This window comes from Oryctolagus cuniculus, chromosome 7 (genome assembly GCF_051225735.1).
Source record: "Oryctolagus cuniculus isolate XC-2025 breed Fujian yellow rabbit chromosome 7, ASM5122573v1, whole genome shotgun sequence".
Classification (NCBI taxonomy): Eukaryota; Metazoa; Chordata; class Mammalia; order Lagomorpha; family Leporidae; genus Oryctolagus; species Oryctolagus cuniculus.
The window spans coordinates 98,080,849-98,657,564 of NC_142873.1; the positions used below are offsets into that span (position 1 = coordinate 98,080,849).

The 576,716-nt window shown below is 37.5% G+C and overlaps 4 protein-coding genes across 11 annotated transcripts; 2 read left to right on the plus strand and 2 right to left on the minus strand.

Annotated features, from left to right (window-relative positions):
• Nucleotides 1–10,943: 10,943 nt before the first annotated feature.
• On the minus strand, nucleotides 10,944–366,135 carry TNNI3K (TNNI3 interacting kinase). Of its 5 annotated transcripts, NM_001204807.2 has the most exons (26): nucleotides 365,999–366,103; nucleotides 365,318–365,426; nucleotides 356,002–356,087; nucleotides 354,106–354,203; nucleotides 336,883–336,993; nucleotides 256,697–256,795; nucleotides 248,642–248,780; nucleotides 242,038–242,182; nucleotides 241,850–241,954; nucleotides 237,532–237,626; nucleotides 236,467–236,616; nucleotides 217,363–217,449; nucleotides 216,762–216,818; nucleotides 215,442–215,534; nucleotides 215,301–215,358; nucleotides 214,982–215,176; nucleotides 214,129–214,233; nucleotides 130,510–130,562; nucleotides 130,187–130,239; nucleotides 125,787–125,919; nucleotides 101,274–101,383; nucleotides 75,643–75,702; nucleotides 72,469–72,638; nucleotides 15,770–15,849; nucleotides 11,250–11,506; nucleotides 10,944–11,201 (listed from the first exon to the last, which is right to left on the minus strand). In NM_001204807.2, exons 1-25 carry the CDS (start codon nucleotides 366,036–366,038, stop codon nucleotides 11,430–11,432), a joined length of 2,508 nt encoding a protein of 835 aa, NP_001191736.1. In that variant the 5' UTR covers nucleotides 366,039–366,103; the 3' UTR covers nucleotides 10,944–11,201; nucleotides 11,250–11,429. The 5 variants fall into 5 exon arrangements, with proteins under 5 accessions (NP_001191736.1, XP_002715966.1, XP_017201023.1 ...); XM_002715920.6 differs by having other exon boundaries at nucleotides 10,948–11,506; nucleotides 365,999–366,135; XM_017345534.4 differs by lacking the exons at nucleotides 10,944–11,201; nucleotides 15,770–15,849 and having other exon boundaries at nucleotides 11,247–11,506; nucleotides 365,999–366,135.
• On the plus strand, nucleotides 80,871–96,927 carry LRRC53 (leucine rich repeat containing 53). Its single transcript, XM_051856360.3, is given in 8 exon segments — nucleotides 80,871–80,955; nucleotides 81,247–81,360; nucleotides 83,575–84,390; nucleotides 90,871–91,386; nucleotides 94,597–96,676; nucleotides 96,678–96,708; nucleotides 96,710–96,782; nucleotides 96,785–96,927. Coding segments are annotated over 8 exon segments (3,858 nt in total).
• Nucleotides 366,136–390,592: 24,457 nt separating the features above from the next.
• On the minus strand, nucleotides 390,593–400,615 carry FPGT (fucose-1-phosphate guanylyltransferase). 2 transcript variants are annotated; one of them, NM_001204806.2, is made up of 4 exons: nucleotides 400,252–400,333; nucleotides 398,803–398,970; nucleotides 396,909–397,001; nucleotides 392,345–393,789 (listed from the first exon to the last, which is right to left on the minus strand). In NM_001204806.2, the coding sequence occupies exons 1-4, from the start codon at nucleotides 400,331–400,333 to the stop codon at nucleotides 392,345–392,347; spliced, it is 1,788 nt and encodes a 595-aa protein (NP_001191735.2). The 2 variants fall into 2 exon arrangements, with proteins under 2 accessions (XP_017201015.3, NP_001191735.2); XM_017345526.4 differs by lacking the exon at nucleotides 396,909–397,001 and having other exon boundaries at nucleotides 390,593–393,789; nucleotides 400,252–400,615.
• On the plus strand, nucleotides 400,482–561,491 carry LRRIQ3 (leucine rich repeats and IQ motif containing 3). 3 transcript variants are annotated; one of them, XM_051856361.3, is made up of 8 exons: nucleotides 400,482–400,621; nucleotides 418,124–418,407; nucleotides 418,940–419,263; nucleotides 438,503–438,636; nucleotides 450,835–450,991; nucleotides 487,944–488,073; nucleotides 553,532–554,255; nucleotides 561,224–561,491. In XM_051856361.3, the coding sequence occupies exons 2-8, from the start codon at nucleotides 418,159–418,161 to the stop codon at nucleotides 561,372–561,374; spliced, it is 1,869 nt and encodes a 622-aa protein (XP_051712321.3). In that variant the 5' UTR covers nucleotides 400,482–400,621; nucleotides 418,124–418,158; the 3' UTR covers nucleotides 561,375–561,491. The 3 variants fall into 3 exon arrangements, with proteins under 3 accessions (XP_051712321.3, XP_089193322.1, XP_089193321.1); XM_089337196.1 differs by lacking the exons at nucleotides 487,944–488,073; nucleotides 553,532–554,255; nucleotides 561,224–561,491 and adding an exon at nucleotides 475,247–476,197; XM_089337195.1 differs by lacking the exons at nucleotides 487,944–488,073; nucleotides 553,532–554,255; nucleotides 561,224–561,491 and adding an exon at nucleotides 453,544–454,704.
• The last annotated feature ends 15,225 nt before the right edge of the window (nucleotides 561,492–576,716 follow it).

The following is a 576,716-nucleotide window of genomic DNA, read 5'->3' on the forward strand; positions in this document are numbered from 1 at the left end:
TGCCTCATTTTTCATTTTTTTTTTTTTACTCTGTTGTAATGTGTCTGCTGCAGCTTATGCTGAGAGACTCTTTCTACTTGGAAGTGACTATCAGGCCTCGTTGAAAAGGGGACTGAGCTACAGTCCATTTGTGTTGCTTTAACAAAATACCTGAGACTCTGTAATTTATAAGCAACAAAAATTTATCCCTCACAGTTATGGAGGCTGGAAGTCCAGCACCAAGGTGCTGGCAGGTTCAGGGGCTGGTGAAGGCCTCTTCCTCATGGCACCAACCAGGTGTCTTCACATGGCAGAAGCAACAGAAGAGGGGAGAGGGCTCTGTGAACCTTCTTTTGTGATGGTATTAACCCCCTCTGTGAAGGTGGAGCCCTCATGGATTCACCTCTGGATACTATCACTATAGGGATTTTGTTCCAACATAAGAATTTTGGTTTCCTGGTGTTGATAGTATACTAGAGTTATACTAGATGTCCCATTGGGGCAAACTGGTAGACAAACACTAAGACTTCTTTATATTATTTGGCAAATTCCTTTGAATTTTATCATTATCTAAAATAAAACTTAAAAAGAAATCAGATTGGAAATTAAGATAAAGCCTAGAGGAAAAGGGAAGTAAGGAAAACGTTGCACCTGTCTCAGACCAGGCCTGAAGACTGCGGGAAAGGGAGCTTATAGCACATGTTTAGTTCTGGTTCTCCGAAGGCACTTGGACCAAAGACTTAACTAGAGATAAGATGCGTTCATTTGCCTGCCATGCACTGTGCTGTGAAACCCCTGAGTGACCCTGCAGGGTGAAAGGCAGCTGTATGTGTGTAGAGAAAACTAGTCATCTTCTCCTTGGAAACACAACTAACAGCCCCTTTTTAAATGAAGAATGTTATTTTGATAGTTACGAATGCTATGCTTTACAAGCAAATACCATCAATTAGCACCACAGGAAAAATGAACTCCATGGTGTCTACAAAAATAACAGGAAGTGTGATTTTTAAGACAGATCATTTAAAATTATAAGGGGATAAAGAGGGACCTGAGTTTTAACAGGGATAATAACAATTGTACACATTCCTGTTTATTGTGCAATGTGGCATTGGCTTTGATTAATTGCAATGTATGTTTATATTATGTATAATCATTTTTATATACTAGTAACATTTGACAGAAAAATTGCAAATACTTGCAAAAAGGCATGTCTCTGATTCTTGAGCTTTATTAATATTTTAAATCAATTAACAACTTAATGGATAGGGTGGGGGAATGTAACAAACTAATTTAGCTTCAGCAAGCAACTTGAACAGTTTCTACCACTCACTATTTTACATTTTGCAGAATTTCCATTTGTATTAATAACGTATTACTTCTATTAAACATGCATTTTCCCTAAAGCTTAATGTTTCTTCAGTGGAGACCAATTAACTGAGACAGACTTTTCTTAGCTAGCCAATTATTTTAATTACTAGAATTTTAAAAAATGTGCTGGCTTTGCATAGATTTGACCAGCTGAACTTGCCCAAAGAATTCATTGACCTTGTATCCCAAGAGATGGAATGTTTTGAATGAATATATGTATGCCAAAAATGTTTAGACATTTGGAGTTCTGCAAAGTGGCAGACTAACAATCCTATGCCCCTCCTTCCTTACTTCTCATCCTAGTATTTACCTTTAACTTGGTGCCTTTGCAGTTTAGTAGCCTTTTGGCCCTGCTTTCTTTCTTTCCTGTCTTCCTTGTTCTCTTTTTGCAGAACGATAGCTTGAAGGATTGGCAGACAATTACTGTTAACTAAGGAGAAACTATAACGTACCATATGAGGCTCCACTAGAGTTGAATTAGAGTGTTTGCTTCTTTTGTGTTTATTTATTATCTTGAAAGGCAGAGTTACAGAGAAAGAGGGAGAAATCTTCCACCCGCTGGTTTATTTCCCATATGGTGAAGCCAGGAGCCAAGAGCTTCATCCTGGCCTCCCACATGGGAGGCAGGTGACCAAGCACTTGGGTCATCTTCTGCTACATTTCCAGGTGCATTAGCAGGGAGCTGGATCAGAAGTGGAGCTGCTGGGAGTTGAACTGACACTTATATGGGATGCCAGCATCTCAGGCAGGCTTAACCTGCTGTGCCACAATGCCAGCATCTGTTTCCTTTTTCTTCTAGGACTGGTATTAAAAGATGCAGGAAGCCCAGGTTTAGTAAGCACTAAGGGGTTATAAGCAAAAGTGACAAAAGATTTTCTTCATTAGCCTTCCAAGGGAGTAAATGATGCTTAAAATTAGGTTATAAGAAGCACTATAGATAAGAATTTGTGGGGCCCGCACTGTGGCATAGCAGGTAAAGCCTCCACCTACAGTGCCAGCACCCTGTATGGGTGCCGATTCAAGTCCCGGCTGCTCCTCTTCCAATCCAGCTCTCTGCTATGGCCTGGGAAAGCGGTTGAAGATGGCCCAAGTCCTTGGGCCCCTGCACCTACATGGAAGACCCAGAAGAAGCTCCTGGCTTTACATAGGCACAGCTGATTGTGGCCATCTGGGGAGTGAGCCAACAGATGGAAAACTCACTCTCTCTCTCTCTCTCTCTCTGCCTCTGCCTTTCAAATAAATAAATAAATCTTAAAAAAAAAGGAGTGTGTTTAGTGAGTTGGCCTCCATGCCAGGAAGCTATTCTTTTTCATACAAGTGACAAAACTTCCTGCATAGCAGGTAAAAGGTCCTTTCCATTTTGCCGAGACACACTGAACAAGCAACTTGAGAGGGAAAAGAACACCAACGATGATAGATGTGCGGGCTGTATGTTAAATTCTAATACAGTAATAAAGTTCCTAACAAGTAGGATGAGAGCTGTAACAAAAGGAGAGAGGGAATGAGCCAGTTTACAGAAATCCAGAGCAAAGACGGCATAGTCACATTCCCATGTCTTGCTTGCGATTGAGGTTCTTGCAAAGGGTAAGCTCATGCTTAGCAGTGCTGAGTACCACATGCCACATGTCAGAGCCTGTGAAACTGAAAACAGAGACAAACGGAGAAGCAGAAGGGGTAACAGAAACACGGCTGTGATTACAATCTCAGCCCACCTGTCTACTCAGTGGAGTGTTGTTCACTTATTCCTTTATTCCCCAAATCACTCCTTACTAAATGGTCAAAATATAGTCCATTTGCATCCCAACTGTTCTAGTTTGACTTGGCCTCACCAGAAAGCAGAGCCTAACATAAAAGCTCCAATACTACTACTTTAGGGAGTGCAATCCCATGGAAGCTTGGATGAGGAGATAGATGTGACAAAGAGAGTGAGAGGGAGCAAATTCTCCAGTGTTATTGAGCTGGATGCTATCTTGGATCCAGGGCAAGTAGTTGTCAGTCTCACAGCTGTTTTTCTTAGGTGTTGAGAATGACTGGGCTTCAGGGTAATGGGGTGCTGTGGAGAAGGGAGAATTTATCCCCTAGCTTTGATCTCCAGTAGTCAAAGGTTTACTCCATAGGCCTGTAAGTGCTACCTGCCAGCTTGAATTCCAACAGCATAGGTGACCTAGGACACCTGTCCTTATTGACAAGATAGCAGGTCCAAAGAGAGAGACAACAGGGACCTGGCCTGCCATAAGGTAAGGTGTGGCCAGAGTTTGTTCACATGAAGTTGGTTATGGTGATGGTGGATGACTCAGTGACCAAAGACAAAGACTTGGTGATGCCAAGATCTAAGGTGACACTCAGAGATGTCTAAAACACATTTCTTGGAGACATTAACTTAATTTAACAGCATTGCAAATCTGGTTTTAATTGTTTCCAGATAAAATTATGCTTCTGTGTTATTCTGATGTTCTTTTGTGTTATGTAGCCTCGATGACAGGACCCTAGTTTGGGGTTATCTTACAAACACTTGAATTTTCTCAAGCCATAATGCTTTCATTAGCATCCAGGAAATACATGATTAGCCTTTGGTCCCTAGCTTAGTTCTCTCTCAGTCATGTTACATCAAGCATGGCCAACGTTTACCAGGTGCCTGGCACCATGGTCAATGCTTTTCCTGAATTATTTCACTTAATCATCTCCATGAGGTAAGAATCATTATCTCCATTTTACAAATGAAGAACTGAGGATCAGAGAGACAGATACATTTGCCCATGGTCACAGAGGCCGCACAGTGCTAGGGGTTGGGGTAAAGAGCGAGACATTCACCTCACTCTATCTCTGGTTCACTCTAACTCATGCCCTTTGCTACTTAGCCAGTGTTTCACATCTGTGGCATCAGAGCCAATAGCACTATAATCCTTTGGGAGCTTGTTAGAAATGCACAGTTTTTAGGACCTCTCCAGAGCTGTTGATTCTGCAGCTCTCGGGCGTGGGTCCAGGGATCTAAGTTTTAATAAGCTCTCCAGTAATTCTGATGCAGGCTCCCATTTAAGAACTGTTCTATGGGGCCGGTGCTGCAGTGCAGTAGGTTAATCCCCCGCCTGTGGCACCGGCATTCCATCTGGGCACCAATTCTAGTCCTGGCTGCTCCTCTTCCAATCCAGCTCTCTGCTGTGGCCTGGGAAAGCAATGGAAGATGGCCCAAGTCCTTGAGCCCCTGCACCCACATGGGAGACCAGGAAGAAGCACCTGGCTCCTGGCTTCAGATTGGTGCTGCTCCGGCCATTGTGGCCATCTGGGGAGTGAAGCAACGGAAGGAAGACATTTCTGTCTCTCCCTCTCACTGTCTGTAACTCTACCTCTCAAATAAATAAATAAATAAGAACTGCTCTATGTGATTCTGCCTCTTACAGTTTCATACCTGCTATAGGATAAACATATGCCATTTGGTGCCCATCAGCTTTTCTTCTGATCACTTCAAGTTATCCTGGATAGTGACATTGATTCTTCCTCTTCAGCCTAACTTGGATTTCCTGGAAGGAAAAGAAATTACCCTTCAAGAAGAACCTGATACCCTTCACTATGGACTGATTTTTGAAGTGGTGTTAAGCAGACCATGGATTATTATAAGTAAAAAGTTGAAGGGAAAATCAACATGTGGATAATTTTGATGCATTTTGTGGTCCTGTTTCAATCTTACCCCTCCAGATTAGTAGTTGAGATAAAAGATGGAAGTCAGGGAAATCAGTAGTTTAAAATCTTCTTTAAAGATGGTGAAAATGTTCTTTCTTTGGCATATGAGCCCATTGCTTAAAAGACAGATACTTGAGATAATATCCTTTTTATCTCACTAATTAAACATACAGCCAGGCTGGGGGGTGCTTATGAGACATAGCCTCATCAGCAGGCCTGGCACCTTGGCGGTGTTTTAATTCAAGAAGCCTAATTTAATTAGCACCCTGCCACTGGGGCGGCTGCTGTGCTGCCTTGGATCTCTGGCCTGAGGAGAACTGTGCAACCCCTGCTCTTTTTATTTCTAGTTAGCCTCATAAAAGGTAGGCTGTCCAAGGAGAGAGAGGAACTCTGCTTCTCCATCATGTTTGCATACGGTGCTAATTGAGCTGACAGACTTGGACTGCAGTCTGGTACCATAGGCTGAGTCTTGAGCTGTTACCCAGTGAAGGGATTGAAAATGTCAAATGGCTCATCTTAGCCCTTGTGGCTCTTGAAATGTGGGAGGGAATTGATCAGGGGAGCCCTTCAGACTGCATGCTTGAGTAACTGCAAGCAACACAAAACTAGGAGGAAATAGGTACCCGAATCCTACTGGTAAAGGCTACACTGTCTCTCTTGCTTCTCTACCCAGTGTGCTAATGAGGAAAGGAAATGTGAGACTCCTTGGCTTCCCTAATTGCTGTGCTTTGCCCTCCTAACATTTTTGTTCCTGCTTATCATAGTGAGAGTCTCGTTTCTGTCAATCATTTCTGGTTCTTTCTGCCTGGAAAATAACATTGCATTTTTTTGAGCCTTAGATTATCCCGTCCCCTTTCTTCCATAATTATAACCGTGACAACAATGATGATTATTTGTTTTGTTTTGTTTTACTTCGCAATAATGAGACATAGCAATCAGTAAAGGTTTGTGTTTCTGGTTCCCGAAACTTCTATTGTGATACTTTCCAAATCTTCCTCTGGACTTTTTGAACCAAAAACACATTTTTTAATTCCATGTTCATAAACTTCTTGAATTCCCCTTGTGTACTAGCTTGGACTCTTATTTGGCCTCTCTGAATGTGAATTCCCCACTCGGAAAATAAAGAAAAATCTTCCTCTTGTCTAGGCTACACAGAAAATAAAGTCAAGTAATGCATTCCAAATAATCTGAAACACATGGTAGGTGCTCAACACATATGCTTCCCTTTGTACTTAGCATCCCCCTTGCTTGAAGAATTCTTTCTGGTTCCTGTATTTAGCCAAAAATATTTGATTTCTCATCTTATTTTACCTCAAATATAAATAAAACCTTTCCACATATAGCCCACTGGATCTTGTCCCAAAGTGCCTCAGAGGTGTTTTGGCAACTGCGTGTTCACAGAAACAATGGAGATTTTAGGGATACTGACAGTTATTTTACAAGGGAGGAATCTCCACTTTCTCATGATCTCCTTTTCTAGCATAGCTCTTTGGATGCATGATGATGTAGTAGTAATAGCAAACAATAACATCTGCTGTGGTATGCCAGGAACTGCACTATATATTTTGTATCATTTGAAACCCTTACAGCAACTGTACACATAAATTTTATTATCATCATTCTACAGATAATACATGAGCTCAGAAGGGTTACATGACTTGTCCAAGGCCACACAACTACTATGGAAGGTCTGAATGACTACAAAATCAATGATTATTGCTTAAGAGAAAGAGAAGGAAGAAACAAGAAAAAGAAAGAAGGGAAAGAGGGAAAGAGAGAGGAGAAAAGAGGAGAGGAGAAAAGAGGAGAGGAGAGGAGAAAAGAGGAGAGGAAAAAAGAGGAGAGGAGAGGAGAGGAGAGGAGAAGAGAGGAGAGGAGAGGAGAGGAGAGGAGAGGAGAGGAGAGGAGAGGAGAGGAGAGGAGAGGAAGTGAATACTTGCAACTGAGAGTATATGTGCTGCCAAGCATGAAGGAAAAGGAAGAGAGAGAGGTCTTCCATCCACTGGTTCACTCCCCAGATGGCTGCAACGGCCAGAGCTGTGCTGATCCAAATCCAGAAGCCAGGACCTCCTCCCTCCCCGCCGGTCTTCCAAGGCTCAAGGACCCGGGCCATCTTCCACTGCTTTCCCAGGCCAATAGCAGAGAGCTGGAGTGGAAGTGGAACAGCTGGGACTCAGACTGGCGCCCATATGGGATGCCGGCATGCAGGCGTCAGCCTTTACCTGCTACGCCACAGTGCCGGCCGCCAATATATAATTTTAAATCATGTATCAAGTGACCTAAAAAGTCATTTTCTTTCTAGTCTGTCAGATTTTCTGATTTGTAAAATGTTTACATGGATACCAATGTGCCTGAATAGGTAGTAAATTCCTAGGGGTACCTAAACTGCATCAGGTCCATACATCTAGGAAATAGAGCATCTAGGATTTTAATCTAAGAAATATGTCCATATACTAGCAAGACTGTTACAAATAGGGACCACAGCTATTTTTATTTTATTTTATTTGTTTGAAAGGTAGAGTGACAGAATTTTTCATCTGCTGTCTCACTCCCCAGATGGCCGCAATGGCTGGGGCTAGGGGAGGAAGAAGCCAGGAGTCTGGAACTCCATCCAGTTTTCCCACATGGGTGACAGTTTTCCCAGCTTTTGGGCTATCCACCACTGATTTCCCAGGTACATCAGCAGGGATTTGTGTCAGAAGTGGAGTTAGCAATCCAAAGATACCAAGATTTTGAATTCTGTCAGATTCATCATGATTGCACAAAATCAGATGCTTTTGGTCTCTCACATTCTGAATTTCCATTGCCAATATGTGATTGTTAAGAAAAAGCAACGGAGGGCCAATGCTGTGGCGTTGTGGGCTAAGCCTCTGCCTGCAGCACCGGAATTTCATGTGGGCACCAGTTTGTGTTCTGGGTGTTCCTCTTCCGATCTAGCTCTCTGCTATGGCCTGGGAAAGCAGTGGAAGATGGCCCCTGCACCCGTGTTGGAGACCCAGAAGAAGCTCCTGGCTCCTGGCTTCTGCTAGGCCCAGCTCTGGCCGATGTGGCCCTTTGGGAAGTGAACCAACAGATGGAAGACCTTTCTCCATCTCTCCTTCTCTCTGCCTGTAATTCTAACTCTCAAATAAATTAAAAAATCTAAAAAAAAATGAAAAAACAATGTATAAAAAATTTACCTTACAGAACTAAATCAATTATTTATAATAGAAAAAAAAGGAAATAGAGAAATCAGACCTTTCATTTTAGACGGATTGTTTGACATTAGCCTTTTCTTCTATCACAAGCACCCATTTTTTTTTCTGTTTCTGAGGGAAATGTCAGCTTTGGAAATAATTTAACCCAAATAATCACTCTGTTGGAATAACTCTCTCCTGGTGCTGCTGTAATTTGGCTTACAATTATAGTTAATTGAACATCTTCGTAGTGAGCTCAGTGCTGCATGCACGTGAAAAAAAAATCAAATGTGCTAAGCATGCAAAAACATGATCTTAGAAGTTCATTTTTACCAGCAGAAAAAGAGAGCAATTAGTGAGACATTTTTAAGCAAGTGGTGGGGGTGGGGGAGATCTTGAGATGAGCTCTAAGATGATCCCTGGGCCCCATTAAGGGTGCAGTAATGAAAAGGGATTGCAAGCTACAGGTTGGCATCTGTGAAAAGGTTTCCCTTCTCAGGAATCAAGACACATTAGTCTCATTATTTGCAGATACTTGACAAGACAAGAGCCAGAGGGAAGCAGCAACATAAGGAAATGCAGTGTGGAAAGAGGAGATGGCTAATTAGAAGAAACAAAGAAAGGGAGTTTGACAAATCTGTTCTAGAAAACTCTCTCCTAAAAGAGGGGCAGTTAGGAGCAAGCAGTTCCCCCCTCTGTGTATGACCTTCTCTCAGTGGGAAACTGGGAGGAGAGGGGACCTAGTTTACCCCAACACTGTCTGCTGTCCTGAAGATACCAACCTTTGGCTTTTGCATATAACAGTAACTCTGATTAAAACTCTCACGCCTTTCTTTCTTCTTTTTTGTTTGCTTTTCTAAGGTATTTATCGCAACTCAACCCATAAATGGATTAAGCCTCCACGTATCCCAGACTAGGTGCTGGCTCATTCCCTAGAGTAGCTAGAGCAAAAAGTGGAGAGGGAGCTATGGAGACAGGTGCTCTCTAATCAGCTGCGTTTTCTCCTTCTCTGTCTTTGCCAGAAGGGTTTATGCCCGAGCAGTCACCTCAAGCTCCTTGGTTGTGCTTATTATAAAGCCCTTTGGGAACTTCCTGGGTGGGATGGAGTACCTTTGACTTCAGAATAATTGGGTAGGGGACTGAAAAGACTGGAGGCTAAAAAGGGATAAATCTAGTTGGAAGTACCAAGATTTTAATTTCTACCTCTGGACCCACATTCATCTATCCACAAGCTACTGGCATGTGGGAACTTGCGACTTTGTAACCACAGGTCTGTGACGCAGCTCTAGGGGTTTTAGAGGTGGGGCTGCAGGTCTCTTGATAAAATTGCCTCCCCCCATTTCTAATTAGCAAGGGGAAAGAGGACAAGTGAGGAGCTTGCTGCAGACATACAAGGACCAATCAGCAACGCCATTTGTAAATGAGTCCACATTACTCCAGAAGGAGGAGAAAGCAGATAAGCCTAACTAAAATCTAAAACCTCTAGCTGTCCTCCCTGTGTTCTCAACATGGGACAGGTATGTCCTCCAGGGCATACTAGACATATTTGGAGACATATTTTATGAGACAGTTTTTGATTGTCATGACTCAATGATGGGGCATATTTGTTAGAGTCCTTCAGAGAAACAGAGCCAATAGGATGGGGTAGGTTGTGTGCATTTGTGTGTGTGCTTCTTGTAAGGGATCTATTCATATGCAGTAATGAAGGCTAAGTCCCATCAGCTGATGTGTGCAAGTTGGAGACTCAGAAAAGTCGGTGGTGTAGTTCAAGGCCTGAGAGCTGCAGAGTCAATGGTATAGATTTCAGACTAGGACTTTAGGCCTGAGAACCAGGATCGTATAGAGCAGGAGATAATCACTATTACAGTTTAAGCCACTGGGCAGAGAGGGAGCAAGTCCTCGCCTGCCTCCATCATCTTTTTACTGCATTCAGGCCCTCAATAGATTGTCTGATGCCACCCACGTTGGGAGAGCCATCCACTTCACTCAGTCTGCTGGTTCAAATGCTAATCTCCTCTGGAAACACCATCAGAGACACACCCAGAAATCATGTTTAACCAGATGCCTATGCCTTCCATAGCCACTCAAGTTGACACATAAACTTACCACACAAAGTGGGACTGGCATCTTGAGGGTAGAGACCAGCAAACTTCCTACAGAGCACTGGACAACCCCCACAACCAAGAATTATCCTGTCCAAAGTGTCAATGGTGCCAAGGTTGAGAAATCTTGAAGGACAGAAGACCAAATCTTCCTTTGCTGGTTTTATTTCTCTTGCTGAGGTCAAAAGCAGTAATTACCATTAAATTTTCATGATTCATGATCTACCTAGCTTTTCCTAATCTGTCTACCAATGGCAAAAATATTTTATCTGGTGGAACTATTCATGTCTCGCTAGTTGCAATCACTAGGAAGGGCAGATTTCTCATTTCTGGAAGGCAGCAGTCACCTTAAATATCCTCCCACAGCTCTGTGCCAGACTGCGGTATAAATGGCAGGTTTGCATTAGTGGGCTGGCTTCATAACTGACCTGACAGCACTTCTGACATCGTGGGGCTGACAGCCACAGGCTGCCTAAGTGGAGCACAGAGCACTTGTTATGACATGGAAGGGAGACTCAATAATTAAGTGCTATCTCTTTGCAAGCTTCTTGATCTGAAGGTCATTACTCCTCTTTACCAATATGGTCTGAAAGAAGGTATACTCAGTGGAAGTCTTGTTGGAATGAAATACACTTCTGAATCAATTTTCTGTGCCACCAACGAATCTTTAATCACAGAGTTGAACACCAGAAGTAGCATAATGAGATAAGAAAATGAAAAACATTCTAAGAAATCAAACCCACAGTTGTCAAACCCAAACCTACTTAATTCAGCCTAGGAAAACATAATAACTGTTAAGTGCCCACCACAAGTTATAAGATAGATTTGCTATTTCATTTACAAAATTAAAAACAATTCTCCATTTACATTCTGGTTTTCTTTTTTCCTTTTCTTTCTTGTTTTTTGGGTTGTTTGTTTTTACTTTTTTTTTTTTTTTCCATTTCATCCTTCACCAACAAATCCAAAGCCCAACTGGTGATAGGAACTTAAACAGGACCAGGATAAACAAGCCAATTTAAGGAGACCTTAGAGGGTAAAATATTCTAATTGGAAGCAAGCCTGCCATGGCTGGAATTGTTGCTGTCAGTTTTCGGGAAAACTCTCCTTAGGTAGATGGTGAATGCTGTCAGCTGCTGTCCTCAAAGCTGCCACTATTCCGGCAAGAATGAAAATGCATCGGGCTCATGGGATCAGACACGTAGCCTGCATCAGAAAAGAAGTTCAGTAGTTAGCTTGTGGCCTTCTGTACATTTCCCCATGTTTCTCACCTAGCCTGATCAGTGCAGCACACAGCTCTCCTGGATCCCGTGAACCGGGTCTGGACAAGAGCTGCTGGTGAACAGTGGTAGAGCAATAGCAAGATTTAGAATGAAAACAGCAAGCAGAGACTAGAGGAACCTAATGGCTGGATGGCAGCATTTGGGGCTTGAAATAGAGGGGCACGTTTCAGGAGCACGGTAAATGTGTCATAATGGTTAAAAGCACAAGCTTCCCTCTTTGCCGGCTTTAGGACTTTTGTCAACTTACCCTTCCTAAGTCTTAGGGCTTTTATCTGCAAGCAAGAGAACTATCTGTATCTACATAGAAGGCTGACAATGAACTTAAGACAACTAGCGGCCGTCGCCGTGGCTCACTAGGCTAATCCTCCGCCTTGCGGCGCCGGCACACCGGGTTCTAGTCCCGGTCAGGGCGCCGGATTCTGTCCCGGTTGCCCCTCTTCCAGGCCACTCTCTGCTGTGGCCAGGCAGTGCAGTGGAGGATGGCCCAAGTGCTTGGGCCATGCACCCGCATGGGAGACCAGGATAAGTACCTGGCTCCTGCCATCGGATCAGTGCGCCGGCTGTGGCGGCCATTGGAGGGTGAACCAACGGCAAAGGAAGACCTTTCTCTCTGTCTCTCTCTCTCACTGTCCACTCTGCCTGTCAAAAAAAAAAAAAAAAAAAAAAAGACAACTAGCAGTGTCAGGTGCATAGTGAATGCTGAACCAATGATGGCTAAGAAAGGAAGGTGGTGCTAGCTGGAAAGAAAAGGGAAAAGACTTTCTTCCACAGCAGGTTGCCTCTGTTGGGTTTTTCATGCTGGTAGCCCAAATGTTAAGTGTACATCAGTCCTGAGGTCTAAATCCCCGTATTTGATGCCCTTTGCAACAACAGCCCTGGATGTGGCCAGAGAATGATCCCAGCGGCTCAGAAGCGGGCCACTGTTGTGGAGGACCCAGGTGTGTGTGCAGGGAAATAGCTGTTTTTCTGCTCTAAGCAAGGAAGCCATCCATTGCTTCTGTGAAAATGGGCACATTGATCAATGGCTATTGCTGCTTTTGCTTCCTTTTGATAGCTGAGTTTCCAGAAGCAACCTAGCCATCTACATTTTCATTAGGACATCTAGCAAGACACGGTTGGATAGGCATATTTATTTTCATAAGAATGGTCTCTGTCAAAATCTCTTAGGTGCCACATAAACTCTCCCCAGAGGAAATGCCTCTGCCGCCCATACTGTCGGCCTCTCTCTCCTTCTGTGGGACTGGCTCTGGGCAGATGTGAGGGAGGTTGTGGTTGGGGAGCCAGGGTGAGGGGAAGCAAGATACATACCACTGTATCTCAACTCTGGGTGGACTGAAACAAGATCTACATCTTAGAGCAAAAATACTTCCTTTTGTCCAGCCTGAAAAAAAATGATTTCAATCCATTCATACATAAATGATTTCAATTCAGGCATTGATAGATAAACTGGTCATCTTTTTGTTACCATAATACTCCTCCTAGTTGCACTACAAGCAGTTTCAGTGGCCTGTGATTCCAGCTTCTCTTGCTCCACAGAGCTCCAATCGTGATCATACATCCCACCCATATTGGGGGGGAGGGGCTATCTTTCGATTACGAGAAATAAAATCAGCAGAGCATTGAGGTTGGCATTTATTATCCACGTGATTATTGCCAGAGTATAAGGACAGACGTGTTGGACTTTTGTAGCCAATCAGTTCAAGAGGGATTCAGCTGAAATACAACCACAGTTCTTAGGAAAACAGCAAACCATATCTGCATGCTTTGCTACTTCAGAGTGACAGGTGTCAAGTAGAGAGCAAACAGCTATGTGTTTAATTTTGTACTCATGCTCTATATTAGCTCATTGCGGGAGTGGGGGGCAAAGAACATCTCAGAATGCTGCTGTTGTACCCCATTTGGTTTATGAAATGGAAATAGAGAGCAATTAAAGGATTCTTTCTTGTATGATGTTATGTTTCTGGTGGGATATATTAAAGATACCATCTTTGTCTATAGGGATTTTTACTCCATTCAAACAGCCTAATGTTTTCCTCTGCTACTGGTACAAATAAGCATAGGGAAATCCAACTTTAATATTTCTATATCACTTTTGTCTTTTCCATCCTGGGGAATTCCTGAAACATTGCTTCTTTAAGAAACAGACCTTTCTGTTAAAGAAATGCTTTATCTTATAACTCCACCATGAAAAGAAAGACTTTTGGTCAAAGTACACATTTCAAAAGATGCCTGTATTTTTGTGGTTGTGAATTCACATCTGTAAAGGTTTGAGAAAATGGTATTATATCTTTTAAAAATATATGATGATGTGACACTTGGACCACAGTTTTCGCTCCAAAGGGTCTGTTCTTGGACTGGCCAATTACATTATAAAGCAGATGATAAAAAGCATGAAGCTGCATTCTTGACATACAGCGGGAGGCAGAAGCACAACCTTTCCTTTCTTTAAAGTATCCCTGTAGTTTGTCTGCATCTACCAAGAACAATTTTTTTCTTTCTTTCTTAAAAGATTCTTGTTGCCTTAAGTAATGAGAATCTGCAGATGAGGTACACTGATGAGGATCCCAAAGTCAAGGGTTTCCAGGGACTATTGGCATTTGTATCAGAGAACCAGCTACTGCACATCATCCAATTTATTATCCCCGAAGCCAGCTCTTATAATAAATCTGATCTCTGACAGACACTTTTTCAATCCTCCATATAATCGAAAGTAGTTGCCATGAATAAATGGGCCCATTGTGCTAAAATTCCAATTAAACATTAAGCTTCTCAGGCTTAAAGGTTGGAGAAAGGACGTCACAGCCCTGGCACACTCATATGGCAGCTTATGGGAAAGGCATTTGTCCACCCTCTGGCACCCAGAAGCCCACGTGAACTTTCTTCATTATTTCCAGGAGCTTTCTCCATTCTTTCTGAAGCAGTCCTGTACAACACTGATCCCACCGGTTTGCCACAGGCTTCCTCTCCAGCTGTTTGAAGGAAGAGCTGGGTTTAGGTTTTCTCGGTAGGTGCTAGCTAAAGAGAAGGGTTTCCCCAGCATATGATGCAACTGTGGCAAGTCACCTTTTCATTTTTTTTTCTCTCTACCTATACACCCGTAACATGAAGTTCAAAGGCAATGGACTCAACAAAATGGTGACAAAATGTTTGGAATCTCACAAGAAGCAGGGGATTATTTTAATAAACAAGTTGTTCTTTCTCTTCACATGCACATACATGCTCTCATATACCCATACATATGCTCTCAACTCATGAACACTCACATGCACACACGCACACTCATAGATACATAATGAGGCTTAAAGGAGAATGGAGAATTATAAAGGACTTACAAGATCAAAGTTTGCATTTTTATAAAATAATATTTTTAAAGTATCTGTAATTTCCAGATATTAAAAAATACAAATTTTTTTTTTTTTTTTTTTTTTTTTTACCAGGCAGAGTGGACACAGAGAGAGAGACAGAGAGAAAGGTCTTCCTTTGCCATTGGTTCACCCACCAATGGCCGCCGCGGCTCAGGCGCTGCGGCCGGCGCACCGTGCTGATCCGATGGCAGGAGCCAGGTACTTCTCCTGGTCTCCCATGGGGTGCAGGGCCCAAGCACTTGGGCCATCCTCCACTGCACTCCCTGGCCACAGCAGAGAGCTGGCCTGGAAGAGGGGCAACCGGGACAGAATCCGGTGTGCCAGCGCCGCTAGGCGGAGGATTAGCCTAGTGAGCCGTGGCGCCGGCCAAAAATACAAGGTTTTTTTTTTTTTTTTTTTTTTTTGACAGGCAGAGTGGACAGTGAGAGAGAGAGACAGAGAGAGAAAGGTCTTCCTTTGCCGTTGGATCACCCTCCAATGGCCGCCGCTGCAGCCGGCGCACCGCGCTGATCCGATGGCAGGAGCCAGGATCCAGGTGCTTTTCCTGGTCTCCCATGGGGTGCAGGGCCCAAGCACCTGGGCCATCCTCCACTGCACTCCCTGGCCATAGCAGAGAGCTGGCCTGGAAGAGGGGCAACCGGGACAGAATCCGGCGCCCCAACCGGGACTAGAACCCGGTGTGCCGGCGCCGCAAGGTGGAGGATTAGCCTATTGAGCCACGGCGCCGGCTCAAAAATACAAGGTTTTATCCCTTGTAACAAATAGATATCATCTTCTTGGCAGTCTTTTCCTTAATAAATCTAGAGAATCTGTCAACTTACCATATTTGTCAATGGGTGAGTACTGAAGACTTCTTTTCATCTCTTCCAATGACAGGCCTTGAGAGGAACATTGTCTAGCACTAGAAATCAATGCAATACATAGCTTCATACTGTGGCAATTTGCAATAACATTTTTATAAGGCATAGATCCCAGAGAAATGGCAATATGATGTAAAGGTGTTTTAATGTTATAAGTTGACTAGTTAGGCAAGCCTTCCGAGTTAATTAGAGTAACTAAGATCCAATGTAAATGAAATACAGCCCAAGTGATATTGTTAGTCTTATAATTATTATAAGATAGAGATAATATTTATTTCTGATTCCTATGTGTTAAGCATCTATATGTAGTCATACTGTATTAGCAATGTATCATTTCTCTCATTCTATAGATAATAAAACTGAGACTTTAATAATTGAGTAATTTATTTTATAGCTTTGGTAAACAGCATATCTAGAATTCACATCTAAATGTTTTAGACCCCAGGTGGAGTGTTCACCTGCTCCTCAATGGAGGTGGCTAGGCAACCACACTGGTTGACTTCATTCTCCTTACTATTAATGAATGTTCACATGCTACATGATATAAGCCTTCTCTTTTTTGCATTTCTTCATGGCTTTGTCCATGGTTTTCGGTTCAAGATTTGGTAGAATACTACTTGCTCTTTGGTTACTGATTGAATCTCATGCATGCACTTGTCACAGTCTTAGCTATCATTTCTCCACAGCAGACCTGACTGCATAGACAGGATGCTGGCTCCTTTTGGTGACAGGATGCTTTCCCCTCTGATTTGTCCATGGAGCATTTATTTTTCCTTGAATTTTTTTTTTCTTTCTACTCCTTGGGTGGTCCTGAGGCAGTGTAGTCATCATGATGACTATTAGATGTACTCTCCCAATTCTCAGTGTTGCCCTGTCACTGGGACCCCTTGGGAGTCCTGTTTTTTTCCCTGTGTGACTGTCTCATTATTTGACTTGGTCAGCTTTGTAACTTTGCCACTAACAGCATTGACCTCTGGACGTGTCTCAAGGAGTTTCATGTGTACAGCTGGCTGGTCCTGTTCCCCACCAACTCCACCATCTGATTCACAAACTGGACCTCCCCATTCCCAGCTCCTGGCTGTGAAGCAGGGCTGTTTGGATGCTGGGTGACACTTGCCTTTTCTTGGTACCATCCACTTGACACTTAGACTTTTTACAATATTCATCTAATCCCTCCAGGATTTCTTGATACCTTCTTTCTTTTTTTTTAACTTTTATTTAATGAATATAATTTCCAAAGTACAGCTTATGGATTACAATGGTTCTTCCCCCACCATTACTTCCCTCCCACCCCCCACTCTCTCTCCCCTTCCATTCACATCAAGATTCATTTTCGATTCTCTTTATATACAGAAGATCAGTTTAGCATATATTAAGTAAAGATTTCAACAGTTTGCACCCACATAGAAACACAAAGTGAAAAATACTGTTTGAGTACTAGTTATAGCATTAAATCATAATGTACAGCACATTACAGACAGAGATCCTACATGAGGAGTAAGTGCACAGTGACTCCTATTGTTGACTTAACAAATTGACACTCTTGTTTATGGCATCAGTAATCACCCTAGGCTCTTGTCATGAGCTGCCAAAGCTATGGAAGCCTTTTGAGTTTGCTGACTCTGATCATATTTGGACAAGGTCATAGTCAAAATGGAAGTTCTCTCCTCCCTCCCTTCAGAGAAAGGTACTTCCTTCTTTGATGACCTGTTCTTTCCACTGGGATCTCACTCACGGAGATCTTTCATTTAGGTTTTTTTTTTTTTTTTTTTGCCAGAGTGTGTCTTGGCTTTCCATGCCTGAAATACTCTCATGGGCTTTTCAGCTGGATCCGCATGCCTTAAGGGCTGATTCTGAGGCCAGAGTGCTGTTTAGGACATCCGCTATTCTATGAGTCTGTTGTGTATCCCACTTCCCATGTTGGATCATTCTCTTCCTTTTTTATTCTATCTGTTAGTATTTGCAGACACTAGTCTTGTTTATGTGACCCTTTGACTCTTAGTCCTATCATTATGATCAATTGTGAACAGAAATTGATCACTTGGATAGTGAGAACAGTTTGCTGAGTCCTTGTTCTTCCTTCACTCATGACTGGTTCCTCTCATTTAGGCCTCAGTTCTCAACAAGGTCTTCTCTTACTACCATTCCAGTGTTGCCACTAGTCTGCCTAGTCACCCTCTATCACATCACATTGCATCACTCTTTTTCTCTCTTTCAAAACTAAATACTGGCTTGCTTATTTTTATACTATATATTGTGTATATTCTTTGCACATAATGAAGGTGGAGACTTTTTCCTGTTATAAACTCAACACTCAGAATGGTATCTGACACATAGGAGAGGACAACAAACAATTTTGAAGGATTTGGTTAATTAACAGACTCCTAAATGATGTGCTTCCTTCTAGTCACTCAATTGTCTCCTCTACAAGGTCTTATGTAATAAAAATCTTGATACAACACTGTCTTGCTTCCTCCTGCAGTTCCTCAAGGTGCTGGTTCAAGCCCTCTGTAAGCCAATGATACTTGTGTTCTATGTATTCTACAATTCTTTAACTTTGGTTTTCCCAAGTTCAAGTCACAGCAATAGTTTTGGATTTTCCAAACATTCCTGAATATTCTCTTTTCCATGATTGTGACTGAGATGCTTACACTGCTTGAATGTGCTTGTGAACATTTCATTTATCCAGAAAGGAAACAGTAAGGTGTTGTACTTAAGAATGAGCAAGTGAAGTAAGCCAGTCCCAAAAGGATAAATATCATATGTTTTTTTTTCTGATAGGTGGTAGTTAACACAGAGTACAAAAATATATAGGAGTAAAATGGACACCTCGTGATTTGATTGTTGTTTTTAGCCTTTGTTTTTATTCCTGTGGAACTGTGGTCGTTCTACTTTTTACTTTTGAATATTATGGTTAGTGGTGCATTAAATGTATGATTATAGAGTGGACTGAAATTATGTTTTTGCAAAAATTATAGAAAAAAAAGAAAGGAAAGAATGAAAGAGATTGAGGGACAGAAAGCCAGAGGGAGGAAAGCATGTTTCTCTTAGAATTGTACCAATGAAATACATGAAATCTGTTGTCTTTATGTTAATAAATTAAAAAATGAAAATAGATAAAAAATGAATATTCTTGTGTTAGACTCCTTAATTTGAACCTAACTCCATCACTTACTACTGCAGACCTTTGTCAAGTTATTTAACTATTCTGTGCTTTGCTTGTGTACTGTAAAACAAAATTTACAACAAGACTTAGCTTAAAAGGTTAATCACGAGAATGAAAAGGGCCAGTAAGTTTAAAGCTGTTGGCATTTGGTAAGCACTCAACAAATGTTATCTCCTTTTATTATTTTTCAATACCTGGATCAAGGTTAACATCTTCCTTGAAGACCTTCTGGAAACCCCCAGTCAGAATTAATCACTTCCTCTTCCATACCCCTCTACTACTTTGTACTTCCAACACAGTGCTTATCAGAACCTGCTTGGTGTATAATGCTGTGTGTTTGTTTGCTAATGAATCCCATTAAACAGTTTCTGGAGGTTGGAGATTATTTTTAAGATCTTTGGATACTATACTCCCAAAGTGGGAATAAGACAGAACCTTACAAACTAAACTAGTTGGTTAATACACATTCCAGGTAAAATTCCAGGGAGGGATGATTAAAACACAGGTTTCTTGCACACTTAAGAAAAAGTACTGATTACTAGAAGCTACTATGAGTACCCAGTACTCTGTAAATAGCTAAAAATATGTTAAATAAAATGAAGTTATTTCAAAATATCCATGTACAGATGTCAAATTTTTACTGAAAGCTAACCCTAGTTTGTACCAATTAGTTCCCTTAGCTGCCTTAAGAACAATTTAGCCTCACTTCCTCAAGCTATAAAGTTAAAGATGGCTCATAGAAGAAAGCAATGATTAAAAAGAAACAGAAAAGGTATTGGTTTAAAGGAAGACATGACATGCTTTCAATCAACATTAAGTGGTAAACTATACCTAGTTCTGAACAATAGAATGTTACACAAGATATTTTTCAAAATAAAATTTTTCCTATTAAAAATGTGTAATCCTTTTAGCATTCTGTCTCCTTTTAAGAAAAGTGTTACATGCAGTAGTCTTGGCAACAGCAAGATAATAGGGAATAAATATTTTATCACCCAAATGGCTATCTGGTTTCCTGTGAATAAAAGCCCATCTCCAAACCACCCTGCTTGTTCAGTTGCTGAATGGAATTCATGCCAGGAGACTTAACCTTCCTTCCCAGGAGATAACCACCTATCTCTGGACACTGTTCTAGGATGACAGACAGATGGAGGCTAAGTATACCCAGATCAAACAAAACAGAAGAAACCAGATCCCTACCAATGGAACTAGTTGTTTTCAACCCAGGTGCATCCAGACTTCACCACAGGAGCCAAGAGTTAGAGATATGGCAGGACCTCTGCTGAAGTTGTGGTCAGCAAAAATAAGACACTTCCAGTGATGCAGCTGCCCCCATGAATTCAATGAAAGTAAATGTGGCCTAATGGCAGGTAAGCAAACCACTCAATTTTGCAATATTTCCATATTGCTGGTCAACTAGGTAGTCTTTTTACACTAAAAGGATGAAATATATCATAGATAGGTAAATACATGAATGATAGATAACACTATATGGGAAGCTTTTCATGTATATATTTTGTGAGTGTGGAATGAAATTTTCTGTTATAAAAATAAGATAGTGTTTAGGTTAGTTTTTTCAAACTACCACATTATATTTATATATGTTATTTTAACACTGAGAAGTGTAATTTTAGGGTATAGAATTCAGATGAACTCTGTGATGTATATGTAAAGATAAATGCAATCATCAGCATTACTTTCTTACAAAGGTACATGAGGAAACAAGCAATGTATCCAGAATGAAGAATAAAACCAAAATTTAAGAATATTTCTTGCTTCTTCATCAATGTTCTAAGGGCATAAACTTCATGGTAGATTATGTACTAATTAGGCCTATTCAAACCCAAATCCACAATATATAATCTTTATTTCTGTGTGCACATGCCATGTAAGTTTTGGCTTGTCAGAACAATCTTATCCTGTTTGCAAATAGTCATATTGTCTGTGAATGAACAACCAAGATACTCAAAACTAATGATAATATGAGATTATGTTTGATGAAGTAAATGCAGAGATAATGACACTCATGCTAAGGACATTAGGCAAAAATATTATTCATTGAGAAGGAAATAAACATGTACATAAGATTATAGAAGGGTGACAAGAATGGGGAGAGTGCTAGAAGACAGAATATATCCAAATATAGTCTCAACTCTCCAATGCTGAGATAACGCAGAGGCTGCAAATAAGCCAGTAGGTTATTAAACATTTTAGGCAAAACTCTGGAAAAGAATGATTGAAACATAGGGGCTTTTTGAGTACTTAAAAAGCAAATACTGGTTACTAGAAGCTATCATAGGTACACTGTGGGAAATAAACCTCACATTAGATTTGCTTTCTTTCTTTTTGAAGATAAATATGAAGGGGAAAGCCATAGTCTAGAATACATATCTGGATTCCAGCAAGGTGTTGGACCAAGTTTCCTCCACCTTATTTGTAAGTCAGAAGCAGAGATTCATGTCAGATGAAAAGTGGTTATACTGAATTGTTACAGGCTAAATATCCAGAACTGATAGAGATTTGATGTCTGTTTCAGCTCCTATAGATGACATCATCACAGAGTTAAGTTGAGCCTTAGACACTGAGAATAATTAGGGTTATTGTTTTCCAAAAAGAAACTGAGCTGTTTCAGAAGGGGGTACCATCCCATCCCTAGAAGTGTTTTCAGCTAAAGCTGAAGGTGGTACAGGGGGACCTAGGGTCCATGGAAGTCACAACCTGTCCTAGTTCCCTCCAGTTCTTACCTTTTATGATCCTTTAGAAGGCATGTGTAATTCAGGGGTGGGCATTTGGCACAATGGCCAGGACACTTGGAATGCCCACATCTCATATCAGAGTGCCTGGGTCAAAGTCTTGGCTCCATCGAGCATTCCAGCTTTTAGCTAATGTACGGAAGTGGGTGATGACTCAAGTACTTGGGGTCCCTGTCACACATAAGGGAGACCCAGATTGAGTTCCAGGGTTTACCCTGGTCCCAACTGTTGTATCTGGGGAGTGAGCCAGCAGATGGAAGATTATCCCTCTCTTTGCCTTTCAAATAAATATAAATAAATAAATTTGTAAAAGGTATTCATAAATCGTGTAGACTTTGAGAAGCTCTCTTTGGCACACTAGAAATGCAAGGTGAAATCACACAGTTCTCACACAGGCAGAAGATTGTTATCTTTCTTATCTGCCGTGGTTGACATTTGGCCAAGGCCGAGTGCCTAGTTTTCACACACGTGCCGTGGCAAACCTGGCTATACATTACCGCTATTACTCAGGGTGGTGTTTGCAGCTTTTTTCTATCTGCGTTTTATTTGAGGTAGAAACTGAACTGTGCAATTTGCCTGAAGGAACCCTCTCTTTTAGTGCTCCATTTCAAAGGAAGAACCACATTGCCTTCCAAGATGAAGCAGAGGAAAGTGTGGGGAAAGCACTTTCACATAAACCCGTCATTAAAGATCTGAATGACAGTCTGTGCAAGCCTGGTGCTGGGAAATCCAGAGCTGGTTCACGAAGGTTTTCATATAAATTTTGTAGAATATTCATGGTAAAGTGCTGGAGAGGTAGGAGGACCCCTAAATCAATGTGACCTCTTAACCCAGAAAGCTGTATTGTTATGCCAGGCCCAAGATGAAATAAGGAAAACACTGTCAGAGGAGACTGGGGAATACTAGTTCTCTCTCCCCAGTGTACCGGGCTCAGGCAATGTCACAACGAATCCAAATGGCCCCATTTAGAACCTAGAAAGCAGACAGTGTTGTGGCTTCCAAAACATAGCCTGCCAAATGCTTTTGGTATTGGAGCAATGAATCATGGTTTTGGCTGTGGGATTTCATGAATTCTCAAAGTATTTTCTAGTGCCATAATTGCTTCTGTTTGAATTACATTCCAAAGGAGACTTCAGATAGTTAACCAGTCCAAAAGAAACCCTTAAAAAAATCACATTCTACTGAGTGTGACTTTTGCAGAGTTGGAAACTTTGATTTTGTGATTTTTATCAGACAAATACTATTCTTCAAGGCTTGACAGGATGAGATTAAAATAACTGAATAAAAATGAAGAAATGTAGTTCAGTTCCATCATAATGATGTAATAATAATAATTTCTACTTACAGAAAGCTTTAAAACTGGCACATTCTTTTCTATTGACTAGTTTGTAATATTTTTCCAAACCCTTCATGACTTGTCTGGAAAGTATGAATTTTACTTCCATTCTATGAGTGTGGAAGTCAGACTCAGAAAGTTTGAATACTTGCATAAACTGTCAGAGCTAGTAAGAGGGCAAAGGCAGAAGTTGAACAAAAAGTTTCCAGACTTCTGGTCCATGTGCTTTCTACCAGAATGCATTATGCTAAACGGCAGCACACATCACACTACTTTTCTGTAAACATTTAGGAACTAGTCAGAAGTGACAGAGTATTGTATCCTTTGTATGTAAAAATGAGCACGAAATTCCTCATAAAGAAAATCTCTTCAAATCACAGCAAAAGCAGAAACAGCTTTCTTATGTCTTATTTGATTTTTTAAAATTATATTTTTTGTCTATCAAACCTTTACTTCCCCCATCTCCTAAAAGTACTGTGAAAACATTGGATACACACAAAGTAAACTTTCTAAATGAGATGCTTACTATTCTCCTCAGCATTCTCACCTTGTACAAGGTTGTCTACGCTGCATGTATTGGTTTAATCTTCCTAAACAACAACCCTGGCTATGTTGAACAGAAAACCACTAGGATATGAGTGGATTGAAGACTTCAGGCAAGATTTTCTCCCACTCAAATTGGTCCAATTAGTTGTTATACAACTAACAAAGCCCTCAAACCACTGTACCCTGGAAGATATAGCCCTTTGGACTTTGCATAAGGAAACATCATCTGATGTCTTTCTTGTAAATTTGTTTTGTAGTTTACAGTACTGTTTTGCCATCTATCATAACGATGTTACCTCTGTGAGAATATGAGCACAAGGATCAATGCCAGGTGCACCCTTAGTCCTGTTCTTCAAGAGGAGTACTCTTAAGTTAGCGGTCATTTCTTTCACTCCAAAGGAAACACACTCAGATCAGATGGAGACAGAATTTCTGTTCCTTGACACCAATCTAAGAAACTAATACAAAGAAAAGGTGGCAAAACAGTCTGCTGCAATGTCTAATAAAGGTATTTATACTAGGAAAACAAACGCCTTGCCATAGAAAAGGCTACGAGAGTCATCTGGCTGATCCTTTTGGCATTTAGCTGAAAACAAATAGGTCTATTTAAAACAGATCTGTCATAAGGGATAAATGCTTTGCGGGGCTTTGCAATGTCTTTCTATGCAGCCCACTTTTCCTCTGGTCTAAAGAGTAAGATGACATTTTTATTAGAATGGGAACACCTTTGGCCTAACTTTGAAATCGTCCAGTGAGACTCTTGTGAATAAGTATTCGCTGATTTATCTTTTAAGTCCAGCATATTTATTTATTCATGATTTCATCCTGGTTGTTTTCAAAACATTATTTTTGTCAATATATTCTACTTGACAATGTCCTAAATTAAAGCAAATTTATTACTCCCATTACAGTGAGTGGGCAACGGCCAAAGCATTTAATGGGGTTAGAGGTCAGTGCAAAATATCTCTTTCAGGAAAATCAAACCCATCAGTTTTCTTTCAATGGCAAATGTCCCCAAGCTATAAAAGGAATGAAAGACTTGGCAACCAGGTCATGGCTCTGCTTGAGCCATTAGGCAAATATCCAAGGTCTCAGCTCCCCCATTTTTAAAGGAAAAAGCAATTAGGCAAAGAATTATGAATAAGGAAAAATGCAGAGAGAACTTAAAGTGTGTGCTAATGTGCTAATTCCTTTATGGCTCATAAATTATTAATGTGCTCAATAGTATCCTAACACAATAGGCCCACCTCTCAATTTACCTACTAATTTAAGCGGGTCTAAGGGAGTCAGTTCTATAAACCAGTGGGAGGTGGCCTTGCATGTCCTGACTGCTAAAACTGATGAACATGTTTAAATACAGCAAAGTGTTTCACATCCCTCACCTTCTGCACTGTCGTCCAACAACAAACAACAAATGGAATGCATTTAACCTTTTAGAACTAAGAGATGTTAGTAGCATGAGAACCTAAAACTCACACCAAGAAGAAACTGAGGCAGTGAAAAGTGAAATAGTTTATCTAAGTTCATATATCAAGGACATAGTGATCCAGGAAAAAAACCCAAAATTCTAAAATTGCAATATTTGATGGTTTTCATTTTTATTTTTAAAGAGAAATGGGAAACCAAATTTTATTGCATCCTAGCTAAGTGTCAGGGATTCTACTAGATGCTTTAGAACCCTTATTACCTTCGTTCTACCTAGCAACTCATGTACATTGAGGCAGTAGAGGCTCAAAAGCATCTAAATATTGTTCAAGGTCACACTGCTGCATTTCATATGTAGGCCAAGCAGTAGCCAAATCTTCTGGTTTTCCAGTTTAACTGTGTTGACTCTAGAAACAATTCTCGAATTTTAGGTCTGTTACTTTGTCTTTCTCCCTCTCTTCATGGTTGTTTGTTGAACACAATGGCAGGAGTTGTGCTGCGTTCCTAAGGACATAGACATGACTCCACCCTCTGAGATGAAAAGAAAGGTAGACATATACAAAGAAACTCAATACAGGGGACAATGGTGCAGACTGTGAAGGACATCCCCCCAACCCCACCATCAGAAGGAAAGAATGCCAAACAAGGTCTCAAAAGAGGAGGAGGGACCTGTGAACAAAGCAAAATAGGGTATTGTGGAAAGACCCTGCAATCAAATGGCTGCAGTGAATATCAACGCTTTTAACTTTTCATTTTGAAACAATCTCAAACATTATGGAAGTTGTTACAGTGACATGACTACTTCCTTCCAAACCATTTGAGTGTAAGTTGCCCATCTAAGGTCTAAGATTTCCCAAATATGTTAGTGTACCATATTCCTGAAATAAAGCCAGTCTCTTGTATAACCACAATACAACCATTTGATTCTACCGTCTACTCTGAAACCACATTCAAGTCTTGCCAGTTATCTCAGTAATGCTCTTTATAGCAGAAGGATCCAATTCAGAATCACATGCTGTATTTAGTTGTCATGTTTCTTTAATCTCTTTCAATCTGGAACAGTTTCCCAGTCTTTACTAGAATTTCATAACCTTGACATTTTTGAAGATGACAAGCTAGTAATTTTGCAGAATGCCTTTCAATTTGGTTTTATCTAAGGTTTCCTTATGATTAGATTCAAATTATGCATCTATGGTGGGAAGTATCACAGAGGTGCTGCTGTGTTCTTTTCATTGTATCTCATATTGTGATTTGTCCCATTATTGTATTGTTAATTTGGATTACTTGATTAAGGTGGTGTCTGACAGGCTTCTTCACTATAAAATTGCCCCTTTTATGTATGTAATTAATAAGTTTTTTGTGGGGAGTTGCTTTGAGACTCTATAAATTTCCCCTACTTCAACCAAATTTCAATTTCCACCTTTATTTATACCTACATGGACTTCCGTTACCATTCTCTTCAATGAATTATAATAGCATTGTCATTATTTTGACTCCCAAACCATATCATAGTTGGCCAGGTTGAGCACCTTCAAGCAGTCCCTTTGACGTGTAACTCTCTGTCTTTGTACCTCTCTTCTCTTTCTGCACAAGATGTTCTAGGCTCATTTCCTATTTCTTGTGCTTGTCCTAAGTCTGCCATTTCTTCAAGTCTTGGAGTTGGGCATGCTGTTGGTCGCCTCCTTGCTGTTGAAATTTTGCTCCTCCCAGGTCCTCTCACAAAACAGACAAAGCTAGAGAACAGATATGGGTCTACACATATATTTAGACACATTTATAATGTTTTCCTCTCTGTCAAATTGCAATTCAACACCACAGGGTTCATTCTAGTACTCTCCTTTTTCATACGTATAATGTCCTCAGCCTGCAAAAAAACACAGTGGCCACTACTCTGTATGGAATCTTCCTCACCATTTGAACCCCAATATCCCAGGTAGGGCCACTGCTTCCAACACTGCTCTCATGGGTGCCTTCCTACAAGGCTCTAGAACCCTGGTAGGGCAATCCCTCTATGGAAAACCTTTCCTCTCACTTTCTGATACCTCGTGCCAGATAGTGTTCATTGGTACTCCCACCCTCCATATATGGTCATTTTCCATACCCTAATTGGATGCTGACATCATGATCCACGCTCAGTGGCAAAGTCAATTTTGTTTAGCCTTGTCTAATGGCTTTTGGACTAAATCATTCAAGAAAGGAAGGGGGAAAAAGTAGCAAGGATGAGCTTTTACAAATGTAAATCAGTTCATATCTCACCCTTGATTAAAATCTCTCAGTGACTGCCTAACACATATAACAAAATCCTAACACTGTCCTAGCTCACAAAGCCCCCATGGCCTGACCTCTACTACTTATGGGACTTCATCCTGTACCACCCTCCCTCTGCTTCCTCCCCTCCAACCACCACCATGGCCTCCTATTTCTCCTCTTTTTTTTCCTGCCTTAGGAATTCTGTGCTGACTGAATGTATTTTCTAGGGTATTCCAATGGCAGAATTGTTTTTGTTAGTCACTACTCTATCTAAGCTAGTCTTCCAGTCACTTTTCATCTCATCAACCTGTTTTAATTGTTTGAATAGCATGTATTGCCAACTCTGTTTTCTTGCATATTTATTCATTGTTTATCTCTTATATTGCAGACACTTAGTGCTTTGCCTGTGAGTCTTGATCTACTTTGGGAGTTATCTTCGGAGGTTTCTATATCTGCTCATGTTTTTCTGTATTTGGCCCTGTTCATTAGAGAGGTAAGTTAATGCTCCCTCCCACACACACAATCAATCAGGGATAAGAGTTGGTGGGTAAGTACTTCAGTTTCCTTGCTCCCACTGGGAAATTCCAGAGCATGTTCTATACCCTTAGGGCACAAGGTGAGGTTAGGTCTCAGTTGGCCACAACAGTGGCTTACTCATCAACACATCATATATTTACTTTCCTTCCTTCCCTTTGCTGTACTACATTTCTTTAAATCACACATTCCAAGAGTAATTTACACCTAACTTATAAATTACTGTCTCATGGTCTGTTTTAGAAAGAAACAAAAATAAAATGTCTTACCTCCCCCAACTACAATGCAAATCACATAGGAACAGAGGTAGACTTGTACTTCTTATTAAGTACTGTGTCTTGATCCCTGTTGACTAAACCAATTATCTTGTACAAGGCACCAAATACATGTGGATTAAATGAATAACTGAATGAATGAGTGGATGAGTCCTTCCTTGCTACTTCACTCATGTATATCTGGGCCTGTTTAATTCTGGTTTTTTCAAATAAAGTTTATGGTCATTGGTTGACCACTTTCCATTTCTTGAGCTACCACTCAAACTGTTGTGACATGTACTAGAGCAGCAGCCTCCTTAGCACGTTCCCTGTTCCTATCTCCTCCTCAACCCATCCCATCCTTACACCATTGCCAAAAAGGTCCCAGAATGATTCCTCGTTAGGTGTCCTCAGTGCAGTCTCACAGATTCACATCATGAACAAGAGGACAATGAGAGCTCCCATGCATTTGTGCCTCTTCTGTGGTGGTCAAATGGAGGTGGACGGAGCCACAGTGGCTTCAATGCTACTCCATCCACTTGCTCATCATTCACACAGATCTTGTCTCACTTCGCAATGAGCTGTATCCTTCTGTATCCAAGCTGGAGGTGGGGTCTTTGTGGGATTAGAACCCTGCCTTTGAGTCTTTGTACGTCTGGCACCTAACACTGCCCTTGTCATTAGCTAAATACACAAATTTCTTGAAGGGACTCTTCATACTCTTCCATGTGAAAATGAGCTGCCACTTTATACAGTTTCTGTGACTTAAAAATTAATTTTTAAAGTTTCTAAGGCAGGGGTCAGGCAACTTTTCTCTGAAAGAGCAAGACGGTCAGTATTTTAAGGTTTGTGGACCAATATGGTCCCTGCAGCAACTACTCAACTCTTACAGCCATAGACACTGTGTAAACCAAGTGAGGCTACTTTACAATAAAATTTAGAAAATAACATAGAGTGGGATTTGGCCATGGGCTGTAGTTTACCAATCTCTCCTTTAAAGCAGCAGATAAATCCTACACGTGTTGCTCTCCTATGCTTCCTTCCACCTTTGGGCCAAATAATGCAATCTCAGTGAAAGTAGCATTTCAATTCATCTTCCATTTTTGTATCTTCTCCCGAAAGATGACTGCTAAAGACTAAAGTACATGAGCTAGTGGAAAAACAGAAAAAAATGCACTTCCTATGTTTATTTAGTGTTGACCATATAGTAGACATGTACAAACTCCAATGTAATCCTTTGAAAAAGGTGATATTCTTTTTATCTTATACATGAGAAATTTGAGACTTGGAGAGTTCAACCAGCTTGCCCAAGGTCATAGGGTTTCTAAGTGGTAGAACTTGAATTTGAACTCAGGTCCATGTGAACCCAAGCTTTTAACCATTACTTATATTAACGGCCACTGGGTAGGTTACATAAATAAAAATCAGAAAATCAGTTTTATTGATGGAAGATAAAAGCAGCAACTAGATAGGAGCCTACAGAGCAATACATATTCTTTTCCCCTTTAGGATCCAGGAAAGTTCAAAGGCCATCTTTGTTGATCTTAGATCTCTGGGCTCCTTTGTGTGAATTCAGATCCCTGCAAGAAATTCCATGTTCCTTTGTTCTTTATGACAGACCAGTTTGAATGGGAAGGGTTTAAAACTCCCTAAAGTCTTTGAACATGCAGAACATTGATCTTCACAAACCATTTGAAACACCCGAAGGAGATTACAAAATTACAAGCAATTTTTTTTTTGTTTTTGTTTTAAGTGAATGTATACCAAACCTCTGGGACCTTTTGCCTCATCACACAACACTCAAGTTTTCTCTCCTCCTCTGTGTATTCTTGGCTGTCAGACCCTGAATAACAAAATGGTATTATGTTGTGGGGGTGCCTTTTTCTCCTCGAAAGTCTCTTCTCCTGCCAGGAATGTGGGGGCTGTTACTCTACGCTGGCATGATATGCTGTGATGCTTCTTTGAATTCTGGGGCAGCCCAGGGTTTGACATTTCCTGCTGAGCCAACCACTGCTCTGCCTTCTGTGTTGGCAGGAACATGACTGGCTTCTGTAAGGAGTGCTCTGTGGCCTTCTGCACAGCTAGACCTCCATGACCATTTTTATATTGGTATTTACTAAGCCTAGATGGTTGGCCCAGTAGAAAGGATGCTCCTTTAGGACAGGAGCCATGTTTTGTTATTTATCTCCACAGCCCTGGCAATTGGGGTCTGGCACAGAGTTTACACTCAAAACATAGTTTGAAAACGAATTTGATTGAACTGAACTCCCGGTCATTTCTCTAACCTCATCTCTCAGCCCCAGCTGCTCTGTGCACATTGGCCAAGCGGTTAGGAATATAGAGTCTGAGTTCCAAGCCAGGTTTCCAGTCCTAGCACCTCCACTTCCCAGCTCTCGCTCTTGAGCAAATTCCTTTACCTTCCTCTGCCTCATTTTCCTCCTCTGTACTGTGAGGACAAAAATAGTGCCTGTCATACACATCTGTCCTTGTTGGAATCATACGAAATGATGTGCATGTAAAGTGCTGAGAATGCCTAGCAAATCAGGAGATGTTCCATAAATATCAGACATTTTATTATTGCTGTTATAATTCTCAGATCGTTACCACTTCTGCTTGCAGCACTTTTCTTCTTCCACTGGATCCTGCCACTTATCTTTCAGGTCTCGGCTTCCTCCCTCTCCAATACCTGCTTAGGTACCCTCTTTAGCATTCTATCACAATGATTCATCATTACTTTTTTGCTTGTCTGTCTCTTCTGGTACCTAACTCATAGTATATACTAAATAAAATTTTTATTAATTAATTAAATGAATAGAAGTCAGTGAATTGACAACTTTTCCTCTTGATTCCAAAGTACTTCATCCAAGGGGATCTTGTTAGGAAGGACCCAAATGGTGTCACTTCTCAGCCCGAAGTCCCACATGTGTCTCAATTTCAGTAAATGTTCAATTCCTGGCCTGGTGCCCTTGTTTTTCCACTTCATTTCCCATTACTCTTCCCCCATGAGCATCTTACTCCATCTGGCCTCCTCGTTGTATTCTCTGAACTCACAGATATGCTCCTACCTCAGGGAACATGCTTGCTGTTCCCACAGCCTGGAACACTCTGTCCCGTGGGCTGCGGTTTTTTGTTCACTTTGCTAAGATGTAATCTTCTTGGAGAGGCCTTCCCTACTCATTTGTTTAAAATTGCAAGCCACCTCTTTTTGTGTATACCCTACCTCCATTTCTATTTGAAAATACTATGTGATTTAATCCAAAAATTGTCTCTCACTCCTCTTACACTAGAATAAAAACACCATAAGGTAAGGGATTACTTTGTTTGTTTTCTTTGCTGCTATATCTGCAGAGTCTAGTATATATATTTGCTAAGTGAATAAAGTAGACGATGAATGCCCATGGCTGGAGCCGGAACTGTGGTGCAGCAGGTTAAGTCACTGCCTGGGACAACGACATCTCAGATGAGTGCAGATGGAGTCTCAGCTGCTTCACTTCTGGTCTAGCTTCCTGTGAAGCCAGCAGAAGATAGCCCAAGTGGCTTAGGGCCCAGCTATCCACGTGGGAGAGCCAGATGGAATTCCAAGCTCTTGGCTTCAGCCTGGCCCAGCCCCAGCTGTTGTGATCATTTGGGGATTGAACCTGTGGATGTAAGATCTCTCTGTCACAAAGAGATAAATTAAATAAGTCATTAAAAAAGAATGCTCAAAGCCCCCAGATCTGAGAAAAATGGAAAATCTTATATGAGCTTACTTCTGGAATACACTTAAGTATCCTTTTGCTAAAGCATTTACCTGTATAATTTTTAAAATAAGAAATGGTTCTGTGGAGGACCTACAGTGAGTCACCAGGGTGGTCTTACACTAGCACTGGCCACAGCCAGGGGACCACACAGCAACCCTAGAGTCCATACGGTGTCAGAGGGATTGCACCCTGCTCTTGAAAGGGTTAAGCTTCTGTTATTCCTGGCACTCCCACAAAGGCCTCTCTTCCATGTGTTTCCATAACCAGCTGCAGGGGGCAGAGATCACCCTCTCTCCTGAATGCTTCGAAACACTTTTTATAACAATCACCACAGTTCCTGTGTTTTAAAGATTTTCTCATAGAAGACTTCCCTGGAGGTTTTGTGGATATTGCCACAAAAATTGTGGGTGTGGCTGGCCACTATTAGGCTTTTGTGAAATAACAGTGCTTTGCAAAAACACTTATCCGGTGAAAGCAAGAACGCCAAGTTCATTTGTGCCTTGGACACTGTGGCTTTGTAGAATTGCCTTGCTCTCGCAGATATGTGACTTAGAGAATATACCACTCACAATTCAATGACACCTGTCTTTGCAAATCCATGTTTCTTGAAAATATCAATTGAACCGATGTCTACAAAAGCATTTTTTGAAATCATAACTGTGAAAATATTTATTTCACATACAATTCTTATTTAATCTTCCCAGCAACCATGTGGGATTGATTATTACCATTTTTTTTTTCCATGAAGGAACTGAGGGGCAGGCAGGCCAGGAAATTCACTGAGATCACCTGGCCAGTTAAGAAGGCCGAGAAGGATTAGGCGGAACACACTGTGGCTCCTTGTTTTCTTGCTGCACACTGTGGCCATATTATAGAAAACCCGTGATCTGCTGGAGTGAATGCATGGGGTTCTTCTCTCTCATTAGTAAATTGTATTTTTCAATTTCCAGTGGACAATTGGGCTTAGAGTTAGCAATTCAGGTTTCTGATCATGAATGTATTGAAGCTTTGGATCATGCAGTGCTGGATTTCATGTATTCACAGTCTCATCTTGAATTCTCTCTACAAGCAAACTTTCTGCTAAAGCCAGGGGCTAAGGCAAAAATTCAGCAGATTTTGAATCTAAGAAAAATGCTCATTTTAATTCATATTTGAATCACACAATCAATATTCCAATCAGAAATAGAAGAATGTTGTTTGAGATTGCTTTCTCTGATATTTTACATGCACACACACACTTAGACACACTGTTTAGGCACAAGAAAAACAACCACTTGCATTTTTGGGATATGTGGTAAAAAGATAGGTTCCTTCTTTCACATGCTTTTTTAAATGTATAATACCCTCAGGAGTAAGTCTTCTATACTGTGTTGAGAGAATTAGTCATGCAACTCCTACTACAAATATCCCCCAGGCACCACTCTGGAAGTGTACCTCTTGGTCTACCTTTTAATATGAGACACCAAGCTGAAAGGAAATCATGTCTGGGGAATGGGTAATCTGAGCTGCTGCAGGTTCCCATAGGAACGTGAGGCACTCGCTTCCTTTTATTTATGCACATTTGCAGCAGCTGCCTCCTTCAGATTCCGGCTCTTAGCAAGTGCGAGGCGCAGCTCCAAGAGCAGACTGCCCTGAATGTCTCTCTTTGAAGCCCTCGAGTCCACCGCCTTCTATTTGTGTCTGGCCTCGATTCATCACCGCCCCAAATGCTTCACCTGCTATATTAACTTCCCAATAGAGCCTGAACCAGCTTGCTAAAAAACAAAAACAAAAACAAAAACAAAAAACAAAACAAAAAACAAAAACAAAAAAACCCAACAATTCCTGATCCTGACCAGTGCATCTCAGCATGAGAGCACTGCAAAAGTGAGAAGGGTAGGAAACAAGGCAGATAGTAATTACTTCCTGCCATCTATCAATGGAAGGATATTGATATACATATCTCCCTCATCTGGATTTTTTCTTTTTCTTTGCTCTAGCTGGGTCTCAGCTACCTGTTTAGAAGATTAACAACAGTTGGATGCAGACCCAGCATCACTCAGGGCTTTGGAGTAGTTATAATTCATAGCAGAAGTGGCATTATGAATAGAATAGCACAGATTCTAAAGAAATTCAGACTTATTCTCAGAGATCAAAACACTTAACATTTAAGCAGAAATGGTTAGGAAGATTCACTCTTCCATTTATTCATTCATGTATTCATTTATTAGACCCTGTGCCCCTCTTATCATAAAATTTATCACACGTGGCTGAAATGGCCCGTTCACCAACTCTGTGAGGCCTGGGACTGGGTCCATCTTACCAATCACTGTGTTCCCGTGTCTAGAATATAGTAGGTTCTTACCCACCTTTTGCCAAACAAAGGAAATGAAAAAGATTTTGTGGAAACAGCAGCATTTAATTTAGAATACACACACACATGCATACATAATACCCATGTGTAGGGATTTAATATATTGGAATATATACTGCATAAAATGGTGAATATTTATTAAGCAACAACTATCTGCCAAACCTTGTCTTAAATGATTTATATAAATTGTTTCATTTAATCCTCACAACAGCCATGACATAAATACTATTATTACCCCATTTTATTGATGCGAATGCAAGTAGAAAGAGGGTGGTTAGCTTGTCCAAGATCACATAGAGTTAATGACATTGCAAGAATGAGAACACATGTAAGCTCAACTGGGACGGTGTGCTTAAACTTACTACTCTATACAACCTCCATAATACTCTAATATTACCTTTGCAAACCCCTGTGGTAATGGAAAGAGGAAGTTGTCTAAAAATGTCTTGAGGCCGGCGCCGCGGCTCAATAGGCTAATCCTTCAGCTGCAGCGCCGGCACACCAGGTTCTAGTCCTGATCGGGGTGCCGGATTCTGTCCTGGTTGTTCCTCTTCCAGGCCAGCTCTCTGCTGTGGCCAGGGAAGGCAGTAGAGGATAGCCCAAGTGCTTGGGCCCTGCACCCCATGGGAGACCAGGAGAAGTACCTGGCTCCTGCCATCGGATCAGCGCGGTATGCCTGTTGCAGTGCGCCGGCCGCAGTGGCCATTAGGGGGTGAACCAACAGAAAAGGAAGACCTTTCTCTCTGTCTCTCTCCCTCACTGTCCACTCTGCCTGTCAAAAAATTTTAAAAAATTAAAAAATAAATAAATAAAAATGTCTTGAAGTTGAAGCTGAGGTTTGAGTTGTTGCCCAAAGGGGAAATATGGATAGGAACACACTCTGTCTTGTCAGGGCACCTAGAGCACAGATAAAACGTCCTTCCACAAAGGGACTCCTCCCCTTCCTAACACATACACTGTCACAGGAACCTGGAGGATGATGGAAGCTTCCCTTGATTTCCTCTGCATGACACCTCTGTTCACGACTGAGTGAATTAAAAGCCCCACACAAAGCACACCAGGTAAATGAGCCCCAAGTGTGATGTAAACATATGAGTTCCATGAGGGGCTTCCCTGCCTTCAAGTGGCCCAACCCCAGCCATTCAGAGAATGGGTATTTACCACCGCCAGGTGGACCAAGACCAAATTCCTTGTAATATACGTCAGCTACCCCACCCCTACCTGCTTCCTTCTCTTTTGCTACCAGTGTCTTAGAAATGGAGGCAGAACAGTAGAGTTGCTGTTTAAAGGGGCATTGATTTATCTTTTGTTTCTTGAAGTTATTAGACACACATTTGGGTGGTAGAAGAAAGAAGGATGATCAGAGAAGAGGAGTGAGAATTGAGGGAGAGAGGGCATCAGAGGCAGAAGAAATGACACAGACGCAGATGAGCATATATATAGATGGATGGATGGATGGATGGATGGAGAGAGCAAGTCCATGCCCTTTGGGGGAGAAGGGCAGGGAGGGGCTAGCCTGAGAAAGGAGGAGAGGGATTTCTCTATCTGCAGGTGAAAGAAGAGGATTCATGAAATTGGAAGAACTGAGGAACAAAGTTGGTGGCAATCATGAGAGATGGTCTTAAAGTTTTCAGGAAAGTAGAAAGCAAAGTACCTGGAATTTTAAGTGTATTTAAATGTCATAAATTCAAATTTTCACACTAAAGATCTTAGTTCAGTCTATTTTTTGAATTCTCATTTATTTATTATTTTTTATTTGACAGGCAGAGTTAGACAGTGAGAAAGAGAGACAGAAAGAAAGGTCTTCCTTCTGTTGGTTCACTGCGCCGATCCTAAGCCAGGAGACAGGTGCTTCCTCCTGGTCTCCCATGCTGGTGCAGGGCCCAAGGACCTGGGCCATCCTCTACCACCTTCCCGGGCCACAGCAGAGAGCTGGACTGGAAGAGGAGCAACTGGGACAGAATCGGCGCCCCAACAGGGGCTAGAACCTGGGGTGCTGGCGTCACAGGTGGGGGATTAGCCAAGTGAGCCGCGGTGCAAGCCCTCCTGAATTCTCATTTATAATCAAGCCATATATAATATACATTTCACAGTATAATGGTAAACTGTAATTTTTGGCTTATCTCAGCCATAATATAACCTTTTTTTTTTTTTTTTGACAGGCAGAGTTAGACAGTCAGAGAGAGAGAGACAGAGAGAAAGGTATTCCTTTTGCTGTTGGTTCACCCTCCAATGGCCGCCACAGCTGGCGTACTGCGGCCGGCGCACCACACTGATCCGAAGGCAGGAGCCAGGTGCTTCTCCTGGTCTCCCATGGGGTGCAGGGCCCAAGCACTTGGGCTATCCTCCACTGCCTTCCTGGGCCACAGCAGAGAGCTGGCCTGGAAGAGGAACAACTGGGACAGAATCTGGTGCCCTGACCGGGACTAGAACCCGGTGTGCCGGCACCACTAGGTGGAGGATTAGCCTATTGAGTCGCGGCACCGGCTTCCATAATATAACCTTAATATAGATATACATTCTACTTCAGAAAAATTTAATGTATAAAATATAATTTTCTCTTAAAGATAAATTATTTTGTGAGATGATTTGTAAAACCATTTATTTCACAAATATCCTCAAAGTTTTCTTTCTTATTATTATAGCTTTTCTATTGTTTTAGTTTAGAAAAAAATCAATTTAAGGACATTTAAAAATTATGCTTTTAAGGTAAGGTCATTTGTTTTATACTGAAGACTAAATATACCTTAAATGATGCATATTTGTAAATGAAATTAAAAAAAACTCTTTATTGATGAAAAGAAATTATATAAAAACAAAATGTGAGGTAAAACTCTTATACAGTAATTGTGAACTTCAAAATTAGGAAGCCTCTATCACTGGATACATTCCCCAGACAGGCTTCAGGTCCAACAGAAACCATAAACTTAGTGATGCTAAGTAGACTCCACTAAGATCCCTGAGCAGAGTGCCAGCCCTTTCAGGGCTGAGTAGGACAATCAGGGGTCCTCAAAGCAAGAACAGCATTTCAGAACACAGCAAGAGTCCATGGGTGCCTGTTAGATACGTTGGTCCCTGGAAATAAAGTGGAAGAAGGAAAAGGCTAGGGAACTCTCACAAATGAAAACAATAAAAGAAGACTGTGTGGACACAGGAGATGGAAATACATGGGAAGGTAGAACCTCTTGCACTTTCTATTAATGGTCTGATAGCTCTTCCAGCCACCCAGAACAAAAAGCAATTGGTCACATCTGATGACCCTTTTTTCTCAATCACTCAGCAACCCTCTCCATCTACTCTGCTGGGCCAATATTTCCTAACATCTACTATTGTTTCTGGTTCTCCTTGTCTTGGCTGGGGCCCTCCTGGCCTGCCATCTGTCCTCTGGTAGCCTACACACAACTGCCAGATTCATTGCCTAAATGTAGTACTATTGCCAGGTTACCACTTGCTCAAAAAGGTTGAATGGCTTCTCACTGTGTGGCCATAGTTGAGGATTATTCATTAAGTATGACTGAGGGCAGTAGTGCTTAATGTGTAATCCTTGGATCCCCTGGGAACTGGTTAGACATGAAAACAGCCTTAAATTATACCTACTGAGTCAGAAACTGTGGCAGTGGGCCGGCAAATTGCCACAAATTGTGCTTTAAGAAGCCTTCCAGATGATTCTGAATGATGCCTTCCAAATTTTGAGAACCACTGGCTTTGTGGATGAGACCATATACTGTAGCTTTAGATGATGCAGTTTCAAATCCTCTTTCTGCTCACTAGCTGTATACCTTATACAAGTCACTTTCTAAGCCTCGCTTTCCTCATCTTTGGGACAGGGCCTAATGGAGGCTGCCACTATGAATTTCTCATAGCAGATCATATAAAATACTCAGCACAAGGCATAAATATATGGAGACCTCCATAAACATCACTGCTATTAATGACTTCTATTAAAGGCTAATCCTAAACTACTTTCCATGGAATGGTTCTGTTGACCAACTTACCATTTCCTTTGCAAGCCTTGTCCCATTAGCCCAGTGCCTTTTGCTCATGTATGAGCTCAATTATTTGAATCAGGAGGAGTGAATGCCAGATAATTCTTGATGCTGATTAAATGCCTTAGAGAGACAGCTTAGTCTGAAATTGGATGGAGTGAAAATTCTAATGAATGCTAATAAGGCATTGATTTACAGTCTGACCTGAGAAGAGATGATAAACCAGTTGTTCTTTATTCCCATCTGCAAAATGGGATTAATGTTATTAACCTTCTTTAGAAAAATTATTCCTACAAATGTATCACACATGGAAAGTGTCCACAGGTGTTGAGAATGAGTCCTGTGATACACAATAATGAATAGCATCTGCTGGAATAAGGAGTACGTTACAAAAGATTTCCATCAATGGAACTGGGGACAATGATATTTTTGTTTTGTTTTGAATTGTTATCAGTATTCCCTTGTAATTCTGCCCATGGGAACATGCATTTAAATATTTCTTTTCTATTTCTGTCACATTTGGTGAGAGGTTGCTAGAGGAAAAAAAAAATTGTTTCTCATGTGGTTAACAATTGCTAAGATAATTCTTGTGAATTGATAATATTGAAATTTCATTTCATCCAAGTAGAACATTTTAACAGTGGAACATTCTAGAAGTCATCTATCTTAACCTGTCACAATAAGGGCCAAGAATGTGTGGCAGTAGTTGAGAATATCTATTATCACCAATGGAGAAATAAAATGCATGAGTTAGTAATGGTGAATGTATACTTCCATCTTCCTATATGAAGGAGAGATCTTGTTATCCTTTGCAATGTGTAATATTCTCTTTGACTTGTTATTTTTCTTTTAAACATAGCAAGACTGGTTCTGATCCTGATGTTCCTGCCATTATGCAGGCCCTTTGCTACCAAGGTCATCCTCAGGAAAGCTGTGGGAATTATCTTCTTATAAGGCAAAGCTTAGCATGCCATCTGTGGCTGAGGTCCCATTGCCTGCAGGAAGAAGTCCCATAGCCCAGGTTACCAGCAGCAGGCCTGGGTCTATTTCTCCAAATTCATCAGCTGTTGTTCCCTGCCTCATATAGGAAGGCCTTACCCCACAATGAATTTCTCACTTGGTTGTCCTGATACAATATAGTACTTTATTATATAGTACTTAATGTATTGTATTATATGGATTTGACAATCCATTCTCTACTGGACTCTATTATGTTAAGTCAGGAATTATGTCTTACTTTGGCCTTTATTTTCAGAAATTGGTAAAATATTTGGAAATTCAGAAACCCCCCACAATCCAGTAAGAAGTGATTGAACAGACAAGTGAGTGAATGAATAGACAGCAATATTAAGTGATTGACGGTCAATGTTAGCCATTTTTCTCCCTAATGAGAAATTTCAGAATGAAAATAAAGGGCCAGGTTTGTCTCAATTTTGAAATACTAAAGTTATAATCGATGAAAATACAGATGATTTGCCCTTGAGATCCACATTCTCAGCCCAGTTCCAGTTTGAGGATCCCCAGAGGATGGCTTCACCAAAAAGTGGGTCATCTTTCCTTTCCCTCCAGTGGGGCTCCAGAAGACATTGGTACTACTCTCCTTATTCACATCCTCTGCAAATGCAAGTTCCTCCTTTCCAGCTGAGACAGAGTTCAGAATCTTGAGAGAATGAGGGAAAGAAAACTGGCCCCACGGGTAAGTGTAGTTCTTTTAACAACTGATGATCTCCACTCTAAAGAAGAGCCAGTTGAGAAGTATTAGATTTCTGAAAATAAAAACCTAGGACTTCCCTTAGATTCTGTCACAGATTTTCTTTGATCTAGTTGAATCTTCATCCCAGATTCAGAATTTGTTTATTTTGAACAGGGTCCAGTCTCTGTCCCTCACCTGTTGTGTATGCTTCCCTTAAACCACTATCTGCTTATGAGTGACCTTGTCAGATTTCCATCATCTCCCCAACCAGAGTTATGTCTGACCTCTATTACTTGCAATGTTTTCCTGACTCCTGTCCTAATTAGGATTGTGCCTCTTATAGGAGTGGTTGCCAACAGCAACCAGCATAGAAACTTTAAACAATACACTTTTTCCTACTGTCTTGGTGATCTGTATGGGCATTATAAAATGTTAGATTGTCACTATAACTTTAGATGATCTTGTATTTATTTTCTGAAAAGGCACAAAAATGTCTTTCACGTCTCAGAGCGAGGAAAGGTGTGGGTTTTCTAAACAACTCCAAACAGTAAAGGAATAATAACACAAGACATTACCATTATGAAGTACACTGACATTTAGTCTCAAGCTTTCTTCCTAGACTCTATAAAGCTCTATCATCCTTTGTATCAGTTTTCTAGGGCTGCTGTAACAAAATTCCAAAAACTAGCTGTCTTAAAACAACATAAATTTATATTCTCACAATTTTGGAAGCTAAAAGTTCAAAGTCAAGAAGTTAGCAGGGTTCCCTCTTTCTAATGGCCCCCAGGAACAATCTGTTCCATTCCTATCTCCTGGCTTCTAGTGATGGCAATCCTTGACACTCTTTGGCTTATAGATGCTTCATTCCAAACTTTGCCTCCATCATCTCCATACGGCATTCTCTTGAATGTCTCTTTCCTTTTCTTTATAGGACACATGCCATATTGAATGAAGGTTCTACCCGACTCCAATATGACCTCAAATTAACTTACTACACCTGCAACAACTCTGTCTCTAAATAACATTATATTTTGAGGTACTAGAGTTTAGGACTTCAATATATCTTTTTTGGAGACAGAATTCAACCTATAACATCCATTAATATGTTTAAAAATCTCTTGCCCTTTTTCACCTTAAGTTTCAAGCAAATTTCTTATGCTGCCCTGAAAAAGATACACATGAACTTTGGGTTTAGATAGGCTAGGATCAAACACAGTTTCCTTCTTTACTACCTGCAGGCATTTTTCCTCCCTGTTTTGACAAGTTCTCCTGTTTTTCTTTATTTTTTAATATTTTTTATTTATATAAGGTGAGCAAATTTCATGTATTTCTCTTTTTTTACTTTTATTTAATGAATATAAATTTCCAAAGTACAGCTTATGGGTTACAATGGCTTCCCCCCCATAACGTCCCTCCCACCCGCAACCCTCTCCCTTTCCCACTCCCTCTCCCCTTCCATTCACATCAAGATTCACATCGTTTTTGATTCTCTTTATATACAGAAGATCAGTTTAGCATACATTAAGTAAAGATTTCAACAGTTTGCTCCCACACAGAAACATAAAGTGAAAAATACTGCTTGAGTACTAGTTATAGCATTAAATCTCAATGTACAGTACACTAAGGACAGAAATCCTACATGAGGAGTAAGTGCACAGTGACTCCTGTTGTTGACTTAACAAATTGACACTCTTGTTTATGGCATCAGTAATCACCCTAGGCTCTTGTCATGAGCTGCCAAGGCTATGGAAGCCCCCTGAGTTCACTGACTCTGATCATATTTAGACAAGGCCATGGTCAAAGTGAAAGTTCTCTCCTCCCTTCAGAGAAAGGTACCTCCTTCTTTGATGACCTGTTCTTTCCACTGGGATCTCACTTGCGGAGATATTTCATTTAGGTTTTTTTTTTTTCCCTAGAGTGTCTTGGCTTTCCATGCCTGAAATATTCTCATGGGCTTTTCAGCCGGATCCGCATGCCTTAAGGGCTGATTCTGAGGCCAGAGTGCTGTTTAGGACATCTGCCATTCTATGGGTCTGCTTTGTATCTCACTTCCCATGTTGGATCGTTCTCTCCCTTTTTTATTCTATCAGCTAGTATTTGCAGACACTATTCTTGTTTATGTGATCCCTTTGGTTCTTAGTCCTATCATTTTGATCAATTGTGAACAGAAATTGATCACTGGGAATATACAGATTTAGGAGCATACTGATACTTTCCACCCTTCCTCCTCCTTCCTTTCTTGTTCTTTCTTTTAATTTTTACAACATACTTTCAGTACCTTGTAGGTAGCTGGGAAAGTTAAATTAGGTTATACTATATGTAAAAATTATGTGTGTGTTTTTGTGTGTGTATTGAGCTCTGTTGAGAGCTTTCTTCCTTAGTGAAAGATTGCTTGATAGCAGAGAGAAAAATAGCAATTTCTATTAAAATGAACCTCTCCATCAAATGTTGCTCTTATCTTTAAAGTCTGCCCCTAAGTAACAAACATCTCTGTACAACCACAAATATAGTCACACCAATTGCTGAATGCATCATAAAATCCTTTCAGTTTGTCAGCTTGTGAACTTCTGACAAATACATTCAGTTGTAGGAAAATGCTTTAAAACAATTGCTCCTGGCATTTTGGTCAAAATGCATTTATTAGACAATATCTCATGCTTGATTGTGAAAATAAACAAGGGCATAAATGATCTGACTTTAAATGCTCTATAAAATCTGCATTTCAATACCCAGTTCTATGATTCATAAAGAAAGCTTCTATATTGGTGTACCTGGGTAAATCCAGCTATGCAAACTTTGAAAGCTTTTGAATTGAAAAACACGGTTATCATTTATTGCCTGACGATCTTTTCAAGGGAGAGAGAGAGAGAGACAGAGGCTGGCACTGCACCACCAAAGATAACTTTACTCAATTAGTTGTTGGAAGATTATTTACTCCCCTTAGTCTATAGAAAAACAATTGTCTGTCAGCACCAGATGCATCTGATTTTCGCAGATGTGGTTGTGGCTTCTGGTATCTTTAAAGATTCATCTAAAATAAGCTTTCAGGTTTCCTTTTTGTGAAACTTTGACAGGATAATAGAATTAGATTTGCTGAATTTCACTAAACTGTAAAGTAATGTGTCATCAGCTTCACTTACTTTTCAAAAAATATTTCTCTCTGGTAATGCTCATCAATCTAGCTTTTCAACCCCTAAACATGAAACTCTGAAACAAAAAGGATGACTCCATCAGTTGCGCAAGTGACAAGATGTTAAACATTTAACACTCCCACGTCGTAGCAACAGCTGCCTCTGGATAATGAAGACTTGCTTGGGTTTGGTGTGGGGAAAAGGGAGGAGGAGGAGAAGAAAGAAGGAAAAGGAACAACTCATGCCACAGGAATGCAAAATCCTCTGTAGGTGAGAGGGGTCTGAAGAGGGATGTACCTACCGCACAACCCTTTTCTCCTGGGGGAACACTGCAAGCAAAGTCACCAATAGACACTCAACTCCCATTGGTGTGCTTGTCTTTATCTTTCTATGGACTCACTGTGATAAGAGCACTTAGTGCATTGATTAAAATCATTTGTCAATGATAGAAGGGACGTGGTCTCAGTAAATTTTCAAATCTCAAATATAACTGCTCAGTAAATGTCAGTCAAGTGAATAAATGGAAAAAGCACAGGCAGACCTCTGGGTCTGTCTCCATACCAGTTACTCACCTCATACCTCTGTCTGTAGCTCAGGCCAGAGCAATAGTAGCTAGTGAGCAATCTGTGTGCTCAGTGAATTCTAACAAAACAAACAAACCTTCTGAGAAAAGCTTTAACAGTCCAAAACTAGGATCAAATTTAGAGAGCCCAGAGTGTTTTCTTCTTCAAGTGTCTTGTCTTTTTTTTTTTTTTTCTTTTTTTGACAGGCAGAGTGGACAGTGAGAGAGAGAGAGACAGAGAGAAAGATCTTCCTTTGCCGTTGGTTCACCCTCCAATGGCCACTGCGGCTGGTGCGCTGCAGCCAGCACATCGCGCTGATCCGAAGGCAGGAACCAGGTGTTTCTCCTGGTCTTCCATGGGGTGCAGGGCCCAAGCACTTGGGCCATCCTCCACTGCACTCCCGGGCCATAGCAGAGAGCTGGCCTGGAAGAGGGCAACAGGGACAGAATCCGGCACCCCGACTGGGACTAGAACCCGGTGTGCCGGTGCCGCAAGGCAGAGGATTAGTCTTGTGTCTTGTCTTAAGAGATGCTAAAGAGGTGGCAAAAGTCACCAGTGGTTTCCAATGGTGAGCAATTTACATTGGTGAGAAGTGGAAAAGACCAACTTTGGGTCCTCACCTGGTCTACCCCATCTTAATGCTTTTAATAGGAAGTCTTCTCAGTGGAACGAAGCATGGCACATGGGGTGCCTATTTGAATGTTGAAGACAGAACAATATAAATAGTATTGTGGCAGTGGTATGTGTGTGTTCATCTTTTTATTGTAATGAAATTTGATGAGAAACAACCATGTGCCAAGCATTATTGTAGGCACATGGGTGTAGAGCGAGTGGACATAATATAATGAAGAATAAAGCTGTATCTTTGGCAGTTAACTCAGTGCATCTCAGACTCATCATCCACCTTTCGATGTGGAGGTTGGGGCTGGCGCTGTGGCGTAGCAAGTTAACACCCTGGCCTGAAGCCCCAGCATCCCATATGGGTGTCGATTCTAGTCCCAACTACTCCTCTTCCGATTCAGCTCTCTGCTGTGGCCTGGGAAAGCAGTGGAAGATGGCCCAAGTGCTTGTGCCCCTGCACCCATGTGGGAGACCTGGAAGAGGCTTCTGGCTCCTGGCTTCGGATCAGCTCAGCTCTGGCCGTTGGAGCCATCTGGGGAATGAACCAGTGGACAGAAGATCTGTCTCTCCCTCCCTCTGTCTGTAACTCTGTCTTTCAAATAAATAAAATAAATCTTTTTTAAAAATGTAGAGATTAACAAACTACAAGCTGTGAAAGCTTTGGATAAGCTATTTTTTTTCTTTTTTTATTATATGCCTAGATCCTTACATCTTCCCCTTCTCGTACCATTTAAAGAGACAGACATATAAACAGATTATCTTCCATGTGGTGTCATCTATGTAGTATTAGCTAAGTGTCAAGAACCACTCCTGTACAGCTGCTCATATGCAGAGTTCCAAGGGCCAATTTCGAGTTCAAGGTGGAGTTCTACTGTGTCTATGCCACTCACATCTTATCCGTGTTGGCACATTAAACAACTTTTGTGTCTACTTGGGGCCTCATGGTAATCCATTCTAAACACAGCCATAGAAATCATGTTCAGGCCAGGTGACTTGGAGTTTGGAGTCACGCTCCAGTACAATCTCAACAAAGGCTACTGGCTGCTGTGTCCAGGCCCAGTCACATCCTTGCACACATAAATGCCTGGATGGAAAGTCTGAGGCCCAAGTGACTGAAAAGGAAGATGTATAAAGGAAAGCTGTTCTGTTCCTTCCAATTTTCCCGGGATGTGTAGCTCACTTGTCTCCCTGTTTTTCCCCTATTTCTACTTCTGTTCACTTTAAATCCTCCCCCATATTTTCTGCTTCAGCCATGTGTAACCCTTTGTCGTTCCGTAAGTATATCATGTGGGATCCCATCTCTGTCTTTGCCTCCGCTACTTCTTTTCCCAAATATACCTCTTCTCCCCTTTTCTGCTTGGTCGATTCTTCCAGATTCAAGTTAAAGAGCGTTGACTCAGGAAGCCTACACTGATTCTTCCAGGCTTCCTCTAGCTGGCTCAATACTTATCTTCCTCTTTGCTTCTCTGGCCTTCTCACTAGACTGTGGACTCCCTAGGGCTGGGGAATATCTAGCCCATCACGGTGTTTCCAGCACACTGTAAAAGCTTAATAAATGTTAAATGAACGCATGTCCCGTGGCACAACCTAAAGAAGGAGCAATGGGATCAAGCAAGTGAAAGGGCTAGAGTTAAGAGAAAATGATGCAGCCAGTGTTTTAAAGTAACACATCGCTAATTCTTTAAATACAGAAAATATGAGAAATATGAAGTCATGAAAGAGAAAGATATGTATTTACTTTTCCAAGATTGTTGTTTTATAAGCTGGCTATCAAACTATGGAGGCTCTCTGACTAGGAGGGCCAGACACAGTGCGATGTATCTGGTAAGAGCCTAACATATATTTGTAAATTGGTTGCTTAATTCCAGGAACTTTTCTCTATCCATATTTAATTAAAATCTGTACACTATTTAAGTTCATATATATATATGTGTGTGTGTGTGTATATGCGTATATGTGTGTGCATATATGTATATAAATCCCTAAGATAAAGAATTAGGTGACCAAATGTAAGACCTAGTTGTCTGTAGCTTTGAGCAAATACAGTGCTGATTTAATTTCACTGGAAACAATTTTTGTAAAATCCAGGAAATTTGACAATTGTTCAGAGATTTGTTTTTTCTTCTTCCTATTTTTTTAAAGGTGGTAACTGATAGCCTTTTATGATAAAGATCTTAGGAAGTAACAGTTGGGTGACAAATAATGTAGTGAAACTTTTCTAAGTAGTCTTAAACTCAAAATTGTATGCCCTTTAAAAAAGAAAAATAACTAAAAAAAATACACAAGCCATAGAAATTCAGACCACTCAGTACTTGAAAGTACTTCATAGGCACCTTTCATTGTCACTCTCTGCTCATTAAAACATGTGATACATCAAAAATAGCAAACCACATCTTACATGGTATTTCTCATCAATTATTATTTATCTTATTGTTGTACCATTTGTTTTTCTCTATGTTGACTTGATGAAATATTATTGAAGAAAAGACAGTAAGACTCATATTGCCTTGAACAATAAAGGACATTAAAAATGGAATGAAAAGTGTGCATAGAAAATCAGTATGTTTATATTTGGTATTTCTCAAGCATTGTAAATCTTTTCCATTTTCATGTAGTATTCTAGCATTTAGTGGGCACATTCACAATTAACTACAGTTTTCTTTTCAGAGACTATAGAGAAAAATTGAAAACCTCAAAAGTTATTTCCCCTGATTTTTTGTCATTTTCATGTAAATAGCTTCTGGGTAGAAAACATCCAGAAACCCTTATATTGATCCAAATGGTAACTTGACTGAGGAATGGTCAGCATTGTTGAATTTGACAATCAGGTAGTGTAAATAAGTAAGGAAAAGCTATGAGAAATTTATGGGTAAAGCTGCTATTTAATGAGGAAAAAGGAGTGTCCTACCAGCTCAAAGAGAATAAGTGATAAAAAGGAGAGAAGGCCTGAAGGAGGATCTTGAATTCCAGGCAGACACTGGCTTTCTTTTCTCAGCCTCAGAAACGTGTTTATCCATTTCAGTAGGACTATTAAATAGGGGATGCTTATCATTAAAACAAAATAACACAGATTTCCCAGGGATGATTTTTAAGTGCCATATATATGTTCTTGCAAAACCCAGACAAGGTAATACCATGATTTCTATTTTGGTAAACAAAGGCCCAAATTTTGCTGTCCCAGGAGGCAGAACTAGGAGTCAAACAGTTATCTCTGGCTTGATTCCAGTATAACACACTAAGTCCCATATTCATTATCAGCAAGCATGCCCTTCTTCTACCAGACACCTGCCCCAGGCCAGGCTCTGACCCATAGCTCACAGTCAGTACTCATGGCTTATTTGCAATCTCCCACACCAAAGCTCTGCCAGGCTGGGTTACTAGTCATCCTCTAACTGCAGGATGCCTGCTGGCCTATGGGAATATTCTTCCTGAAGCTCTTCTCTCTGCCTTTTGTATAGCTTAGTGTTCAGACTTCCCAGTTCTAGAACCACTTTAGCCAGGTTCAAGTCCTACCTCAGGCATTTACCACTTATTTTTGAGAGCCCCATTTTTTATCATCTGGGAAAATGAGAAGATAATAATACCTTCCTTGTTGTTATGGGGATTAAATGAGATAACACATTTTAAGTAAAAGAAGAACTCAATATGGGTAGATTTATTATGGCTATTATTAATTCATTTGTGTCTCTTTTCTAAAAACATTATTTGCAAGAAGGTATGCACATAACCTTGGAGCTAATGTAATTACCTCTCCTCACTCTAGGTAATGCCTCCTCTGTGTTTACGTGACTCCAGAGCATGTGCCCATTGTAATACATATCGCACTGTATTAAAATTACATTTAGGGTCTGTTTTTCATGTTAACCACCGAAAGGGTGATAGATTCTGCTACATGCTGTCTTGACATCGCTAGTCTCTGGTAACCCCCAGTAGAACATAGGCAGTTGGTAAATATTTGTTGAATTAATACATAACTGATATATAGAGAGGGAAAAATAAACTTTACTGAACTTGCAACCTTGGTTATCTCAAAGGTGCCTCAGTCTCAATGTCAGAGCTCTTGTGCTTGGATGATGAGCTTCTGTGCACTGAATTAAAGCACCATGTTGTTAGGGAATGCCAACAGGGCTGACACAGGGAAGCCTTAAATCTCAGCATAGAACTGTGCTTCTCCATGCTTTGGGTGTTAACAAACAACCCTAATGAGAAAGAGAACAAAAGTACCTTAATGTAAAAAGGGACTTGGGTCAAAAAGATTTGCATTGATTGAGTCATTCATTCATTCCTTCATTCAACATATGTATATCTACTACACTATATTTCAAGCACTGTGATAAGTATTAAAAATGCAAAGGTGAAAGACACAGTTCTGTACTCAGGGATTATGCAGTCTGTGTGTGTATATGTGTGTGTGTAGTGCAACAGTTGACATACAAATCCACCGATTGTAACAAAGTTTCTGTTCTCTGATGTGATATGCACAGGATATGATAACAACCAATTTGATGCGTATCCAACCAGTTGAGGTATTTAGAAGGACTTTCTATGGGAGGAGGTTTGGGAGTTGATCTTGGTCTTAACTGAATCCATCATGTCTGTGTGCTAGGATGGTGGAGGGAAGATAAAGAAATTTGAAAATTGCTCTTGCCATGTGTGCTAATTGCAAGCTTCTTTGGACTTATATTTAAAAGGCACTTGGATTGTGGTTGCCTTAAAATATTCATGATATTATGGGGATCCTGCAATCAGAACACTATATGATACCAGTAACTAAAATAAGGTAATGATTTGTTGAGAATTCTGTTCAATATATTTTCCTTAATGTAATGTACTATATCAGTTGGAATTGTATATATAAAATTATTTCATATTGATGGGTCTCCCTCTTAAGGAACTCATTCAACAAAGATAGAAAAGCGGTAAGTAAATTAAGACAGACACACCTTTTCTGAGAAGAGAGTAACGTTTCCATCAAGTGTGAGGTTAGGATAAGCATTACTTGTGGTGAGAGGCTCAATAATCTTGGAGGAGGGGTAGGATTTAGAAAGAGGCAAGGGAGGTATAACATTTTAAATACACTAGGGCTAAAGGATCCGTGGACATTGGCAAATCCTGTGCTTCTTAAATTTTAATGTGTATTCACAAGTTACGCATTAAAATCCTGTTAAAATGCAGATTGTGAATTCATACGTCTGGCTTAGAGCCTAGGATTCTGCATTCGCATAAACTGTGAGCCACACCTTGAGTAGCAAGCATCTCAATTCACCTGCCTTGTTTTCTTTGAGAATCTTGAAGCCCATGGCAAGAAGGGATTTGCTCATGACACTCAGCTGATTAGTATGAGAGCAGCTCTCTTGTCTCACACTGTAACAGCTCAGCAAGTAGTGAAAAGATCACGGGCTGTGAAATCAGACTGATCTAGGCTCAAATCTTTGCCCTGCTGTCTACTAGTTGCAAAGCCTTGGGCAGGTCATTTATCCTGTCTGTGCTTCAGTTGTCTCATTTGTAGAATACTGATAAATAACTCCTACCTTGTAGAAGAGTTGTGATAAGGCAATGTCATGAGCGGCATACAAAAAGGCACAACACTGCCTAGAACACAGTAAGTGATCAAAACATATAACACAGCTTTTCTTCCCATTACCCACCACACATACATGATAATATTATCTGTATCACATATACCTTGGCTTAGATTCTGCTAGTAACCATTGACGATCATGAGCACAGTTAGCATTGGCTGGCAAATAAATGCCTGGTTAAGGCCAATAAATAAATAGATAATAAAATAGATTTGTTTTTTCTCTCTGTCCCTTTGGGAGAGGTTGAGGATGGTAAATACATGTCTACAAGTTAAGTTCAGTTCTCAATATTATTTGCAACTGAGGTATTAAAAACATCTGCTCATTACTGGAAAATGTTCAGCAAATACCACAATTATTAATGGTGAGTCTTTTTCATTCCACTTTGTAATACAGGAATTATTTTCTTTCTTCTCTGATTTTTTTTTTCAGATTGTTTTTTTAGTCAGTATTACCTAAATAACAAGAAAAACTCAATTGCATAGGTTCCAAGGAGATAATAAGAAACAACGTCTTGTGAAATGCATTTTTAACATGTGATGTCCCGTTTCAAATACTAGCAAGCAAAAGGAAGCATGTTGCCATTGGTACATTATATGAAGGTTAGATTTGGTTCACGTGAAAGGTGCTAAAGGTGAAAAGAAGAAAACAAAATCTATGAGGAATTAAAGCTGTTAAACTGTGCAGTGCCATTGTAAGAGCCGCTTCAGAAATCTATTTAGAAATCATTGCTCTTGTATCTGAATCATTACAGAGACACCAGCATCACCCACTTCTTATTACTGCAAACATAGCAACAGTTGCCATGCTAGCAAGAGAATCGCAACACAAACACTGGAGTCTGGAGGGAGCAGGGCGGAGCCCGAGCTGGAGTCAGAGCTGTTGAACAGAGCCTGTGCCACCTGTATAGATTTAATGAGGTCGGTTGTTCTCTTTGGTCCCTGCACTGTGTCCTGTCAGACATGGCAGCAGAGCAGAAACAGTCTCAAAGCAGCCTTGCGGACCAAGGCTTACTTTCAGTGGTACACAGACGTAACCGCCAAAGGCAGGTTCTGTCCGTGAGCTTTGATGTACGCACGAGTCGGGCTGGGCCCTCCTTTTGTGTACGAATGGAGAAGTGGCCAGAGTTTCTTCATTTCCAGGCATGAGGTGTTCATAAAACCCCCGTCATTAGAAAGTCAAGCCATTTGTTGTCCCAATATGTCACTTCACCTAATTGAAAACCAAGAAATCTGTCACCACTTATTTAGCAGTTTGCTCCGGGCGAATCTTTGCAGGTTCCCTTCCTGTGGCTGGGAATTAAGTTAATTAGTATTACAAAACGCTTAAAGAGGGAAATGCACTCGGGTTCGCCCTTTGCGTGAGGAAGGCACCCGTGTTTGTGTTCGGCTGCTAACAAGCTCTGCCGAAGAATGGAAAAGAACACGGAATTGCAGCCTCAGAATGGCCGCGGCGAGCGCTGCGTTTCAATCCCCCTCTCAAGTGGATATGTTGTAACCTAAATATGTCACTGCCTTACTCTTCTCATGCACATCTTTTATGAGTGACAATAAATTCAGGTCCTTAATGCTTAGGGTTTTTTTTAGGTGCCAATTTTACACACGTAGCATTCTCCTATCTTCACTTTTATTAATTTCTCATTTTTCATCACCTCCTCTTCTGAACAGAATATTTTGTTTGATGTTCTTTCTTTGACATTTTTCACGGAGAAAGCTGTTTCAAACTGAGGGTGGTTTTAAAAGTCAAGGGAAGGATTGACATTTTTCTCATGCCTCTCAACTTTGAGGCTGAACGCCTTTGTTCAGTGTGAAATCTCAGAGCCTCTCTCCTTAGTTACAAGCAGTGAGAAGGCCTCCAGGCCCCCTCTGCTGTGTCAACTGATTGCTAGATGGCGCTGGAGAGCAAGGCAACCAGGAGCCGCTAACATGGCTGCTATCGGTCCATAGCCGCTGAAAGGGACTTCTTCCACAGAGCCCTATATGGCATCTCAGCACAGACTGTGTTCAGCTCCGATGTTTTGTAAGGCACTAGAAGCATGAAATAGCGAGGGCACTGGCAATTGATTTCTAGTCTTCCTTTCACGTTCTGTGTATATATGTGCTTTGGGGGATTGTTTGCATCTTTCACTGCTTTTCTGATTACAGTACTAAGGCTGTGGTGAAGAAGTGTTATGCAAGTAGAGATGGTTGTGCTTCTTTCTGCACCATTATGTAAATAGTTTTAGCTTCCTGTATGACCCCTCTCCATTGTCTTTAATTTTCTCTCTATATTAGATGACATTCAGGGATATAATGAGCAGGTATACCAAGTAGTTTCACACCGTCACATCAAGGTACATTGCTATTTATTTTCCTTCTCAGGCCCATACCCCATGACATGAAAGATTTTATGCTTTTGTTAATTAGAAAAATTTATGTGTACCTCAAGAAGATCTGAGCTTCAAAAGAAAGAGATAAAAGGCAGCTGATAAGCATCATGGCACTTTCTTAGATTTCAGCTTTTCTCCTTTGGCTTTTATATTTTCCCACTGCAAACCCTTAATGAGCTTGATAACTGACCTTCAGCAAGTGAATGTCATAAAAATTATACATACCAGAAATGATAATTATCCTAAAAAATTATCTTGTCCCTAGATTTAGGCAAGCACCATCTTACTCTGCTCATTATACAAACAAAGTGAGCAAGGCTCAGGAAACTTAAGTTGCTCGCCCAGAGTCACTGTGTTAATAAGACGCCCCTTTCTACAAGCTCAAAAGACATTACTGAAGTGAGGATTGGATACTAATGTGTTGCTCCCATAAGCATCGGGGCTGTTTTCAAATCTATAGATACATCATTTTAAACCAACGATCTTTGAATAAAAGAAATATTCAGAAAGCCAGAGATGCTATCTTTTAATTGTTTTCTTCAATTGACAAATCTTAAAATTTCATATAGAATCAGCTAAAAGATTTTAAGCCCTTATTATATGTATGAACAAGGAAGGGCAGTATTTCTCTTCATTTCCAGCACTAGAAAACTCACGGAACTCATTACCAGAAAGCCAGGCTATTTGTTGCCCTCAGATGTTGGTGTGTGCACTCCCATGCCCTTTCCCTTTCTACCTCTTCAGTGAATGCAACTGACAATTGTAGTGGACAGCACACTTAATGGGGGGATGAAAAAAACATGTAGTTTTACAGTATACTTAATTCATAAATAAATAATACTAATATAAGAGTTATCTTCAAAAGTGGTCCACAAATGTCCCTTCAGTTGGAAAATCCTAGAAGGGAAGCATTTTTCCTGTCATGTATTATGGTTGGTTGCTTAGAAATGTGGTCAGGGAGGCAGGCTGATTTTGAGAAATATGATGGAAGATGGTAGCGAGGGCAGGGTTAGTCTCTGGCATGCTGGTGAATGAGGCAGCTGATGTGCAGCTGTTGGGTTCAAGTTAGGTCTATATCAGTTCAGGTAGCTGATTATAATACTGCATGGGGAAGTGTAAGCAGAAGCAAAGTGCTAGGATTAGAGTTAGAGTGACAAGGGACATTTCTTTGCACTCAAGGGCTATGTTGGCTATAGGCTCAGAGTGCACTATGTTCCATGGGATGTGTTAAGCATTTTAGCAGGGCTGCTGTTGTGGCATAATGGGTAAAGCTGCTACCTAAGAGGCCAGCATCTCATATAGGCACCTGTTCATGTCCCAGCTGCGCCACTTTCAATCCAGCTCCCTGCTAATGACCTGGAAAAAGCAGCAAAAGATGGCCCAAGTGTTTGGGCCCCGGGCACCCATGTGGGAGACGTGGAAGAAGTTCCTGGCTCCTGCCTTCTGCATGGCCCAGCCCTGGCAGCTCAGACTATCTGGGGAGTGAACCAGTGGATGGAAGATGTTCTCTCTCTGACTTTCAAATAAATAAATAAATAAATCTTTTAGGACCAAAAAAAGTGTTTTAGTATGAGGTAGTTCAGTACCCAGGACAGCTCCCTGCTGATCGTTCTCAAAGCCCAAATCTGAAGTTACAACTCAATGGTTCTCTCTCTCTCTTTTTCTTTCTTTCTTTCTTTCTTTCTTTCTTTCTTTCTTTCTTTCTTTCTTTCTTTCTTTCTTTCTTTCTTTCTTTCTTTCTTTCTTTCTTTCTTTCTTTCTTTTCTCTTCTTTTCTTTTCTTAAAGATTTATTTATTTATCTGAAAAGCAAAGTTACATGGAGAGAGGTGGAGACAGAGAGAAGGGATCTTCCACTCAATGGTTTATTACCCAGATGGCAGCAATGGCCAGAGCTGGGCTTGTATGAAGTTAGAAGCCAGGAGCTTCTTCTGAATCTCCCATGTGGGTTCAGGGGCCCAAGCACTTGGGTCATCCTCTGCTGCCTTCCCAGGCACATTAGCAGAAACTGGATCAGAAGTGGAGCAACCTGGACTTGAACTGGCACCCATATGGGTTGCTGGTGTTGTACACAGCGGCCTTACTTGCTGCAGGTTCAAACATGTTGGCTAAGTCTAGTCTCCAGAGCCAGCATGATATAAAGGAAACACCACCACAGAAGCCAAGATTCAGCTATTAACTATATTTCCCAATCCATAGTTTCATACAAAATACTTAAATTATCTAAGTAGCACTTTGTTTAATCATGAGACCTATTTCACAAGACTGTTGTTAGAATTAAAATAGTAGCATGTTTGTGAGAAGCTATAATCTTTATTCATTAATTTCACAAATAGATATTTAGCACCTGCAATGTACCAAATAATGGCCTAAGAACTGGAGATACAGCAGCAGAAAGGAAATATATAATATAATATTTATTTATATATAATTTATATATTTATATATAAATATATTTTATATGCTTATAATGTATATTTATATAATACATAATATATAATATATTTATATATATTTCCTTTCTGCTGCTATAATATATATACTAATGTAGTATTATATATTACATATTATATATGATTTATATATATTTATATAATATTACATATTATATATATGTACTCACATGATATTCACAGTGTCATATAGATACATAGATGCAAATGATTGACTATCTTTGCAGATAGTATCAGTGCTATGACACTCTCATACTGATCCTTGCCTACCAAAAGCCTAAATTTTGATGGACCATATGAGCGAGAAGAAATAACTATATAAAGTCAAAACCCTCAAAATTATCAACATCAAGGTTAGGTGAACCATAAAAAGTAAAATCTATTCTGCATAGGGAAAAGCAGAGGATAAATGGCCTATTTCATCCTTGGCTTCATGTAAAGTAAAAAAAAAAAAGAAGAAAAAATATAACCCTATGAAGCTCCATCTATAATCCCACACACAGGCAAGTTTTTAAACTTCATTATTACTACATGTGTTTCATTAAAAACTGTAATTTGAAGATTTAAAGCAGTCTTGAAATGTTACTGTCCCTAGATGACCAGCAAGAGCAAAAGAAAATAATCTGTAAACCCACCTACAACAAAGGAGGATCAAAACATTGCCAGAGATAAAGGCCCAAGAACATGAGATTATAACAGAAGCAAAAATTGCAAAGGGTATACAAATTCTAGAAATGGAATAGACATTACAAATGAAAGAATGGTAAATGTAGTAGGGTGGGCATTTGGCCCAGTGGTTAAAGTGCCAGTCAACTGGGATGACTGCATGCCATGTCAGAGCCTGGGTTGGAGTCCTGGATCCATTCTCCATTCCTCTCTTGTGCTATTGTCAACCTGTGAGACAGTGCACCTCTGAGGTGGAGGTAATGGCTCAAGTAGTTGTATCCCTGCCACACATGTGGGAGACTGGATTCAGTTCTCACCTCCCACCTCCTGGCCATTTGGAGAGTGAGTTGGTACGTGGAAGAGAGAAAGAGACAGAGACAGAGACAGACAGACACACACACACACACACAGAAAGAGAGAGAGAGAGAGAAAGAGAGAGAGAGAGAGAAATGGAAAATAAAGTGAAAAGCCTTAAAATACAGCTAATTATAATTCCAAAAAAGAGAAAATAAAGATGTGGTAGAGAATTAATCAAAGAGATAATCACTGAGGATTCTCCAGAATTTATCAAAGATGATAATCCTCAGATTCCAGAAACCCAACAAACCCTGATCTAGATAAATGAAAAGAAATTCACATTTATGTAAGAGGTAGTTAAACTGTAGGATTGTAAAGACAAACGAAAGTTCTAAAAATAGAATAGTGGATTAAAAACAAATAAATGACAATTAAATTCATAGACAAAATTTTAACAACAACAAGGAAAATCAGAACTATGTGGTATAATGTCTCAAATGTGTAAGGTAAATGTGATTGAATACCTAATATTTTGTACTCACTAAATATATTTATTTTTAATTATTTTTTATTTTTGTTGATTTGAAAGGAGAGACAGAGACAGGCAGAGACCTTCCATCTGCTAATTCATTCCCCAAATGCCCACAATAGCTGGGGGTGGTTCATTCCTAAGCAGGGAGCCAGAAACACCAAGTGAGTGTCCCAAAAGTGTGGCAGGACCCAACTACTTGAGCCATTATCTGCTGCCTCCCAGGATTCACATTAGCAAGAAGCTAGAATTGGAAGTGGACCCAGTATTCAAACCCAGGTACTGCAATATAGGTTGTGAACATACTAAGTGGCATCTTAACTGCTGTTCCAGCCTGATGCAAATATTTTTTTTTAAAGAGGAGTAATAAAATAGGGACTCAATATGACAAATATGTTAGATTTTCTCATGCTAATCTATGGATTTAAGAATCTATAATCAAAATCTATTTTTTGTGGAAAATGCAAGCTGATTATAAAAGTTATACAGAAATGTAAAATTTCAAGAATAATTAAGCATAAACAAGATGGGATGTGCCCTACCACATACCAAGTCTTTTAATAGTGCTATATGTAATTAAAATTATTGCTTATTGACATAGAATTATATAAATATCAATGGAAGTAAAAACATATCCATCCAGATGTAGATCCAAAGAGCTATCATTGAAGATCAGTTAAGAAGGAAGGATAAGTAACTTCATAATCACTGTTTCATGTTTATTCAACCTGTTCTCATTACGCCTGGACTCCATCTCCACCATCCTGCTCCTTCAATAAACCTTTTCCTAACTGCTTCAACTCTGAGCAATCTCTTCCTTTTTTTGAACATATGTGACTGAATACAGCAGTGACTTTTCTCTTCACACATCCCAGGAACCTATGTTCTATTCTTTTGTACATTAAAAAGAAATAGGTGGACCTGTAATGCTTGAATAATGAAAGGATAGAGTGGAAAAAATTTTAATATCTAGTGTTCATTATTTTTGGACAAGAACAGATTTGAACTTGACAGAAATGAAGGGATCAAAAAGTCTGAATGTCAAAGTTTCATTCATTGAGATTTCAGAAACACAAAGCATGATATTCAAAGCCCAACTAATGATTCTTATAACTTATAATAATAAATAAAAATATTTAATATTTACTACATACAGTTAAATTATAAGTTAGACATGGTATATACCTGAACAAAAACAAGAGAGAGGAAAATTTTTGTCTTTAAACTCTTTGAGAAATAATGGGAGAAGAAGATCGGTGGATATAACAGGAAATAAATGCATTAAGTGGTTCCAAGTACTGTGGCCTTTGGTAAGGTATTCATAGGAATGGGCAGCCCCCAAAAGTCTTCCCCATCACCAAGCAATTAAACTGTCTGGGAAAATTACTGAAGGCTGATTAATATTTTGAAAAGACTGGGGTAGAGGTCCACACCCTCCACACAGTTCCACAGCATTCCTCTTCCTTTGTAGTGCCTCCAGTGCGGTTTTCTCTCAAGTCTCCCCTAGGAGTGCACTTCCTACAGTTCTCTTCTTACTGTTTATTCCTAGCTTAGCAAAGCATGCCACTCCCTAATCCACCATCTTGGAATCTCCTCCATATCCTGGTTTTTTTGCATTTTTTTTTTTTGGACAGGCAGAGTGGACAGTGAGAGAGAGAGACAGAGAGACAGAGAGAAAGGTCCTCCTTTTGCCGTTGGTTCACCCTCCAATGGCTGCCGTGGCTAGCACGCTGCGGCCGGCGTGATCCGATGGCAGGAGCCAGGTACTTATCCTGGTCTCCCATGTGGTGCAGGGCCCAAGCACTTGGGCCATCCTCCACTGCACTCCCGGGCCATAGCAGAGAGCCGGCCTGGAAGAGGGGCAACTGGGACAGAATCCGGCGCCCCGACCGGGACTAGAACCCGGTGTGCCGGCGCTGCAAGGTGGAGGATTAGCCTAGTGAGCCGCGGCACCGGCGACATGTGGCACAACAGTAGTACAGCTGCAGCAGCCTAGGGTCAGAGTGGGCCACAGTTTAGAAACAGGTCAGGCTGGACTGCGGCAACCCGTGGTGATACAGCTGGAGGGAGAGCGCAGTGTGAGTCCTGGGGGCTGGCAATCACTAGCAGTTGCCTGCGCACATAGTGGAAGTAGAGGGAGCACATTTATCTCACCCCGACTTTCTCACAACAACAGCACCCGTTGCCTGGCTGAAAAAGGGCAGATGCCATTTTGGGTTTGGGCAGCAGCTGTGGAAGCCTTTGTGCACACACACAGCAACTGGCTGAGACAGGACACCTTCTTGGCAGTACCGGGGGCAGTGAGGGCAGGGAACATTATTGAGCGGTGGTTCTTGTGTACATGTGTGATCTAGAGATTCTAGTGGAGGGAAAAATCTGTAGTCACCACTGACTTTGAGCCAGGCTGGGAGGTACCTGGGCAACTACATGGGACAGTAGGGCACCTACAGACTCCCAGGATCGAGACGCCTAGGTGGAGTTGTCTTGAGGAACATCTGTCTAGTCAGCATCTTTATTGACTAGGCAGGTTGATGGGGCAGAGGAGCCTCAGGACCCAGTTACTGTGGGAGCCTTGTATACTGAGACCATGACGAGGTGGTTACATAAGAAGGTGCAGGGTGTAGCTGGGTATTGAGATCTACCAACAGACTGTTGCCGTTGATGTTGGGCTGGGGGGAGTGGGAGGTTTGGGTTCAAAGTTGTTCCAGGTGCTGTAGGTGGCTCAAGCATGTTCGCGTGCGTGGTTTTAAACAAGCCAGCCTTGCTGAGGGCTGTAGAGCTGCCAAGGGCAGGACCTTCTCTAGGGCCTGGGACCTTGCATCTAGCCTGGAGTTGGTCCGTGCCCTCTGGCCATGTGAGCTGCCTCCAGCGCCACTTGCTCCTTTCCTTCCCGGAAGCTTCTTTTACATTTTATTTTAATGTCAACATCTGACTGTTGCAGTGTCTGGGGCTTTGGACCCTGAGTTCTGCGTTCTGCCTCCTCCCCTGCCCCAACTTCCCCTTCATGGAGTGATTATGTTGACAATAGTGTAAAATGTGTGCTCTCTTCACTGGTTTATCTTCAGAATTTTCTTGGGCTTTTTTTCGGATCTTGCCACACTCTGGAGCACTGACCAGAGCTCCCTGGCCGCACCCACCACACAGCTCTTGGGGTGAGCTTGTCCTGTGAGGCCCACACTGTCGGGATGTTGGGGCGACGGCATTCTTCGACAAGAAGCACCGGAGACAGTTTCAATGAACATGTCTGCTTATTAACAATCAGGCGCAAGCTTTTATCAGGCAGGCAAAGGGGAGCAGCTAGCTCGGGGTAGCAACACTAAATCTCTAGGATAAAGCAGATACTGGCACCTTTTATGCTTTTCCAATTAGCTTGAAGGTCACATAGCCTACGTAGCCTTCCAGCTGGTCTTATGGGTCTGGGCCACACCTGGGAGCTGTTTACCTAGATGAAAATTACAAGGCGGAAGTGGGGGTGGAGGAAATGTGCCTGAAGCCCCTACCACCTGCTAGCAGTCAGGTCATATGTGGGGGTCTCAGGGCTGAGCCCACTGTCAGGGTTTTTCCTAGGGTGTGGCATGGTGTGCCATGCCCTCTTAACCTTCTATATGGGCAGGCAGTCCCCCAGCCAGGCACAGGATCACCCACATCTTGGTATTCACTGAAAGTGTAGAAGATATTCCACTGAGCCACAGAGGAATAAAGATATCAAAGATATCAAAGTTAAAGCCATCAGAAGAAAAAAAAAAAAAAACAAAAATCAATTCCACAAATGACTAAAAAAAAAGACACATAAAAAAAAAAAAAAACAAGAATAAGGAAGACACTATGACCTTCCCACAAAAAGAACACAAAAACCATTTCAACATTAGAATGTGAAGATGAAAAGACAGAGGAAATTCTGGAAATAGAATTCAAAAAATTAATCTCAGCATTACTCAAAAGCAGTCAGAAGCAAACCCATGAACTAAAGAAAACCATACATGACATGAATGAAAATTTTTCCCATGAAATTGGGATTTTAAAGAGAAATCAAAATGAAATATTAGAAATGAAGAGTTTCATAGTTCAAATAAAGAAATATGGTGGAAACCCTGAACAGCAGACTTAGCAAGGCAGAAGAAAGAATATCCAAATTACAAGATAAATCTTTGGAAATCTTCAGTCAGACCAAAAAAAAAATCTCCACAGTAAAACATTAAGATTCTAAATTCTAAAATATGTATGAGAGAAACACCAGTTTATTTTCAGAAGATCCCCAATTAGACTCATAGCTGACTTCTCAACAGAAACCCTACAGGCTAGGCTGGCACGGTGGCTCACTAGGCTAATCCTCTGCCTGTGGTGCCAGCACCCCGGGTTCTAGTCCCAGTTTGGTTCTAGTCCCGGTTTGGGCACTGGATTCTGTTCCGGTTGTTCCTCTTCTAGTCCAGGTCTCTGCTGTGGCCCGGGGAAGGCAGTGGAAGATGCCCCAAGTGCTTGGGCCCTGCACCCGCATGCCTGGCTCCTGGCTTCGGATCGGCCGTAGCGGCCACTTGGGGGGTGAACCAATGGAAGGAAGACCTTTCTCTCTGATTCTCTCTCTCTCTCTCTCTCTCTCTCTAACTCTGCCTGTAAAAAACAAACAAACAAACAAAAAACCTACAGGCTAGAAAGGAATGGTGAGACACATTCCAACTCTTAAAAGAAAAAAATCCTGTCAACTCAGAATACTGTACCCTATAAAGCTCTTATTTATGAATGAAGGTGAAATAAAAACCTTCCATAATAAACAGAAATTGAAAGTCCAGCCTTATAAAAGATGCTAAAGGATGTGCTACAAACAGAAACACAGAAAGATAGCCATCATTATAAAGAATGTGAAGGCAGAAAATCCCACAGTAAAAGTAAAAAAGAAATCCAAAGTAAACAATAGGAATATTTGTGGAAAAAATGGCAGGGCCAAGTCATTACTTATCAATAGTCACCTTGAATGTAAATAGCCTCAACTCCCCAGGTAAAAGATACAGTTTGGCTGAATGGATTAAAAAAATAAGACCCATCTATTTGCTGCCTACAATAAACACATCTCACCAACAAAAATACATGCAGATTGAAAGTGAAAGGATGGAATAGATATTCCATATGAACAAAAACCAAAAAAGAACTGCAATAGCCGTCCTAATATGAGACAAAATAGACTTTAACACAAAAACTGTAAAAGAGACAAAGTAGGACATAATGTAATGACTAAGGAATCATTTCAACAGGAAGATGTGATGATAATAAATGTATATGCACCCAATTACAAGGTTCCTGGTTATTTAAAAGAAAGGCTAATGGATCAAAAGGGAGATATAGACTTCAATACAATAGTAATAGGGGACTTCAATACCACACTTTCAGCAATAGACAGATCAATCAGATAGGAAATCAGTGAGGAAACAACAGAATTAATTGACACTATAGACCAAATGGACCTAATGGATATCTACAGAACTTTTCACTACACAGAGGCACAATACACATTCTTCTCATCAACACTTAGAATTTTCTCTAGGATACACCAAATTCTAGGCCATAAAGCAAGTCTCAGCAAATTATAAAAATTTGAAATCACACTATGCATCTTCTCTGACCACACTGGAATAAAGCTGGCGATCAGCAACTGGAGAAAATCTAGAACATATGCAAGCACATGGAGAATGAACAACATGGTCCTGAATGAACAGTGGGTCATAGAAGAAATTGAAAGAGAAATAAAAAATTTCTGCAAACAAAATAAGACAATATATCAAATCAAAACTTAAGGGATACAACAAAAGCAGTGTTAAGAGGGAATTTTATAGCAATTGGTGTCTATATGAAGAAATTGCAAAGGTACCAAATAAATGGGCTATCAACATCTCAAAGACCTAGAAAACCAACAACAAACCAAACCCCAAATAGTAGGAGGAAATAAATGATTAAAATTAGAGAATAAACAAAGTTGAAACCAAAAATAATACAAAAAATCAGTGAAATAAAGAACTGGTTTTTTGAAAAAATAAAGACAATCAATACACCGTTTGTACAACTAACCAAAAAAAAAAAAAAAAAAAAAAGAGGAAGAAGACCCAAATCAATAAAATCAGAGGTGAAAAGGGAAATGTAACAACAGATAACACAGAAATAAAAAGAATCATTAGGAATTACTACAAAGAGCTGTACGCCAACAAATTGGGAACCTTAGAAGAAATGGATAGATTCCTAGACATATAAAATCTACCAAATTGAGTAATGAAGACAGAGAAAACCTAAACAGACCAATAACCAAGATGGAAATTGAATCAGTAGTAAAGACCCTCCCAACAAAGAAAAGCTCAGGATTGGATGGCTTCACTGCTGAATTCTACAAGACATTTAAAGAATAATGAATTCCAATGCTTCTCAAGCTATTAAAAAAATTGAAAGGGAAACAATCCTCCCAAACTCCTTCTCTGAAGTCTGCATCACCTTAATTCCTAAGCCAGGAAAAGATGAAGCAGAGAAAAGAAACTATATACCAAGACCCTTGGTGAATTTAGATACAAAAATCCTCAACAAAATGTTAGCTAATTGAATCCAACAACAGATCAGAAAGATCATTCACCTGGGCCAAGTGGAATTTATCCTTGGTAGGCAGGGATGATTCAACATTTTCAAATCAACAAATGTAATATATCACATTAATAAGCTGATGAACAAAAGTCATGTGGTTAACTCAATAGATATGCAGAGAAAGCATTTGACAAAATGCAACATCCTTTCATGATGAAAGCCTTAAGTAAATTGGGTATAGAAGGAACATCATTCAACACAATCAAAGCAATTTATGTCAAACCCACAGCCAGCATCCTATTAAATGGGGAAAATCTGGAAGCATTCTCCCTAAGATCTGGAACCAGACAAGGATGCTCACTCTCACCATTGCTATTTAATATTGTCTTGGAAGTTTTAGCCAGAGCCATTAGGCAAGAAAAATAAATCAAAGAGATACAAATTGGGAAGAAGGAAATCAAACTATCCCTATTTGCAGATGACATGATTCTATATATAGGGGATAAAAAGACTCCACTGAGAGACTATTGGAACTCATAAAAGAGTTTGGTAAGTGGAAAGTATAAAATCGACATAGAAAAATCAATAGCCTTTTTATACATAGACAATGCAATGGCTGAGAAAGAACTTTTAAGAACAGTCCCATTCTTAACAGTTAAAAAATAATTAAATACCTTGGAATAAATTTAACCAAGGATGTCAAAGATCTCTACAATAAAAATTACAAAACGCTAAAGAAGGATATAGAAGAAGGCATTAAAAAATGTAAAAATCTTCATGTTCATGGATTGGAAAAATCAACATCATTAAAATGTCCATACTACCAAAAGCACTTTACAGATTCAATGCTATCACAATCAAAATACCAAGGACATTCTTTTTAGATCTGAAAAAATGATGCTAAAATTCATATGGAAACACAAAAGACCCAGAATATCTAAAGCAATCTGATACAACAAAAACAAAACCAAAGGCATCACAAGACCTGATTTCAAGACATTCTACAAGGCAGTTTTAATCTAAACATCCTGGTGCTGGTAAAAAAAAAAAAAACAAACAAACAAACAAAAAAAAAAAACAGACCTGTAGACCAACAGAAAAGAATAGAAACTCTAGAAATCAATCCATTCATCTACAACCTATTTATCTTTGACAAAGGGGCTAAAATCAAAACCTGGAGAAAGAACAGTCTCTTTAACAAATGGTGCTGGGGAAACTGGATCTCCACATGCATAAGTATGAAACTACACCCCTACTAAACACCTTGCAGAAAAATCCACCTAAATCTATGACATAATACCATCAAATTATTAGAGAACATTGGGGAAACTCTGCAAGACATTGACATAAGCAAAGAATTCTTAGAAAAGACCCTAGAAGCACAGGCAATCAAAGCTAAAATTGACAAACGGGATACATCAAGCTTAGAAGCCTTTGCAATGCAAAGGAAACACTCAGCAAAGTGAAGAAGCAACTGACAGAATGGGAGAAAATATTTGCAAACTATGCAACTAATAAAGGGTTAATATCCAGAATCTATAAATAGCTCAAGAAATTCAACAATAACAAAACAATCTAGTTAAGAAATGGGCAAAGGACTTGAACAGGCATTTTTCAACAAAGGAAATTCAGATGACCAACAGACACTTGAGAAAATGCTCAAGATCACCAGCCATCAAGGAAAAGCAAATCAAAACACAATGAAGTTTCAGCTCCCTCCAGTTAGAATGGCTCTCATAGATAAATCAACAAAGGACAAACGCTGGCAAGATGTGGAGGAAAAGGTATCCTGGTCCACTGTTGGTGGGAATGTAAACTGGCGCAGCCATTGTGGAAGACAGTATGGAGCTACCTCAGAAATCTGAATATGGACTTACTGTATGACCAGTCATCCCACTCCTGGGAATTTAACCAAACCATAAGAAATCAGCATATGAAAGAGTTATCTGTACCCCTATGTTCATTGCAGCACAATTCACAAAAACTAAGATATGGAATCCACTCAGATACCCATCAACTGTTGACTGGATAAAGAAATTATTGTATACTTGCATTATGGAGTACTACTCAGCTGTAAAAAAAAATGAAATCCTGTCTTTTGAAAAAAGATAAATGCAACTGGAAGCCAATATATTTAGTGAAATAAACCAGTCCCCAAAAGAGAGATATCATATGTTTTCTCCAATCTGAGGTGACTAATAGAATACCTGAAATTTAATGTATTATAGTAAAATAGACCTTTTGAGATCTAATTATTTTTTAGTCCTTGTCTCTTCTATTGAGGAACAGTGTTTTTCTTTTTTTTTTCTCTTCATACTATTTGTTGAACTCTTTTACTTAGAAGTAAGGTTAACTATATGATCATTAAGTTTACCAAATATAGATCTTAGTAAAAAGAATGGGAATGGGGAGTGGGGCAAGGGTTAGAGTGTGGGCTGGAGGGAGGTTGGGGGGGGGGATGTCAGTATGTTCCTAAATCTGTGTATATGAAATATATTAAGCTTGCATTGTTACTTAAATAAAATTTAAAAAACAGGATATGGGGATAGCTTGATAGTAGGTTTAACATTAGATGTCTATGGGAAAGAGTGGAACTTCTAGTTTGTTTGTAGTGTGGCTCACTAGGGATGTCTCTGATGTTTTGTGCAGAATATTTTTAGTGTGTGGGACTGTCCAAAGCATTACAGGAAGTTCAATATTCCAGCCCCAGCCTACTAAAATAACAGTAGCACCTCTTTGTTATTGGGACTACTAAAAAATGCCTTATAAAGTTCCAAAAGCCCTACATTGCATTTGAGAATATTAGAGTGACAGTGTTACTCTCTGACAAGGGTAGGGAACCTTTTTCCTACCAGGGCCATTTGAATATTTACAATGCCATTCATGGGCCATACAAAATTATCAACTTAAAAATTAGCCTGGGGCCAATGCTGTGGCATAGTGGGTAAAGCTACCACCTGCAGTGCCGGCATCCCATATGGGCACTGGTTCAAGAACTGGATGCTCCACTTCTGATCCAGCTCTCTGCTATGGCCTAGGAAAGCTTCAGAATATGGCCTACATCCTTGGGCCCCTGGACCCACATGGGATACCTGGAAGAATTCCTGGCTCCTGGCTTCAGATCAGCACAGTTTTGGCCGTTGTAGCCATCTGGGGAGTGAACCAGTAGCTAGAAGACCTCTTTTTCTCTGCTTCTGCCTACTGGTCTACTGTAACTCTGCCTTTCAAAATAAAATAAATCTTTTTTAAAAAAATTATCCTGCTATAGTTGTATTGAATTTCAAGTCCTGCCTATGATTATCTCAGCATGGCCAGACCAAATGATTTCATGAACCTTATAAGCCCAGGGACTGGAAATTCTCCACCCTGGTAGAACCACTGGAATGTAGGACAGAAATGTGTATCACTGATGGCTTTAGACTCCAGGGTGAAATAACTTCATTCAGTTTTAGAGGTATTATTTAAAGGTTTTGGTGCAAATAATGAAAGCTGTACATAAATAAGATTGACAGTAGAAGGTTATGCCAGTTGGGGCATGTAGAAACAGTGCTGCAAAGGCTAGAAAGAAGAGAGGTCAAGGTAGGCTATGTGCTCTGGGGTCAACTGTGTGTGTGTGTGAGAGAGAGAGAGAGAGAGAGAGAGAGAGAGAGAGAGATGAAGCTCCACAAGTAAATTCACAGAGAACAGAGAGAGAGAGAGAGAGAGAGAGAGATGAAGCTCCACAAGTAAATTCACAGAGAACATAAAGCAAAGTATGAGGGAGTTTTATGTAGTCACAAGCATGATGTTGAAATTGCTGATTGTGGTGAGTGGCAAAGAGAAGTAAGTCGGGAATTAAGAAAGCATTTGAATGAAAGGGAACATCTGAGGACTCTGAGGGAAGTTTCAGTACAAGTAAGAATACCGGAGAGGTGCTGAAGAGGGGAGTGCTTTTGCTTTGCAATGATGAGACACAGCTGCTGCTACTTGATAAAGATCTTGTTTCACAACAGCACGTGGTCACAGTCCCCTCACCTTTCTCCTTTCTCCATTCCTCCTAAGATCTTCAGTTCCGTGGCACTATTCTCTAACTCATTTTTCTCTATCCCAGAAAAACCATGCGCAAATGAAAATTTTATAAGTTATATTCAACTTTCATGAGTTGAATCACATTCTCAGTGCACTAAGCAAGCTTTCTATTTAAAGGAACTCTTTGAAGGACCCTTTTGTAGTGTGAAAGATTAATTCGAAATGTTTCTGTTTTACTGTTGCAAACTCTGGATTCCTGGTTTTATTCTCCTGGACAGCTAACTAGGTCATAGCATTCTATTCTCAGAGCCCAGCCCCCTACAAACACTAATTGGTTTTCACATCTGAAAGGTTGTGTATCACTTTGTCATTTCTAAATTTACATGGTAATCCATGTACAAGATGGGAGATTTCATACCCTGTGGGAGGAGCAAGTGCCACATGCTTAGTTTTCTAAATATATCTAGAAACACATAACATTTTAAAAGAGGCAGAACGTCAAGAGTGCCTTCCTCAGTCTCAGATTTTATCAGTTTGTGGCTTGAGTAGGAAATACTGAATTCCTATTACTGTGACACAGTTTCCCATCTTGAAACTTATTCTATGAAGGAATAATAATCATTAGAAATAAACATTAAATAAACAACTAAAACCCCATCAGATCAAGCATCATGGAACTCCAACCTACAGTATATAACTTCATAATCAGAAACTGAACAATAAATGTGCCATTTTCATGGCATTGCTGAGGGATCTCACGTCCATATTGGTAGGGATTATCCTTGTTTCAAAGCAATAATGCTATGCTAAAAATTATACATTAACCATGTCTTCTGAATGAGTCAATTAGGAAGCTCCAAGCCAGACCTTACTAGTACATTGCAAGAGAGACCACAGCAGTAATCAGCCTTTAAAATGGTCCTCTTGGGTTACAGCTGCTATTTTGCCTCTGCTGTCACTTTATTCTTCCATTTATTGTATCAGCTGCATCCCTTTCTCACAGAGTGACTGGCAGGTTAGTATTGTAGCATTTACTTAAAGCATATTTCTCATACTGGTAATTGCCTGAGAAACTTTAAAACATTGGGATGCTGGGAGCCACTCCGTGGGTTTTAGTTTACATGATCCCAGGCACTGGTACCTGTAAAAGTTCTCCCAAGGTGATTTCAAAGGGCAGCCAAAGCTGCGAAGTGCTGTCTTATAGGTTGTTAAACTCATAGCCCTGTTGAACTTGGTTTATCAATTCCTATATCCTTGGGCTCTTTGACTTCAGGAACCTATTGATTGCTGGTCTCCTTTCCTCTGCCTTCCTACACACAAGCTAAAAAGGCAGGCTTGGGGGAGCAGCTGAGCTCATTCCTTGATCGACTTCCAGAAGTAAGTGGAAGGAGTCCAGGAAATACAATTATTGGCAAAACATATCAAGCATCTGGAATGGTACACCTCCTGCGCCAGGGAAATTCAGAAACCACTGGTGAGTTCTGGATGAGAATTCCAACTCTGTCTGATTTGTTTTCCATTAACTTGGGGGAGATTCTTAGCGTTTCTGAGCCTGAGCCTCAGTTTCATTATGTATGAATATAGGAATATCTGCTTCTTGAGGGTTAAATAAATGGCTATTCAAAGAAATTAAAATAGTGTCCAGGATATGGTAAAGAGTGATTTAAGTGAAAATAACAGACAAAATATTTAAAGCTTATTCACTGATTATGTCTCTTGTAAGCAATAATTACTATTGTGGAGCCAATTAATCCAATTCCTTATCTACTAAACAAATATTTATTACTTACTGACTTTTGGCAATCATACTCTAGATACCAGGGATATGGTAATGAATACAACAGACATGATTCTATCTTGGTACATTTTACAGCTTGACTAAATGCTTTATCTGTTCCTAAAGCTGACTTCAAGCAGTACAGATTGAGCTTGCTAAAAGGATTGTACGACTAACTGAACTTCAATTCACCCTTGCAGCAAATACTCAGGGATGTGCTAGACTGTTAAGAAAAACTTACATTTAGTAGACAAACACTTATCAGAGTTCCATAACCGTTATGAAGGGTCAGAAGGCTTTGCAAACCTTATGAGAGTATCAAAGGAAGCAGCTCAAAAAACATGATGGGTTTTCCCAGATAACCCAGGCAATTTCATTAGGAGTGGTGTACCTCTCTTGGTTCTTGAAAGCTAGGGAAGCTGTGATTCCCCCTTATAATGATCCTAGAGGATGGCACATTATCCGTGTTCTACAAATGAGACTTAAATACCCTGACCAAGGTCATTGAGCTGGTAAATGGCAAAATCAAGGCTGAAATTCAGATCTGTTTCCACATTTTATCCTCTAAACTTCTGTCTCAACTGGACACAACACTAGGTGACTGCTTTAGAAACATGAAATCTGACTGTTCACAGAAGTAATTTTAAAAGCCACAAGTAGAGAATAAGAACAGGAGATGGAACTAGAAGACAGTGATGTGAACAAATGTAATCTGATTTTGTCCTATGTGCCCCTTATGAAATTATGTGAGGCACTCAGATCCAATAAAGAATTGTGTCCAGTTTGCCTGGTTATCAAATCTGCTTATAATTTCATGGTATTCCATAGATTAAAGGCTTCATGATTCAGATTCCCATCTCTTCATAGCTGCAGCTTCAATCCTTGTCACACCAGGAAAATATTAACTATAAAAAGTTAACCTGAATATTTCATGTATTATATAACTTTCTAATGGCAGATAATGTTTCCCCACCTTCAAGACATGCAAAGCCATTACTTTGATAATGGAGTGTGTATGAACACACATGCATCACAGGGGCCATGTGTAAGTGTTCTGGAGCACATGTGGGACAAGAGAGATTTTTCAGCCAGTCCTCTCTGGTTTTCTGTGAGTTGCAGTAAACATTGGAGGGTATCCATCAGCTCACAGGGACTGCCCTCTCTACTCTCCAATCAGAACAGGGGAGCCAGGCAGCTATGTTTATCTAAATAGAATGTGACCCCATCCACAGTCCAGCCACGTTTGCTTAGACCCAAAAAGGTTATTTAATCCAAAAGGGGTCAATCACAATCTCATTTGTGGAGACCATTATTAAACTTGCCTATGTGACTCATCAATGGAATGCCAGAGCTTGAACATGTGCCCATTAGACCAGGCTCGTCTTCTTGAGCTACACTAGTCCTTGTTTTTGAGGAGAACATGCCCCAGATAGTGTGTTTTCTACAGGCTTGTTCAAGGAGGATTAGAGATGTATGCAGCAAACCGGGCACATTCTCTAGCTGAGTCAAGCCCATCCTTAGTCAAAGGAGGCATGAGCAAGAAAAAAATGCTATGGTTATATTTCCCTGAATTTTATGATAGGCTATTACACAGAATTATTATGGAAAGAGATGATCAATATATTTCTTCTTGAAACTCCGCAATTAAGCTAGGAGACAAAGAGGCTGTCTTGGAAACTGGGACATGTACATGGCAGAACTCTTCTTACAAAGATGTGTCTCTTTTTCTGATTTACTCTTGCCCATTTTTTTTTTTTGCTTTTCCTTGCATTAAAGTTCATATAACATAAAATTAATTAATTAATTCTTTTAAAGTGAGCAATTCAGGGGCAGTTAGTACACTCACAGTGTTTTATCTTCATGACTGTATCTAATTACAAAATATTTTCATCACTCCCAAATAAAACCTGGTACCCATTAAGCAGTGAGTTCTGATTTTTCCCACCCCCAGTTCCAGACAATGTCAAATTTTTTAATTTTGTGGATTTACCTACTGCTATGGGTTGGATTGTGGCCCTACTTCCACCCCCACTTTTATATGTTCAAACTGTAGCCTTCCTTTTAACTGTTTAAGATTTATTTATGAGAGAGAGAGAGAGAGAGAGACTTCCATCTACTAGTTTACTCCCCAAATGTCTGCAATAGCTAGAGCTAGGCCAGGCCAAAGCCAGGAGTCTGGAACTTCATCCAGGTCACTCATGTGGGTGGCAGGAACAGAAGTACTCAGGTCATCATCGACTGCCTCCCAAGCACATTAGTAGGAAGCTGGATGGAAAGCGGAGGCTGAACTTGATCCCAGGCACCCTGATATGGGATGCAAGTATTCCAAATGGTGGCTTAGCCTGCGTGGCCAGTGCCCTGTAACTGTATTAGAGATAGGGCCCTTGAGGAGGTATTTAAGGTTAAAGGAAGCCATCAAATGTGGAGCCCAGACTCAACAGAACTGTTGCCCACATGAGAAGATGAGGAAGACACCATAGCTCTTTCTCTGCCATGTGAGGACACAGGGAGAAGGCGGATTTTACAAGCCAGAAAGAGAAGCCTCACAAGACCCCAACCATGTTGTTACCCTGATCATAGACTTGTAGCCTCCAGATCTGTAAGGAAATATATTTCTATTCCACAAGCCACTCAGTCAGTGATACTTTCTTCTCTGTAATATACCTATTCTGGATATTTATATCTATATGGCCATATAATAGGTGAGCTTTGCATCTGTTTCTTTTGCTTAGCATATTTTCAAGGTTCATTCACAAATGGTTGAATAATATTCTACTGTATAGATATTATATCTTGTTTATTCATAGTTTGATGAATGCCTATGCTGTTTCCACCTTTTAGCCTTTGTGAATAGTGCTGCTATAAATACTTGAGTACATGTATTTGTTTGAGAACCTATTTTCAATTCTTTGGGGTACATTCCTAGGAGTGGATTTGCTGTGTCCTATGGTAATTCTTAGAAATTTCGATGCTTATATCCCCAATGCTCTTTCCAGTTTCCTACCCATGACTTCCTCTTTGGGTGCCATAAGACAACCCTGGAATTTATAAATTCCCTTTGTTGCTGCAGAATAGACATTTCTTGTTTAACCTAGAGTAAGTTGTTATTACTTGCAACATTGAGAAACTAAACTACAGAGAATAAAATGTCTAATTTTTGGTCATGTCTTGATAATTCTAAGAAAAATGAACTCAAACGTCTTCTTTCATACTTTTGCAGAGGGATGGTTCATTTTTTGTTGATAGTAATCAAATTCTATCTTGATGAGATACTAGAATCTGGCTTTTTAAAAAAGTATTTATTTATTAATTTGAAAGAGCTACAGAGAGGGATAGAGGAAGGGAGGGAGAGATACAGAGAGAGAGATACAAATAGATATATTCATCTGGTTCATTTCCCAGATGGTTGCAACAGCCAGGATGGGGCCAGGCCAAAGCCAGGAGCCAGGAGTCTCATCCGGGTCTCCCATGTGGCTACAGAAACCCAAACACTTGGGCAATCCTCCACTTCCATTTCCAGATCATTGGAAGAGAGCTAGATTGGAAGTGGAACTGTCAGGACGCGAATAGCACCTGTATGGGATGCTGGTATTGCAGGCGGTGGCTTTACTGCTACGTCACAACACTGGGCCCTGGAATTTGGCTGTTTAAAAAATGTTTATTTATTTTCACATTTGTGAAAGGCCAAGAAAGAGAGGGAAGTTGAAAAGGAGGGAGAGAGAGAGAGGGAGACACAGAGAGAGAGAGAGAGAATGCAGAGATAAAGGACCCTTCCATTTACTGGTTCACTCCCCAAATGCCCACAACAACAAAGACTGTGCCTGGTTGAAGTCAAGAGTCAGGAACTCCATCCAGGTCTCTCATGTGGGTGGCAGGGTCCCAAGCACTAGAACCATCATCTGCTACCTCCCAGGATGCATTAGCAGGGAGCTGGATCAGAAGTGGAGTAGCTGTGACTTGAACCAGGCAATCCAATAATGGGATGTGGGTGTCCCAAGTGGCAGTTTAACTCACTGCACCACAATGCTTGCCCTGGAATCTGGCTTTAAGGTAAGACTCCTGCTTACATGACCACTTACCTTTGGGACCAGGCAGAATAGGATCTTGCATTTAGAGCATATTCCAACTCAAAACGACTCCGTAAAGCTGCCACGTGGCTCCGGCCAGGCCCTCCCCGGCTCACCAGGCAATCAGAGGAAGAGGATGGTGAGAGAGACCCACTGCTGTTACTTGATGCGGGAGACATCAGCTAAGGGGAGGAGGAATGATTTGAATCACTTAATAAATCCAATAGGTGTAAAGGCGTAGAATAGAATACGGATATATTTTACTTTTCTATTCTAGGATTTCTCACATTTTAATTTCTATTCATCGCAGCTTGCTTCTGGCTTTTCATTTCAGCCTCTGAAGGCAACACCTGGCTAGCTTAATTTATTTTTTGACCTACTTCTATGCTGAGAGCTGGCCTGTTAAACCTATGCTCTTCTTTCCAAAAACACAGTAGGCCCAAATCAGATTCATAAAATAGATATTTAGAAGTTATTATTCAATGATCAAAAGATCCTCCACATTCTTCATATAAGATATATGGCAATTTCCTTTAAATACTAGCTAAAATTATTTCCTTTACATAAAATGGATTTGCACACTTTTCTAAGAATACGACGATTTTATAGGATAAAGGAGGCTTTAATGTTTGACAAGTGTTCTCCCATAGAGAACAAGGCCAATCCTTTTGCCACATGATAGTTCTTCAGATGTTTAAGAACAGCTGTTCGACTCACCCTAATTTTCTCTTCTTTGAAATAAGCATCCCTGGTCACTCCAACAGTTTCTCACCTAACATGATTTTCAATTCATTTACCATTCTGATCTCTCGCCTCTCAAATGTGTTCCTCGATTTTAATTATTATTTTAAAAGGATCAGTAACACAAGTGGGAACTCTTTGGCTATCTCAGAACCCAAATGATCATATTTGTTTTGTGACAAGATAGACATTTCATATTCTAATTCCCAATAAGTTTATTCTTTTCTTTTTGTCTGAGAGTCTGTGAGACACACACAGAGAAACAAAGAAAGATAGAGCACCAGTCCCCCAGCTCACTACTCAAAAGCAGCAACAGCTAGGACTGAGCTCACTGAAGCCAGGAGGTAAGTATTCAGTTCAGGTCTCCCATGTGGGTGATCTGGACCCACGTATTTGAGCTATCACCTACTGCTTCCCAGGTTCTACATTAGTAGGAAATTGGAATTGGGATTGGAGCCAGAACTTGAATCCCCTGATATGAGCTACTGGCATTCAACCCAGTGGTTTGATCACATGGCCAAAGGCTCATCTTCCAATAAACTTATTATCCACTAATATTCATGATGCTCCTATATCATATTGCTGTCATCTGATACTTTTACTAGTGCTTCTTTGGCTCTGGTGCAAAACATTATATTTAATCCTGTTAAATTTATTCTGGTTAGGTATGTCATGTTACTTTATCCTCCAAGATATTCTAGAATCTGGCTTTCAAATATTTTCCATTCTTTTCCGCTGTATTATCTCTGAAAATTCGATGAATAGGGTCCTCTTGACCTTGGTCTAAGCCACTGACGAAAAGTTGAAGATGAAGTAAAATCTTATGGAACCTACAAGTCAAGTGCACTTAGGCTGACACTTGTCCATTAATTAGCACAACCACATCCAGTACATTCTCTTTGCAGGAAACTCATTCATCTCTCCTAGAAGGAGATTATACAGAAGAGTCTAGATCAGTATAACAAAATAGTTTAGATTAGCAGATCCTAAAATTGTCTTCTAGTCTGAAATCCAAGCCCTGAAATAATGGGATATAGCCCCCGGCTAGAAGCAACTCTGTCCAAACACAAAAATTCAGAGTGAGAGAATACTACTTCTCCCTATTTTCTGTAAGTTTCAGGGCCTAAGAGAAGCACTAAAATTTATTTTTATTTTTATTTTTAATTTTTTTGCCTGAAGACTGAAACATCTTTCTACATAAAAGCCTTCACCTGGGGCTGGTGCTGTGGCATACTGGGTAAAACCACCACCTGCAATGCCAGCATCCCATATGGGCTCCCGTTTGAGTCCTGGCTTTTCCACTTCCACTCCAGCTCTCTGCTGTGGCCTGAGAAAGCAGTAGAAGATGGCCCAAGTGCTTGGGACCCTGCACCCGAGTGGGAGACCCAGAAGAAGCTCCTGGCTCCTGGCTTCGGATTGACACAGCTCTGGCCGTTGCAGCCAATTGGGGAGTGAACCAACAGATGAAAGACCTCTCTCTCTCTGCCTCTCCTTCTTTCTCTCTGTAACTCTTTCAAATAAATAAATAAATCTTAAAAAAAAAAGCCTTCACCTGTAAAAGTCTTAGAGAAGAGTCATGAGACAGGGCCACTCACTGCCATCTACAGCCACAGACCTGGTACCCTTTTACAATAGACGAGGTTCCAGCCACTTTTAGTTGAGATTGGTTTTATGGAAAGACAACTTTTCTTGGATGGTTTCACTTTAAGAATGTATTGCGCAGTAAGGGGGTGAAGCTGCCTAGCCCCAGTTTTGCCCCTTCTAAGCATACACAGGTAGATATGTGATCCTGTATTTAAGGTGTCCCTCACCTCCTTTTGGAGGACTCAACTGCATTTGAGAATGTATTGTTTTTGAGTTAGTGACCATGTTTTGTCTGTTTTCAAATGTTAACTTCTGACCAGCTGTATAGAAAACTAAGGCAATTATAGAGAAAATTAAAGCAAACGGCTCCTTGATATTAAGAGACAAAAATGCCATTAGCCTGATTAGCAACATATATCACTTTGAGCAACATATGTACAGTATGAAAGAAATACCTCCCAATTAATTTCAACACTAGTCTTAGTGATAATTTTCCTTTTCTTATTGAACACAAATGGACAATGGCTTAACATTTTAGCTTACTTTCCTCTGTATGTAGGAAATTTTGTGTAGGAAAGCATTGAGTTAAATACTTTCTGAGTATTTTCACATTTTCAAATTTTTCCACATACATATTCTAAGGCACCTAATTATTGCTAGAAGGGCCCAATTCACTGTAAACTTACCTCTATCCATGTAGATGCAGCTAATTCTGCTCCACTCAGGATTTGCTGAATTGGGTAAACATGACTTGTGGCCCTCATAGCACCTTTCCATAGGGACCCTCTCACCTACATTCTCTGACATTTTTGGATGCTGGGGCTTTCTTTACGGACATATTTCAGGAGCTAAAGGTCTTACCTCAATATTGCAGAGACATTCCTCTAACTTCGTGACAACTTCAGAAAACTCAGGTCTTCCCTGTAAATAGAGAAAAGATTATTTTTCTCCCCTGAGAATAAAAGAGAGGAAACTCTTTGGATTTTTCAAATTGGGTTTTTGCATTTGTAAAGAATAAGATTAACAATAAAGTATGTTTTTATTTAAAATACACTTGCATTGAAGTGTTAATTGAATGTTCATTTGCTGTTCTTGGAGGGATGTGGAGTCTTCCTCTGATAAGAGTTTTAACTCAGAATTTGCAACTACATTTAGATAATGAAATAGTGGAAAAGCTTTAATTAGCTTTGCATGTTTTTAAATGGCAGGTTTTCCTCTTTAAAATGAAAGAATAAAAGTGAATACTAAAAGCTATTAACTATCTCAGTGCCTTATAATACCCTGCATATTATGTCCAGAGGAAATAAACTGCCAAAGCCAATTCTGGAATCACCTTCACTTTTGAAAAGACCACCTCAGATTCAAGACTAATATTAAGATAGAAACCTCATGACTTTGCTCTATTGTGGGGCTTAAGGTAGATTTTTATCTTCAAAAACTGCCATTAAAGATATTGTCCATTATGACTCTCTCTATGGGAAATGAGTTAAGCAAACGCTAATTATGTTCTTATTATATTTCAAGCTTTGGTATAGATTCAAGGAATAGAGAAATGATTATGGATCCTTGGGAAAAATTCTTGGAATTTCAAAAATGTTGATCTCTTTTGAAGAGCTTATGTGCCTCCTTTTGTCAGATCCTAAGGATTATATATCTTTCATTTCTCACTTTATGAAACTTTCACTGCCAGGAGGTGGAGAGCCCAATCTAACATTCAGGTACAGTAACCAACTAATTTAGATTCTTAGTAGAACAATTTCACCCTTAATAGCTAGCCCTCCCTTGAGGACAGTGCTTCCAGAAGCTGTTTTCTCACATATTCTTTGTACCTCTAGGTTGGAGGGGGCTGTGGTGGGTGAGTGAGGGCCTGCATCTTTCTTGCTGTCACTGCTACTTCCAAATGACTCCTGTGAATGCCATCGCTTGTCAGCTGATTACACTGGGTCCCTCTCCCTCGTCCTTTGAAGAGTTTAATGACTGCTGATCGTCATGCTCTCGCTATCCACTACTACTCACCATTCTACTTACTACTCAGTGTGGGTTTTTTTTGAAGCAGACAATCAGGACAGTAGCCTCACCTCTGGCTTCCTTTGCTTCCTTTTCTCCCTTAAGCCTGTCCTCCCTCTTCCTGTGGTCACTCACATTTGGAGTCGTTCCTTAGTCCCTGCCACTACTTCTTCCTGCCATCCCTGCAGGCCACTCTAGGCTCCATCTTTTTACTTTCTAGTTCACTTCTCTTAGAATCCTAACTCTAACACTCTGAAGTTCACACTGGTGCTGTCAGCCCCTTTACCACTTTAAAAATAACCCCAAGCCCCACTTTAATATGAATATGTTCAAATATCTATCCATCCATCTCATAATTTCCCATTTTTTTTTTTTTTGCTCATCTCATTTTCTCATTTCCCCTTACCAACCTTAGATTTCATTAGCAATCATTTCACTACTCACTTCCATACAGCTTCAATTCCCTTGGCCTAGCTTTCATTTTATGCATTACTGTAAAAAAAAAAAAAAATCCCAACTTTGATTAAATCCCTTGTGACTTGTTTCACTTGAAAACCATGACCCTCTCACCCCAAGGGGATCCTCAGTGCTGCCCAGGGAGCCTCTCACTTGTTCACACTCCAGGTGGCCCTTTTAAACCTTCTCATTTCTCTTCCGACCTCTAGCTCTCACCAGTGCATCTGTCTACTCACCTGAGCCCAAGCCTATGTAATCTGCCTCCACTTTGTTTCTACGGATGAACTTGGCCTGATTCTCTCTGACGCTACCTCCTTCACTTCCATACTCCAGCAATAATTCTCCCTTCCATTTTTTTCTTAGAATTTTTGATATTCTCTTCCTACCGTGTAATCCTCACCAGCATGCAGGCACACTGTACATTCTCCCAGGTGAAAAACTAAGCTCTTGACTCCTTTAAGCCACTGCTCTACTTCTCGATTCACCTTTGTAGCAAACTGCTCTAAAAAATTGTCTGAATTTGCTGTCTTGAATTTCCCTCCTCCCAAGCGCCTTCCACCCTAATCAAGCTTTCTCCTACACCACTGTGCTGAAACAGCTCTGTCAAGGATACAAAGACCTCCTTATTGCTAAATGCAATGATTAAGACTCAGTGCTCGTCTCACTTGGCACAGCATTAAAAACAAGCAATCATTCCTTTGTGCCCGAAACACTTTTTTTTCTATTGGCTGTGAGATTATTATTTTCTCATTATTTTTCTCTACTCTGAGTCTCCTCTTTTGGTTCCACCTCTCTTCCTTATCTTCTTTTTTTTAATATTTATTTATTTATTTGAAAGGCAAAGTTACAGAGAAGCAGATGCAGGGAGAGAGAAAAAGAGAGAAGGAGAGAGAGGGAGAGAGAGAGAGAAGAAGGAGAGGACTTCCATCCACTGGTTCACTTCCCAAATGGCCTCAAAGGCCAGAGCTGGGCTGTTCTGAAGCCAAGAGTCAGGACTTTCTTCTGGGTCTTCCATGCGGGTACAGGGGCCCAAGGATTTGGGCCATCTTCAATTGTTTTCTCAGGCCATAGCAGAGAGCTGGATGGGAAATGGAGCAGCCGGGACTCGAACCAGCACCTATATAGGATGTTGGCACCACAGTTGGCAGCTTTATCTACTACACCACAGCTCTGGCCCCTCTTCCTTATCTTTAAATTTTTGACTGCCCCAGGAACCTGTCTTTGAGTTTCTTTACTCCTGTACTGAGAGTTAATTTATTGAAGTACTAATTCAACTTCATGCCTTTGAAAAGCAATTCTGAGATTATGCCTTTAAAAAATAATTCCCAAATTTCTCTCTCTAGAACAGTACTCTCTCCTGAGCCCTAAACTCACATGTGCAATTGACTGTATTTATAATGTTTCTTATCTCATAAGTGACAATTCATGCTTCTTATTTGCAGAGGCCCCAGAACTACAGCATGGTCTTTGGCTTGTCTCTAGGATATTTGCATCGAATCATCCAGGAAATGACACTGATCCTATCTTCAAAATTTATCCAGAATCGGATTAGTCAAGTACCTTGTATTAGATGAGCCCTTTTAGTGATAACCACTATAAATTCTGGACAAATGGTAAAAGACGGGGCTATCCGAAGGCACTAGAGAGTAAATAAAAGCAGGGAGATCCTGGAGAAGTGGGAAGGAAGTCACCTAAAAGAAGATTATCGAGAAAGTGTCATCTTTTTTTGATAATAGCATTTGGCCTGGCCTGAGAGTTGAACCTATCTGCATCTTAGGAAAAAGTTAAAATGCTGATAGTTTGCTTGCTTGAAGAACCAGATAACAGAATTAAAGCAAACACAGTGTATTATCTATTTTTCTCTAACAAATCACCGTAAAATTAGTGGTTTAAAACAGTGTCTATGATCTTACAGTTTCCATGGGTGAAGCATCCAAGACAGAGGAGCTGGGCCCTGGCTCTGCGTCTCATAGACTGACATCAGTTTGCACTGTGGTTCCCTTCTGAGGCTGAGGGTTGCTGGCACAACTGATGTCCTTGTGGTTGTACGAATCCCATCTGTTTTCCTGCCATTATTGTCCAGGAGTGACCTCAGGTTCTAAAAGATGCCCATAATTGCTTACCATGTAACCCCCATTGGCAGTTCACAATATGACTATTTGCTTTTTTCCTGACTTCTTTTTCTGTGAACTGGGGAATGTTCTCTGCATTTAAGGGAGAGAACTGATTATTTTCTCAGGCTGGTGTCATCCAACTGTTATTCTCTGCTCATGGAGCTCCACTACCCTCTGTAAGGGCCCATCTTAGGAAACACAACCTCTTAATGTGCCTATGTGATTCTCCAAAATGACTTTTTACTTTTATTTAGATTAACTTTATTCTTCCTTATGTTTTATCTAGATATGTCAATACCACTAGCTAGGAAGTATTTTGAGAAGAAGCAATGCTTCTCTAGTCTTGTAAATACTACTGTGTTCCAATAGATAAGTTATTTGAGCTCAGATTTGTTTAACTGCATCATTATAATAAAAAAAATCCAGAAACTGTCAGTTTTTCATTCCTAAGTCACATCATCTCTTGCTTAGATCATTACAGTCGCCTTCTATTTCTGCTGCTTATGTTCTTTGCCTATTTTTAAGTACGTTCTGAAAAAGTAGCCAAAGTGTTCGTTTAAAAATGTATTTTAAATCAAGTAATGCCTCTCAAACAAATTTCCAATTATTTCCCATCTTTTTTGGATGCATTCATCTGTAAGCCTTACCACAACCCGCCACGCTGGAATCTACCGCGCTTCCTGTGCACTTCAAACTGGCCACACCAGCCTCCTGTGGAGCCCAGCACACTCCCGGGGATTTACAGTTAAAACCTCCCCACCTGGACCCAGCGGCGCCTTGACCTTTGCCACCGTTGTTCAACTGTGTTTATGCCGGAGAGTTTGCCTTGTCCATGATATTCAGAGCACTAAAGCTAATGCTGTTTACTTCTTGCCTTATTTGTTCTATAACACTTATCACCAGATGAATCATTACATATTTCTATATGTATACTTTTCACTACATGTATATCCCATGAGGGCAAGGGTTTGACTTCTACTGCTTTATCCCCAGTGTTGTGAGCAGTGTTTTACCTATAGAAGGCACTCTACAAATACTCATTGAGTGAATGATAGAATAACTAATTTTATATTTTCGTGACATTTTATTTTGTTCCCACACTATCATATTGTACTTATTGATCTTTTTATGAATGTGAAATCCAAATGGTGCTACTATTTTATTGGAGGGTTGCAAAGCATAAAAACAATGATAAAATTTAACATCTATAGATATTTAATAATATTTCTATTTCACACAGGAAAATGCAGTAATTAAGAGAAAGAAATAATTTTTCCAAGATAGTGTCAGTAAATTACAGCTAAATTCACATGTAGGTGGAGCTTGTGGTCTGACTCTTTTATCAGGCTCTCTCTAATTATGGAATCTGAATCTGTAAAGACTAAAAATCCAGTTGTAATTATGTTAGATTCAGAGCCTCAGATTAGCTTCTACATACTAGAAAGAGCACTGGATTGAAAATTGAAAGCCTTGGTTAAATATACCTACTGGCTAGCAGACTTTGGATGGTTTATGAACCGTTCTGAGCTTCAGGTTCCACAGCCTCAAACTGAGCTGCAGAATGAAGAGAACCAAAGAAGAAAGCATTTGTGGGAAAGTACTATAAACGATAAGACATTCTACAGGGTAATTTAATTTCTTTAGTAATCTCTATTAATGGATGTGTCTGAGGTATGAGTTTTCTGAATTTATAGTCAAAGGCTTTAACATTTCAGTTTGAATTCTATGAGAAATAAGGATTCCAGACATTCACCTGTTATCTTGTGAGAACACAAGAGTACTCATTAAGAAGCAGAAAGCACCAGGATGCCTCCTGAGCTGTGTATGCTGAAGTCTTGAACAATAATTGCAACATTATGATGCACATTGCCCTCTCTTTTGCTTTCAGGTGCATGGTTCATTCTTTTTGCCATCACACTGCGGCTGGTGGCAGCCTGTCCTGCGTCTTGTGTGGTGTGCACCAAAGATGTAACCCTCTGTCACCAGCTAACCTATATAATAGGTAATAAAGCTAATAACTCTAAAAAGCAGTGTTCAGTTTACCTGGCAAATATACTGCCATATCTGTCATTGTTCTGACTGCTCTCTGGGCTCAGTCTGAAAGAAGTAACCTTTTAAAAAGTTGGCCTTTTACAGCGACTAAAGAGATGGGTAGTATTATTTTATTTTCCTATTCCTGGTGGTCTCAACCAAAACTACTTTAAGACCTTCAGAGATAATTGAGATACCTTGCTACTGCGAAAGAATACCACCATTTCATGTAATTATAAACTTACAAAATCACTTTGATTACATTTTTTGTCCACACTTTGTTCAGATTTGAACCTTACCACCAACTGGAAGAAATATAAGTGAATCAGAAATCTAAACTGCAATTGTTCAGCATTAGTAAGATTAAGTGATGTACCAGTGAAACAGATTATTATCAAAGTGCATCTCATTTTGAAAGTCTGGTCTTTTTTTATTGGTGGTAAATGAGCTGTAGAAATGCTAACAAGATACACTGCCTGTATTCATTACATATTGCTTGCTTAAGTCAACAATTTAATAAGACACCTTATTAACAAATTTGAGGAGAATGTGATTTACATTCTGATATCCAAGAAGAGATAAACAAGCTATAAGCTCTGCCACTGGAAAATTTTCAGAAACAAGCTTGAGTTAAGACAGAATGGAAGATGATAATTTCTTCCATTTCTACAACCTCATGACTGAGAATCCAGAGGTAGAGGTTATCATCATCCCTGACAGGAAGACAAAAGGATTCAAGGCTCCTTGGTGTGTAACACTGTTTCCAATCAGTATTGAAAACACACACTAAACCCCTCCTCTCTCCTCCTCTCTAAAATGCATTTTTTTTTCCTGATCAAAGATAGTTGATGTCAGGAGGAAACAAATATTTTTCATCTACATTGCTGCACCTCCAGATCTTCCTTTTCATTTTCAAAATGCCACATTTGTGAAGTTAGATTTCAGAGAGACACAGAAGTAAAAGGATGACTTGTGAGTAGAGTTTCTGTCAAGTCCTAGACAAGAAAGAATTGACAGAAATAACAGCCAGCTCATTCACATTCAACAAATCCCTGAAGGACTGGGGACCCAAGAAAACAAAACTCTTCCACCCCATCAAAAACAATCTCAAATGGAACAAAACGCCAAACTGGCCAGAATTATTAGAATTCAAATAATCAATAATAAATAAAAAAGAAATGCCATGATTTAAGCTTGCCTGTGCTGCATCACTGGGAGTGATTTTTCTTAAAGAAGGCAGTCTGAGAATCCTTTGTCATTTCCCTTTTTTAAAAATCTCTTTGTTTCAGAGATGCAGACTGCATGTCCTAAGGGAATTGTCATTTGCTTCCCCCTGCGTTGACTGTTCTAATATCACCTGTAGACCTCCCAGGGACAATGGACTCCTCCATCCTTATGACACTGTCATTTATAGTCAAAACAATTTTAGCATGATAAAGATGTGTTACAATAACCCCTGATTATAATACATCTTTATTGAGTTAAAACGCTTTGATTTCTAATGACAGAGCAGTGATAGCTCCGAGGTGATTATGGTGAAGGGATTTAACAGTTGGACGCCCTGAGTACCACCTGTCATCACATGATGGACTTCATTGGAGGGAACAGATATTAGACAGGAGGCCAAAATGGCCCAGGCTATAATGAGAACCCCACTGACAGATCCTTAGGTTGTCTGCAGAGAATATAGATCCTTACCAAGTTGCCAACTTTTAGCCTCGAGCTAAAAAGCAGAAACCAAGGCTCCTTCTCCCTCCTGCATTCCCCTAGCCACACCTTTTACATCTGAGAGAAAAGAGGACTGACTTCACAGCTTAAATACACATTGCTAGTGAGAAACTTCCTCACGGGGAAGCCTGGGCAGCATCTGTGTAGGGCAGTACGCAGGCAGCTGGGCAGTTCCAACCTCAGGGAGAGGAAGCCTGAAATCAGCTTCAACCAAGCTAATCCCCAAGAACAAATTAACTCTGGCATTCCAAGGAAGCAAACATGTCACGGTAACAAAGAAGATACTAATCCCTCATTCTAATAAACAGCCAGCCTCCTCTTAAATTTAGAAGTCATTTTGCTTTTGCAGGCTGTTCTAACCCAGGTGGTAAGATGGCTCAGGGGCAGGTGATCATCTCTGTCCCCTGCATCGCTCTTGCGTGTCCTCTGCTGCTAGTCTGTGCTTTCTTCCCCACAGAAGCCCCCGTGACCTCCAGGGTTCTCATCATCACTGATGGACACCTCTCCTCTATCGAGAGCACAAACCTGTCTCTCTTGTTCCATCTGGCGCTGCTCTCGCTGCGCAGAAACGAGATCAAGGATGTTGGGCAAGAGGCCCTGCAGGGGCTGACACAGTGGCGCACCTTACTGCTGGGACACAACCAGATCTCCAGCTCTTCGCTCAGCGACCACACCTTCAGCGAGCTCCGCAGCCTGCAGGTACTGGTGCTGAGCAACAATGCCGTCCGCACCCTGCGGGGCTCCTGGTTCCGAAACACCAGGGGCCTGACCCGGCTCCAGCTGGACGGCAACCAGATCACCAATCTCGCCGACAGCTCCTTTGCAGGCACACACCTCCGCAGTCCCAGGCATCTGGACTTGTCTAACAATTTTATTTCCTATATTGAGAGAGAGGCTTCCCGACCCCTGCCTCAACTGCAGGAAGAGGACCTTTCCCGAAATAGGTTGGCCCACATGCCTGATGTTTTTAGTCCGCTGAAGCAGTTAATCCTTCTGAGCTTAGATAAGAACCAGTGGAGCTGCACTTGCGATCTCTACCCCCTTGCTCAGTTTTTAAGAACCTACATTTCCTCTTCCGCTCATATGCTCACGAATGCCAGGGACCTAAATTGTAAGGCACCGGCTGCAGCTATGGCCACCACAAGGAGTCTGCTAAGGCTTTCCGAGAACAACTGTGACGCCAAAGCTGCCAACCTCACTCTGGTTCTGAAGGAAAGAGGTTCCCTCCTCCCCGGGCAGGATGTGGCCCTGCTGACCCTGCTGGGCTTTGCAGGTATGCCAGGAAGAAGTGTGTCTTCCTCATTTCCTTACCCTCTTCTGTAGGCTTGAAGTATGCTCCATGATGTCTTTCTCAGGCAGCTGGGGAAACTGGCTAGGGCTATGCAAGAGAGAAATTGCCTGTAGATGTGGGAGGATGTTAGCTGATTTAGCACAGGTTGTAAGAATTTCCCATCATAGAGACGCTGTCTAACATAGAGGAAAGGGCCCTGGGCCAGAATTTCAAGTGCTGCAGTGCAGAAATAACTAATATTGTGCTCCTGAGTGAACTGACTTGCTATTTAAACTTCAGTTTTCTTTTCTGTAGTGTGGGAATAATATCTATATTTTATCAGTCATCCATTTAGCAAAGAGGTCATTGCATTTATTATGATGCTACAAGAGAGAGATTAAAAAATTGATGAGACGTACACTCTTTCCTGCAGGCACTTGTGTTTGTGTGCCGTAGTAGTCAGTGGCCTTTCCTTGGTGCATGAAGAGATGCCATTACAAAAATTACGTATATCCTAATCTACAGGGCTGGATAAGCATAAAACAGGGTGAAGTTCATGAACTCTGCACTTGGATTGCCCAGGTCTAAACATTAGTTTGTTCTTAGAAGCTATATGACTACGGGCAAATTAATTAACCTCTCTGTGCCTTGGTTTTCTTCCTGTTTGGAACTTTTGAATTCTTCTAGAAATTTTGTTTGTCTAACTTGACCCATAGCTCCTCAAACCAACAAAGGAGAGGGCAATATCCAGCTCCTTAATTTTTTAATGGTAATTAAGAAGTTTTTTGTAACTATGCATAAACTCATTACATCTCACTGGATGAATGAGGCATTGATGCTTGGTGCCATTAGTTGAATGAATGGGATTTCTTCATTTTCTTAAGGCTTACTTTATTATTTATTTGAAAGTCAGAGTGACAGAGAATGAGGGAGAGACAGAAAGAACTTCCATTCTACTGGTTCACTCCCCAAATGATCACAGTGGCCGGCAGTAGGCCAGGCCAAAGCCAGGTGCCTAGAACTCCATTTGAGTCTCTTACATGGATGGCAGGCCCAAGCACTCAGGCCATCTTCTGCCTACTTCCCATGTCCATCAGCTGGGAGCTGGATTGGAAACAGAACAGCGGGGACTGGAACCCCAGCACCCATAAATGATACCGGCATTGTAGGCTGCAACTTAAGCCACTGTGCCACAACACTGACCCCACATGAGATTTCTTGAGTTATCTAGCTCATGTGTGTGGTTTATCCTATGTTCTCAGTATATGGTAAAATTCTGTGCACCTGTGGGTAACCTTGTGATGATGAGATACGGTGTGTGCACACATGGGTGTGTGTAGTGCTCCAAAGCTAGGAGACTGCAGGCGCAGAAATGGCATGTAGGAATAAACTGATATATTTTGCATATGTGCTAAAATCATTATTCAATAGTAGGCTTCCAGGGAATTGATTCAACATCAGATTCCTAACTCCTGATAGTTACACTTTTAATCAGAATAGATGAAGACCAGCCTCAGGATAAGACAATGGAACTACCACTAGCAGTAATCAAGCTCACGTGGGAGGGAATTCAAATATTCTTAGAAAGATAAAGTGTTTTAAAAACCATGTTGCCATGTCAGTAATTATATGTGCTAAGAAATAATTTACCATAAAAGACACAAGTGATGTAGCAGCTGTTTTTCCTTAAATATGCCTCCTAGAATACTTGTTCTAGGGGATAATTAATATGTATTCTAAACAAAAAGACACACACACACATACAAATGTACACATAAGCAATAGGTTGTGGGGTTCAAAGAGGTTTTAGAAAAGCTCGATTAAACAATATGAAACAGGCTTTTTTATTGTAGCTACCTCATAGCCTTTCATTTTCCAATGAGTATTAGGAATCTCTACGGACAAGATATAATGAGCAGCATGTCTGAAACTTATTTGACCATAAACCCCTTGTTTCACAGAGGATTTCATTGAATTATGGGTTCAGTAGGACTTGGGTTTGTGAAATATTGCAATAGGGGAACTTTCAACATCTTTTACATTTGTTAATAGAAATACATATTCAGAGAGCGAGTGTTGTGGCACAGTGGGCTAAGTTACTGCTTGTAAAGCCAATATCCCATATTAGGGTACCAGTTCCAGTCCGGAGTCCCGGCTGCTATGCTTTCAATCTAGCTTCCTGCTAATGCACCTGGAAAGGCAGCAGAGGGCGCACTAAGTAGTTAGGCTTCTGCCACTTTTACTGAACACCCCAAAATGGGTTAGAAGCTCCTGGCTTTGTCGTGGCCCAGCCCTGGCCAATTGGAGATTGAACCAGTGGGTCGAAGATCACTCTGTTTCTCTCTTTCCCTTTCTCTCTGTCACCCTGCTTGTCAAATAAATAAATTAATCTTAACCAAAAGAAATATATATTCAGAAATATATTTTGTTAACAGTTATCAGTGTGGAAATGGATACAAGTTCAGGAAGATTCCAAAGATTTTGTCAAAGTGATAGGAAGCTTTGTATACATGGATTAATTGTAAATATGGTCACATACATGTTAAGTTTTATTGCGGGAAATTATCATACTATTATCTTTCATTGAGTAATTATTAAATTAAATGTTTTGAGAAGTAATTCTCATAAAAGATTCTGATTTTTAGATCAATTTGTTCACTAAGATTCTGCTTTTGAAAAAAATGTTTTGAATTATATCTAGCTCTAGATTGTGGGGAAAAGACTTAAAACCACAATTTAGCCCATTATTTCATTTTATTCAACTATACCTAAGTCATCAGAATTCAAAGGAATATAAATCATCATACACAGTGAATTTTAAACTAATAAGTGGGTATTTGGCACTAAACACTTGTTTCTTGACACTTCCTATTCTGTGTCCTGTTGGATAAGAAGTTCTCTTAGAGCTGTAATATAATATATTTCTGATGCCTCAATGAGAACTTATTAATTTTGCCTTTTTGGACAACTCATAAAGAGTCTTAGAACAATTTTTCAAAATAGAAACCATGCCCATGGCAATGAAAATTCAGACATCTTAATAGAAAATTCAGCCTGACCTCAACTTCATTTGTATCTTTTGCTTTCTGCATTAATGAAAAGTGACTATAACTAGTCAGTAATGGGATACATATATCTCTCCAGTACTAACGGGAGGAGAGTTGACTGAGTCCTTACGTTATAGGCACAATTAGAGGAGAAGCTTTATCTTGGAACCAATTTATACTTACTGTCATTTCAATGGCTGATGCATGACTTTAAGAAAAAAGTAGATCTTTGTTTTCTTTATTATTTAGTTTGGTAAGTGCATCTGCTATGTATGATATTGTCTTAATGTAGGTGGGGGGGCAGGGGGTGGAGGGAGGTCCTAGAAACCAAGTCTTGGGGGATGGCCCTGTGGCATAGCAGGCTAAGCCTCTGCCTGTGGTGCCAGCATCCCAAATAGGCACTGGTTCATGTCCTGGCTGCTCCTCTTCTGATCCAGCTCTCTGCTTATGGCCTGGGAAAGCAGTGGAGGATAGCCCAAGTGTTTGAGCCCCTGCACCCACATGGGAGACCCAGAGAAGCTCTTGAATCCTGGCTTTGGATTGGTTCAGTTCTGGCCATGGCAGCCATTTGTGGAGTGAACCAGTGGATGGAAGACCTTTCTCTCTGTCTTTCCCTCTCTCTGTCTGTAACTATACCTCTCAAGTAAATAAATAAGTAAAATCTTAAGAAAAAAGGAAATCAAGTCTTTCAGAACCCAACAGGACAATATAAGAGCTAAACAATGGCAGCAGCAGTGATCAAAATCACAAACTGCAATAACTATTCATTGAATTATGCTACATCAAAGCACTGTGTTAATTATGGTATATATATTATCTCTTTTTAATCCCTGCATAATATTAATTATCTTCATTTAGGGAGATAAGGCTCAGAACGATTATAAAGCACCTAAGGAAAGTCTAAGTACAGAGCTATGAGTCCTAAATTTTGTAAATATTTATTTATTTTCATGAACTTGGAAGGCAGAGAGAGAAGAGAGTGAGGCAGAAATAGGGTTCATACATCTACTGGTTTACTCCCCAGACTAGGAGACTGGAACTCCATCTAGGTCCCCAACATGGGTGGCAGGGGCCCAACCATTTGAGCCATGACATGCTGCTTCCCAAGATGCATTAGAAGAAACTTGGATTGGAAGCAGAGTAGCTGGGCCTCTGGACACTCTGATGTGAGATGCGTGTGTTGCAAGGGAAGCTTAACTGAATCCTGAATTTTATAAGAGATAATGATTGCTTCTTACATTTATGAATCTAACATTTTTTAACAATTCATATTAAAATTTTTGTTTGGAATAACCAAGACTCTAGAATTTGACAATAAAAGTGTAATGTTCTAAATTTTCTACGATTTTAAAGAAATATTGTGCTTTTGATAGAAATTAAATTATTTCAATATGTTACAGCATTTTCCAATAGTATATTATTAAATTAAAATGAGTTCATAAGATTGCATGATATGGTAATATATACAATGATTGGAAGATATTTTTAATCAGAAACCACTATTATCTTTAACAAAACAGAATGAAATAATCATGGCAGATAATCTCCCTTCTCTCTCTGTTTTCTTAGACTTATTTAGTTATTTGAAGGACAGATTTATAGAGGAAGCAGGAAAAGGGAGAAGGTAGGGGGGAGAGGGAGATATCTTCAATCTATTGGTTCAGTCTCCAAATTCCCACAATGTCAGGGGCTGGGTCATGCCAATTCTAGAAGCCTTGACTTCCTTCCAGGTCTCCCATGTGAGTATAGGAGTCCAAGCACTCAGGTCGTCTTCCACTACTTTCCCGGGCACATTAGCAGGGAGGTGGGTCAGAAGTGGAGCAACTGGGACTTTAATCAATGCTCTTATGCGATGCCAGCATTGCAGATGGTGGCTTAACCATGCTGCGCCACAGCACCATCCCACATCTTCCCTTTAAATTAAAAAATGATCACATTGCACTAACAAGGTTTCCATGGAAAGAACCAGGCATGCTGAAATGAATCAAACATCCTAGAACATTGAGATTGTCTCCTTCATTGCCTGCCTTTCTGGAGGAAACTGACTTGTCCAAGGTCACACAGCAGATGCAGTCACAACTGAGCTTTGAACATGGATCTCCCTACTCCTGAAAACCAGTTCGGGAATTTGTAAAGTCAGACCACCCAACACTTTCTGTGATCTGAATTTATGAACAGATCTTCTGTTGGTTTAAGAATACTCAATAAGCTTTTCTGGAGTACTTCCTTGTGCCAGACTTGTAGGCACTGGGGGTGGACTGTGGAGCAGGGGGAGACGTTGTTTCCCCACATTGCAGAATGCTAGCAGAAGAAGGTGTGCAGTGGACAAGAGAATGAATGGACATCATCATCATCGTCATCAGCCCAGCACTGTTTTAAGTGCTGAGAAACAAAGGAAGTCAGTGTAACGGTGGAGAAGTGGGGATACGACTCAGAGACTTTGGTTTGAACAACTGGTTATTTGAAGATGTGGTTTGTTGAGATGGAAGTGAGGTAGAAACAGGTTAGGGTGTGCACCTAGGTTGGAAACACACTGCCCCCTGCAATTTTATCCAGAGGGTAAGCAATATCCACATAGAACTGAAGTGACAGTTCCAGGCTGTCTGAGGTTAGATGTTATTTATCTTATTGTGAGAGTTCATAAAAGGGAATGATCTTTGCAAGATGGAAAACACCGCAAAGGCATCAAGAAATTTTGAGGTGTTGATTTAGTTTTAAAGGCTAAATATAACTCTTACAAGCAGAGATAAGAGAATGTACTAAAAAATCATTAAGAGCACATGCAAAGGCTTACATGTACGTGTTAGGACTAATGAAGAGCTTAAAACATGATGTCTGAGTGTGCAAAACAATGTAAAATAAGGCTAGGAAGGAAGGGAAAGGACAGATTGTATTTAACCTTGAATGCCAAGGAGTTTGGCCTGGTTGCTAATGACAAACCAGTGAGCTGGGGTGGTGGTGAAGCTTCAGGGATGATTAAGATATGTTAATTGCACATAGGATCAAATTTTCTTTAGGGAGAAGGAGGTAGGGGTATATGAGAATTTCATGTATTAATTGTAGTCTTTTTATTGATTACAAGATTAAGAAATAAGAAATTGGGAACTAAACTGGTTTTCAGAAGGCAGCAAAAATAATATAATTCATCTTGAATGAATTTCAGTCCATGAGAAAGCCTTTTTTCACTACCAAAGAGAATCCAGACTGTGTTGTTTTTTATAATTTTTAGTATACACAAAGAAAGTTCCAAATTAGAGGGCAGAACAATATCAATTATATAGCCTATTACTAGTCTGATATTTTTCCAAATGGTGATGGACTTCCCATCTCTTCTGACACCCTTTAAGCCATTAACTTTTATATTTGTTTCACATTTGGTGATTTATATGTTTCTTTCTATGATGTTATCTTTTAATGCTCTCTCTCTTTGTCACAGGAGCTGTTGGTCTCACTTGCCTAGGTTTAGTTGTATTTAACTGGAAACTCCAACAAGGCAAAGCAAATGAACACACATCAGAAAACCTTTGTTGCAGAACCTTCGATGAATCCCTGTGTGCTCATGAGGCAAGAAATTACCACGCTAAGGGATACTGTAACTGCCACTTAACTCAGGAAAGTGAGATAAAGGTCATGTCCGTTGTGGGGTCCAGAAAGGAAATGCCACTTTTACAGGAAAATAGCCATCAAGCAACATTGGCCTCGGAGTCCACAGCCCTTGACGGATCATTTAGAAACCTGAAAGGGAAGGACCATGGGGCAGACAGCACTTTCTTTTGCCTGGATGGCAGATTGCTGCAGTCAGGATGTTCAGAGCCTCCTGGGACTGTGGCAGCTTTTAATGAAGCAGCCTTACTTACAAGATGTTGTCCAAAGAGAGTTGAAAATCTAAGGAAGTATGAGACTGGAGAAATCCAAACTGAAACCCTGCCACAGTGCCTAACAAAAGCAATAGGTGAGTTTGTCTTATTTTAGAAAATCCCATCCCACTCTGTTCAATTCTCCCTGAAGGAGGAAACCTTCTTTAATTTCCCCAACAGGAAGTGCTATTAAAATCATAGCTTCAGTCTATCCCTATTCTACACATTTGAAGATGGTGTGTGTGTGGGTGTGTGTGTATGTGCACAGGCACACATATGTTTCAGGTAGGGTGAGGTTGAGGCATCCCATTGTCAGGAACTGAGTATATCTCCTGTCTACTGAGAGTGAAATTTGAGACCCAATATCCAGCAATGTTAAAATTTAAAAAAAAAAATCCTTTTAAGTAGCAGTAGTGCTGTTAAGATTTATGGAAAGGTGAGTAACAGCTTTTGTTCCAAAATCCTTTGGGCTCTGATGCCAATTCTGCAGTAAGCAACCTTCCCAGAGTATGACATGTTAGAAGAATGGGCCTTCTAATGCTCGTGATTCATTTCAGGAATGATGTCAAGAAACATACTTTGCTTGCTGTGCTGTCAGGGATGATAACTTCCCAGTTCAGGGAAAGTCAGGACTTAATTCATTGTCTCATGTTGGGAGCCAAGTGAATCTGGCCGTGACATCTACCCACTGTACATGGACAATGTCAATATTTAGGTGGAGGCAATGAATTAAATGTCTTCCTTTTTCTTCCTGAACAGTAGGGTGATGTTTTCAGGCTCGGCAGTGAAAACTTTTACAGCTGTTCTAAAAAGAGGCTGCTGTCATTTATTTGACTTGGTTTACAACACAATAGAATTTTCTCCCAGAATACAAAAGACAGAGATGTTGTACCATGAAATTCTTTCCATGAGGATCTGGCCCTAGGATGGATTTGGGGAAAATTGAATAAGAAGAAAACACCTGTTATTTCATTTATGGCACAAGCAAGCTGTGAGTTTTCCATTCCATTCCACAGATTCTTAGCAGTATCTGAAGGCTGGTTATTTGACCCAAGAGAGGGATGGCTGAGGAGACATATGCCCTGGAAATAAGATGACATTCGTTTTATTTTGTAAATAAATAAGCTTTAGCCTTTCAATGGAATCATATTGGGGCTGAGATTGTGTTGCAGCGGGGTAAGTGCTCAGTGCTTATCAGCATCCCTTATCAGAATCCTGGTGTGAATTCCAGCTGCTCTGGTTTCAATTCAGCTCCCTGCTAAGGAGCCTGGGAAAAATATCGGAGCATAGCCCAAGTACTAGGGACTCTACTACCCATGTGGGAAACCAGGATGGGGTTCCAGGCTCCTGACATCATCCTGGCCCCACCCAGCATTGCAGACATTTGCGGAGTGAACCAGTATATGGAAGAGATGAATCTCTATGTCTCTATCTCTGTCTCTTTGTCACTCTGCCTGTCAAATAAATAGATCCTTAAAGAAATAAAGTCATACCTTTGGCAGATGTTTTATTTTAGCTTTGTCCAGTGCCTTAACTTCTCAGTGGGAAATTCCTATATTGAAGGGAATGTGATCTCTTAACCATTTAAAACTGAGTTTCTCGTTTCACACTGAGAACATTGGTTTGTCAGATCAATACAATTATTTTTAAAAGCACCTGAAATTCTACTACATGCCAGGCATTGTATTGGAGCTGGAAAGGCAGGAACTGGAGACAGAAACAGTCAAGGCTACATGTGCTCCATAGTAGAAATTAATAAGGAGACAATGTAGCTAGAAACACAGAAATACAGAGTTTCAGGGGCAATGGGGACTTTAGAGATGATTTAGTTCAGCAGTTCCTAATACTTATATTTTAAAACCATTTATTTTATTTGAGAGACAAAGGAGAGGTGAGAGAGAAAAAGCCCTTTCATCCACTGGTTCACTCCCTGAATGCCCACAGTGGATGAAGCCAAAGCCGGGAGTCATGAACTCATTTCAGGTCTCCCACGTGGTGACAAGGAATAAGCTACTTGAGCCAGCACTCCTGTTGCCCAGGGTGTGCATTAGCAAGAATCTAGAATTGAAAACATACCCTGTACTTGAGCCCAGGCACTCCAATGTGGGATGTGGTTGTCCCAGCTGGTGTCTTAACTGCTAGTCCAAATGCATGCCTCTAAAATTTATCTTAGAATTTAAGAATACTCTGGGAATCTAAAAATGGCTACAAATTCTTTCCACGTAATCATATATACTCAAATACAGTTCCCATAACTACAATCATATAAAATCCAGGAAATAAGTAGCTTTTTCAAGGTTACCCAGAAAGAGGATAGCAGATCTTAGTCTGGGGTTTAATCACCTGTTCCTTGATCACACTGAACAGAATACTTCTTTCTTCCTCTAGATAAAGCAATTTCATGAAATAAGAGAAAGTATACTGACAAGATGTCATTTTAAAATTAACATATGTTGTAATTAAGATGATTGGGTTTAAAGTCATTTAGAACCTGGTTTGATTTCTGGCCATATGACTTAACTGATATGTGACTGGGAGAAAAGATTCAATCTCTCTAAGTGTGTTTCTTCATCTGTAAAGTTATAAGGTAATACAATGAGTCCAATGTTACAAATATTAAATGAGATGATGAGAGCAAAATATTTAGTATAATGCCTGGATGTAGTATGTGCTAAATTCACAATTTTATTATTATTATCACCAATATTATTTAAGATATATAAGTAATGTAATGTCATTTGTAAGTCCCAGACAGACATTGCTGCAGTATAAATCAGCCATATTTCAAAAGACCTATTCATTGAACAAATATTTAATGAATATTGAATTAAGCTATGGAAAATAAAATAGGCATGGTCTCCGCTTTCATTGTGGCAGTAGCTCACAAGTATTTCTCTTTTGTTGACTAGATAATTCTATTCAGTAATGTACCCATTTCCTCCCTCCCAATATTTTATGTCTAAATTGGACTTGAATGTGGAAAAAATTAGCATGGCTATTTCAAAAGGATTTAGATATTATTCCTATTTAAAACAAACAATTAACAAAAAGATGTACAACTCTGAGTAACATTTTTATTCCTAATTATACAACTTTTATGTCAGTATCTGAACTGTCTGAAATATGGCCATAAACAATGTCATTGCAAACATATCAAACAACCAAATGTGCTTTGTATATTTAGTTAACTCAAGAATTGACATAATCAGAGGAGTTATTTTTGCACTTTTCATAAGGTTTATAATCATCAGGTTGGGCAATACAACTTAGCCCAGTGCTAAATTTCTGTACTTATTGTTCAGCAGATATCAGCAGTGACACATTTAGAAGATATGCAGCATCCTCTTCAGCTTTGGCAAGGGAAAATCTTGAAAAGCATTTAACAAATGAATCATGGCAGCCTCCAATAGAAAAAGAAGACAATGGCTTACAACCTCACAGGCAGAGACATTTTATTACAAGCTCATCATCCAAGCCTTGTGCACAAAAGATCTTACAAAAACAAAGATCAAAATATGATGATCCTTATGGACTGTTACAACACAGCAGGCCTAGGTACTTTCAATCAAACAGTTCTCTTATCTGTAAATATGTGCCCTGTGATCAACTGCAAGATTATATGAAAGAAAGGAAGATAAATCACAGAGAGCATTCAAAGCCTGAGAAAGAGCAAATCCAAATTAACAATGCAATAGAAAAATTTCTTTTGGGTGAAGACAACAGAGATTTTCCAGGGCTATCAACAAAAACCAAGAAAATGTATTCACCAAAGAGGGTTAGCTTCCACAATCCTGATTTAGTAGAAAAAGACATGTTGGTGGTATCACCAAAAAGATCAAACCATTGGAAACTGCAGGAAAATCATAGTAACCAACTGACAAACTTGGATCTCAAAAAATGTAACAACCCTAGGGAGAGAAACAAAGGAGGAAAATGGTTTATGGATTCAGAGATTCTGAAAATGAAGAGAACTGGTCAATCTGATCTCAAAAGGAAAACTAAAGGACAAAATTTAAAGATAAAATTAAATTTACATCCTTTTAAAAAAGTCAGAGTTCATCCAGAAAAATCCCTGCCAGAATTTCAAAGGAAACACAAGCATGCGTTGCTACCTTCTAAAAAATTACCCAAAACTTCTGAGAAAAAAGCCAAAATCAATCTTCTGTCTTCTGTAGATTTTCCTCAAGAGCAAGAGAGGAACAATTATGTTAGACTCACTTCAAAGTGGATCCCTCTCAAACACGCCCCAAAGCAGACCTCATACTACAGAAGAAACACTAAAAGTGCCCCTGTACTCAGTGCTAACACCAGGTCTTTAGAAGGCGGTTGTCAACCAGCTGGTCACATTCCCGACAGAAGTCTGTCAACATTGCCTGAGTCTCCAACCATTGATGCTGTGTGGAGGCACTCACGTTCTCAGTTCTCAGCTGAACAAATGGAGGGTGCAACTCAGCTCACAGTAGAAGTTCCTGGTGATTTACAAGCTACTTGGGAACATAAAGGGAGTGATGTTTTATCATCCCAAAATTTCAGGAAGACTATTGACCAAGGGGCAACAGAGCTCCCTGAGCACATGGGGCAGAATAAATCAAACACCAGTGAGTTAAAGCAGTATTCCTTGTCCCCAAGGAATCAACCACAAGTTGCAGGTGTTTACAAGACTGAAACCTACCACGAGGAGTATACATTAGGTGAAAACCAAGTTTTACAACAGGAAAAACAAAATTCAAGTTATGAGCAACACAGAAATGAAGACAAGACATTAAAAACTAAACCCAAGCTATTACATCAAATTGTGGAATGTTTCAAGATGGATAAGGAAGGAAATGATGTAGGGGAAAAACTTCCTAACACAGAAACTTGTGATTCCTCTCTCATTCCCCTGACACAGCCCAAGAACACCCTACCATTTATGAAGACAAATTCTATTCCATTCCAAAATAGCATAGAGCTTCCCAAGGATATCAGTACTTCTCCTCTAAGTAGTCAAGCCATTTGGCATCTAGCCAACAGTAGTGATAAAGGAACTGACAGCACAAATGCATTGCCCAGAGATGATGGCACTGAAGCACTAGAGACAAAAATAGTAGGTAAAGAAGAGCAAAACCTGCTCTATGAAAGCAAGACAAATTCTAGTATGTTAATTCAGACCACAACAATGACCTTACAAAGCTCCACAAAAGAAATGCCGCAAACTTGGGAAAATGGAAAAAGTGAAAAACATTTATTGAGTAGTTCAAGTTCTGACAAGGAGGACATTGCAGCTAAAGATTTGAGGATGACAAGTTCCTGTGAAACCCAAAATAGAACCCCTCACAGTGAAATTGATCTCCAGATTAGCAGTAATATGCATGATTTCAACATTCAAAATACTCAACCAGATAAACCGTGCACAGAAAGAAGGTGCAGTGACAGTAGGTGACTCATGCAGTGCTGTCCCTCTTACCAGAGTTAAAAGGCATTCATTTTGAGGCAGGGAACGAGGTACCTCTAATCCTAGCAGAATAAATGAAGCTGAAAACTCTGCTCCAAAACCTGCACTGTATCCACCATCTGGTGAAAATGCTAATGCATCACCTTTAGAGGCAGAACAAAGTAAGCAAAATCACTCAAATAATAATTATTTTCTACTTTAGCTTTCTTCAAAAGGACACACAACACCCCTTAGCCTTTGCATGCATTTCAAATGCATTATTTTGGAAGACAAATCTTCAATAATTCCTTTTTATCAATGAAATAAAAGCGTACAGTTGAATACAAGGTAAAAATCAAAGATGCAGCCACAAGATATGTTTGACACAATTAACTAAGTGTGCGTCCCCAAGAAACGGAAGAATAGAAAAGAAACATGTTGTCTGGTTCTGGAAAAGCAGCCAAACATTAAAGAAAAAAAAAAAAAGAACCTCAAACAAATGAAAGATTAGACAAGAAAAAGTGAGCGGTTTTATACTTCATGTTTATTTTATGGAAATTATAATACAAATCTCAATTAGTGGTATTACACTATTGCTTTCTACACAGATGATTCTATATTTATATTTGTGCCTGATTTGTTTTCCTAATTATAGTATGAAAATGAAAATTCAGCTTTGCTAACTATAGTTTAGCTGATGAACATACTGGTATATTTCATCCATTTGTAACTGTTTTGTTGACAATTATCCTAGAGCTTAAGTAGAAGTCTTTAATACCTGTTATTTTTCTAAGAGAAGAAAAAAATAAGGATTTTCCAGCTAGTAGGCTGTTACTGTAAAACCTGCAAAATCCTTTAAATCCACTAGGTGGAGATCTCAGATTCAATCATATAAAAAGAACAACTAGGGCTTCAAGATCAACACAATGGATTCCGAACAAAAGGAATTTTAATGAGCTTTATTGCCAATTGTTATTAATTTAAGATTCTGAAAACTAAATAACCCATTAGCATGTAGCTTTCAAGGTTTGATCTCTTTGAGTTTTAGTATGCAGCTATTGTTTGGTGTGAGTGCTCTTGCACAGGAATTAAAAGTCTTACAAATATTAGGTTTAAAAGCAGTGTCATTAGCTGTGTCTCATTTATAGTCACATTAATTTGAAAAATATAGGTAAGTGAGGGTGTTGTGGCTTAGCTGATTAAGCTGCCCTTGGGAAAGCCCCCATTTCATATCAGAATGCGTAGGATCAAGTTTCTCTTCCACTTTCAATCCAGCTTCCTATTAATGAACTGGGTATATAGCAGATGATGGTCCAATTTCTTGAGTCCCGGCCACCCATTGTGAGATATCCATTGGGAGCTCCTGGCTCCTAGCTTCTGCTTGGCCTAGCTCCAGCTGCTCTGGGCATTTGGGGAGTGAACCAGTGGAAGGATGATCTGTCTCTTTCTTTCTGTCTCTCCTTCTCTCATTTCCATCACTCTGCCTTTCAAATAAATAAATAAATATTAAGAAAATAGATATACTCAAACAACTTTATTGTTCAACACTCCAGTAAAGAACACAGTACAGAATATTATATTTCACATTTCCTAGTGGAGGAAAAAAAAAACAACCTCCTTTTTTTCTATCTCTGTAACTATGTAACATCTGGCATTATTACAAAGATTAAGAGATATTTGAATAATGTAAATATTGCTTGCAAGCCCCACCTGTCTTCCATTTCCCTTTTTATTTAGAATTGCCAACAATTGACATAACTTTATTTTGAAAGTCTCTAACTTTATTACTTCTCTTCTTTCTATTTGCACACCAAGATTCAAGATTGTCTTGCTTTTAACTCCAACTCATTTCCCCTCTGTTTTTGTTTGGCCCCTCTGCTGGAGCTTAACTTCTGTGCCATCTGTCTGCCTTCTCTGACCTCACTTCATTTTGTTAAGTACTTTTAAGGTGAGAAGAGCATCTTATGCCAACTTTTTGCACGGTAAGTTCACTCTATGCTAATTGACAGCTCCCTCAGCTTTGTGGACCAGGTTACTTTTTTCTCAATATCCTTCTTTGCTTATCCTTTTCCTATTTTTTTAAAGCACTGTCACCTTACTGCAGAGCCCGTACCTTTGTTCTGTCTCCTCTCACTGCCAACAATATCTCCACCATGTAATGGTATAACAAGGACTCTTGGTCACTAGCTAACTCTTAGCAGCAGCAATGACAGCTCTCCTGGAATCTTACCTCTCTTCGATTTTCAAAACCCAGTCTTTCACCTCTTTATGATGTTTCCTTTGAAATAGTTCTCAGGTTTACCCTTGCTTCTGGATCCCCATGGTAACCATTGTAGTCTATCTTATATTCAACAAAAATACTGTAACAGTAGCCCAGTTGGCTGCTGTGATTTCCTTGTCTTTTGCTTCCATTTCAACCCACTATTTCCTTATCTATATTGGGTGTAAGACAACTGGGGTGCTTATTAAATATGTATAGTCTTTCAATTCCTGGCTCCGACACTTGTCTCTGGTTTCACACTAATGTAGACTCTGCGAGGCAGCAATGATGGCTCAAGTAACTGGGTTCCTGCCACTTTCGAAGGAAATTTAAATTAAATTCTGGCTCCTGGATCCAACCCCAGCTCAGCTCCAGTCAATTCAAGCATTTGAGGAGTGAGCCAGTGGATGAGAGTTTTCTGTCTGTCTCCATCTCTCTGCAGATAAACTTCACTGCTTAGAAGTACACCTTTTGCTTGCAGTGATCAATATTTGACCTTTTAGTAATTTTATTTTTTAATAATAATTCCCCTTAGGCCTGTTAGTTTCTCTTACTCATTTCCCAGCTTTCTGCTTGAGACATCAATTCTACACCAAAAAATGCTTTTAGAACCTGCTGATGATGTGCTTTTATCTCCAAATTAAAATGTTCACATTGTCCCTTATCTATAATCACAAAGAGTCAGTTAATAAAAGGAAAACAGATTCTCTTGATATGTTATGTTCAGTGTTGACACATAACTTGATATTTATGTTCAGTGCATATCCCACATTGAGAAGGAAATTTAGGATTCGGGGCTTCACATAGTTTTTCTCAGAAAATATGTTGAAGGTTCATATTGGAGGACAAGGAAAAGTTTTCCTAAACTATTTTAAGTCTCATAAGTTTTAACAAGAACGTTATCTAAACATCAAAATTTGGGATACTGGCATTGGAGGTACTGATTCATTCATTTACTCAACAAATATTTTTGAGTGTGTACTAGGTATAGTTCTAGAAACCGGGGTAATAGCAGCAAACAAAAGAAACATAGGGCTAATATTCTGAGAGAAGATTCTAAATAAATAAAAATTTATAATGTCAGTTTGAATTGTTAGGAGAGAAGAGGTTATTTTTTGAGATATTGAATTCATATCCTGTAAGAATCTTCATTTTTCTTCATAAGAATTTCTGTGTACACAAGTGAAAATGGATAATGATTTAGTCTGGGTTTTCTCTTTAGAAAAAAAAATGGGACATTTAATTTCTCCTTCCAGTTATCTGGACTGAGGATTCTTCTATTCATCTTGGTGAAATGCATTTTTTTAAATAATAGTAACAGACCCATTTTTGTCTGCTACCCTGTTGAAGAGAGATAGCCTAGGAAGGATAAAAAATAAGATTATGTAAGAAAAGGGCAATGATATCTAGGATGGTTTGTGCTGGACAAGGAAGAGTCATTGGGCCTTTATGTATGAGGATCTCCAGTATGAAGAATACAAACTGTTACCCTCCACTCAGATCCTGCGGCCAAAACCCAAGGACTTCCATCAGCAACAGAATATACTGGCAGGGAGATTCATAGACACTGGACTGAACTGTATCACCAGGAAAGAAGCTGTGGAATCTTCTCTGTTAATCTCTGAGAACAAAATAAACATCAACCTGTCTAACGTTCTTAAGAAGAATAATTTACTACAGATAGATAGCTTGAAATTCCATACTGGGGTTATATGAGTGTTTACTTCTACTGTTGTAGATCTCTGATCATATTTAAATTATTTCACTGTTCATGTATACTGTTTTACTCATTCCTTCCATTTGAATTCTCAGTCTACACTGTTACCCAGTTTATTGCACAGTGACTTGGAGTTAGAGATGGTCTAGGACCCAGATCTTCTGTCTCCTGCATTCGTCAGGGCGACTAAAAACTACTTGTCCTGAGGTGTTTGCCTGAAGAACTGATTCATAGTTAAAAGCCAACACAAATCCATCTAGTGCCAAATTTCTTTCTTCAGAAAATGACAAAGTGTGGTTCAAGCATAGTTAATAAAATTGCAGCTGAGATGAGACTGTGAGTCATCTGTCATACCCTGGTCTCTCTTTCGCTAATCAGTTGTGAGAAACATTTCAGAATCAGAGAGCAGCAGCAAAGAAATATGAGATACTCAGACTTCTTGAGGCAATTAGACACTAAAGAGCAGAAGGCAAATCAGTCTTCCTGCTTTGACAGTCTTAAAATACACACAGAAAGAAGACTTTAGAGTTACACTATTTGTGACAGATTTTGACCATAACACATTTTCTAAGAGGAAATAAAAATTACTCACTTCAGGACATGCATTCCACCCTCGCATCAGCAGAGAAGATATGGGCTTGGGAATGGAATAGCCAATGGGAGGTCTAATGTGGTGGTAGGCCATGTCTGCTGCTGCAGCTGCTGCAAAGCCAATGGTCATGTTAGTTTTGAAATTCATGTATTTATTTCAAAAGACATATTAACAGACAAAAAAAGGTATCAAAAGTAAATCTGTACTTCTGCAGAGATTCAAAGAGAACTTTATATATTTATGCTTTCTATGCTTTAAATGGAATAGTGAATGATGTGATACTCTTAGTTTGTGATAGTTCATTCATTTAGTTTTTGACTGAAGGCGTAGTAAGCATAGGGAGTTTACAAAGGAGCAAAGGAACATGAAAAGGAGTGAGTATTCAAGGAGCAAGTAGTTTACAGGAAATCAAAGCAAAAATAGACAAATGGGATTACATCAAGCTGAGAAGCTTTTGCACTGCTAAAGAAACACTCAACAAAGTGAAGAGACAACCAGAAGAATGGAATATTTGTAAACTATGAAAATGATAAAAGATTAATATCCAGAGTCTATAGAGAGCTTGAGAGACAACAACAATGAAAGAATCCAATTAAGAAATGGGAAAAAGGACTTGAACAGGCATTTTTCAAAAGGGGAAATTCAAATCTCCAACAGACATGAAAAATGCTCAGGATCACTAAGATATCAGAGAATGGAAATCAAAACCACAATGAGGTTGCACCTCCCCCCAGTTAGAATGGCTCTCATACAAAAATCAAAACACAATAAAATCTGGTGATGATATAGGGAAAAAGGTACTCTAGTACATTGTTGGTGAGGATGTTAACTACCATAGATTTGGGGAGACAGTATGAGGATTACTCAGAAATCTGAAAATGGATCTCTCATATGATCCAACCATGCCACTCCTGAGAATTCACCAAATTGAGATGAAATCAGCATAGCATAGAAAAAGGGATAGATTTATCTGTACCCCCATGTTTATTGCAGCTGAATTCACAATACCTAAGATATGGAATCAACAGATGTCCATCAAATGATGACTGGATAAAGAAAATATGGTATATCTACACTATGAAATACTACTCAACCATAAAAAAGAATGAAATACTGTCAAATGGATGTAACTAGAAACAAATGTATGTTTTTTTTTCTGATCTGTAGTAACTAATAGAGTACCAAAAAACTGTAACATATGAGCAAACCTGACATTTTAAGATCTGATTGTTTTGTTTATAGCTTTTCTGTCCACTGTTGAGGAACAGTGTTTTTTCTTCTTACTATTTGTTGAATTATTTACTTAGTGGTGAGTTAAGCTAATATTATGCAATCAACTGAAAGTATGTCATTGTAAAATTTAAAAAGAAGATTAAGAAAGTAAGTATGAGTCACTGCTAAAGAAACACTCAACAAAGTGAAGAGACAACCAGAAGAATGGATGTATGTATGAAATACATGAAATTTTTTTACTTTATATAAATGAAATTATTAAAAAATAATTATTCTCTACATATTAACAATTGAAATCCCAGCATCTTCATCAACATTAATGGATTTAAGCTTAAAAACTATTTTGCTAGGGTCAGCATTGTGGCATAGGATGTAAAGCTGCTGCCTGCTAGTTGGTATCACATATGGGAACCAGTTCATGTTCTGGCTGCTCCATTTCCAATCCAGCTACCTGTAAAAGCCTAGGAAAGCTGTGAAAGATGACCCATGTACCTGTGCCCTAGCTACTCACTTGGGAGACCTTAAAGAAGTTCCTGACACCTATATTTGGTTTGGCCCAGCCCTGGCTGTTGTGGCCACTTGGGGAGTGAACCAGTGGATGGAAGATCTTTCTTCCTATGTCTCTCCCTTTTCTGTGTAACTTTCACTTTCATATAAATCTTAAAAACCCATGAAAACTCTATTTTGCCCAAATAATATAGATGCATTCAAAAGAGAAAAGTTCAGGGTTATCCTATGTTTTGCTGTGTGCAACATAAGGCCTTCCATGTTGGATTCATGACACTGCTCAGCCTGGTATGATTTATGATTTATCTTTCAATCTCTACTTCCAAAAGCTACACATTACCAGGACACTTTGATTAAAACTGCCTTGTAGTATGTCTTGATATTTGGTATTGTGATGCTTCCAGCTTTGTTTGTGTTGTTTTAGATTGCTTCAGCTATTCAGAGTGTCTTGTGTTTCCATATAAATGTTAGCCTTGTTATTTCTAGATCTGAGAAGAATATCCATATTTTGATTGGGCTAACACTGAATCAGTAAATTGTGGCCATTTTGATGATATTAATTCTTTATGTCCATGAGCATGAAAGATTTTTCCATTTTCTGTGTCTTCTTTTATTTATTTCTTTAATGTTTAGTAATTGTCATTGTAGCGATCTTTCACCTACTTGGTTAAATTTATTCCAAGGCATTTAAATTTTTGGAGCTATTATGAATGGGACTGATTTTATATGTTCTTTCTGAGCCATTGCATTTTCTGGGTATGCAGAGGTTGTTGATTTTGTGTGTTGAGTTCATATCCTGCAACTTTACCAAACTGTCTTATGAGTTCCAATAGTCTCTTAGTGGAGTCTTTTGTTTCCCCTGTACATAGACTCATGTCATCTGCAACTAGGGATACTTTGACTTCCACCTTTCCAATTTGTATTCTTTTGATTTCTCTTTCTTTTAATTTTTAAAAAAGATTTGTTTATTTGAAAGGCAGAGTTACACACACACAGAGAAGGAGAGGCAGAGGCAGAGAGAGAGGAGTTTCTTTTTATTTGTTCACTACCGCAAATTGCTGCAATAGCCAGAGCTGGGCTGATCTGAAACCAGGAGCCCAGAGCTCCTTCCAGATCTCCTATGTGGGTGCAGGGGCCCAAGGACTTGGGCCATCTTCCACTGCTTTCCCAGGTCATAGCCGAGAGCTGGCTCAGAAGCGGAGAAGCCGAGATTCAAATTGGCACCCATATGGGATACTGGCACTGCAGGCGGCAGTTTGAACTGCTATGCTACCGTCTCAGACAGTGAGAGAGAGAGAGACAGAGAGAAAGGTCTTCCTTCCATTGGATCAGTCCCCAAATGGCCACAATGGTCGGAGCTGCGCTGAACTGAAGCCAGGAGCCAGGTGTTTCCTCCCGGTCTCTCATGTGGGTGTAGGGGCCCAAGCACTTGGGCCATCCTCCACTGCTTTCCTAGGCCACAGCAGAGAGCTGGACTGGAAGGGGAGCAACTGGGACTAGAATCACCACCCATATGGGATGCTGGTGCCACAGGTGGAGGATTAACCTAGTGTGCCACAGTGCTGGCCCCTCCATGTTTTGATATTTTGAATTGTCATCTTCATTTGCTTCCAGGAATTTTTTGATATCCCTTTTGATTTATTCTGTGACCCACTGTTTATTCAGGAGCATGTTGTTCAATCTCCATGTGTTTGCATATTTTCCAGAGATTCTTAGTTGTTAGTTTCCATCTTCCTTAAGTTGCCATCAGAAAAGATACATGGTATGATTTCAGTTTTTTTTTTAATTTGCTGAAACTATTTAAAATTGCTGAGACCATTTGCATATGGTCTAGCCTATAGAATGTTCCATGTGCTGATGAAAATAACGTATATTCTTCAATTGTGGGATAAAATGTTCTGTATGTATCAGTTAGGTCCATTTGGTCCATAGTGTAGATTAGTTCTGTTGTTATCTTTGTTGATTTTCTGTCTAGTTGATTTGTGCATTGATGGAAGTGGGGTGTTGAAATCCCCTATTACTATTGTACTGGAGTGTATGTCTCCTTTTAGATCCATTAACATTTGCTTTAAATAGCCAGGTGCCCTGGCATTGAATGCATACGCATTTACTATAGTCACATATTCCTGTTGAATTGATCCTTTAATACATAAAGCCTTTCTCTGTCTATTTTAACAGTTTTTACGTTAAAGTCTATTTTGTCTGACATTAGGGGGTGGTTTCAATACTTGTTTTTGCTTTATGTTTTCAGATATTTTTTTCCATCCTTTCACTTTCAATCTGCATGTATATTTGTTTGTGAGGTATGTTTCTTTCAGGCTATTAGTTGGGGCTTGTTTCTTTAATCCATTCAGGTAGTCTGCAACTTTTAATTATATAATTTGCGCCATTTACACTCAAGGTTATTATTGATAAGCAATGATTTATTCCTACCATTTTTTCATAAAAGGGATCACACAGTCTACTAATACTAACTGATAGAATTAAAAAGGAGAGAACGATCCAACATGGGAAGCAGGATATACAGCAGACTCATAGAATGGCAGAATTCCTAAAAGCACTCTGGCTTCAGAATCAGCCCTTAAGGCATTCAGATCTGGCTGAAGAGCCCATGAGAGTATTTTAGGCATGGATAGCCAAGACACTCTGGTGAAAACAAAACAAAACAAAACAAAAAACCACAACAACAACAACAAAAAAGCCACCTAAATGAATGATCTTTGTGAGGGAGATCCCAGTTGAAAGAACGGGCCATCAAAGAAGGAAGTACCTTTCTCTGAAGGGAAGAGAGAACTTCCACTTTGACTATGACCTTGTCTAAATAAGATCAGAGTTGGTGAATTCAAAAGGCTTCCATAGCCTTGGCAACTCATGACAAGAGCCTTGGGTGATTACTGATGTCATAAACAAGAGTGTCAATTGTTAAATCAACAACAGGAGTCACTGTGCACTTACTCCCCATGTAGGATCTCTGTCCGTAATGTGTTGTACTATGTGAATTAACAGTATAACTAGTACTCAAATAGTACTTTACACTTTGTGTTTCTGTGTGGGTGCAAACTGTTGAAATCTTTACTTAGTATATACTAAATTGATCTTCTGTATATAAAGATAATTGAAAATGAATCTTGGCCAGCACCGTAGCTCACTAGGCTAGACCTCCGCCTGCAGTGCCGGCACCCCGGGTTCTAGTCCCAGTTGGGGTGCTGGATTCTGTCCCGGTTGCTCCTCTTCCAGTCCAGCTCTCTGCTGTGGCCCGGGAGTACAGTGGAGGCTGGCCCAAGTGCTTGGGCCCTGTACCCGCATGGGATACCAGGAGGAAGCACCTGACTCCTGGATTCAGATTGGTGCAGCGCTGGCCGCAACACGCCGGCCGTAGTGGCCACTTGGGGAGTGAACCAATGGAAAACGAAGACCTTTCTCTCTGTTTCTTTCTCTCTCTAACTCTGCCTGTCAAAAAATAAATAAAAAATAAGAAAAAAATGAATTGATGTGAATGGGATGGCAGAGGGAGCAGAAGATGGGAGAGTTGTGGGTGGGAGGGAAGTTATGGGGAGGAAAGAGCCACTGTAATCCAAGTGTTGTACTTTGGAAATTTATATTTATAAATAAAAGTTAAAAAAAAAAGAAACAAAAAGAAAGCTTTCTGCTGTTATTTGACTGAATAAGCCTTCTAATCCATTCTTTATTTCCAAACCTTTAGTAACTCCTGAGACACATACCTTTGTTCATTTGATACTATTTGTTAAACTCCTTTAGAACCTTTATATACATTATGTTTGATAATTCTACTCACTGATTAAATTCTCTAGTATTGGCTGCCTGTATGGATTTCAAACTCCCCATCTTTGTATTGTGATACTAGGATCTACTTTGTAAATTCCTGAATGCTCAATATTTATCTGTTCCACAGCCAATGATTTCTGTAACTGTCTTGAAATCAAGTGATAGCTAGTTTTAGTGAAGCCATTTTGTATCAGACATCATGGTGGATATTTACACAAATTCCTTAAAGCCTTATAACAATCCTGCATGGCAGCAATTGTTAGGTGTGTGCTTTTGTGTGTACATGTGTGTAACTAGCTTTTAATTTGTAACCATTTTATATGTAATTAATAGTTGGTGCAGCCATGTATTCCAAATCCATGCTCTCTTCAGAACACATCATGATGAAATGATGTTGTAATTAATCCATGATGATCTTTTTATTTCCCAGATATGTTGCTCTGCACTAATGGGAGGATAAATTCCAGGCCATTGCTGCTTCCCATCTTCCAGCTGTGGTGTTTTAAACACTGGTCTATACCTTAATGATTTTTCAGATATAACTCACAACCACTACTTCTTGTCTGCTAAAATTTACTTCTATTCAATTTTGTTTTTCTACCTCCTCCAATAGATTTGGTAAAATTATACCAGTACAATTTAACATTTTGTTTTATAGATTATTCTGAATTACTTTGTAATTTTGCCAATTGTAAAATTAACACTTGTTCTTTATAAAAGTTTATAAAATTAAGAGAATGAGAAATAATAAAATGTTATAATTCAGAAATAACCATTGTTAAAACATATTATGTCTTATATATTCTCTATAGCTTTGAGATTATATTAACATAGCATTATGTAATTATTTTTGACTAACTTAAATCATTAGCTTATGCAATTAAGCATTTTTTTGTGATAGTAAAACTCTGTTAACAGTTTAAGAACTGATTGATTTAAACCTTTCCCAATTTTAGGTTGGATGTAAATATCTCAAGGATATTTTTTCAATATGAATTTCCATCTCTCATAACTTATTTATTTTTGTAATTCTTCAGGGGTGAGAAATAATATGTCAAAGGGCATATTAGTTTAAAGTGTTAAACTATTTTCTTAACAGTTGCACCAGTTTATACTATCAATAGTAAATATGTGGAAGGCATATCATTACATCTACTGCAGACTATAAATCCTTTTTTTTTACTAATTTGAGGTAATATATCTACTTTTTTCGATTGTGTTCTTAATTATCTAATGTGTGGTTACTGAACAAACATCTCTTTTGTGTCACAAAAATTTTGGTGTGTTAGATTTCATTCATTGGTTACTCAACTATTTGTAATTTTTTCCAGAATGAGATAAATCACTAAGTGAACAAATAAATTTATTAAGCAATGATTACTGATCTTCTAGCTCTACTCTATGTTTTATCTTATGACCATTTATATATTACTGAACCAGTGCAGCTATAAGCACATAAACCAGTATAATGGAAACATTTGAACTATTCATATCCTAATGGATGGGGAGGGACTACTCATAACATGAGTTAAGCTCAGATGCATATGTCAGTCATCCCCCTTTGACGCTCTTAGGACAAGTACATAGAGTTACTTGTTTGCTTCTTGGCACTGTGTGTGGACAATCAGTTTAAGATGAATGATATTTAATTTTTCATTATTCAAAGTGGATTCTGAAAAGCCTTGGCATCTTATGCTTCCCTTTGCTTTATATTTTCTTGGCACTGATATTGCTCATTAGCACCTCTATGAGAAAGTGGACAATGCAACATGAGGGGCGTCACAGAATTGAAACTTGTCACCTTTGAGATTGTTTTGTCAGAGTTGCCCAAGTGGTCATGTTAGCCTTACAGCTGGCATATTTTCTGGTAGTACAAATTCAGGAATGAGACTGTCAGCCCATTATTCAAAATTTAACTTGGTTAATATAAAAATACATTAAATAATTATATAAATGTTGGCTTTTACTTTCACAAAAGAAATTTTGTTGTTAATAGAGGCAAAATTTTTAAAAAATAATTTATTGAACAGTTATTTTTTTTCCAACACTATCCTAAGATATCATTAGCTTGGTAATGCTAATTATTTTTTCCAATCCTAGCCTAAGATACCATTATCTTGATAAAACTTATAACAAACTTTAAGAGTAAGGCTATTTACCAGAAGTTCTACAATAATAAGAGGGTTCTTCTTAGCTATTCCATATGGCAGCATGAGGTATTGAACACTTAAAGCATGGCGAGGATGACTGAGACATTGAATTTTTGATTTGTTTAATCTCAAATAATATAAATTTAAGCAGTCATGATTAGTGACTTACATATTGGATAGCACTATTCTAGAGCCCAATTTTCTTCTGCTCCCAGTCTGAATAAAGAGACTTCAGTTAAACACAATGTTGTGACTCAGTTTCAAGGTTCCAATTTTCTCAATGTCATGGTGTCAGTTTGTGAATTGAAATTATTCCATGTGTAACAAGACTTTATTAAGAAAAGATACGGGAAAGATGTTTGGTGCTGCAGTTGACGTCACTTGGGATGCCCACATACTGTGTCAGAATGCCTGGGTTTGAGTGCTGTCTCCACTTTGGGTTCTGGCTTCCTGGAAATGCACAGCCTGGGAGGCAGAAGGCAACGATCAAGTATGCGGATCCCTGCCACCCATATGGAATATCTGGATTGGGTTCTTATTGCTTGGCTTCAGCCTACACAGCCCTGGATATTACAGAGATTTGGGGAGTGAGTCAGAGGATAGATCTGTCTTTCTGTTTCTCTGCCTCCAAGTGAATAAGATAAATAATATAAAAAAGGGAGGATATAAATAGATTTTCAATATTGTCTTTTAAAAGAGATAGACTAGACAGCAACAGAACAGGCATTGTTCATAACATATGATAATCTCCATTTATTTATTCCTATATAAAAATGAATTGAATATTCTATATTATTATAGACAAAGAAAAAATTAAATTTTTAAAGTGAAGTTTGGTAAGCAGATAATGAAGAAATAATGACTGGATTTCCAATGCATTTATAGTTCATTTGTTAATTCTGAAGTGTGATTCCTTTTGCCCGAAATGCTCCTTTCCATCCTCTTTCTCTTCATAATGTCTACTGTCATATAAGTCTAGCTTAGATTGATTCTCTCTGGGTATATATAGATCATAAAATTCTTGAAGTCGGGGCTGACACAGTGGTGCAGAGGGTTAAAGCCCTGTCCTGAATTGCCGGCATCCCATATGGGCGCCAGTTCTAGTCCTGGCTGCTCCTCTTCTGCTCTAGCTCTCTGCTGTGGCCTGGGAATGCAGTAGAAGATGGCCCAAGTCCTTGGGCCCCTGCACCCATGTGGGAGACCTGGAAGAAGCTCCTGGCTCCTGGCTTCAGATCAGTACAGCTCTGGCCATTGTGGCCATCTGGGGAGTGAACCAGCGGATGGAAGACCTCTCTCTCTGTCTCTGCCTCTCTCTCTAACACTCTTTCAAATAAATAAAATAAATATTTAAAAAAAATCCTTGACCTTAGTGTGCTGTACATTGTGATTTAATGCTATAACTAGTACTCAAACAGTATTTTTCACTTTGTGTTTCTGTGTGGGAGCAAACTGTTGAAATCCATACTTAATGTATACTAAGCTGATCTTCTGTATATAAAGAGAATCGAAAATGAATCTTGATGTGAATGGAAGGGGAGAGGGAGTGGGAAAGGGGAGGGTTGCGGGTGGGAGGGACGTTATGGGGGGGAAGCCATTGTAATCCATAAGCTGTACTTTGGAAATTTATATTCATTAAATAAAAGTTAAAAAAAAAACTAAGCTAAAAAAAATCCTTAAAGTCAGGAACTGTGTCTTTTTAAAAAAAAAATACTCATTTATTTATTTTCATCTACCAGAAAAGCAGAGAGAGAAAAGAGAAGGAGAGAGAGAGCGAGCAAGAGCGCGAGAGAGAGCGAGCACTTCCGTTCACTTTTTAACTCCCCAAATGCCCAGCTGGGAAACTGGAATTCCATCCAAGTCTCCCACAGGGATGACAGTTGAGCCTCCCAGGATGCACTAGCAGTAAGATGGATTGAAAGCGGAGTAGACAGGACTTGAATCAGACCCTCTTCTATGGGATGTTGGACATGGGATATGAGTATGCCAAGCACCAATTTAACTCACTGCACCTCAGTGCCTGCTGCAGAACTATCTTCTTATCCCGTGCCTAACACAGTAACTGGTGATTAATTTATAATGAACCAATGAATGTGATAATTCAAGATATCCTTTAGCTAGAAAACAATATAGACTTGTGTAAAATTAATTAAAAGAAAAGAAGGAAGGAAAGGAGGGTATTGGGGCAGGGATGGGGAGGGAGGGAAATACGGTTATCTTAGAGCTATATCTATAACATACATGTAATATATTTTCTTTATATTAAAAAGTAACAATGGGGGCCGGTGCTGTGGCACAGCAGGTTAATCCTCTGCCTGCAGTGCCGGTATCCCATATGGGCACTGGTTATGGTTCCGGCTACTCCAATTCCAGTCCAGCTCTCTCCTGTGGCCTGGAAAAGCAGTAGAAGATGGCCCTGGACCTTGGGTCCCTGCACCCAAGTGGGAGACTAGGAGGTGGTGCCTGGCTCCTGGCCTCAGCCATTGCAGCCATTTGGGGAGTGAACCAACGGAAGGAAAACCTTTCTCTCTGCCTCTCCCTCTCGCTGTCTGTAACTCTAACTCTCAAATAAAATAAATAAAATCTTTAAAAATAATAACACTGAACATTCATTGGATGAATGAATGACAATGACGGATTAATACCAACAGATATCTTTTTCATTGTTACATATTAGAGTAGATGACAATGCCTGGCCATTAAAAAAACCTGTAGAATGAACATATTTGAAAATATTTAGTTTCAACATAATCAAGAAAATTATTGAGATCTGATGACAAATTTAGTCAATAATATTATCTTTTGTTTGAAAAACTTTGGAAGGGACTTCAATAAACAGAAACCCATATGACATATTAAGACATGCACTTAACCAGGAAATCTGGAGGCCTAATTTCCAGTCTGGCTCTGCTCTAAACTCTGTAGGATATCCTAATTAAAACTAATTAATTTCATTAATTGTAAAATGACAGGGAAGACACAGTGTAATGGTGACAAGTGTGGGATTGGGGGACAGGGACCCATTTATTTAAATCTTGACTGCACTTTTACTAGTATGTCACATTGAGCATATGTCTTATTTTATAGAACCTAAACCACAGGTTGTTAAGAGTATATGAGACAATATACATAGAGCAGCTGGCACATTGTATTAATTGTGTTGTTGTTACTGTTATTATTATCAACTGCAGTTTTGAGAGCCCTCCTGGTTTTATTTAGTCTGAACCTAGAGAACTAGATATTTTAAATTCTTTGTTCTATTTAGATCTCTCTAAATCTTAGGTCTTTTAAGATGCTCTTTGTGTATGAATACTGATGTGGTTTGAACATAATTTGCTCCTCAATTTATGAGGATGTTTAAGCCTCAAAGTCTTATGTTAATAGCTTACTGACTAATGTTCAGGGTTGACATATTAAGGGTGGAAGCTTTTTCCAATTAGGTTGTCTGGGAAGTGGGTCTACGTTTTCAGATCACCTTAGAAGCAGTTCTCCTGAGAGGATCAGTTATATGAGCCAAGTTCAACCCACCAGTGTTTCTTTGCTTCCTGATTTGCTCTGTGATTATTCCTTTCCCATTCTCTGTTCTCAACCATTGGGATTAACTGATATTGGACTGCAAACCACCAAAATTGTGAGCTGAAACAAGCCTTCTTCATAAGTAGCTTCATTCAGGCATTTTAGATGTAGTAACAAAAAGCTGACCAATACAAATACCAAGTAAAATATATTGAGCAACTGCAAGTTCCAAGGCTACAATCTATCTCATCTGTCATCAGGCCCAGATCATAATGCAATATGGCCATTGTGGAGAGGATCACTACACAGCTCTCTGCGAGGAAATTAATGATCTATATCCTGCTTATGAGTAAGTTGGTACTAGATTCTGAATTCCTTAAGTAAGTTCTCACTGTCTTATGTTGCATGAAATTCAATCTAATCATTCATATTAAAAAGAGAACAAAGGGAAAAATAAAGTACAACATTTTGCTAGTAAGTTTTGACTAAAATTAAATTGCTGGAATTTCTCCCCCCCAATTTTGATTGTCTATATTTGTGTTCTAAAACATACAGTTGATTCTACTTCATTGTTTACAGTGGGCCAGGCTGTGGTGAGACAAAGCAAATATGTTCTGCCATCCTAGCAATGGCTAAGATGCATGCTCTATTCAACTGACACTTTTTCAGTGATGTATCACCAAAGTGTATAGCATCTGAGGGAGACCGTGAGATTGCAATCTTGAGAGGATACTAAGAATGGCTTAATTTTTTAAACCACATCCCATTCTCATTACATACTGTCAGAAGAATAGATTAATTTGCACCATTGTCTGTTCTCATTGCAATCTTTGTCAGTATAATGAAGTATCTGAATGTTAATATCGGCTATATTCATAGAAATATAACCATTTCTTGGACTGATTTGATCTTTCCAGTGAACTGTGTAGTGACTTGTTGACTCTGCTCTTCTCAGTGATAAACTGATAAAGATTAGCACAACAAATATGGGATTTCAGAACTTAGCTGATTCCTATTTTCCTACACTGATGATGGTTCACAATCTCAGTGGGCTTATAGCCTTTGAGATTATTATTTTCTTACCCGTTAGGATCCTAATCATATATAAAAACTTAAAGTAATACGTAAGGAAGGAAGGGTGTAACTAAAACAGTCACAGACATAAACATATAGAATGGTAGAATGGCTGTAGTTAAAGGCATTATAATTCATATTAAAAAAAAAAACATTTGTGAAACATAATAGCCTACAAAGTATATTTGGCTTTGGACTTCCACTTTGCAACTCTGAGATAAAGTCTCTATAGAAGACATCTCACCAAAACCTGGCTAGAATAAGTTGGCAGATATTCTTAATTTGCTGCCACATCCTAGACTTTGTTAACACTTGGCATTAAGTAATCCCAGGACCCAGAGTTGAGTCTCCTTGTGAACCAGCTTGCATCCCAGAGGAAAAGAAATGGAAAACAAGACACACTCTTCCTTGGCCCCACACCATAAACTGAAGATGATTCACTAAATTGGGAACCTGGTTAAAAGGGAATGGGATTGGCTAAAATACACGTTGAAATATTTACTCATCTTGGCTTTATTCTTCAGTTTCCTATGACATATCAGAGGCGACTAGTGCAGGAAAGAAGGAAAATCTGGGAAGCAGGTGTTGATTTCTTGTTTTGAAATGTATCCAGTAAAGCTATTATTTGCCAGGATGTCTAGCTCTCTTTATCTTGTCTTGGTCTTCTCTTTGCTTGACTTCACATCTTGGCTCCTTTTCCTTTTGATCTCATAATTTCTTTCAAAAATTTGCTCCATCATCATCCTGCTAGCTAAGCCTGAACCCTGAATTCATTTCTTACTTTTCTCTCTCCCTTGTGCACCTAATTCAACCCACTGACAAGTCCTATTAAAATATCCCCAAACTGACACTCCTTTCTCTTTCAAAACCACCGAGTTAAGGCCTCAGGTATTTCTTCTAGAAGAACTGGTCTCCTTGATCCTACTTTAGAACCACTCCAATTCAGTCTTTGCTTTTTAACAAAGAGAGCAATTTAACATTTTAAAATAATAATAGAATTATACCATATACCTTCTTTAAAGCATACAGTGACTTCAACAAGGCTTGTGATGGTTAATTTTATGTGTCAACTTGATTGTGTTAAAGGATGCCCAGACAATGGGTAAAATGTTATTTCTGAGTGTATCTGTTGGAGTGTTTCTGGACAAGACTGACATTTGAATCAGTGAACTGAGTAAAGGATTCCCTCTCATTAATATGGGTAAGTGCCATCCAGTGCCCATTTGAACAGTTCAGTGAAGGAAGGGCAAATTAGCACTTTCTTCTAGAGCCAGTTTATCTGTTGTTTCCTGCCCACAGATTTCAGAACTCCCAGATTCTTGTGTCTCAGACTCTGGACTACTAGTCCTGTTGGTTCCCAAGTCTTTGGACTCAGACTGAATTACACTGCTGGCTTTCCTGATTCTCTAGTTTTCAGATCATATTATGGGACTTTTGAGCCTTAAAATCATGGAATAAAATGTCCATGGTAGATGCCATCTTATAAGTCATATATGCTATTGGTTATGTTTATTCAGAGAAGCTAGGTAAGAACCTTCAGCATTTGCCTCTAGTTCTAGATCTACAACATGTGTCTTACAACTCATGTATTTGTATTCCTTAATTCATTGCTACTGAATTATTTATGGCTGTCTAACGACCCTGGACCTTGCCAATAGTTTTTTCTTGAATGCTTTTGTTACTGTTTACCTATTTAATTTTTTTTTTTTTTTTTTTGACAGGCAGAGTGGACAGTGAGAGAGAGAGAGACAGAGAGAAAGGTCTTCCTTTGCCGTTGGTTCACCCTCCAATGGCCGCCGCGGCCGGCGCGCTGCGGCCGGTGCACCGCGCTGATCCGATGGCAGGAGCCAGGAGCCAGGTGCTTTTCCTGGTCTCCCATGGGGTGCAGGGCCCAAGCACCTGGGCCATCCTCCACTGCACTCCCTGGCCACAGCAGAGGGCTGGCCTGGAAGAGGGGCAACCGGGACAGAATCCGGCGCCCCGACCGGGACTAGAACCCGGTGTGCCGGCGCCGCAAGGCGGAGGATTAGCCTAGTGAGCCGCGGCGCCGGCCACTGTTTACCTATTTAATTAAAGATGTAGTTCAGGTATCATTTGTTTTAAGAATTCTCCCCTGAAAAATTTTCCCACCTTCAGTCTGGACAGGAGACCATCTATGGAGCATTCTTAGCCCTCTGTGTTTCTCTCTGACTTATCTCGTTGATTGTACCTTTCTTGTGCCTTCTGTGAACTATGAGTAGTGTGAGGGCCTGGGCACATTTCCTGGTAAATAAGAAACATTTCATGTTAGCTTAAAGATAATAAAAAAAATCTAACATTATTGAATACTGGCTTTTGTTAGCTAGTATTCTAACTCTTTGTGGTGGATGCCATTGTAAAATGTTCAGTTTAAAAATAAGCTGAGGTATAGCTATGTTAAGTACTCACACAAGGTCTCAAGACTCTTGCTCTCTTACATATTATGCTAATTTCTTTAGACCTTATGGTGTCAGTTTACAAAACTTTTTTTTTGAAAATTTTAGTTAATCATCCACATTTGCAAATCTTTATATTTCTAAACAAATGAACAGGAATGCATTGATATGGTAACATTTAGCAGGCATATTTGCATTTCCTGCTAAGCACCATTTGGCTGCAGCTGGGTAGCAACTGTCCCCTTGAATGAGAGCATGTAATCCTCATCCTATTGTTCTGCTTTCAGTATCTGCACCTTCCCTCCATCTTGTGAGTACTTGATCCTCATGGTCCTTGAGGTGAGGAATGTGATGGCTTACTGTCTCTTTGTGTACCTGGGATGATAAGGTTAATTTGAACATTAGTTATGCAAAAGAGACCCTAACTTCAAATTCTTCCATATGTATAAGTATTAATCCTCTAGAAGTTGATCTTAATATTGGTGTTCTACTTTTATATTTCTCCCAGGAGGTAGCATGCTGCTAAATCCAGAAGGATGAGCCTTGTATAATGTTGCTACTATCATAATTGATCATACTGTCCCATATTGTAGTCATGGATTTATTTCTCATTGTAAATGGCTAAATATGTAGCTTCTATTGAATCTGATGCTTCACATAATTTATTGCTGAACATATGCTAGATTGCCTAACCACCACAATGATATTAGCAGACTCATTTCTTGATGCATGGTCACTGTCCAACTTTTAAAAATCTGGCATCTATCATAAACAAACTCTGTTTCCAATAAAGTACTATAAATTTTGATATCTTAGGCATTGGAAACAAGTCATGCTTAAGCAAGACTTTCAACTATTTATTAAAAATAGTTTCCATATAAAAACACAGCTATTTCTAGGAGTCCAGGAGAGAGGAGATCTCCTTGAAATAATCATTTTAATTAGCAAAGAATAGTGGTATAACAAATCTGTGTACATAAAATAGGATAAATACTTTGATAAATGATGACTAGGAATGTGAAGGAAACTACACAAATCCTACTATCAGAAAATTATAATCAATTTTTTGAGAAGTCATATTTAAGATAAGACCTAAAATTAAATTGGAGATAGTATGATGAAAAGTGAGAAAAAGATTTCTGACAGAGGGTAGTGTGTGTGAAAGCCTGGAAGTGAGAGCAAACATGTTGGTCTACTGACAGTAATTTTTAGGGTAGGCATCATTCATTGCATTTATTGATGAAACTAAGCTTGTGAAAAGGTCTAGAAGTCAGATAAAATGCAACATATTGAAGGAAGTAAAAGAAGATTAGGGGTTGGAGTAATGAAAGAGAAATGATATGAGTAAGATCAGCAATGAAGGATCAGGTAGATTCTTGTGGGACATATGAACAATTCTGAGATTTAATCTTAAGAATATGGGAAGCCATAGGCAATGATGACATAACCAGGTTTATGTTTAAAAATATATCATCCAGGGCTGGCGCCACGACTCACTAGGCTAATCCTCCGCCTGTGGCAGCGGCAACCTGATTTCTAGTCCTGGTTGGGGTGCTGGTTCTGTCCTGGTTGCTCCTCTTCCAGTCCAGCTCTCTGCTGTGGCCTGGGAAGGTAGTGGAGGATGGGGCCCAAATGTTTGGGCCCTGCACCCGCATGGGAAACCAGGAGGAAGCACCTGGCTCCTGGCTTCGGATCGGCACAGCACTGGCTGTAGCGGCCATTTGGGGGGTGAACCAATGGAAGGAAAACCTTTCTCTCTGTCTCATTCTCTCACTGTCTAAGTCTGCCTGTCAAATATATATATCATCCAGTGGCTACGTAGAGATCGAGAGGAAGAGGAACAAGAATAAACAAGGGAAGGGAAGTATCATCAAAGGTTATTTTAGGAGTCCAAATGCTGGCTGGAAATTCCAGCTATGACTGAGGTGAATGAGACTTTGAGAAAAAGAGAGATTTGGGTGTACATCTTTCCACTTTAGTCAACATTGCATTGGAGGTCCCTGCCTGTGTAAGAAGGCAAGAAAATGATAAAAAGAGACCTGCAGACTGAGAATAAGGAAATAAATTTTGTTTGTTCACAGATGAAATAGTCATTTTTTAAAAATATCTCAAGGGGTTCACATTACCATAATTCAAGACTTAGTAAGCTAGTAAGATGGTATGATATTGATGTAAGGGTAGACATACAGGCCGATGCAACAGAATAGAGTCAGAAATAGGTGCACATAAATATGGCTGATTAATTTTTTAACAAAGGGATCAAAAATAACTTAATAGAGAAAGGGGTTATTCAACAAATCATACTGAAACAAATGGATATCCATATTCAAAAGTAAATAAAAGAACAAAAATCCAAGCTCGAGGCAAGGATTTGGCACAGTGGGTAAGATGCTGTTTAGGATGCTTGCATCTCATACTGGAGACTCGAAGGGCCAGTCCCAACTCCAGTTCACAATTCCAGCTTCTTGCTAAAGTGTAACATGGTTCAAGGAGGTCGATCTCTGTCATCCACTTTGTAGACACAGACTGATATCCTGGCTCATGGGTTTGGCCTGGCCCAGCCCTAGTTCTTGCAGGCATCTGGGAAGTGAACCAGTAGATGGGAGATATCTGTCTGTCTGTTTTTGTCTCTCTGCTTTTCAAATAAAATAAACATTTAAAATCCAATCTATACTGTACAACATTTTAAAATAGCTTTAAGTTGATCTTCTACATAGAAAGCCTAAGCCCGTATGTCATCTATAAACATTGTATCCTTGGATGAGGCAAGAATATTTCAGATAGGAAATAAAAAGAATATATTTAAGTATTGATTTATTTATTTGAAAGAGAGAGAAAGAGAGATTGATTGTCCATCCACTTTTTCCACCATTCCCCAAATGGCTGCAATGGCTATGGCCCGTCCATGTCAAAGCCCAGAGCCAGGAATTCAGTCTGGGTCTCCTACTTAAGTACAGGGCTCAAGAACTTGAGCTATGTTCCACTTCCTTTCCAGGCACATTACCACAGAGCTGGATTGGAAGGGAAACAGCTGAGTTTCAAACCAGCAGTCCACTATGGTATGCTGGCATCACAAACAGCGACATAACCAATTGTGATACAATGCCAACCCAAAGACATAGGGAATATTGATTAAAAATTCAATGAGATGAGCATCACTACAATGCAAAACTTCTCTTTGGAAGATACTACTAATATGAAAAGCCAAGCCACAGACCATAGGACAATACTTGATAAACACATAGGAGATAGATGACTTCTAAGAGCTTAAAAACTCTTACAAATAAACAATATGACAACTTGAACAAACACTGATGAAAGAAAAATATGTTTAGCAAATAAGAACATGAGATCATCAACATAGTTATTAAGCAAGTGTAAAATAATATCACATTCATAACATTTACTCCAACTCTAATGGTTAATACATACTACAGATTTAAATAGACAATGCAAAGTACTGACAAGAATATGGAACAACTAAAATTCTCAGGGATGTCTGGTAAGAATCTATATTGGTACAGACATCTTGGAAAAACACTTATAAGATCTAGCCAACTCTCTTCTGTATTTGTTCAAGAAAAATGAAAACAACCACTTGAATTATTTTGGTATTTTATTCATAATAACCCCAAAGTGAGAATAACTCAAATTATCATCAACTTGTGAATGAATAAATAAACTGAGGCATATATGTAACATGGAATATTGGACAGGAACAAAAAAGAATGGTTTACAGATAAAAGCAACAAGATGATTCCATTTTTGTGACATTCTAGAAAACGTGAACTTGTAGGGACATAAGTAAGATCAGTGGTGGCCAGGGGCTGGATGTGGAAGTAGAATGACTCCAGAGAGGTACTAGAAAATATTTTAGAGTAAAGGAAATGCTCTTTATCTTTCTTGAAGATTTAGTCATACAACTGTATATATTTATAATAACTCATTGAACTGCTAACCTAAAAAGATAAATTTTATTTTATGTGATGATTCGATAAGCCTGAGTTTTACAAAAGATGTTTACAGTAGCTTAAATGAAAGATGGTGAATGAGGTAGAAAGATGGTAGGTGATGAAATGATGACTTATTAGAAGATGCACTAGAAGATAAAATGGGAAGACCAGGTAAATTGATTGGTAGAGGATATAAGGAGAAGGGAATTGTAACTGATTTTTTAAATATCCATCAGTCTCATCAGAATGTAAACTATGAGAGAGTATAGCACATCACAAGTCCCAACTAATGAAAATGTTGGTCAAGTGCTCACATCTCAGACTACAACACGGGCTAAATCTCATCATTGAAAACTATGAAAAGTATGTCCACAGGATTAGGACAATAATATCATATTTCATTCAATAAATTGTACACAGAACCTATAATTGATGAAAAGCCTCTGTTAGACACAATGCAGGGTATAGTTAAAAGATCATTCACTATTATGGGGGAAAATACTCTTAGAAGTGAGTATGAAATGTGACCTTTGCTCTATACATGAATACTAACAAATACTGGGATCTTGGCTAAGACTTCCAATTTGTTAAAAGAGATGTTATTTATGAAATGTATTTATTATCCCTGCATACCAGGGATATATCCCACTTGGTCTGGGTGGATGATCTTTCTGATGTGTTGTTGCATTCTATTGCCCAGAATTTTACTGAGGATTTTTGCATCTATGTTCATCAGGGATATTGGTCTGTAATTCTCTTTCAGTGCTGCATCTTTTTCCGGCTTAGGAATTAAGGTGATGCTGGCTTCATAGAAAGAATTTGGGAGGATTCCCTCTTCTTCGATTGTTCTGAATAGTTTGAAGAATTGGAGTTAGTTCTTCTTTAAATGTCTGGTAGAATTCAGCAGTGAATCCATCTGGTCCTGGGCTTTTTTTTGTTGGGAGGGCCTATATTACTGTTTCAATTTCTGTCTCAGTTATGAGTCTGTTTAGGTTTTCTATGTCTTTCTGGTTCAATTTAGGTAGGTTGCATGTGTCCCGGAATCTATCCATTTCTGATAGATTTCCCTGTTTTCTGGCATACAAGTCCTTTTAGTAATTTCTGATGATTCTTTTTATTTCTGTGGTGTCTGTTGTTATGTTTCCTTTTTCATCTCTGATTTTATTGATTTGGGTCTTTTCTCTTCTTTTTTTAGTTAGTTGGACCAATGTGGTATCAATTTTGTTTATTTTTTTCAAAAAATCAGCTCCTTGTTTGGCTGATTTTTTGTAATGTTTTTTTTTTTGGATTCAATCCTGTTGATTTCTTCTCTGATTTTAATTATTTGGTATGCAGGGATGGTTCAATGTTCACAAAACAATCAACGTGATACACCACATTAACAGACTGCAGAAGAAAAACCATATGATTATCTCAATAGATGCCGAGAAAGCATTTGATAAAATATAACACCCTTTCATGATGAAAACTCTAAGCAAACTGGATATGGAAGGAACATTCCTCAATACAATCAAAGCAATTTATGAAAAACCCACGGCCAACATCCTATTGAATGGGGAAAAGTTGGAAGCATTTCCACTAAGATCTGGTACCAGACAGGGATGCCCACTCTCACCACTGCTATTCAATATAGTTCTGGAAGTTTTAGCCAGAGATATTAGGCCAGAAAAAGAAATTAAAGGGATACAAATTGGGAAGGAAGAACTCAAACTATCCCTCTTTGCAGATGATATGATCCTTTACTTAGGGGACCCAAAGAACTCTACTAAGAGACTATTGGAACTCATAGAAGAGTTTGGCAAAGCAGCAGGATATAAAATCAATGCACAAAAATCAACAGCCTTTGTATACACAGGCAATGCCACGGCTGAGGAAGAACTTCTAAGATCAATCCCATTCATAATAGCCACAAAAACAATCAAATACCTTGGAATAAACTTAACCAAGGACATTCAAGATCTCTACGATGAAAATTACAAAATCTTAAAGAAAGAAATAGAAAAGGATACCAAAAAATGGAAAAATCTTCCATGCTCATGGATTGGAAGAATCAATATCATCAAAATGTCCATTCTCCCAAAAGCAATTTATACATTCAATGCAATACCAGTCAAGATACCAAAGACCTTCTTCTCAGATCTGGAAAAAATGATACTGAAATTCACATGGAGACACAGGAGACCTCGAATAGCTAAATCAATCTTGTACAACAAAAACAAAGCCAGAGGCATCACAATACCAGATTTCAGGACATACTACAGGGCAGTTGTTATCAAAACAGCATGGTACTGGTACAGAAACAGATGGATAGACCAATGGAACAGAATAGAAACACCAGAAATCAATCCAAACATCTACAGCCAACTTATATTTGATCAAGGATCTAAAACCAATTCCTGGGGCAAGGACAGTCTATTCAATAAATGGTGCTGGGAAAATTGGATTTCCACGTGCAGAAGCATGAAGCAAGACCCCTACCTTTCACCTTACACAAAAAATCACTATACATAGATTAAAGACTTAAATCTATGACCTGCACCATCAAATTATTAGAGAGTATTGGAGAAACCCTGCAAGATATAGATACTGGCAAAGACTTTCTAGAAAAAACCCTGGAGGTGCAGGCAGTCAAATACAAAATTAACATTTGGGATTACATCAAATTGAGAAGTTTCTGTACTGCAAAAGAAACAGTCAGGAGATTGAAGAGGCAACCGACAGAATGGGAAAAAATATTTGCAAACTACACAACAGATAAAGGGTTGATAACCAGAATCTACAAAGAAATCAAGAAACTCCACAACATCAAAACCAACAACCCACTTAAGAGATGGCCTCAATAGACATTTCTCAAAAGAGAAATCCAAATGGCCAACAGACATAAAAAAAATGTTCAAGATCACTAGCAATCAGGGAAATGCAAATCAAAACAACAATGAGGTTTCACCTCACCCCAGTTAGAATGGATCACATTCAGAAATCTACCAACAACAGATGTTGGAGAGAATGTGGGGAAAAAGGGACATTAACCCACTGTTGGCGGGAATGCAAACTGGTTAAGCTACTATGGAAGTCAGTCTGGAGATTCCTCAGAAACCTGAATATAACCCTACCATTCAACCCAACCATCCAACTCCTTGGAATTTACCCAAAGGAAATTAAATTGGCAAACAAAAAAGCTGTCTGCACCTTAATGTTTATTGCAGATCAATTCACAATAGCTAAGACCTGGAAAGAACCCAAATGCCCGTCAACAGCAGACTGGATAAAGAAATTATGGGACATGTACTCTATAGAATACTATACAGCAGTCAAAAACAATGAAACCCAGTCATTTGCAACAGGATGGAGGAATTTGGAAAAATTATGCTGAGTGAACTAAGCCAGTCCCAAAGGGACAAATATCATATGTTCTCCCTGATCAGCGACAACTAACTGAGCACCAAAGGGGAAACCTGTTGAAGTGAAATGGACACTATGAGAAACAGTGACTTGATCAGCTCTTGTCCTGACTGTTGATGTACAATGTAATACTTTATCCATTTTAATATTTCTCTTTGTTTTGTTCTAGTACTATTGATTGAACTCTGTAATTAACACACAATTATTCTTAGGTGTTTAAATTTTAACTGAAAAGTGATCCCTGTTAAATATAACAGTGGGAATAAGAGAGGGAAGAGATGTACAATTAGGGACATGCTTAAGCTGACTTGCCTCAAATGGTGGAGTTAGAATCGTGCCAGGGGATTCCAATACAATCCCATCAAGGTGGCATGTACCAATGCCATATCACTAATCCAAGTGATCAATTTTAGTTCACAATTGATCACACTGATAGGTCTAAGAGTCAAAGGTATCACACAAACAAGACTAGTGTCTGCTAATACTAACTGATAGAATTAAAAAGGGAGAGAATGATCCATCATGGGAAGCGGGATACACAGCAGACTCATAGAATGGCAGATGTCCTAAATAACACTCTGGCCTCAGAATCAGCCCTTAAGGCATTTGGATATGGCTGAAGAGCCCATGAGAGTATTTTAGGCATAGAAAGCCAAGACACTCTGGAAAAAAAAAAATGACCTAAATGAAAGATCTCCGTGAGTGAGATCCCAATGGAAAGAATGGGGCCATCAAAGAAGGAGGTACCTTTCTCTGAAGGGAGGAGAGAACTTCCACTTTGACTATGACCCTGTCGGAATAAGATCGAAGTCAGCGAACTTAAAAGGCTTCCATAGCCTTGGCAACTCATGACTAGAATCTAGGGAGATTACTGACACCATAAACAAGAGTGTCAAATTGTTAAGTCAACAACAGGAGTCACTGTGTGCTTACTTCTCATGTGGGATCTGTCCTTAATGTGTTGTCCAATGTGAAGTAATGCTATAACTAGTACTGAAACAGTATTTCACACTTTGTGTTTCTGTGTGGGTGCAAATTGATGAAACCTTTACTCAATATATACTGAATTGATCTTCTGTATATAAAGAGAATTGAAAATGAATCTTGATGTGAATGGAAGGGGAAAGGGAGTGGGAGATGGGAGGGGTGTGAGTGGGAGGGAAATTATGGGGGTGAAGCCATTGTAATCCATAAACTGTACTTTGGAAATACATATTTACTAAATAAAAAATAAAATAAAATAAAAAGAAATGTATTTATTATGAAAGGTGAAATTTATTTGTATTTACTATGCCAACATTTTCAGAAAAAAGACCTTACATCTGGTTAATTCTTCTGATATATCGTTATAGGGTGGCCATTAGGAGCTTACAACATAATTAATTTAAACTATCATTTCACTTGACAACTTCTTGTCAAATGTTCTCGAGTCTAGGGCTGCACAGTCCTCAAGGAGTGTCCATCTAGTTTGACAAGACATAAGAGACACTGAAATAAAATTGAGAGGCAAATTAAACTAATGTTTACCTAAACCTAAAACACTTCTGCATTTTGCCTGTGTTAGATTCTACTCCTCAACTTTCTACATGTAGGCAGAGTATCACATATATTATCACTGAAAAGTAGGCTCACTTATGAAGTCTTATTTTTTAACACAACCATATAACTAACTTATCAGAAAAAGTCATTCTCTTTTGCAAAATATGAGACAGCAAAAGACATCCCTAATAGACTACTTTTGTGTTGCTACTTCTTACTTACGCCCATGTATTAGAAGACTTAAGTCTAGGGCCCCATGTGTCATGAAGCTGGTTAAGCTGCTACTTGTGGCACTGGCATCCCATTCCAGAGCACCCATTTGATTCTGGGCTTCCAATCTAGTTTCCTGCTAATGCTCCTGGGAAAGCAGTGGAAAGTACTTGGGCTCCTACCACCCATGTGCAGGACCCAGATGTGAATTCAGACTTCTGGTCAGACTTCTGGTTTCAGTTTGGCCCAATCCTGGCCATTGTGGTCATTTGGGAGAGTGAACCAGTGGATAGAAGTCCTCTTTCTCTGCCTCTCCCTCTCTGTCATTCTTCCTTTCAAATAAATAAAATAAATCTTAAATACACACACACACACAAAAACAGAGTAGCTCTAAAATCTAATCTCTAGTCTCCAAAAATAAATATATCTTGGTCTGCATTATTTGATCCTACATGCCACATGGCTGTAGTCAGGTACTTGCTTTATTAACAACAGACAAATCATGCCTTAAACTCAAATAAAATGTATGTACGCTTCTGTGTGCCTTAGTCTGAAATCACATAGTTGTCATTAAATTGTCCAGATTGGGCACAGACCCTAAAACATTGAGCACACACCCTTCTCTCTTGCCATTCCACTGATAATATGCATTTTGGGGGAAGATGTTTCTTGAAGTTGTGAAAACGCATTGAACTCTGGAAAATGGGAAATTTTAATTGAAGCTTGTCTTACCTGGCTTGAGATGGGCGAATGGAATTTCACCAGTGAGAAGTTCCCACAGACACAGAGCATAGCTGAAGACGTCAGCTTTGATGGTGTACCGCGTGCACTGTGTGAACACCTCTGGAGCCATCCAACGGAGGTTCTGTGCATCAAGAAACATTCACAGGCATTTATGAAGTGCTTAGATCTTCAACTGCAGACTAGTGCTTTTCTTAGTGAGGATTCATGAGGTGTTCTGCTGATAATCTCAGAAGATACTAACATACAGTAGCATAGATATTAACCCAAATGTGTGCAATAAACGGACATGCTTATACATATGTAGTATGAATACTGAGGTTGTTAAGTTTCTCCAAGGTTAATTTTTTTAATCGTTGAAATATTATATTTATAATCTTGCCAAAATGATCACCTTTACCACTCACTGAGTAACTACCTTTTACAAAATGATGATCACAACAGCAGCATTTTTTTTATCTATGCACATCTTTCTTCTAGAAGTGTTACAAACTTCAGAAGAGCCAACCAGGATTCATCTAGGGATCTGTGCTTCCCTGATTACTAACCAGGCACTCTGGGGGGGGGGCTCCTTCCCTCATACAGGTCTTCAGGTATAGGGGGTCCCTGAATTTAGCACACAAATAGTGTTCTCATGACCATAGAGGGAAAAGACCACAGAGAAATGCCAAGAATATTCCTATGAAGTAGATTTCTCACTAGCAGCGCCAGAACGTATTTTCCCTGATGTACTATTTCTGAATGGTGTTTGTGCAATATTATAGAAATAAAGCCCACAAAATGTTACAAGTTTCTCTGTAGAAAGTTCTGAGTAGGTTTTAATGGTGTTATTTATGTTATTTTCATTTGCAATACATATTCCTCAGTTTAAAATAAAGTTTCCATTCTGGGATGAAAATGCATAACATTTGATTTAAGTGTAGTTTGGAGAACAGAACGCAAGATTTTGAGTGAGGAGATGAAAATTCTAGTTCTGTCTCTGCCATTGATTGAGCAACTTGGGGTAGGTGTCTTTTGCTTCCTGAACCTCAAATTTCTCAAGGACAAAACAGATGAGTCAGGCCCTTGTAGTTTTAAATTCCCATAGGTCCATATCACATACATAAACTTTGACAAGTATCTTTGTATTTCCACTTTGCAGAAAGCAATTTTTACATTACTATTACTAAAATCCTGTATATAGGGATGGCTGCAGGTAATTCTTTTGAAATGTCTCCCTTATTTTGAAATCATGCATAATTCCAGCTTTCTAAGAATATCTTTATTCTGATTATGCTGCTCACACGCAACTCTTCCCACATGAGGGTTCACATTCCAAATAGCCTCCATTTCTATGGTACATTGTACATTGTGTCACAGCATTGCATAAGTGGAAGTAATTATTGACCATGCCCATTTTTTCACAGGAGGGTCATAGAGTAACTAGGGAACTTACAGAGGCTACATAAGTAGTAAGAACTAAGATAGCCTCTAAAATAAATCCAGAATAGTGCTGTGCTTAAAAATTATGCCACGGATAAAAGAATGAATATTACTTGCTGTTGGTGAAATTCAATTCAATTCTACTCAACTAAATTTATTTAGTCATAGTCTCTTTTGGCTTCATTTTAGAATCACCTGGAGGAACATTTAAAAACCTACAGATACCCTAGATCAACCCCAAGCCAAAGAAATAATAATTTTTAGGCAACGGATTTGGGCATTATAATTTTAAAGTGTTCTAAAGTGATTTTTATGTGAAGCCAGGGTTAGAACCATTGAGTTAGCTGCCTTTGCAAGCCAGGTCCTGGATTAGATAGATTTGTGCATTCCATCCATGGAGAACTCACTCTTCTTGTTCAACATTATCTCACATCTTACCACTTTCCTCCTTGTTCACCCCATTGTAACCACTACAGCTTTCAACACACCAAAGACTCTACTGCCTCAGGGTCTTTGCACTTATCATTTTCCAAATCTGTCTTGTCTCATAAAAAGTTATAATTCTTTTTCACCCTAACTGAATATTCCCATCTAATCATTTACATTGCTTTTATTTTTTCCTTTATAAACTTCATCACTGCCTAATACATATTTTATTGATTTGTTCAGTATCTCTTCTTCCAGTGGAATATTAACTCCATGGAAATAATAGCTTTATTTTGTTTCTTGAAATATCCACAGTTCCCTAAAAAACATCTAGTATCTAGTGGAAATTCCACTGTATTTGTTGAATGAATGAGTGAAATCTAGCTGGGGAAACCAGTATGTATAACCCTACTTACAACACAACACTGTACAGGAAGTGGTTATTGCCCTTATGTCTAACTCATGTCTAATTCTCTCTTCCTTATTCCATACATATCAACAATGCCAAGCGATATGAAGTTCTCCCAGAAACTCTGCTGTTTTTCATCCTCCTTTGTACCCAACTCATGCTGTTCACTTTGCCTGGGACACCCTTCCATGCTCTCTACCATATCATTAGCTTCTGTTCAACCCACCGTATCTCTTACGTTGCTGTGTCATACTGCAACTCCTGAATTTCCACACTACTTTAAAGCTACCTTCTTATTACTCTCTTTCCCTCACTAGAGAATCATCTTCTTCAGGTCAAGAACTTTTTACTCTTATTTTGCATCCTTACAAAATACTTCACACAGAATGAGCCCTCAATACATGTTTGTTGAATGAAAAAAAATTAGCAAAAACATTGTAAAGTGCTACAAAACTACAGAGAGACTAAGGTTGAGGAAGTGGTGCAAGTTATAGAAAGAATGTGTTTAAAATGGGTAAATTTTGCCTGGGCCTTGAAAGATGATTGGACTCCCTCCAGATGGGTCACAGTAAAGGACAAGCAGAGGACACCGCACTGGCAAAGTCCCAGGATGTGACAGTGAATGACACATTTGAACAGTGGTTGGGTGACTGTTGTGCTAGAGAACAGGAAATGTATGCAAACTTGGGGTGTAAGAAGAGGTCATGCAGAAGGACATGATGTCATATTAAGGAGAGCTGGGCCGGCACCACGGCTCACTAGGCTAATCCTCCACCTTGCGGCGCCGGCACACCAGGTTCTAGTCCCGGTCAGGGTGCCGGGTTCTGTCCCGGTTGCCCCTCTTCCAGGCCAGCTCTCTGCTGTGGCCAGGGAGTGCAGTGGAGGATGGCCCAAGTCCTTGGGCCCTGCACCCCATGGGAGACCAGGAGAAGCACCTGGCTTCTGCCTTCAGATCAGCGTGGTGCGCCGGCCGCAGCGCACTGCAGCCATTGGAGGGTGAACCAACGGCAAAGGAAGACCTTTCTCTCTGTCTCTCTCTTACTGTCCACTCTGCCTGTCAAAAAAAAAAAATATATATATATTTAAAAAAAAAAAAGGAGAGCTGGAGCAAAGATGAAGACATTGGCTTTTAGCCTGTGGACAGGGGAGCATTGCTGCAGGTTTACAAGAGGGGAATTGTCAGAGCAGCAACAATTAGCTGATGTTGAATTGCAAGAATGAACTGCCGGAGAGGACTGGAGTTAGAAGCCTGTTGCAGAAGTCTGGAAACGAAACGATGAGTATCTAAACTGAAGCAGCAGTAGGAAATGAAAGATTTGAGAACTAAAAAAACTCAAACTAAAATGAAAGAAAGAGCGAGAGCAAGAGCGAGAGAGCGAGAGAGGGAGAGAGTGAGAGAGCGAGTGAGAAAGGAAGGAAGGAAGGAAGGAAGGAAGGAAGGAAGGAAGGAAGAGGGGAAGGAAGACGAACGAAAGAACGAAAGACAGCCAGAAAGTGTGATTGAGTAATGTGTAAGTTGAAGCAGTAGAGGGAAGGGATGAAAAATTACCCTCAGCTTCAGTAATTAGATACCACAGGTCATCCAGAAATAGAAGTGTACTTACTCTGGGGGAGAAGACTGGGGGGAGTGAAGGAGAGGACAAGTAATGAATTTAATTGCAGACATTTTGAATGCAAGCATCCTTGCTTCAGATGGTATAATTTATATTTTACTTAAATTTTAATGCCTGATTATACCACCTTTTACCTTAAAATGTTAAAGGAAAGACATGAATAGTTAGTGTGATGATGAACTAATTTTATAGTTAGTTACCTTTTAAATATCAACTATACTACTTAATAATGTGATCTAAGTAAGAAAACCAATTTTCTGTGCCTGTCTTGTGTTTTTCACTTATGTATTTAAGATATTCTGCATTATTTTATCGATAATATTGTCCAAATATATATCTTATATCTCCAGCTGAAACTTGAAATAGCTCTTTTATGGAGTTACTGAAAATAAAAATACTGGCCACTGGGAATATGACATTTCTTCCAGATAAATAAAGCTATTCTCATCTTACTTCCCCACATACTGAGTTTACACATTTTAATTGTTTTATAATTATAGGGAACACAAGCAGTAGCAAACCCCAGGTTGTTTTGTCATGTTGTCTTCATCCAGAGACTGTAGAAATCTTGATTCTGAGGGAAAGAGGAAACAAATTCACATCAAGGAAAATATCTCAAAATTGAGGTTAAATATTATAGCTAAATTTCTGAAAACCCAAGAAACCTCTGTATTGTTCAAATTGTTAATTCCATTCTTTTGGTTGGGGATATCAAAGAGGAAAAATTAAAAATAATTGATGTACAAATGTACCTGGTGGTGTGAAATCATTTTTCAGGGTAGCATCAACTAGGAATGAAGAAAGAAACTGATATCATTTGGGGTCCTACTCATGGAAATCTCACCTCCAAAATCAGCCACCACAGCATGTCCATCCTCATAGAGAAGAATATTGTGACTGTAAAAAAAAAAAAAAATCGACTTTTGAGTAAACTTTACTAATTCCAAGTCCTAATGACCTCTCAAGGAAGACAACAGTCATCACTTGTTTACCCCGGAGAATGAATGAGCCCCCAAAGGCTAACTCTGATTTCTCAGTTTTACTAATTTAAAAGAGTCATTCACAAAATGTGTTCATGTTCCATCTGCGGTTGAAAGTATAAAACATTCTTCTTTTAGATCAGCCCTCTAAACAATAAGTCCCGTTAGTCAAAGACCAGTTTTTCAGTCCTTGAGGCTCATTTGCTGTCACGACTGTGGCTACAGGCAAAGAGTAAGAGGCATCTCAAACACATTAGAGCCGGTGCAAGAGAATTAGCCTATTGGACTATTGGAGTCCTGGGCACAAACGCAGAACTCTATGGAAAATATCCTGGGCAGTACATCACTCTAGCTACAACCTCAGGACAAAGTTGTGTGTGTGTGTGTGTGTGTTTTGACAATTAAAATTTGTTATTTTAAAGGCAGAATTACAAAGGGAGACAGAGAGAAAGAGGTCTTCCATCTGTTGGTTCACTCCCTAAATGGCCAGGGCTGGACCAGGTTGAGCCAAGGATCCTTGAACTCCAACTGGGTTTCCTATGTGAGTGGCAGGGGTCTGAGCATAAGGCTGCCCTCTGCTGCTTTTCCAGGCATGTCATCAGGGAGCTGGATTGGAAGTGGAACAGCTGGGTTGCAAACCAGCGCTCATATGGGATGCTGATGTTGCAGGTGGCAGCTTAACCCAGTGTACGACAATGCTGACATCCAAAGGAGTGTTTTTAAGGCTATGAAATGATGCCAGTTAAATAGCATTTTGAAGTTTTGTGGAAGGGACAAGGGTCACAAAGTGTTCCTTCCAAGACAAAATTCAAGGAAGATTTGGCAGAGTGTCAGATTAGATTTTAAATTCTCTCACTATAAGATCATGCACTCAGCCCCCTCCCTCCCACAAGTTAGCATGAGGTGAATGGGTATGGCCATCACCTTGATTGTTGTAATCATTTCACAGTGTATATACACATAACTCCATCTCATTGTGCATTGTAAATACATGCAATTTTTGTCCATTATACCTCAATAAATCTTGCAAAAATAAAAAGCATTTTTAAAGCAGTTTGCAAAAACTAAGGCAGTCCAAACAGAAGTTATTCTTCCCACATATTAATGAGTTGAATTGTGGAATATCTTTGGGATAAGCATATGGTAATCCAAGGTTGTCTTTGAATGCTTCTTATTGAATGTCTGTGTTACTCATTTCACATTTGTATTGTCAATGAATTATTTCAGTATTAGGAGAACACTGATGGGTTTCTTTTCATGCAAAGGGACTATACTATATTTACTTTGTAATAAATTACATACTTCCCTATCCTTAATTATTTAGTACTATGATCAAAATAAGGAAAATATTTTTATTTTTTAGTTCATAATAAGTCCAGTATGATATTGAATATTTTATTTAATTGCTTAATTGCTTTCTGGCATTGACTTGAGCTTTATAAGAAAGTTACTTTTTAACTTCTTGTGTATAAATATTGTTAACAGATTTTGTACCTGGAGTATAATCTCAATATTCTTTTCAGCTGCTAAAAATCTAAAATGTGCTTGAAATAACTTTGGTTGTTGTAGCACAGTGTAGATAAAAAATGTATCTAAGTTCTATATCACTAGATTCCTTGAAGGATTTGGAGGGGTTCCAATGCCACAATTGTTTATCCTAGCTGGAGGTAATGAGTGCTCCATTTCACATGTGTTTTAACATTAAGACACACTGAGCATGTATTTGCCACTCATATTGAAATTATATATACAGATAGTTCTTGATCATTATTCTGTTGTTAATTACAATGAGTTTGCTAAAGTGGCAGTTTCACCAGTATAACTTTAATATATAAAACAGCTTAACCAATGGAGGTAATCTAGCGAAATTCAGAAAAGGCTCAGAGAACCCTTGTTTAACATTCCCCTTTTTTACCATAGAGGTCACTGTATTAGAAGGATAATCAGCTAGCAAGTTTATAACAACTGAGACTTTGTTCTGTGGCAGAAAATATCCTATATATTGGGACACAGAGTGGTGAGCAAGACAGGCAAAGTTTGAGCTTACAATGTATAAGGAGACAAGATAGGAAGATATATGAGGGAGAAGAATTACAGGTTGGAGGAAGATTGTGGCAAAGGGTGCATTGGGATATGTGTAGTAGGTAAGAGGAATTACAATAAGAATGCACTTACTGAATTGGAGAATACACGCTGGAGAATAATAGGTTCTACTTGAGTGTAAGTGATATTGGATTGTGAGGGAATTTGAAAGCCAGAGAGGAATTCTAGACTTGTTGCAGAAAGTAACAAGGAGCTAGCATAGGTTTTATGAATGGTGTACATTGCTCTTAAAGCAGAAAGACTTATTCAAGATAATTTTAGTCTCTACTTTCCAAAGGACTAAAGTAGTGTAGGAAACAAAAAATAAAGTGAATTCATCAAAACATTTGATAGTTCCTGGCTCTGGGGGCAATTTATAAATAGGGGTAAAAGAGGACAGCAGCAAAAATAACAACAACAAAACACAACAGTAGAAAAACAAGATAACCTTCAAAATTCTTGTTAGATCTTAGATCTTCTAACTAAAAAGCAATAATAATTATGCAATTAGAAAATGCTGTCTTGTCAGAAATCTGGAAATTTTTATGAACACAATAGTGGTTGACTTGGGAGACTGTGCAACCTGACTGAAGTCAGTTTTATTTGGCAACACTAGATTTATCAGGAAACAGCATTAACATTTATCATATTGGCAAATTAAACAAAACAATTCAAGAACATGGGGAAACATGAGTTCATATAAGTAATTGAGGTCAAATGTAAAAAAATGCTATGAAAATGACAATGCAGAATTCTGGAATGTTAGGAAGTATGAGAATACAATGAAATTCCCTATTCCCTTCAACATAGTCTTTAGGATTTGCCTATGCCTTCTGTAACCGCTCCCTAATGTTGAAAAGAGATATTGTTACTGCTTATTTAAACCCCAAGAACTTGTTCTATTGATAGTGAAAAATGTGGCCAATGAGAAGGCAGTTTTAGTATAGTTTATTGTAAAAAGTGAAGACACAGAAATTGCTATACCTGATAGACCAGGCAAATGTCTCAGTGAAGGACTGAGAGCCATCAGCATTCAGACTGGAGTCTCTATGGACATGAGTATGGATCTCCTGTTTCTCCCCTCCTCCCTCTTATGGGAAAATCTAGGTGGTGGATTTCAGGAGTGGAATTCCCCTAAATAAACCCTCTGGACAATACTGGCCATCAGGGTTCTTATCTATTGGAGAAGTAAATGTCTCCTTCAGTCCCGTAGGGCCAGCTGAATCGCTCCATCAATTCAGTGAGTTCTTTTTGATAAAGGCCAGGCAAGGATGCCTTGGGCTGGGGAGACAGCCAAGAGGCTGGGTCCGGCTCTCAAGACTTGTTTCCTCACTCCATTGCACATGAATTTATTTTCTTTGAAACTTCTCATTGTTTTTAGTTCCTCTTAGATACATATGCTAATATTTACCTAGCTGCCTTAACAATGTTTAAAAATACCACTAAGAAGTTTCCATTCATTTTCCAAGTAGTTGCTGAGCCTTACTTCCCATTTGGAGGAGGACAGGCAGGGGTGAAGCTGACAGATTCTGAGTGGATGAGGGTGAGTCCAAAGGCCTTGGTGACTATGATGTTCAGAGTCAGTCTCTTCCAAAGGATCAACAGCATTGGGATTGAGGAGATCTAGGTGAAATTAGCTGATGGCCAAAGTTATCTAGGACAACAGGAGTGGCACAAATATTTTTGGTGATGAGTTCAGAAGTTTACTATTGACAGATGTCATGAACTGGGGATGGGGGCAGTAATGGAGAATGTGGCGCTACAGAGAGAAGGGACTAAATACTGAGTGAGGGCCTCCTGTGGGCAGGTACTTGTGTTTTCAACATTTCTACATTCCTCATGGTCTCAGTATAGGGCTGATATTAGCATATCTATTTTACAGATGGATGCTTGAGGCGCCCAGAGGTTAAATCAGATGGGCAATAAATCATAGAATTTCAGGCTCCAAAGTCTGCCCCTTTTAAAAGAAGCTGACTCACATCAATCAGACCCCAAGGAGAAACCACATTATTAAAATTAAGTGTTGGCACAGAAATACAAAAATGTAAGGTTTAGCAGGTAGTGTCCAAATATTTCTTTTTGAGTTCAAGGTAATGAGCTTGAAATCAACAAGTTGAAACCATATAAATCCAGTATATTTTCATGTCACCAAAACACAGCAGGCAAAGACACACCCTTTTCCCTTCAAGAGTCTGGTTGATGTGTCATAGACTCTGTAAAGAAAATGTGAGTGAAAGAAGCAAACTGAACACATGATTTGACCGGGGAAGCAGAGTAGGGACGATAAAAGTGACCATCAGCAGGACCAGAAAACAGATGAAAAAGAAGAGTCATGGGAAACCCAAGACTTCTTCCCCACCCCCCAACCTGCAAAAACCACCTATGAGGTTTGTTTTAATTGTTTGCTTTTTTATGATATCTGGGGAAATGTAGATCTCTGCTTCCTCATGCCACACTATGGAGCCCTTCATGCATGTGATAACATTTGGTGGAGACAGTCTTGTGAGCTGGATCCTTTTGATGTGGTTTTAAAACGTACATTATTAGTTGAGCTAGAACTTCAGCCCAAACTCTATCATCTGAAGACAATGAATTGAGGAGAAGTTGGGTACCAAAGTAAGGTTACAGAGAAAGGAAGCAGAAAAATAGTGAACATGCACTGTAATACACAAACATGCACACATTAGCCATGCACACACACGTAGGTGCTCAAATGTGCATTCTCAACTTGCCAGAAAAGTCTTTAAGGATGACGCCTCACTGAGGAATGAATGCTCTGCAGACAGCAGTTAGTTTGGTAAAGGGCTTTAATGGAAGGTAAGTAGGTGAAGGTCCAATGGATCATTTATCCTTACAGCATTATTTAAACAAGTATTTATTTAATATGAGAGAAAGAGAGGGAGGGAAAGAGAGAGGGAAAGAGAGAGAGAGAATGAGAGAGAATATATCCCTTCTTCTGGTTTATTGTCCAAAAGCCCTCCAGAGCCTGGGCTGTGACAAGATGAAGCCAAGATGAAGCTGGGAACTGAATCCAGGTCTCCCATACAGGTGGCAGACTCTACCAATAGAGCTCTCAAGGCTGCCTCCCAGCATGTGCAGTATCAGAAAGCCGGAACGGAGTGTGGAGCCAGCACTCATACTCACGCACTCTGACACTGGGTGCTGGCATCCCTAGCCATGCCAAACTTTGCACCAGGAATTTTTATCATTTTTAGATTTGACAGTTTGATTTCATATAAATAAGTGTGTTCCAAGAGTCCATGCTATTTACAAACTTCTAATTTTGTTGTGTCCACTAAGCCTCACATTCAAAAGCAAATTGCTGGCCATCGCTGCGGCTCACTAGGCTAATCCTCCATCTGCTGCGCCGGCACCCCGGGTTCTAGTCCCAGCTGGGGCACCAGATTCTGTCCCGGTCGCTCCTCTTCCAGTCCAGCTCTCTGCTGTGGCCCGGGAGTGCAGTGGAGGATGGCCCAAGTCCTTGGGCCCTGTACCCCATGGGAGACCGGGGTGGGGGGACACCTGGCTCCTGGCTTCCCGATCAGCATGATGTGCCAGCCACAGCGGCCATTGTGGGGTGAACCAATGGCAAAGGAAGACCTTTCTCTCTGTCTCTCTCTCTCATTGCCCACTCTGCTTGTTAAAACAACAACAACAACAAAACAAAAGCAAATTGCTTAGTTGCAGAGTGTGCTGGGTGAACCTTGCAGTGTCAGCAGCTTCAAGGGCTTATTGCTTCCTGTGCTTATCCAGCTTTATAGGAGAAACTACCTGCTAAGATGATGTTCACTAGGGTGGGTATTTAAAGAAATCCTCACATTTTACTGTGCTTTATCTCTCTTCATCTCTTGTCTCTTATTCTCCTTGACTCCTTGTCCCCAGATGGTAGGTAGGACTTGGGCAGAAGTGGCAGCTTAACCAATGGTTGACACAATTCACTCTTCCACCTGTGAAGGCTGAGCTCTGTACTAGGGACGCTGTGCCTGTCTTCAGAGAGACTGCAGTCTGACTGGAGATGAGATGTGAACTAAAAGGAAGGCAGATCTCATACATAATCTAAAATTTAAACTGGGTTTCACTTTGAGGAAAAACAGTGAATGTAGAATGAATTATGAAAATATCAACCAAGAGGAGGAAATTGTCTTCAGACATAGGAAAGACAGTGCTCAGCATCTAGTTTATGCTGTAAGTAGTCCTGTGGTTTTGGGAAAATTATACTATAACCTTCTAAGACTTCTTTTATTATATTTATAAATTGTGAGAGGAAGGGAGGAAATTTAAAACAAGATATATAGAATTATGGAAATTTGGAACTGCTAAATTGATAATGGCTATTATTGATACACATCAGAGTATTTGTACAACTTGAATGCAATTATGCTTTGTGAACTATTAAGCCCTTTATAAGTTAGGTCTTAAGTGATGAGGTTTACTTTAATATATTTTTAAACATTTATTTATTTATTTGAAGGGTAGAGTTACAGAGAGGCAGAGAGAGAGAGAGAGAGAGAGGTCTTCCATCTGCTGGTTCACTCTGCAAATGTCTGTAACAGTTGGAGCTGGGCCAATCTGAAGCTAGGATCCAGGAGCTTCTTCCTGGTCTCCCATGCAGGTGCAGGGACCCAAGAACTTGGGCCATATTCTACTGCTTTCCCAGGCCTTAGCAGAGAGCTGGATCAGAAGTGGAGAAGCCAGGACTCGAACCATTGTCCATATGGGATGCTGGCACTGCAGGCGGCAGCTTTACCTGCTACATCACAGCAAGATCCCCAAGAGAGAGGTTTTGAAAGCAAAGTGATTTCCTGACTCAGTCTCTGAAAAACTGACTTTACTATGGAATAATTAAACTCAGTCGTACCCTAGCGAGTCTCCTCTCTTTCTATTCTCGTTGCCTGATACTACACAACTATTGCTGCTTTGATTGATGACTGCATTTCACCTAAAGGAAATGCTGTGCCTTTGAGAATATTGATATCACAATACTAGAACTTAACTCTAGTTTTGTCTTTTACCATGAAGCAAATGATGTGAGTCAACTGTTTATGTGACAGAAGTATTTATCTCTTTGCAGTGTCTGTCCCTCACAGATTACTCCACAATAATGTTCTTTTAAATGTTAACAATGCACGCAGTTAGTAGAATACAAAATATAACTGAGGGAAGATTTACTTCATCCAAATAAGTGATGCAAACATAATCCACGCTCTGACCTTCAGTCCTTTCTTCCTCAGTAATGGAGTTCACTTTCAGCTCAGGATAGGCCATCTGCAATGAGGGGTGTGTGTGGTGTGTGTGTGTGTGTGTGTGTGTGTGTGTTTAAATCTTTGAGTAGTTGCTCTAGTTTTCTTTTAACCAAATGTGAATGAAAGTTAAATTCTGCCCGTTCCTTTCTACAAAAGAAAATTTTCTTCAACCTCCAAACTGAATTAATTTAATGAAGTCATTATGTAAGGATCAGGAGTCTTTTCATTTCAATTGCTTGTATTGAAAATTTACCTAAAGTGCTCAAATGATTCATAATCAGTTGGTTATGCACTATAGTCCAGTACTAATTATCACTATTAATCAGACTGGCCTGATTATTAAACCATTTTCCAGTTCTTATTTTCTTCCAAACCTGGATTGAAGTTCATGGTGGCCTTAGAAGGATCAAGGTGACTTGGTATTCTCACTCCACTACCATTAGAAGTTTTTTTAAGTCACTTAAAATGCATAAATGTTAATTCTTTGTTTCTGAATTATAGAGCCATGTAATTGTCTGTGTCAGCTGCTACTAACAAACACGAGTTTAAGGGCACCATGACCAACTTTTCAGTGTCCTTATTTGAAGAGATGACAGCCCCAGAAGTGTGAACCTAATAACACAACTACAAGGCTTCCTGGTCTTCCTATAAGCCACTGTTTTCTGATGTATCCCTGAAGGTGATTAACTCTACATGATTAAAGACACATGGCTATCGGCATGCCTGGAAGCAGTCCAAGGGTTAAATCACTGGAAGCAATTAGGCTTCATTTTCAATCTCATCACACTGTGAAAGTCATTAGTTTACAAACACATCTGCCTCACAAGTAATCATTCAGAGCTGATGCTGAGGGGTCCTGGATCTGCCGGCTGCCACGTTTGGCCAGCAGAGCTACGTGAAGGCTCTGGACTCTCCTCCTGCTGCAGACCTCTCCTTGGGGAGTCTCACCTTAGTGACTTTCAGCGTAGGCAACTGCATTCTTCTCTTCTATTGAACCTTTCTTGAAAATCCTAGTGGGATCCCTGAGTCTGGGATGTACACCCCTGAACTGCTTTCAGTTAATTTCAAGGGTAATGCAAGAGGCTGGCCAGCCCCCTCAAGTACATGTACTTCACATCTACTTTGGAGTTGTGTATCTTTTCCTAAAAAATACTTCTGAGTCATCTGGATTATCTTCTTATAGTCACTCTTTTATATTTTTATGCACTCTTACATTCTCTCTTAGCTTCTTCATATTTAGGTAATAACTACTGGTCAGAAAATAATTGTCTTCATGGGGACTAACTGCTGTGGGTCCTGAATTTGAGCCCCAAGATAATGGAGACAGCACATTTGAATTCAGGGATATTACTGACAATTCTTTATTCATATATATTATGTGGTGACTGGACATTCAGAGACTACATGATGCTCCCTCACAATTTGGGCTGCACATGGAAACCTGATAACAATTGTGTATTTAACATAAGGAGTCACATACTTCACTTCATTGCCAAATAAGCCTCTCCTTACATTTTTTAAAGATTTATTTATTTATTTGAAAGTCAGAGTTATAGGGATCGAGAGAGATACAGAGAGAGATCTTTCATCCACTGATTCACTCCCAAAATGGCCTCAAAGGCCAGTGCTCCAGCGCTGGCCAGGCCAAAGCCAAGGGCCAAGAGCTTCATTTTGGTCTCCCACATGAGTGGCTCAAGCACTTAGGCCATCTTCCGCTGCTTTCCCAGACCATTAGCAGGGAACTGGATTGGAAATGGAGCAGTGGAGACACAAACCAATGCCCATATAGGGCGCTGGTGTTGCAGGTGGTGGCTTTACCTGCTACACTGCAACACCAACCCCTCTCCTTATTCTTGACATCTCCTCGTGTGTACCTTAAGGCAAAGATAAACTACTCTAAGAATACAACTGTGCCCAATGGTTTTGTTGTTATAGTTATTCAATTGCAAGTTAAATGAAGCCTCTGTAAATCTGTTCTTTACATTTTATTTCATCTGGGAACCCCCTTGTTTCCAAAAGCCGTAAAACTCAAGCCTAGAGTTCCCCATCAATCTCTTTGAAGGACGTACTCTAAAAAGAAAGGTACTTCCATTATTTTCATGATGGCAGAAAGTGACCCAAGTTTGGTTTCATTATGACTGAATTGATCTACCACTGGTTCCTTAGAAAAAGCTGTCAGGGAAAGAACAGTGTTAATAGTACAATAGCCCCCAAACTCAACCAGAAATAGCAATATACAGATCTTCAACATAATCTAGGTAACAGAGAAGAAATTTACCAAAGCCTCATATCATGAACTTATAGACTCCAAAAGCCTAATTTCAGTGAACTCTTGGAAACCATGGAAACAGAAAACTCCAATAAATGCAAAGGATAGAAGAGACTTGACTTTTCCTAAAACAAACTTTAGTCTGTCAGTGGAAGTATATTTGAAAGCTTACCTGTAAAGCTATTGGATTTGTCCCATTGCCAGTGGGATTGAAGAGGTGGATTATAAGATTTGTATTGTGGTTAAGCCCGTTTATTGAGGGCAATATGAAAAAAAAAGCTCATACCTTCACTTACTATTTGCTCAATACCATAAAATTCAAGTGGAAGAGTGATAATGACTGAATAAATCTAATCACATGCATACACACCATCGATTTTGAGTTTTCTGTGAGTAAGTGCTCAACAAGTATATTTCCCATTGCTATGTATGGCTACAATTACATCTTCTCTGTATTAAAAGGATATAATCTTATTAAGAGTCTATGCAAACAACAAAATACAACATTCTTTAATTTTTTTGAACATTTTTAACTGTCACTGTTGAAATGACAGCCAAGGTAATATTAGAGGAGGCCACAGATATGCGTCCATTATGTATGATTTGTTTTATTTAATTTAAAATTGAGAAATGGTGGAAAGATAATGGAAAAAAAGACTATATTTTTTTCTATAATTTTTTCAATGCATTTTATGAGCAGTGCATTTGACTTTAGAGAGTTGATTCTAAAACTTAGATTTTGAGTATCACGGGAACAAAGTATGGGAGAAATTTTCCCCCGAAATGAATAATCAAAACTTGGAATATTTAAGAAAGTGTCAAAATATATATATGATATCCAAGTCTGAAAATGTAATAATTGGTTTGTTATATGACTAAAATGAAGTTACCTAACCAAAAGTGTCAAAGTAGTTTCCAAATATTTCTCTTCATCACCTAAATACTGCTTATAAGCAATTTTTCTAAATGCTCAGTTTGAAAAACACTAACAACTATAACATTGCCTTGCAAATCCTACTCTGTGAACCCTGAAATGCACTGGACATTTACACATGGTGAGAATACAAGTCTTCCAAAAAAAAAAAAGACAGGCAGGAAAACAATGTGACCGTCTAGGTAGAAGAAATTTGGGAGACTTAGACAAACAGGAGATACATAAAGCAGAATCTTAGGTTTGAAGGTTTATGCAAGATTATGAAATGATCTCTTATTTTATAAAGGGAGAATTTAAGGGGCTCTGTCTCTTTTTATTTTTAACCATGGCCATCTAATGGATCTCTTGATTAGCAAGTGCTCTTTTCCCTGTGCCACCAATTTCCTTTTTTCCTGAACTTCAAGGATTCACACACATCTCCAGCCCCTGTTAAGTGTAGAGATACACGCTCTAAGGGCATCAACTATGGGACATCTATTTGCATCAAAAAGTGTCTCAGGGAGCCTCTTACCCACATTGAAGAAATCAGATCCAAGACTAATTCTTTGGCAACTTACCAGGGACCCTCTGAGAATCTATTTAACACCTAGACATGAAAAGTTTCTTAATACCTTCCATCTATGTATGTTAAAATTAAGTCCTAGACATTAATGAGAATGTAGCTGAGAAACAAGTCCTGAAAGAGGAAAGAATGAGAAGAAACATACAAAAGGCAAGTAAGAGAAGAAAAATCTTGTGAGTTCTGCACAGACATCATGGATATTTTATGTGCCAAGTTTACTGTTAAAAGACCCTGAAGTAAGCCATACATGTGTTGAGCAGAGGAGAATTGAGCCTAAAAATAACAGCTTGGAGGAGAGCTAGGCTTTATCAACAAATACGGTTTTCTTATTAAGGAGAGCACACTTGGACTTGGGCAGCTCCAAGAGAGTAGGCAAGGCGGCTCTATCTCTGACAAGCAGACTCTTTGCTCCTGCAGCTCTTGACCTCCAAGGAGCCACAGATGAGTGTTTAAAAAAGTATGGCTTTAGGGAAGTTTGTTTGCAGCTGTTTGGGGAGCAGGGATTTGTAGGTGCCTCGGGAAAGGAAATCGCTTACCTACTGAACTAATCTGAACTTCCAGCTTTAACATGGTACCCCCATCTCCCCTTCGTGAACACAGGGAGACTAAATGCTCCTGTCTCTGCAAAAGGGCAGGCTAAAAATGCACTTCGTCCCACTTGCTTTCCATCAAGGACACTTTAACAATTCAAAAGAAATAGGCAATTTTTTTTTTCAAGCTCGCTGAAGCACTTCTCAACTCTTCAGTTGCTAAACAGTTGTTGATTTTTTTTCTACACTGGATAGTCTATCCCTGTGAGATAGACGTATTAGTCACAGGAATGAAAGTTATCAACCGTGACGGTTTAGGGCTATTTTAGCCCTAACCCTTTGTCAGTGCTGTGCGACAGTCCTCAGAATGCTCTCTGGCTTCTTGCTTCTCTCCTTTCCTGTGTTCTTGTTGTCACCTCTAAGTTTGAATTCACTTCCAACTTTTCCTCTGAATAACCTCATTTTTGGCAACCCTGCCCTGTGATTTCTTCTCATCCTACCTTCCATAGCTCTCGTGTCAAATAAGATTATAAGTTCCACATGAGCAAGAGTCATGAGCAAGGGAAACAATTGATGTTCAATAATTTCTTTGTGAATTAAAATGTCTTCTTGGTAGTGGAGGAGTAAAGGACAAGAAATACTAGGGGCTGGCGCTGTGACGTAGCGGGTAAAGCCACTGCCTGAGAGCTGGTATTCCATATATGCACCAGTTAGAGTTCTGGCTGCTCAGCTTCTGATCCAGCTCTCTGCTATGGAAAGCAGTAGATGGCCCCAGTCCTTGGGTCTCTGCAGCTGTGTAGGAGACCTTGAAGAAGCTCCTGACTCCTGGCTTTGGCTAGACACCGCTCTGGCGGTTGTGGCCATCTGGGGAGTAATCAGCTGATAGAACACCTTTTGCTCTCTCTCTGTCTCTCTCTTTCTCTGCCTCTGCCTTTCTCTAACTCTGCCTTTCAAATAAATAAATACATCTTCTTTAAAAAAGAAATACTGGGAAATATGGGGCATTTTGTGGGGTGCTTGTGCTCAGTAGCATCTTTTCTTAAACTTCATAGAATTCAATCTTTAGTTAAACCAAATTGCTTTTTTTCATTTTTTTCCATAAAAACCCCAATTTTCAACTCAAAAGAAACTTTTCCCTTGTTGGTTTTACTCCAGACAGATTCTTTGTGGATTTTCTATATATCCAACATTTACACAAAAATATTTAAATAATATTTGTGTGCTTTTTTACTGTACTGCTGGATATTGCTGAGGATATACAACTTTCCAATAAGCTCATCTTTAAAGTATACATAAGGATATGAATTAGATAAACACTTCTCACTCTACCCCTTTCACCACTACCTGCCATGCATAATTTAGGTCCTCCTCTCACACCCTTCCTGACTAACTGATTCCTAATCTTGTTTTACAAACAAGGTTGTCTTGCTGGTTTTGAAACCTTACCAAATATTATGGCCCACACCAATGCCTCAAAGAATGAATGCCAGTAATACTATTTTCAGTTCTTATACATTTACTATTTAGTATATTCTCTCTTTTCTTATCATTTTTTCTTTTTATATATATCAGCTGTTTACCCAGGTAGATTAAAATCATTCTTAAACAACTTTATATCATTTTGCCTCTGAGGACTTTGCAAATTTACAGCTCATGAAATACTATGGCTGTAAATATTGAATGCAATTACTGATAAAATATCTGTTCACTTTTTAAAGTAACCGATGGGAAAACATTCTATTTCTCTCTGCTTTTTTAAAGGTTTTCTACTTCTGCAATTTTATTGACCATCTCTCTTATATCCATTATAGTGTCACTTTACTTCTGCTACCCACATCAACCTTCCTTCCAGTGTAGACTACTTTGTTGGTGTCATGAATTCTTTTAGTCTTTGGACCATACAATACCATTGTTCTGCAATTTCTTGGTCAAAGCTTGTTTCTCTCTCGTAGTATAAGACATCATTGAGAATCAAGTTGTTGGAAGCCCAAAAGGCCCAAGTTCTTGTACTGACTCACAAAAGAATTTGAAGACAACACATGGCTAAAGGTTAGCAGAAGAATACGATTTATTATCATAGTGAAAGTACATACTCAAGGTGGAGTGCAGGCATACTCTAGAGTGAGCTGTGACCCATGAGGTTCAAGGTCTTTTAGTGATCTGGAGCCACAGAAGGTAGTACTTTGGGAAGAGTTTTTTCAGGAATGGGTAAATATTTGGTGACTGTCTATTTTCCAGCCTTTTGGGTAAGTCTTGGAAGTGTCATGTTATCAGGTGCATCACGGGAGTGGGAGTGTCAGCCATGGAAATACTATAATGGTAGTATAATAGGTATATGGTAATTGCAGGGATGCCCCAGCAGCCATTTTGGATAATTTTGGCCAGCACTATTTTGGGCTTTGTTACAGAAATGATTAGGGGTTACTGGCAGAAATTTTAGAAGCAACCCTGGGGGATGGTGTTGTCATGTTTCCTTTGAATCTTTTCCTGATCCCTGACTTCTTACTTATAACAAAGTTATACATAAACAAAGAAACAAAACTAGGGAACATTTTTGATTGCTCTCTCTTCTTCAAACCTCTCATAAAAATGTCATAATGTCCTATAAATTCTATTTCATGACATGTTTTAATTTGCTTATTATGTTTATAGGTGTTATTCATTTCGGCGGTGAATACTTATCCCCACTTGACATGGCAGCAATCTAAGAATTTGCCTTAGTAATTCATTTGTAGAAGAGAACTACCTATAGGAGATCCCCTTTTAATGGTAAGCATGTTATTAAGTATTAGATAAATAATAAGTAATTTACATATCACCACATGACAGAAATGTTTCTTATTTTAGGGATTTATGTATTTTTTTATTTGAAAGGCAGTGTTTTAAACACACACAACACACACACACACGCACACAGAGTGAGAGAGAGAGACAGAGAGAGAGAGAGAGAGAGAATGGGATCTTCCATCTGCTAGTTCACTCCCCAGAGGGCCACAGCAAACAAGCCTGGGGCAGGCCAAAGCCAGGAGCTTCTTCTGGGTCTCCCTACATGGTGGCAGGAGCCCAATCACTTGGGCCACCTTTTTCTGTTTTCCCAGGCCACTGGCAGGGAGTTGGATTCTAAGTGGAGCAGCCAGAACACAAACTTGCACCCATATGGGATGCTGGCATTGCAGGTGGCAACTTAACCCACCATACCACAACGCTGGCCCCAGTAGGAATAATTCTTAGCAATATATGTTAAGTAATTTAATTGACACACAACCCAGTGAGGTAGGTATAATTGTTATACCATTTTAAACATGAAGAAATTAAATCAGGACGGTAAAGTGACTTCCTTATGTAACACAGTTAGGTTCTTTGAATTCCTTCACAGTAGCCTTATACAGTGGTATTAATATTTTATCTTTATAATTGAGGTATTACTGCTGAGAAGCTTAAAATAATTTTCTTAAGGCCACACATTTGGTAAAAGTGTCAGAATTATGATTAGAATTCACATAAACTTGGCTTCCAAATTCGTTTAATTCCCTCCACACATGCTTTGACACGTTCACACAGAACAGTTTAAGTAAAGTTAAATTAGAAAGTAAAGCCTAAATTGCTAATCTGTTGCATTAATTTGGGAACATTTCATTTTTAAAAGATTTATTTATTTATTTGACATGTAGAGATAGAGAGAAAGAAGGAGAGAGATCTTCCATATGTTGGTTCACCCCCTAAGAGGCCACAATGGCCATAGCTGGGCCAGGCTGAAGCCAGGAGCCAGGAGCATTATCCAAGTCTCCCACGTGGGTTCAGGAGGCCAAGCACTTGACCATCATATTATGCTGCATTCCCAGGCCATTAGCAAGTAGCTGGATGAAGTGCAGAAGCCAGGACTCAAAGCAACACTCATATGGGATGACCGCACTGCAGGCGAAGGCCACATTTATGTCACAGTGCCAGCCCCAGAACATTTCTTTTTGAATATTGTTTTCAATTGAAGTAAAGAGTATGGAGTGTGAAAATAGCGAAGTCTACAAGTTAAAGTAAGTGTGACAATGGTAATAAAGAATGAGGACCAAGGAGAGAGGGCTGGATCATGTAGAGGGAAAAGAGAAGCAGATCAGATGGGAAGAAAAGTAAGGTTGTATGTGTGTATGTGTGTGTGTGTGGTTGTTGTGTGGAGCAGTGGGGAAGGAGACTGTGGGGGAGAGGATCTATGGGATCTCAGGAATCAGCTAAGCTGGAGAACAAAAAAATGAGTTGCCTTGACAGTGTTCAGAAAATTGAATGAAAATCTATTAATAGAATATATTATATGTGACCAAACAGTTCAACTGCATGCATATGAATGTGACTGGGTTACCAATGTATCTACTAGCAGGAACTAAATCAAAAGATATCTGGTGAGTTTATTCCAGTTGACCAACAGCTACTAAGACTTTGTAATCATTTGAGAAATGATGAAAGATTAGTATTCTAAAGATATCTAAGCTCTACCAAGGATGTTGTGGGTACTTTGTATTCTGCGCTTACATAGCACTACAGAACATTTTGTTCCTAAAGAACTTAGTTTTTTTTTTTTTTGTTTTTTTTTTTTTTTTTAGATTTGTGTATAGTTCTTAGTTTTTAACCCTATAGCCACAGAAACAAATCTTATAAAGATTACCCATATACCTTGTATGGTTAAGAAAACAAATACCAACACCAATCTGTGTGTCTGGTCCCTAGGGGTTGATGAGTTAAAGTGATCTTGAAATAAGACAGTGGGACTGTACTTAGGGAGATCCTGTGAAATGTTGAATAAGTAAAGGGCTGGGAACTGGAGCACACTGGTTCAAATCCCAGCTCTGCCATTGGGTTAACTGAGTGATTTGGGGGAAGATGCTAATTTACTAAACTTCAAATTTCTCTTGTGAGTTTTTTTTTTTTTTTTTTTTTTTTTTAGTAAAGGTCGAACAAAATAATACCTGTGAAAAAATTCATCTAGCATAAGCTTGATACATGGTGTGTTCTCAATAAAGAAATAATAGTGGGAATGAAATTACAGCATTTGAGAATTAATTTCCTATAAAATAACTACGGATGGCAAATCAAACAAATGAGACATTCCTCACTGAGTGATAAAAAAGACACATAGATTTTTTTCTTTATGATATGGAAAAGGTGATGTGTGAACAATCTTAAATTGTGAGTAAAGGAATAAATAACCTTAGCTAAAAATCACCTTAAGGCATTAGATTGTCCAGAAGGTCTGTTAATATTCTATGGTTCCAAAGATGGTAAGTGATTACATATCTCAAAAGGGTTAATATAATCACCCAATTTAAAATCTCTTTCTTAGAAGAGTAGATTACCAAGGAGACAGGAGCGCAGCAAATGAAGAAAAAAGCAAAGCACTCTTGGGCCCTGTTTCTTCCCTAACTTGTGCGTTGCTCTTGCTTTGTTAGATATTGCCAATCTTGGAAAGAAATGTTCATAAGGTAAGCAGAGACTTTGGTGACCAGGAAGGCATTTTATGTAAGTGTGCCTAGGGTGGTGAACTACATAGTGGGCCTGGATCGGCCCAGCATATGCTACCCTCTCCAACACGGCTTACTCCTGCCAGCTTGTCAGGGATGTCAGTCCTCATCCTTAGCAATCAGAGCACGCCACTTCTTGGGAAGCTTCCACCAATTTCCTCATTTTACAATAATTTTTCTTTCTAGTTTAAACTTGTAGAATGCAGTTTATAGAACAGTGGATTTAGAGAAATAGGACAGATTCCAACTAAACTCTGTCAAGTCTTTCATTAAAGGTAAATATCACCCAATTTGGGGGTCTTTACAAAAGGCTGTCTCATAGAAGTTAAAAGTATAATGATGATTATCAGAGGTTTGGGAGGACAGAGAAATGGCAGGGTTAAGAAGAGGCTAACTAATAGATAAGTTATAAGTAGATAGGAAGAAGTTCTGTGGTTTTGTTGCACAGTAGGATAGATATAAACAGTGCTAATGAACTATATATTTCTCTACAAAAAGAAAAAACTAGAAGATAGAATTTTAATATTTCTAACATAAAGAAATGATAAATGATTAGGTAGATAGATACATTTATCCTAATTAGACGTTACAAAATGTATATATACACCAAAAAAATCACATGGTACCCTATGAATATGTACAATTTGTATATGACTGTAAAACACTTTTAAATAAAAATAAATCTGTAGCACAAAAAAGTAATATTTTACTTCAAATTGATTATTTCTAAATATGTTATCTCAGTTTCTCTTATTTATTACACCTGTGCTCTCAAGGTGAAGTAGGCAAGGAGGTGCTCAGATCCAGCTTCTTACTATAGCTTAGCCTGCTTTACCAGACACTCGGCCCTTTTCCAGACAGTGGAAAACTGCAGTTTCCACAAAACCATTGCACTGGCTAAAAATAGCCAGCATGGCTGTCAATTGTATTCTTGCAATGATTTTTAGCTAATTATAATGTCATTATAATAAAATTACCATGACTGATACTGCCTCTCTTACCATTCACTGGATGCTATGACACTTCAAAAATTTCAAAGAAAGGGCAAGGTAATGAGCAGCACTCAAACTCTGTCCCAAACTTCACCCCTATGACTATTCAATTAAATCCAATCCCAGACAGCACCCCTTAAGGGTGCAGATCATGTAAAGGAATGGACCTGAACATCGTTGAGTGCAGGTTATCTTTTTAAACTATTTATTTATTTATTTGAAAGAGTTACAGAGAGAGAGAGAGAGAGAAAGAAAGAGAGAGAAGAGAGACATCATCCATCCTCTGTTTCCCTTCACAGATGGACACATTAGCTAGTGCTGGGCCAGGCCAACACCAGGAGCCAGGAGCTTCTTCTGGGTCTCTCCCACTTGCGTGTCTGCAGTTCAGCCTCTTGGGTCATCTTTCCCTACTTTCCCAGAACACTAGAGCCGGTGTGTGTGTGTGTAATGGATTGGAAGTGGAGCAGCCATGACATAAACAGGTGTTTCAGTGCAGCTGCTTTGAGGATGCCCACTCCCCTAAAGTGTGCACTTTCACTTTACCTATGTAAATTTATTGGCGACAAGAAACTGGAACAAGTCAGTCTATAACATATTTTTATCTATTTTTTTTGACAGGCAGAGTGGACAGTAAGAGAGAGAGACAGAGAGAAAGGTCTTCCTTTGCCGTTGGTTCACCCTCCAATGGCCGCCGCAGCCGGCGCGCCGTGGCCAGCGCACTGTGCTGATCCGAAGCCAGGAGCCAGGTACTTATCCTGGTCTCCCATGGGGTGCAGGGCCCAAGGACTTGGGCCATCCTCCACTGCACTCCTGGGCCACAGCAGAGAGCTGGCCTGGAAGAGGGGCAACCAGGACAGAATCCGGCACCCCGACTGGGACTAGAACCCGGTGTGCCAGCGCCGCAAGGTGGAGGATTAGCCTAGTGAGCCGCGGCGCCCGCCCAGCCTATAACATTTTGACCCAGCATCCCATGATACCTGTGGTGAGCCCGCCAGGAGGAAGGTGAAGGATCCCCTAATCAGCTGGTGGGTCTTTGTCCAGATTCTTTATTTCCTGTGCTTGATACTTTTGTTTCATTCTGGCTTTCTCTCCTTCACTGTCTTCAGACCTACTATGGATTAACTCCTCATAATCCAACCAAGTCTGATTCCCCCACTGACTGTTGAGGCAGGAAGTAGACAGCTAACATTGTGCAGATCTCACACTGTTGGGTCATTTGTGAAGAAGGTATATAAGAATGGTGTAGACTTGCTCTCAAACTGTGTAGTGCCCGAGTATCTCCTTGTTGGTATTGTCATGCAGCTTGGATATTCTACATTGCATAACCTCACTTTTGGTTATATCTTTAAAATCTCCAAGTTATTTGCTCCCTCAGGATGAGCACCCCATCACATATTTTACCACAATTAATGATGTCCCCATGCAATGAGCGTCTGCCTGTACAGGGCAAATAAATTTTGTTATCTTCTGAAACCTAAGAAATTTTGCTGTCCGTTTAAAACCCTTTGTGATGTGATCACAACACATTCCTGGCTCCAACACCTACAAGGCCCTGGCATAGCCCCATTTGCTTTGTGGTTCTGTTTTCCTCCTCCTTTGTTACAGTACTGTCATCTCCATATTCATGGCAACATTCATAACCAGATATCTGGATGTGATTCTGAGACATGATTGACAATTTTTTAAGGAATACTCTTTTCAAAAATATCTCCCTTTTCTTTGAATGGAGAACCTTCTACCCTTCTTTTAATTGATAACTTTCAAGATTGTTTTAACAGTTACATAGAACTGCTTTAGGCTGGTCTTGAAGTGTCAAGTAGGCTATCATTTTGCCAAAACATTAAAAAATGAAGTCTAAGATCTCTTCTGACCCACCCAACACACCCAATGTCCCCAATGTCCCAGGGGCTGTGGGTGCCTGGACAAAATAAATGGGCCATGGATGGTTGGGCACTTAGAATTTCGTTCAAGATCAGGAATGCCAGGTTCAAAGGGTCCACAAAGAGTTTCTTGGGATACCCGGGACACTGATAGACATGGTGGAGATCCTGTGAATCCAGACCCAACCTGTTCCACTAACAGGACTCTCATCAAGCCATGACCCATTCCTTCCGATCTTCCTGTATCCCTCCGTAGTTCACAAAGAGGCTCTTTCAACGTAGGTAACTCCCCATCTATCCCAGTGAACTCACCACTGCATTATCTCCTTGGAAATTAGAAAACCTTTAAACTACATATTCTAAACAGGAAAAAGCTTATTTTCTTTTTCAACCATGTTTGCTTACAACTTAAGCTAGACAGCAGAGAAACCTGGCCTTTAATTTTAATATTATTCTCCAATACATCCAATACATATCTCTGATGTCTCCAATATCTCCAATATATATATCTCTGATACATCCTGTATTAGAGAGAAAAAAAAATTGTGTCCATTTCCTGATATTTAGGCTTTCAAGTCACCTTTTTCCAGCCCTCCTGTATCCATAGGAGAAGCTATAGTAGTTTAAAAAATATTTATTTATTTTAAAAATCAGAGTTACAGAGAGAGCTGGAAAGACAGACAAAGAGATCTTCCGTTCACTGGTTCACTCCCCAGATGGGCATACTGGCTGGCTCTAGGCCAGGCTGAAGCCAGAAGACAGGAGCTTCATCCAGGCCTACCACTTGGGTAGTAGAGACCCAAGTACTTGGGCCATCTTCTGCTGCTTTTCACAGGCTATTAGCAGGGATCTGGTTCAGAAGTGGAGCCGAACCTGAGGCATGAACCTGAGCCTATACAGGATGCCAGCATTTCAGGCGGCAGCTTTACCTGCTGTTCCATAACACCAGCCCTGCTATAGGCTTTTTTAATGCTCTTACTTCCTAGAAATACCAGATGCAGAAGAGCATCAGATAGATATGCTGAATAACCCACTATTGCATGGTTTGCCACCACCAAGGGTTCAACTACCTCAAGATCAGCTTGTCTCATCACCAGAACCATGCCCATGGGGAATTTAGTCCCCTCCTTCTTCTTTAAGCCCTGATTCTCTTTCTCTTATTAGTTTACAGCCTCTACCAGACAACCTGCTTGGTTTCCTTCTCCTAGAAGATAGCTTGACTGCAATCACTCTCAGCAGAGCCTGCTATCATCCAGATACAAATAAGTATTGTCCTCATGGTGGGTGGTTAATGAAGATGCTGGTACAATTAGAGTATAAATGGAAACAAAATTAGGTCAGAAGAACATTCCAAATTTACTCATTTCAGGCCCTAACTCTGTTCTTTACCTTCATGGGGTGACCTACACATTGCCATGTCTACTTGTTGAACCCCTGAAGTAAAACAACAGATCTATGCTGAGGCCCAGACCCATGCTTACTCCTTAACGGCTCAACTGTCCAACAGATATTCTGTGGGAGACACAGCAGTCCCATAAACAGATACTAACTAATTACAACTGTCAAAGTGGTATTGACTACAAGGGCACCAAGACCATATGGTTACCAGCCTGGTGGCTGGATTTATCAAGCACATAAATCATGACAAAATCAGGAAGGTAGTACAATATAGGGAAGAGAATCCAGTCTTGTTCTGAAAATGACTGGCAGAGGCATTAAAAAGATCTAGCAACACAGACTCTTGTACCCATTATGTAAGTGTTCTTACTTGATACCATTTCTTCAATCATCCTGATATTGGGAGTAAATTCAAGAAACTGAGAATGGAACCCCAAACTCCCACAGACCAGAAGCTGGAATCAGTATTTGAGGTTAATAATAATAGAAACAAAGATGAGGAGATAAAGGGGTTCCAACATAGGAAATAACAGGGCCATATGATAGCAGTCATTGTAATCAGAATCCTACAACAGCAGGGCCAACCCAGGGAGTATCCAACCAGGTTCAAAAGTCCAAGAAAGACTAAGTTAGGTGTGGGAAACCAGAACATTGGCATAATGAATGTCACCTCTTAAAAAGCCCATCCAGTCCCTGCTGCCAGTGTAGACAAAGGGGGCACTGGAATTGGGATTGCCCTGAGTTCCAAGGGAATGGAGGACTCTCAGCTCCCCCATGTCCTTACACAAGGCCTGAAGGGGCCCCGGAACTCAGTCATCTCCCACAATCCATATTACCATTATACTCCTTGAGCCCTGGTGATTCTGGATGTCATAGCTAAGTATATCAATTTTCCAATTGATACAGGAGTCTCTTACTTGGTTCAAAATCATCATACAGAAACCCATCCTCAAGGAGTTGTATCATCACAGGAGTTAATGGCAAGTCCTGGTCCAACAATTTACATTGCTTCTGCTTTGCTAGATAGAAGATGTCCTTATCTCTCACCAGCTTTTGGTGATGCTGAAATATCTGATATTTTTAATCAGCAAGAATCTGTTAAATTTCCTGGGAACTTATTTCAGGTTAATAACCTTTATATCTAATTTTTTAATCAAGATGCTAATGAAAACTGAAACAAGACCCAAATTGGACAATCTCCCTGTTGATATCTAAAATAGAGTAGATCTCTGGGTCTTTGATGAGTTTATATCTGGATGAGCTATATATGCTGCCCTCATGATAGTCCTATAGGAGAAGGCAAGCTTTTCTCCTTGATGCCAATAACATTTAAAAAGGGAAGCAGAGATTCCAAATTTTGATTGATAAATTTCTCAATCATGGAAATCTTGGTTCCATGTCAGTCCCCTGCAATAGCCTCATTCTTCCAATTTTAAAAACAGATAGGGTATATCGAATAGTTCAGAACCTCAGGGTTTAAATAAGGCTGTCATCTCATTTCTTCTTATTTTACCAATAACTGCCCATATATCTGAAGGCAACACTTGGCTTACAGTCCTAAACTTGAAGGAACACTTCTTCTGCATATCTTTATATGCAGAATCCCAGGATCTGTTCATCTTTGAATGGAATGATCCCTGTGTAAGCATGACTCAACAGTACACTGGGACAGGCCTTCCTCAAGACTTCCTGGTTAGCCTTCATTTGTTTGACAACACCCATGCAAAAGGATTTAGCACAAATTAGACTTGAGCCATTTCACAACATGTAGATGACATCTTCATCTACAGTTCCTACAAAGAGGACTAGGATGAAATCACCATTTGCATCTTAATTGTCTTATAGGAATGAGGCTATAAAGTTTCTCCAACCAAACCCCATATCTCCAAATAGGAATTAGCCTACCTGGGATATGTCCTAATCACAGGAAATTGTGTATTGTTGTTTAAACGAAGGGAAGCCATATTGTATGTAGGGCCACCACAGATAAAGAAACAGCAAAAAGACATTCCTGGTAATGGGCAGGATTCTGCAGGATCTGAATTCTAGAATTGGATTTATAGCCTAACACCTACATGAAGCCTTTATGTGTCCTGACATGGACTCTCTTGTATGGAGAGAAAAACAACATAAGGTCTTTCTAAAGAGTAAGGGTTTCCTGACAACAGTCCCTACACTAGGGTTTCCCAGTTTGAGGAAGCTTTTCACCCTGTTTGTAACTAAAAGACAAGGGCCTACTTCCAAGACCAGTGGCCTACTTCTCTAAACAGGTAGATTCAGTGGCCACAGGATAGACTGGATCCACCAAACTGAATTTTGCTAGCTCCTTGAAGTTCAAGAGGTTCTAGAAATTAAAGGTTACCAATGGCTAACAAGAGGACACCTTACTACACACAAGGCTTCTCTTTTGAGATTCACTGAGGTAACTCAATGTAAGCCAAGCCAATCCAGCTATTCTTCTGTCATTTGAAGATACTGAAAAGCTTAGCTCATTCTAGCTACTTCAGTTCTTTATATTATATACTGTTGAGACTTGATCTGTGAGATGAACCTTTATGGAACCCATGTGCTGAACGGTTCACTGATGACAGTAGTTTCATGAAGGAAGGTACTAGAAAGGCAGAATATGCCCTGGTGGATCTTCTCCATATTCTGGATGTTCAGGCATTACCATTCAACACCTCTGCCCCGAAGGCTGAGCTATTGACTTGAATAGGGCCATAAAACTAGGGTAACCCAGAGCTCAGTCTATATAGACTCCAAACATGTTTGCCTTGTGCTGCATACACATGTGGCAATTTGGAGAGGAAGAGGACTACTGAATCTTAAATATTCTTCACTTTGGCTCTCCTCCAGGCAGTTCTGGATACTCTGGAGGTGTCTGCAGCAGGTATCACAAGGGGAATAACCGTATCATCAGAGGAAATTTACTGGCAGTGCAACACAGAAGGCTGCTAACCAAAATGTTGTGGACATATCTCTAATACTCTACTCTCTGGAGATAGTTGGAAATCCTTAGTATACTACACCTGAGATAATAATGGGCCCTAGAATGAAGTTACACTACAGATCTCAACGAGTGGTAGACTTCAGATCATAAAATCCTGTCCCCAGTGTCCTCTCAGTGTAAAGAAATGAATGACTCTTTCTATCTGAGAAGAGAGGCCCTAATTCGAATTAGTCTATCGTGTATTTGGAGGAAAAAGACTACATATTATTATAAAGTAAACGACCTGATCTTGTCCTCTTTGTTAACAAAATAACAGGATCACACCAAACAACTTCCCATACTCAATCTCTCACAGAGGAAATGAACCTACCGTGGTGAGACGTGGAAGAGTAATTCATTAACATTCCCTAAGAAAATGGTCACACGTATTTATTTGTCTTCATTGATACTTTCACTGCATAGGTAGAAGGATTTCTGCTCCAAACAGAAAAGGCAGAAGTCGGCTCCCTGAGAGTGACAATGGCATCTGCTTTGTCTCTAAAGTAACTCAGCAGGAAGTCACTGCTCTGAAAATCTCTCATCACTTCCAAGCTCTTGGAGACCTCAAACCTCAGATGAAATTGAAAGACCAACCATTATCGTAAAAGGACTGCAGCAAAGCTATGCCAAGAGATCCCAGAATCTTAATACAAACTATTGTGTATTTTTTTCCCTTTCTTAGGCTAATTTATAGCATAGCTGTTTGGAGATGGCATATGGGAGACCGTTCCTAAGCTCTGACATCCACTTAGATACAATTTACATCAGGTATAGAAGGTTCTGGCAGAATATGACAAGAATCTCCCAGAACCAGATTCTAAAAAATATGAATAACTAATCTCAGGAAATGTAGTTTTGATAAAGACTTGGAGAGAGAGATTCCTGTCTAACCAATTACAGACTGAATGGAAAGGACCCCATCAGGTACAACTTAGCATTCTTACTGCAGTTAAATTGCATGGAATTTCTAGCTGGGTACGTCTGTCAAGAACTGAGCCTCTGCACTTTGAATCTTCTTATAGTCACACCAAGAAGATAATTCTGCCTGCTTTTGTGAGCCAATTATCTCCAAACTACAAAAAGATAAGTAAAATTTCAATTTTCTGTAAATTTCTCCGGGTGGGGGGGCGGGAGAGAGGAGAGCAAGCACTTAAGGCTGTTGCATTTCTCAGCTTCTCTTACATCTCCTCCAGTCTTCTTCAGGTAACTACATTGGCAGAAACTCCCCCTGGTAAACTTTTCTACCATAATAGCAAAAGGAGAAAATCTTATAACATTTCATGAAGTCACTTTGAGAAAATTGCTTGCTGCCTTGGGCAACTTAGCCCAGATTTCTGTTCAGGCCCTAGGGCAACAACTCGATTCTTTAGTGTCACTAGCTGAAGTGGTCATGGAAAACTGACTAGCCCTAGATTTCTTACTGATAGAACAGGTCTTACTAAGTATGGTGATCAATAAAATATGTTGTACTTATATTATCAAGCAGACTGTGGAAAAAGATATCAAAAGGATTTATGATCAAACAAGTGGCTCTATAATTTTGATAAAGGAAGTCACCTTGTCTTCCACCACCTGGTAAGCAAGAAAGAAGTGTTCTCTTTCTCCTGTAAGTGGTTCTTACTCTTTCTCCTTTAATATATATTAAAATATAAATATAGTATATATTATAATTATTATATTTATAACAAAATTATATATATTATAAAGTATATATAAATACTGCCTGTCAGATTTTCTCTTACAGAATCCAAGTTTCAAGTGAAAGTGATGATCATGCAGGTATTCCAACCATTACCAATGATAGGTGCAGTACCTCTAGCTCCTCCAATAGAATGTCTAGATTAGTTAGCAAGGGGTTTCATTACCTGGAGAGGCAAGGAAGACACCAGAACAGAGCATAAAGAAGTTATAGGAGATGAACCTTCCTGCTTTTACCTTCCATAGTGATTAGGGGACAAAAATCTCTGAAGGGGTAAAGGTGAGGTAGGAAGGGAAGTAGATTGTAAGGAGAAGTTGAGGTTGTCTGTTCTGCAAACTCCCCCTTTTTCAATGCAGCGAAAAAAACTAGTTTCCAAGAAACTGTCACTCCAAACGGGCCCTGGCTAAAGATAAACAACACAGCTTCCAGCTGCATCCCCTGATGACCTTTAGCTAATTACAATGTCAGCATAACAAAATTACTATGACTGATACTCCAGTCCCATCATGTGTCTGATGCTGTGACATTATTGAGATTTCTAAAAAAGGCAATGAAATGGGCAGTACTCGTACTCTACACCAAACTCCAACCCTTATGAATATTCAATTAAACCCTACCCCAAAAACCATCCCCTGTGCCTCCAGATCATAAAGAGTTGACCCTGAACTTCACCGAGGGCAGCTAACTCTTGAGCATGCCCACACTCCCTCTCAAGTGTGTACTTTTGCTTTACATGAAAATATATCTTACTTCTCTGCTAACCTTTATCTATGCCTCATCCTCAAATCCTTTCTTGCACCTGAGACAAGAACCTGGATCAAGTCATCTGATGACATCTTGACCCAGCATCCCACAACAAGGTTATTGCAAAGATTAAATAAGTCTTTAAAACCTTGGTGATTTGCAAAGCACTATATAATGCACTCATTCATCACTCATGTGAACTTCTGCACTCCTCTTGCTCCAGCCCCCTAACTTGACTGTAAGCACTGTAAAGACATAAATCATGCTTCTTATGTCTTTAAATCTTCAGGGATTAGAAGTTGGTTAAGTTTGTGATTTGTATTTTATGCACTGAAAATCTAGTAAATATTCATACTGGCAATGTTGTGGGAGATGTCAGATACCAGGAAGGGCCTTTAAATTTCATAGAGTCTCTTAAGATAATACTAGTAATTTATCTTCCCAGTAGCAAAAAGGTAACTGATGCTGACTATGGATAAATGTAAAATATGCTCAAGATTAAAAAAAAAAAAAAGAGCAAAACTAATTAAAATTCCAGACAATGCGGATAACAAACCACTTTTTCCCCCCTCTTAAGGTGTTATGTAAATTTTAGGACAAACAATATCTCAATGATTGATAAAAGTCACATTCCTGACCTGAAAGAGGTACCATGTGATAATGTTCTGTCTGACACTTACTATAGCTGTTGCTGAAACTGGCATTTGCAAAACATTGCATCTTAATGCGGGCATTGCTTTGTTACAGCCTGAGTGGAGGCACTGCAGTTTGAATGCAGCTGCTTTGTGACATGATAAAGAATTCTGAAGGCTGTGATGCTGCCTGCGTGTCCTTTCCTGATAAAGTAATAGTGTGGGCGATGTATGTTCGTATTTGATAATTCTGAAAGCTATGAGAAAGCTATGAGAGCTTGGCAAAGCATAGCTGGCCGGAAAACTTCTTTGAAGTATTTCTCAAACACTAAGTCTACTCTCAAAGGCAAAGGGAAAGTCAAGGAAGACACCACAGGGAAGCAAATCCCAGGACCTTCCTCTGTTGTTCTTGGCCTCCTTTTATTTGAGCATTAGATACATAGGATGGATTGGATGAAACCTAGATGTTAATTTTCCAACAAGTTTTTCAACGCATAAATTTAAACATAACACATGACTTATTTGCCATTTTACTCTTCCCAATATATTAGGATTTCTCCTACATGATTTCTGGTTTATAATTACAGAGATTTCCACCTTTCGGATATTTATTTACATATGAATTAAAACACAAACAGAGCAATTTATTTTTCATTTCTCACTTCTACATTAAAGGATCAAAGTGCACAAATTCCAATCCCCTTAATTCTTTTGTCTTTTGTATGTCTTCCTGGCTCCATGTCATTCATCCTTTCTTGGATAATTATTATTCTCTCTTTTGATGAATAACCATTCTCCTTGTTCCATATCCTAAGATATTATGAAATCTTTTAGTACAATATATCTAATTGTGTCTATACTTAGCATGGTGCGTGCTTCATAGCAATCATTACACAAATGTATGCTTAATGAATAAATGAAAGAATATTTAGCTTTTGTCACTCGTTTCATTTGTCATGTTACTTTTTTATATCCCAAGAAGGTTATCAAAATTTTATACCTGAGAGTAGAAGGCAAGAAGGAAACTTTTGTCAGAAAAGTAGTGGATCATGTCATCTTTGATGGAATAAGGACATAAGCCTCAGCCATTTTAGATTTCTTGTTATCCCTGCCTTCTTTCAACAGATAAGTTCCATCTCACACTCGTATTGCTCCCCACCCCACCCCCTGCATTGTTCTCCAGGTTTGGAAGCCAGTGGGCCAAACTTGAAAAACCAGTATGGAGAAGCTCACCTCCACCTACTGCCTCCCACCCCATCCCATAGCCCACCTAAGATTTAAAAAGGCTGCTGGGGTCAGGGCCTCTGCACATGTTTGGTCTATTAGCATGAGGGCAGTTGGTCAACTTCTGCGGGAGACCAGGAGGAAGCACCTGGCTCCTGGCTTCGGATTGGCACAGCATGCCAGCCATAGCAGCCATTTGGGGGGTGAACTAACCGAAGGAAGACCTTTCTCTCTGTCTCTTTCTCTCAATGTCTAACTCTGCTTATCAAAAATAATAATAATAATAAAAAAAGAGATAGCAGAGGAGGAGATACAGACACACAAAGACAAAGGTGATGTCAAGAGGAGGCAGAGCTTGGAATATTATGACCAAGAAAAGCCAGAACCTCCGAAAGGCAAGGGACAGAACTTCCCCTGGAGTTTCAGGTGAGAGAATACCCTGATGACACCTGAATCCTGGATCTGGCCTGCAGTACTGTGATGAATAAATTTCTATTGTTTTAAGCCAACAAGTTTGTTGTAATTTATTACAGCAGCTATCGTAATCCAAAATAGATGGACTTGATAGAAAAATACTCCTCTGCTTTTTCACTTTGTGTTTCTATGTGGGTGCAAACTGTTGAAATCTTTACTTAATATATGCTAAACTGATCTTCTGTATATAAATTGAATTGAAAATGAATCTTGATGTGAATGGAAGGGGAGAGGGAGAGGGAAAGGGGAGGGTTGCGGGTGGGAGAGAAGTTATGGGGGGGGAAGCCATTGTAATCCATAAGCTGTACTTTGGAAATTTATATGCATTAAATAAAAGTTAAAAAAAAAGAAAAATACTCCTCTGCTAACTGAAACACAGAACTTTGAATTAGCAGTAATAGATACGAGGATCTGAGAAGGCAATAAAATATCCTTTATGACTATCACCACCAAGCCCCTAACTCATGAACCTTTGGGGGCAATTCAAAATAATATCCAAACTATACCAACCATCTGATAAGTAGGAGCTATCAGTCACATCTAAACATGGTCTAGGAATCACAAAGCAATCCAATGATTAAAGACAGTCTCCAAGCATCAAAGAACAAACAAGGTACACAAAGGAGAGTTTATGATAATTTTCTGCAAGGTTTCTCTTCCAAGCACTTAGAAGACTACACCAGGAGTACGTTTGCTTTAGAGATGGGTATGGAAATTAAATGTATAGCTTTGAAAATTGTATTACTACAAGATTATGTTGAAATATAAATGCCAGTGATTTTACTTAGATTTTTAAGCTACCAGGAAAGCTTTTTGCTTGTAAAACTGTCTTTTATAACATTTAACATTCAAATAAAGAGATAATTCATACTGGTTATAATAGAATTTTTCTGAAAATGCTTTTGGAATCCAGTATCACTTCAAATAAATTATTAAGGTTAATGTTAGTACTGAGGACTCTAAATTACCACAGAAGAAAAATAATAGGTTGAACTGTCTAAATAAATTCAAGACACCAAATAACAATGTGTTAAACTAAACAAGCATTTATTTTTCTCTTATGTCCTAGAATCCTGGAGACAGGATTTGAGAGCTGCTACAGAAACTCCAGCTGTCAGAAAGCCAGACTCCTCTTTTTGCTGCTTTGCTCCCGGTGATGCATTGCCTCGTGGTCTAAAAGGCCCTCGTGAGCCCCTGAAATCATATCTATAGTATGAAAGCTCCAAAGGCAAGAGAGAAAGAGGGATCTCCTCCATTTAAAGAATGATCTCTACAATTCCCATATAATTTGTTTTCTTATATTTCCATGTCTAGAATTTAGAGTTCAGATTATTTTCAAATAAAAATGAAATTCCAGGCTAGATACAATGTCCCCCAAATAAAATCAGCAATCTACTACTGAGAAGAATAGTCATTCAAACAGGAAAGAGCTGTCTTTTCAATGAACATGTTGTCTTTTTTTTTTTTTTTTGACAGGCAGAGTGGACAGTGAGAGAGAAAGGTCTTCCTTTGCCGTTGGTTCACCCTCCAATGGCCGCTGCGGCTGGCGCGCTGTGGCTGGCGCATCGCGCTGATCCGAAGCCAGGAGCCAGGTACTTCTCCTGGTCTCCCATGCAGGTGCAGGGCCCAAGTACTTGGGCCATCCTCCACTGCACTCCCCGGCCACAGCAGAGAGCTGGCCTGGAAGAGGGGCAACCGGGACAGAATCTGGCACCCCGACCGGGACTAGAACCTGGTGTGCTGGCGCCGCAAGGCAGAGGATTAGCCTAGTGAGCCGCAGTGCCGGCCAAACATGTTGTCTTTGATACACTTTTTTTAGGGGGTAGCTTTAAAATTTTTAATTTTTTTACTTAAATATTTCAGATCTACAAAAGAATGTTGCAATGAACACTGATATAATATTCTCAAAGATTTATTAGCTATTAATAATAATCCTTTTTTCCCATCTTTTTCTTTCAATTTATATTTTTCTCAAATTTTCTCTGAGTACATACACACATACACATATAAAATGTTATTTCAAATAGTTAATGAGAAATGGAATTAAAGTTTACTTGGGTACAATTTTTTTTAAATCCATGCAGAGATTTTTTTATAATATGCATTTTCCATGAACTAGGCTTTTCTCCTTACCCACTTGAAGACATCATGCTATGTTATCCTGTTAGTTTAGATGTTCTGTGAAGCAGGCTGCAAAATAGGATTAGATTGCAGGAGATGTATTGGGGGAGAGGAGGTAATGAGAGGTAAAGGAAGACAGGGGCAAGAGAATGCAGACAGCTATTGTGAAAGCGATGGTAAAGGAGAGAGGATTGGAGAGGACAGATATCAGAGAGCAACACCTTCCCAAGAAAGATCTGACCAGGCCTTTGGGTAGTCCTTGAGCCAGAGTCAGTGTCCATGGGGTCCTGCTTCTTGCAGGCATGGGCCTGCATTAGCACACCCACTGTATGCAGCCATTGCCTGGGCCACACGAAAGAAGGGTGTTTACAGCTTGAAGATGGGAGGAGAATAAAAAACAAAAGGCAAAAACAGCCACCAGGTCATCACACTGTTCCCCTCAACAGGAAGTCAAAACAGTACATTTGCATCATTGCTATGGCATCTGATACTTCAACGTGTGCTTCTTTAAAAAAGAATATTTTCCTAAATAACCACAACACCATTAATACGTTCCCCAAATCTCTTTGGTACAAATATAACACATAACATGTTTTTACATATCTTTTAAATATTGAAGATGACCCATAGGTAGTTAGCAACAAGCTTACAGAGTTCAGGGGAGGGTAAAGATCTAGAGACATCCTACTCAAGCCATTGTCTGTCTAACGGTGATGGAAGCAAACTACCAGGCATTCAAAGACTCAACATATATGCACATCATGGTGTCTGATCCAAAGATGTGTTTTGGAAGAAATGACTAGAAAATAAAAAGTCACAGCTGGAGAAAGTATAGTATCAGGGAATTCTAGAGAACATGACCAGGAGCCAAAAGAGGAGAAGCCACCTCCTGCCTGAACACTTTCTTGACTCCCTTTTCCAAACAGGCCCCTTTTCAGCTTGAAGCAGCCAGAGCAATCTTGTTCAGTCTCCCCTGGTAGATGTTATGGTACATTCTTTTTTTTTTTTTTTTTTTGACAGGCAGTGTGGACAGTGAGAGAGAGAGACAGAGAGAAAGGTCTTCCTTTGCCGTTGGTTCACCCTCCAATGGCCGCTGCGGCTGGCGCGCTGTGGCTGGCGCATCGCGCTGATCCGAAGCCAGGAGCCAGGTACTTCTCCTGGTCTCCCATGGGGTGCAGGGCCCAAGTACTTGGGCCATCCTCCACTGCACTCCCGGGCCATAGCAGAGAGCTGGCCTGGAAGAGGGGCAACCGGGACAGAATCCGGCACCCCAACTGGGACTAGAACCCGGTGTGCCGGCGCCGCAAGGCAGAGGATTAGCCTAGTGAGCCACGGCACCAGCCATGGTATATTCTTATTAAGGGGGGGGATGTGAGGAGTCAGATGGGTTAATAGGTAGTCAGGGCGGTCCCAATAGAGTTTGAGGTGTAAAATATTTGCTTCCTTCCCCAAAATGTTATCTCTAGCAAGAGCAAACAGGCTGCTCTCCTTCCTTCAGAATCTCCAAATTCACCATGAAAATAGTGAGGGAGTTCTTCCAGAGCTCACAGCTTATTGTGAAAACAAGTTACCTATCCCACCCTTCTCCATGGTTTGTTTTATCTTGAGCAGGCCAGACAGGATGGAGAATTGTAAATCAGGACTTTTGATGGGTTATGTCCCCACCTGGTAACTGAAGGCCAATCTGAATGTCAAGGTTTTTTTTTTTTTTTTTTTGATTCCTTAGAAATTGTACTTAAAAAATCCCAGTGCTTGGAGGTTCTTTGGGTTTTTTCCCTCTCTTGGGAGCCCCTCTCCATGCCACTGTGGCTGGAGGTCTTTGACTCTAATAAATCTTTTTAAATTTAAAGAAAAAAAATTCAAGGATACCAGAAAATTAGCAAACTCTAATGTTATGGCAACAAATGTACTTGTATTGAAGACTATATTAAAAAGCAAAGATTTTTATAGACATATTTTAAAAATGTAGGCCAAATTTACCAAATTAATATGTCAAAAACAATGAAATAAGAGATGATAAAAGTTAGAAAAATAGGTTGTTTCAGGCAATAAATGTAACAGTGAATTAAACACTCAAATCTCTACGTTTACAGTATTTACAAACAATATGGCAAATTACATTCAACAAATAAATGAAAAATATGTCAGGGAATTGTAAAGGATGTCTGGAAAAGCATAGCAATAAGAAGATATCAGGAAAAGGTGCAGTGAGTTGCAATGGTTGGGAAAGGCCTCACTGAGATATTTGAGAGTGGAAAGCAAGCAAGAATTTAGACAAATAGGGTGAGGGAAGCATGTTAATCAGAGGGAGAAGCAAGTGCAAGAACTTGAAGTTAGGAATGCTCTGAGAGTTCAAGCAAACAAAGGGGGCCCTGTGGCAGGAATGGGATACACCAGATATAGAGTAGGAGTTCAGTGAGTTAGCAAGGAACAATTGGCATGGGGTCTTGTAGACAACTCTATTTTGATTTTTACTGCAAGTGATTTAGGGAGCCATTGGTAGGTTTTGAATAGGAGTAACATGATCTTTTTTTTTTCCATCTTTCTTCATTTTAAAAATGACTTGTTTCTTGGCTGACATTAGAATGAAAGGTTGAGAGGAGCAGGAATGGGAACAAGGAGATGGATTAAGGATTTATTGTGATCCTCCAAGTGAGAAAGAAGAGTGGTTTGAATCAGGGGTGTAGTGGCAGATAGGGTGAGAAAAGGAGCAATACTGGACATACATTCATGAGAGAAACAAAGAATTTCCCGATTGGTTAGATGCCTTTTGTAGCTGTTGATTTGCTTCTTTGTGTTAGGAAAATGGCACACAGTCTTATCACAGTGTGATCTGCACCTTGATTTACATTCTATACCCCGGTTCCTGGTGCCAGGTAGCCACATGGCCCAAACTACCTGTGCCAAGCTCCACCCCCAACCTAATGGGATTTGCTGCTCCTGCTCCCCTACCCATCCTTGGGCAAAGTTTTAAAAGGACCTGTTCCTGAACACGGGGCTCTCTCTCTCTTGGCTCTTCCCTCTTGGCCTCTCTTGGCCTCTCTTGGCCCTCTCTCTTGGCTCCTCTCTCTTGGCCACTCTCTTGGCTCCTCTCTCTTGGCTCTTCTCCTCTGCTCTATCTTCTCTCCTCACTAGCTCCTCTCCTCTCTCTCTCTCATACTCTCTTTCTCTCTCTTTTTCCTTCGCCACCCCACCCCTCCGGTCTGTTGGGTGTTCCCCAATAAACCTTTTCCCTTACTCCAGTGTTCGGTGAGCTCTGTGACAGCTAACAGAAATATATAAGCCTCTAAATTCCATGATGACAGAACAACTGTATTATTCAGCTTAGATGCTTTGCACCAATATAACATTTGCCCTATACCACATAATCAATATTTAAAACTAAGCTTAATTTCTCCATGCTAACATATAAGTTAAAAAGATACATTACGGAATGGTGATGGAAGCAGAACAATGTAAAATGCACTCAACACCACTCAAAAATCATCAGCCCATTACTTGGCATAGTTCGTGAGCAGAATAATAATCCAAAGTTTAAGTGGAATAAAGGTTAATATTAGTATGCTAGACAAATGGTCCTATGTTTCTTTGTTAGAATTTTCTCATACAAAAATCCATGTGTATTATATTCTTTAAAATGTGATAGACACTTATATCGCAATGTCAACATATAAATTTTAGAGAAAATGAGTATAGTTGCTATTACATAATTAAAATTGTTATAATGAGCATATATTGTTATATACAATCAGAATATTTTTAAGTACGTATTGCAAAGAACTTTAAATTTGTGATCATTTCAGGTGATATGAGTAGGACAACACTAATAAATATAACAGCTCAATTATAAAAATCATTATTCTCTCTGCATTAGGTGATTCATTAATTTTTTTCAGTGGGTTTTGATGAGGTATATACTTGTAGTGCACGCCTATTCTATTATTACACAGCAAATAGCTACTGAGAAGGATGTCCTCGTTATTATGAAATCCAGTGCATGATATGTATCCCAAAGAATTCTGAATTCAACAATAAATATACCACACATGCAATCCTGCACCTGAAATAAAAGCTGATTGTAATGATTTCCCTGAATTGTAGAATGTTCAGGTATTGTTCTAACTTCATACATTCTTTTCTATTCACTTCAGAAGTCATTTCCAGAAATTTTTAAGAAATAATATGAAATAGTGAAATAATTTAGCTTACACTAAAAAATCACACAGAGAACAGAGCCCTACTACTACTGGCCTTTGCTTGCATTCAAGTTAGGCAAAACTCTCAGTGTTCTTTATACAGAATTTGAGGAAACGCCATTTAATTTCCATGAAAGTTGATTCATTTTAGTTTCAGTAAATGTAATGAACTGTGTACTTTACATTAAAGACATTTCATCAGAGGACATCAGTTAATGTCTTGAATATTAACAAATTAGATTTTACAACACCCTTGAAATTTAAGAGGAAGGTGTGGTTCTACTTTAACCACTCCTACATAATTGATTATTACCATTTGAAAAACTGCAGTTTCCTTAAATAGCTTGGAATTGGGTATGTATTAAGTATGAAGTGTATTTTAATCAATGAAATATGTATTGCTGACTGAATTGAGAAGATGGTAGAAAAAATCAAATAAATTGCATCTTCTAGTGACTGTCTTATATTAAGATCTAGGACTTTCCTTTGTGTTTCAGACAACTATGAATTGTAACCAACATATCCACTTTTACCTGTTTTTAGAAGAATATGATCCTCCAATGCCTGGCACATAGTAAACATTTAGTAAGTGTTTAAATACATAGTTCTATATAAATGAAAGAATACATACTTAGGTAAGTGAATGAATGCATTACCTAACAATCATAATCAAAGTGGAATGGTTAAACTGATATTGCTGTTGCATTATTCATATTAAATTATTTTCAAGCCTTAATAAATATCTTTCCCTGATTTACCTAAATTTCTTAACTGAACTACTGAGAACTGATGGGGTATATTTGGAGACCAGGGGATTGAGATTTAGCATGATGGATGGACAGTATGACGTTATGTGACCTGCTGTAATTGAGTCTGATGAAACAATATTTAGTAGGGGTCTTGAATATCCCAATCTTCAACAACCTAACATACTGGTTACATATACTCTTTTCTCCCTACTGCTGACTTGGGCTTCTTCACATGATAATGGTTGTGTTCTGGAGGGCAAATCCCAATAGGCAACTATTTATAAAGCCTCTGCTTATGTCGAACTTGCTGATGTCTGTTTGGTTAAACTTAGTCCTTTGTCTAAGTCCTGAGTAAGAGTAATAACAGACTACATAAAAATATAGATATCCAAGAGGTATGACTCACTAGAGTGTGTGAGGGTAGGGCTCATTTTAATAATCTACCAAAGTGTAATGCAATCAATCTTATATTCTAGAAAGGTATCCTGGGTGTGAAGAAAAAAACTGATTAGATGTCAGGAATATGGAATTTGGGTAGACCTATTTAGATACTATTTTATCCACCAAGGAAGAGATGTTGGCACTTTGAACAGAATACCAATAGGATAAAAGGCAGTGGGTGGATTTGAAATCTATTTATCAGTTAAATTCAAAGCCTTGGTGTTAACAGACATAGGAAGAGAGAGAAGGAATTATGCAGCATGACTCAGGTTTCTGATGTGTGTGCCCGAGTGAATGATGTTACCTTTCTGAGAAGAGAAACACTGGAGGAAAACAATGTTATGGTACAAGTTCAGTGCTGAACATTTTGCGGTAGTGATGCCTTTTAGACTTCTGGATGAAAATGCAAAAACAGGTAGTTGGTTATCTAGGTCTAGACCTCAGAAGAGAAACCTGTGCCAAAGTTAAACATACAAAATCATAATTAAAGTCACGTGTCCACCTTACCAAAATCTTGTCATGGCTAATTAAGGTAGAAATTTAGAGTGGTGCATATAGCAGAGGTAATTGAGAGAAGATAAAATTGAGAGCTCAGTGTCTCCAACTGTTGGTAGAAGTTTGCTTTAATGGAGAGACCTACTGGGGTGATACCTAGAGGAAAAAGTGGGATCAATAAGCTTTTGTGTGTGTGTGTGTGTGTGTGTGTTTCTTGTTTTGCAATAAGAAGAAATTGAACACTTAAAAATACTCACAGGCATAAACATGGAAATCAGATGTTGAAAACACCAGCCCTCCTTGACTCATTTACCTGTTTTTCCACTGAATCTGGTAAACTAATCTTAGTTGTCATCAATTGGCAGGAGTTCATACAGGAGATATTTGACATTAAATAAGAAAAAGCTTTCTAATTTACTGAACTCTCTGAGCCTAGAATGCCCTTCCTGCTCTTTCTCTATGTTTCTGGGGGTTCAGTTCTGCCTGCCCTTCAAAGGTAGATTCTTCATTTCTTCTTCCCCAGGGCTCATTCCCCCAACTTGTAAATGTTCATATCCCTGCTCTATCTGTAATCCTTATGCTTTTCTCTTTTTCTTTGGAATAATGGCTTGCTTTCATTCTTTACCTACTATCTTCTAGAGAGTAGTGATTATTTCTTATTCATTTTTCTATCCCCTCAGTGCCAGATACATAATAGGAAATCAAGAACAGTTTAGCGGATAAATGCGTTGGTAAGAATTCAGGCAGTAGTCCCAGGTTGTTAAGGCCATTCTTTTTGGATAAGATTTGTGCTTGTGGGTGGGATCCTTCTTCAATGCATACCACATAGTTTGCTACTCTTTCAACCTACTCATAGACACGTTTTGGATGTATTTGCACTAAGAGAATTTCTAATTGAGAGTTGCATCAATTTGTTACCTATAAGAACCAATAAGTTGTACATATGGTAATTATTCTCTATTTTAGATAAAAGGTTTATATCAGGATATCCACACTTTGTTGCATTTCAAATGGTTTATGATGATAATAGTTAGCATTTAAATAGAAACTTACCTCCTCAGAGACCTTACAGCCATACTTATTATAAAATGGAATGGTCACACTATTATCCTTCATTGGGAAATCTTTAAATATGAAAATGTAGTTATGGAGGTCTGATGCAGTTAGTGATGCTGTGCATTTTACCAACAACTTTTTATGGCATGAAATCGAGATGTGGCAGACCATTAGTACTTTTGCAGCCCTGAAACTTAGCATGTAATGTATGCTTGAAGGTACGACTACACAAAGACAAAAAAAATTCCTTCTACAATAACTCACCATTTGTCAAGGAGAGAAACCTTTTATTTCAGCAATCTCTTAATCGCCACAGGACATGAGTGAACACTGAAAGAAATCAGTCTGTTTGAAACTCTTGGTGAGATCATTCAAAGCCAGTCTCAGGCTGTGATCACTCATAAGACACTACTGATTTTGAGAGCATCATAAGAGCATAGTTAGGCTTTCAAAGACTAAATCTCAATTCAAGATCCCTATTGGATTCTTACAGTTATCTCATCATCTTGGCTATTATACTACTGTACCTTCGAGGGAATGTCAATTTTATTTTATTCTCTTCTTATATGCCAGGCTTATTTCTGGTCTTTCATGACTTAAAGTTGTAGCTGGTGGGCTTTTAGAAATATATTAGATGAGGTCTGAAACCAGCTTCAAGAAAGAATTATGGTATAAAAAGTTAAATGGTTAAATACAAATTATGAAACTAGAAAAACTAGAAATTTCTTATTTAGATAAAAAATATATATACTTTTTGTTTCTCAAGATTTATATATTTATTTTCTTATGAAATTTTGGAGTTTCATATATTGAGGGAGCTGGCAGTAGTGGAAGAGCTCTGAATTAAGAAGCAGAGTTAGGCAACAGGAGTTCTAATCTCAGTGTGCAATTTAGTTGTGTGATTTGGAGGAAATTAATATAATCTCTCTGAGGAGGCTTGAGGGTCACATGATTAAAATAAGAAATTGGAAGGTAATAGTTCTTTTAATTTTATATTTGAAATGAGATTCTATAAGTTGGAGATATATGATTAACAATTAGAAACTACCTTTATTGATATGATTAGAAGCCTGTGTCCTCACACATTTTATCAAGTTAATTCATCATGCATAATTTCATTACTATAAACATAGTTAAGAATTATTTAAAAGAAAATTATTTTCTCAATTGTTTGTTAAAAAATTATTCCTGGGTTGAGTATTTGGCCCAGCAGTCAAGGCCCATTTAGGATGCCCACATTCCATATCAAAGTGCCTGTGTTTGACAGCTGGCTCCACTCCTAATTCCAGCTCCCTGCTAATGCTCACCCTAGGAGCCAGCTCAAGTACTTGGGATTCTAAAAAATTCTAAGAAATTTGTGTGTTTCCTTTTCAGGACAGTGAAGGGCCTGGGCTGTTTAGCCACACTTGAGTTTGAATGCTGATTCTTACTTTCCTAATTATATGACCTTAACCAATCAACAGAACATCTTTTAGACTCATTTTTTTACATGCAAATCAGTGATAAATGTAAATTTTCTTACTATATTATATTATTATTTATTATATATGTAATATATAATGTATATTATATATATTATATTATATTATTATATTATTCCAGAGCTATTGAGAAGAGCAGATGAGAAATGGTTAGCAAAGTATTTATAAATTGCAAAGTGCTGTGCCAGTGTTACTTGTGGAGTAGCTTATTCAGGTACTAAGAAGATCACATGTTCTGGTTGTATGGAGGCATTAGATAAGCATCATCTTTCTTTCTTTTTTGAAAAGATTTATTTATTTGAAAAGTAGAGTTACAGAGAGAGAGAGGGAGACACACACACAGAGAGAGAGAGAGAGAGAGAGAGAGATCTTCCATCTGCTGGTTCATTCCCCATATGGCTGAAACAGCTGGGGCTGGCCAGGTAGAGCCAGGATCCTGGAATTCCATCCAGGTCTACCAAGTAGGTACAGAGACCCAAGGACTTAAGCCATCTGCTGCTGCTTTACCAAGTGCAATAGCAGGAAACTGGGTGGGAAGTGGAGCAGCTGGAACTCAAACTGTTGCTCATATGGGATGCTGATTAACACACAGATTAACACACAGTTTGCCACAATGCCAGCCCCACACATCATCTTTCTTTAAGTCTTTTTTTTTTTTTTTTTGGGACAGGCAGAGTGGACAGTGAGAGAGAGAGACAGAGAGAAAGGTCTTCCTTTACTGTTGGTTCACCCTCCAATGGCCGCTGCGGCCAGCGCGCTGCGGCCAGTGCATCACACTGATCCGAAGGCAGGAGCCAGGTGCTCCTCCTGGTCTCCCATGGGATGCAGGGCCCAAGCACTTGGGCCATCCTCCACTGTACTCCCTGGCCACAGCAGAGAGCTGGCCTGGAAGAGGGGCAAACGGGACAGAATCCGGCACCCCGACCAGGACTAGAACCCGGTGTGCCGGCGCTGCAAGGCAGAGGATTAGCCTATTGAGCCATGGCGCCGGCCCTAAGTCTTGCATATAATAAAATATATAAAGCAAGGAGAGATTTTTCTAGTGAAGGATTATATGCGATGAGTTTAAATAGGTTTTTCACCAAAAGGACATCACAAAATGTCTTATACAGACCTGGGTTGTAAAACTGTCAAGTTGAATGTCAAACTATAACATTAGACTGAAGGACTTAAAAATATAACACTGTGTTGTATTAGGCTTTGTAGAAGGGACATTTTTCTTTTAGTCAAAGCACATGAAATAAAGAAAAATTTAACACTGTAGGCCTATGTGACTAACTTGAGTAATTATGATAATAGGGAATCCAGAATTAGGATGTCTATCTTTTCTGAACTTGATTTATGGAGAATGAACTGTGTCACGTAGAGTTAGATTGCCAGGAAAGGATGAATGACCAGAAAAATCAGAATCCAAACTTGACAAAAGCAAGGAAGAAAATTTAGGAATGCAAGCTAACATTTGTTACATGTGTTACACATCTGGTAGGGTGGAAGGTATTTTAGAGATGCATCTTCATTTATTTATGGTAATACTGTAAGAGGCAGTGATATTAACTTTAGTTTTTATAGAAGAGAATGAATAAACAGAATGACCTGATTTATTCTGTGGGCTAATAAGTGGCATAGGTAAATGAGTTTTGGTGATCACTAAGATCTTTTTTTCTTATTAAATATTTTTATTTTCTATTTATTTGAAAGGCAGAGTTACATACAGAGAGCAGGAGAGACAGAGAGAAAAAGAGGCCTTCCACCTGCTGGTTCACTCCCCAAATGGCAGCAATGGCTGGAGCTTGGTCAGGCTGAAGCCATGAGCCAGGAGCTTCATCCGGATCTCCCACATGGGTGCAGGGGCCTAAGCACTTGTGTCATCTTCCACTGCTTTCCCTACGCACATTAGCAGGGATATTGGTTGGAAATGGAGCAGCAGAGACTTGAGTGGTTGCCCATATAGGGTGCTGGTGCTGCAGGCTGTGGTCCAACCCATTGTGCCACAGAGCAGGGCCCCAGTAAAGTTCCTTCTAAAGTCAACACTCCATAAGGAAGGCTCGTCCTAGTCAAAAGTTATCATCAACTTGGCAGTCAAGTTCTCACACTTTTTGGTACAAAGCAAGGTATTTGTTTTCATGAGGTATATTGCTCCAATTTTTAGGCATTGTATATGTAGTAATATTTATAGAAAAACATGACTTTTCTAGTGATTGAGGAGAGTTTTATAGCAGTGTATGGATTACTTAGAGAAGGATAACAATTGCTTGGGGCTGTAGTGACGTAACAAGCCGTCGTTGAGGCAAGGGGTCAAATTCATGAATGTAATCTTTGATGGGGAGTGACATCATGGAACTGTGAGAGGAAAACTTAGTCATAGCCAATGCCATAGGCCTGCAAGGAATAGGTGGCTGGTGATTATTATAATGCTAAAGTTCTATTCTTTTAAAGTTTATTTTTCCTTAGGCAGCATAAGTGATGCCTCTGTATATTAGCACATAGAAGATTTCAAGAAGCCAAAAGACATACCATTTTCTCTGACTGGGACCTAAGATGAAGTTCTATTTTCACCATTCAGGAGGCCAAATCAAGATAGATGTTAAGAGAGCAGATTTATCCTCCTCATGGAAAGTCAGGTTTTGGAAGCTGTCAATTGTCAAATGCATCCTCTTCACTTGGTCTATAACATTCTTTATATTGAAATCACAGTGCTTTTTAGTTTTAGATATAGCACTGTTAAATATAGCTAACAGGGGCCAGCACTCTGGTGTAGTAGGTTAAGCCTCTTCCTATAGCACTGGCATCCCATAAGGACACCAGTCCATGTCCTGGCTGCTCCTCTTCTGATCCAGCTCTCTACTAATGGCCTGGGGAGGCAGTGGAAGATGGCCCAAGTGCTTGGTCCTCTGAACTCATGTTGGAGATCAGGACGAAGCTCCTGGGTCCTGGCTTCAGATCAATGCAGCTCTGGCCATTGCAGCCATTTGGGGAGTGAAACAGCAGGTGGAAGATCTCTCTCTGTTTCTCCCTCTCTCTGTCTGTAACTTTGCCTTATAAATAAATAAATGAACTTTTATTAAAAAATAACTTTGACATTTAAAATATTTTTCTCTGTCTCTGATACCAGAGATTTTAGACTTATATAGTCTTACATAATTTCTTTTCCAGAAATTAAAACAAAATAATGGGGAAAAAAACCAGCAAAGATAGGAGACATATTTATTTTAATTATTCTTCCCCAAGCTACTAAGAATTTGGTTTGTGCTTCTCTAACACAAAAAGAAAATAATGCATGACTATCCAAAGACATCAAAATGACTAAATCCTATTTACAGAGAAGTCAGACAGACTCAATCCTAAATTTCACTCAAATATATATGTTTAGAAAAACAAAACAATAAAAAAACCTTGATATTTTGGCAAGTGCAAAAATACAAATCTTTAATTGTAAGACCTGAGAACAAAATTTTTGGAAAATTTAATGCTAATTTAACTTTCTACTGGTACCTCCTGTACACAGGAGGTATAAGAATCACATTTCCATGCATCTGATAAGGTGAAAAATCCCTGCTGGAATTCATAACTGCACTAATGGATTCTATACAATTATATCTTCCAAAGAGTTCTGAATTAACAGTGTATTTTTCTATCTTAGAAGCTCCTTGTGGATTTTACTATATGTATTAACTGCATCATCAGTAGTTGAATTATTATTCATGTAATACTGACTTTTAATGTGAACAGGATGATCTTCATGGATTCTCCCACTAACTTTGTTTTTCATTGAATGTCATACCTTCAAATATAGATACTAATGTTGTTAGCTTAAACAGAGCTCAAAGAAACAACTGGTGTATCATTGGAAGATTTTGATAGTATGTTTTCACTGATACTAAAGACCCAAACCTTGAAAACTAGAATGCCAGTAGAGGGAGAGAAAGGAGCAAACAGCAAGCCCTTAAATGCTTAGCCCCATGTGGGCTGTTATGGAGGTTCTTTGGGCCATTTTAGAAGAGAAATTCCTCAATGGCAGTGGTAAGTACCATAGGTCTTCACAACTGGCTGTGAATTCTATTTATTTTTGTACATGGAAATCCTTAATATGAATTGTGGTAGGTAGAAGCTGACCCAAGTTGTCTGTATTTTAATTCCTAGAACCTGTGAATATGTTAACTGTCTAGGGCGAAATAGACTTTGCTGGTATAATTAAACTGGGAGATTATTCTGGATTATCCCAGAGGTCTATTCTAATCACCAGAGCCTGTAAAAGGACAGACCTTTGTTGAGGTGGTGGCAGAAATGATACAGGAGAAGAAATCAAAGAGATTTCAAGCACAAGAAGTGCTTAAGTTGCCTTGTTGGCTCTAAGACCTCAAGAGCAAGGATGGGAGAAATATCCTTAGGGGAGAAGTGCAGCTCCCTGCAAGGAGTCAGCAGGGTGCAGGGACTTTAGTTCTAAAACCATAGGAACTTATTCTGCCAATAGCCCCAAGGAGTTCAGAGGTGAATTCTGCCCAGAGCCTCCCAATAAGGACTGGTCACATCTACATTTCACTTTTCCCCGTGTGGTCAACCTGACTTTTTACTTACGGAGTGTGAGATAATAAATGTGTGCTGATTAAGCCACTAAATTTGTGGTAATTTGCTAGAGCAGCAATAAGAAACAAATAAATGGATTATGCTTTCATATAAGCAAAAGGTCAATATTAAGGAATAAAAGTTTCAGTTTAGTGCTCAACTGACTTCTTAAAGTTGTTTAAAAGAATAAAATTATCCCAGTTGGTTTATTCTTTCACTACTGAAAGATGTTTACAGGAAACTCAATAGTTGTGATAGGAAATGTTTATTTTTTTCCATCTCTAAAATTTTTCTTTAACTTGCATTCTTTCTTCTGAATAGTTTCTTCAATGTTTTTCCTGCTGTGCTAGTTGGTTCTGCCAAAGAGACAATGAGTTTAGAGCTTCTCTCCATGTCATAAAGTCTTAATATGTGCTACATCATGATGTTTTAAAAGATCTCTCTAGTTGTCTGCAGTCTGTCAGTTTTCACCACTTTGATTTATTCTCTCATATTTATTCACTTAGATCATTGCTTATCACCTAAGACTAGTATTATTCACTCTTCTCCAATTCTAAAAAAATAAATACAAAGAGGATTGTACTATTTACCTTCTTAAAATACTTCAATGATGCTCCATTGCTCCAAATTTATTTGCTTAGCTTAAACTACCCTGTACTTTGTGGCACTTAATTCTTCAGTCTCATTTTTTAAGGCTCTTATAATTACTCTCTGATGAACCACACTAAGCTATTTACATTTTCCACAGCTTTTTATATAGGCTTCACTCTCCCTCAGTTACATGTCATTATTCCTCACCTGAATAATTCCAAGTGGTACCTCAGTGCTCAGAAGCCTTTTACTCTATAGCAGGGCTAGATCTTTTACCTCTGTTTCGAAAATCCAAGGCTTAACAATATCTTAAAATTTGCAGTACTGTTTTGACATTGTCAGCTTACTCAATGACTTCTCTTTCTTTAAACTATAGGCTTCTTAATATTAAGATTTTTTTTTCATTTTATATAACTAATGATTGTAACACAATGCATTGAATAATATGTGTTAAATGACAAACTGAATAATGAATTAATCAACCAATCAATTCAGTTATCAGAGCCATGATTGCTCTTCAGAGCTAGGAAACCAGATTCATGACTAGGAGTTTAATTAGCAGGGACACAGTCAGTTATCAAAACAGATAAGAATCACAGGCAAAAGCAAGCATAGAAGGTTTATTAAGGGAATGAACCTCTTTGAACAGAACCTCTGTTGAATGAGTCTACTGTTTGGGAGGCCAGCAGTTCTCAGAGTTTGGCTCCTAATGTGGCAGCATGAGTTTCACCTGGGAATTTGTTAGAAATGCAAAGTTGTGGCCCTAAGTTAGATTTACTGAATCACAAACTCAGGAATAGAGTCCAGAAACCAGTGCTTCTCCAATTCCTCTACATGACTGTGATATATAAAGTGTGAGAACCACTGACATAGACCAAAAGAATTTGATGGGTGACTTAGCTTTAAGCAAGCAGAGTCAAATATCAGAGATCAAGTTCCCATTCTAAGAGATCAACTTCCTCTCTGGGAAAAAGAGGACAAGTTAAGAGAAACTTGGTATGGAAAGTTAGGCTATCAAACACAATGGAATTGAACAGGCATAGAGATAATACAATAGGTAGGGAGATGAAAGGAAATAATACTTCAATATCGAGCCAGTATTTCCCAAGATGGGAGGTCTTGATATGTTTGGGGATAGGTGGAGATGTGGATTCTGATACATACTTGCTGGTGATGAAAAGAGATGAGAGTAAGAATTCATATTTAATTAAACTTTGCAGGTGACTTAGGCATTTGCCACCTGTTGTTCCTAGATGAGATTAATTTTGTTATTACAATCTGCATTCCAAATCTACTGAATTTATAGGTATAAAATAGATTATCTAGCTCAATTAGAAGGACATTGGATTAGAGGTCAAGTTCTTAACTGACACACATTGCTAAACAGATAATACATAAATGGGACTAAAGAATTTTTAGTACCTTACTCACATAGTGGTAATGAAAACAGAATATAGGCAAAATGAAGCACAAGAAATAGAACTTTAAAAACAAATACTCAGCTTGCTCTTCATTATCCATGGTAATGTGATTAGCATGGACTTCAGCCAAAATCTTTCAACTATGTTTCTCATTAACTATGTACATGAATTCTTAACAAGGAACACAATTTCCATGCAGCCACATACACGATGCCAAAGATTCATATAATAATGATAATCTAGTCAATCTTCTAGGAGTTTACCCAAATACAAATATTCCACATTATATAAACAAAGATTTATTTAAATTTTTCATGTAGACGTTTAGATAACTAGAGCCTATACAGTATTCTCTCTCCCACCCTGATAACTTTCTATTGCTTTGAAACTATAGATCAAATAACTATTGAACCCCACTTTATATGCAGTGATGTCTAATTAAATTATTCATGAGATACAAAGTTGGCAGTAATAGAAAAGAGGTGAGAGAACAAACGTTACTTCAGAATTAAGAAAGTTCAGAACAACATATTACTTTATTTGTTATTTGGAATTGAACTTGAAACTCAAGGTTGACAAGTCAAACGAATTAAAAGAGGATGCACCTTCATAGTTCCACTTGTGGTAGCAGTAGACAAAAACCTCCTCTGAAAGCAGCAGTAGAAAACAATTAAAAAACATTACAAGGCACAAAACCAGTGAGGAATGAAGAGGCTAAAGATTCAGGATGAGAACAACACAAAGAGTATGAGCCCCAAATCAGAGATTACTTTTGTTCTTTGAAATCTTCATATTCCATTCCAAAATAAATTATTCATTGAATTGTAGTGATATGGGTCTTGTGCTGTGGTGTTGTGGGTTAAGCTACTGCCTGCAATGCCAGAATCCCATATGGGATCTGGTTTGAGTCCCTGATGCTCTACTTCTAATCCAGCTCCCTATGAATGTGCCTGAAAAGGCAGTGTGGGATGGCCCAAGTACTTGGGTCTTTGTACCCATGTGAGACCTGGAGGAAGCTCCTGGCTCCTGGCTTTAGTCTGACCCAGCCTGGTCATTGGGACCATTTTGGGAGTGAACCAGTAAATGGAAGATATCTCTCTGTCTCACTCTCTTCTCTCTTTCTCTTTCTGTGTAACTCTGCCTTTCAAAAAAATAAAATAAAAATCTTAAAAAAATAAAGTGCAATTACATGAATACAGAATAGAACAGAATAGTCTTGAAATGGAAATAACTCAAATGTCTACCAATAGTAGAATGGAAACCCAACTACATTAATTGTATAGATTACTACAGAGAAGTTTAAATGGGTGAATTCACACACAACAAAATATTGATCAAAGAAGCCAAATACTATGGTTTGCATATGGTTTAAGTCTGTCCCCTAAAGATTCAGGTGCTTGAAGCTTGTTCTTCAATGAGGTAATATTGAGAAGTGGTGGGGTATTTGGGTCCTAGTGGAAGACAGTTACGTTATTAGAGGAATGATCCTCAAAGAATCTATAAAGTGATCATATAAACAGGATCAAGTGCTTGGTAATAATAACAGATAGAATTAGAAAGGAGAGAATGTTCCAACATGGGAAGCAGTCCACACAGCAGACTCATGGAATGACGATCGCTTTAAGTAACATTCTGACCTCAGAATTATCCCTTAAGGCTTCCTGATCTGGTTGGAAGGCCTGTGAGAGCATTTCAGGCATGAAAAGCCAAGACACCGTGGCAAACAATGTTCTACATGAAGGATCTCCGTGAGTGAGACCTCAGCAGAAAGAAGTGCCCATCAAAGAGGGATGTACTCTTCTCTAAAGGGAGAAGAGAAATTCTACTTTGCTTATGGCCTTGTCCAAATATTGACTGAGTTTGTGGACTGAAAATGCTTCCACAGCCTAGGCAGCTCATGTCAAGTGCCTCGGGTAACCACTGATATATAAGAGTGCTCATTGTTAAATTAACAACAGGAATCACTGTGCACTAATTCACCATTCAGGACCTCTCTCTTCAATGAGTTGTATTATGAGAGTTAACTGTAAAATTAGTTCTCAAACAGGTTTTGTGTGTGTGTGTGTGTGTGTGTATGTATGTGCATGCACAAATTGTTGAAATCTTTACTTAGTATAGAGTTGGTCTTCTGTGTACAAAATTAATTGAAAATGAATCTTTTTTTTTTGCTTTCAAACTTTTATTTAATGAATATAAATTTCCAAAGTACAGCTTATGGATTACAATGGCTTCCCCCCCATAATGTCCCTCCCACTCGCAACCCTCCCCTTTCCCACTCCCTCTCAAATGTCCATTCTCCCAAAAGCAATTTATAGATTCAATGCAATACCAATCAAGATACCAAAGACCTTCTTCTCAGATCTGGAAAAAATGATGCTGAAATTCATATGGAGACACAGGAGACCTCGAATAGCTAAAGCAATTTTGTACAACAAAAACAAAGCTGGAGGCATCACAATACCAGATTTCAGGACATACTACAGGGCAGTTGTAATCAAAACAGCATGGTACTGGTACAGAAACAGATGGATAGACCAATGGAACAGAATAGAAATACCAGAAATCAATCCAAACATCTACAGCCAACTCATATTTGATCAAGGATCCAAAACCAATCCCTGGAGTAAGGACAATCTATTCAATAAATGGTGCTGGGAAAATTGGATTTCCACTTGCAGAATCATGAAGCAAGACCCCTACCTTTCACCTTACACAAAAATTCACTCAACATGGATTAAAGACTTAAATCTAAGACCTGACACCATCAAATTATTAGAGAGCATTGGAAAAACCCTGCAAGATATAGGTACCGGCAATGACTTCTTGGAAAACACCCCAGGAGCACAGGCAGTCAAAGCCAAAATCAACTATTGGGATTGCATCCAATTCAGAAGTTTCTGTACTGCAAAAGAAACAGTCAGGAAAGAGTAGAGACAACCAACAGAATGGGAAAAAATATTTGCAAACTATGCAACTGATAAAGAGTTGATAACCAGAATCTACAAAGACATCAAGAAACTCCACAAAAACAAAACAAACAACCCACTTAAGAGATGGGCCAAGGACCTCAATAGACATTTTTCAAAAGAGGAAATCCAAATGGCCAACAGACACATGAAAAAACGTTCAAGATCACTAGCAATCAGGGAAATGCAAATCAAAACCACAATGAGGTTTCACCTCACCCCAGTTAGAATGGATCACATTCAGAAATCTACCAACAACAGATGCTGGCGAGGATGTGGGGGAAAAAGGGACACTAACCCACTGTTGGTGGGAATGCAGATTGGTTAAGCCACTATGGAAGTCAGTCTGGAGATTCCTCAGAAACCTGAATATAACCCTACCATTCAACCCAGCCATCCCACTCCTTGGAATTTACCCAAAGGAAATGAAATTGGCAAACCAACAAGCTGTCTGCACATTAATGTTTATTGCGGCTCAATTCACAATAGCTAAGACCTGGAACCAACCCAAATGCCCATCAACAGTAGACTGGATAAAGAAATTATGGGACATGTACTCTATAGAATACTATACAGCAGTCAAAAACAACGAAACCCAGTCATTTGCAACAAGATGGAGGAATTTGGAAAACATCATGCTGAGTGAATTGAGCCAGTTCCAAAGGGACAAATATCATATGTTCTCCCTGATTGGCGACAACTAACTGAGCACCAAGGGGGAAACCTGTTGAAGTGAAATGGACACTATGAGAACCAGTGACTTGATCAGCTCTTGTCCTGACGGTTGATATACAATGTAATACTTTATCCATTTTAGTATTTTATTTGTTATAGTACCATTGGTTGAACTCTGTAATTAACTCTCAATTATTCTTTTTTTTTTTTTTTTTTTTTTTTTTTTTTTTTTTTTTTTTTTTTTTTTTTTTGACAGGCAGAGTGGACAGTGAGAGAGAGAGACAGAGAGAGAAAGGTCTTCCTTTGCCGTTGGTTCACCCTCCAATGGCCGCCGCTGCAGCCGGCGCACCGCGCTGATCCTGGCAGGAGCCAGGAGCCAGGTGCTTTTCCTGGTCTCCCATGGGGTGCAGGACCCAAGCACCTGGGCCATCCTCCACTGCACTCCCTGGCCATAGCAGAGAGCTGGCCTGGAAGAGGGGCAACCGGGACAGAATCCGGCGCCCCAACCGGGTCAATTATTCTTAGGTGTTTAAATTTTAACTGAAAAGTGATCTCTGTTAGGAATTTGGAAAACATTATGCTGAGTGTAATAAGCCAATCCCAAAGGGACAAATACCACTTGTTCTCCTTGATAGGTGACAACTAACTGAGCACCAAAAAGGAAACCTGTTAAAGTGAAATGAACACTATGAGAAACGGTGACTTGATCAGCCCTCACCCTGACTGTTGATGAGCAACTTGATATGTTATCCCTCTTAGTATTTTTTTTGTTTGTTCTACTTAATACTTTTGGTTGAATCCTGTAATCAATACACAATTCTTAAGTGCTGAAACTTAACTGAAAAGTGATTGCTGTTAAATGTAAGAGTGGGAATAAGAGAGGGAAGAGATGTGCAATTCGGGACATGTTCAAGCTGACTTACCTCATACGGTAGAGTTAGAAACATACCAGGGGATTCCAATTCAATCCCATCAAGGTGGCATGTACCAATGCCATCTCACTAGTCCCAGTGATCAATTTCTGTTCAAAATTGATCATAATGATAGGACTAAGAACCAAAGGGATCACAGAAACAAGAATAGTGTCTGAAAATGAATCTTAATGGAGAATGGGACTGGCAAGGGGAGAGGTGGGAGGGGGGAAAGTGGGAGTGTAGGTGGGAGGGTGGGTGTGGTGGGAAGAATAACTATGTTCCTGAAGTTGTACTTATGAAGCTTGTATTCCTTAAAAAATAAAGAAAAAATTTCAGTGCTGATATCTCGGAGTTGGCTTTCCGATGGGAGAGGAAAAAAAAAGTCTTGCCCCTGAATCCCTTTTGCTTTCTATATTATTATGTGATTGCTCTTTCCCTCTTGCACTGGCTCCCACCACGATGCCATCCAATATTCTATGATGAAGCCAGAAGGCCCTCATTGGAAATGAGCAGATGCTGACAACATACTCTTGAATCTTAAGTTAAATAAACCTCTTTTCTGTATTTATAATATACACCAGGATTTTGTTTTAGCAATAGGAAATAGACTAATATTTGGAGATATATGAGATTGTCTATGAATATACACATATAAAGTTTAAAATAGGCAAGAATAATTCATGGTGTTATATAGCAGTATTTGAGAAGACTTATTGATTAGACATTTGAATTTTGATCTGACTCCAATGTCTCTCCAGACTAGGAGAAAAATATTTTCCATACTAGCCAGATCAGAATTAAGATTTTTAGTGGATTTTGGGGGAGATTGTCTCAGCTAACATCTTAGCATTTCTTATGTTGCATAGCTCTTTCTTACAAAATTTCCCCCTGGGACTTCTGAAAAAAGAGTAATATAATCTCTATCTTGCAGGCTTTGGGCTCTTGCAGTACCTACCAAAATAACACCTAATGCTGTCTCATTTTGTCATTGCAAAACTCACACAATTAACTGCCATTACAGAATTCATAAAAGAGTCAGATCCCTTGAATCATGGTATTTTCTTTTATGTATACTTGGATAATTCTTTATGATAGAACAATAAGCAAAAAGTCAAAGGGATAAAAATGGGAAAAGAGGGAGTCAAATTACCCCTGTTTGCAGATGACATGTTCCTATACATAGGGGAACCAAAAGACTTCATTAAGAGATTATTGGAACTCATAAAAGTGTTTGACAAAGCTGCAGGATATAAAATCAGCATACAAAATCAAAAAGCTTTGTCTATACAAACAATGTCATGGCTGAAAATAACTTGTAAGATCAGTCCCATTCACAATAGTTATAAAAAATTTCAATACCTTGGAATAAATTAACCAAGGATGTGGGAAATCTATACAATGAAAATAAAATATCATTAAGGAAAGAAATAGAAGACAAAAAATGGAAAAATCTTCCATGTTCATGGATTGGAAGTATTGATATCATCAAAATGTCCACATTACTGAAGGCAATTTACTGATTCAATGTTATCCCAACAAAAATACCAAGTTTATTCTCAAATGTGGAGAAAATGACCAAAAAATTCATATGACATCACAAGAGACCCAGATTATCTAAAGCAATCCTAAGTGATAAAAATGAAGCTAGAGGCATCATAATATCAGATTTAAAGACATATTAAAGGCAGTTATAATCAAAACAGTTTGGTACTGGCACAGGAATAGACATGGAACAATGGAACAGACTAAAGACCTCAGAAAATAATCCACACATCTATAGCCAATTAATCCTTGACAAATAATCTAAAATCACTCCCTGGAGAAAGGATAGTGTCTTCAACAAACGGTGCTGGGAAAACTGGATCATGATGTGCAGAAGTATGAAACAAGACCCCTACTTTACACCTTATACAAAAATCAACTCAAAATGGATCAAGGATCTTAAACTACAACCTGATACCATAAAATTACTAGAGAAGAACATTGAGGAAACTGCAAGACATTGGAATAGGCAAAGATTTCTTGAAAAAGTTCAGAAGCAGAGGATACCAAAGCAAAAATAGATGGGATTACATGAAGCTGATAAGCTTCTGCACTGCAAAATAAACACTCAACTAATTGAAGAGACAACCAGAAGAATGGGAGAAAATATTTGCGAACTATACAAATGATAAAGGATTACATCCAGGATCTATAAAGAGCTCAAGAGACAATAACAAGAAAACAATCCAGTTAAGAAACTGGTAAAGAACTTGAACAGGCATTTAAAAAAAATTAAAATGGCCAACAGACTTATGAAAAAATGCTCAAAATCACTAAAAACCAGGGAAATGCAAATCAAAACCTAAACAAAGTTTCACCTCACCTCAGTTAAACTGGCTTCTAAAGAAATCAAAACAATAAATACTGGTGATGATGTGGGGGAAAAAAGTATCCTAATACACTGCGGTGAGAATGTTAACTAGTACAGCTTTTGGGGAGACAGTATGGAGATTCCTCAGAAATCTGAAAATAGATCCACTGTCAGATCCAGCCAGGGTACTCCTGGGAATTTACCCAAAGGAAATGAAATCAGCATAAGGGAGAGTTATCTGTATCCCCATGTTTATTGCAGCTCAATTCATAATAGCTAAGGTATGTAATCAACACTGATGTCCATCAACTGATGAATGGATAAAGAAAATGTGGTATATAAACACTATGGAATACTATTTAGTCATAAAAAAGAATGAAATACTGTCTTTTGCAACCAAATGAATGCAACTGGAAAGACAAACATATGTTTTCACTGATCTATGGTAACCATTGGAGTACAAAAATATAACATTGAGCAAATTGACATTTTGAGGTTTGTTTATTTTGTTTACAGTTCTTGTTTCTACCTTGAGGAACAGTGTTTTTTTCTTACTGTTTGTTGAACTCTTTACTTAGTGCTGGGTTAAGCTTATGGTTATACAATAAACTGACAGTATTCATTGTAAAAATTAAAAGGAAGAATAAAAATGTAGGACGAGTCAGGGTGGGAGTCTGGGTGGGTGAAATGGTAAGATGGGAAATATCACTATGCTACTAAACCTGTATATACAAAATATGGCCGGTGCCATGGCTCACTTGGCTAATGCTCCTCCTGTGGTGCCAGCACCCTGGGTTCTAGTCCTGGTTAGGGTGCCAGGTACTAGTTCCTCTTCCAGTCCAGCTCTCTGCTGTGGCCCAGGAAGGCAGTGGAGGATGGCCCAAGTGCTTGGGTCCCTGCACCCGCGTGGGAGACCAGACAGAAGCACATGGCTCCTGGCTTCGGATCAGCGCAGTGCAGGCTGCGGTGGCCATTAGCGGAGTGAACCAATGGAAGGAAGACCTTTCTCTCTGTCTCCCTCACTGTCTAACTCTGCCTGTCAAAAAAAAAAAAATTAAAAATTAAAAAAAAAACAAAATACATGAAATTTGTTCACCTTATGTAAATAAAAATTATAAAAGGTAATTACTATTTTATATAGGCTAACAATTAAAATCCCGATATCCTCATAAATGTTAATAGATTTAAGCTTAACAACTTTATTTTGCCAAGGCTGACTTTGTGGCATAGTGGGTAAAGCCACTCCCTGCAATACCAGCATCCAATATGGGTGCTGGTTCATGTCCCAGCTGTTCCACTTCTGATCCAGTTCTCTCCTAAAGGCCGGGAAAGCAGTGGAAGATGGCCCAGTGCTTGGGTCCCTATACCCACGTGGGAGACCATGAAGAAGCTCCTGGCTTCTTTCTTGTTCCTGGCCTAGCCCTGGTCATTACACCATTTGGGGAGTGAAGCAAAGGATGGGAGATCTCTCTGTCTCTGTCTCTCTCCCTTTCTCTCTCTGTAACCCTGTCATTTGAATAAATAAATAAATATTAAAAAACTGTAGATATGAAATACATGAACTTTTTTCCTTCTATATAAATAAAATGGAATAAAAAGCTATGTAAACTATTGCACTTGAGAAGTTTTTTCATGTAATTAGATATGTTTACACATTTTAATCCACTTTTTAGTGCAAGAGAAATTGGCAAGTGACTCAATAAGAAAACTGTTCTGTCTAAAAAAAGAGAAAAAGATAAACCCCTAAGAAATAAAGTAAAATATATGAAGGATGAGAACTCTCAGATTATTCCAAGTTGTTTTTCGTTTAATACTCAAAACATACAAATTTAATGTTTGTGTCCTTCCTATGAATATCTTATAGCATGGTACAAGCATAGTTCTGAAATTGTAGTCTCCTAAAGTAATGAGCTCCTCTCCAGCTGCAAATACTATGGGTAATCCAAAGCCTACATGAAATAGCAGACCTGTGCTTGAAGAATTTAATATTGAAAAATAAAATAAGCAGAGTTTTGAAATAATTACATAGCAATTTTATTGTTTAAATTTACATGGCAAAGACAAATTTGATCATATTTGACATCTTATTTCTTTTGTTATTTCTTTTGTGTAAAGCTGTTATTATCTCTCTTAACCTCCTAATGGGAGAATTATGTTTGAGCAATTGCCTCTCCAGCAACATTTATGAAAATGAGCATAGTGCTCTGAAAATACTTCCCTCCATAGCTCATTAAATGTTCTTTATTAACTTGCTCACATGGAGTATGGATTATTTGGCCTCCCCATAACTGAAGAGTAGAATTTATCAAACAATGGTAAGCTATTTATACATTTTCCTTTTTGTTACAAATGCAGATAGGTACATGCCTTTTCATTGATAGTGTCATTAAAGATTCAATACCACTTGTGAATAACAAAGGGATGAATTACATAGTTAAGTATTAAAACCAGTAAATAAAAGTTTTCAAAAAATTTTTCTTCCAACTGTGAAAGCATTAAAAAAATCTTTTCTGTAGCTCATTACAAAGAACAATATGAAGTACCAGAATTGCTATGAGCTGGAAATTCAACCAAATTTAGCATTCAGTGATATACATATATGATGGTTTATAGGAAGATATCTATCTCTCTCTATAGATAAATATATCTATATAGAAGCAAAAACTCTCACAGAGGCTAGACTTACTCAGTCACTTTGCCAGTACAGAATTGCTACTTAATACTGCCTTTTTGTATTAGGCACATTGTCCATTTTGATGAGTAAGAAGGTGAAGCTTGAATTTAAGACTTAAAAACTTTCCAATATTGTTGCTGTCCTATTTCTAAATGTTAGCAGGGTTAACTTTAAAATCACTCAAAACTTTGTATTGCTTCCTTTTTTTCTTTCCTTACAAGCCAAGAGCTTGAAATTTTTTAGTTCTCTGTTCCCAAATACGTCATTGCAATGATCTGACTGACATCCCATTCACTTCTCTCATCAAAAGGCATTTGTGAACCACTTTTTAATACCACGCTTATAATTGAATTTTTGCTGATAAGCAGCACTTGGAAGAATTTTGCACAAACAATAGTCCAGGATATTGTATAGGAATTTCCTCTGAATTCTCATAGTGCTTTCAAGTGCTCCCAATCTTCCTTACCCCCATGGTATTTGTGTCTTTTGTGTCTGTGAGCACTCAAACTTTTCCCTCCTGAGTCTCAGGTACCTTCTCTCAACTGAAACAGCAGGATGGGTAAGACAGTCCCAACTCAGCATCCAACTACCCTGGCTTATCTCAACCACTGCTGTTTTATTTTATTTTATTTTTTATTCTGGCTGAAAATCCCTATTCATTGAAGTTCCAGTTCAAGTATTACTGTGTCTATGAATCCTTCTCTGTGCAGAGTTGGTTATATGTTTTCTGTACTTTCACAATAATTTTTTATTATTATTTGGATGTTTTGTCTGAATACTGGGTTTAGAGCTCCTTAAGGATAGGCACTATGTCTTAATCAATTCAGAATCCCCTGGTATAAAATATAGAGTCCATTCTAAATTAGTTCTTGCTGAATAAATGAATGAGCCAGTTAACTCTAAGAACAAAGTAAGGACCCACTACTATTTCACTGTATAGCATTTATATCAGTGATGTTTACCCCCTGTGCCATGGTGGGTGCCACTAGGGGTGGCAGTAGAGTTACTACATGGGATTAACTATACAGTTGGCAAACTTGCTTTTGCCTGCTCCACATACACTTCTACTTCTTGATTTTCCCTTGGAGAATCACTTCCTTACTTTTAGTTCTGAGGCTCACAGAGATCGGCAGTTTTAGGAGTGATTTTTGGATCATTTGGCCAATCAAAACATCACCTTCTCCTATGTCTAGTCATGCAAGGATGAGGAAAGTCAGGCTTGCAGGCCATACAAGGCCTGTGAAATCATTTGGGCAGGCCCTGCCAAGGCAACTCCAGGTGGGACTTGAAATTCAATAAATATATGGCAAAATAAATGTTGTTGATAATTTCATATGACTCCCAAATGATGTTATACATATCTAAATGGCCCTTGAAAGAAGAAAGGTTTGCCTTTTCTGTGTATTAGTGGGTTTATACAAAACTATGAGGCCAAAGGTATACTAATCAAAGATATACAATTCTAGGATACCTGTTGATATGTGAACTAGATGACCTCCTTCCATTTCAAGAATGGCCATAGGTGGAGATTAGGAATAAATTTAGTAATAATGAAACCAGTTGGGGGTGTTTGGCCTGCCGGTGTGGTCTCTGGTTAAAATGCCTGCATCCCACTGGGTTTGGTACCAATATTTTGCTCCTGACTCCAGTTTCCTGATTATGGGATGCAGTGGTGATAACGTAAGTGATTGCTTTCCTGCCAACCTCATGGGAGACCTGGATTGAGTTTCTGGCTCCAAGCTTCAGCCCAGCCAAGGGCCATTGTAAGTATTTGGGAGGGATCCAAACAATGGGCACTTTCTCTGTCTTTGTGTTTTTCTCTGCCTCTCAAACAAATAGGTTTAAAAAAAATTTAAGAAATAATAAAACAGATAAGAAAGATAGATTTAGAGCTGGAGCAAGAACATGTTTTGATTATACTGTTTGAAATTCCAATTCTAACCACATTTAAATGACATTTATTCCCAGATTTTTCTTTTGTATGTGAAAAACATATTCTGTTGTGCTTAAGCAAAAAAGGTTTCTGTCATTCTCAATTTAAAAAGGCCGTATAATAGAGACTATCAAAAATTGCACTAAACTTTGTCTAGATTACAAATTAAAAATATACTATATGTATATAGTCTAGATTACAGACTAAATATCTATATGCAACACACATACATACATACACACACATACACACACATATATGTATGTCTGTAGCTATTTATATATATATACATATATAAAATAACATACTGTTATTTTCAAATACATGAAATACTATAATAAATGAAATAAAAAGAAATTTGTAAGAGCTACTGATTTTAGGCCAGCACAGTTATACATTCCTTTATTTGGTAGATAACAAAAGTGTAGCGACATTTCTTGAGATCTGCCTTTTAATACTAAAAAAGAGATTGTCATATTCTAAGTCTTTTTCAGCATTGATTTGGAACATCTGGCACAATCCTGAAGCTATAATATATATTTAAAATACATATTGATGGATTTCAATTTCCAAAGGAGGTCTTTTCCATTAGCTTAAATATAGTATTGTGTTAAATCGTATGATATTGTTGATTTGCAACCATTTTGCACAATATTTGATGAAAGCCTGTTTTATATGGAAGATCAACAAATGCTGGCTTATTGAATGAATGAATGAATAAATCAAAGTGCTCTGCTATTTTATCCTGCAGCTGTATAATTCTAGTCCTAAATAAGCAGAAATGGCTATTTTGTGACCATTTGTTTCTTGTCTCACCTTATTTTTCTTCAAATTTGCTTGTGTGCTTAGACATAACCTAAGAGATAGAAATTGCAAAATTAATTTCTATTTCTAGGTCACTTTTTCTCTGCTAAAGAAATAGCTATTTCCAAATGCCTGAACATTGTAGCCCTTTCTCTACCATCTAAATATAGGTAATGTTATTTTCTTCCTCAAATTTGATTTCTTCCTTTCATTTTTATAAAGTAAATGGAAAGTATGTCATTACAAAAATTAAAAGAAAGTTAAGAAAGGAAGGAGGGAAAAAAGGATGGAATGTATCTTTATGTTCTTAAAACTGTATATATGAAGTACATAAAATGTATTGCGTTTCTATAAATTTAAAAAACTGAAAATAAAACAGAGTGCACTGATTCATAGAAGATTCTTAGTAATGTATTTGAAACTTTAGCCTTTAGTTCCTTTCTGTGCTCACCTTATGTCTGAAAAGCCTTTATCATCCTATATCTATTCCCATGAGGCTCAATATTCCTTTCTCTCCTTACTGTTCAAATTATCTGTGATGTCATCTAGAAGGAAACTGAACAAAACAGCTCTGCAAATATATGAGAAAAAGAAATACAAACCCGTGCTTACTCCCTTTTACTTATGCGATCCAGTCCTCCCCAACACATTGTTTTTTGTTAATTGTCATAAATGACAGCCGTGCTGATTATATATTTCTACCTCTATGAAGGCCATATATTCTGTATCTTTACAGTGCCCAGGATGCTTGTGGAATCCATGAACATAATTGTAAGAGATTTGTGTATAAATAGAAATGTTTCCCAAACTCTAGATGCAAAAACTATTTTGTATTCCTGAAGACACTTATGTACTTCCTGAACCATAATTATGCTTCCCAACATTCACAAAATTAGAACCTCAAATTAAACATCTCATTAATATAGTTCCTTTGCAATTCATCTATTTGTTTCAAAATGATAAAAGGGGAAAATTATGCATTTCAGGAGGGACTCAGTCACAGTATCAACCCACACTTATTTGACTGTCTCAGAAAATAGAAACTGCAAAGCCTGTTATGGGAAGAGTGTGGAAAACAGGAAGTCAACCAAGTGAGTAAACATGAAATGGAGGATTATCCTTATTTGTGAAGAATCCATTCCAGCAAGAAATTGAATCAGGGGCTTCTGCATCTAAAGCAGTGGGGCTACTGATAGAACCTTGAGGAAATGACCTTTCTGATGAGAAGCAGACTGGACTAAGGGCTATGAGACAGCACGGTCTGGTGATCTGAGAACTAAACCAGGAGCCCGAGATCAGGAGTTAAATCCAAGCTCTGTCACTGGGTTTAAGTAATTTATTGTAATTCAGCAGCCTTGTACTGAGCCCTTACTTCTGCCAGGTCCTGAGCCAAGTGCAAGGACTTTGCTCACATGATTAGATCCTTCTAACCTGCAACATCAAATTTTCCTCTCTACCCAATTATTCCATCATCATTCACACATGCTCTAGTAGCTCCCATTCTTAAAATCCCTTCCTGACCCACAGCCTCTTCCAGGTACTATCCAATTTCTCATTTTCTCTGGACTTCAAAACTTGTCAAAAAATTTCTGTTTGTTGGTTCCTCTGCCCCACCTTCCATTATCACGCCAAGCCCCTTTAACTGAGTTTTAGAGAATAGTACAGTGATATAGGAAAGAATCTGATGCCAGAGTCATCCTGCCTAGCTTCGAATCCTAGCACTGCCATGCAGGAAATATGAGGCAGGCCATTGATATCCTGTGCCTCCATTTTTCAGAAGTAAAGTGGAATAATAATTGCATCTTATTATTTTAAAATATATAAGGCACTTAAAGTATGCTTCCACACAAGTGTAGTAAGCACTACATAAGTGGTCTCTAGAACTTGATAAAAACTACTGTAGTCAAGGCATCTAGTAATTCCCATCTTGACAAATATACTGATCACTATTTCATGATTGTACTTAAATTCTCAGTTGTGTTCAAGACAATCGATAATTCCCTACTAACTGAAACATGCTTTTCTCTCAGCTCCCATCCTATTATATTCCCTTGCAGTATTAGTCAGCTTTTTGATACTATAACAGAACACATAACATAGGCTGCTTTTGAAGGAAAGTGAGATTTATTTTGTCTCATGGTTATGGAGGGATTTACAATGTAAGATTACCAGACCCCATTGGTTCAGCATTAGTGATGGTGATCCTGCTGGCACAGTTCCAAAGTGGTATAGAGCATTACACAGCAAGAAGTGCATCTGTATATGTGTCTTTCCTTATAAAGTTACCACAATTAAAACCACTGGACTACACCCTACCAACCTTATTCAATCTAATTCCTTACCTAAGGCCCCACTACAGACACTGTAATTGGATTAAGTTTTGCCCTCATAGTATCATTAATATAAGATTTGGGGGAGCAAATTTTAAACACGTGGGCCTTTGGGGGACATTCAATATTCAAACTAATATCTGTGCCATAGCACCTGGTTTTACTCATACCTCTGTGGCAAGCCTCCTCAGTCTCCTCTGACGGCATTTACTCCTCTGCTTTGAGACTTCTTCTCGTTTTCTTTCTCCACAGCTACTCTCATCCGCCCCATAACTTTTAAAATCCACATATCTGCTGAGACTCTCAAATGTATATCTCAAGTACTGATCTCTCCCTGAACTCCTGATCTGCATTTACAACTGTCTCCGTAAGGTATCTTCTTAAACATCTAACAGCCATCTCAAATTTAAAATGCCACAAAAGACTTCCTGGATTCTGTTTCCAAAAAGTTATTTTCCAAATGACATCTCAAAAATGTCATCTGCATCTGTGAAATTCTCTTTCCTTCATCTCCTATACCTATCATCAGCAACCTAGAAACTCTACCTAAAAAATAGCAAATCTGTTGATTTGTCTCTGTCTTCACTGTTAGGGTTCTGGTCCAATTCACTTCTCCCAGTTTACTTTCTTCACTGCCAGGGATTGCAACTTCTCTGTGGGATTCCACTTTGACCCCACATTAATCCATTCTCCACAGTATGTTCAGAATATTCCTTTTTAAACTAGTCTCCAAAAATATGAACTCTATGAAAGCAGGGTCTGGGGGCCGGGGCTGTGGCGCAATAGGTTAATCCTCCACTTGCGGCGCCGGCATCCTATATGGGCTCCAGTTCTAGTTCCAGATGCTCCTCTTCCCATCCAGCTCTCTGCAATGGCCTGGGAAAGCAGTAGAAGATGGCCCAAGTCGTCGGGATCCTGCACCTTTATGAGAGACCTGGAAGGAGCTCCTGGCTCCTGGCTTCAGATTGGCACCGCTCTGGCTGTTGCAGCCATTTGGGCAGTGAACTAGTAGACAAAAGACCTTTCTCTCTGTCTCTCCCTCACTGTCTATAACTCTACCTCTCAAATAAATAAATAAAATCTTTTTAAAAAAAGTAGGGTCTGTTTTGCTAACTACAGTATTGATATCCAGAGGCAAAATAAAGAATTGGCGTACATTACATAGTCAATAAAGATGTGTAAAATGAATTAATAAATAAAACAGATTATGTTTCTCTCCTACTTAAGGAATCCAGTGTCTGACTATCATATTCAAAGTAAGATTTCAATTTGAAATGTCTATAAAGTAATATATGACCTGGATTTTGCTCTATTCAATTTTCTATCATTCCTTCATTATCCACTTCATTTAGTCACTCTTGTCATCTAGCTATATTAATTATCTATCATCACCATCATCATCATTCACCTCCTCCTCATTCCTTTTAGGAATTTTTCACTTGTTGATATATTGTTTCTTTGGAGTTGTTTCTTACTCATATATTTACCAGGCTGGGGCTCTTAGCCCAACATCACCTTCTCAGAGAAGTCTTTAAGACCAATAAACAAAATTACTCCAATTACACTTTATTATACCTACACATTTTGTAGCACTTTTAATTATCCTAAATCACCTTGCTTATTTATAAAATTGCCTGTATCCTTTCTCCCCAATTCCCCTTTCAATTTCTGTTCCATGTGCTTCATGAAAGGAAGGGCTTTTGCCACATTGTTTAATGCTGTATTCTAACAGCAGAACATGCTATGTGGTACAAAATAGGTACACAGGAAATATTGGTAGAAAAAAGGAATGTCAACATTCAGAGTTACTGCCACTCCAAGATGTACTTTGATGCAGCTCAAAGAACATATCACTTCCAAAGAGTCATCTGAACCAGAAAGATTTCGTCAAATATTGACAGTGCTCACTATATGCATTCACAATATCTTTTATACCTGGAGGATATGAAACTGCTTGCAGTCACAGAATCAAAACAGCATGCCTCAAAATAAATTCTAGGGAATATATTTATTTCTCTTGCTATGTTAATAGGTAAGTTGGAAGTTAGCATAAGAAAGCTGGTAAAATGCCTTGCTGAAATTGAAGAGTTACTGCAGACAGAACTTATGTTTTTTGAATGTCTAAAAGTGGGACATAATAATCAACCTTGCCCAGATTACTTTTATCAGAGAGTGTTTTTCCATGAGGTATCTTACTTGATGAGAATTCCAAAGCACCAAATTCTTTAGCAAAACATTGAATTAAAGAATCTAGGAGTTATAATCATTAAAACATCACTATATCATTCCTTTTTTGTCTGTGCTTTCAAAATAATAATAGACATGATTCATTTTTGTTCTGCTAGACCTGTACACTCCCACCATTCAAATGTTTCCAACATTATTTTCCTTTTTGGAGATATTCTGGATTTTTTTGAGCTACCTAACATTTTTACATCTTCTTCTTTCTAAAATTCTCCCCCTTTCATTTATCTTTATGACTATTCTACTCTTTCTTCTCTAACAGTTTTTTATTCTCTATCAACTCTTGCCTCCATTGCTATTTCTAATTGAACTCTCTCCGTGGAATAATGCCAATGAACACTATACCCACAGCCATTGCTTTCTTGGGATGTAATTTAGCCTATTTAAGCTTCTAAAAATTCCAAAGGCACAACCAATCATTCAACAGTTTCTGAGTGCCTTCTATTTACTATGCTCTGTGCTTGGTTTAATGGCACTAAGGGGAGTAAAATGGCTATGGTCTCTAACCTTACCAAGGCTACAGAGGCAATAGAATGAAAAGGGTGGTTCCAAAAAATGAAATTAAGTACTTAGAATGGAAACAAGTGCCACAGCAGCACAGAAGGAAAGCACCTCTCCTGGTTAAGAGTAGAGTTAAAACAAAGAAGGCTTCCAAAGAAGAAATGTTCAGTACTTTCCAAATGCCCTACCTAATATTTTCCACAAGTTTCTAGAAGGTGATGGCACTTGAAACACAAATCATCGACATCAGTTTCAATATCTTAGAGTGCACCTTCCCACCAGGTAGCAGGTCAACAAGGTTCAAGTCTTGAGATCTTTGAGTCTTTTCCAGTTCTCGCTCTCATTTTGGATCACATACTAGAAACTGTGAATTTCATTTCCACCATAAGCTTATAGTCCTTACATTTCTTTTTCTGTCCCATCATGACTGCCTCAGTTCAGATCCTTATTGATTCTGGCCTGGATATCACAACTTACTCCTCCTAGTCTATGGCAAATACTCTTAAAGTAAGCCATTCTCTATAACATTGCCAGATTATTATTATTTTTTTAAAATCCTACTGTGGTCTGAATCTGTTTCCCATTCCCTTGTATGTTAGCCAACAGTGACGTGGGACAAAAGCTCCTTCCGCAACAAAGTACTCTCAGTTTTATGGAGGATTTAAGATGGTTAAAGTTTCCTATTATGTACTTGCTGCTAATGTGAATGGGAATAGGTGATGAATAAAAATTCCTAGCAAGAACAATAGCTCCTATGCTGCCTTGGACTCCCAGTTGTTGTCCATTTGGAACCTGGGGCTGGGGAGACATTCCAGAGAGAGATTCCTCAGCACAATGTGAATGGTTGAAATTTGATTTTGTACCTGTGGTTTAGTGGTTTGCTTTCCATAAAACTCTGAAGAAAATGTCCAACCAAATATGAAAGCAATTCTATTATTTTGTTTTAGATGTCATAAGGTCTACCAGCAGTGGGGAAACTTTTTTTATGCCAAGAAACATTTGTATATTTATAATGGCATTCATGGATAGTACAAAATTATCAACTTAAAAATTAGCCTGTATACCTTTACCAAATTTCAAGTCTTGCCTTTGATTGCCTTGGCACAGCCAAATCAAATGATTTCATGGGCCTTATATGTCCAGTGGACCAGACATTACCCATCCCTGAAAGCCAAGATAAAACAAATATGTATATTAGAGGGAGAATAGTGTCAGTTCTCAGCTATCCATCCATCCATGATTTATGGTCATCCAATGTTTCCTTTTTGCCTTAGCAGATCTCAGGTAGTAAAGGTATGGCAAGGTTTGATGTTACAGAAGAGATGAGGAGAGGCTGAATGATTATCTGTGGTTCAAATTTTGGAAGGCGTATTTTTATTTTTGGTCTATCATTTTTGTTGTATTGCTATAGGCTCTCAACTCTCTCTTCTTCATTCTTTTCCCCTCTTCTTCCTCTCTGCCACTTTTCTAGACCTTTTTTTCTCAGGATGATTAGCGGAGTTCAACAAAATACATTATGACCACAAGAAGGAAGGAAACCTGTTGGGCAGGAAGTCAGAAAAGAGTCATTAAGTATCCTTCCTCAGGAAAATTCTTGGCAACTCTTATTTGTAACACAGCTATGAGAATCTGAATCTTGATAAGAGGGGAGTTTGAAAAGTTCATGGAAAACACATATGGTGAAAAATCAATGCATGGATTTCAAAATATTTTTTATACCCAAAGAAACAGCGTTTCACTGCATTTTTCCACTCATTTTTTGAAGTCCCCTTTTACATGCAAGTACATTTATTCTGCAATCTTTTAAGATTGTGTGACCAACAATGAACATTTACTGGATTTTTTCAATGTGGTGGGACTGTTAAGTATTTTAAAATACCATGAGGTAGGTACTATCCTAATTTTATAAATGAAGATGACAAATGTTTAGAAATAATTTGTTGTGGCTGGCTGTTGTGGCATAGTGGGCAAAGCCGTCACCTGTGACTCAAGCATCCCATATGGGTAAAGGTTCAAGTCCTGGATGCTCCACTTCTGATCCAGCTCCCTGCTAATGTGTTTGGGAAGGCAGCAGAAGATGGTGAAAGAAACGGAAATACTTTGGCCTCTGCACCTACATGGGAGACCTGGAAGAAGGTGCTGGCTCCTGTATTCGGCTTGGGCCAGTCCTGGCCATTCTGGACATTTAGGGAGTGAAACAGTGGATGAAAGATCTCTCTCTCTCTCTCTCTCTCTAAGTCTTTCACAATAAATAAACAAATCTTAGGGAAAAAAGAAAAACTCTCTCATTTACAAGTAAATAACTGGCTATCTAAGATGGCTAAGTTCTCCTTGCCCCAACAATGAGTAGAAATATTTAGTATCCAGCTAAGGTTAGGGAAATAAATAAATTATAATCCAAATGAAACCCATCTGAGCTTTTGGGGTAACTCACAGCCATCAGTGGATTCAGTTTGTCACAAATACCTTCATTGTGTCTCTGTGTTTTTTTGCTTGTTGAACCTTCAACATTCGTATTGATAATTTGTTTCTGCCAACTAATTTGGAATTGTCCAATTCAATTTTCTGAGTTTGCACTAACCTGACTTTATACCAGAGTGCAAACAGGAGCCTTGTTTGTAGGCTAGTTATTTGATATACTTGATATATATTTTTTCACTTGTTGAAACCTATGTAGAAGTGTTCCACAACCTAATCTTGAAAAGAAGTCATATTTTATATTTCTTGCACATGAATTATATTGTTTATATATAATCCAATTTTCATAATCTTGATTATGTTACTATAATTAATTTATTATATCTTTTCTGAGTTACAACATCAATTTTCATTAGATCCCTTGGATGTCTTCCCTTATAAGTGATATTTTTTAAAAAGAAAAAGCCATTCTAGCTGCATATATGCAAATATCTTAATGCTGATACCTAGTAGCAATGGCTTCAAATAAACTGAAGAATTTTAGTGTAGAGTACTTTTCCTTTTAGATGTTATATATACCATTTTGCAATACCTAAGATGTCTAATGTGTTTAATCCACCAATTTTTTGATGTTATGTAAACATTCGGGGCCTTTTCTTTGCACATTCAATGTACAAAAAAAGTACATGTTCATATTTGGCTACGGAGTAGATTCTGGTACTGAATATAATTTGCATCACACCAGAACCTGCAAGAAGGAATAAAGGGTAAACACATACTCTTAAAGACCCTTCATCTCCCTTCCTGTCAATGCCTACAGTTTTTTGACTCAATGCTAATATTTGTGGACAGCTACCTTGAACCTAAGGTGATACAGATTTGTATTCATTGTTGGTATCTGACTAAACCTTTTTTCTTCCGATTCAGTTATGTTGATTCTTCTCCTTTTGCTGGAATTGGTTTCGATATTCCCCAGTGAAATTATTTGGCAAGTGATTTTTTTTCTCCGTTTCAGGTTTTGAAAAGAACAAATACCTTTCTTTCATGATTAGAATGGTGCAAATATTCATATTACTTTGCATATTTCTTTTTATACTTTATTTTTAAAGAATATAAATTTCATATGTACAACTTTAGGAATAGTTATTCTTTCCACCATATCAGCCCTTCTACAATCACTCCTATCCCTCTTCCTCCTCTCTCTCTCCTTGCCAGTCCCATTCTACATTAAGAATCATTTTCTTTTCTTTCTTTTTTTTTTTTTTTTTGGCAGGCAGAGTGGACAGTGAGAGAGAGAGAGAGAGACAGAGAGAAAGGTCTTCCTTTTGCCATTGGTTCACCCTCCAATGGCCGCCACGGTCGGCACGCTGCAGCCGGTGTACCGTGCTGATCCGATGGCAGGAGCCAGGTACTTATCCTGGTCTTCCATGGGGTGCAGGGCCCAAGCACTTGGGCCATCCTCCACTGCACTCACTGGCCATAGCAGAGAGCTGGCCTGGAAGAGGGGCAACCAGGACAGAATCCGGCGCCCCGACAGGGACTAGAACCTGGTGTGCCGGCGCCACAAGGCGGAGGATTAGCCTGTTGAGCCACGGCGCTGGTCAAGAATCATTTTCAATTAACTTAGTACATAGAAGACCAACTCTGTACTAAGTAAAGATTTCAACAATTTGCACACATACACACACACACACACAGTTTGAGAACTGTTTTACAGTTAACTCTCAATATAACTCATTGAGAACAGAGGTCCTGCATGGGTGTTAGTACATAGTAACTGTTGTTAACTTAACAGTTAACACTCTTATGCATGATGTCAGTTATCACCTGAGGTTTTTGAGCTGCCTGGGCTATGGAAGCCTTTTGAGTCCAAAAACTGTCAGTATTTGGACAAGACAATAAGCAAAATGGAAGTTATTTCCTTCCTTTAGAGAAAAGTACATCCTTCTTTGATGGCCCTTACTTTCCACTGGGGTCTCACTCACAGAGATCCTTCATGTAGAAAATATTTTGCCACAGTACATTGGCTTTCCATGCCTGAAATGCTCTCACAGGCCTTTTAGCTACACCAGGCAGCCTTAAGGGCTGATTCTGAGGTCAGAGTGTTACTTAAGATAATTGTCATTCTATGAGTCTGCTATGTGGACTGTTTCCCATGTCAGACATTCTCTCCTTTTAAATTCTATCTGTTATTATTGACAGGAACTTGATCCTATTTATATGATCTCTTTAACACTTAAACACTTAATCCTATCTATATATTCACTTTTTGAGGATTTAACTTTTTCCTATTTACTGCCAATATTAGGCAATTTACTGGTAAGGCAGTTAGAAGGAAGAATCACACTTATTTGAAGACTACGATTTAATCATTTCAATGAAGATACAAAACATTTATGTCCCTCCCAAAGGATTTCTCTTTCCTATTGAAGTCTACCCATTGCTTGGAATTACGTTTCAGGAAACCATTAATCATTTTGACCCTCCAGGTTAGATCGTATTTTTTAAAACTATAAATAAATGGACTAATATGGTCTATACTATTTCATGTGTGCTTTCTTTTTAATGATGCCAGTTGAACTTAGAGAAATCTGACTATATTTGGATCCGTTGGGATAATTCTGATCAATTAAGAGGTGTAAGAGTAACTGAGAAATAAAATGATGACTTTGGTGTTTGTATTAAAGAAACCAAAATAATTTTTTATAAATATAAGTACATGATGTAACATATTTGTGATGTTGATCACAAAGAGAATTCAAAAAAGTAATATAAATCTTTGTTGAGAGCAACGTCTGGGTCAGTTAATAATTTAAACTTATCCATTAAGTCATGAAATAATCACTGCATTTAAGACTAGCATTAACATAAAATGAAATTGTAAAATGATTAATTTAGACATAAAAATATAATGAGTTCAGAATTGTTACCACTTTTTTTTTTTTGAGTTCACAGGAATCTGATTTTAGATCCCACATACTCTTTTTCAGAGGAATATTTAAATAATTTGACTGTGACAAGCCAAACTGTTTTGAGACCTCATTGAAAGTCAAATGAAAACACTAATCAAATGCAAAAATATTCTAGTCAGGCATAGAAATGCTGCAGGTTAGAACATAAAACTGTTGCCTGTGAGAAGGAAAATCAATCGATTTAGAAAAAATAAGTATTGGTTCAAATCCACATGATCAATACTGACTAGAAATCATAGAATTTCAGGGGGTTGTATTTTTCTTGAGAATCATCAGATAGTCATGGCTATGTCTACATTACAGAATTGGCTTGTTTGATTAACTTTTCACCTGAGTAAATTAGAAAATGAGATCAAACAGCTGATAATCTTTCCTTTTCCAACTGCGTTTGGAGACTTTAGTGACTAGCATGCAAATAATTATCTATGTCACAAAACAGGTAAATGATTTTAGAACAGTAGTCTTCACTGAGCTAACGAATGACTTTCATATTATTAAATGCCACAGAACTGTTCAATATCAGTTAAGAGCTACCTTTCTATTTCTGCTAGGAATTATATAAAGTAGTGCTCCTTTGGTCAAGCAATTTGGTACATATATCACATTTCTTATCAATCAGAGCTGAGCTCTTCCTGCTTGTGAGATTAAATGACTCTATATCCTGATATTTTGGCCTATGTGACTAGATAGCACAGGTAATAATCTTAGTCTGTCTCTTAGTGGCTTTTTCACCTTGGTAATTTGCCTGGTCTTTTTAAACCATTCAATCATTAGCTGTTTAAGAATGCCATCATGCAGAGTTATGAGGATTTAATTACATAATGCCTCTGAGGCGTTGAGTTCAACGCCTGACACAAAGATACTTTAATATATGTTATCCTTATATTCCTTGAAGTTTTATTAATTCAACCATGCATTTGACAAATATTAATTGAATTTTTATTAGAGCCCAGTCATCGTGCTAAGCATTGGGAACAAAATGGTGCAAAATCCATAGCTCCTGTCTTGACTAAGCTTAGTGTGTAATAGAGAATATAATCAAATATAAGCATGTATGGGATTCAAAAATTTTTTGCACCAAAATAATCTTATTTTTAATTCCATTTTCTACAAACTTTTTAAAGCAGTCTTTCACATGAGCAATATTAATAGCAATGAGAAATACTAAGATACTAAGATAAGAAAGAGCATGGAGTGCTGTGGGAACAGCTTAAGGGCTTCCTGGAGGAAACATGATAAGTAGGAGTTAGGAGGTATTAGAATGTATTAAGGCCTATGCTAAATATTCCTGTTCAGATAGAGGCTATAGATATAGTTCAATTAAGACAGTGAGAAAACAGAACAAAATTACAATTCTTTTCTCTCTATAGCTTACAGTGCTGCAGCACACGATAGGCAAATAACAGCTGTTTTGTCTCATATATAGGAAGCAAAAATGATACTTTGTGAAACCAGAGGAGGTTAATAAAAGTTCATTGCTAAATGTGTGTCCATGAGGTCACTCATATCTCAATAGAAGACTCAGAATACCTTTCTCATTCTTTGTATAAAATGAGGAAAAAAAGAAATTAAAAGAAAGAGAAAGAATTAGACCTGTGTAAAGCAATCCCTTCCTTTATAAAACCCAGCAATCCAGGAGGCCTGCCAGAAGCTAAATCTTCCAGAGACCATAGACAGGAAAAGCCTATTAAAATGTACTCCATTCCCAAAGAAAGGGGTCACTCAAGATCCTTAGATCCTTAACTCTGAATAGATTTAATGGAAACCAACTGCTATTTTAAGGATTTAGAAGGAGGATTTCCCTCCCCAAAGAAAAGAAGGCAGACATCATCAATGTCCTGCTACTATTTCATCTATGGTACCAAGCCTGCTTTTCAGGAACTTTCTGTTGGTTGTTAAAGCCATTAAATGAGGGTATAGTGACAGAATACAGTTCTTCACATACAATGCTTGAAATGTCATTGATAGTAAGATCATCCCTCCAGGATTAAAGAGTTCTAATCATCTAGTGAGGATTGCACGCTCTTTTCTCCATGCCAGTAAAGGCAAAAGTCAGCCTCTCAGAAATGGGGCCCCACATTCAGCATCCACAGAACCTTTCACCTTGAGCTGAGGAAGATCATCCAGACCACTCTGCAAGCAGTGCAGAGCCAGCTGCTGGATGCAAAATGAACCTCAGTCCGAGATTTGTGGGCAGTTCTGCTTCATGAAAGTAGTATAGATTATATTCCAACTTCTCCTGTAGCTTCATTATCTTTAAAGCCCTTCATTTACAATTGTCCGACACCCCTATCAGGGTATCTCTGTGGACAGAATGGGCACAAACACTGTCATCTCCGTTTTGCAGATGAGGAATCTGAGGCAGAAAGAAGTCAAGTGACAGAAAAGCAGCAACAAAGTAAAAACAAAAACACAGATGAGAAAAATGCTTGTGTCTTGTGCATCAAGGAGCGGGATGAGTGCTTCCTTTCCTCTATCACAGGACAGGCAGGGGGCAGTCCTCTCCGTGTTGATTTTGAATACATTCTCCGTTGCCCTCCACAGGGAGAAGGGCACTCTGAATTAAGTCAGAGTGAACTAGTGGAATAAAGGCAAGAACAGTGCCTAACAACACAGACACCTCTCCATACATTCATCCTTTCAAGAATACAGCCTCTTTTTCTTGGACATTGTGCCTCCAAAATGTGGCTTTGGTGACATTCCTTTTTTCCTTCATCTATTTGCCAACAGATGATAGTTGAATGACTAAATAACTGGTGTTTAAATTGCATTATTACTGAGAAGCATTTTGGATAGTTCAATAACTTTGTCAGTACTCAGCTACATTTTTATTCAAATTCTGTTCCAGATCTGCATCAACCTAATGGGAGTGTCAGACTGAATCCCTGATGCACGTTTGAACTGTGAAAGGATGAGATGTCTTAATGAAGGCAGTACTGGTTAACTTGAATCCCCTAGCTCTTCATCTTAGGAAGAGACCTACAGGCAAACAATCCAGTTATTTCCCAGATCTTTAGGACAAGAAAATATCAATCCATCTAAAAAACCATAAAAAAATCTGTAGTAATGCAAAAGGACAGATACACCCGTAGGTACATTTAATTCAGTAAAGAAATTCAAGCCTTCAAGAATATTAAATAGTGAACATTTCTTTTAAAAATAAAGAAGAAAAATGATAATAATAAATAATTTATTGTCTCATTTAATTCCATTAAGATAGGGGCAGGTACTAAGCCCAGTGGTTGACATCCATGTCCGCCAGCAGAGTGCCTGGGTTCAATGCACAGCCGCAGTTCCAGACTCCAGCTTCCTGCTAATGTAGACTCTGGGAAGCAGCCATAATTGCTAAAGTAATCAGTTTCATGCTGTGCACTTGGGAAACCTCCATTGCATTTCTAACTCCTGGCTTCTGTCCCAGCCCAGCCTGGCTGTTTTGGGCATTTGATGGGTGAACCAACACATGGGAGCTCTCTGTCTGTCTCTGACTGTCTCTCTATCTCTCAAAAAACAAACAAACAAACAAAAAACAAATCCAATAAAGTAGATACAATTATTGTCATCTTACAAGTGAGAAAAATGAAATGTTAAACAAATATTTAAGGACACAAAGTATCGCAGAGTTGAACTTTGAACTTGCATGTTCTGGCTCTGAAGCCTATACTCTGATTAGTCCATCCTCTGTTCTTCCCAACATACCAGGCCAGATTTTCAGAGATGCCCGTGGGACAATCCCAGCCAGAGAAGTTCACATTATGTGGAAAGTTGCTTCCTCTCAAGGCTGCTAGGGTAAATAGAAACTACTCAAAAAGGCAAGAAAGTTTACAATTCTCTGTATGTCTTTTTTCTAGGTCAAATTCGAGATATAACTAGTTATTGGAAATTCAATCAATGACGAAAAAATTTCCATCTATTAAGATTGTTCCTCATTTATTAGCTAGAAATTCTGGTTCTGGGTCTCTAGTCAGGTTGCACTCAATTAAACTCCAGGATCTGAAGAACACAACAACATAAATGAATCTCCGCGAGTGAGAGCTGAAAATGAAGTGAGAAATGTGCAGATCACCACAAGGCGGCATTAATATCATTATTGAAAGGTTAACTGCTCAGGAAATCGACAAGGTGCTGAGAGGGCATTCGCAGTGCGCCTCGAGAAATGAGAGCAGAGAAGAAATGAGGCTGAATAGAGAAAAGCCTTTGTTGACATTTTCAAAAGCTGACTTTATACCGGCCACATCCCTGAAGAATGGAAAATGGCAGTGTAAGGAACCAGTAACACCAGAAAATTGCAGGCCAGTAAGTTCACCACCAGTCACTGCGAAGCGTGTGAAAGGGTTTAGTCGGATCAGGAGAAGCGTTACTTCCACTCCACGCTCAACCCTTGGGTGAGGGAAGGGGACATTGTTACAGGAAAGGCACCCCAGTCCTTCAGCTTCGGGAATTTTCAGGGTATAACTGTAATGCATTAAGGAACAAGACAGCAGCAGAGTGAACCATTTCACTACACAAAGCCCTGGATTTTTATATCACATGAAAAATGAATTTTGCTATCACAGGTTTCCCATTTTTGTCCAAATTAGTACCTGGTTTTTTTATGCTGAGTTATGCACACAGATACATTTATTTACACACACATATAATCTTGTGTGGTGTTTCAAATGGCATATGGTTGCTTAGAATCATGTCAATAATGTGCAGTTGAGAGATTTGTCTGACTGGGATGAATCAGGCAGATTCTGATAGAAGATACAGCAAGAGATGGTAGGTTTGATTAATCCTATGCAAGCAATATAATAGTGTGGCAAAATGCATGAATTTTCCTCTGCCTTAAATATACCTGTTTTAATTTAAAGGGAGTATGTTCTAAAGGAATTTACTTAATGGGGTGTTAAGTAAGAGTACTATTTTTAGAACTAGAGAATGCGGCCAAAATTAAATGAGACGTTTTAATGGAGGCAGCTGAGAGAGGAAGGACATTTTAACTGGCCCTGGGAGGAAACTTTAGCTATTTCCGGAGTGCAAAGAGAGGGCAACTCAGGACTAAAGGACGTCCTAGCAGTAGAGTGGGGTTGGGAAGGGGCCTGCTGATTGGGTTCAGATTCAGGAAATTTAGCAAAAGTGAAATGTGGTGAGGAAGTTTTGGGACATAGCCAGCCCTCTGGAAACTAGAATTTGGTGGGAAGGCAGGGGTGAATTCACTTAGAGAAAACTGGGAGGAATTGGATGGTGAAGTTCTGGGAACCCACTGATTCTTTTGAAATTTCAGGGAGCTAGGGTCAGATAGATTGATTTCAGATGGAAACAGAGTCTGTCCGAATTGGGGATGGAAATTATTACTGGACATCAGAAAAACAATGATCACTATATTCAGAGAACCTTGCACCACATCCAGTAGAAGGGGTTCCTTAATCACCTAGTTTTACAAATCACTCTATTCCATTCTCATTTGTAATTTATGCTTTTAAAGAAATGTGTGTGTGTGTGTGTGTGTGTTCACTGATACTGTTCAGAAAACTATGACTTATGCTTTTGAATTTATATAACTTATACTGTTCACTTATATAGTTGCACGTTTTTCTTGTTGTGTCATATTTGGAGATATAAGTCCCCATACTCCCACAGTCATTATCTTATTTGCAACTTAACTAGCGAAAGTGAATGAGGAAAGTTATTTCAAAATTTATTCATATATAATAGGCTTTATTAAGCAGTTTTCACTATACTTTCCAATTTTAGGTATCAGTTTATAAATTGTGAAAGTATATGTGTAAACTAAAAATATTTAGTATGCAACTAACTTTATTTTTATATAACTGATACATACAAATCCAGCCCAGCCTTCTCGATTATTACTCTTACATTACCTGATATTACTATTACCTGTTATCACCGGTGTAAATAAGGTCACTGTAACAGATGGCTGGATGCCTAAAAACATGCATTTCCTCTTCTTCTGGACACAAAGCTAGACTACATTTTCCACTATGCTGTGGAGTAGGGGGCATGTGCATATGATTTACCTCTGGCCAATATATGACAGGAAGTGATATGTGTCATTCTAATGCCTTGCCCATAAAATGTAGCAAGCACATTTTGTATATTGACCCATTTTTGTTCACTTGAATTGGTATGACCCCCAAGAAGACCGGAAATCTCATTTTCAGATGGATCCTGGGAGACTTCACAGGTAGGGACCACTGTAACATCTCGTTCAGCCATATATTCAAGGTTCAAGTTTCAATTGTGTTTCCACTACATTATAGGGTTTTTTGCTAATATACACATACTGTCCTAACTAACCCAACTTTCATTTTGGAACCATTAATACATTGTATAGCTTAGCTTTTCATTACTCAAAGTAGTAATGAAATTGATGCTGATTACAACTGATTTTTTTTACTTTTTTTTTTTTTTTTTTTTGGACAGGCAGAGTAGACAGTGAGAGAGAGAGACAGAGAGAAAGGTCTTCCTTTGCCGTTGGTTCACCCTCCAATGGCCGCCACGGCCGGCGCGCTGCGGCCTGTGCACCGCACTGATCCGATGGCAGGAGCCAGGTGCTTCTCCTGGTCTCCCATGGGGTGCAGGGCCCAAGCACTTGGGCCATCCTCCACTGCACTCCCTGGCCACAGCAGAGAGCTGGCCTGGAAGAGAGGCAACCGGGACAGAATCCGGCGCCCTGACCGGGACTAGAACCCGGTGTGCCGGCGCTGCAAGGCGGAGGATTAGCCTAGTGAGCCGCGGCGCCGGCACAACTGATTTTTTTTAACAAAGATTTTATTAACATGTCCTGATCAAGTAAGGTAAGTTCAAAATACAATAACAACATTAAATATATCATAGCATCAAAGATAGATCTTTAAGGACATAAAACTCAGTAAAGTACAAAACAGAGTGATATGTTATACTTGTCCATGAAAATACACATGCACAAAATACCACTCTTTGGTTTTCAGGAATATATAGAAACAGAAAGATACAATGAACAAAGCAGAATGCTTGCCTGTGGATAGGGAGAAAGGAGTAGAAATGGGGATTAGGATAAAAAGATAGATTCCAGAGAGACAGCTGGTGTGGCATAACCCATTAAGCTGCTGCTACATATGATACTGCCATCCCACATTAGAGTGCCAGTTTGAGTCTCAGCTGCTCTGCTTTTGACCCAGCTCCCTGCCAATGTACCTGGGAAGGCAGTGGATGATGGCCCAAGTGCTTAGACCCTTGCCACCAATGTGGGAAACCTGGATGGAGTTCCTGACTCCTGAGATTGTGGTCATTTGAGGAGTGTACCAGCAGATGGAGGATTGGGGTGTATGTGTGTGTGTGTCTGGGTCTGTCTGTCTCTCCCTCTTTGTTGCTCTGCCTCTCTTTCTTTATTTTTAAGAAAGCTTTTATTTAATGAATACAAATTTCACAGGTTCAGCTTTAGGAATATAGTGGTTCTTCCTCTCATACTGTCCTCCTACCCCCACTACCACCCTACCTCTTACGCCCTCTCCCATCCCATTCTTCATTAAGATTCATTTTAATTATCTTTATATATGGAAGATCAACTCAGTACTAAGTAAAGATTTCAACAGTTTGCACCCACACAGACACACAAAGTAAAAGTACTGTTTGAAGAGAAGTTTTACTGTTAATTCTCATAGTACAACTCATTAGGGAAAGAGGTTCTACATGGGAAGAAAGTGCATAGTGACTCTTGTTGTTGATTTAACAATTGACAGTCTTATTTATGACGTCAGTGATAACCTGAGGCTCTTGTCATGAGCTGCCAAGGCTATGGAAGCCTTTTGAGTCCACAAACTCTGTCTGTATTTAGACAGGGCCATAAGCAAAGTGGAAGTTCTCTCCTCCCTTCAATGAAAAGTACCTCCGTCTTTGATGGTCCCTTCTCTCCACTGGGATCTCACTCACAGAGATCCTTCATGTAGATCATTTTTTGCCACCGTGTCTTGGCTTTCCAAGCCTGAAATGCTTTCATGGGTTTTTCAAACAAATCTGAATGTCTTAAGGGCTGATTCTGAGGTTGGAGTGTTGTTTAGGGGATTTGTCATTCTTTATTTTTTTATTTTTTTTTATTTTTTTATTTTTTTTTATTTTTGATAGGCAGAGTGGACAGTGAGAGAGAGACAGAGAGAGAAAGGTCTTCCTTTGCCGTTGGTTCACCCTCCAATGGCCGCCGCTGCAGCCGGCGCACCGCGCTGATCCGATGGCAGGAGCCAGGATCCAGGTGCTTTTCCTGGTCTCCCATGGGGTGCAGGGCCCAAGCACTTGGGCCATCCTCCACTGCACTCCCTGGCCATAGCAGAGAGCTGGCCTGGAAGAGGGGCAACCGGGACAGAATCCGGTGCCCCGACCGGGACTAGAACCCGGTGTGCCGGTGCCGCAAGGTGGAGGATTAGCCTATTGAGCCACGGTGCCGGCTCGGGATTTGTCATTCTATGAGCCTGCTTTGTGGACTGCTTCCCCTGTTGGATCCTTCTCTCCTTTTTAATTCTATCTATTGTTATTATCAGACATTTGGTCTTATTTATGTAATCCCTTTGACACTTAATCCTACCTATAGGATCAGTTACATACTTAATATGATCACTTTAACATGTAAGATGGCATTAGTATCACCCAGCTTAATGGTATTTGCAGTCCCATGGCAAGTTTTTAGCTTTACCCTTAGGGGTAAGCCTCTGGAATGTGTGGTGAGCTGTGTATCTCCTCCCTCTCTTATTCCCACTCTTATTTTTTACTGGGATCTATTTTCAATTGGATTTAAACACCTATGAGTATTTCTATGTTAAGTAAAGAGTTCAACCAGTGGTATTAAGTAGAAAAAGAGTAAAAAATAAAATAATAAAATTAACTTGGAAATTTGAAGTGAGATACAATTTTTACATAAACAATCTGCATATGGATATTTGGAAATCTCTTCAAGATGGCATTTGCCAGTAGGTACTAAGTTCTTTCTGTACAATCACTTATTAGAAAAATCATAAATATAAAAAATCTGGGAATGTAACTCTATAACTTATGCAAACTGATGAATAGAATTTTACCTAACAGGTAATGAGAAAAACAATCAGCTTGTTTACTCTACTTGATATTATGTTTTAAGTACAGGAGTTTTATATTTTATATTCAATTGAAAGACAAATGCATATGCCGACATTAAAACAACCATTAATATTTCCATTTAGTTTTTTTTGTCTGGTACTTCCTAAACTCTTCACTAATTTAGTTAAATGTCACCTTCAAATTTAAGATTCTTTTAGTCCTTAATAGCTTTATTTTTTATATGATCTGTCATTTGTCACTGGGAAGTTGGCTGATTTTAAATTATCACTAATTATTTTCCTTTTTACTCAGAATAAGCTGACACTAAAAACCTACAGTGAGTCTTTAAGAGTGAGTCCTTCTCAGATCTAGATCTCAAACTAACTAGTGGTGTTACATAAAAGATTATGTGTGTGTGTGTGTGTGTGTGTGTGTGTATATGAGAATATTGGGGAGTGTTATTCAATTCCCAGTTTATAAAGGAATACAAAAGATTAAAAGCAATGACAATAAACATTGTATACAGCTTCACAGTTGATGAATTTTTTCATATATGTATACCACGGGAATGTCATTCCATTTTGCTATGATAGTACCACTATTTCATTGCCTATGGTGTTGTTATACAATATAAGATGCTATCAATTTTCACAGGGAGAAAGCTATTTATTTGATCCATATACTTGTATTTATGCAGCGATGTTCATTTCTATGTCAGGTGATTTGGAAAATGTACTTTTCCAAGAAAACATAGACATCTGTTAATATGAAGTAAAAAGCTTTGAAGCCTTATATGTAGACAAATATCTGCAAACTCCAATGGCCCAAAAGAGGTATTTAAATTGGTCAGGTGTATGTTGATACAAGGTGAGGTCTAACAGCAAATTAAAGAGTGCATTCCTTAAGAAAAAAAAACTTAAAAATCACTTAAACAATATGAACCACATAAAACATAGCTGTTTTCCTTGTATGCAACCTAGGCTCCAAACCTATGGATTGAAAAAATAAGCAGAACACAGAAGCATGCGGAAATGATACAAGAAATGGTTTGGTTCACAAGAATTTTGCATCTTAAAGACTGAAGTATAATGAGCAAGGTTGATAAATATTGCTGACATGAATGTGGCCTCACACTTAGTCTCTCTACTCAGTTTTTTTTATTTGTAAAACAGAGATAATAATAACTATACCATAGAGTCATTATGAGATTAAATGAAAGCAAGACAAAAGCTTAGAGAGCTACTTTCAGACTCTAAGGACTAAATAGTTGTAAATTATAGGTATTATTGTTATTATCATCATCATCACCAAAGCTGGGAAGAACCACCTCCTTATTCATTCCTTGAACTTGTTCTTGGTATATACTGAAGACCTAAATTAACTTTCGGAACTTAGTATGAGAATCCTCAAAGAAGCCTTGCTTGCCAGAGGAAAAATAAAATTCTTCTCTTTTACTCAAATATTTCAACGGTCATAAACACAAATATAGAAAATGTCCATTTTCTGTAGTCTGATCAATAACCTCAAACAGCCTTTCTCCTTTAAAATTGTTTAAGGTATTAGACAAATTCTTGATCCCCTGTGGGCCATTGCACTCCAAAATGACATTCACAGAGATGCCCCAAGAATTTGGTTTAGCTAAAAGTGCACTGATTGAATATCTTCTCTGTGTACAACATTACATTCATTCTAGATATGTGAGATGAAGAGAGCTGGATCCCTGGCTTTGAAGCTGCGACTTGCCCAGAGTAATGGGGAAGAGGGACATGTACACAGATCATGTGGCTAGAAAGGCAAACAAGTGTCTGTGCTCCGGTCTCTGATGTGCATCTCTGCCCCATTACTTTCGGTGGTATGTTGTAAGTATTGCGGAGAAACGGGTTAGTATGCTGGGAAAAGACCAATGAAAGATTTATGCCTATTCTTCAAAGTCTAGTTTTAACTCTACGTCCTCCAGGAAGTATTCCACTCCTCTTTGATCTTTGATTTTCTTGAAATCCTTTGAAAGTTACTATTTAATCATTTTGGCTCTTAATCATTTTCCACCTAAATTGGAAATTTGGTTGCTTCCTGGGCATATGTAGATTATAATAATCCTTCTGAGGAAAAGATTCATGTTCTTTTGAGACATGCATAATGCTATGTTTGCATTAATTTGAGAAACTGGATGTTTTGTAGTCATTACTAGATTAAATAATGCTAGAAAATAGTCCACAAATAAGAGATGCCATTGTTTGGGTTTCTATTTTTTTTGAAGGGACTTATGTTTTATACAATTTGAAAACTTTTAGTATAATTTAAGCATTTAGGTAAGATCGGAGGCATGGCAAACATAAACCTACATCTGCTCTATAGTAAATGTTGTATTTTCAATTTTAAGTGACATTTATGTTTTTGGTCCTGCTCTATAAGTGGTGGTAACAACTTGCACTTTCTCACAGAGTAGCAGCATATAAATTCTGATGTCCTGCAAATGAACCACTGCAGCTAGAGAAAACTCAGAGTGATCACTCATTTGTTTTAATGCCACGTGCAAAGATGGTTGAAATGGCACAGTAATATTCCTAAACCCAAGATGATCAGTTTGTATTATGCTAATTTATCATCTCAAGTTATTACTAAATGTTACTGAAACTCAAAGAAGTTTATTAGCATAGATATGTGTTTTGAAAATAGAGATAGGGGCCTGTGCTGTGGCACAGCAGATTAACGCCCTTTTTGCCTGCAGCGCCAACATCCCATATGGGCACCAGTTCTAGTCCTGGTTGCTCTACTTCCCATCCAGCTCTCTGCTATGGCCTGGGGAAGCAGTAGAAGATGGCCCAAGTGCTTTGGCCCCTGTACCCCTGTAGGAGACCTGGAAGAAACTCCTGGCTCCTGGCTTTGGATTGGCACAGCTCCTCCATTGTGGCCTAATGAGGAATGAACCAGTAGATGGAAGACTCTCTCTCTCTCTCTCTCTTTCTCTCTCTCTCTGCCTCTCCTTCTCTCTCTGTATAACTTTGACTTTCAAATAAATAAGTAAATATTTTAAAAAAGAAAATAGATATAAAGAATTAAACATTGCAGTGAAGAAATGATTTTTATTTGAAAACTAGTAAATAATTATGAACAGATTGAGTCCTATATACTTCTAACACCTAAGATTCTACCACATTTGTGTATGATTTATCTATCTTATGTTTTATATCTGTCTTTTCCTTTCATTTCCACTGTCACTGGTAAAATCCACTTTTCATTATTTCTCCTCTAGATTATTACAATTGCTCATAAGTTTCTTGCCTTCTCCTTAAAGTTGCCTTTTACAATATGCTTTTCTTATCATAACACAGCTGTCAATTTGTGATTTCCAGCTCAAAATCCTTAGTGCCAGATTCTGCCTACAGAACAAATCATAACCTATCTTAGTGTACCATTTACTGATTTCTGTGCTCTCCTTCTATCTTTTTGTATTTCCCAATTGTGCATTTGTGATACTATATACACTACCTACTTTCATACACTTTGTGCACTAAAACAAAACTATTTGTAGCCCCCAAGTTTACCTGTCACTTTCTAATCTGTATCTATTTTGTTAAGGTAATCCCTACGCCTAGAAGGATGCTCTTCCAAATCCTTCAACACTAAGTTCATATGTCTTCTGTGCAGTTGTCTCTAAACTCCTCAGAAGTATTAATATTCTTCTTTCTGATATTTTATAGAAAAGTGCCACTATTTCTTTTACAGAATTATCTATTTTATACCTTAGAATATATTTAGATATTTTTCACCTCGATTGGAATTTGGAAGCTTTTTGAAAGTACAAACTATTGTGTCAGCGTTGCTGCACAGCAGGTTAAGCCATTGCTTGTCAGACTCTGCTTCCAATTCAGCTCTCTGGTAATGCATGCGGGAAGCAATAGATGATGATTCAAGTATTTGAGTTCCTGCCACCCTTGTTGGAGACTCCGATAGAGTTCCCGGCTCCTGGCTCCTGGGTTCAACCCCTGCTGGTGAGGTAATTTGAGGAGTGGGCCAGTGGATAGAAGAGCTCCTTTTCTCTCTCTCTCTCTCTCTCTCTGCCTTTAAAACAGACAAATCTTTTTTTCTTTTTTTTTAAATACAGAGAGAAGTGTGTGTGTGTGTGTGTGTGTGGAGAGAGAGAGAGAGAGAGAGAGAGAGAGAAATCTTCCATCTGCTGGTTCACTCCCTTAATGGCTACAATGGCTGGGGCTGGGCCAGGCAGAAGCCAGGAGCTTGTTCTGGGTATCCCACATGGATGGAGGGGCCCAAGCACTTGGGTCATCTGCCAGTGCCTTTTCAGGCCACAATAAGAGAGCTGGATCAGAAGAGGGGCATGAGTCAGTGCCCATATGGGACACCAACACTGCCGGCAGAGACTTAACTTACTACACCACGGCACCAGACTCACACAAATCTTTTTTAAAAAAGAAAGTAGAGTCTATGGTACTTTCATTTGCAAGTTCTACTGCACTAAAGGTTTTAAATATAACAAAAAATTCAAATAGACATTGAACTAATGGTTGAACAGAGTTTGTATAAAGGATTATACACTAGATCTATATGAATCTTATTGACAATCATGGAATGAAAGTTATTGATGTGACATAACCTGACTTGCTTCACAAGGCTGCCCAACTATTAGGGGCTGCCCAACTATTCTTTACAGCACCCTTGGGATTCCACAGAGATGGCTCAGAGTCCTCCTCCTTAGTAGTGAGAAAACGGAATTGAACAGAGTTCTCAGCCCCACACTCTGCCTTCAAATGATGCTGCTCCGTTTTATATATCAACCATTCAGGTAGGACTTCACTTAGAGAAAGGTTTCACTGCTTAACAAAAGTTTTGTAAATCCTTAGGGTCCCACCCTTGGAACACTTTCATTCTGTATTATTTTCAAGTCTCTATTCCATGAAAAAAAAAAAAAAAACCCTCTTCTGAGAATTAGATAAATTATCTATTATAGTTGGCTAATTTACTAAAGCAAAAATACCAACATGGTAGCACAAAGTACTGTTTCAGATACTTTTACATCATCTAACACCTGACTTTCCATGAGACATGACATTCGTCCACAATCTTTGAACTTAATCCTTGATCTCACCATTCCAACATGGGAACATCTTACAGACATCACTGTCTTTCTGGACACTGTTCACAGATTTAAAAAATCCTTTAGAAGCAATTATACAAATTTCTACTGCTGTAAAAGACAATGGCAAAGCTTCTGTCCCCTAGGCTTATAGTAGCCTGTTCCCTTACCCACAGAATAGGTAGAAAACCCTGATTTGCAAGGAGTCTAAAATGTGTCTTCACTGAAAGCTGTATTAGACTGCTTATTATTCATTTAATTCTAAATTCATTATTTATGGGAAAAATACCTGTTCAAGTCACGGTGTATAATTGGCTGTGTCAGGTTGTGAAGGTACTCCATACCTTTGGCCACATCTACTGCAATAATCAACTTGGACTGCAAATCAAGAATCCTAAAATTTAAAAAGAGATTTAATGGAGATGAAATAGTCAAACCAATAACATATTGTAAAAAAATAAAATGGTCTGTGTGATTTTTTCACTGTGTAATTTTAGACTTCTTTTCTTTATTGAAGGTTAAGTTAAAAATTTGTTAAATCTGAAAAAATAGATTTTCTATATCAGAAAATGCTTAATTAAAGATCAGCTCAGATATATAACACTTCTTGTTTAAAATATTACACTTGATTTTTATAATTTATTTGTAGCACTATACTCAATTTCTTTGTAATAATGTAAAAATGAAATTTATTTTAATCACTGAATGAAATCACATTCTAATTATTGTATGTATGGATCTAGGAAGTGAACTCAAATTAGACTTGTATAAGACCATTTCTTTTTAAAACTTTCTTTTATAAATACGGTGAGCCTTGGTAATTACTTTATTCTGAGCTTACATATGAGTATATCTGATTTCCTGGTATGTTCAATTTAGCCTATTTTTTTTATAAGCTTCAGTTGCCAATTTAAATTTCTTGAAATCTTACCATCAACTGAGTTCCCGTTAAGAAAGCACAAAAGTATTTTTAGTCATTGAAACACAACTATTAGGCATAAATTATAAGGCACATTTAAAATATCACACTTGCTAGCACTCAAAGGTTTCTGAAGGGGAAGGCACATCAGACAGCCTCGGAAGTGTTGCAAGGGCCATTTCACTACCATATTACAGGAGAAATCAGACCAAGAGACCCATACCTCTTCTGTTCATGAAGGAGGGAGAACAGGGAACCTCCTGATATGTACTGGGTGACAATGGCAAACTGGCTGGGATCGTTCAAGCAAGCGCCCACAAACTGAATTACACAGGGATGATTCAGCTGGCAGAGAATGGACACCTCCCGGCAAAACATATCCACATCTGACTTGGAGCAGTAGGTGTTGGCTCGGTAACTGGAATGGCAGCAACAGGAAATCCTCATCAACAGATGGATGTGAACAAGGGGCTTGCCACACATATGCTCCTCAAAGGTCACAACTCCACCTGCATGCTCAATGTTTTCATGTGCTTGCTTACCGTTTGATGGCCACTATTTTATTTCTGCATCGTCCTTTATATACTTTCCCAAAAGATCCTAAAATTGTTGAAGAAAAATAAATAAACACATATTATCTTGAGCTCATTAAACTGAAGCAGACCTGAAGTTTCGCAGATTACCTGAGCCGATAATCTCGTGGAACTCAATTTCTGAGAGCTGAAGGTGGAAGTGTGAAGGCAATCCAGCCCTTAGGAGGAGAACGTCTGCCTTCTCTGCAAGCAGAAATTGTCCTTTCATTTTCTGAGATAAAAAGCACCCATGTGGAAAAGTGTACTATATGCATGCACATACCTGCTTAACCAAAAACACCATTCCCCAGTAGCATTTAATTGTCTAACTGGAACTGACTACTTGGAGACACTGAAAACCTTATCACAACTGACCGCTGACACCTTGTTGGTTCTCTGTCTCTGTCATTCCACCTTTTTATCAGAGCTCATTTTATTCCTGATATGATCCCCAACCAGTTGCCTGAGTGACATGGCAAGCCTGGACTACCTTTGATCTCACATTGTGATAAGCATTCTTATCTGATCAGTTCTCCAACTTATTCCGATATGCTCAAGGATCTATGAACTGAACCATAGAGGGACCCCAATTAAATGACATGAAATAAGCACATGGGTCATTCTGAGGAAACACCCAAATTAAAAAAATAATTTTAAAAGACAAAATTCTGAATAGTCAAATATGCCTTTAGAGTAGACTTGAACTTTTATTTTCCTAGTCTAATATTATTGATTTCTTCATGTAGCATACAAAGAAGTTCCCAAAGTTTTAATTAACTGAGATATTTGAAAAAAATTATTTTCAAGTATTTTTTTCAAAGACTAAACTATTTCCAGTCCTTTTGAAAAAATATTAACATTGGTAATTTATATTTTATTAAAATAAAATGTATTTCTTTAATGTTTGTGAGATTTTCACAGCTAAATCTTCATGAATTGCAAGGGCATAAAAGGAAGGTTAATTGTGACAAAGATAGTATGCTAGTAATACTGCTTATGCTTGTAAAAATTATCATTTGTAATATGTGAAATAAAATTGAAAGTTATAGTAGGGGCTGGCACTGTGGCATAGTGGGTAAAGCCTCCACCAGCAGTGCCAGCATCCCATATGGGTGCTGGTTCGAGTCCAGGCTACTCTATTTCCGATCCAGCTCTCTGCTGTGGCCTGAGAAAGCAGTAGAAGATGGCCCAAGTCCTTGGGTCCCTTCACCCATGCTGAAGAGCCAGAAAAGCCTCCTGGCTCCTGGCTTTGGATCGGCACAGCTCTGGCCATTGCAGCCAACTGGGGAGTGAACCAGCAGATGGAAGACTCCCCCACCCCGTATAACTTTGATTTTTAAATAAATAAATCTTTAAAAAAAAGAAAGTTATAGTAGAGGCAACAGTCATCCTTAGCAATAACGTATAATAATTGTCCCATGTTGTAAGTACCTTTTGTCATGTTTTTGATCTTCCCCAAGGGGGAAGGAACAGACACATAGGAGCCATCTAGAAATAAAATTAGATAGTTAGAAATAGCAATCATTTTTCTCTACTTAAAAGTTCATGAAAAGTACCAGGTGATAAAACCGAATAAACCTGTAACCTAAGGTCCACACCTGTTTTTGAACACTGAAACTGTACTGAGTGTTTATTTTGAAAGCTGATAAAAGAGTTTTAAAAAATGTAAGTTGTGGTAGACTCTACAGATTCAATTTATGTGAGTGTTCTCTGCCCTGCCTTAATAGATTACTGAAATGGAGAACAATTGTTCTCAGCTCACCCAGGTCTTCCCAGTCATGCAGAAGCCTCATAAAATCCAGTCCAGGGAATATTAGACTTGGAGGAAATGCAGATTCGTGAGTTAGAAAATAGCTTAAGTGGAGGTTTCTTTGTGTTCAGCCTCACCTTGATACGAGTTTTCTTAAAATTAAGCTAATCTGACATCAGTTATGCCCTCATCCTTAGCCCCAGAATGATAGCAAAAGAAACTCAGGTTTATCTTTACACACAATATTGCACAACAGTGAAAACTGGGGAAGCAAAGGGTTACCTCCTCCGGGCTGAGAATATTCATTGCAGGGCAGTTCCTCCTGGGGTCTCTTATAATGCTTCAAGAGTGTGACAATGGCATCATGTCCTTTATGGAAACAACAAAAGGTCTTAATATTTTTTTTTATTTATTCAGCCAAAAAATGTGATTTCAAGTAGCTTACAATATAGGACATATCTTAAGGGATAAGACATTGCAATAGGAATTTGGTACTTTCCTTTATTCATTCATTTAAAAATAATTTCTCAAGACTCAACTGTATGTGAGGGACTGTACTAGGCACTAAAGGTGGGTACAAGGTGACTAGGCCAATTCTTAAAGCTTACAATGTAGCAGAACAATTAATTAAAATAAAGATGAGGGTTTCTAAAAGAGGCAATATCAATTACTCTGGGAACATATAGTAACAGAACGATTCAAAGAATCGTTCAGAGAATAAGGTATATTTGCTGTTATTGAGCTTTGCATCGCGTTGGAAACTGCAGGATACCAGAGCACTGCAATAATTTACAAGGCTTTTGTGGCAGAGACAGCTAACTGCCCTCAGATACTTGTATTTGCCTTCTCAGGGTGATTTTAATACTGAGAATGGCTACCCACCCTTGGATGATATTTCTCTATCTACCTAGCATTCACTGGTGGTCTTGTGATATACTCTCCCCAAGGCAATAAGAGAAAAACTGAAATTACTTCCTGGCCTGGGCTTTAAGAGATGGGTGAGCCTTTTCTACCATCTACAGCTGCTGGCTGGATGGAGCAGTCTCTGTGGTCTTAGTGGCTAGGAAAAGCCATCCACTAAGGTGACATGCCTAAGAAATACACACAAACATTCTGGAGCTTATTAACTGCAGTGGGGCCTTACACTTCTGAAGCATAAAAATAGTACTGAATGATCCACTGAATAACCACATGATTTTCAATAGAATTAAACAGTAATACTCTTTGATCTAATTTGCAAAAGAGGAAAACAGTCAACTTTTCAGAGACCTCACTGAGAGACTGGTGAAATATGCAGAACTCATTGTAAAAGTCATATTTTGAGAACTGAAGTGTAAAGTGCTTATGCATTGTGAAGGACCCATGGTCACACAGTTCATCATAACTGATGTGTAGCATACATGCTGAGTTATTCTTGCTTATCAAGTCCTTCCTTCAAAAAAGAATTCAAATGAATAGTTCATGCCAGATCATGAGGTAGAACACTTAGTTTTTATTTGTACTAAAAACTTTTCTAAAGGTAACATCAAAAAACTAGCTTCTTAAAAAATTTTGATCATAATTGCTAAAACTTGTGCAAAACTTAAATCTATATGGTTAATTATTAGTGTCCATTTTCTTATCTATGGCTTCTTATTCACTATTGGTGTATTTCTGAATTTTGGAAATAATAGGCAAAGTTTATGGTGAAACAATGGGAGGTCAGTGCCATTAGAACTCTGTTATCTTTCATAGAGTCACAAATAGGGAGAGCATAAGACTTAAATTATGTGAACAAACAAACTAATCTCTAAGGGACAGGCTTCAAAGGCACCGAGGATAATGTAACAGTCCCAAGATGGTGGCAAATACGGCATTTTCAGGAAACAAAGCAGGCCAGGGGCTGGAGCCTTCAAGCCAGGATGCGAGTAGTACCAGACTTGGTTGGAGAGGTAGGCTTATGAATATCACGTGGAGTAGTGCATCTCAAATGTTGTAGGGTGTATAAGAATCATTTGGAGTTTACGTTACAACAGATGCCTGAGCTCTGTCCCCAGAGATTTTGATTGACACCATCTATAGGAGAACCTGAGCCTTGCATTTCTAACCAGGTCCCAGGTGATACTGATAAGCAGCCTACACTCTGAGTACTAATAAGATAGAGCTTTGGAGGTTAGCGTGAGGGCATTGGATTTTAGTGTCTGTGAGATGGTGAGCCCCGAGAAGATTTTAATTGGTTGAAGGACATGGTCTTACTTTTTAAATTGCTCCTCACTTACAGGTTAGAATGATGCTTTATAAGATCTTTATAAGATTGTTGCAAAGACTAAGATGATGTGCATAATATGCCTTATGGTTGTAACACAGACAAGAGCATTTTGGATCTTCTCAGTGTTTTCTTGCCTTACTTTTTTGACCCAGGGAATGATAAATAAACTTGGAAAAAATTTAAGTTGTTTTGGGCACTTTAGATGAATCTTCTAAGTCCCAGTATACCCCATTGCTGCTATTGTAAATGACCACAAGCTCAATGACTCAAAGCAACACAAATTCATCATGTCGAAGTCCAAAGTGCTCCTCTCCAGCTAAAATCAAGGTGCCAACAGGGCTGTGTTTCTTACCAGAAGCCTGAGAGTACAATCAGTTTCCTTGTCTTTTCCAACTTTTATTACCCCCTTCCTGTAGCTTAAAAGCTAGCAACAGTTGGCTGAGTGCTCAGACTACTCTCACCTCCATTGCTGCTTCCCTTTTCCATATTTAAGGACCTTTATCATTTCATCATTACATCCATTGGATAATCCAGGGTAATCTCTTCTTTATGGTCAGCTAATTAGCAACCTTAATTTTCCTCTTCCATGTAAGACAGTTTGGCCCTGGTTCTGGGGTATAGGAACTGGACACCTTTGTGTGGGGTGGTAGGGCTATAGCCTGCATACCACCTCCAGAACTATGAAGACTTAGTGTTCTTTGCTTGCTTCTTGGTTCCTGCCTTCTTATTTAGATTTATTTTATCTATTTGAAAGGCAGAATAAGAGAGACAGAGAGATCTTCTATCCACTGGTTCACTCTTCCCAAATGGCCAAGACAGGTGGGGCTGGGTGAAGATGAAGCTACCATCCAGTAACTCCGTTTTGGTCTCCCCCCATGTGTAGTAGGGGCCTAAGCACCTGGTCCATGCTCTGCTGCTTTCCCAGGCACATTAGGAGGGAGCTGGATGGAAGTGGAACAGCTGAGACTTGAACCAATGTTTGTATAGGGAATGCCAGAGTCACAGGTGGAGTCTTAACTCGCTTTGCCACAATACCGGCCCCTGGTACTGCTTTCTGCTAAGCATCTCCCTTCCTCCTCCAGTGGTTATTTCAGACTCAGAATAACAGTAGTGACGCCATCAATGATTTCCTTTGGAATGGAAATACCTGTTCAAAGTCCCATGCTAGTTTCATGGCTTTGAAATTTTGTCTGCCTCCTCCACACTGTCCACTCCTACAATAGGACCTGCAGTACTTTCAGGATCTTTCTTTAATTTGGCCTTTGAGTATTTGTGGCCAGGGAAAAAAATAAACCAATGAAACCTTTTTCCTATTTCCATTTTTCCTAAGCGGGGCTCCTTTGGGAAAAGAAAACAACCCCACCCCCCCAGCATTTACCCAAGCACAACAAAGCTTGATTCACAGAGCCCACCTCCCCACCTGTCTCAGCCCCTCTGTAGAATTGACTTCGGCTGACAGATGCGAGGGCCTCATGCATTCCCCAGTGAAGCAGAAAGCTGCATCCTGCATCCTGGGCGCTGTGTGAGTCAGTGATCACACCCCTGATGTTACCTTTCATTTCAACAGCTCTCTTGGCTCCACTTGCACTGAGCGGTTTTAATTTCCTGCCAGCACAGTGGCACAATTTGCTGGCATTTTCTTTAGGATGCTTTTCATCAAGAGTCTAATGAGTGCCTGGGTTCTGGCTGATGATAAGCATAAGGCTGCCAGGGAAATGCCAAGAGGCCCCTTCAGCTCTGGAAGGCATCTCTGCCTGATTTCCCACCTCCTGCTAACTGCGGGGTAAGGCACCCACGTGTGGGAAATTCTCCACTGCTCTGACTGTTCTGACAAGCCACTAAAGTGTATGCAAGGAAGCCTGAAAAACACTAAGGCCCAGCTCCTCAACACTTGACAACAAGGAGTTAAGCAGAAAAATACCTTGATGGAGCTCAATAAATGGACTTGTTAAAGCCAAACTCCTGATAATGGATACACTCAGATAACCAAGGCAGACTAATGGAACATGTCCAGAGATAATCAAGCTTCAACTAATTAAATAAAATGTTTTCCTATATCTCACAATTTACTATCTACATCCAACTATTTTACCCAAATAGGAGGTTGCTATGTTATTAGCCTAATGCAGTTACAATAATGATTTGCACTTCCAGAATATTATTTATTGGAGTACCTAGGGTTTTGGCAAATGTGATTCACCTGCCAGCTTGAAGTCTCTCATTTCCTGCTCCCCATGCTTCTAGTCTTGTGTGTATCTCCCAAATATCATGCTTTCCTATGTTTCTTTATCACTTAAATTTGGTATGATTCCCCTCCACCCACAAACCTCTTTGCCTGGCTTTTAACTTTCTGAATAGGTATTTATTTTTAAAACCTAGGCTTTTTACACCACAAGTCATTCCAAATGGCTGTTACAAAAACAATTTAGTGCCTATAACATATTCCTGTACACAACAGAGGCTTCATAATTATTTGAGATATATAATTTTTATGATTTCTCTATAAGGTTCTCTCTGTGTCCCCTACCATTTCAATTTAGAAACAATGAAGGCTGATTTGCATCCCTTGCTATGAGAATTGTTTCAAGAACTAAATCTAGAGAGTAATGGTAGATAAAACCAGTACTGTGATCTTCTCTCTGACTATGTGGCTCTGAGACATTTTGGATCCAAGGCTAGATAGAAAGCATGGAGATTTGGTCTTAACTACAGAATCCAAGTAATTATTTTTGACTTCATACGTCCTGCAGGTCCAGGTAATACTTGTAGATGAGACTTTGCTTAATATTTCAGTATCTCCCCTTCCCATCGTGTTAAACACTCACTTTCTGGAAGCAAGGAAAGTGGATCGGAGGGTGACTTCTGATGTCTGCCCTTCTATGGCTCATCTCCCTCTTGACATTCCTGCTCCTATGTACTGTCAATTAGATCAAGGCAACAAAAATTCCTGACATGCTACACTTCTTGTGACTTAAATCTTAAAGAATCTTAACTTTATATCACAGAGAAGGAACTCCCATGTCCTTGGGCCACTAATGTTGTCTCTTAATCACCAGGCCCAAAAAAGAATGTCATCAGTCTTTCACCTTAAGATGAGAGTCTAATATTTTCTTTCCCAAAGTGCTTTCCTTTTCTCTTTACTTTCCTTTACTGGATATTTATAATGCATTTCTCAGGCGTTAGACTCAATAATATCTTCCAGGACATAACATCTATGACTGCTCACTTTTATTGTCCTTGAACTTTTTACTCAACACTACATTTTCATTTTAGTTTATTCACAGTACTTATTGTTTTTTGATCCTATTTGTTTCCTTGCTTGTTGCCTGTCTTTTCTAGCTAGAAATGCAAACTTCCTAGAAGCAGGGAGGTATTGTCTATCATATTGTTGTACTTGAGTTCCTAGCATAGTATCTATCACATATTAGTTTGGCAATAAATTGTTAAATAAATGAACTGTATTAAGTACAACAGATACCATGTTGAAATAGAAATGCTCTTTACTCTTGAGACCAATGATATATAGTGGAAAATAAAAAATAACTATGCAAGTATTCCCTAAAGTTTTATTTAGTCAAATATTTGAAGAAAAGGTATAGGATGCTGTGAATGTAAATAATAGTTTTATCTTACAAGAATCTGGACTGATGAGGAAAGAGTTCTTCTAGGAATGATCTTTTTATGTGAACTTGAAAGATTATGAGTTGATTATTGAATTGAATATTGGATTATGTTGTAAATAAATAATGTAAGATATTCACAATGTCTTGATCAGCCCTTGTCCTGACTGTCGAGGAACAGCTTACTATTTTATTCTTTTTAGTATTTTCTTGTTCTACTTAATACCACTGGTTGAACTTGAACTCTTCAATTAACACACAATTATTTTTAGGTTCAAATTTAACTGAAAATTGATCCCTGTTAAAAAAAAGAGTGGGAATAAGAGAGGGAGGAGATGTACAGTTCAGCACATGCTCACTTGGACTTACCCCTAATAGTAGAGCTGGAAACATGCCATGGGATTCCAAATTCAATTGGGGCAGCCTGTACCAATGCCATCTTACTAGTCAAAGTGATCAGTTTAAGTTCATAATTGATCATAAAGATAGGATTAAGTGTCAAAGGGATCACATAAACAAGACCATTGTCTGCTAATAATAAATGATAGAATTAAAAAGGAGAGAATGATCCAACATGGAAAGTGGGATACACAGCAGACTCATAGAATGACAAATGCCCTAAACAGCACTCTGGCCTCAGAATCATTCCTTAAGGCATTTGGATCCAGCTAAAAAGCCCATGAGAATTTCTCATGCATGGAAAGCCAACACACTGTTGCAAAAAAAAAAAAAAAAAAAAAAAAACGACCTAGATGAAAGATCTCTGCAAGTGAAATCCCAGTGGAAAGAACAGTCCATCAAAGAAAGAGGTACCTTTCTCTGAAGGGAGAAGAGAACTTCCACTTTGATTGTGACCTTGTCTAAATAAGGTTGGAGTTTGTGAACTGAAGAGGCTTCCATAGCCTTGGCAGCTCATGCCAAGAGCCTCGGGTGATTGCTGACGTCATAAATAAGAATGTCAATTGTTAAATCAACAACGAGACTCACTATGCACTTACTCCCCATGTAGGACCTCTGTCCTTAATGTGTTGTACTATGCAAATTAATGGTAAAACTACTACATAAACAGTACTTTATACTTTGTGTGTCTGTGTGGGTGCAAACTGTTGAAATCTTTACTTAGTATATACTAAGTTGATCTTCTGTATATGAAGATAATTAAAAATGAATCTTGATGAAGACTGGGATGGGAGAGGGAGCAGGAGATTGGATGGTTTGTGGGTGGGAGGGTAGTTATGGGGGGAAAACTGCTATAATCCAAAAGTTGAACTTTTGAAATTTATATTTATTAAATAAAAGTTTAACAAAAAGTAAGATACTTATACAAATAGGTACAGAGACAACAGAATAGTGGTAATTAATATTCCTGAGAACATTAACAGAGGCTATTTAGTGGGAATAGAATAGAATGGTATGCCTACACTGTCTCCCTTCTTGTTCTCTATTTCATTTCAAGAAGCATCAGTTAAGCATCTAATAGAACTCATCTATTGAATTCAGGTTTTTGGAAGACAAAGATTCATAGTTTAAATACTTGCCCTCAAGAAGTTTACAATTTTGGTAAGGGAGAGTTCCAGTATAAAATGGTTAACACAGGCTGGTGCAGCGGCTCACTAGGCTAATCCTCCACCTTGCGGCGCCGGCACACCGGGTTCTAGTCCCGGTCGGGGCGCCGGATTCTGTCCCGGTTGCCCCTCTTCCAGGCCAGCTCTCTGCTGTAGCCAGGGAGTGCAGTGGAGGATGGCCCAAGTCCTTGGGCCCTGCACCCGCATGGGAGACCAGGAGAAGTACCTGGCTCCTGCCATTGGATCAGTATGGTGCGCTGGCTTCAGCACGCCGGCCGCGGCGGCCATTGGAGGATGAACCAACGGGGAAGGAAGACCTTTCTCTCTTTCTCTCTCTCTCACTGTCCACTCTGCCTGTCAAAAAAAAAAAAAAATGGTTAACACAGATATAGAAACAGGCATGTGGCATAGCAGAACATAAAAGAATGTATGTGCTAGACTGGGATGTGAGGAAAGACACTGTGGTAGAAAAGTTCCAAAAGCAGAGTCTTGGAAGTTAAAAGGGGATTAAACATTTAAAGAGTAGAGTGAGACTGAGAGAAAGGGGATGGTGCAGAGGACACTATGTGATATGTAAAGGGAAAAAGACGTTATTTTACATTACGTTATATGAATAAATAATCCTCACGGGATATGGCATGGATTGATAGTATGAGAAAAGTAAACACTGAGTGAAGTTTGGTGATTTGAGATTGTGACGATGGTTGTGGATTGTAGTGTCATCCATGTGACAGAATGATTGGATATGAGGTTCAAAGAAGCAGGAAGATCACACGGCATGAAAGTCTTAGTATACTATGATAACAAACTGGGATTGATTCCATAAGTTATAGCCTGTTAATGAAGAGTTTTATGCAGGGAACGATGTGAAGTTATTTGTACCTGGAATACATCTCTGAAATTGAGACATGAAGACATTGAAAACCTAAACAAACCAAAAACCAAGATAGAGATTGAGTGGTAATAAAGACTCTTCCAACAGGAAAAGCAGAGGAATGGATGACTTCATTGCTGAATTCTATGAGACATTTAAAGAACTAATTCTAATTCTTCTTAAGCTATTCAAAACAATTGAAAGGGATGGAATCCTCTCAAACTCCTATTAAGGCGGTATCACCTGAATTCCTGAACCAGAAAAAGAAACAACAGAGAACGAGAAATGTGGACCAATATCACTGATGAACATAGATGCAAAAATCCTTGACAAAATAACAGCTAATCAAATCCAACAACACATCAGAAAGATCACTCACCCAGACCTAGTGGGATTTATCCTTGTTATGCAGGGATGGTTTAAGATTCATAAATCAATAAACCTGACACATCAAATTAACAAAGAGGAAAGTAAAAATCATGATTAATTCAATAGATGCAGAGAAAGTATTTGATAAAATACAACATCCTTTCATGATGAAAACCTTAAGCAAATTGGGTATAGAAGGAATATTCCTTAACATAATCAAGGCAATTTATAACAAACACAAATAACATCACATAGAATGAGGAAAAACTGGAAGCATTCCAATTAAGATCCAGAACCAGACAAGGATGTCCATTCTCACCATTGCTATTCAACATAGTCCTGGAAGATTTAGCCAGAGCCATTAGGCAAGAAAAAGAAATCAAAGGGATAAAAATTAGAAAGGATGAAGTCAAACTATCCCTATTTGCTGATGGCATGATTCTATGTATAGGGGAACAAAAATATTTTGTTGAGAGACAATTGGAACTCATAAAAGAGTTTGGTAAAATGGCAGGATAGAAAATTAACACAGAAAAATCAATAGTCTTTGTATGGGCATGGCTGAGAAGGAACTTCTAAGATTAATCCCATTCACAATAGCTGCAAAAATGGTAAATACCTGGTATTAAATTTAACCAAGGAAGTTAAAATCTCCATGTTGAAAAATCACAAAACATTAAAGAAAGAAATAGAAGATTAAAAAAAATGGAAAAATTCTTTTTCATGGAATGGAAGAATTAATATCATCAAAATGTCCATACTACTTAAAGCATTTTACAGATTCAATGTGATCCTAATCAAAATGCCAATGACATTGTTCTCATGTCTAGAAAAAAATATTCTAAAATTCACATGGAAACATAAGAGACCCCAAATATCTATAATATCTTATACAACAAAAACAAAGTTGGATGCATCTCAATATCAGTTTTCAAGACATACTATAGGGCAGTTATAATCAAAACAGCCTGGTATACAAAAAAAGATGTGTAGACCAATGGAACAGAATAGTAACTCTGGAAATCAATTGACTCATGTATAACCAACTTATCTTTGACATAGGAACTAAAATAATTCCTGGAGCGAGGACAGTCTAATCAACAAATGGTGCTGGGAAAACTGGATCTCTGAATGCTTAAGTATGAAACTAGACCCCTAACTTACACCTTACAAAAAATCCATTTCAAATAGATTGAGGCCCTAAATCTATGACCTGATAGTATAAAATTTCTAGAGAACACTGGGAGAAACTCTGCAAGACTCTGGCATAGGCAAAACTTCTTGGAAAAGACTTCTGAAGAACAGGAAATTAAAGCCAAAATTGATGGGGTTACATCAAGCTGGGAAGCTTCTGCACTGCAAAAGAAACTCTTAGCAAAGCAAAGAGGCAACTGACAGAATGGGAGAAAATGTTTGCAAACTATGGAGCTGATAAAGGATTAAAATCCAGAATCTATAAAGAGCTCAAGAAACTCAACATCAACAAAACAAACAATCTAGTTAAGAAATGGGCAAAGTATTGAATGGGCATTTTTGAAAACTAGAAATTCAAATGGCTAACAGACACATGAAAAAATGCTCTAGATCACTAGCCATCAGAGAAATGCAAATTAAAACCATAATGATGTTTCACCTTCACCTCAGTTAGAATGGCTTTCATACAGAAATCAACAAACAACAAATGCAAGCAAGGTTGTGGGGAAAAGATACCCTAATCCACTGTTGGTGGGAATCTAAACTGGTGCACCCACCATGAAAGATAGTATGGAGACACCTCAGAAATCTGAAAATGAATCTCCCATATAATATAACAATCCTACCACTGGACCCAAACAAAATGAAATCATCATATGAAAGACTTATCTGTAACCCCATGTTCATTGCAACTCAATTCACATAGCTGAGTTATGGAATCAACCCAGACGTCCATCAGCTGATGACTGGATAGATACTATGATACATATATAATATGGAATACTACTAAGCCATATAAAAGAATGAAATCTTTACTTTTGTAACAAAATAGATGCAACTGGAAACCATCATACTTAGTGAAATAAGCCAGTCTCAAATACAGATACCATATGTTTTCCCTGATCTGTGTAACCAACAGTGTACTTAAATGTAATGTTTTGGGCTGAAATGGACATTTTGAGACTTGATGATTTTTTACAGCCCTTGTCTCCACTGTTGAGGAACAGTGTTTTTCTATATACTATTTGTTGAACTCTCTATTTTGTGTAGGGTTAATCTTATGAGTATGAAGTAAACTGAAAATAGATCTTTATAAAATTAAGAGTTGGAGAGGCCAGCGCTGTGGCGCAGTGGGTTAATGCCCTGGCCTCAGGTGCCAGCATCCTATATGGGTGCTGGTTTGAGACCTGGCTGCTCCACTTCTGATTCAGCTCTCTGCTATGACCTGGGAAAGCAGTAGAAGATGGCCCAAGTCCTTTGGCCCCTGCACCCATGTGGGAACCGGGAAGAAGCCCCTGGCTCCTGGCTTCAGCTTAGTGCGGCTCTGGCCATTGCAGCTGATTGGGGAGTGAACCATCAGATAGAAGACCTTTCTCTCTCTTTCTCTGCCTCTCCTCTCTCTGTGTAACTCTGACTTTCAAATAAATAAATAAATCTTTTAAAAAAATTAAGAGTTGGAATAGTAGAGGGAGGAATAAGAAGTATGGGAATGTGTTTGGCAGGAAGGATAGGGTGGAAAGTATCATTATGTTCCTAAATCTGTATATATGAAGTATATGAAATTTGTATAACTTAAATAAAATATAACATATAATAAAAACAAATAAAATAGCTTACTGATATATAAATATTATGAATTCATTAAAATTAACTGTTTAAAATGAAAGCCAAGACACTCTGGAAAAAAAAATGACCTAAATGAAAGATCTCCGCGAGTGAGATCCCAGTGGAAAGAATGGGTCATCAAAGAAGGAGGTACCTTGCTCTGAAGGGAGGAGAGAACTTCCACTTTGACCAGGGCCTTGTCTAAATATGATCAGAGTTGATGAACTCAAAAGGCTTCCATAGCCTTGGCAACTCATGACAAGAGCCTAGGGTGATTACTGATGCCATAAACAAGAGTGTCAATTTGTTAAGTCAACAACAGGAGTCACTATGCACTTACTCTTCATGTACGATCTCTGTACTTAATGTGCTGTACATTGAGATTTAATGCTATAACTAGTACTCAAACAGTATTTTTCACTTTGTGTTTCTATGTGTGTGCAAACTGTTGAAATCTTTACTTAATGTTTGCTAAACTGATCTTCTGTATATAAAGAGAATCAAAAATGAATCTTTTTTTTTTTTTTTTTTGACAGGCAGAGTGGACAGTGACAGAGAGAGACAGAGAGAAAGGTCTTCCTTTGCTGTTGGTTCACCCTCCAATGGCCGCCGCGGCCGGCACGCTGCGGCCGGCGCACCACGCTGATCCGATGGTAGGAGCCAGGAGCCAGGTGCTTTTCCTGGTCTCCCATGGGGTGCAGGGCCCAAGCACCTGGGCCATCCTCCACTGCACTCCCTGGCCACAGCAGAGAGCTGGCCTGGAAGAGGGGCAACCGGGACAGAATCCAGCGCCCCAACCGGGACTAGAACCCAGTGTGCCGGCGCCGCTAGGCGGAGGATTAGCCTAGTAAGCCGCGGCGCCAGCATCAAAAATGAATCTTGATGTGAATGGAAGGGGAGAGGGAGTGGGAAAGGGGAGGGTTGCAGGTGGGAGGGAAGTTATGGGGGGGAAGCCATTGTAATCCATAAGCTGTACTTTGGAAATTTATATTCATTAAATAAAAGTTAAAAAATGATATTTAACATGTGTCTTTAATATATTATTAATTTAAGAAAGAAGATAAACTATGATAGAGTTTATATATTACAATTTCTACTTTGAAGAAAATAATATAAAATAAGTATTTTATTTTTTTTTTGACAGCCAGAGTAGACAGTGAGAGAGAGACAGAGAGAAAGGTCTTCCTTTGCCGTTGGTTCACCCTCCAATGGCCTCCGCAGTCGGCGCACTGCAGCCGGTGCACCATACTGATCCAATGGCAGGAGCCAGGTGCTTCTCCTGGTCTTCCATGGGGTGCAGGGCCCAAGGACTTGGGCCATCCTCCACTGCCCTCCCTGGCTACAGCAGAGAGCTGGCCTGGAAGAGGGGCAACCAGGACAGAATCAGGCGCCCCAATGGTGTGCCGTCGCCGCAAGGCGGAGGATTAGCCTAGTGAGCCGCGGTGCTGGCCCTAAAATAAGTATGTTTTAAATTATGAAAGAATAATAACAATTACTTCTGAGATAACCTAAGATTATTTTTCTATATTTAGCATTTTGTGAGATATTCTCAAAATTACAATTCAGAAAAAATTTACAGTTGAAAAATGGAATAAAATGTGAAGCCAAAAAATCCAGTTATATTATCAAAAGGTATCAAGAGAACAATGATAAGGTTGTAAACTAAAACAGTGATATAAAAATGAAAAGATTCAAAATGTACTTATAAAGTAAGTAAAAGAGCCCTTTAGATGGAAAGTATATGGAAATATGAGTGGCAGAGTGAGATGCTGAAGAAGAAAAAGTGGCTAAGCATCATCCATATTTTTGACCCAGGTGACAAAATAGATGGTAATATTACTAAATGATGGAATGCATAAGGGATACCAAGAAGAAATAGACTGTTGAGGACAAAGAACATAATTTAAATTTTGTATTCGTCAAGTTTTATAAGTTTCTTTACATATACAAATAAATAAATATAGCAGTCATTTGGTATGGTGTTTTGAAAACGTGGTCACAAATTCTCTGGTATTCCTACTAAATTGTGGGATAAAACCCTGTGGAAAAAAGAGACTTGCAAATCCATGATGAAGCTTTAACATATTGTTTTATAGAACACACACAACAATGCACATTAGAATAATGGCTCTGAATTACTTTCATAATATTTTGATTAGTGATTTCAAAACTTTCTTGATTTTGATTCAGTCTTGATGTTTTAAAATTAATGGTATAACTTGAGATGTAAGTTAGATATATCAATATAACTAAGCAACACATGCTTTTCTATATGCCAAATTTGTGCAGTGATATAAAACTTCAATAGAGGAATTTAGAGATGCCCATCATCTATATTAAACTTCTTGTCATATTATAAATTATGTTTATTATAAAAAATTATAATTTTATAAATATTAACTATATTTATTATTATTATTATTTTTTGACAGGCAGAGTGGACAGTGAGAGAGAGAGAAAGAGAGAAAGCTCTTCCTTTTGCCGTTGGTTCACCCTCCAATGGCCGCCGCAGTTGGCGCGCTGTGGCCGGTGCACCGCGCTGATCCGATGGCAGGAGCCAGGTACTTATCCTGGTCTCCCATGGGGTGCAGGGCCCAAGGACTTGGGCCATCCTCCACTGCCCTCCCTGGCTACAGCAGAGAGCTGGCCTGGAAGAGGGGCAACCAGGACAGAATCCGGCGCCCCGACCGGGACCAGGACCCAGGGTGCCGGCACTGCAAGGTGGAGGATTAGCCTATTGAGCCGCGGCAATGGCCTATATTTATTATTGTAAATAAACTATAAAAATTTCTTTTCATATTATAAAATGGGATCTGGGAGTTCTGTAGACTCAGTTAGACCACTGTTCTGCATTTAACAATACTAATTACCATCTTTCATTGTGAATCTGTCGTATGTTAACTCTAATCAGAATTCTGTAGCATGGTTGTTAATCTCCTTGTTTGAAATTTGTGGATTTGAGGATAAAGACTAAAAGAGGTAAACTTGCCCAAGGTCATTGAGTAATAGTATGAAATTTAGAATTAGAACTATCTGATTTTGGATTTAGGTGGTAAGAGCTTGAACTGTGCAACTAGATAGACCTCTATTTGGTTCTACCTCTTTAGTTAACAATGGTGACTTAATAGCTTTAGGTCTCAATTTTTTAAACATTTAATGGAATGATAACATCAATTTAAAGTGTTAATCTTGATAATTAAATTATATATACAGATATGGTATGGAATAGATGCTTCATTAATACAAGTTCTCTTTCACTATCCATTTTAAGTATGTGGATTCATGCATAGTATTAGATTTATAATATTTTTATGAGTTATCTCCTCATAATAATGAAAGTTCTTCCAATTCTGATGATACTGAATGTTATTTGTTTGTTTTTAAAAGGTAAATCAACTAAACATGTAGAAAGGTAGCCAGTATACCCCAAGTCACACATGGATTTGAAATAGCATCTAAATCTCTTCTTTAATCACTCCTCTACTGCAACAGAAATGCACTCTAAAACACTCAATTAGGTTTACTCAGCTTAGTAAGTAGACTCAGGATAGATAGGAATTCCTATAGAAGAGGTCTGACAGTTGGTAGTCCTTCATTGAAAATTTATCCAAAAAGTTAACAGATCTACCTCTTCTTACATCTCTTTCCTTTTTTCATCTCTTGATTATTTTTTACTGACTAAAATTATAGAAACTCAAAACTGTAAAATTTAATTAATTTTATAGAATACACCATAGTACATTTACTATAAATAATTCACACCATACTACCCTTGTCAAAAGGAATGAGCAAAGTATAGATCATGATACAGGACCCATGATTTTATTGTTTTTACTCACTTATTCACTAATTCTCCACCTCCAGTTCCCTGTCACTGTGAATTAGAGTGTTTCTGCTGTATACAAATATTGTATTCTGGGTAATTAGATATTTGGATAGGAGTCTCTGTAAATTACTTTAACTGGTGTCAGTTCTGAAGCAAATAAGTTTTTAGTTCTGTTTCTAGTTCGGGTTATTTTCTGACCCTCAACAGCCTGACATAAAGGAGTGCTTTTCTTTGTCAAAAGCAGCCCTTTCAGATCTAACTGCCAGACACACTATTGAGCTATGTGTTCAATTCTAATTGGCTGAGATCTTTTCAATTCGGCAGTTTCATCTTTAATGCAATGGAAGTAAGATTATGTGTAGGTCTTTTCAATGGGTTTTCCATACCAGTGATTAGGGCAGAGGATTTGAACATAAGCAGGTTTCTGGCTATTTCTTCTGGCCAATTTAAATTGATTCATACAATTTCTTTTTACCCCAGGGAAAGGGCAGAACAAATCCCGGTGAGAGAGACAGCTATCTCTATACTTTCATATGGAATAGTAGAATTGAAGGTGGGGGAGGACTTCGGGAAGAGGAAATACTCAAAGTATTGTAAAAATTGAATGTCTAAACAGTATGGCATAGAAATATTGAAACCTAACCAGGCATCTGTGTAGAAACTAGATCATAGAGAAAATTATTCCAAAAATGATTTTGAACTCTTCAGGTTAAAAAGGGCCATGTAAATAACAACCATTCTTCCTATCTGATCCTACAGAGAGCCATGGTTAGTAGACAATTCTCTGAAAGTATGTCAAAAGAGACTAGATGACACTTTCAGAACTCCAAAGCACTCATAGAAAGCCCTTTCTGGACAGCAGAAAGAAAGAAAGTAAACAGTTTGGGTCAGGCCAAAATTTTGCCTTAGAATCCCTCAGGGACAAATGCTACAGAGAACAACTCCACAGTTTTCTGTTGTGGTAGACTAGGATGAACATTCATATTTGGCATCAGATAGATGTTCTTTTTCTTCCAGGACAGGGTAGCATACATGGTAAACCATGATAGGGACATTTCTATATCATCTTAGAAAGCTGTCTGAACTTGATCTCCAAGTTCCCCAGGAAAATCCTTAGTAACGCTAATCAAGTAATATTGTGATACCCTCTCTAAGGGAGGAAGGGTAGCATTTCTTTATCCAAAAAGAGCAAGGACTGTGAAATGTTGATGGTGTTAACAAGACCATTTCTATCCCCCCTGAACCCATGAAAACAGCACATTTCTCTACCCAGAGAAAAATAACAACAATTTTATTTGTCGGTTTGACTTGCTTTGCCCTAGAACATATGCAAAACATCCATCTGTCTCCTGGGTACTAACATTCAATTTGTTAAAATTCATAGTAATAATGGAATTTGACACTGAGTCCTGGCACATTAGTTGAACAAATAAGGGTGACAAATATGGCATATGTTGCAAAGACCAGCAAGTAAACTCTGTAAGCTAAAGGATTTTTGTTGTTATTTGGTTGGAAAACTTAGAAGCTTGCACAGTGATTCATTGTTTCATAAGGTGCAGAATACTACAAAAAATAAAAGTAAAGCCAGTTTTTAACCATTGCTTTCAATCAACTAAAAACAAACAAAGCCAACCCTTGTGAAGAGATAGCTGCAGTAGCAATTTCTGAGCTGCCTTCCAGAAGACTAATGCTTTGTAAACAGTCTTACTCTGAAACTCACATTTTGTGAGAGACACTATCTAAGAATCACTTGAATAAATGCAATTGGATTGAGAAACTAGAATTTAGTAATGTCTCGCCCAAGGCTTCAGAATATTTAGTATTTTCCAATTGATACTCAAATATATACAAAGTAGAAGATCTTTGTACTTAACAGAAATATTCTCATGTTTATCACATGACATGTACAGCACATGTTTGTGAATATTCATAGCAGCATATTTGTAATAACCCAAAACTTTAAATTATTCGAATGTTTGTGAATAGTAGAATGAATAAATTGTGATGTAGTCTCAAAACATTACCCTACACCAAAAAAACAGTAAACCATTTCTAATTGCCTATAACATGTGGATGAATCTCACAAATTGTCAGCCAAAGGAATCCAGGCATGAAAGGTGTAAACTTTAACATTCCATTTATATAAAATGAAAAACGCAGCAAAACTATTTAGTGGTGCCCTCCTGGGGGAGTGACTGAAAGAGAATGTAAGTAGGACTTCTGGGTGTTGGTCATGTTCAATGTCTTCATCTAGGAACTGAGTAGGTTCAATCTGAAAATTTGTTGAGCTGTATGTTTATAACACATGCAGAGCTGTATACATTTGTATGAATCCAATACTCAAATAAAAAGTGAACAATATGTTAGCCTATATCTAACTTATTACTTCATACTCCAGATCTATATGCTTGTCTCTATTAAAGTAATTCCCATGCCATCTTTTCATTAGCAGAATTCGGATCTGTATATTTGGTTTTCTGCTTGAAAATGCTACAGCAGTTCTCTATTTTCATTCATCACACTCCACCTCTCCTTTTACTGGTAGATTTTCATATTCCACTTCAGGTAGAAAGCCTTTTAGATCAACTTATTAGGCCAAGAAATGTTACTGCTTATGTATTGCATTTTTCAGTATGGTCTTTTAAGATTCTAGCATTGAAAACATAAATATATTTATTTACATAGTTTAAACACCCTAAAATACAACACAGTCATCAAAATTTAAAATAATAATTAAAATGTTCCTTAAAAGTCTGAGATATTTTATAATATTCAGTTTCAACTCTAGTTTCAATACAGTGTACACTGTTCCTTGCCAACTGAAAATCTGTTCTCCTTCTGAGTATATGTGTACACAGAATTCACTTATGAGGCACAAGAGATCTTTTTTTTTTTTTTTTTTTTTTTGACAGAGTGGACAGTGAGAGAGAGAGACAGAGAGAAAGAGAGAGAAAGGTCTTCCTTTTTACCATTGGTTCACCCTCCAATGGCCGCTGCGGCTGGCGCACCACGCTGATCTGAAGCCAGGAGCCAGGTGCTTCCTCCTGGTCTCCCATGCGGGTGCAGGGCCCAAGGACCTGGGGGTCCATCCCCCAGTGCACTCCTGGGCCACAGCAGAGAGCTGGACTAGAAGAGGAGTGACCGGGATAGAATCTGGCGCCCCAACCAGGACTAGAACCCAGTGTGTCGGCACCGCAGGCGGAGGATTAGCCCATTGAGCCAAGGCGCTGGCCACAAGAGATCTTAATAGCAATGACAGACATGCTAATATACCTTCTGAATGTCTCTAGCTACTTTTGCCTTTAAATGAAGTATTTTGTTATCAATAAACTTTCTTTTTGAACCATTATTACTACCACTGCTGTCACAACTAAAATATTAATTATAGGTCCTTATTTTGTGCTGGCTACTGTTCTCAGCAATCTGCATGTATATTTTCTCAGTTGCCCTTTACAACCTTTGTGAAGTAGAAGTTGCTGTTATCCTTATTTTTAAAGTGAAGAATTGTAGCTAAGCAAGATCAAATAACTTGCACAAGGTCAAAAAACATGATTTGATTTAAACCCAGGTGTTCTCACACCAGAGGATAAGCTATCAGCACTTTGACTTCAAGTCAGCTTATACTAAAGCACTAATCATTGTTTCTCTTACACTTGTCTAGCATAGCATAGGCATTATCAGAAAGCAGGTTAGATCTTAACAAATATTCCTTATTTTTCTTTATTTCTATTTCTTCTTTTTGCAAAAAAGTTGGATCCACAAGATTCCCTTATACAAGAAACACAGACTAGCTCTGATCCATTCTGTTGTTTATCACATTTTTCCCCTAATACCTAGAAGTGGATCAGTTCATTCCCTTTTCAAAGGGCCAATAGTGAGAATGCCTTCATCTGTAGCCCAGGAGTTGCTTTCTCTAATGATGGTCTATTGGACTCTTTGATCCAAATCCCCAGAGACTCAAATACAGTCTACAGAGGAAATTCAAGTGTACAGGTTATGCAAGCAAAGGAATTATTGATGCATCAACATAATTTATGCACATACTTCAATGTATCGCTATAGAGATGCAATGATTAAAAAAATACCTCTTTCATAAGCCCACATCAAACATGTCTGCTCATCTTTTTCACCACTAGACCTGCTGGGATCACAGGCTACTAGATTCATATCAGCTCCATTATCCAGTAAGAACTGAACCAGGCGGATGTGACCATGGTAGCAAGCAGAATGTAGTCCTGTAATAGGAAAGTAAGAGACTGAAAGGAGAAAATGGAAAAACTGCACCTTGATTTTTCAAAAGACAGTCATCACTACATAACAGCATTGTTTCCAGAAATTTAAAATAATAATTGGTTCTTTAACAATTCTATTACCGAACAAAGAAGACAATACTTTAAGCAAGAATATTATCTTCTAGTCAATCTTTTATATAGACCATATTTTCGTCAGTAGAAGTTGTAGTATTTCTATATCTACTGCAATTATCAAGAACAGATGTTAGCATCTTTATATACATAAAAGGATGAGGACTCCAAGCAGATCTATTTCTTATGCAGCAAACCAAAGGCAGGACAGTTTTTGTTCAATCTATTCCTGGTACAGGCCTTCAAGGAATACATTGAGAAAACATAATATAATGCAAGCGGCCAGCCCTGTGGCGTAGTGAGTTAAGCCGACACCTGCAAAATGGGCATCCCATGTGGGCGCCAGTTTGAGACCTGGCTGCTCCGCTTCTGATTCATCTCTCTGCTATGGCCTGGGTAGAAGTAGAAGTAGAAGATGGCCCGAGTCTTTGGGCCCTTGCACCTGGGTGGGAGACCCAGAGGAAGCTCCTGGCTTTGGATCAGCGCAGCTCCAGCCATTGTGGCCAATTGGGGAGTGAACAAATGGATGGAGGGCCTCTTTCTCTCTCTGCCTCTTTCATGCTCTGTGTAACTCTTCCAAATAATAAATAAATCTTTAAAAAAATAATATAACACAATAATAAAACTGACTGAAAGTCAGTCTGCTTTTATGATCACCATTCACCATCAATTCTAAATTATATCAACCCACATCCACTCATCTAGGCCAATTCTGGTGCTGCCTCCTCTAAGCACACCACCAATTTTGAGCATCGGTAATTATCAGGAGCTGTGTGGCCATCTTACCAGTGTGGCCATCCCTTCCTTGGTGGTTGATGTTTATGACATTCTGATCAAGAAGGAATTTAACCAGGTCAATGCTTTTGCCATAGGTACAAGCACTGCAGAAACACAAGAAAAAAAAATACTTTCTTTTTGGATTGAATTATTTCCTCCCCAAATTCATATGGTGAAGCCGTACTTCCTATAGCCTCAGAATGTGACTATATGTAGGAAAAGTGTCTTTAAAATGCAATTAAGTTAAAACAGAGTCATTAGCACCTGCACTAATCCAGTGTAACTGGTGTCATTATTAGAGGCATAGAATACAGATGACACAGAGGGAGAAGGATGTGAAGGCACAGTGAGGTTGCCAACTTCAAGCCAAGTAGAAAGGCTGCAGAAGCAAACAGCCTTGATATTAGACTCCAAACCTGCAGAATTACGAGACAATAAATTAAAAAAAAATTGTAAACCAATAAGTCTGTGGTATTTTGATAAGGCAGCCTTAGCAAACTAATACAGCTACTCTAGGTGTTATTGTGTATATTAAAGTACCAAAGAGGCAACAGAGAGAAGGAAGGTGGGATTCAAGGAAGACCTGGTTAAAAGGAACTAAGCAAAATCCATCAAGGGTAAATAAAAATATGTACATACTATAGGGATAAAATACTGAAGATTTATACCTTTAGGCCATCAAGAAAAGACTTATATAACATTCCTTGTATTTTCTTACTTGCTTTATATATTTGGCACTCCAGTATGTAAGTGTTATTTCTCTTGCTGGATTGAACTCTTTTTCATTATGTAATGACCTCCCTGGTCTCTTTTTAACCTTTTTGATTTAAAATGCATTTTATCTAACAGAAGTATGGCTACTCCTGCTTTCTTTCAGGTTCCATTCCTATGGGACATCTTTTTCTATCCTTTCACTTTTAATCCATGTGTATCCTTAGAAGTGAAGTGAGTTTCTTATAAGCAACTTATATTTAGATCCTGTTTTTTAATCCATTTCATCACTCTATATCTTTTTGAAAAAAATGTATTTATATAGGGTGAAAATGTTATGTATATCATATACACTGATTTAGGAGTGATCCTTCATACCCTACCCTCCCTAATGCCCATGATGCCAACCTCCCTCCTCTTCTTTCTTATTTTTTCTTTTAATTTATACAAATGACATGTTTTCAGTTTATAATCATAAGCTTAACCCTCCATTAAACTAAAGATTTCAACAGATAGTAGAAAAGAAAAAAAACACTGTTCCTCAATAGTAGAGACAAAGAATGTAAAAAATTTCATGTTTTTCGATTTGGTGGTTTATTCCATGACATTTAAGGTAATTATTGACATATAATATATTTTTTCTTACCTTATTTGTTTTTATTTATATAAAGGGGACAGATTTCATGTGAACAGTTTTAAGAGCATAATGATACTTTCCATGCTACAGTCCCTGCTTCCCTCACTTCTACCCTTCCTCCTCCTTCCTTTCCTGTTTTTCTTTTGACTACTTACAATGCCATACTTTCAATTTATTTTATAATCACAAGCTTAACCCTCCACTAAATAAGTAATTCAATAAGTAGTAACTAGAAACAGTACTGTTCCTGGTGGTGGTACATGCCAAAAGTCTGTGTCATCAGGGCACAGGATTCTGCCCAATATTGGGACAAGTCCAGAGACTCCATCCTTGAGCACTGGACTAATGATAGAAACCATTCGGATTTGCCTAACACTCAGCTTTATCAACCCAGCATTGATTTCCATGACACAGTCCTTTTGGTCTCTTGCTGTCTGCTCAAATTTGGAGGTGAAAGAAGGGTGCTAAAGTCAAACTGCAAACTGGTCACACCTGGGTCCCACCATTCCTGAGCCCCACGAATGCAGTGAGTGACACATATGAAAAGGAGTCTGACTCACCAGAACACAGGTGTTTACCTGATGCAGGCAAATCCAGAGGCTGAGCGTGTGGGCACTGGCTAGTGGCAGAGGTCTTTGGGATTTGATCTCTTGCTGGATCTTGGTGCAGTAGACCTGACTTTGAGCTCCAAGGTGTGGTCCTGAGGTCTCTCCCAGGCCTATCAGCAGGACTACAGTTTTTCTTTCTGCTGACAGTTGGGAGAGGGTGGCTGGAGGTCATTTGGGTATGGAAGTTTCAAATATTCACTCCATGCCTAGGGACCTGGGGGATCAGCTGGTGGACTCAGCCTGACTGAAGGTCTTCCACAGAGGGCCTGGCACTGGTATCCAGTCCACTCTTGCGCTCCTAAATGGGCGGTGCCTTTCTACACTGCACTGACCAGAGCTGGGTAAACAGTGACACAGGGCACTCTCTTGCTTGCTCTCAACAGTGCAAATTGTAATCACAAGACAGGGCACTGTGGTCCGTTACGTGACCTCTGTAGATCTTGGGAAGGTGACTTTGGGTATGTTCATACTAAGCTGTTCATGTTGGTTGTCTGCAGGGATGTGGTTGCAGGATATTATTATCCAGTCGCCATCTTGGCTATACATCTAAATGTATGTATTTGTATATGTGTGTGTATCTACATAGGTGTATATATGTTTATGTAAACTATGACAGAAATGCATTGGGTGCTTATTACGTGCTTATGATGTGAACATTATAAAATTTCTATTCTGAGTGAATTCCTTATATAAAAATTTTATAAATATATGCCTAAGGTAAATAGATTTAAAATATTAGTCTGTTACTCTTGGTAGTCAACAGGCTTACACAAAATAAAACAAATGTGTCTACATTTTCAACTCACTTCACCAATCTTATAGACAAGTTTTTGGAGGTGAAAGTCACCCTTAAATTATAGCAGGCTTCAATTTATTTGCTTATAGTAGCAAAATGATTTGAAAACTCGCCTGATGTATGAGCTTTAACAGGCATGACATAATGGAAAGAGAGGATAACAGCAACCCATCCATCTCTGCTCTGCCAATTTTCCCCGTTAGGGACAGGCTCCAATGATCCATTCTGATTATGGTATGATCTGAAGAGTTCTTACATCTGTTCTGTTATTGAATGTGTAGAAAACAGACAAAATATTTTGGTAGTAGAACACGAAGACATGCAAAAAGCATAAGATATGGAATTAGGAAGGCTTTTATTGTATTTTTTTTCTAACCATAAGAAACTTTGACAATTTTATTACCTTCCTGAACCTCAGTTTCCTCATTTGAAGAAGATACGTAATAAATCCAACTTCATAATATGGTTGTGAGGATTAAAAGAAAAATGGATGCAAATCATGTGGCACATAGTCACTGCAGTTTTTTTTTTTTAACTTTTCTTTTTGCTGACCTCTTTCATTGATAAAAAAAAACCTGGAAATCCATTTGAAATTTGACAGGGTGATGTTTTATGCAGAATCACAAGCTTAATTTAGTTCAGTATAAAAAAAAGGTGTCTCTTCATTTTGCTATTCATCAGAGAAATACAGACATTACATAAACAACAGATTGGTCTCAAGTATCTCTTTCAGTCAGAGGTGGTGAAATAGTGAAGAAATAGGTAACATGTAAGTAAATGCACATTCAAGATTTACTAAGTTCAAATTGCTGTGCTTTCATTAAACAGCAAAATAGTTACTCATTCAAATGAGAGCTCTAAATTTTATAAGACATCTGCCTTCCTTTGGATATTATAGGAAGCTATGGTTTTGAGTTATTAACAACTAACTTTTTTCATTCTTTCCTTCTTTCTTTTTGTTTTTTTCATGCTTGAAACTTTTCCAATCCTACATCATCCTTCACCATGCTTGTAGAGCATCCTGTAAAGGACTCTCATATATTCCTAGGAAAGAGCTAATGCCTTCTTAGGTATCACAGTGGCCATCCTGAGTAGGCTTTTACAGGCTGACAGATGGATGTCTCAGATAGGTAGACACATTTGCACATCCGGTTTAAGTGGTAAGGAAAAAGTGTCACATTTGATGCTGATGAATTCTGGTAATGAGATTCTTGGAGGAAGAGGATTACGGGCACAGCCCTTGCTGGCAGCTTTCCACAGAGTGAAGAGGAATAGAAGCAATATGCTTACAGATGTTGATATGCCTGTTGCCTTGGCAACATCAGACCCTGTCTTTGTGGCTGCTGCCAGGAACATAGCATCTGGCTGCAGCCCCATCTGTTGTACTGACTGCAGCATCTGCGTACACCTTTTCTTCTGTGCATCTAGCTTGAGCTCCTTGTCCTTTGCTCTACCTCTGCTATCGTTCTCTGATTACAGCATCTGCCACTATTTGTTCTTGCTTTATGTACACAACTTAAGGTGCTGTAGGGCGTCAGCTAAGTTTAGGGTTATTGCACTGAAATATTCTTTTACCTGTGAAAAGCTGTTTCACTGAAGATATTTTCCTTAGTCAGACTTTCTGTTCCTGATATTTGAATGATTTCCTTAGCAACGTCAAATTTGCCATTGTAGCATGCCCTATATTTGGAGAAAATATTTTGTTAGTAAGAGAGCACATACAGCATATTTAGCTGACCTATGCAATGCTAGAGAATACTCACAAGTGCAAAGGGGTGTCTCCGTAGATATTAACAACATGGGGTTGAACTGCCAAGTCACTTTGGAGCAGGTACTTCACTATATCATGGTGTCCAAAGCGAGAACAGAAGTGGAGTGGGACATGGTCTTCATTATCCTGAGCATTCACTGTCAGCAGCAAGAAAGAGAAAGGTATATTAACAGGAGTCCTCTGTTTCTCACCCTTCATATGTGTAGTGCCATGGACATTTCTAAGTGCCTGAGAGACTCCTGGAAATTGCCAATTAATGATAATAATAAAGGAAATTAAGTGCAACCAATTAAAAATGTCATAATTCTATTCTATTGCCTATTACCACATTAAACAGGCTTTCTTCAAGCTCTCATAAATTCCATGGAATGCATCACATCAAATCTACCTTGAATAATGGAATAGAATAGTTCAGGAAACTCATAAGCACACAGAAGGAACTTGTGGCCTTATTTCCATGAGAACCTCATTTCAAAAAATTTATCCCCCTCAAGGATGTGAAAAACTATAGATCATGGCTAATGCATCATTCCCAGAGATATCTGTTCATTAGGTTTAGTGGGACCTGTTAGGAAGTTCTGTTGTATCCCCTCAGCTGAGAAGTATCATACCACGCTATACAAAGCAAGGTCTAATGAAAAGAAAAAAGCGCTTTAGGGCAGCACAAACCTTATTAATTACATCACTTTCAGGCAGGTCATTTAAAATCTATTGTCCACTCCATCATGGATACTTGTCATTTTCTTTGGACCACACATACTCACAATTTCATAGGATATGTGGGAGTTCCCCAGACTGCAATTACCAACAAGAAATCAAGATCATGTTCTACAACAGAATCTGAGAATGTGCTTTCTGAGACTCCTTTGCATCTGGGGTACAGGAAAAGCAAAGGGTGACCATATGTTCCTATTTAGACTTGTTATCCTGAGATAACTCTTTTTTTTTTTCTTTAAATATTTACTTATTTGAAAGGTGCAATTGTGGAGAGAGGGGGAGAGAGAGAAGGAGAGAGAGAGAGATTTTCTTCTGACTCATTCCTCAAATGGCCACAACGGCCAGGACTTGGCCAAGCCAAACCTAGGAACTTCTTCCAGATCTCCCACATTTGTGGCAATGACCCAAGGACCCAGGCCATCCTTTTCTGCTTTTCCCAGGCCTCTAGCAGGGAACTGGATTGGAAGTAGACAGCTGGAACTTGAACTTCTGCCCACATGGGATGCTGAAATCACAGGCAGAGGCTTAGTCTGCTCTGCCATAACACTGGCCCCTCAAGATAGTTCTCAATAGTGACACTTTTACTTTTAATAGTTCCCTGGTTTGGACACCTAGCCATAGACTCCTCCACTCAGTAAGTCATATCTGACTTTGACTTTGGAGTTAATGATACAAAAAAGCAAGGCTTAATCTATCCTGGCAGTGTGGTAATATCTCCATCCAACTTCTAGGGTACCACTTCCAATTACAGATTCAGTATCTTGCATTATTGATGCAGAAGCACAAGTGTTGATGTGTATGTACTGGAGTGACCATATTTCTTCACAAGACCAGTTTGGGATGTGATTTTTGATGTTGTTCCTCATTAGGAATATTCCTATGACAATAATTTTACCCTGTTCCAGGGTAGATTTTGCCTGCTACTTGATATCCTTTAATATATTCCTTTTATGTTTACATTAGAACAAGTTAGTTTCCAATGCCTGAAGGTAAGAAAATGACTGATATGCTCTCATGCCTTTACAAGTATTTAATAATCGCTATGCAATAGCCACTGTATTAGGTGTTAGAGGTGTGATGTCTTATCATTAACAATGGTTGTAATAATGCCAGAGTTGCAAGGATACTGAAGGCATTAAAGGAGATCATGATGGAAAGCACATAGCATGATGCTTGTCACTTTATCTGTTTACTAAATTTCCCCTTATAAATGTACTAAGTGCTGAATAAAAAATATCTATAAATACAAAGAGTCCATACCCTCAAACACTTTACAGTCTAGTTTAACAATTAGTCATTACAGCTCTGGAGAAAGAATAACTGATGTCCAGACTGTTCAATTATTAGTATGGCTTTAAGTAAATTTTTAAAACTAAAATAATTCGATCTCTGATGTTTAACCATTTTCTTTATTATTTATCCTACTTTACACAAATTTATTTATTACTTAATCACTTCATAGACCTGAAGGAATTGAAAGAAACTAAAATATAAAAAAAAATGTAGAGCAGGAAAGAAAAACAAAAGATGGTAATAATTACATGTAAAAATGTGTACATTGGTATAATCATCATATAACAATTACCGACCACTGATTTGGGCCTTGTAGATGCTAAATGTGGGACAACCATTCTCATTTCATTGCCCTGTAAGATCTTCAGCCAAAGGGAAGTCTTTAACAAAGTTGCAGAGCTTCTCTTCCTGAGGCTGGCATTGAAAATGAAACCTTTCCATCTTTTTTATTAATGAGAAGCTCAGAAAGATCTCTATTCTTCAGAAGAACATTCCTGGTTCTTTTGATTCTCTTCTTTTTTATGATACATTTCCTTTGTTCACATTCTGTTCGAGGCCGGGGAGAATCGATGCTGTGTGTCAATGCTTGAGGAGTTGGGAGTGCAGGGCATCTGGAGGTTGCTGTCAGCACTCTTGAGGTCCAAAAGAGGAGTGGTAAAGCAGCACGCACTGCATTCTCCCATTAATTCATAACTTACCTCTGGCCATCCGCAGCCCCACCCAACATTATTCTTCATCAATTGAATCAATAAACTAGAAAGTAGGTTATCTACTCTGTGAATTATCTGCAGTGGCCTAGACATTGTTCCCATCAAAGATGTAAATACCAACCGAAGGTACAAGCCAAGAGAAACATGGGGTCAGATGTAAAGTTTATGTTTATACACGTGCATTTTTGCCATAGTAATTGTGATCTACTTAATTTTATCTTGGACTAATTTGCAAAGACAAAAAAAGTATGTATTGTTCTCTTATCTCAGGAAAATGAAATATATGTATGATATTCTATTTGCTCTACCAACATCTCATTGAGAATTTTAATAAAGGAGACTTTCAAACAAAGTAATACATGTGCATCATTATTAGGAAAACATTATTGCCTAATCTTCTACTTTGAATAAATCAAGTGTTTAGTAATGTCTTTGGAAAGAAAGATTATTGAATGGGTGGGTGGATGCTGCTTCTTATTTATTTCTGCTTATTGACAATAAAGATTAAATAAAAAATTGCAGATTACCCCATCAATATCAGCAGATCCCAGAGCCTTTTTAATATAATTCCCAATGTGTCTTAAATAAAAATTAAATAACAAATCCATGCAATAGTTCCAATATGACATATTTGAAAAAAAAACCAACATTTTCTCTTACTGGGCATGCCTTTGAATTTTTTTGTGGCTTTTTGAAATCAGTTCTTTCAAAAGAATTGTGTTATTTAAAAAATTTAAAACAATTAATATTTAATTGTTAATTTAAAAATAAATTAAATTTAAACAATTTAAACATTTAAAACATAAAACAATTAAAATTGTGTTATTTGATGATCTGATGACAAAAATTTATAAATTCGGAATTTAAAAGCTTTTCACTTTCAACTTTATCAAAGTGATAAATTTTGAGGATTTTTTTTTTTTTTTTTTTTTTTTTTTGACAGGCAGAGTGGACAGTGAGAGAGAGAGACAGAGAGAGAAAGGTCTTCCTTTGCCGTTGGTTCACCCTCCAATGGCCGCCGCTGCAGCCGGCGCACCGTGCTGATCCGATGGCAGGAGCCAGGATCCAGGTGCTTTTCCTGGTCTCCCATGGGGTGCAGGGCCCAAGCACCTGGGCCATCCTCCACTGCACTCCCTGGCCATAGCAGAGAGCTGGCCTGGAAGAGGGGCAACCGGGACAGAATCCGGCGCCCCAACCGGGACTAGAACCCGGTGTGCCGGCGCCGCAAGGTGGAGGATTAGCCTATTGAGCCACGGCGCCGGCTTAAATTTTGAGGATTTTAACACTATTATTTTTCCTTATGGAATCCAGCAATATATTGACCTTTTCTACCTCATTCAATAGACAATATATTTCTCATTTTTCATGGCCCTAAGGCATAGAAGGGAGCAGACAAGAGATTTAAAACATACCCAAATGAATAGGTCAGCCTCCCAAACACACTGAACTAAAGAGGCTGCTTTCAGAATCATATTTTGCCTGATTTTGTAACCTGAATTTATTCTCATTCATGACATTCTGTTACCATGGAAACATACTGTAAATACTGAATTTCATATTGTAATCCTTTAGAGGTCATTCATTTGATCGTACCCTTAAATGCATTTACAATATACGAAGTCCAGATCTAAAAACAAAAAAAAAATCTTTTTGAGACCCAACTACCTTTTGGAATAAGTGGACTAACTGATAATAAGTGCTACAGCATGTCCATTAGTAAAGCAAATCTTCCAGTCTATTTTCTGCAATTGGTTAAAGTGAAAAAGGGACTTAACTATAAAGTGTATACTAGATAGAAATAAAAATACTTAAAAATTTGACTCATGCTGTCTCTAGTTTTTTTTTTTTTTTTTTTTTTTTTTAAATGATTGAGTAGGAGGGATTTAGTACTTGTGTGAGTCAGGGATAAAATGTTAAAAATTATGTGATATGATACCAGTGTGTAAGGGGGATATGGTTGCTGTACACATTTCAATGCCTTTTACAGAAGAGTCCTTTGATGCCAGAGACATGCTGATCATAAATGACACTCATTTTGACACTACAGAGCTTTGGAGTTGCACAGAAGAATAAAAACCTGAGGTTGGCATTGATAATAAAGAGAAAAAGTGATGCAGTTCCTGACCCCTTGGAAGAGAGAGGTGGTTTTAAAAACACAATTACATGTTCAGTGGTTCACACGGGTATACCTCTGCCTATTCTAAACTAACAGAATGAAAGATACTGCTTAAACAAGGTCCAAGGAACAGCATCCCCTTCGTCCTCGTAACACAGGTTGTTTAAAATAACGCCATAGAGTAGATGCCCTAGCTGTTGCCCACTGGTTTAAAGAAAACAATACAAACCATGTTCATCAAATTTTACAAAATAAAGTGGCCCCTGCTTCCAACAAGGAAAGGGGGAACTTTCCTAGGTTCTTGCCTCAGTTGTCTCTCGAGCCTGTGTGTTTTCCTTGTGAGTAGAAGAAAACATTGATCAGGTTTATTAACCAAAGAGCAATCTGAATTTGGGGCCAAGGAACTAGCAGTTCTAGAGGTTTGACAACCATGTCCTTTTGAAAATGTGTATTGGTTCTGCTGCAAAGGCCAGGAGCTCTCACAGCTGGGCTTTTAATTAGGTCTCTAGGGGGTCAATGCAAGAATGTTGGATATGCCTGAGAGAATTTAATGGCAAAATGTAACTCTGAGTGAATTTGTGTCAAAAAATAAAGCTTGTAAGGAAGAGTGAAAGAAAGGAAAAAAATTAATACATACTTTTAATCAACTTTCTAAAATTCATTTTATAATTTAAAAAACTAAATGTAGAGAGAAATTCTATTATACACTCATTGAGCTGAAGATCTTTACACGTATTTTAAAGATTTTTCTCCAAACTTATCACACTCAAACTTTATTAAAAATTTTCGTAATAATATATCTGCTATTAGGAAGGAATTATGGAAAACAACTGGAATGCTGATATATTTCTGTGGGATTGAAAAATAATATTAACATTTGGAAAGCTGTCTATAAATTTTGTAGAAAGTTAGACAAATATGTACACTTTGGTCCAGCAATTACACACACACACAGAGGCTTATATATATATGTATATAAACTCAAGAGATACATGCATGTATATTCACAAAAATACTTCAATTAGATATGCTGCTAGTGAAACATGAAACATAGTAAGGTGTCTATTATGAGGAGAATTGATGCACAAATTTTAGTAGGAGGGTATTTCAAACAGTTTATAGAAAATTATATTAAAATGTTTATTTGGTGTAAAAAATTTGAAAACCATAAAATAACAAACTATGATTCATCCACAATATGGATACATGTCCAAATTATCTTGTTGAGTAAAAGGAGGCAGTCGCAAAATTATATGAACTTAACAGAAAAAAAAGGTAATCCATGGTGAAAGAAGCCAGAATGGTGATAATCTTCGTGGTGAAGGTTATTTCCTGAGACAGAGGCCCAAGAGAACATTTCAGAATGAAGAAACACTCTCTATCTTGATATGGGTGTGAGTTTACAAATAAGTAAATATTCATCAAGTGATACATTTGATATGTGGGAATATGCGTCTTCTAAATTATACTACAGAAAAAGTAGGGAGTAAGAGAAAGTCAGACTAATTTATATATGAAAATGCCTTAGTTTCTCTGAGCCACATAATATAATTAGAACTGACAAAAGTGTGTACAGGACTATTTACATGTGGGTTTAATAATCATACTATAAGTAATAAATTATGACTTGTGCAACAAATTAGCACATGGATACAGGATTAATCAACTTCAACATTATTCTCCAGTAAATAAGGGAAATATAAGAAAAATGTATGTATTAAGTAAGTGACAGCAAAGATCCTCTAAACATATAAGCTTACCATCTGCCTTGCTGCCTTCCTCCATTAAGAGTTTTGCAATATTGAAGAATCCTTTTGCAGACGCTAGGTGGAGAGGCCTATCTCCAACTTCACCACTTACATTTACATCAGCACCAAATTTCAAAAGGAGGCGGGTAATCTAAAGAATTCATTAATTGGAAATTAGTATCAAAAAGTCAAATAATGCAAAACTTTCAGTAGTATAGGAAAATTCACATCATTTAGACCTCCTGGATTATTCTCACATGAAAGAACAGAAAATCTTAACTCAATTAGCCTAAACAGTAAGGAAAATATTATATCACCTAACAAGAAATTTAAAACTACAGTAACTCCAGGGTTGATCAGTGAACAGCTTGATATCATTAGAATCCCATCATTCTGCTCCACTGTGCTCAATGAATAGGGTGAATCCCCTCATGGTGGCAAGACAGCTGGAACAACTACAGGCATCACCAAACAAGGTGCGGAGGCAAGAGCAAAGGATTACTTCTACATTTTGGAATAACACATCTGCTTTTTTTTTCTTTCTTTAATCTAAAAACTCCTTTCCAGAAATCATCTTCCTCATCTTCTCATAACCTTTTAGCCTGGACATAGGCCATTGGCAACTCTGTAAACCAATTTTTGGGCAAGACCAGAGATTTACTGTGAGTAGGTTTGATTAAGTAATATCTAACACACAGTGTAAAGAGACTAGAGAGAGGGACAGCTTGTGTAAGTACAACCTCTAGAAGAAAACTAAATATTGGGAAAAAATCATGGGTCTGCAAGCAAGAACTATGGAGCATCAGGAAACAGTAATTAGAATGACAATTTATCCCAATCAACAGTGCCTACTACTGACCATACAATGAGAGACGAATATTTTGGGGTTGGCAGTGTGGCTCAACTGGTAAAACCAACGGCCTGCCACGCCAGTATTCCATATGGGCACCAGTTCTAGTAGTGGGTGTTCCACTTCTGACTTTGTTCCTTGATAATGTGCCAAGGAAAGCAGCAGAAGATGGCCCAAATCCTTGGGCTCCAGCCCCCATGTGGGAGACCCAGAAGAAGCTTCTGGCTCCTGGCTTTGGATCAGCTCAGCCCCAGCCACTGAGGTCATTTGGGGAGTGAACCAGAGGATGGAAGACCTCTCTCTCTCTCTCATGCTTTCTGTAACTCTGTCTTTAAAATAAATAAAATAAATGTTAAAAAAAGAAATGAGAGTCAAGTTGGGAATTGATAATTTCTTCTTCTTTTTTTTTTTACAGAAGATCAGTTTAGTATACATTAAGTAAAGATTTCAACAGTTTGCACCCCCATAGAAACACAAAGTGAAATATACTGTTTGAGTACTCGTTATAGCATTAAGTCTCAATGTACAGCACATTAAGGACAGAGATCCTACATGAGGAGTAAGTGCACAGTGACTCCTGTTGTTGACTTTACAAATTGACACTCCTGTTTATGGCATCAGTAATCTCCCTATGCACCAGTCATGAGTTTCCAAGGCTATGGAAGCCCCTTGAGTTCTCCGACTCTTATCTTGTTTAGACAAGGTCATAGTCAAAGTGGAGGTTCTCTCCTCCCTTCAGAGAAAGGTACCTCCTTCTTTGAAGATCTGTTCTTTCCACTGGGATCTCACTCACAGAGATCTTTCATTTAGTTTTTTTTTTTTTTTTTTTTTTTTTTTTTTTTCTGCCAGAGTGTCTTGGCTTTCCATGCCTGAAATACTCTCATGGGATTTTCAGCCAGATTGGAATGCCTTTAGGGCTGATTCTGAGGCCAGAGTGCTGTTTAGGACATCTGCCATTCTATGAGTCTGCTGAGTATCTCGCTTCCCATGTTGGATCACTCTCCCCTTTATTTATTCTATCGGTAAGTGTTAGCAGGTACTAGACTTGTTTATGTGCTCCCTTTGACTCTTAGAACTTTCATTATGATCAATTGCGAACTGAAATTGATCACTTGGAGTAGTGAGATGGCATTGGTACATGCCACCTTGATAGGATTGAATTGGAGTCCCCTGGTATGTTTCTAACTCTACCATTTGGGGCAAGTCAGCTTGAGCATGTCCCAAATTGTACATCTCTTCCCTCTCTTATTCCCACTCTTATGTTTAACAGGGATCACATTTCAGAAGAAGAAGAAATTATCAATTCCCAACTTGACTCTCACTGGGATTAAACATGACAATAGGTCTGATCTGATTTCATCATCATTTAAAAAATCATCTATTATTTTTCACTTTATGTTTCTGTGTGGGAGAAAACTGTTGAAATCTTTACTTAATGTATGCTAAACTGATCTTCTGTATATAAAGAGAATCAAAAATGAATCCTCATGTGAATGGAAGGGGAGAGGGAGTGGGAGAGGGGAGGGTTGCGGGTGGGAGGGACGTTATGGGGGGGGGGAGCCATTGTAATCCATAAGCTGTACTTTGGAAATTTATATTCATTAAATAAAAGTTAAAAAAAGAAAAAAAAAGAAAAAAAAACAACCATAAACTTACTTATTTAAAAAAAAAAAAAGAAAAGGCATTGGACAGAGAGTGACAAAAACTGGGTTTTAGTCTAAGCTCTTTCTTCAGTCTACTTGTGTGACCTAATGGAAGTCTGGATAATGGGTGACAGATCAGAGTTACCTCAAAAGAAGTTCCTAGTGTTATGCATAGCTGGATGGCTATAGTTCACAACAACCTATTATGTATTTTATGAGCAAATAAAAAGCTCCAAGGCTCCAGTCATAAAGTAATGTCAAAGAAGGGGAAATGTTTATTACCCATATTTGATTAGTAAACATTGTACACATATGTTGCAATGTCACACTGTAGCCCATTAATATGTAGAATTGCTTTTAATTAAAATGTTCAAAAAGAAAAAAAAAAGAAATTAATATCTTGAGAGGCAATATAATATAGTGGTTAAGAATTAAGGTCCAGAGACAGACCTAGGTATGAATCTCAAATTTGATTTATATTAGTTTGAGAACATCAGTTAACTAATCTGAATCTGAATTTCTTTATAAATAAATTTGAATAATAATAAGGCTTAATTTATAGTTTGTTGTTACTATTAAATAAGATAATTTCTTTAATATGCATAGCACAATGACTAACACTTAGTATATGAGGGTACTTCAAAATATTAATGGAAATGGAATTGAGAAGTTTATTTTGGTGCAAAAATTTTTTGAAATCAATGCATAGTTATTTCATAATGTGCATGTTTCGTGAACTTTTTGAGGACCTCTTATACGCATCTTTTTTACTTTTAAAAAAATTATTTATTTATTTGACAGATAGAGTTAGACAGTGAGAGAAAGACAGAGAGAAAGGTCTTTCCTTCTGTTGGTTCACCCCCAAAATGGCTGCTACGGCTGGAGCTATGCCGATTGTAAGCAAGGAGCCAGGTGCTTCCTCCTGGTCTCCCATGCGGGTACAGGCCATCCTCCACTGCCTTCCCAGGCCACAGCAGAGAGATGGACTGGAAGAGGAGCAACTGGGACTAGAACCCGGCACCCATATGGGATGTCGGCGCTGCAGGCGGAGGATTAACCAAGTGAGCCACAGTGCTGGCCCCTACTCTCATGTTCTATATATGTTATTTTTAATTATTTTGGTGAATTGAGAAAATATGTTTATCATTCCTGCTTCAGATTTATTGTGTAGACTAGAGGAGGTATGAGCAGGTTTTGCTAAGGTAAAACAGAAATCAAAAAATGAAAAACAATTTTAATTCATTTTGAAAGCCTATTTTTCCCATTTCCTCTCTTTAGTATCAACTTGTCAGTTCCACAAAGTAGGTGTTCATTGTACATAAATTACCCTCTCCAAAGTCATTACCTTCTCTGAACAGTTTCTTCCAAGGTTTTAATTTGGCCAGAGTCCACAGTAGTGTACTGAAGTTTTGGGTTCTTTTCTAGATGTGTGAGTGGGTAGGAGATGGCCATGGTGGCCTTGGCACTGCCCCAATTGGCTAAGATTCCACATCCAAAGCAACAGACAGGGATGAAGTGATGAAGCACTTATGAGTTTCCCTGGGGTTGTTTCCTGAATCCCTTTGAATTTTCACATACACAATTAGGAACAATTTCTTAAACTGGACTTGACCAGCCGTAAGATTTTCACCAGTAATCTCAGTGATCCTAAGCAGTAAGCTAGGTTTCCTCTGTGTCATGAAAACGACAATAGGGAAGTTCTCCTCAATTGTCCTGACCATTGAGATTTTAGCACAAAAGTGCATTCAAGGGTCAGGCATTTGGCAGAACAGTTAAGGCACTGCTTTGGACACTAGCTTCCTATAATGGAGTGCCTGATTCTTCTGCTTCCAGTTCCTGCTTGTTAATCTGTATCCTGGGAAGCAGCAGATGATGACTCAGATACCTGGGTCCCTGCCACCCATGTAGGAGACCCAGACTGAGTTCTGAGCTTTTGCCTGCCTCTTCTGGCAGCCCCAGCTGTTGACATTTGGGAGTGAGCCAGCACGGAGAAGACCTCTATCAGACTCTGTTTCTGTCTCTCTGCCTTCTCAAATAAATTAATAAATTAAATAAAGTGAACTCAAGTTCTAAAACTATTTGGCTTCCTTCTTGGCAGGAAATAGACATGTCTTAGGTAGGAACTTCTCTTTTACAATTTTTATTCATATAAAGAGAACAGATTTCATCGGTACAATTCAAAGAAGCAAAAAACTTCTCTCCTCCCCCCAACTCCCTTCCTTCCTTCCTTTTTTTTCCTTTAATTTCTGGAAATACATAATTTTAGCCCACTCTATCAATACAGGCTTAATGTACCACTAACCATACTAACCATAATATTCAACAAGTAAAAGATATAAAGATCATGGTTCCACAGGAGTATATACAAGGGTTAGAACCAATAATAAATCATAAGATGTATGTTTTGTATTCTATTTTATTTTTTGTACTCTATTCTACTTTTTATATTATATATTCATTCTACATTTTCTATTCTATTTTTTGTATTCCATATTAGCTATTACATATCAGAGAAAGCATGTATTTTATATTTGTCCTTCTGATGGATTCAAGGCAACATATGTGGGACCCGGGGGAAATTATTTCCTATTGATTATAATGGATAAGAGCAAGAGTCATGAAATCTAGTTTATACTTACTAGTTATGCCACCTTGAAAAAACTGACATTTTAATACTTTAGTTTCTTTATTGCTAAAATGAGAACAACAGTGATTCTACATCATAGAGTTGTTGTGAGGACTTAGTAAGTTCTCACCTATAAAGTGGAAAAGTGCCTAGCACTCAAAAACTGTTAGTAAAGACTGTAGCACTGATAAAGAGCATGTATTGTATTCCTTTGTTACTAATGGGTAGATCAAAATTTAATTCATAGGAAATCAGAACAGCAGAAGTTTAATCTCAAGAACCTTGCATTCTTAAGAGCAGATATTTCCGCTTACTTAGACTGCATCAATTCTGATTATGTGACTTCATAATGGACAGATTTAAACTATCTCTGAAATCGATTATCTATTAAGCACTATTATTACATACCTAGGAAATATTGCTCTTGGTACAAAACATCCATTCTTCAATTTAAAAATAAATAAATAAGCAAATGGCAAGGAACATGGCACATTAGGCACATTTATATATTGAATGTACCATTCTCCTTGTCAGCATATTTTAGCAAATGACAATAGCCTCTATAAATTACCAATGAGCTGCCTTCACAAACAGAAAGTGAGTCCCTTATCATAAAAGGGCCATCCACATTTTAGCATAATTTTATAAGACTGTGACAATATTCCCAGGGAAAGTAAACAAATTTAGCTCTCCACCAGACATGCACAAAAGCTCTTTATCTTTCTGCTGGGTTATGAGGTTAATTGCCAAAAAAAGATGACCCTGCAAATAACATGCATTGTGTATATCCTGTTAGTGCCTGCCAATAGAAAAGTATGGAATTTTTCTGTCAGCTGGACTTTTGGAACCCTACTTTCAAAGCATCTTCAGTCCCCTACTCAATGAAATGAGCACCTTCCCTAGCTGGAGGTCACGGTTCATAGATCTGAGAATCACCAAATGTATGCTGACTGGCAGAGAAATAAGGACACAGGATTGAGCAGTACAGGGACACAAGTTAGTATGATTTTCAACTTGAAGCTATTCAGCTGGTGCTGTGGGGTGACCTCCTGGAAGGTAAAAAGGTGTAATTGAACTCCATAATTGAACAAGCAAGAGAGAGAAAATGAGAAACAGTAAAAGGGAGTGTCTCAAGATTTGTTGTGTTTGGTTATCCAATTACATTCGTATTTCAGTTTTATTTAATTCTTTTTATTTCCTTGAGAATAAAGAGCAATGCTTTAAAGGAGTCCATAGATATTTTGTCTTTTGATATATTAAGGATGAAAACCAATGGACCTTGGAGTTAGAACCATAATGTCTTAAATTTCTACTTCACTGTTTAGGCAAATTGCTTGGACTTTAGGATTTGTCTCACCGACTGAAGAGGAACAAGAAGGGGTGCGCTGGTACAACACAGACCTGAGCACATGTTCCAGCCATCCTACTTAGAAATTGCACGACTCTCTGGCATGCTACCTTCCCTGACTGAGCTGCTTGCCCATCACTGATAAGAAAGGCAAATAAGAGCTAATTTCAGAACTGTGGCAGAATTACAAAGAAAAAAAAAAAGAACAAAACAAAATGGAAAGTCTTAGCATAGTGCTTGTCTCGTTGTACGACCCAATTCACATAGTAACTAAATTACGTTCTTAATAGTATGTTGAAGGTCAAATAAAGTTTTTTACTGGATGAAATTTCATTAAAAACTTTAAAGTAGAGGTGGCATCCCTTACTGAAATATAAATTCATGTCCTGACTGCTCTACTTCCAATCAGCTCCCTGTATGTGTGCCTTGGAAGGCAATGAATAAATAATCAAATAATATAAATAAAATTAAATAAATTAAAATATAAAATAAATCAAATAAATAAGGATACCTCTTTTTAAAAAAAACTTTAATACATTTTAAACATACCATTACTTTATTAGAGTATAAAATTTGAAAAATGTGTACCTTTTATATATTATCTATGTGAAACAAATTATTTAATTAAACTGTATGTGATAATTGTTTAGTTATTTAGGTTATTTCAAGTATTAGTTTCTCATTGTTACTGTAGCAACCATAAGTGTACTTATTTTAAACAACACAAATGTATTCTCTTACAGTTCTAGAAGTGAAAAATCATGTTGGTAAGTGTGCATTTCCCTTGGAGGTTCCATTTCCTTGCTTTTCCAGCTTCTGTGGGCTGCCTGCATTCCTTAGCTGGTAGCCCCTTTCTTGCATCTCCTAAATCTCGTATTCCATTGTCATATCTCCTACGCAGCCTGATTCCCGCATCCTCTGCTAAACATCCTTGGAATTCTTCGTGCCCACCCAGTAATCCAGTGCACTCTTGACATCTCAAGATCCTTGGCCTAATCACATCTGCAGTTTCTTTTAAGGTAACACTCACAAATTTCAGAGATTAGGAAGCTAACATATTTCAGGAGATATTTTTTCCGCCTACAACATCTGACAGTTGAAAAGAAGAAATGTTTCTGAAAGATTCCTTTTTTTTCCCCAGAGAACTGTTGTAAGAACCTTTATGATCTATTTTGCTGCTATTGTCCTTAGCATCTTAACAGTGACATTTATTGACAACTTCATCATAAAAACAATGCTGTAAGGTAAGTACCAGAAATATGCTCCCATTTTATAAGTGAAAAAAAGGAATATCAAAAGGATCTTAAAACCTATATATGGTCAAAGAGATGGAATTTTTCAAATTCAGGCAGACTGATGTCTGTGGCCACACCCCAGTGTACTCTCCTACTTCCTTTGTGTACTAAGATAGTAAAAATGAATACCACAACATCTCTAATGTTTGCATGGATCTTCAAACTCCTCAAGGATGAAACTGAGAATATGACAGAAGTCATTTTAAACGTCTTCGATTTCATTTCTTTGACGATAATGTGGTTTTAAAGAAGTCTGGCACGCTGAGATGTGCTCCTGCCTTTGGAAATCCTCCTGTCATCCTTACCTGTTCATGCCCATAGTATGCTGCAATGTGCAATGGAGTGAAGAAGACTGCATCTTGAACATTGACATTAGCTCCATGCTGCAGCAACACATCAGCAGCCTGAACAGTAAAGAAATCTTGGTTAGGGACTGCATGTAGGGCATCTGCCCATTACAATTCAACCAAAACGCACGACTCTTAATCAGGAGTTGCCACATGAGACACAAGATCTACCTCCCTTGTCCAAAATTTCCAATGTCTTGATGTCACCTAGAAAATAAAGATAAGACCCTGTGGTATGAAACTTAAGGTTTCCTCAATCTGATGGTATACTTTTTAAAGTGTTTATCATTAATCTCTTTCTTAAAACTCAATTGTATAGTCAAATTTCATTTAGTTTTCTGTTCCTTTTTTGGTTTGTTCACATTATTTCTTCAGCCAGGAATTCCCTTCTGCTCAATCTACAGGTGCTAAAAAAACAGCTAAAATCAGATCTCATCCCATATTTTCTTCCCTTCTATCTGGCTGGAATCAAATCTTCCCCCTACTTAAATTTCATTTAATTTTCATTCATGTCATCTAGAAAAAATTTCTATTTATATTCATATTTTATCATTCCTGCCAAAGAAGAAATTCTTTAACAACAAAGTGTATATCAGATTCATGTTTACAATCTCACCCAACCATGTTACTGTACAAATAGTAATCATTCAATAAACATTTGTTGAATAAATGAACTATTTAATGGGAAAGTGAAAAATACTACCAGGAACTATTGACCAGCTCTTTGTGGAAAGTCATAGATTGGCAATTGTAGGAGAGGAAAAAAATATTTTCCTCTGCCCAGTTTAGGTTCTCCAATGGGGTCCCTATAATTAGACTGATAAAAGACAAATTAAGGTGAGAAAAATGAGCAAAAATTTATGAATATGTATGTCATATAGGCACATGGAGGTACTCCATTATGAAAAACTCAAAAGTAGTGGTTAGAACCCAGTCTTATCTTAATAAAAGGGCAATAATTTTTGTTGAAAAGTAGTAAGACAAAGGATAATGAGCTTTGAGGAATATAAATTGGGGGGCAATAAATTCATGGGGAAAAGAATGGAAGAGAAGGGCTAGTTTTAGCAAGATTTCATATATGGATTCATCTGGTACTTCTCTGGACTGATAAGGGTCTAGAGTTGCCTCCAGTGGTACTTTATCTTTTCTGGTAGAAAAAGGAAGAGATTCACCTTTACAAATTTATGTACTGCTGTAATACAAAAAGGGAGAGGAAAGAGAGCTTTTATTAAATCTGTTTCTTCTCAATTTTCCCTACTTCCGAATAATCACAATACCAAACTGGCATCTTTCAAGGTGGCATATTCTGGTACCCTTCATCAATAGCCTGCTGACCCTTTAGATTTCTTCTCCTATAACCTATTTCTAAGTCTCCCTCTCTTCTGGACAACATACTTGAGTCATTTCCTTTAGATGTGTTTATTGTTATTGTGAACTTTTTAAAAAACATTTTCTTTATTTATTTGAAAGTCAGAGTTATAGAAAGGGAAAGACACACACACACACGTGTGCACGCACACACACAGAGGGTGTGTGAGAGACAAATCTTCCATCTTCTAGTTCACTCCACAGAAAACCACAATGGCTAGTACTGAGCTGGCTGAAGCCAGGAGCTTCATCCAGGACTCCATGTGGGTACAGGGGCCCAAACACTTGAGCCATCATCTGCAGCATTTCCCAGGACATTAGTAGGGAGCTGGATTGGGAGTGGAGCAGCCAAAACCCTTATGGGATGCTAGCATCACAGATGGCAGCTTTACCTGCTACACCACAATTCTGACCCCTACTGTGGACTTTCTTTCTTTCTTTCTTTTTTTCTTTCTTTTTTTTTTTTTTTTTTGACAGGCAGAGTGGCCACAGCAAAGAGCTGGCCTGGAAAAGGGGCAACAGGGACAGAATCGGTGCCCCGACCGGGACTAGAACCCCGAGTGCCAGCGCCGCAAGGTGGAGGATTAGCCTACTGAGCCGCGGCGCCGGCCGTGGACTTTCTTAATGTACTGTTTTTCTTCAGTTGGTCAAAGACTATACATTTGAAATATTTTCCAGAAATCTATTTTAGGAAAAAAAGAAAAACAGGAAGATGAGGTCCAAGAGCTCAAGGGATGTGGGTTATATCAACTCCCTGTTCCTATAAACAATCTGCTGCCAAGTCAAGTTTCTTTACATGTGTGAATCACACTCCTACAGAACTAGAGAGGGTGCTTAGAGCAATTCCTACATTGTAGAGATAAAAAACCTGAGATTAGAGAAATTAGGAAATTTCTCATAGTCATAGAGAAAGTGAGTGCCAACAGGAAAGAGAATCTTTAGTTTATTATTTCAAGCTTTGTTTCTAAGAATTCCATAGTTTTTTTTTTTTTTATAAAGATTTTATTTATTTATTGGAGAAGTAGAGTTACATAGAAAGAGAGGGTGAGACAGAGAGAAAGGTGTTCCAGTGACTGGTTCATTTCCCAAATGGCTGCGATGGCCAGAACTGAGCACATCTTAAGCTACCAGCCAGCAGCTTCTGCCGGGTTTCCTTTGCAAGCGCAGGGACCCAAGCACTCGGACCATCTTCCACTGCTTTCCCAGGGCATAGCAGAGAGCTGGATCAGAAAAGGAGCTACTGATACATGCCAGTAATTCAGACAGAGGCTTAGCTTACTATGCCAGAGTACCAGTCCCAGTATTCCATAGTTTTAAGTAACTTATTCATTGAGTATAATTTATCGAGTGCATGTGTGCTAGAACTCTTCTCTTCAATGCTTAATCTAATAATTCAATCAACCAATGAGATAGTATTGGAACTCTTTATAACTTATTTTAAAATGGATAAGAAATTCTTGGTAGAATGAAATTTTTGGTGGGCTCCAAAGTATAAGCAGGTATACAGGCTCCTATAAATTATCACAATAGTGCTTTTCCTGATGTTTACTAATGATCAATGCATATGGTGAGTTGTTTTTCTAATAAGAAAGTTAAAGCTATAATTTCATATGTATTAGGCCCTGAAATAAGTACATTAATGATAATTGGCTGGGACCAGCGCTGTGGTGTAGTGGGTTAATGCCCTAGCCTGGAGTGCTGGCATCCCATATAGGCACAGGTTCAAGACCTGGCTGCTCCACTTCCGATCCAGCTTTCTGCTATGGCCTGGGAAAGCAGTAGAAGATGGCCCAAGTCCTTGGGCCCCTGCACCCATGCGGGAGACCTGGAAGAAACTCCTGGCTCCTGGCTTTGGAGAGGCACAGATCTAGTTGTTGCAGCCAACTGAGGAGTGACCAAGCTGATGGAAGACCTCTCTCTCTCTCTCTCTCCTCGCTGCCTCTCTTATCTCTGTGTAACTCTTTCAATTAAATAAATAAATAAATCTTAAAAAAATGATAATTGGCATCTACTCTGTTTCAAACTAAAAAACAGAAATGTAGGAGCTATTCTGTTTTAAAGTGGTAGAAATTGATCCTTAGGGAGACTAGGAAAGATAAATGAAGCCAGCTTAAAGGGCAGAACTGGAATGCAAATTCAGATCTCTTTGACTTCAAAGTTTTTTTCCATAAGTATGGTCCTGTGAATGTTTATGTGAATTTTACTACTAAAATTTTTAAAATTTTATTTCAGTTATACAAGTTTCATGTATTTCATATAAACTGATTCAGCATTATAGTGATACTAAGTCTTAAGTAAATGAACTTAGTCCCAGATAGGAGGAAGCCACTTGTTTATGGAGGCTCAGGTAGAGTCAGTTTAGATATGAATCAGATAGTCATTTATATCAACTATCTGGTATCTCAGGCTTGGTGTGCTTGGGAGTTCAATCTCAGAACTTATTACAGGAGACCACCATAGTTGATAAAGCTCCTCACAATTTCTTTTTTTAAATATAGAAGAAAACAGACATGTGGACCAATGGAACAGATTAGAGATCCCAGATATTAATCCATGCATCTACAACCAACTAATTTTTGACAAATGAGCTAAAATCACTACCCAGAGAATAAGCAGTCTCTTCAACAAATGGCCTTGGGAAAACCAGATCTCTGCATGCAAAAGTATGAAACAAGGACCCTACTTTACTCCCCTTACAAAAATGAACTCTCAATGTGTCAAACATCTAAACTTTAGACCTAAAACCATAAAATCACTAGGGAGCATATTGGTGAAACTCTGCAAGACACTGGCATACCCAAAGACTTGGATATGATCCCAGAAGCATGGGCAAAAAAAGCAAAGACAGACAAATGGGATCAGAGGAAGCCAAGGAACATCTGCACAGCAAATGAAACACTCATCAAAGTGAAGAGGCTACAGACAGAATAGGAAAAAAAACTTGTGAAATATTAATCTGATAAAGGATTAATTTCTAAAGTATAAAAAGAGCTCAAGAAACTCAACAACAATAAAACAATCCAGACAAGAATCGGGTAAAAAAATGAACAGGCATTTTTTTTTTTTAAGATTTATTTATTTGAAAGTCATAGTTACACAGAGAGAAGGAGAGGCAGAGAGAGAAAGTCTTCCATCCACTGGTTCACTCCCCTAGATGGCCGCAATGACTGGAGCTGCACTGATCCAAAACCAGGAAGGGGATGCCAGAACTGCAGGCGGCATCTTTACCCGCTACGCCACAGCGCTGGACCCAATGAACAGGCGTTTTTCAAGGGATGAAATACAAATGGCCAACAGACACATGAAAAGATGTTCAGGATCAGTAGCCATCAGGGAAATGCAAATGCAAATCACAATGAGGTTTCACCTCATCCCAGTTAGAATGTCTGTCATCCAAAAAATCAAAAATAAAAAGTGCTGGTGAGGATGTAGGGAAAAAGATACCTTAATACACTGTGTATAGGAATGTAAACCAGTAGAACTGTTATGGAAGACAGTATGGAGGTTCTTCAAAATCTGAAAATAGATCCACCATATGACCCAAGCATTCCATTCTTGGGAATTTACTCAAATGAAATGAAATCAACATATGAAAGAGTTATTTTCATGCCTATTTTTATAGCAGCTCAACTCACAATAGCTCACATATGGACTCAACTCAGATATACATCAGTGGATGACTGGATAAAGAAATTGTGAGATATATATATATATATATATACACACACATATATATATATACATGATGGAATAATATTCAACCATTAAAAATGAATGAATAACTGTCTTTCACAATAAAATGTGTGCAGTTGGAGACCATTATACTTAGTAAGATAAGACAATCCCCAAAAGATGAATATCATGTTTCCTCTTAATTTGTGGTAAGTAATATAAAGAGTACCAAAATGTAATGTATATGAGTGAAATTGACATATTCTGATTTTATTATTGTTTGTAGCCTTTATCTATACTGTGTAACAGCAGTCTTTTTACATTTTACTTGTTGAATTCTTTATTTAGTAGAGGGTTAAGCCTGTGACTATAAAGTAAGTCAAATTATGCTATGGAAAAAAATAAAAGAAAAATAAAAGGAAGGAAGGAAGGAAGCAGGAAGTAGGGATGAATGGAAGTATCCATGGGCTTAAAATTGTATATAAGAAATACATGAAATCTATTTTCTTTATATAAATAAATAAATAAAGTATATGTCATGGGTTTTATTGGGAGGAAGAGTTCTTATGTTAACGTATGGAGCCAATTTCTTAGACATGGTTCCAAAACTTATTTTCATTCTAAAATATAACAACTCTTAAGTTTCAATAAATAGTCAAAGCAAAATTTTTTCCTCCTAAGTTTGCACTTATCCAGTTACTCAAAGGTCAACCTTTTGGCTGAACATTCATTAATTATGAAGTGTTGGCCTTATGAGAAGCTGTCAAAATGTAAGTTTTAATGAAATCACACAGAGTCATTATTGAACTGTCCTCTTTATTTAGCTTTAAATCTCAAAGAAATATTTAACCATTGAGAGCAATATTCATTGTATTTGTTTGATTTTATTTATATGAATGAACTGTGTTTATTGACGTTTGATGCTTTTTGTAGTCATCATGGGGAAAGTATCTCTCAAGACTAATGGAAATATACAAGCATGTTCATAGATTATTGTGATATACAAGTATGCTTATCATGTGGGCTAAGACAAGTACTTTTTTAATAAAAGTTTATGCTTAAATGCATATCTACAAAGTTATTTTACCCAGGGTTCCCCTATACCAGAATCTGAATAAGTTCATAATTCAACATCATGCTCCTTATAGACATGAAGTACAAACCACTGTGGTAAATACATGAGAAGAATCCAATAATTGTTAAATTGGGAACGTATTTTAAGTGAAAGCAAAAATCTGAAAGAGAAATCTACCACCAAGCATAAGGAAATAAAAGGCTTATTAATTAGGACCCAATTATATTATATTTAAATAATTACATTCAGCAAAAATTTATTGATTATTTATTTCAGATTAACCTCAGCAAGCCCCAAGTTCTTGCTCCATAGTAGGAACTGTGGTTGGAATTTTAAATACACTATATTATTAAGATTTTACAGGGTATCTTTCTTCTTGTATAAAATTTTTTGAGAGAAAAATGGTCTTGATGTTTTTCTTGTAAGATGATACCAAGATTACTAATGAAAAATAATAAACTAGAAATAAATCTTATCATAGAAAGGACATCTTTATATTCTTTAAACACATTAATTAAACTTTTTCACACTTAAATTTGTACAGCTGACATATCTTTATGAGTATATATATATATTTGGATATATCAGTGTCATTATTGTTATTGAAGAATCAATATTCAGGGACAGATGTTTGGGTACAGCCACTAAAATACTGCTTGGGATTCCTGCATGTCCTATCAAACTGCCTGAGTTCAATTACTGATTCTGCTTCCAATTCTGGCTTCCTACTGATGTGCATTCTGGGAGGCAGCAGATGATGGTTCTTAGCACTTGGGTCCCTGCCACCCATATAGGAGACTAAACTAACTTCTCAGTCCCTGGCTTCAACCTGCCTGACTGCCTGACTGTTGTGTGCATCTGGGAATGAACGAATGAATGGAAAATTAGTCTGTCTTGGTTTCTCTCTCTCTCTCTCTCTCTCTCTCGCACTCTGTCTCTCTGCCTCTGAAGTAAAATGAATAAAGAAACAAGAGCAAGGACTCCAATATGGATTAGTAACTTGTTACCTTTTACTAATGGAAGAATAAACACCAGAAAGTATCTCCCTTGGACTTGTTGATCTCTAAGAACAAAAAAAGGGATAAGAATTCTTGATTCTGATAGTTGGGCCATTGAATGAATTACCCTTTACTGCAATATTTGTTTACCACAGACACCCAAAAGGATCTAAGTATACACTTATTTGCAAATCATGCCTTTTCTTTGTGGCATGTCTTCTCTCTTCTTTCTCTGTCTGCCACATACCCAGTCTCAAGGCCAATCTCTATCCACCCATTCTCCATTAAAATTTTGTACAAATTTCATTTTATTGATCAGTTATTTCTCTGAATTCCTATATATATTATACTTGCAACATAATCTTTCCATGAATTTTCTCTGTAAACTTACTGGTGTTTTATGACATCACATACTTTTTATGTTATAAAGTTATCTCAATAACTTTTGACTCCAGGTACAAGGGTTTTTTTTTTTTTTTTTTTTTTTTTTTTTTTTTTTTTTTTTACTAGAGGTACTGGAATTTAATCTTTATAACTAAAATAGTCATACCTTATCACTCAAATTCAAAAAGCAATGCTGGTAAGAGATAAGGTCTTCACTGATCTTGCTTGGTAAACTTTTTTTCCTACAGTATAAGTTTAATTTATTGGATTTGATCTCATTGAAGTCTTCTTCTATCTTTTACCTTATAAAAGTTAGTGAGCAGACAAGATGAAGGAAAAAAAAAGACCACATAAGCCCATAAGGAGGAACTAAATGCCCCAAGGAAGAGAAAACAGACTAAAGTAAATTCTAGATAAAATTAAATAGCAATCAATCTTAGTTATAATTGCCAAAATCAAACACAATGTCTTATACTTTGTAGACTTTCAATAAAAATCTATACTTTGAAATTAAATTTTTCTTTGCTTTAAAAGGTATTTCATTTCCTATTACTTCTTTGGAGTCTTCTTTAAATTTATGCTTATACCAATGTTTTCCTTAAGATTTATAGTTTAACGCCACAATTTTTCTCTTCTGTGTGCCTGTATCTAACCTTTATCATTGAGATTTACTGAGAGCAGAACAATGAGACTCTGCTGAGATGACATCTGTTTTCATTTAGTGGGAAAACTTTATTAGCAAAGCTTTTAAAGAAAAGATGTTTTCTAAAGTCTATGTCTCATCATTTCAAAATGATACCAAAGACATTAATACAGAAGTGGATTTAGATTTAATATTTTCCAGTTATTCCTAGCACTAAAATTAATAATGGGTTCCCAATCATTGTCACCTTGAACCATTATGCACTTGTCTAATATACAATGTTCTTTTAAGAGTAATCTATGCTTTTGTCCACAGATCGTCACATATTATTCAGCTTGCGGCAAGCTGCCTTTAGAGTTCACCATCCCAAGACAATTTCTTTGTAAAATCATATCCTAGTTGCCAGTTCTAAAGGATGCTTTATGGTCTGTACTGATTTTTATGTTGCTTTGGGATCTATTCTGAATAGAAATTGAACTTTTTATACCTTAAACACAGTTTAGTCACCCTTGACACAATTTCTAATTGTCTGTCTCCTCTTATTTCTTCAACATGGTAGATCTAGATCCCTGCCATATACAATCAATTCCTGGTGACCCAAGCAGCTAGATATTATTCACTTAACTTGCCCCTCTGACACCCACACTTCTCATGAAGTCAGCAGCAGATATGCAGCAGTGCCCACCTTTTAGTCACTGTGCATGTCTTAATGCATGCTTGCTCTAAATCCAACTGGAATTCCTCTACGGAAACCTATTTGAGTGACATCATGGGTCCTAATAAAGACTTAAATCTGCAGGCCTCTCTTTCTATCTTACTTTCTTTTTCTCCCTCCCACATCCACCCCTTTCTTGTAGTCTACCCCTGGCTTCTCATCTTCTGACTCAGCATGTGTGTCCCAGCCTGTTCTCCTTTTCCCACTGGCTCCAGAAGACATGCTGCCCTCCTTGCTCAGGGATCTGTAAGCAATATATGGCTTCTATGACTCCATGTGTTTTGCTCAGTTGCTTTGTGTTTCTTTTGAATGACGCATCAAACCCAACCTCTTTCCCAGTCAGGGCTCTCCTAAAGAGTGGCTGTCTTGGCAGGAATAAACTGGAGATAGGATGGATAAGATCCTATCTGGAAGGTCTGCCAATACAAGCAAGGTTTCCATGAGAGGGACACCAGTCATTTCTGCCAAGATAAGAAGTATCCTGTAAATGGAGCACTGCAACAATCCATGATTAAATTTCTGTGCCCCCATCAGTGCATGGCTAGAGTTTATAGCCTCTCACATGAGAAACAACTCAAAGTTAGAAAGTTAAAAATACAAAATATAATCCTTTCCTTATTAATATTCAACTGTTACTTGTTAATATTGATTTCTTCTTCTTATGATCTTATCCTTTCTTAGATTGCCTGACACCACAATTTTTAGTTTTCCTCCTACCTCTCTGCCTACCTCTTACTCTTCCTTCTGAGAAGTGGAATTTTTGCTATATGGCTCTTCAAATGTTGCCTTTTTCTCACTGACACTGGTATTCTCTTTTTATTGGTGTCCTTTAACTCATTTAACTCTTTGCTATTAATTAAGCTAATATATTCAAAGCTTTTAGCACGGCTGGTGCCACGGCTCACTAGGGTATTCCTCTGCCTGTGGCACTGGCTCCCCGGGTTCTAGTCCCTGTTGGGGCACCGGTTCTGTCCCGGTTGCTCCTCTTCCAGTCCAGCTCTCAACTGTGGCCCAGGAAAGCAGTGGAGGATGGCCCAAGTGCTTGGGCCCTGCACCTGTATGGGAGACCAGGAGGAAGCAGCACGCTGGCCGTAGCAGCCATTGAGGGGTGAACCAACAGAAAAGGAAGACCTTTCTCTCTGTCTTTCTCTCTCACTGTCTAACTCTGCCTGTAAAATAAAAAGCTTTTAACCCAATGCTTAGTACTTAGAATGAGTGTTCAGGAAAGGATAGCTATTAACTCTTATGCCCTGGTTGATTCCATCTACTACTTGATGGCTGAAATACCACACACAAATACACACACTCATACACACACACTTTTCCTGACTTCCTCCAATACAATATACCTTCTGTGGCAACCAATAGTCCATTCATGAATCTCTTACCATATTTTCCTACCACCTTTACCCTAGCTTTTATCATCTCCTGCATCAATCTCATCTTTATCAGTTGCTCTTGGATTCTTGGAATTTTGAATGAAGCGCTAAAAAACAAAGGAACTAGTATTTCTTGACTGCACACTAGAGGTCAAGAACATCTCAATCCTCATATGATCACATGGAATTGTTTTTAATATACTCACTTTACAAAGACAATGAAACTCAGAGGTATACAGCTTGTAAGGAAATGAACTCAAAGCACTCTTCTACCTCAAGGTACTTCTTGCCCTAGAGTTATTATTTGGGGCCACTCAGCAATTTCTTGCCATCTCAGATGGTACTGCCGAATAGATAGCTGTTGGTTCATGTTACTTTTCAAGGTTTTCTAATTGATGGCCACAGAGGGAGCACATTAATAATAAGGATCATAACACTGGCACAGGTAAAGGCTTCTTGGAAAACAACCCAGAAGCATGGGCAATCAAAATCAAAAATTGACAAATGGGATAGCATCAAGCTAAGAAGCTTTTGCACTGCAAAGGAAATAACAAAATGAAGAGGCAACCAACAGAATGGTAGAAAATATTTGCAAACTCTGCAACTGATAAAGGATTTACATTCAGAATTTATAAACAGCTCAAGGAACTCAACACAAGAAATCAAACAATCCAGTAAAGAAATGGGCAAAGGACTTTAACAGACATTTTTCGAAATATATAACTCAAATGGCCAACAGACACAAGAAAAAAATGCTCAAGATCACTATCCAGCAGGGAACTATAAATAAAAAAATACAGTGAGGTTTCCCCTTAACCCAGTTATAACAGTTTTCATACAGAAATCAAAAAACAATAAATGCTGGCCAGAATGTGGGGAAAAAGGTAGCCTAATCCTTTTGTTGGGAATATAAGCTAGCATAGCAATTGTGGAAGATAGTATGGAGATTCCTCAGAAAGCTAAAAATAGATCTACCATATTACCTACCCATGCCACCCCTGGGAATTTACCCAAAGGAAATGAAGTCAGCATATGGAATGTTTATCTGTACCCCCCCATATTTATTACAGCTCAGTTTATAATAGCTAGGATATGGAATCAACCCAGATGCCCATCCACCAATGACTGAATAAAAAAAATGTAGTATATATACATATGGAATGCTACTCAGCCATAATAAAGAATTAAGTCTTGTATTTTGCAACAAAATGGATATAACTGGAAACCATTGATTTAGTGAAATAATCCATTGACAAAAAGACAAATACTGTATGTTTTCCATGGTCTGTGGTAACTAATTGAGTTATGAATATAAAATAAACTGAAAAATCTTATGATCATAAAATTAACTGAAAAATGTCATTATAAATATTAAAATAAATATCAATAAAGAAAGAATGAGAGGCTGGCGCCGTGGCTCACTAGGCTAATCCTCTGCCTTGCGGCACAGGCACACCAGGTTCTAGTCCTGGTCGGGGTGCCGGATTCTGTCCCGGTTGCCCCTCTTCCAGGCCAGCTCTCTGCTGTGGCCAGGGAGTGCAGTGGAGGATGGCCCAAGTGCTTGGGCCCTGCACCCCATGGGAGACCAGGAGAAGTACCTGGCTCCTGCCATCGGATCAGCGTGGTATGCCAGCCATGATGGCCATTGGAGGGTGAACCAACGGCAAAGGAAGACCTTTCTCTCTGTCTCTGTCTTTCTCACTGTCCACTCTGCCTGTCAAAAAAAAAAAAAAAAAAAGAAAAGAAAGAAAGAAAGAATGAGGGAAAGTGGGAGCATGGGTGAGAGAAAGAGTAAGATGGGAAGTATCACTATGTTCCTAAATCTCTATATATGAAATATACAAAATTTTTTCATCTGACATAAATAAAAAAATATTTCTGAAATAATAATAAGGAGACCGTCGCTGTGGTTCACTAGGCTAATCCTCCACCTGTGGCGCTGGCACACCGGGTTCTAGTCCAGGTCAGGGCACCAGATTCTGTCTTGGTTGCTCATCTTCCAGTCCAGCTCTCTGCTGTGGCAAGGGAGTGCAGTGGACGATGGCCTGGGGCCTTGGGCCCTGCACCTGCATGGGTGACCAGGAGAAGCACCTGGCTCCTGGCCTCAGATTGGTGTGGTGCGCCAGCCACAACGCTCCGCCAGAGCGGCCACTGAGGGGTGAACCAACGGAAAAAGGAAGACCTTTCTCTCTGTCTCCCTCTCTCTCACTGTCCACTCTGCCTGTCAAAAACTAAAAAAATAAAAATAAGGATCATGACAAATAATTATTTGTAGTTGATAAAAAGGAAAGAAAATCAAACTTTGTCTAAGCAAGAATTTTATGTTAATAGTCTTAAAGAGTATTATAATGAGAGTTTTTAGAATTTTCCTTATACGGATATACCGAGAGATTTTAATTAGGAACAAACATGTTTAATTTGAATCTTAGAAGAATCCTTCTAGTAATAGAATAGCAGATTGAATTGAAGAAAGAATAAGACTAGAAATAGCAGGATCAGTTAGGAGGATCCTACAGGAAGTTAAAAAAATATACTGATAAAATGAATTGAGGTAGTATTAGTGGCCTGGCGTCTGAGAATGGATTCTAAAGGCTTTAAGATAGCAGAAACAGTATGACAGTACACAGGAGGATTGGATTTGGAGAAATATGAGGAGAATCTGACAGCAAATGATGATCATTAAAAGGAAGATGAGCATGGATATAAAGCATTATCTAGTTCACAAATTTCCAGAGTGGTGAGCATTATGTACACTTTCTGTCTGGCAGACTAACTACTTGAATACCTACTTTCTTCAAAGTCCCCCTGGAAGTTCACCACAAGCTGTTTCCGGTGGGGACAATCCCTTAGTCAAGATTTGAACGTAATTTTAAAGTTTCCAAATAAATTTAAAAATGCTCAACTCTCTAGCTGTTAGGGAAAATTAAATCAAAACCATAAGGAAAGGTCACCTCACCCCTGTCAGAATGGCTAAAATCCAAAACAGAGAGTAACAAATGCTGGCAAGGATGTAGAGAAAGGGGAGCATTTATACACTGTTGTTGAGGACGTAAATTACTGCAGCCACTGTGAAAAATAGTATGGAGATTTCTTAAAAAAAAAAAAAAAAACTAGAAATAGACTTATCATATAATCAATCTCACTACCAAAATATACCCACAATGAGCATGTTGTATCAAAGGGATACCTGAACCAACATGTTTATAGCAGTGCTGTACACAATCAATCAAGGTGTCCATCATCAGATGAATGGATAAAGAAAACGTGGTGTATATATACACAATGGATATTATTCGACTATAAAAAGAATGATATTCTACCATTTGCAGCAAAATGGACACAACTGGAGGCATCATACTGAGTGAAATTGGGTCAAGTACCACATGTTCTCCCTTATATCTGTGAACTAAAATTAAAAAAAAAAGAAAAATAAATGCTTGTGTGTATCAGTACTACTGCAAATATAGGTTTTTGAAACTTTAATACCTTTGTCAGACCAATAGTTAAGAATGTTGTACTAGGGCTGGCCTTGTAGCATAGTTGGTTTGCTCCCCAATAATGCACCTAGGAAAGCAGTGGAGGATCACATAAGTTCTTGGGCCCCTGTAACCCATGTGGGAGACCTGCATGAGGCTTTTGGTTCCTGGCTTCTTTCTTGCACAGCCCTAACAGTTATGGCCATTTTGAGAGCAAACCAACAGATGGAAGATCTCTCTCTGTCTCTCTCTGCCTGTCTCTCTATATAACTCTGCCTTTCAAATAAATAATTTTTTAAAAAAAGTGTTATTCTATGTGTTATTCTATTAAAACTTTAATAATCTGTGATCATTTTAACATTTACTGTATATGAGTGAAATGGTCATTTATTCCATTCAATTATTGCTTATAGCCATTGTCTATATTCCCACTGTAAATTAGGGTACTTTTGCTTTTCACTTGTTAAACTTATTTGGTGAAATATTAAGTCATTTTCTGTAATGTAAATTTTAAAAATGTTAGGTTAAAAACTAAAAAGAAAAAGAGAAAGAGGTTTGGAGGGAGAAGGTAAGGTGCAAGGATGGGAATATCATTATATTCTTAAAATTTTTATCTATGAGGGATCAGCGGTTTGGTGTAGTGGGTAAAGCCTGTGACCCTGGCATCCCATATGGATGCAAGTGTGTGTCCCAGCTCCTGCATTTCAAATACAGCTTCCTGCCTAATGACTTGGGGAAGGCAGCAGAAGATGGCCCAAGCTTTTGGGCACATGGATAAAGCTGCTAGCTCCTGCTTCAGACTGGCCTAGTGTGGGCCATTGAGGCCATTCGGGGAGTGAGCCAGAAGATGGGAAATTTTTATCTGTGAACAATATTGACTATGTTAAAAACTACAATTAAAAAGTTTCCCAATCACTGGACAAAAAAGTCAGTCAAAAATAGAATTCATTGCTACTCCATTTGTAATGAAGTTTTGTATCAGAAAGAATTTTAGATGGTAGTGTTTGCTTTAGAGTTACTAAGCCCTTCTTTTGACTCTATGCTCTATTTTCTTTAATATATATATGTATATATATATATATATTCATGACATTCCTTATAAATGTGACGTGAGAACTCTGTATATCATGTAGGTAAAGTTTTTCTTTTATAACACTGGATGGATATTTTAAAGACTTTTTGAAAATTTAACATAGCTCTAATTAAGTATTGAGAAAAAAATGTTATTGGAAAATAGTTTCTTCAGGCTGTCAAAGAAATTAGGTTCTTTTACACTACCTTTTTCTTATTATTTCAGATTCAATTAAATTTGTTCCTAAAGTTACTTAGAAAATGATTCCACAAGATAATATTCAAAGAAATTAAAGTGGTACTCTATATTCTTAAGTTATGGAAATAAAGCTTAGAGACATATTAACAACTGCATCTAAAGTTAAAGAACCCCATCAACTATAGAAACTTAAAATCTTTATCAGTAATTAATGAGAATATCAGTACAAAAGCTTATGAATAAAGAAAGTGAGGAGAGTGAGGGTAAGGCTGAAGATACAAGAGGCATCATTTTATAGAGGCAATAAAATTGAAGTCAGAAAGTAACATAATTATACCAAAACAAGAGGAGTTGTCTGTGGGCTATTTGTAGGTAAATGATAGGAAAGAAAGGAGCTGGACAAGAAAAGATACAGTTATCAAAGAAGGAAGGAGAAAATAAGGAACACCTATCAAGAAAGGCACAAAGAGAGATTTTTAAGAGAAGAGAGGTGGTGTTGTCTGAGCCTTCCTGTTAATCATCATCTTACTAGGATATTTACTTCCTCAGATACATGCTTTTTCCCCATTATTTCCTTATGTGAAGGTCTTATTTTAAAATCCCTGGCTGAGAACATAGACTTTCAATGTTCACTGTTATGAACATATCATGTTTATGCATTTCAAAAGCTACAATTCTTTCCTTATAAGATTTATTTATAGAACTTGCCATAGGCCCCACATTTTTCACTTATTGCAATTGTTGAGGCTTGAAAATTGGAATTTAGTTAGACTCCCTCCCACTGACAGTCCTTACACTGCACACACCCTGAACTTTACAATCGCAGAATTCAAGTAGCATCTCACAACAAGTTTTCTCATGACTTTCCTTCCCTAACCTAAATCACCCGTTCTTTCAATTTCTCAAAAGAAGCTCTTCTGCGAAAATATTTTGAAAACAAAAGTTATTTTCCTCCACTGGAAAACTCAACTTCAAAATTACACTCCAGAGGTCAATTGGAGTCAACTAATAGAACATAAGAAGGAACACATAAACATTTCGCCTCTTAGACAAGGTTAAGTAACAAGAATCCTCATAAAAATTCTGTCAATGATTAATGAATTTCCAGCAGCTAGAATTTAGAAACAAAAGAAAACAGTAACAATTAAGTCTCTGGCTCAAGGGTTAGTACTTTTACAAGAATATATATGGAATATTTAGTTCTCCTCCCTCTTTTTTTTTTCTTTTTTTAATTCCTCATTAAGATAGAAGATGGAGTATTTGTTGAACTTCAAGATAATACTTGAATACATTTTAGAATAGCAGATGCAGATAATCATTTGTATCCTGCAGCTCTTTATTTAACAGTAAAATGGGACATGCTGGCCTGCAGGAATTTTTGAACATGGACACAATGAAATTGGTACATCCAAAATTGTTAAAATATTTTAACTGAATAGGAAGAACTATATATGTTGATCGGTATAGAAACTGATCAAATATGAGAGAAACTGACATATTGAGATTTGATTATTGTTTATAACCCTTGTCTATGCTCTTGAGGAACAGTGGTTTGGCTACTTAGTATTTGTTGAATTCTTCATTTGGTGAAGAGTTAAGCTTATAATTATCAATAAACTGAAAGCATGTCATTGTAAAAATTAAAAGAAAAGAAGGAGGGGAAAGGTGGGACTGTGGGTGAGAATGAGGCTAGGATGTGATGTATCATTATACTGTTAAATCTGTATATATGGGCCGGCGCCAGGGCTCACTAGGCTAATCTTCCGCCTGTGGTGCCAGCACTCCGGGTTCTAGTCCTGGTTGGGGTGCTGGATTCTGTCTTGGTTGCTCCTCTTCCAGTCTGGCTCTCTGCTGTGAGCCGGGAAGGCAGTGGAGGATGGCCCAAGTGTTTGGGTCCTGCACCTGCATGGGAGACCATGAAGAAGCACCTGGCTCCTGGCTTCAGATCAGCGCAGCGCCCTGGCTGTAGCAGTCATTTGGGGGGGTGAACCAACAGAAAAAGGAAGACCTTTCTCTCTGTCTCTCTGTCTCTCTCTCTCACAGTCTAACTCTGCCTGTCAAAAAAAAAAAAAAATCTGTGTATATGAAATACATGAAATTTGTTCACCTTATATAAATAAAAAATGTTAAAAATCCAAAAGAAAAAAACTCAATTATATATCATTTTCTTGCCAGAGAAGGAGTTAATTAAGGTGAAGAGCACACATTGGATATATAGTTAGACAGCTGTTATTCCATCAGAAAACAGTAAGCATATTGGTGGCAGTAAATCTGAAAACAATTCCATTGGTCATGTTAAATTATGCTAAATTAAGTACAATGTGGCCAAAAATTGAAGCCTACAATGAAAATAAAAAGAATCACAGTATCAATCTGTCCAAGCAGTTTTGGCATCAGAAACAGAAGGGGGGGAAAAAAAAAAAAAACACCAGTAAAGAGGACTCAACCAGAGACTTCAGAGACTTCTAAATCCTATCACACTGCTAGCAAATTGCAGAACATGGATAGAATCAAACCCTAGCAGGTTTGTTCCAGATCTCACTTGCCTAACCACTGTACCATTCAAGACTGCTAAGGGCAAAAACATCAGTCTAGGATCCAAGATTTTTTAAACATTTCACTGTTTTCAAACTTTTATTCAGTAAGCTCAGAACTCAGCGTAAGTATTATGATAGAATTAGCTTGGATGGCAACTGGTTATAGTTTCATATTAGTCTACCCATTATCACTCTTTGCTTGTAGCCACATGACCTCCACTGTACCAATGGAAAACTAGATATCCTCTATCTATTGGAAATCACCATTACAAAAAAATAGTTGCTAGTTTTGGGAGAACAGATTTGCTTCCATGTCTATGTATCAGGTTTTCTTTGCTTCTGGAAAACCAGGCCACAATCATGCTAAGTTTCCTGGGGTATTGGAACCATATATTCAGACAAAGCAAAATATCACTGTGAATCCATCTCTGCATGTATTTTCTATTGTGTGTGATAAAATATAGGTGATCTTGGCTACACATGAGCCTAAGTACTTCCTGAGATGGTGAGAATGACATCATGACTCATCTCTAATGACTAAAATAAAGGAAAAGTTATGAAACCTCTTCCAAAATTAGGTACAGAACAGTGTGACTGTGTCTTACTCATATATCCTTGAGGTCTCTCACTCTCTTTAAGGGAAGCCAGATGCCTTATGTTGTCATATGCATAAGACAGAATGGCTTCGCTGGTGACTATGGATAACAGCCAGAGGAGACCTAGAGCCTTCCAACCTCTCTGCGAGGGAGCACAAAGGGGAGTTTTTACCACAACAGTCACGACAATGGCTACAGACGCACCTGGCACTGTGCTGTCTCACAAGAGGCCTTCACAAAGGGCACAAACCCTGACAAAATGCAAGATATTAATGTTTGTTTTTAAGGCACAAAGTTTTGGGGTTATTTTCCATATATCAACAATGAGCTAAAATACTATTGTGCCTCTCAGTTCATTACTGAAAACAACCAGATCAGAACTGACTTACATCGATAAAGTCTCATATTTCCTGCTTGTGAAAAGTAAAGGAAGGGAAACAGTTCAAATCAATAGCTTTGAACATCTAGATATTTTAAGCACTATGCTTAGTTCTGGAGATTAAAGATAAATTAGTGTCTCAAAAGCAATATACAGGTTAGTGGAAGAAACAAAAGAAACTACTATAATAAAGGAAGACATGGATTTGATACATTTAATGTGTAGACTAATATGAAAAAGAAAAGAATGCGGAAGTTCTAAATTCTGTCTGGGGAAGAAAGAGAAAGCTATAGATGGGATGTAAGCCTTAGACTTAAAGTAGGAGACTTTGTAAAAGCAGATAAGAGAGGATCAGTCAATTCATTCATCCCTCAAACATATTTGATCACATACAAGAACCTGGCAGCTCACCAAGGTTTAACATTTCTTAAAAAATATAGTTCAAAATCTACTCTCCTAATGAAATCATTATGGACATCTTGTCCACTGAACTAACGAGGCAAGTGCTATGGGTTGAGTATGTCTCTCATATTTCATCTTAGAAACTTAATCTCCAAAATTCATATTGATGACACTTGGAGGTGTGAACTTTGGGAGGTAGTCAGGATTAGGTGAGGTTGTGTGGGTGGGGTTCCCCTGACGCCATTAGTGATTTTAAAAGAAGAGAGAAACCCAAGCTACCAATTTCATAAGAGACTTCCCTCAGTAGTAAGTAATTAGCTCTATAATGAGCATTGCTTCATCATATGCCTCACCATGTGATATCTTCTTGCCTGTCATCATGCACCAAGAAGGCCCTCATCAGGTGCCAGCAACTTGACATTGAACTGCCCAGCTCCAAGAACAGTGAGTTAAACAAATCGCTATTCTTCATAAATTATCTAGTCTCTGGTATTCACTTATAGCAACAGAAAATAGATGAGTGACTAAATGTTCTGATAACCTAAGTCTGATACCCTAAGCGTCACATTGAAGTTTTTTAAAACAGTTCCTTACAGACACTCTTCTTGGAATTACTAAGTCAGGACCTCTAGATACCACAAATATGCAGTTTACAAAAGCTCCTCACAAACTTCCTTCTGTATCCAATGTAAAGTAACAGGGCTTATAGAATTCTTGCCACAGGAGGTGACTGTGGTGGACTCACATGGTAAGCTGCCACCTGAAACATGCCTGTATCTCACGTGGGCACTGGATGGAAGATCTCTCTCTCTCTCTCCCCCCCTCTCCATCTGTAACTCTGTCTTTCAAAAAATAAATTAAATCATAAAAACTTATAAAATGGACAGAATATATGAACCAACCTTTTTTTTTTTTCTTAACAAATTTGGCATCAGGCACTGAAGGGGGGAAAGTCCCATGAATTCTGGAAGAATCTGTCTGTTGAAAAGATGCAGTTGACATTCTGCAGAAACTTGGTGTCTAGAGTTCATAAGACAGGGTACCAGAGATCCCATAACTATATGAACTTTAAAGATACTCAGAGTCTCCCTGGAGGATTCAGCATGTACCAGTGAGAAAATGATCAACAGTTTGAGAGGCTGGCACTGTGGCATAGAAAGTTAAGCCCCTTCCTGCAGTGTTGGCATCCCATATGGGCACTGTTTCAAGTCCACATCACATCCAGTTCCTTGTTAACACACCTGTGAAAGCAACAGAATATAGTCCAAGTTTCTTGGGCCCCTGCACTCACATGGGAGACCCAGAGAAAGCTCCTGGCTTCAGCCTGGCCCAGCCCTGGCCATTGCAGCTATTTGAGAAGTAAATCAGTGGATGGAAGATTTTGTTTGTGTGTGTGTGTGTGCATGCATGTGTGTGTCTCTCTCTCTGCCTCTCTCTGTGTATATCTGCATTTCAAATAAATAAATAATAAAATTATTTGAAAAACAATTAACAGTAAGATGTGGCAGTACTAGTGTCCAGTGCTCACACAGAAACATGAGAAATGCCTATTCCCACCATTCAACTGAAAATTTCATGATTCCTGGGGCCTCGGATGAAGTACTCACAAGAGACTTCCATCATCAGAAAGATACTAGTTCTACACACATAATTGCTTCAGCCCACCAAATAAAATTAAAAGCCAGACTTTAAAGGATCAGATGGCTTCCAAGTAAGTTAACTTCATCCCAGTAGGAAGAGGGATGGGAGTTGTGGTAAGCATAGTTACAGGAATTCAAAAATATCCGGTCACTGAACTTAAAATCCTTAATGTCTGAAATACAGTTATAAATGACCAGAAATGTAAAGAGGCAGGAACATGAGACTTATCATGCAGAGAAAAAGCAATCAACCAAAGCTGATCCAGAATTCATACAAATGTTAGAATTTACAAAAAATAGAAATATAATCATTATCAAAACTGTAAGCCAACTGTTTAGAAATTTAAGCAGAGCCAAGCAAGTATAATAAAGACCATGATCAAATTTCTAAAGAAAAAGCAATAACACATAAGGTACAGAATATATTAGAAGAGATTAACAGTATATTAGACATTATAGAGGGAAGGATTAGTAAACTTGAAGACATGGTGATAGATATTTTATCAAAATGAAGTAAGGAGAGAGGTGAATATGCATATAATTTTAGAGGATACAGAAAAGTATTTAAAGAAATAAGGGTAGGGGCCAGTGCTGTGGTGAGCAGGTTAACGCCCTGGCCTGAAGTGCTGGCATCGCATATGGGCACCGGTTCTAGTCCCGACTGCTCCTCTTGCGATCCTCATAGCTCTCTGCTATGGCCTGCAAAGAAGTAGAAGATGGCCCAGGTCCTTGGGCCCTTGTACTCACATGGGATACCTGGAAAAAGCTTCTGGTACCTGGCTTCGGATTGGCACAGCTCCAGCTGTTGCGGCAATCTGGGGAGTGAACCAGCAGATGGAAAACCTCTCTCCGTCTCTACCTCTCTCTTTAACTCTGTCTTTCAAATAAATAAAATAAATCTTAAAAAAAAGAAATAAGGGTGAAATTATTCCAAAATTGATGAATATTGTGGATTCACCAATGCAATAAACTTAGTTAACTTGGAACACAAGAAACATGAAGAAAACTACCCAACCCACTAAATTGTTCACTCACTGATAGAAAATCTAAAAGGAACCCAAATAAAATATATGTTATATACTGAAGGATTAAAAAAAAAAAAACAAGGACCACAGACTTCTTATCAGAAATAACACAAGTAAGAATCATAGCTTTAAAGTACTTAAAGAAAAGAAGAAAAACACCATATCATTTAGAATTCCAAAAACAATGCTGAAATAGTCTTATTACAATCAAATAGTATTAGAAGCAAATGATTTGAATAGATGCTCCACCAAAAGAGAAATTACAAAATATATACAGATAATGATTCTTCCAATCCATGAGCATGGAAGATTTTTCCATTTCTTGGTATCCTCTTCTATTTCTTTCTTCAAGGTTTTGTAATTTTCATCGTAGAGATCCTTAACGTCCTTGGTTAAGTTTATTCCAAGGTATTTGATTGTTTTTGTAGCTATTGTGAATGGGATTGATCTTAGAAGTTCTTCCTCAGCCATGGCATTGTCTGTGTATACAAAGGCTGTTGATTTTTGTGCATTGATTTTATACCCTGCTACTTTGCCAAACTCTTCTATGAGTTCCAATAGTCTCTTAGTAGAGTTCTTTGGGTCCCCTAAATAAAGAATCATGTCATCTGCAAAGAGGGATAGTTTGAGTTCTTCCTTCCCAATTTGTATCCCTTTAATTTCTTTTTCTTGCCTAATAGCTCTGGCTAGAACCTCCAGAACTATATTGAATAGCAGTGGTGAGAGTGGGCATCCCTGTCTGGTACCAGATCTCAGTGGAAATGCTTCCAACTTTTCCCCATTCAATAGGATGCTGGCTGTGGGTTTTTCATAGATTGCTTTGATTGTATTGAGGAATGTTCCTTCCAAACCCAGTTTGCTTAGAGTTTTCATCATGAACGGGTGTTGTATTTTATCAAATGCTTTCTCGGCATCTATTGAGATAATCATATGGTTTTTCTTCTGCAGTCTGTTAATGTGGTGTATCACATTGATTGTCTTGCAAACATTGAAGCATTCCTGCATACCAGGGATAAATCCCACTTGGTCTTGGTGGATGATCTTTCTGATGTGTTGTTGCATTCTATTGGCCAGAATTTTATTGAGGATTTTTGCATCTATGTTCATCAGGGATATTGGTCTGTAATTCTCTTTCAGTGCTCGTGGATTGGAAGAATCAATATCATCAAAATGTCCATTCTCCCAAAAGCAATTTATAAATTCAATGCAATACCAATCAAGATACCGAAGACCTTCTTCTCAGATCTGGAAAAAATGGTGCTGAAATTCATATGGAGGCACAAGAGACCTCGAATAGCTAAAGCAATCTTGTACAACAAAAACAAAGCCAGAGGCATCACAATACCAGATTTCAAGACATACTACAGGGCAGTTGTAATCAAAACAGCATGGTACTGGTACAGAAACAGATGGATAGACCAATGGAACAGAATTGAAACACCAGAAATCAACCCAAACATCTACAGCCAACTTATATTTGATCAAGGATCTAAAACTAATTCCTGGAGCAAGGACAATCTATTCAATAAATGGTGCTGGGAAAATTGGATTTCCACATGCAGAATCATGAAGCAAGACCCCTACCTTACACCTTACACAAAAATCCACTCAACATGGATTAAAGACCTAAATCTACGACCTGACACCATCAAGTTACTAGAGAACATTGGAGGAAACCCTTCAAGATATTGGCACAGGCAAAGAATTTCTGGAAAAGACCCGGGAGGCACAGGCAGTCAAAGCCAAAATCAAATATTGGGATTGCATCAAATTGAGAAGTTTCTGTACTGCAAAAGAAACAGTCAGGAGAGTGAAGAGACAACCGACAGAATGGGAAAAAATATTTGCAAACTATGCAACTGATAAAGGGTTAATAACCAGAATCTACAAAGAGATCAAGAAACTCCACAAAAACAAAACCAACAACCCACTTAAGAGATGGGCCAAGGACCTCAACAGACATTTTTCAAAAGAGGAAATCCAAATGGCCAACAGGCACATGAAAAAATGTTCAAGGTCATTAGCAATCAGGGAAATGCAAATCAAAACCACAATGAGGTTTCACCTCACCCCAGTTAGAATGGCTCACATACAGAAATCTACCAACAGCAGATGCCGGCGAGGATGTGGGGAAAAAGGGACACTAACCCACTGTTGGTGGGAATGCAAACTGGTTAAGCCACTATGGAAGTCAGTCTGGAGATTCCTCAGAAACCTGAAGATAACCCTACCATTCGACCCAGCCATCCCACTCCTTGGAATTTACCCAAAGGAATTTAAATTGGCAAACAAAAAAGCGGTCTGCACCCTAATGTTTATTGCAGCTCAATTCACAATAGCTAAGACCTGGAACCAACCTAAATGCCCATCAACGGTAGACTGGATAAAGAAATTATGGAATATGTACTCTTTACAATACTATACTGCAGTAAGAAACAACGAAATCCAGTCATTTGCAACAAAATGGAGGAATCTGGAACACATCATGCTGAGTAAAATAAGCCAGTCCCAAAGGGACAAATACCATATGTTTTCCCTGATCGGTGACAACTGACTGAACACCAAAAAGGAAACCTGTTGAAGTGAAATGGACACTATGGGAAACGGTGACTTAATCAGCATAGCCCTGACTGTTAATGAACAACTTAATACATTATCCCTCTTAGTAGTTTTTTTGTCTGTTCTACTTAATATGACTGGTTTAATTCTGTAATTAATACACAGTTATTCTTAAGTGTTGAAAATTAACTGAAATGTGATCCCTGTTAAACATAAGAGTGGGAATAAGAGAGGGAAGAGATGTATAATTTGGGACATGGTCAAGCTGACTTGCCCCAAATGATAGAGTTAGAAACATACCAGGGGATTCCAATTCAATCCCATCAAGGTGGCATGTACCAATGCCATCTCACTATTCCAAGTGATCAATTTCAGTTCGCAATTGATCATAATGAAAGGACTAAGAGTCAAAGGGAGCACATAAACAAGTCTAGTACCTGCTAACACTTACCGATAGAATAAATAAAGGGGAGAGTGATCCAACATGGGAAGTGAGATACTCAGCAGACTCATAGAATGGCAGATGTCCTAAATAGCACTCTGGCCTCAGAATCAGCCCTAAAGGCATTCGGATCTGGTTGAAATGCCCATGAGAGTATTTCAGGCATGGAAAGCCAAGACATTCTGGCAAAAAGATCTCTGTGAGTGAGATCCCAGTGGAAAGAACAGGTCTTCAAAGAAGGAGGTACCTTTCTCTGAAGGGAGGAGAGAACCTCCACTTTGACTATGACCTTGTCTAAACAAGATAAGAGTCGGAGAACTCAGAGGGCTTCCATAGCCTTGGAAACTCATGACTGGAGCGTAGGGAGATTACTGATGCCATAGACAGGAGTGTCAATCGGTAAAGTCAACAACAGGAGTCACTGTGCACTTACTCCTCATGTAGGACCTCTGTCCTTAATGTGTTGTGCATTGAGATTTAATGCTATAACGAGTACTCAAACAATATATTTCACTTTGTGTTTCTATGGGGGTGCAAACTGTTGAAATCTTTACTTAATGCATACTAAACTGATCCTCTGTAAAAGAGAAAAGAAATTATCAATTCCCAACTTGACTCTCACTGGGATTAAACATGACAATAGGTCTGATTGATTTCATCATCATTAAAAAAAAATCATTCATTATTTTTCACTTTATGTTTCTGTGTGGGAGCAAACTGTTGAAATCCTTACTTAATGTATACTAAGCTGATCTTCTGTATATTAAGATAATCGAAAATGAATCTTGATGTGAATGGAAGGGGAGAGGGAGTGGGAAAGGGGAGGGTTGTGGGTGGGAGGGACGGTATGGGGGGGAAGCCATTGTAATCCATAAATCGTACTTTGGAAATTTATATTCATTAAATAAAAGTTAAAAAAATATATACAGATAATAAATAAGCACATGAAGAGAAGCTAAACTCCTTTGGCATTTGGGAGATATAAATTAAAATTAAATTAAAACTACAATGAAATATCACTGCATACTCATTAGAATGGATAAAACTAAAAATATGAAATATGGCAAGTTTTGGTGAAAATATGTGGAAATTGAAACTCTCACACATTGTTGATAGGGATGAAAAGTAGTAATAATCACTTAGGAAATGATTTTTCAATTTCTTAAAAAGTTATACATAAGCTTATCAAAGGATCCATCCAATTTAGTCTTAGATATTTACCTAAGAGAAATAAATGCTATGTCCATACAAACACTCATAGAGAAATTTTCCTTTTAGCTTTATTGGTAATTACAAATGGTAGAAACAATCTAAATGTCTATTGAGAGGTCGATAGGTCAAAACTGTAGTATATAAAAAAAAATGGACTATTACTCATGGATTAGACATCTTATTGGACAATTCATAACTAACACTGAAATCATATGACTGACATTAAAAATTCTCAATCTTACTGATCTTCAATTCTAAACTCCTGCTTTTTACACACACACACACACACAAACATACACAAGGTCTTTTTTCATTGTTCCTCATCACAGTGCCCTGGAAATCCTTTATCCTGATTCTGAAACAGAAATCTAGGAATTATTTTAACAAAATCTTTTGCTATGTACCCTTCATATATAAACCACCACCAAGTATATATGAGTCTACTCTGTAAATATTTTGCAAATCAGTCCTTGTCTCTTAATGTAAACTACCAAAAACCATGCCCAGGCAACCATTAAAGAATATTGTCTCCTGGGGCTGGCGCTGTAGCATAGAAGGTAAAGTTGCTACCTGCAGTGCTGGTATCCTATATGGGTGCCGGTTGAGTTCTGGCTGCTCCACTTCCAATCCAGTACTCTGCTATGGGCTAGGAAAGCAGTATAAGGTGGCTCAAGTCCTTGGGCCCCTGAACCCATGTGTGAGACCTGCTTGAAACTCCAGGCTCCTGCCTTTGGATCAGCTCTGCTCCGACTGTTGAGGCCATTTAGGGAGTAAACCAGCGGATGGAAGACTTCTCTCTCTCTATTTGTAGGCCTCTGCCTCTCTTTTTGTAACTCTGCCTTTCAAATAAATAAATAAATCTTTAACAAAAGAATATTGGATCCTAAAACATCTCCCCACACAAATTATTCCAGTTCTGTTTATTTTTAACACCACAGCCAGAGTTGTTTGCTCAGAATGGAAATCTAATCATACTACCTCTCATTGACTTTTCATTCTTAGGAGAGAGACAGGACTCAGTCAAATTTTGACTGTAAAAGAGAGCTTACCTTATTACTTGAGAACAAGAGGAATAAATCAGAACCATTCTGAAGAATATGTGATCACTCTACAAGCAAGGCCACTGGTCACCTGGCCTCTCACTTTCCTCTCCAGGTTGCTTTTGACCCATATCCTCTAGCTCTCTACGCTCCATTCACACACCCTCTTCTATTACTCCTTGCTATATTTCCTCCAGCCAGAAAGCTTTTACATATACCATTTCCTCTGTAAAGAAAACTTTCTCTGTAATCTAGCTTGTTATTTGTAAAGTGGAGGTGAAAATTGTACTTATCTTGCAAGTTTGTCTTAATGATTAAGAGTTAAAATAAATGTAAGCCACTTAGCACACAGCAAGCACTAAAAGTACTAATGCTACTTTTACTGTTATTATTTTCTTCTCTTTGCTTGATTCATATCAATTTAATTTGTTGAGTTTTTAAGCAAAATTGTCAGTTGCTCAGAGATTTTATCCTAAACCTTGACCACAGATATATTCATTGAGCAAATATTGTGTCTTCTATGTGCCAGGCAGGCCCTGGGCTAGGAACTGACAATAATGGAGAGAGAAAAAAAAACCTTTTTCTTTGTTGTGCTTATATTTTAATACAGGAGACATACAAAAGACAAAGCAAATAAATAACAGGATTCATTACATCGTGACCAGTGCTGGGGAAGAGTAAAGAATAGAAGAGATTAGAAAATACCAAAGATTTGATGTTTAAGTTTCAAATAGGATGATTTGTGAAGGCCTCGATGAGAGAATTTTATTTAATTAGGACCTTAAGAGGGTTAAGGAATACGACCTTGGGTAGCTGAGGAGAGAAGTTCAGGCAAAGAGCAGAGCAGAGCAATGTCCTGAGATGTCTGAGGATTTAAGATCAAAGAGGAATGAATTAGGCAAGAGTGAGAGTTAAGATCAGAAAGTAAACAAATATTTTTACTCTGAACAGTATGGGAAGATTTTGGAGCAGTGGAGAGACATATGTACATATATGGTGAAAGTCTCACTCTGGCCACTGTGCCAGAACACATGAGAGGAGAAAGAGCTGAAGGAAGGACAAATTCCACTTTTAGTCATAGCACCATGATGACCTTCATTATAGGTTTATCACAATGGCAATATTAAATTTATTAGCTCTGTAAACCAAGGAATTGTATGCCATTTTACTCATCATTATATTACCAGCAGTGAATACAGAACCTATTATTTAAGAAATACTAGTGATCAGTTTAAGTTCATAATTGATCAAAAAGACAAGATTAAGTGTCAAAGGGATTACATAAATAAGACCAGTGTCTGCAAATAATAAATGATAGAATTAAAAAGGAGAGAATGATCCTACATGGGAAGCAGGATACACAGCAGACTGATAAAATAGCAAATGCCCTAAATAGTACCCTGGCCTCAGAATCAGCCCTTAAGGCATTCAGATCTGGCTGAAGAGCCCATGAGAGTTTCGCAGGCATGGAAAGCCAAGACACTGTGGCAAAAAACAAAAACAACAAAACAAAACAAACCTAAATGAAAGATCTCTGTGAGTGAGATCCCAGTGGAAAGAACGGGCCATCAAAGAAGGAGGTACCTTTCTCTGAAGGAAGGAGAGAACTTCCACTTTGACTATGGCCTTGTCTAAATAAGGTCAGAGCTTGTGAACTCAAGAGGCTTCTATAGCCTTGGCAGCTCATGACAAGAGCCTCGGATAATTACTGATGTCATAAATAAGAGTGTCAATTGTTAAATCAACAATGGGAGTCACTGTGCACCTGCTCCCCATGTAGGACCTCTGTCCTTAATGTGTTGTACTATGCGAATTAACGGTAAAACTAGTATTCAAACAGTACTTTATACTTTGTGTGTCTTTGAGGGTGCAGTCTGTTGAAATCTTTACTAAGTATGTACTAAGTTGATCTCCTGTATATAAAGATAATTTAAAATGAATTGTGATAAAGAATGGGATGTGAGAGGGAGTGGGAGATGGCATGGTTGCATGTGGGAGGGAGGTTATGGGGGGGAAGCCACTATAATTCAAAAATTGTACTTTGGAAATTTATATTTATTAAATAAAAGTTTAAAAAATAACTGAAAGAATGAATGAGTATATATTATTATACTTTAATCTTAGGTTTCACTAACAGATTGCAAGCTTTGAGATCACATTTAAAACTCCATTCTATATGTCTATATATGTCTATTAAGTTTTACCATAATGATCACATAGTATTTGATGTGATGTGGTCCAGCTAATTTTTGTATCTTTTATAAAGTTACTTGAATAAAATTCTATAAAAACAAAGTAAAACTTTTTGAAAATCAAAATAAGCTATAAAAAGTCTAAAGAGGGAACATAAACTCTTAAGGTTTACATATTGCCAGAAACCATGAAACACACACAAGGGAGAATCAATGATGGATTTTTTCCTCCTGTCTTATGGGAAATAAGACTTGATAATAGAAGTTTATTTATAATCATAGCTGCAAAATTGCCTCTAGGAAAGCAATCATAATGGAGCAAGCGGTCTTGTTTTCTTACAAATTCAATTAAAAGCAACAACTAAAATTCAGTTATATTTGTCATAAACTCACTGAGAAAATCAAACCAACACCATTTACTAAATCAAGTCTCAGTCCAGTTTACTAAATTCCTGGCATTGTTATACACACACTTAGACATTAATTGGTTGACTGAAATATATAAGTATAACACATTTTGCTACTTGCAAATACTTGATAAATTTTAAATATTCCATGATTATATTTCTTATTTTGTAGTGGTTCTTTGTTGGTCTGAAAATATGTAATTTTTTAAACATTAGTCTTAAGATGAGAATTTAAACTAGAGCAATAATGGAATTTTCACTGTTTCTGATTACTTTTTCTCCTATAAAGTTATTTTTACTTGTAAAATTGCTGGTATGAACTCTTTCTCATCATATGACATATTCCCACTACTAAATCAAGACAAAACCCAATATCTTTCCATAAACAGTTTGTATGCAAATCATGGAGCAAATGCAGCATTTTTGTAACAGAGAGGTTCTACTAAGTTGCTGTGTCCCCTTTTTATCAATGTTCTTCTAACTGCTTATATTTTGTTCGCAATTAATGAAGGCTCAGGAGAAGGCATTTTGTGATTCTTTTATTATTAGACAAGAAGTTAATAAAATAGAGACTTTTGCTTTTCTTCCTTTGACCTATTTCTCAAATGTAAACTATATATTAACCAATGATTTCCATAAGCTGCAATAAAGATAACACATAACTATGGAGTCTCATCACTACTATTTAATGACATACACTCTTTTCCCCCAAATGGTAATCAAATTAAGGAGAACAAAGTTAATTACACACACACACACACACACACACGGCCTTCAAAAAGTTCATGAAAATGCATATTATGAAAACATGCATTTATTTCAAAATTATTTTGCAGCAAATAAATTTCTCTCTCTTTTTTTCTTTTTCTTTTTGACAGGTAGAGTTAGACAGTGTGAGAGAGAAAGACAGAGAGACAGGTCTTCCTTTTTCCATTGGTTCACCCCCCAAAAGGCTGTTACAGCCGGCGCACTGCGCTGATCCGAAGCCAGGAGCCAGGTGTTTTTCCTGGTCTCCCTTGCGGGTGCAGGGACCAAGTACCTGGGCCATCCTCTACTGCCTTCCCGGGCCACAGCAGAGAGCTGGACTGGAATAGCAGCAACAGGGACAGAATCCGGCACCCTTACCGGAACTAGAACCCAGAGTGCCGGTGCCGCAGGTGGAGGATTAGCCTAGTGAGCCGTGGCGCTGGCCATAAATTTCTCTTAATGCTATTTTTCTATGAATTTTTGAAGTACCTTAATTTATATGTAAACACACACACACAAACACACATTCAGTTCCATTCTTAGCTATATGTGTCATTGTGATTCTAAATATATTCTTGTTAAGAACATTTTCAGGAATATTCATGAAATTGTATGTGTTTTTTTCTTAAGATGTATTTATTTGAAAGACAGAGTTATACAAAAAGAGAGGAGAGGCAGAGAGAGAGAGGTCTTCCATCTGATGGTTCACTCCCTAATTGGCCACAACAGCTGGAGCTGAACCCATCTGAAGCCAGGAGCCAGGAGCTTCCTCAAGGTCCCCAACGTGGGTGCAGGGGCCTAAGGACTTGTGCCATCTTCTACTGCTTTCCCAGGTCATAGCAGAGAGTTGGATTGGAAGTGGAGCAGCTGGGTTTAGAACTGGCACCCATATGGGATGCCAGCACTTTAGGCCATGGCATAAACCCACTGTGCCACAGCACTGGCCCCTGTATGTGATATCATAGTGTGCAACCTATACAATTGCACAAGCATGATGCTTGCAGTAATGGGAGGTGACAACCTATAATGGTTTCCTAGGTATGGATTTCAGTAGTTGACATCAACAGACAAGAACAGATTTATAAATTATTTAGAGGGCAAAATCATATTGATTTGCTGATGGGTTACATGTGAAGAACCTAGAAGAAGATGATGTCACTGGTTTCAGCATCTAGATAATGGTTTTCCAGGACATTGTGAAGAGAAACACCTTGTGATAGAAAAAGACCATGTGTGGAATGGAAGAGTGGAGGTTTAAAGATAAATGAGTGTAAAAATTTAAAATTGGCAAATGAAATATCCAGCTAATGGGTTGTATTCCATTTTTATTTTGGAGTGTCTATAGTGTTTACCTGTCTACCTAATGATGGACTCTCGGGTTGTTTCTACTTTTTTATAATTATTATTAAGGCTGCAATGAAGAATTTTGTGCAAGTCTTTGTATGGACATTTTTATTTCCCCTGCACAAATATTTAATAGTGGAGTCAGTAGCTGGCTTCTTTGTAGGTTTACCTCTAACTCAAACTGTTCCCAAAAGGTTGCATTGTTTTACTTTTTTGCTGTTATAGTCTTGAAATTATCTCTGTTTTTCCCTGTTTTCTCTTTTCTTTTTCTTTCTTTCCTTTTTTTTTAAATAAGGGGCTCTTCTTTTTATCACTAAGAACTGCAAAGTATCCACTAAGTCTGGATAAAAAGTAAGTTGATTAATCCAATCTGTAAGCAGATCAATAATATAGAAATTTATTAGTGAGGGCATGTGGTCCATTGGTTAAAGTGCTGCTTGTGATGCCTGCACCCCATATTGGAGTACCTGAGTCTGCGTGCTGGTTCTGCTTCAATTCTACCTCCTGTTCATATGTACCCTTGTGAGCAGCAGGTGACAGCTAAAGTACTTTGGTCTGTGTAATCCTGTGGCAGATCTTGATCAAGCTGTAGGCTCCTTGTTTGGCTTGGCCAACTCTGGCTCTTGGCAGATGGGGAATTAACCAGTGGATGAATGACCTTCGTCTCTTTCTCTGCCTTTCAAATAAATAATTTACTGAAAAATTCTTTTAATATTCAGAAGAAAGAAAGTAAAAGGGAGAACCAGAAAAATTTGTCTCAAAATAGCAGTTAAATGAGATAGAAACTATTATTATGATATTCTACCAGAATATTCTTCAGTGCACAGTTAAGAAATATTTTTAGTGTGACTATAAGAATCAAACTTTTCTTGAAAAGCTGGAAAACAAGTTTCATGCTTTGGTAATTCCTCTGAAATATACCTTTAACATTGTGGATTTTTACCTAAGACAGATGCAAAACACAGCAGAAAGAATAATTCTTAAATGAATTTTCAATGAGGTTGCATGGGAATAAATCTTTAATAAAACAAATTTCACTTAGAAATTCTGAAGAATATACACAAACAATGGACTTTCTCCTGGTAACTTCCCTGAGGCAATTTTTCCAAAGATACACTCTTGAGGGCTAGAAAAAACATTGGTTAAGAATTCATTGTTGGCCGGCGCCGGGGCTCACTAGGCTAATCCTCCACCTTGCGGCGCTGGCACACCGGGTTCTAGTCCCGGTCGGGGCGCCGGTTCTGTCCTGGTGCCCCTCTTCCAGGCCAGCTCTCTGCTGTGGCCAGGGAGTGCAGTGGAGGATGGCCCAATCCTTGGACCCTGCACCCCATGGGAGACCATGATAAGCACCTGGCTCCTGCCATCGGATCAGCGCAGTGCGCTGGCCGCGGCGGCCATTGGAGGGTGAACCAACGGCAAAGGAAGACCTTTCTCTCTGTCTCTCTCTCTCACTGTCCACTCTGCCTGTCCAAAAAAAAAAAAAAGAATTCATTGTTAAGATTCAAACATATGACTTAGAATTTAGACTCTGATATTTAATTACTCTATGATCTGGTATAAATTTAGCTAATTTTCTTTAGTTTCTTTTTCTCATCAATAAAATTATTTGAGGATTAAATGATATGATACAATAATAAAATCAGCAAAAAGATCTGACAAAAAGAAATCCTTCATAAATGTCCATTTCTCAGTTCTAGGCTTGGAAGATCACCACAAGGTGTGGAGAGTAGCGTCTCACCAGTGCAGAGCTGTTACAGAGGTGGCAGAGGATCTGAATCATGCCCCTGCCACGTTAAAGGCAAGGAAAGTATATCTCTGATGGGGCAAACCTCAGGCCTCCTTGCATGGAGGAAGGCCGGGAGTTGGGAGTCCTGAGAAATCTGGTAAACCTTAGTGAGGCTCCAGAATCCAGGACCCCAGGCTTTGGAAGACGTCTGAGGAAATAAAACTGAGAAGGTGCCCAACCTGAAGGCAAGACACAAAGAAGTCACAAGTCTCAACTGGCTTCAGAAAGGGTTAGCCATTTCTTCGGAAGTATGCAACGATTGCCTACAATGTAAATCACAGGAGACAGTGAGACCTCATCCTGGAACTAGTGAATTTCCTATCCACGGTAAGAGAGAAATCAGTGTATGACAAGGCAGTGAAAGAAGGATCATAGAGTTAAACGTGAAGTTACGGGGCACAGAGGAGGGTCTGGAGAGGGAGTTTGAGAATACTTTCCCCAACAGATAATTCTTGTATTGAAGGCTTCCTGAGAGGATGCACAGGAGCTGTCAAAGAAAAAAGTAAGAGAAGTTCCAAACATAAACACAACAGGAATCCCCAGCTCTAGGATCCAGGTCAGTGAAGCACTCTCAGTTCATCTTAGGTGACAGGTTAAAGATGGTCAAGGCTGTTTGGATACTATCTGGGTAGGTCCTGAGACCTACCAGAACTAAGCCTTCCCAGTATAACTTAGGGTAGAACTGGGGAGGGATGTTACTAGGACAATAACAGAAGAGATAGTAGCAAAGTTTTGCTGGAATTACACAAATAACCTCTGGCTATCATTTTACGATTTCTCCCTTCTCCTATAAAGGAACTTTTAATTGGTAACTAGTGAATGGGCCTTATGTAAAGTCTCTTTTCCCTTAACCTCCCAAGAGGGTGATGATGAAGACAATAAAGATGATAAAGATTATTGTTCCTTTTTTACCAACTAGAAGATAGTCCAGAATAGTCAGGAATCAATCTTCTGTACAACCTTTCCTCATTAAATAATTTATATTGCTTTATCTCTTATTTATTTGGATTAAACATGTGGAAGACCTCATACTGTATTCTAGTAAGCCTACAAAGGCAAGATATGTCATAAATAGTCTTAGTAAAGACACGGTTTCTTTTCTCGTTATGTTTTGTTTGCTTTAACTCATTTCTGCTGTAGTTCCATGAACACATTTTGTGATAAGCCCTGTGGTATCTTACACAATACGTTTTCATGGACCTGAACCAGGTAATGCCAAGTACTATCAGACCTATCTTAGAATATAGGATCACTGGGAAGCCAGGACTTTCAGCCCTGACTCATATGAAGTAAGACTGAGAGGGGTTTATCCTCCTTTCAATGTTCTCCAGAAGAGTGGTTCCCCCATTTCTCTGTATTCACACCTCCCTGCTAATTTTCTTTCTGTGGCCATATGCTTTATAAATTGAAAGTAAAATAAATGAATAAACAAATATATGTAATTCTCATATAAAAAAATGCAGTAAGCATATAACCAGAGAAAAGTGATCATCTTGTAAAAGCGTAAAGAAACAGCGAAGTCATATACTCTAAATACATTCAATGTGATATAAAAATCACGGGGTTATAAAAATTAAAAGTTGCTAATTTTATAAAATTATATATAATACACAAATTCAGAGTTTACAATTGAATTATACATGAGTAGAAAGACTGCTGTGAAGTTTATAAATTGCTTCATAACACAACTCCAACACAAAATGCAATAGGAATTCAAGAATTTCTTGGAACAATGGAATTGAAAGATAAGTTCCATGATAGGTATTTGATGTGTATCCTTGGAGGTAGCTGGTGATGGCTCAAGTATTTGAGTCCCTGATACTCACAGGGAAGACCTGTATTGAGTTGCTGGCTCTTGGCTTTGGCTTGGCCCAGACCTGGCTGTAGTAGGCCTTGGGGAGTGAACCAGCAGATGGAGTATCTCTGTCTGTTGCTCAAATAAAATTAAAAGAAATACACTGATTTTTTAAAAAAAGATTTATTTATTTATTTGAAAGAGTTACAGAGAGAGAGGAGTGGAAAGAGAGAGAGAGAGAGGTCTTCCATCTGCTGGTTCACTCCCCAGTTGGCTACAATAGCCTGAGCTACACCAATCCAAAGCCAGGAGCCAGGAGCTTCTTCTGGGTCTTCCTGTGGGTGCAGGGGCCGAAAGACTTAGGCCATCTTCTACTGCTTTCCCAGGCCATTGCAGAAAGCTGGAGGGAAGTGGAGGAGCCAGGACTAGAACTGGCGCCCATATGGGATGCCGGAGCTTCAGGCCAGGGCGTTAACCCACTGTGCCACAGTGCCGGCCCCGAAATACATTGATTTAAAAAAATATATCCTATTTTAGTGAAAACATTTTTGAAAACTGCATAATTATTTCATAACAGAATTTTTCCATGAACTTTTTGAAGACCTCTTGTACTTAATTTTGTATTAATCATGTAGCAAACGAAGCAAGGCATTTTCTGTGAATAAAATTTCAGTAATCAGAGGAGATCCTTAAAAAAGAGACTAAATTTTAATTTTAAGACCTGTGGCAAGACTCACTTCATTTACATCAAAAAAATATCCCCAAGTTTAAAGACCTCAGATTTGGTCCAGATAACAGACATTTCCCAATTGCACTAAAAGCAATGTGCTTTTCTTGATTTCTTCCATAAAATGTGCTCTGAGGTTTATTATGGAAGGAAGGACTTGCCTCGACATTTATCAATATAGTATATCCTCCTATTTTAGTTTATGTTTTTGAGAAACAAAAAGTTTGGGTATAAAATGGCTATTCCTAGTTCATTGGAGCCAAGAGGACTTTTAATTGGACCAATGAATTTTTTTCAATATTAAGCAATAATTTTAAAAACATCCTCTTTGTATATGACAGAGTTATTTCTTTCATAGCCAGAATTTTGCATTAATTTTTGTGGTTATAATACTGGAAAACATATTAATGTAACTTTAACATCTAAACTGGTTCACATTTTTGAAAGAATAATGATTAGCTGTTTCATTACAAGCATTGTTTAAGGAAAAGTGTAATACCTAGCTGAATACTTCCATTTAAAGGAAAACCTTGGCTCCATATAAAAAGCTTGACAAATGTATATTTATGTTAAATGAAAGCAAAATATTGTCGTATGGTTTGTATTTATGACATGAATTCTTTTTTAAAATTTTTATACCCATAAAGAGAACAGATGTCACGTATTTCATAGAAAATTCTATGAAGATAACCATATTTCCTCCCCTCCCTTCCTCAATTCCCCTATCATCCTTCCTTCCTACCTACTTTCCTTCCTTTTTTCCCCCTTTACTTTTTGCAATAACATACTTTTAATTTGCTTACAGTCACAGGCTTAATGCACCATTAATCATAATGTTCAAAAAAGTAAAAAAGAAGAAAGACCACTGTTTGACAGAAATATAGAGAAAGGTTATAAACAATAATAAAATCATAAAATGTCAGTTTAATTCTTATACAGGGAGGGTTTTTAATGCTATATTAACTACACAGTTCAGAATAAAGAGATGATATTTGTCTTTTGGGGACAGGATTATTTCACTAAGCATAATGGTCTCCAATTGCATCCATTTTGTTGCAAAAGATAGGATTGTATTCATTCATTCATTTTTATGGCTGACTAGTATTCCACTGTGTATATATATTATATTTTCTTTATCTAGTCATCAGTTGATGGACATCTGGGTTGCTTTCATACCTTAGCTATTGTGAATTGAGCTGCTATAAACATGGGAGTACAAATAACACTTTCATATGCTGATTTCATTTCCTTTGGGTAAATTCCTAAGAGTATATCACCAGCTGCTAAGAGTACCACTGAGCCACTAGCAGACTGCAGTACTCTCAACTCTCTGGCCTCTCTGAGGATTTCTCTTGGCTGAAGACAGATGCCTTGCCTGTGTGCCTTTCCCAGACTACAGCCAGAATCCAATGACTTGTTATTTTGCAAATACAAAAGCCCAGCCCTCTCATTCCGCCGAGCTTCAGTGAGTTTTTGTGGAGACCGCAATACAACCCGTCTTCCTCCCAGCTCAGTTCTGCCTCCTGCCTTTCTTCATGAGTGTTGATCCTAAAAATACGCTCCAATAACATTGAATGGCTTAATGTCCACTGAATGGCTTCTGGTGAGGTCTCCTGTAGGCTTCTAAAGTGCTTATAATTTACCCTGGCTCTTGAAGAGCACCTTACCACTTGTAGCCTGACTGCTAGTCGTGTCAAAGTTGAAAACCTGATTTAAACCCAATCGAGATATATGTCCCACTTTCTTTGCATCGTTTTCCCACTTACAACTGCTTTTCCCTGTTGTCCCTTCCTACCCACAAGTCACAAGAATGGATACTAGATGTTCGATTTCAGTTTACACTAATGTTCATTACATCCCTTTACCAAGTCTTTCTTCTTAGTAACTTTAAGAGGGTAACTCTGGCTTTGTTAACAGGTGGACTCACAAATTTGTTGTTTTAAACACAGCAGAATTCATTGCTTGCTCATTCACCAGTAATCACTGGGTAAATAGGTTGACATCATAGTTCTACACATAGTCATTTAGAAGTCTCTGTATTGTCACTAAATGGTTTCCAAGTTTCCTCTGAGAGCTGTTTTCCTTCTAGTGAACCAAGAGGAAAAGTGTTTGTAGGGAGATTTGCAGAGGCCACACCTGGAAATGGTACATCTCTCACTGAGTGTTTAAACAGGCATGAGGCCACACCACACTCCAAGTGAGACAAGGAAATGCTATTTTCATGAATGACCAGGAAGTAAAATAGATCATATCTTGGTAAGTTTCTATGTCACCTTAGGGTCTTTCAGAGAATTTGTCTTCAAGGACATAGTGGATCCAAATTCTGTCATCGTGTCTCTTGGGGAAAAGGTTGTGACTAAGTAGTGAATTTGAATACTCCTTCAATTATACCATCTCCCTACATGAATATTTAAATTGACAGCTGCTTTCTGTTTTTACTTCTTCTAGAACTATCTGGGTTACTCCTAATTTCCTGCATCACATCTTACTACCACAGAAAAGACAGCAATGTGTGTGATTATTCTATAGGTGACTATATTCTTAACGGAATTCCTATAGACAACTTCATAGAAATGCACATCCACTTCATTGATACATTTATGCTTCATAAAGGGAATGTAAATCCACAGTTCAATACCAGTTATAGTGCTAGGCTCTTTAGCTACATTTATTCCTCAAAACAGTCCAAAAAGTAAATCCTGTCATTATGATCATGTTAGAGACAGAAAATCAGGTTACAAATAAGCAACCACCTCAGTCTTACACAAGGTAAGCCAGACAACAAACCGCAAAACTGGAAATTAGACCTAATTTTGTTGTTCTCTAGGGTTCATCTACATGTCTGTCCTTATGACTGATGTCTATGAACCAAATATAATTTAACAGATGTACAAGTTGGAAATTGGGCCAGATATTGTAAATAGTTATGCTCAGCCATATTCTAGTGTCTTTATGGGAAACTGTTTTTTTCTAAGCTTCAAGCAACAGAGCTGTCGGCTGCAATCCGAGTGTTCCATCATCCTCTCCAGGCTCTCTGCTTTCGCTTTGCCCTCTAAATATCATTGATGCACTCAATCTTCAGCTCTAACAGTGAAATGATAATTCTGTAATGTTCTCAAGGAGTTTCTGACAGGAACAGTAATAATGCTGTTTGGAGTCAGATATTTGTTTTGCTTAATATAAATAAACCTTTAAAGAGTTGAGACTCTGATACAGCAATTTAAATATACTACAAAATATATGACTTTTGGTTATATATTTAGGACTGTTTAAAGTCAATTTCTGACACAGAAAAACAATTCTCAAAGTTAATAACTACTGTCAGGGCTGCTGCTGTGGCTTAGCGGGTAAAGCCACTGCCTGCAGTGTCAGCATGCCATATGGGTGCTGGTTTGAGTCCCAGCTGCTCCACTTCCGATTTAGCTCTCTGCTATGGCCTGGGAAAGCGGAAGAAGATGGCCCAAATCCTTGGGACCTTGCTCTCATGTGGGAGACCCAGAAGAAGCTCCTGGCTCCTGGCTTTACACTGGTGTAGCTCTAGCCATTGCGGCCAACTGGGGAATGAACCAGAGGATGGAAGAGTTCTCTCTCTCTCTCTCTCTCTCTGCTTCCTCTTCTCTCTGTATGTAATTCTGAATTTAAAATAAATAATTAAATCTTTAACAAAAATAACCACTGTCTAAGGCATCTTTGGGATCTTTTTTTTTCATAAATATTTATCTATCTTAGCATGTCCCTAGAAGCCAGAGGCCAGGACCTCCATTCTGGTTTCGCACACCGATGGTGGGGGCTCAATGACTTCAGCCATCGCCCACTGCCTTCCTAGGTACATTAGCAGGAAGCTGGAATTGACAACTCTGGAAATTTTTTTAAGTTTATTTGTTCACTTTCATTGAGAGAGAGAGAGAGAGAGAGAGAGAGAGAGAAAGATCCGATATCAACTTGGTCACTCCCTCAAAATACTCACAATAGGCAGGGCAGGGACAAGCCAAAGTCAGGAACCACTAATGCCATCCAGGTCTCCCACATGAGTGGTAGGGACCCAAGTGGTTGAGCCATCACTGCTGCCTCCTTGGTTGCATGTTTCTGGAAGGCAAGTGGAGGTGGGACTGTATCACAGAAACCATCATATGGGATGTGGACCTCGCAAGCTTAATCTTCCTCACCACAAGGCCTGCACCATGGATAATGTATTGAATGTGAACACAAAGGAATAGAATTTTAATCTATATGACCTGTTACTTCTTTTAAAAAAATTTTAGGCCAGCACCACGGCTCACTAGGCTAATCCTCCACCTAAGGCACCAGCACTCCGGGTTCTAGTCCTGGTTGGGGCGCTGGATTCTGTCCCGGTTGCTCCTCTTCCAGCCCAGCTCTCTGCTGTGGCCCGGGAGTGCAGTGGAGGATGGCCCAAGTCCTTGGCCCTGCACCCACATGGGAGACCAGGAGGAAGCACCTGGCTCCTGGCTTTGGATCAGTGCAGCGCACCCGCTGCAACGCGCTGGCCGTAGTGGCCATTTGCAGGGTGAACCAACGGGAAAAGGAAGACCTTTCTCTCTGTCTCTCTCTCATTGTCTAACTCTGCCTGTCAAAAAAAATTTATTAATATAAAGATAACAGATTTCATATATTTCACAGGTACAATTCTAAAAAGATTACCATAATCCTCTCCTGCCCTCCCTCGCTCAATCCCCTCTTCCTTTATTTTTTTTTTCCTTCTTTTTGCAAGTTTATAATTTCAGCACCCTATAAAATCACAGGCTTAATGCACCACCAAACACAATATCCAACAAGTAAAAAGTATAAAGACCACAGTTCCACAGGAATATAAACAAGGGCAGAAAAATCACAATAAAACCAAAAGATGTCTGTTTAATCCTTATACACTTTTTGTATTCTATATAAACTCTCATATATTAGAGAAAACATATTGTGTCTGTCTTTTTGGGACTGGATTATTTCACTAATCCTAATGGGTTTCAGTTGCTTCCATTCTTCTGTGAAACACTGCATTTCACTCTCTTTTATGGCTTAGTAGTATTCCATAGAATATATACCATATCTTCTTTATCCAGTCATCAGTTAATGGAAAACTGGGTTGATTCCATATCTAAGTTATTGTGAATTGAGCTGCAATAAACACGGGGTACAGATAACTCTTTCATATGGTTATTTCATTCCCCTTGTATAAATTCCTAGGAGTAAGATGGTTGAGTCATATGGTAAATCCATTTTCAGATTTCTGAGGAATCTCCAGACTGTTTTCTATAATGGTTGTTCTATATTACATCCCACCAATAGTGTGTTAGGGTTCCTTTTCCCATGCATCCACAACAGCATTTATCATTGTTTGATTTTAGGACGTTAGCCGTCCCAACTGTGGTGAGGAGAAACCTAATTGTACTTTTTATTTGCATTTCCACTATGGCTAGTGATCTTGATCTTTTTTTTCATGTGTCTGATGGCCATTTGTTATTTTATCCTTCAAAAAATACCTGTTCAATACCATAGAAATAAAAAGAACCTTAAGAAATTATTACAAAGAGCTATATCACAACAAACTGGAAAATGTGGGAGAAAATTTAGATTCCTGAACATATAACAATCTACAAATATTGTCATGAAGACACAGAAAACCTAAACAGACCAATAACCAAAATGGAGATTAAATCAGTTGTAAACACCAGTCCAACAACGAAAAGCTCAGGACTAGATGGCTTCACTGCTGAATTCTACCAGGCATTTAAAGAAGAGATAATTCCCAATTCTTCTCAAGCTATTCAAAATAATTGAAAGAGATTGTTGCAATCTTCCTAAACTCCTTCTGTGAAGGCAGCATCACCTAAATTCCTAAACCAGAAAAAGAAACAACAGAGAAGGAGAACTATAGACCAATATCTCTGGTGAACATGGATGCAATAAATCCACAACAAAATATTAGCCAATCAAATCCAACATATCAGAATGGTCATTCACTCAGACCATGTGGGATTTATCCCTGGTATGCAAGGATGGTTCACCATTCACAAATCAATAAACCTGATTCTTCACATTAACAAACTGAAGAACAAAACAATATTATTATTTCAATAGATGCAGAGAAACCATTTGAAAAATCCAACATCCTTCCACGATGAAAACTTTAAGCAAACTGGGTATAAAAGGAACTTTCTTCAACACAATCAAGGCAATTTATGACAAACCCACAGTCAGCATCTTATTGAATGATAGAGAGTTGGAAGCCTTCCCACTATGATCTGGAACCAGACAAGGATGTCCATTCTCACAGATGCTATTCAATATAGTCCTGGAAGTTTTAGCTAGAGCTTTAGGCAAGAAAAAGAAATGAGAGGGACACAAATTGGAAAGGAGGAAATCAAATTAAACCTATTTGCAGATGACATGATTCCATATATAGAGGATGCAAAAGGCTCCACTGAGAGACAATTGGAACTCATAAAAGAGTTTAGCAAAATGGAAAGATATAAAATTAACACTCAAAAATCAATAGCCTTGGTATACACAGACAATGCTATACCTGAGAAAGAACTTGTAAGTCAATCCCACTTATAATAGCTACAAAAATTAAACACCTTGGAATAAATTTAAACTAGGAAGGCAAAGATCTATATAATGAAAATTACAAAATATTAGAGAAATTGGAAAAATATTACATGTTCATAATTTGGAAGAATTAATATTAAGATATCCATACTACCTAACGAACTTTACAGATTAAATGTGTTCCAATCAAAATACCAATGAATTTCTTCTCAGAACTGGAAAATAAAGATGTTATTTGGATCGAAAATGAATCTTGATGTGAATGGAAGGGGAGAGGGAGTGGGAAAGGGGAGGGTTGTGGGTGGGAGGGACGGTATGGGGGGGAAAGCCATTGTAACCCATGAGTCGTACTTTGGAAATTTATATTCATTAAATAAAAGATAAAAAAAAATGTTATTTGGAAACACAAGAGACCCAGAAGATCTAAAACAATCTTATACAACAAAAACAACATTGGAGACATCACAATACCAGGTTTCAAGACATACTACAAGGTAGTAATAACAAAACAGCATGGTACTAGTAAAAAATAGACATGTATATTAATGGAACAGAACACATACTGGAGAAACCAACACACACACACAACCACAACCAACTTACCTTTCCCAAAGGAGCTAAAATCAATCCCTGGAGTAAAGACAGTCTTTTCAACAAATGGAGCTGGGAAAACTGGATCCCTATGTACAGAAGTATGAAACGAGATCCCTACCTTATACTTTATGCCAAAATCTACTTGAAATGAATCAAGGCCTTAAATCTATGACTCACTACCATCAAATCAGTAGAGAACACTGGGGGAAACCGCAAGACACTGGCATAGGCAAAGACTTCTAAAGCACAGGCAATCAAGGCCAAAATTGACAAATGGGATTACATCAATCTGAGAAGCTTAAAGAGCCCAAGAAACTCAACATCAACAAAGCAAACAATATCCCAGTTAAGAAATGATTAAAGGGCTTAAACAGGAATTTTTCAAGAGAGTAAATTCAAATGGACAGCAGATGAAAAAATGCTCTAGATTACTAGCCATCAGAGAAATGTAAGTCAAAACCACAAAGAGGTTTCACCTTACCCCAGGTAAATGGCTCTCATATAGAATTCAACAAAAAAGAAATGCTGGTGATATTGTGGGGAAAAAGGTTACCCCAACCCACTGTTCTTGGGAATGTAAACTGGTATAGCCACTGTGAATAACAGTATGAAGAAACCTCAGAAATCTGAAAATAGATCTACCATATGACCCAGCCATCACACACCTGGGAATTTACCCAAGGGAAATGAAATCAGCATATGAAAGGTTTATCAGTACCTTCATGTTTATTGCAGCTCAATTTATAATAGCTAAGATGTGGAATCAACCCAGATTTCCTTCAACTGATTACTGGATAAAGAAATTGTGGTATATACACACTATGGAATCTCAGCCTTACAAAAAAAAAAAAAAAAATAAATAAATAAAATGGGTGCAACTGGAAGTCATTATACCTAGTAAAATAAGCCAGTCCCCAAAGAGAAATACCACATTTCTCCTAATCTGTAGTGACTAACAGAGTACCTAGTATGTAACATATAGGAGTGAAATTGAAAATTTGAGATTCAATGTTTATTTCTACTGTTGAGAAACTGTACTTTTTTCTTAATTCTATTTGTTGAAATCTTTACTTCCTTAGGGTTAATATTATGAGTATAAAGTAAACTGAAATTAGATCTTTGTAAAAATTAAGAATGGGAATAGGAGAGGGAGGAGGAAGAAGGATGGGCACATGGGCAGGCTGGAAGGAACAGTGGAAAATATCACTATGTTACTAAATCTGTATACATAAAATGCATGAAATTTGTATACCTTAAATAAAATTTAAAAATGCCTGTTCAAATCCTTTGCCCATTTTTTAACTGAGTAGGTTGTTTTGTTGTTTGCTTCTTATTTAAAAATTTTTTTTCTTTATATTACATTCTTGAAATGGAGAGAGACAGAAAGACAGAGGCAGAGACAAAGAGCACTCATCTGTTGATTCATCCCCTAAAATACTGCAACAGCTAAGGTTGGGCAAGGATGATATTGGGAACTGGGAATTCAATCCAGGTCTCCCATGTCAGGAGCATGGACTCAACTACTTGAGCCCTTCACCTGTTGTCTCCCACGGTGTGCTCTAGCTAGATGCTAGAACCAGAAGCACAGCTGGGAATCAAACCCAAGCACACCAATATATGATGTGGGTATCCCAAGTAGCAGCTTAATCTCTAGGCCAAATGGTTGTCCCCATTTATTACTCCTTTTACTTAGTGTATCTCTTGATATTCAAATATCAGCAAATAATTCTATTTCCATTTAATATGATAAAGCAAATACTGGCTTCTTGCTCTAGAAGAAAACATACATCTGTCTATAGAAGAACCACTGCCATCTCTCCGACGTCCTACCTCTAACCTCATCACATTATGTTAAAGTTCAGTCGAACCACATCCTATTGCTTACATTTCTCCACATAGAACAAGATTTTTTTCGCTACTTTGAATCTGCTTATGCTGCTTCCTTCATCCTAAATGTCCCACATCCAGTAGGGTTACTCAATTTCCTCTTCTGTAAACTGAATGTGGGGAATGTGTGCCTCCCAAGCTTAACCTGCTGCAAAACAGTGCCCGTCCCATGGACAATTTTTTGAATGTAAACATAAAGGAATGGAATTCTAATTTGTATGCAACTTGTTACTTCTCTTTTAAAATTTATTTATTTATTTTACAAATTTGAGAGGCAGAGAGAACGGGACGAGACTGACAGAGAGATGCCACCTGTCTTAGTGAATGATTATGAGAAAATAAAAACTAATCAATATAAAGAGCTTTGAAAATATCTAGTGTATTGGAAACGCTCAATAAAAGTTGTTTCAGAGGTTGGTTGCTTAATCTGTATTGTATTTTCCTTCACAGTAATTTTGTCAATGATATACTGTGGAGGTGGAAATCTACTCTATCAAAAAAAGTCTTTCAAAATGCTAAAGTCTACTTATTTGATATACAATGTAGGAAACTATTTGGCTCACACTAGCAATATGATAAAATAGCAAGATAACCAGGATTACGCTCACACCTATTGATGAACTATCTACATAAAAAATAACCTTCAGTGTTCTGTCAAAAAGGCGCAAGAGTAAGAAACCACAAGCAGCCAAACACGTAAGGTCGCCACCAGTCATCACACTGCAGGTTGGAAGCTACTACATTTATAGTGGGAAATAATTTGACATGTTTCATGAAATCAATGATTCAGGAGATTTTTTATTACTGTTTTTTCCCCTCTGAAAAATAGGACCTCATGCTGTCTCTTTCCACCTCAGATATAATTCAGAAAGAATAATAGCAAGTCTTAATTTAAAATGAGTGATGTAGTACAGAGTTTCAGACCATATATCTCTTCAAAGCTGTCAGTTTCCTTTCACCACTTTTCCTATATTCCATAAACAAGTTTAAATTAAACATAGATCAACAATAAATCTGCCAATTGCTATCTTATTTATGACACTGTTGGAAGAGACAGTGATGCTCTTTTATAAACCAAGATGGACACTTTCTGATTCCTTTAAAATTAAAATTAAAACAGCTAAAATACTTAAGGGGATTTTATTAGATATGAGATGTCAACTATTTTGATGAATTTAAATTTTACTCTCCAATAGGTACTTCAGGAAAGGTGCGGGGGAAGCATGTTCTATGGTGCATGGGGAAAAGGCCTCAATTTTTGTGGTTCAAACTTGATAAGTATAAAATTATGTTATAATATAAGGTTTTAAAATGAGAAAAATTTGCATTATAAGTTGATCTAACTGAATACCTAGGACCTGCCTTATTCCAGATTTATGATACTGCTAAAAATTTACTTCATTTAACTCTTAAAGTTGAATGATCAGAAAAATTTAGTGGAGTGCATAACATGATAAAAATTTTAATCATCAATTTGTAGTTGTGCAAACATTTATACTTACATGCCACTTATACACATACAAATGACAATTTATTACTTTAAAATTCTAATCTACAAATTTGTGTGAGTGACTAAGAGCGCTGGATCATGGATTATTTGCACTACTGTTTGTTTAGCCGTGGAGACAGCAGTATCAGGTTGCCTGCTGTGTGCCTCCATTTTGCCTTTTGGATTAAGTATGTCTATTTCTATTGTGTCTTCCTTCTCCAGCACGTATGTGGTATGGGAGGCAGATAATCTGCCTCTTCAGTTAACCAGGATTCAGACCAAGATAAGCCAAGGATAATTCAAGGATCCTTATTCACACTTTGAGTCAATTTATTTGAAGAGATAGGAGCATACTTTACATATGGGATTAAAGGAAATAATTTAAAGCTAAACGACAGAGTTTGGATACTTTAAAATACAGGGACAACTTCTTTGACACTAAATCATTAAGCAGTAGAATGAATTTCTATTTCCTTACAACTGAACGGGCTTATAATTATTTTAACTAGTAGAAGTGCAGTGAATTTCAAAGCTAGGTCACAAATAGTTCCACAGCTTCCACTTTAGTTACCAGAATACAAACACTTCAGCCCTGAGGCATATAATACAAAATACTACTGTTCTGACATGGTATGAGAAAACCCAAGCCATAATAAATGAAGTTAGTATCTAAAACAGAAACCATTACCTGCATTACCATTCCAGCATTATTTACAATAGCCTTGATATGGAAACAGCACAGATGCCCACCCCACAGGTGAAATGTGTTTTACACACACACACACACACACACACACACACAGTGGATGGTGGGAAATTCAAGGTTAGGATGTCAGCATAGCTAAGTTCGGGTGACAGTACTTCACCTGGTTACCTCACATGGCAGATGGAGGGGAAGAAAGATTTTTTCCATCTTTTCTTAAAAGGGCACTAATGCCATCATCAGGACTCCAGCTTCATGACCTAATTATTCTCTAAAGGGTCTGTCTCCAAATACCATCACATTGGATATTGGTTTCAATATATGAATTTCTGGTACGAGGGCAGCACAAATATTCAATCCATAGCCAACCAGCTACATTTCAAATGTTCAAAATTTGACTACAGATACTGATTAAACATTGGAGAATTTCCATAATCATAGAAATTTCTGTTGCAAAATGCTGATCTACACTTAAGAGAGAAAATAAACATAGGAAAAGTATTAATTTGAAAATTCTAACATTGTTATAATCCAAGTACCAAAGAAAACAAGAGCGAGAATAGGACAGGAGGAGACAGTGACTGAGCATTCTCCTACACTGATGAAACACATGAAGTCACACAGTCAGTTCATACTGTAAACCTCAAGCATTCTAAACACAGAGAGATCATCCCTATGCATGTCGCAGCAAGATTGATAAAGCCAAGGAAAAGGAACAATTTTAAAGTTGTAATATAGTTTCAAAAGGTCTTAATGTCAAAGGGATAACAAAACTGATTTTTCACCACAGAAGTCAGAAGATAATAGAATGGTAGAATAAAAGTATGAAAACAGTTTATTTTGTTTGATATTAATATGGCTACAAACAGTAGAGTTAGAAACATACCAGGGGATTCCAATTCAATCCCATCAAGGTGGCATGTACCAATGCCATCTCACTAGTCCCAGTGATCAATTTCAGTTCACAATTGATCATAATGATAGGACTAAGATTCAAAGGGATAACATAAACAAGACTAGTGTCTGCTAATACTAACCGATAGAATAAAAAAGGTAGAGAACTATCCAATATGGGAGGCGAGATACATAGCAGACTCATAGAATGGCGGATGTCCTAAACAGCACTCTGGCCTCAGAATCAGCCCTTAAGGCATGCGGATCCAGCTGAAAAGCCCATGAGAGTATTTCAGGCATGGAAAGCCAAGACACTCTGGCAAAAAATAAAAATAAAAAAATAAAAAACAACAAACAAACAAACAAACAAAAAAACACCTAAATGAAAGATCCGCGAGTGAGATCCCAGTAGAAAGAATAGGTCATCAAAGAAGGAGGTACCTTTCTCTGAAGGGAGGAGAGAACTTCCACTTTGACTATGACCTTGTCTAAATATGATCAGTCAGTGAACTCAAAAGGCTTCCATAGCCTTGGCAACTCATGACAAGAGCCTAGGGTGATTACTGATGCCATAAACAAAAGTGTCAATTTGTAAAGTCAACAACAGGAGTCACTGTGCACTTACTCCTCATGTAGGATCTTTGTCCTTAGTGTGCTGTACATTGAGATTTAATGCTATAACTAGTACTCAAACAGTATTTTTCACTTTGTGTTTCTATGTGGGTGCAAACTGCTGAAATCTTTACTTAATATATACTAAACTGATCTTCTGTATATAAAGAGAATTGAAAATGAAAAAAAATAACTAAGAAATGATCCCTTTCCTCATGAGGCTTATTGTCTAGCAGAAAATAAAAAATGCAGAATATATATTCATATATGTATGTGTATGAACCGTGTTTGAATTCATAAACTATTAAACACTATTATTTGCTGTAAAAAAGTATGAAAACAAAGAAACACTCATCAAAGTGAAGAGGCAACTGGCAGGATGGGAGAAATTATTTGAAAACCATCTATCTGATAAAAGACTAATACCAAGAATATATAAAGAGCTCAATAAACTCAACAACAAAACAAACAACCCAGTTAACAAATGGGCAAAGTACTTAAACAGGCATTTTTCAAGAGAGGAAATCCAAATGTCCAAAAGACACATAAAAAAACTGTTCAAGATCACTAGCCATCAGGAAAATGCAAATCAAAACCACAATGAGGTTTCCCCTCATCCCAGTTAGAATGGCTCTCATGCAGAAATCAACAGCTCTCATACAGAAATCAACAAACAATAAATGCTGGCAAGGATGCGGGGAAAAGATACCCTAATCCACTGTTGGTGGGGATGTAAACTGGTACAGCCACTGTGGAAGATGGTATGGGGATATCCCAGAAAGCTGAAAATATACATCTACTGTTATCACCCAGCCATCCTACATCTGGGAATTTACCCAAGGGAAATGAAATCAGCATATGAAAGAGTTATAAGTACCCCTATGTTTATTGCAGCTCAATTCACAATAGCTAAGATATGGAATCAGCCCAGATTTCCTTCAATTGAATACTAGATAAAGAAATCTTGGTATATACACACTATGGAATCTCAGCCTTAAAATAAATAAAGTCAGTCCTGGGGCCGGTGCTTTAACCCACTGGCCTGAAGCGCTGGCATCTCATATGGGAGCCAGTTCTAGTCAGCTGCTCCACTTCCAATCCAGCTCTCTGCTATGGCCTGGGAAAGCAGTAAATGATGGCCTAAGTGCTTGGGCCCCTGCACCCGCGTGGGAGATCTGGAAGAAGCGCCTGGCTCCTGGCTGCAGATCAGCGCAGCTCCAGCCTTTGCAGCCATCTGGGGCATGAACCAGTGGATGGAAGAGCTCTCACTCTGTCTCTACCTCTCTCTGTAACTCTACCTGTCAAATAAATAAAGTAAAATAAATAAATGAAATCCTGTCTTTTGCAACAGAATGGATGCAATTGGAAATCATTATACTTAGTGAAATAAAGCAGTCCCAAAAAAGACAAATACCATACATTCTCTCTAATTTGTGGTAACTAATAGAGCATCTAATAAGTAATATATAGAAGTGAAAATGACACTTTGAGATGAGATGACTTTTAACAGCCCTTGTCTTGACTGTTAAGAAATAGTTTTTTTTTCTTCATGCTATTTGGTGAACTCTTTACTTAGTATAAAGTTAATTCATGTGTGTAAACTTAACTGAAAATAAACCTTTGTAAAAAATAAGAATTAAATAGGAGAGGGAGGAGAAAGAAGGATGGGAGTATGAGTAGGAGGATGGGTAGAGTGGGAAGAATCACTATGTTCCTAAAGTTGTATTTATGAAATGCATGAAGTTTTATAACTTAAATAAAAGGTTTCTGGAGGGAAAAGGTATGAAAACAAACAAAACCAAACAAAAATCCCTTTTCAACTAGAATTCAGTAACTAGTAAAAGTATTCTTCAAAGTTGATGTTGAAAAATGCCATTAATTTTTAACAAGCAATATCAGAAATTCACTGAAGAAATTATGTAAGGATATAGTAACGGAAATTCTTCAGGTGGAAGCTATATGGTCTCAGAGAGAATCACAGAGACACAGGATAGAATGGTTAGTATGGAAAGGTTAAATATATTTTTAAAAATTAATGAATATTGACTACATAAAAATAATAATAATGGCTCATGGCATTTTAAACACAAACAATTGAGATATCACAATACTAGAATAAATGCAAATTAAGAGATACAAATATCATTAAAGTGTTATAAAAAGTTTGCATTGTTTAGGAAGTAGAAAATTTAACTATAATTTAATAACTATTTTAAATTAGATATATAGTGTGTAAAAGTCACTATTATGTATAGTATAATTTCTAGGGTGGCCACCTAAAGAACAAAAAAATCAATAAAGAAAGACAATAAAAAGACAGAAAACAGAGTAAATGGAGCAAATAAATCACATAATAAAAATTGTATTGAAAGTCAATATTCTATTAAATAAAATATTAATAGACTACAAAGTAATATCAGCCTGAATGGAAAAAAATCATCTAAATGCTTCTTACAAGAGAGATACCCTATATATAGGGATACAGAAAGTTTGAAAATAAAGGAACTAAGAAAAATATGCAAATACCTGAAAGACAGCTGGTATAGTGACATTGCTAAAAGATAAAGTAGAACTTCAGAAAAAATGAAGTACAACTTCAGACAAGGATAATTTCTAAAGATAAGAGGGTCATTTTAAAATGTAACGGGTATCATTTAACCAGCAAGCTACAGAGTTTTTAAGTCAACATGCCCTTATTGATCTAGGCTCAACATACATAAATCAAACATTGAAAAAGGAAAAAAGAAAAATAGGCACAATTATAGCTGGATAGTTTAAAGCAACCCACTATTAATTGATAGAACTAATGTATAAACAGTAAACATCTGACAAATTTTGAAAATGTTGATAGTATACCTAACTGAGAACTACAATAAGCACATGTTTTTCAAGTGTACAGGGAACATTTGACAAAATCCACCATATGCTGGGCCATAAAACAAGCTTCACTGAAGTTCATGATACTGCATTAATATAAGCTATAATTTCTGACCATAGTGAAGTCATTGTATAAATTACTCTAGAAACAGTGACTAGTAACTCTCAAAATGACCTGGGACAAAGTAAATGACCTCTGGGGTAAAGAATAAATCACAATAGAAATTAGAAAATATATTGATGAAAATGAATATGAAAATATATAAAATATATTTTATAAATATATAAAACCTCAAACTGATCCAAAGCCAGGAGCCAGGAGCTTCTTCTGGGTCTCCCATATGGGTACAGGGGCCCAAGGACTTGGGCCACCTTCTACTGCCTTCTCAGGCTATAGCAGAAAGCTGGATTGGAAGTGGAGCAGCTGGGACTAGAACCGGGCCCTTATGGGATGCCGGCACCTAAGGTGGCGGCTTTACCTGCCATGGCACAGCAACAGACCCAAAACAGAAATATTTTTTTAGCACAGCATCTGCTTAACATCATTTTGGAATACCAGTGAAATAAAGTAAGAAAAAGAAATAAAATGTTAAGGACAGTATAGTTGCTCACAGACAATCTGATTAAATGGAAAAAGCAATCATTAAACATTTACTACTAACAGTATTTAAAACAAATGAATTTTTTATGAAAAAGCCATATCAAAAACACATAGAAATTGTAACCCTATTATAATATTTAAGATGAAATATAGAAAGCAAAAAATAGCAAAGGAAAACTTACAGAACAAATTTGCACATTTACATGCTAGGGTATGAAAACTCAACATAAGACTATAACTTTTATTACAGAAGAGGATTGACAATAGAACAGTATGTTAGCAAAAAGCCAGCAAATTTACTCATATAGACAAGTAATTTTTGGCACCAAACAAGTGGAAGTACAAAATATGCTCATAGATTTAACTTCACATATGTAAACAATCATATTCAAGGCAAATGGATTAATCTTTGAGGTAAAAGAATTAATATCTATATATGAAAATAAAAAAATTCAATTATATGCTATTTATATGATATCTCTATAGCACAGTAATCATGAATGTTTAAAATAACAATATAGAAAAGGATACATAAATAAATTCTAAACACCTGAATTTGCTGTGTTGACATGAGAAAAATTAGATTTCATGAATGAAGTAAAGAACTGTTGGAGATAAAGAAGGTAACTTCTTGTAATGAATAATTTTCCCCCAGAAACTATAATCATGTTAAATTTCATATCAACAACATATAGTATCAAAATATATTATGCAAAATTTTGCAGAATTTAAACAATAAACAGAAACATCCACCATCATGGTGGGGGATTTTAACACTATATATTAGGATAAAACCAAACCAAACAAAAACCTGATAAGAATACAAAAGATATGGACACAATTAAGTACTTAGTGCAACTGGCACATAAAAAACATGTACCAAGGAAGAAAAAAACAGGAATCTCAAAACATAGCACAATGAATAGGACACTTGACATATAATAGAGTTCATATTGAAGATTAGTTAGGCCATGACCAGAGACAAGAGAGAGACAATATCCCTGAAAAGGGTAAATGTTCTAATCTCTGATTACTGTAACCTCCAATTCAGTTCCCCATAGGTACTGTCATGTCTTGGCAGTCATCCAAATCTCTCTCCCCCCAAGTGTAGACATATCTGGGGAGCTGTCCTAATCTCCTTTCTCTGCAACCATCCCCTGGTTAAGTTCCCCATAAGCAGGGTCTCAAGTTCCTCATGGGTGGTCTTGAGTCCTGCAGGCTGCACTAAGCCTACTGATGTTGTAACTGTTAATGCATGATGCTGTTGAACCTATCGATATTATTAAGGAACCTGGATCTGATGCCCCGTGCTGGAAAGTGATTCCAATGGGCCCATCGACATTAATAAACTGCTTCTGCTGATCCTGCACCCAGCCTCTTATGCCTGTTTGAACTAAGGGAATTTCTAAAATCCAGCTTTCTGTAACAATATAGGCTTTTTAATAAAAGAGATTGAGACAATTGAACAGAGGAAAAAATGAAGGTGAACTTGTGTCTTATACCATTAACTGTAATTAATTTTAGGTATATAAAATACTTACAATATTGAAGTCAAACCACCAAAATGTAAGAAGATAATATAAGAACATATTTTAATGAAATTGGGTCTCTAGCAATTCTTAAACAATTGGTAAAGGCATTATTCATGCTTTAACAGAAGACATTTGTAGTATGCTTAATCACAAAGTAAAGGTAAATTATAACAACAGTTAAGAACAGACTGGGAAAGCAGACAACCTAGAATAGAATATCACCTATGCTACGGAGTAGCCATGTGATCCAACTCAATGTTATTTAATCTTTCTAGGATTCAGTTTCTCAATTAGTAAAAGGAGACTTATAATGACACCTATACAATGAACTTAGAACTTTCCTTGTCACATATTAGCCTGTAGAGCTAAACATTTTACTTATTACTACTTGTCATAATATCTTGAAAATAATCCCCATGCATAAATTACTATTGACTAGCAATTAGAAAAATACTCAATATTGAAAATTAGAAAAGGCACCTCACAGAAAGAAGAAATTCCAACAGGCATATGCATATGAAAATGTTCAACCTCATAACTAATTAATTATAATGATGATAAAAATAGAAAAATAACAAAATATGAGTTTGATTTCATTTATATAATGTTCCAGAACAAAAAAGAAATTTAAATATATAATTAATTATATATTTGCATAGACACATATGTACATACATATACTCAATGTCTAAGAAAGCAAGGGAATAGTTATGCTAAATTGAGAGAGAGAGAGATCTAGGGGAAAGAGATAAAGAATATTGAGGCAGACATTTGGCCTAGAATTTCAGGTGTCATTTCAGACATTAGTATAGATTGCCTAGGTTTGAGTCTGGGCTCTCAAACTTCCTGATAACATACACTCTGAGAAGCAACTGGTGGTGGCTCAGGTACCCAGAATGAGTTTAGAGTTCTTGGCTTTGGCATGGCTCAGCCGTAACTGTTGTAGGCTTTTGAGGAGTGAACCAACGGATAGAAGTTTCTGTCTCTCTCTCTCTGCCTTTTAAATAAGTGAAATAAAGAAATAAATAAATTTTAAAAGCAAGAAAAGGAAGCTGTGTAAATATCTATTATGACATACCTTTGAAAAACATATGAAAATATCTAGAATATCTAACAAAATGTAAACAGCATTTATCTTTGAGTAGGGAAAGATGCACAACTATTAATAACATTAACTAGTTCTGTAACATTGAATAATTATATAATGTTGAATTCTAAGCTTGTATTAATTCTAATAAGACAAACAAAAAACAACAGTAACAGAAATCTTAAATAACATTACTTGTGTTTGTAAAGCTCTCATAAGCTTCTTTTTATGTCAAGGTACTATCCTGTTCAATTTCATGTTTAATGATCTTGTAATATCCCACTGCTTCCACGTATTATTTTTTATTTAATCAACAGTTAATACTGAACATTTAGATTGCTTTACATAAGTATTGATATAAGCCAATCTGTTATTATTTCTATAAAACAGATTTCTAGCATTATATTTTCTGGGTCAAAACTTCTTCAAAAATTTGATTGAAAATTCAGAAAATATTCATTGTAATATTTTTTACATGGTACTGGGATTTATTAAGTTATAAATGCTATGTAAGGTCAGATGTTTGAAAGGTTTAGTTAGCTAAATTATACACAATTCTAACAATTCTAGAATTTCCAGTGAGGGCTCAGCCTAGTTCTCTTGTAAAAAGAAAAGAAATGTAAAAATCACAAAATATGTTAAGCAAAGAATGCATCCCATACATCCTATAACCTCTTACTTAGAGTGTTGCCTCATATCATATATGGTAGCTGCTCACAGGGTAAATTTTTCTGATTCACAGATTTTCAACTTTTCCAGGAATTCCCAATAAAGGAAGAAGCAACTAACAAAAATGAGAAGACAGTAAGCTATCTAGCTGGCTAATGCCCGTTTTTGAGCTTGTTGATTCTTCTACTTGATCAAGTATGATGCTAAAGCTCTCTGTAAAATATTTCAGTGTAGTCATGTGTTCTTCAGCGCTTGCATTTCTGTTTCATTCTTTTTTACGGTTTCTAACTCTTCTTGAACTTCTAATTTTGATCATTTATTGATTTCCATTTCTATTTAGCTGCCAATTTGTGTTCTCTTGTAGTTCACTGAACTTGTTTAAGACAATTATTTTGAATTCTTCATCGGGCAGTCTGTAGATCTGCATTTCTTTAGGTCAGTTGGTGGTGGTTTGTTAACTTTGATGGAGTAATGTTTGCCTGATCCTTTGTGATCCCTATGGTCTTGTCTTGGTACCTGTGCAATTGAAGAAAATGTACTCTTGTAGTTTTTAATAATAGGCTTTAGCAGAAAAAGCCCTTTACTCTTGGGCTTATCCAGAGATTCTGGAAGTGTAATCTGGTGAAATTTTCAGCAGGCTTGCTGCTGGAGTCTTTAGGCATGCTGGGCTGCTGCTCTGGTCAGTGGTTGTATAGATCTGGTGCATGGATCTACAGGGCATGGCCTTTTGTTTGGTTCTATAGGGGCAGGCCTATCTCCTGAGTCAAGTAAGGTGTGCCTAGATCTTCGGTCTGTATGGTTGGACCAGTTTGTGAGTCCATGGGGAAGGCTTAGAAGCAGGGTCTGCACTTGTTTAGTCAAGGCCGTATCACAGTGGAGGATCCTTCCTCCCTTCAGAGAAAGGCGCCTCTCTCCTTGATGGCCTGTTCCTTCTGCTGGGGTCTTGTTCTCCAGGATCTTTCATTTAGATTGTTTTTTTGCCACTGTGTCATGGCTTTCCATGCCTGTGAGACTCTCATGGACCTTTTAGCCAGATCCGAATGTCCCAAGGGTTGATTCTGAGGCAGGAGTGCTGCCATTCTATGAGTCTGCTGTGTGTCCTGCTTCTCCCGCAGGATCATTCTCTCCCTTTTAATTCTATCCTTCATTATTTGCTTACACTGGTCTTATTTGTGAAATCTCATCGACACATACCCTATCTTTTTGATCGGTTGTATATTTATACGTATCACTTTACCAAGTGCACTGGCATTGGTACCTGCCTCCTTGGTAAGATTGAGTTGAAATCCCCTGGCACATTTCTAGTTCCACCATTGGAGGTAAGTCCGAGTGAGCATGCGCCAACCTATATATCTCAAGTTCAGAGTCGGTGAACTCAAGGGGCTTCCATAGCCTAGACAGCTCATAACAAGAGTCTTGGGTGATTGCTGACGTCATAAATAAGAGTGCCAATTGTTAAATCAACAACGGGAGTCACTGGGTACAGGCTCCCCACGTAGGATCTCTGTCCTTAATGTGTTTTACTATGAAACTTAAAAACAACACTACTAGTCAAACAATACCCTATACCTTGTGCAGTTGTGTGAGTTCAGCCTGTTGAAATCCTTGCTTAGTATATACTAAGTTGATCTTCAGTATATGAAGGTAATTGAAAATGAAACTCGATGAAGGGCGGGATGGGAGAGGGAGTGAGAGAGGGGAGGGCCACGGGAGGGAGGGAGGTTGGGGGGGGGGAGCCACAACAATACAAAAGTTGCATTTTGTAAATTCACATTTATTAAACAAAAAAAAACTATATACCAAACAAAAAAAAGAAAAAAAAAGAACTTAATACTTTACCCTTTTAGTATTTTTTATGTTCTACTTAAAACTATTGGTTGAACTCTGTAATTAATACACAATTACTCTTAGGTGTTTAATTAATGCTACAACTAGTACTCAAATAGTATTTTACACTTTGTGTTTCTGTGTGGGTGCAAACTGTTGAAATCTTTACTTAATATATGCTAAATTGATCTTCTGTATATAAAGATAATTGAAAATTAATCTTGATGTGAATGGAAGGGGAGAGGGAGTGGGAGAGGGGAGGGTTGTGGGTGGGAGGGAAGTTATGAGGGGGGAACCTATTTTAATCCATAAGCTGTACTTTGGAAATTTATGTTCATAAAATAAAATAAAATAAAATAAATCTAATTGGAATATAAAAAAAAAAAAAGCAGAAGCAGGGTCTGCAAGAGTTAACATAGAACCTAGGCCAGGGTAGCCAGTCTAGCACTGGGGTGAGCCTGCAGTCTGAGTGTATGAAGGCTGGCCTGGAGCACAGGCCCATTGTAACCAATCTGGGATTGAGATGGGCCCAGAACTGTGAGGCCTACTCTGGAGCCTGGGTGTGTGGGAGTCTTCCTGGCACAGGGGCAGAACAGGAGCCCTTGTGGCAGTGATGGGAATGAAGCTCAGGTCTGTGGAGAGTGGGTCTAAATCCTGAGGCTCACAGGGGTCTGCCTAATGCTGTAGTGAACTTGGAACCTGGGGCCATGAGGCTGGCCTGTTGCTGGGGTTCACTGGAACAGGCCTGGTATTAGTATCTGAAGTGAAGGGAGGGCCTTCATAATTCTCTTATCCCACACGGAGGGTAGTTGTCTCTGCTGTGTGGCCGGGGCCTGCGGGAGAGACGATATAAAGTAATATAGAACTCTCCCTCTCAGCGCTTCCGTGTGCTTTGCTTATGCCTGTTTCACCCAGGTGCTTTCTTCACCCGAATTGCTTAGTTCTTGTGAGGTATTTTTTCATGTGAATAATTGTTCAAATCGCTACTTCTGGGAGGAAACAAACTCTGGAGACTCCTATTCTGTTATATTGAACGTCACTCCAGTATCTTTTCTTTCTTTTCTTCTGTTTTTATTTTTATTTTTTGGTATAGGTTGTAATACGTTCATTTCACAGATTTTATAAGACTAATTTGCATGAAGCTATTCATGAAAATTGCTTGTGATTTTGTAAGCTACTTTGTACAAGAAAGGTATCATTATCATCTATTCTGTCTTTCTGAAAGGAGGAATAATTTTGCTCATTTGGTATAATTTCTAAAACATTTGAATAATCATTAGTTTAGCCATTCAGCAAACATTTATTAAAAATCTACAGTATGCCAAAGCACAACACTGGAACCTGTGAGGATGATGAAGATTTTCACCATGCAGGTCCTACACTCAGAAACTTATACAATAAATGATCAAATAAAGTCACGCTTTGTAAAACAAGCAGTGTTAAAAGCTATTGACATAAATACACATAAAATGTCATGGCTTTTGAGAGAGTGGAAATACTCCAGTCTAGAGGGATCCAGTAGTTTCAGGAAGGTGGCATTACAACTGGGCTTTGAGAATGGTTGGAAAGTAAAGTAAAGACTGAATGTTAATGATAAAATTGTATGGCAAATAATTGAGAAATGATTAATTTACTTTAGAATATGTTTTTTGAAATGAAGAGTGTGATGACTCATGGCAGCAAAATAGCTACATCATTACCACTAAGTCTTTTGCTGGATATATTTTGGAGCAACTAATGTTTTTGGTCAAAGGAGTGCCTTTATCAAAATTATGCTCAATAGTGTTTAGGATAAAGTAGACTATAAAATATCAGGAGACCATCCTAATAAGTATTGTAGGAAGTCCAGGAGGATCATGAGAGTACAAATGCAGGGAAGAATGAAGCAACACATTAGTCACTAACGAGGAATACTTTTCATAATTCTTGACTTCTATTGCTCTTTGTCCTATTTAATTTGAATTGCTTTCCAAGTTCTTGGATAGCTAAAAAAAAATACCTTCACAGGAAGACCATATAAGAAAAATTCAACTCCTGGCAGGATCTTCCAAGGTGTAGAGACCTGCAGTAATTTTCAGATACCTCAGTCCAGACCTAAGGGAGTTAACAGGCTGTGAACTGTTACAGGACATGGGAAAAGGCAAGAGGGTAGCAAGACTAAAGGTTCTGCAAGGCGTTACACTGAATTTCTTCTCAGAGTAACTCTAGAAGGCTTGGTATGCCTTCCTTAAAAATTCTATGCTTTATAATAACTACGTAACTATATTGGCCTGATATACAGTTATGTAAGACTTACTGATCAGAGGCAGCAATAACAAATGCCTTTGAGAAAAACCTTAGCAGAATGTTGCTATGTAACAGTCAAGGTGCTAAGAGAGAGTCAAGGAGCTCTAGGCCCTCGTATCCTCTCCCCTAATCTCAGCACATTTCCAAAGGGTCTATGGAGATTTTCCAAAGGGAGCCATAAAGGTGAATAAGTAGCACTATGTTCATGGAAGATAAAATGCTTACAGGACCCTACTCCTTAAATACCATCCCAGAATGAATCATCCCTGAGAAAGCAGGTATCTCCTTACTCTCTGTTTTATTATTGTGTTCAAAAGTCAAGTAGAGAATATTGATTTTCCAATGTATTCCTAATTGAGAGGAAAACTAATAATTCCCTAGCCTTCAGAGCAATAGGAGACTGGGGTGGGGGGGCTCTGAAATTCTGTAGATGTCACTTGAGTAAGCTACAGACACATGGATTCAAACCTAGCCTTAAAATTCTTAGTAGTGAGTATGAACTGGGTCAGAAAATGAAGTACAAATGCAATAAAATATATAGGAGTTTCTCATTGACTGTTACTAATATGTAGCAGAAATAACTTCTGCTTAGTTGATACCTTGCACAACATGATGTAAATATACATACACATGAGTAGAAATGTACATAGGACCTAGGATGGAATCAGATTCAGCACACAGAAGGGTTCACTTTGCCAGGGAAATTCACACAATATAATGAACGGTTACAAAGCGATTTCTCATTTCGGGTTGATTTGATTAGCAATAATCTTTGAATCTAATTTCTCAGGTAATGTTTTGTCATCATTTTCCAGGGGCAACAAGCTGATGAACATCTCATTTACATTTTTATTAGTCCATAAAGCTTTTCCTGCTTATGTTCTTCTGCCTCACCCCAAAATCAATACTTAATGTTTAATAATGATAGCTAATAGAGTATATGGCTAAAGTGGCTGGAGTGGAAAAAAAAAGAAAAAGGAAAATGACACTCAAGCTCGTGTTCTCTTACATCACTCACTACAACTGATATATACTCAAGGCATTACCCCTGAGACCATAAAATAACTGATTATGATGTATGATCTATTATCTTGTCTCCATCTCCAGACTTATAGCCTAGACAGAAGGAGACGGACTCCTTGCTTTTAATAATGGAGTATTCTGTAACATGGGGCACATTCAGTAATTGGTACACAGAGTTTCTGGTTTCAGCTTCTGAGAAAACCACTTTTGAATGCCATAGAAAATGCTGTGTTGTAAACTGAGGCTTAGTTATTTAAGATTAGGTATACGATAAAGATTTCGTTTCAAAATACCTAACTATTTCACATCAAGATATATCAAACTGGCCCTGTGGAACTGCAAGTGAGCACTCAAATCAAGTATGAAAATCTATAAAGTGAATGCCAATGAATGATGATTAGAAAAACTGTCAATTATTAGTAAGATTTACTAAAGAGATACCTAAGCAATAATTTATAATGATATTGATTGAATGGTATATTTTTCTCTTGTTAGGAGTCTGTTTCTCAATTATGAGAGATAAGGTATCCATATGGGTGGAATCCTATGGGAGCTCAGGATTTATTCCTCTACCTGCAAAATTTGGATGGAGATTAAGAGAAAAAGCAGGAGTGCTGCATACTTTGACATAATAATGATGTCAGGTTTCCTACCAGAGTGTCACAGAAAGAGAGGCAAGTTTTCAAACTTCTTAAAAATAAAGACTTACTTATTTTGAAGGGGCCACACACACACACACACACACACACACACAGAGAGACAGAGAGAGAAAGAGAGAGAGGGAGAGAGAGGGGGAGGGGGGAGAGAGGGAGAGAAAGAGAGATCTTCCATCTGTTGGTTCATCCCCAAATGGCCACAATAGCCAGGTCTGGGCCAAGTTGAAGCCAGGAGCCCCACATGGGCTGTAGGGGCCCAGGTACTCAGGCCATGTTCTCCTGCCTTCCCAGACACATTAAAAAGATGCTGCATTGGAAGCTGTGCAGGCGGGAGAGACAAGAACCAGCCCTCAGATACGGGATGCCAGCATAGGGAGAGTGGTTTTACCTGCTATGCTACAACACTCTGGCCCCTCCAAACTCCTGTACAAATCCAGCTTAATATGCACTTTAATATCTGCTAAAAACTGTTACGCACTGAATTGCTTCCCCATCAAATTCGTATGTTGAAAACTTAACAGCCCTGGCACCCAAGAATATGGCTGTATTTTGAGATAGGGCCAGTGAAGAAGCAGTTAACTAGTTTAAATAATGTCCTTAGTGTAGACCCTAATCAAAATAGCTGTTGTTCTTTAAAGAAGAGATTAGGGCACAGAGGCAAAGACATGAGATTTATACATGAATGGAGATGAACATGTAATACACAATGAGGTCACCATCTAAAAACCAAGGTGATAGATCTCAGAAGAAATCAAACTTGGCAACACTTTGATTTCAGGCTTCCAGGCTCTAGAAATTTGAGAAAATAAATTTCTAACTTCAGGCACCTGATCTGTGGTATTTGGTCATGGTGATCCTAGCAAACTAACACTGTAACAATAATAAGAAACATAGACCAAACTCACTTAAAATATTAACAAAATAACTTCAGAAAAAGCAAAAAGAATATACCGTGACCAACTGTGTTTCATTCCAGTAGTACAATGATGATTCAACTGAATAATAACAATTGTTCTGAAAATGTCAGCCAATGCAATTTGGAAAGAGAACACAAGATGTTTAATGATTGGAAAGCAAGTAAGATTATTAACATACATAGAAAATTTAATTATATAACAGGAATATATAAGATATAAAATATCTAACATAAGAAATCAGTATGGAGTCTGTGGTCACAAAAGGCTTCCATAGCCTTGGCTGCCCATGGCAAGAGCCTTGGATGATCACTGACATAAAAACAGACTGCATATTGTTAAAGGAACAACAGTAGTCACTGTGCACTTGCTCCCATGTAGGACCTCTGTCCCTATTGAATTGTAATATGAGAATCGACTGCAAATTCTCTCTGTACTCTATATGTTGTATGTGGGCATGGATGCAAATTGTTGAAGTCTATGATTAGCATAGAGTTGGTCCTCTGTATATAAAGTCATACTAAAAATGAACCATAATGAAGAAGGAGACGGAAGAGGGAATGGAAGGTGGGATAGGAGCTGGGGGAGGGGGAGTATGGGGGAAAGAATCACTATATTCCTCAATTTGTATTTATGTAAAAATGCATTCATTAAATGAAAATTTTAAAAGTATGTCATCAGAAAAATTGAAAGGAAATAAAGGAAGGAAAGAGGTGGGATGGAGAGAGGAGGGAGAGTGTGAAATATCATTATGTGCTTAAAATTGTATATATGAGATCTATGACATCTAATCTATTTATATAAATAATTTTTAAAAAAGAATAAAAAATACTGGCTGGCGCCGTGGCTCACTAGGCTAATCCTCCGCCTGCAGCGCCGGTACCCCGGGTTCTAGTCCCGGTTGGGGTGCTGGTTCTGTCCCAGCTGCTCCACTTCCAGTCCAGCTCTTTGCTGTGGCCCGGGAATGCAGTGGAAGATGGCCCAAGAGCTTGGGCCCTGCACCTGCATGGGAGACCAGGAGGAAGCACTTGGCTCCTGGCTTGCGGCATTTGGGGGGTGAACCAATGGAAGGAAGACCTTTCTCTCTGTCTCTCTCTCACTGTCTAACTGCCTGTCAAAAAAAAAAAAAAAAGAATAAAAAATAAACTGCAGTTGATATGGCAAAATCTAATTCTTCAATATACAAAGGACTCTTACAACTCAGTAAGAAAAGAAAGTCTAAGATAAAAATAGACAATAAGGCAGTTCATAAGATAATGCAGAGAGAAGATCAACCATATAACAAATGTTAAAGCAAAAGTCTCAGTCTCCCTTATATACAATAGGGCTTCATTATTTCTTTAAATTGGAAAATATAAAAAAGATTGATTTTTTTTCTTGACACTTACTGTAGAAGTATAAGTAAATTCAATCTTGGAAGGTTATATGGGAAATAATTATTAAAATTTAAGTTTTCTATAACTTTTGTCTCAATCACATATGTAAGCACGATTGATCTTGTATGTTCAAAGGTAGATAATTACATTTCACTCCTCTGCCATCGTGACATTCACTAGTCAATAACATTTTCCAGATTCATTCACACCAAAGTATGAATTAGTACTTAATTCCTTTTTTTTTAAGATTTTGTTTTATTTATTTGAGAGGTAGAGTTAAAGAGAGAGGGAGAGACAGAGAGAAAGTCTTCCATCCGCTGGTCCACCCTGAGATGGCCGCAACAGCAGGAGCTGCACCCATCCAAAGCCAGGAGCCAGGAGCTTCTTACGGGTCTCCCATGCAGGTGCAGTGGCCCAAGCACTTGGGCCATCTTCTACTGCTTTCCCAGACCATAGCTGAGAGCTGGATGGGAAGTGGAACAACTAGCACTCACATGGGATTCTGGCGCTGCATGCAGAGGCTTAGCCCACTATGCCACAGTGTGGGCCCTTAATTCCTTTTAATTGTTGAATAGTATGCCATAATATAAACATAAAATATTTCAGTTATTTTTTCATTGGTTGATTAACATGCGTTTCTCCTTTTTGGTTATAACAAATAATGCTACTATGAAAATTCATGTTCAAGTGTTTATGTGTCTTGGGGATATACCTAGAAGTGAAACTACTGGTCTCTTAGTGAGTTAGATCTCCTATGAATGGATCAGTTTCCAAGAGAGCAAGTTATTATAAAACCGTGATTCTGGCTTCTCCCTGTTTTTGTGCTTCTACTCTTTCATACATGTGTTCCTTCCACATGTGCCTGCTTATCTGTCACTTGATACAAACACAGGGCTCTCATAAGACCCCAGTACTATGCTGTTTGGACTTTCCAGGACCAGAATTGAGAGCCAAATAAGCTTCTTTTCTTTAACAAGCACCGAGTCTCAGTTATTTTGTGATGCAACATAAAAGAGAGTAATACAGGGATGTTTCTAGTCAGATAATTTAGGTTCACGCTTGTGACTACACATGTAGTTTGGGGACGTAAAGTTTAAGGTGAAGCTTTCCTTCCATTATCAGTTTATAATGAAAATAGTGGAATAGTTTAAAAAGAACCATAATTATACTATATATACTTGAAAAAGAACTGTAATTTTACTACCTATATTTTGGTATTTTTCTAATTAAAACCCTATGTAATTGTAACATGATTTTCATTTAAATCAACCCTATTGGAAACACTAAACTAAGAAAAATAAGCTAGTTACAAAGGAGCACATATCCTATGATTTCATTTACAAGACATAGCTAGACTAATCAAAAATGAATAGAAATAAAAACTGTATTAGTGGTTGTGTAAGTCAGAAGGGAGAGATGGGTAGGACTGACAACTTATGAATATAGAGCTTCTTTTGGGGGTGACAAAATGTGCTGTGGTTATGACAATGATTATACCATTATGTGACTACAGAAAAAAACACTGGATTGTACAAGGATGAATTATGTATTAAATGAATTTTATCCAAACAAAGTTATTGAAAGTGCAATAGAGATCAGTAATAGAGCCTAACAGAATGGGCTACATACAAAAAGGCATCAAAATAGTTTAATGTCCTTGGTCTTTGATATAATTCAAGTCTCAGTGGAAAACACATTTTCCTAACACTCATATTCTAAGCTTCTATCAACCACATCCCAAAGTTAAATTCTGGTCAGGTGGACTAAAGGCACTATAGCATTGTGGGTAAGAGCTGACTGATACTATAATGCAGTTGAACACCTGCTGTACCAATTAATAGCTCTATCACCCTGAACAAGTTAATTTCTCTGTGCTTCAGTTTTCTCATCTGAGGAAAATGAGAAAATCTTGAACAAGGTTTAGGTCAGTGAATATGACCGTTACAAGGTTATCACTTCAAAATGTCATTGTTTTTACTATTTTTTTCTGATTTCAAATGAAGTGCACAGCTACTATTTTTTATTCATAAGATTGGAGAAAGATCTGATAACACTCCATTATGAACTCATGAGTACCTTATGTCTAACAGGGAGAGATACTGTGCTTTCTCTTTTTTGTGCCTTTGGGGAGAAAACTAAAGCCATTATAAAAGAAATAACTCAGAGAGTCAGAGCCTTATTTGTAAACAGAACCCTCTACTGAAACATTTAGATGATTTAGTTAAGAATGAGCTGGAACACCATCAATTGCATTTCCTTGAAGTCAGAAATGAATTCCAAAATAACTGGGAAGCATTGTGGAACAGTGCTTGGATAAGTGCTTACAATCTGAAAATAGGATAAGGTAGGATAGAATAAATTCAATTATTAAAATAGTGCTCTCACTTTTACAAGATCTATGTGAAAGCATGTCTTTCTGTGAAAAGTGTAAGACTCCACAACAACCTTTACACATTATATATTGCATCACCTGTTTGTTGTTTTTTCTATTTTCTGCTCAAACAGTTGTCTACAGCAACAGATAATTGATTTGCCTTCTGACAACTGCAGAAACTACTTCACGAAACACCAAAGAGTGACAACTTTTTCTGCCTTTTAAATAAGTAAATAAATCTTATCTTTTTAGGAAAGTTATTTGATTATGCATAAAGTGTTTTATACTTGGGCTGTGTGTGTGTGTGTGTGTGTGTGCTTATCTACATGCATTAATATCTGCATGGGAAAATAAAGTATAGTAAATACCATATAAAGTTATTTTTAAATCAATTATTATGACTTTAATTATATTATGAAGTGATGCTTGGGTTTCACATAGTAACATTCCATTTATGTTTTGTTTGCTGAATACCTTTTTTGTGATTTCTAGGAGCTAAGATCTGTTTTAGCAAAAAATACAAGCCACTAGGACTAATTGCTATTTTATTTTAAAGATTACAGATTTGAAGTTAGATGACCAGGTTCAAGTCACATCCAGCTCATTTAGCTATCATCTGAATGCCCCTAGGGGAAGGCTTTTAACATCTTTGGTTCTGAGTTGCCTCACTCATCAACTGAGTTCGCTTTCTTACAGGAGAACTAAATAACAAATAAAGTACTACCAATGTTAGCTATTACTTTTCATTTTCCATGCCTGACTCATGGATCCCTTGGGCCCAAAGGGAAGAAGAAGGGTCAATAGATACTTATTGATTCTGCAGGATCATGGGTCTGGCATAAATGGCGTATGTGTATGCTGCGATGGATGAATAAATCATGCAGAGAGAGAGAAGTATTAAGAGCTGGGACAGTCAGTATTTGCCTCCTTTGCACAGTATAGTACATTTAAATTTGAGTTTAAAATTGTAGTCAGTGTGTGTCTAAAATTCTGCAGTACAAGTTCTTTTCTATTATTGAAAGAGACAGCTGTCTAGTCAATGTACATTTTATTATAAAATTGTTTAACAGAAATCACAATTATGGGAGGACAAACACACTGGAGAAACTAATGGAACATTTTCATTTGATATGTGGCGACAAAGAGGGCTGTCAGACTCAGCATCAACTATTGTTTCAAAGAGAAAGGTGGGCAATAAAAGACAGTGACTACTACTGAAGGAGAACTCCCACTGATAAATCACCAACTGTCCCTGCTAATCAAGATAGTAAAATATAAGAGTGAAACAGAATCTACATTTTTGGCATAGTGAGGAAATTCTATGTATATTTTATCCCATTTTACTCAATCATTCTGCAGAATTTGATACTCAGCAATTGTAACTCTCCTAACTGTGGTATGACCATGTTGTAGTTAGCCCTATGTCCTTCTGACCAATTACTCTTTGTTTCATTCAAAAGCTATTCAGTATTTCCTCTAGTTTCTGGATAAGATCTTGGGGTAGTACCTGGGCCATCTAGTACACTCAATAAATGACTTTCAGCTATTGTTATGGTTTTGACTAATCTCTATATATAATTTCCAAAACCAAAGATTAAACCCAGATTTCCTCATGGAATGCAAGTTGTGTATTTCTAAGTGATTAATGAACATTTCCAACTGAAACTTTGAGTGTCATCAGAAAACCAGCATTTTTGGAGGTAATTGGTTTTCCTCCAAACTTAATCTTTTATCTATTTCATCATCATATCATTACACTAGAATCCACAGCAAACACTGCAGTCAAAGAAATCATCATTAACATAACATATTACTGATCAAATTTCCAATTATTTTTCTGCCTAATAACTCTCAATGGCTTCTTTTTTCTTATGAAGATATTCTATTGGTTTTGAGCTCCTTTTAAAACTGGAAACTTTAGTGTTTTATTATTTTTGTTGTGAATCACAACACATTATAACCTTGTATATCATGCATTGAAAACTGTAATAATTGCTTAACTAATGGAATTAAACTTAGACTTCTACTCTTAAAGTTTCCTTAGACAAATCCATTTCTAAGAACCAGATTAACCTGTAGAGACTCTTGATCTCTTCAATTGCTATCATTCTATTTTCCCTTCATTCTTACCTTCCCATTAATCAATATTACTTCTCTTCAGCTTCAGTCAGTTTCAAAATTTCTCTTTCCCCAATTCGTCTATTCCACATGGCTCTCTAATCCTGGTGAACCCCTAACATTTCAAATTTCATGTTCCTTGACATTTCATGCTAATTATTTCTCAGTATCCCTAATTTCCAAACTCACTCTCAGTTTTGAATCTTTATTTTTCCTTACTTACAGTTACATTGCTATTTTACTTTTGAATTGCTTATATAATTTTTCATGCATATTCACTTCATGGGCTCAAATATATTGGGAAATATTAGAGGGAAAGTTGCATATTTTCTTAAATCATGCTATGAACAAAATAATCAAAATATTTCTGAATTAACAAATGTAGGAAAAAAGAATATATGATGAAGATATTTATTATAATTAGTAGTTCTGAAAGAAATCACCCAAAAAGAATACATTTTGAATGTGATGCTTTTAGATATTTTTGAAGATACCATTTTCCTTTATTATCTAATTAGTAACTTAAATAGTCCATTATGTAAGAAGAAAATAAAGGCTAATGTACCTACCCTAATTTATTCAGTGTCATTTATTGGTTATAAAAGTCATAAAATGTTATATATCATCTAATGAGGAAAGTAAGAGAACCCATGGAGCATGTAAACAACAGGAGAGATCTACTTGGAATTATTTTGGTATCAGTACTGAATTTCCTTCAATACAATGATTTGCACAGCAAAAAATAAAAAAAATATTTGAATAGGAAATGAAGAGACTAAGCTCTTAAGCACCTTGCTTTTGACCCCATTGTAATTCTCTCACTCACAAAAACAATTACCTTTGTTCTCAACAAAAAAGGATTTTATTTCAAAAAACATATTCTGTCATTTTCCTGGAATTAAAAGTTGAACATGTCTCACTGGATTTACCATCCACCTCATGGATTTTCCCACTCAGATTGTTTTAATGCTTACCAGTCCATTTACTTCACTTCTGCCCTCACTGTTTTTTTTTTTTTTTTTTAAGCATTTACATTTAAGTGAGTCTAATGGAATATTCTCTTCATAAGCAGCACAACTCACTTGTGTTTATGATGATTCAAACAGAAAAGTTTATTTTCTGGGAAATAAAGTAACACAGTAGGGGGCAGAAATGTTAACAAGAAGGAAGATATGTTGCTCACAATGAGATATTTTAATATATTTTGAATGTAACAGGCCTCTGAATTGTCATGGTTAAGATGCATCACTCATTCATAAGTCTTATGAATGATTTTATATACAGCTCTCTTTATTCACAGACTGTGTTACTGAAGAAGGTACAGCTTAATTAGCAACATGACTGAAAGGGAGAAAGAAATAACTATTGAATAATGAAGATACAAGATGTTTTAAATTGTTATAACTGTAATTGATAGAAAGTGAAAATGATAGTTTTTTTGAGTAAAATGATCAATGTTCAAGACAGTGTTTTTTTTTTTTTTCTCACTACAATTGGAATTTGCAAAGACAATTACTATACAAAGTGTCTTGGTTTTATATCAAATTTTAGAAACAATAAACACTGTTATGTGAAGATTTGTGAAACAAAGAAATAATGCTAATGGAAATGTTTTGCATAGTAGGATATACCAAATTAATACTTTGATAATTAAAGATAAGAAAAGATCCAGAGTCCTTTCCATGGCCTTTAAAACACTCTGTGGGGGCTGGCACTGTGGTTTAGTGAGTAAAGCCGCCACCTGCGGTGCTGGCATCCCATATGGGCACCAGTTCAAGTCCCGGGTGCTTCACTTCACTTCGGATCCAGCTCTCTGTTATGACCTGAGAAAGCAGTGGAGGATGGCCCAAATCCTTGGGCCCCTGCACTCGTGTGGGAGACCTGAAGAAGTTCCTGGCCCCAGGCTCCTGGCTCCTGACTTCAGATCGGTGCAGCTCTGGCTGTTGTGCCCAACTGGGAGTGAACTAGCGGATGGAAGACCTCTCTCTCTCTCTGCCTCTCCTTCTCTCTCTGTGTCACTCTCTGACTTTCAAGTAAATAAATAAAAATCTAAAAAAAAATACTCTGTGATATGGCTTATAACCATCCACCTAACTGGATAGATCTCTATCACTACTCTGATAACTCCACTGTAACAACTTTGGATCACCCATGTCCCTCAAACACATCCGGTTTTTTATCCTTCAAGGCCTTTGCATGTATTATTCCCTTAAGCCTGATATGCTGGTCTCTTCTTTTGCATGGTGGGTAGTTTCATTTCATTAAGATCTCTGTTCCAATATCATCTCCTTTCTAAACTCTACTGTATTGATTACTATGCTTAATTAAAAAAATTTACAAAATTTTAACAGAGGCATAAAAGTATCTTTTATGGCATACAACATGATGTTTCAATACATGTATATACCATGTACTATCCAGTCAGGGTAAATATATCTAGTTTCCAAACATGTAACATTTCTTTATGGTTATAATGTTCAAAATCCTATCTTCTAGCTATTTTTTTTTTAAGGGAAAGGGTTTATTGGGAACACCCTACAGACTGGAGTGAAGGGGCGGCGAAGGAAAAAGAGAAGGAGACTGTAAGAGAGAGAGGAGGGAGAAGACGAGAGGAGGAGAGAATCAAAGAGAGCACAGGAGAAAAGGGCCAAGACAGCAGAACCAAGAGAGAAGAGCCGAGAGAACACGTGTGCAGGAACAGGCCCTTCCCGAGGGTGGGCAGGGAAGCAGGAGCAGCGAATCCCATTAGGATGGGGGTGGAGCCTGGCTCAGGTAGCTCGGCCACAGGGCTACCTGGCTACAATTGCGCCAGTTTCCTAACATTCCCCCCTTTTGTTTTTATAAAGCAGGGTTTGTATGGGGTTACATTAGTCCCAAAAGTCCAGGAGGGATAGAGGGATGATGATCTGTCTTTAGAGCTACTTCCTGCTGACATGGGGCGATGAGGTACTCTTTGCTGGCATGGGGCGATGTCTCAAGCCACTGTCTCCTGGGTGGGAGCTGAGTAAATCCTTGTTTTTGGTTGACTGCCTCGTTGTTGAAGGCCTTAGTTTGTTCCATTATAACCTGCTGTAAACACTTAGACACTGCAGTATAAAAGACAGGGTGAGAATAGTAACCAGTGATCCTAACAGTAGCATTAACCAGGTAATGAGAGGATTTCATAGAGAGGAAATGGGGGGGGGGTCCTCTGGACCCTTGTGGGGACAGTTTGATGGATGTGGTTTAAGCTGATCCCAGCCAAGACTGGGAAAAAAGCCACTTAACTTTTACAGGTAGCAGGGTTTTTCTGTAGAGAAATTGTGAACAATCATACAACATTAAGTGGGGGAGAGGAACATCAGTACACACAGGTTGGGAGTAGAGCAATTGGTGGTAGAGTAGAGGCTATGGTTACAAAGGAATGAGGCCCAAGTGGGCTAGGCAGGGTCTAGAACAAAGGACAGAGTCATTATTAGAGGAGCTAAGAAAGGTGCTGTCTAAGCTACAAATAAGTTTTCTGTTTGAGAGGCAAATAGAACCTGACAGAAGGGGCTTGATAATCTGGTGGGCTTGTACATTATGAGGCTCAGACTCATCTATCTCTTCATATAGCCTACATCCTAAGGGAGGTGAGAACCTCCTTGGGGAAGGCACCCTGTTGACTTCCATTACCAGCTGGCCTGGGAGAAGAGCTGGCCAGGTAAAGGCAGGTGGCATCTCTAACAGGAAATTTACAGCTCTGCCTGTAAGGTTGCTGACCCTGGTCTTCTAGCTATTTTTAATAGAGAAACATCCAGTGCATTATCTATAACCACATTTCTGTGGAATGGAACATATAAGTTTGTATCCTCACTATAACTCAGTAACTGTGAAATCAACTTTTACCCATTCTACCCTCTCCACTTCTTGAGTCTCTGAAAATCATTATTATACTTTTAAAAAAATATTCATTTATTTGAAAGAAGGGGTGGAGAAGGGAGAAGGAGACGGGGAGGCGGAGGGGGAGGGGGAAAGGAAAGAGGAGGGGGAGGGAGAGATCTTCCATTTGCTGGTTCAGGGGCCCAGATGGCCACAATGCCCAAAGCCTGGGTCAGGCCAAAGCCAGGACCAGGAGCTTCACCTGGATCTCCCACATGGGCAGCAGGTGTCTAAAACACTTGGGCAATCTTCCTCAGCTTTTCCAGGCCACTAGCATCCTTCTGAATGTATATATCCAATTTGCTCAGCACTGTGTTTTAGACAGACTGTCCAATGCATGCTCTTAGCACCTTTGTGAAAGATGCATGTGTTGTAGATGGGTGGATTTAGTATTTTAAGTCAGGTAGCATAATGTCCTTGCTTTGTTATTTTTGCTCAAGACTGCTTTGGCTAGTCACAAGTTTTTGTAGTTCCACACAAATTTCAGTAGTGTTTTTTTTCTAGTTCTATGAAAAGTGTCATTGATATTTTTATAGAGTTTTAATTGAATTAGCAAATAGTTTGGATAACAAAAACATTTTAGTGATATTTAGTATTCCAATCCATAAACCCAGTGTGTGCTTCCATCTCTTCATGTTCTTTACATTTCTTTTCATGACTGATTTATAGTTTTTATTTTAGAGATCTTTCACCTGTTTGGTTAAACTTATTTTCAGGTTTTTTCTTTTTTTTGGTGTGTGTGTTTTTGTGCATGTATGTGTATATGTGGCTATTGGAAATGGGATTGCTTTCTTGATTTCTTTTTTAGGCAACTTGCTATTGGTGTATAACACGCTACTCATTTTTGTGCATTGACTTTGTATCCCACAATTTTGTGGAATTTGTTCATTAGTTCCTTTAGCTTTTTGGTAGTCATTTGGGTTTTCTATTTTTATGATTATGCCATTTGCATTTGCAAACAGTGACAATTTGACTTCCTCCTTTCCAATTTGGATGCCCTTTATTTCTTTCGATTGTCTAATTGTTTTGCAGGTACTTCTGGTACCATATTGAATAAAAGTATTGTGAGCAAGCATTTTTGCCTGCTTCAGAACTTAGAGTAAAAAATTTCAGGATTTCCCCACCCATTATGATATTATCTATTGGCTTATCATATGGTCTTTATTACATAAATTATTCCAAATTTTATCGTTATAGCATGTCTAATTTTATCAAACACATTTCTGTGTCTATTGAAATGATTATACAGTTTTGTTTCTGATTTTCTTGATGTAGTATGTCATGTTTATTGATCTGTGTATGTCAAACCATCCTTGCAAGATAGAATGAGTCCCATTTGATCACAGTGGATAGTACTTTCACCGTGTTAAATTTTGAAAATTTAATAGTAAAACATTCTGATTCTGGACTTTTTTATGATGGGAGATTTTACAGTAGTGGTCCAATATTGCTACTCATCACTGGTCTGTTAAGTATTCTATTTCTTTATGCTTCAGTCGTGATAATACATATGTGTCCAGGAATATGTCCATTTATTCCAGGTTATCAAATTTGGCATATATAATGGTTCATAGGAATCTCTAACAGCCTTTTATATTTTTCTGGTGTCAGTTGAAATACTTTCCTTTTCACCTCTGATGTATTTGAATCATCTTTGGTTTTCTTAGTTAGTCCATATGTTTGTTAATTTTGTTTTCTTTGCAAACAACCAACTCTTCATTTCATTTTTGTATATGTCTTAAGTTTCCATGTAATTAATTTTTGCCCTGAGTTTTATTATTTCTCTCCTTCTACTAATTTGCGGGTTTCATTTGTTCTTTCTTTTTCAACTTTCTTGAGGTACAGCAACAAGTTATTTATTTTACATCTTTCTGCTTTTTTGACGTAGGCAATGATTGTTAAAAATTCCTTCTTAACACTGCTTTTGCCATATCACCTAGATTTTTTGCATTTTGTGTTTTTTATTTTATATCACTTCAAGAAATTTTAAAAATTGCTTTTATTTCTTCCTTGATGTATTGCTTATTTTGAAGTAACTTGTATAATTTTTGTGCATGTATGTGCTTTCCAAAGTTTTTCTTGCTATTTATTTCTAGTTTAGTTGTGTTTTGATTAGAAAAGATACTCAATATGATTTTTAATTTTTGAAACTTATTGAGAATTGTTTTGTAACAAACTGTATGAACTATATTGGAGAATGCTACATTTGCTGTTGATAAGAATATATATTCTGTATTCTATAGATATCTGTTATGTCCAATTTATTTAGGGCGTAATTAATCCCTGCTATTTCTTTTTTTTAAATGCTTCACCATAAAAGAAGTTTAACAAATAGAAAGAAAAAAAGATCTTAGTTGGGGTGAATATAGACAATGGTTATTTCAGTAAATGAATGGAAAAATTCTTTGTTGATTTTCTGTCATGTTCTGTTCATTTCTGAGACTATGTTCTTAAAATTTCCTATCATTGCATTGAAGCCTATATTAACTTTAAGACAATTAATATTAATTTAAGTATTTGAGTACTCTGATATAAGGTGAATATATATATTAAAATTGCCATATCCTGTTGCTGGATTATACCCTTTATCATTATAAAATGATCTTTCTATCTCTTTGTATTATTTTTAAATCTAATTCACCTGAAAAAATATGGCTACTCTTCTTTACTTCACATTCTATTTACATAACTGTCTTATTCCATCCTTTTCCTTTCAGTCTATACATATCATTAAAGGTAAAGTGAATTGTTTATAAATAACTCATGGATGGGTCTATAAAAATATATTCAGTCACTTAGGTCTTTAATTGGAGAATTTACATTCACTTACATTTAAAATTGGTAGGTTATTTTTTTAGTACTATCATTATGGTACTTGCTTTCTAGTTTTATTGTGGCTCCATGTTTTCTTTCCTCCTTTCTCACAGTCTTCCTTTGTGGTTAACTATCTCTAGTAATGTGTATTGAGATGTTGATTTTTATTTTTGGTAAATCTGCTTTTAAATTATTGCTTTATGGTTACTATGAGGCTTACAAAATCTTTTGGTTATAACAATCTAGCAAGTTAGCATTCATTATAAAGATAGGTATAGAGATTTTAAAAAAGAAATTAACAAATACTAATACTCCACACTTATATTCCATTTTTCCCCACATTTTATTTTTGTTGTTCCATTTTACCTCTCCATATATTTTCTGCATCTTAACATTTTAATGTATTTATTTTATTATTGTTTTGATTTTTATTTTTTACACTAAAGATATAAATGATGTATGCACCATATGCAATATTACAGCATTCTGAGTTTGTCCTTATAGTTACTCTTTTTTTTTTTTTTTTGACAGGCAGAGTGGACAGTGAGGGAGAGAGACAGAGAAAGTTCTTCCTTTGCTGTTGGTTCACCTTTCAATGGCCACCACAGCTGGCGCACCGCACTGATTCAAAGCCAGGAGTCAGGTTCTTCTCCTCGTCTCCCATGCGGGTGCAGGGCCCAAGAACTTTGGCAATCCTCCACTGCACTCCTGGGCCACAACAGAGAGCTGGCCTGGAAGAGGGGCAACTGGGACAGAATCTGGTGCCCCAACTGGGACTAGAACCCGGTGTGCCAGCGCCACAGGCAGAGGATTAGCCTATTGAGCCGTGGCACCAGCCCCTTATAGTTACTGTTACTAATGATTTTTCTACCCTTTGATAATTTCTTCTTACTCATTGGTATCTCTTTCAGTTTGAAGAACTACCTATAGCATCTCTTGTAGGACATATCTAGTAATGACAAAATCCCTTTGTTTGTCTGGAATTGTCATTATTTCTACTTCACATTTGAAGGATAGTTTCGCTGGGCACCATATTATTGGCTGGAATTTTTTTTTTCCTTCTGTACTATGAAAGTCCCTTCCCACCATCTTCTGGTATGTAAATATTCATCTGAGAAGTCTGCATTCAGGAAAAAATAGATCATTTGGTAAGTTATTAGTTTCTAGAGCTTTGAGAATTCTTGATTAATCTTTAACCTTGGAAAGATTTTTTATTGATTGATTATAACATGTCTTACCTTAAGCTTGTTTGGGTTGATTCTGACTGGTGACTTTGACTTTCCTGAACCTGTATAGTTGTATCTTTCTCTAGGTTTGGGATGTTTTCTGTTATTATTTTACTGAATATGCTTTCTAACCCTTTGATATTTTCAAATTCCCATTTAATCTCCAAAAATCAGATATTTGCTCTTCTCATGTCGTTCCAATGTTCCTGTAAACTTTCTTAATTTCTCTAATTCTTTTTTCTCCTCCATTTGTGTGTTGTCCATTCTTTCTTCTGTTTGATCTGTTCTGCTATTAATGCTTTCCAGTGTATTTAAATTTACTAGTGTGCTTTTCAAGTGCAGAATTTTTAATTAATTTCTTGCTTTTTAAATATTTATTTATCTGAAAGACTGAGTGATAGAGATAGGGAAAGAGAGCAGGACAGACAGTGAGACAGAGAGTGAGAGAGAGGGGGAAATCTTCCATCCACTGGTTCACTCCCCAAATGGCTGCAACAGCCAGGGCTAGGCCAGACCAAGGTCAAGACCATAAATTTCCATCTGGGTCTCCCACAGGGGTGGCAGGGACCCAAGAACTGATCTCATCTTTTGTTGCTTTCCCAGGCACATTAGCAGGAGCTGCATTAGAAGTAGAACAGCTACTATGCCTGGATCAGTGGCAGCAGCTAAACTCACTATGCTACGCACTGACCTATAATTTATTTTAAGCTAATTACTTACAAATTGTCAAATGTTATTGTTACAGTATTTAACATTTTCTCTGTGTTCTTTTGGAGTTCATTGAGTTTACTAAAAATATTTATTTGAGCTTTGGAAAATTTCAATTCCTAGATGATTGGTTTCTGGTACCTTATTTGGTTCTTCAGATGAGGTTATGGTGCTCTGCAAATTCTGCTTTTCTAAACATTTCTTAACTTATTTGAAAGAAGGAACAATAGTCAGAGAGGGAGAGACAGGGAGAGATATCTTCAATCCACAGATTCACCCCCAAATGCCTGTAACAACCAGGGATGGGCCAAGCTAAATTCAGTAGCCTGTATGCCTCACATGGGTGGCAGAGATCCAGGCACTTGGACTATCTTTTGCTGTTTTCCCAGATGCATTGTGAAGAATTGGATTGGAAACAGAAAAATTGGGATTCAAACCATCACTCTGATATGGGATATTGGTGTTGCAAATGGAGGCTTAACCAGCTATGCTACAATGCCAGCAGCTTCTCTGAAAATTCTTTTTTTTTTTTTTTAAGATTTATTTATTTGAAAGAGTTACAGAAACAGAGAGGGAGAGGCAGAGAGAGAGAGAGAGAGAGAGATATCTTCCATCTACTGTTCACTCCCTCACTGGCCCAATGTGGGTACAATGGCCCAATCACTTGGGCCATCTTCTGTGTTTTTTTTGCATATTAGCAGGGAGCTAGATTGGAATTGGAGCAGTGAGACTCCAGCTGGCACCTATATGGGATGCTGTCACTGCACACATGGCTTACTATTGTGTCACAGAGCTGGCACCTTTTCTCTGTAAATTCTTGACATGCATCCCTCTGTGTATTTATGGGTTAGTTATAATAATCTTACTCTATAATCTATAATTTAACTGGATTTGTTTGTGGCTATCCTTCTAGAAATTATAAGCAGTCTATTTCTTTTCTCTGATCCTAGGGACACTTCTTTGTTAGCTCTAGATGGTTTGCCTCAGGTCTGTTGTTGGTGTTTTTACCATTTGAGTCCAAATACTCTTCAAGCTTAATTTGTCCCAGTAGTGTGTTGTTCAAAATGAATTTGGCAAGTTTCTGGATGGACTCACTTCCCAATGACACTTCTAGCAGCCACTGATGATGCTGTCTGGGGTATAATTCTGATCAATTACTATCATGGAATTCAACTTGGCACCAAAGTAGGTCCAGAGGCTTTCTCTAGACAAGCACTGGCCTGGATACAGGGACTTTCAGATTTTTTTTAATTTTTAATTTAATACCAGCCTGGCATCGAATCTCAAAATATTCCTGTGATTTCTTGATGTTTGCCCAAGGTTGTCAGAAAGGTGATAGAGGCGGCTCTTAACTACACAGACACCCTTATTAGCTGCTGTGCAATTTGGGAGTTGACATGAGGCTTGCAATGAATAATGCTGAAGTAAGTCTGTCTCACTAGGATGCAAGTCTCTGCCTAAGACTGGGGAAAGTTTAAAGACTCTGATCACAGGCACTTGTCTAGGGGCTGAGGAGTGTTAGGATGCACCCAGTGTTGAGTTTACCAGACTAGCACTGAATCTCCAGACACAGTCCTGTGGCTCCTTGTTGTCAACACAAGGATGGAGGAAAGGTGATGAATGCAACCTCTTGTCCAACCCAGATCAGCACAGGGCTATGTCAAACCAGCATCTCACAGTGACCAGGCTCTAAGAAGTCTTGCAGATGCATGGCAGTCCAGTTTGACACTGGTGCTGATACATATCAAAATGAGTTTGTACCACCAGAGAGCAGGTGGTACCTGACACTGTGGCAAATCCAGGGTTTCCATCTGTGAGCCCTGGCCTGGGGACAGAGGTCTTGAGTTTTGTCAGGTTCTAGATGTCACAGCAAAAATCTCCAATGTTGAATCTAAGTGAGGTTCTAAGATCCTTTTCCTGTTCTACTTCAAAACAGCTCCACTTTATGTCAAAGGTTTGAGAGCAGTGGCGGAAGCAATCACCTGATTGCCTAGCTATAAAGGGTCCAAAAACTCAATCTGTAAGTTTGAGCCTGGGAGCAAGGGCTGTGAGGCTTTGTACAACTTTGAATTTTATTGCAGTGTACATTTCATTGAGATTGAAGTCTAAGAACTGAGCTTAATTGGCTCTCTCTTCCTGAAGTGAGAAGTGTCTCTTTCCACACTGAGCTACTTGGTTTGGTGCAGGGAGGGGTGATGGAAGACACTCTTCCCTTTCCACTTCATTCAGTGTGAGTCTTCTCATTATTTTTTATAATCAGGTACTGTGGAGTCTCACCTGGCTTCTGTAGCGTCTCTGAGGGTCAGCTGGAGTATGAACAACTGTTCAAGTTGGTGTCTCTGAGGGCAGGTGGTCATCAGAGCATCTTACCCAGCTGCCACTTTGCTTTATTGTCATGTATATAGCTTGTTTAAAATGGTGCCTACTTCTCTTTCCCTATTATTCTAATTTCATTTTACCTCACTCTATTATTGGCATAGTGTTACTACTAATTAGCATCATATGACATTATTTTCTTGATTCATTCTTTACAACTATACTCCACAAAAATGGAGATTTTGCCTGTCATTCTTGCTTGTTGTCTCAGTACTGGAACAGTAGCTTCTGCATAATAGGTACTTGATAAATATTTACACAAGTAATATATAAGTGAGTGATCTCATATTCAGTGTTTACTCTGAATGAAGCAATCTGCAAATTGCATGTATGATCCAATTTAGTAATTGAAATAAGACTATTAGTATTACTATTTTATGAATGAAGAAAACAGAGATGTCATGAGATTCAGTAACTTCCCCAAGGATAATACAGAAAGTTGTGAAAACTGAGCTGTTTATTCTAAATCATGTGTTCTTTTAAAAAAATTACTCAATTTTTTGAGAGGTAGACAGACAAAGAGAGGCATTTTCTCTGTTTTACTAAATAAAGAGATAATCAAAGAAAAAGCCTAGAAAACTGTGCCAATACACTAGAAATTAGGAATTGTCCATTAGCTTAATCATGGATTGGCTGCAGGGGCTGAGAATTCCAGAAAAGACTAGTCCCAGGATTTAACTCTAATTTTACCTTTTGTTTCAAATGGAGCGGATAAAGATGTGAGTAGTTTCTGAGATAATTGAGAAAGATGTTATATTAAAATATTTTTCCTGGTAATGGCAGAAATGTAAAAGCAGAAGTGGGAAAGGTCTTTTTAAGCATAATATCATTTTTAAAACACAGAAGAAATATGATAGGCTTGAGAAAATTAAAGTGTTAACATCATAATATTATAAGCTAAGTGACAAATTGGAGAAATCTTCACAATATATAAAACTGACAGGTGGCTTATAAATTTAACACATAATGAGCTCACATAAATGAACAGAAAGATGAAGATTTTCAACAGATATTTATATTTAGTCATCTTTACGTTAATGATGTTTGATTACATTGTTACAAAATTATGTTTATATAGCTTAATTTTACCATAAAAGAAACGAATGTGTTCAGTCACTAAAAAATAAACCAACTCCTAAAAGCTCAAAAGCTAGATTTAAAAATAGTTGAGAACAAGTATCAAGAGGTAGGTAACTTATTTTCACAGGTGACAAAGGTGTGACTTACCTCCAGGTGACCAGTTATAGTAGCAATGTGAAGGGCAGTGAGGCCACCATACCCAACTTGCTGTATATCAGCTCCACTGTGAAGCAGTGAAGTGATCAATTCTGCACTATCCTGTAAGGAAACACATCTTTAGTGTTACTTTTCTACTAATAGCAGGTTCGAAAGCTGTGCAACAGGATATATTGATTCTTGACTGTCAGCCAGTTTAGGTGCTCAAAGAAAACCTAAGTGTGATTTCTGGCAGAAGAGCACATTAGATAGCAGAGATCACCTCTCAGATGGTTGAAATGTAAGGCAAATGACAGACCTGTGCAGTTCCAATCAATCTTCTACCACTTGATCATGAAAAGGCAGAAAGGACATTTACCTATGGTGGAGCTCTCGCAAGCCCAAGCCAATTTGATATAGGTCACTCCAATAAATAGACTTTCTCCAGAAACTAACATTAAACCCGAAAGAAGTCAGGAATTTATAGAAGTAGTTTGAAAATTTATTTTTTGTTTTTGAGAGATGCAAAGAAACATAACATCTAAGAATAATATGAACCAATTATTGAATAAATTATAGCTCAGTAGACTGCTTCCTGGTAGCTCAGTAATTGCATCTTTTAGAATACATACTATGATGGGCCCTAGGCATAATTAATTAGTAGTATATTTTTGATTCATTTTAACAGTAAAAATGTTTGAACCACAGTGAAAATGTTTGAACCACTCTTTATTCAAACTTGATCCTTCAAGTCTGAATAATTTATGCAGCAATCAAAGTAATTCTTACTTTCTTCATATTATTTGTACTATATTTATGTCTTGAAGAGACATGAAAAATATATTAATAGCAATTAACATGCATTGAATTTCATTATGTAAATAACTGATTAATCCAAAAATATTTATTTATCAATAAACAGTAAAAAGAAAAATCAAAATTAAGTCTTAAAATCTTACAAAATCATTTAAATCATTATTTTATAATTGGAACACTTAAAAGAATGATGTCAAAGGTCACAACTTCATAAAACTCCATATGTGGAAAGGGATAAAGTTCTCAATGTATAACACTGTCCCTTCAAGGGAAAATTCATATTACAACTCCTATAATTCTTGGTTCATCAATACACCATTTGCAAGAAAGTGAAATCTTAATGGACTAGACCATTGAAATGTATTGTATATCAATAATTTCAAAAATTGTTGGTGAAAAAATTGTCCATTAAAAACAAAGCTTGATTTACTTCTTTGTTTCTTCCTTCCAGCCTCCCTTACTTTTTCCTTCCATCATTTCTTCCTTCCTTTCATAATGAAAAGGCCCAAGGGCTCCCTAATATCTCCCCATTTTTTTTAAAGATTTATTTATGTATTTGAAAGGCAGAATTGTAGAGACAGAAGGAGAGATAGAAAAAGAGAGAGAGCAAATGAGAGCTCTTTCATTCACTGGTTCACTCCAAAAATGGCCACAACAGCCAGGCAGGGTTGGGCCTGATCTAAGCCAGGAGCCTGGAAATCCATCTGACTTTCTCACATGGGTTACAGGGGCCCAAGCTCTTGGCCCATCTTCTGCTGCCTTCCCAAGTGCAACGCAGGGAGCTGCATTGGAAATAGAGCAGCTAGGACTTGAACTGGTGCTAGTCTCCTCTATCCACCTGATTTACCAAAAAAGTTAAAAGAAACTGAATCTTTACATTCTGAATGGGCTCCTTCTTCCCACTCTATAACTTGATTCTATCCTTGTATTTCCCTTTCCAAACTTCTAGAAAAAAGCTATTGATACTACTGACAGTTCTCACATCATTTCTTTAATTATCATTGGTTAGATGTCTCACAACAATCTCAACTGAATTCATAACACATAACGCATGTTAATTAGCCTTGCTTTTTTTCATGTCACCCCATACTAAGATATCTGCTCCCCTCTCCTTTTGGCCTCATGTTATTAGGAGGAGTCACCATGTGTTTCTTCCACTCAGGGCATTAAGGACCATGCCATTCTCCTAAAATCACCTCTTCAGCTTCAGAAGATAAACTAATTACCAAATCCATTTCATATTATGATCATCCTACTCATCTCTATAGTTGGATTACTCCTTTCTTGTTGAAAACTTTTTTTTGTTTTCATAAAACCATATATTCTTAGTTCACTTCATTTCTCTTCTTTCTTTTCATCTCCTAAATGTTTATTATTTGGGAACTGAGCCCTACAACATTCTTTCATTCTAAATGCTACCTTTGGTAATTCCAACACAACCTGACAACTTCATCTTTCGTTTTGATTTCTCTGCCAAGTTAGAAATCCATATACTTTGCCTACTAATAGCACCTCAAGTTCAAAATTGCTTTTGTAAATACCATTCATAATTTTCCCAGCCTGAGTTGTCATTTCCTTATTTATATTAATGACATGTTCTTGTTCCAAGTGGCCTAAAGTCCTTTTAACTCAGTCAGTTTCAGAATTCCATTGATAATTCTCACAACTCTTCTCTTTACTTCCAACACCAGCCATCAAATTACTTAGCTTCCTAACTAGTCTCCTTGACATGTCATTTCTCAATGTGGCCATTGTCCACACTGTTGTCAGACAAATATTCCTATACCCAGCTTTGATCACACCATTTCCCTTTTCAATAAACCTTATATGAAAAAGAAATACTTATTGTGCACATATGGTATAACAGACATTGTTGTAAGTAGTGGGGACACCACAGTAAGACAGTCAAATTGCTGGTCTCATGGAGCTATCCTTTACTGGATCTGTGTTCATTGAGAGACACAGAAAATAATCAGAAAAGGCTATATTGTAGAATAAAGCACCAAAGAGTAGGAGATAAACAGGCAAAATGATTAGGTAGCTACATTAAAGTGGATAACCAGGGCAAACTTTACTGCATACATGAATTTTAAGATAAACAATAAATGCCACAAAGCAGATATTCAAGCCATAATTTCAAAGACAAGCATTAAAGGACAAAGAAGGGTCCAGCACAGCAATTTAAGCCATTGATACTGGCATTTCACATTAGAGTGCTGATCCATGTCCTAGCTACTCTGCTTCTGATCCAGCTTTCTGCTAATGTACCTGGGAAGGCAGTAGAAGATGGCTCAAGTACCTGGGCCCTGTCACACATGTGGGAGATCAGGATGGAGTCTGAGTACCTGTCTTTGCCCAGCAGTTAATTCGCAGATAGGAAATTTCTCTCTCTCTCTTTCTCTCTCCCTGTCTTTCCCCTCTCCCTCTCTCTGTTACTCTGCCTTTCAGATAAATGAATAAATAAATAAATCTTTAAAAAGAAAAAAAAATAGCTATCACAGTGTTAGAAGAACAGAAACAAGGTGAGTGTTTAATAAATGGTTAAAAACAAGAACGTACAATTATTTCTCAAAATAGAGTCAGGTTTTTGTATTGGAGGGCCCTGCAGGCTGTGGTAGTGGTGACAGGGAAGGTTGTGTATTTTTCCCTTGTGTATGACTGTGTGAGCTCGGGCAACTTTTATAACTCCTTTTTGCTGATTTCCTTGATTATGTATAAGGGAAATAATAACTGCATCCACCTTGTACCTGCTGTGATAATACATGCGGAACACTTAAAGGTACCTGGCATAGGTCAACAGACCTTATTGAACATAGGAGTCTGGGCTCAGTGTAGCCTTCAATGGAAACTCCCATTCAGGATGGTGATTAGATTTAATCACCTAGCCCCTCTTTCTCCTTCATCTCTTTACCTCCTCTCCATAATGTCACTTCCTTTGCTTCACTAGATAACTACTGAAACAATTAAAGGATGTGAATGGAAAACTCTGTGCCAGTACAATGGACAGTAGGAAATGCTTACTGGCTTAAATATGGATAGGTTATCAAAGATTAAGGACTCCTCCAAATGAAACAATGCACAGATATTAACACTAACTTTATCAATAACCTTTCATTTTTAATGGACAGGGATAAAGGCGTAAGTAGCCTCTGAGATAAACAGAAACTATGGCATTAAAACATTCTTCACGGTAGATTGGTAAAAATTTAAATACAGAGAGATAGATTTCAGCAACTTAAAATGTTAAAATCACAATGTTACAGGATAAGTGACAAATTGGACAAATATTCACAAGATATAAAACTGACTAGTGGTTTATATATTTAACATATCTTAAAGAATTCACATCAATCAATAGAAGATGGGTACTCTTTCTTTCAGCAAATATTTATTAATACATGCCTACCTACAAGCACTATACTATGGTAAATTAAAGGTATATGTAAATAATGGAGCATATAAAATATCTATTTCAGGCAGATTCCAGTAAAACACATTGATCCTGTACTCAAGTATCTTTACATTTCCTCCTTATTTAGTAAACATTTGTGGAATTCAACAGAAAGTATACTATAACACATGCATCTAAGCAAATTATTCTATTTACAAATACATTATCTTTTCATACCTTGGTTGGATTTTTTAATTTTGACCTCTGATTTATTTTAATATAATTTACTGAATGCTATAAGAAATAGGTTTGGGGGTAGAACAGACCTCCTAAAGCCTATGTATATTGTTGAAACATTTTATTTTATTTTATTTTTGACAGGCAGAGTGGACAGTGAGAGAGAGAGACAGAGAGAAAGGTCTTCCTCTGCCATTGGTTCACCCTCCAATGGCTGCTGTGGCCAGCACGCTGGTGGCCAGCGCGCTGCATCCGGTGCGCTGCGGTTGGCGCACTGTGTTGATCCGAAGCCAGGAGCCAGGTGCTTCTCCTGGTCTCCCATGCAGGTGCAGGGCCCAAGCACTTGGGCCATCCTCCACTGCATTCCCGGGCCACAGCAGAGAGCTGGCCTGGAAGAGGGGCAACCGGGACAGAATCCGGCGCCCCGATCGGGACTAGAACCCGGAGTGCTGGCACTGCAGGTGTAGGATTAGCCTATTGAGCCGCCGCGCTGGCTGTTGAAACATTTTGTAATGGTAACAACCCCAACTTTGTACTACTCATAAAACTCTTAAAACTGTAATATGATGCTTTGTTGCTAGCCCTGTGATTGGCTTTTTATAAATTTATTTAAGGTATACAAATTTCATGTATTTCATACATACAGATTTAGGAGCATGGTGATACTTCCCATTCAACTCTCCCTCCTGCCCACACTCCCATCCCTTCTCTGCCTTCTTTTCTTATTCCCTCTCTTAATTTTGACAATGATATACTTTGCTTAGATTAATGCTTCACTAAATAAAGAGTTCAACAAATAGTAAGCAGAAAAATGCACTGTTCCTCAACAGTAGATAAAAGGGCTATAAATAATCATCAAAGCTCAAAATGTCAATTTCAATCCTATACATTACATTTTTGGTATTCTATTAGTTACCACCAATCAGGTGGCCACGGTGCCAGCCTAAATCTTTTTAAATTCTTTTTAAGAATAAAAATAATTGGACCTTTTTTATGCCTAAATACTTTATGATTGTAAAAATAATAAATCTTGGGAGGCAAGAAATATTTCTATCTTCCCTTTTGGATGTGAGATCTATGTCCTATTCCCCCATGAATCTGGGTGGTTTGTTTCCAATATGGTTCAGCAGACCGAACTATCTTTCTTCCAAGGATAGGCTGGAGAAGGCCACACAGATTTTGTTCTTGTTATTTGCTGGAAAATTTGCTCTTGGAATCCTGAGCTACCATATAAGAAGTATGATTTATCTGAGGCGGCTATGATAAAAGGAAATGCAAACCATACCAAGAGGGTGCCTATCACACAAAGGCTCTCCAGTTGGCTGACCTCGTGAGGCTCAGTCTTTTACTCATCCTAGAACAGTATCAAAATGTGAAGGCTCCAGGTGATATTAATTCCTTAATACTCTGTGCCTTGGTGGAGGTTGTAAACACTGGCGAGCAGAATCAGGCTGTCTCCACCGTCTTGTCTAAACTTTTAAAATGAGAATCCATGAAAATAATACAGTAATTATTATATTAGAGGGGAATATGGTTGGGGTTGTTATCATTCAGTAGATAGCCATAACTCCTTATATTAGAAAATAAAAGAAAGGGATAAATCACAATTTTAAAACCTTTGGTATGGCTATACCCATATAATCAATATTATTATTTACGTGCTTTTTCCTTCCATTTTCCTATATATGTACATTCATGCAACTAGATAGATCATAGAGTAGCTCAGAAAAGCAAACCTGTGTTTGCATGTTAACTACCACTTACTGCATTGGGACGTGTTTCTTTAGCTTTTGAGCTGTGAGTTTTTTATCTGTACAATGAATGCTATCAATTGTCAGGAAGATTAAATCAAATTATGCTATAATGAATTCAGAACGTTTGACATATTTTATTATCACTTATTACATACACTGTATCATACTACCTGAAGAATTAGGTAGTTCTCTTTCATTTATTATGAAATAATGAACATTTTCCAATGTTACACATACGATTTTTTTCATTTATTAATTTAGATAATGCATTTTTATTCATGTATATTTAAGGGAACTTCAACATGTTCTTTTAAAAATGGAATAAAAAGATAAACTCACTGATGGCAGAAAAATTTTTGAATCTATGAATCTATGAATATGAGAGGTCTTCAAAAAGTTCATTGGAATACTCATGGACATCATCTTTTGTACCAAAATAGAATTAATTTTTAATGAGTACTCAGAATAAGGTAGTAGGTAATTTAGATTGGTTCCCTGCCTTGATGATACTACTCATTGCTGCTCTGAGAGATTATAAATAAGCCATAAGGAGCATATCTATCTATCTATCTATCTATCTATCTATCTATCTATCGTCTGCAAAGCATTCAAAACTAAAAACTTGAACAAATGGTCAACACTTAAATATCAAGAAACATATTAGGATTTATGATTCTCTGATATTTTGGGCAAATTTGGTCTCTCTCTCTCTCTCTATATATATATATATATATAAACTTTTGTTTAATGAATATAAATTTCCAAAGTACAGGTTATGGATTACAATGGCCCCCCCCCATAACTTCCCTCCCACCCGCAGCCCTCCCCTTTCCCACTCCCTCTCCCCTTCCATTCACATCAAGATTCATTTTCAATTCTCTTTTTATACAGAATATCAGTTTAGTATATATTAAGTAAAGATTTCAACAGTTTGCACCCACACAGAAACACAAAGTGAAAAATACTGTTTGAGTACTAGTTACAGCATTAAAACACAATGTACAGCACACTAAGGACAGAGATCCTACATGAGGAGTAAGTGCACAGTGACTCCTGTTGTTGACTTAACAAATTGACACTCTTGTTTATGGCATCAGTAATCACCCTAGGCTCTTGTCATGAGTTGCCAAAGCTATGGAAGCCTTTTGAGTTCACCGACTCTGATCATATTTAGACAAGGTCGTAGTCAAAGTGGAAGTTCTCTCCTCCTTTCAGAGAAAGGTACCTCCTTCTTTGATGACCTGTTCTTTCCACAGGGATCTCACTCGCGGAGATCTTTCATGTAGGGTTTGTTGTTTTTTGTTTTTTTTTTTTTCCCCAGAGTGTCTTGGCTTTCCATGCCTGAAATACTCTCATGGGCTTTTCAGCCGGATCTGCATGCCTTAAGGGCTGATTCTGAGGCCAGAGTGCTGTTTAGGACATCTGCCATTCTATGAGTCTGCTGTGTATCCCACTTCCCATGTTGGATCGTTCTCTCCCTTTTTTATTCTATCAGTTAGTATTTGCAGACACTATTCTTGTTTAGGTGATCCCTTTGGCTCTTAGTCCTATCATTATGATCAATTGTGAACAGAAATTGATCACTTGGAGTAGTGAGATGGCATTGGTACATGCCACCTTGATGGGATTGAATTGGAATCCCCTGGTATGTTTCTAACTCTACCATTTTGGGCAAGTCAGCTTGAGCATGTCCCAAATTATACATCTCTTCCCTCTCTTATTCCCACTCTTATATTTAACAGGGATCATTTTTTCAGTTAAGTATTAACATTTAAGAATAACTGTGTATTAATTGAAGAATTCAACCAAAAGTATTAAGTAGAACAAACAAAAAAAATACTAGGAGGGATAAAGTATTAAGTTGTTCATCAACAGTCAGGGCATATACATTTTTTTAAAAAATTATTTTGTTTGTTTGAAAGACAGAGTTAATGAGAGAGATTTTCCATCCATTGGTTCACTCCCCAAATGGTGGTAATGGCTGGAGCTGGGTCAAACTGAAGCCAGGAGCCTGGAACCTTGTCTGGGTCTCCCACATTGGTATAGGAGCCCAAGCACTTAGGCCATCTTTTACTGGCACATTTCCTGGCACATTGGAAGGGAGCTGGATTGGAAGTTGAGCAGTCTAGACTTGAACCAATACTAATACGGGATGCCAGCATTCCATGTGGAAACTTTACCTTCTCCATCACAATGCTGGCCCCGAGGGTCTATGTTCTTATATGAAGATGATTAGCTAGAGCTAAATAGTGATGAATCCTTTTCATCAGGCATAAGTTCTTAACCTGCCACAGTCTCTGCCACTTCCTGTTGAGGTTTGTTTTAGTAATAGTTCTTATCATCTGTCATGTGATCTGATACTGTGATTCAATATGTTGCCTGCCACATTTTTGAAGAAATGTAAGAATGTGATCCCTAATCTTAAGGAAAATACGTAGATGTAATCAAATATAGTATCACATACAATCTGATAAAAATAAATTCTACATGCTAAGAGAGAACACTGGAGAAGTATCCAATCCAGACTTGGGAGAAATAATAACAGGTTCTCCAGGAAATATTATTGTTTAATGTAAAAACAATTAGCATCTTAACCGCCTGTTATCTTTTTATTCTTAAGTACTGTTCTAATTTTGAGTATAATTTTCTACAATTTACTAAACAAAGAACTAGTATAAAACAGTGTTTTAACGAATCTAGTTAAACATGCAAAAGTGATTTTAGTTTTTTTTTTTAATTTTTTTAATTTAGATTTGTTATCTTTCAAAGATTTTTACTTCTATCTTGATAAATTCCCATTTAGCAACAATGCAGTATATAATCAGGTATTTTAATTTTTTCAAATATAAAGTTAAGTTGGATTTTAAAATAATTTAAGTTAAGGAATATTTTAAGCTATGCAGACTCATCCTGCGAGGCCCACATTGCCGGGATGGTGGGACAACAGCGTTCTTCCACGATAAGCACTGGAAACAAGTTTTGGTGAACATGTCTGTTTATTAATGATCAGCACACCTTTTAAAGGGCAGGCAGAGGGGGCATAGCTAATTCAGGGCAACACTAATTCTATAGGATAAAGCCCATATTGGTGCTGCTATGCTTCTCCAGTCAGCTTGAAGGTCAAGTAGGCTATGGTAGCCTTCCTTATGGGCCTGGGCCATACCCAGGGGCAGTTTACCTGAATGGCAGTGGGGGTTCCTGCTGCCTGCAAACAGTCAGGCTAACCCCCTTCATGGGCAGGCTCCCAGCCAGGCACAAGATCACCCACAAACCTATCCTAGGACTCAGTGATTCACAGCAGGGAGTGCTTTTGTCCCCTAGGGGCAATGTGTGGAGACATGGGAAGGATGACAGTGGACATGTCTTCAAGAGGACAGAGACAAGGATGACTGACATTTTAGAATGCATAGGACACCCTTCCACAACAAGGAATTATCCAACCCAAAATGTCAGTAGAGCCGACTGAAGGGCTTTGGTCTAACTAAATTAAACAGAGAATTTAGAAACTATGAAACACATTACCAGGGTCCTGGGTTTTAGGATAGCTTAAAAAATTCAATTTAGCAATCAAATACAAGTACCAAAGAGGAAGAAAAAGTAAGGAAAAAGGATACATGGTTTCCAGGTTATGAATCAGAACTGATAGAAAACAGATAGCTATGGTATCATAAAAGAAGCCCAGGCCCACTGAATCTGGCAGAGAGAGGTTTGAATTCAATTTTTGCTCTGTACAGGTCAGTCTCCTTTGTAATACATACATACAATGACTACTTCGTGAAATCTGTAGGATAGAATAAATGATCATTGCCATTAAATTTCTTCTTTTATCATTTGAAATGCTAAAGAAAAATCAATGAATCAAAGTGCTACTCATCATTCGCTAAAGAAATATCATTAAGTGGCTTGTCTATATAACATAGTATACATATATAAGCTTAAATTACATAATCCAATAGGCATTTATTCTTTAGCGTTTTTGACATTCTGCACCAAATGAAGTGTCTCAATTTTTCCCCTAATATTTTGTTTCATATGAGGAGTACAATTTTGATATTATTTAATAACAGGTGTCCTAAAAAGGAATGTAAATATGTCAGGAATCTTTTAAGAGGATTCATTATGTGCAAGAAAAATATTAGAAATTCTTATATATTTATATAAAGAAATATAAAAAGTTTCTAATATTTCACATGTAATTTTATATTGGTAGTCTCAGTTCATATTAGTCATGTGTCACACACAGTAACCATAATAATAAATAAATACTTGGAACTCTGAATGTAGGAGAGCTAAGAATAATTTCTCATTTTTTTCTTCATTTCTTAGTACAGAGATGTGTGTGCAAATTAAGTTGAGTTATACATCTTAATATCTAATTTTAAAACCTATAATATGATCATAACCATATAATCACCATTATTATTTATGCATTTTGCTTCCATTTTTGTCATATAAATGTGTGTGTGTGTGTGTGTGTATGTTCATAAAACTAGAAGGAGCATAGAGTAGCACTAGAAAAGCAAAATTGTGTTTGCATGTTGATGACCACTTACTGCATCAGAGACATGTTTCTTTAAAGGACTCCTATGAAGAAAACTCAGATCATACAAAGAAACTTCCAAAAGTTCATGGGAAATTCATATTATATAAAAATATGGATGGATTTCAAAATATTTTTACACCAAAATAAAGGTGTCCTTCAATTCCATTGTGCATGAGTGTTTTGAAGTCACCTCTTATATAAAAGTGACATAAGTCAGTAACATATATCAAATTCCCAATAAATTATATTTTAAATAAAACTGCAAATATTTTAATATTGTTAAAAGATATCTGAAATATGGATTTACACTCACAAACTACAACACTGATTGTTCTCCAAAGAGTCTATATTACCTTGAGTAAATATTATCTGATGATTTTTGTTTCTATAGATACTTTATATATAAACAAATATGCATATTTTGTGATGTTAATTTTATATTGCACATGATAAAAGATCTTTGGTGTTCACTAAACTATAGGTTCTAATTCTTTCATGTTATTATAATTGCATTATAAATATAAATTTATATTTTATATAAGTTTTATATAAATTACAGTATGAACATAAATAAATATTTATATTGGTAGAGTGAACACTGTGAACAATTATGAGTTGTCATCAACCAAACTGTTGAGTACCTGTAATAGAGCAAAAATTTGCAAAAAGGGTAAAATTGCTTTTTCTTGAGAAGAGATATATATCTTCTGCTCTCAAAATAAGTGTTCCTGATTCTTGGGATGTTGGAGTCAGACTGAGATTGATACCATCAGGTTCCCTGCCTCTTAATCCTTGAACTTGAACCAAGTCACATAACTGGATCTTCTAGATCTTCTGTATAAAGATGAAAGATCCATTCTTTCCACTGGGATCTCACTCGTGGAGATCTTTCATTTAGGTTTTTTTTTTCCCCCAGAGTGTCTTGGCTTTCCATGCCTGAAATACTGTCATGGGCATTTCAGCCGGATCCGCATGCCTTAAGGGCTGATTATGAGGCCAGAGTGCTGTTAGGACATTTGCCATTCTATGGGTCTGCTGTGTATCTCACTTAATGTATGCTTTACTTAATGTATGCTAAACTGATCTTCTGTATATAAAGAGAATCGAAAATGAATCTTGATGTGAATGGAAGGGGAGAGGGAGTGGATAAGGGGAGGGTTGCGGCTTGGAGGGACGTTATGGGGGGGAAGCCATTGTAATCCATATTCTGTACTTTGGAAATTTATATTCATTAAATAAAAGTTAAAAAAAAAAGAAGAAGAAAGGAAGTGAATGAACACAGATGTAGCCTAGGCTTGTTCCGAAGGAGGATGCAGGATTATCTAAAGAAGGCAAAGGAAGGGATTTTTTTGGTGATCCAGTCTGACATTTTCATTTTCAGATGGACTAATTATAGTTTCAAGCTAATAAAAGAAAGCCTTCAATCAGAAGCAAATTTGGATTAATGTTACCATGCCCAACCCAGTGACTTTCATAATTCACATTGCTCTTCTTCATTTCCAGCTAAGAAGATGCCATTTTTCCCCACTAAGAGAAATGTATTTAGGCTACTTGCTATACTTACTTGTCTGACATCAGCTCTCTGTAAAGGCATACGTGTACAGCCCAGAAACTCCCATTTATGTACCTCTATACTATATTTTATTGATGTTTGTGTTCACTTTGAGGGAATCAATTTCTTCAAGTTCATGATGATTATTTCTCAAAATTTTATTTTTGTCTAGAGTGAGTTTGAAGATGCCATTGTTCCTTCGAATAAAATAATCTATTCACTGTTAAAAAAAAATAAAGATGAAAGATCACCGGATTTTTCAGCTTCATGATTGTATAAACTAGTTCATATAATGAATCTGTAACTCAACTGATAAAAGATATGTAGATGGATGGATGAATAGATAGAATGAAAGATAGATAGACAGATAGACATATTCCAATGGTTAATTTTCCCTGGAAAATTCTGATTAATATACTGGTTAAAGAGGGCTGGGATAGGGAGTGGGAATATGCAAGTCTGAATTATTTCAGTGGAGGTATATGTTGCTGTTTGAACACAACTTGAGTCGCAAGGATTGTACAGTAATCTCCAATATGTAGTCTTAGATTGCTTGCATCAAAATTGTCCCAGATTTTTGTGAAACATTTAGATTTTCAGCTCATGCTAGATGTGATAAGTTGGATTGGAGTGTGAGATAGTGAAGACATTTTCCCTTTTCAAACATACGTTACTATGTAATACTTGTGCACATTAAACTGAAAACAGGGTTAGAATGGCAGAAACTCGAGGGAAGGAAACATGAAAAGTGATTCCAGCAAAATTATGAATTAAGACATTTTGAATCTTATTTAGGAGTTTGAATTTTTCATATAGGCAGTAGGTGACAATAGAAAGTTTTAACAAAGCATTGATATCATATGTTTGTGTCTTATCAGCTTGGAAGCAATATAAAAACTCATTGAGAAAGGAAGTGCAGTAATGGTGTGGCATTCCTTGCAACTCTAGCATCCGATACTGGAGTACAGGTTTGAATTGAGCCACTCCGTTTCCAATCCAGCTACTTGCTAATGTACCTGGGAAATCAGAGGAAGATGGCCCAAGTAGCTGGGCTCCGTTTACTCATGTGGGAGACCAGGATGCAGTTGCTGGATCCTGGCTTCTGCCTGGCTCAGGTCTGGCCATTTTGACCCTTTAGGGAGTGAACCAGCAGATGGAAGATCTCGCTCTCTCTCTTTCTGCACTCCCTCTTTTCTATTTCTCCTTATCACTTTGTTTTTCAAATGAAAATAAATAATTTTTTACAAAAATAGATGGGAGCATGACAAGATAACTCTGGAATCTTCCTATGAGAAGAAAAAGTAGCAAATCTATAAAATGGAGCAAATTTTTGAACAACAATTGTAAGGCACTGAAAAACATGAACAAAAAGCTATGATCCTTAAGAGAAGGGAAAGATATAAAATGTATTCTACAAGATCTGATAATTCCCTGGATTTCTTCCTGAAATACTGTTTTCTGGAGAATGGTTATCGTAGCTATGATATTGTGAAATGACTAAATTTTGAGGAGCTAGTGATTGAGAAGCAGCAGCTGCACATCAGAAGGACTGTAGATGTCTGCATGGGGAATCAGAATGGGTCCTTGAATTGGGCTACACAGGCACAAAGACTCCATAAGATCTAGAAGACATCATCTGACTTGGTTCAAATGTAAATGGTAGTGATGTTAGAGGTTATTTAGCACTGAGAGATACTGGGGTTCCAGGCAGTTAGAATGGAGAGACTTTACTGAACAGCTAGAGCATTTAGGTTAGATACCAAAAATTCACACCTTCAGAGTAAGGACCATATCCAGGAGTGAGGATTCTTAGAATAAGAGGTATGCTAAGAATCTATGTTCAAAACTAAAACAGACTCAACCTAACAAAAAAGAAAAAAATAGGCTTTATAGATCAAATGTATTCACTTGAAATATAAATCCCTCCAAAAACAAGAGGAAAAATATATAAAACTCAACATCCTTTAAGTAAGATAAAATTTCCTATAACAGAATGTTTAATATCTAGCATACAATAAAAGTGAATAGAGACATAAACAAATAGGAAAACATGAACTGTAGTGAAGATAAAAAGCATTCAATAGAAGCAGACACTGAGCTAACCAAGATGTTGAAAATAACAGACAAGGTATTTAAAGTAGTCACTAAAAATGGGCACAAAATTAAAAAAAAAGATGAAATATTTAAAAGCACATAAGTCATTATAGCAGAGAAATTGAAATTATGTATTAAAATTAAATAAGAATCCCAGAAATGAAGAGTAGACATACGAAATGAACAATTCATGGATAAAATAGTATCAGGTAGCAAATGGTAAAGACATGATGTTTGAACTTGAGTTAAAATAAATGAAAATAATCAGAATTGGAGAACAAGGAGAAAGAAGACAGAAGAAAATGAAGAAACTTAGTGTTATGTTAGTGTGATGTTGGAGATTATCAAATGATCTAGCATATATGTTTGAATAAATAGTCAAGGTTTCTGATTATGATGAAAACATAAACTTAGAAAGATTTTTGATTAACTCCAAAAAGCATTATGCAGAAAAAAATCATACATAGCATTGTCATATCCGAATGCTAAAAAGCAGACATTTTCTATTCTTTTCTTTGAATGAAATGAATATCTAACATAAAATTTCTAGTAATATATTGGAGTTTATATATATATATATATTTTTTATTTTGACAGAGTTATAGACAGTGAGAGAGAGAGACAGAGAGAAAGTTCTTCCTTCCACTGGTTCACTCCCCAAATGGCCGCTACAGCCAGCACTGCACTGATCCAAAGCCAGGAACCAGGTGCTTCTTCCCGGTCTCCCAAGCGGGTGCAGGGGCCCAAGCACTTGGGCCATCCTCCACTGCCCTCCCAGGCTGGAGTTTATATTATATATAGATTTCTATATCAACAAAAGTTTGGAGGATGAAGATAAAATGGAGCTATGCTATGGAAGCTTTTTACGTTTTTGTTGACCCAGACCAATATTCATAGGTAGTAGACTGTAATATGTTGAAGATCTGTATTATATTTACTAGAGCCATAGTTTTTTTTTTTTTTTTTTTAAAAAAGCATACAAATCTTGTTTCTTGAGACATTGTTAAGAATTTGGAAAGACAATCTATAGATTAGGACACATTTTTACAAAATATATGTTCAGTAAAGGAAAAATATCCAGAATATACAAGTACACAGATCCTTAACAATTCAAGAAAACAATGAACGTTGGAAACAAGGATTGAAGTTAATGGGATCACAGCATATAGTCTCCAATTTACTTTCAAATAGTTCAGAAAAAAAATGATAAAATGGGACAACATATAAACAATTAATGAATCTGGATTAAGTGTATACACAAGTTACTTACCCAATATTTTTAATTTTTTTAAGTTTAAATAATATTTCAAATATAAGGAATAAGGAAACTGGAGAACAAAATGAATTAAGTAACTTTTATAGTTCCACCAGGAGATAGTTGGAACCAGATTTATTACACAGGTAGTGTAAACGGTTATTCTATATGCTTTACTTTTAAAGTGGAATGGTAACTTTGTTTTTTACCTTTGATCAGGTATAAACAGAGTAATAATACATTCTATTATGATTTTTAAGAATTTTTGCTTATTTTAATTCCTAAGAATCTAAATTTATTTAAACTTGTTATGAAAAAGTTATAGCACAATTACCTATTTATAAATATAAAATAAGCTAGTAAATGTAAACACAAGATAGATCAAAGGGAACTCTAAAAATGGAAATCTAGCTTTGATAAACAGAAGTGGAAGAAACATATTCTCTGAAGTTCGTAGCATTAAATCACTTGGAATCCATGTGTGTGTGTGTGTGTGTATCACGTTAAATCTAAGCAAAATGAACTAATGCAGTAGAATGTCCCAGAGAGTCAAGTTCAGAATTCATAGTTTTACATGCTGCCTTGGCTACCCATCACTAGCTTCCTATTCTGCAGAGCTCTTCCACTTTCACTTCATGGCTTTTATAAGAAAACCCAGATTCAGCTGCTGTTCCTCACACCCTGAACGCAGCATCCATTTGAGTGTAGCAGGATGCTGACCAGGTGTTAAAAACAATTTAGAATTTAGCTTCGGTTTTCTCCCAGAGGGAACGGATTTGACTGGGTAGTGACAGGCCATGAAAAAAGAAGCACTTTAGAGTATTTTCACTGTGAATCACAGTAATATGTGAATCTGGATCCTGGGAAATTATGGCCATGTTCCCCCGTAATGATCAATCTCAAGAAGTTGGGGGAGGCACATAGAGCATTTAGCCATGAATATACAGTAACTAGAAACTGTTATCATTAGGGAATGAATGAGTCACATAATTAGGTATCTATATTTATGTAAATTTATACTTATGACAACATTAAAGATAGGTCCCAACAACGAAAAAACATGTTTGTCCAATCTATCTTTTTATTTGCTCTTCCATCAGGTGCTGAGGTTAGGTTGGAACCAGGGTCTAATACAAGTAAACAAACTGAAGCAAAGGTAAAAATTAAAGAAGGAAACTAAAGGGAGCTCTAGGGATATTTTTAATCAGGAAAACTTACATAAAATAAATGTGCTTCTTTCATCCTCAAGTATAACGTCAGCTTTCTTTGTGCAGATGCAGCTTGGTGCCTGGTTGAAGGGCCCTGGTGAGGGAACTAGACTGACTCATCTTATAAGAATGCTAACCACCGGCTAACCATGTAACCTTGGGGATAATATTATTCACTTGCAGAGTTTTGGGAATTAAATAAGCTACACATGGAAAGAATTAAAAAGACTTTCTGGTATAAAGATACCTTTTCAATAAAGAGAAAAAGGCTACTTAATGCTTATGCTCACTCTGAAAGTTTTCCATGACCACTATTTGTAAACACCTAAAGATGCATATCACTGTTGGTTCTAACTCAGCATTTATGGAAATTGAAATGTTGTACCTTATAAACTGCCAAGTGCAAGGCTGTAAATCCATTTTTTGTCAGTCGAGATGGACGGAGCCCTTTTAACATAAGTGTTCGGATATGTGACTTGTTGCCTTTGAAAGAAAAATTTAGAAAGGCTACATCTTAGGGAGCAAGTAAATATTTTCAAAAAAATTTTTTTTCTTTGACTTAATGATAAATTCCATACTTATAATAAGAAAATATCACAGCTATTTACAAATAATTCTATTAACAGCCATACTTAACAAAGACATTTTTATTACACTTTAAAAACTATATTATTGCTGTATTTGTTGTATTGGTTTTACATTTTTAATTTAGTGTTGTTATCATCAGGAGGTTTTAAAATATAAAAAACATGAAATATTTCATCTTAATAAACCATCAGTGAACTAGCTTATATAAAAGTCTCATTGTAGAGGATTCCTCAGAACATGTGAACTTTATTCAGATCAGAGTAATACAGAAGATATCACCAAGTATGGGAAGGTATGTTTAAATGTAAAACAAACTGTTAAGCAGATTCTGTTTAGTTTGGTATCAGTGGTTAAAGCAATATTTAGAATTGATACCTGTAAATTAATGCTTTATCAAGAAAATGAGGTTCCATAGAATGGCAGATGTTCTAAATAGCACTCTGGCCTCAGAATCAGCCGTTAAGGCATTCAGATATGGCTGAAGAGCCCATGAGAGTATTTTAGGCATGGAAAGCCAAGACACTCTGGGAAAAAAAAAAAAAAAAAGAAGACCTAAATGAAAGATCTCTGCGAGTGAGATCCCAGTGGAAAGAACAGGTCATCAAAGAAGGAGATACCTTTCTCTGAAGAGAGGAGGGAACTTCCACTTTGACTAAGACCCTGTCTGAATAAGATTGAAGTCAGCGAACTCAAAAGGCTTCCATAGCCTTGGCAACTGATGACTAGAGCCTAGGGAGATTACTGACACCATAAACAAGTGTGTCAAATTGTTAAGTCAACAACAGGAGTCACTGTGTACTTACTCCTCATGTGGGATCTGTCCTTAATGTGTTGTCCAATGTGAAGTAATGCTATAACTAGTACTGAAACAGTATTTTACACTCTGTGTGGGTGCAAACTGATGAAATCTTTACTTAATATATACTAAATCGATCTTCTGTATGTAAAGATAATTGAAAATGAATCTTGATGTGAATGGAATGTGAAAGGCAGCGGGAGATGGGAGGGGTGTGAGTGGGAGGGAAGTTATGGGGGGGGGAAGCCATTGTAATCCATAAACTGTACTTTGGAAATTTATATTTACTAAATAAAAGTTTAAAAAAAGGAAATGGAGTTCAATGAATTTAGTTTACATTGACAAAATAAGCATTAACTATGTATTTGTTAATTCAATAAATTATCGAGTGACTCCTCTATGACAGGCACTACGCTAGGTGATTGGGATACACTAATAAACACAAGAAAATAAAATATTAGCCAAACTAAACTCTTAATCTTACTTTGGTCTATTTTCACTTTTAGATTTTATCTTTGGCATTTATGATTTTACATAGACTGTTGCTGCATAATTTGAAGCAATTTCTTGGTATTTGGGAGATGACTTAAGTGCTTTTGAAGTTAACCTTATTTCTGACCGATGTGCCCAATATTGAAAAATATATTCTGATTTCTAAGCAAACTAAGTAACTTGTTTTAGGGCAAGGGCACAGTGAGTCTTAAACTCATAGAGAAATCAATTGAAATATCTGCGTGGTAGTTACTGTTTCAGTTGAAGATTATTGGGATCAGAAGGTGTGAAACAAGAAAAAATAGGGTATCAATAGGATTCTCTTGTTAGACGATTAAGCAGATCAAATCACTGACTGTAAATGCAAATTATTAGTTTAAAAAATATCAAGTTTCAAGTACTTACCTCCACAAATGCAACATAAATGAAGTAGAGAGAGCCCGTTTTCAGTGCGGTAATTTAAATTGACTTCACTGAAGGCTTCATCAGAGCTGAAAAATATTTTATAGATGATCACAAAATTCATCTTTCAGTATATATTGTCTTTCATTTGAAAATGATAAAAGAGAATTCTATTACTATAAATTTAAAAATATATATTTTCTCTGGTTGTTACTTTGAGTAAGAATTTTGGATCCACTATATGAAGAATTAAAATTGAGAGAAAATCCTATTAAAAGTTTGAGAGATCAAGCTTAATGATCCACTTATTGAGTTCTGTGTTCAACATATAATTTGAACTATCCAGGGCATCATGATGTATAAAAATCGTGTATAAATAGAAAATATAGACATCTGAAAGTAAATCCATTTCTCTCAAAATTTTACATCACATCTATGGAAAAATCCAGGAGAATCTTTCCAAAGAGGAAAGGAAGGAAGGAAGGAAGAAAAAAAAGAGACAGAGAGAAGAAAAAAAATAAGGTTGTATTGTATTTGATAAAAGATAGGGGAAAGGAATATAATCCCAGTGTATTACAATTTCTGCCTGAAGCAAAGTTTTCTTGTACTCTGACTGGGTCAGATTTCATAGATAAAGAACTCTGGTAGGATACTGTGATATAGTCCCAGGTGAGAAAAGGAGTGATTCTATTAATGAAATCCTTGCCTTAGTCTGAACAAAGACCATTGCCCCAGGAGGGCCCTGGGGAGACACAGGTAGCCTTTCAAAAAGAATGTAAAGCTAAAATTCTCGACCTCTTAAGGTCCTTGGTACTCCCAGGACATTTTTCACTAGAAATGAGATCATATCCTTGGCCTCCTAGGTCAATTTCAAGCTGCCTCCTGCCTATTTAAATCTCCAGCAGCTTTAGAGAGATAGCATAGTCTTTGGTGAGTGAGCCAAGAACTCCTATCACTTGTAAAGTATCTACACTTGAAAGTTGCTATAAATTCAGCACATTATCATCAAGGCACCCAGTTAAGAACATAAAAGGGGATTGGGATTTTAAAATAGAGTAAGTGTTATTACCAGGATGGTGCTGAAAGGAAAGCTTTTAAATCGAGGGACACTGATAGACCTCAGTGAAATACTTTAATTAGCAATGGCAATCCCTGTTGTTTGTATCCATGGACATGGGAATATTCCAGAACTTTTCAACTTTCCTACACTTCTTGCTTTCCATGTTCAATTTCTCAGCAGCAAAATGCACAGACATACTTTCTCATATTGAGAAAAATACCTTGCCAGATTAGGAGTACCTTATGTAGAACTATGACAAACTCCATTATTTATAAATGCTGATAGTATAATATAGCAGGTTTAGGATGTCATGAAAAGATAGTTAAGAGTTTAATTCATTTTTATCAGCATTTTCCCCTCATTCAAGGAATAATGAAAACATTTTGTTTTCTGATGAAAATGCTATGCTTTTAAATGTCTACTTGAAATGAGACCAATTGAAAACAGTATGGCTATTTTGTGGTATGTGCTGTAAATTCAGAAAGTCAGGTTATTCTTGGATATGTGTGTTGTTTGCCCAAGTCAGGAATCTAAACCCTTGAAACCAAGCAGGATTATCCAGAAAGTGAATCACACAATAGGATTGTAAAACAAAAAAAGTGCTAAAGTGTTCAGCTAGAGGGGGACAGGGAGGCCTCTGTAATGTAAATAACTACACAGTCTGTATGTAACCTAAGAACAAAACAGGAAAGGATACTTTTTTTGAGTAAATAATAATAAACCTAATGGCAAATGCTGAAAGAAAAAGTTCTGGATTTCCACTGTGGTAATAAACTCTTGAGAAATTGTATATATGTGTGTGTGGGGGGGGGGTGAGTGGGTGTCTATCTGCAATATTATGTAGCAATACTTGCTATTTTGTGATGTTTCAAAAAAAATCACTTCAGTGCTTAAAACCTTAGCCCTTGTAGTTACATGAGGAGTCAATTCCCACACTAATTGTGCTCCCCCAGCAGTGTTTGGAACATTATTTAACTCCATTGATACCTCAGTTTCTTCAACTAGGAAAGGTGCTGTTGTGAGGACTAAAGGAGAAAAAGTGCCTACTAGAGTAACTGGCACATGATATATGATCAAAAAATGGTTACTGTACTGTTCTTACTATTATCAACAATGTTGATTTAAATGGGCAGCTTTCTTTTTGAAGTATAAATCATGAAAAAATATCAGCACAATTTTCAAATCAAGTTTGACCTTTCATAATCAACAGCTTGTGAAATTTCATAAGTTTCAAAACTAGCACCAACCTCCTTACTGTGACAATTGTGATTTAGGAGCAATTATTGGAATCACAGTGTTGCAAAATACAAGTCCAGGGATGCTTTTACAATGTAAAGATTTTCAAAACTGGAGATATTCAAAGAGCAAAAAACTCAAGGGGACAAAAGAAGTTGAACTGAGAATCATTTTATTTGAGAAGGTAAAATCAATCGCTATCTTATTTCAAGAACTAACTTTGTTGATTCATTCTATAAGTATGGCAGGACTCCTCTGAACACATATGATGTGTCTCACTTCTGTTGCTGCTTACTGCAGATTGTTTTCAACAGTCTCCTTGACAGCCTCCTTGATATAAACTACTCATTAATTCCTGGATCTTTTAATTACATCAGTCCCAGGAATATAAACATTGGATAGATCCTGCAACTCACTATAGCATTAATCTTTATCTCTAAAGACACAATTAGCTTTGCAAAGCCAACTGAATTCACAGAAAATACTAGATGCCAAAGTCCATTGCTTTATTTGTTAAACAAAAGGATAATAATGAATGGATGTGTTATTTACATTAATAAAATTGAAAGCAGTGTGACTTTTTATTCAGTAATTATTTGTTAATTCATTAAATCATGAACTAGACTTAATCATTCATAAATAAGTGACTGAGCATAGTGTCCTAAATATTTTCTTTCTTGAAACTGAGTTGTGGCTTGTTGCTTTTGTTCTCCTTTGGAATTCTATCCTCCTTGAACTCATGAAGCTTCTATTAATGTCAACAAAATGAATCAACAGAGAATAGACTCCTCCAATATTTGGCAGTCAAGTGTGATTTTAATAGTATGGTTTTTAGCTTAAGTTTAATAACTGGAATGTAAATTTTTTAATGAGAGTTACTTTGGGGGCTGCACTTGAATCCTAATTCTCATTTCCCATTAACTTCTAGTCAAATGCTTCTGTTTTGATACATGCAATTAAAATATTCAAGATTTTAAAGCAATCACTCTGAGGAGAGAAATTTCATTTTCTCTTCTTTTGCCTCTTCTAAAGTAACTGTGTATGTCAAATTCACTGCCAATTGAACATCACTTATGTATTCTAATACTCTAAGCTCAATTTATTTTTTAATATCCCCTTACATTTTTCATCACCCACCATGCCATACTGTAACTTAACATATCCTAATGAGTTCATAGTGCTTGCTGGGGCATGGATGAAGTTCCTAATTAAAATGAAACCACTATTATGAATCCATTTCTAGTAGTATATTCTGTCCTTAATCATTAAAAATGGTAACTCTGTGCCCAAAAGTTACTTTTCTTTCTTGTGGCATAATGAACTCTCTCTTAGCCTTTACCTTTTACCCAGAAAACACTGCAGTTTTGTGATCCAATTAAACTTCTTTCTCATGACCTCATCCTTCTTGGAAGACATCTGATATGACCACAAGTAACATTTGAACAGATAGTCAAAAATAATAAATTTATGTGTGAAACATTCAGAAGTAGATACTTTAAGAAATAATATATTGGATGAAATTTAGAGAAAGGTCAAGAATGTAAAAACAAAGGGAAAAAAATTAAAGAGAGTCTAGTTTCCCAAAGGGATCATTTGGATGACAAATGGCTTGTTGTTAACTTCTTTTATAGTTCTTTGTAGATTTCTCCTTCTAAGCAGTTTAAACTGAGTATTCATCAATAAAATCTGTTTCTATACATATATATATAACCCCAAGAAATATCTAGAAATATAGTTTTTAGGATTTCCCAGATAATATCTGCAAGCTAACAATGTAAAGTATATTCTTTATACATTCATTCAGATAATAAATAATTATTGAGATATAGTGGCAGAACAAGAGTGAAAATGTTAGAAAAGAGGATAATAATCATTGTCTCATAGAATTTTGTGAGTTTTAAATGTGTTAAACCTTATAAAACTTTTTATAAATATTACCTGCTATCATAATATTGATTTTTTTTTCACTTTTTGGTTGTATTTTACATTTGAGAAGTGGGATAGGGAAGAAAAAGGGATAATGGAGGCAGTATAGGAAGGGAGACAGAAAGTGTACAGTGTAGGAGAGAGAGAGACTTAGGTTAAAAGAAAGAGATGAAGAGATTGAGAGAGAAGAGACAGGTGGGACACAGAGACAAAGAAAACAATTGAGGTCAAGTCACTTCACAAAGTTTTTATAAGATATTCCTGTAAAATTACTACTCATAACTTCTTTAACTTGGACAAATAAGAGAAGCATTAGAAAAGTAGATTGCATTAAAGTAATGTAAATTCTTTGTTTTCCTTTTGTTTGAGGTGTTATTGTTGTTGTTCATGCCTATTTTTTTTTTTTGTTTTGTTTTGCTCTGTTTTGTTGCTATTTGGCACAATGTATTACCTAAGCAATCCAAATAAGTATATCATTATATTTTAATCATAGATGGTATTTCTCCCCTCAGTACTGTATATACTGCCTTTACAGAAAAATTCTTCTGTCTAAACAAAGCAACTCATTTTTTGATAGCTAAATTTTAATGTTGGCTATTATTGTGAAAAAAAATTTTAGAAGATATTTCATTTGGAGGACAGAGATTTATGGAATGCAGCTGGATCCAGTCTTTTCAGGGAGAAAGTAAGCAGGAAAGTACATTTTAGAAAGCTTCCTTCATATTTCTCAATCTCTTTATGCATTTTCTCTAAATATTGTGACTGCTTTTTCATTAAACCTAGCAATTCTTTGACTATTTATGTACATTTATTAACTCTAGTCATTTTCAAAGTAAGATTTCCTCATTATTAACTAAGATACACCTACTCAAATCTAAAATAGATTAGCATTGAGATAAAATAGGCTGATTTTGGATTATGCTGTAAGTCATGGCATTAAATATTATAACTTCTTTGGAATCTCCTCATAGACTTTCAAATTTCATATTATAGATTGAGGAAATAAAAGTAGGTTTGACAATGAAATTATCAAAACAGAGTTCTAAAATTTCTTTTGACTTAAAAATATATTGAAACAAAAGAATTGAATGAGAAGACTTCTAAAAATCTCATGTGGACCATCATATAAATGGTTGTTAAATATTACGGAAGGGTAACATGTATCATCTGAGGCATGACTATTTAAACATATATTGTATTCCCACCACCAGGGGCAGTTCTAATACGGAGGGTATAGCAGAACGGTGGAGTGGAATAGGGAATGTGACTCTTGGCTGAAGACAGATGCCTTGTCTGTGTGTCATTCTCAGGCTATAGCCAGAATCCAATGACTAGTCTTTTTTTTTTTTTGCAAATATAAAAGCCCAGTCCTCTCAATCCAGCTTGGAAAACTCTAAAGATCCACTGAGCTTCAGCGAGTTTTTGTGCAGACGGCATTACAACCCATCTTCCTCCCAGCTCAGTTCTGCCTCCTGCCTTTCTTCATGAGTGTTGATCCTAAAAATATGCTCCAATAACATCTTGACCTTTAATGTCCATTGAATGGCTTCTGGTGAGGCCTGCTATTGCCTTCTACAGTGCTGAAACTTTACCCTGGCTCTTGAAGAGCACCTTACCACTTGTAGCCTGACTGCTAGTCGTGTCAAAGTTGAAAACCTGATTTAAACCCAATTGAGATATTTGTCCCACTTTCTTTGCATCATTTTCCCACTTACAACTGCTTTCTCCATGCTGTCCCTTCCTACCCACAAGTCACAAGAATGGATACTAGATGTTTGATTTCAGTTTACTCTAATGTTCATTATATCTCTTTAGCAAGTCTTTCTTCTTAGTAACTTTAAGAGGGTAACTCTAGCGTTGTTAACAAGTTGACTCACAAATTTGTTATGCTTTAAATGCAACAGAATTCATTGCTCGCTATCACTGGGTAAATAGGTTGACATGTAGTTCTCCACATAGTCATTTAGAAGTCTGCTATTGTCACTAAATGGTTTCCAAGTGTTCTCTGAGAGCTGTTAGCATTCTTGTGAAAAAGAGGAAAGTGTATGTAGGGAGATTTGTGGAGGCCACACCTGAAAATGGTACATCTCTCATTGAGTGTTTAAACAGGCACTCCAAGTGAGACAAGGAAATGCAAAATTCATGAATGCCCAGATTGATCTGGGATCATCCCTGTGATGACCATGGATGCTGGCACTGCAGATCTGGCCTTTAACCCACTGCACCGCAGCACCAGCCCCAGTATATACTGTTCTTTATTGTACTGTAAATTAAAGTTATACCAGGAAAGTATCCATTTAACCTGGCAAGAGCACTAGTGCATATATAGTAGAAAATATCTTCTAATAAATGGAATTAGCATCTACCAGGAATGCTATAAATAAATTACTCAGTAAATAAACAAAGAAAAACAAGCAAGCTTATATTTACATTGGTGACCCTTCACTTGCAACTTTGTTGTTAAATACCCCCTTTTGGGCTTTGTATAAGGTTTCCATGCTATTTTCATGTTTAGAGAAAGACTGATGTCAGGTAGGATAACATAGTTGCTCATCACAGAAGCACTGTTCACATTACATAAGACATGGATAAACACGAGAAACAAAAAGGTTTTACATTTATTTTTAGAACCTAAAATGCCATATATACCCAAATGTGTTTTTATGCAAAATCATGTTTAATATTACCAACTATCCCGGAAATTTTTGTGGACAAGATAAGGAATAAGAAATTCATACTCTCAGCACGTATTACTTCATCACCCATCATTTTATCTGAAAGAAAATAACCTTCTCACAACTCTGCCCTAGAAATATTTGACTCTCTTTCCAGATAATGTTCTGCCTTGCTGGAGTCAGGCAAAGCAGAGTACTTTCTTTCTGTTTGTTTTTTGCTGTCTTGGCTCTCCAGAGATAATACCAATTGCTGGTTTTCTGTTCTCATGTCCCTCATCCCTTCACCAATAACCTCTCAGGCAAAGAGCTCTCAGTGCAACTTGGGTATCTTTCTAGAAGTGTAGTTTTCAAACTTCAGCAGAAGTGCCATTTTATCATGCATAGGTGCTACCTGGGGAGCTTGTTACAAATTCAAGTTTCTGGAAGTCTTCCTCAGAGATTCTGATTCATTTAACACAGGGCTGAGTCATGGGTTCTGAAAATTTAGCAAGTACTGTAGGCTACGCTAAAACAGGAAACTTCAACCTTGGGAGAAACCAGATTCCAGAGTGTGGCAATCCTCTCCTCATCTTCATCACTGTCACTGTTGGCTCCTGCGACATATCTGTGGCTTCCTTAATGGTATTAGCACAAGGCTTCCCTACATGATGAGTCACAGGAAATTTGACATCCATTTTCCCCTCAACCACATTGTGAACTCCTGAATCAAGGTGAAAAAATGCAGGGTTTATTAGAGAGAATTCTAAGAAGTCAGCAGACATTCCTACAAATCACATTCTAGCATTTACTGATGGTATGATCTTGATAAGTCAAATTTTCTTGTCCATAATCCTCAGTTTATTATCCATTAACTTAAACATTAGCCACCACATGGGACAATGGTGAAGATTAAATAATGCTTTACATTTGATATGTCTAGAGAAACATCTTAATATGGCTGGCACTCAGCAAGTTCTGGACTGTAAGCTCTCTGACACTGAACTCTGCCCCTCACTCTAACTACTAGTCAGTAAAAATGTCTCATTTTTGTTACATGTAGTGGAAAATATGAAAAATAAATTATTCTAGGAGTAGTAAAGATTACTGGTAATTTTTAAGGTAGAATAAGAAAAGACATATCTCAAATTAATTTTTCTGATTTGATATATATTCACAATATTTACTGATTAAAATATAATAAATAAATGAGGCATTAATTATAAAATTGAAGAAAAACTCTTCAATATAATTATTTTTCATTCAGCATATGAAAGATCTTTGGGGCTTATGATTTTTATACTTGTGTCTCTTTTCCAACAAAATAAACATGATGTATAAATCTCCTATACTGAAGTGTCATTCACATTGATCTCTTCAGGGCTTTCAAATGTTTTACTGTACCTGAGCATGATACTACTTGCAAAAGTCAGTCCAGAGGCATCTTATCACAATTGTCAGTGTTCACTTCATCATTTTGGCCAAACAGAAAGAATCAACTATTTATTTTCCAAACATGTATTGAACATTTATAAAAGTCTTATTATCTACATTGACAAGATTCATATAAACTACATTACATGGATGATTATATCTGCTTTTTATGTGAGATTTATATGCTCACTATATCTAAATTTTTAAAAAATATGTAATGTAATATTTGATTTAAATTTATTTTTCAAGTAAAATGAAGGGTATTACATGAATGAAACACCTGAAGGTGAACTTGGCTAGTTGGCTTTTAGGGAACTTTTCCTCAGTCAGGCAGCCAACTACACCAAAAGGGCATAGTTCCTCAATGTCAGATGGAATTTCTCCAAAATATTTGCATATGTAAGGATCACACATCCTCCTTTCTGAGCATTCTGTGTCTTCTAAGGTTGTGATACCACTCCAGATTATTTTTTCCTGTCATCATAGAACAAAACCCCCTGAAAGCCTGAAGCAAACCCCACGTGCTGTTATATGACTGTTCAGAAGGCAGAATGTACTCGGGTCTATTAAGGGACAGTCTTTCAATATCAGGAGATCAAAGGGTTTGTTAAAACTGAATTTACCTTTGTAGTCCAAAAAGAGTGATGTGGCCAGTGTGCTACTAGCATTTTGGGAGAAAAGTCTTGCTGTTTTTTACTGGCATGGCTTAAAAGAAGGGTCTAGCTCCACAAAAGATTATTCACATTAGCAACAACTTGTAGTCAAAGGCTAGCACCTAGGTTTCTCTCTTTGCAAACTTTTCTGAGGAGAAAATGCAAGTCATATTTGAAGAAGGTGACATGCTTGCATTTTGAGAGCCGAGTAGTAAAGAAGCACTAACCTGATATTTTAAGTTTTCGAACATGACTGTGTTTATCTGAATTTATATAGATTTTCTTTTCTTATTATAGGGATACATCTAACAACAACATAAATAATAAAATCACTTATAAAAAGAAGCAAGACAACTTACCTAAATATATGGCTTAGTTCTGTAAGCTCTTTATCCTTGATCTGCAGGTCATCTTCTAATCTTTCTATTATAGTCACATAAGATTCACTGACTTTCTTCTTCCATTCATCTAACAAAGAAAAACAAATGGAACTGATCCATAGCTATGTATTATAGAATTTAGACACAGATCATAACATACAAGTAATCAAAAATCTGATTCTTATTCTGTATTCTACAATACTTAAATTATTGATTGTGGGTTTAAAATGCAGATGTTTATATTTAAAATGCAATCAGATTGAATTGTCGTAATTAAGAATCCATTTGCTATTGGATAATATATTTACATAGGAGAATACATTTGACTTATTTCATTTGATTTTATTGCATTTTAATTATAGCAATCTCTAGTTATTGGAGTTTTTAAATACTATATACTTAAGATATAATTCTAAATTCAGCAGAATTGCAAATTTTTCTATAAGATTATATCAGGGAGCTAAAATAATATTTTATAAGAAATTTTATGTTTTCTGTAAAGAATTTTCAGAAAAAATAATCTGAGTTCCAAGAATCTTTCCAACACTCACTTAATGCACTCTTAACCTCTGTTAAAAAATTAACACATATTCTACTGAATTATTAGTTATTGAGACTATAATTTAACCATGTTACATTTAAAGAAGTAAGAATAATTACCAGTACAAGTTTGAGTTGGTCTAGATTTATAATTTCCCATTTGCGAGCAGTTCTTTCTTTTCTACAGTGCAGTTATTCAGGCTACAAAATTCCAAGTTCAAGTGCAGTGACAGTCCAGTTGAGAAATACTTTGATAGTCTGGCTAAAAATAAGCCAACTGCCAAATGGAATGTCATGCAACAATGACAAAGAATGAAATAGTGTGTGCATTCAAATGTAAAATCATAAAGGAAACTAATCAGTCTGTTTAAAAGAGCTGTATCAAAAATAAATCGCAAATGTTTCAATAGAATTATTTGCTTCCATCAATTGATTACCTACCCATACATAACTTCATGGGCCATTTACTCAATAGATAAATCTAGACAGTGGCTCAAGTATATCTGAGATTCAAAAAGAGCTATTAGAACTACCTAGATCATCTTTCAGGATCATTTTCTCCTGAGTCATAATAATGTCAGTTGGAAAAAAGAGATTACTGATATAATTTTTCTACATACATAAATAATGGAAACTCATAATAAATGATAATTAATAGAAATGATTATAAGTTTTGCTGACGTAAAACTTTAAAAGTATGCTTATAGAAAAGAACTGTCAATACAGACCATGAATAATTTATGAGAATTGATTTCTCTGACTGTAAGAATCATAGATAAGAATCTATGACACTGATTTATATAAAGGGCAACTTATAAAATAATAACAATGAGATTAATAATATTTAATATTTGCTGTGTGCCAGACATTACTCTAAGTGCTTGGCATATATTTTTAATGCAAGGTAGTTGTTATTTATATGTTATGGTTGAGAAAATCCAGAGTTAGCAGTAGGTGGTGGAATCTGAAATCAATAAGAGAACTATATGAATTTAATATCTACACTAGATATCATTATTGATATGTTTCCCATGATGATTCATTTATTTACTTTTTATTTATTTTATAAGGAGATTTCTTTTTTTTTTTTACCTGAAAGGCAGAGATACAGGGAAAGAGAGAGAGAGAGAGAGAGAGAGAATCACCTGTCCCATGGTTTATTCTCCAAATAGTTACAACATCTAAATCTGAGTCAGGCTGAAACCAAGAACTCCACCTTGTGTTCCAAATTGGTGGCAGGGTAACAAGTAATTGGGCAATTCTCTACTGTCTTCTCACAGGCATTAATATGAGGCTGGACTGGAAACAGAATAGCTAAGACTCACAACTGGCACTTTGATATGGGATCCCGATCTCACAAGTGGTGTCCTAACCTGCTGTGCCATAATGCCAGCACCAAGGACATTTCTTTCTATATGTGCATATTACAATTGATATAAATGAAATCAGGGTATGATGTATAATAAATGGAAAATGTAGAAGATTTCCAAACTGTGTAATTCTTTTATTGTTTTAAATTTCATTTATTTATTTTCATTTTATTTGAAGGCATAGAGACAGAGGCAGACAGAGAAAGATCTTGCATCTGCTGGTACATTTGGGCCAGGTCAATGTCCAAAGACTGGAACTCAACATTAGTCTTCCAAGTGGGTGACATGGGCCAATTATCTTAGCTATCACCTGCCACCTCCAAGTTTGTGTATTAGTAGGAAGCTGGAGTTGGAAGCAGAGCTGAGACTCAAACCCAGAGACTGATATAGGATGCAGGCCTCCCAAATGGCATCTTAACTGCAACCAGAAGCCCACTCCATGCATTTGTTTTTATGATCTTAGTATACCTAGAAGATATAAATTTAAATCTTTAAATACATTTCCTGGGGATATAATTTTAATGTAACAGGTGTGGATTTCATATTTACTATCATTGAACATTCTAATTCTTTTTCAAGCAAATACTTGGACAAATTCAGGACTAGCAGAAGTTTTTTTTTTTTTTGTTTTTGTTTGTTTTCCAGCAAAGGTAATGCAGTTTAGAGGAAAGGCCTCTATGTGGATAAGATATAAGTGGAAAAAAAGACATCTGGCCTCATTGACACCTACTTCTACTCTCACCTGGATAAAACTTCCTTGTCTCTCCGCATCAGTATGTGTCTGTCATGGAAGTTGATACCTGCTATATTGCAAGAGCCTCTGACTGATTACCTTCAACCATACATTCCACATTCTTCTTTTTGAATGATTAGACACCTTAAGTTCCCCCAGATTTATACCAGCACTTGTGTGATTCCTGTTGTACCAGTTCAAAAAGTGCCCCTCCCCTCGCTAAACCACCCCTTGTACCCCAACACACCCCTACTACCGTCATACTCATTGTGCCAGGCACTTGCATCTTGACAGCTCTCTGTCTTGAAGACCACAGTGAAGACTTTCTCTAAGTCTTGTCGTTTCCCAGGCCTACACCTTGAAAAATAACACAATAATTCTCTATCCTCTTGAATTTCTCAAAAACATCCTACAGATTTATAATTTCAAGCTGAAGGGGCATTATGGTGGCAGGGATCTAAGCCTTCTTGAAAATATCTAAATTTATTATCATTGGTCTACTTTCTCATTTATCGCCAACATCTCAGATCTTCCACTAGTGCATGGATGTGTATAGGTCTTCATTTGTGTGTTTACCAGTAGATCATTTTGCATTGTGTTTCCACTTTCCTGTGAGACACAATTTTGTTTCAATGCTTTTCAGGATTTTTTTTCTTTTTATTTCTCAAAAATATCTTTATTCTATTAAGAAGTCTGGCTTATACCAATGAAAGCTTTGGCTTTCAAATCTAAAATTTCTGCTATGAGTGAAAATGCAATCAGTAACTGACTTAAATTTCCACACCCTGAAGCAATACGTTTTGTTGAAAAAAAAAAAAGAGGATAGCATCTAAAATACAGAAATAAATGGTCGTCTCACTAATTACATATATATTAACTGTTATTGAACTGTAACAAATTACAAGTTTTAACGGGAAAATATCCACAAGCTTCATTTAAGAATATTGTAATATGTTTAAGACAGTCTAGTAATTCTAATAGGTATTTATAGGAAGGTGGAGAAAAACAGGGTAAGTAAATGATCCAAGCTAACATTCTTATTTTTCTTTCTAAAGAATGCTAGAGATAAACAACCTACAATCAGGAAATATTTTCCCAAATACTCAGTTCATTTCTCTAGTTTTTTTCCCTTAGGTTGATCACAAACTCTCTATTTTTTTTTAATTATTTATTTGAAAGAGTTACAGATAGAGGTAGATACAGAGAGAGAGAGGTCTTCCATCTGCTGGTTCACTCCCTAAATGGCTGCAACAGCAGGAGCTGAGCTGATAAAAAGTCAGGAGCCAGGAGCTTATTCTGGGTCTCCCACAAGGTTGCAGGGGCCCAAGGACTTGGGCCATCTTCTACTGCTTTCCCAGGCCATAGCAGAGAGATGGATTGGGAGAGGAGCAGTGGGACTAGAACCAGAACCCATAGGGAATGCTGGCACTTTAGGCTGGGGCTTTAACCTGCTGTGCCACAGCATAAGCCCCAACCACAAACTCTTTTTTTTTTTTTCTTTGACAGACAGAGTTAGACAGTGAGAGAAAGAGAGAGAAAGGTCTTCTTTTGCCATTGGTTCACCCCCACAAGGGGTTGCTACGGCCGGCGCGCTGCACCGATCCAAAGCCAGGAGCCAGGTGCTTCCTCCTGGTCTTCCCTGTGGGTGCAGGGCCCAAGGACCTGGACCATCCTCCAATGCACTCCCAGGCCACAGCAGAGAGCTGGACTGGAAGAGGAGCAAGCGGGACAGAATCCAGCGCCCCAACTAGGACTAGAACCTGGGGTGCCGGCACCACAGGTGGAGGATTAGCCTAGTGAGCCTCGGCATCAGCCAACCACAAACTCTTAATTACACTCTCTTCTTTCTAGCACTGAAATTTCCAGAAGTGCACACACTATCCTTTTAAAGATGTATCTATTTATTTGAAAGACAGAGTTACAGAAAGAGAGACAGAAAGACATCAATCGATCTTCCATCAGATGGCTCACTTCCCAAATGGCTGCAATGTCTGGGGTTTGGCCAGGTGGAAACCAGGAGATAGGAGGTTCTTCTGGGTCTCCTACATGGGTGCAGAGAGGCCCAAGGACTTGGGCCATTAGCAGGGAGCTGGATCTCAAGTGGAGCAAGTGGAACTTGAATGGGCGCCAACATGGGACACTATCACAGCACACTGTAGCCTAACTTGCTGAACCAGAGCCAGCACCGCCTCCAGCTTGTTTTTCAAAAATATTTATTTATTTATTGAAAAGGCAGAGTTGCAGAGAAAGAAAGGGAGAGAAAAAGAGTTAAAAACACAGCCTGTGGCCAGTGTTGTGGTGCAGCGGGTTGAGCTGCCTGAAGCACCAGTATCCCATATGGGCAAAGTTTTGATTGCTGGCTGCTCCACTTTGATCCAACTCCCTGGTAATGTACCTGGGAAAGCAGCAGAAGACAGCCAGGGTGCGTGGGCCCCTGCACCTGTTTGGGAGGCCCTGGGGAGGCTCTTGGCTACTGGTTTAGGCTTGGCCTGCATCTAGCCATTAGGCTGTTTTGGGAGTGAGCAGGCAGATGGAGGGCCTCTCTCTCTGTCATTCACTCTCTGTGACTCTACCTTTCAAATAAAGTGAATCTTAAAAAAAAGAAAAGCCTAATTGCAAAAGTGGTCATCTTCTCAAACTTGACTGAGGGTAGACACCATATGAGGAGATTTTTTTACAAAATAGATACCTGGGCTTCAATCTCAGATATTTTAATTCAGTAGATCAGAATCAGAGCTTGGGAATATACTTTTTAACAGTTTCATCCTCACTTCACCTCTGGTAATTCTAATGTAACTTCTATTTAGAGATTCATTTACAGAGCATCATTTTAGGTCACTTAACGTGGGATTACTACTTACCTGAAAGGTCTTTTGACCTTTGTATTCCATGTAAAAGAAGACAGAATAAAGAGCAAAAAATTTCCCATTTCATATAGTCCCATATTTTAAAAGTAACTTGCAAAAAGTGGAAGCAATCAGGATCTCTGTTCAGAGGCTGGCATTATGGCACACCGGGTTAAGCCCCTGCTTGGGACATCCGTATTATATATGGGCAACTAAAACAGTCATGGCTGCTCCCCTTCTGATTCAGCTCCCTGTTAATGCACCAGGAAAGGCAGCAGAAAATGGCTCAAGTGCTGGGGCCTCTGCTACCCACATAGGGGACCTGGATGGAGCTGCAATCTTCGGGCTTCAGCATGTGGCCCTGACCTTTGGGACCATTTGGGGAGTGAAACAGTAAATGAAAGAGCTTTCTCTCTCTCTGTCTCTGTCTCTCTCTCTCTAACTACTTTTCAAATAAATAAAAAAGCTTTTTTAAAAAAAGATACAGTTACATAGATGGATGGATAAATGTAATATTCAGAAAGTAAAGTATTATTTGACAACACAGTAAAGAATCTACTAGGCCATAAATGAAGTCATAGAAGAATTTTAAATGTATATTGTTAAATGAAAGAAGCCAATCTGATAAGGATGTATATTCTATGACTCCAAACACAGGGCATTCTTTAAAATGCAAAATTTTATCGATAGCAAAAGACATAGGGCCAAGGAGGCGAAGTGTTGGGAAAGAGAAGGTATTAATAAGTGGAACACAGGAACTCTTTAAGGCAGGGAAATTATTCTGTATGAACTGTAATGGTAGAAAAATGACAAGTTCTTAAAACTGTGTATCTCTAATACGTGAAACTTGTTCACTTTATAAAAAAAGACAAGTTTGAGACAAAACCCACACAACATTAATGTAAACGATGGACTTCAGTTAATAATAATGTAACAATACTGGTTCATTTATAGAAACAAATGTACCACTCTCATGCAAAATGTTAATGATAAGGGAAACAGTGGAGGGAAAAAATATGTAGGAATTCTACTTTCTGCATCATTTTTCAGTAAACTTAAATCTACTCTAAGAAAAACAAACTATTAAAGATTTAAGGAAAAAATGTTAATCAAATAGATGAAACCAACAAGTAGTAATTCCTTAACAAGATGACTTCAGTTTTTCAAGGAATGTTGATAACATAAGGAAAAGCCTACTCTAAGCAATACAAGATTAATAGTATTTTTAAATTTTATTTTATACTTACTTGCTTGTTTTTTCATTCAAAAATGTCAGGGTAGACTTAGTAAGTATCTTACTTCTTCAGCTATTGCTTTTGGACAAAGTTTCATGTTCTACTGAATTACCTGAATCCAGCATTAATTGCCACCGTCTTTTCAACATATTTATCATACCACTCTTGTACACATAGAGATATGTTCTCATATGCATTCAATGAACCTATTTACATTCTTTCTGATGTCTTTATTTTGAGTTCATATGATTTATTTATCTCAGTCTATAGGTATGCATCTGCTATTTATATTTTACACTGTTTTTTTCATAAATAGTTAAAAGGATCCTTTCAAGATGAAAAAGACAAAAAAATGAACTTGATACCTCTTCTGCCTTTATGGTTCCAACAGAGAAATTAAACGGAACACACTTCATCTGAAATCAAACTGATGTGGCTGGAACCAGTCTTATTACATTTAAAATCTTAAATTCAGAGCCGGCACTGTGGTGCAGTGGGTTAAAGCCCCAGCCTTCAGCGCTGGCATCCCATATGGACACCGGTTTGAGTCCTGGCTGCCCAACTTCCGATCCAGCTCTCTGCTATGGCCTGGGAAAGCAGTAGAATATGGTCCAAGTCCTTGGGCCTCTGCACCCATGTGGGAGACCCGGAAGAAACTCCTGGCTCTTGGCTTTGGATCAGCTCAGCTCTGGCTGTTGCGGTCATTTAGGAGTGAACTAGTGGAATGGAAGACCTCTCTCTCTCTCTCTGGTTCTACCTCTATCTGTAATTCTGTCTTCCAAAGAAATTAAATAATTCTTAAAAAAAACTGTTCATTTATAGTTAAAATTTAGATCACTGTTTCATTGTATGTGAATTCCTATCAATATATTCTTGTTCCTAAGTTTTTAAGAAGCACACATTTTTGATGGGTTGCATCTGGTTGACAAGCAATTAAGAAAATCATCACTTTAAACAAAAGAAATCAGAATTAGTAATTTGTTTATGTTTAGTTTTTATTCGATTCTTTTAATATGCATTAAAATGATTTATATTGAAACAAAGTCATTTGAAAGGGAAACTGAGCATTGCCGAAGATGCGTGCAACTATTCATGTTGACAATATTATTGATTCATTTGCTTTTAAGCAATATATTTGTGCATTTAAGCAAAAGTTTGTAAGATATTTTTATCAAACAAGTTTTCTTTCCTTTCCCCTAGAATATCTAAATTTACCATATGTTAGATGGCATTATAAATCACTATCATGAATCTGAATATTGTTGAGGTAATATTTAGATTAATCTTCAAAAATGAATAGGACATGAGAATACATCATAATGAAAATAAATGTCAAGAAATAAACATCACAGTAATGTAAACAGGTGCTTTCAATATCTATGGGAGTATATTAAAGAAAGGGAAAACAATATTGCTATTTTTATTTATAGTACAATGGCAAATGCAATGATGTTAATCTTTCTTGTGCCTTATTTTGTTGGCTGATGCATAAGAAGTTTTTTAAGTAATCTGCATTAAACAAAGACAAGAGTTAACTGCCTGTCACTGGCTAAAACTGTCTTTTACAAAGTCATAGAACTTTTGTAAGTTCAGTTCTTCATTGATTGATTGATCCATTTATCTACTCAACAAGCATATAATATACCACATTCTCCAAAAGCTCATGGGAACAAGGGATGAAAAACTAAACAAGTGATCATAATACTGAGTTTTTTCTGATAACAGAAATATATATCATTGATAATGAAAAGGTACATGTATTAAAGCCTACATTTCAACCAGAAAACATTTCTTGGAGACACTAATAGAATCGAAAGAATATCAACTTCATGACCCAGGTTACCGTCATTCTTCCTTATCCCCAAAGAGTCAGTTGACTAAAAAAGTGACATTGTGTTATAATTACAGTTCACTTAATACCTACTTACTGTTTTCTGCAAATAACTTTTCTATGCCTGAAATTCCTAATTCATGAAACACATAAATAAATGGGGTAGGAGAAGAAAAATAATCATTTCTGTTTATACACATTTAATCTTCACTATCCTAAATAAAAATTATCTTGAGTTAGTATAATGTTGGAGTAAAAAAAAAAAAAGTCAGCCTATTTCTCTGTAATGGATCAATGCATTTGGTTGTGTGAATCAACAGAAAGTTGCAATTTGTAGAGCTGCATAGCATTCTGACATTTTTTTCTCAGACACTTATCTCTAAAGCCAAATATTTAGGGGACTTGTTATAGCAAGTACTGTTTGAGTGCCTTCTTAATACCAGACAGATTTATGATAATAAATTTAAGTGCTTCCATTCAACATATGTCCTAATAGATTTATATCTTATTTTACTGGTGCCCAAATATCATCTCTTTCCTAAATTAAATTGAAGTTTAGTATGTAAGTATATAAAAAAGACATTTTCAATTAAAAATGTAAAAAAGTTACATATATTTTCCTTAAAACTTTACTTCCCTTCTCTAATTTGCTCTATGAAGAGCAAACTATAATTGTAAATTCCAAGACAGCCTGGTTTCATGAAAAGTCATTTTTGGAAGTTACCATTGCATTTGGAAATAAAACTGTCTTGTACTTTCCCAGCCTGGCAATATGGAGAGTGTTTTCCTCTACTACTCTTGCACTTATCTCCTGGAACTCCGTATTCCTACTTCAGGGTTCATTTTAGATATCAGCCCTTCTGAGGGGTCTTAATCAATGTCACAAATGAGTTTAGCCAATTCCTTCTTGTGCCCAGTGTATCTAATACCCGGCTTTTGTCTCTTGGAGCAATGACTGTGGTCATCTGAAATGCACACTAATGGAGAAGAAGAGATTTTGGAATTAGTTAAGTTCAATCTACAAAGCTTAAACACAAAATTGTCACAAATCCTAAAGAGGTTATTTTAAAATTATCGTATGGAGGAATTTGCACATCCAGAGGTGATAGAAGCACTTCTATGGGCTCCATGGATCCTTACTCTTCTCATGACACTAATCTTAACATTTAAGATCACTCCTCCTGAGATCCAATGCAATTGATATAAAGTCACTTCCAGCTTGGGTGCTTCTGATGCAAGGTTCATGAAATCATGCCATAATATACTGGACTTAGATTCTAAGTATTGAGTCTAATTGTTTATGTTGGCGTATCATGCACAACTATTTCCTATCTGCTTGTCAGAATTTCCCAAGTTGAGGTCAAGGTCTCATTACACAAATTGTTACATAAAACTGTCGCACAGCTTTCTCTACAACATATGTAAATTTGGAGGAGAAATGATGGAGCTGTGGTAAAGGGCCATAGAGCTTTGGAATTTGTGTGAGGCTTATTAGAATGAGAGACAAATGCAGATTACATTGTGGTTTTCCTGTTGCTTTGTGTATCATCTTTCTTAAACTCTCATTGCCAATGTCACTTGAAGGTATCCATCTCATGTTACTATCTACTTAACATATTAACTAATCACGATAGTTTACCTATGCATTCTCTATAAAAACCACACTTCCTCTGTTTGAACTATTCCATATAATTATTCTTTTTCTATAGAGTCTGGATATATACTAATTTACAAAATCATCTTGAACTCATATAGCAGGGCTGCATTCTTCAATGTTAGTAAGTACTTAATAGTAACTATTTATTATGGATAGCAAACATATTTACATTTGGAGGGTATGTACTATAAATTCCACATATATAAATAGACATATATTCATGTGTGTACATTACTTATACATACATTATGTATAAATAACATATTTACCAAATGTATTGTATGTCATATATACATATAGTACAAGAGTAGGGAAAAGTAAAAAAAAAAATTTAAGTTCTGCTTGTTAGATCTCTTTGAATGCAACTCTTATTTTCATCAAAACACCTATCAACTAAGAGAGCATTAATTATTTCTTCTCACTTTCTAGTCTGTAAGCAACTTGAACTCTGCATTCTAAACAGTCTACAACAGTGCCTGGCAGAAACTGAACTGAACCAAACTGAACTGGGACTGAACCAAGTGAATTGAAAGGAATCAATCCCTTCAAGAAGAGGAATATTGCTAAGGTTTGGAAGAGAGGTGAAATGAATATAAATGAAACCATTACTTATTCTGAATACAAAATATTATAGCATTTTGAAACTACCTAAGAATAACTCATTTTTAATCATTTTATTTTCCACATCATCACTCTAAACATTTACCCTCCCTTAAGAGATATTTGTATTATTTGGAATTACTAGCATTAATCATTTATACAAAGTAGTTGGTACTCTAGGAATAATTTACAGAATCAGATTTTTCCAGAATCTGTTAAAAACCTCATGTACTATTGGGCCGGCATAGTGGCAAAGTAGATAAAGCCACTGCCTACGATGTCAGCATTCCCTATGGGCTCCTGTTCCTTTCCCAGATGCTCCACTTCCAATCCAGCACCCTGCTCCTGCCATCCACGTTGGAGAAGAGGATGAAGCTCATGGCTTTCTCCCCTCCCAGCCCTGGCTCTTGCAACTATCTTGGGAATAAATCAGCAGACGGAAGACCTTTTCTCTCTCTCTCTCTCTCTCTCACCCCCCTCCCCCCCGCTTCCCCGAAACTCTGATATTCAAATAAATAAATAAACATTTAAAGAAAACATATATTTACTAGGACCTATTCATGATCAACTCAGAATCTACTGCATTAGGCCCTTGAATTAGGAGCAAAGAAAACAAAGCAACAAAGCTTGGAAAAGTGATTTGGATACAGCTTGTCCATAAAACAATTATAGGATAGAGTCTCTACCTATAGTTTATAGCATAAATTGGTATTTTAAAATCTAATTTACTCTACAAAGTGGCTTTGATGAGTGCTAAGTGACTGGTACAAAAAGCATGCAATATAAGAAGAAGAAAGGGTTACATCGGCCTGGCTACAGAGGATTTTTGAACATGGCATGAATTGAAACAGGTCTTGTCACCTGTGAAGTTTTTAAAATCCTAGTCTTAGGGAAAAAAAATAACTATTTAATCTGTAGAATGTGATAAATTGAGAGCTTGGACACAATTTATATCGTTACATCACTTCAGAGGATTCAGAGAATTTATTAAGATGATGTTCATTAAAATCCCTATTATTGCTCTACACAGTAAAACAAATTAAAGAAAACTGATGGGACCAATGTAATTTAAATTTCAACCTGAATTTTTTTAGACTAAAAATTGATGAGGCTAAATTAGAGGAAGTCATAAATACCAAATGACAGTGAAATTACATAAAGAGGCAGCAATGGCAGAAATTATGAACAGGAAAGATAAAGAGTTTCAAAATGAAAAAAAAAGCCAAATCAAAAGCGCTTAGAAAAGCTAAGAAAACTATAATTACTGGAGGAGAGAAGCACCTGGGCAGTGACATATGTCAGTCTTCCATGACTCAGAGTAATGCATGAATTACATATGAATTCATGGTGTGTTGAGGAAAGGGAGTAAACAGAAGTACTGTTTTACTTTTAATTCTTTCAAATTAGCTTTTCCTTTATTTGAGGTAGAAAGAGAGAAGCAGCCAGACAGACAGACAGGCAGATTGTTCCCATCTGCTGGTACACTCCTCAAAGTCTCTGAACATAAAGACTGAGCCAAGGTTAAAGCAGGGAGTCAAGAACTCAATCCAGGTATTTCAAGTGAGTGGCGAGAACCCAATTATTTCTGCCATCATCACTGCTTTCCGAGATCTGCATTGGTAGAAGCTGAATCAGAAGCTGCAGCCAGGAATCAAACCAGGCACACCAATGTGGGATGTGGGCATCTTAACCACTAGGTTACTTGTCCTCTCCTAAACAGGAAAATAATTTTATGAAGAGCATACAGTTTGCTTCAAGTCAATATGATTATGTATGAAACGTAATGGTCAATACTGGGCACCCATCTCATTATCATAAAAGAAGAAAGATCAGTGGAAGGAAACTTCTCTAGGGAATGTAGAAATGGGTTATGAAATATATTTTGGTTAAACTTAATAATTTTAAATATTCTCTAGATACTCCTTTAATAACACCCTTAAATTTCCCTAGTATCATAATTAAATAGGTAGAATGTTTTCACCCATTTGACATGTTTCCTTGTTTCATTTCTTTCTAGTAACTTTTATCAATTATTTCAGAGTCCTATTTCTCAGTGATACTTGGTGTTCATGTATCTGGACTTTTGTTTTAATGAAGATCACAGTGAGTTCATGGTCAAGCTTATAACAGATAAAAGACTGTCCATTTTTTATACTTTGTCCTTTGTTGAACTTTATCCTTACTATGTAGTAATATTTTTTATTTTATTCACTGAAAATCTTCATTTTATTGTTTTAGCTAATGTCTTAGTACAGCTGTAAAACATGCATTCATTTAAGTATTTTGGTTGTTGCTGATATTTTCCTACTAAGAGCCATAAAGAAAAAGTTTATACTTGTAACTTACTATATAAAATAACTTTATTACTTCTTAAAATTAGACTAATATAATAATATTAGATGTGTCATTTGTACATCAGTAAAAAAAGCCACTTGAATACTGAAGGTTAAGTTCAGCACATATAATGATAAACTATTTTAAAGACAAAAGGTAACTATTCACGTGTAAACCAAACCATATCCCAGATATATGCAGAATAAAAAGAATACAAAATCTAAGACTAAATGGTAAAAGTTTGAAATCTAATCTAATTTTTTTTCTCAGGTTGAAAGTAAATAAGCCCCCATACAGTATATGTACTATGTTAATTCACTTATGAAATTTCACTTTTCTAGTTCACACCGGCTTCAATTCAGTACAGTTCAATATGCTTTGTTCATGGTTAAGCTGTCACATGAATGGACATTTTCCTTTATAATGCTTTGTTAGGAAGTACTCTTTGAGGGGGACACTGGATTTTTTTTCTTGTCTCCAGATTACTTACCATTCATCGGGATCTACAGTGAACTTTGTCATTTGGTAACCAACTACAGAGAATATTACTCCCATAACACAAATATACATACAACCTCTCTTCTTCTCTCTCAGATTAATTATGTTAATTTGGTGAGTGTTTAATTTCTTAGAAGGAATCTGAACTTCAAATGACTTCTCAATCTATTCTTATATTCATACACTACCCTTCAGATAGGCCCCTTCTATGCACGAGGTACTGTCTCCTGCAAATCTTCATATATGCTGTTCCTGCTGGCAGAATACATTCCCCTCTCTGTCTTCTCCTCTTCACTGTATAAACAACCAAAACTGGTCAAGTCTTACCTTTCCTTCAGGTCTCGGCTTAAATGTCACTTCCCTTGAGAGGTCTTTCCTGATCGCGTAGTTTCTGTTAGTTCCTTCTGTTGACTTCTCCAATAATAAAGTGCATTTCCTTTGTTGTCCCTTTAGTCTCAACTTATTCCAACGTTTTTGTTTTATCATCAAATAAAATGGAAAAATTCTAAAAATAAAGAATAAAATATTCCTAATATCCATCAAAGACCCTAATTAACACATAAGGCACAATTAACGTATGACATATATTTGAATTTTTGAGAAGCTGTAGCAGTGACTTATGTAAATTACCTAAATAGTTATTAACTTTTGAGTAAATCATGTAGATTAACTATTTCAAAAAATATACATATGAACGTGTCTTTTGTTTGTTATGTTTACTCTGACTTCCTCTGTAAAAGATATAAAACGATCTATCATCATTATGCTAGGTGCTTGGCTCTCTATTGCATCAGGTGATTTATTTGATATGGAATAAAAGTGTTCAGGATCTAGATGTTTACTTTATCTGCCTTTCTTTTCTCTATCCTAAATTTAGCATTTTTCTGGTCATTACACATTATGAGTATAACATCCATTATAAAAATATACCATATGCTAGTAATATCCTCTCTACTACTATTCCTTTCTCTCTATGAATAAAAATATCTCATCATTAGGGAACATGTTGAATAAGTCAATAAAATAATTCTTATAGTTAATTTTTATTTAAATGAGATGGTAGACTGATGTTTAAATGCTAAACAAAATACAGAAATTATAAACATGGGGTGAGCATTTGGTCTAGTGGTAAAAATGACTACATCCTATTTCAAAGTGCTTGGGTTCAATATTTGCCTCTGGTTTCTGAATCCAGCTTCCTGCTACTGTAGAGTCTCAAAGCAGTGATTATAACAAGCAATTGAGCCCCTACCATCCATGTGGGATCCTGGATTGGTTCCTGGCTTTGGCCTTGGCCCATCCCTGGCTATTAATGGTATTCAGGGAGTGAATCAGTAGATGGGAGCACTACTCTGTCTCTCACATAAAAACTTGAATAAATAAATACATTGTAATCATAAAAGATTGAAGAATTCAAAACAATAAAGTTACATATACATGTCATTTTAGAAGAAAGCTAAAATGCAGATGTTTAAGTAGAATATGGAATAAATTTTTGCAGTTGCCAAAAGCACATATTTGGACTTAGGTTCTATGGAATCAAAGGGAGGCAGGAGTTCTCTCAGTTTGGGGATTCTTTTTTTTTTTTTTTTTTTTTTTTGACAGGCAGAGTGAACAGTGAGAGAGAGAGACAGAGAGAAAGGTCTTCCTTTGCCATTGGTTCACCCTCCAATGCAGGCGCACCACGCTGATACAATGGCAGGAGCCAGGTACTTACCCTGGTTTCCCATGGGGTGCAGGGCCCAAGTACTTGGGCCATCCTCCACTGTACTCCCTGGCCACAGCAGAGAGCTGGCCTGGAAGAGGGGCAAACGGGACAGAATCCGGCGCCCCGACCGGGACTAGAACCCGGTGTGCTGGTGCCGCAAGGCGGAGGATTAGCCTAGTGAGCCACGGCACCGGCCTCAGTTTGGGGTTCTTTAAGGGATCTTTGATGCATTCAGTTGGAACCCCACCCCTGCTCCCAAATATGACTTCAGTCAAGGAACAATTAGAAGCAAACTTGTCATACTTAGCAGAAATAAAAAAAGAAAGGAAAACATTTCCTGAAAAGTTATCACTGTAAAAATACTCACTATGGATGTGCTCCTTGGTATACCAGTGTCTGGTAAACTAGAGAACCTCATTATTGAACATAGTCTGTGGATTTTCTTAAGGCAAATGCAGACTATGTAGGAAGCGCCATTTATCATTGGCCATGGGGAACCTCTAGAAGGTATTTTTCCAAGGACAATGACCAGTAAACAATCAAACTTAATCATACATAAAGAAAACACAGGATAAACAAGCACCAGAAACAGAACCACAGATTGTGAACTTATAACAATTTATGAAACAACTTTGCTTAATTACCACACTTAAATGAGAAAAAAATCGAGATACAATGATAAATATATTTCCAAACAACAGGCATCTCAAAAAGAGACACTGCAGTTTTAAATAAAAGAAAAACCTTATGAATTAAAATAACAAAAAAGAAGAAATTATGATTGTATCTTTCCCAAAATATGCTAACAATTTTCTATAATTAAATTTTGTATGCATTTCAAATTCACATCCGTGGTTGTAATCTGAAAAGCAAAAATATACAAACTAAAAATATTGTTAACCTTAATAAAATATTAATATTTTAAATGTTACACATTTTCAGTTTGAGATATGAATGAAATTATTGAAAATCATGTTTTCAACATAAAGTCCTCTTCTTTCCCAAGTTGCTTAAGCTTCATTATTTCTGATATCTGAGCATAATATTGAAAATAAATGTATTAATTTTGCTTTAGTTATACTCAAATACACATGAAATTAATGCTCAATGAAAAATATAGTTAGCAATGGATACCTATTATTCCTTGATTCCTTTCTTTAACAAACTTAAGAATCCTATGATGATGATATATTTTGTGTACTTCTTGGAATAAATAATGTACAGAAATCATTCAAATGAATATTCAGTGGGATGCCATCTGGCTTTCATGTGAATTCATGAATATTTTAGCTTGTGCAGCTAGTCAAATGTGAAATCTGGCACTGGGGGTTTTCATGCAGATTTGTGAAAGTATTATAAAAATTTGCTTCTGTAAATCAATGACACATCTTCTATAGTTTCTTTCATTGTGAATAGAGACCACCTAAAATATGTACACTATTGCATAATTTCATAATTATTTTGGAAATAATAACTGAACTTGAATTAGGACTGCATGTTTTGTTAAAATAGTTTTATATAAAAAAGAGAATTTTGGCATTGTGTTGGACTTTACTGAATATTGTAGTAGACACTGTGATGTGGCATCCAGATCTTCTTTGATGAAGGGTTTGTTACCTTCACTTCTGGGAGTGCTGTCAGCAGACAGCCTTCAGCTGTCAGCCCCATTCACAAATTGTCTCAGTCACAGAGAGCTGTATGACCCAAGGAAATTCTTTCCAGATGCCCATATCAAATGTTGACTGCTGTGTAGTATACATCCTGGCCACTTACATCCAGTTCAGGTTAACAGTAAAGTGCCATGCTAGCACAAAGGTGCTGTTGGAATCAGCCAGTTGAGGCTGTCATTGGGTTTACATCCCAGAGTGACTACTCTCTTCTGCTTAATCATGCTCTGTCCTCTTCCTGGAACAATAATTAATCCCAAGAAAATACTTTACCTTAAGAAACATGCTGCAGTCTAAATTCCATCTCAGATTCCACTTTCCAGTTAATACAACCTGCAACCATTATCTAGATCTACCTCTTACCTAAAACAAGAAATCAGGAAGACCTCTTGGTAAATAGTCTCACTGTCACTTTGCTTAAATATTTCTGTATTAAGAAGCTTATTGTCTCATAAAGGAACCTGTTCTAAATATTGAAAAAAATCATTTATAATGTATATGAAGATTTTCTTGTAACAATACAAAAAATTTATCATCTTGCTGCTTTCCTCATTAAAAAAAAGAAAATAAAAATTTAACACACTCTCATAATTTATAAAAGAATCACTTTTAACATTTTGAGAGTTATGCTTTGATAATTAAAAATATAGATTTGAGAACTGATAACACAGAATGGATAATATCCCAAAGGAGTGATGTTGATAGAGCCATACAAACCCAAAGGACTATGATCTCCTAATGATATGAGGTAAGAATGATGATGAGAACTTAAAGAGTTTTAAAAAGGTGACTAATGAATTAGGAAAATAACCAGTAGCATAGGGTTCCTTGAAACCAAATAAATAATGCATATCAAAGAAGGGATGATTAAGACAAATGCTGTTGAAATGGTATGAGTCCATGAATGTCCAATGGACTGGACTTAGCAAAATGGAGAGACTAGAAGTCTTTAGAAGGACAAATTCAGGAGGTAGGGAGAGAGGCTAAAAGCCTGAATCGGGTCAAAGAGGGAATAGGAATACAGATAATATATTTTGGAGGATTTTAAAGTAAAGGGAGAAAAGAAATAAAGTAATGGCTGACGGAAGTGGAGTGAAAAAAGTTTATTTTTTTAATTGTGAAAATAACAGTGTATTTGTGTATTGAAGAGAATGATCCATTGGGTGGGTGGGTGCGGGTGGGTAATGACAGAGAGAAGAAAGAAAGAATTGCTGAAGTGATGCCCTTGTTCATTAGAATGTAATGTTCCAAAGAAATTGCAACATTTCATTGGCCACAATTGTTAAATTATGGTACTTTGGAAAATTCAAAATATATACCCACTTGAAGATTAGCAAACTCAGAAATCATCTAGTGTACTTCTAGAACTTGTTTCAGAAATTGTAGCCTCTAAGAACCAAAGGAATCACAGAAACAAGAATAGTGTCTGCAAATACTAGCTGATAGAATAAAAAAGGGAGAGAATGATCCAACATGGGAAGTGAGATACACAGCAGACCCATAGAATGGCAGATGTCCTAAACAACACTCTGGCCTCAGAATCAGCCCTTAAGGCATGCGGATCTGGCTGAAAAGCCCATGAGAGTATTTCAGGCATGGAAAGCCAAGACACTCTGCAGAAAAAAAAAAAAACAAAACAAAACAAAAAAAAAAAAACAAAACCTAAATGAAAGATCTCTGTGAGTGAGATCCCAGTGGAAAGAATGGGTCATCAAAGAAGGAGGTACCTTTCTCTGAAGGGAGGAGAGAACTTCCACTTTGACCATGGCCTTGTCTAAATATGATCAGAGTCAGTGAACTCAGGGGGCTTCCATAGCCTTGGCAGCTCATGACAAGAGCCTAGGGTGATTACTGATGCCATAAACAAGAATGTCAATTTGTTAAGTCAACAACAGGAGTCACTGTGCACTTACTCCTCATGTAGGATCTTTGTCCTTAATGTGCTGTACATTGAGATTTAATGCTATAACTAGTACTCAAACAGTATTTTTCACTTTATGTTTCTGTGTGGGAGCAAACTGTTGAAATCTTTACTTAATGTATGCTAAACTGATCTTCTGTATATAAAGAGAATCGAAAATGAATCTTGATGTGAATGGAAGGGGAGAGGGAGTGGGAAAGGGGAGGGCTGCGGGTGGGAGGGACGTTATGGGGGGGAAGCCATTGTAATCCATAAGCTGTACTTTGGAAATTTATATTCATTAAATAAAAGTTTGAAAGCAAAAAAAAAAAAAAAAAAAAAAAAAAGAAATTGTAGCCTCCTTGGTGTCACAGGTATACCATAGCAAAGACGGAGAAAAGACAAGACTACAGAGCCTGATGGCATATTCTCACAGGGGTAGGCAATAGATGCATCAAAATCAGTTGATAAGAGTGTTTTCATAGATTTTGTAGCCAAAAATAGCTTCATATTTCACTTATTCATAGAACCATTAAAATCAGTTAATAGCCTTCCCATCATTCCAGGAATTACAATCTAGAAATAAGCAACAGATGTCATTGTATAGAATAGGTTTGCAGCAAGACTATGTGGCCAATCAAACACTAATAACAAGGCTACTTTTTGGTTACAACAGTCTCCCTTATAGCCAACCTTAAAAATTAAAGGAGCTGTCATATAGCATGGGATTAAAACTTTTTCATGAGAGCAGATCTTGGCAATAAAATGTTCTTTGGTTCTGTTGAGTATTCTCATGTTTCTGGATATTGTGATCAGCTTAGTGTTTATAATAATGTCTTAAAAGAGCAGAACTTGGCAACTTAATAGAATGAGAATGATTTAAGTTCCTGGGCATAATTTAGGCATCTTGTACATACATGTGATGTGGGGAGAAGTTGGCCAGGGGAAGAGAAAAAGAGTGGTTACTGAGAACATTTTGTATTGCAATAAAATGGCTAAAGAAGAAATTCTTGATGATCATAATACCAAAGGAACTCTACGAACATTATTATTCAATGCATTCTTATTATTCCGTTATTGTGGTATAGGTCCTTCTCTTTTCTCCTGTCACCTTCCTTAATAGTCCCAATTATTCTGAGGAACTTGCTACTCACACAATTTGTATGAGAGAGACCTTTCTTCTGGAGCAGGAGGTCTAAGAGGAAAAGTCTGAGATTAACATAGTGAAAACTGTACACCTAACTCTTAGAATTATGAGAAAAATCACAGAGAACCCTAAACAAAAGGTGGTTTTTAAGATGGTGATTATCAGAAATTTCAGACAATGGAGAATGGAGAATGTTTGTACATCTATGGGACTTAGGATAAAGATTGAAATAATGTTGCTTACATTTAAAAGGGAAGCAAAATTTTAGTTGACATATGATACAGTAAATATGAAAAATGTAAACAAACATTAAGTGTGGTGAAGTATTGTTGACTATCAATAGGCACATCTTCATAAAAAGGGTGTAGAATGTTGAAAGTTAGTATGGATCATCTCTAAAGTCATTCTTCAATGGAAAAAATGGCATAGAAAAAGAAATCAGTGAAGCAAGCCTGGGTAGTCACAATATTTTTTTCCACCCAATGTTAGCAACCCCATGCTAATCTTTTAAAATATCTTTGTTTTGCAGTCTCTACAACTTTGCCTTCATGTACAAAGATAAAATTCCAAAAAGTTTATTTTTACCATGTATAAAAAAGAGGCTATGTCATTGAAAAAGGCTACTGTGTTAGCATAGGTAACTGTATTAGCTCAGAAGAGTTGAGAAAACCGAATGGATTTCGTTTGTGCATTCAATGTACAAACTATACTGCCTGAAGAACTGGAAAGGACAAAATATGTGAGGAGTCATGGAATACTTCCAGCCTTTGCCTTGAACAATTTTTGCACGATTGGGTCAGTTATCTAGATGCTAGATATCATCAGGATTGTAAGAGAAATACAAGAGAGCTCTACATGGAGTAACCTATTTAATTTTTCCAGTGAGGGAGGAATTTGAGGCAAGCAAGGGCATATCCAAATTAACCATTCAGTGTTGGATATACTAAGATGATTGATAGAATTTCAAAAGTATTATAAATGAAACATATAATAGGAATATCCTGATGAAATAATACTGTTAAAATTTTATTTCTGCTTATTTACTTTTATGCTTTGGATAATTACAGCTTGCTTATAGCCTAGTGATATGTAGACAGATTTTAGAGATAAGAAAAAAGGATAATTTCACAAATTATCTTTTACTGAATTCATGAGAAACATTTATTTTATACATTTGTAAAAAAGTAAAAAAAAAAGAATTTCTCTAAAACTGTATACTTTCTCCCTTTTTCCTCATAGGCTAGTTTGCAGAAACTTTTTATTTACTAGACAATTGTTAATTAGAAGTGCTATCATCTTTAATCATGTATAATGAATGATGTTCTTATTAAATTTCATTAAAAATTTATTCCACTGACATGATTAGTAGTTTTATAAGCCAAGTTATACCCTTGTAATTGTGCTTTACATTTAAAATTTGTTCTTGTACTACTTGTTATGATCACAGTTATTTCTTTGTGTAGTCAAAGATTTCTAGTTCTAGGTTTACTAAAACTGTTTGAAACTTCTCTGAAGAATAGTATATTGGTGTTGGTGAATATAATTTACTTTTGCAAACCCCAAGGCTAAAAATAATAGGAAAGAAATCAATCATGTATAACCTCATTGAGCAGCACAACGTTTTTCAACCTCAAATGAAATGAACACTTACTTGATTTCAACAGAGTTGTGTTCTAAAAGGTTTTTGCCTCAAGATGTAAATTATTTAATTCTTTCTGGGTACTGCAACGTTCTCCTTCTAGGAAGAGGTAAATTATAACTATCTTGAACCATGTGTATGTTCTTAAGGTAGGAAGAGTGGATACTGGGGAAGAAATTTTTAAAAATTATTCACTTACTCAGGTTACATAGATTCAAAGTTTTGGTTGCAACAAAGGTTCGAAAAATCTTTAAAGAAGTTGATGATCCAACAAGCATATCAATAACGCATATTGAACAGTGCCCAAAGAATATATGCGTTGGAGTTTAGATCGTTTTAGCAATGCAATAAAGCACAATTGGAGAAACTAATGGCAAATAGCTGGGAAATGACACCAGCAGATATATTGCACCAGTCTGCAGCAATCAGAAATGAAATGCTCTGCCTGAATGGCTGAGATTCTATAAGAGCACTTTTAAAAATTGCATTTATTTAAAAATGGGGGTGGGGGAGAATCTTTTCCATTCACTGGTTATCTCCCAAAATGCCACAACAGTCAGGGATGGACAAGGCTGTAGCCAGGAGCCAGGAACTCCCTCTGGGTCTTTCACATGGATGGCAGGGACCAAAGTCCTTGGGCCATCATTTGTTGCCTTCCTAGGCAAAGGCACTAGGACTACAACTATCATCTGATTGAGGATGCAAATTTTCCAAGGGGTGGCTTTTGTTTTTTTGCTGAGACACAACACCATCCCCAGTGGCTGAAATTTATATGATGGGTGATTAAGAGATTCCCTCACTCAGAGACTATAAAAATATAGCCTATTTGTTTAGCCAGCCCAGAAGGAAACATTAACACTGTTTCATTTACTTGTATTGACAATAATGCCTTTGCTATGGACATGTTAAACATAAATGTCATTTAACCCTCTAACATATGTATATATAAGTTCACAAGTGAAATACTGAGATATCATCAAGATGTTTCTGTAGTTTCTATATATTAACTACCACAAATAAAACATGTGGTATTACAAAAAAGTTAGTTAATTCTTGATACAGATGAAGACTAGGTTTTAGTTAGCTGAGCAAAAAAGAACATTTGAAATCTTTCACTTTTGAGCATATAGTAGTATTTTCCACTTTTCCTTTCCATTCTGGGCCTACCATTGCTCACATGCAGAGGGCCTCATGGTATATATGAATGATGTCTCTGATATTGTGTAGTACATATAAGAACTGTGATACCCATGCCTATATTTTGTAGCAGGCCAAGTTTTAATTTTGGCTCTACTGCTGAATCTGGTAATTATTATATAACATTTATTATATTCTGTAGCTTAGCTACAGAAGATAAATAGATCACTAAAGGTTGTGGAAGTTAATACTGGATTCACATTATCAAACTTCTGCCATTTTTAGGGAATCACTTGGATTTCTGAAGCTTTATTTTAACTCACTATACACTGTTTTCTATTTATGTCTTGCTTGGGTTAAAGAAAAAAAAAGTTATCAAAGAATGGATTTTTTCCCATGAACTTCTTGATCACTACTAACAATCGGCTCATCAAAAAGCTTGTTAATTACAAACAAACCTTGTTGCAGTTTCATAAACCTAAAATATGTGAACTGCTAGGATTTTATAAATTAAAAATGATAAAAATGATAAATGGAGATATGTTTAATTTTATATTTATACATGCAGGCCTCCCAATTTTTGGCTGATAAAATTCAGAAAAGAAAATTAACTGAATCTTTTTTATAATAAGGGTAAATGAAAAACCAGAAAAATTCTGATTATAAAATGTACTCATTTTTTATACAAATGCCCTCCTTGGACATATCAACCTGCACATTCCACTTAGAGCGATTTTCTTCTCTCTCTCTTAGACCCTTTTAATAAAACATACACTTAAGTTAGTTATTTCCTAATTCACCTTCTTCCACATTTCAGCATCTCTGAAAATAAAATGTCTTACAATTCATAGTGTTTTTAAGCAGCTATTAGCCAGTTAGCAATAGACATATAGTTACTATTTCCTCATGTGTGACTTGGTTACAGCTGTGCATATGATTATAACTTCAACTGAATCACACTGTTGAAGGTATATGTATATTTCTTTTTTTTTTTTTTTATTTGACAGGTAGAGTTACAGAGAGAGAGAGAGAGAGAGAGAGAGAGAGAGAGAGAGAGGTCTTCCTTCCGCTTGTTCATCCCCCAAATGGCCGCCACGGCTGGCACTGTGCCAATCCGAAGCCAAGAGCCAGGTGCCTCTTCCTGGTCTCCCATGCGGGCACAGGGGCCCAAGCACCTGGGCCATCCTCCACTGCCCCCCTGGGCCACAGCAGAGAGCTGGACCGGAAGAGGAGCAACCGGACTAGAACCCGGTGCCCATATGGCAGACGGAGGATTAACCAAGTGAGCATGGCGCCAGCCGGGTACATGTATATTTCTACATATGAAGCAATACATTCAAATGCAAGAGACACTGGCAAATCAGGTCACATTTTTTAAAAAATGTTTATTTAATTTATTTGAAAGAGTTACAGAGAGAGGTAGAGACAGAGAGAGATCTTCCATCCACTGGTTCACTCCCTAGATGGCCACAACAGCCGGAGCTGCGCCTATCGGAAGCCAGGAGCCAGGAGCTTCTTCCAGGTCTCCCACGTGGGTGCAGGGTCCCAAGGTCCTGGGCCATCTTCTACTGCTTTCCCAGGCCATAGCAGAGAGCTGGATCCGAAGTGGAGCAGCCGGGATTTGAACTGGCGCCCGAATGGGATGCTGGCATTGCAAGCCAGGGCTTTAACCTGCTGCGCCACAGCGCCGGCTCCTCATGTCACATTTTAAAGTTACTACAATCCATACATTGTGCATGGTAAGACAAAAATTTAAGTGAAATACAGTACTGAACATTTGATGAGTAACAAATCCTCTGACAAACATCCTCTGAAAGCTCTTTAGTAAATTTTAAATACTAGCTGCCATATATTTTTCTTCCTAGAAATAATTTTGAAAAATCATACACACACACACACACACACACACACAGAGGGTTGCAGAAATGCCACTTCTGATTTATCAATTATTTTCATATTGACATGTTACCATGACATCAATTTGTTGGATCCTCCTACTGACTTTTAATAGATGCCACCTCTCATCTAGTGCTATGACATCAAACTGAGGCAAAAATGAAATGGAGACTGGTCAAACAGTAAAGCATCAGCATAAAAATCTGAACAGGTAGAACATCTACAGCTTAGAAATTTTGGACAGTGCTACAGCAAGGCCGTCTTTGGAAAGGCAAACTTACCATTACTTTTGAAAGCACAGAAGATGGTATTGGCTGGGAATGTGGGTGTCAAAAACTCTGAACTGACAGTGCATCAGAAGAGCCTAACACTGAATATGAAACTATAGAAACATCTTGATGATATCTCAGTATTTCACTTGTGAATTTATATATATATGTTAGAGGGCTAAATGAAAAGGTCTCTAATTTAAAGTTTATCTAAAAGATATTTCCAATAAATATAAAAACTTCAAGTAAAAAAAAAAGCATTGCATCATATTTTATTGGTAGTGTTTTCTTTTAGTGGAAAGTAACAGCAATTCACATGACTGATGTCACTTTATATAAAATTAGTCTTCATTTAACAAATGACAAACACATCTTCTCAAAGCTCTGAAAGTAAATTGAGGTATATTAAGCAATAACTACTGTATAGTTTTTATTTTCTCCTTGTGAGATTTTTGAAAAAACAAACACACACATGCATATACATAAGTACTTCATAACTGAGGGTTTCAAACAAGTTACTTTTGGTTTACCAATTATTTTATATTGACATGTTAATACATAAATGAATGTAACACAGATCAGTTCTTATTCCAGTTTGTTCATATTAATTTAACATGAAACTCTGACAACTCTGTGTCTAGTTAATTATTATACTGTGATATGAAGACATTTCTTTTCTGTGCTTTTATTAAAATAGGAATACATAAGTTGGGATTCCAGCCAATTCCAATTTTCTTGAGGTTTTCTCATCTGTGTATTGTGGGTTTTTCTATTCTTTTGTCTTCCTCCTGCTGTTTACCTTTTGGCCAATTACTGCCTCTCAGCTTCATCAACAGTGTATAGAAGGAAAGGAAGAAATGGAAAGCAGAATCAATCCATCTGGCAATTTAACAGTTCTGTTAAAGGAGTTAATGGGAGAGACTGAATGCAATGTCCACAGAATCTCAATTATTCACTTTCTCTACAGATATCTAAGTCATATGTGGGGTTTTCTGTGAAATGAAACTTTGGGGAACAATTATGATAGACAAACACACTGTTCAAGTGTATAGGATACAAAGCACATGCTTTTGTTTCATTTTGACAAAATCAACAAGTGAGATAATTTTTAGCATGGATATTAGTGCTCTGTGTACCTAGCTACCTACTGACTAAAAAAAAGACAACTTTGTGTATGATATAAGCAATGATTTGATTTGAATTTGTCAGCTTTGGATTAGCGTTTGAAAAAGCATTTCTAGAGGCTGGTCACAGCCTAGTGGCAAAGACATCAATGAAGATGCCTGGATTCCACACTGGAGTAGGGTTTGCTACCCAGTTCCAATTCTGGACTCCAGCTTCTTGCTAACACAGACTCTGGTACGTGGCAGTGATAGCTCAAGTAACTGAGTTCCTACCAATTATGTGCAAGACCAGGATTGAATTCCTGGCTCCAGGTCGAATACCTGGTTATCACAGGCATTTGGGGAATGAAGCCGTGGATGGAAAGCTCTTCTCTCCTCCTCTCTCTCAAAAGTAAATTTAAAAATAATCTTTAAAAAAGGATGTCTACAGTTTTCTAATAGTAATCTGAAAACTCCATGTCATTTTTATTGGTCTATCAAAACTGGTCTACATTTGAAGAAAGAATTGTCAATAAACTCTTAGAATTTTACTGGAACCAAAGCCCAAAAGAAGATGGAGAAATTCTAAAGTTATGTTTAGGAACACACTTCTGAAGTTATTAAAATATTTATTACATAGACAGAACAACAAGCTGCAAAACCATGCTTATTAAAAGGAAAATTTAAATAGTGATAAACAGCCAACATCTCTTTTCTAAAATTATTCTTGAAATATTTTTTCATCAAAAATGATTTCTCTGTATTTTGTATTACTGTTATGCTACAATCATGTTGTAATACAATTTTAAATGACTTCCTGAAACCAAAGAATGTTACAGAAAATGCATAGATTCATAATCTTGCTCAAAGGGGAAAGTATATAACACTTAAGATATCTACAAATCAGACTTTTTATTTAAACTAATTTCTAGAAAAATCTGCTCCCTGTAAGTTATCATGTCTTCTACATCCTTGTAGGCAAGCATTTCTTCAATGGACAACAGCTCATAGCTATTTAAGTTGAATGTTGACTTATTCTTTATCGCACTTAACATTTCTAGGGATGTGGTAACTGAATCACTCAAAGAAGAACAAACTGGGAAAATGCGAGCATTCCACAAACTCAGTTGTGTCTTGTTCCCAGAGAACAGTTCTTCTTTAACTTTAAGATTCCAAATATCTAAGCATGACAGGAAACAGATCCCAAAGAATTGAAGTGACTTTATATCTGACAATATCTTTACATTCTTTTTCAAGTTATCTTGCACTCCAAATGCCATAGTTGAATACTTTAAGTGTCCATTTATCTTCAAGCTTATGGAGCACACAAAAGAACATGGAGATAAGACAGCTTTTGTCATGATATGAGAACCACTAATAATGCAGTTCTCTCCAACTGAGACATCAGGACCCAATCTGGAATACTCCACAACTGAGCCAGGTGCCACGGAACACCTTGAATCCACTATACTCTGAATGATACAGGATGTTTTACCAGAGCACTCTGTTATATTTGGAAAGATGCTAAAAGCCACTGGTTGTAAGCCAAGCTCTGACTTTATATTGTTATCTGAAGTAAAATGAAACAAATATTCTTCAGTTGTTCCAAGGTGATAAAATTTGGAGTTATTAAGAACAACAACATTCAGTGGTGTTCCTTTAAGAAAATGAAATATTCTCTGCCTCATATCTACCAACTCTGACTCTTCCTTAGTGACATTGGATGTGTTTCTGGTGTACTCCACAGTTGCTCCAGGTCCCAAAGCCTGCAGAAAGTCACCATATGCATCTATTTCACAGTTCAGTGTGCCTATTTCTTCATAAAAAGCAAGCAACTTTTTAGCTGATTGATGATCCATATAAAATAGGCTATCTGTGTAAACATATTCCGAATCTAATTTAAGATAGGCAGTATCACCCCCAGCAAAGTACACTGAACTAAAGCTTCCAGGTTTATACACAGCATTATACTGATGCATCTCTTCTATGCTGGGCTTATGAAGGAAACGATGGCAGCACGTGTATTCAACGTCTCTGTATTTTAAATGATTAAAAGGTTCTAAGACAAATACTCCATGTGTTGTACCTACAGATAAACTAGAAGGATGAGCTAAAGCAGTAAAGCCTGGTTTGTCAAACTTAATAAACTCAAATTCTCCAATACCGTAAAGTTCAATATCATCTGCACATGTAACCAGAATTCCAGGATTCATGTGTGAGGGGAAATCAATGTACATGGCTAGTTTTAATTCCAACATCTGATAAATGGGGTCACCAAGAGGTAAAGCAGTGAAAATTTTCCCCAAAGCACTAGCACTGGGAAGGCGTTGACTGTAGCCACCTATAAGATTAAACAAAATATTCATTTAAGAGTATGTTATTATTTAAAATAATTTTTTAATTTTTATTAATATAAAGAGAATAGATTTCATGTATTTTCATAGGTATAAGTCTAAGAAAATAACCATACTTTTCTCCCTCCCTTTTTAAATAGTTTGAAAAAATAATTTCAATCCACTGTATAATCCAGGTTTAATACATTACTAATCATTATTCAACAGGTAAAAAGGAGAAAGACCACAGTTACACAGGAGTATAAACAAGGGCTAAAAACAACAACTATATCACAAGATGTCTATTTCATTCTATTTTTCGTATTCTAGATTAACAATCCAAAATATCTCTAGATATTTAATATATAAAATGAATTACAACTCAGGAAAGAATAATAAAATACAGATTAAAAATTCAAAGAGTAATTATCCTGTTTGAATTTACCATTTGAATTTACCCAGCTTTAGATTTTGGGTTAGGATAAAATTCTAATATAGAGCCTTCAAATTGTTTTGAATAAAATATACAAGTAAAAAGGATCATGAGCTAACACAGAATCTTTTCTCTAAATTTTAAATAATGAATTTCAATGATGTTTAAACTCCTACATCAAGAATGTACTTCAGGGGGCCAAGGCTGTGGTGCAGTGGGTTAATGCCCTGGCCTGAAGCGCTGGCATCCCATAATGGGCGCTGGTTCTAGTCCCAGCTGCTCCTCTTCGATCCAGCTCTCTGCTATGGCCTGGGTTAGCAGTAGAAGATGTCCCAAGTTCTTGGGCCCCTGCACCCATGTGGGAGACCTGGGGGAAACTCCTGGCTCCTGGCTTCAGATCGGCACAGCTCCAGCCGTTGCAGCCAATTGGGGAATGAACCAGCGGATGGAAGACCTCTCTCTCTTTCTCTCTCAGTCTCTCCTCTCTCTGTGTAACTCTGGCTTTCAAATAAATAAATAAATCTTAAAAAAAAAAATGTACTCCAAAGGGAAAAAAATTAACAAAAAAGAGTACCAATTCCAAATTATAATTGTCTATTAAACACTAATTTCCAAATACAGTATCTTTACTCAAGTTATTACATCAACTGAAAAGAATTAAGGTAAATTTATTTGAAACTACTTTAAAATTTATACCTGTTTTTATGTAAATACAACCTTCCTTCTAAAACAAGCATTATATATTTTTTAATTTCTTGAAAAGCATGCCATTTGGGGTAAATTAAATATTTTGCATTACTTTTATAACTAATTATAGGAAGAGGAAGCCTTACTGTTACATAGCAAAATGGGTCAAATAAAAATGATTTCAAACTTGGCTCATCATTTTTCAGTTACTTATCTTTGGGTATATTCTAAGGCAGCAAACGTGGAATGGCACTTGCTTCATCATGTTTTATGAGATCAATAATACATACAAAACACTCAGCACATAGTACGTTCTTCAGTAAATGAGAGCTAATAACTTCTTATTTTCCCTTTTCTGAAGACCAGTCAATAGTAAAATTTAGCATAAGAATGATCTAATTGGCCGGCGCCATGGCTCACTAGGCTAATCCTCCACCTTGCGGCACCAGCACACCGGGTTCTAGTCCCGGTCAGGGCGCCAGATTCTGTCCCGGTTGCCCCTCTTCCAGGCCAGCTCTCTGCTGTGGCCAGGGAGTGCAGTGGAGGATGGCTCAAGTGCTTGGGTCCTGCACCCCTTGGGAGACCAGGATAAGTACTTGGCTCCTGTCATCGGATCAGCGCGGTGTGCTGGCCACAGCATGCCGGCCATGGCAGCCATTGGAGGGTGAACCAATGGCAAAAGGAAGACCTTTCTTTCTCTGTCTCTCTCTCTCACTGTCCACTCTGCCTGGCAAAAAAAAAAAAAAAAAAAAAAAAAAAAAAAAAAAGAAGAATGATCTAATTATGTGTTTTCTGGCATCTAACCTAATTATTACTAAATTCATAATAACATCTTTTATGGAAAAACGTCTTAAAAATGAATTTTTAAAATTTCTATTAAATCTTAAAGACAGAATTCAAATACTTTACTTTGACATAACCTTTAAAAACGATCATTGTTCTGTGTATGAACCATGATTTGGACAGAATTTTAGAAGACTTGTAGATGAGTGATTCTAAAATATATGTCACTGGAATGATGCCAATCCAAGACAATTTTCTTTAGCCTACCAGCACAAACAGAAAAACAAACAGGTTCTCACATAACCAAAATTTTTACACAGATAAATGTATTTAATTAAAATAAACTGTTCTTTATTCTCAGATTTTCTTCATATTTTCTGCTTTAAAAAATATCCTCTCTGTGTGCATTTTTTTCCCTCTACATGCTTGTTTGTCTACTCCATGTCTTCTCTTTGTTTTCCTTTTGTTTTTAAGGAAGAGTCTGCATTAAGACTTAATGGATTAAGCCACCACCTACAATGCTGGTAACCCATATGGGCTCCTCTTGGAGTCCCGGCTGCTCAACTTCCAATCCAGCTCCCTGCTAACACTCCTGGGAAAACAGTAGAGGACAGCCCAAGTGCTTAGACCCCTGCATCCCAGCTCCTGGTTCTTGGCTTCAGTCTGGCCATGCCCTAGACATTGCAGCCATTCAGGGAATGAACCAGCAGATGGAAGACCTCTCTCTCTCTCTCTTTGCCTCTTCTTCTCTGTAACTCTGCCTTTCAAGTAAATAAAATAAATTATAAAAAAAATTTATTGATTGTTGTCTTTGACTACCAATATTCACATAAAATTCAAGGCAGATTGTTTTGGCAAACATCTAGTACTAACAGTACTAAATCAGACTCATACAAAGCAAGAATTCCCTGTAAAGATTTCCTAGGAAAAGTTCACATTTTGATGAGTTCTACCTTAGGAAAGTAAATTTCTAAATGCATACCATAAAATAATACCCAGGAAATGTTGTGGATGTATATGATCTATAATTTTAAGGATATATTTTATGAAAATCAGTATGCTGTTAATAACCTAAAATCCCAAAGAATGAGATATTTGTTTTTAAAGCAAAAAAACTTTAGTTTTGTTTTTAAAGAAGAGATAAGCATTTTCAGGGGAGAAAAAAAAATTCCTAAAGGTAGAATACCACACAAAAATATACAAATTAATAAAGAATAACTTTACCAGAGTGAATTAATAGGATGGTAAATGAGTTCCATTTATCTCCATACAGCTTTTCCAAACATCGAAGAGCACAAAGTGTCGATCCTCCATTTCCTTAAAGTTAAAAAGTATAATTTATTCCATAGAAGTATAATAAAACTTTGAAGTATGGTAAACTTATCTATATTACCTTAAGGATATTACTTGGGCAATAATTTATTATGTAGACAGACAGTAAAGATTTTCGCAAAAGAAAGGCCATCTCAGCAAATAAACAAATAGACAATGAGGGGCAGGAGTTTGGCCAAGTGGTTCGGTGTCTCACTCTAGAGTGCCTGGGTTCCCTATCTGGCTCTAGATCTTGCTAATGTGGACACTGGAAGGTAGTTGGGTTCCCGCCACCCATGTGAATCCTGGATTGAGTTCCTGGCTCTGTGTTTCAGCCCCCAGACCTAGTCCACTGCAGGCATCTGATGGAGTGAACAGCAAGCTCAAGCTCTCTCTCTCACACACATACCCCAATCAACACAAAATTAAAACAGTTAAACTCAGAGAGCAGCCATGTCTCCCCAAAAATAATTTTTTAAATGTTATATAAGTCATAATAATGTTAAGTGCATAATAATGTTAAGCCATAATAAAATGTTAAGTGCAAATTGTCATGAGTATAAATCATAAAAACATTTAAGTAACACTTAAATATGTTAAGTAACACTCACATATGTTAGGTTTCCCATCTAATAATATTTTTAGACCCTGGTTTCCTAAAAATATCTAAATGTAATTTCCATGATAGTTATGTTGGATGTTACTTAATTCTTCTACACTCAGATTTTCATCTACACAATGGGAATAATGAAAGTTCTGATCCCAGAGTGGTGAGAACTAAAATAGAACTGGCTAATTAGGACAACTCTAATTATCATATACAGATATCCAGTAATGACCTAAATGAGGGTTTTGAAATAAATATCCTGACCCTGACCTAAATGAGGGTTTTGAAATAAATATTCTGTGATACTTAAATCAAGAGACTTTTTTTTTTTTTTTTTTTGCTTTCTACATTGTGGTTACCAGAGGTCAAGTATGTATTTTTTTCTGATTTGGTTTCTTCATGTAAACTGCTGAAGAAACTGATACACAGAGGGTGGGGGTAAGGGTCCTACGGATAGGTGCAGAGGAAAATTCACCATCTGAAAAAGTTTTATTAATATTAGTAACAATCTTTCAAATAACATTCTGGAAGCTTTACACAATAACTCATAACAGATAAGAACAGCCTTTTATCTTTCTTAAAAAGAGTCAATTTACATTGGTTTTAAAGTTTGTGAAGGCCCTGGTTGGAGACAGCTAGCTTATCAACTATAAGCAACAGAATCTTAACCCACTGTGCCTTAGCACAAAGCTGGATCAGAAGTGGAGCAGCCAGGACTCAAACCAGCACTCATCCTGGATGCTGCCGCCAGAGTGACTTAACTCACTGTGCCAAAATGGTGACAGCTAATACACAGAGTACAAAAAACAATGTTATGTATGTGAGTGAAATTAACATCTTGAGATTTGGTTATTGTTTACAGCCCTTGTCTGTACTCCTGCAGAATAGTGCTGTTTCTACTTTCCACTGGCTGAATTTTTTCTTTAGAGGAAATTAAGCCTGTGGTTATGAGTAAATTTGAGTAAATTTAAAGTATGTTACCACAAAAATTAAATGAAAAAAAAAAAGAAGGAAAGAAGAGGGAGGTTAAGTGGGTGGGCAGTATCATATGTGCCTAAAATTGTATATGTGAAATACATGAAATCTTTCTCATTATGTAAATAAAAAAGTAAACAAACTAAAAGAAAAAAAAACAGAAGAGGTTTTGAACAATTTTTCTACTCAGAACCTATGTTATAAAACTGTCCACAAAATGCCTACCAATTTTCGCTCCAGCAGGATCAACAAAAACATGGTACTGAGCACCAAGGGGTAATTCCTTTCTTTTCATCTTTTCTGACAGCTGTTGCTTATAAGCAAGTTCCTGTTTTTCATCAGCTGCTGTTATTGCAACTATGTCCCAAAATTCTCCAGCTGCCACAGGTTTGCCTATTTTGAAAAAAGAAATGATTGCAAGTATTATTAGAATTCTCCAGCTGTTACAGGTTTGCTTTTTGGAAAGAAGGAAAAAAGGTAACATTTACTGTCATCTTCAAAATGTATATCCTGCTTTGGGATTTAGGGAATAATTAGTGGCAAGTATGATTCCAAACAGATCTAATGAGGGATGCTCGCAAGGATTTTTTCCCCTCATTTTTATGACTCCCTCCTTTTGTGGTCTATAATCTAGTTTACTTAAAATTTCTGAAATTGCAACCCTTCTTGATTAAAAAATTTCTTTTAATTTGACAAAGGCTATTTTACCTCAATTCTTTAATAAGAAGAAAATACAAGGAAACAAATAAGTGAATCTCCACATTTGAAAGTCAATTTTTATTTATCAGGGCCATTTAGTGTTTGCTGGCTAGGAGAGATTCAACTAAAAGTTCCATTCTTTCAATGTTTCTGTTCATAAATGTTGACACTTTATTTTTATTACCTCCAGATAAGCCACACAAGCTCACATAGGCTATTAGACTATGACACAAAATTCTGGTAACAGAAAAGACTCCAACTGCCTGATGAGCTCATTAAAAGAGAGACTTGCATTTTTGGTACACGGTTGGAACCTCTTCTTTATCCATAAGCCAGCATGAATAAAGGTTTTAATTAGCAAACAATTTATCAACTAGAATGTATAGTCTTGAAAATTTTACTGTTACCCAAGCACTAGTCCCTGTATTTTCCAAGCAGTTATCAAACTCATAACCAATATCATTAGATAGCTATATTGGGAGTGACAAGTAGCATAGTCTGTTTTGTGTTTTATTCCAAATTCTCCAACCCCTTTAATTTTTAATCCGTAATTCTTTCATGTCGTTTTGTTTCCTTTCTCAGTAAGCATTTACATTACAGAACAAATTGCCAAAAAAAAAAGTAAACTCAGATTTGCTTGTGTCATATGCTTCAGATCTTCGAGCTTTAAATAACTTTAATTGATGAACTAATCAAAGCATAACTTCGGATTTATAACTCCACTAATCAGGTTAAAATTTTTCTTCTCTCTCCTCCGTTATTTTATTTTGATTCCTACACTTCTAGGAGTAAACTTAAGAAAAGCAAAATGCATAACGCAAAGGAGGGACCGTAATAAAACAAGAAACTCGAAGCGAACAGTCGCCGTTCCTGGGCCACAGTCGCAGGGTTGCAGGTGAGCAGACAGGAAGTGACAGTTCAGAAAACCTCAAAACACCTCCGCTGCCCGGGAAGACTTGGGTGCCACCTCTGTACCTCTCAGCTTTGAAAACCTCCGTAATTTTCGCTCAGTAGCTTCCCTCAGAGACGCGTCAGAAAAGACCCTAGCGGCTTCCATATCCCAACCTGCGCCGAGACAGCGCAGCACAATACGCATGCGCACTGGGAGGTGACGTGTCCCGGGTCGGCTCGCTTCTGCCCCGCCCTTCCGTGCGTCACGCACGAAACCACGCCCCCGCAGCGCGGGGCTCTGAACTGAAACAGCCATGATGGGGTGAGCCAGACTCCTCGCTCCGTTTCCCTAGCAACAGTCACTGGAGCAGATGGCCACCTAGAGCTTTGTCGGACTGTGCTGGGTCTGGGCCACTTTTTCCCAGCTCAAAAAGCTTTCCTGCCGGTTGACCCGGTGAGTGGTTCAGGTTGGGTAACAGAATTGTTTGAGCCGGCCCGTTTAGGAGAAAGAAATTACAACCTGTCTCCAAACTTTGTGGGGAAAGGCGATTCGTCCTTCCTGGAGGTTTGTTTCAGCCAAGAGCAGTTTCCAAGGACGTTTTGACTGATGATTTCTCACCCCTGACCCCCTCCAGGTCGTCTGGAACCATCTCCCCAGCCCCTAGTCGAAATACGCAATCTGAAGATTTAAGTTCTCTGTTCAGGAACCTTAGGTTTGTGGCATCTCTGTCCTTGCAGCTCCCAGAAGTGGGCCACGTCACCTAAGCCACGCTCCTGCTTGTCTGTGAAAGTTGGCTAACATCCAGCCTGCAGTGAAGCCCCGAACTTTGTGGTATTTTGCTTGCTTCTCTGGCAACCTTTCTCATCGGCACATCAGTCTGAAACGTTCTTGGGAATAAGCCTTGTGGCTGTGTTTTTGGTAGTTACGTGTAGGTACTTCTGTTAGTACCAAGTTTATGAGGTTGACAGGTTAATTGTTCAGTACACATAAAGCGGCTGTGAACCAGCGAGAAGAGTGACTTACGCAAAGTATCACAGTTAAGAAACCCGGAACTTGTTCTACCACACATTACTGTTCGGCTTATTTGAGAAGCTTATTTTCATTAAACATTCATGAGTATCTAGGCACTCAAGGCCCTACAAACTGTTGGTCATAAACTTACTTTCCTTCTAAACTCAATACTGGTATTTAATTCCATACTTAGAGTGAAAACATTTGGGAAAAAGGCAGATTACTCACTCATAGTTTTATCATTTAAAACTTTGTTAATAAAGCAATGCATTCTTATTGATATTTAGAAAATACAGAAGTGATATGAGAGTGAGCAGAAGAAATAAAAGAGGATCATAGAAAGGATTGTTTTTTAATCTTGAGTCAACAAAGTGTGGCAGGGTTTTGATGTGATTTGTCTTATATTGGAAGAGATCAGTCCAAAATGTGACAGTACAGTATAGTGGGTGCTGAGACCAGGACAGACACAGCAAGACTTGTTGGGAGGCTACTGCAATAATACAGGTGAAAACTAGTGAAGTCTTTGCCAAGGTAGTAACAGTGGTATGGTGAGAATTTGGTTATATTCTGAATAAACTTTAAAAGCAAACTAATAAAATTTGCTTATGGAAAGGGTGTGTGGACAGTGAGAGCAAGAGATCAGTCAAAAGTGCCTAAGGTGGAAGGTTATGTCTGGGAATGATCGGTGAGATGGTAGGGAGAGTCCAGAATTTGAGGAGAGACAAAAGGCTGTGCGTGTGAGAGATTGGTGAGTTTTAAGGAGTACAGAATTTGATTTTGGACATGTGAAATAAGTGTATTTTTTTCAGTGCATATGTAATATAAATTTGTGTGTCTGTGTGTATGCATTATACACATGAGCCTGGAATTCAGTAGAGCAGTATGGGCTGGAGATAATGTTGTGGAAGTTGTCAGAATTTTAGAATTAATTTTAAACTATGAAACTAAGAAGTGATGTTCTAAGGGAATGAAGGTAGTTAAGGCCTATATGTTCAGGGACTGTGCAATCTACAAAGGTGATGTATGTCATAAAAAGTAAACAAATTAAGGGGGCCAGCGCTGTGGCTCTCTTGGTTAATTCTGCGACTGCAGTGCCAGTATCCCAGCCGGGTTCTAGTCCCGGTTGCTCCTCTTCCAGTCCAGCTCTCTGCTATGGCCTGGGAGTGCAGTGGAGGATGGCCCAAGTGCTTGGGCTCTGCACCCGCATGGGAGACCAGGAGGAAGCACCTGGCTCCTTGCTTCAGATTGGCGCTGGCCAGAGTGGCCATTTGGGGGGGTGAACCAATGGAAGGAAGACCTTTCTCTCTATCTCTCTCACTGTCAAACTGTCAAATAAATTAAAAAAAAAAAGTAACCAAATTAAAAAAAAAGTAGTAAGAACAATAAAGGTGATAAAAAGAAGTGATGTAATAGATTTTAGCTTATGGACTATTAAATAGAGCATTTCTCTTTTTTTTTAATTCTTTTTTTTTTAACTTTTATTTAATGAATATAGATTTCCAAAGTACAGCTTATGGACTACATTGATTCCCCCCCCCATGACTTCCCTCCCACCCGCAACCCTCCCCTTTCCCGCTCTCTCTCCCTTTCCATTCACATCAAGATTCATTTTCAATTTTCTATATATACAGAAGATCAGTTTAGTACACATTAAGTAAAGATTTCAACAGTTTGCACCCCCATAGAAACACAAAGTGAAAAATACTGTTTGAGTACTCATTATAGCATTAAATCTCAATGTACAGCACATTAAGGACAGAGATCCTACATGAGGAGTAAGTGCACAGTGACTCCTGTTGTTGACTTTACAAATTGACACTCCTGTTTATGGCGTCAGTAATCTCCCTATGCTCCAGTCATGAGTTTCCAAGGCTATGGAAGCCTTTTGAGTTCTCCGACTCTGATCATATTTAGACAATAGAGCATTTCTTGGATGTAGGATGTATGGCTATAGAAATGGATATTTTTTCCAGAATGACCACATTATTCACATTAAATGTACAAGAGGTAAATATTTCACTCTATCAGCTACAGCTTTTATTCTCTCTTCCATTTAGTAAATATTCATTATTACTAATTTTTAAGTAAAAAAAGTAAAACAAAATAGTGTATACTATCTGAATGAGAAAAATTTCCTTGGCAGTTAATTAGGATGGGCAAAAATTTCTAGTTTTTTTTTTTTTTAATTTTATATTTAGTATATAGTCAAGCAGTATGACATGATGGTTTAAATAATTTTCTTCTAGCAGAATATTATTGACAGAGCATTTATCGCAGAGTATTTATGAAGTATTTTCCATAATATTTTACCAGAGCAAAATATAATAGTAGAGTTAAACAATTAGTCCGTTAATACTGCACAAATCAAATGCATTGAGATTGTTGTGTTTAGTCTCGGAATTCATAATTTTAAAAGGATTTCAAGCAAATTGGACTATAATAAGCTGATAATATTCTGGTTAAGTACTTGGGCATTTTTTCTTTTGGGAGAGCTGCCATAAAGAAGAGTGAAACCGGGGTTGGTAGTGTGGCACAGCCGATTAAGCTACAGCTTTTGACATCAACGTCCCATATCAAAGTATTGGTTTGAGTCCCAGCTACTGTGCTTCTGAAGATCCAGCTTCCTGTTAATGTGCCTGGGAGCCAGCAGAAGATGCCCTGAGTCCTTGCGCTCCTGCTACACATTTGGAGAACAGGATGGAGTTCTTGGCTTCTGACTTTGGCCTGACCCAGTCCTGGCAGTTGTGGCCATTTGGAGAGTGAACTCTGTCTCTCTTTCACTGTGACTCTGCCTGTCACATATATATATTTATATACACACACATATATATATTAAATTTATAAATAAAAAATTAATATAAAGAATTTCCATATACCCCACAACTGGCTTTCTCCATTTTAAACATATTAGCATTATTTTAGGATCACAATCAATGAAGCACACCTATTTTCTCCTATATTTTTGCATTTTTATTTAAACTTTCTTTGTTCCTTTCATTCATCTCAGCCTCTGGTAATCAATATCAATGTTAGATTGATTTTTTTTTTAGCACCACATATAAGAGAAAACATGTGAAATTTGTCTTTTTGTATTTGGATTATTTCATTTAACATTATATCCTCCAGTTCTATCCATTTCACTGCAAGTGACAGGATCTCATACTTTTTTAAGTAGCTGCTGCTGATGGACACCTTGGCTTTTGTGAACAGTGCTGCAGTAAACATGGTGGAGCAGGTATCCCTTTGATACAATGATTTTACATTTTTTGGATATATACACAGTAGTGGGATTGTTGGATCATGTGGCAAATGTATTATTAGCTTTTAAAGAAATCTCCATGCTGTTTTCCATAGTTGCTGCACTAATTTACATCCCCATAATCACTATATAAAAGCTCCCTTTTCTTCATATCCTTAGAATTTGTTAGTTTCTGCCTTTTTGAAAATAGCCATTCTTGCCACAGGGGTGAGGCGATATCTAGTTGTGGTTTTGATTTGCAGTTTCCTAGTGGCTAGTGGGATTGAGCACTCTTTCATATTTTTGTTGACCATTTTTGTTTCTTCTTTTGAGAATGATCTGTTTAGATCCTTTGCCCATTTCTTGACTGTTTTTTTTTTAATTGTAGAATTTTTGCATTCTTTATATATTCTGGGTGTTAATTCTTTGTCTCCCATTCTGTTGGATATCTGTTCACTATATTGATTATTTTCTTTGCTGTACAGAAGCTTCTGAGTTTGTTTTCCCATTTGGCTGCAACAACAATACATATATATATATATATATATATACACACACATATTTCTAAGATTTATTTTATTTATTTGAAAGAGTTACAGAGAGAGGTAGAGACAGAGAGTTTTTAATCCGCTGGTTCATTCCCTAGATGGCAGCAATGGCTGGAGCTGTGCTGATCTGAAGCCAGGAGCCAGGAGCTTCTTCCGGGTCTCCCACATGGGTGCAGGGGTCCAAGGACTTGGGCCATTTTCTACTGCTTTCCCAGGGCACAGCATAGAGCTGGATCGGAAGAGGAACAGCTGGTACTAGAACTGGCACCCATATGGGATGCCGGTGCTTTAGGGCCAGGGCTTTAGCACACTGCACCACAGCGACGGCCCCCAAGATATATTTAAAGACAACGTTATTGAGGTATACTTTATATACCATTAATATCAGCTATTTTTAACAGTTTGAGTATGGTACTGAATTTACTGCATCGTGCATTGTTTAGGTTTAGAACATTTCTATCACCCCCAAAAGATGTCTTCTGCCCATTTCTGGTTAATAGCTACTTTTTTTAATTACCACAGACATAAATGTTACTTATATAGAAATTGTAAATAATGTGTTTATATTTTTACTCATTTATCCATATGAAGAAGTTGATGCCAAATGAGGAGGTTCTCAGATTATGGACAGTGGAACTCATGGTATCAGATGAAGTCTCTTCTTGTTTGTAAAACATGCTTCATCTCTGTTTAAACACTGCTTCTTCCTCCTCCTCTTCCTGACATGCAAAAAAAGCAAAAATTATTTTACAGTTCCTTTTGTTCGATTTTATTTGCTCAGCCGACCTATTCTAAACTTCTTAAATATTTTTTTGCCCCATGTGCTCTGTTTAAGAGCCCTTTCCTCCTCTCAGTTTTCTATAATGTAGGGAAAAACTCTTCTCCCCTCTAACAAAACTTCTGTTTGTTTCCTGCTTGGGTTTTCATAGTTTTTTTTTTTTTTTTTTTTTCCCTTAATGCAAGTATGGGGGGTGTCCAGCCCACAGGCTTGCAAAATCATTTGGTCTGATCCTGGCAAGGCAGCTCTATAAATCTAGGAGCTTTTCAGTAAATTGGGGAACTTTTTCATAACAACATAAATTTGTATTAAGTTAATCACAATAATAACATAAAGTTTGAGGGACATACAAGGAATGTCCATTTCAGGAAAGACAGGGCACATCCAAGAACATGACAGGATGAACACTTATGCTTCTTGCTGGCTTCCTGCAATGTGTCTGCCTGTATTGTGGTGACTTGGAGAGCAGTTGGTGCCAGGCACACTGGGAATGTGCACATTGTGAAAATGTTAAGACTCTGTGGGGAAACTGGCCATCTGGTGATGACATGTGATCACTTGATTAGTCATGATGGAGATGACCTTCCTCTGATGATAGATGACAATGTTGTTTGACTACTTTGTTGATACAGACAATAATGTCAATCCAGCCTTGTTGCTTATGTCCAGAATCAACAATCCTTGTGAAAACTAAGTGTCATATAAAAAAAAAATTACAGTACATGGAAAAGATCTCAAAAGTCAATGATACCAATTTTGGCATGTTCTAAATCAAAGGTGCAGTATTAGAAGAGTAGTAAAAGTAAAGAAATCACATTTCTGGTAATACAGACACTGAATATTTACCAAAACTTAACTGATGTGACATCCAAAAATGACAACTACAAAAAAAAAGAAGTTTATGCAGAGTATCAGTCTTTTCTTTGGTTGAATTCTAAGGCAAATCTGTGTACTTAGGTTGTGGTGACCTGTTAGCAATAATGAAAAATAAATAAAAAAGCGGAGAGTTATTACAGCTGAAAACATGCTAACCTCAGTGAATTGGGGAGCTAACTGTATAAAATCGGCACTGTTCAGCAGTTTGGAATCATGACAAACCAGTTTCACTAGTGCTCCTTGTGACAGAACAGAAGCTGAGGCATCATGTAGAGGGAGAGATTGTGAAAGAATGCATAGTGGCTGCTACAGAGTTATTAGCACCAGATTAAGTAAAATTGCTTCTGTCTGAGTGTTGGTTTGTCTCAGTGAACCGACTCAGATTGGATTACTGACTTAGTACAAGATATTGAAAAAACACTGAAGAATTCTGCAGGTGGTTTCCAGGTTTTCTCTCTGGCTTGTGACGAAACAACAAGCATAACAAATACTGCCCAACTGGCCATTGTTGCTTGCAGGATAGCAGCTACTGGAGCTGCTGTTACAGGAAGCCATGGATGGCACTACAAGACATTAGGGCTTGTTTGAGAGACTTGTTTTATCAATGAAAAAAACTTGAGCTTAAATTTGAAAACTAGCCTTACTAGAGATGGAGCTCCAACAATGGTCAGCTCACAAAAAGGGCTAATTGCATTTGTTAAGAAAAACTGAGGGGCCGGCGCCATGGTTCACTTGGTTAATCCTTCGCCTGTGGCGGCGGTTCTGGTCCCGGTTGCTCCTCTTCCAGTCCAGCTCTCTGCTGTGGCCCAGAAGGGCAGTGGAGGATGGCCCTGGTCCTTGGGCCCTGCACCCACATGGGAGACCAGGAGGAAGCACCTGGCTCCTGGCTTTGGATCAGCGTAGCGCCGGCCATGGCAGCCATTTGGGGAGTGAACCAACGGAAGAAAGACTTTTCTCTCTAATAAAAAAAAAAAAAGAAAAGAAAAGAAAAAACTGAGTCCTCTCCGTCTTGAGCCAAGTGATTTAAGTGTATTCCCTTCCATCATACACTAAGAAAGTCTATGCACACTAGTTGCCACTAAACCATGTGATATCAGCAGTAGTGCCCTGTGTAAATTTTGTGAAAAGCAGAGGGTCTAACAAGCTGGCAGTCAGGGAGACACTGCATGATCTTGACTCCAAGTGCAGTGATCTTGTTTGTCACTGTGCAGTGCAGTGGCTGGGTAATGGGAACGTCGTCCTGAGCTTTTGCAAACTGCGGGATGAATTTGAGCATTTCGTGGAGATGAAGGGAAATCCTGTCAGAGAACTCAGTGATAGCAAGTTGCTCTGTGATCTAGCATTCATGGTGGACATTAGCAGGTATCTCTGAGAGCTGAATGTCAAGCTGCAGGACCTGGACTAATTCTCTGCTCCCTGCATGGAAATGTGAAATCCTTTGAAGCTAAATTAAGACTGTGGAAAATGCAACTCAAAAGAAATAGCATGAGGCTTTCCCCAATCTTGAAGGACAAAGGCCTCCTATGCCACTTGCAAATGCTGGTGAATGTGTGAAACTAATTGAGGCATTTAATGAAAGATTCCAGGAAGTGAAAAATAAGCAAATGGAATTGAACATCTTTGCCACACCATTCATTGTGGAACCAGATGATGTGCTTGATAACCTAAAACATGAAATCATTCAGCTGGAAGCAATGATGAGCTGGAAACTAGGCACAACAACCTCCCACTGCCTGAATTCTGTAAACATTGCGTAAGCAATGATGGATTTCCCACTTTGAGGAGACATGCATTGAATTTTGCATCTATATTCAGAACTGCTTACTTCTGCCAGCAATTCTGTTCTAATTTACCATCGCAAAAAGTCAACTGCATTCCAGACTGACCCAAGCAAACCTGGAAAAGCAGTTGCAAGTAGCAACATCATCAATACCAGCTAACATCATACACCTCACCAAAAAGAAGCAGTTCTAGTCATTAAATTAGGGTGATTAAATGTTTATATAGAGCACCTAACTTTTAAGGTGGTAATTTTGCAAGGCCTGTGAATTATGTTTTAAATATCCTAATGGTCTTTAGCAGAAAAAAGATTTACCACCATTTCTCTAACGAAATGTTCAATAATTTAATCATAATCTATTTTGTCCAGAGATTGGCTTGAGTGTTTTCTTTTCTTTTTTTTTTTAAAGAGGGGCAGATAAAGGGCAAGTGGCTGAATTGTAAATCAAGTTGTATATTTTAATCAATGTAGTTCTATACAGTATTTATTACTTTAAATAGAAATGTATTACTAACATAACTTTAAGAGATCTGAAATATTTTATGAATTCCAACTAAGGATTGTTTGGACTAGGATAAGCAAATATTTAATGTGCTAACCTTCCCTTATTAAGAGGTTGTAATTTTTGTGCAGACATATCTCTGTAAATGTTTTCATTAATTTTGATTGTTTGTATTCATCTTCTGTCTTACCACCTTATAGATTTTGTAGGCTTATATTTTTGCAGTCTCAAATGTGCAGTAAAAATAAAAGCTGAAAAATGTGTATAGAAACTTTTTCTGAACAGAAATACACTGCCTTCCAAGTTTTATGAAACAAATAAATACATTTAAGAATGAGATTACGAATAATTCCTAATTCCAAATGATGCTTTATGTCATTTTAAAATATATGAATATATCATGAAAATGCAGTGCTTCAAACTACTGGGGTTGTTTATAGTAATCTATAAACCTGTACTATTTCTATGTTCTTCTGACTGTTCTTCTAGATCCTTTCTCCATTTTTTTAAAGATTTATTAATTTGAAAGTCACAGTTACACAGCAAGAGAAGGAAAAGCAGAAAGAAAGGTCTTCCATCTGCTGGTTCACTCCCCAATTGGCTACAAGGCCGGAGCTCTGCTGATCTGAAGCAGGAGCCAGGAGCTTCCTCCGGGTCTTCCCATGCGGCTGCAGAGACCCAACAACTTGGGCCACCTTCTGTTTTCCCAGGCCATAGCAGAGAGCTGGATCAGAAGTGGAGCAGCCAGGTCTAGCACTGTTGCCCACATGGGATTCTAGGACTGCAGGCGATGGCTTTTCCCACTATAACACAGCACCAGCCCCTCTCCTTCATTTTTAAAACACATTTTGTCTGTACTATAAAATCATGGCAGTTCTTCATCATCAAAACATAATGACCCAAGTACTTGGGTCCTGCACCCCGTGGGAGACCAGGATAAGTACCTGGCTCCTGCCATCGCATCAGTGCAGCGTGCCGGCCGTGGCAGCCAGTGGAGGGTGAACCAACAGCAAAGGAAGACCTTTCTCTCTGTCTCTCTCTCTCACTGTCCACTCTGCCTGTCAAAAAAAAAAAAAAAAAAAAAAAGATTGACTCAATACTTAACATCCTTCAAACAAAATGATTTAAACATAGTTGCTTTGTTTTAACTAGGGTTGTGTATTTTGCAGAAATTCTAATCTAAAATTTTGCAATATGTATAAAATATTATGGATTATAATCATTGCAGCTAAGTTTTCTGAGAACTAAAACTTTCTGCCACAGGGCTTGCATCAAGATACAGTGGGTTAAGCTGCTGTTTGTGATGGCGGCATCCCATATGAGCACTGTTTTGAGGCCAGGTGCTCCACTTCCAATTCAGCCTCCTGAATCTGCCTGGGAAAGCAGTAGTAGATGGCCCAAGTACTTGAGCCCTGCCAGCAAATTGGAGAACGAGATGGAGTTCCAGGATCCTGACTTTGGCCTGGCCCAGCCCCAGCTATTGTGGCCATTTGGATAGTGATCCCGCAAATAGATCTCTCTCTCTCTCCTTTTTTCTTCGTAACTCTGCCTTTCAAATATGTACATATTTGAAAGATTCTTTTTTATTTTCTTGAAAAGCAGAGTTACAGGGAGAGAGGGAGAGACAGAGAGAGATCTTCCATCCCTGGTTCACTCCCTAGATGGCCAGTGTGGGGCCAGGCTGAAGCCAGGAGCCAGGAACTACCTCCAGGTCTCCCATGTAGGTGGCAGAGGTCCAAACACTTGGGCTATTTTCTGCTGCTTTTCCCAGGCCATTAGCAGGGAGCTGGAAAGAAGTGGAGCAGCTGGGACTCAAACTTTTGCCCATATGTGTTGCTGACATTCCAGGCAGTGGCTTTACCTGCAACAATACAACACTAGCCCCAAATTAATAAACATTAAAAAAAAGCTTTCTCTGTTTTTATTATTTTACATGGCTTTACATATCTTAGCAGTGATTTTAATAATTCTGGAGTTCATTATTCAGAATTTCATTTATTTATTAATATACTTAAGCTTATACTAAGTAACTGGAATCTAGACCATGGCATATAACATTTTAATATACTTTGTTTAAAAAATATTTCATTTATTTGAGAGACAGAGTTAGAGAGTGAGAGATAAAGAGAAAGAGGTCTTCCAATTGCTGGTTTACTCCCCAGTGGCCAAAATAGCCAGAGCTGGGCCAATCTGTATCCAGGAGCCAGGAGCTTCTTCCAGGTTTCCCACTTGGGTCCATCTTCCACTGCCTTCTCAGGCTACCAGCAGGGAGCTGGATCAGAAATGGGACACAAACCATTGCTCATATTGGATGCAGAAGCCGCAAGCAGAGGCTTAACCTACTATGCTACAGTGCCAGTCCCTTTAATAAACTTTTACTCAAGATAATAACGTGTTGGTATTCCTAATATCTAAAAATTCCCATGAATGAATAGTTAGGCTAAAGGTAATTGATACAGTCAGCAAAGCATTTCTTTGAAAATTTCAAAAATAATTTATTATGTGCCACATTTAAAAACACACAGAATAAATATTTGTTTCTGTTCAATATATAAGTAGATGTTCAGCAGTTAACAGGTCAGGTAATTCCGACTCGTATTTTGTTACTACTTTTGCATTCAATTATTGTTATAGCCATTGTGTATCTTCCTACTAAACTAGGGTCTTGGCATTTTACTTGTTAAACGTCTTACTTGGTGAAATATTGAGTCTATTTACTATAATGTAAATTTAAAATATTTTCTCAAAAAACAAAAAAAAGTAGAAGGAAGGAGGGTGGGAGAGAAGGAAGGAGGGAGAGAAGACAGGAATATCATTATGTTCTTAGATTTGTATGTATAAATCATATTGTATCTTTTAAAAAATAAATAATGAAATTTAAAAAGGTAGGCCGGCGCGGCTGCTCACTAGGCTAATATTCCGCCTGCGGCCCCAGCACACCAGGTTCTAGTCCTGGTCAGGGCACTGGATTCTGTCCCGGTTGCTCCTCTTCCAGTCCAGCTCACTGCTGTGGCCTGGGAAGGCAGTGAAGGATGGTCCAAGTGCTTGGGCCCTGCACCTGCAAGGGAGACCAGGAGGAAGCACTTGGCTCCTGGCTTGCAGCATTTGGGGGGTGAAGCAACGGAAGGAAGACCTTTCTCTCTGTCTCTCTCTCTCTCTCACTGTCTAACTCTACCTGTCAATAAATAAAAATAAATAAATAAATAAATAAATAAAAGATGTTAAAAAAAGAAGTTTAAAAAATAGTTGAGATTAAAGTCTAATATCCATATATATTGTATTTTTGTAGATATGGTATGTATAGAGTGATTAAAATATGATGATTTAAAATTTAATATTAGTACATGCAAAACAGGGAATATTTTACTGATAATGGTACTGATTTATTTTTAATTGAATGACTTTTCTAAACTATAATTGAAGCCCTGATGCTTTCTTAGTATTTTGTTTTTATTAAATAAATTTACCTTTTCTACTTCATATTAGTATTTGAATTTAATAATTTACATATTTGTATGTCCATTTAACATAGTAGTCATAAAATTACTGAAGTTTAAATGAATTAAAGTAACTGTTTTCCTTGTCTATGGTCATGTTTAGATTTGGCAGCACTTCAGAAGTTTTATGGCTAGAAAGTGCCTATTTCTAAATGCAAGCTTGAGAATAATGTGTATTCTGCTTTGTTGGATGATGTCAATAAATTCCAGTTGCTAATACTATTTAGAACAATTTCATTATCTATCAGGTTGATTAAAAATAAGAAAAGTGAGAAAATTTTTTATTTCAACTCCACTTATTCCTTTCCCAGTGATTTTTTATTATATATCTGGGCTTTAGACCTATACCATTTTCATTCTCTATGAAATTCTTTTGCCATTTCTTGCAAGGCAGATCTGCTGACCACAAAAATCCCTCAATTTTGGCTCATCTGAGAAGGTTTTGTTATTCTTTCTCTTTTGAAGAATAATTTCACAGAGTATACAATTCTAGGTTTGTGGGGATTTTTTTTTTCTCAGTGCTTTAAATACTTTATTCCACTGTTTTATGCCTGCATGGTTTCTGAGAAGTAAGTTATAATTCTTACCTTGGATAAGTAAGGTGCTTTTTTTTTTTATAACTTCTGCTTTCTTTCAAGCTTATGATGTTGATATTCTTAAGTTTTAAAGTGAAAATTTTTTTTGTATTTTTGGTAGTTATTCAAATTAGTGGTCTCTGAATTTTCTGTATTTGTCATTTGATATCTGACATTAATTTGGGGAAACTCTCAGTCACTATTGCTTCCAATAATACCACAGTTCCTTTGTCTTTTATTTATTTTTCTTCTTATGTTTCCATTTCAGTGGTGGGGAACCTCTAGTCTACCAACTATATAAGGCCTTTGAAATCATTAGACCTCCTAAGTCAACTGCAGAAAGGACTCAAAATTCAATAAACCTATAACAGGCTAATTATAAGTTAATAATTTTGTATGATCCATGAATTATGGTATAGATATACAAATGACTCTTGGTAGAATACAGTTTCCCTACCCCTGATATATATTATAATATATATATATATATTCTGTTATGTTTTTTATTATTCAGGATTAGGCCATTAGCTTCCTGCTAATATGCACCCTGGGAGGCAGCAAATGAAAGACCAAGTATTTGGGTTCTTGCCACCTGTATAGGAAACCTGAATTGCATTCCTATCTCCTGATTTTGGACTGGTTCCATCCTGACTGTTGCAAGCACTTTGAAAATGAACCAGAGGATGGAAGATATTTTTGTCTCTCCCTGACCTCAACTCTGTAACTGTATTTTTCAAATAAATAAAAACAAGCAAAAACCTATAAATATGCTAAGGGATCTAACAGAAATGAATAGTGCCTGATGGTTTTATGTCATAATAATTTCCTTCATAATAATTCTGTGAGTTAATTTCCATTGCGACCCTCAATTTACAGATAAGGAAACTGAGATAAAGCATGTATAACTTGCTTGAGGTCACTAAGCTCTGAAAAATTTTTTTGATTGTATTCTTTTTCTACCTACTTTGTAAGCTGCTCTAAAAATCAGATAAATTCAAACCAATAGAACATGTTAGAGATGATGCTCTATCAGTTGCTCCTAAGCCTCTGCTTTACATGTGGGGAAGCCATGAATCAAATATGTAGACTGTCTGGCTTATTGTAGGCCCACGTGGTTAATTGGCATGGGAAGACCAAGATGATACGGAGAAAAAGGCCCCTTTATTTCAACTGAATCTCACCTTCCAGCTGTCCTTATCTATCCATCATTTATATGAATGGGCCACATGGGACATGCCAGTTTAGTTGAGCAATAGGAGACTGAGGCGTCAGCCAATATCTGGGAGAGAACTGCCTGCTTCAAATGAGTAAGCCAATAAAATCTTTGGAGAAAACCTGAAAGTTATTTTAAGACAAGAGGTTTTAAATCGGTAAGTTAATAAGAGATAGCCACCTAAATGAGACTTTGTCATTTGTACTTACAAGTCTTTTAAATTTGCTGTGTCTGAGGACAGGAAAAGATAGCCAGATATACGTATGAAACAAATATTACTGGGGCTGGTGCTGTGGTGTGGTGGGTAAAGCTGCTGCTTGCAGTGCTGGCATCCCATATGGGCGCCAGTTCATATCCCGGCTGTTCCACTTCGGATCTATCTATTTGCTATGGCCTGGAAAAGCAGTGGAAGATGGCCCAAGTCCTTGGGCCCGTGCACCCATGTGGGAGACCCAGAAGAAGCTCCAGGCTCCTGGCTTTGGATTGGTGCAGCTCTGGCCGTTGTGGCCAATTGGGGAGAGAACCAGGGGATGGAAAACTTTTCTCACTCTCTCTGACTCTCCTCTCACTGCATAACCCCGACTTTCTTTCTTTTTTTTTTTTTCATTTTCATTAGGTTGATTTAACCTGGCACATAGTTTATTTGAGCTAGTTGATTTCTATCTTTTACTTTCTTTTTATTTTAAATTTTATTTAAAAAAATTTCCAAAGTAAAGCTTATTTTATGGATTACAATGCCCCCCCATAACTTCCCTCCCAACCACAACCCTCCCATCTCCCACTCCCTCTCCCATTCCATTTGCATCAAGATTCATTTTCAATTAGCTTTATATACAGAAGATCAATTTAGTATATATTAAGTGAAGATTTCAACAGTTTGAACCAACACAGAAACGTAAAGTGTAAAATACTGTTTGAGTACTAGTTATAGCATTAATTCACATTGAACGACACATTAAGGATAGAGATCCTACATGAGGACTAAGTACACAGTGATTCCTGTTGTTGACTTAACAAATTGACACTCTTGTTTATGGCGTCTGTAATCACCGTAGGCCCTAGTCATGAGTTGCCAAGGCTATGGAAGCCTTTTGAGTTCGCTGACTCCAATCTTATTTAGACAAGGTCATAGTCAAAGTGGAAGTTCTCTCCTTGTTCAGAGAAAGGTACCTCCTTCTTTGATGGCCCATTCTTTCCACTGGGATCTCACTTCCAGAGATCTTTCATTTAGGTTGTTGTTGTTGTTGTTGTTGTTATTATTATTTTGCCAGAGTATCTTGGCTTTCTATGCCTAAAACACTCTCATGGGCTCTTCAGCCGGATCCGAATGCCTGAAGGGCTGATTCTGAGGCCAGAGTGCTGTTTAGGACATCTGCCATTCTATGAGTCTGCTGTGTATCTCATGTTGGATCGTTCTCTCCCTTTTTTATTCTATCAGTTAGTATTAGCAGACTAGTCTTGTTTATGTGATCCCTTTGACTATTAAACCTATCATTATGATCAGTTGTGAACTGAAATTGATCACTTGGACTGGTGAGATGGCATTGGTACATGTCACCTTGATGGGATTGAATTGGAATCCCCTGGCACATTTATAACTCTACCATTTGGGGCAAGTCAGATTGAGCATGTGCAGAACTGTACATCTCCTCCCTCTCTTATTCCCACTCTTATATTTAACAGAGGAAACTTTTCAGTTAAATTTAAACACCTAAGAATAATTGTGTGTTAATTACAGAGTTCAACCAATAGTATTAAGTAGAACAAAAAAATTACTCAAAGGGATAAAGTATTAAATTGTACATCAACCGTCAGGACAAGGGCTGATCAAGTCACTGTTTCTCATAGTGTCCATTTCACTTCAACCAGTTTCCTTTCTGGTGCTCGATTAGTTTTCACTGATCAGGGAAAACATATGATATTTGTCCCTCTGGGACTGGCTTAATTCACTCAGCATGATGTATTCCAGATTCCTCCATTATGTTGCAAATGACCGGGTTTCATTGTTTTTGACTGCTGCATAGTATTCTATAGAGTACATGTCCCATAATTTCTTTATCAAGTCTACTGTTGATGGGCATTGTGTTGATTCCAGGTCTTAGCTATTGTGAATTGAGCTGCAATAAACATTAATGAGCAGACAGCTTTTTTTGTTTGCCAATTTAATTTCCTTTGGGTAAATTCCAAGGAGTGGGATGGCTGGGTTGTATGTAGGGTTATATTCAGGTTTCTGAGGAATCTCCAAACTGACTTCCATTGTGGCTTGACCAGTTTGCATTCCCACCAACAGTGGGTTAGTGTCCCTTTTTCCCCACATCCTCTCCAGCATCTGTTGCTGGTAGCTTTCTGTATGAGAGCCATTCTAACCGGGGTGAGGTAAAACCTCATTGTGGTTTTGATTTGCATTTTCCTGATTGCTAGTGATCCTGAGCATTTTTTCATGTACCTGTTGGCCCTTTGGATTTCCTCTTTTGAAAAATGTCTATTGAGGTCCTTGGCCCATCTCTTAAGTGGGTTGTTGGTTTTGTTATTGTAGAGTTTCTTGATCTCTTTGTAGATTCTGGTTATTAACCCTTAATCTGTTGTGTAGCTAGCAAATATTTTTTCCCATTCTGTCGGTTGCCTCTTCACTTTCCTGACTGTTTCTTTTGCAGTACAGAAACTTCTCAATTTGATCTAATCCCAATAGTTAATTTTGGCTTTGACTGCCTGTGCTTCTGGAATCTTTTCCAAGAAGTCTTTGCCTGTGCCTAAATCTTGCAGGGTTTCTCCAATGTTCTCTAATAATTTGATGGTGTCAGGTCATAGATTTGGGTCTTTAATCCATGTGGAGTGGATTTTTGTGTAAGGTTTAAGGTAGGGGTCTTGCTTCATGCTTCTGCATGTGGAAATCCAGTTTTCCCAGAGCCATTTATTGAATAGACTGTCCTTATTCCAGCAATTGGTTTTAGATCCTTGATCAAATATAAGTTGGCTGTAGATGTTTATATTGATTTCTGGTGTTTCTATTCTGCTCCATTGGTCTATCCATCTGTTTCTGTACCAGTACCATGCTGTTTTGATAACAACTGCCCTGTAGTATGTCCTGAAATCTGGTATTGTGATGCCTCCAGCTTTGTTTTTGTTGTACAAGATTGCTTTAGCTATTTGAGGTCTCCTGTGTCTCCATATGAATTTCATCATCATTTTTTCCAGGTCTGAGAAGAATGTCTTTGGTATTTTGATTGGTATCCCATTGAATCTGTAAATTGCTTTTGGGAGAATGGACATTTTGATGATATTGATTTTTCAAATAAATAAATAAATCTGAAAAAAAAGAAACAAATATTACTGAGTTCTCAGTTTTATGATAAAATTTGAAAAAATACATGAAGCATTTCCTATTTTCAGCATATATTTAATTTACTGTAAAAGAAGTATATTAAATGGTAACAAATAAATATATAATCACTAATATGGGGATACAGTCGTGGAGGAGAAATGAGAATCAACTAAACCAATGATTTTCCCAAGAGGATTACACAAGAGAGAGAGAGAGAGAGAAATAGGGAATCTAGATAGTAGAATTAAGCATAATTTGTTAACTAGGAATGCTTTCATTAAAGTGTTAATATTACATCAAATTATATTTCCAAACTGCTTATTTTTCTATATTTTGTAGTTAATTCAATTTTCCCCTTGGGATTTGCTTTAAAACATATTTAAGAATTTAAGTGCTTTGGGAATTCCATGTTCTTTAGATAATCTATGAAAAAGTAAGGTTTTTACCATCATTATTATAAGGTCAGTGATACATTTTGAGAAGTAATTGTATAGATGTTACATATTTAAGATACTTAGGCATAGAAAATTCTATGGGCATTAGTTAATCTTTTTGAATTTTAACTTTCCTAACCATTTTTATACTTACTATATTTTTATTTTCTTTTGTTTTCAGATAGGTTTTTGAAAGCAGTTTCCCATCTGTCCCAGATGTTTCATGGAACAGTTACAGAAGAGCTAACCAGTCATGAGGAATGGAGTCACTACAATGATAACATAATAGAAGACCAAAAGGATTTTGTTTTTGTAAAGTTCAATGGCCTTCATTTAAAATCTATGGAAAATTTGCAGTCTTGTATCTCTCTAAGAGTATGTATTTTCTCAAACAATTTTATTACAGATATTCATCCACTTCAAAGTTGTTCAAAATTGATCAAACTTGATCTCCATGGAAATCAGGTAAGAAGTAAGTCATTAAGAAATATGTATATAAATTAATCATATATTGATATGTAATAAGCATGTTATTTATCCGTAATATTTCTCCCAGATAGACCTTTGTTTAACTTATAAACAAAAAATTAAAAAGGTAAAATGTATGAAAAGAAAAAATTTAAAATGTAAATACAAATTTTAAAATAAAAAAATATGAAAACTGCCTAATATTGCTTAAATCCATAGTCAGTATTAAGACTACTGGTTGACTTCTTCATTCTTCATGTTAGGAAAGTATTTTGGAAAAAATTGAAGAGCCTATTAACAAAGGAATTTACCCTGAACAAAATGTATATGTTTATGCAATAATAGCTTATTCCAGATGCCTGGTGTATTATGATTTTCCCCCAGTCATCATTTGAACAATTGGAAATGCATTTTTTGCTTATGATTAGACATTTGCCCCTTGGGAAATACTGAATTTTAAAAGATATTTAATCACTATCATTTCCCATGCAATTTATCTAAAAGTTATGCATTTTTAATCATATTTCAGATAAAGATTCTACCAGATGCCAAGTTTTGGAGTGGAATGAAAAATCTAAAACTCCTCTATCTTCATGACAATGGTTTTACAAAGTTAAAGAACGCATGTGAATTATCTGCCTGTCCAAACCTCATTGCCCTCACTATGTTTGATTGTCCAGTAAGCCTTAAAAAAGGATATAGACATGTTCTTGTTAACAGTATATGGCCTCTCAAAGCATTGGATCACTATGTAATTTCTGATGAAGAAATAATTCAGAACTGGCATCTTCCTGAAAGATTCAAAACACATAACCACAGACTTTACTTTAATTTCTGCCCTGCCTTGAGAAAGGTAACTAGCTTCTTTACAATATCATTTTAAATAAATTTATAATATAAATTTTTAACTTGAAAGTTTTATACCTGAATAATATAAACTCATATTTTTGCATTATTTATATAAAAATCAATGAATATATTAGTAATGACTTCATATCTTAAAATTTATCGAAGCTTGTGAATATTCAGTTTTTTTTAAAGTTTATTTGTTTATTTTCAAAGTCAGAATTACGGAGATAGGGGGGAGAGAGAGGGAGAGAGAGAGAAAGAGAGAGAGGGGAAGAGAAAGAGAGAGAGAGAGAGAGAGAGAGAGAATGAAAATGCATCTGCCATCTACTAGTTCACTCCCCAGATGGTCACATTGGCCAGCTTGGGCCAGAATGAAGCCAGGAGCTGGGAGCTTCTTTTGGGTCTCCCACGTAGGTGCAGGGGCTCAAGCACTTGGCCCATCTTCTGCTACTTTCCCAGGCACATTAGCAGGCAGCTGGATTGGAAGTGGAGCAGCAGGCGCTGGAACCAGTACCCATGTGGAATGCTGGCACTGCTGGTGGCAGCATTACCTGCTACGCCGTAGAGACAACCCAGATGGAGAAATATTAACCAGGCATTGGAAATGAAGAATTAAATACAGAAATAGTGTTCTGGAGCTTTAACACTATTTATGTGCTTTAGGAAACCTGGTTGTCCTGTACTTGAAGTCCAACTGTCTCAGGAAAATACATGTGTAGAAATCAATAAAGGTGGAGAGCAAAGGAGAGAGTCATGTGCACAGTCTTATTTTGTGGGTGGAAGGTAGTAGAACCAGTGAAGATAAAAGAGAATTGATCTCAGGAAGTTAGGGGGAGGACAAAGACATAATTTTTATTGTTACTAAGATTAAGAAGAAAAAAAATCATTAAAAATGGTCAAAGAGTGAAAGAAAATTGGCACCGAGTCAGATAATTGTAGGCTTTTTGATGATGACGTTATTGCATGTTTGGAATTTCAATATCTTTTTGCTACTGGACATAAAATTATAATGGATTAATGTGTGATTACCAAATACGGAATAGTTTTGGAGTAAATTTTGGACGGGAGGAGGAAAGATAAAGCCTTAATTGTAAGAAATAGGATTCATGGAAAATTATTAAAAGTAAGATTATACTGCAGCATGTTTTATGACAAGGAAAAATCTTAATTAAAAAGAAAGACTGAAAATATCAGAAATCAAGGAATAGTTGAAGAAAAAAACTGTGGAGAAAGTATGATTGGGAGAGAACACAAAAGAAATGAGCCTTATAGAGACATAGGCGTTCCAAATATTGGCACGATTTTTGCGAGTTGTAGACATTTAAGTAAATCTATTTTAATAACAGTTGTTTAGTTTACATGTAAAGTTTTATTCACTAGGATATGTTATAAGAAATGTTTCCTTGACTATTCTTTGATAATTTAAATGTTTTATTAATTTATAGTGCTATAAGTAAACTCCTGAGAAGAATAGATATGAATCAATAGTGATAGAAATTTAGTAATGCCTGAAATGTATATTTCAGCCATTATCAGAAAATTGAAAATGATATTTATCCTTATTATTAGGGTATGTTCAGTTATTTTAATAATTATGATTCTTTTATAAGGAGCATATGGATATGTACATTAAAGAAGTATATGCTTTTTGTAGTAAACAAATGTAAGAGTGTTATGAAAGATTTTGTCCTGTAGAGAAAAATATCCAGAAGGATCCTGTTTGTCCCTAATGATATATTAAACGATTTCTAGACCTTTGTTTTTTGGGAGTCTAGTTGGATAATATTTGTAGTTTGAAGAAAGTGAGAGACAAGTAGATTCTTCTTAACTGTATGAAATCAGAATGACTTTTGAAATTTGAAGAGCTTATTTACCCCTAAGTGTAAGAAGGAGATATGCTTTTTAAAGATGGGTGTGACCTGTGCAAAGAGCTGGTGTTATATGCTAATTATATATTGTCTACATGCAACAGAAACTTAACTAAATAAAGATTTTATTTTTATCATGTAGCAAGAAGCTAAGAGTTAGATAGTTCTTCTCTGTGGCTGCTCAAGGAAATCAGGAAGGACCAAGGTTTATTCTAGCCTCTTCCTTTGCCTTCTTTAGCAAGTGGACATGCTCCTTCCCTCGCTCCCACAGCTAAAGAGGTTTTCACATCAAGTATGTACTTAGGCCAGGAAGAAGAGAATTGAGGAGAACAAAAACACATGTCAGCATAGATTGTCCATTTTGTATAAGGAAAACAATGATTCTTGCAAATGTCTTACTTGAAAGACTTCCATCACTAGAAATAACTCAGATGGCTACCACTAGATATAAGGGGATCTTGTATGATGATTGTTTTTAAGTGGACATATTTACTATTAAACAAAACCAATTATCTATTAATAAGAAAGAAAGATTGTTGGAAAGCAGCACTTTTGGTCATTTAGTAAAAAAATTGATTATGTAATACAGGATTGGTAATTCAAGAGAGATTTTTAGTTTAAGCACTTAGCACCCATTTGTTCCAATGTAATAGATGGAAAGGAACTAAAAAATATCTACCATTATATCTACCATCTACCTTTAGAGATTTAACAAGAGAGAAAGCAGAGGGTAGTGTTCAAAAAGTACTTGAGTAAGGAGTAATGGCTGAAAACATCTACCAACTTTTACAAGACACACAAATTTGCAGATTCAACAAACTGTGCAAACCATAGATAGACCCAAATAGGCTCTGTGCCAAAAAACATAATTACACTTCTGAAAACTAAATACACATAAAAAATTGAAAGCTGACAGAAAAAAGTAACTTACCTATAAATGAAAAGTAAGAACTTGAGAACTGCAGCAAATTTCTCATTCAAAAACTGTAGAGGATATAAAGAAATGCCAAAAATTGTTTCAAGTGCTGAAAGGAAAGTACTATTCAGCACAAAATTCTATTGGCAATAAAAATAGCCTTCAGAAATGAAAAAGGAATTAATATATTCTCAAATGGAGAGAACGCAGAAGAATTTGCACCTAGTAGTTATCCTATAGTAATGGCTAAAGAACATTTTTTTTTGTAAAGAAAGAAATGATAATATAAGATTTGGAACACTAGGAAAGAAGAACAGAATGGTAAGTAAAAAGTTAAAAAATTAAATAGACATTCTTCCTCTTGTGTGTTCCAAATTGTATTAAATGGTTTAAGCAAAACTCATAACACTAATACAGTTCTGAAAATATATAGAATACTACTTAAGAAAATATATAGAAGACTACTTAAGGGAGAATTGAAAGATATTAAGGCAGGTAAGGTTTCTATGCTTCATTTGATTTTATATATTAGTGACATTAGTCAGTTGTGACATAAGTTGACTGATATATAAATCAAGAACAACCACTAAGAAATTTCTTTAGAGAGATACACAAAAACATTATTGATAGAGGGATGATGTAAGCAAGATCAAAGAAGGTCATAAGTTTTGGACTCCCAGAGAAACAATTTAGCAAACTATCCCTGGATGAGATTACTTTCATGATACTTCTGGAAACCAGGGAAGATATTATAGCACTCCAGTAGTGCGCAAAATGTGGGAGGAAACATATTAAAAAGGAGAATAATTTTTCACATCTATATCACTCCTTCCCAAACCCATTATAGCACCTGGTAAGAAGCACATTTTGACCTGAAATTTCTCCAGCTGGGGGAAAGAGAGACTTAGGATAAACATCTATAAAGATCATGAGGAATCAGGAAAATGATACCATCAAAGGAAACTAATGAAACTCAAGTAACCAACCCTAAAAAATAGAGATTTACAAACTACTTGACAGAGGCCAGCACTATGATACAGCAGGTAAAGCTGCTGCCTGCAGTGCTGGCATCCCATATGGATGCCGGTTAGAGTCCCGTGTTCTCCACTTCTGATCCAGTTCTCTGCTATGGCCTGGGAGGGCAGGAGAAGATGGCCCAAGTCCTTGGGCCCCTGGACTCACCAGGGAGACCCAGAAGCAGCTCCTGGCTCCTGGCTTTGGATCAGCTCAGCTCTGGCCCTGGTGGCCAATTGGGAAGTGAACATGAGGATGGAAGACCTCTCTCTTTCTCTGCCTCTCCTTCTCTCTGTGTAACTCTGACTTTCAAATAAATAAATAAATCTTTTTTTTTAAAAAACAAACTTCTTGACAATGAATTTAAAACAATATTCTTAAAGCTCCATGAACTAAAAGGGAACACAGAGGGACAATTAAGTTAGATTAAAAAAAATTAAAATTTGAAGTTATAGAAATAGAAACTTTTGAAAACAAATGCTTGAACCAAACAATACAACAAACTAACTAAAAATATGTCAGTAGAGAATTTCAGTAGCAGACTTGATCAAACAGAAGACAGTAATATAACAGGTCATTTGAAATTGTTCAATCAGAAAATCAAAAAGTTAAAGAGCATTGAAGAGTGTGATAAAAAGAAAAGAAAAAAAAACAGAAAAACCTGTGGACTGATGGGACACCATTAAACAAAACAGTGTATGCATTATGAGAGCCGTAGAAGGTGAAGAGAGAAAAAAGCACAGTCAATTTTAAAAACTGGCGGAAAACTTCCCCAATCTGGGGAGGAAATAGACATCCAGATGCATATTGCCCAGAAGTCTTCCAGTAGAATCAGGCCAAGAAATCTACACCAAGACAAGGTAATTTTCATTTTTTTTTTTTTTTTTTGACAGGCATAGTGGACAGTGAGAGAGACAGACAGAGAGAAAGGTCTTACTTTGCCTTTGGTTCACCCTCCAATGGCTGCCGTTGCTGGCACGCTGCAGCATGCGCTCTGCGCTGATCCGATGGCAGGAGCCAGGTACTTATCCTGGTCTCCCATGGGGTGCAGGGCCCAAGCACTTGGGCCATCCTCCACTGCACTCCCGGGCCACAGCAGACAGCTGGCCTGGAAGAGGGGCAACCAGAACAAAATCCGGTGCTCCGACCAGGACCAGAACCCGGTGTGCCGGCGCCGCAAGGTGGAGGATTAGCCTAGTGAGCTGCGGCGCCGGCCGATAAGGTAATTTTCTAGGTTTAAAGATAATTTTTAAAACCAAATAAGTAAATAGACTAATCAGATACAAAGGACCGCTGTAAAACTATAAGCAAATTTCTCAGCAAAAACCTTGTTCACCAGGAAAGAGTAGGATGAGTTCAAAATATGTGCATAAAAAAACTGCCCATCAGGAATACATAGTAAAAGTGTTCTTCAGAAATTAAAATGAGATAAAGATGTTTTTAGATAAATGAAAAACGAGGTAATCAATACTTGCCTGCCTAACAAAAAGTGATAATTGGAATTCTTTTTAAGTAGAAGCAAAATTATATATTATAAAACCATAACTGTAAAATATGTTAATGGATTTGTAATATAACATGAAATAAAATATTAATGATTTATAATGTGTGGGGGTAGGAAAATTTAGAGATTCTAAGTGATTTCAGTTAATTTTTTAAAGTAGACATTATAAAATGTTTGATGCAACCCTCTTAGTTACCACAACAAAAGTGGATATACAAAAAAATTTAAAGAATCAATGACTGGCACTTTAAAAACAGAAAAACAAACAAACAACAGAAGAGAGGAATAAGAAATATAAAATAGAAAATAGCTAATAGAATATTAATAGAAAGTCCTTATGAGTCAGTAATGATCTGAAATATAAACGTGCTAAATTTGCCAATAAAAAGACAGAATGGCTGAATGGATACAAATACAAACTCAAATGATGTGCTGGCTACAGTAGACTCACTTTAGGTTTATTAAATCACATTAGGTGTAAATAAAGGGATGGAAAAATGTATATTTTGAAAAAGGAAACACTAGCAGGAAAGACTGTAGGATTAGACAAAATAGACTTTAATTTAGAAACTGTCAAACAATGTCATCAACTAATGATAATAGGGTCAGTTCAACAGAAAATAGAAACATTATAAATATATGTGTACCCAGCATCAAAGCATCTAGATATATAAAGCAACTACAAACAGGTCTTGTGGGAGAACAGACAGTAATAGAATAATAACAGGAGGCTTCAATTCCTTTCTAAGATTTAAAACAAGGTAAGGATGCCCACTCCCAATACTTCTGTTTGCCATAGTTCTGAAAATCCTAGAGAAAAGAATTAGGAAAAGAATAGAGAAAGAAGAAAAAACAAAGATCTCCAAATCAGACAGGATCTGATTTGCATCTGTTTGCAGATGGTATAGTCTTGAATGTAGAAAGCTCTAAAGCCTCCAAAAGAATAATGTTAGAAATAGTGAACTTAGTAAAGTCGAGAAATTCAAACAAATTAAGTGTTTTTGTGACCTTGATGACTTCTTTAATTAGTATTTTATGACCCCCAAAGCACAGGCAACAACATCAAAACTAGACAAATGGGATTATATCAAACTCACAGGGTTCTACACTGCAAAGGAAATAATCAGTAGAGTGAAAAGTCATCTGATAGAATGAGAAAAATATCTGTGAGCCTACCCAACAAAGGATTAATATTTAGAGTATACCAGCAACTACAAACTCAGCAACAATAACAACAAAAAACTGATCCAGTTAAAAAAGTGGGCAAAGGACCTGAATAGATAGTTCTTGAAAGAAGAAAAAAAAAGCTGAAAAATATAAGAAAAAATGCTTTCCCATCACTAGTGATCGAGGAAATACAAATCAGAAATCACAATGAGGTATCTCCTCACCCCTGTCAGAATGGCTATTAATCAAGAAATAGCAACAAATACCGGCTGGCAAGGATGTGAAGAAAGGGGAGCTCTTCACGATGTTGCTGGGAATGTAAATTAGTGCAGCCACTGTAGAAAAAAGTATGATGATTTCTTTAAAAAATTGACATAGACTTCTGTTTGATCCCATTACTGGTTATATACCGAGAAGACATGAATTCATTGTTATCAAAGAGGTACTTGATCCACCAAGTTTATAGCAGCATTGTTCACAATAGCCAAAAATGGAATCAAACAATTTTCCATCATCAGATGAATGGATAAGTAATACACACATACACACACACACACATACACACATCAAGAATATTAGCTACAAAAAAGGAATCAGATTCTTTCATTGTATCAAAATGGTTGCAACTGGAGGAATTCATGTTATGTGAAATGAGTTGGACAAAGACAAAGTGCACGTTGTTTTGCATGTGTGAACTAAAATTTAAAAAAGAATTTAAAAAACTGAAAAAGAAATGCCCATATGTATCAGTTTTGCTACAAATGTAGTATTTTGTCAAACTTTGTTATACATTTTTATCAAATTGTTAAGAATTACATACCATTATAGTTTGAATGATTTTGTCACTATTGAGATTATGAGTGAAGCTGAACATCTTTTCATTTGATAATTGTTTATAGCCCTTGCCACTTTCCTGCTGAACTGTGGTATTTTTACTTTTAATTCATTTAACTCTTTATTTAGTGAACCATTTATTATTCACTTACAATGTGAATTAAAAATGTTATGTCAAAAATAAAAAAGATCAAGTTGAAAAAGAAAAAAAACAGCAAAACAAAGTAATAATAAGGGCAGTTGGGAAATTTAGATATGATGGATATTTATTGTCTTATTGGTGTGATGATAGCCCAGGTTTTACATACATTAATTATGTTCTCAATATATTAATTATATTTTTATAAAGCTGGAGGAAATTTCTATACATAACTCCAAATGGAATTATAAAAATGTTTAGGTCAGTAATAAGTAAAGGGTAAAACAGCAACAAAGCAAATAAATAAAAAATAAAATGACATCTTTAAGTCAGACCTATCAATAATTGCATAAAAAACTTACATTAAATAGTGTGAATACACAAATTATGGCAGAAGTAGCAGAGTGGATTTAAAAATATCACCCAATAACATATGGTCTAAAAGAAACTTGTTTCATTTATTTGTTTGTTTATTTATTTATTTAACTTTTATTTAATGAATATAAATTTCCAAAGTACACTTATGGAATACAATGGCTCCCCCCCCATAACTTCCCTCCCACCCACAACCCTCCCCTTGCCCTCTCCCTCTCCCCTTCCATTCACATCAAGATTCATTTTCAATTCTCTTTATATACAGAAGATCAGTTTAGCATATATTAAGTAAAGATTTCAACAGTTTGCACCCACATAGAAACACAAAGTGAAAAATACTGTTTGATTACTAGTTATAGCATTAAATCACAATGTACAGCACATTAAGGACAGAGATGCTACATGAGGAGTAAGTGCACAGTGACTCCTGTTGTTGACTTAACAAATTGACACTCTTGTTTATGGCATCAGTAATCACCCTAGGCTCTTGTCATGAGTTGCCAAGGCTATGGAAGCCTTTTGAGTTCTCTAACCCTGATCATATTTAGACAAGGTCGTAGTCAAAGTGGAAGTTCTCTCCTCCCTTCAGAGAAAGGTACCTCCTTCTTTGATGAGTGGACAGTGAGAGACAGACAGAGAGAAAGGTCTTCCTTTTCCGTTGGTTCACCCTCCAATGGCAGCTGCGGCTGGCACGCTGCAACTGGCCCACTGCACTGATCTGAAGCCAGGAGCCAGGTGCTTCTCCTGGTCTCCCATGTGGGTGCAGGGGCCAAGGACCTGGGCCATCCTCCACTGCCCTTCCAGGTCACAGCAGAGAACTGGCCTGGAAGAGAGGCAACAGGGACAGAATCCGGTGGCCTGACCGGGACTAGAACCCGGTGCAGTGCCGCAGGCAGAGGATTAGCCAAGTGAGCCGTGGCACTGGCCAAGAAACTTGTTTCAATATAATGGTAAAGCTAAGTTGAAAATAAAAATATGGAAAATATGTACCGTATAAAATTTAATCAAAGGAAAGCAGGAATGAGTGCTTATTTTGTATCTTGTAAAGTAGACTTCAAAGTAAAGAAAATTATCAAATAAGAGGACATATGATAAAAGGTTCAGTCGACTAAAAAGAATTCTCAATGTGCATAAGCAACAAAGCTATAAAATCTACAGAGATGAAATTATTAAACCAGAATGCTGATTAGACAACTCAACAGTTTTAGTTGCATACTTTTCTCAACAATTAGAAAATTATAAAGAAAAAATAGACATAAAATCAGATGGGTATAAAATAACTAAGAAACTGCATCAATCAGTAGGATCTAATTGGCATTTACAGGATGCTCCATCTAACAATAGCCAAATAAACATTCTTTTTTAGTGACCATGGAGTTACATATAGACCATATCTTTATAGTACAAATTTCAACAAATTTTAAGATATTTATGTCATGCAGGGTTCTTTGATGACAGAATGATAAGTGGAAAAATCTCTTAAAACTTAGAAAATGAAAAAGCATACCTTAGTAACTTCATTTGTTAAAGAACAATTCTTAAAGGAAATTTAAGCCATATATAACCTGGATGAAAATATAGACATGAAATTAAAATTGCTTAGACACAGGTAAAACTATATTGAATTAAGAATTTATAACAGTGAACTCTAAAAATAGAAAACTTCAAATTAATGAGCTATGCTTCCATTTCAGATCCTAAGTTCTCATACAAGACAAGGATGCCCACTCCTACAACTTCTATTTAATACAGTACTGTAACACTGTTGAGAATAATCAGATAAGAAAAAAAATGAAATGTGTCCAAATCATAAACAGTAAAATTACCTCTATTGGCAGATAACATGAGGCTATATGTAGAAAATGCCAAAGACTTCACCATAAAACTGTTAATTAACAAAGTCAGTAAATTGGTGAGTATAAATACAAGATACAAAAATTCATGTCATTTCCACTTACAAATAATTAACTGCCTGAAACAGAATTAAGAAAAGAATCCCATTAATATTAGCATACAAAATTAAATACTAAAAAATAAATGTAAGCAAGGATGTGAATGGATCTGTAAATGGAAAATTATGAAATTCCTATTAAAATTGACATATAAATTGAAAGATATCCCACCCTCATGCAACAGACAAATTAATATAAATAAAATATACACTGTATCCAAAGCAGTATATTCATTGGAATTCATATCAAAATGCCAATTGCATTCTTCACAGAAATAGAGCAACAATTCTAGAATTCAAATAGAACCACAAGACTGAATAACCAAAGCAGTTCTGAGAAGAAAAACAAAATTGGAAGCATCATATTTCCTAACTTATAATTGTATTGAAATGCTTTAGGAATCAAAATACTATGGCAGGGCTGGTGCTGTGGCCCAGCAGGTTAAGCCATGGCTTGCAGTGCTGGCATGCCACATGGGTGGCTGTTCAAGTCCCTGCTGCTCCACTTCTGATCCAGCCTCGTACTAATGCACCTGGGGAAGCAGTAAGAGATGGCTGAAGTCCTAAGGCTCCTGTACTCAAGTGGAAGATCAGGCAGAAGCTCTTGGCTTCTAGTGGTCTGGCCCAGTCCCAGTCATTACGGCCATTTGAGGAGTGAACCATTAGATGGAAGATAGCTCAAAATGAAAAGCCAATGTATTATGGAAAGTATATGTAAACCAAGGATTATTATTTAAAAATTGTAAAGAACTTATGCATCTCAATATTAAGGCAATATATAACCAAGTGATAAAATGAGCAAAAGACCTTAATATTTCTCCAAAAAGACAAAAAATGAGTAACAGGTAGATGAAAACTATACAACCTCACTAATCATTCAGGGAAATGCAAATCAAAGCTTATGAGATAGCATCTCACACCTGTTAGGATGGCTCTCATTTAAAAAATGGGTGATACCAAATATAAGTGATGTTATGGAGAAAATGGAAGCCTTATACATTGTTTTGAGGAATAGAGATTGGTACAGCCATTATGGAAAGTAGTATGGATGTTTCTAAAGAAATTGATAATATTACCATATGACCCGATAATTCTTATTTTGTGTATATATCCAAAATAAATGAGATCACCAACTCATAAAGATATCTCTATTCTCATATTCATTGCAGTATTATTTAAAATAGCCAAGATATAGAAACAATCTAGGTGAACATTAACAGAAAAATCAACTGGTGTATGAGGTTATTTCAAAAGTTTATAGAAAAATGGAATTAAAAGTAAATCTGTATATGTGAAATATATGAAATTTGTTCACCTTAAAAAATCAAAAAGTAGACTCTGGTGCAAAAAACTTCAAAATTAATTCAATTTTTTTCATAATGTGTACTTTGTATGGACTTTGTGAAGATCCTGCATATAAATAGCTTTCAAAAGTTTTTTTTGCACAAAAATAAACTTATTTTTAAATTTTGTTTTCAGTGAAAAACTTGAAGGATTTTTTATACTAAGAAATAGTTAGCCTTAGTAGATTCTGTGTCAAAGGAGGTGATCCAACCATATGCAATAACATGAACTTGGAGGACACAATACTAAGCCTAATCAGCCAGACACAGAAAGAATAATATTATATGTTGTCACATATATGTGGAGTCTGAAAAAAGATAAGGAATACTGAAAGAATAAAAGTGGTTACCAGGGTCAGAGTCGTGGGGAGGAAGTGGAGAGATCTATGTGGGTCAAAAGATACTAAGTAGTAAATGTTTTAGAGTGATTGAGTCTTAAGATGTAATGTACAGGCTGGCGCTGCGGCTCAATAGGCTAATCCTCTGCCTTGCAGCGCTGGCACACAGGGTTCTAGTCCTGGTTGCCCCTCTTCCAGGCCAGCTCTCTGCTGTGGCCCGGGAGTGTAGTGGAGGATGGCCCAAGTGCTTGGGCCCTGCACCCACATGGGAGACCAGGAGAAGCACCTGGCTCCTGGCTTCGGATCAGCGTGGTGCGCCGGCCGCAGTGGCCATTGGAGGGTGAACCAACGGCAAAGGAAAACCTTTCTCTCTGTCTCTCTCTCTCACTGTCCACTCTGCCTGTCCAAAAAAAAAAAAAAAATGTAATGTACAATAAGAGACTATGGTTAATAATAGTGTATTTTACTCATAATACACATGTTCAATGAACTTTTTAAATTGTCCTGTTGTTATTTCACAGGAATTTAATGAACTGGTACCATTGTTATGTTCAATTGGACCAATAGGTTATTTACCCCAGATCACAAAATTAACAAGTAGTAGAACTAGGATTTAATGCAGGTAGTCTTTAAACAGAGCCATTGCCTCCAGAAGAGGACATGCAATACTTTCCCCTCAAGAGAAGATAATTCCATTTGTCATCAGATACATGATTTAGAACATTTGTACATGTTCATGGTGGTATCTTTATTGGCATTGCAAGGTGAATCAGAAAGTTTAAGTGTCACTGAAGTTTACTTTTTCTCTGAAGGGACATTATTACCACTCACAGTTGCTGATTATTTTGCTTATCTCTTTAAAGAGAAGAAATTATTTGCAGTGGGAAACAGAACACTTTGCTGTAAATAGTAGTGTGAGCTTAATGGTTCTCTGCTGGTTAGAACTGCAGCTTACCAGGAGTATCTGAGCTTAGTCATTCCAGTTCCCCCCTCTGTTCTTTTCCCTCATCTCTCTTTCTCATTTATGCTCTTTTGCCATCTTAACATTCAATTCCTTTCTTCTCAAGACACACATAAACACACAGCCCAGATGCAATGAATAAAACGTACAAGTTTGTAGAAATCACATCTATGGTAGCAGCAAGTAAAGGTTTATATTTTTAAAAAGATTATTTCCAAGCAATTTCTCAAAGGCACAACTTTTTAAAGGGATAATTTAGAAGGACTTGCTGTAACAGAATGTTAGTTTCCCATCCCTCAAATTTCTGTGTTGAAACCTAATCGTCCATGTGATGGTATTTGGATGTGAAGACTTCCAAAGGTAATTAGTGCCTTTATAAAAGAGGTCTTGTAGAGATCCATTCTGCCTTCTAACAAGTAAGAGCATGGCAGGAAAACATCTATGAATCAGGAATAGGACCTTGACCAGATACCAAATCTGCCAATGCCATTACCTTGGACTTCTTAACCTTCAGAATGGTGAGAAATTGCTATTTGTTTTTGTTTGTTTGTTTAATAAGCCAGCCAGCTTTTGGCATTTTGTGTAGCAACTCTAGCAGACTAAGATAGAACTGAATCACATGAAGAAATTAGGACAGCCTGACTCTAAGTTAATGTTCTTGAGGCATATAATAAAATTGAAGAAACTACAGGAAACTCTGCAAAGTCTCCTATTTGTTGTGGGCAGTTATGGGGCAAGTGACAGATGAGATTCTTTGCTATAAACCACAGAATAAGCTTTGTAGAGGGACCCAAGCATAGACTGGTTTACTATAATTAGTAAAATATGGATGGACTGATCTGTGATGGGGATTCATGAATGCCAGAAAAGAGCTTATAGCGCAAGGCGCTCAAGGCCCTAATTGTAGTAGTTGGCATTTAAATAGGAAACTCCACAGGAGAAAACTGGCCTTTCACAAAATGGCTTCTTCAAGCCCAAAAGAAATGTAAGAAGATGATGGAAATGAACAAAAGACACTGATATAAGATTCGGGATATCTAATATAAGCAAATAGAAATTACAGCAAAGAAAACTCTATCAAACAAAGGACAAGCAATAATCAAAGAAACAATAGAAAATATATATGTTAATCTGAAGTTCAGCCCTCTAGCAGAGTAAAGAAAAGCAGAGGTACTTGTATTCCAATGAATTGCATGAACTTAAGACATTACTAAACAAATAGAGGTGTCAGCATGAATGTAAGGATGTGAGTAAAAGTAGAAAGCATTTGAAAAAAGTATAGCGGTATCCATAGAGGGTGGCACATTTTTTACATTGAATTCACTAATTTATTATATATATACATATATACATATATATGTCTGTATAATACCTACTTTGTGGCAGTGGAACAATTGCAAGCAAAATGGTCAAATCCCTGGGGACATGAAGCTTATATTTTACTAGAAGAGAGACAATAAACACATCTATAGTGAAATGTCATAAAGTGGTACATGCTCAAGAGAGAAAGTGACAACAAGGGGGACTATTTTAAATTTCACCAAGTAGTTTAGTCCTCTTGAATTTAGAGGATATGATTGGGTATGCTAAATGATGTTGGAGATGAGAACAGAATTAAAACCCCTAATGTCATTTTAAGGATATAGGACCTTATCTTGCACAATTTGGGGGGAAATATTTCAGGCTTTTCCATGACCCAGATTTTATCTAGAGAAATCATCTTGTAACTGTGGAATAGAGGGAAACTTAATTTATAAAAGAATAATTTAAGTACATTTAAATTTTAAAGGGTTTTTCTGAGCATTGAGTAATTCGTGAATCAAAGTAGCACCAAACCATAAGCAGCTAGCATTCCATAGGGAAGGGCAAGAGGGGAAACCTTAATATAGCGGTTACATAAGCAAGAGAAAACCATTTTGAGTGGTTATAGTGGAAAGTTGCTACTTAGATATTATTTGGTGGTTTCTGATTGGTAGAATTTCTAGTATCAACTTACTGTTTACATTAAACTTTGGTTCATTAAAAAAATAATTTAAGGTGCTAGAGACCATACTATTCTAATGGCCTCGAAATTAGAAAATTTTAACTGAATAAAGGGTAATTGGTGTGGAGTCTATGACAATAGTTAAGGCCCTAGCTTAGAAGGTCTGATTTAATAAATTAGTAGAGGTTATAAAGAGCATAGGAAATATATTGAAGAGAATTTTGCTTGATAGAATTTGGTGGTTTATTAGCAACAAGGGAGACAGAAAGAGTAATATGGGTTTATTACTTAGTTGACAAGATGAAGAATAGTTTAATGACCGTATAAATAATATAGTATGAGGTATGGATTGGTTTAAATGAGAGAGGTAATTATTTAAGTTTTTGACATTTAGGTAGAGAAATGGAATTGGGAGTTCATTTCATGTGTCTATAATTTAATAGATAACTCTTGACTGGAGGTATAACTATGTGGGTAATCTGCTTATGTGAGGCTGTAAGATACAGCAAGGAAGGTGATCAACTGAGGTGTGCTAGAAAATAGAGATGTAAAAAGAGGGAAACCTAGGTTATCAAAATGTTAAATGGCTTGCAGAAGAAGGGGAATCCAGCAAAACAGAATGAGAAATAAATATGAAAATGGTAGAAAAATTAGGACTGTGGTATCATGGCAACAAAGTGAAAGAATTGATTTATCATAGTAAATGGATTGATACTGTCAAATGAAATATGGACACCAACAATGGTGATCCCTTATTGATGTAATACTCAATTGATAATGGAATGAATTGTTGCACAGGATATTGTAGAAGGATACTGAACTCAGATCAAAGTCTAGAAAGACTTCTTAGAGGAAGTAATTGAGTGTAAAATACTAAGATAATGAAACAATGAAGAAGGCTAGTTCAAAAAAAGGGAAAAGAGATCTGTAATAGGCATTGAGGTTTATCAGATGGTTTCCAGGAGTGTAAATAGTTGTATATTATGGGAGAGGAAGATATTGTTTGCAAGGTGAATGGAATGGAGATGAGATTGAAAAGTAGGAAGGAACTTGATCAAGGGTATTGTGTGACAAGTCAAGCAATTTGTAATTGCTTTTTCCATTTTTTAAAGAAAACTTATTTTTTACTTGGAGACAAATGAGAGAGAGAGAGAGAGAGCGAGTGAGTAAGCACACACACACATACACAGAGATTTTGCATCCATTAGTTCACTCCACAAATGACTGCAATGGTCAGGGTTTGGCCAGACCGAAACCAGGAACCCAAAGATCCATCTGGGTCTCCTACATGGATGACAATGCTCCCCCGAGTACTTGGAACATCATCCTCTGTTTTCACAGTAACATTAGCAGGCAGCTGGATTGGAAGCAGAGTAGCCAGGACTCAAATGGTGCTCTGATATGGGTTGTTGGTATCACAGATTGAGGCTTAACCAGCTGTTCCACAATGCTGGTCTTATAATCTTCTTAAAATTTGTTTAAATGTTTATTTATTTGAAAGGCAGGGTGACAGTGAGAGGGAGATAGCCAGACAGAGCTGGATATGCCATCTGCTGGTTCTCTCCCCAGATACCTGCAACAGCCAGAGCTGGGCCAGGCCAACGCCAGGAACTCAATCCATATCTACCATAACTGCATCAGGGATGCAACTACTTGAACCATCACCTGTTACCTCACAGAGTGCACATTTGCAGGAAGTTAAAATCGTGAGTGGATTTGGGACCTAAACCCAGGCACTCTGATAGAGGATGCTGATGACCCAAGTGGCATCCTAATTACTATGGCAAATGCACACCCCAGTAATTAATCTTTCAAGGCTGTGCCACTAATATGTTAAATAAGGATGCCATATCATCAGACTTGTATTTGGGATATTCATTACAGCAGTAGTGAATACTATAGAAAGAATGGAATAACAAGAATTAATCAAACATCAGTTCGCGGTTTTTAGTAAGTGAGGGAAGAAGTGATAAAAACATGAGATAAAGCAATGGCAGAGTATTTAAGAAAACTAGTTCATTTAGATATTTTGGACACTGAATATGCTAATCTCGTAATATTTGGATATCAGGTAGCATAAGAGAAAGAGAGCCTAAGGTAGTTCCAGATTTCTGGGCTAACTATGTACAGTAGTAAAATTCACTGAGGTAGCGTTCTTGAGAAAGCAGGTTGGGAAAGAAGATTTTTGTTTGGGAAAGTTGAGTTTAATTAGATCTCAGCTTAACCATGCTTTTCTCTAGCACAAGGAAGAGGTCAGCCTAAAGATAGAAATCTGACATCAATCAACACAAAGTGAATGTTGAAACTGTGGAATCACTGGAGTATGTACAAGTTGAAAGGAGACAAATGGAGAGGATTCTTTCAGTGTTACATTTGAGTAATGAATAGGGTATGAATATTGTCTTTGAAAAATCCAGAAGTAAACAAAAGTTATAGAAAAACTAGGAAGAATATTGTACAGAATACAAAGGATTTTGAGGAAGAAATGTTCTATAACAATTCTGTAAGAGTAATTCTCTTAGGATAATAGAAACTGTGGACTGAGCTATTAGAAGGGCAAGGGTAACGTGAATTCTATTTCAGGAATTTGAACTCTTAATAATAAAAGACATATAAAGTTTGAAGGCTTGTGGTATATGTGCTTATTTGTATATGTTCATTTTAAAGATGATTTAGGTATGTCATACCCATAGATGAAAGGATAGTGCCAGTAGAGGAGAAGTAATTTAAAATGGAGGGAGATGGAACTCATAACAGTGACAAAGAGCACAGAATAGGTGGGAAGAAGAATAGGAGGCATTTATACTCACTTTAGATAGGAATATAAATAGCAGGGAATAAAGAGAGGTTAGTTGACGGAGGTCAGACTTGATGGTCTTATATTCTCTGTGCAAAAGGGTACAGACTGTTTAGGAAGCTCTAGGGTAAGGATTTGAAAGTTTTAAGATTTGCAGAGGCTACTCTTGTGAATGGAAGCAAGATGGAGCCAAGTAAAGAACTTGGCTAATCCTTAAAGGATATTTGAAAGTATAAATCTAAAGTAGCACTAATTTGCAACCCTTTGTGGGTTTTTATTTCTAGCTGATAGCATGTGCTGCAGGAAAAGAGTTTGTTTTGAATGCTGTCACATTGATAATCTGTAGTATAGGTGCCATATACACAATGTCATTGTCTGCTTTAAAATGCATTCTCTCACATTCAAAACATAGCAACTTATTTCTAGTGAGTTAAGTGGTCCATGAGATACAGTGAGTCTGTGATTTTAAATCAAAAAACTTGCAGATATGGAGATATTCCTTAAAGGCAATATAGGATATATTTCCCAAGGAAAGTTGATGTATTCTTTTAAAAGTATCCAACATTCTAGTTAAGCAATGATACAATTTTGAACTACTGCAAGTTATTTTGTAAATATAATATTGATCACTTTTTATGAGGATCCACGGAGTACTTTTAGAATAGAATTCCACTGAAAATCTGCTTGTGTCATTACCAGTCAGAGATTAGGATGATTATTATCAAAATTTTACATATATGTTATTAGATTGGGAGAAGAATCTTTTTTTAAAATTTTTATTGTACATATTTGTGGCATATAGTGTGATAAGTGAACACATTTGATGTGTGAAGAGCAAATCAAGTCAGTTAGCATTTTAACACTTCAAACATTGATAATTTTAAAAATTTACAAATATACATATTTATGTTGTATTATATGACCTTTCAATAAATGTATATAAAGTGTAATTATGAAATCAGAACACTTAATGTTTACCTCTCTTTGTCATTATTTATGATTGTAGATTTCAAGTTCCTTTTTTCTATTTGCTTAGAAAATATATAATAGGTTATTTTGAACTGGAGTTACACCAGTGCACTATGTAACACTAGGAACTTACTCCTTCTATAACTGTAATATAATACCCATTATACAATGTTCCTCTAATTCCCTCCACCAAATCCTAGGCTTTAGTAGTTACTATTTCATGTTCAGATCAACTTTTAGTTTTCATAAATGTGGGAAAACATGCCATACTTTGAATGGAGAAAGTCATCATTAAAAATCTTGCCTTCTGGGGTAAGTGTTTAGCATAGCACTTAAGAGGTCACTCAGGGGGGCCGGTGCTGTGGCTCACTTGGCTCCAGTCCAGCTCTCTGCTGTGGCCCGGGAGTGCAGTGGAGGATGGCCCAGATCCTTGGGCCCTGCACCCGCATGGGAGACCAGGAGGAAGCACCTGGCTCCTGGCTTTGGATAGGCATGGCTCCAGCCATAGCGGCCATTTGGGGGGTGAACCAACGGAAGGAAGATCTTTCTCTCTGTCTCTCTCTCTCACTGTCTAACTCTACCTGTCAAATTAAAAAAAAAAAAAAATTATGTCACTCAGGGTACAAGCATGCCAAATCATAGTGCCTGGGTTCCAGTCCTGGTACTATTTCCAATTTCAGCTTCTTGGTGCTGTGTATGCTGGGAGGCAACATGTGGCAGTTCTAGTAGTTAAGTCCCCAAGACCTACATGGGAGACCCAGATTGATTCCCTGGCACGAGACTTTGGTGTGGACATTTATGACTGAATCAGCACATGAGGCATCTTTCTGTTGCTACCTCTCTTTCTCTCTTTCAAATAAATTTAAAGAAAATAATCTTGATTTGTCTAGGAAATTGAAATTGTTCAATGCTACTAATTCTTGATCTTTTTTCTAACAAAATTGATACAAAAATGTATCTATTGAACTGTTAATGCCTATTAGATACTTATGAATGTTTTAATTCACTCATACCAATTTAAATTATGTTTTGGAAATACTTCTATTACACATAAAAATTATCAAATATATTTTATTTATACAGGGAGCAACCTATGAAGATGAAATTGATAATATTAAATATACCATTTCAAAAATTAATGAAATTTTGGCTCATACTTCACCAGTTTTGATTGTTCAAAGATGGATACGTGGATTCTTAGTAAGAAAATCTTTGCGGTATGCTTTATTTTCTTTACCATTTGAATATTGAAATAAGAAAATCAATGTTGAAAAGTCAGTTCTCCAATAATTTGTACTTATATTTTCTATCATAATGATTCTCTATCAAAATAGTCTAGATTTAAGGAAAACACTATACACTCTATAGTAATATATAATATAATTTAATTGATATTTAAATCATTCATGGAAAGTGTGTATTATGAAAAAATATGCATAGTTTTTAATATTCTCTGACCAGAACTTATCTTTTAATTTCATTTTCCACAAACTTTTCAAAGTACCTGTGTATTAAGCATAATCATTGATATTTTTATCTAAAAGTTACCAATCAAAAACACATTGAATTTTTCATGTAATAGAAATGTAAAACGTGAACTATATAACAGGATTCAATAAGTATATAAACCATGAAACAAAGATATAATATGAGAATTTTGCAATTTGTTTAGATATGAAGAAAATTTTGCAAAGACATGGTACCACATCAGTATATCTTACCTTTAGTTAGTTGTCTCCTTTCCTTCTTATTCTTGGCATTCTTTTGCAGTAGGTGAACTTGTAAATAAAGGAAAACTTTACTTGCCAAACTCTTTCAACATTGTTCTTTGCGAGAAACAATAGGATATTTTGTCACTGATTTGTATGTCTCAGTTTTGCCAAATATCAAACATATAAAAATAAGTCAGCATTTTCATTTACCTTATTCTCAGTTACTAAATGGTAAAGTTGAGAAGCTAGCAATGAAATTTAACCTTAAAAGGTAGGATTAAAATAGACCTAGAGTAGGACAATGGGCTTTTCCTGAGGAAGCTATATAGTAAGTTCCACCAAAATGAGATTCAACAACCTATGGTAAAGCAGAGAATGTTTTCCTTTATTAGCTGTATATGCTAAGGCATAAGTGGCAGTAGTTCTGACGGAAGCAAATTTGAGGAATACATAGCAAAACTGAGATCAATACAGTGGCTGTAATTTCTGAGGAAGTAGTTCCATATACTTTCCAATCCTGGGTTAAAGTAAGAGAGGGAATGAATTCACAAATGGAATAAAGAATGTGGAAAAAAAGCAGGCAGTTGCCGACAGGTACATATTTACTAAAATATTATTTCTATCTTATATGTTATGTTTAAATTTGGTCTGTACGTGATATGAAATAAGCATCTAATTAAAGGGCCTTATTTTTAATTTATGTTCCTGGAAATTGAGTTTTTATTTTTAAAATTGAGGCTCCCTCCAATATTTATGTAACTTAAGATGAAAACCTTGTTCATGGAAACAATTTCCCAAAACTCAGAAAGTATGAAAAGAGTTTGAATGAGTTATGGAGTGAGATGTCTGTGATAATATATGACAGTACAAATACAAAACAGACTGATTTAAGTTTTTTCTCTCTGTAAAGCTCTGTTCCAATACGCTCATTACTTAACTACTCAGAATTTCAGTTTCCTCATCTGTAAAATAAAAAGTATAGGATAATAACAGTACTTATTTTTCTATTTACTAGTGGGGATTGAGATAATGAATATAATTCACATAGCACCTAGCAAAAATGGATATTACATTCTTTTCATCAGCTATTTAAAAATATTATTTTTTGTTATACATGTCTGCATTATTTGACTCTGTGAGGACTTTCCCTAGATTTCTTACTCCTTTCCTATTACATTTCCACAGCATGCACAAAGCAACCTTTCAAACATATAAATCTAATGATTTTGTTCATAAACTTAGATTCTTCTAGTGGCTCCCAGTTTTCTTAGGACAAATGTCTTGGACATTTACCCTTGCAGTGTCTTTCCTAACTGTTATTACAAGCACTCACCATACTGTGTTGCAGTTTTTTCTAATTATCTGCATTTCCAGATGTACTCTGAGATCTATGACATACAAGTACTACATCTCTGTTTGTTTTCTATGCTGTAACTCTAGCATATAATAATGCTAACAACATGTTAGGTACTCAAGATATATTTGCTGAATTGATGGAACTGCGGGAGCTGAAATCAGAAGAGTATTCTGGATTTATCAACAGGAAAGTGAAAAGCAAAAATTGGGAAACATGCAATGCTACCTTGAGAGGCATCTAAGGATTCCCACAATTTAGGGGTCCAAATTGTTAGTCCACTCTAATGTCTGTTTTTAGCCAAGAGAAATGTCTATCACCCCAACATGCAAATATTTGGCACCTTGTTAAAATTTTTCACTTAAATTACTTGAAATATACACAACCTTGAAATATTATATATAACCTAAATTTATAAAATTGTAATGATTGATGTTATTATCTTTTAGAATTATATTATTTTCAATATGGATGATAGAGTATATGGGAAGTACATTTTTATTTTTAGAATGAGATATTGCAATCCAATTGGCAGCCTCCTAAAGCTATGGGCAACTATATTTGGGCCTAGGCAGAATTATCATTTGACTTAATGGGTTGTGAAAAAGAGAAAAACATAGAAAATAAAATAGGAAACATTTACTGACTGTACAGTATATAAAAAGAATCATATTTAATTAACTTTAGTCCACATTATCTCTCATTTACTACAGCAGAGCTTTTGAATTTGCCCTGTACTTCTGTTTTGCAAATGAGGGATTGAAAATTTAAAGTTTGTGGAGAGTTTGGGAAAGGTATTAAATATCAGGTGGCCATTTTGTGTTGGACATATGTGATCTATTAAGAAGAGATGAAATTGTTTATGTAAAATCTGCAAATGCTAGGTTCCAATGTTTAATCTATTTCAAATTCCATGTTCTTTTTCCTTTTCTTTCCATAACCCTGTTAACTATTTCAGAATGCTCTAGTCTTTTTAGTATGGTATGATATTTGTAAACTAGGATTTTGATACCCTTGCTACTAGGGTATCATGGCTCCTAGGCCAGTTTAGCAGACAGAATGGAAAAACAGATTACTTTTCTCAGAATGATTCCACTTAAATTTCATGAATTCCAATTCAACACGGAGCGTTCTTCACTGCCTTCATTCAACATTATACTTTCCTTCTACCATGAGAATTCTAGTTGCCAACATCATCAAGAATTTTGTTCAGTAATTTAATCCTACAATACTTGCCAAATAGTTTCAGAATTGCTGTTTGCGTACTATTGTCAATAACATATTCAATACAATTCATATCTTTATTTAAATACAGCTCAAATTTACAGTATATGATGGCCATGGAACTGTTTTGCTCAGATCTTCTAGAACCTTTTTCCAAGGGATATATCTGACTTTATATGAAATTATTTGATACTTTTTAATGTAAAGAGACAAATTCCTTGAAAAAAACCACAATTGTCAAATTGACAAATGAAAAAAACAAAAAATCTGAATAGTCTGACATACATTAAAAAATATAATCCTTCATTAAAATCCTTCTGATGAAGAGAGTTCAAGGCTAAATGACTTTACTGATGGATTCTGTACATTTAAGGGAGCTACAATATCACTTTACAGAAAAATTTCAAATAATAAAAGAAACACAATTTTGAGAAGTCAGCAAAACCTTGATAGCAAAACTATGATAAGGACATTACAAGAAAGAAATTGCATGCTAATCTAAAGAATATACATGTAAAAATCATGTAAAAATCTAGAAAATCATATTTAGTGTTATATAAAGAGAATAATACCTGATTACCAATATAAGTTTATTACAAGAATGTGGGGTTGGTTTAGCATTTGAAAATCTATCTCATTAGCAGAATAAAAAGCAACAATAACACCAAAGGCATTCCACAGGTTGTGCAATATCACATTTACTGAAACTTGCTCAAATTGTGAAACAGTTATGTCTTTGCATGGTCCCAAGATACTTGAGATTTGACCTCATTTGATCTCATCTCACATGGAATGGGCAGAATTCCATGGTGGCCCACATGGTCTTTGCTTCCTGGTGTTACTATTTGATATTTTATAGATGTAATTAAAATTACTTATTAATCAGTTGACCTCAATATGTAAATAGGTTTATTCTAATCACATGAGCACTTAAAAAACTTTTTTCTCTGACTGTTTGTGGAACAGGACATCAGAGAAATTCAAAGCACAAGAGGGATTTGAGCCACTTTTGCTGTCTTGAATGTGGAGAATACCACATACAAGGAAAACCAGAGTAATTTTTGTGATATAGGAGTCCTAAGCAAATAACTTAATTTTGCCAGCAACTGGAATGAGCTTGGAAATGAACTATCCTCCTGAGTCTTCAGATACAAGTTCACCCCAGACACTAAGTTTGTGGAATGATGTTCAATGGTAGAAAAGTAATAGCCCACAGGACTCTGCAAAATGGGGACACAGTTACGATATACACAGTCTCCTTAACACAATGCTTTGTAAAGTGAGGACTTCAGCATAAAAATCACTTCAATATTTGCACAAAAATCAGCTGATAAAATTCAGGACTTATTTAAGATAAAAAGAAAAGTTTAGCAAGCTTGAATCAGAAGGAAACTTCTTTAATCTTATAATATCTCTTTTACCACACTATTAACAAAAAAATGTGAACTATTAGAATTTTTCTTCTGGAGATCACGAACCAAGCAAGAATGGTGATGGTTAGTACTGTTCTTTTAACATTGTAATTGACATGGGTCAGTAGAATAAAGTAAGAAAAATAAAAATAAATCTAAAGGATTTTTTTTTTTAACCATCAGCTCATATTAATTCCCTGGCCATAGGATTTATTTGAGTGTGATCCAATGAAGAAGAGAAAGCATAACTTTTTTTATAGTCATGTTTTATCCATTTTCTTTCTTTTGGATGATCCTCATGCTCATTATTAAAACATAAGAGCAAGAGCTACTTCCCTGGGGGAAGAAATGACACATGGAAGAAGTGAGCCACAAGAAACCCAGAGACATGGAGTTAGTGTCACACAAAGTCTGGATCCCTTCCATGGATTTTTCAGTTTTGAGAGATAATAAATTGTCATTTGTGTTTAAGCCATTTAAAATTGGGAATTCTTCCTTTTGTAAGGCAAAAAGATACCAGCTGATGACTAAGCCTACTAGAAATATACTTAATGAATTTTTAAATAGCATACAAAATTCCTGCAGAGGCTTAACTACTATACAATTAGCAAAATATCTTAAGCACAGGTCTTCTGTGGATAATTCCTTTAACATTTTTTTTGGGGACCTCATTAAAAGAGTAAATGCTTTTTTGTTGATGCTTCTATAATACCTCAAGTAGTGATTATAATCATTGTCATGTATTTTATATACTAAAATTACTATAACATTAAAATAAACTGAAAGAAAAATATTATTGTCTACTTTTGATTAAATGTTTCATGAAAAAGGTATTTACAAACTTTAAGTCATTTAAAAGTAAAGATGCACCTGATTCATTTTATTTTAATCAACACTGCATATACTTTTAATTAAGGCCTTAAGAGTTTTGATACTTTTATCTCATTTACTGGATATTATGCTGGACATCGGATAATTCTAAAACTAGCATTTTAAGATAAAATTATTATTCTCTACTATGAGTGTGATAGTAGCAACCTATGTTATTGTCTACTAATCTGATGTTGAGAAATAGCTTACAATTTTTATTTATAAGGAATGTCTTTAGAGTCTTCATTTTAAAATTTTTATTATGTTAAGAGAACAGATTTCATGTACTTTTTAAAAAATTTTATTTATTTATTTGAAAGGTAAAGTTATAGACAGTGAGAGGGAGAGACAGAGAGGTCTTCCACCCACTGGTTCACTCCCCAGATGGCTGCAACGGGTGGAGCTGAGCCAATCTGAAGACAGGAGTCAGGAGCCTCCTCCAGGCTTCCTTCACGGTGCAAGGGGCCCAATGGGCCACCTTCTACTACTTTCCCAGGCCATTAGCAGAGAGCTGGATCGGAAGAGGACCAGCCAGGAGTAGAACTGGCACTCATATGGGATGCCGGCACTGCAGGTGGAGGATTAACCAACTGCACCACAGTGCCAGCCCCCGATTTCATGTATTTTATAGTTAAAATTCTTTTTTTTTTTTTTTTTTTGACAGGCAGAGTGAACAGTGAGAGAGAGAGACAGAGAAAGGTCTTCCTTTTCCGTTGGTTCACCCCACAATGGCCTCTGCAGCTGGTGCGCTGCACTTATCCGAAGCCAGGAGCCAGGTGCTTCTCCTGCTCTCCCATGTGGGTGCAGGGCCCAAGGACTTGTGCCATCCTCCACCGCAACCGGGACAGAATCTGGCACCCCGACCGGACTAGAACCCGGTGTGCAAGCACCGCAGGCGGAGGATTAGCCTAGTGAGCTGCGGTGCCGGCTAAAGTTAGAATTCTAAGAGATGACCATTTTTCCCTACCTCCCTCAATCCCCCTCCTTCCTTCCTTTCCTTTTTTTCTTTAATTTTTACAAAAACATTTTCATCCACTCTGTGATCACAGACTTAATTCAACACATAAAATGTATTAAAGACCACAGTTCCACAGGAGTATAAACAAAGGGCTAAAAACAATAATCAAATCACAAGATGTCCATTTCATTCCTATGTAGAGAAAATATATGGTACTTATCTTTTGGGGATTGGATTATTTCTCTAAGCATTATGGTTTCCATTATGGTTTCTTGGAAGAGATAGGATTTTATTCTTTTTTATGATTGAGTAGTATTCTAGAATATTTCATTGTTTATCAAAGAATATATAAAAATGTGTTGCCTTCTGCCATGTTATAATGCAGCAAGAGTGCCCTCACCCAATGTGGTCCCTTGATCTTGGACTTGTCTGCTTCTAGAACTGCCAGAAATTAATCTCTGTTCTTTATAAATCATGCAATTTGTGCTATTCTGTTGTTGCAACACCGGAGGGAATAAGACAAATGTTTTGTTACTTGCAAATAGCAGAAGTAACTCTAAATGCTTGGGCAATGATACAATTTTTGGAAGTTTATCCATGAAGAGCACAACAAATTTAGGAAGCTATCATAAATAGGCTTGGGAAATGAGCAGCAATGAGAGGCAAAGCAAAGCCAAGACTCCGTCAAAGAAAAAAAAGTGTTCAGGGTGCAACACTTGCTTAAAAATTTCTGTTCCTTTAAGTCATCCATACATTAGTGATAATGATGTATTAGTAAGGCAGCCAAAATGGCAGGATTCCAAGATGTATTAAATGTATATGAAGTTTGTTTTTGTGTACCTAAACCATATTATCATAATAAACAAGACTGGTACAGGATCTCTAGAATACTGTAGCTAAAACATTTCTAATTTTTAATGTAATTGCTATTAAATTTGTTATATACACACACATATATCACATAGGGGAGAGGGTGCTTCAAAATCTTCATGGGAAATTCACATGATATATATATTTTTGAAGACATTTATTTATTTATTTATTTATTTTGACAGGCAGAGTGGACAGTGAGAGAGAGAGACAGAGAGAAAGGTCTTCCTTTTTGCCGTTGGTTCACCCTCCAATGGCCGCCGCGGCCGGCGCGCTGCGGCCGGCGCACTGCGCTGATCCGATGGCAGGAGCCAGGAGCCAGGTGCTTTTCCTGGTCTCCCATGGGGTGCAGGGCCCAAGCACCTGGGCCATCCTCCACTGCACTCCCTGGCCACAGCAGAGAGCTGGCCTGGAAGAGGGGCAACCGGGACAGAATCCGGCGCCCCAACCGGGACTAGAACCCGGTGTGCTGGCGCCGCAAGGCGGAGGATTAGCCTAGTGAGCCGCAGCGCCGGCGTAGACATTTATTTATTTATTTGAAGGGAGAGTTACAGAGAGAGAGGGAGAGACACAGAGATCTTCCATTTGCTGCTTCAATCGCCAAATAGCTGCATTGACTGGGACTGGGCCAGGCTGGAGCCAGGAGCCACGAGCCAGGAGATTTATCTGGGTCTCCCATGTGAGTGCAGGGACCTAAGTCCTTGAGCCATCTTCTGCTGCTTTCCCAGTTCTGTTAGTAAGGAGCTGGATAGGAAGTAGAGCAGCTGGGATTTGAACCAGCACCCACATGGGATGCCAGCACCACAGGTAGAGCTTAACCTGCTATGCCTTAGCACTACCCCTCTCATGATATTTTGATTCCATTTTCCATGATCTTTTTGAAGTCTTCCTCTTGTCAGTGTGTGTGTTTGTGTGTGTGTGAGAGCTTATGTGCATGTGTACGTATACATATACATATAATTAGATCAGTGGTTGGCAAACTATAGCCTGTGAGAAAAGCTGATACAGCCAGTGAGTAAAGGAGGATGCTGTGTATGATTTCAGTATTTTGTCTTTGAATTTTATTAGGTTTTGCCTTATGAGTCATTTTCTTCACATGTGCTTGAAAAAATAGGCTCTGTGGTTATTGGCTAGAATATTCTTTTTAAAGATTTTTTTATTTATTTGAAAGTCAGGGTTACAGAGAGAGAGAGAGAGAGGTCTTCCATCCGATGGTTCACTCCCCAATCAGCAGCAACTTCGAGAACTGCGCCAATCTGAAGCCAGGAGCCAGGAGCTTCTTCCGAGTCTCCCACGTGGGTGCAGGGGCCCTAGGACTTGGACCATCTTCTACTGCTTTCCCAGGTCATTAGCAGAGAGCTGGATCAGAAGTGGAGCAGCCGGGTCTCAAACCAGCGCCCATATGGGATGCCAGCACCTCAGGCCAGGGCGTTAACCCACCACCCCACAGCCCTGGTCCCTAGGATATTCTTTATGTTTCCATTAGGTCATTGGTTAGGTGTTAGATTACAACATAACACATAACTGAGAAAAGATACTTAAGGAGGAAGAAGTTTATTGCAGGTTCAGTTTTGAAGGTTCACAGTCCAAGATCAAGTAGCTTCATCAGTCTGCCACCTTGGAGTCTGGCAGTAGTGGGGCAGGTATGGAAGAATGGTTACATGGAAAGCCACAACATCTACCTTCTAAGTGACCTCACCTCATACAAATTTTGTGATTTGATGATGTTGTTCCTTCCCAGTCATTTAATGCAGTCTAATCATCCCAATAGACCCACCCTCAGACCCACAATTGAATTTTCTTGATCCTTAATCTATTAACCATTAATATTAATCCGTTTATTAACTTTTAACATCCCACAGCTTGGATACATAACATTTGATCAGATGGTATGTCTAAAACCTTTGTATCACTCAAGTTTCTATCATTTGGTGATGAATCTATATACTTGGAGAATAAATTCATAGTTCAAGAAGTTTGCAGGTCTGACCCATGTTTTAGTATCTATTCTCACAAGGATTCACGTTTAGCCCATGTGAAGAGCTTTCCAGGAAGCGCTCACATCTCTCCTGAGCATTTCTTTTTTTTTTTTTTTTTTTTTTTGACAGGCATAGTGGATAGTGTGAGAGAGAGACAGAGAGAAAGGTCTTCCTTTTTGCCGTTGGTTCACCCTCCAGTGGCCGCCACGGCTGGTGCGCTGCAGCTGGTGCACCGCACTGATCTGAAGGCAGGAGCCAGGTGCTTCTCCTGGTCTCCCCATGGGGTGCAGGGCCCAAGCACCTGGGCCATCCTCCACTGCACTCCCTGGCCACAGCAGAGAGCTGGCCTGGAAGAGGGGCAACCGGGACAGAATCCGGTGCCTTGACCGGGACTAGAACCCGGTGTGCTGGCGCCGCTAGGTGGAGGATTAGCCTATTGAGCCGCGGCGCCAGCCTTCTCCTGAGCATTTCAACAAGGCCGTCAGAGATTGTGTTATCTTATGAAGACTCTTTTAGGTGATCTCATACCTCACATTGTTCCTCTTAATATGTGGATTGTCTCAGTTTATTACTTGCTCTATTGTATATCAATACTGCAGGATAACTGCATTGTTAAAAACACCCTGGTTCTTTGCTATTGAGCTCTTTCTTTCTCTCTTTCTCTCTTTCTTGACAGGCAGAGTGGACAGTGAGAGAGAGAGACAGAGAGAAAGGTCTTCCTTTGCCATTGGTTCACCCTCTGATGGCTGCCGCGGCCGGTGTGCTGCGGCCAGTGCACCGCTCTGATCCGATGGCAGGAGCCAGGTGCTTCTCCTGGTCTCCCATGGGCTACAGGGCCCAAGCACTTGGGCCATCCTCCACTGCACTTCCTGGCCACAGCAGAGAGCTGGCCTGGAAGAGGGGCAACTGGGATAGAATCCGGTGCCTTGACCGGGACTAGAACCCGGTGTGCCAGCACCGCAGGCAGAGGATTAGCCTAGTGAGCCGTGGCGCCGGCCCACTATTGAGCTATTTCTAACAATATCCTATTCTCAGCTCCAAATAAAAGCTATCCTCCTCTAGCCATGAAACTGTCTGTCCTTCTAGTCTTCTATGCCATAGTATGACTTTTTGTTCCAAGTAGGTTGCTGGGGGTGGGGTGGCCTGCTGCTAATAAGAGCAACCCCAGGCTTACATGCTCTGATTTCTCAGTTCTGACATTTAATTCTATTCTTCAATAAATAATTTTCCTTTTGATATATGCCTTTAGTCAATTTCTAGTCTTAAAACTGTTGCTTGCTGTTTGCATCCTCACTCAGCCTTTACAGAATTCCTATATTTTCAGAAAGCGGTTTTTGAAGTTCAGATTCTCTTCGGTTAAATTTGAAATGAATCCTGAAAGATGCCAAAATTTCCTTGTTAATTAAGAAACAATCACATAAATAGTTCTGGAATAAAAATAATTAAAATGTAACATTTTTAATATCGAATTACTGTCAAAAATCACTTGCCTTCATCTTTAAGAGAACTTCCTTTCATAAGGCATATTTACTGGAAGTAGATTCTGTCAGTTTTTATTGATCTTAGAAATTAATCATTCACCTTCAATTATAAAGGATACTTTGCTGGATTTAAGATTCTTGCTTGAGGGCATGGGTATTTAACTTATAAGTTAGGTTGCCTGCATCCCACATAAGAGGGACTGAGTTCAATTCCTGGCTCTTGCTCCTTACTCCAGATTCCTGCCAATGCAGACCCTGGAAGTTTGCCATGATGGCTCAAGTAATTGAACTCCTGCCACCCATGTGGGAGACCTGGATTACATTCCTGGCTTCTGGCTTCTGGCTCCCGATATTGGTTCCAGGTTAGCCTTAGGTGTTGTAGGCTGTGGGGAGAGAACCATTGAATGACAGCTCTTTCTCCATTGAATTCTCTCTCTCTCTCTCTTACTCTTTTTCTCACTCTCTTTCTCTCTCCCTGTGTATGTGTGTGCATGTGTGTATCTTTGAGTTTTTCTTCTAGCAGTTTTACTAAATCATAGTACTGCCTTTGATTCCCATTTTTTAAACTGAGAAATCACTAAGATATTTCATGGAGATTCCCATATATGTGTCCAGTCATTTTTTTCTTACTATTTTCCAGTATTTTTTATTTGTCCTTAGATTTCAGTTGTTATACTAGGTTGTGTCTAGATGAAGACCTTTTTGTTTATTCTATTTATAGTTCATTGGGCTTCATTATTGTGTAGATCAATGTATTTATACCAGGTTTCAGAATTTTTTAGTCATTATTTCTTCCAGCATTTTTCTTAGCTTTTCCGTTTTTGATCCTCCAATATTCCCACTTCTCATGTTGGTAGAATTAACTGTGTCCTACAATTATTTATGGGTCTATTCACTTATTTAATAACTTTTCCCCTATTAGATTGGAAATATTTAGTATTTTTACCATTAATTCTGATTTAATTCATAGGTAGCATTCATTAGATAATATTTTGGATATACTCATACTGAATAAACAAGGCAAAGTATTAAAAATTCATCTCACTTGTGTTCCATTGCCTTATTTACTGTGGCTAATATTAATTTTAAGTTTGTTTTATGGCTTATTGTATTTTGTAATTCTCTAGAGTATTTTTCTAGTGTTGGTAATGTAGTCAAAATATAATTTTTGTGATATAATAATTACTATTACCACATTAAAATGTTGCTTCTTCACTGAAGTGAAAAGAATACAAGAGTTTACACTGATTGTCTTGTATTTCTATTGATAATTTGGTCATGTTTCCCCTGCAATTGCATTTTAAAATGCACACTGATCTGTAAGTACAGGATTGGTTTTGGATTCATAGCTGTGAAAATTTCTCAGTACTCATTCATCTTGATCAATGTTGTTGAAGAAATTTTTGTCCCTAAATAGTATTATGCAGTAATAAAATTAAAAAAAATTACATTAAATTTACTGCCATTTTTCATGTGGAAATGAATTCATATAATTTGTTAATTTTTAGAATTTTTGGGCTAAAACAGGTAATGAATGTTTCCCCCTTATATTTAGCCCCTTGTTTTTGCATAGAAGACATCATCCAAAAATTATTAGAGAATATGAAGCAAAATGGATTTATGTAACTGAAACACATGAAGATAAACTCATTAGAGATATTGTTTACCAGCCTGAAACTAATATAAAAGCAAACCTTGCTCATTGGAAATATGTAAGTATAATTGGTGAATTAATTCTCTTTGAAATATTTTTACTTAAAAATACTAGAGTTATAATTTTACATAGAATTTTCAAGATATTTTTCATTTCTCATAAATATCTTCTAGTACATTGTTAATAGTCTACCTTAGATCCTACATGAGGAGTAAGTGCACAGTGACTCCTGTTGTTGACTTAACAAATTGACACTCTTGTTTATGGCATCAGTAATCACCCTAGGCTCTTGTCATGAGTTGCCAAGGCTATGGAAGCCCCCTGAGTTCACTGACTCTGATCATTTTTAGACAAGGCCATGGTAGGATCTTTGTCCTTAGTGTGCTGTACATTGAGATCTAATGCTATAACTAGTACTCAAACAGTATTTTTCACTTTATGTGAAAAATAATAATAATAATAAAAGGCTTCCATAGCCTTGGCAGCTCATGACTAGAGCCTAGGGTGATTACTGATGCCATAAACAAGAGTGTCAATTTGTTAAGTCAACAACAGGAGTCACTGTGCACTTACTCCTCATGTAGGATCTTTGTCCTTAATGTGCTGTACATTGAGATTTAATGCTGTAACTAGTACTCAAACAGTATTTTTCACTTTGTGTTTCTGTGTGGGAGCAAACTGTTGAAATCTTTACTTAATGTATGCTAAACTGATCTTCTGTATATAAAGAGAATCGAAAATGAATCTTGATGTGAATGGAAGGGGAGAGGGAGTGGGAAAGGGGAGGGCTGTGGGTGGGAGGGACGTTATGGGGGGAAGCTATTGTAATCAATATTCTGTACTTTGGAAATTTATATTCATTAAATAAAAGTTAAAAAAAAGGAAATTCAAAAAAAAAAGAAAATAATTTACTCCCCAACATTTTATTTTCTTACAGCTCTCATTACATACATATAATAGTCACCTTAAAGGGGACAATAAAAGTTTTTTTTTTCCTGATAAAAAAAAATAGTCTACCTTAGAATCTCTTGCTGTGAGAAACGTAGGATAAAAATGTAGTACAGAAGTACTTTTGTGGTACATTAATAACTCTCACCACAACTATTTTATAATACATGTTTTGCATATGTTACTTCATTTTATTTATTTTTATGTGTTATAATTATATAAACTACTCTTCAGTGGTTGAAAACAAAGATTTTTAGAGATTGACATTTCTATTTATAGCATAGCATTAATTTAATGTTTCGTATTAAATCACAAACTGTCTTGAGGACACAATGAAAATACAAAGAAATTTACTAACATGTATTGAGTGTCTACTGTGTACCAGGCATTGTGTTAGATATTTTGCATGTGGTATATAAATCCATACTATCCCATCGACAGGTATTTTTATGTATTTTTTATTATTAAGGACCTAAGCCACAGAAAAGTTAATTTACTTATCAAAAGTCATGTAGTTAAGTAACATATCTAGGAATTTCCTCTAGATCGTCTGGCTCTAGACTTTGTAATTTTTCTAACATTAGAATTTTGTGTAGATTTGGATATTAGGTAATGGGAGATATGGAGATTCAGCATTGTTGTAGAATTAAATAGAGTAAACTTGTTATAATTCCTAAACACTATGTTTGTGATAAATTCTTATCTATGTGTACCTGTTCCTGAGTACCCTGGACTACAAATGTTTCCATTACATTTATATGATAAGAAGGAAGTGCAAAAAGTCGAGACTGTCATTAGTCTGATTTCAGTGTAAATGAGGGCCATACTTGTGTTCTAGACAAAGCAGAGGAACATCTTCAATTCTTTAAATCTCACAAAAGTTATTTGTTGAATAAAAGCAGATTCAAAAAGCAAATATATCCTACTTAAAACTTTTTCATCATCAACACTCTGTGCCAACTGTATTAATTTGCTCCAGATAACTGTGTGCTCTAAAAAACTATAAAGTTCATGTGAAATGTCTCTTAACCTTCTGTGTAGTGTATGAGCTCATTGATTTCAAAGCATACTAACGGCTGTTTAAAATTTTTTATTCCTTTATTTTCATTTATTTGAGAGACAGACAATAACACACACATACGCACACACACTCACACACACATACACATATATCCCATGTCCTGGTTTATTCTCCAAATACCTCCAAACAACTGAGATTGGGCCAGGTCAAAGCTAGGATTTAGGAATTCAATTCAATCTCCCTCATGTTTAGCAGTGACCCAGCTGCTTGAGTTTTCATAGCTGCTTCTCAGAGTGTATGCACATTTGCAGGAAGCTGGAACACTGCCAGGATTGAACCCAGGCATTCTGATATGGGATGTGGAACTCCCAAACAGCATCTTTTTTTTTTTTAAGATTTATTTATTTATTTGAAAGTCAGAGTTACACAGAGAAGAGAAGGAGAGGCAGAGAGAGAGAAAGAGAGAGAGAGAGAGAGAGAGAGAGAGATTGTCCATCCATTGGTTCACTCCCCAATTGGCCAAAGTGGCCAGAGCAGTACCCATTTGAAGCCAAGAGCCAGCAGCATCTGCTGGATCTCCAACGTGGGTGCAGGGACCCAAGGACTTAATCCATCTTCTATTTTTTCCCACGCCATGGCAGAGAGCTGGATCAAAGGTGGAGCAGCCAGCACTTGAACTGTTGCCCACATGGAATGCTGGGATGCAGGTGGCAGCCTCACCAGCTAAGCCACGGGCCAGCCCCTGAAACAGCATCTTAATTCACTAGGCTGAGATCTTGGGCCCATCTGCCTTGCTATATGCTTTATACAGAGGAGACTTTCGGTGAAGATTGTATATTTATATCCAAATTGTTGTATTTTGATATTGAATTTGGATGTGCTGATAGTCAAGGTAAATAAATACATATGGATATGAATATGCATATGAGTTGTGTTATGGCATATGACTATTATATATACATGACAGAAATAAATATTAACTTTAGTTAATGTCTGTGAAGTTACATAGAATAAAACATTGTGAGGGACGTGGCAGGATTTTGAACGTTAAAATATATTTATTATAAGGTATTTTCTCAATTATCTCACACAAGTAATAATTCTACCAACCACATCACCATTAATGTACTTTTTAAAAAAATTTATTTTTATTTATTTGAATGACAGTTACAGACAGAGGTAGAGACAGGGAGAGAGAGAGAGAGAGAGAGAGAGGTATTCCATCCACTGGTTCACTCCCCAAATGGCTGCAATTACTGGAGCGGAGCCGCTAAGAAATCGGGAACCAGGAGCTTATTCCAGGTCTCACATGTGCGTGGAGGGCCACAAAGACTGATGCCATCTTCTACTGCTTTCCCAGGCCGTATCAGAGAGTTGGATTGGAAGTGGAGCAGCTGGGACTCGAACCAGCACACATATGGGATGCCGATACTTCAGGCCGTGGCTTTAACCTGCTATGCCACAGCGCTGGCCTCACCATTAATGTAATTTTAAGAACTATTCTTTCATTGTGTGAAAATACATTCATCGTCCTATGCTTTCTTATTTTTTACAGCTACCATTCATACAGCATTATATAAGTTGTCATCAGCTCAATTGCTTAAAATAATTTGATTTTAATTTTAAGATTCAGTTTTCATTAACTACTCTTTCTGGTCTGTAAAATGTCCTTCAGTCTCCTTTTGGGTAATTTATAGTCTCCTCTTCAGTTCACTGGATTGATATACTTTTTGTAATATTTTTATCATTCACTTACATAGTTTTTGTGCCTTAAAGTTGAATTTCTTAGAAACTAATCAGAGAAACTGATATCAGAGAGCACCTAAAAATGTAGATCCCATGGGGTAGTTATAAGGGTTAAGAAGTAGGGAAAACACTGGGAGTGAGTAAACATTAGCATTTAATACTGAGAGTTCATTTCTAAAAAAAAATAATGTAAGCAAGGCAATAGATGGATTTGCTAATAGAATTTAAAGTTCAGCAATTCAGTAGATGAACTAATCAATGTCTGAATCTGTTCCTTGTTTTGGATAAAATATTGTTGATTTAAAGGCCTTAAAATTGGGGCCAGTGTTGTGGTGTAGTGGGTTAAGCTACCACCTATAGTGAGCACCAATTTACCTCCTGGCTGTGCTACTTCCAATTAAGCTCCCTGCTAATGTGGCTCAGAAAACAGCTGATGATGGCCCAAGTACTTAGGCCCTGCCCACCATTTGGGAGACCTGCATAGAATCCCAGGCTCCTGGCTCGGGACTGGCATAACCCTGGCCATTTTGGGAGTGAAACAGTGGAGGCAAGATCTCTCTCTGTAATTCTACCTCAAAAATAATAAACAAACAAATAAATGTTATAAAATTTCTCATGACTTTGGAAAAGCTATAATGCAAAACTGGAGGTCCAAATAAATATCCAAATTTATAGAGCAAGAATAAGTAGAAAATCACATATAAAAGCAAAAGTCAGGATTCATGAGGAAGAAATTGATAAAAAGGAACTGTATCAGAATAGGAAGAAATTGATGATAGCAACAAAAGGAGTATTTCTTATCCATGGATTACAGATACTAGTCAGAATGTGATTGCTGCTTATGCATGTTTGACTCTCTTCGATGCAACATTATAGTGATGAATCCGTTAGATCACTTTTTTGGAAACTTGGATACCATTATGATAGATTGGGGAGAAATGTAGATAGTATTGTGATGGATTTTGCTGAGACATCCAAGACTATTTAAAAATCTGCTTTGGCATAGTCAGTCCTTTTCCTCAGAGACTACTGAAGAAAATAATGAGGAGTGAGCAAACACAGCAATTCCTTACTAATACGTTATTATTCCCAAATTCCTTGTAAAATTATAGTAATCTAAGAGGAAGTATAAGATAATTTCCCCATTAGCTATACTTTGTTGGCATGTATGGGCTTTTTTCATTTATTTCCTACTCAAAAATTGAACTTAGAGGGATATAATGTGAGAGAAATGAAAGAGATTTGGGATTGACTGGGAGAAACTTGCCATGATATTTTTCAGAACCAGCTTGACTCCCTTATTTTCCCCTGCCTCTACCCACTTCTCACATCTGAGGCTTCCATAGATGGTTAGTCACTGTGTGAGGAAGGAGGACAAATACATCTGTGAAGAAAATGATGAATGGGAAACCTTTACTGCTTCAACTTTATGAAGGGAAAAGAAAAAGCAACTCTGGGTTGTGAGTTTCTATCTCCTCTTGTGGTCCACTTGCTAGAATCAAGGTCTACTCTTTTCATTAGAACATGAGCAAAATTGCTGCTTGGCCTTTTGGCTAAGATCAAGTGTAGAACATGAGCAATACCCTTTCTCCTTGAGGCACAGAGATTGGAATTTCTCATCCTTTGTCTTGACTCATCTTCTGGAGAGAGTGCTTGGTTCTTCCTGGTAAACAAAAAAAGAGCAAAATACTCTATAGGGTAATCCAATGCAACTTCTCTAGAAGGGATTTCTTATTTCAAAGCACTTCTAAATTAATGTTCCTGTCTAGTAGTCCTTCATGCATTCTATAGAACCAGGAAACATCTGACATAATCTAATGTAATATTCCAGCTTGTTTCTAAATTAAGATTTGTTGTAGAACTGATGATTTGGCTGCACTGTAGAATATTTTGATTGATTTTGTCTTGCTTCTGAAGATTAATTTTTACCATAAATAAAACTGATGGAATTATATAAATTTATGTTGAAGACCATTTTTGTAAAACAACACAAAATGTTCTCAAATAGAAATCTCCCTGTGAATCATTTTCATTAATTACTATTAAATATACTTACTTAAAGGCTTAAGTTTTGCTCTTTTTAACGTGAGAAACTGTTCTTATTTTATTCTATTATAACTTGATAAGGACTCCAAAATATAAACAAATTAACTTTTTAATTATACCACATGTGCATGAAAAAAATAACCTAAAGCATACTTATCAAAATGTTAATAGTAGTTATTAAAGTGATAGAACTTCAGGTGATTATTTCTTTCAAGCAGTTTACTGTTAGAAAAGTCTTTTGTCTGTCAGTTTGTCTTTTTGTAAATTAAAGATTTTAATTGGCTTTAATTTTATATGAGAATTGTCAGCTTCATTCCATAAAATAGAATAAGTATTCCTATATTACTTTTTAAACCAAATATGTTTTGTTTACAAAATAAAAATAAATAAAATATGCATTATGAATAAAAAGATTTTATAACATAAGTATAACATTTTTATAACATTTACCTACATTTTTATAACATGAGTATAGAACTGTTATCTACAAGAACCTTTATTTTATATCATATGCCACATCATAAATATCTTCTTTGTTATTAACTTTTTAATAGCACTTTTAGGTTCACAGCAAAACAGAGGTACATATAGAGAGTTCCTTTATATTACATATCCCCCCATATATAACATTTCCCACTATAGACATCCTGCAATACAGGAGTACAGTTTTTACAACCAGTGAACCCACAATGACACCTCATTGTTACTCTAAGTCCCTAGTTTATATTAGGGTTCACTCTTGCTGTTAAATGTTGCATGAGTTTGACAGATACATAACAAAATGCATACATTAGTGTTTCACTACCCTAAAAAAAGTGTTTGTACTCTGCCCATTCATCCCTCTCTCCCCACCTTATCCCTGGCAACTACTGATGTATTTACCCTTTTCATAGTTTTGCCTTTTCTAGGATGTCATGTTATTAGAAGCAAACAGTATATTTGGGTATAAATATCAAGGAAAACAGTTGCTGGGGTTTGTGTAAGTGGAGCCCCCCAAAGTGACTACACCATTTTGTGCCCACTAACAGTGAATAAGTGATCTTGCAAGGGCAGGCATTTGAAATAGTTGTTGACACTAACCTCCCACATTAGAGTACATGGGTTTGAATCTAGGTGCTGGGTCCTGAATCCAGATTCCTACTAATGTAGTGGTGGTGGCTCAAATAATTGGTTTCATGCCACTCACCTGAGAAACCTGGGTAACATTTCTGGCTTCAGTCTTTGGCCCTAACTAAGTCCCTGTTGCAGATACATCAAGGAGTGAACCAGGAGATGGGAACTCACTTTCTCTCTGTCTCTCTCTCTCCTTTCTCTCTGTCTCTCAGATTCTCTCTCTCTGTTTTGCTTTGAATCTTGCCTCTAAAATGCATTTTTTAAAACTAAAAAAGAATAAGAGTGCTTGTTACTTCACATCATTGCCAGATTTTGGTGTTGTCAGTGTTTTGGGTTTTGGCCATTTATTACATATGTAGTTGTTGCTTTAACTTATATATTCATTAATTATATGCATTATTTCATATACTAACTTGCCTGTTGTATATCTTCTTTGGTGAGACATAGTTCTGTTTTTGCTATTGGAAAAATGGGATGAGTAAGAGGAAAGGGAAAGATTCAGTTTATTTAGAAATACTGCTTTGCGAGGGTGGAGCCAAGATGGTGGAATAGTGAGGGCACACACCGATAGTTCAAGAAAAGATAGTTTAATAAAAGTGGAGTTACTGTAGCCTCAGGAAAAGGCTCAGAAAAAAATTGCAGAGGAAACTCTTCCGGATCTAGTGGATGTGACACGGAGGACCTATGGGGAGAGCAAGGTCGCCCACCGCGTGGAAGCTGAGCCGCAGAAACTGAGCCGCAGAGTCTGCTCGCCAGCGCTGGAAGGGGAGATGAGACAAAAACCTCGGTAACCCGAGACATTGGCGGGGAAAGGCAAAAAGAGCCTACAGGGAATGAGGCCTGAAGCCCCACTGGGGAAAGTTCACCAGGCTGACTGGAGGAGAGAAAAAATTGAATAAATAAGGGGAACTGACACGGACATTAGCCTCTCTCTCCACTCACCTTACAAAGCCAAGCAAGACAAAGAGCAGGCACCATTTTACATATGTAAAGCGGCACCCACCATTAGCTAAGCAGAAAAAACTGACTCTGGTGGGGAGAAATAACAGGAGGTTAAGACCTAGTGAAAGTGTGGAGCTAACGAACTGAGGCTATGAAAATCTGAGGGGCAGGCGAGAGAACTCACGAGTACACAAACTCAGTAACCTTGGCAACCCAGTGTGAGACTGCGGAGAAATTTGAGACCACACTGAGGGCTGCATAAACTCTTTGTGTGGTCCCAGGGGTAAGCAGACAAATACCCACAGGGGCCAGATTTCATACATCAACTACCCTCAATTCCACTCAGTGTGTGGAATTACTTCCCAACTGAGTCAAAAAAAAAAAAAAAAAAACCGAGCGAGTGAGAGAACAATCTGGGTGAGTCACCTTTGGCACACCCTTACGCCCTTAACCCAGAAGAACCAAACAGAGCTCTCTGGCCACATCAATCACAGCCTCTAAGGATCCATCAAAAGCAGACAGTCCACTTAATCTAGAGTCATAGTATAACGAGAAAAAACACCACAGTGAAGAAACCAAAGAATATCTCCAATATGCCAAACAACAAATGCAGAAACTGAGGTAACAAGAACAAGGAAGAAACTATGATGCCCCAAATGAAAAAGACACCCCAATTCAAGATTATGAAGATGATGAGATAGAAGAAATGCAAGAAGGAGATCTCAAAAAATTCATAAGAAGTTCTCAAAAACAAATTCTTAAACTACAGAAATCCTTAATGGACAATATAGAAAATCTCTCTCGTGAAAATGAAATATTAAGGAGGAATCAAAATGAAATGAAACAAGTAGTAGAACATGAAACTGTGATAGTGATGAGAAATCATAATGAAATGAAGAATTCAATAGATCAAATGACAAACACATTAGAGAGCCTTAAAAACAGAATGGGTGAAGCAGAAGAGAGAATATCAGACTTAGAAGACAGAGAATAGGAAAAGATACAGTCAAACAAAAGAAAAGAAGAGAAAGAAGAGAAAATTAGAAATCTTAAAAAATATTGTGGGGAATCTATAGGATACTATTAAAAAAACCCAACATTTGGTTCTAGGAGTTCCTGAAGGCATGGAGAGGGAGAAAGGATTAGAATGCCTTTTTAGTGAGATAATAGCAGAAAATTTCCCAGGTTTGGAGAAGGACAGAGAAATCCTAGTACAGGAAGCTCACAGAACCCCTAATAAACACGACCAAAAGAGATCCTCACCACGACACGTTGTAATTAAACTCACCGCAGTGAAACATAAAGAAAAGATCCTAAAATGTGCAAGAGAGAAATGTCAGATTACTCTCAGAGGATCTCCAGTTAGACTCACAGCAGACTTCTCATCAGAAACCCTACAAGCTAGGAGGGAATGGCGAATTATAGCCCAGATACTACGAGAGAAAAACTGCCAGCCCAGAATATTATATCCTGCAAAGCTCTCATTTGTGAATGAAGGTGAAATAAAGACCTTTCACAGCAAAAAGAAATTGAAAGAATTTGTCGCCACTCGTCCAGCCCTGCAAAAGATGCTTAAAGATGTGTTGTACACAGAAACACAGAAACACGGTCATCAATATGAAAGAAGGTAAAGGAAGGAAACCTCACCGCAAAAGATCCCAGGAAGTTCAAAACATATATTAGAAAATATCTTTGGCAAATGGCAGGGCAAAGTTACTACTTATCAATAGTCACATTGAACGTTAATGGCCTGAACTGTCCAGTTAAAAGACACCGATTGGCTGATTGGGTTAATGAACAAACCCCATCTATTTGCTGCTTACAAGAAACACATCTTTCCAACAAAGATGCATACAGACTGAAAGTGAAAGGCTGGAAAAAGATATACCATGCCAACAGAAATGAAAAAAGAGCGGGTGTAGCCATCTTAACATCGGACAACATAAACTTTACCACAAAAACTCTTAGGAGAGACAAAGAGAGGCACTATATAATGATTAAGGGATCAATTCAACAGGAAGATATAATGATTATTAATGTATATGCACCTAATTACAGGGCACCGGTTTATTTAAAAGATTTGTTAAGGGACTTAAAGGGAGACTTAGACCCCAGTACAATAGTACTGGGGGAATTCAATACCCCACACTCAGAAATAGACAGATCAACAGGACAGAAGATCAACAAGGAGACAGTAGATTTAAACGACACTATAGCCCAAATGGATATCTATAGAACTTTTCATCCTACACATAAAGCATTTACATTCTTCTCAGCAGTACATGGAACCTTCTCTAGAATTGACCACATACTAGGCCATAAAGCAAGTCTCAGCAAATTCAAAAGAATTAGAATCATACCATGCAGCTTCTCGGACCATAAAGGAATGAAGTTGGAAATTAGCAACTCAGGAATCCCTAGAGCATATGCAAACACATGGAGATTGAACAACATGCTCCAGAATGAACAATGGGTCATAGAAGAAATTAAAAGAGAAATCAAAAATTTTCTGGAAGTAAATGAGAATAACAGCACAACATACCAAAACTTATGGGATACAGCAAAAGCAGTGTTAAGAGGAAAGTTTGTATCAATAGGTGTCTACATCAAGAAATTGGAAAGGCACTAAATAAATGAGCTTTCAATTCATCTCAAGGATCTAGAAAACCTGCAGCAAACCAGATCCAAATCTAGTAGGAGAAGAGAAATAATTAAAATCAGAGAAGAAATCAACAGGATGGAATACAAAAAGCATTACAAAAAAATCAGCCAGAGGAGGAGCTGTTTTTTGAAAAAATAAACAAAATTGACACCCCATTGGCCCAACTAACTAAAAAAAGAAAAGACCCAAATCAATAAAATCAGAGATGAAAAAGGAAACGTGACAACAGACATCACAGAAATAAAAAGAATCATCAGAAATTACTACAAGGACTTGTATGCCAGCAAACAGGGAAACCTATCAGGAATGGATAGATTCCTAGACACATGCACCCTACCTAAATTGAACCAGAAGACATAGAAAACCTAAATAGACCCATAACTGAGACAAAAATTGAAATAGTAATAAAGGCCCTCCCAACAAAGAAAAGACCAGGACCTGATGGATTCACTGCTGAATTCTACCAGACATTTAAAGAAGAACTAACTCCAATTCTTCAAACTATTCAGAACAATTGAAAAAGAGGGAGTCCTCCCAAATTCTTTCTATGAAGCCAGCATCACCTTAATTCCAAAGCCAGAAAAAGATGCAGCATTGAAAAAGAATTGGCAGGTGCTGTGGCTCACTAGGCTAATCCTCTGCCTTGCGGTGCCAGCACACTGGGTTCTAGTCCCAGTCAGGGCACCGGATTCTGTCCCGGCTGCCCCTCTTCCAGGCCAGCTCTCTGCTGTGGCCAGGGAATACAGTGGAGGATGGCCCAGGTACTTGGGCCCTGCACACCATGGGAGACCAGGCCACAGCAGCCATTGGAGGGTGAACCAAAAGCAAAGGAAAACCATTCTCTCTGTCTCTCACTCTCTCTCACTGTCCACTCTTCTTGCCAAAAAAAAAAAAAAAAAAAAAAAAAAAAAAAAAAAAAAAAGAATTACAGACCAATATCCCTGATGAACATAGATGCAAAAATCCTCAATAAAATTCTGGCCATTAGAATGCAACAACACATCAGAAAGATCATCCACCCAGACCAAGTGGTATGCAGGGATGGTTCAATGTGAGCAACACAATCAGTGTGATACACCACATTAACAGACTGCAGAAGAAAAACCATATGGTTATCTCAGTAAATGCAGAGAAAGCATTTGATAAAATACAACACCCTTTCATGATGAAAACTCTAAGCAAACGGGGTATGGAAGGAACATTCCTCAATACAATCAAAGGAATTTATGAAAAACCTGCGGCCAACATCCTATTGAATGGGGCAAAGTGGGAAGCATTTCCACTGAGATCTGGTACCAGACAGGGATGCCCACTCTCACTACTGATATTCAATATAGTTCTGAAAGTTTAGCCAGAGCTATTAGGCAAGTAAAAGAAATTAAAGGGATACAAATTGAGAAGGAAGAAGTCAAACTATCCCTCTTTGCAGATGATATGATTCTTTATTTAGGGGACCCAAAGAACTCTACTAAGAACTATTGGAACTCATAGAAGAGATTGGTAAAGTAGCAGGGTATAAAATCAATGCACAAAAATCAACAGCCTTTGTATACACAGGTAATGCCACGGCTGAGGAAGAACTTCTAAGATCAATCCCATTCACAATAGCTACAAAAACAATCAAATACCTTGGAATAAACTTAACCAAGGACATTAAAGATCTCTACGATGAAAATTACAAAACCTTAAAGAAAGAAATAGAAGAGGACACCAAGAAATGAAAAAATCTTCCATGCTCATGGATTGGAAGAATCAATATCATCAAAATGTCCATTCTCCCAAAAGCAATTTATAGATTCAATGCAATACCAATCAAGATACCAAAGACATTCTTCTCAGACCTGGAAAAAATGATGATGAAATTCATATGGAGACACAGGAGACCTCAAATAGCTAAAGCAATCTTGTACAACAAAAACAAAGCTGGAGGCATCACAATACCAGATTTCAGGACATACTACAGGGCAGTTGTTATCAAAACAGCATGGTACTGGTACAGAAACAGATGGATAGACAATGGAACAGAATAGAAACACCAGAAATCAATATAAACATCTACAGCCAACTTATATTTGATCAACGATCTAAAACCAATTGCTGGAATAAGGACAGTCTATTCAATAAATGGTGCTGGGAAAATTGGATTTCCACGTGCAAAATCATGAAACAAGACCCCTACCTTAAACCTTACACAAAAATCCACTCAACATGGATTAAAAACTTAAATCTACAACCCAACACCATCACATTACTAGAGAATATTGCAAAAACCCTGCAAGATATAGGTACTGGCAAAGACTTCTTGGAAAATACCCCAGAAGCACAGGCAGTTAAAGCCAAAATTAACATTTGGGATTGCATCATATTGAGAAGTTTCTGTACTGCAAAAGAAACAGTCAGGGAAGTGAAGAGGCAACCAACAGAATGGGAAAAATATTTGCAAACTACACAACAGATAAAGGGTTGATAACCAGAATCTACAAAGAAATCAAGAAACTCCACAACATCAAAACAAACAACCCACTTAAGAGATGGGCCAAGGACCTCAATAGAAATTTTTCAAAAGAGGAAATCCAGATGGCCAACAGACACATGAAAAAATGTTCAAGATCACTAGCAATGAGGGAAATGCAAATCAAAACCACAATGAGGTTTCAGCTCACTCCAGTTAGAATGGCTCACATGCAGAAATCTACCAACAACAGATGCTGGAGAGGATGTGGGGAAAAAGGGACACTAACCCACTGTTGGTGGGAATGCAAACTGGTCAAGCCACTATGGAAGTCAGTCTGGAGATTCCTCAGAAACCTGAATATAACCCTACATACAACCTAGCCATCCCACTCCTTGGAATTTACCCAAAGGAAATGAAATTGGCAAACAAACAAGCTGTCTGCACATTAATGTTTATTGCAGCTCAATTCACAATAGCTAAGACCTGGAATCCACCCAAATGCCCATAAACAGTAGACTTGATAAAGAAATTATGGGACATGTACTCTATAGAATTCTATACAGCAGGCTGGCGCCGTGGCTCACTAGGCTAATCCTCCGCTTCAGGGCGTCGGATTCTGTCCCGGTTGCCCCTCTTCCAGGTCAGCTCTCTGCTGTGGCCAGGAAGTGCAGTGGAGGATGGCCCAAGTGTTTGGGTCCTGCACCCCATGGGAAACCAGGGTAAGTACCTGGCTCCTGCCATCAGATCAGCGTGGTGCGCCGGCTGCGGCGGCCATTGGAGGGTGAACCAACGGCAAAGGAAGACCTTTCTCTCTGTCTTTCTCTCTCACTGTCCACTCTGCCTGTCAAAAAAAAAAAAAATTAAAAAAAAAAAGAATGCTAATCAGCAGTCAAAAACAATGAAACCTGGTCATTTGCAACAAGATGGAGGAATCTGGAAAACATCATGTTGAGTGGATTAAGCCAGTCCCAAAGGGACAAATATCATATGTTCTCCCTGATCGGCGACAAATAACTGAGCACCAAAGGGGAAAGCTGTTGAAGTGAAATATACACTATGAGAAACAGTGACTTGATCAGCCCTTGTTCTGACTGTTAATGTACAATGTAATACTTTATCCATTTTAGTATTTTTTTTTGTTCTAGTACTATTGGTTGAACTCTGTAATTAACACACAATTATTCTTAGGTGGTTAAATTTTAACTGAAAAGTGATCCCTGTTAGGAATTTGGAAAACATTATGCTGAGTGAAATAAGCCAGTCCTAAAGGGACAAATATCATATGTTCTCCCTGATCAGTGACAACTAACCGAGCACCAAAAAGGAAACCTCATAGTGAAATGAACACTATGAGAAAGGGTGACTTGATCAGCCCTTGCCCTGACTGTTGATGAACAACTTAATACGTTATACCTCTTAGTATTTTTTTGTTTGTTCTACTTAATACTATTGGTTGAATACTGTAATCAATACACAGTTATTCTCAAGTGTTGAAACTTAACTGAAAAGTGATCGCTTTTAAATATAGGAGTGGGAATGAGAGAGGGAAGAGATGTGCAATTCAGGACATGCTCCAGCTGACTTGCCCCAAACGGTAGAGTTAGAAATATACCAGTGGATTCCAATTCAATCCCATCAAGGTGGCATTTACTAATGCCAGCTCACTAGTCCAAGTGATCAATTTCTGTTCACAATTGATCATAATGATAGGACTAAGAGCCAAAGGGATCCCATAAACAAGACTAGTGTCTGCAAATACTAACTGATAGAATTAAAAAGGGAGAGAACGATCCAACATGGGAAGCGAGATACATAGCAGACCCATAGAATGGCAGATGTCCTAAACAGCACTCTGGCCTCAGAATCAGCCCTTAAGGCATGCAGATCTTGTTGAAAATCCCATGAGAGTATTTTTCAGGCATGGAAAGCCAAGACACTCTGTGAAAAAAAATGACCTAAATGAAAGATCTCCGCGAGTGAGATCCCTGTGGAAAGAACAGGTCATCAAAGAAGGAGGTACCTTTCTTTTCTCTGAAGGGAGAAGAGAACTTCCACTTTGACCATTGCCTTTGTCTAAATATGATCAGAGTTGGTGAACTCAAAAGACTTCTATCACCTTGGCAACTCATGACAAGAGCCTAGGGTGATTACTGATGCCATAAACAAGAGTGTCAATTTGTTAAGTCAACAACAGGAGTCACTGTGCACTTACTCCTCATGTAACATCTCTGTCCTTAATGTGCTGTACATTGTGATTTAATGCTATAACTAGTACTCAAACAGTATTTTTCACTTTGTGTTTCTATGGGGGTGCAAACTGTTGGAATCTTTATTTAATATATGCTAAACTGATCTTCTGTATATAAAGAGAATCGAAAATGAATCTTGATGTGAATGGAAGGGAATGGGAGCTGGAAAGGGGACGGTTGCGGGTGGGAGGGAAGTTATGGGGGGGGGGCATTGTAATCCATAAGCTGTGCTTTGGAAATTTATATTCATTAAATAAAAGTTAAAAAAAAAAGAAATACTGCTTTGCGCAGATCAAGAGAACATTTTCACTACAGTGTATATGGATGCTATTCTCTGTTTGTGCAGAACATAGCTTTTAAGTCAGAGTGAGTTATGTCAGTTTATACACATAAGTAATAATAATATTTCATTGTTTTTTATATTTACTTTAAATTCCAGCTAATATGGGAGGAGCAAAGGGAGAGAATAATTAGTTCCATAATGTTATGAGCTAAAAAAAATTAAGTCTACTACTTGCCCTTTTATTTTTCTGGTTTAACTGTAAGTGATACTACTCTTGAGGAATACATTCTATATCATATTTGGGAGATGTGGAATTTTCATTTCATTTTATTGTTGAAACCTTATGGATAATTATTTTTATGTTTTTATCAATGTATTTCATTGTTTTGTGAAGTAGATGTATCTTTTGTTATACCTGAAAAGTAACCTTTATTATCAGGGAGCTTCTGGAATGTGATCCCAATTTATATTATGCAAATAAGAAATTTTATAATATCTTTACATCTTCTTTAAAAATGTCTTTGTTATTGTTATAAAGTCCTGTTTGTCATTGACCAGTAATATACTGTATTTCAAATGACTGCTTATTGAATACTAATAATGTCCTTAGTGTTGCAATAAACTGTAGGGACTTAAAATTTGGAATCAAGCAAGTTCTATGTTGGAAACTGTAGGAGATAGTGAAGAGCTAAGGAGATATCACTGAGCAGAGACTAATTTTTATAAAATGAAATTGAAAGGAGCATACAAGTTCAGTTTACTCCATCAGTCATTTATATCCTGTGGGTCTCATGTATGGAGCAGGAGTGGTATATTAATACATCTGGTAATTAGTGACTTTTAATGTCAGGTAGATGCATATGCTATTTCTTAAAATAATCTAAAAAGACATACTAGAGCTACTAGCAAGCTAAGTGATAGCTTAGAAGATAAGCTATTATTTAATTACCAGGTTAGTACATATGGGCCTATGTTCAACAGTTTAATGAAGTATTGTTGTCATTTACTACATGTATTCTAGGCCACAGTCACATTTTAGTCACTGGTAATAAAAAGAAAATAAATGAAACACCTCATTTCTCAACAAGTTCATTGAATTTGAAAATATAGAGGATCTCTTCTCTCTTTTTTTTCTACATCATTTGCTCTGTTTCTCTGTAACTTTTACTTTCAAATAAATAAATAAATCATTTAAAAAGAAAAAATAGAATAGAAAACCTCTGCTAAACATTTATTCCCACAAATATAATTTCATTTCCTTTGAAATACAAGAATGTGATTACAAAGTGACACTGGAACTGGGAATGTTTTATGTAAACTTAACAGTTAGCAGTGATGACCTAAATATATTTCCACATTCTTTATTTGCCATATATTATGGTGCCATGGTTTAATTATGCATGGCTATAATTTTAGAGTATAAAATTATCTAATATTGAATATGCTGTCTACATAAAGCAGCATTCTTACTCATTACCTAGATGTCTTGTGTTTAACGTGACTTGCTCATGAGACATATATAGATATCATATATTTAACAAAGTTCTGAATAGATCTGTTATAATAGTTTATAACACAAATTCCTTTAAGTCCACTGTGGTATTTTTAAAGGTAGAATTTTGTCATACATGTCACGAATATGTACCTGAAGATAACAGTGAAAATTAGAGTAAGCATTTCTGTGAAAGAAACTGGAAGAAAGGAGAATATTAATTAGGACTAGGAGTAATCACCCTGAAATAGCAGTGGTTTATACAAAACAGAAATTTGTTTTTCTCTCATACAAAAGACAAGAGAGTAGGGGCAGGTGTCATGGTGTAGCAGGTTAGTCATATCCACTCTGCTTCCAATACAACTTCTTTTCTTATGTATTCTGGAGGCATCTTATGATAGCTCAAGTGGTTGGGCAACTGCTACTCATGTGGGAAACCAAGATGGAGCTGTAGGCTCCTGGCTTTGGCCTGGCCCAGCTCTGATTGTTGCAGGAAATTGAGTAGTGAACCAACTGATCATTCTTGCTCTTTTTTTTCTCCCCTCACTCTTTTGCTCTCATTCTTTCTAGTGGATAAAAATAAATAAATAAACATTTAAAAAGTCAAGAGATTGACAGTGTATAGCTGATGTAACAGTTCTTATGATAATGTTCTCTGAATCCTTCATTTTCTATTCTGTGGCTCTGCCATAAATGACCTCTATTTCAAGGTCATCTCATGATCCATTATGATACACCAGATACATTCACTAGATACAGTAATGACAGGATAATGAAGACTGGGCACAGAAGTTGTTTTCACTGTATGAGAAGTTCCTACCAGCTGCCGTACAACATTCTAGTAATATCTAGTTGTGAACAAATTAGGCATATGGCAATACTAGCATAAGAAATATAAATCCCATTCTGGCCATCCATCTTCCCTAAAAAGCAGGGTATTTTTTTCATTGTAGTAAAATAGTAGAGTGATTACTGAAGATTTAAAACATTTTCATATGCCCTTCCGAAACATTGATCACAAATATCTACAAAAGGAAGCAAACCTAAAATTTTTTACAACTACTATTTTCATCACAAATACTGGCATCTCTTAGTGTATGGCAGTGAGTGATGGGCACTCTACAACATCTGTTTTCTCTTTTTCGTCTTCAGTACTTGACTCACCAAATTTTAGCTGCCTTGAATAATCTGCATTTCCTGGTTTCTCTTTACAGTTTTATCTTGCAGTATAGGTTATTTTTCTGTCTCTGCTGTAGGAAATTACCACAAATTTTGTATCAAATTAAAAAATTTATTCTTATGCTCCAGAAGTCTTAAATTAGATTTACAGAGCTAAAAATCAAGGTGTTGGAAAGAGGCTCAGAGGAGACTTTGTTTCCTTGCCTGATCTAACTTCTTCAAGGAACATGCTTGTATGCTGTTACTTGTGACTCCTACTTCACAACACTGCAGTTTCTTGCTTGCATTGTCCCATTTCCTACTTCCTGTCTTCCTTGTATAAGAACTACTGTCATTACATCAGACCTGCCTCAATATCCAGTTCATCTCCAGGTCTCTAATCATATTTGCAGAGTCCTTAAAGTGTCATGGACTGAATCATTGGGCCCCACTCGCAAATCCGTATGTTGAAGTCATAGCCTCATAGTCTAGCTATATTTGGAAATGAGGTCTCTAAGGGAGTAACGAAGGCTACATTAGGTCTCAAGGATGGGGCCCTAGCTGATTGGATCAGCATCCTTATGGAAAGATACAGTAGAGCTCCCCTTTTCCAACCTCATGTAGACACTCTGAGGAAAGATCACATGAGGACATGGTAAGCAAACAGCTATCTGCAAGAGCCCTCACAGGATGTCAAATCAGCCAAAACCTTAATGTCACACTTTAGTTTTTATACCTGCGAGAAGATTAATGTCTGTCGTTTAAACTGCTTAGTTGGTCTGTGGTATTTTATAGAAGCCTGAGCTGCCTAATTTATTCCATGATATTGAGAGGGTTCTAGGGATTAGGTAGTAGGCATCTTAGCAGCCCTTTCTTCAGTATATCATGCTCTATCAAAGATGGAAATATTGTTTGACAGAGCCTGGGAAATTTCATCTAAAGACAGCTGGTAATGCCTATGTCTCTGTCTCTCTCTGCCTTCCTCCATCCATCTTGTTGCTTGAAACAAGTACATCATTGCTGGAATTCCACCTTAGACTATGAGAATGAAAACTATACTTAGAGTGGTGAATTAGAAGCTGGAAGTATCCTTTATTATGAAAATGTTGAGCTGTGATACTAGACCTGGATCTCCTAGATCTGAATATTCATGTGAGATAGAAATAATAAACATATTTGTTGCATGGATCACTACTTGCAGCCAAACTTATTTCCAGTTGACATACTAGTTGATTTTGAGCTTTTTTCACTTAGAAGAAATGCGATGCCTCATGGTTCATTGAACTATATACTAATATACTAAAAGTCTTCTGATATGAGATTTGTTATTTACTACCATTGAACTGTATTCTCTTTGAACCTTGATTTCTCATCTACCTATTTTACTCTTTTGTTTCTCCTTCATGCTTTCTGGAATTATTTTCCAACTACTTTACCACTTCACTAATTTTCTTTAGCAATATCTAATCTGCCATTGAACCAATCCATTTTAGTTCTAAATTGCTATTGATTTATAAATGTTATTTTTGAAACTTATCCTTTTTTAAAAAGATTTGTTTATTTATTTGAAAGGCAGAGTTACAGAGAGGCAGAGGCAGAGAGAGAGAGAGAGAGAGAGAGAGAGAAAGAGAGAGAGAAAGTCTTCCATCTGCTGGTTCACTCCCCAAATGACTACAATGGCCAGAGCTGGGCCAATCAAAAGCCAGGAGCCAGGAGCTTCTTCCAGGTCTCCCTTGCGGGTGCAGGAGCCCAAAGACTTGGATCATCTCTTACTGCTTTCTTAGGCCATAGCTGATAGCTGGATCTTAAGTGGAGCAGCCAGGACTCAAACTGGCGCTCATATGGGATGCTGGCACTGCAGGTGGCAGCTTTAGCTACTATGCTACAGTGCCTGCCCTGAAACTTATCCTTTTTAACATTTTTTTCTGTTATCTTGTCAATATGTCAAACTTATGCTATCTTTGTTTAAACCTAGTAGTTACAGTAGCTCTATAGTTTGTGTCTGTTAATTTCAGTGGATTGAGTTTTATGTACTGTTCACTGTATTTCACTGTATTTGAAATATTACTTATGAGAACTCTAAATGCATGTTCCTCCACAGAAAATTTTCATTTTCTACCACCAAGCACTAAGAATGACCTTATCAGTCCCCATTAATGTTCAGAGTTTCAGTTTTAGTGGATTATCCATCATTCATTCATTTTAGCTTCAATCTGGTTTTGTTTTATTCTCACTTATATCATGGGGTAGCCATTTGAGAGCCAACTTGTATGTGGGCAGAGTCTTCTATTTGGGTGAATATGGAATTCTATTTTTGACTCCTGATATCTGGAACCACCTATTCTATTGTTTGGTTTTTAAGGTTTCTTTTTTTGTTTTTCTTATCTACAGATTTTCTCAGATCAAAATCATTTTTGAGAGTTTACCTCTCTGATATTTATTTCATTTTTGTTTCTTCTTAAAAAATTATTTAATTATTTATTTGAGAGGCAGAGTTATAGACAGAGAGAGGGAGAGGCACAGAGAGAGAGGTTTTCCATGCTGGTTCACTCCCCAAATGGCCACAATGGCCAGAGCTGGGCCAATCCAAAGCCAGGATTCAGGAGCTTCTTCCAGGTTCCCATGTGAGTAAACAGACCTAAGTACTTGGACCATCCTCATTGCTTTCCTGGGCTATTAGCAGGGACCTGGATTGAAAGTGGATTAGCCGGCCGGCGCCGCGGCTCACTAAGCTAATCCTCCGCCTTACGGCACCGGCACACCGGGTTCTAGTCCTGGTCAGGGCGCCAGATTCTGTCCCGGTCGCCCGTCTTCCAGGCCAGCTCTCTGCTGTGGCCCAGAAGTGCAGTGGAGGATGGCCCAAGTGCTTGGGCCCCGCACCCCATGGGAGACCAAAAGCACCTGGTTCCTGGTTTCGGATCAGCGTGGTGCGCCGGCCGTAGCGGCCATTGGAAGGTGAACCAATGGAAAAGGAAGACCTTTCTCTCTGTCTCTCTCACTGTCCACTCTGCCCGTCAAAAAAAAAAAAAAAGTGGGTTAGCCAGGACTCTAACCGGCATCCATATGGGATGCTGGCACTGTAGGTGGAGGCTTAACCTACTATGCCACAGTGCTGGCCCCCAATTTATAGTTTCAATGTTCTTTTCTTATTATTCTATTGTAAACAACACAATATAGCTAGTTGAATCTCTTCACATTCTCCTCATTTATTTTTATCTGCTTGCTAAATGTTTTCATTATGTGAATTAAGTATAATGTACTTTTTTACACCTTCTTAACTCGTGTTCCCAATTTCTTGAAGATGCTTTCTAATAAACTCAGTGTTCTGACTGCTTTCGTAGCTTTCAAGATATCACTCAAATTGAAATATAAACACATACTTTATATTGAAATTCATAGATAAGGACATATTAATTAAAGCAAAAGGGTTAGGCAAAGAAAGAATTTAGACTTGGCTACTTGGACAGTACAAGAGACAGAATGATTGTAGATAGCACTAGACAGTATCAAAGGAGAATCAGTGCCATAGGCAGAATCATATCCAGTGAGTAGGGTAACTGTATTCACTATGTGTCTAGCAACAGCTTATCACGTGGAATGAAAAATTTAGCATCCTTGAAATTGGGTAAGGTTAAGGTAACAATTTTCAATTAATGAAGTCTATCATCATATATCAAATCCCACATAATACGTAAAGAATTGTCGTAAGAAAGAAACTTGGACTAAAGAGTGGTTTGCTCGAATTTGGAAACTGGCCAAACAGAAGTGAAATTGGAAGGAAGCTGGAAACATTCCAAAAACAGGAAAGTGTGATGAAGGATCGTAATGAGATAAAAATATAGTTTCCAGCATTATTCATCAGGTCACAAGCAAAGGTAAATTAATAGGGAATTGTTAAATATTAGTTTTGGAGAGGATTAATTTTCTCTTGCTGTAAGTCCTAGAGTTAGCAGGAGAAGGGGTCTGTGTGTTGGACATGTAGCAATATAGGGATGGAGAGGATGATTACAGAAGTAAAGCGTTGTTTATACCAACAACTTTTTCCTCTGAAGGGAAGCATGGCTGCATATTGTTAGAGATTCCAGTATTGGAGTGAAGTTAATTAAAATGAAATATATTTAATCTTAACTCCTATTAAAAAGCTAGCCAATTATCAGAGCAAAGTCTCTTCTTTAGAAGATAAAGCTAACATATAAAAGCTGACGCTATATGCCTATTTACCACCATTGCAGCACATTGCCTTCTTTCAACAATTAGGCCCATAAAATAGTCTCCATCTCAAAGTAGACACTAAAATACTTTTGTTGGTTCATAGTAATTTCTTGGCTCAGAAGCCAAAATTTTTTTCTGGCATCTAAACTTGACTTCCATTTATTTAAGAAGTGATCATTCCCAGATTGTGCCTCCTTATCTGTTTTTCTATTCACTTCAGCTTGAGCATTAAATAAAAGATAAAAGTCCTTGATATATTACAGAAGATTTACTTGCTTTTAAAGTCATCTTTTAGTATTAGAGGAAATTAATTCATCTGATTTAATTGATATGATGTTACTAAGGTTTATCTTGTGTCTCTGTTTAAACTTATTTATACCATTCATCCTTCTGAGGCAACTGTCCTATGTGAATGTCTTTAAGAATATAAGGCACTTTATAAAAAGTTGTATTTCGTTTGTATTTTCCATACTTTATGTAGCACAGTGATATGCACACTGGAAGGCACTCAAAGACTATTTAGTTATTTAAAATACCATCTATTATGTTAAAAACATTATATTCCAAATTCTATATGAATGTGAGCTATAATTTACAAGTCATAGTCATTTAAATATCTTTTCTGAAATATTAATCTACTATGCTGTTATGAAATTAATATTTAACAGAATCTACTTTGAGATTTTTGTGAGTGGGTAGAAAGAAGGGAATAATTAAAAGAAAATAGACTGGAATTATAGGATACAGATCAAAAACAATGTTATGAGAAGTGTAAATAAAGCAAGTTTTTTACCAGTGCTGTTATAATATAATGCACAATACCTTTCAACAGTAGAGAAAGTAAAGGGGTTATTATATACAGTGATCATTGTAATCAGTTTATTGTTCTTGAAATGCTATGGGCTGATGATATTAAAATATTGAAAAGAAATCATGTAGGTAAAATAATGATTAATATATTCTTAAGCACTATTAAATGAAATGAGAATATTTTGGTGGTGCCAGCAGTGTGGCACAGTAGGTTAAGTACCTGTGAAACTGGCATCCCACATGAGAACTGGTTCCAGCTCTGGGTGCTCCACCTTTTATCTAGCTTGCTGATAATGTGTCTGTTAAGGCAGTGGGAAACGGCCCAAGTGCTTGGGCCCCTGCACCCACGTAGGAGACCAGGACTGAGTTCAACACTGCTGACTTCAGGCTGGACCAGCTACTGTCATTGTGGCTATTTGGGGAGTGAATGGAAGATGGATGGAAGATCTCTCTGTCTGTCTGTCTCTCTCTGTCTCTGTCTCTGTCTCTGTCTCTCTCTCTCTCTCTCTGTGTGTCTCTCTCTCTCTTACTCCCCTCTTTCTGTTTGTAACTCTGCCTTTCATATAAATAAAATAAATCTTTAGAAAAATAAAAATGATATATTTTGGTGGACAGTCTTCACTTTCCAGAGCATGTTCCTTTTTATTAGTATTAGAGGTAAGATACTAGGTACAGCAGCTATTGTTCTGACTCAGTAGGCTGAAGCATATTTATCTCAAGTCTTAGGATACTGATAGAATCTTGAAAATATTGATTCAGAGATACTATTAGAGTTCAATGCAAGATCAACATGTTCTCGAAATTGATACCTAGTCATCATGTGAAAAAATTGATATATATTCTCAACTACCAAATATTTATAGGGAAGGCATATGCTCACTTCAAAAGAAAAATCTTAATAGACAATAGAGATAGAAAAAATAATTAAAAAGAACACCTTTCATTTTGAATTTTTATTTTTGAGACCACTGAAATCTGTAAATTCACATTTTATGTTTCTTGCTATAATTTAGAGAGACGGTTGTTAGAATTCATGAGCACCTAAAAGCAAATCTTGAGCTTGCAGTCCTTGAGACAAAGTGTAATGTTTGCTGACTATCATTAACTAATGGTACACCTCAAGAGATTAACTGTATTTTTTCCATTTTTAAACTTTATTACTGTATTTTTCTTCAGGATAAACAAAAATTGTGGGTCAATTTTCACTGAAGTAGGCTGGATGTATGTATTCACCTGTCATCAGTGTCAAAAGGAATTGTGCACATCATTCCCTGGACAGCAGGATGAAAACCTGTCTCTGATTGGACACTAGGGATATCAACTGTACACCCAAGATAAGTGTAAAGTTGGAAAATGAAATACACTTAGCACTTCATTCAAGGCAGCGTATTTTAACAAATTGAAACTTGCAAAAAATGTTATTTACTTACTAATAGAATAAGGATCTAATATTACCACTTTTAAATTGAGTAAAACATACCATCATTAAAAATTGCTTTGCAAAGACTAGTAATGCAAGAAAAACTGTCCACCCTTGGCTAATAAAAAGATGAAAAGATGAATATTAAAAGGGCCATTCTTTACCACTTAGAATGAAGTTTTATCAGTTCAAGGTGAAAGAGATTACCTCTTTCAGTGTATTTCAGTTTTGCTATATGCCCAGAATGACAAATATTTTGTATTTTGTGACTTATCTAGACATCATTAATACTGAATTTTCTCAAATTTAGTCAGCACATGAAAAGAAAATGTTAACTATTGTTTTATACTGTTGCTCTCTGGGTATCTTAGGATAGTTTTCAAGATAGTGCCTCTAACCATGGGTTTGGCTGACTATATTGACCTAGAAAGCCTGGAAATACTCATGATAAATTACAGGTATTTCTTTATGCTTAAGCCTTTGTTTAACAAAATTTGCAAGAGTCTGACAATGCTGGCATTAATAGCTTAAGAACCTAAATTATGCTTGTTTGTATCTTGTAAAGTTTTGGCAGCTACAATTTTGAGTCCTTTTATCCAGTCATAGGAATTTTGGATTTCCTATAAGTAATTAATATTTTGGCTTTGTTTGAAATATTTCTGATGAAATCAGTAGGCCTGAGATTGTTAATAAAGCTGTGCCCAAAACACTGTGCAATTAGAGTGAGATTTGTGCCGAGACTATATAACTTTCAGGCTTTGAACTCAGGGTTAGTGCTAGCCCTTGGCTGAACCTCAAATGTATAGATAATAGATATAGATAATAGTTATAGATATATGTGTACCCATGTTTTCTATATAAATACTAATGCACTCTTAGATGCATATAAGTATATGAGTGTATACTGTTATAAAATCCATTTTTAAATCAAAAGAGTCCTTGCAATTCCTGGGTTATATATGGCATATGGGAGGAAGAAGCATAATTGTATTGCATTTGATGCAGTCTTTTTCAAAAAGCTTATGTTAAGCATTTACAAATATCCAGAACTCCCAAAATGAGTATGTTATTCTCAGTTGCAGGAGGCTAAAACCTCAATTTTAGAAAATATTATAAAAGTAATTCTGTTGAGTCAGTTTGAGTGTTTATCATTGTACTTTTATAAAATATATTCCAGTATATTGTAATCTGTTTCACTTTAGCAACATAATTATGTATATGAATATCATGTTAATTTATTGAGATGTTTTCCTTGTGGAAAACAATAAACCTCTCTTCAGATTCAAACTCAAATTTAAAACATAAATTCTGAAGTGTTAGATTTGCTTAATGTGTTTACCTTGAAGAAGAGCAACGTAACTATTGAGACAGTATTGGAAATCCTTGTTGCTCTTTTCTCCTTTTGTCACAAGTGCAAAACTCGTTTAGATGTGCCCTGAGCTCTTGAGCTATACACTGCATTAAGAAAAAATATGGGGCCAGCGCTGTGGCATATTAGGTTAACCTTCCACCTGTGGCGCCGTCATCCTATATAGGCGTCAGTTCTAGTCCCGACTGCTTTTCTTCTGATCCAACTCTTGGCTATGGCCCGGGAAAGCAGTAGGAGATGGCCCAAGCACTTGGGCACTTGCATTCACCTGGGAGACCCAGAAGAAGCTCCTGGCTCCAGCTTTGGATCGAACCAGCTCCAGCCATTACAGTCATTTGGGGAGTGAACCACAAGATGGAAGATCTTTCGCCCTGTTTCTCTCTCTGCCTCTCACTATGTCTCACTGTCTGTAATTCAACCTCTCATTATAAATAAAAATAAAGGGGGCTGGTGCCTTGGCTCACTTGGTTAATCCTCCCTACAGTGCCAGCATCCCATATGGGTGCCAGCTTCTAGTCCCGGTTGCAGTGGAGGATGGCCCAAATGCTTGAAACCCTGCACCCACATGGAAGATCAGGAAGAAGCACCTGGCTCCTGGCTTCAGATCAGCACAGTGCGCTGGCCGTAGCGGCCATTTGGGGAGTGAACCAATGGAAGAAGACCTTTCTCATTGTCTCTCTCTCAATGTCTATAATTCTACCTTTCAAATAAATAAATAAATAAAAATCTTTAAAAAACTCATTAGAAAAATAGTTTCTCCCCTTGAAATTTCTGCTTTAATGCCTATCATTATATTTTGTATTACTGTATGAATTCATCTCATTTGAAGTTTACTTAAGCAATATTAACTCATTTTCCTCATATATACCATGTCTTTTTCATTTCAAAAATGATTTGATTTACTAATTGAAAACTATCTTTTTTTTTTTTTTTTTTTTTGACAGGCAGAGTGGACAGTGAGAGAGACAAAGAGAGACAGAGAGAAAGGTCTTCCTTTTCCATTGGTTCACCTTCCAATGGCCGCTACGGCCGGCGCACTGCGCTGATCCGAAACCAGGAGCCAGGTGCTTTTGGTCTCCCATGTGGGTGCAGGGCCCAAGCACTTGGGCCATCCTCCACTGCACTTCTGGGCCACAGCAGAGAGCTGGCCTGGAAGAGGGGCAACCGGAACAGAATCTGGCACCCCGACCGGAACTAGAACCTCGTGTCTCGGCGCCACAGGTGGAGGATTAGCCTATTGAGCCACAGCGCCAGCCTGAAAACTATGTTTCTAACAAGTTAAGCTAAAATACCAGGTTTAATAAAATGTAAATTTTATAAGGAACTTTTTTAGCATTCAGCGTATGTTTTACAGTGTTTTTCTCAGTTTTGATGCCCTTATCTCACTCATCATGTTTTCTCCATCTATCAAAAAATGAATTATTACATTATGAAATATTTTAGGATATAGAATTTAGTAACAAATAATAATTTTTTATCTGTGGTAGCATTATACCATAAATTAAGCCTTCAATTCATAGTTGTTGAATAAGCTGATGAAATTTCTCATCTTTTTTGTTACTGCTTTTTTTCATGAATATGAAGAAGGCAAATTTCATGTATTTCATGTACACAGTTTTAAGAACTTAATGATACTTCGCACCCTGGCCTCCCTCACTCCCTCACTACCACACTTCTACCCTCCCACCTCCTTCCTTTCTTGCTTTTCTTTTAATTTTTGCCTTGATATACTTTCAGTTTAGTCTGTAATCACAAGCTTAATTATCCATTAAGTAAAGAATTCAAGTAGTAAGTAGAAAAGCCACTTTTCATCAAGAGTGTAGACAACAGGTATAAATAATAATCAAATCTCAAAATGTAAATTTCACTCATATACATTATATTTTGTGCTATTTTAGTTACCTGAAATAAGTCAAAGCATTTGATTTTTGTCTTTTGGGATTGGCTTATTTCTTTCTTTCTTTTTTTTTTTTTTTTTTTTTTTTTGACAAGCATTGTAGACAGTGAGAGAGACAGAGAGAAAGGACTTCCTTTTGCCGCTGGTTCACCCTCTAATGGGTGCCGCAGCTGGCGCACCGCACTGATCCGAAACCAGGAGCCAGGTGCTTCTCCTGGTCTCCCATGGGCTACAGGGCCCAAGCACTTGGGCCATCCTCCACTGCACTCCCGGGCCACAGCAGAGAGCTGGCCTGGAAGAGGGGCAACCCAGTACAGAATCCGGCACCCCGACCAGGACTAGAACCCGGTGTGCCAGCACCGCAGGCAGAGGATTAGCCTATTGAGCCGTGGTGCCGGCCCTGGCTTATTTCAATAAGAATAATGTTCTCTAGTTGCATCCATTTTGGTTTAAAAGATAGAATTTCATTCTTTTTTATGGCTAGGGGGGATTCCATCATGTATATATACCGTAATTTCTTTATTCAGCCATCTGTTGATAGGTATCTGGGTTATCTGAGTTGATAACAACAACAGGGATTGGAGAATCCAATAAAAGCGGTGCAAGGATCTTAAAATAATAAAACTACAGCCCCAGTCCTCAGAGAGATTAATTTCTACTAAGGGTGAGAGCTGTGAAACTATGTAATAATAAAGTGAGAAAAGATAGAATGTGATGAATGCCTCGAAGTTATAAATAAAATTACATTGATTCCATAAAGGCAGAAGAACTGTACTTTGTTTGAAATATGATCTCTAGGCAAGCCAGATACAGAGTTATTTCCAATTATTGCTACAAGGATCCCTAATCCAAAAGTATGGAATCTTAAAGATTCCAAAACAAACTTTTTGAGTGTTATGATGTCAAAAGTGGAAATCTCCACATCTGACCATGTGACAGATGCAGACAAAACGCAGGCACATTAAAAATACTGTTTAAAACCTTTAGATTACATGCATAGGAATATATTTAATATAAATAAATTTTGTGCTTAGACTTGGGTCCCATATCTCAATGATACCTCATGCAAATAATCAAAAATCCCCAAAACATCTGCCATCTGAACTATATCTGGCCCCATGCATTTTAGATTAGAATACTCAACCCACGTATAATATAAGGCTATCAGGCAATGTAACCTGTGTATTAGGAAAATATAGGTATTTAAAATACAATTAAATTTCCATGTAAATAAAATTAATCAAATACATATTTGAAGAGATTTTCCAAAAAATCTGAGCCTTCTGCAATTTCTCCTGTCCTTTGTTTGTTCCACCTAGTACCAGTTATTGTTCACAATCTGGCATTGTTTTATGCTCAATTTACAATTATAACCTACTCTAAAATCTCATGGAACGTTGCAGCATATCTTTTATTGAGTTCACATGTTACTACGAAGTGTCCACTGTGATATGGCAAAGAGTTTGCCCCAGTAATTTACGCATGGCACTTTTCATTTTGGCAACGACAGACACTAGATTAGCCATTCTTGAATTGAAGGAGAAATGGCTGTCTATGATTCTTTTTTTCCCATGTGTTCTTAACCTGGACATTTGCAGCAAAATATAGTATTCAGGCACTGCCATTTACACTGGCCATTTTCTGTATAGAACAGAAATGCCACATTTCTTTTTATATACATTATGTGTCTCCTGAATTTATTTATCCAGGTTATCCTTTGGGAATTCTGTTCCCCATGTAACAAAGGTATTACCACTTCTAGTCCTCTTTCTTAAGAAGAAATAAGATTGGAATCAAATGCCATATAGGAGCAGTTTTTCAAATAACAGTTTAACCTGACATCATTTGAAGGGTAACAGCTTAACTAGTAACTGTTTCCCATAAGATTTTTTAAACCATATCAATTTCTTCAAGGTTTTTCTTATTAACCAACATTTATTCTTGAAAGCAGAACCTAAGTGGCACCCTACAGTTTACCACTTTGCTGACCAAAGCATTTAATTGACATGCGTGCATTGCATGCCCTGTGTGGAATGCCTAGCTTACTAAGTTGATAAGAGGCTGTGTGGCTAAATGCTAGAGCTAATGATTTTCATTCACACAAATATGACAATTATTTTAGTTTGTGTTTTAGTGTACTTCTAAAGTTATCCCTTTTAACACTATCTGGAAAACTTAAGTTCTGCATAAACACCTTCATAAAGATGCCTGGCTAGTAAGAGGAAAGGAAAAAAAAAATAGGTCAGGATATTGGGCTGGTGACTTGGCTGTGGTTCTAGAGAGGTTTCTGGGATGATCCTTGAAACAGAGCTGTGGCATAACACAGTATAGAGTGTTGGGGTACAGATAGCCTGAAAGTGGTTCCTTGTTACAAAAACAAAATGCGTGATTTTATTTACAATAGAAAGCCTCTTAATAACATAATAATGTGAAAACAAAATCATAATCTTAAAGAACTTCAAAAAGGGTTGAAAATGTGCCTTGAGTTTAAGCAATAGAAAAGTTCAGTATAAAATTTTATTCTTGGTGTATAGACATAGGGAATTGTTACCACTGTCATCCAGTTCTTAGTTTTATTTTATTTATTTATTTTTGACAGGCAGAGTGGACAGTGAGAGAGAGAGACAGAGAGAAAGGTCTTGCTTTTTGCCATTGGTTCACCCGCAATGGCAGCCGTGGCCAGCGCGCTGCGGCCGGCGCGCTGTGCCCGGCACACCGCACTGATCCGAAGGCAGGAGCCAGGTGCTTTTCCTGGTCTCCCATGGGGTGCAGGGCCCAAGCACTTGGGCCATTCTCCGCTGCACTCCCTGGCCACAGCAGAGAGTTGGCCTGGAAGAGGGGCAACCGGGACAGAATCCAACGCCCCGACCGGGACTAGAACCTGGTGTGCCGGCGCTGCAAGGCGGAGGATTAGCCTAGTGAGCCGTGGCGGCCCAGTTCTTAGTTTTAGTTTTTAATGATAAATCATTTTCTCTTGGGGAAATAACTACTTAAGACACCCATCTGCGTCTTACAAACAAGTACTCATATAGCTTGTCAATTACAGGGAGTTCCAAAGGTCCTCAGTTAATCTATTTTGATTATTAATAATGCCCTGAGCATTCTTTTCTTATTATAATTGAATGAAATTTATTAATATATGGATATCTCCCCTACTTCCATACCTATTATAGATTATCTTTACTTCTACATTCTGACCATCTAGGACAGTTTCTTTTTTTTTTTTTTTTTTTCAATGATTTATTTCATTTATTTGAGATGCAGAGTTAAAGAGAGAGAGAGACAAATCTTCATTCTGCTGGGCCAGACTGAAGCCACAACTCCAGCCCCTAAGGGCAGCTCTTTTATTGCTACTTTGGTTCACTGGCTTGAGCTATGTAGAATCAAATAATGAGAAAATAGAGAGATGTATCTAAGTAAAGCTATAATTATTCTTACCAGATTATTGGTTATGTTTACACAATTTTGTGTATATTTCACTAAGTCAGGAACAGGTAGAGTAGGAGAGATTCTAGAAATTTCAGAGAGTCTTAGTTGATGTATATGTTAAAGAGCTTAGAGTAAGAAGACTGGAGAGTTAAGAGTCACTAAATGAAAGTCTTTGGAGTAACTTTAAGGTGTGAAAGAATTCAGGAAAAAAGTATAGGAATGGTAAAGGTATTACTGGGATTAAGCCATGTAAACAATACAAGCTATAAATTCCCTTCAAAAATTTGAAGATTTTACGTATTTATTTATTTGAAAGAATTACGGAGTGAGAGGCAGAGACAAGAGAGAAGGAAAAAGAGGGAGCTTCAATCCACTGGTTCACTCCCCAAATGGCTGCTATGGCAAGGGCTGGGCCAGGCTGAAGCCAGGAGACAGGAACTTCCCCTGGGTCACTCACATGGGTGTAGGAGCCCAAGGACTTGGGCCATCTGCTACTGCTTTCACAGTTGAATTAGCAGGGAGATGAATGGGGAGTGGTGCAGTCAGGACTCAAACAGGTGCTCATATGGATGCCAGCATCACAGGTGGCATTTTAATTTGCTACCCTACAATGGCAGCCCTTTAAAAGTCTTTCTGATGGCTTTCCTTTCTCCAAAGAATGGGAGTCACATTTTATATTATATTGAGCCAAGATTCTTAAACCTCCACCCATTCCTCCTGGTATTTCTTGAATACTATTCATTCAATATTTAACAAATAAGTATTGAGTACCTGTGCAGTACCAGAGACCATTCTCAGCCTTGAGGAAACACAACAAGCAAAATTCTTATGAATTAAATTCTAGAACAAATAAACTGTAACTCAAGTAAACAAAATTTTGAAAAAATTTATAAATAAAACAATAGAGTGTTGAAAGAGTAAATAAAAAGAGGCCAACCAATTCTGACAAAGTTGTTGGAGGTTTTTCTGAGAAAATCCTATTTAAAAATAAGAAAGATGAAGAAAAAGGAGGTAGTCATACAAAGTATGGGAAGAGAAGTGATCCCAGCAGAGTGCAGAGCTCTCACTAGGACCTGAGGCATACATTAGCTTGTTTTGTTGGGATGTGGTCAAAGGACTAAGTGAAATTCAGTTATCAGGAGAATAATGCACAAAATTAAGAGAATCATGAGATGAATTTCGCTATATTTTCAGAGGCCATAAGTTGAGTTTTCTAGGTTATAATAAGGATTTCACACCTTGAGCAGCTACCAGAGACTTAAAGTTAAAAGGGCACATGATAGGATTTACGTTTTGACAATATAAATGTATTTTGTAAGAGACAACATGAAGGCAGAGTTTAAGAGATGTTTGTGGTTGTTCAGGAAGAGATGATCATAACTTAGATCAGAGAACTAACAGTGAAAATGGAGAGCAGTGAACAGATTTTTAAAAATATTTGGAAGATAGAAATGCCAAAATTAGTTGTTGGTGTAAGATTAAAGAGCCAGATATTAAATTGGTTTAAGATTAAAGGAGCCAGAGACTAAGTTCTAATTTTTTTCTGGTTTGACAAAGAATGGTATTATTTTCCAAGAGGAAGAAGTTGGATATTGGAAAAGGCATGGATCCTGTATCTCTGTTACCTGTTCTCTATATTGGACTTGAACACAGCTTGCATATATAGAGAGATTACTTTCACAATAATTCAGTAGATAGGATGCTTTCTTTTCATGTTTCAGGTTATCTATAGACATCTCAAAATGTGTTTCCTTGACCTGACATAGTGCCTCAGCTATGGTTCTGATCAGAAGTGAATATGGTAAGATTATGACTTCCCTCGTTCTTGATGAAAGGCTTAATACAGCTTAGGATCACTTCATATAATGAAATACCAATTTATTTACTCAACTAAAAAAGTCTCATCACTTATATTTTCAAATCACACCATGTGTTTGAACAATTGATTTTCCCAACTGCAATGTTTTTATCCTATTTAATTTCATCTGCTTAATTTGACCCATTGTTCCAGTCTGTTGGCATTATTTTGGATTTCTGTTGAAGGATTTTGTTCTTTTACCAACTCATCTGCAAATTTGATAAGCCTGTCTTTTTATTTTGATTCAAATCATTCCTATATAAATATTGATCAAGATAGAGCTGAGAACAGATGATGTACCAAGATACTAGAAATATTCCTTTAGATTGCCATCATTTTATTAATTCTTATTCTTTTCCATGTGGTTAATCAGTATCTTTGATCTATACCTAATAATATTTTCTTTTCATAAATAATGAAAGATTTTATCAAGCTGCTGAATGTAGGTTTATCATACCCAAGATATTTGAACTAGAGTTGATTGTGACCCTTTTGCAAAGGAAATTGAGAGTACTTTGAAAAGCTTGTGAAAATTGAATTTAAAAATAAGGATTTTTTTGGTGCAAAAATTTGAGATTTGTGCATGCAATGGGCCTTAAAAAGTTTATGTAAAAGGCTTATTATGAGAAACTCTATAGATTTCAAAAAAATTGCACCAAAATAAATTTATGATTCAATTTTCTGAAAACTTTTATAGTACCCTTATATATGATGTAATTAGTTTGTTATACAGTTATACTGTTCCTTGGACATAACCCATTTATCAAATGCTACCAAATAATCTTAAAATAATTTCTAAATTTATGGAGGAAGATGCTATTGTTAATATAACATACATTTTGTTGTAAAAACATGATCTTTATTAGGTGGTCCTCAGTGTTCTGGTAACTTTTCCATCTCCATGATTTTGCTTTCATTCTTGCATTACATACAAAAGAAAAACCTATTTCCTTTTCCTTGGCACATTGTATAATAGCTCATTTAGAACTTTAGATTTTATGATCATCTTCTTGTAGGTTTATTCCACTGTCACAAGTGTGCCCTTTGTGATAGATTCTTCTTTTATAAAAGCAAAGAAGGGAAAATTATCTTTAAATGATGACATATAATGACAGGTAGATAAATTCAGAGAAGATGAAGGGGAGAACTAAACAGAAGAGATTGCTGAAAGGAACTAGCTACAGATTTACTTTCTGGTTCTTTAAATGGCAGGACTCGCTAAAGTAACTGAATTTTTGAGAAATTAAGTATCGCAAAGTTGACAGGTTGCTTTTTATTTGTTTCCTTATTCTTTCTGGTGACTGTAAAGGAACAAGTACTAGTGAAAATAAGATCACTGAGCTCACTCATTTTTTAAATGGTCAAATTAAAGTGTGATATCTAGAAGAAAGAATGGGTCCATTTTTAAAGTTCAAATTGAACTTTAGGTTATTTTTTGTATTATTGTGCTATAATTATTATTGCTAGTCTTAACAAAAAACTCTAAATATGAATACATGAGCTAAAAAGTAACTACTTATTCGTATTTCAAGAAAAAATAGTGATTTTGTCATGTAAAGCCTGAAAAGACATTTTCTTGTGTACACGTTGTTGATTGAAAAAATTTTCAGCAGTGATTGAAAAATGAGATTTATATCATAACTAAATAATATATAGTTCTTGAAAATAATATTAAAAAATTTTTGCAGTATGATTCACAGCATAGAGATAAATTGTTTTCAGAAAATATTAGAAAACACATATAAAATTTAAAAGATATAAAGTCTGAGGTATTTAATTAAATGCATCTATATTGTTGATGCAGGGATTTCTACTGAAAATTTAAATACATGGGGCCATGATATATATTTCAAAATGACTTCCCTAAATTGTAGAATAAAGGAGCTGTGAAAAACTAGAGAAGTCAAAGTAATGATGGAAATGCTAAAATGAATTTCAAAATTCTATCGAGGAATTTATCTGACTTTCCTTTCTTTGGATGAAATGGATGCAATTCACTAAAACTAGAAATAAATACTAATGAATTTTGAGGAAAGTGATATTTTTATTCATTTTTATTTATTTGAAAGACAGAGTTATAGAGAGAGGTAGAGAGAGAGAGAGAGAGAGAGAGAAAGTCTTCCATTCGCTGGTTCACTCCCCAGATGGCTGCAATGGCCGGAGTTGTGCCGATCCGGAGCCAGGAGCCAGGAGCTTCTTCCAGGTCTCCCACGTGTGTTCAGGGGCCTAAGGACTTGGGCCATCTTCTACTGATTTCCCAGGCCAGAGCAGTGAGCTGGACGGGAAGAGGAGCAGCCAGGACTAGCACCGGTGCCCATATGGGATGCTGGTGCTTCAGGCCAGGGCTTTAACTGGTTGTGCCACAGTGCCGGGCCTGGAAAGTGATGTTTTTAAATCTCTGAAATATAAGATGTCTGTGAGAATTACAAGATAAAGAAACACAGCTTATGGTTGTTATGAGTATTAAATGATTAAGCATCTGTATAGAGCTTCAAACTGTGGTAAATTACAAGGAACATATAAGTGTTCAATAAACAATACACAAAGCAAACATCTCAGAAAGAGGATCTGTCTGAAGATAATTGTTTTTGAATATTCATAATTTAGATAATTGTTTCTCATCAAGAAAACTATCATATACTGGGAAAGATTTTCAGTATATAATCCTGCACTCCTTTCTAAAAATTCTGATTATTAGTTGCTTACCAATATGTATTCATTTCTTCTTTCTAACTAACATGGTTCCAGTTGTATAACAGCCAGCAAAATGCCTATGTTAAAGGCTGTATTTCGTATCCTCTCCTTTGCAGCTATAGATAGCCAATGGAAAGTAATTAGAAATTATTTGAAAAACTTCTATGAAAACCCCCTATTATATGTGAAATTCACTCTTTTGTCAGTTTCCTCTTCCTCTATATTACTGACTGAAATGTAGACATGATATGTGAAGCTCTACTTGCTGTCTGGACTCAGATTAGAAGCATTTGAGTGCAGAAACCATGCAGATTCAGTAAAATAGAGATGATTAAGGAAACCTGAAATAGCCTGGGTCCCTGATGACTAGGTGAAACTTCTGTTACAATCCTGGGTGAACTCTGAAGTGAAAAAAAAATAACAGAAAATTATTAAAACATTCGTAACTAGTTTACAGACATTAATCAGTTTGAGTTTGAGTTGCCCCCATTCTCCATAAAGCTCCTCTTCAATATTTCCTTCATTCTATATATATATATATATATATATATGTATGTATATATGTATATATGATCCAGTTGTACTGTAAGACTTGCAACAATTCTGGTCCCCTCTCCTTCCCTTTCTTCTTTTATTGTTCTGTGGAACAACTTTGTCCCTCCCCTTTCTGGCTGTCTGGACAACACTATATTGTGTCTCTTTTTATTGCTTATTTCTCCTCCCACATTTTTCTATAGTCATGGAATTCTATTAACAGATCCACTTTTGCCTCAGCCTCCTTCACAGCATTATCTAAGACTCATATAGTTAAATATATATAACTAAATGTATATTGCTGAAGAGATATATATTTTCTAAGATAATTATCATTAATTGTTAATAAAAGAACAATTTATCAAAATTGAATACATCAATGATATTTGAGGGACTAGAAAAGCTAATTAGCCTAATTTGATCATTATATATTATCTACCTGTATTAAATTATAGAACTGTCCCCCATAAATAAATATGAATATTACATCTAAATTAAAGATATAAATTTAAAATCATATACAATGGAGCCCTATTCATTTTTTCTTAACTCTACGTCACAGGCTTATGTTCCTGTTCTTTTAAAGAAAAATCAATGTATAATACTTGTGAAGAGCTCTTTGAGAACTCCCAAACATATGAGATATCACTGCTTTCATTTTGTTTTTCACAGAATATAAATTCTCCTGTAGATTTAAAACAGTCTAGTAAGTACAGAGAACATGTTTCCTCGATTTTATATGGATTAAAAACAAAAGATACCAGCTTGAAATCAAAAAAGTCAAGATATCTCATTCAAAGAGGTTAGTTATATAAATTTTCTATTTTATTTAATGAACATAATTTGGTGAATACTATGTAAAGTAATCAGAAATTGGGCTTGTTGATTTTGAGCTATAAATCGAGACTCTATTCATAAATTGTTTCATGGATACCAAGAATGTGATTTTGATTAGACGTTGGGAATTAAGAGAAACTGGTGTTAACAAGGATTATATTGAGCAGATAGCTTTGTTACTCTATGATGATATAAGCATTGTACCTCCTTCAGGAGATAGGTGGTATCAGAAAATTATTATATAATATAAATTAGCAAATACTACACTTTTGATAATAAATCTTGTGTTATATAAAATATATATGTGATCGTTCTAATAAAATTTTAGTTATCAAATGTGTACTCTTTTTCTTTCAGCACTTTTTTCTGGTAAATTTTATAAAGTCAGATAAATATTCTTTTCTGTCTCTGTTTTCCACAGAAGGACCATACGATCATTACTGTAAAATCAGATGAAGAATTTACCAGTTTTCTTACTCCTTAATTATTAAAATCTTTTTCTAACAAAACTCATGGTGATATCTTTTTCCTTATTGATTTTCTCTTTGTTTCATATGAAGTAGTGAAACTTTAAGATCCTTATTTGGCCTGTGATTTGTTATTTCATGGCCATACCCTTCTTTTTAAGTACTTTATGTATTTCATTAAACTCCACATCTTTTATTTCCATGTAATTTTATTTTTATACAATTTTTACACTCCCAGAATTAAATACCAAAATGAAATGAAAGGCAAAAACCAGAATTTCCATATCCCATACTTCCCCACTCAGTCTTCTCACTACTCCAAGGCAATTTAATTCAGTAATTTTGAGAGTCCTTTGTTACGTAATTTTGTATTTCCAAATGACATGCTCATTCTGATAAACTTTTTGAAATTCAGATATTATCTGTAACTTTCCGCTGTAAAAGATTTAATTTTCATGTAATCCTTTTTTTTTTTTTTAAGATTTATTTATTTATTTGAAAGACAGATTTACACAGAGAGAAGGAGAGGCAGAGAGAGAGGTCTTCCATCAGCTGGCTTACTCCCCAGTTGGCTGGAGCTGCGCTGATCCAAAGCCAGGAACTTCTTTTGGGTCTCCCACATGGGTGCATGGGCCCATGGAATTGGACCACCCTCTACTGCTTTCCCAATAACATTAGCGGGTAGCTGGATTGGAAGTGGAGCAGCCAAGACTCGAACCAGTGCCTATATTGGATGCCAACACTGCAGGCAGGGGCTTTAATCTAGGCTTCTTGTTCTTTCAACTTATAAATATTTTCATAGCACTTCTCTTCAATTGTGATCTAGAGAATTCTTCTGTGTCTCAGCAGTGTTAGAACCTCTATTTCCAGGAATCTCTAGATTTTTCTTTCTAACTTTATTTTATTATTTCAGTGGAATGCCTTTAACATTATTACTTTTGAAACTTTATGCAAAGGAGAAAAATTTTGTAAAAGTTTGAAAGTCTAAGCATATGCTAAACTCATATTTGGTTGATGAAATGATAGCATGGAACTTTTCAGAAATGTGTAGAATTACCTCATTGTGTTCTGTCTTTCTGTGTTACCTTTGAGAATCCCATGGCTGTTATTAGTCTGTTGAATTCGTGTAATATTCTTCTCTCACTCTCCTCTATTTTTTGTTGTCCTCCTCTCACTAGGAACTTCCAGCATGTTCTTCTTATACCAGGTTTTCTAAAATTTTGCAGTGATTTATCTCAGATTTTCTTTGGTTGTGTTTTTCTGTATCCAATTTATTAAGGCTTATCTGAAATTTATATATGCCAGTTCAAGAGTGTCTTTCTTATATTATTTTCACATTAAATATACATAAAACAATTTAAACTATATTTTATTATGAAGTTCTGCAGTATTAATACTCATATTGTTGTATGCCTATCATAACTATCCACCTCTTAAATTTTTTTATCATTCTCAGTTGAAAATCTGTACCCATTAAAATTAAACCCATTCTGATTTCCCCCAACCTAAAGACCTTGGCAATCACTATTCTGCTTTGTGTCTCTTAGAATTTCTCTGCTCTAGATGTCTTGTATAAGTATAAATACATATATATAATTAATAGATTGTTAGCATATATTATAATATATTTAAAGATATAATATAATATATCAATATATATAAAGTATAAATACAATATATTTGTCCATGAATGTCTGATTTATTTAATTCAGCATAATGTCTTCAAGGCTCATCTCTGCTGTAAGATGTATCAGAATTTCCTTCTTTTTAAGGCTGAATAATCTTCTATTACATTTATATAACATATTTTGCTTTTCCATTCCTTTGACATGTGACACTTGAGTGGTTTCCATGTTTTAGCTATTGTGAATAATGCTACTATCATCATAGATGTACTGCTTTGAGTCCCTGTGTTCATGTGTTTGGAATATTTACCTAGAGGTGGAATATCTGAATCATATGATAATTTTATTATTAATTTTTTGGGAACTCCATATAGTTTTCCACAGCAGCTGTAGAATTTTTCATTTTCACCAACTATGCTCATGAATTCCAGTTGTGACACATTGTGTCAGCACCTGTTATTTCTGTTTTATTTTCCTTAAACAATAGCCACACTGATGGGTGTGAGGTTGTATTTCACTGTGGGTTTAATTTGTGTTTCCTTATAGATTAATGACGTTGAACATATTAATTTCATCTACTTAATTGTTTATTTGAATTTGTTAATTGGAGAAATGTCTGTTTAAGTCATCTGCCCATTTTCTTTAGTTTGATGTTTTGTTCTTGAGTAATAGGATTTCTTTATGTATTTAGGATTTTGATCTCATCAAAACTATGATTTGCAAATATCATCTCCCATTCTGTATTAGTATTTGTCCTTAACCACGGAAATGCATTTCAATTTTGATGAAGTTCAGTGTATTTATTTTTTTCTTTGGTTGCCTGTGCTTTTTGTTTCATATCCAAGAAATCATTGAGAAATCAAATGCTATGAAGGCTTCTCACTGTTTTCTTCTAACAGTTTTAAAGTTTTATATCTTATGTTTAGATATTTGATCCATTTTGGCCTAATTTTTGATTGCAATACAGAATTCAACTTCACTGTTTTGTATGTGGATATCCAGTTTTTCCAAGACCGTTTGTTAAAAATGTTCTCCTTTGTCTATTGAATTGTCTTGGAATCATGTGGAGGACCATTTGACCATAAAGGCAAGAGTTTAGAAAGGTGCTCAATTCCGTTCTGTTCTTTTGGTCTTTATGCCTATCATTATGCTACACAATGCTTTTGTTACTGTCATTTTGAAATAAAGACATATGGGAGACCTCCTACTACTCTTTTCAAAATGATTTTGACTCTTTGGTGTCCCTTGAAGTTCTATATGAATTTTAGAATACATTTTTCTACTTCCTAAAAAACGCCTTAAGAAGTTTGATAGGGATATAAATGAATTTGTGCAACTATTGGTTGTAAATTAATATTAAAATTTCCTATTCATGAAAGTAGTGTGTATTCATTTATTTCTTTATTCTTTAATTTATTTCACTAGTACTTCTATAAAGCTGTATTTTTTTTTCTGTTGGTTGCCTGGTTTTATTTTGTTGACTTTAATATATTGATGTTTTCAACAACAAATGTTTTACCATCTTTTTGCCTTTTGTCATTATGTGTATTCCTGAGTGTTTTATTCTTTATAAGTTTATTATAAGTTGAATTGTTTCCTTTATCTCCTTTTGTTTGTTCATTGTTCTTGTGTGAAAGCACAGCTGGTATTTGTGGGTTAGTTTTGTAACCTGCAATTCTGCTGAGTTTGTTTATTAATTCTCACAGTGTGAATGTGTATGTTTGTGTGTTTGTGTGTGTGTGTTTGTAATCATTAGGGTTTTCTATATACAAGATCATATTCTCTTTGGTTGAACCATTTTATTTCTTTTTTTCAATTTATATGCCATTTTCTTTTTTTTTTTTTTTTGCCTTGTTGCTTTGACTTCTGGTACTATGTTAAATGAAAGTGGACACTCTTATTTCTTATCTTGGTATGAAAATTTTCAGTTTTTTATAATTGAGCATCATGTTTAGTATGGATTTTACCTTTATCACTTTCATTATATTGAGATAGTTTTATTTGAAACTCAAACTCAGGAAATCTGATATAGTATGTGAGTTTCCCTGTAGTGTCTTAACTACTCTACCAAATTATATGCTGTCCCCTCTTTTAATATTTTATGTATAACATTGCTTTGCCTTCTAACCTGCAAAATTTATGCAGATATCTGCTGCAGGTTAGAAAGCAAAGCAATGTGTGGTTTCTTACATATGGTGTATCAGTTCTTTTGTTTTCAAGATTCTCTCTTTTGTCTTTGAATTTTGTGTTTGTTTTTATATTTTGATTAAAATATTTGTATTGTACATATTTATGGAATGTGAATTTTTTGTGCTCCTAGAATAATTTTTAAAATTTAAGATTTAACAATTTTTAACATTTTGTCATATTCACTTCCTATGTAAATATTATAAAACAGACATGTACTATTTTTCTTGGAAACAGGGATGTTATCACATAATGTGTAATCATAACAATGATCTTAAAGTATGGAAAGAAGAATATATTGTTGTAGATTGTATAATCCAGTGAAGGCAATATTTATAACCACATACAAATAATATGACATCCACAGAATTTTCATATTCTATGTTAATTCCACATATGAGAGAAAACATATAATATTTGTCTTTTTGTGTCTGGTTTATTTCACTTAGCATAATGATCTCCAATTCCATCCATTTTGTGCAGATACCAGAATTTCACTCATCTTTATAGCTGAGTAATATTTCATCATGTATATATACCATATTTTCTTTATCTAGTCATCAGTTGATCGACATATAGGTTGGACCTTTATCATTGCTGTTGTGAATTGGGCTAGTATAAACATGGGAGTGCAGGTAACTCTTTGATATACTAACTTACCTCCTTTAAATATATTAGCAGAAGTGGGATAACTGGTTCATATGGTTGATCCATTTTTAGTGTTTTGAGGAACCTCCTTACAGTTTTCCATAAATGTTGTATACATTTACATTTCTACCAACCGTGTGTGTTAGACTACCCTTTCTCCACAACCACACCAACATTTTTTTTTATTATTCAATTTTTAAAAATATTTATTTATTTATTTGAAAGTCAGTTACACAGAGAGAGGAGAGGCAGAGAGAGAGGGGTCTTTCATCCGATGGTTCACTCCCCAATTGGCCGCAACGGGTGGAACTGCATTGATCTGAAACCAGAAGCCAGGAGCTTCTTCCAGGTCTCCCACATGAGTGCAGGGGCCCAAGGCCGTGGGCCGTCTTCTACTGCCATAGCAGAGAGCTGGATCAGAAGAGGAGAAGCCAGGACTAGAACCAGCACCCATATGGGATGCCGGCGCTTCAGGCCAGGGTGTTAACCCACTGTGCCGCAGTGCTGGCCCCTTTTTTTTTTTCAATTTTTGTATAATAATCATTTTAACTTAACTAAGATCGTATCTCATTGTGGTTTTTATTCGCATTTCCTTGATGATTAGTGATCCTGAGCATTTTTTCATGTTTTTGGCCATTTGTATTACTTCCTTTGAATACTATCTTTGGCTTTAGATCATTTGATTTTAAATGTGGGTGGCATGTTTTTTACCACACTTCTAGTTACTGAGCTTGTTTGATTTGCCTATGCACATCTGTTCTCAGAATTTGAAATTTTTAAAGCATTATTTCTTGTAATAACTTCTCTGCTTTTGTATCTTTTCTCCTTTTTGAACTACCATATTGCATGTATTGCCCCAGTTTATGAGACCTCATAAGTCTATTAGACCGTATTTGTCTTAAGCTTGTTCACTAATTGCTCTTTTAATTGCTCTTTTTTCCTTTCAAACTCAATGGTTTCAAGCAACTTATGTTCAAATTTGATAATGCTTTTATTTGTCATAGTCAGATATTGAATCATTCCAATAAAATTTTCCATGCTGTTTTATTTTTGGGTCCAGAATTAGTTTGCTACTCTTTTTTAAATAATTCTATCAATTCTTTGATATTGTTAACTTTTCATGTATTTTTTATTTCCCTTTAGTTCTATGTCCATGTTTTCCTTTTTGTCTTTGATCATATTTGAGATAGTTATTTTAAAGTCTTTTTGTAATTAGTGTACTGTGCATATTTCTTCATGGAAAGTTCTAGGGATTTATTCAGTTCCTTTAAGTGATTCATATTTTACTATTTTTTATACCTCCTGATCTTTTATTGAAAAGTTGATTTCACAACTCCCTTTCTTCTGTTTTGCATGGAAGACCTTCACTGTTTAGTGGACACCTATGCCTAAAGATCAGCTAAGGTGGTGGAGTGAAGCCTAATGGTCATCTTAGTTTTGTTTTTGGACAGATTTATTGGTGCGTTGTCCTAAGTGCTATGTATGTTTTTTAATTAATGAATTTATTTCCCCTGCTGCTTTGCAATGTCTTCATTTCCCAAAGGATCTCTTCCCAGCTTCTTGTAGGGCTTTAGGTTTTCTACAGTATGTTTCTTCCCATAGTCTCATTTCCTAATAGTCTTTAAATCTTTAGGTCCCATGCGGTTTGAATGGACTCTGATGCCTACCGTTGTCTTTTATATTCTTCAGTTGGAGATTCAAACTCTGTCATTATTTCCCTCCTGAGCTTAAAGTCAGAGAAGGCAGAACTGCTCCCTCAGAAAATCCACAGAATGTTCCAAATGGTTTCTCCTTTGCTTCTTTTCTCCATAGACCACTTCTTCCTAGTTATTCTTTACCACACTCAGGAGAGGGTGTGAGAAAACAGCAAATAAAAGATTCATAAAATTTCCCACTGTTTTCAATATAGCATTTTCTTGATTGGCTGTCCATTTAGTTCCTGTTAATCTGTAACTTATTTCCAGCGGCCCCTATTCATTATGGAGTTGTTTATTTGCTTTTTGCTGTTTGATATTTGGGAACAGGAAGAGTAGGAAGGAAGAAGTGAAAAAGAGTAGGAGAGAGTAGGGAGGTCTGGGATACCTATCATATTCTGGGAAAGTGATGACTGAGTCTTTGAAAAACATCACTGGTAAGTTATGTTCAGCCCTGAGTGTCTTCCTTCTCAAGTGAATGCTTAGTATAGATCATGAAAACTATAATGGACTTGTTATCTCAATGCTAGATATTGTGACATTGAATTTACTTCTGTTTTACAGATGAGAAAAATGAGCTTAGAAAACTAAGATAATTTACTCAAGGTCACATAATACAGAAGTATCAGAGTTGATACTAATCCCAGAATCCGTTTTTTGATTCCAGTAATCAGCATCTTGCTTATGCCTGTCCAGATAGGTTTAACAATGGGATGATTGATTAAATCTAGGGCATAGACCACCAAATTCCACAAATAATTCACTTCCACTTGGTGGCATAGCAAAAAGCAATTTTGCTGATCAGCTGCTCTTCAAAACCTTACTTAGAGCCGGCGCCGCGGCTCACTAGGCTAATCCTCCGCCTAGCGGCGCCGGCACACCGGGTTCTAGTCCCGGTCGGGGCGCCGGATTCTGTCCCGGTTGCCCCTCTTCCAGGCCAGCCCTCTGCTGTGGCCAGCGAGTGCAGTGGAGGATGGCCCGGGTGCTTGGGCCCTGCACCCCATGGGAGACCAGGAAAAGCACCTGGCTCCTGGCTCCTGCCATTGGATCAGCGCGGTGCGCCGGCCGCAGCGCGCCGGCCGCGGCGGCCATTGGAGGGTGAACCAACGGCAAAGGAAGACCTTTCTCTCTGTCTCTCTCTCTCACTGTCCACTCTGCCTGTCAAAAAAAAAAAAAAAAACCTTACTTAGAGAAAGACAGTCTGCCTAGACTGTAATCTACCATAGATGGGCCACGTCCTCATAATAATAACTCTTCCTTGCATAAGTATTTTACAAGATCCCAACTGAAGTTCTTATTACTAAAACATGACTTTAAAAACATAGCACATATAATTTTCTTGCTCTAAAATTAAAAAAGAATGCCTATGAATAAATTTTCTAGTGTGGTTTCTACCACATTACATGACCTCACTGAATTTCTACCCTTATATCTCAGTATTCTCCTGATTTGCAAAGACGTTAACTATATAATATTACTTTTAATTCCAAGAATATAACACTGTGCCTGTGCTCATGTTTTCATCTTTATTTGCAAGTACATCCATTTTTGCCTATTGAAAATAATTCTAAAATTGTATTTATTATTTCCTTTTAGCTTTTGTCCCACAAATAATTACAATAAATATCTTAGTTTTATGCATACTATAACACAATATTTAAACTTTTTAAAAAATATTTATTTATTTTGAAAGATTTAGAGAGAGAAAGAGAGAGAGGATTTTTCTCTCTGCTCATTCACTCCCCAGATGGTGCTAAATGTCACAGCTGTGGCAGGCCTAAGTCAGAATCCAGGAGCCAGGAGCTGCTTCTGGGTCTCCCACATCAGTGGCAGGGGCCCAAACACTTGGTCCACCCTTCCTTGCTTTTCTCAGGTCATTAGATAGAGCTGGATGGGAAGTGGAGCAGTGAGGACGCAAACTGAAACCCATATGAGCAGCTCTACTCTGCCACAGTGCTGGCTCCTGTGCTTTTTATTATGATTAGTTTTTGACAAATTTTCCCTGGGCAAAATATAAATTTTGTGAAAACAACAATTGAGTTTTATTTCTCTTGTGTTTTATAGTACCTGAAAGTGGGTCATGCTTATATAAAGTGTACTAATTGCATAATAATATGTAATCAAGTAGATAATTCCTTATTTATTGTTATTAAACATGGCTTCATGGCTTTTAAATATTTTTATTAATATAAAGAGGACAGATTTCATAGGTACATTTTTGTGGTTAAATGATGTTATTTAGCTGTAAACATCAATTCCTTGCTTATTAACTTTGTAAATAACAAAGTATCTTGAAATTATAGCATATAAGATTGACTTGAAACAGAAACAAAAAGCATAGAGATAAGAAATTTTAGTGAAAATATATTTATGCTCTATTTTTTCTGGTTTTTGAGTTTTTGATGTAACTTATGACCTCTTTCCAGATTGCCTTTCTCTTAACATTTTAGTGTACTAATTATTTTTTAATCTTAATAGTAATTAGATAAATAATTTACATATCATGTTTTCAATGTGAGTATTCTGAATATAATGGTATTTACCTTCACCAGTGCGTTTTCTACCTTCTGATATTGTCTGCCTTCTTGTTAGCATCTTCTGCTTTCAGTTTGAAAATTTCCCTTTAGTATTTCTTTAAAAGAAGTCTAGTGGTGATAAATTCTTTTTGCTTTTATTTGGGAATGACTTTATTTCTCTTTATATCTGAAAGACATTTTTGTTGGGTATATTATTCTTGGCTGAAAATATTTTCCTTCATTACCATACAAGTCTCTTCTTACTCCTACCTGGCCTGTAAGGTTTTTGTTGAGAGTGCCTCAGTCAGATAGATTGAGATTCTATCCTATGTTGTTTGTTTTTTTTCTCTTGCAACCTTGAGAATACTCTTTATGTTTAAACTTGGAGAGCTTGGTTGTAATATGTCTTTGAGTAGTATTGGCTGAGTTGAAGCTAAGTGTTTCTCTTTGACTGTCATACACCTTATCTTTGTCTAGGTTTGGGAAGTTTCTTTCATTATATTTGTTTTGTTAACTTCAGTTTTTGTCATTTTATTTTTTTAAAGATTTATTTTATTTACTTACCAGACAGTTAGAGAGGTAGACACACACACACATACACAGAGGTCTTCCATCTACTGGTTCACTCCCCAATTGGCTGCAATGACTGGAGCTGCACCGATCCGAAGCCAGGAGCTTCCTCTGGATCTCTCACGTGGAAGCAGGAGTACAAGGACTAGGGGCATCTTCCACTGCTTCCCCAGGCCAAAGCAAGAGCTGCATCAGAAGTGAAGCTGCTGGGACTCGAACCAGAGCCCATATAGGATGCCGGCACTGCAGGCAACAGCTTTACCAGCTACATCACAGTGCCGGCCCAAGCTCTTGGGCCATCCTCCACTGCCTTCCAGGGCCACAGCAGAGAGCTGGACTGGAAGAGGAGCAACCGGGACAGAATCTGGCACCCCAACCGGGACTAGAACCTGGGATGCAGGTGCCGCAGGCGAAGGATTAGCCAAGTGAGCCGCGGCACTGGCCCATGTCTTTGTATTTTTAAAAAATCCTTTCTAACCCTTTGGCATTCTCAAGTCCCTATTGCATCCCAATTATTTGAATATTTTTCTCTTTTCTCTCTATCCCATTTTTTCCATAAGCTTTTTCATTCTTCTTGATTCTTTTTTTCCTGCGACTGTATATTTTCAAATAACCTGTTATGACCTCCTGGAGTCTTTCTTTTGCTTGATCTGTTCTATTATTCATACTTTCCATTGCACTGGTTTCCAAGCCACAGTCCATTGCTGTCTACTCAAGGATGGAGAAGAGTGATAAAAGCAGCAGCCTGGCCACTGAGAAAGACCTCAAGCTGATCACATTTGGGTCCCAAAGTCCCTGGAAACCACAAAATTCTTGGAATGCCATATAGGCCCATTGAGGCTGGCAGTGACACCAAAATCAGTCCAACACACCACAGTGCAGGAGTCTGCATGATACCAGGCAAATCCGGAGGTTCAGCTTGTGAACACTGGCTGGATGGTAGAGTCCTTTGTAGTTTATCAGCTGCCAGATCTCAGTATGGTGAAGCCTAGCTCTGGATTCCAAGGTAAAGTCCTAAACTCCCTCTGTGGTTTCTGCTCATGGCTGGAGTTTGCTTTCCGCTAGTGCTTTTAGGACAGCTGTAAGAGGCCTCCTGGCTTTGGAAACATCATACATTCACTCCACAGGTAAGGATCTTGAAAGGAACTTATGGATTCAGCCTGAGTAAATTTTTATAGCGTGGTTGGCACTGAAATTTAGTTCACTCTTCTTCTCTCAAACAGGAGATTTCTGTGCACACTGGCTCCTTAGAGCTATGGGAGGAGTAACACAAGCAACTCATTCCTTCTTGCTCTTTTCAAGGCAACTTTTCTTATGTTATAACAAGCCAGTACACTGTGGTTTCCTACCTGGCTTCTGTAGCTCTTGTGGAAGTGACTTAATGTTTGTATAGCATGAATGTGCGCAGTTATTATCTGACAACAGGGTCTTCTCTCAGAAGACCTATTCCCTAAATACTAATCCTGTTTCACCACTGCTTCTTAATTTTTTTCTTCCTTTATTATAAAAGAAAATTTGAATAAATTTAAGTATATGATAAAAATATCAGTCTCATTTCTGAAGATGCACATATGAACACAAATTATTTTTCTTATACTTTTAATAGGCTCATTGGCTCACCAAACACCCATTTGAGTTTCTTAATTTAGTTAATAAAAATAGGAATCCCAATATTTAAGTCATGTACAAGTTTCTTTGCCATATCTAAAATCTTCAGGAAAAGTCTATCTCAGTATGTGATGATCAGTTATCATTAGTTATACATCTCATTCATTTTTATATGTTCATACATGGAACAACTTGTAAACATTAGGCATTATATAAGATTCATTTGAGACATAAGATCCTCAATGATTTGGACAGTGAAATATTAGTCCTACTGCTATTCATATCATCTATTACCATAACCCCAAATTTATTATATTATTTTTAAATACTGATATTTATGTAGATACATATAATGTGGCTAATCAAACTATCCATAGCAATAATATATGACTTATTAATGATCAATAAGAAGTAATAATTACATTTGACTATATGCTTTCTTATCCTTGTATTGTTAATATATGGTTAGCCAGAATAATTTGTTTATTGTTTAGAATTGCAACTTCTATATAAGATGATATTTTCCCATTAATCTTTCTGTCAGATGTTTAAAGTTGGCAAAAATATGTATTAGATAAATAAATACACTAGTGAAGAAAAGACTGATGGTGATTACTACCATGGCTTCTATTCCAGTTTTATCATGGAAAGTCTCACTTGTTGTCTTGGTGTAGAACAGTGCCTTTGCAATCTTGAACACAATCCAATTTGAATGCTACATGAAGGTACTAAGAAAAAGGGTAGACAATTGGCCATATACAAAACCAAGATGAATCAGAGACCAAAATGTAAGACCTGAGACTGTGAGGTTGCTGGAAGAACACCTAGGTTAAACATTCCAAGACAGTGGTGTAGGGGGTGACTTCTTGGACAAGACCCCCAAAGCACAGGCAACAAAAGCAAAACTAAACAAATGGCTGCGGCTCACTAGGTTAATCCTCCGCCTTGCGGCGCCAGCACACTGGGTTCTAGTCCCGGTCGGGGCGCTGGATCCTGTCCAGGTTGCCCCTCTTCCACGCCAGCTCTCTGCTGTGGCCAGGGAGGGCAGTGGAGGATGGCCCAGGTCCTTGGGCCCTGCACCCCATGGGAGACCAGAAGCACCTGGCTCCTGGCTTTGGATCAGTGCGGTGTGCCGGCCGCAGCGGCCATTGGAGGGTGAATCAACGGCAAAAGGAAGACCTTTCTCTCTGTCTCTCTCTCTCACTGTCCACTCTGCCTGTCAAAACAACAACAACAACAACAAAAAACTAAACAAATGGGACTATATCAAACTCAGAAGCTTTCGTACAGCACAGGCAACAATCAGTAAAGTGAAGCAACAACCAACAGAATGGGAAAAATATTTGTAGACCACCCATCTGATAAAGCATTAATATCCTGAATACATCAGCTACTTAAAAACTCAATAAGAGGAAAGAATCCAATCCAGCTGAGAAATGGGCAAAGGAATTCAATAGAGAGTTCTCAAATGAAAAAATACAGATGGCCTTCAAATATATGAAAAATGTTCAACAGAAGTAACTGACAGAGAAATGCAAATCAAAACCACACTGAAATATCACATCATCCTTGTCAGAACAGCTAAAATCTAAAACACAGAGAGTAACGAATGCTGGCAAGGGTGCTGAGAAAGGGGAACGCTTACACACTGTTGATGGGAATGTGAATTAGTTCAGCCACTGGGGAAACCTGTAGAGGTTTCTGAAAAAGCTAGAAATAGACTTGCGACGTGATCCAGCAGTCCTGCCACTGGATATATATACCCAAATATCATGTTTATAGCAGCACTGTTCACAATAGCCAAACTTTGGAACGACCCAAGCTATTCATCATCTATAGATAAAGTCTCTTTTCTCTCAGAAAATATCATTTTTTCCCTCTAATTCCATGAACATTGAGGTTAGATCATCTGCCTGCTTTCCTTTCTTCAAATCATCCAAAATAAATAAATAAATAAATAAATAACTAGCCAGATACTTTACCCCTTCTCCAACCCCTCCTAAAGGTTTTGAAAATTATTATTTTATTATATTTGAATTTATTTTTGCTGTATATTAAATTATTGCTATGTAAATACTTTCATTAAATAAAGGCATTCAAAATTCAATAGAAAAAGAGGGCATAAGAAACTCTACTCTCATGGAGCTTACATGGTAGTGAAAGGATGATATCACATGGTTCAGTGGAAGTACTGCATCCTGGGCCGGCGCCGCGGCTCACTAGGCTAATCCTCCGCCTAGCGGCGCCGGCACACCGGGTTCTAGTCCTGGTCGGGGTGCCGGATTCTGTCCCGGTTGCCCCTCTTCCAGGCCAGCTCTCTGCTGTGGCCAGGGAATGCAGTGGAGGATGGCCCAGGTGCTTGGGCCCTGCACCCCATGGGAGACCAGGAAAAGCACCTGGCTCCTGGCTCCTGCCATTGGATCAGCGCGGTGCGCCAGCCGCAGCGCGCCGGCCGCGGCGGCCATTGGAGGGTGAACCAACGGCAAAGGAAGACCTTTCTCTCTGTCTCTCTCTCTCACTGTCCATTCTGCCTGTCAAAAAATAAAAAAAAAAAAAAGAAAGTACTGCATCCTTATCTACCTATTGTAACTTGTAAGTAAGGATAGATATTATATTGTCTCATTTATATTATCAAATGAATGAGTTAGTTGCTTTTACATACCATGTTACAGATGATTTTTAAAAAATATTATCCAAAATTCATGTTTCAGTAATTATTTGGTTTGTAATAAACAGATGTTTTTATCTTCAGCTTAAGTTAAAACTGTCATTCATTCTAGTTTTATTTTATATTGGCTAATCAAATCACTTATTTTCTTTATATTAATCGCATTTCACTGAAGAACAGATATGTTAAAGTAGCATTATTCTTCATGAATGCAAAGTCTATCTTATTCTTTAAGAAATGTTTATAGTGTTGGGAATTAAACATATAGATTTTTGTCATTGGAAACCTTAACATGTAAGTTATATTAACATTGTTTAACCTTTTATGGTAAGTACAGTTGAAGAATGGAATAATGTTTACAGTTAGTTCAGAATGCCATATGCCATATATATTTCAGATAGAGCTGCGTGAAGAAGTAAATTAAAATCCTGTAGAGAAAGTTCCAGCTGCTACGTCAAGGATATTTCTGAGAACAAAACTACTACATCCTATTCAGAGAGGAAGGTCAAAGGGTTAATTATTTGAGGGTCATTATATCAAAGTGCCTGTGATCAGATTTCTACAATCTTTGGTTATTTTACCTCCATTTGATACTCTGTCTTATTCCAAATCCACTTATGATTCTGAAATGGAGACTCTTAAGGAGATTTTATGGTTTTCATTGAAACACATTACTATTTTCTGCCTCCAACATTTTTCTTCCAAATTCATCCAATTTATCATATCTTGCTGAATTCAATCCTCTTGTGCTCTACACAATTTTAACAATGCTTTGTGAATTTTTTTTCTGTTCTCCTAACTTGTTTACTGGAATTACTGAATTCAGTCTAGCCTATAGAATAGTATCAATTAAATTACTGCATATGAACAATTGCAATATGTATGTAAAGTTTTAAATGTATGTAAAACTAAAAATCTTTTTCTAGTTTCTTTTTTTGTTTAAAAGTAAACAACAAAAATATAGGTTGTTTTAATATATGGATAGTAGTTAGAATTGCTTTTAAAATAGTTTTAATATCTTTACTACCAAGAATATAGAATAAGGTAAAATTCAAATCAGATACGTTTGGATTTATTTTGTAATTCTAAGTATCAATGCCATGTATTCCATGTGTTCCTTTACATCCCCATCCAGTTAGAGAGGAATTATGCAGTCTCTCTACTTGTCTGTGACAAAAAGTAAATTCATCACTTCAAACTGAAAGCAATGAAGAGACTCATCCCATTTCCCTCTGTGTAGATCTTGCAGGCCTTGTGTTCCATTAACATAGCTTCAAGGTCCTCTTGATCCACGTTGGTTCTTAGTTGAGAAATAAATTGTTACTGTGCTAAGCTATTGACATTTAAGTGTTCACCTGCGATGAAAGTTGGGATTTGTTATAATGATAAATACAGATATTAGTGCCATAATGAAAAACCTAAAATATGGTCTCATCTTTGTTTATCAGTTGTAGGAATTGAGCAAATAGATATCAGAGCCTACAAAGATGGGAATCTAAATTTTCTAGCAACAGAGAATTTTCCTGTAATAACTTGGTAGGCAAACTGTCTGCCTACTATTTTATGGCTCTAGAGGAAGTATTTGGAGGACAGAATACTGATTCTGTATGTTGATTAAATTTGACTGTGTTTGGCAAATTATTGAAATAAACAGCTCAAGAAAATAGCTGGTCTACAAGGTGAAATAAAATAGAATGGAGAATTTCTTTTTTTAAAAAAAGATTTATTTTATTTATTTGAAAGTCAGAGTTACACAGACAGAGGAGAGACAGAGAGAGAGAGAGAGAGAGAGAGAGAGAGAGATCGGTCTTCCATCCGCGGGTTCACTCCCCAGATGGCCGCAACAGCCAGAGCTGTGCCAATCTGAAGCCAGGAGTTAGGAGCTTCTTCCAGGTCTCCCACATGGTGCAGGGGCCCAAGGATTTGGGCCATCTTCTACTGCTATCCCAGGCCATAGCAGAGAGCTGGATTAGAAGAGGAGCAGCCGAGACTAGAACCGGCGCCCATATGGGATAGTGGTGCTTCAGGCCAGGGCATTAACCCACTGTGCCACAGCGCCAGCCTCGAGAATGGAGAATTTCAAAATCAGGCCATTTCACATATGGAAAGTTTTCTGCTTCTAAATACAGGTAGTACAAGGTAAGATTTAAGAAGTATTTGAGACAAATGTTTGAAATTCTTAGTTGCAAATGATGATTTGGGAAGGTTGTCTGGCCTGGAGTTTAAGATGCCTGTGTCCCTTGTTGAAGTGCCTGGATTTGATACTTGGCTCTGCTCCTGACTCCAGCTTCCTAAAATGCAGACCCTGGGACACAGTGGTGATGGCTCAGCTGATTGAGTTCCTGTCACCCACATAGGTGACCCAGATTGATGCCCTGGTTCCTAACTTCTACCCCAACCAAAGGCATTGGCAAACATTTGGGAAGTGAACCACACTCTTTCTCCATCTGCATTTTTCCCTCTTTCCCACTTTCCATCTCTCTCTCAAAAGAAATTACTCAAGGTAGAGGTTTATTTTTAATTTTATTTAAGGTATAGAAATTTCATGGAACATATGTTTTAGGAACATAGGAGACTTCTCACCCTCTCCTCCCTCCTGCCCATGCTCCCACACTGCTTCCTCCTCCCTCTCCTATTCCCACTGTTAATTTTTACAAAGATCTATTGTCGTAAGATAAACCCTACACTAAGTAAAGAGTTCAGCAAATAGTATGAAAAAAAAAAAGTTCCTCAACAACAGAGATAAGGGCTATCAGCAATGATCAAATCTCAAAATGTCCATTTCAGCCAATACATTAAATTTTAGGTATTCTGTTAATTACCACAGATCAGGGAAAACATATAATATCTATTCTTCTGGCACTCGCTTATTTCACTTAGTTCATAAAAACTTTAGAAGCTGATTGAGATATACATCACATATCAGAACCTGTGGGTCAGAGGTTTTTCAAAAGATCTGAAAACTTTAAATTTTTCATATTTATAGTAAGATATGATTTGTCATTTATACTGTCATTCCTTCAGAAGTATAAAGTGGAGTTTTTTTGAAACCTGCAAAATACGTGACAATGACATCTCTCTGATTTTAACATGTAATGAAATAGTTTATTCTAAATGGACAAATATTTTAAAAATAATCAGTTTAATTTATAATGTCATATTTATTGAAACATAAATTCACACCAAAGAAAAAGTTACTTGAGGTTCTGAATAATTTTTAAAGATATAGTCATCCTACAACCAAAATCTTGAGAATTACTGTTCTAGGTTCTCCAACTACAGTGTCAAAAACTCCATTCTTTCATGAGATTTACATTCTAGAGTATAAGTGTAGATAACAAATAAATATAAAAATCATTTAAGTGGTGGTAAGCATGTTAAAATATAGAAATGTGAAAGAGAGCACATATGGGAGAGCACAATGGGGTATTTTATGTAACATGACTTTCTTCATACAATGCTGGATAGGTAAGGCCACATCTGAAGAGATGGTATTCATTTTATGATGAAAAGAAATGATTAATTTGAAGATTGTAGGGAAGAGTAATCAGGATAAAGGAAATAAGAGCTAGAAATGGGAAATAAACTCTACATGGTTGAGGAAAAATATGATGTCTTTTAATCCTAGAGATTAGTGCATGAAGAATGGTAAGTCTGGATAAAAAGGAAGAAATTTGAAAACCCAGTTAATCTACACTTAAAAAATGACCTACTGTATGGTACAGCCTTCTAGCTGTACTTACTGATTCTTATCATCAGATACAACATTTGTATCCATATTCACACAATAAAAATTATCTTCATAGTCCAAAAAGTAAATATATTTTCAAAAAATAATTTTAAAAAGTCTAGAGTCATACTGAAAATTCAGTAAAGTCAGAGTCATATGTACAAGGAAACTTCCAGAATAGTCCCAGAGCATCTTGTAATTTAATTGGTTGAAATATTTCAAAGCAATGATTTAGAAGGCTCTGGAGATTGTCCTGTAGCTACATAGTAAATGGTATGGCAGAACATTCGTCCAAGAGCATCTCCTAAATAGTTGTAGGAGGAGTGAGAATGTGCAGCACTTGAGCCATGACTTCCTTTGCCCACTGTATCCTTGTCCCAAGGTATAGGAACTCTACTGAAAAACTTTTATTTTTGGAAGATGTGGCCCAAAAGACAAAGCACTCCATACATTTAGATCTAAGTGTAAGGCTACATTTTTATCCTAAAGAGGCAGATTTCTGGAGTTTTCCTCTCCCCCAGCCCTTGTTATAGATGGTCTATTTCAGTCTGGAAATCTTAGAAGACCATGGATCCATTTCCTACTCAGCCTCTACTCTTAGATAGGAAGCTCTGCTTCACACCATTAAGGTTAGAATACCATTGTTCATTACCCCCACTTTAGGTTGATAGAGCAGAGCTACCACACTGGGAGGGGCTAATAAAGAAAACCACCTCCCTCTTCCAGTTCCCACTAGTTCCCACTCACAAAATAGGGATATCACTCTAGGTGAAGTAAATCACTGTCTTAATCCCAACTCTCATGCCATGAAATAAAATCCAGACTACAATTGGACCCATATGGTGAACTTGTCAGACAAAGAGTTTAAAGAAGCTATTATAATACTTGAAAACTAAATCATACTTAAATAAAGAAAGAAGGTATTATATAAATGTCTCATCAAACAGAAAACATCAATAACACGGTTGATATAATAACATAGAAATAATTAGAAATTTTGGACTTCAAAAATATAATTCTCAAAATGAAAAATTCACATACTTAAGAGTATACTGGAGTTGACGAAAAGAGTTATTGAATATGACTAGCAAATAATTCTATAGAGAGATTATGAAATCTGGAAAAAACAGAAAAATAATGAAGGAAACTGAGCAGAGCCTTGTGGGAGAATATTAAGTAAAACAAAACACATGTAATGATAGTACCATAAGCAGAAGAGAGAATAAAGCACAAAAAATTTAAAAAATAATTCTAATTTCCCAAATGTTATGCAAAACTATGTACAATTAAGAATGTCAGCAAACTCCAAGAAAGAAAAACTCTATACACCCAGACATATCAGTCACAATTTTGGAAACCAGACAGAAACTGTTAAAAACAGTAAGAGAAAAATAATCACATACAAAGTAAAGAAAATAAGATTAATAACTCAGTGCTCCTCAGAAATAATGGAGGCCAGAATATTGAGATAACAAAATACTGAAAGAGAAAAGAAAACTAGGGCTGGTGCTGTGGCATAGGGGGTAAAGCCATTGCCTGTAGTGCCAGCATCCTTTATGGGTGCTTGTTCAAATCCCAGTTGCCCCAATTCTGATCCAGCTCTCTGCTATTGTCTGGGAAAGCACAGTAAGGTGACCCAAGTCCTTGGACTCCTGCACCCACATGGGAGACCTGGAAGAAGCTCCTGGCTCCTTCTTTGGATTGGCCTAGTTCTGGCCATTGCATGCTTTTGGGGAGTAAACAAGTGGATGAAAGACTTTTCTGTCTGTCTCTGCCTCTGCCTCTGCCTCTTTGTAACTCTGCCTTTCCAATAAATATATAAATCTTCAAAAATAAAAGAAAACTTTGAATAAGAGTCTTAAAATCTGTGACAGGCATTGTGATGCAAGTGGTTAACTTGCTGTTTGGAATTCCTGCATCCCATATCAGAGTACTGATTCAAGTCCTACCTGCTCAGCCTTTGATTCACCTTCCTCTTAATGTGTACTGATGGCCCAAGTGTTTTTCCCCTTCCACTCAGATGGAAGATCTGGATGGAGTTCTGGAATGCTGAGTTCAACATGGCCCTGCCCTGGCTGTTGGAGGCATCTGGGGAATGAGAACCAATGGATGGAATCAGTCTCTCTTTGTTGTCTGTCTGTCTGTCTCTCTCTCTATCACACACACACACACACACACTCACTCACTCACTCACTGAAGAAAACAAACATTTAAAAAAGAAACAAAAATGGAATGTTAAATCTAGCAGAACTATCTTACAAAAATTAAGATGAAATAAAAATATTCCAGATCTGTGAAAGCTGAGATATATCATTGCTAAAACATTTGACTTGGAAGAAATAGGAAAGAAAATTCCACAGTAGTGGCACCAAATAGTCCTTCAATTCCACACACGATAACAAAGAGCTCCAGTAAATATAATGAAGTATCAATAATAAAAAAGACCATATAAATGAATATTTCTTTTCCTTTCTTCTTTTAAGTGACTTTAAATGTAACTTAAGAAAACAATAGGTATACATAATTGTATTATTAGCTCTATAACATAAATATAATATATATTGACAATAACAAGAAAGACAAATATAACAAAGCTATTTGGCACAAATAGGAGATGGTAACTGAAGTTCTCAGAATGTAAGAGAGAGAATTAAAAAAAGCTAGAAACTGAACACAGCAAACTATAAATACATACTTGCTCTCTTTTTCTTCGACAGCTTCCTGAATAAAGATTATTTAAAATAATAATTACAAAATATGTAATTCCACATGCAAATAAAGGAAAGTAGATACCTATCTCTGACCAGGTACAGGTCACAGACTGGACTGAAGACCTAAATCTAAAACCTGAAACTTGGAAACTACTAGTAGAAATTATAAGGAACGTACTTCAGGACATTGGGGTGGACAAGGATTTTCTGAATCAGAAATCAAAAGCACAGGAAATAAAAGGAAAACTAGAAAAATGAGACTTCATGAAACTGAGGAGATTCTTAATAGAAAGTGAAAACAAAACCTAAAGGATGAGAGCAAATATTTTGAAGCTATATGTCTAACAATGGTTAAAATCCAGCATATCTAAGAAACTCAGACACTTTAATAGCAAAAACAGTAATTAATCCATTGAAAATAATCCAATTAAAATGAGCAGTAGGTCTAAGAACACATTTCTCAAAGGAAGTTATGCAACTGGGCAATAGGTAAAAATGCTCAGGATCACTAATTTTTAGGGAAATGTGAATCAAAACTACACCAAGATATCACCTCACTCCAGTTAGATTTGCTATGATCAAAATGACCAAAGATAACAAACCTTGGCTATTGGGAATATAAATTAGTACAAGTATTGTGTGAAACAGAATGGGAGAATCCTCAAGAAACTAAAAAAAGAACTAACATATACCAGAAATCTCAGTGTGGGGTATATATCCAATGGAAGTGAAACCTGCCTGTCAGACCTTGTGCTTTTCTATTTATTGCAGCGCTGTTCACAATAGAGAAGAAATAGAAACAGCTGAAGTGTTCATCCATTGAGGAATGGATAAAGAAAATGTGGCATGTATAAACAACAGAATATTACTAAGCCATAAAAATGACAAAGTCTTCTCATTTGCAGCAGGGGTAAAACTGGAAGTACAGCCACAGAAATACAAGTATCATATGATCTTACTCATATGTGGATCTCATATTAAAATGCAATGATGATTACCAAACACTAGGGAGGGAAAGAAATAGGGCTGAGGTAATGATGACTAATATGTACTAAGTTATAACTACAGAGGAATAAGAAGTACTGGAATTTCATTGCACAATAATTATAAATACTGTTCATGCACTGTGTGTTTCTCTATTAAAATAAGAAAATGGGATTTTATATTTTCAACATAAAGGAATGTTAGGGGCCAGCGCCGTGGCTCACTTGGTTAATCCTCTGCTTGCGGCGCCAGCATCCCATATGGGCGCCGGGTTCTAGTCCTGGTTGCTCCTCTTCTAGTCCAGCTCTCTGCTGTGGCCCAGGAGGGCAGTGGAGGATGGCCCAAGTGCTTGGGCCCCTGCACCCGCATGGGAGACCAGGAGGAAACACCTGGCTCCTAGCTTCAGATCGGCGCAGCGCCGGCCATAGCAGCTATTTGGGGAGTGAACCAAGGAAAGGAAGACCTTTCTCTCTGTCTCTCTCTCACACTGTCTGTAACTCTACCTGTCAAATAAATAAATAATCTTTAAAAAATAAATGTTAAAAATTTGAATAAATATATTTACCCATATTAGACATTGTACAATGTATACCTAGAGTGAAGCATCACACAGTACCCCATAAATATGTATAATTTTATGTCTTTAAGTTAAAAAAGTAAAGTTCCTAGAAATAAAAGTAAAAATAAAATTCTAAATGATATTTCATTGCACACTCCCTGTATAGTTAATTTTAGGTGTCAATTTGATTGAACTAAGGAATGACTAGACAACTGATTGAGCATGAGTTCTACATGTATTTGTGAGAATGTTTCCAGAGAAGATTGGTGGGTTCGGAGAAAATGTGATTCTCTTTTACCCTTTCTCCTTCCCCCTCTCTTTTGCCTTTTTCCATGAGTTGATTCAACAAGAAAGCCCTCACTAGACACAGCACCTAGGATTTAGAGTTAACATGCTCCAAGATTTCTAAGTAAATGAACGTATTTCTATTATAAATTGCCTAGCCTGTGGTGTTCTGTTATAGCAGGAAACGATGGATTAGATGCTACTCAGATGGCTGTTTTCAAAAGAAAGGGCAAAGAGTTGATGAGAATGAGCATAAATTAGGACTTTCATACATTTCTGATAGATTTCTGTAACTGGTTGGCCATAAAATGCTACAACCACTTTTGAAAATAATTTGGCTGGTCTTTAAATTGTGAAACACAAATTTACCATATATGAGTCATCAATTTCACTCCTAGCTATATATCAAGAAAATCATAAACATATGTCCACACAAAAACTTATATATGAAAGAAGCACTATTTATTGTAGGCCCAAAGTGGAAAAAAATTAAATATCCATCAACTGATGGATAAAAATGTTTTATTCAGATAATATTTTATTTAGCTATGAAGTGAAAGGAAGTGCTGATGCATGCTACAACATGGTTGACTCTTGTAAAAATACTAAATAAAATAAGATAGAAAAGTCACCTATTTTATGACTTCATTTATATGAAATATTCAGAAAAAGCAAATCCATAGAGATACAATTTAAATTTGTTGTAAAGGACTGAGGAGAATATAAGAAGTGACTGCTAGTGGGTACCACTTTTCTTTTGGGAGGTGAAGCAAATATTCATGAATTAGTCATAATGGTTGCACTGTTCTGTGATGAAAAATGGTGAAAATCCACTGAATTGTCTGCTATGTTTAGATTTGTTTTCTTATAATTAATAAACTTTATTTTCTAGACTATCTTTTGGTTCATGGCAAAAGACAGCAGAATTCAGAGTTCCCACATATCTCCTGTCCCCATGAATGCACAATGTTATCCATTATCCATAACTCTAACCACAGTAGTACAACATGTTGTGGTACATTCATTATAATTGATGAACCCACGCTGACACATCATTATCAGCCAAAGTCTACAATTTACATTTGGATTCACTCTTGATATACAAGTGATGACTTTTAACAGACATATAGTGATAAGTATCTACCATTACAGAATCACACAGAAACATTTTGATGTCCTAAAACTTCTTGGTACTTTGTCTATTCATCCCTATTTTCTCTTTCAGTCTAAGAAACCAGTGACTTTTTTTTTACTGTCTCCATAGTCTCGCTTCTTTCAGAATGTCATATAGTTGAAATTATTTGATGAGTAGACTTTCAGATTTTACTTTTCACTTAGTAATGTGCATTTACATTTCCTCCATGTATTTTCATGGTTTAATAGCTCATTTCTTTGGTATTGAATAATATTTCAATGCTGATACACTAAAATTTAGCTATACTTTTACCTATTAAAATGTTTTGATTGTTTCCAGGTTTGGATTATTATGAATAAGGTGCTATAAATATCCATATGTGGCTTTGCGTGTTACCTTAAGGTTTTAATTCCTTTGGGGAAGTAAGCAGGAACATACAGGCTGGCTGTATTGTGAGAATAGTTTTGTAGAGACCTGTCAAGCAGTATTCCAACTGCAATGAATACAATGTCTTGCTCCAAATCCTCACAAATATTTGGTGTTTTGAGTGTTTTGGATTTGGGCCATTATAACAGATGTATGGTGCTATTTCATTGAATTGCACCTCCCTGATGATCTATATTTTGAGGGACTATCTTTTCACATGCTTATTTGCCATCTATGTTCTTTGGTGAAGTGTCTCTTCATGTAATTTACCCATTTCTTTAGTCAGGTTTTCCTTTTTGTTAGCATGGAATTTTAGAAGTTTTTGTGTATGTCTTTTATCAGCGTGTCCTTTGAAATATTTTCTCCATGACTGGCTTGTCTTCTCATGATCTTGAAGTTGTTTTTGCAGCAAAAATTTTAAATTTTAATGAGCCTGACTTAAAAATTACATCTTTCAGGGATTGCCATCTTGTTGTGATTTTAAAATCATGAATGTCTAGGATTTCAGTGTTTTCTTTTTAGAAATAGTATGGGACTGGCATTGTGTTGTAGCTGGTAAAGCCACCATCTACAAAGCCGGCATCCCACATGGGCTCTAGTTCAAGTCCCAACTGCCCCACTTCTGATCCAACTACCTGTTAATGGCCTGGGAATGCAGGAAAGGATGGACCAAGTGCTTGGGCCCCTCCATCTATGTAGGAATCCTGGAAGAAGCTCCTGGCTCCTGGTTTTGGACCAACTGAGTTCGGGTCATTGCAGCCAATTCTTGAGTGAATCAGTGGATGGAAACACTTCTCTTTCTCTGTCTCTCTCTCTCTCTCTCTGTCTTTCTTTTCCTCTGTCTCTATGTAACTCTGCCATTCAAATAAATAAATCAATAATTTGTAGTTTTGTATTTTATACCTAATGCTCTGAGCCAGTTTGAGTAGCCTTTTATGAAAGATAAAAGGTTGTTGCTAGATTTTGTTTCTTTTGCATTTTTATGCCAACCTGCTCAGTTATCCTTGCATCATTTGTTGGCATAACTGTATTTTTTTTAAGATTTTATTTATTTATTTGAGAGATAGAGTTACAGACAGTGAGAGGGAGAGACAAAGGTCTTCCTTCAGTTGTTTCATTCCTCAGATGGCCACGATGGCCATAACAGCTAGAACTAGGCCAATCTGAAGCCAGGAGCCAGGTGCCTCTTCCCGGCCTCCCATGCAAGTGCAGGTGCCCAAGCACTTGGGCCATCTTCCATTGCATTCCCAGGCCATAGCAGAGAACTGGGTTGGAAGTGGGGCAGCCAGGACTCCAACTGGTGCCCATATGGGATGCCAGCGCTGCAGACAAAGCATCAACCTACTACGCCACGGAGCCAGCACCTGGCTGAACTGTATTTTAACATTGCTTTACATTTGCTCCTTTGTTCAATATAAGTTGCTTAAATTTATATGCATCTATTTCCAGGCTTTCTGTAATGTTCCATTGCTCTGTTTGTTCATATTATTGTCAATACCACACAGACTTGATTACTTTGATTATATAATTTTAAAGGATGTCTCTTTGATATGTGAATGATATCTCAATAAAGATATTAGAATTAAGAACCAGAAAGACTGCTGAACAAAGAGATTGTCAAATAATTACCTTTAAACCAACATTTAATTGAAGACCTGAATTAGTGTCAAGTGCAAGATTCCCACAATCTTGTAATTTATTTTGTTTTTGAACACACAGATGTGACAGATACTATGAAGCTAAGAAGGAAGTGCAAGTCAAGTGTATTACATAGAAAGAAAAGCTGAAGGCAGACTAATTACGGTATAATAAAAGGTTAAGCAAAGTTTACCACGTATGATAAAGATAGGAAATGTGTGCTAGCTCATAGCCAACTCCAGTAGCAGTTCTCAGCCTAGAGCACTGTTGTTCAGCTGTGAGGCAACATTTGGGAGTCCTAGAAAGGCTTTTGGTAAATTAAAGATGTCTGTTGTCATCAAGGAAGTAAGAATTTAGTGTCAAATTGAAATTGATAGCTGAGATAAGGATAGCTGAAATTTAAAAATTCTTCTGCCAAATATTCTTCATTCAATGTTTACAAAAAAATCTATAAGGAAAGTATTCTCCCAGTTTATAAGTGAAGGAATTGTGGCGTTTTTAAGTTAAATACCTCCTTACTATCTGAAGTGGTAGGAAGTGACATTTTAGCAATACAGGTGATTTTATTTCTCGTCATTCACTCCTATCCACTATCCCACAGTGACTGTAGTTGGCCAGTATCTCAAAAACAATAAGATGGTAGACTAAAACATTAGCCAAGTAGACTTGCATCCTGGTGGAATATAAAAACGTTTTTCAAAACAGCTTTTGGGAAAACAGAGCAAAAAAGAAGTTTATTTTGGTGTGAAAAGTGTGAAATTAATTCATAGCTTTAAAAAATATCTATTTTCATATACTTGAAAGAATGAGGGAGAGGTAGAGAAGAGAGAAAAGAAGAGAGAGAGAATCTTCTTTCCACTGGTTTACTCCCCAAATGTTTCAGAACAACCAGGTCTGTGATGGGCCAGAGACAGGAGCTGCCTCTGCTCCTGATTCCATCTTCCTGCTAATGCACAGCCTGTGATGCCTCATGTGATGACACAAGTAAGTTCCAGCCTCCTGGCTTTACTTTGACTAAGCTCAGGTTCTTGTGGGCATTTAGGAAGTGAACCAGTAGATGAGAGAGCTCTGTATCTCAAATAAAAAATTTAAAAAAATAACACACCAGATAAGTATAACCCAGTGTGACTATGAGGAGGGAAACTATAAAAGGCAAATGTAAAATGAGAAGAAATTATAAGGCTACAATTACCCATACAGTAATAATGAAATCTATGATCAAAAACCTTACAATCAATGGTTGAATTTATAAGAAGTGTTCAAAATATGGACATATATAGAGTAAAGTAGATTATGGTTTCCTAGAGTGGAGAGCTGGTTGGATACAGGGGAGGGTGAGTGACATCGAAGGGTTTGGGATTTCCATTTGAGGTGATAGAAATGTTCTAAACCTAGGTGATAGTGAATATTATGTTTACACAACTATGAATATATGATTATCATTGCATTGTACTCTTTTGTGTTTCAATGGTTACGTTTTATTTTATGTTAAATAATTCTCAATAAGGATATTAAAAAAATCACCTGCAGATAGTTTTGAAACATACTAGATTTCAACAATGGGGATATTTAACTGAATTATCACTATCAGGAGCCGTGTCATTGAATGGGAACAGCTGTTAGGAAGTGACTTAGTTTTTGTTCAAGAAGCAATATAGTAAGTAATTCACTTATTAATAAGAAAGGTAGTTATAGATTGAGTGTTTTACTGTTTATTATTATTTTTATTTTCAGAAATTATATAGAATTTGATGTTTAATATAATGTAGCACAACTTTCTTATATAGAATATAGAGACTCTGCAGGAGAGCATTTTCTCACACAAAACATCTAGTTTCCAAAAATAAGGGAATGATGTTAAGTAGGGAATGTAATTCCCTGAATTTCTATCACATTCTACAATCAGTCATAAGTTTAACTTTGATAGATATGAGGTTTTTGTTAAACTTTATTATGATAATCTTGGATATCTTAGATAAGCCGTGTATACTATGATGTGTTTGCCTGTGTAATGAGATGGCCTGGGAATAGACTTCACACAAACCCTCTTGTGTTGTTGCTAATAAAATAGGAAGACAATGGCAACTGTGTCACTATAACTTCAATGACGTTGTTACATCTAACAAATCAGGGAAGACTCTTTTTGTTACTGAAGCTGATGCTACTTCTTTCTTCCTTATATTTTCCTTTCCTATTCTTCCTATTCCTGCTTCGCCTGAATTCAAAGCTACTTTAAGGCCTGCATGCCGTTAAGTCCAGCTGCTAGTGCTGCGGTGCTCAGCAGGTTTGCTAAGGAGAGCAACTACTTCAGACCCATTTCTGAACGTTCAGATCAAAGCTATCACAGCTTTTTAAATAGGCTTAGGCCATTTGTTTCTTCACAGATGGTTCATAAATCTGCAATACATTTAGAAAAACCAAACAAGTTCTGCTGACCATAAATGGTACAGCCTTCTGTGTCCCTGTGAATTCAGAAAGAATCATGTGACAGCTAAAATTATCTGAAAACAAATTAATTGTGATGTGCTCCAGTTGTTTGATTTGTAAATGAAGAAATAAGTTTAAAGTACAAATATAAGGATGATTGTTGTGGTTTTCTAGGAAACATTTATTTTTCATAGATAAACTATATCCAAAAGAAACTATTTTATTACCATTGTGTCCTAAAATTCAGTTTGTGGAAATTATGGCTGGAGAAACTTGGATTTGAACCTCAAATATTCTATGATATTATTAATAAGAAATATGCAACATGTTATTTTTCACAGTTTTTACTTGACTTGTAGTAGCTATGCAAACAAAACAAAAAGTACTAATTCAATAATATTGTCTTATTTTAAGGATAAAATATATTTTTTGACAGGCAGAGTTAGACAGTGAGAAAGAGAGAGAGACAGAGAGAAAGGTCTAACTTTTTCCATTGGTTCACCCCCCAAGTGGCCACTACGGCTGGCATGTTTCCGCCAGTGAGCTGCACTGATCCAAAGCCAGGAGCCAGGTGCTTCCTCCTGGTCTCCCATGCGGATGCAGGGCCCAATGACCTGGGCCATCCTCCACTGTACTCCCGGGCCATAGCAGAGAGCTGGCCTGGAAGAGGGGCAACCGGGACAGAATCCGGCGCCCCAACCAGGACTAGAACCCGGTGTGCCGGCGCCGCAGGTGGAGGATTAGCCTAGTGAGCCGTGGCGCCGTCCGGCTAAAATATTTTAAGCTGACATTATATTGATGAAAATTTAACTATTTTTAAATAAGAATTTAAATATGACTTTAAATTTATGAGGTAACAGTTACATGTTTAAAAATGAAAAATGTGAATTATGAAAACAGTAATACATATAAAAATAATTTATCAATTTTTTTCTTTGTTCCGGTTTGTCCTTTCTCAGCAAATGTCATTATCATCCACCTGGTTGCTCAAGACTTCATCTTTAATCATGAGAACTTTCGTGAGACCTGGGAGCATGTGTTTCTTAATAATTACCTCATTTCTTTTTCTCTTTTCTGCCAACTAATTCACCAAGAAACCCCACTTTCAAAACATATTGCTGATTTTTCTATCCTTCTGAAACTGGTTCTTTCATCCCGACCCTACATATCATCAAATCTTGCCTGGGCACAGACTCTTAACCGGTCTCCTTTCTCACACTCTTGTGTCCCACATTCAAATGCATTCTTGTTATGGTAAAATCATGTGTGATATAACTCATATTTCAAAAATCCAGACCTCAGAATAAAACCCATAGCTTTGCCCTTAACCTTCAGTACTCCTCAGGATCTAGTTTCTGTCTCACCCTTCTGACCACATGTAACTCAATCCTTCTCTTTTGCAGTGAGTTCTTTGGCTTTCTCTCTGTGTCCCTAACAGTCTAAATATGCAGCTCACCATTGCCTTAACAAGAGCTTCTCTTTTTCTCTGGAATGTTCATTCCACCATATATTCTGAATTTTTCTTGTCTTTCTGATCAGAGATTAATTTGAGTTATATTTAAAAATTTTCCTAACTACCCAATTTAATCTTTACACCTTTTCCCTTCCATTTTCCTCTGATTCATTTTCCCTATTAGATATTTTCTTGTTGACAAGTCTCTTCTCTCACTTCTAGAGACCTGGGGGTGGGGCATGTCTTTCTTAAAAATTACTCATCTCCCTGCTCAGCAGAAGTATCTTACAAACAGAATATGTGGAGTTTTATGTATCAATTTTTAGTTGTATTATATTTGTTATCAGATTATTGATTTAGAAAAACATTTTTGATTAAATAAGGATTACTAGTATGTATAGAAGCAAATTGATTTTCAAACAAAAAGAAAAACATATTTTACAGGAAAAAATTAAGAATTAGAAGTTTTTTGAATAAGAACTTTCATATCTATGGTCCTTAAATTTCAATTGCAGTTGTAAGGTCCTAAAAATATGAATGGTGGTTGGGAGGATATGTAGATTAATTAATAGAAAAATGAATCAAAATGATTCTAAGGAGCTAGAAGCTATTTAGTTCTTCATTGAGATCATATGTAATTTTAAGTAGCTGTCATTGGGGGAAATTGGTGTCTGTTACATTAGTAAAACACTGAAATTGAGATTTGAGACCCAAGACTGAGTAAATGTTCACATAGTGTTAGACTTATTAGGAAGAGTATACAAAAAGAAATTAATATAGAAACATCATTAACGTATAAGGATGGGTTACAATAGAATCTATAGAAATAAATAATTTATTAGTGAGAAAAATGAACTGTGATACGACAAGAAACAAGTACTCTAAATATCAATTTTATTTTTCACTATCTACACTTTCTGAGGGTTCTGTGAAGATTTGGGCACTTATATTATTTCTTCTTTGAAGTTTTTAAATGAGGATTATACATTTAGGAACTTTAGATGTCCATTTAGTAAATATTAAAAGGGACCTACAAATCGAGTACAGGTGTTCCGGCTACTGCAGTTGCTAAAACTGAAGCTTCATAATGTCTTTTGGTCTCTGCATATTTCAACTTCGAATAAAATATAAAACAAAATTCGTGTGAAAGTAGGAAGTGAGAAATGTTATTATTATTTGCATTTATGTACTTGCAAAATTTAAAAAGGAGGGAGCCTGGTTTCTGGGCTAGTTACTGAGTTACAGATTTTAAGACACTAACTCAAAGATTCATCAAAGATTATTTCATTGCCCTTTAATTCTCTTCCAATAGTAGTGAGCAATACTTTATCATCTGTTTTCCTGTACATGCTTTTCTGTCCTCTGCTTAAGACAAAACTCCCTCTGTCTGTAACTCTGCCTGTTAATAAATAAATCTTAAAAAAAGAAAAAGACAAGAAAAGAAAAACTGGGTATTTGAGCATGGAAGACTTTCACATCTTTTTTATGGGGCGGATGATGTGTTAGATAAAAAGGTTTTCTTGCAATGGAAGACTTCAGACCATATTATGATGTACTTGGCACCGAACTCACTGGCAGGTATGACATCCACTCGTAGCTCCATCATTTCAGTCAAGAAGAGTTTAATGGGTGTATCTCTTTCTATTTTTTATTTTTTTGGGTGCAGCATTAAAACACAGGCTGTCATGAATTTTGCATGTGGCTGTTTCATAGGCTCATGTTATTTGATTAATAGTTATAATTTGTTAAACATCTCTTTTATAGCCAGGAGGCAGGAAGAATCATTAATTTTACAGTGAATGTTAGAGGTATTCTGGTCTATTAAGAATTTAACCAAGGGGTTCTGAGAACACCTATGTGTGTACCCAATTTTCCATCATGATTCTGATATTCTATTCTCATCTTTCAGCCTACATGTGCAATTACTTTAAAATCTTATTTTCATACCATGTTATTAACTACATTATAAATCAATGACTGAGTAATTATAATCTGAATAGCCAACTCTAAATGTTTTCTAAATGTTGGAAAAGGTACTATACAAAAAAGAGGGTTAAATAAATGTATATACATTATTTTTAATATAAGTTGACAAATTAGATAAAGGAATTAGTTAGATATGTTTGTTTCCATAGCAGTGCCAAGTGATGTTCAGAAAATATATTTGTCACATATTTTCATGCACTTCCCTAAGTATGCTTGCGTCAGAGAGGCAGTGTCAATCTACCTAGTACCGTGTTCTTCATTTCTATTTGCAGCATATATAAAACCTTCGGTTCTTTTCACGTGCTTTCTATTTATTGTCAGTTCCTTACTTTGCAATTGCAAACGCTATTTGGAAATCTATTGTTACTGAAAAGTTTTTGCTGGATGTTCAGCCACTACAGATCTTACTGAAGCAGCTCCCTTATCAAATCACCCATGGATCTCATGGATTGGAACTTTTGTTGTCTGTGGCTTTTGTGATTATCATTCTTTACTTGTTATAATGTATAAGAATCATATAGACCTTGCACTTATTTGTATTTAAAGTTCAGTTTGCAGCCTACTAATCAAAAATTGTCAGTTTCAGCCCTTACTGTCTCAGCAAGATCTAATAAAAACTTTTGATGCCTTTGAAAGATTTAAGGCATAAGCAAAACAAAACAAAATATTGTAAGGGAAATAAACACAAGAAAGTTTTCAGAAGAAGAAAAAAGGAAAAGAAGAATGAAAATACAAGATGAGAAAATCATGTTTCGTATTGATCATTTCTTTTCTATACCTAAATCTTAAAGTGAGATTTTTAATCTCCTTGTAAAAGACAAATTGTCTTTGAGAAAAAGTAATGTATTTAGAAATATACTGTGCATTTTTAAACCCTACAGGCATAAAAATATACATGTAAACCAATAAAACAGTAGACAGCCCAGAAATAAAGCTACATACACAGTAAAATACTTTCTACAGAGTCACCAAAAATAAACATTGAAAGATTTTGTGTCAGAAATTATAGAATGTTTAATAAATGGTTTTGGGAAAACTGTATATCCACATATGGAAGTGAAAGAAGGAGGGAGGGAGGAAAAGAAAAGGGCTCTTATATACCATAAAATCATCTATTCAAAATGAATTAAAAGCCGGCGCCGTGGCTCAATAGGCTAATCCTCCACCTTGCGGCGCCGGCACACCGGGTTCTAGTCCCGGTTGGGGCGCCGGATTCTGTCCCGGTTGCCCCTCTTCCAGGCCAGCTCTCTGCTATGGCCAGGGAGTGCAGTGGAGGATGGCCCAAGTGCTTGGGCCCTGCACCCCATGGGAGACCAGGAAAAGCACCTGGATCCTGGCTCCTGCCATCGGATCAGCGCGGTGCGCCGGCTGCAGCGGCGGCCATTGGAGGGTGAACCAACGGCAAAAGGAAGACCTTTCTCTCTCTGTCTCTCTCTCACACTGTCCACTCTGCCTGTCAAAAAAAAAAAAAAAAAAAAATGAATTAAAGATTTAAAGGAAGACCGAGATCAATAAAACTTCTAGAGAAAATATAGGGGAAAGCCCCCTTAAATTAGTCTCAGTAGTGATTTTTGGAATTTGATATCCCAAAACATACATCATGAATGTATCTATAATGAGACTACATCAAATTAAAAAGTTTCTATACAGCAAAGGAAATAAGACAAAAGGCAAGCTATAAAATGAGAGGAAATGCTTGTAAATGACTCATGGGATAAGAGGTTACCATTCAATAGTTAGAAAAAACCCTCAACTTAAAATTGGGTATAGAATATTGATGGACATTTTTCCCAAGGAAAATAGAATTTTATATATCATGAAATATGATTCAATTAGTAAGAAAGGAAATCATACCTGGTGACAACATGGATGAACCTGGAAATAATTATGTTAAGTGAAATAAGACAGGTACAGAAAAATATTGTTTCAGTTACTTGAAAGTTTTAAATAGATTATATGTGAGAAGGAGAAGGAAGAAGGGTTGGAGTGTGAGCAGAATGGAGGGAAAGTGGCACCATATCCCTAAATCTGTGTATATGAAATACATGTAGCTTGTATAACTTAAATAAAATTTTTAAAAAGACACTAGTGCTATTTAGTCAGCTGTCCACTCTGACTTACTGTCTCACTAAACTTTAATTACTTTCTTAGTGGCCTCATTTCCAAATAGAGCCACACTGGGGATCGGGGCTTTGGCTGGGGATTCAGGCTGCTAAAGCAAAATCCCATAAACTGGGTAGCTTATAAATTGTTAAGAAATTTATTTATTATAATTCTGGAAGTTTGTAAGTGCAATATGTGATTTAAGTTCTTTTGATTTTACTGATTTTGCTTTGTATCCTATCATATAGCCAGAAAATGTGAATATTTTATTAATACAAATACTATATATGATTGAAAATAATGTATATTCTGCAGCTAAAGGGTGTTGTGTTCCATAAGTATCAATTAGGTCAAAAACTGATGGTGCTGCTGAAATAATCAATGTAGTTACTGAATTTTTATTAATTCTATTACTTGCTGTGAATGAAATATTAATGTATTCTGCTCTATTTGTAGAATTGTCTATTTCTCTAATACTGTTAATTTCTTCATGTGTTTTTTCCTAGCAATCTTTTTTTTTTTTTTTTTTTGACAGGCAGAGTTAGAGGGAGACAGAGAGAAAGGTCTTCCTTTTTCCATTGATTCATCCCCCCCCCCAAATGGCCGCCATGGCAGGGACGCTGTGGCCGAAGTCAGGAGCCAGGTGCTTCCTCCTGGTCTCCCATGCAGGTGCAGGGGCCAAGGACCTGGGCCATCCTCCACTGCCTTCCCAGGCCACAACAGAGAGTTGGACTGGAAGAGGAGCAACCAGGACAGAATCCGGTGCCCCAACCGGGACCAGAACCTGGGGTGCCAGCGTCGCAGGCAGAGGATTAGCAAAGTGAGCCTCAGCGCCAGCCCCTAGAAATCTTTTATTGAAAGAACACAAACTTCATGCATTTCATAAGTACAAATTTGGGAAGATAGTGATTCTTTGTCCTCCATACCCTTCCTCAACCTGCACTCCCACCCTTCTTCCTCCTTTCTCTCCTATTCTCATTTTTATTTTTTTAACTAAGATCTAATTTTGATTAAATCTATACACTTACAATTAACCCTAAACTAGTAAAGAGTTCAACAAATAGTATGAAAAAAAAAAAAAAAACTGTTCCTCAACAATAGAGACAAGAGCTATTCAAATTCATTGTATCTCAAAGTGTCAATTTCACATCTATGTAAGACTTCTTGGACTGGCTTATTTCACAAAGTATAATGTTTTCCAGTTGCAACTATTTTGTTGCAAACAAAAAAAAAAATCAGATTTTTTTTTTTTTTTTTTTTTTTTTTACTGCTGTGTACATATCACATCACTTCTTTACCCATTCTTCAGTTGACAGATATCTGGGTTGATTCCGTATGTTAGAAATTATAAATTAGACTGCAATAAACATGGGGGTACAGTTAACTCCTTCTTCTACTAATTTCATTTCCTTTGTGTAAATTCCCAGAAGTGGGATGGCTGGGTTATATGGTAGGTTTATATTCACAATTCTTAGGTGTCTCCATACTGTGTTCCACAATGACTATACTAACTTGCATTTGCACCAACAGTGGATTAGTGTCCCTTTTTCCTCACATCCGCCCCAGAATCTGTTGATTGTTGATTTCTGTATGAGAGCCATTCTAACTGGGAAGGTGAAACCTCACTGTGGTTTTGATTTGCATTTCCCTGAAGGCTAGTGCTCCTGTGCATTTTCTCAAGATTCTGTTGGCCATCTGAATTTCCTCTCTTGAAAATGCCTATTCAAATCCTTTGCCCATGTCTTAATCGGATTGTTTGTTTTGTTATTGCTGAATTTCTTGAGCCTTTCATAGATTCTGGATATTAATTCTTTATCAGTTGCATAGTTTGCCCATATTTTCTCCAATTCTGTCAGTTGATTCTTCATGTTGCAGAGTGGTTTTTTTTTTTTTTTTTTTTTTTTTTTTTTTTTTTTTTTTTGTAGTTCAGAAGTCTCAATTTGATGAAATCCCATTTGTCAATTTAGACTTTGACTGCCTGTTCTTCTGGAGTCTTTTCAAGAAGTCTTTGCCTATGTCAATTCCTTGCAGCGTTTCCCCAATGTTCTCTAAGGGTTTGATGGTACTGGGTTGTAGATTTAGGTCTTTGATCCATTTTGAGTGAATTTTTGTGTAAGATGTAAGCTAGGGGTCTTGCTTCATACTTCTGCATATGGAGATCCAGTTATTCCAGCACCATTTGTTGAAAGAGACTGTCCTTGCTCCAGGGATTGATTTTAGTTCCTTTGTCAAAGGTAAGTTGGTTATAGATGCATGGGTTGATTTCTGGAGTTTCTATTCTGTTCCATTGGTGTATCCATCTGTTTTCATGTCAGTACCAAGTTGTTTTGATTTTAACTGCCATGTAGTATATCTGGAAATCTGGTATTTTGATGCCTCCAGCTTTGTTTTTGTTGTATAAGATTGTACTAGCTATTTGGGGTCTTTTGTTTTCTGCATGTATTTTAGCATCATTTTCTCTAGATTTGAGATGATTGTCATTGGTATTTTGATATGGATCACATTGAATCTCTGATCTCTGAATTGCTTTTAGTAGTATGGACATTTGATTATATTGATTTTTCCAATCTGTGAACATGGGAGACTTTTCCATTTTTTGTGTCTTCTGTTTCTTTCTTTAATGTTTTATAATTCTTATTGTAGTGATGTTTGACATCCTTTGTTAAATTTATTCCAAAGTATTTAACTTTTTTTGTAGCTCTTGTGAATGAGAAGAATCGTAAAATTTCTTTCTCAGCCATGGCATTTTCTGTGTCTACAATGACTGTTGATTTTTTGTGTTGATAATATATCCTGCCACTTTACCAAACACTTCTATGAGTTCCAGTAGCCTCTCATTGGAGTCTTTTGGATTCCCTATATATAGAATCATGTCATCTGCAAATAGATATATGTTGACTTCCTTCTTCCCAATTTGCATCCCTTTGATTGCTTTTGCTTTTATAATGGCTCTAAATCTTCCAAAATTATATTGAATAGCAGTGGTTAAAGTGAGGATCCTTGTCTGGTTCCAGTTCTTAGTGGGAATGCTTCCAGCTTTTCCCCATTCAATAAGATGCTGTCTGTGAGTTTGTCATAAATTGCTTTGATTGTTTTGAGCAATTTGCTTAATTTTTTTTTATCATAAAAGGATGTTTTATCAAATGCTTTCTCTGCATGCACTGAGATACTCAACTAGTTTTTATTCTTCCTTTTGTTAATGTGATATATCACACTGATTGGGTTGTAAATGTTGAACCATGTCTGCATACAAGGGATAAATCTCATGTGGTCTGGATGAATAATCTTTCTGACATGTTGTTGGATTCTAGTGGCTCTTATTTTATTGAGGATTCCTGCATCTATGTTTAGCAGGGAAATTGGTCTGTAGTTCTCTTTCTCTGTTTTATCTTTTTCAGGTTTAGAACTTAAGGTGATCCTGGCTTCATAGAAGGAGTTTGGGAGGATTCCCTCTCTTTCATTTGTGTTGATTAGCTAGAGAATTGGAGTTAGTTCTTCTTTTAATGTCTGGTAGAATTCAGCAGTGAAGCTGTTTATTTCTAAGATTTTCTTTGTTGGGAGGGTTGCTATTATTGATTCAATTTCTGTCTTGGTTATTGCTCTATTTAGGTTTTCTGTGTGTTCATTGCTCATTTTTTGTAACTTGTATGTGCCCAGGGATCGATCCATTTATTCTAGGTTTCCCGATTTGTTGGCATAGAGCTCTTTGTGATAACGTATTGATTTTTTAAAATTTCTGTAGTTATTTTTCCTTTTTCATCTCTAATTTTATTGATTTGAGTCTTCTCTTTTTTTGCTGAGTTGGGCCAATGCTGTATAACTTTTTTTCATTTTTTTTTTCATAAAACCAGCTCTTCATTTTGCTAATCTTTTGTATTATTTTTTATTTCAATTTTATTTCTTCTCTAATTTTAATTATTTCTTTCCTCCTACTAATTTCAGTTTGGCTTGCTGTGGTTTTTCTAGGTATGTGAGATGCATTGATAGCTCATTTATTTGATGCCTTTCCAATTTCTTGATGTAGGCAGCAATTGCTATAAACTTCTCTTCTAATGCTGCTTCTGTTAAATACCATAAGTTTCGAATGTTGTATTATCCTCTTCATTAGTTTCTAGGAATTTTTTGATTTCTACTATGACCCTCTGTTCATTCAGGAACATGTTTTCAGTCTCCATGTGTTTGCACATGTTCTAGAGATTCTTGAGTTTTGATTTCCAGGTCATCCCATTGTGGTCAGAGATGTGTGGTATGAATTTATTTATTTTTTTAAATTTGCTGATGTTTGCTTTATGGCCTAGCATATGGTCTATCCAAGAGAAAGTTCCATACACTGATGAGAAGAATGTGTATTCTGCAACTGTAGGATGAAAAGTTCTGTAGATATTCATCAGGTCCATTTGTTCTGTAGTGTCAATTAATTCTGTGGTTTCCTTGCTGATATTCTGCCTGGTTGATGTGTCCATTTCTGAAAGTGGGGTATTGAAGTCCCCCATTACTATTGAATTGGAGTTCACGTCTCTGCTGTTAAAATGGGTGCATATATGTTTATTATAGTTGCATCTTCCTATTATAGATATCCCTTGATCATTAAATTGTGCTCTTCTTTGTCTCTTTTAACAGTTTTTGTGTTAAAGTCTATTTTGTCTGATATTAGGATGGGTACAGCAGTGCTTTTTTGGTTTCTGTTAGCATGGAATATCTTTTCTCATTCTTTCCCTTTCAGTCTGCATGTATCTTTGTTGGTCAGATGTGTTTCCTGTAGGCAGCAAATAGATGGGTCTTGTTTTTAATCTGGTCAGCCAGTCTGTATCTGTTAACTGGAGAGTCGATGCCATTTACATTCAAGGAGACTACTGATAAGTAACTACTTGGCTTTGCTATTTTTGCATAAATATTCTTATTGTTTACTTTGGATTTCTTTTGCATTTTTACTAGATATTTCCTGCTTTCACTTTCTTTCATAGGATAACCATATTTCTGTGTTTCTGTGTGTAGCACATCCTTAAGCATCTTTTTTAAGGCTGGATGAGTGGCGACAAATTCTTTCAATTTCTGTTTGCTTGGAAGGTCTTTTTTTCACCTTCATTCATAATTGAAAGCTTGCAGGGTATAGTATTGTGCAGTGACTTTTCTTTCTCTTAAGACTTTTACTAAATCTGGTAATTCTCTTTTAGCCTGTTGGATTTCTCATGAGAACTCAGCTGAAAGTCTAATTGAAGATCCTCTGAAAGTAATCTGGCATTTCTCTTGTGCACAATTTAGGATCTTTATGTTTTTTCTGTAGAATTTTTGATGACAATGTATTGTAGTGAAGATCTTTTTTGGTCATTTCTATTAGGAGTTGTATGTACTTCCTGTACTTGGACTTCCCACAATTTCTCCAAATTGTTGAAGTTTTATGTAACTATTTCACTGAAAAGGCCTTCTAAACCATTTCTTTCTCTAGGCCTTCAGGAACTTCTAAAACCATTTGTTGGGTCATTTGATAGTATCCAATAACTCTCCAACACTGTTTTTTAAGTTTTCTAATTTCTTCCGTTCTCTTGGTCTGACTATAAAATTTCCAAAGATTTGTCTTCTAACTAAATGTTCTTTCCTCTTCCTCGCTGAGTCTGTCGTTAAAGTTTTTCACTTTTTTTTGATCTACTGAATTTTTCATTCCTAATATTTCATTTCAATTCCTCTTTAAAATCTCAATTTCATGTGAAAACCTTTTTTTCATGTCATGTTTGGTTTTCTTTAATTCATGAATTTTCTTCTTATTACGTCTAAGTAATTCTATGGTGAATATTTTAAATTCTGTTTCTGTCATTTCTTCAATCTCTTTATCTGCACATTCTAATATTGATGTGTTCCTTTGGGGGCATGATATAGTCTTCCTTATTGTTTCATGAATTTCTGTATTTATTTTTAGACATTTGTGGAGATACTTCTTATTTTTTCCCATCTGATCATTTTATTCTTGAATTACGACTTTGTGGCTTAGTGGAGTGTCTGCTCTTTCAGTGAATACCTAGAGGTGTATGCTGGGTGTGGCCTGGGAGCTCTACTCAGTGCTCTAGGGTGAGGGGAGTATCCAAGGTGACACCCAGGTTGGGGCAAGGTAAATCTTTTTTATCAGGCGGGAGGTTTTGATCAGCTCTGTTGGTGTAATCTCACACTTACCCCCTCTCCTCCAAGACCAATTCGCAGGTGCCAGCACCAGTAGTTGCAATATTAATCCACTCTGCTGCAAGAACCACACAGAAGATCTGTGCAGTCCTGCAGCAATGTCCACACCCAGGCAAGTGGAGCCCTGGGTTTATGGAGCCTTCCAGAGAGATCCATCCATACCCTATGCTCTCTCTTGCAGCCAGTGTTTCCACAGTCCCCGCACACAAGTCGTGGGGTTCTGAGGATCCGTTTCTTCCTGCCAGTCCATCCCATCCACAGAGAGGTGGAGAGTGAGACACCTGTCGGTACTTCGCCAGGCAGCCTAAGCCCCTGAGCCTGTGATGTTCTGTGTGGCTAGGATCACCTCAGAGTCCTACATAGGCACTCAGCCACCTGTCAGTTCTCCCAGCAGGACTCAGGTGTCTCCTCTCAGCTGGTTGCAGGGCACACAGACACAAGATGGCACAGCTGTTATGATTGTCCCAAGCGATATCTGCCCTCTCTCAGCTAGTTACAGATGTTTGTCATTGTCAGATGTTTGAGGAAAGAAAAGTGTGTCTCCCTGTTTTCCTCTAGTTTAGCAGGTACACTGTCCCCCATAGAGCCCCAAGTTGGACTCACACTAGGGTCTCCCTGCAGCTCTACTGCCAGTGGCTTGGGCTGCTGTAGTCTGCTCTCAGCTCACTCTCCAAAACTAGTGGTAAGGCTCTTTGCTGATGTCCTGTTTTGTGTCCATGTTCATAATGCACATCCATACTCTCCACGTAGATCCACAGCATCCCTCTAACTAGTGTAGAGTTTCCACTGCCCTTTTCTCCCTAAAATTTGAGATTTCACTCTTCCACTTTTTTTAAGCTATCTTCCACTAGACTAGAGCAGTTAGCTCCCTCTCTATTCCATCTCTTCATGTATTTTGAGATTCCATTCTAAAACACATCAACATTGTTTTTTAAGATTTATTTATTTATTTGAAAGAGTTACACAAAGAGAAGAGAGGCAGAGAGAGAGAGAGAGGTCTTCCATCTGCATGTTCACTCCCCAAATGGCCGCAACAGCCAGAGTAGCACCAATCTGAAGCCAGGAGCCAGGAGCTTCTTCTGGGTCTCCCATGCAGGTGCAGGGGCCCAAGGACTTGGGCCGTCTTCCACAGCTTTCCCAGGCCATAGCAGAGAGCTGGATTGGAAGTGGAGCACTGGGTCTCGAACCGGTGCCCATACAGGATGCCAGTGCTGCAGGCCATGGCTCCGGCCCCTATTTTTTTTTAACTTTTATTTAATGAATATAAATTTCCAAAGTACAGAATATGGATTAAAATGGCTTCCCCCCCATAACGTCCCTCCCACCCGCAACCCTCCCCTTATCCACTCCCTCTCCCCTTCCATTCACATCAAGATTCATTTTCGATTCTCTTTATATACAGAAGATCAGTTTAGCATACATTAAGTAAAGATTTCAACAGTTTGCTCCCACACAGAAACATAAAGTGAAAAATACTGTTTGAGTACTAGTTATAGCATTAAATCTCAATGTACAGCACACTAAGGACAAAGATCCTACATGAGGAGTAAGTGCACAGTGACTCTTATTGTTGACTTAACAAATTGACACTCTAGTTTATGGCATCAGTAATCACCTTAGGCTCTTGTCATGAGCTGCCAAGGCTATGGAAGCCCCCTGAGTTCACTGACTCTGATCATATTTAGACAAGGCCATGGTCAAAGTGGAAGTTCTCTCCTCCCTTCAGAGAAAGGTACCTCCTTCTTTGATGGCCTGTTCTTTACACTAGAATCTCACTCGCAGAGATCTTTCATTTAGGTTTTTTTTTTTTCCCCTAGAGTGTCTTGTCTTTCCATGCCTGAAATATTCTCATGGGCATTTCAGCCGGATCCGCATGCCTTAAGTGCTGATTATGAGGCCAGAGTGCTGTTAGGACATTTGCCATTCTATGGGTCTGCTGTGTATCTCACTTCCCATGTTGGATCACTCTCTCCCTTTTTGATTCTATCAGCCAGTATTTGCAGACACTAGTCTTGTTTATGTGATCCCTTTGGTTCTTAGTCCTATCATTATGATTAATTGTGAACAGAAATTGATCACTGGGACTAGTGAGATGGCATTGGTACATGCCACCTCGATGGGATTGAATTAGAATCTCCTGGTATGTTTCTAACTCCTCCGTTTGAGGCAAGTCAGCTTGAGCATGTCCCGAATTGCACATCTCTTCCCTCTCTTATTCCCACTCTTATATTTAACAGTGATCACTTTTCAGTTAAGTTTCAGCACTTAAGAAGAATTGTGTATTGATTACAGTATTCAACCAAAAGTATTAAGTAGAACAAACAAAAAAAATACTAAGAGGGATAACATATTAAGCTGCTCATCAACAGTCAGGGTGAGGGCTGATCAAGTCACCGTTTCTCATATTGTTCATTTTACTTTAACAGCTTTCCTTTTTGGTGCTCAGTTAGTTGTCACCTATCAAGGAGAACAAGTGGTATTTGTCCCTTTGGGATTTGCTTATTTCACTCAACATAATGTTTTCCAAATTCCTAACAGGGATCACTTTTCAGTTAAAATTTAAACACCTAAGAACAATTGTGTGTTAATTACAGAGTTCAACCAATGGTACTAGAACAAAAAAAAATACTAAAATGGATAAAGTATTACATTGTACATCAACAGTCAGGATAAGAGCTGATCAAGTCACTGTTTCTCACAGTGTCCATTTTACTTCAACAAGTTTCCCCTTTGGTGCTCAGTTAGTTGTTGCCAATCAGGGAGAACATATGATATTTGTCCCTTTGGGACTGGCTTAATTCACTCAGCATGATGTTTTCCAAATTCCTCCACCTTGTTGCAAATGACTGGGTTTCGTTGTTTTTGACTGCTGTGTAGTATTCTATAGAGTACATGTCCCATAATTTCTTTATCCAGTCTACTGTTGATGGGCATTTGGGTTGGTTCCAGGTCTTAGCTATTGTGAATTGAGCTGCAATAAACATTAATGTGCAGACTGCTTTTTGGTTTGCCAATTTCATTTCCTTTGGGTAAATTCCAAGGAGTGGGATGGCTGGGTTGAATGGTAGGGTTATATTCAGGTTTCTGAGGAATCTCCAGACTGACTTCCATAGTGGCTTAACCAGTTTGCATTCCCACCAACAGTGGGTTAGTGTCCCTTTTTCCCCACATCCTCTCCAGCATCTATTGTTGGTAGATTTCTGAATGTGAGCCATTCTAACTGGGGTGAGGTGAAACCTCATTGTGGTTTTGATTTGCATTTCCCTGATTGCTAGTGATCTTGAACATTTTTTCATGTGCCGGTTGGCCATTTGGATTTCCTCTTTTGGAAAATGTCTATTGAGGTCCTTGGCCCATCTCTTAAGTGGGTTGTTTGTTTTGATGTTGTGGAGTTTCTTGATTTCTTTGTAGATTCTGGTTATGAACCCTTTATCAGTTGCATAGTTTGCAAATATATTTTCCCATTCTGTCGGTTGTCTCTTCACTTTCCTGACTGTTTCTTTTGCAGTACAGAAACTTCTCAATTTGCTGCAATCCCAAATGTTAATTTTGGCTTTGACTGCCTGTGCTTCTGGGGTGTTTTCCAAGAAGTCACTGCCGGTACCTATATCTTGCAGGGCTTTTCCAATGCTCTCTAATAATTTGATGGTGTCAGGTCGTAGATTTAAGTCTTTAATCCATGTTGAGTGGATTTTTGTGTAAGGTGAAAGGTAGGGGTCTTGTTTCATGATTCTGCACGTGGAAATCCAATTTTCCCAGCACCATTTATTGAATAGACCGTCCTTACTCCAGGGATTGGTTTTGGATCCTTGATCAAATATGACTTGGCTGTAGATGTTTGAATTGATTTCTGGTGTTTCAATTCTGTTCCATTGGTCTATCCATCTGTTTCTGTACCAGTACCATGCTGTTTTGATTACAACTGCCCTGTAGTATGTCCTGATATCTGGTATTGTGATGCCTCCAGCTTTGTTTTTGTTGTAAAAGATTGCTTTAGCTATTTGAGGTCTCCTGTGTCTCCATATAAATTTCAGCACCATTTTTTCCAGATCTGAGAAGAAGGTCTTCGGTATCTTGATTGGTATTGCATTGAATCTATAAATTGCTTTTGGGAGAATGGACATTTTGATGATATTGATTCTTCCAATCCATGAGCATGGAAGATTTTTTCATTTCTTGGTGTCCTCTTCTATTTCTTTCTTTAAGGTTTTGTAATTTTCATCGTAGAGATCTTTAATGTCCTTGGTTAAGTTTATTCCAAGGTATTTGATTGTTTTTGTAGCTATTGTGAATGGGATTGATCTTAGAAGTTCTTCCTCAGCCGTGGCATTACCTGTGTATACAAAGGCTGTTGATTTTTGTGCATTGATTTTATACCCTGCTACTTTACCAATCTCTTCTATGAGTTCCAATAGTTCTTAGTAGAGTTCTTTGGGTCCCCTAAATAAAGAATCATATCATCTGCAAAGAGGGATAGTTTGAGTTCTTCCTTCCCAATTTGTATCCCTTTAATTTCTTTTTCTTGCCTAATAGCTCTGGCAAGAACTTCCAGAACTATATTGAATAGCAGTGGTGAGAGTGGGCATCCCTGTCTGGTACCTGATCTCAGTGGAAATGCTTCCAACTTTTCCCCATTCAATAGGATGTTGGCTGTGGGTTTTTTCATAGATTGCTTTGATTGTATTGAGGAATGTTCCTTCCAAACCCAGTTTGCTTAGAGTTTTCATCATGAAAGGGTGCTGTATTTTATCAAATGCTTTCTCGGCGTCTATTGAGATAATCATATGGTTTTTCTTCTGCAGTCTGTTAATGTGGTGAATCACATTGATTGATTTGCGAATGCTGAACCATCCCTGCATACCAGGGATAAATCCCACTTGGCCTGGGTGGATGATCTTTCTGATGTGTTGTTGCAATCTATTGGCGAGAGTTTTATTGAGGATTTTTGCATCTATGTTCATCAGGGATATTGGTCTGTAATTCTCTTTTAATGCTGCATCTTTTTCCGGCTTAGTAATTAAGGTAATGCTGGCTTCATAGAAAGAATTTGGGAGGATTCCCTCTTTTTCAATTGTTCTGAATAGTTTGAGAAGAATTGGAGTCAGTTCTTCTTTAAATGTCTGGTAGAATTCAGCAGTGAATCCATCTGATCCTGGGCTTTTCTTTGTTGGAAGGGCATTTTATTACTGTTTCAAATTCTGTCTCAGTTATGGGTCTGTTTAGGTTTTCTATGTCTTCCTGGTTCAATTTAGGTAGGTTGCAGGTGTCCAGGAATCTATCCATTTCTGATGGGTTATCCTGTTTGCTGGCATACAAGTCCTTGTAGTAATTTCTGATGATTCTTTTTATTTCTGTGGTGTCTGTTGTTATGTTTCCTTTTTCATCTCTGATTTTATTGATTTGGGTCTTTTCTGTTCTTTTTTTAGTTAGTTGGGCCAATGGGGTGTCAATTTTGTTTATTTTCTCAAAAAACCAGCTCCTCATTTGGCTGATTTTTTGTAATTTTTTTTTTTTTTTGGATTCAATCCTGTTGATTTCTTCTCTGATTTTAATGATTTCTCTTCTCCTACTAGATTTGGGTCTGGTTTGCTGTAGGTTTTCTAGATCCTTGAGGTGAATTGAAAGCTCATCTATTTGGTGCCTTTCCAATTTCTTGATGTAGGCACCTATTGATATAAACTTTCCTCTTAACACTGCTTTTGCTGCGTCCCATAAGTTTTGGTATGTTGTGCTGTTATCCTCATTTACTTCCAGAAAATTTTTGATTTCTCTTTTAATTTCTTCTATGACCCATTGTTCATTCAGGAGCATGTTGTTCAATCTCCATGTGTTTGCGTATGCTCTAGGGATTCCTGAGTTGCTAATTTCCAACTTCATTCCTTTATGGTCTGAGAAGCTGCATGGTATGATTCTAATTCTTTTGAATTTGCTGAGACTTACTTTATGGCCTAGTATGTGGTCAATCCTAGAGAAGGTTCCATGTACTGCTGAGAAGAATGTAAAATCTTTAGCTGTAGGATTGAAAGTTCTGTATATATCTGTTAGATCCATTTGGGCTATTGTGTCGTTTAAATCTACTGTATCCTTGTTATCTTCTGTCCTGTTGATCTGTCTATTTCTGAGAGTGGAGTATTGAAGTCCCCCAGTACTATTGTATTGGGGTCTAAGTCTCCCTTTAAATCCCTTAACAAATCTTTTAGATAAACCGGTGCCCTGTAGTTAGGTGCATATACATTGATAATTGTTATATCTTCTTGTTGTATTGATCCCTTAATCATTATATAGTGTCCCTATTTGTCTTTCTTAACAGTTTTTGTGGTAAAGTTTATGTTGTCTGATATTAAGATGGCTACGCCAGCTCTTTTTTCATTTCTGTTGGCATGGTATATCTTTTTCCAGCCTTTTACTTTCAGTCTGTATGGATCTTTGTTGGAAAGATGTGTTTCTTGTAAGCAGCAAATAGATGGGGTTTGTTCCTTAACCCAATCAGCAAATCTGTGTCTTTTAACTGGACAGTTCAGGCCATTAACGTTCAATGTGACTAATGATAAGTGGTAACTTTGCCCTGCCATTTGCCAAAGATAAGTTCTAATATATGCTTTGAATTCCCTGTGATCTTTTGCTGTGAGGTTTCCTTCCTTTACCTTCTTTCATATTGATGACCATGTTTCTGTGTTTCTGTGTGTAACACATCTTTAAGCATCTTTTGCAGGGCTGGACGAGTGGCGACAAATTCTTTCAATTTCTGTTTGCTATGAAAAGTCTTTATTTCACCTTCATTCACAAATGATAGCTTTGCAGGATATAATATTCTGGGCTGGCAGTTTTTCTCTCTTAGTACCTGGGCTATATCTTGCCGTTCCCTCCTAGCTTGTAGGGTTTCTGATAAGAAGTCAGCTGTGAGTCTGATTGGAGATCCTCTGAGAGTAATCTGACGTTTCTCTCTTGCACATTTTAGGATCTTTTCTTTATGTTTCACTGTGGAGAGTTTAATTACAACGTGTCGTGGTGAGGATCTCTTTTGGTTGTGTTTATTAGGGGTTCTGTGAGCTTCCTGTACTAGGATTTCTCTGTCCTTCTCCAAACCTGGGAAATTTTCTGCTAATATCTCACTAAAAAGGCCTTCTAATCCTTTCTCCCTCTCCATGCCTTCAGGAACTCCTAGAACCCGAATGTTGGGTTTTTTAATAGTATCCTGCAGATTCCAGACAATATGTTTGAGATTTCTAATTTCCTCTTCTTTTCTTTGGTCTGACTGTATCCTTTCCTGTTCTCTATCTTCTAAGTCTGATATTCTCTCTTCTGCTTCACCCATTCTGTTTGTAAGGCTCTCTATTGTGTTTTTCATTTGATCTATTGAATTCTTCACTTCATTATGATTTCTCTTCACTATCACAGTTTCCTGTTGTACTAGTTGTTTCGTTTCATTTTGATTCCTCCTTAATATTTCATTTTCGCAAGAGAGATTTTCTATCTTGTCCATTAAGGATTTCTGTAGTTCAAGAATTTGTTTTTGAGAACTTCTTAATGTTCTTATCAATTTTTTGAGATCTGCTTCTTGCATTTCTTCTATCTCATCATCTTCATAATCTTGAATTGGGGTGTCTTTTTCATTTGGGGGTGTCATGGTGACTTCCTTGTTTTTATTACCTCGGTTTTTGCGTTTGTTATTTGGCATATTGGAGATATTTGGTTTCTTCACTGTGGCGCTTTTTCTTGTTATACTATGACTCTAGATTAAGTGGACTGTCTGTTTTTGATGGAGCCTTAGAGGCTTGAGATGGGTGTGGCCTGAGAGCTCTGTTTGGTGTGCCAAAGGTGACACTCCCAGGTTAGGTGTGGTAGATCTCTCTCTCTCTCTTTCTTTCTTTTTTTTGATGCAAAAGGGAAGTAATTCCGCACAGCTGAACGAAGTTGGAGGTAGTTAGCAGGCAAATGATATACCCACAGGAGCCAGAGATCGGAAGCTCTTTCCCAAGGACCACACAGGGAATCTGTTCGGCCCTCAGAGTGGGCTCAAATTCTCCTTCAACCTCCCACTGGGTTGCCAAGGTTACGGAATTGTAGCGTCTCTGGAGAGTACTCACGTGAATTCCATGAGTTCTCTCCCCCACCGTCTCTTTTTTCAGTCTCAGTTCAATAGCACCACAAATTTACTAGGTCCTAATCTCCTGTTAAAATCGCCCCACCCAGAGTCAGGTTTTTCTGCTAGGCTCAGGGCCGGTGCAGACCTGAGGTCACTCTGCTTATGACGTATGTCCAAGATGGCACCTGCTCTTTGTCTTGCTCGCCTTTGAGAGGTGAGCGGAGAGAGAGAAACCCGTGTCCATACCAGTCACTTTTTTTTTTCTTTTCTCTCTCTCTCTCTTCTAGTTAGCCTGGTGAACTTTCCCCCCCAGGGGTCGTTCCCTCTAGTCTCCTCTTTCCACTTGCCTGCCGGTGTCTCGGGCTATTGAGGTTTGGCTCACCTCGTGTTCCAGCGCTGTTGTGTTGAGTCTGCCGCTTGTGTCCCGAACTGAGGGCTCCCACGCTCTCCACGCAGGTCCACTGTGAATCACGTGTTCCGGAAGAGTTTCCTCTGCTGTTTCTTCCCCTACTGTTCCTTGAACCTGCAGTATCTCCAGCTTTATTAAACTGTCTCTCCCCGGACTATCAATGTGCTCCCTTCCTATTCTGCCATCTTGCCCAACTCCCCCCCACATCAACATTTTGATTGTTATGTGTTCATGATGAATTCACATTTATTATGAAATACCTCTCTTTTTCTTTTTTTATTTTATTTTATTGACAGGCAGAGTGGACAGTGAGAGAGAGACAGAGAAAAAGGTCTTCCTTTTCCGTTGTTTCACTCTACAATGGCCACTGTGACCGGCATGCTGCGACTGGTGCACCGCGCTGATCTGAGGCCAGGAGCCAGGTGCTTCTCCTGGTCTCCCATGTGGGTACAGGGCCCAAGGACTTGGGCCATCCTCCACTGCACTCCCGAGCCACAGCAGAGAGCTGGACTGGAAGAGGAGCAACCGGGACAGAATCCGGTGCCCCGAGCAGGACTAGAACCCGGGGTGCCAGCGCTGAAGGTGGAGGATTAGCCTAGTGAGCCGCAGCGCCGACCAATAGCTCTCTTTTTCTAAAGCTGTGTTTTATGTGATATTAATATCAGAGTTTTGTGCTTACTATTTACACGCTACTTACTACTTAGTTTTCACAGCCAGCACCGTGGCTCAATAGGCTAATCCTCTGCCTGCGGCGCCAGCACACGGGGTTCTAGTCCTGGTTGGGGTGCTGGTTCTGTCCCGATTGCTCCTCTTCCAGTCCAGCTCTCTGCTGTGGCCTGGGAGTGCATTGGAGGATGGCCCAAGTGCTTGGGACCTGCACCCGCATGGGGACCAGGAGGAAGCACCTGGCTCATGGCTTTAGATCAGCATGGTGCGCCGGCTGCAGCATGCTGGCCACAGTGGCCGTTGGAGGGTGAACCAATGGAAAAGGAAGACCTTTCTTTCTGTCTCTCTCACGGTCCACTCTGCCTGTCCCAACAACAACAACAACAACAAAAACAACAACACTATAGAACTACTTAGTTTTCACAATTTACTTTCAACTTGTTTCTTTACATAAAAAGCACAATTTAGGGGCCAGCACTGTGGCATAGTAAGTAAAGCCTCCGCCTGCAGTGCTGGCATCCCAGTGGGCGCTGGTTAGAGACCTGGCTGCTCCTCTTCCAATCCAGCTCTCTACTATGGCCTGAGAAAGCAGTGGAAGATGGCTTAAGTCCTTGGGCCCCTGCACTCATGTGGGAGACCTGGAAGAAGCTCCTGGCTCTTGGCTTTGGGTTGACACAGCTCCGGCCACTGCGGCCATCTGAGGAGTGAACCAGAGGATGAAGACCTTTCTCTCTCTGCCTCTGCCTCTCTGTAACTCTGCCTTTCAAATAAATAAATAAATAAATAAATCTTTAAAAAATAGCACAATTTATTTAGACAATCTTTACTAGGTCTTGCTTTTGTTTTAATTTTTTCTAGTAATCTTGGCATATTTATTTGAGTGTTTAGACAATTAACATTTAATGTGTTCATATATTAATGATATTCACTATTATAAATTAGGTCTACTATTTATTGTTTTCTTATTTATATTGTTATTTTTTCTATCTTTCTTTAATTTTTGCAATAACTTTTTTGTATTTCATATGTACAGTTTTTAAAATAATTTTTTAAAAAATTATTTATTTGAGAAGTAGATTTTTACGCAGGGAGAGGTAGAGGCAGAGAGAAACATCTTCCATCTGCTGGTTCATCCCCTAAATGGCTGTAACTGCTAGAGCTGGCCCTATCTGAAGCCAGGATCCTAAATCTTCTATGTCTCCTGTAGGGGTGCAGGGGCCCTTGCATTTGGGTCATCTTCTACTGCTTTCCCAGGCTACAGCAGAGACCTGGATTGGAATTGGAACTGCTGGGACATGAACTGGTGTCCATATGGGATGCTGGCACCACAAGCAAATGCTTAGCCTACTATGCCATAGCACTAGTCACTCATATATACATTTTTTAAAAAGATTTATTTATCCAAATTTGGATATACACACAGAGAGAAAGAGAGGCAGAGAGAGTGAGAGAAGTCTTCCATCCGCTGGTTCACTTCCCAACTGGCTGCATCTGCCGGAGCTGTGCCGATCCCAATCCAGGAGCCAGGAGCCAGGAGCTTCTTCTGGGTCTCCCACGTGGGTCAGGGGCCCAAGGACTTGGGCCATCTTCCACTGCCTTCCCAGGCCATAGCAGAGAGCTGGATTAGAAGTGGAGCAGCCAGGACTTGAACTAGGGTCCACATGGGGTGCCAGCACTGCAGGCGGTGGCTTCACCTGGTACACCACAGCACCAGCCCCTCATATATACATTTTTAAGAGCAAAATGATACTTCCCACCAAATCTTCCCTCACTTACTGCCACTCTCCCTCCTTCTTTTCTTATTGTTAAATTTTTACAATGATATGCTTTCATATTTCTTTATAGTCACAAGCATAACCCCTTACTACATAAAGATTTCAACCTGTAGTAAGTAGAAAAAGCACTCATTAGAATCTCAGAGTCATAGCAAATGTATGATAATTGCTATAAACATGCTCATTAATTCTAATATTAATGTGATATTAGTACAAAGAACAAACTCAATGTAGTTCCTGGATACAATTCTAATAATATGATGATGCTTCTCATCCTCCCTTCCTCCCTCCCTCCTTCCATCTGCCTCCCTCCCACCCTTCCTTCCTTCCTCCCTCTCTCCCTCCCTGCCCCTCTTCCTTCCTCCCTCCCTCCCTCCCTCCCTCCCTTCCTCCCTCCCTCCCTTCCTCCTTCCTTCTTGTTTCTTTATCCTTTTCCTTTTTAATTTTTGAAATAATATATTTTAAGTTTACATTATAGTCAAAGGCTTCATACCATGCTACATAAAGAGTTCAACAAATAAAAAGCAAAAATCCGTAGTTCAGCAGGAATATTGCAAAGGGCTATAAACAGTAATGAAGTGAAAAGTTCCAATTTCATTCATATACAGTAAATTTTAAAATAATCACAGATCATCAAAACTGCAATAATCTATCTCTGAGAAGCATTGATTTGAAAAAGATATAAAATAAATTTTGACAAAAGTATATTTGCAGCAATATTTATATACACAGGCATTTCTTCCTTTTTTGTTTTTGTATTTTATTTTCTTTTTTAATCTTAGTTCCCACATATAAATGATATTATGCATTATTTGACTTTCTCTGTGTGGTTTATTTCACTCAACATTAGGTCCTTGAGTTGGAATTCATTTTAAGGCAAATGGTAGATGACTGGCTCTGTCATATGCTCTGTTTCTTATTCACTTTTTCTCAGTCTTTTGTGAAATTATTTAGGTATTCTCATAACCCATTTTAATTTGTATGTTAGATTTGTAATTGAACGTCTTTGGATTATATATCTAGTTCTATAGGAAGCAAAACATATATCCTTAATTTTCTGTAATCTGCTCAATGTTAATATTTTACCATTTTGTATAAAATGCAGAAATAATGTAACTGTGTAGGTCACTAAGCCTCCTACCACTACAATCTGTTGTTGATATAATTTTCATTCATTTAATATGTTTTGAACTGTATGTGGACATTAATAAAATTATTTTATGATACTTTGGAATCTAAGACTGTTGATGCTTTTGTATTATCAGGACTTTGACATCTATTTGCTCTTGTTCATTCTCTAGAATCTTCAATTATTGAGTGCTACTCAGCAGAAGAATTATTTGAATTGTTTGAGTCAATTCCTTTTCCTCCTTTATTTTTAGTTTAATTTTAATTAATTTTTAACCGATTCAATATAATTGGTAGATGCAAACCTAAGAACATAATGATATTTCCCTCATCACTCTCTCCCTTGCCCACAATCCTCTGTCTTTCTACTTTTCATTTTTTTTTTTTTTGGCTTTTGAGATAACATATTTTAAATTTACATTACAATAAAATGGCTTAATACTTCACCTAATGGAAGTTTAACAAGTAAAACTCTTTCATATGCTAGTTACATTTCCATTGGGTAAATTCCCAAATGGGATGTCTTTCATGTGATATATCTAATTTCAGTTTTCTGAGGAATCTCCATACTGTCTTCCACAATGATTACACTAGCTTGCATTCTCACTAACAGTGGATTAGGGAATCTTTTTCTCTATATACTCACAAGAATTTATTGTTTTTTGATTTCAATATGAGAGCCATTCTAATTGGGGTGAGGTGAAAACTCACTGTGGTTTTTATTTCCATTTCCCTAATGGCTACTATTCATGAACATTTTTTCATGTATTTATTGGCCATTTGATTATCCCCTATTGAAAAATGCCTGTTTTAGTCCATTGTCCATTTCTTAACTGGATTGTTTGTTTTCTTCTTGTTGAGTTTCTTGAGCTCTTTATAGATTCTGGAAATAAATCATTTATCAGTTGCATAGTTTGCAAATGTTTTCTCCCATTATTCTGGTTCTTTGTTTAGTATTTCCTTTGCAGTGCCGAAATTTCTTAGCTTAATGTATTCCCATTTGTCTATTTTCACTTTGGTTGCTTGTGCTTCTGGCATCTTTTCTAAGAAGTCTTTACCTATGCCAATATCTTGCAGAGTTTCTCCAATGTTCTGCATTAATAATTTGTTGGTATCAGGTCATAGATTTAGATCTTTGATCCATTTTGAGTTGATTATTGTATAAGGTGTAAGGTATGTGTCTTCTTTCATTCTTCTGCATGTGGAGATCCAATTTACCCAGAAACATTGACTGAAGAGACGTTACTTTCTCTAGGAATGAGTTTACCTCCTTGTAATAATTAACTGGCTGTACGTATGTGAATTGTTTCTAGGGATTCTATTCTATTCCATTTGTCTACATGTCTATTTCTGTTCCTGTACCTGGCTGTTTTGATAATAACTGCCCTATGGTGTGTCTTGAAATCTGGCTTTGTTTTGGTTGTTTAAGATTGCTTTAGCTATTTGGGATCTCTTCTACTTACATACAAATTTTAGCATAGTTTTTCTAGATCTGAAAAAAATGTTGTTGGCATTTTGATTTGGATCACATTGAATCTGTAAATTGCTTTGGGTAGTACGGATATTTTGATGATATGAATTCTTCCAAACCACAAACATAGAAGATTTTTCTATGTTTTTTGTGTCTTCTTCTATTTATTTCTTCAATGTTTCGTAATTTTCATCAAGAGATCCTTCACTTCCTTGGCTAAATTTGTTTCAAGGCTCAAAATTTAGCTTTTGTGAATGGGATTTATTTTAGAAGTTCTTTCTCAGCCATGGCATTGTTGGTGTATACAAAGGCTATGGATTTTTGTGTGTTAATTTTATATCTTCCAACTTTATCAAATAATCTTATAAGCTAAAATAGTTACTTAGAGGAGTCTTTTGGTTCCCATATGTACAAAATCATGTCATTTGCAAGTAGGAATAATTTGACTTCCTTCTTTCCAATTTGTATGTCCTTGATTTCTTTCCTAATGTCTCTGGCCAAAACTTCTGGGACTATGTTGAATAGAAATGGTGAAAGTGATCATCTTTGTCTGGTTCCAGATCTTAGTGGAAATGCTTCCAACTTTTTCCCATTCGGTATGATGCTGAATTTGGATTTGATGTATATTGCCTTGATTTGTTGAGGAATCTTCCTTCTATACCCAATTCGCCTAAGGTTTTCAGCAAGAAAGGATGTTATATTTTATCAGAAACTTTCTCTTCATCTATTGAGAGAATCATATGTTTTTATTCTTTAATTTGTTAATTTAATATATCACACTTACTGATTTGCTAGTGTGGAACAATCCCTATATACCAGGGATAAATCCCACTTGGTTTGGGTGAATGAGCTTTGTGATGTGTTGTTGGATTTGATTAGAAAGTATTTTGTTGAGTATTTTTGCTTCTATGTTCATCAGGGATATTGGTCTATAGTTTTTCTTTTTTGTGTGTCTTTTTCTAGTTTAGGAATTGAGGTGAAGCATAATTCATAGAAGGATTCCCTTCCTTTCAATTGTTTTGAATAGTTTGCAAAGAATTGTAATTAGTCTTCTTTAAATGCCTGGTAGGAGCTCTCTGCTGTTGGCCTGGGAAAGCATCAGAAGATGGACCCAAGTGCTAGGGCCCCTGCACCAATGTTTCAGGCCCAGAAGAAGCTCTGGGCTACTGATCCAGCTCTGGTCATTGCTGCCATTTGGGGATGGAAGATTTTTTTTTTTTCTTTGTATGACTCTTCTTTCTTTCTGTATCTCTGACTTTCAAATAAATACATTAATATTCTCTTTTTTTACTTTTTTAAAGATTTATTTACTTATTTGAAAGGCAGAGTTACAGAGAGGCAGATGCAGAGAGAGAAAGTGAAAGGGGTCTTCTTTTCACTGGTTCCCTCCCCAAATGGGTACAACGGCTGGAGCTGGGCCAACCCAAAGTCAGTAGCCATGAATTTTTTCCAGGTTCCCCGCATGGACACAGGGGCCCAAGGACTTGGGCCATCTTCTACTGCTTTCCTAGACCATGGCAGAGAACTGGATTAGAAGTGGAATAGCTGGGATTCGAACCAGTGCCCATATGGGATGCTGGCAGTGCAGGCTGCAGCTTTACCTCCTACACCACAGCACCAGCCCCTGAATAAATAAATCTTGTTTTTGTTTTTTTTTTGACATGCAGAATTAGACAGTGAGAGAAAGAGACAGAGAGAATTATAGACAGTGAGAGAGAGACAGAGAGAAAGGTCTCCCTTCCGTTGGTCCACTCCCCTACTGGCCGCTATGGCCGGCGCTGTGCCAATCCGAAGCCAGGAACCAGGCACCTCCTCCCGGTCTCCCATGCGGGTGCAGGGCCCAAGGGCTTGAGCCATCTTCTACTGCTTTCTCAGGCCACAGAAGATAGCTGGATTGGAAGAGGAGCAACCGGGACCAGAACCAGCACCCATATGGGATGCCAGCACTGCAGGCAGAGGATTAACCTACTATGCCATGGTGCTGGCCCCTGAATAAATAAATCTTTAAAAAAATAAAAAGAAATTTAAAGTCTGATAGAATTCTGTTTTTTGGGGGGGTTGTTGTTGTTGGAAAGGTCTTTATTACTGATTCAGTCTCTATCTTGTTTATTGAATTGTTTAGATTTTCAATGTCTTCATGCATCAGTTTTGGTAAATTGTATGTGTCCAAGAATCTACCCATTTCTTTTAGAAGTTCCAATTTTTGGCGTAACTGTTTGTAGTGACTACTGATGATTCTTTTTATTTCTTTGGTATCTGCTGTTATGTGCTTGTTTTTGCTTCCTATTATCTTGGAATATGTTTTTCCAACCTTTCACTTTCAGTCTGTATTTATCTTTGTTGGTAGAGTGTTTCTTGTAGGAAGCAAAAAATAATCATTTTTTAAATCTATTCATCTAGTCTTTATGTTTTAATTGGAGAAGTTAGGCCATTTACATTCAAGGTTATTATTGATAAGTAATGACTTGGCTGTGCCATTTTCCACATGTATTCCTATTGATTGCTTTGAATTTCCTTTTTTCCAGGAGATTTTCTGCTTTCATGTTCTCTCAATATGATGATTATGTTTCTGTGTGTACCACATCCTTAAGCTCATTTGTAATGCTGGATGAGTTGTGACAAATTCTTTCAATTTCTGTTTGTTGTGGAAGGCATTTATTTCACCTTCATTCATAAATGAGTGTTTTGCAGGATACAGAACTCTGGGTTGACAGTTTTTTGTTTTTGTTTTTTTTTCTTTTAAGACATGGACTAGGTCTCTCCATGCTATCCTAGCCTATAGGGTTTCTGATAAGAAGTCAGCTCTGAGTCTAATTGAAGATCCTTTAAAGGTAATCTGGTGTTTGCTTCATGCACATTTCAGAATCTTTTATGTTTACCGTTGAAAATTTAACTACAATATGTCATGGTGAAGATCTTTACTGGTCATGTCTATTAGGAATTCAGTGTACTTCCTGTACTTGGATATCTCTTTATTTCTCCAAATTAGAGAGTTTTCTGTTATTCTTTTACTGATTAGGCCTTATAATCCATTCTCTTCCCACATCTTCAGGAACCCTGGGCTCATATGTTGGATTATTTGATATTATCCCATAAATCTTCAACACTGTTTTAAATTTTTATAATTTCTTCTTCTTCCTCCTCCTCCTCCTCTTCTTCTATTTTTTTTTAAGATTTATTTATTTATTTGAAAGGCAGAGTTACAGAGAGGCAGAGGCAGAGAGAGAGGTCTTCCAACTGCTGGTTCACTCCCCAAAAGCCACAATGGCTAGAGATGAGCCAATCCAAAGCCGGGAGCCAGGTGCTTCTTCCAGGTCTCCCATGTGGGTGCAGGGGCCCAAGTATTTGGGCCATCTTCTATTGCTTTCCCAGGCCATAGCAGAGAGCTAGATGGGAAGTGGAGCAGCCAGGAGGTGAATCAGCACCCATATGAGATGCCAGCAGTGCAGGCAGCAGCTTTAGTGGCTACGCCACAGTGCCGGCTCCTTCTTCTTCTCTTTTTATGATCTGACTGAGATATTTCCAAAGGTTTGTCTTCTAGCTTGGATATTTTTTCTTCTGCCTCACCAACTTTGTTGTTAAGGCCTTCCGCTGTATTTTTTATTTGACAAATTGAATTCTTCATTTCTAATATGTAGCTTATTCCTGCTAAACCACATTGTCGAGGATGAGCAGGGCAGCAGTGCCCTTTTCCCACACAAAGACACCAGGGACAGGCTTTAGTGAACATGTCCAGGTTTATTCACATGCACATGCATTTTAAAGAGCAGGTGAAAGGGGGGCATAACTAACTCTTGGGAGCGCTAACTATAGGACAGATCTGATGCTGCCACCAATATGCCTCTCCAATCAGCTTGAAGGTCAGATAGTGAGGATGGCTCCCCAGGTGGTCCTAATGGGCCTGGGCCGCATCCAGGAGTTGTTTTCCTCATCGGCAATTACAGGGCCCTTTATTAGGGAGTAGGGGTGGGAAAAGTGCCTGGGGCTCCTGCCGCCTGCCAGCTGTCAGGTTGCAGGGTCCTTCCCAGGAGGCATGGCGTGCCATGTACTCTCGATCTCCTGCCTGGACAGGGCATGCAGACTCCCCACTAGGTACAGTATTACCCACACTAGAATTTCAGTTTGATTTCTCTTCAAAATCTCAATCTCACAGGAAAATGTTTTATACATGTCATGTATTGATTTCTTTCATACATGCGTTTACTTCCCATTGCTTCTGAGTCAGTCTATGATCTTTTGAATTCCTTTTCAATGTCTTCATCTTTACATTCTTATATTCAAGTGCTGTGTCCCTTTGGGGGAGTCGTGTTATCTTCCTTGTCCTAGTTTCTTGTATTTCTGCATTTATTTTAGACATTTTTGGAAATACTTGTTTGTTTTCTCCATTTGTGCGTTTTGTATTTGAACTATGCTTCTGTGGCTTAGTCGAGTGTTTGATCCTTCACTGAATACCCAGTGGCGTTTGCTGCATGTGGTCTGGGAACTCTAGTCCATGCTCAAGGGTGAGGCTAGAATCTAGGATGATACCCAGGTTGTGCTTGGTAGATGTCATCTATTGTCAACATGGGAGAGGGTATGATCAACATCTGTTGGCATAGTCACCTCTTCCCCTTCTTCTCTTCCAAGGTGATCAATATCTGGGGTTAATCCATAGTGAGTATAGCCCTCACCCGCACTGATGCATGAACCACGCAAAACATCCATGCAGTCTTCAGTGTGAGCACAGAACCCTCAACGATGACACCCCCAGCAGTTAGGGAGCTCTCTGCCTCTGACACCAGACACAGTTATTGCCCAGAGACCCCCCACACACCACATCCTATCTTGCAGTCACAGTGCACAAGGCTCCCACAGTCACAGGGTGCGGAGGATCCCCTCTCTGCCCCTCGAGCCTGCCCCATCCACTGAGTTAGCAGTCATTTCCAGAGCCAGCTGCACGTGCATGCTTTCCCTTGGCACTTTGATCCTTGGAGCCTGTGATAGGTTGAGAGGATGGGGCACCTCACAAGCCTAAGTGGGAGCCTAGCCCCCTGTCAACCTTCCCAGCCAGACTCAAAGGCAGTGGGAAATGTGGATTTTTCCCTCTGCTAAAATCCCCTGGTCACACATGCAAGAGTCGCCATAGCCTCTACTTGTGTCAGGATGGTACCTTTTCCCCTTTGGTTCCTGGGTGCCTTTGTAAGGAGATGAGGAGATAGAAATTTACTTTTCTTTCACTGGATTAGGGGTTACCCTGCATTCCTCCACTGGTGCTCAAGGATGGACTCAAAGGCAGTGTGGTTTGCAAACCTCTTCCTCAAGCAGTATCGCCAGTGGCACGAGCTGCCGCCGTCTGCTCTCACCTTGCTCTCAGAAACTGCCATCTTCTCCAGCCTCCAGCTGTGGGAGTCATGGATAGTATCCCAGCTCACTGCTCTGCGTCTGCACTTTCCATACTGCTTCATGCTGTTCTTCTTCTTTCTCTAGAATTTCCACTGCAAACGTCTCTCCAACTCTCCCCTGAGAATACCTTCCTCTTATTTTGTTTCTGCTATCTTCCCCTAGTTTGAATCAGTATGTCTTTTCCCTATTCAGCCATCTTGGAATCCCCTCAAAAGTCAATTTCTTTTCTTAAACGGATAAAAAATAATATCTCATAAGGTTGGTAATAGTACTAGATAAGATATTTTAAAAGAATTGACATACTTTGGCATATAGCAAAACTTCAATACATATTTGATGTGTTATAACTAGTTATCAGTAATTTGTACCTTATAAGTTATTAAGATTAAAATAAATGATAATATATATATAAAGGTTCTAGTCTAGTGACTAAATGATAAGGGCTCAATAATGACAATATTTTTTATTTAAGGTGAGAGATCTTATTTTAGTTGATGGGGCAAAGAAAACCTTTCAAATGAATGAAAGGACCTGAGCCAAATACAAGTAGAGATATCTAAGTCCTTTTCTGGTATAGTGACTATTATATTTAAATTGTGGGATTTTCAGATGAATAATGGAAGGTATTGGAAACAAAGAAAGGAAAATGAAGGGACAATATATGAGAATAAATTTACTATTAATACCACTTAAGAGATGGGCCAAGGACCTCAACAGACATTTTTCAAAAGAGGAAATCCAAATGGCCAACAGGCACATGAAAAAATGTTCAAGGTCACTAGCAATCAGGGAAATGCAAATCAAAACCACAATGAGGTTTCACCTCACCCCGGTTAGAATGGCTCACATGCAGAAATCTACCAACAACAGATGCTGGCGAGGATGTGGGGAAAAAGGGACACTAACCCACTGTTGGTGGGAATGCAAACTGGTCAAGCCACTATGGAAGTCAGTCTGGAGATTCCTCAGAAACCTGAATATAGCCCTACCGTTCGACCCAGCCATCCCACTCCTTGGAATTTACCCAAAGGAATTTAAATTGGCAAACAAAAAAGCGGTCTGCACCCAAATGTTTATTGCAGCACAATTCACAATAGCCAAGATCTGGAACCAACCTAAATGCCCATCAACGGTAGACTATATAAGGAAATTATGGGATATGTACTCTTTACAATACTATACTGCAGTAAGAAACAACAAAATCCAGTCATTTGCAACAAGATGGAGGAATCTGGAACACATCATGCTGAGTGAAATAAGCCAGTCCCAAAGGGACAAATACCATATGTTCTCCCTGATTGGTGACAACTGACTGAACACCAAAAAGGAAACCTGTTGAAGTGAAATGGACACTATGAGAAACGGTGACTTGATCAGCATAGCCCTGACTGTTAATGAACAACTTAATACATTATCCCTCTTAGTAGTTTTTTTTTGTCTGCTCTACTTAATATGACTGGTTTAATTCTGTAATTAATACACAGTTATTCTTAAGTGTTGAAATTTAACTGAAATGTGATCCCTGTTAAACATAAGAGTGGGAATAAGAGAGGGAAGAGATGTACAATTTGGGACATGCTCAGGCTGACTTGCCCCAAATGGTAGATTTAGAAACATACCAGGGGACTCCAATTCAATCCCATTTGTACCAATGCCATCTCACAAGTGAGATGTCCAAGTGATTAATTTCAGTTCACAATTGATCATAATGAAAGGACTAAGAGTCAAAGGGAGCACATAAACAAGTCTAATACCTGCTAATCCTAACCGATAGAATAAATAAAGGGGAGAGTGATCCAACATGGGAAGCGAGATACTCAGCAGACTCATAGAATGGCGGATGTCCTAAACAGCACTCTGGCCTCAGAATCAGCCCTAAAGGCATTCCGATCTGGCTGAAAAGCCCATGAGAGTATTTCAGGCATGGAAAGCCAAAACACTCAGGCAAAAAAACAAACAAACAAACAAACAAACAAACAAAAAAAACCACCAAAAAAACCCTAAATGAAAGATCTCTGTGAGTGAGATCCCAGTGGAAAGAACAGGTCTTCAAAGAAGGAGGTACCTTTCTCTGAAGGGAGGAGAGAACCTCCACTTTGACTATGACCTTGTCTAAACAAGATAAGAGTCGGAAAACTCAGAGGGCTTCCATAGCCTTGGAAACTCATGACTGGAACATGGGGAGATTACTGAGGCCATAAACAAGAGTGTCAATTTGTCAACAACAGGAGTCACTGTGCACTTACTCCTCATGTAGGATCTCTGTCTTTAGCGTGCTGTACATTGAGACTTAATGCTATAACGAGTACTCAAACAGTATATTTCACTCTGTGTTTCTATGGGGGTGTAAATTGTTGAAAGCTTTACTTAATGTATACTAAACTGATCTTCTGTAAAAAAAAAAAAAAAAAAAAAAAAGAAGAAGAAGAAATTATCAATTCCCAACTTGACTCTCACTGGGATTAAACATGACAATAGGTCTGATCTGATTTCATCATCATTTAAAAAATCATCTATTATTTTTCACTTTATGTTTCTGTGTGGGAGCAAACTGTTGAAATCTTTACTTAATATATGCTAAACTGATATTCTGTATATAAAGAGAATCGAAAATGAATCTTGATGTGAATGGAAGGGGAGAGGGAGTGGGAGAGGGGAGGGTTGCGGGTGGGAGGGACGGTATTGGGTGGGAAGCCATTGTAATCCATAAGCTGTACTTTGGAAATTTATATTCATTAAATAAAAGTTAAAAAAATTTACTATTAATAGTCCACTCACTATTCAATGTGAGCAATACCCATGCACTGATCTGCATTTCCTAAGAAGTACACATTAGACACATATTTATTGGAAATCTATCATGCATCAGACATTTTTCCAAGTCCTTAGATTAGAGTAATGAACAATCCTCAGCATTCAGAGAGCATTAGCAATCTAAGTTTTAGCTAAGCAATTATTATAATGTAAATACCAAGTCTTAGGCATTCTAGTAGAATCTTTGTTTAAATTAAGACATTGCAAACAGCACAACATTAATCTTCTACTTCTCCAAGATGATAGACATTATCTGGTTTTCCATAATAAACTTGAGCATATACATATGCCAGATCCTTTTACAAACAATTTTTTTTTTAGAAATTAGTAAACAAAGAGGTTGTGGCCACACATTTTTTTTTTCTCCTTCACATTTCACTTACTTATAAGCACATATTAAATACTGAATCACTCCAATTTTACATCCTTGGGTGTCTTCTATCCATTGTCTTGCTAAGAATCTCCAAAAATTATCTGTTACAAACATTTGCTATATTTGTAATTTGTAAAACCAAATTTTACACAATGGCAAATTTGAGATATCTCAGTATAGAGATTGGTATTTAAAGTTATGCTCAGGATTGACTTCAGAAAAGAAGACTGAGAGAGATAGGAAAGGTGCTTAGTATCAAGTTTTCAAGAATTCTAATATGAAGGGTGTGTGTTGTGGCTCAGGGCGTTAAATTGCAGCTTGGGGTGCCCATATCATATATCAAATTTCCTTGGAAAGAGTCCCATCTCTAATTTCTGCTAATGAGGTTTCTGCTAATGAGCTTGTCAGGCAGTAGATGATGGCCCAAATATTTGGGTTCTTACCAGCCACATGGTAGATCCAAGTGGCGTTCCAGGCTCCTGGTTTTGAACTGGTCCAGCCTGGCTGTCGACGGTGTTTGGGTAGTGAACCACCAAATGAAAGACCTGCCTCTCTCTTTTTCTCACTCTGCCTTTCAAATAAATAAATAATAAATAAATAAATAAATAAAACTTTGTGTGACAAAAGTGCCTTACTATATTTTCCCCAATCATTACTAAAATTATGTGGCTTTTTGAAAGTAGGTCATGATAGAATTAAGATAACAAGTTCCTTGTTTTCTATATACTAATTTTAAAATAATAATAATAGGGGCCGGCACTGTGGCGCAGTGGGTTAAAGCCCTGGCCTGAAGTGCTGGCATCCGATATGGGTGCTGGTTCTAGTCCCAGCTGCTTCTCTTCTGATCCAGCTCTCTGCTATGGCCTGGGAAAGCAGTGGAAGATGGCCCAATCCTTGGGCCTCTGCACCCAAGTGGGAGATCCAGAAGAAGCTGGCTCCTGTCTTTGGATCGGCGCAGCTCCGGTCGCTGTGGCCATCTGGGGAGTAAACCAACCAACGGATGGAAGACCTTTCTCTCTGTCTCTACCTTTCTCTGTAACTCTGTCTTTCAAATAAAATAAAATAAATCTTGAAAAAATAATAATACTAATAACTAACATGTGTAGCTTATTCCTTTTCAGATGTTGTTTTTAATATTTATGTTGCATGTTTAGTTGACATTTTACATTTTTGTAAATCAGTTACTTTTATAAGAACACTAAAATTAGACATTATTATATCCATTTGCAGTGGGGAAACTGAAACCCAGTGAATTCAATAACTGCCCTAGACCACATGGTTAGTAACTGGTAAAAATACTGTGGTGATTTTCTTAGAACTGTTCCTATGAAATACATAAAATCTATTCTCTTTATGTTAATAAATTTTTTTAAAAGAAATAGGATTTAAACCATACAAACTGTCTCCAAAATCAAAGCTTTTCATATCACTATACAAGTGATATTTCTCTTGAGAAACAGATTTACTTCTCCATTTATCCATTCATTAACCTAATAAATTTACTTATCAAGCATCTACTGTTTAATTAGCTCATGACTACCTCCACAACACACACACAGCACTGAACAAAGTATTAGTCGAGGGCCTAGGATTACAAGATTAAAGAAAATATGATCCCTACTCTAAGGAGCTTATATCTAGCATGGTATTATATCTAAGATCTATTACAAAGAATTTTACTATAAAGAGAATTTGATAAATTCTGTAAGAAACTGATATGAAGTGCCAGCATTATGGTGTAGTTGCCTACATGCCAACATCCCATATGTGTGCTTATTCAAGTCCCAGCTGCTCCACTTCTAATCCAGCTTCTTTCTAATGTATGTGGGAAAGCAGAAGATAGTTCAAGTGCTTGGATCCTTATCACACACATGGGAGGCCTGAATGGAGTATGACTCATGGCTTAGATAAGACCCTGACTTGGCCATCGCAGCTACCTGGGCACTGAACCAGGGAATAGATCTCTCTGTGTCTCTGTCACTTCCTTCTCTCCCTGTAACTCTGCCTTCAAATAAATAAATAAATAAAATCTTTAAAAACGAAAAGAAACTCTTATGAGAGTTAACAGTTAAATAATTGTAATAGAACATACACGGATGGAACTGAGTGCATTTCTTTATTAAAATATTCTAATATCGATTTTCCTTTCTAGTATCTCTATTAAGTCTAACTCATAAAAGAACCTGAAAAAATACAAATGGCCAATAAATATATGAAAAAATGCTCAACATCAGTAGGCATCAGGGAAATGCAAATCAATACAGCACTGAAATCTCACCTCATCTCTGTCAGAATGCTTATTATCCAAAAGAGAGGACATGGAGAGAGGTGAACCTTTATAAACCGTTGTTGGGAATGTAAATTAAGGCAACCACTGTGGAACACAGTATGGAAATTTCTTTAAAAACTAGAAATAGGGCTAGCACTGTGATATAGTAGAGTAGGCTTCTGCCTGTGGTGCCAGCATCACAGTGGTTGTCAGTTCATGTCCCATCTACTTCTCTTCCAATCTAGCCCTCTGCTCATGGCCTGGGAAAGCAGTAGAAGATGGCCTGAGTGCTTGAGCCCCTGCACCATATAGGAGACCCGGAAGAAGCTCCTGGCTACTAACTTTGGACTGGCTCAGCTCCTGCTCTTACAGCCATTTAGGGAGTGATCCAGCAGATGGAATTCCTTTCTCTCTGTCTGTAACTCTGCCTCTCAAATAAATAAATAAAATCATAAAAAGAAAACTAGAAATAGGCTTGCATCCAGCAATCCCAGTATTGGGTATATACCCAAAATACATGAACAGGGTATATCAAAGGGATACTGTACCACCATGTTTATGCCAGGTGTCCATCATCAGATGAATGTATAAAGGAAATTTTATAAATATTATTTAGCCATAAGAAAGAATGAATTCTACCATGTACCTCAAAATGAATGCAAATGGAGACATCATGTTGACTGAAATAAACCAGACACATAAAAGAAAATACCACATGTTCTCCCTTGTATGTGGAAGCTAAAATTAAAAAATAAAAAAAGCAAAAAAGAAATGACTGAGTGTATCAGCATTGCTGAAAATATAGTTTTGCCAAGCTTTGTTTTATATTTTTGTCAAATCAGTGGTTAAGAATGATATACTACTATAGCTTTAATGATCTGTGGTTATTTAAAAATATATTGTATATGAGTTAAATGGTCATTTTTTCATTTGGTTATTGTTTATAGTCCTTTTATGTATTCCCACAGAACTAGGTTCTTTTTCCATTTTACTTATTGAACACGTTATTTAATGTACAATTAAGTCTTTGACTATAACGTACATTTAAAATAGAGTATCTCAAAAACTAAGAAATAAAAGGAAAGAAGGAAGAAAGAAAAAGAAAAAGGAAGGAAAGGACAGGAAAGAAGGAAGAGAGATATAGAGGGAGGGAGGAAGGGAGGGAAGAAGGAAAGAATGTAAGAAGCAGGGAAGAGAAAGGGAAGTATCATTTTATTCTTAAAATTATATCTGTGAACTACTTTGAATCTGTTCTCTTTGTATTAATATCACATTAACATGAGAATTGAAAAACAATCTATTTTTTCCTAATAAGAAAAAAGAACGTGTGAAAAATGTTCCTAAGAAGTTAAGTACTTGGTTCTTATCAATGTTATTAATATGCTTTCAAAATTTTTGACAAGAATAAAGTATGCTTCGTCTCATATAATGTATAATATTTATCTGTCGTATGATGCAGGTCAAAAGGAGCTTGAAGATGAAACTGGTGAAGATGTTGATACCAGTTTTAGTGTGTCAGTGTTGAAATTACCCATCGAGACTTCAGGTTCATTGAAGAGTGATGCACCATTGAAAGAGAAAAAACAGCTTTTACTTCCTGTGTGCCCAAAGCCATTGTCTACTACTCATCCAAAGCCAATAATTAAAAAAGAAACAGTGTCAGAAACAAATTTAAGGAACGAGTTTTTTGAAACACGTGGAGCTGGTATAAAACCCCAAACAGTTAATGATATTTATAAATACTACAAAGAGCAAAAGAAGCAAGAGTTCCATAAAGAAAAAGTAACAGCGGTAGCCATGGCAAAAGTTGCCCAGGAAAAGATCAGCCTAACTGTTGAGGAGAACTTAAATAAAAAAACGCATGCAGCACAAAAACTGAGGGAAAGGGATAAAGAGATAGTTCAGATTGGTTTGCAACAACATTGTCAAGCCAGATTCAACTACATTGCAAAAGTTAGAGGGAGAAGAACTCTGTTTCTGGAAGAAAAAAAAAGGAAGGCTGCAGAACGTTTATTAGTTCAGAACTTAAATAATGAGCGCGCACTTTTGATCAAAGGATTACTTAAAGTTGACAGAATCAAGAAGAAAGAGGCTAACCTAAAAGAGAGACACCTGATTTCTCTGAGAAAACTTCAAGAAGAAAAAATCCAAAAGGATTTACGTAAGAGAATGAAGGAATTCAGGTAGGTGCCCCTTAGATTTTATTTAAGCTTTTAAGTCAGGTACATGTGAAATCCAATAGCATTTCATTTGTAAGAAACTACATTTGTTTTTTATGTAATGGGAGCAAGCAAAGTTTATAAGTGGATATATCAGGTACTAATTATTACCAAAAAGTAGACAGTAAGATCATCTGACAAAACCTATTTCCTAATTATTAGTTGTTCTTATTAACATAAACGGCATGTAATCAGCCTCCAGTGTTAAAAAATTCATTCTTCTATATTCCTCATTGCCAAAAATCTGCTTTCCTATTTCCAAAAGGTCTTTCAAATGGATCATTTAATTTTTAAATATTTTAAACACATTAATAAGTATATTGTGTAATATTTTATATGTATAGTTTGTGTTGTGTCTAATCAAGATAAATATATTTGTCCTTTAAAACATTTAACATTTCTTTATGTTAAAAAGATCTGAAAATCCTACTTCCAGATTTTATAGTAGAGAAATATGCAGCAAATTAATAATATAATACTCACCATACTGTGCAGAACCCCAGAATTTCTTATTTCAATCTAACTACAACCTGGTACCTATCAGGCAACCTTTCTCAGTGCCTGCCTTCCCACTTCCCAAACTAGCCTGATAGCCACAGTTATATTTTTTATATTTTTAACTTCTATGAGATCACATTATTTTTATACTCCCATATGTGTGACATCATGTGGTATTTGTCTTTCTGTGCTTGGTTTATTTCACTTAACGTAATGACCTCCAGTCCCATCCGTGTCATGGCACATGATAAAATTTCTGTCCTAATCTCATCTATCCCATTTTAATTCATTATCTTTCTGTGAGTTCATATTATCCTTGCAATTGAGATCTCCATCTTCATTCTCCGCCTTTCAATCCATGTCTATGTGCTAGCCTTTACACATCATTTTTTTTTTTAATTTTAATCATACCATTTCCTATTTAAGTTTGTGGACAGCTTGCAATTGCCCACAGAATGAAATCTAATCTCTGAATACCATCTCTGACATCATGCTCTATTCTAGTCTAGAATAATCACTAAATTCTGTGCTAGTGTCCTCTCTGTTCTGCAACAGTATTCTTTGACCCAGATCAAGTTCTCCATTCCTTATGTAACTTTGTACTGTCTTATCTCTGTGACTTTACTTATATTATTCCCTTTTTCCTCAAATATGCATCCAATAAGAGTACTATAAGTACCAAATATTATGATGTTTTAAGGATTTATTTATTTATTTGAAAGGCAGAGTTACTGGGGTGAGTGCTGGATATATGGAGAAAGAGATCTCCCATCCACTAGTTCACTCCCCACATCCCTGCAATGGCTGGGGCTGCAACAGGCCAACGCCAGAAGTCAGGAGCTTCTTCCAGATCTTTCACATGGGTGCAGGGTCCCAAACACTTGGGTTATCTTCTGCTGCTTTCCCAGGCACATTAGCAGGGAGCTGGATCAGAAGGGAAAAATCGGTACATCAACCAGGACAAGAACCAGCACCCATATGGTATGTTGTCATTGCAGGAGGTAGCTTTGCCTGCTACAACACAATCTACCCCCCCCCAAAATATTGTGACTGTCTATTTATTAGGCAACACAATACTCTATGTTATGAGTGTTGCTGTTTATTAGTCAACACAGTACTCTATGTTATGAGTGTTGCTGTTTAAAAATGCTCTGGGGTATTAAAATTATTGAGGGTAGTGTCTTTATATGAAGTAAAAGACATTTTTTTCCCTGCAAGGGGACACATCACAAGTGGCAGATGCTCAGCTGTGTATGGCTTTGCTTCAACCCTGTTTTCCCCATCACATGGTGCATGAACTGCACAACTGGCAAAATTCATTTGTCTATAATCCATCATGTAGAAACCAACTCAAATGGCATTTTCACTTTTAATCTTTCTTTAACTTCTCTTTCAGTATGAATTAGTCTCTTCGATTTTGTGTTCATTCCATAAAACTTTATTTTAATCTCAGTAGTGGTGGTTGTCACAAGAGGGCTCATCATAGTTAGCTTGTGAAGTCCTTTATGCATAATCCCGTCCATCTTTCCGTTTAAGTGTGGTACTTAGCTAACACATTAATTCACTAAATATCTTGTGAGGAAAATGAGTTAAAATTCCATTAATAATACTTGTATCTAAGCCCATTTAAGTCATATAATAGCCTCTGAGAAAAATTTTTTCTGTGAAATTATACTCAGTAATTAATTCACTGAAATGTGAAATAATGGGTATTTTTAAATGTTTATGTAATCAGAATTATTAAATAAGTAGTGAAAATATAATTAGCCAAGCTATAAAAATACAGCTTCACTAATAATTAAAATGGATATCAATCTTAGGACATTACATGTCCATAAATTTGTCCACTTTTTTTTTTATGTTTCCACTAAGGAGTACCTATCTAAAATTCAAATCTTTCGAGTAATAATACATGCCCAGATTTTGAAGATTTGTATCGTATGTGACATGGTAACATAAAGATCACTTGGCCCAAGAAACTGAAAATGTAGGTAGGAGATAAAGCATAAGGCATCAAGACTATCAGAGTTAAATAATGATATAGGAAATTATACAACAATTATCAGGAGTTGGAATTAAAATTTCTGGTATATAATAAAACAGATGAGAGAGTAATCTAGGAAACTGATGGGGAGAAAAGTTTCCTAACCCATCAAAAACTTCATGGCCGACACTTTATTTAGCAAGAGAAAAGTGTAACACTTATTTCATCAAAGTTTTATGTGGCACAGGAAATTTCAAAAGAGAGATACAAAGACCAGGGAAATCTGTGCTTTTATGCTTATGTGTGATGAAGAATGGACAATTGTGTAGAAGCACAATAGGACAAAAAAGAGGACATGGAAAATGGTAACAAACTGTGAGGAATTCAGCAAGGCCTGTGTGTGCAGGTTCCTCTTGCCCTCTCTGTGTAATATTCCTTCCCTCCAGGTAAAAAGTAGGACAACTGTCACATTAGGGTCTTCAAAGACGAGGGAGACACACAAGTTCCAAGATCTTTCTGCATCTTCAGTTTTCTATTCCCTCCCCACCTGCCTCCCTCCCTTCTGCTTTTTTCTTTCAAAAGAGTCAGAGTAATTTTCATTATTTATAGTTTCCTTCACTTACAGAGTTGTTAAATATCTCAAAGAAATTAAGAAGCACAAATAACTGAAGGGTGTATTAGACAGGATTTTCAGTTTTTTTTTTTTAAACTCAAAGTCTTTCATAAGTTTTTTCCTAATAGTAGATTGAAGCTTCTCAGCCATTTTTATCCTCGTGATATATTATTTTAAAGATTTATTTAAAAGAGAGTCACAGAGAGAGGGGGAGAAACAGAGAGAGAGAGAGAGAGAGAGAGAGAGAGAGAGATCTTCTATCTGCTGTTCACTCCCCAAATGGCTTCAACAAACAGGCCAAGCTGGGCCAGGCCAAAGCCAGGAGCCATGAGTTTCTTCTGGGTCTCCCATGCAGGGGCCCAAGCATCTGGGTCATCTTTGCCACCCCTCTCAGGCCATTATCAGGGACCTGTATCAGAAGCAGAACAGCCAGGGCACAAACTAGTGCCCATATGGGAAGCCAGCATCACATGTGGTCGCTTTACCTGCTATGTCACAATGCTGGCCCTCATAATATCTTGTTAAGTATGAAAAATATCTTATAATTTTAGCTCTCATAATTAAAATCATTTTCCTTAATTTATACTTCATGTGTGTATATGTAATTTTCAGAAATAAATTTCTATAATTTATTTTAATAAAATATATTTTGGAAAAAAAGAAAGCTAATTTGGTATAGCAAAAGAATGATTAATGTGAATCAGCATCAGAGAAATTTAATCAGAGGCTGGCATTGTGGCATGGAAGGTTAAACCACCACCTGCAATACCCACATCCCATATGAGCACAGATCAAGCCCGTGCTGTTCCACTTCTGATCCAGCACCCTGCTGATTCACCTATGAAAGCAGGAAAAGATAGCACAAGTACTTGGGTGGTTGCCATCCCTGTGGGAGACCCTAAAGTTGGGAGTTTCCCCTGTATCCAGATGAGTCCAAAGTGGTCACATAAGCTTAAAATGCAGATTTGAGAGATTGAAAGTATGAAAAAAAAATTGATGTGGCATTGCTGACTTAACGATGCATAGGGGCACATGTAAAGAGTGCAAAGAAATTTAATTCTAAGAGTAACCAGTATCCTAAAAGAGGTTCTCATGACCTAAATGAGAACCCAGCCCTGGCTAACATCTTGATTTCAGCCTTGTGAGAAACTATGCAGAAGATACAACTGAGCCCCACTGTGTCCAGACTTCTGATCCCTGGAAATCTTAAGATAATATAAGATTATGATTGAAAATCATTACAAGTATGGCATTTCTTACATTGGAAAACAGAGATCCCAATTTTGTTCTCCTTTGCCCGGATTGCTTTGGTCATTCCAGTATCTTTGAATTTCCATTTGAATATAAATTTTAATAAATTCAAACATTTACATTTAATAAATTTTAAAAGCCAAATTAAATATAATACATATTTAATATAAATTTAAGTGTAATTTTCTACCAAAAAAGCTCTTGGCATATTAATTGGAATTACATTGACTGTATGTGTCAATCAGGGGAGAACTGACATCTTAATAATATTATCTTGAAACACTTGAACATTGTATACCTCTACATTTATTTATATCTGCTTTAGTTTGTTCTGCTGGACTCTAGACTCAACAGTAGAACCTTTCACAGAGTGATTATTGAATGCTAGAAACTCCTCTAAGTATTTTGAATTTATTAGCTCATGTACTTCTGACTATGCCCTATGAGTTTGATTATACTCTTCATAAAGATTTTTTTTTTTAAAAAAAGTTCTATAGAGAGTTTAAATGACATGTCTAAAATCATAGAGTCAGTAAATTTCAGAACTGAGTTTCAAACTCAAGCAGAATAGCTTTATTACCTATACTTAACCACAACCCATTGCTTCTCTGTATTCAACTATCTGGGCATCACCATATTGATATCCAGGCTCCTTTAGCTCCACATAACGAAAATAAAACTCTAGGCTTTCCCTCATCCCTTTTCCTACATTCCCTGTTCTTATGAAATGCAGCTATTAGTCATCCAGTAAGAATTATTATGACATGGCAAGCACCCCTCTAAATATGTTTAATGTGTTAACTCATGTAGTCCTTTACTAAACACTGTGTCTTGGATTGTTCTCTTGTACATATCAACAAAAGGAGGTAAGGAGAAACTAACTTGCCCCAATTTACAGCCACTAAGTTGGAGATTTCCTATATGTAAGCCTCTGTTCTACTCCCAATTACAGATGTCTGAATGCACCTACATATAAATATTTCTCCAGGTTCGTCTGCTCGTCTCTTCCCAGAACTGTGACCCAGTCAATGAGAATGATGCCAGTTCTTGCAGCATGCCAATCTCTCTACCTTTATTTTTGTTGCTTATACTGTATAAAATAGTTCCAACAAAATACTCTTCTGCCTACATTCTGCCTGGAAAACAACATCTTTGAGGACTCATTAAGAAGGTTATTCCACTCTGAACCCTTATTTCTCTGCCATCTCCTTGTTCTCCAAATTATATTTACCAAGAGTCCTTCTCTCTGTTTTGTTACATAACCCTTCCATATGGTACTATAATATTTCATTTATATACTCATGTACCATTATTTAACTTTCCTTATGCTTCTCATTTCTATAAGCATATTGTGTCATATACATCTTTATGCTTCCAACAATGAGAGATAATTCTAGGCATTATAGTATATAACCATTGAAGGATTGGGGATGAACGGATGAAATCTCCTATGGCCTCTGACATTTGTCAGCTTTGAGATTAACCTGATGCAATTTTCCTCGAAGAGTTTGTATTAATCTCCTAATATTTCTGTAAAATAATAGCATGAGCGAGGTGACTTAAACAACAGAAAGTTATTCCCTCCCAGTCCTAGTTGCAGGAGGTCCAAGATCAATGTGTAGCCAGGATTGGATTCTCTTAAGGCTTCTCTTGGCTTGCAGATGCCATCTTTTCTCTATGTCCTCTCAGGACCTTTCTTCTGCACACTCAAATCCCTGCTGTCTCTTCCTCATCGCAAAGGAACACTAATCGTATTGAATTAGGGCTGCTCCCTATGACCTCATTTAACTCTAATTATCTCATCCAGGCCTTATCTCCAAATACAGTCATATTCTAAGGTATTGGAATCTGGGACTTTAACATATGAGTTTTGGAGGAATACTTTCAGTTGCTTACCGAGTCCAAAAACAACTTGGATTTATGAGCTTTAAATAGACATTCAGCAAATCATGACATAGGCTGATTTAGATGCCTCTGGGAATCTAGGCTGCCATTTGTGAAAATTCTTGGTTTTAAGCTAATAGAAATCATATAAATATTAGCAAAACATGAATATGATTTGGTAATATAACAAAATTTTATAAATGGAGGTCTGTACTTCTTTATTTGTATATCTCTTTTAAAAAAGATTTATTTATTTATGTGTTTGAAAGGCAGAGTTTGAGAGAGAGAGAGAGAGAAAGAGAGAGAGAGAGAGAGAGAGAGAGAAATCCTGCATGTGCTGGATCGTTCCCCAGATGGCTGCAGCGGCCAGTGCTGGGCCGTGCTGAGGCCAGGAGTCAGGAGCTCATCCAGGTCTCCCACACATGGGTGACAGGGTCCCAAACACTTGGACTGTCTTCCTTTGCTTTTCCCAGGCCATTAGCAGGGAACTGCATCAGAAGGGGAGCAGCTGGGACCTGAAGCAGCCCACATATTAGGATGTTGGTATCCCAGGGGGTGGCTTTACCTGCTATGCCACAACATTGATCCCTGTGAATATGTCTATTTTGAAGACATCTCGTTGTAAGGATTAATGATCTGTTTGCGATGGGTTTGGTAATTTCAACAATTCTCATAGTGTTACCTTCCTTTTTTTCCACTTAGGGCTGAAGAAATACATAAAAGACACTGTGAAGAAAAGTTTGTTCTGGATATGATTTCCTTTCAGAAAGCCTGTGAAAGGTTACAAGAAGCTAAAACAAATGTTGCAGTTGTGAAAACAAATATAGGCTTTCCTCCTGCAATTACAAAATGAATCAAAGCCACATCACATCCTATGACCATCTTAAAGTATGGCTGTTATTTCTAGATGAAATGCTCTAAGATTATATTCTGAAAGAAGAAATACTTTACATCACAAGATGGATGTCTGTATAAGTCTTCTAGAAATATAAATGGTAGTGAAAATATCTGTAATTTTCAAAATTTAATTTTAATTAATTTACCATCCCCCAAAGTTTCTTTATGTAACCTGATGCCCAAGATCAATTAAAATTGATTTCTTTTATTGCAGAAATATTGGAAAGGCATTGCTTGTATTCCTTTCTGAGTATCACAATTCATGAACTATTTTCTGTTTCTCTGACAACCTTTGCATGAATTTCTGTCCCTACTGCTCTCTTTTATAAAGACACTGTGTGTTTTGATTATTTTCAGTACTGCTTTTGTATATTTAATTATTTTTCCTGTTTACTTTATTAAAAAATCTGATTTTCTCCTTTTAAAAATAAAGGTATTTCCATTGTATCATATATTCTCTTATAAAAATCAGAAAATATGAACTGTAGTATATAAATGAAATGTTCTTATTCCCTTCCTTGGAGATTGTATGATTTTTTGAATTTACTTTTGATGTGCTTTTCCCCCACTCCCTTTTTTTTTTTTTTTTTTTTTTTTGGCCTATGAGAGAGCTTTAAAAAATTGTGGGGAAAATGTAACTACAAGATAATATGCATTTTCCATGAACTTTTAGAAGCCTGTCATATGTGGAGGCCTGTCATAAATGGAGGTGAGGGGAGAGAGAGACAGAGACAGGAAACTGAGGCAGAGAAAGAAAGATGAAGATGGGGGGAATGAAGCAAGAAAAAATATATTTGACTACCTAATCATGATCGTAAAATATATAGCGGGGCTGGCTCTGTGACCTAGCAGGTAAAGCCTCCACCTGCGTTGTCGGCATTCCATATGGAAAATGGTTCCAGTGCTGGCTGCTCCACTTCAGATCCAGCTCTCTGCTATGGCCTGGGGAAGCAGTAGAAGATGGTCCAAGTTCTTGGGCTCTGCATCTACGTGGGAGACCCGGAGGAAGCTCATGGCTCCTGACTTCAGATTGGCATAGCTCCAGCTATGGCGGCCATCTGGGGAGTGAACCAGCAGATGGAATTTCTCTTTCTCTCTCTCTCTCTCTCTTTCTCGTAACTGTTACTTCCAAATAAATAAATAAAATTTTTTAGAATAATAAAATAAAGTATATAGCATTGATATATATTAGTTGTAAGACTAATAGTAGTAGGAAATTTGAAAGATAAATGAAATATTAAAAATATATAAAAATCCTTTATACAGTTTGTATCAATTTTAAGTGTTTCATATATAGACAAAGATAAATGTCACTATAATTGCTTACTTACTAATATATAAATAATATCAAGCAAAATTTATCTTTAAATGCATTATTTGTATATGTAAGAATTAAAAATGTATTACTTTTTAAAAATCTTTCGTTTTATCAGTTTACAGTAAATTTTCCAAAATTTTGCATAACAGCAGTTATCCACTAGTGCTTCTATGCTGGGCAACTAACAAATGCTGGTAGCATTTTCCTAGTTTTCTTAGAATAATAGCTATCTATTAAAATCCATGGCATATTTCACTTTTTATTAATTAGCAGGTAACTGATGAGCAAATGATTTGCTATTTCTAGTAACTTTGTAAAAACAAAAAAGAGAAGTAGATACTATAGTGACATATATAGTGTGGCAGACCTGGATTTCCAGTAGCAAGTCAGCTAATCTTTGTTGCCCCAGTTTTCATTTCTATGTTTAGAAATAATACATATATTTTGGCAATTTAATGAAAATAGTAATCCATGTTGGATATTTTTGTTTGAGACTTGAATGAGAACAAGCACATTTATAAAGTGGCAGTTTCTACAAAGTAAACATTTAATAAAGACACATGTGTATAATTGATGCAAAAGCCTAATTCTCTTTAGATAAAGGATAATATGTCATGTGGGTGAGAAATGTGAGAGAAACCACTGAGGAATAGTAAGCTTGTTTGTGTGGTGTATTTGTATAAATCATTTATTCAGTCAATATATTTATTGAAATTGTTGCCCTTACTATGTGTTCCCATGTCATAGTGTGAATATTTTATAGTTTTTATTACACATCAGGTAATTAATAATTTCCTTGACTGTTTCCACCCAACTGTGAGCTTCTTGAAGGCAAATAATATTACTCATCTCTGTGTCTCCTTGCTTTGTGCTAAGACAGATGTTACACACAATGCTTTTTCTGTTTATAGCTCTCTTTGTCTAATTAGGCACTGTCCTACATCAATTTCATAATCTTTACCACCCTTTATATGGTGAAGCATCTAAAAGATACATTTCTAGGTTATATCTCTTTTTTTTTAAGATTTCTTTATTTACTTGAAGTCAGAATTACACAGAGAAAAGGCAAAGAGAGCGAGAGAGGTCTTCTATCTGCTGATTTACTTCCCAATTGGCCACAACGGCTGGAGCTGCGCTGATCTGAAGTCAGTAGCCAAGAGCTTCTTCCAGGTCTCCCACGTGGGTACAGAAGGTCCAAGCACTTAGGCCATCTTCTACTGCTCTCCCAAGCCATAGCAGAGAGCTGGGTCAGAAGTGGAGCAGCCAGGACTCGAACTAGTGCCTATATGGTATGCCCACACTGTAGGTGGTTGCTTTACCCGCTACACCACAGCACTGGCCCCTCTAGGTTATATCTTTGGTCCTAATATATCTCATATTTCTAAAACATATGATAAATACATATATATATAAATATATGTATTCTTATGTGTTTAATACATCCTTATATATGTTAACGCATAGCAAAAGAGAAAGAGATATTCCATCCACTGGTTTCTCCCCAGTGGCTAAGTTTGGTTCACAATTGAAACTGGGAAATCAGGAACTCAATCTAAGTTGCCCAAGTGGGTGGCAGGAATCCAATTCCTTTAGTTATCATCACCTTCCCCTAGAATCAGTAGCAGTAAGCTGAAATCAATAGACAGAGCCAGGGGCTGACACTGTGGTGCAGTGGGTTAACATCCTGGCCTGAAGCACTGGCATCCTATATGGGCACCGGTTCTAGTCCCAGCTGCTCCTCTTCCGATCCAGCTCTCTGCTATGGCCTAGGAGAACAGTGGAAGATGGCCCAAGTCCTTAGGCCCCTGCACCCACGTGGGAGACCAGGAGGAAGCTCCTGGCTCCTGGCTTTGGATCAGCGCAGCTCTGGCCCTTGTGGCCAATTGGGGACTGGGCCATCAGGTGGAAGACCTCTCTCTCTCTCTGGCTCTCCTCTCTCTCTGTGTAACTCTGACTTTCAAATGGATAGACACATTTTTTAAAAAGAACAACAACGAAAAAGAGACAGAGCCAATAATTGAACCCATTTGCTCCTTTGTGGGACACAAGCACCTTATGTGGAATCTTTATCATGGGCTAAAACACCCACCTGTAAGGTATTTTTAAAACCATACAGTAAAATGCAATCCATGTTTATTTTTCAGTAGTCACTTCCACTCTTACTTCGCCTATATTCCCCAGCTCTCATAGATGCATATCCATCTACATCATTTCTCATACTAAAAGCTTATCAAACTTTGACTCCTTTCTTGTATCCCATCACATTTTATTAAATATTGTTCCTTATAAGTTATACATGGAGTTGGTTTCTATGGAGAAGACTGGTTAGATTTTCACCAAATTCATTTTCGCTTTCTCTGAGGCAAAGTAGACCACATTACTCAATTTCCTTTTTGGTTACTTGTGGCACATGAATAAATTAGGACCAATGGATATGAGTAAAAGTGACAGGGAGATCTGCAAGTTATATTCCATGTATGACCTTCCATGATCTTTCCTCTACTTTGACTACCTTGGAAAACACCTTAAAGTGGACTGAGCCAATCTATGGGATCCTTACAGATAGACAAGGCCATAATCAAGGTGGAGGTTCTCTCCTCCCTTCAGAGAAAGTTACCTCCTTTTTTGATGACCTGTTCTTTCCGCTAAGATCTCACTCACAGAGATCTTTCATTTAGGTCATTTTTTTTGGGGGGGGGGGCAGTGTCTTGGCTTTCCATGTCTGAAATACTCTCATGGGCTTTTTGGCTGGATCCAAATGCCTTAAGGGCTGATTCTGAGGCCAGAGTGCTGTTTAGGACATCTGCCATTCTATGAGTCTGCTGTGTGTCCCGCTTCCCATGTTAGACCATTCTCTCCTTTTTAATTCTATCAGTTAGTATTAACAGACACTCGTCTTGTTTATGTGATCCCTTCAACTCTTAATCCTATCATTATGATGAATTGTGAACTGAAACTGATCACTCGGACTAGTGAGATGGCATTGGTACATGCCGCCTCGATGGGATTAGATTGGAATCCCCTGGCACGTTTCTAACTCCACCGTTATGGGTAATCTGATTGAGCATGTGTGGAACTGTACATCTCCTCCCTCTCTTATTTCCACTCTTATATTTAATAGGGATCACTTTTCAGTTAAATTTAAACAATTAAGAATAATTGTCTGTTAATTAAAGAGTTCAACCAATGGTATTAAGTAGAACAAAAAAATACTAAAAGGAATAAAATAGTAAGTTGTTCCTCGACAGTGAGACAAGGGCTGATCAAGTCATTGTTTCTCATGGTGTCCATTTTATTGTAGAAACCTGAATACATGGATATATCATTCTTCCTAAACTTTCTTCTCAATCCAAATGTTTCTTGATTCATAGTGTGTATCTATGATTTCTGGCATTGCCTATGTTCTAACAGGTCCTAAAAGCATCTCACTGGGCTCCAGATGTATTTACAAGTATCCTGTGCACATATTCACTTAGCTAACCCACACAACACTCAAACCCAGCCTGCAACAAACTAAAAGCATTTCCTTTCAGAATCTGTCCTATGGGCCGTGCCTAACATTTTTCTCTATGGCATTCCTTGTATTACCAATTCTTGTCCAACTTCTTAACTTCGTAAAATGTCTAGTTTACTTATTGCAATTTCTTTCCTCAAATGTATCCAGGATACCCTTGTAAAATTAGAATCTCTTGATTGCATCCCCACTGCTATAGAATAAAGTCAGAACCCCTTTCACTCAGCAGGAAAAAGACAAAAAAAAATTTCTTGATCTTGCCAGGCCCCATCTTGCCAGCTCCTCTTGCCATCAGGACTCTCATACTCATTGTTCCACCTGTCAGACTAGTCATGGTCCTTAAAGTCTTCTATATCCTTGTGTGCTAGGTAAAATGTGAGATCTAGAATCAAGGGGCATGCTCACAGTACCACTTCCTTTATTGTTATTTCCACATGGTATTCGCCAAATTTATTATGCATACTTCTACCCATTTAGCAGAGTATTCTCTGTATTTCGTTTTGTTTTCTATTCCCAATGATTAACATGTGAAAAAAGATATTTTAAATTTTCTGTGTATATTCCTTAGCTCTTGAAATGGTTTCAAGAACAAAGGATTGCCCTTCAAGATATGTAACTGTTTATATTAAAGTTGTTTAACCTGCATAGAAACAGGAGATTGATGAATGTATTTTACAGACCGATAAAACTGAGATACAAGCATTCAGTGCCACTAAAATTTAAGAAGAAAATTCTCTTCTGCCTTATTCTTAGAATTAGCTATCTCAACTGTTCTGCTGAGAAATCAACTTTTAGGTTAAAAGCCCCATTTATAGTAATTTCAAAAACCTCCTACTCTCCCTTCTTTCCTACATTTAGAGAGAAAGAAAAAAAATTCAAACTTGAAAGCTGGCTTTTTTTTTAAATTTTACTTCTTCTAAAAATGTGGTTCTTTAGATAAAGAAGAAGAGTGATTATGAGAGTTAAATAAAGAATGAAGTACTTTATCATCGCTTTGGAAAGAGTTCCTAACACACTACCTGCATACTTAATCGTTAACCATGCTTTTCCTGGGCACCTCTCTCTCCTCCTGCTGCCATCCTCTTAGCTAGAAGGCAGAGGATAGTCAGCATCAGTCTCAAAATGTCAGCTACATTCATGCCACAGCTCTCATGATTCACAAAGTTAAATATTTTAGACAAGAGGAAAGCCACCTGGCAATCATACAGGCATTGATTTTCTTCCCTTTGAGAGAATTCTAGTTCCAAAAATTTATCAGCACAGGTTAAAGTTATGCAGTGAATCTTCCTGGACTGAGTAAAATATGTGACTTGAGATGAGCTAAACTTTATGAAAATAGCTTATGTACACAGTGGCCTTGTTCTCTTGATATTGATCTCTATTAAAAGCTAATCTTGGGGCCCGGCACTGTGGCTCACTTGGCTAATCCTCCACCTGCGGCACCGGCATCCCATATGGGCACCGGGTTCTAGTCCCAGTTGCTCCTCTTCAGGTCCAGCTCTCTGCTGTGGCCCGGGAAGGCAGTGGAGGATGGCCCAAGTGCATGGGAGACCAGGAGGAAGCGCCTGGCTCCTGGCTTCGGATCAGCGCAGTGCCAGCCGTGGCAGCCATTTGGGGGGTGAACCAACGGAAGGAAGACCTTTCTCTCTGTCTCTCTCTCTCTGTAACTCTACCTGTCAAAAAAGTAAATAAAAAATCTTAAAAAAAAACTAATCTTATGTGCAGGCATTTGGTGAAGCAGTTAAGACACCATTTGGGATGCCCTTATCCCATATTAGTGTCCAGCTTGAATCCTGGCTCCTCTCTTCCAAATCCAGCTTTCTGCTAATGTGCATTTTGGGAGGCAGCTGATGATGTCTCAGGTATTTGGGTCTCTGCTACCCAAATGGGAAACCTGGATTGAGTTCCAGGCTCTTGGCTTCCACCTGACCCAACCTGGACTGTCACTTTGGGGTAGTAAACCAGCAGATGGAAAATCTATCTCCTTCTATTTCTTTGTCTCTCTGCCTTTCAAATAAAGTGAATAATAATAATAATAATAAAAAGTAGTAATAAAGAATAATAAAAAGCAATCTCATTAAATGAAGCATGCACACTATAAAATGTGTTTTCTCTGAAACTTGTGAGTGTGTGCATGTTTGCATGCATACATGGATTTGCAGGTCCAGTCTATATGTACAAATGAGAGCTATTGAACTTGATTGAAGCTAACAAAAGCAGTGGCCTGAACTCTGTCACGGAAAACCTTGACTCCAAAAGGATACCTGTCTGGCCGGCGCCGTGGCTCAATAGGCTAATCCTCCACCTTGCGGCGCTGGCACACCGGGTTCTAGTCCCGGTTGGGGCGCCGGATTCTGTCCCGGTTGCCCCTCTTCCAGGCCAGCTCTCTGCTATGGCCAGGGAGTGCAGTGGAGGATGGCCCAGGTGCTTGGGCCCTGCACCCCATGGGAGACCAGGAAAAGCACCTGGCTCCTGGCTCCTGCCAGGATCAGCGCGGTGCGCCGGCTGCAGCGGCGGCCATTGGAGGGTGAACCAACGACAAAAGGAAGACCTTTCTCTCTGTCTCTCTCTCTCTCACTGTCCACTCTGCCTGTCAAAAAAAAAAAAAAAAAAAAAAAAGGATACCTGTCAAGTCTGTTCATAGCCTTTGGACCAAACACTTCACCTGGATTCACTCAACACAGAAACTGTGAGAATTGCTGAGGAACAGTTAAAATGTTTTGGGAAGCTTGCACAGCCAAACACACCTCTAGTATAAAGAATACTTTGATGTTATCTTTGACCAATATTTACAAGGAGACTTCATTTTGATTATTCTCCATAGTTGAAAATCTACAAGATGGCTCAAGGATTTCATGAAATAATGAAAATAAAAGGAAAAAGTTAATGAAAATAAAAGGATAAATTCATTTTGGAGGAGAAAAAATTTAAATAAATACATATTCTTTTCATAATATGCATTTTCCATGAAGTTTTTAAAGTTCCTATGTGTGTATGAAATTAATATCAATGTCATCTATCATTATTAATTAGAATAGTAGTTGGCATATAGTGAGCATTTAAGAATTTTTTTTTTTGGATAATGACTAAATGAAGGATTAAAAGAAAGCATAAAATGACTCTAATCTATTAGGGTAATTACAATGACTCTAATCCCTGTAAGGCAAAAGAAGATGTGTTCCTAAGGTTTCCAGCAAGAAGTCCCTAATACCATAAACTAATGCTGTGTTTTTTTTTTTTTCCTGTTTTTTTTTTTTTTTACAATTTCTCTTACAGATCTGACCTGCTATGGTTCTTCTAAAAATTATTTGTATTTCAACTATCTTATGTTCTGCCCAGTGGGCCAGGTTTAGCAAATATTTTGAACTCAGAATTCTTCTGAGGATTGACATATTCTTAAAACAAAAAGCAAAAACTGACCTTGCGAAATGTACTTAAAGAAAAGTTACATTAAACTCAGACAGAACCTGGCTTTCAAGTATGGATTCTCACTGTCTTGGAGCTGAGAAAGAGGGGTGAGTAAATACTAAAATATTCTTGCGTATATTGTCTTGGCTTAAATCATCCAGAATTTTCTTTAGAGAAGGGAATCGCCTAATTCTAATGAGTAAATTTTTCATTATTATGTTAATGATATTTGTTTGGGGTGATAGTTTAACTCAGTGATTTCATTGTTTCTAAAAACGTTTTCCTCATTTTGTATGTTTTTCATTGTGATATTAATTTTTCTTAGGCACTTTTATGAGTTATCAACATTTAAAATGAATTTATTTTTATTGAAATATATTGTGTAACATTGTTGCTTTATTACTATGGCACTGTTTAGAACTGTTTTTGTGTTCTGCCTTTCATGGGTTGAGGTTTGGCACTGTCCTAAAATGTGTTTTTCCCCTTCCATTTTTACCACTGCTTTCCATAGAATTGCAAGATCCAGCAGAGTTCGCCTGATTTTTCCTTCTCTTCCTCCTATAAATTACAGGCAATGTTCCTGTTCTCAAGTACCAGCTTCTCTTTGCAAAGACTAGCTTGCACCCTTCTTTCATGGTATCTGAGCCCATCATCAAATAAGAGCCTTGGGGAACCATTCCCACTAATGGGCTCTGAGCTCCCCAGTGCGGTTAATTTCACCCTTGTGGTCAGAAAGAGTTAATGTCCTTTGCTACCAAGGTGTTAACATAGACACTGGAGACACAATGATACCCTATGTTTTTCCAAAATGGATGTCCTCTTAGTCATTAACAATTTCATCTCCCCAAAGTTTTCTCTTAGATTTTTCTTATTCTGTTTCTTTTTTTTTTTTGGGGGGGGGTGGGTAGTATGGGATTGTTATTGTTGTTGTTGTTGCTGTTTGTGTTTTGTTTTTGGTCTTCAGAAACTAAACTTATACGATATGCAGCCATAGCTCTTTGGAAAGGGTATTTTGACAGATTTGATTTTCTTATATATTTTTACCTTTCAAACAACTTGATGAGTTTGCTTCATTAATCTCTTGGTCTCCCTGCCTCTCCTCCATCTGGCAAAGCTAGCAGATGGAGACAGAATTGTTCAAATATAAAGGGACAGACTCCAACTATAAATATATCACAAAGATAGCAAATAAAAATACTGTGTGATTATTGGAAAGTAAAAATTACATAGGCTCCATCTATTATTTCACATTATTAAATGCAAGCTTTTAAAATTAAGTTTGGCATCTACGCTACCATCTTGTGGTTATGATCCATACCACTATTCAACATGTTTGTTGAATACCTACTATGTACCATGAAAGTAGCTTTGTATAAAATAAGAGTAAAATAAGATATAATTTCTGTTCTTCAAAAATGTATGCCTAATAGTTGCTAAGATACTGTATTTAGGGTATAAATTAAAATTTCTTAGGGCAGAAGGCTGTACACATTGAGGTCATTCTACACTGCACACATAAACCTTTCTGTAATCCTTGCAGGTGACCAGTATCCAACTTTACTCAGTATGGATGAGGGTCAATCTACCATAATCAAGCAATCAACCCATTTGTCAAGAAATAAATTCTGGATCAGTGTTGTGGAATAGTGGCTTAAGCTGCTGCCTGGGATGCAGTCATCCCATATGGGTTCCGATTTGAGTTCTGGCTGCTCCACTTCTGATCCATCTCCCTGCTAATGTTGTGGTAGGTGCCTTCCAGGAATGCGAAGTGAGGAACCATTCCTGGGATGAAGAAAGAGCAAGGGCCTTCCCTGGGGCCTTTGACAGTTTCAACATTTCATTTCCCATACACAGTGCTGTAGTGTTAGTCATTCAATATACAGCATACCACCTATGGGGAGGAAAAGTACTAAGAATTGTAAGAGGAACAAACAAAGAACAATGTGACCTAATCAGTACCTGTCATGTACTAATCCTATAGCAACCCTTCGTAGCCCTGTACAATTAGAGCATTCAATCACAAGGTATCTGACCATATATGGGGGAAAGAGACTAAAAGGCTTATAAGGTCCCTCTTAATTCGGGCTCAGACTTTGATTGTGAATCTACTGAGTCACTGCTAGCACCAATCGAAGCTGCTTCCTGCTAAAAGCCTCCATGTCTCCTCTCTACTTGAATATTCTGCTACAATTGGCTGGGAAAGCAGCTGAAGATGGCCCAAGTTTCAGGCCCCTGACACCCATGTGGGAGACCTGGATGGGGTTCTAGACTTCTGGCTTCACCCTGTCCCAGTCATAGCTGTTGTTGCCACATGGGGTGAATCAGCAGATGGAATCTCTCTCTCTCTCTCTGTATTCTGTATATTTGCTTTTTTCTAAAAAATGTATATTTATGTGAAAGGCATATTCAGAGAGAGAGAGAGAGAGAGAGAGAGAGAGAGAGAGAGATCTTCCATCCTCTTCTTCATTCCCCAAATGGCTGCAACTGCCAGATCTGGGCTGAATCCAGGAACTTCTTCCACATGGGTGCAAAGTCCCAAGTACTTGGGCCATATTCCGCTGCCTTCACAGGCCCATTAGTGAGACTCAAACCGGAGCCCCTGTGGGATGCCATGACCCGCAGTATCACAATGCTGACCCCTGAATTCTGCCTTTCAAACAAGTAAGTAACTATTTAAAAAAAGGAAAAGAAGTCCTTACAGAAGATTCAGTCTAAGTGATACACTGTGGTTGGCCCATGATGAATGCAAAGTAAAAGCATACTTTCTTGTCTCAGGAAATCAAAACAGAAGGAAAAGAGAAAAAAAAAGTGACCAAGTTAAATATGTATTGAAAAGATAAATGACAATAAAAGAACATGTGATTTGTCCCAAATACCTCACACAGAAATATCTTGTGCTCACCTCCATTAGAGGGTGTGGTAGGTACCTCAAGCTACAGCCAAATGCACCCTCATCTCCTCCTCTACCTTCCGAGGATGTTCTTCTGGTTTCGCCAGCCAAGCAGACACCCAGGTATTATCCTGGATCCCATTGCTCCAATATCCTCCCATTTCCCCTTCATCTAATCAACCTACAGTCCATTTCAAACCAAAGTCCGTTTTTTGTATCACTAGCTCAGAACTTCTTCATCTTTCCCCTGGATGTACAGCAATGCAGCCTCTCTCCTTCCTGATTTTCTATCCACACCTTAGGCATGTTGATCTTTCTAAAACACAAATCTGTATCACCACTCCTTAGCTAAGCAATACCTCCCCAGAGGCTTCAGGTTAAAGTTCAAGCAACTAAGCTTAGGGTAAAGCCCTTTAAAATTCAGTTCCTCTTTCTGCCCTCAACCTTGTTTCCACCTGGCATTTGCTCTTCAGTGTTCCTGAGACATATAAGCACTCTGGACATGGCTATCTATTTGCCTGGAGTGACCTGCCCCTAGCGCACATGGCTTTGGCTTCCCCAAATCCATAATTAGGAGACTGCCTCCAAACATCTACCTTGAAAAATGTTCTCTCTCATTCCACCCTTCCCACTGCATCTAGGCTTGGGGTCTTTTCCACCCCACCCCATGTACATTACATATATGTGTTATTTTGATCACACAGGGATATATTTACCTTTTGACTTTATTCCCACAGACAGTAAGATTCTTAAGAGAAGAGACTTGCCATCATCATTTTTCTCACCAACAGCCAAACAGTCCCTTATTTATAACTAAATACTCTGTAAATGTTTGTTGAATTGAGGCTCAGGAGAGAGAGAAATGGCCTTGGACACAAATACATACTGAAATAAAAACACGTAAGATGTAAATGACCTAGCACACACAGTCACAGAAGCTGATCAATAAATACAGTTTTTTTTCTTCTCTGTTGATTCTCATTTAAGAATTGACTGGACTTACATAGTGAGAAGAAGGAGCTTTACAGGTTGTGGAATAGATCTGTCTCAATCTGCTAAGGTATTTTGTGAATAAAGGGGATTTATTATAAAACTTGGGGTTTATAAAACTGGTGAGGAGTTGATGAGGGGAGGCCTGCAATGCACAGCTGGAGAAATGGTCAACTTTACTCCCTTCTGCAGCCTCAGGCACACGTGGAGTTGCTAAAGGGTCTTGGCTTCTCTTCCAACTGCCACATGAAGTACACGTGGTTCTCAAGGGCAGGCAGCTCTACCATACTCTTGGAGAAGCGTGCCTTGGGAAACATAGTTTGCAGAGCTCAGGGCATGCTGGGGCTGGAGCTGAATGGATGATAGACAGTTCATCCCTGAGAGAAAGCTGCAAAGGAGAGAGGGAAGACAGTAGTCCCCTGAAATCAGAGGGTAAGAACAGGCAGCACAGCAGGGAGACACAATTCAGAAAGATTGGCCAAGTAGAGAAACTGGAGAGGCTGCCTTGAAATGAAAACATCTTGAGAATTAGAATTGGAAAGCTTTGGTTTCAATCTCTGCTTTGCCGTTAGTAGCTACATAACCTCACTAACCCTTTGTTTTCCCTCACTCTGGATGCTTTTGTGGAAGATGCCGTAAGCTCTGTAAGCAGGATCATTGTGAGGATCAAGCGAGAATGCATGCAAAGCTTCGGGGCTTGGCATGCACTAGGCTTTCTGTAAAATTACCTAAAATGATCATGAGATACGCTTGTATCTTTCATGGCTCTTTTGGAATCCATTATAACAATGGAATTCCTGCAAATGTGTTTTCAACAAAGAAATAGAGCTATTTCTCCATGACCATTAATTTGGCATGCGAACACATAAAGTGTATTAGTGAATTTCTCTAGCATATCATGTGTTTCCATGAGTGTATTTAATGCTGGTGTACGAATTTCATTAGATTGTATGTTCACTGAGGGCAGAAACAAGAGTGTTTCCTTATGTTTTTCCACAGTGCCATCTGATAGCTTGCACAGTTTTTACAGTTGATGAGGGCTATTAACAGCAGCAACTGTATCAATTTCTGTACCATATCAGCTGTAATAAGTTTCCCAAAGTGGAAATGAGAAAAAATTAATGGAGAGAGGAAAGCATTTTCTGTATTAGAAATGAACTGACCAACTATGAAAAATAGCAAAAACAGGTAAACAATATGAAGTAAATTATATCAATTCAAGTACGAAAAAGCAGCACTTGAATGAATATAAAAATAGCTTATGTTGTTACCATTTAACCTTAACTAAGTGGCCAGGCTAGAAATTATCACACGAACATTTTTCAGATGACCTTGTCCTACTTAAAATTGCACAAGTATCTATGGAAAATTTTCACTTTTTAAGAGGTCATAGCAGTACTTTTTCACAGTTCAAAAAAAAAATCAAGAATTGTATTGTTAAAGGTAAACCTGTAAAACTTAGATAATGATCTGTTTTCTGATAAATTGTTTTCTCTCCATTGTGAGAAAAACTAGATCATTCAGAGGAGTCTCATTTGTCTTGAGTGTTTGGAATAATTGGCCAAATATCCAGAGTCATTAACCTACATTCAAAGTTGTTTTCCAATGAAAATGTAGAGGCATATTTAAAGTGGAAATATTTAGGCCGGCGCCATGGCTCAATAGGCTAATCTTCCACCTATGGTGCCGGCACCCTGGGGCTCTAGTCCCGGTTGGGGCTCTGGGTTCTGTCCCAGTTGCCCCTCTTCCAGTCCAGCTCTCTGCTGTGGCCCGGGAGTGCAGTGGAGGATGGCCCAAGTGCTTGGGCCCTGCACCCACATGGGAGACCAGGAGGAAGCACCTGGCTCCTGGCTTCGGTGCAACGCACTGGCTGTAGCGGCCACTTGGGAAGTTAACCAACAGAGGGAAGACCTTTCTCTCTGTCTCTCTCTCTCACTGTATAACTCTGCCTGTCAAAAAAAAAAAAAAATAAATAAATAAAGTGAAATATTTAAATAGATATCATATTTAAAGTTATATATATAGGTTTAAATTTTTTCTCAATCTAAGTGATATGCAAAAAGTTTTGTTTTCTGAATAAAGAATTGATTTGCTTGAAAATTGTGCAAACTAAGGGAAGAATATGAAGAGACTCTAAAGCTATTCATCATGACAAATTAAATAAAGATGAGTCACTATTACAGTGTGCTGCACCTTTTTGTTCCTTCATTATTTATTTATTTATTTGATAAATATGCACATTTATCAAATATTAAACTTTTTCATTTCTGATATCTTGAGCTATAGTTGATTGACTTTTACTTTGGCGTGTCATTATTGAACCAGTTGATCAGTAGCTGCTATAGATGTAAGTGACTTATTTGGATGATAGGACCATCTTAAAGAAATAATTTATTTATGTATTTATTTATTTGAAAGGCAGAGTGACAGAAAGAGAACGAGAGACACAGGGAGTGAGAGATTAGTCCCCAAATGATTGTAATTAGCCAGGGCTGGACCAAGCTGAAGCCAGGAGCCAGGAACTCAGTCTACCTCTCCAACCAGCGTGGCAAGCACTTCCCAGGCACATTAGCAGGAAGCTGAATAAAAAGCTGAGCAGCTGGGATTCAAACTGAAACTCTGACAGGGAATGCTGGCATTGCAAGTGGTGATCCAACCTCATGCACCATGCCAGCTCAGATAGCATCATCTTTCTCAAGGGCAGGAAAATAAAGAGGGCATAAGATTGCTTGCGGGCAAAGCAGCAAAGAGGAGACACAACACAAAAATATAAAAAGCCCACTGAATCAGATGAATGGTTTAAAACATACTCTAAAAATACTTTTTAATTTGATTTTTAACATTTAGTCATCCTGTGTACTATAAAGTTAAACAAACAAAAAAAAAAGATGCTGACCGCTTATTTCATGGGGTCTGCTTTGCATAGCAGGGGAAAGATAACAAGGTGCCCAGAGTAGTAGTTAATATTCTTTGTAGATGTAAGGAAGGCAATTAGGAAAGCTACATACATATTCCTTCTCAACACAACTCTTTCCTCTCTTGATCTCTAAATTTTGGAGCTCAGAGTTTAATGAAAAGTGAAATTGCATTAAGCATTTGAAGATTAACCATCATTAGCTGCTTGAGAATAATAGCATAGATTTGATGGGAGGTTCAAATCCTGGTCTACCTCTTGTCA

Coding starts and splice junctions, on each gene's coding strand:
- FPGT (XM_017345526.4), bottom strand. CDS start 400,483: ATGGCTGTTTCAGTTCAGAGCCCCGCGCTGCGGGGGCGTGGTTTCGTG. Junction 398,971..400,251: donor GAGGTTTTCAAAGCTGAGAG/GTACAGAGGTGG, acceptor TTTTCAAAATAG/GCAAACCTGTGGCAGCTGGA. Junction 393,790..398,802: donor TCCTGCTGGAGCGAAAATTG/GTAGGCATTTTG, acceptor TTAATCTTATAG/GTGGCTACAGTCAACGCCTT.
- TNNI3K (NM_001204807.2), bottom strand. CDS start 366,038: ATGGGAAATTATAAATCTAGACCAACTCAAACTTGTACTG. Junction 336,994..354,105: donor TGCACTTGGCAGTTTATAAG/GTACAACATTTC, acceptor GTTTCCTTACAG/GATAGTGCAGAATTGATCAC. Junction 242,183..248,641: donor GGAAGGCAGCAAGGCAGATG/GTAAGCTTATAT, acceptor TGCTGCTGACAG/TGAATGCTCAGGATAATGAA.
- LRRIQ3 (XM_051856361.3), top strand. CDS start 418,159: ATGTTTCATGGAACAGTTACAGAAGAGCTAACCAGTCATGAGGAATGG. Junction 419,264..438,502: donor TCTGCCCTGCCTTGAGAAAG/GTAACTAGCTTC, acceptor TTATTTATACAG/GGAGCAACCTATGAAGATGA. Junction 488,074..553,531: donor AAGATATCTCATTCAAAGAG/GTTAGTTATATA, acceptor CGTATGATGCAG/GTCAAAAGGAGCTTGAAGAT.